The sequence below is a fragment of the Notamacropus eugenii genome, chromosome 5, assembly GCF_028372415.1.
Source record: "Notamacropus eugenii isolate mMacEug1 chromosome 5, mMacEug1.pri_v2, whole genome shotgun sequence".
In the NCBI taxonomy this organism is placed as follows: domain Eukaryota; kingdom Metazoa; phylum Chordata; class Mammalia; order Diprotodontia; family Macropodidae; genus Notamacropus; species Notamacropus eugenii.
The window spans coordinates 230,388,560-230,912,053 of NC_092876.1; the positions used below are offsets into that span (position 1 = coordinate 230,388,560).

Genomic DNA, 523,494 nt, shown 5'->3' on the forward strand with positions numbered 1-523,494 from the left:
GTCAACAGTAAAGATTGATTATTTGGATGCTATGTTTTAGTCAGTGAAAATTCTGAGTTTTCTCATGTTCATTTTACAGATAAAGGAACTGAGGCTCAAGGATAAGCATCAAAACATGGCTCAGAATACTTTCTGATTGTCACAGATTTGAATATTAGATGTTTACTGACTCCCAAAGCATACAGCCTGGCACATAGTAAATGATTAATAAAGTGCTTCCTTCTTTCTATTCATCTTTCCTTTCTTTCATCTTTAATCCATCCATCTTTCCTTCCTTCCTACCTTCTTTTCTTCTTTCCTTCCTTCCTTCCTTCCTTCCTTCCTTCCTTCCTTCCTTCCTTCCTTCCTTCCTTCCTTCCTTCCTTCCTTCCTTCCTTCTTTCCTTCCTTCCAAGGTTCCCTTCACTTCTATTTTAATAACAAGTCCTTATTGGTCAAAATCAGATCTAGAATAACAGATTCCAATATGCCTACCTCTACCTCCTGACAGATGAAATTATCATGAATACAAGCCAAGGACTCCTTGACTCTTCGAGATTTTTTTGTTTTGTTTTGTTGGGGTTTTTTGGTTTGTTTGTTTGTTTTTAGCAGAAACACACCTTCAGCAAATGTTGGGAGAGTTTGTGTTTCCACATCACTGCTTTGCTTATGGAACTTCTCACGTAATTCCCCTTTAGGTCACCAACTCTATAATGCAAACCTAACACACTATCTCTTCTGTTTCTCAACCAACAAGCATTTGTTAGACATCTACTATCTATCCTATATTGTGCTAGTGAAAGGAGATACAAAGATAAAAATGAAATAGTTCCTGTCCTCAACTATGGGAGGGGGACAATATGCATATATTTAAGTTTATACAAAGTAGAAATCAAGTAATTTTGGAGTTGGAGGGCATCCTGAGGCAAAGAGTTTACATAGGAGGTAATGCCAAACTTTGAAAGAAGCTACATATTCTAAGAGGTAGAAAGAAAACTTTCTCAGTATGGGTCACAACCTGTGTATACACAAAAGGACAAGAGATGTCATGTGTGAGCAGCATCAAGGAGGCCAGTGTTGCTAGTAATAGTGATGACAATGGTAAATAACAACAACAGCTAGTATTTATGCAGTACTTTAAGGTTCCCAAAGCACTTTACAAATATCATCTCACTTCATCCTGACAATAACTCTGGAAGACAGCTGCTATTACTATCCTCAACTTACAGTTGAGGAAACTGAGGCAGACAAAAGTTAAATGATTTGCCCAGAGTCACATAACCAATAAGTGTCTGAGGCAGGATCTGAACCCATCTTCATGAGTCCAAGTCAGGACAGACTCTAAGTTAAAGACAGTCATGTTGTATAGTGGGTCTAGAGAACACAGGGTCTAGAGTCAGGAAAACCTGAATTCAAATCTGGCTTCAGATACTTACTAAGTGTGAAACTGGGCAAATCACTGTCTTTGCCAGGTCCTCAACTGTAAAATGGGAGTAATTATAGTACCTACCTCCCAAGGTTCTTGTGAAGTTCAAATGGGGTGATATTTGTAAAGAATTTGGCACAGTGCCTAGTACCTACAAGGCACTTCCTCTTTGGCTACACCAAAAAATGTGTACAGGGGAGTACTGTATATGAAGTCTAGAGAGGCTGGAGCCAGGTTGTGATGGGCTTTAAATGCCAACTGGAGTAAGAGGGAAAAATTGGAGTTTATAGAGCAAGGGTGTAACTAGGATTCAGAAATTCCACACTGGTAGCTATGCAGAGGCTGAACTGGAGAGGGAAGAGGAATTTCTACAATGCTTCCATGCTGGTTCATGGATTCTCACACAGGAGCTACTCCACCCCACCTTTTCGCTAATCTGAGTCTTTTGAATGATGTATGTCTTTGATGAGGCATGATCTTCAGTCAACTCAAAACAGCCTGCTAGGAAATAAGAGTATTAAATTTTCACTGTGAGCATTTATACTACAAAACTGGCAAATGTTACAAATTGGAGTTTGATTTATTGTTCTGTTGATTAACTAGACTTGAAAAAAGTGATTGAAAAAATATTAATAATTCAGATTAAACTTTAAAGTATATTGTGTCATTTTCAGAAAGCTAATTGTTAAACCTTCACCAGTAGATTTCTGCTTTCCGTTGATGTAGTTTAGCCAACTCTCAGACCTACCTAGAAACTAGAAACTACCTTGTCACATTAAGGTTTTTAATTTATTTTATGTATTAACCACACACCACACATTTGTCTATTGGCATATGAAGTCATGAATGATATCACTGCCATTCCTCCTGGAATTCATTTCTTTTGAATTTCTGACCTACTCCACTAAATTCCTATTCCTATATTGGCTTGCTTAAGTGATTGTATTTATAGAATATTGGTCCTTTTTGAAGAGCCCCTTTGATAAAATCCATAAGTCTCCAGGCAAATATTTTCTTCTCTGACCTCATTTGATGCACTCTGATCCTGGTCAAGAGCTATTTATCCCTGTATCTTAATCTCTGGGATAGAAACACAAACCCTGCTCTCCCAGTGGATTCATGTTTCTATTTTCCTTTGCAAAATCTGAAGTTTTCTCTCTTGCCTCTGCTTAGATTTTATTCTCTGTGAATATGCTCCAATGTTTTGCTTGCTATAAGTGTCACAATAATACAACACTGGAGCATTTGTGGATGTTGTCACATTTAGGGTAGCCTGAGAGGGAATGCCCTGCCTCATGTGCAGTTATTTTTATGGTGGCAAGAGACAATATGAAAATCAGTCAGAAGAAGTAATACTGTCCATTTTTTTAATTCTAAACTCAAATAAAACTACATTTTCATTAGAGTATAATTTTTTTAAAAAAATGATTGCTCATGAAACTGCATATCCATTGTGTACAATTTGCTATTTTAAGTATATATTAAATTTTAGATATATATTAAATATATTTTAAATATCCCTTTTTAAAATATATATTAAAGTTATCATGCAACATTTTTCCTTTTTTTCTTTCCCCTATGCTACCATTAGACATGCACATATATATACATTTATATGTAGAATCCCTGTTTGATTTTTTTTTTTGTTAGAGGGGCCATCCCTTGAGTAACTTAAAGAAGCCTATTCATTGAATGGGTGTATCTCACTCAAAGTGAGAATGTGATAAGACCTTAGCCTGAAAGGGCCAGGGTCTCACATTGCATCCCGGACCATCTCTAGTGGTCCTGATGAATATAAGGACACTGAACGTAGATGGCTCAGGAGAAGAAAGTGAAGTTGGTAACCCTGCACAGCCCTCCCTCACTCAAATCAAAGTCAAGAGCAAGTCATGTCATCATCTTAATGTCATGGTCCTCTTCAAGAACAAAGGACAAACACAACAACAACATTATATACATACTATTTATTAGTTCTTTCTGTGGATGCAGATAGTATCTTCTTTCATAGGTCCTTTGTAGTTAATTTGGGTATTTATAACCATCAAAATTATTTATTAGTTCAAAATTGTTCTTAAAACAATATTGCTATTACTATACACTACATTCTCTTGGTTCTTTTCATTTCATTCTCTTATTTTGTGAAAGCTTATCCCTTCTTGCTACATAGTTTCCAGACTCTCAGGGTACACTGTATTCTCATCCTGCTGCCGAAGACCTTCTTATGTGATTGAATGTCCAGTGTCCAACATTATTCTTGCCCCTGTTCCTGGCCAACAGAGATGTTGATCAAAAAATGTTGACTAGCAAAGATTAAATAAATTTATGACTGGCTAATCCAATGAAAATTGACATCCCAGTCAACCAATGACTTTGGTGGGAAAAGGAAGGAAGTATGGTTTCCATTACCAATATTTTGTGTGCCCCATTATTATTTCCTTGACTCCTTTAGGATAAAATTCTTCCTCCATCCTTATTTATAACACGAGTGTGTTTTTCTGAATTCCTTGTGCAAACTACTTCTAGAGATTCCCATGAGTTTAGTTTCTTTCTTTTAGGAGAAATGAATCTTCAAAAACACATATGAAGCCAAGCTCATGAAGAAGAGATCAGCCCTACAAAATGCTTTGTGGCAAAAATGTCAAAATGATGAAAATTTTCAAGTCATGAAGACAAATTAGATGTGATTCTTGTGCCCATTCTAGATCTAAAATCTGGAAAGTAAAAATGTAAGTGTAAAAGTATGGTATAAAAGATTTATAAATCACTTAGTATATAGAATTAGAGCTGGAAAGGACTTTAAAGGTCTTCAATTTCCAGGTGAGGAATCAAGTCCAAAAATGGTTCATACCATTACCCAAGGTCACACAGGGAGCGAGCATTCAAGGCCTGTATAATTTATAAGTTGGTTCCATTATAAAATGATACTTAAATTGACTTTTAAATGGCTTTAACAAATGTTATAAGTAGAAATATAAGGTAGGGAACTGTAAGGAAACTTTGTTTTTGTCATTTAATGAAAAGTATGTGAAAACTTGAGAAAATAGAAGAAACCATCAACAACAGAGTAAATGAAGAGAAGAATAATGTTTTCTGTCAAAGCAATAACTAGCATGAGGTCAACAGGACTTTACTCAGGGGATTGACATCTGAGAAGAAAAGTTTCTATTCTGTGGTGACTTCTGTCCCAAAGTCTCTTAGTTTATTGCTGGCCCATGTCACTACATGATTCAATCATCCATTGCCACCATCCCCAGGTTCTCTTCATTATAGTGCTTTTCTTTTTTTAATGTTTTATTGAAATGTTTTGTCTTCACATTACAAACATTTACAAATTACTACAAATTTGTGAGAGACTTCTTGTAACAAAATAAATGCAGAACTAATAATAAGGTAACCCTCTTCTGAAAGCGCACATTTCCTATCTGTAGCATCCCCTTACTTCTCTGTTGTCTATTAATTATATATAGTGCTTTCTCCTGAGTTTGTCTGTACCCATAAGCCATTAAGTAAAAAAAGGAACTTTGTCTAATCAATTTCATTTTCTTAGTTATCTCTTCCTATTTTTGTCACTTCATTTTTATCATTCTTTCAAATTTTTGGTAACTGAAATTTTACCTGAAATGAAATAAGTTGTGCTAATACCCTTTTACAAGTTAGTGTATTTTTGGATATGCTCAAACCATTTCTTTTTTTTTTAATTAATTTTATTTATTTTCAAGGTTCTACAATCACTACCATATAACTTAGATATTTCCCCTCCTCCTCCTTCCCACCCTGAGACAGCATACAATTTTATATAGATTCTACGCATAATTCTTATTAAATACATTTTCACTATAGTCATGCTGTATAGAAGAATTTAAATGAATGGGAGAAATCATATAACAAAACAAAACATAATATACACAAAAAAGTGATCTGCTACATTTTGCTATTGAATCCATAGTTCTTTCTCTGGATATGGAAGCCATTTTGCCTTAAAAGACCACTGGGAACTTTTTTAAGTCCTTGCATTGCAATGAAATTCCAAATCTACCAGAAAAAAACTCTCACACACTGTGGTCATTGTTGTCCACAAAGTTCTACTGGTTCTGCTCCTTTAGCTCAGCATTAGATCATATAAGTCTTTCCAGGCCTCTCTGAAGTCTTCCTGTTCATCATTTCTTATAACACAATGGTATTCCATTGCATTCATATATCAGCCATTCCTCAATTGATGGGCATTCCCTTGATTTCCAGTTTTTGGCCACCACAAAGAGGGCTGCTATAAATATTTTTGTACATGTGGGACCCTTTCCCATTTTTATGATCTCTTGGGAATACAGCCTTAGAAGTGATATTTCTGAGTCAAAGGGTATGCACTTTTTTTTTTCACTCTCAAGAATACATTTATTCACTCCAAATGACTTAGCATCCAAATTTGTAAAGGAAATCCAAGCTACAAGAAGACATAGATAATAACACAATAGTGATGGGAGCCCTCTATCAGTTTTAGATAAGTCTAATAGAAAGATAATCAGAAAGGAAAATATGAAACTGAAAAAACTGCTAGAGAAATTTAGAGGTTAAAGAGTTTTGGCATCTTCTAAATGGTAATGTAAAAGAATATACGTACTCCCTCAAATAACAAAAGGTTTTTACAAAAATTGATCATGTACAAGGGCATAAAGGTATTAAAAACAAGTATAAAAAGGCAGAAATAGCTAATCTATCCTTTACAGGCTATAACATAATAAAAATAGTCATTGGTTCAGGAACCACAAACAAAAAATACAAACCAAAATAAAGACTTGAAAATGAAATCCTAAATAATTAGTGAATCAAAGAACATATCCAAAAAACAATCAATAGCAATGTAAAATAAAATGATCATGATGAAAAAACATACAAAATTTCTGAGATGCAGCTAAAGCAGTCCTTAGGAGAAAAATATCTTTACAAATATATGTAAAACAAAATAGAAAAATACAAAATAAACTAACTGGATATGTATGCTCAAAAAAAAATAGAAATCCAACAAATAAACAAATATAAATAATCACAAAAGAAGTGTTAAAATTTAGAGATAAAATAGACATATTAGAAATAAAAATTCCATAGAAAAGATAAGTAAAACTAAAAACTAGCTTTTTGAAAATACTAATAAAATTAATAAACCCTTATCTAATCTAAATTTTTAAAAAGAGATCATAAAAATGGATCAATGAAATAGAAAATGAACCAGGAAAAACCACAGCAACACTAGAAGAAATAAAAAATAATCAGGACATTATATACAGTTATATGCCAACAAAACTAAAACCACAAAAAAATAGAGTAATGCTTTCAAAAATATATAATACCCAAACTATCAGAAGACTAGTTAAAGATCTGAAATAACCCAATATCAAACTAGGAAATAAATTTATTTGTAAAGGAACTACTAAAGAAAAAACAATCACTAGTCCTAATGGTTTCACAGGGCAATTCTATCAAACTTAAAAAAAAACAAAACAGTATCTATACTCACAAATTATTTTCAAAAATTGAGAAATGTCCCAAATGAATTCTTTTATGATATATTTCCTTAGTCTTTTTCATGCTTCTCTTGATTCTTGTATTGGAAAGTCAAATTTTCTATACAGATGTGGTCTTTTCCTCAATATGAATGATTCAAAGTCCTCTATATCATTGAATGACCATGTATTCCCTTGAAATACTACACTCAGATTTGCTGGGTAGGTGATTCTTAGTTTCAAACCCAGTTCCTTCGACCCCTTAAAGTTGAAGCTGCCAGATCCTGTGCTATGCTGATTGTATTTCCACAATACTCAAATTGTTTCTTTCTAGCTGCTTGCAGTATTTTCTCCTTGATCTGGGAACTCTGAAATTTGGCCATAACATTCCTGGCAGTTTCTCTTTTTGGGTCTCTTTCAAGAGGTAATCTGTGGATTCTTTCAATATTTATTTTGCCCTCTGGTTCTAGAATATCAGGACAGTTTTCACTGATAATTTCATGGCAGATAATGTCTAGGTTCTTTTTTTGATCATGGTTTTCAGGTAGTCCCACAATTTTTATATTGTCTCTCCTGGATCTATTTTCCAGGTCAGTTGTTTTTCCAATGAGATATTTCACATTATCTTCTATTTTTTCAAACTTTTGGTTTTGTTTTCTAACTGCTTGGTTTATCTCATAGTCATTCATTTCCCTGAACTCAATTCTCTCTTTCAACAAATTATTTTGTTCAGCGAGCTTTTGAACCTTCTCCTCCAGTTGGCTAATTCTGCTTTTAAATGCCTCCTTCTCCTCACTGGCTTTTTGGACCTCTTTTTTCAATTGAGTTAGCCTCTTTTTAAAGCTGTTATTTTCCTCAGCATTTTTTTGGTTCTCCTTTAGCAAGCTGCAAACTCACTTTTCAAGCCCTTCTATTGCCTGAGCCCAATTTAAGTTCCCTTTGGAGGCCCTAGAGGCAAGGGTCTTAACTTCCTGTGACAGTAAGCCTTGTTCTTCCTCATCCAAAATAATGGGAGGAGAAACCTGTTCACCAAGAAAGTAACCTTCTATGGTCTTATATTTTTTCCCTTTTATGGGCATTTTCCCAGTCAGTTACTTGACTTTCCTCTCCACAACCACCTTGCCTCCAGTTCCGCCAAGCCAACACTGGGGGCTGAGATTCAGATGAGCTGCTCCAATCCCTCAGGGGCTTTAAGCGGGGGCAGGGCCACTATTCAGTGTGAGAATAAGATCAGCTTCTCAAGTGGGGGCAGGGCAGCCACACAGGGCTCAGTTCCTTCAGGGGCTTTATGATGAGACCTTCAACAATGGATGCAGGCTGCTGCCTGCCTTAGAAGTCATGTCTGTTGTTGCCTCCACTGCTACCACCTGAGGAGGCCTGAGTTATAGGGACACCCTGCTCCCTTCCCAGCCAGCGGAAAAAATGCTTTCACTGACCTTTAACGCCTGTGGGTTGAGAGATCTGTAGCATGGCCAAGGCTAGGCTAGGCTCTGTTCCAGGTCCGGTGGGACAGACCTTTCCTGTTGGTCTTTCAGATCACTCTGGGCTAGAAATCTCCTCCACTCTGTTGTTCTGTGGCTTTTACTGCTCTAGAATTTGTTGAGAGTTCTTGTTTATAGGTATTTTATGGGTTGTGGGGTAAGAGCTAGCATATGTGCTAGCTTTCTACTCCACCATCTTGGCTCCGCCCTCCTTGAACTATTTCTAAGAGAGATTAGTTTCTTTCACATGATTCAGAAAACAAGCACAAAGAAAAAATTACAGGTTGTGACAAACAAAAGTCTTGCTGCCAGGCTGCAGGAGGGATAAGCTCGGCAGTACCTCAATCTGGACCAAAAAAAAAAAAAGGATGCTTTACATTCAGCAGCTTTTAAAAGTTCCTGTCCACAATGCAAGTCTTGAGGAACTGTTTAGTTTTTACAGAATAATGCAATGAAAGGCAATAGCATGTCAAACTTCATTTATTCTACTGCTTTTAAGTAAATAGAGACTATTATCAATCTTCTGAGGCCTAGGAAGGAGGGGAGGGATTTATGGAACAACTTCTACATCAAAAGTCAGTAAGAGAAAGAATAAACACAAAAAAGGCACTGATTTTATTTTCCTCCTCTTGGGGAAACACAGGATCCCTTGAAGGCAGAAATACATATATACGTATACATATACACATATATTTATTTTAAAATTGTATTGTACTATTTGTTCCACCGTATAAGAATCGTAATAATGTGACACTACAGAGAGTTGTACGTTTTGATTTTTCTTAGTATAAAAAATTGTGGAAATCACTTGGGGTGGTTAAAGCTGAATCGTATAAGAATAACATATTTGCATAATATTTTTTGGTTTAAGAAATCTTTATAAACTTTAAAAAAATCTTCATATCAAAGCATACCCTGTGATATATACTATAGGTAGTGAAAGTACCATTATCCTCTTTTGCTGGAAACTAAGAATCAGAGAAGTGATTTTTGCTACTTTAAAGAGAAACTAAACTTCTGACTTCAAATATGATTTTTTCTACTATAAGAACTACCTCAAAATATATAAAAACCTTAAACATCATTGTAAAAAATGCTTATCTGAAAAAAATTTCAGGAAAAAAAGAAAAATGAGCTTGTCCTATTGGAGAACATGGAAAAGAGTTAAAGATTGCAAAGATGCAATCTGCATCATTAGAGGGAACATCCAAATTGTCAAGCTTACATATAAATCTGAATAATTTTTTCTAGTCAAACCTCCACCCAGGTCTTCAGATCTGTCTTCAAATGTCTATTTGAGGTGCAATGGGAAGTCCATGTTGTGCCAAAATGTCCCATACTAGACTGTGGTTGTTGCCTGAAATTCCACTATTCAAGATTCACAAAATCACAGAATTTCGGATTTGGAAAGGGATCTCAATGGCTATCTAGTGCAACTGAGAAATGAGAAATAATTTCCTTTACCATACACTCAACAATCAATGTCCAGTATTTGCCGAACAAGACTCCTCCAACTGAGAAGGAGATCAGGAAGACTGATCGTATCCCAAGATATTTAATTTCTCTTTTGGATAGCTCTATTTTTTTTTTGTAAATAGTATGTGGTTTTTTCCAATTGCTTGTACAGATAGTTTTCAACATTCATTTTTTATAAATTTTTGAGTTCCAAATTTTTCTCCCTTCCTCCCTACGCCACCCAAGATGGCAAGCAATCTGATATGTTATACATGTACAATCATGTTAAACATATTTCCACATTAGTCATGTTGTGAGAGAAGAAACAGAACAAAAGGGAAGAACCATGAAAAACAAAAACAAAAAAATGTGAAAATAGTATGTTTTGATCTGCTTTCAGAATTCATAGTTTTCTCTGAATGTGATTAGCTCTAATTTTAAGACTTTTTTTTTACATCGAAATTAAACATGCCTCTTGACAACTTGATGTCCCTGCCTCAAGTCTCTTTTTTCCAATCCATCCTCCATAAGCTGCCAAAGTGACTGTCTTAACTTGCATGTCTGACCACATCATTCCCTCATTCAACAAACTTCAGTGTCTTCCTAACACCTCCATAAGATCAAACACAAACTCCTCTGTTTGACATTTAAAACTCTTCACCAACCTGGATCCTACCCACCTTTCCAGGTTTATTATGGATTATTTTCTCATTCACACATGTGACAATCCAAACTTCTCACCTTTCCTCACACTTGATATTTCAAATCCCATCGTTTTGTTCTTGCATATGTTCTCCCCATACCTGCAACACAGTCCTTCTCATCTCTGACTCTTAGAATCACTGTCTTCTTTCAAAGCTCAGCTCAAGTACCATTGCATACAGGAGGCCTTTTCTGATACCCTCAATTGCTAGAGGCTCCCCACCCCTCCCTAAAAAAGTACTTGTTTTTACTCTTAGCATGTATTTATATGGACACATGCTTTACCCGTGAAAAGAATGTAAGTTCCTTGAGGAAAGGGACTGTTTCATTTTTGTTGTTGTTTTTGTACTCCTCAGTGCTGAATAAGTACTTTTTTTGATTGTAGGAATGTGGAATGAATGACCCATGACTCAGAAGCTAGACTTCTCACTATCTGGGAATCTGGACCTAGTCTAGTATGAGCAAAAGGACAATACTTCCAAACATTTATTGGAAGCAATGAGTAGCTAATTGAGAAGAAATGCCACTATGACAAATAATACCCAATGAAATTTGCTGGAAGAAGTAAGAACTACAAAAAGGGCGGAACTCACCTTTTCTGGACTATAAATAACTGGGAGTTCACAAGTGTCTTTGAAAGTAATAACTGGCATTTATACAGTCTTTAAGATTTGCAAAGTGATTTACTAATATTATCTCATTTTATCCTCACAACAACCTTGAGTTATTATATTATTTATTATTATATTATATAATTAATAATTATTATATTTTTGTTTTTATTCCCATTCTACAGATGAGAAATAAAAATCATTGATCAAAAGGTTTCCCTTTGATGTCCAAGGTTTCTCTTTTTAGTTCTATTTTGTTTTCTCCTCTCAACACTTTCTATCTTTAATTTTCTGTGTTGTTTGTGTATTCTTGGGGAATTGGTGCCAAATATTGACTTTCCTGGGTGTCAGATCACTAACTAGAGAAGTGAGAAATCCTGCAAAGTGAACCTGGGCCCTTCACATTGTGGGATGCTCTGTCAAAAGAGTTGTTTGTTTTTTAAGCAATCACCAGCATTAAGACCATTGTCCCCCAGGTCATTAGCTTATGTCCCTTTTATTAGTTATCAATGAGCCTTTCAACATACAAAGGGCAGCTGGCTGACATCAAGGACAATGGGACTAGCTGTTCCTTCATCTGCTTTTCTCAGGCAACTGCATCAGGCATCGATTCAGGAATGCTGCCTGCTTTAAAAGGAGCAGAGAACACTTGAGAGCTGGCAGTAGGGAGGGTTGGACCGTTCCCTTCAAATGGAACAGGAGAGAAGAGAGCTCTGGAAACATACATAGGTGCTCACTTACAGATGCCTGCTGATAAACTGGAGTTACAACACAAAGGTCAAATGGAACATTCTGATCTTGGTCCTGTGTATGTGGGGCATGAAGAACAGTGAGGGTATTTAAATATTAGTCGCAGCAGGCTGTAACTCAGGCTGGTCTCCTTCCTTCTGCCCTGGGCCATAGTGGAGAAACTGTGGTCAGGGTTACCCATGAAGAGGGCTTGATCCACAGGTTTTGCTGCCAACACTTCCTCATACCACAAAACATGTCTTCTCAAAACATGATTTTTAGCAACTTGGACCCACTCACAGACTGAAAACATGCAAATTGGTCTATGGAAAGACAGCTTTAAAATCAGAAGACAGGTTTCACTGACTCTTCTCATTACTTCATAGGCTCTGTATCTAGAGTAAGAACATTATATCCAGAGAAATAGGAAGTCAGTAGTAATCTTTCACAGATTACAATAGCTATAAAAAAAATTTTCAGTTTTACACACTAAAATAAAAGTGATCTGAAACCAAATGAAATAGATACTTTCTTCCACAATTTGTTTTAGCTTCAACATGACTGGTCCTTTTCAGAAAATGTTAACTCTATTAGGGCAGAGACCATCCATTAGTCCTCTTTCTCTTTTTTTCTCCCCTCTCCCTCCATGGCTGAGCACAGTCTGAGTGTGTGTTTGTTGATGAGAATCCAAATCTCTTCACCTTTGCCAATTTAGAAAATATGTCTTCTGCATTTAGGAGCAGTTAATGCGACACAGTGGGTAGAGTGTCAGATATGAAGTCAGGAAGACTTTTCTGGCCTCAGACACTTACTAGCTGTTTGATCCTGGGAAAATCACTTAATCCTGTTTGCCTTAGTTTCCTCATCAGGAAAAGAGCTAACGAAGGAAATGGCAAACCACTCTAATATCTTTGACAAGAAAACCTCAAACGGGGTCATAAAGAGTTGGACTTGACTGAGCAACAACAGTTTTGCATATAGAGATGTAAATTATATAACTCTGGAGAATGGATTAGATGGGCCTTGTAAAAAAATGATTGAGTACTCCATTTTCCATTTCTTTTAACATCTTGAATACAAGAAGAAGAATTATGGATCCATTTAGGATGAAGATGAGAAAGTTCAAGGACATGATCCAATAGCAAGACCAGATCATCTCCAAGGGATAATCTCTACTGCGTGGGAAAAGGAGAATTCTGTCTAAATCACACTGGGTCATTCCATCTCCTTTCCCCTCCCCCATGCCTCATTGATCCACTTGCTCAATAACCTAGCACAGGCAAAGATCAGGTTAAAAAGAGCCTCAGGGTATTCGAAAGGTAAGATCACAAAACAGAATCGTGCCATGTGAAGGGTGGGGTTGGAGAATGCTGACATGAAGAGAGGTAGCCCCATCATATTTACTTTCGGTAGCAACATAACAGCATAGTTAGAGAACCAGATTAGTAAGAAAGAGGGGGTGAGTCACAGTATCAAATACTGCAGAAAAGACCATCAGGCCCGGCAATTAGGACATCGTTGGTGATCTCCTAATGGTCAAACTGAAAAAGACTCTATGAAGAAAGTTATTTCCTCTTCTCCTTTTCCCCATTCCTCTCACCTTCTCCCTCTTCTGTTATTGTTCACTAGGTCATGTTTACTTGCAAACCGCAGCGGAACACAGCTCATGGAGTTAGTTCTGCAGGGAAATTACACAGCTGCTTTTTATTGATTCTCCAGACACACCCAAAGCTCTCATGTTTTCTCAAGTACCAGCTACCTTTTCCTGCGCATCTCCCATGTCATCCTACCATAAGCCCCACCTTTTGAAGGGATTAGCTTTTAATATATTTAGTTAATTTAAGGGGATTACTTGTGTACCCTGAATGGGAAGAAAAAGCCTCTATACAAAGAAATCGTCAATGATACACAAGACTCAGTCATGAAAACAAACCATTCCCTCTTGGGAACCTCATGAAGTTCTAATTCAGATTTGAAACATTTGTCTGACTTCATCTTACATTAATAATGTCCAAGAAGAGTCCAAACAGTAACAAAGCTGCTGCATTGTGAAAAAGGCCAGGTATATAATCACACAAAAGATTTGTTAGAATGCTTGTACAAAGTGGCTAACATTTCACAGGAAGAAAGAAGAAAAATAAAACCAAGTAAAGGGACCCAAGGACATATAGGTTACTCTTATACTGGAAGCAAGAGACTTACAGGCGGGCATGGGAAGCATATAGGGAAATATGACCTTGATAGTGGTTAGAAATCATAGATCCAGCCCAAAGGTTATCACAAAACACCCCTAATCATTTTAGAGAGTTAATGGTTCAACCCTGTGAAAATGGTCAAGTTATAATTTTGTAAGAAAAGTCAATCTATAGTTACTATGAATAACTTTACACAACCAGTTAGAAAGTCAGTGTGGTATACTGGATTAAGTGATGGACTTAGGTTTGGGAGACTTGGATTCAAATCCCACCTCAAAATTATTGACCATGGGGCCAAAGGCATGACACTTTTTCTGTGAGCCTCCATTGCCTTATCTGTAAAATGAGTATAATGTAGTCTATAACTCACAGGGTGCTTGTGAGGCCAAAATGAGAAAACAAAGCTGACATCTGGTAGCTTCCTGTTTTATGAAATTGTTCTTGTGTGCACTGTTGTTTCTGTGCTGTAGAAGGGCCCAGCTGTAGTCATTCTCCAAATTTGGTGCCCTGAAGCAAGGCTCAGATTGCCTCACCCTTATTGTGGCTTTGATACTACCTCAATTTTCACTTCAGAAAAAGTGTGAAAAACTCTCCAGGGCAGTAGAGGAAAATGTAGAAACAAGGTAGTGTCTATGGAGGAAAAAAAGGACCACAAAGATCTTTAGGAGTTTTTTGTCATTAAAAATTTAGAAAACTACCAGATGCTACTACCATGTAATTACAATCCCATTTTCCAAGTTCTTAATATTTTTAGAAGGCTAAATCATTGTCTCTTGTCAGTACCTAAGTGGTTTGTTTTGTTTTGTTTTTCTGAATAATTATGAGTTGGGTTTCTGTCTTATTTTTATTAGAGTCCTTTGTATTTTCCTGCATCTAGAAAAACCAACCACTCTACATCTTGATGTTAGCAGATTTAAAAAGAAAAAAAAATGTATCTCCATCTACCTAGATATATGTTTAGTGGCTCTGTATTTTTGTTAGGGGCAGCTAACTGACACTGCCTAGAGTGTCTACCTGAGTTTAAATCTGGCCTCGGGCACTTACTAATTTAATTTTATGACCCTGGGCAAGTAATTTAACCCTGTTTGCTTCAGTTTCCTCATCTGTAAAGCTGAAGAAGGAAATGGTAAAGCACTCCAGCATCTTTGCCAAGAAAACTCCAAATGGGATTACAAAGAGCCAGACATGACTGAAGAATGACTAAACAACTTTGCTAGAGAGGAAATTCAGTATAGTGAGTATAGAGATACCCTTAAAGATAAGAAGATCTAGGGTGAACACCTTGACACCTACAATCTAGTCTTGTGACACGAGTCAAGTCACTGGGCAAGTCTCGGTGCTCTAGGCAAGTCCCTATGACAAATAAGTTTCAGAGAAAGTGCAGAACATCATTGGTGGAGGGCGGTTCCCCCCTTGGGAGTTCCAGTGAGAGTCATAGGTCCAGGTGGTCTTTTTTGTTATTTGAGGCTACTGCTGCTACTACTGCCATTTCCTCTTGACCAAAAATCAAATACGGGAAGGTAATTTCATACAAAATAATGCCTCAATAATAAGAAATCTTGAAGATATATATTAAGAACTTCATGTCCATGGAGGTGTGAAGATTATAGGACAAAGGTCACTACTGGTTTCAGTCTGGTTAAGGATGGTTAGAATCAATTCAATTATTTGAACAAATATTAAGAATAGTTCAGAAAGGAAAATAAAGATGATTGAATAGGCAGTGTTGTACTGCATAGATAAGAATTTGATTTGGTCATACCCCTAATATTTGAAGCCCCACAGAAGATATCTGTTTATGAATAATTTATACCAGGATTTTATATGCAAGATAAGAGGTAGAGTTAGAAACAGAATTAAGTTTAGAGATAGGGTTAGAGAACAGTAAAACTGAAATAGGCAATGTTTATTTTTGGCATGCTGGGCTTCTTTCCATTCCTCCTTCCAAAACACACCCCTCAGGCCCTTCTCATCTCTCTCCATCCACCTTTATCCCCACCTCCCACCTCCATTCCATTTCAGGTACTGGTTGGTTTCAAGATTTCTCCACCCTGACCCCTATCAAATCCTACTGCAGAAAGGAACCTAGAGTTGGACATTTACTTAGAGTGAATTGTCAGTAACTTCTTTCCACCATGGTATTCGCATATTAAGCTTCTTCTCTATTTTGTGGAATGAAGTTTTATTAACTTTTAAAGAATTTCAGGCAGGCAACATAGAGCAAGTAGGGGATTATTAGGGGAATGAGGGTCTTTGTGTCATGGCTAAAATTACACCTAGTAAATGTAACAGTCTGAAAAGAACGCTGACCAAGATATCAAGGGGCCCAGAATCTCAGTCTGGCTCTATCACTGAGTGACCTTAGACAGGTTAGTCTAAGCCTCAGTTTTCTCATCTATAATAGGAAGGGGTTAGAGTATGTGATCTTACAAGTCTCTGGCTACAAGACTCTGATACCAGATATAAGTGCCACCTTGATTATTTTTTACCTAATATCTTTAGGAAATTGATCAAGGCAGACGACAGAAAGCAAGGTGGATTTTTCTATCAAGAATTAGAAGAACGTATTATATCCAAACTAATCAGTGATGAGTAATTTAAAAAAAAACAATTTGTAAAAGAACTAAGAGTTACAAGAAACTGGAGAAGTGTATAAAGAACTAAATAAATGCAAGGGACTTGTAGGGAAAGCACTATAAAGTTTGTAGGTGTTTTGTAATTAACACAAATGGGAGGGCAGGGCCCCAGGGAACCTCATTTCACTCCTATCCCTTTAGAGGTCAGTGTCTGTCCAAGCTTCTCACATGGAGTAGTGTCTAGTGGCAGAGAATCTGAGAGTTCCCCCTCCTTTCTAATATGTCATTCTCTTCTGGGTTTTCTCAGGGTCATGTCTCAGTCAAAAAGACCCTTCAGAAAATTTCAGGGATTCCTTCAGTGAGTTGTCTTGGGACTCCTTCCGTCCCTATCCTGAAACCTAAGGGAGAGAATAGACTATTAAAGGTCACCAAGAACCCAAAATTGCATCTTGAACCAATTTTTTTCATCTGCCTACTTTAATAAACATTTTTAAAAGACATAAAAAATTCAAAATAAATTAAAATGCATTTTAAAAGCATAAAAGCATCATTATTGATCACCTTTTCTACATAATGATGATGATGATGATATTAGCTAAGCTTTATAAGGAGTATTTACATTTTTCACTTTATTCAGCAAAATTAATGATGAAGGGCCCCAAATGTGAGTAAACTGAGAAAGAGAAAGAAGTCTAAAAACATGCATAATATGAATTCCTGATTTAGAATGCCATTGAGGCATTTTTTTTAGGTCATCTCTTAGAAATTCTAAAAATAAATGTAAAAATATCATTCTTGTAAGTGACATACAGCCCATGGTTAATTGAATTCCTTCACCCATCAAAGAAATAGTTGGTTGAGTCATCAGTGAGTGTCGCAATCAATATGACTCATGAATAAAAGAGCAGACCTGAAGCTTCAGAAGCAGCTCAGACACCCTGCTCTGAGCAGCCTTGGCCACTTCCACTTCATCCCAGAGAGCTGCAACATTTGATTTCTGTGGCCCAGCCTTTCCTTCCTTTTCTGGTCAGAAGAAGCCTGGAGTTAGCCAAAGAATAACTAGTTTCTGCTAGTCCACTCATCTTGAGATCAGGTAATTATTAACAACTGAGGGTGATGTTTCCACCCTATTACTTCAGTTTTTTCAAAACACTCCTTGAAATTTTCTTCAGTCTCCTTCTTTCCTTTGGAAAAAAATTAAGAATATCTGTTAAGTTGCCATCAATTAGTGATGTAATTGATGAAATAGTATATAGTATGTTGTATCTGGAAGAGCCATTTTGTGGAGTCTATGGACAATTCTGATGCAGCTGAGTATGCAAAGGAAGCACTCTAGCTCAGCCTGTACCCAAAATATTGACTATTGTATTCATTATAACCAAGATTCTGTTTGTAGTTACAGAACATACTATATTCATAAATGTTTTACTTTTATTTGTTTACACTGGCAGAACTCACCTGGCAGCAGCTAGGTATTTCACAATAGATGAGAAAATGAAAACAAATAAAAATCAACCTTGGCATAGAGTGAGGTACCCAGGTCATTGGCTCACTGAAATAACACAAAATGGAAATGCCTAAACAACACCAATGTAGCTGAAGATCTGGCTTTTCTACTGGTAGAACACACAAACTAACTTTGAGATGTCAAACTGGGCACAGGAAGATGGGCAAAAATAAGGGGGAAGGGAGAAAACAAAAGGAGCTAGAGGTCACAAATGCTTTCTAGAATATAAGGGATGTATGGAATGGCTGCTAATGGATATCAGGGTCTTGAAGATGAGATGAAAGCAATAAACTTGCCTCAGCTTTTTACTGCTCATTTCATTGCATTCACTCCACTTTTATCAGCAGTTGGTCTACAGAGCTGGAAGATGCCAAGTCACATGTCTTCCACATGTGAAAGCTTGGTTAGGATGAGAATTGTTTTCCATTTTACTGACCAGAATGATACAGGGCTGGGGAGAATGAGTTTCTTGCTGAAGTCTTGCGGTTTCAGTTTCTGAATCATTTGAACATTCTGTAGAACCCTATGATTTATGGAACAGTTAGTTTATATCTCTACTATATTCACTTTCTGATATTTTTATGAACATTTAGAAGAGTTTAGAGAAAATATTAGAAAAAAATATCATGTGGTTGTACAAACAGCTTTAAATTGACTAGCAGGAAAGATACATACGGAAATGATATTTAATCCTTTATTTGAATTTTTAAAATTGACCTTTACTTGTCAAACAAAACTTGAGGCCTGAGAAGATTAATATCTATCATTCTTTCACATATTTCAAACCAGTGGCAGAGGAAATTTTAAAAAGAACCCTAACTTGGAAGCTTCTTCATCATGCTGAAGTTCTCATGAGTTCAGGTGCCTTTTTCTTGCTTAAGGATGTTTGTAGTAGAAAGGAAACAGATCTTAATTTTGGAAGACAGCCTATATTCACATAACATTAATTTTCTTCATACCCAAAGATTTATCATAAACCTGAAACCATGATAGTTAAGACATCCAAAATATGTAACCTTGTGTTATTTGGAACTTTTATTCAGAGATTCTGCTTGAAATTTTTAAAAACGACCACCGTTTTCTTCAATAGTTCTTTAAAATACAACTATTGTATTGAAGATGACCATTTTCTCCACGAAGAGGACACTAATTTGTAGTGTGAATGTGGGCAAGACACTTAATTTCTCTGGGTCCCTTCTATAAAATAAGGGGGTTAGATTAAGTGATATCTAAGGTTCCTTCCATCTCTGAAATTCTAGAATTCTATGATTTGAAGTCTTCTTTGATCATTCCAGACAAAAGTGATCTTTCATTTTATAAAATATTGCATTGTTTCTCTTAATATAGATATATGCATGTCTTATCCTCACTACTAGACTGTAAGATCCTTGAGGGCAGGGTCTGGTTTTTGTTATTATTGTTGTTTTACATCTTTGTATCTCTCACAGAAAAGAGGTGGCACAGTGGATATAGTGCAGGGCCTGGAGTCAGGAAGACCTGAATTCAAATCTGGTCTTAGATACCGACTAGTTGTGTGACCCTGGGCAAGTCATTGAACCCTATTTACCTTACTTTACTCATATGGAAAATGAACTGGAGAAGGAAATGGGAAAACATTGCAGTAACTTTGCCAAGAAAACCCTAAAGGGAGTCAGAAAGAGTTAGACATGATGGAAACAACTGAACAGCAACAGTGCCTTTGCCCACAGTGGGCACTCAGTGAACATTTGTTTAATGAATGAATAGATAGATGGATGTATAGACAATAACTTAAGTAATAAACAGTCATAAAATCATGTCAAAGTAAATATATGAGAATATTAGAAATTATGATTATGGGATATTAATATAAATTACAGTGAAAGGAAAAGTAGCTAGAAGAGTTGAGTTTGGCAGGCACATGGTCATAGGGCTACTTGAGGACTCTATAATATGGGAGAAGCTGCTACCTAGTTCATTCTACTTTCAGAAAGCTCTAATTCATGATGTGAAGCATTTATGTAATCTAAAATTTATTGTGATCAGCACAAAGGATCTTTTTCTAGGCAATTTGATCTCTTTTCTCTAGATTATATATAAAGTACACTATCTTCCTGAGGTCCTTTTCATAAGGATCACTTAATGATATAAAAGCCAGAAAAATATGTTTTTGTGTAAAGGAAGAAGTGTATACTGATATCAAAGGATATAAGATATTGCCTCAGTTACGGATGACCATTTGGATGCCTACTATAAGTAGAAAAAAGAAAATTTGTTTGCTGCTAATTTATGTGTGTTAACATTTTTTCTTGTTCTAGTCCTCCAGTCCACCATCATTCCCTTTTAGTCAATATAGTAAGTTTATAATAGAGGCAGCTAGGTGGTGCAGTGGATAGAGCACCAGTGCAGGAGTCAGGAAGACTTGAGTTTAAATCTCACCTCAGACACTTGACACTCAGCTAACTGTGTGACCTTGGGCAAGGCACTTAACCATTGATAGGGCAGCTCAGCTTAAAGCAGCTGATCTAAACCCCAGCCCTGAATGACAACTAGCCCCTACCCAAAGCCCAGGGTAACTGAGCAGTTGAGTCTAATCTCTTGACAAAGGATTCAGAAGTCAAGTAACTGGCTGGGAAAATGCCCAAAACAGGGAAAAAAAATAAAATCATAGAAGATTACTTTCTTGGTGAACAGGTTTCTCCTCCCATCCTTTTGGATGAGGAAGAACAAGGCTTACTATCACAGGAAGTTAAGACCCTTGCCTCCAGGGCCTCCAAAGGGAACTTAAATTGGGCCCAGGCAACAGAAGGGCTTGAAAAGTGAGTTAGCAGCTTGCTAAAGGAGAACCAAAAAAATGCATTAAAAAGCAGAATTAGCCAATTGGAGGAGAAGGTTCAAAAGTTCACTGAACAAAATGGTTCTCTGAAAGAGAGAATTGAGTTCAGAGAAATGAATGACTATGAGATAAACCAAGCAGTTAGAAAACAAAACCAAAAGTTTGAAAAAGTGGAAGATAATGTGAAACATCTCATTGGAAAAACAACTGACCTGGAAAATAGATCCAGGAGAGACAATTTGAAAATTATGGGACTACCTGAAAGGCATGATCAAAAAAAGAACCTAGACGTTATCTGCCATGAAATTATCAGTGAAAACTGTCCTGATATTCTAGAACCAGAGGGCAAAATAAATATTGAAAGAATCCACAGATCACCTCCTGAAAGAGACCCAAAAAGAGAAATTCCTAGGAATATTGTGGCCAAATTTCAGTGTTCCCAGGTCAAGGAGAAAATATTGCAAGCAGCTAGAAAGAAACAATTCGAGTATTGTGGAAATACAATCAGCATAGCACAGGATCTGGCAGCTTCAACATTAAGGGATTGAAGGGCTTAGAGTAGGATATTCCAGACATCAAAGGAACTGAGATTAAAACCAAGAATCACCTATCCAGCAAAACTGAGTATAGTACTTCAAGGGAATAAATGGTCATTCAATGATATAGAGGACTTTGAAGCATTCATGTTCAAAAGACCAGAACTGTGTAGAAAATTTGACTTTCAAACACAGGAATCAAGAGAAGCTTGAAAAGATAAACAGGAAAGAGAAATCATAAAAGACTTTCTGAAGCTGAACTGTTTACATTCCTACGTGTAAAGAAAATATTTATAATTCTTGAGACTTTTCTCAGTATTTGGGTAGGTGGAGGGATTGTACACACACACACACACACACATACACACATATATAGACAGAGAGTACAGGCTGTGTTGAATCAGAAGAGATGATATCCACAATATATATATATATATATATATATATATATATATATATATATATATATATATATATATATATATATATATATATATATATATATATATATATATAAATAAAAATTAAGGGGTGAGGAAGGAAAATACTGGGAGGAGAAAGGGAGAAATGGAATGGGGCAGGCTACAACTCATAAAAGAGATAAAGAAAAATCTTGTTCAATGGAGGAAAAAGGGAGAAGGTGAGAGAGGAAAAGTGAAGCTACTCTCCTCACATATGGCTTAAGGTGGGAATAACATGTTCACTAAATTTGGTATGAAAATCTATCTTATACTACAGGAAAGCAGGGGAGGAGGTGACAAGTGGAGTGAGGGGAATGATAGAAGGGAGGGCAAATGGAGAAGGTAGTAACTAGAAATAAACACTTTTGGGAAGGGACAAGATCAAATGAGGGAACAAAAAAATAAGGGGGGATAAAGTAGGATAGAGAGAAATATAGTTAGTATTATGCAACATGATTATTATAGAAGTCTTTTGCAAAATGACACATATATAGCCTTTATTGAATTGCTTGCCTTCTCAGTGGGGATGCGGAAGAAGGGAGGGAGGGAAAGAAGGTGGAATTCAGAGTATTAGAAACAAATGTTGAGAATTATTATTGCATATAACCAGGAAATAAGAAACACAGGTAATGGGGTATAGAAATTTGTCTCACCCTACAAGAAAAGACAGAACATGGGAATAAAGGAAGGGTGGGGTGTGATAGAAGGGAGGGCTCATTGAAGAAAAGGGTAATCAGAATGCAAGGTATTAGTGGGTGGGGGACAGGAGAGATGGGGAGAAAAACTGGACATATTACAAAGTGATATAAAAGCAATTAGTATTAAAACAATTCACTGAATTAATTACTGAGACTAAATCAGAGACATCTTTAGTTTGAGGAAATGAATTTTAGGCTAAGTCTCCTAGAGGCAGGTAACTTCAGGTCAAATTTGGCATTGGTGGAAAAGTTAGAGTTTTAATGGCAAATTTGATTTTATGATTGTTATTTAAGCAGGAACTCTATAGAACAGGTACAGAAAGGCATGTAAGACTTGCTTCAAAAAATGTTCCTTAACCAATGTAAAATTATAGTCATATCTGCAACCTGGGTATTGGAACTTGCTATTTTAAGATGCTATGGGACTATTAAATGACTGTTCTTCTGAGTCTAACTTCAGGTATAGATAGTAAGAAAGGTGGTCTGAGCCTCTAATCCATGATGCCAGTAAGCCTGTGAGATGCTGGTATAAACTGAAAAAGGTGATCTCATGGGAAGAGTGGGAGAGTGGCTGTTCAGCCTGGGCTGAGGTAGGATTCTCCTGACTCAGTTTCTCCACTGACACCTGGCAGACTCTAGGTGAGTCTCACTGAATGCAAATTGGCAATCTACTCCTGCCTGAAACTGACATGAAGTTGGGGAGATATTGTTTCCCTGCAATGTCCTTACTCTTAGTGGCAATTTCCTATAACCAAAGGTTTGTCATTTTAATGCTAGATCTACTAAATTATAAATTGTTGGTAGGGAAACATCTGAAGTCAAGTCTAAAATTAAGCTATTAGGCTTAGGACTTTAGACCAACAACAATAAGTTAGGATCTTTTAATTCTTAGTAACAGTGTGGAGAAAATTAGGTCAAGTGCTTATGAAATTAGCATACATAATTATTTGTGTCAATTGGTTAATGTTAAAAAAAATCCATTTGTGGTCTATATTGTAAATGCTCTAAAAGAAATATCACCTGACCAAAAGTTGGAATTGTGTTATGTGATATGAACTGTGTTAAAAAATGAAAAATAAAAAAAAAATTATAGAAGGTTTGTTTCTTAAGGGCTAGTTAGCAAGAAACATCCTCTTCCATATATAGTCAGTCACATATGATGACTACTTCTTACTCAAAATTGCACATTGGGTATCGTCTGGTAGATAGTTTAGCTACTGATCCAACTCAGATGAGAATCAAGTCTCCTTGATCAGATAAGCTGGTAGCAGTAAACCAAGGTTGTTTAAATGCTTACCAGTGTGATTTGATGCTTCTCAAAGAAAATTTGTACTAGGGAAATGCACTCTTTGTAAGTTTCAAGTTAATAATATAAAAATCAAAGCCAAGAGAACTAAAGTGCTTTCTAGAAAGGAAGAGTTCCCTAATTCTTAGTATATTCAGGAGGGACAATGAGATAGCAGGAGCAGTTTTTCATTTTCTTTTAAATACATGGAAACAAAGCAATGAGTGAGTAGCAAAAAGAGCAAAGAATGATTAAAATAAGCAGAAGTTGATGTGAATATCTGTAGATGCTAACAAGTAATCAGCAGCATACATTCTATATGGCAAATAAAGGGGGGAATTGTCTTTCTCAGAGTTTTTCACATTCTTTAGTAAGTGGCCCAGTGGTATGTATACTAAGACTATAAATCTTTTTAGCCTTGATTCAATGTTTTCATTCTCTCTTGTCTTCTGGCATTATTTTCCTCTCTCTCTTGTGCATCTCTCCCTCCTGTAAAACACTGTGATATTCTAACTACATAGCAGTGAACAAGTCACTCTCCACCTTTTTATGACTCAGAACTCATCTGAAAAACAGGAAAAACGTTGCCTGCATTAATTCAATCCAATTTTGCAATATTTATGAAGCATGAGCTATATGTAATCTAGGTGTCAGCTCATCTCTCCAAACACAAAGCCCAAGAATAATTTCATCTTTTTAATTAAATTTTAATGTCCTCAGTTGACAATTATTTTCTCCTACTCCTACCTTCCAGTCCTAGTAATGAATATGCATAATCAAGCAAAACAGAGCAAGACCTAATTCTCATATCCTTTGATCCTGCAATACGACTTCTAGGGCTGTATCCCAAAAAGATCATAAAAGTGGGAAAATGACCCACACGTACAAGAATATTTACAGCAGCTCTTTTTGCGATGGTCAAAAACTGGAAATCGAGGGGATGCCCATCAATTGGGGAATGGTTGAACAAGTTGTGGTATATGAATGTAGTGGAATACTACTGGGCTATAAGAAATGATGAAGTGGACTTCAGAGAAACCTGGAAAGATTTCTATGAACCAATGCTGAGTGAAGGGAGCAGAACCAGGAGAACATTATACACTTTAAGAGCCATAGTGTGCAAGGACTGTATCTGATAAACTTAGCTCTTCACAGCAATGCAAGGGCCTAAAATATTTCCAAAGGACTCATGATGCAAAATGCCATTCACATCCAGAGAAAGAACTATAGAGTGGGAACGCAAAATGAAGCACACAATTTTCTCTTTTGTTATGTTTTGTTTTGGTTTGGTTTTTCTCATGCTTTCTCCCATTCATTTTAATTCTTCTGTGTAACATGACTAATGTGAAAATGTGTTTAATAAGAATGTATGTGTAGAACCCATATAGGTTTGATGCCATTGTGGGGAGACAGGGGGAGAAAATTCAAAATTTATGGAGATTGTTAAAAACTGAAAACAAATTAATTATAAAAAAGAAGAGAAATAGTTCAATGTCAGCTCAGCAGAAGAGTTTTGGTGAAGCATATCAGGAATGTGTGGTTGGGCCCTGTGACAGAATTAGGATCACAAAAGATCTTGGCAGGCACTGGGTTAAATCTAATAAACTGTCATTCAATAGGATAAAAGAAGATATAATTCTCTATGTGTCTCTCCAAAAATATTTCTGGCTCATTCTCCCATTTAGGGGGAAAAAAACTAGGAAGGTCCTTTCTGGTTTGTTTTTCTTTCTTCCAAAGATTCCCTGCAAGCGCACAGACTAACAAGAGCATGAAACACAAAAAAAAGGTTTGTTTCTACAACAACAAAAAAAGTATTTTTATCTAAGTCCAGAGAGAGATTTAAAAAAAAAATCTGTGCTTTACCACAGAGACCTATTTTATATTACCAACTTAATATACCACTTTGTATAGACTGGGGTCACTAGAGTGTCAACTTTCCCTGCTCCTAGATCTGTAGAATTCATACATCTCACAATAACATTTGTTAGGTATATTATAAAGAGGCTTCTTTTTCTGGATGACCTGAGATCTGTTCTAATGCTAAGATTCTATGATTTCCAATTTTAGAATCACAGAATATTAGAGCTGAAAGGGGTCTTAGAAGTCATCTTTGTTCCTGTCTTAATATATGAAACATTACTAGATTATTATAAAGTTTCAAGTAAAATACTGTGTGAAGAAAGGTCATTCTTGACAAGGGACTTGGCAAGTAGCAGAGAGAGTAATAGAGAATAAGCATTTGTTAAGTACCTACTCTGTGCCAGGTACTAGGCTAAACCCCTTACAAACATTATCTCATTTGGTCTTGCAGCCTCCCTGTGAGGTGGGCACGTTTGGTGAGACCGAAATTTGAGTTGGACTTTCAAAGAGAAGTAAGAATTCAACAAATGGAGGAGATAAAGGGCAGCCTTTCCTTTCTTGGGGTGAGGGAGCAACATGACCAAAGAACAGGATATCTGTTCTTGGAAGGTACTTGAGCAGTCCAATTTGCTGTGACCTGGAAAGCACGTTCAAGATGGGTTACCAGCACAATTAGGGGGCATCATAAGGCCACTAGGTAGAGAAGGGAACACCTGATTAAAATAGAAGAAGAAAGTGAGAAGAAGAGCTAGGAATGCTAATTCACTTCTCAAATTTTTCTAGGTCCAGCTTATCTAACGTGTCACTACTTCATGATTATCTACTTCCCCAGAAGCTTAAAAAAGGTCATTGTTCCTCTTCTTACACATCCCCAACTTTTAAGTAACATCCCATTACTTATTTTGAAACATTTTCATTTCTTCTTATTTTTAAAGTTTTAATTGATAAGATATGAACAGAAGACATACCCACAAATCCATAAATAACAAAAACCACCTCCCCAAAATACACTCTTCCAAAACAGGAGAAGTGGGATTGTACATATCACTCCATCTCCCAACTCTGTTATTTTTTCACTGACTATTCTCTATACATGCAATCCTCTCCTTCCTCATCTCCATCTCCTGGCTCCCTTCAAGTCCGAGCTAAAGTCCCATCTTCTACACAAAGCCTTTCCTGAGTCCCCTCATGTGAGTGCCTACCTTCCTTCTGTTGATTTTTTCCAATTGTACATAGCTTGCCTGTACATAGTTGTTTGCATGTTGTTTTTGCCATTAAACTCTGAACTTCTTGAGGGCAAGGACTCTTTGCTTGATTTTTATCCCCAGGGCTTAACACAATGCTAGTATAGGCACTTAATAAATGCTTTTTTGACTGAATAACTAGCTTGTAGTTTATCATGTAGCAGAAAGGAAGTAAATTTCACTTGTTATCATTATTAGGCTTGTTATCATTATTAGGCTTGTTATCATTATTCAAACATTTGCCCTGAGTTGTACATTATACTTCACTTGACCTAATTTGAGTTCTGAGTTTCAGACGTCTTTATTTACATTAGTATAGTCATTGCATGTGTTGTTTTTTAGTGCTACTTTCTTCACTTGGCATCACTTCAAAGAAGCCTTCCCACGTTTCTCTGAATTACTGATCTTCATCCCTTTTGGAGTCACAGTATTCCATTATACTTGTATTCTACAATTTATCTAGCTGTTCTCCAGCTGTCACATACTTGATTCATTTCACTCTCATTGCAAACAGTATTGCTTATGTATCTTTTTTAATTCATAAACCCATTTCTTGCTTTCTTTGACCCTAAATAACTAGGTCTTTGAGCATGAACAAGTTAGTGGATTTTCTTACCTAACTCCAAATTGTTTTCTAAAATAGTCAGATCAGTTCATAGCTCCACCAATAGAGAATTAATCTGACTTCCTGATTCCTCCAACACTGAATTTTCCCATCACCTTTCCATCTTTGACTGGTCTTCCATGATGCCTCATAGTTGTGTTAAATAATTTTTCTAGTTACTTATAATTTTTAATCTTTTTTTCAAATGGTTGTTGATAGTTTGTGTTTCTTCTTTTTGAAAACTGTATTTTTATCCTCTGACCATTTATCTAATACATTACGGCTTTCAGTCATAAAGATTTTTTAATCATAAAGATATGTTTAAGGCAAAAATATTTTCCCAAGTCATATAATTTCCTCTTTTTTAACTCCATTTTCATATCTGCAAATTGCATTTTTATACCTTCAGAAAGCTTTATAATTTCATAAATTTCAAACTTAATCATTGCATGCTTCAGGAATTTCTTCTGTGGGAGTTTATAATTTTCTTGATTATTCTTACTAAAGTTATATTGTGTACATGTTCTTGTCTTATGGATATTCATCCATGTCATTTGAGTTTTCAGTTTTATTGGCAATTAGGCATATAGTAGATTCTGATCATTTTATTTCTACCCACTTGTCTTTCTGGGGGAAAAAACATACAAGTTTTTGATTTAGTAATTCAGTTATTCTGAGTCCAATTTTCTTAGCTCTCTTCTAATTTTGAAATTTCCTTCTTTTAAGTTTGACTTGGGATTACTTGTTTTTCTAGATTCTAAAAAAATTGTATGCTCAATTTTTTACTCTTCTTTATTGCTCATTTTAAATATTTCTTTTCAGAAATATGCTTATTCTTGAAGACTGATTTTTCTATGTCTACAAATTTTAGCATGTTACAATTATCTTAATTATACTTGCTATTATTTCTTTGAATTATTTATTGATATACACATTATTTAGGATATCTTTAGTCTCCATTCAGGACAACATGTTTTATTCATATTTTCTTTATCAATTAAAGTTTTATTCAGTTATACACTATCAAGGGCATTTATTATTTATCCATGCCTGTATTTATTTTAAAGTTTTTTTATGTCATAAAATGTGATCAAGTTTTGTAAAGGTATCTATGGTCATGAAAAATAAGTGCATACTCTGAAATTCCTACTGAGTAAAATTCCTACTGAGTAAACATCAAGGTTTTTCAGGTTTATCTTTTACTTTTTTATTCAGATAGATAATTTGTTTCTTGTTTAACTTTCTGTTAGATCTCTCAAGTTCTTCAGAAAGGAATACTAAGTTCTCCTACAATTATTGTCTTACTACCTAGATTTTTTGCATATTAATTAGGTTTTCCTAAATGTAATAACTTTTCAATCTGATGTGTGTGTAAATGTGTACACACACATATTTACTATTGATATTGTTTCCATTTCTATGATACCTTTAATCATAATTAAGTTTTCCCCATAATAATACATATTTTTTATTGTTTCATTAACTGAAATCTTGATTGCAACTTCTGTGGTATTCAGCTAAAGCAAAATGCATTTCAATCCCAATCTTTAACTCTACATGTCTCTCTATGTTAAAAGTATTTTTATATGCAAAAGTTTATTGACTTCTGTTTTCATTTTGATGTTGAGTTCAGACCATTAACAATCAAGATTATCATTGTTAAATTTGGTTTTATGGTATATAAGCATTTTTGAGGGAAAAAAGTCTGGGTCATTGTTTTAGTTTAAAACTATCTTACCTGAAACTCTGCCCTAACACACACACAACACACACACACACACACACAGATTATATTTTAATAACCATACATTTTTTTAACTTCCTTTGTCCTGTCCAGATAAAGTTACAGCTCAGTAGAGTCACATTTCATTCTATATCTCTATCTGAATGACCATTATCTGTGGCCTTGATCTCAGAAATACTAATTTACTTTTCTCCTCATCCCAACTTTCTTCTTCTGGGATTTTGTTTCTGTATGAACCCCATCAGTAGGACTGACCTGTGAAAAGCTTATCAATTTTTTCCACAGTGACCCTCAGACAAGGTACAACTTACTGATGAGAGTTTTCACTGACTTTTATCATTCAGACAATGCTCATTTGTCTCCAGTTGGATTCTGCCTTTCCCTGGAAGTACTTTTCAGTATTTGAAATACCACACTATCAATGCAAACTACCAACAAGCACACATATTTAGAATTTTTTTTTAATAATTTTTAAAGTTTTTTTCATAATGGCTAACATTACTTTGCCAGATTTTTTATCTGAACTTTGAGTTGCTTAAAAACAAACAAACTTTAATGCATATAAACTTTTCCTTTATTATAGAAGAAAAGGACTCTCCCTGTTGGCTGAAAGAAAAAAAATGATCCTCTGGATGTTAGCCTTTCTAATCATATTCTGTTTATTGTGGAATTGCAAAGGACTTCTAAGGATTGCTGACATCAATGATAAGTATATCTTCATCACTGGGTGTGACACGGGCTTTGGAAACTTAGCAGCAAGAACTTTTGATGAAAAAGGATTTCATGTGATTGCTGCTTGTCTGACGGAGTCTGGATCCAGAGCTCTAAAGGCAGCAACATCTGGAAGGCTTCAAACTGTGCTGTTGGATGTGACAGACCCAGACAATGTAAAAAGGACAGCCCAGTGGGTGAAAGATGAGGTTGGGCAAAAAGGTGAGTGACATGGGGGATTACTTTAAGCAAATTAAATGTTCCTTCATTTTAGCTAACCATTCAAATATGCATTCCTATTTTGGTAACCCATCTGTTTTGGTTTATCCCACCAGAATGTGGTTTTTAAGCTTGTGTGTGTGTGTGTGTGTGTGTGTGTGTGTGATGGTTTCTTTGGCAGTCTGGAGAAGGCTATGGACAGACTATTTCTCTGAATAGTATTTCTGAACACATAAAACAAAATGCATAGGATTACAAAAGAAAACAGTGATAACTTAACAGTTCTCAATAAAAAAAAAAAAAGTTATGGACCTTGGATGAAGAACTCTTACCCTACATATAGTTAAATTTCTAGACCTGAACAACTTGTGGCTTCCCAAAGGCTTTCTGGTGGCCCACAAAAATTGACGAAGATACAAGATGCTTTCCTCTACATTTTTTGGTGGGTCTCCCAAAATCCTTTGGCAGGCCACAGGTTGGATAGAACAGGACTGTTCTATCTAAATGATGTATCTGCCTGACATTATTCTTTCTTCTATTAAGCAAGTTTAGAATCGTAGGGAAGACAATGACCAGTCTTGTAAGTATAGGAAACAATTCCTGACTGGTCCTTACACTCTACCCCAAAATGAACTGTGGACGTGGTGTTCATTCTGTCATCTTGAAGTTCAATACCTCCCCAATCAGGAAATCAGTCACAAAGTTCATAGCTTCATCTAAATACATGGAGCATTCATGAGAGATAGTACCAGGAACTTTTGGATTTTCTAGAGCTTCATTGATCCCAAGCCTGATAAAAATATAATGGAACGCTGTTATGCATATATGTCACCCAGTTTTACCAAAACTGCTATTTTCTAGAAAGTGAGATGGTTTTTAAAGCCTTGAATGGAGTTTTAAATATTCCCAGGTACCACTTTTTTTTCTAAGAAAATCAATCACTCTTTATGATTCTCTGTCATTGATTTATCATAAAGTTAGGGCTTTAAGTGTCCAGAGATTTTTTTAGGCTTAGAGAAGTTTCACATCTCTATAGTGATTTTGGAAATACTTAAATGTTTTGTATTATGTAGATAATCCACATGGACAAATGGATTTTTTAATTTTTTAACTCAGTTGATCAGTCAATAAGTATTTCTTAAATGACTACTATTTGCCAGACATATTGCTAGGTGGTAGGGATACAAAAAGCTACAAAAGACAGTCTCTGTTCTCAAGTAGCTCACAATTACTTTTTCTTGAATGTTATGACATGACAAACAGAGTATTTGAGTGTAGCCTTGCTCCTACTTTATAAAAGATGAGATGCAAAGTCATGCACTCAGAAGGACACTGAACTAGGAGTCTAAAAGTCTGAGTCTGAATTTCAACAGACTTAAGTGAAGACCCTTAAGTAAGTCAGTCTTTAAGCATTTATTAAGCACCTACTATGTGTCAGGCACTGTGCTAAAAGCTGGGAATACAAAAAAGGGGGGAAATTCCTGCCCTTAAGGAGCTCACATCCAAAAGGAGATACAGCATGTAAATACCTATGGGCATACAAGATGGTGTGGATTGTTTTTCAGTTGTATCAGTCTAGTCTGACTCTTTGTGATCCCATTTTGGACTTTCTTGGCAAAGATACTAAAATGGTTTGCCATTTCCTTCTCCAGCTCATTTTACAAATGAGGAAGCTCAGGCAAATAAATATAAGTAACTTTCCCAGTGCTGCACAGCTAGTAAGTGTCTGAGGTTGGATTTGAACTCAAGTCTTCCTGACTCCAGGCCTGGCATTCTATCCATTGTGCCACATAACTGCCCCCATACAAAATATATGCTGAGTAAATACGCAGTAATTTCACAGGGGAAAGCACCACTAACTGAGGGGACCAGATAGTAGATTCTAAAAGATATAAGACTATGTTGAGTTGTGGAGGAAATCAGTTAATCTAACACACAGCATTAAGAAAGGAGAGCATTGCACACATGGGGAATGGCCAGTGAAATGGCAAGATGAGAGATGGGTCCTTTTCCCTTTTTTTGGATGTCTTTGGAATATAGACCTGGCAGTGGTGTTGCTGGATCAAAGGGTATGCACAGCCCTTTGGGCATAGTTCCAAATTGTTTTCCAGAAGAGTTGGATCAGTTCAAAACAATGCATTAATGTCCCAGTTCTCTCACATCCCCTTCAGCATTCAACATTTTCTTTGTTTTGTCATATTAACCACTCTGATAGATATAAAGTAGTACCTCAGAGTTACTTTAATTTGCATTTCTCTAATTAGTGATTTAGAGCATTTTTCATATACCTATAGATAGCTTTGGTTTTTTTGTCTGAAAACTGCCCGTTCATATCCTTTGACCATTTATCAATTGGGAAATGACTTGTATTTTTATAAATTTGACTCCATTGTCTATGTATTTGAGAAATAAAATCTTTATCAAGATACTTGTCGCAAAATTTTTCCCTAGTTTTTTGTTTTCCATATAATTTTGGTTGCATTTGGTTTTGTTTATGTGAAAATTTTTGAATTTTATGATCAAAATTATCTATTTTACATTCTCTAATGTTTTCTATATCTTCTTTGATCCTAAATTCTTCCCTTATTCATAAATCTGACAGATAAACTATTCCTTAATTTGCTCATGGTATCACCCTTTATGTATAAATCATATGCCCATTTTGACCTTATCTTGATATACCACGTGAGATTTTGGTCCGTACCTATTTGTTCCAAAAGTTTGAATCTTTGGGTTTCTCATGCACTAGATTAATATGGTCACTTACTAAAATATAATTTGTACCTGATCTATTCCACTGATCCACAACTCTGTTTCTTAACCAGTGCCAGATTGTTTTGATAATTACTGCTTTATAATATAATTTGAGATCTGATATGGTTTGCACACCTTCTTTTTAATTTTTTTCGTTGATTCCCTTGATATTCTTGAACTTTTGTTCTTCCAGATGAATTTTGTTATTATTTTCTTCTAGCTCTATAAATGATTTTTTGATATTTTTATTGGAATGACACTGAATAAATAGATTTAGGTAGAATTGTCATTTTTATAATATTGGCTCAGCTTATGTGTGAGTAATTAATATTTTTTCAATTGTTCAGATCTGACTTAATTTGTATGAAAAATGTTTTAGAGTTGTGTTCATACAGTTCCTGGGTTTGTCTTGGCAGGTAGACTCCTAAGACTTTTATATTGTCTATGGTTATTTTAAATAGAATTTCTCTTTCTACCTCTTGCTGCAGGGCTTTGTTGGTAATGTATACAAATGCTGATAATTTATGTGGGTTTATTTTGTATCCTGCAACTTTCCTAAAGCTGTTAATAATTTTAAGTAGTTTTTAGCTGATTCTCTATGACATTCTAAGTATTATTATACTTATTTTTAAGTATTATTATATCATCTGCAAAGAGTGACAGTTTTGTTTCCTCATTGCCTATTCTAATTCCTTCCATTTCTTTTTCTTCTCATTGCCATAGCTAACAATTCTAGTACAATATTAAATAATAGAGGTGATAATGGGCATCTTTGCTTCACTTCTGGTTATATTGGGAAGGCTTCTAGATTATCCCCATTTCAGATAACACTTGTTGATAGTTTTAGATAAATTTGACTTATTTTAAGGTAAGCTCCATTTTTTCTTATGATTTCTAGTGTTTTTAATGGGATTGGGTGCTATATTTTGTCAAACGATTTTTTCTGCATGTATTGAGATAATCAGATGACTTCTGTTGGTTTTGTTATTGATATGGTCAATTATGCTAATAGTTCTCCTAACATTGAACCAGGCCGGTATTCTTGGTATAAATTCCACCTGATCATAGTGTATTATTCTTGTGATATATTGCTGTAATTGCTAGTATTTCATTTAAAATTTTTGCACCAATATTCACTAAGGAAATTGGCCTATTAATTTTCTTTCTCTATTTTGGCTCTTCCTGATCTGGTTATCAGGACCATATTTGTGTCATAAAAGGAATTTGGTAGGACTCCTTCTTTGCACATTTTCCTAAATATTTTATGTAGTATTGGGATTAATTATTCTTTAAAAATTTGGTAGAATTCACTTGTGGAAGAATTAACTTGTTCTGGGGAATTTTTCTTAGGAAGTTCATTGATGGCTTGTTCAACTTCTTTTCATAAGATTGGGTTATTTAAGTGTGTTATTTCTTCTGTTAATCTGGGAACTTTATATTTTTGTAGATATTTGTCCATTTCATTTAGATTGACAAACTTATTGGCATACAATTGGACAAAATAGGTCCTAACAATTGTCTTAATTTTCTTTTCATTGGTGAGTTCACCCCTTTAATTTTTGATACTAGGAATTTGGTTTTCTTTTTTCTTTTTCTAAGATAAAATTTATCAATGGTTTATCTATTCTACTGGTTTTTTCATAAAACCAGTTTCTAGTTTTATTTATTAGTTCAATAGTTTTTTTATTTTCAATTTATTAATCTCTCCTTTGATTTTTCAGGATTTCCAATTTGTTGTTTAATTGGGAGTTTTTAGTTTGTTTTTTTTCTAGTTTTGTTTTTGTTGTTGCTGTTAAATGCCCACTTCATTGATCTGTTTTTTTCCCTATTTTGTTGATGTAAGCAATTAGAGATATATAATTTCCTCTAAGTACTGTTTTGGTTGCATCCCATAAATTTTGGTATGTTGTCTCATTGTTGCCATTTTCTTTAACGAAATTCACAATTATTTCTATGATTTGTTCTTGGACCCACTAGTTTTTTTAGGATTAGATTATTTAATTTCCAATAAAATTTTAATCTCTTTTTCAATGCATTTTCCATTATTTAATTTTTATTACATTCTGATCTGAAAATGATGCATTTACTACTTATGCTTTTCTGCATTTGGTTGTGAGGTTTTTATGTTCTAATACATGATCAATTTTTGTATAAGTGCCATGTACTGCTGAAAAAAAAGTATATTCCTTTCTATTCACATTCAATTTTTTCCAGAGATCTAGACCTTCTTTTTGGGGTTTTTTTTTTGTTAGATTTATCTAGTTCTTAGAAGGGAAAGCTGAGTCCCCTCCTAATATAGTTTTATTATCTATTTTCTCCTATAACTCATTCAGCTTCTCTTTCAAAAATATGGATGCTACACCATTTGGTGTGTGTGTGTATTGATATAACTTCATTGCTTATGGTAACTTTCAGCAAGATATAATTTCCTTCTTTATCTTTTTAAATTAGATCTAGATCATGATTGCTGCCGCTGCTTTCTTTGCTTCAGTTGACACACAATAGATTCTGCTCCAGCCTCTTACCTTTACCCCATGTGTATCTCTCTGCTTCAAATGTGTTTCTTGTAAAAAACATATTGCAGGATTCTAGTTTTTAATCTAATCTGTTACCCACTTCTGTTTTATAGGTGAGCTCATCTCATTCACATTTATAGTTATGATAACTAGCTGTATTTCCCTCCATGCTATTTGCATTTGTTTATCCTCCATTCTCTCTTACATCCCATCCTTTCTCTCCTCACAAGTGTTTTACTTCTGATCACCACCTTCCCCAATATACCATCCTCTCCTTTATCAGTCCCCTTCCCCCTTCTATGACTCTCTTCCCTTTTTACTTCCTTACAGGATAAGATAGATTTCTATATCCAACTGATTGTGTATATTATTCAGTGTTCAAGCCAATTTTGATGAACATAAGGTTTAAATTTTACCCACCAACCCCCCTCCCATCTTCCCCTCCATTATAATAGTTTATTCATGCCTCTTTTTTGTGAGATAATTTACCCCATTCCATCTCTGTGCCTCACCTCCTTCTTCTTCCAGTGCAATTTTTCTCACCTTTTTATTTGTTTTTTGAGGTATCATCCCATCAAAGTCACCTTTTATTTACAGTCTCTATCTACTATCTATAGTAGTAGATCTATAATCAATATAACATACAATTGTAGATCTACTATCTACTCTATCTTCTAATTGCTCTTATGGTAATAAAGTTGTTGAGTTACAAATATTATCTTGCCATATAGAAATATAAACAGTTTAACTTTTTTCAGTTTCTTATGTTTTCTATTTCTTGTGTCCCTTTTACCTTTTTATATTTCCCTTGAGTCTTGTATTTGGAGGTCAGATTTTTTATACAGCTCCAGTATTTTAATTAAAAATGCCTGAAAGTCCTCTATTCTGTTAAATGTCCATTTTCCTCCAGAAAGGTTAAATTCAATTTTACTGAGTAGGTAATTCTTGGTTATAATCCTAACTCATTTGACTTCTGGTATGTCATATTCCAATCCCTCAGGTTCTTTGGAAGTTGCCAAATTCTGTGTGATACTAACTATAGTTCTATTATATTTGATATTCTGTTTCTTTTTGGTTGCTTGCAATACATTCTCTCTGATCTGTGAGCTCTGGAATTTGGCTATGATATTCCTGGGAGTTTTCATTTTGGGATCTCTTTTAGGCAATGATCAGTGGATTCTTTCAAATTCTATTTTGCTCTCTGATTCTAATATATCAAGGCAGTTTTCTTTGATAATTTCTTGAAAGATATTGTCCAAGCTTTTTTTATTGTGACTTTCAGATAGTTTAGCAATTCTTACATCTTATATCTTATATCTCTCATGGATCTATTTTTTCTAGATCTAATTTTCAAATGAGAAATTTCACATTTTCTTCTATTTTTTCTTTTACTTTTTAAATTTTGTTTTATTGTATCTTGCTATCTCATAGAATCATTAGTTTCCACTAGTTCAATTCAACTGAAAAACAATCCACACCATCTTGTATGCCTATAGGTATTTACATGCTGTATCTCCTTTTGGATGTGAGCTCCTTAAGGGCAGGAATTTTCCCCCTTTTTTGTATTCCCAGCTTTTAGCACAGTGCCTGACACATAGTAGGTGCTTAAAAAATGCTTAATGACTGACTTTCTTAAGGGTCTTCACCTGAGTCTTTTGAAACTCAGACTCAGATTTTTGGACTCCTAGTTCAGTGTCCTTCTGAGTACATGACTTTGCATCTCATCTTTTATAAGGTAAGAGCAACTTTAAGAAATTCTTTTGTTTGGTGAACCTTTGTACTGCCTTTTTCATTTGACCAATTCTATTTTTTAGGGAGTTATTTTTATATACCTTTTCCCATGATTCTTTTTTTTCATGATTTTTTCATGATTCTTTTCCATTACTTTCATTTATTTTCTCACTTTTTTCTTCTCACTCTCTAACATGCTTTTAAAAATTCTTTTAAAGTTCTTCCTGGGACTGAGATCAAATATGATTTCTCTTTGAGGCATCACATGTAGCCATTTTGACACTATTGTCCTCTCCTAAATTTATGTCTTGATCTTATCTTTCTCTAACTTTCTGCAGTAAAGCTCTTTTTTGCTTGTTTTTTCTGCTCTTTTTTGTGACTTGGAGTTTTTGTTTTTTTAATTTATTATTATTTTATTTGTTTTCAGTGTTCTACAATCACTTCCACATATCTTAGATTTTTTTCCCTCCCTCACCCTCCTTCCCCCCTACCTCCCACTCCCTTCCTGAGACAGTATACAATTTTATATAGGCTCTACACATACATTCCTATTAAATACATTTTCACCTTAGTCATGTTGCCTAGAAGAATTAAAATGAATGAGAGAAATCATAAAACAAAACAAAACATAATACAAAAGAAAATGATCTGCTTCCTTCTCTGATCGAATTCCATAGTTCTTTTTCTGGATGTGGAAGGCATTTTGGCTTAAGAGAATTTTGGGAATTTTTCAAGTCCTTGCATTGCAATGAAGTTCTAAGTCTACCAGAAAAATTCCTCACACACTGTAGTTGTTGCTGTGTACAAAGTTCTCCTGGTTCTGCTCCTTTCACTCAGCATCAGATCATATAAGTCCTTCCAGGCCTCTCTGAAGTCTTCCTGTTCATCATTTCTTATAGCACAATAGTATTCCATTACATTCATATACCACAATTTATTCAGCCATTCCCCAATTAATGAGCATCCCCTTGATTTCCAGTTTTTAGTCACCACAAAGAGAGCTGCTATAAATATTTTTGTACATGTGGGACCTTTTCCCATTTTTATAATCTCTTTGGAATACAGTCCTAGAAGAGATATTGCCGAGTCAAAGGGTATGCTCAAGTTTGTAGCCCTTTGGGCATAGTTCCAAATTGCTCTCCAGAATGGTTGGATCAGCTCACAGCTCCACCAACAGTAAATTAGCATTCCAATTTTTATGTGAGAGTTAGGCTATGGTCCTGCACTATCCCAAGCTTTTTGTGCTAGGGCTCTGGGTCCTACTGCAGGCTTTCACTGGGCTTCAGGACTTAGCTGTTTGCTGTCTCTAGAGGGTAGGATTCCCTTCTGCCTTATTCTGAGGTTTGGGGCCTCCCCACTTGCCTCAACTTGGTGTAAGGTTTAATGCTGGCCTACTCCAGGGCAGGAGCCTTCCTGCTGGGCTACTATGGTAACATAGTATCTCTGGAGGCTGGCCCAGGAGGAGAGATCTTGTTGCTGCTGAGCCCCAGGAGCCAGGTGCTACTGCTGGGTTGTTATGGAAACAGAGCCTCTCTCCTAGCAGACCCTGGAGGAATCATTTTGTTGCTGATCTGCCTGAGGGGTGGGGCCCTGATGGGTTGCTATAGAAACAGTTTCTCTGCTGATTAATCTCAAGGGCAGGGTCTCACTGTTGGCCAGCTCTGGTGTGGGGCTTTACTGGGTGTTGTTCCTTATTCTCAAAGAGGACCAAAATGACATCACCATGATAAAGTAAAGTTTCAGCGTATAAGACTGTGACTGATCAGACCAATACAGGCTCAGAATGCCCTACCACAGGTTGGGCACAGATAGTCCATGTGAACATTTGGGAGGTTACTCCAAATTTGCACATCCTACGTTTACTTTGTGCTGTTTCAATTCTGCTTTGCTCATAAAGCACAGCACCTTTGCTGATGTGGGCACGCCATGCTGAGTGGTCCTGTGCCAGTGTCATACAATCAGCTCCAAAGTTCTTGGGGGAGACCGTGAGAGTGTCCTTGTATCACTTCTTCTGGCCCCCATGTGATCGCCTGCCCCATGTGAGTTCTCCATAAAATAGTCTTTTTGGCAAGCATACATTTTGCATTCAAACAACATGGTCAACCCATCAGAGTTGTGCTCTCTGAAGCATGTTTGAATGCTTGGCAGTTTAGTTCGAGCAAGGACCTCAGTGTCTGGTACCTTATCCTGCCAGGTGATCTTCAGAATCTTCCTAGCACGGTTCAAATGGAAGCGATTCAGTTTCCTGGCATGATGCTGTCAGACTATCCAGATTTCACAGGCACATAACAATGAGGTCAGCACAACAGCTCTGTAGACCCTCAGTTTGGTAGTCAGTCTAATACCTCTTTTCTCCCATACTTTTCTTCAGAGCCTCCCAAACATTGAGCTAGCTCTGGCAATGCCTATGTCAATCTCATCGTCAATGTGTACATCCCTGGAAAGTACACTACCAAGCTAAGTGTATCTGCATTTGTCCACAGCATTCAAAACTTCTCCATTTGCTGTAACTGATGGTTCCACATATGGATGGCGTGGTGGTGGCTGATGGAGCAGCCATGTTTTCTTGGTGTTAATTATTAGGCCAAAATTAGCACAGGCAGCAGAGAATTGATCCATACTTTGTGGCATCTCAGCTTCAGAGGCTGCACTGAGTGCACAGTCATCTGCAAACAGAAAATCATGCACCAATATTCCCTCCACTTTGGTCTTGGCTTGTAGCCTTCTCAAATTGAAGAACTTACCATAAGTATGGTAGTTGACCTTGATGCCATTTTCATCCTCACTGAAAGGATTTGACAACGTGGCTGGAAACATCATGCTAAAAGCATGGGAGCAAGCACACAGCCCTGTTTCACTCCACTGGTGACCAGAAAGGCATGAGAGCATTGTCCACTATCCAGAACCTGGGCAAACATGCTGTCATGAAATTGATATACAATACTGATGAACTTCTCTGGGCAACCAAATTTTGACATAACTTTCCATAAGCCCTCATGACTAACAGTGTCAAAGGCCTTGGTCACATCTATAAACGCTGTGTGCTGACCTCTGTTCTGCTCCTGGCATTTCTCCTGGAGTTGTTGGTCAGCAAACACCATATTGATTGTTCCTCAGTCCTTTCTGAAGCCACACCGGCTCCCAGGTATCCTGGGGCTTTACTACTGGTCGACTGTAGGGCCAAGGCCTTGTAGGTAGCTTGGGCTGAGGGTGGGGTCAGTGGAGGAGGGTCTTTCTGTGATGCATAGACTGCTCACTTGCCTAGGGGGTGGCTGGTTTACAGGAGGTTAGGGTCTCATGGGTGGATTGCCAGGGTGGAGCCTTGCTATAGGCCCCCTGCTGTGAGGCTGGTTGTGGCTGCTACTGCTCTTGGACCTCTCTCCCCTCCCACTCCAATAAGAGAAAACTTTCCTGCTGTGCTGATCAGCAGCTTCTCTGCTCCTAGATCAATTGTTAGGAGAGGAATTTGGGAGGGCTTCAGAGGGTTCCTTCCTCACTGCCATCTTGTCATCAGAAGTGGAATTTCATCTGAATCCTATGTCTTCCTTGCAGTGTTGTTGTAAAGAGTAAATACCAATAGTACTAAACGTTTATACAGCACACAGAGATTTGCAGAGTATTTTATGTTTATTATCTTATTTGATCCTCATAACAACCCCACATGGTAGGAACCATTATTGTCCTCATTTTGCAAGTGAAGGAAGAGAAGCTGAGAAAAGGGTAAGTGACTTGCTCAGGGTCACACAGGTAATAAATGACTGAGGTAGGACTTGAACTCTGGTCTTCCTGCCTCTAAGTCTGGTACTGTAGTCCCTATGTCAGAATAAGGGAAGGTATGTAAGAGTGTTGTGCAATACATGTAAAGCTCTGTCTAAATGTTAGGCATCATTACTTAGACATATTCACTAATTCCCCCTGTTCTCCTATCACTTTGCATATGAGATAACAAAAGCAGAAAGTCTGACTTAAGCTTCACCATGACTGTTCCCACCTTCAGAGATGGGGTTAGAATTCTAAAGTTGCTGATTCAACAACAATTTCATGGAAGAAGCAGTTCCCAGAAATGCAGACCTAGGACACCTCAGAGCTCATCTAGTCAAATCCTCTCATTTTACAGAAGAGGGAATGGAGGCCAGGAGAGATCAAACACCCACTAGGGAAAAACAAAGAGAGTGCACACACTTGTCCTCAGGAATATCACATTCCAACTAGGCAGGGGATGGGGAGGATGAATAAGTATACAAATACCTGTAAAAGAGTAAGAAAAGTACAAAGGAAAGACCCAGGTCTGAGAGAAAGTCACTTTACTTGGAAAAGTCAGAGTAGCATGTAGCATCCAAGGTGGATCTGGAAAAAAAGAAGAGATTTCAGTGATGGAAACGTGAGGGGTGGTGGAGGCTGGAGGTAATCCATTCCAGATAACTGGAACTGAATTAACAGTGGCATGCAAATGGGGAAAGTCAGAATGAAAACGGGTGATAGTGAGTAGTACACCTTGGCTGGAATACAGAAGATGTGAAGGGGAGTTGGTTGTTTGAAATAAGTTGTGGCATTTAAAAAGGTTCAAGAGGCATCATTTCTGAACTGATGCTGAGTGAAGGGAGCAGAACTAGGAGAACATTGTACACAGTAACAGCCACAGTGTGAGATGACTGACTTTGATAGACTTAGCCCTTCTCAGCAATGCTAGACCTAAAACAGTTCCAAAGAACTCATGATGGAAAATGTCATCCACATCCAGAGAAAGAACTGTAGAGTCTGAATGTGGAGTGAAACAGACTGTTTTCTTTTCTGTTTTGTTTTGTTTTGATTCACGTAGTTCCTTCCATTTGTTCTAATTGCTCTATACAACATGATTAATGTGAAAATACCTTTAATAGGATTGTAAGTGTAGAGCCTATATCAGATTGCATGCCACCTTGGGGAGGGAGGAAGAAAAAATTTTAAACTTCTGGAAACGAATGATGAAAACTAAAAATAAATAAACCTTAAAAAGAGACAATTTCTGGGTAATTTAATCATTTTATTAATAAGGCCAGCATACTTATTAATAAAAGGGTGGTCATTTGACCGACTCTCTCTTAGACCAAAGACCTCTCGCTAGACTCAAGAGTTTTCACAACTGAACTCGCAGTTTATATGCCCTTGGGAGAGTAGTTGTTCTGAAGGTGGAAATCAACTCTCACTGGTTGACAATTAATGAGAAAATGAATAAATTACAATGAGAGGTTATATTACAATGAGAGTATTGAGGTACTTGACTTGGATCACCCAAATCTTGGTCAAAGAGACATCAATTTCCATATCATGTGTCTGACAAATGGGAGGATTCACATTTTCCTAGACCTGTCTGAACAAAAACACAACGAACAGGACTCATTAGTTTAAACTTAGAACTTCTTTTACTGTCTGATTAGATTTTGGCCTGGGTAAGTCTCTACCTAAGAGTTTCTACTCTCTTTGCTTTCTGGATGAGGAAGTAGAAAAAAGAAACAACCTGGGTCCTAATGCAATAATTAGTTATCAATACAAGAGAGAAATAATTCTCTCAGAGCTTAATTAGGTAGGTTGCAGTCTGTGAATGGCTTTGAATGCCAGGTTCAGGACTTTTGAAAGAGCCAAATGTGTTTCATTCGTCCTTCAGACCCTCATCTACATCACCTAACAGACTATGAAAGATACTGAATCTGCAATTTGATGAACATTAGACAAAGAACAGTGGGCATTCCAGACAAGACAGTCTGTCTGCCATCCTTTTCAGGATTGCTTGTCACTACCCTGGGCTTATTTTCTCCTCTTTGTTCCAGGGCTTTGGGGACTGATCAATAATGCTGGCATTCTTGGGGTACTGGCTCCCACTGACTGGCTGACAGTAGAACACTTCAGGGAGCCTTTTGAAGTAAACCTATTTGGTCTTATTAATGTGACACTGAACATGCTGCCTTTGGTCAAGAAAGCTCAAGGGAGGATAATCAACGTCTCCAGCATAGGCGGCCGGCTTGCAATCTGTGGAGGTGGCTATACTCCATCTAAGTATGCGGTGGAAGGGTTCAATGACAGCTTAAGGTAAAAAACATAAATAGCATGATGGAAAAATAGTATGAGCTTTGCTTTTTATGCTTTATTCTAAATAAAGACATGATGGTGATGGTAATAGTAGTGAGGTGAGTTAGCAAATGACAAATAAAAGATGGAAATTTGTATAGGGAGTTAGATAATTTAATAATGAGCTCCACAACTGACATCCCTATAATTTGCAAATTCAGTAGTGTCCCCTTATTGAAACCTCACAGCAAGACATTATTGGGAAGGGATAGATCACTAGACTTAGAGAAAGCAGACTTAGGTACCATTCCTCGCTCTGCTAATTATTATTTGTGTGACCTTGGGCAAGTCACTTAACCTGTCTGGGTCTTGGTTTTCTCTTCTATAAAAAGGAGTCCATTTAGATGGCCTCTAAGGTCTCTTTCAGCTCCAAATCTTATGATCTTAATTTTTTCTACAACTGGCTTGTGACCCAGCTACAATTGTTTGGTGGTATTTTTTTTTTTTGGACCTTCTCTTTCTGTTTGTTTTTATTATTTATTTACTTATTTTGAAAATTGATTTTTTTTTTGAGTTGCAAATTTTCCACCTCCCTCTAGCCTTTCCCCTACTTTTTGAGAATTCAGACACTATGGTACACATTATCCCTATAATGTCATTCAAGATATATTTTCATATTATTCATCCTGCAAAAGGAAAAAGTGAAAAAAGTATGTTTTAATCTGAGCTCAGAGTTCATCAGTTTTCTCTCTGGAGGTAGATAGTATTTTATATCAAGTCCATTAGAATTGTCTTGGATTATTGTATTGATCAGAGAAGTTAAGTCTTTCACAGTTGATCATCACTGGTTTTGCTGCTACAGTGTACAATGTTTTCTCCTGGTTCCACTCACTTTAATTTGCATCACTTCATTTGGTTTTCCCATGTTTTTTCTGAAAAATACCCCTCATCATTTCTGACAGCACAATAGTATTTCATCACAACCACATACCACAGCTTGCTCAGTCATTCCCCAAGTGATGGACATCCCCATAGTTTCCAATTCTTAGCCAGCACAAAAAGAACTGCTATAAATATTTTTTGTGCATATAAGTCTTTTCCCTTTTTCTGTGATCTGTTTGGGATACAGACCTAGTAGTGGCATTGTTGCATAGTCTTATAGCCCTTTGGTTATAGCTCCAAATTGCTCTACAAAATGGTTGGACAGGTTCAAAACTCCATCCACAATGCTTTAATGTCCCCATTTTCCCACATTCTTTCCAGTATTTGTCATTTTCCTTTTCTCTCATGTTACCTAGGTGTAAGGTGATACCTCAGAATTGCTTTAATTTGTGTTTTGAAGCATTTTTTCATGTGACTGTTGGTAGCTTTGATTTCTTCTTCTGAAAACTGCCTGTTCATATCCTTTGATCATTTATCTATTGAGTTTTTTAGACATTCTCTTCATCAAATCTTACCGCCACATCTTAGTACTTAAAATAGGAATAATGGTAGCTCCCATTCATATATGTGTGTGTGTGTGTGTGTGTGTGTGTGTGTATACGTACTTATGTATGTGTGGGTATGTATGCATTCACATTTATACATACACATTTAAACATATACAAATGTATAGATGTATATACATAAATAATTTATGCATAAGTTGTATTTATGTATAAACAACTTACAAAGCACTTTTGCTTATATTATCTCATTTGATACTAGAAGAAACTTTGTGAATGTAAAATCATTTGAGAAGGCCCTCCCTACTCATAACTTACTATCTCGTTTGAGCTCCTCAAAACCACCTTAAAAGATGGACATGGAAACAAGAGTTATCATTCTCATTTTATGGAAGGATTTGAGGTTTCGAGAAGGTAAATGGTTTGCCCACACTCACTTGCCTAATTAGACTCTGCCACTTAATGCCCATATGATCTTGGGCAAGTCACTTAACCTCTTTTTACCTCAGTTTCCTCATATGTAAAATGAAGGTTGACCAAGATGACCTCCAAGGTCTCTACTAGCTATAACCCTTAGTGGAAAAGACCCTCTGTCTCCCTTTCAGAATGACTCTCTAAAGATAATAAATGTACTCCAGCTCCCTATGTGTCTGAAGAGAACTTGGAATAGGGCTTTCTAGTACGATCCTGTGGTCCTCTCCTTTAATTGTTGTCCAAAAGGAAGTGCTAGGCAGTTCCTTCTGAGCAAAGGTAAAGGTCTTTGGAGGTTAAATTCCCAGCTAAATCACCCCTGATAATGTATAAAATATAAGTGGTGATAACTGCAAGTTTTTTGCTCTATAGGAGCATCAGCCATTAAATTAAGATTGTTGGATAGAAGGAGAGACTCAGCAAAACTCCAGGCCAGGAGTTGGTTCTTAACCCTTTTCTTGATCATGGTTGTGTCTGGCAGCCCAGTGAAGACTCTTTTCTAAATAACAACTTTAAAATTCATAAAATAAAATATGGAAGATTACAAAGGAAAATAATTCTACTGAAATGTAATTATGAAAACATATATTCTTTAAAATTCATAGATGCTAGGTTAAGAACTTCTGTACTAGGGAACCATTCTTTCATTAATATTAAGAGAGCTACTTCTGCATTTTGATTTGTCTCCGTTTCCTTAGATTTCTAGGATAACACTGGAGGGTTTGAAACAAGTGGTATAAGACTATTATGGTGAGATTTCTAAATGATTTATAACTCCAATGACTCCATGAAACATTCTGTGATTATAGAATTTACATTTCAAAGATCCATCTCATCATCATTATTCATCGTAACTTTTATAAATTGACAACTCCCTAGGCATATCATAACTATCATTATTATCATCATCATCTAATGTATTTATTAAACACATTTCACCAGATGTTGCTGAAGGCAATATGTGAGACAAATTAGAAATAGTTTGGTCTTCTGGGAATTTGAATCATGTATCATGTAATAATACATGATACTGTATTAATCATGTAAAAATAATAATCATGTAAACCTATGTTTAGAATGAGAAGGGGCTTTATAGATCATCTAGTCTTAGTTAAGAACACTATGGCCCAGAGATTACAGAGTGACTTGCTCAAAGTCACTCATTCAGGAACCAAGATGGTATTTGATGCTAGGTCCTCTGATTCCAAATTAAGTGTTTTTTCCCATTGTACTATGCTGCCTGCATGTTAATCCACTCAGTCATTCAATCAGTATCAGTTTATTGTGTATTTGCTCTATGCTAGGAACCGTCTCTGTTCTTATGGATAGAAAGTGAAATAGTCCCTTCCCTCAAGAATTGTGTTGAAGGAGAAAACATCTAGATAAAGTTGTAGGTATAGACATATATAGATATAGATACGAATATGGGTTAGATATGGATAAGAATATAGAGATGGATACGGATATGGATGTGAACAGGTATAGACATAACTAGACATAGCTCTAGACTACATCTATGTATATATGAATCTGTATATATATGTATATACAAAATATACAATATACAGTATTTTAAATACGTGTAGTGTTTATATTATTTGAGGATAAGAGAAAGATCTCTAATAGCTGAAAGAATCAGGAAAATCTTCATGTTTATTGAATGGTGAGATGTGAGCCACACATATAGCATAGCTTATGTTACAAACTATTTAGTTACCAATTCAAGATCAAAATGTACCCCTGAAATGAATGAATGAAGGCAGCAATACAGAAAGCTGTCCAATATTGCCATTCAAGACTTCCCATCTTATGCTAAGAACTGCAGACTGCCGTGTTACCAAAGAAGGAAATGCTATGACGCTGAAGTCTTCTTATGATGGCATTCTCCAGTCTTATATCGGGACCACCTTTACCTTCCTTTGATCTCAGTCCATACCACCCTACTCTATAAGCATGTGAGCTTGCATGTGTTCTTAGTCATTGGCCATAATCACTCAATTACCAGTGATCACTGGCTCATGTGGGACTGGCTCATGGAGCTTCTCTTAGAATACAGATCTGTCATGAATGTAAATAATGTGGCAAAACCAGATTTCCCTCTTTAGGAGAAGGGTGGAGAATGGCAGTGAGTAATGAATGAAGAAGAAGCCAGCAGCGAAAAATGGTGTCTGTGCCTATGCCAAAGTCTAAAAGAAATGTAAATATAGCTACTGTTCTTGGTGTTGGGAAGAAAAAGACCAAAAGAAATCAGTCACTGACCTCAAGGAGCTTATATTCTATGAAGTCATACTGCATAGTAGGAAGAATTTCACTTGCCTCATCTTTAAAATGGAATAATGATGGTACCTGGCTCATAAGACTGTTGTGAAGCTAAAATAAGGTGCATCCCATAAGGCTCCTTGTTACTGTAAAACACCATATTTCTGTAAGACATTACTACTCATATAAGATTTTATGCTTACAAATTGTTTAAGTCCCTCATTTCCTTTGGTTCTCTCAACACTACAGCACCATGAGGGGTAATCTGGGCAGGTATTTATGCCCTCACTTTACAGATTAGGAAAGTGAGGCTCAGATAAGCTAAGAATGCACAGGAAGCAGCAAATCTGAGAAATCCAGGTCTTCCTCCAGTGTTCTAGAGGGAGCTAGATGGCACAGTAAATCAAGTTCTGGCACCAGAGTGAGGAAGATCTGAGTTCCAATCTGGCTTCAAAGACTTTTATTTACCAGCTGTGCAACCCTGAGAAATCCATTTAACCTCTGTGTGCCTCAGTTTCCTCAAATGTAAAAGTAGAACCTATCTCCCAGCGCTGTGAGGATCAAATGATATGATATTATAAAGTACCTAGCACATAATAGGTGCTTAATAAACTCTTATTTCCTTCCTTCTTTCTAACCATAACACACTGTATAAGGCAGGGGTGAGGAACCTGCAGCCTCAAGACTATATGTGATCCTCTAAGTCTTCAAGTGTGGCCCTTTGACTGAGTTCAAGTATTACAAAACAAATCCTTTTATTAAAGGAATTTGTTCTGTGAAGTTTGGGTTCAAAGGGCTGCACTTGAGGAATTGGAAGGTCACCTGTGGCCTTGAAGCTGCAGGTTCCCCACCACTGTAAGGAAAGCATCCTATTTAACAGACTGCTGAGGTTACCTAATTTATAAAGCAGTGGCTCCCTAACTTACTTTCTGTGTACAAAGACTAAATTACAGACAATGATTTCTACATCAGATTTTCATTTGCTGAATTTGTCTCAAACAAGGCACACCTTTGTTCTTTCTCACAGCTAGATAAAGCTATTATGACTGACAGCACATGATAAAAACAGGCTTGCTGAGCACCTTAGGCCCCTCCCTTGTTAATCACCTTGTAGTTATTATCTCTGAGTGTTATTCAATGAGTCACATCATTTTTTGTACTGCAACTTCCCATTCCTCAGATGGAATTCATCCTTGCCACTGACCTTTTGAGGAATCTTTTCCAGATGTTTCAGTCAGGTGCTCTGAGTCCTCAGAAGAAAAATTATTATATTAATAATTATATGAATTATTATAATATAATTATTATTATATTAATTATTCTATTCTATTAAATGCAAATTATTATTGGCAAAAATATTAACAAAGAAACTGATTTTAACAGAGGCACTACTAGACAGTCTGGCTCCTGGGACCAGATCCATGGTATTCACCTGGGAAAAGCAGTTGGCTAGGGTCCGGGGGGAGGCACAGGAGATTGAGAAATCAAAGGCTACATCTCAGATGTAAGGAACTAAGTGCACTGACTATCTCCTCATACCTGGAATGCTCTCCCTCCTCATCTCCACTTCCAAGCTCACTGGACTTCTTTCAAGTCTCAGCTAAAGCCCTACCTTCCATAAGAAGCATTTCATGGTCCAACCTCTGTTGCTAGCACCTTCCCTCTGACATTATTTCCAGTTTATCCTTCCTATATCTTTTTTGTACACAGTTGTTTGCACAGTCTCCCTCTCTTTGAGAAAAGGTATTATTGTTTCTTTTTGGGGGGATTACTTTTCTTTGTATCTCCAGTGCTTAGAATAGCACCTAGAACACCGTAAATGCTTAATAAATGCATGTTGAATGACTGCCTGGCTAAACTCAGTGAAACACTATCAGAATCCTTTCACCACCCCAGAGCATCACGCCTTCTTGAGTTACAGTTCTAGCCGAAAATGAATATTCTCCAAATAAAACTGTATAAAAAGTGACAGAACATTTCCTTTGGGCTATTTTCACAGGAGGGACATGAAAGAATTTGGTGTGAAAGTATCATGTATCGAGCCTGGATTGTTTAAAACAGGACTGTCAGATCCTGTAAAAGCCACTGAAAAGAAAATGGCCATCTGGAACCAACTTTCACCAGATATCAAACAACAATATGGAGATGGATACATAGAAAAAAGTGAGCCTTCACGTAACTGCTTATATCATTTTGTTGCTTCATACAGAAATATTAGGGATTAACGAAACATCAACATTATTCTTTTTTTAAATTTCCATTGAGTATCTTTATAACCAATAGAATTTTTTTTCCATTGAATTTCTTTAAAACTAATAAGATTCTTAAGCACAAGGCTGGAGTAGCCCTTATGGGTTTTCCCTCCTTTCTTCTGTCCTCCTCATAGCTATATATGCTCTCTCCCTCTTTCCTAAATCAGTAATCTACAATGTCTCTCCACACTACGCTAGGCCAAGTGGAGGGGAGGACTGAGTGGTGGTTACATTTTTTAAAAAAGCAGAAGACAAAATCCTTACTACAAAATTATTTATAAGCTAATTGAGGGTCTGAGAGTTTCAGGCATGACCATAAAATGAACCGCAAATGAATTGGTCTCATTACTTACAAGTCATACACTTCCACATATAGGCATAAAACATCCAGAAATCAAGTGTTAGGATATGTGTCAGGCTTTTCTGTGTCACATAAATACAGAGCAGGGGGAGTATATCTTAGGAGTCAGATTTCAGAAAGGAGTTGTCCAGAGTCGGGCAACCAGATTATCAAATACAAGTATCAGCTAAAGAAAATGGGAAAATAATAGCCTGGAGAAGAAAAGATGGGTGGGGGTGGAACACAATGGCTCTTTTTAAGGATTTGAAGCTATCAGGTGGGAGAGAGAACAGACTTGTTCTGCTTTGGCATCAGAAGAAAGAACAATGAACAATGGGTGGAAGCTGGGAAGAGACAAATTTAGGTTTGCTCTAAGGAAGCACTTCCTAATGATTAGAGTTCTGACAAAGCAAAGAGGGCTGCTTCCAAAGAGATGAGCCTCCCCAGCACTAAGGTTTTCAGGCAAAGGCTGGTTAACCAGTTGTTGGAGATATGGGAATTCTAGGTGAAGTCCAGGTCAGAAAGGATGGTTCCAGAGGTACTTTCTGATTCTGAAATGATAACATTTTGTTTTATTTTTTTATTTTATTCTTGCCTCTTACCAAAGTGCCCAAGGCTGAGAGCAGTAGAAATAATAACAAACATTTACATAGCACTCTAATGTTGAATGGGGCATTGATGCTTGATTCCACCCAATCTCGCCTCAGCCCGGTGAGGCAGGTGACACTATTTTCCTCGTTTTAGAAATGAGGAAACTGAAGTTCAGAGAGGGACTTGCTGAGTCATACAGATAATAAATGACTGAGGTAGTGAGATAGCCAGTCAAGCTCTGCCTGACTCTAAATGGAGCCCTTATCCATTTGGCCATGTTTCCGTATCAGATGTACCAGAGGACATTGAACCCAGCTTTACACTCTTTGTTTACATTAGAACATGTAATCAGGTCAAAGTGACTGACAAGCAATGCCAAAACAGGATGAAAAAAATTAAGGTCCCCTTTCCCAGTTTTCCAGACTGGGTAACAGAAGTATATCTAGAATATCAGCTGCAAAAGAAGTCCTCACTAATTATGCATACTCATCACTTTTAAGGATTTAGAACAACTTTTACCTGTCGATCTCAGTTTCCTCATCTATAAAATGAAGGAATTACACTCACTGCAAGGCCTCTTGAGGCTCTAAATCTATAGGCATTTAGGAACAGCTTTAAACCTTCTCCCAACTGGGATTCTGGCCACACAATCAGAACTGCTGCTTCATGGTGTTTCTAGAGGACGAGTGATAAGCCCAGCAGCAGCTGTACCTTGCACTTATGGCCTTTCGACACAAGGAAGGAAAAATTTGATTGTCCCTCTTCTAACAGTTAATATGAAGGTAGACTGAGGCACAAAGTTCCAAGCATGATCAATTGATTAGCAAGGCATGAATTTACCAATAAATTACCAGATTAGCTAAGCTCTCTTTTACAGTCTTGGGGACTAGAGAACAAAGAAAGGACTTTGTAGGGAGGGAACAAGTTGTGACTGGTTAAAAGAGTTCAATATCATGAATGGAGAAATCAATATAATTGGTTAGAGAGATGAGGCATGGGCGACAATAGGAATGGCTGACAACTGGGAATGAGGGGCTAGCAACCACCCTGTCTTTCTCTCCTATGACTAAGAAATGTTCATTGTTTGAGTCTAGCTGCAACTAGAGACAGTGAACCAGACTTCTTTGGATACCAAACCAGACATCCTTAAAGGATAGCTTAGTCGTATAAAGATACTGGACCAGACTTTCTAGTCTCCATCTGCATTTTTCAAGGGTGACTGATTCCCTTGAGGCAAGAATAGAACAGTGATTAACAAGAGAACTGGATTTCTGAACTTAACTCATTATAGGTCAGTTGAACTTCAGAACTAAGTTCAGAGACAAAGAACCAATCAAGATTTGGGCAATTCCAGGACAAAAATCCATTAACTGTAAATAGAATCAATTAAAAAAAAAGACAGAATCAATTTAATCATTTCACTCCAGACACTTGTATCTCTTCTTTTGAAATGTTCCATAACACCATTTTATTGATTTCTCTAGTAAAATACTAGGTCTCATTGCAAGGGAAAGAGGAGGAGAAGGAAGAAAGCAATTGGTTGAGTCCCTCCCTTTTAAAATAGTCTTCATCCTCTCTAAGCAATAAGCCTCAGTATTTAAAAAATAAGATTCACTTTCTCAAATATATAATCGTTTCATTTACCTACAACCTGATATCAATCTATCCTTTACACCTAAAGTATTATTGAACCATCATCTCCTCCTCCTTACTTGTAGCTACTCAAGGACCACCATGCTTACAAACACACACCAGTGCAGTTACATCCCTGCAAATATATCCCTCCCCTGGAATTGAACCAGAATTTGCTTATAACTTTCTCTGAAACAGTGACCCTTTTCCTTTCTTAGCCCCTTTCCTTCTTTACTATAAGGGTAAATTGTTTCTTATCTCACTCTGAAGAATGGGTATAAAAATCAAAGTAACTAGCACAAATACATATTTACAAAGCAAGAGACCTCCCCATCACCTGGATAACAACAAGCGGTACCACAACCACCATCATATTCCCAAACACACGGCCTCATGTGGGAGTACAACTGTGTATGCAAACACATCCCATCTTCCTCTATTGGCAAAAACTGAATTTTGGTCTTCTTTATTTTCATAGGTCTGGCTAAAAAAGGAAAACATAAGCTTTTTCAGAACATAGACCTGTCACTGGTGGTAAAGTGCATGGACCATGCCTTAACAAGCCTCTTTCCTCAAACTCATTACATCGCTGGTGTAGATGCCAAGACTTTTTGGATTCCCCTGTCTCTCATGCCAGCAGTGTTACAAGATTTTCTGTTGCAGAAACATAAAGTAAAACTGGCTGATCCAAAGGCAGTATGATCCTATCTACCTAGATTTTTAAGTTACTGAGCAATGAGACTGATAGATTTAAAGACTAATCAGGATCTCAGCATCATTCCAGATCTGATTCTTCCTGTATCCATGTGGAAGCTTGTGCTCCTCAACATAAGCGAAGTGTTCTCAGCCATCACTGATAAACTCCTTGAGGTCTCTCTCAAGCCTTGACTAGAAAGCAAGCAAAAATGGTCAACCAAGACTTGGCAGGAAGGCGTAGGTGGAGGGGGGCGTGCTGTTACTTGGGCAGAGTGGGCCCAAAATACAAGTGCTATCTGAAGGTCTATGAAAACCCCAACTCCCCCAGCCCGATGTCATCTTTCTCTGATCTGCCACATTACCTCTATTTACCATCTTTAGAGTCACTGTTTTTGATTAAAGCCTTATCTACAGGAGGCCTTATTAAAATATGAAGAACTTAAGTAGTGGGAAAGGTAACGTGATAATGGTATTCTCCCATTAACAAGAATGAATTCATCAGATTAGATGTTGTCACCTGGGGGAGGTAAACACTGAGGTAATGGGAAATAGGACAAGGTAGCTTTTGATGGTGGGAAGATAGGAATAGAACTGAGCATGGGGTGCTTCCTGCAGAAGGCAAATCAGGATGGAGATACAGAATGACCCTGAGTAGGAATGCCCAAAATATTCTCTCCCACTGGCCCTGTGAAAGGTCACAGGGAGGAAATAAAAGGACATGGAGAGGTGAGGAGGGGACAAAACTGACATGACATGAGACCACAAAATGGAAGTCAGGAGACATCAAAGATAAACTTCAACTACCTCATAGAGAGCTAGGGCGGGAGTGGGGGTGAGGGAAGGGAGATAATATCAAGTTCCTATTCTTTCCAGACCACTGAAAATATAGCTGTCCATGCCAAATTAGAGGGTGTAATCTTAGTCTCCTCCTAAAAAGGAAACCAAAACAGTTGGGGATTTTTATTTTGATTCTTCCCTTCTGGGGTCCCTTAGAGAACTGCCAAGACACCTAGAAGAGTCATATAGACCATGTGTTTTAGATGGAGGACTTGGACCCAGGTCATCCTGACTTTAAAGCAAGCCCTCTTTCTACTGAAACTGCCTCTTCTGAGCTACAAGAGACATTCTAATCTAGAATTTCCATGTTGTGTCAATCTGAACCTAAACTCATTCAATGGACCCTGGACCACTGCTCCATCCAACAAGGATTCCAATCTGCTTAAGTTGCTGCTGGAGGCATCAAGACTCTCCGTAGATTCCATGGGGAGATTGTTGATAGTCATGGCTCTCTCTGGCTTTATCCACTTTAAATTGACAACCCTAGGAGGTGTTTGAGAATGAGAAATTGGACTGGGCTCTGGACGTGTTGAATAGAGTATCTAACAATCCACTAATGGGCAAGCACATCATGTGGTGTCCTCCCAGCCTAGACCTTTCTAAAACACTCTGCATGTGTCTAAAATCTCAGAAAGCAAAAGAGTGGGACTAAACATGTATTATTTGTGTTTTTACCTTTTCTATACCCTGTGTTTAAATAGTTGTTCAATGGACCCCTTCACCCACCTCAAACAAAATAAAAACAAAAGTTTCCACAATATGGATGTCATTTCCTTTGTTGGTCATAATATTCATACAGTGATAAAGTAATCATTTTTTCCAAAACATCATGTGATTTCAATTCAGTAGATATTTATAACTTGCCTAATACACATAAAGCATTATGGTATGAATTGGGGCTGTAAAGGCAAAATAAGAGAATCTTTGGTCTCACAAATCTTGGGATCAAAAAGACGAGATAAGATAGATACTAAAAAAAAACTATCTTTAGTAGGTAGAATATGATGAGTTGGTGAGATCTAAATCATCATGGAAAACAGGAGAGGTGATACAGAGCTAGAGAAGTATAAATGTTCCAGTTTTTTAAATAAATAAATATGCATGCATACATCTATACATATATTTCAGAACACAATATTATATGGACGGTTCATGAGCATTTAAAAAAGAAAGGAAGGATCACTAAAAACCAGAATGACTTCATCAAGAACAAGTCATGTTAGAAGAACCTCATTCCTTTTTTTTAAATAGGGTAACTAAACTGGTAGATCAGGAAGATGCTGCAGACAATAAGGCAGGTATCATTATCCCCATTTCACAGATGAGGAAACTGAGGCTCAGAGAAGTTCAGTAACTTGACCATGATTACACGTGCCAGTAGCAGGATCAAACTCTAGAGGCTGCATAGTATAATGGAATTCCAGAATTGGGCTAGAATTATCAATATAATCATGACTTTTTTTTACTTTTATTATTGATATCAATTATGTTTATAGTTTTTCTTACGTTAAACCATCCCTGCATTCCTGCTATAAATCCCATTTGGTCATAATGTTTAATTTTTGTTATATGTTATTGCAATCTTTTAGCTAGTATTTTACTTAGGATATTTTTTATCTATATTCATTAATGAAATTGGGCTATAATTTTCTCTGTTTTTACTCTTCCGGATTTAGAATCAGAATCATATTTATTTCATAAAAAGAGTTTGCTAGGATCCCTTCTTTGCCTATTATTCCAAATAGTTTATTTAATATTAGAATTAGGTTATCTTTAAAAGGTTTACAGAATTCACTTGTAAATCTGTCTGGTCCTGGTACTTTTTTCTTAAGAAGCTCATTTACAGCTGTATCACCCAAGCAATGTTCGCAACACCAAGGGTGACTATGAATGTGCCAGCATAGTTCTGAATTACAAAATATAACAGATTCTCCATATAGAAGGCAGAAGAAAAACATTTATTCAGATACCAGAAAGCCAAATCCCAACACCAGAAAGCCAAATGTATCATGGTAACTAAGAAATCAATACACATTAGCACAGCAGGGGGCAAATCCATTCCCAAGCATTTTCCCTGCTCAGCCCGCGCCTTCCTACAAGCAAATACTCACTAGCCTAACTGTGCCTACCTGCATCCTCTTTCTGCCCTCACCACTCTCACCAACTTCCTCCCAGTTCTGCTCCACCCTTCCTGTTCCATTCATTCAGCAAGCTTCTTCCACCATATGACTTAGGTTTTCATGTGATTTAAGCAGGTCACATGGGTCTATTAATAAATGGGAAAGATCTTCCCATTTAAATTATCATTATATTCAGCCCCAAGATCTTTCGTATTCATTACATAGGTCAATGGGGCAACTGGTATGAACTGGTATGTAACAGGGATAACAGAAACTAAGCATATAAAGCAATATCTTAGGGAGAGTCTTGAGCAGAAGCATCCTATCATTTCCCCCCTTGAATGAATGGGGCCCAAAATCTTAGGGCAAGGGGCAAAGGTCTCTTCTTCTATAGCTGCTTCCTGCTCAAATTGGACATAGAACTCTCCCTACCCCAAGAGGTCCCATTTGAGAGGTCATTTCTTTAGCTGGCATCCAGAGCTTGCTCAGTGCCAGGTCCAGGAGTGATACATCACAGTTGTGGACATGGGGTGACATCCAGCTTAAGCAATCAGGCATCTGCAGGTGGAGGGTACTAAGCCTACAGGAAACAAATCTAGCAAACAAATTTCACAGACAAAAGGCCAGAAAGAAACAAGGAGACAATAACCAGAAGCAGGGTGCTTCTGGAGTCCATGAACCCACTGTCATAGTCTCATTCACGGTAGAGTATATGAGTTAAGGGTACAATGTGGTAACCAACTTCTCCTGAATAAACAACAGTTACAGAATTATCTTTCCCATGTGCTAAAATTTCCATGGCTTTTGGAACATGTTTGGTTTCCATTTTACTGATACTTTAGCTCCCAATTTTATTTTCTCAGTAGAACCCAACCCTTCAGTTCCTCTGCTAGTTATTTTGGAAGGAGGGTCAGTTTTCACAAGGGGTATTGCTTCACAAGGAATAATAATCACTTGAACCATTCTATCCTGTTTACAAAACTGTATGGGTTCTTCACCTAAATTTTGGAATGTCACAATAATTTCTCCTTGATAATTAGAATCTATCACTCCAGCTAAAACATGTATTCCTCAGGCTGCTAATCCTGATTTAGGTAATATCTATCCAAAATGATTTTTAGGGATTAGGGATTCTCATACATATTCCAAAAGAGATTTTTTCTTATTTCTTTTCTATCCAACCAAAAGTCCTCTAAACAATGTAAATCATATCCTGCCAAACCAGGTGTCCCGGATATGGTGCAGGGACATCTGGCCTCACAGTCCAATACTCAATATTTGGGGTCTTAAATGTTTGCTGTTTTCTAATTTGCAGATTTGGGGTCATCATTCTGTCTAGAAGTGTACTTCCTCCCAATTGTCTATTATTCAAATTACGTAAAGCAGTGAACAAATTATCTTTCCAATGTTGATAAGAATCATTAGAACTTAACTTCCTTAACTGTTCTTTCAATAATCCATTCATTCTTTCCATTAACCCAGATACTTCTGGATAGTATAGAATATGATGTATCCATTCTATGTTGTTTAATACACAATATCTCTTCACTTCATTACCTTTGAAATATGACCATTGTCACTTTGAATCTGAATTGGGGTTCTATAATATAGACTTACGATAGCTAAAGTTTTACAGTGTTTTTCTGGGTTGCATTGTTCTAGGGACAAGCCACTAGTATACCTGAATAGGTGTCAACACAAGTCATATAAATTTAGATCCTTTATCTTGGGGTGGAGATCCAATATAATCTATTTGCCAAATTTGGGCTGGTACTTTCCCCCCTTGCTATCTCTCCTGTTACCATCCAAGGAACAATTCATTCCTTTTCCAACTGACTTATCTAATATTCCTCTGTTACTTGTTTTAACAATGAATGAGAGATACTAATATCTTGGTCTTATGCCCACTAGTGTGTGGCCTGGACCCCTAAATGACCAACCATTTGATGGATCCATTTTGCTAGTACTGGATCATAAGTTGGTGTCAGACTAGGGACAATAGTTGGATCTTTGCTAGTTGATCAGCATGTTCATCGTGCTCATATTCTGGCATGGTGAGGGTCACATGAGCATCTACATGAAAAACTGACAAATTAGTAACTAAAGACATGTCCCATACATCTTTCCATAATTCTTTGTCCCAAACTTGTTTGCCATGAATTTCCCAATTTTGGTTTTTCCACATGGGCACCCATGTAGCTAACCCATTAGCTACCACCAATGAATCAGTGACTATATGACGCTGTCCTCCTTGTGTTTTGATAGTTTGATATACTGCCATAAGTTTAGCATTTTGACTACTTCCACCTAACCCAGTACTTTCCAAAGTCCCGCCTACATGGACTGTAGACTACTGCTTTCCAGTGTCTTTTGTGGCCCAAATATTTTGCTGTCCCATAAGTAAGGCATGCATATCTCTTTTGTTCTGCAGTTAATCCATCATATCCTTCATTCCACTTTACCAAGGACTGTACCAACTGTTTATTTGGTTTCGGTGTGTATCATTTCCCTCAGTATCTATGTTTGCTATAGATTCACATAAAGCAGAAACTCTACTTTTGCCTGTTTTAGTTCTACTTTGAATATACCATTTCCATTTAATTATGCCAGCCTCTTGGGATTACCCAGGTCATAATTGGGATTTCAGGACTTAATATTACTTCATAGCCCAAAAATCAGTTTTTCACTCTCTATCAAAGCCCAATATGAAAGTAACAACTGCTTTTCAAAAGGGGTATATTGCACTCCAGATGAGGAGAGTTTCCTAGACCAAAATCCTAACATAACATTTTGGCTTTGTTGTTTTTTCCATAAACTCCAGTTTGTATATTCCTCCTGTACAGTCGCTTGTAATTCCACCAGGCCACTTTGCATAGGCAATAAATCTAGTGCCAATTTGAATAGCAATCTTTGCTTTTTCAAAAGCTTTACACTGCTCAAGTCCCCAATCAAATTCATACTTTTTCCTAATAATTTTATATAAGGGCTTCAAAATTTGTCCTAGATGCAGTATGTCATGTTGCCAAAATTCGAATAGTCCTATAACCTTTGGGGCCTCTTTCTTATTGATGGGCATAGGAAAATCCCAAATCTTTTGTTGGGGTTATGGGAGATTCTCTCGCAGCTCCTTCTTCCATTATATACCCCAAAATTTTACAGTTTAAGCTGGCCCTTGAATCTTTGCAGCGTTAATTTCCCACATTTTGCTTTTCATATGCTCAATTAAAAGCATCAAACTCTTCTCCACTTCTTTTACATTTTTTCCCTGTATGCTAATATCATCTATATAGTGTAGCTCTAGTTCATCTAAATGCTTAGCCATAATCCTATGACAAATACTGGGGCTATGCAGATATCCTTGTGGTACACATGTAAAAGTATATTGTTGACCTTGCCAAATGAAAGCAAATTGGTCCCCTTATTTAGAATATATTAGGATAGTAAAGAAAGCATTGGCTAAATCGATAACTGTGTACCAAGTCCCATCATATTCCTGGATTCTTTCTATTAAGGTAACAGCATCTGGAAAAGCAGCATACAAGGTGAGAGTCACCTTTTCAATTGTCTATCATCCACTATCATCTTCCATGTCCCTTCTGACTTTTGTATTGGCCAAACAGGATTATTCCATTGAGTGACGGTAGGGACTAACATTCCTGCCTCAACATATTCCTTCATAATATTGGTAATTTCATCTTGCCCACCTGGCACATGATACTTCTTTAAAGTAATTTCTTCAGAAGGTTCAGGTAAAGTGATTAGACCCATTTTAATTTTACCCACTAAAACTGTATTAATCACTTCCTTATCACAAATTGGCATCTCTCCTCTGGCAAATTTAAAGTCATAGCTCTCAATATATCTATTCCAATGATGTATTCTGGAATGGGTACAATTAACACAGTATATTCTTTCTTAGGTAATTGTCCAATTTTCATCATTATTTTGACTTCTCTGGCTGATATTTCAGCCCCTCCTTATGTGGTGATGGTTCTAGGAGTTCCATGTTTAAATTTATCAAGGTTTCCATATAAAAGGGAGACCTCTGCCCCAGTATCTATTAATGCCTTAGGTACAGTATTTGATCCATTTTTCCAATATATTATCAAATTGAAATGGGTTCTGTAATCCCATCTGTGTATTTCTTTAATCTGAGCTAGAGTTCAGCCAATTTCCTACTCTCCTTGAAGGTGTGATGAACTTGGATACTAGGGTTCAGGAGGAACCTGTAGAGGTAGTTCCTTCTTCTCTATTCCATCTAGTATCAAGCCCGTTTTCTCAGTACATTTTGTATAGTTCGTTAGTTGGAATACCATCTATGCTCTACCCCTGCTCTCAATAGAGCAGTAAACAATTCTTTTCTTGTCCATCTATTCTGACTTTGAATACACTGGTTATTTACTATGCTCTCTTTCCAGGAAATTTATCTTTTCCCCAGTCTCCTAAGTCACTTAACTGTGAAATCTTGTCTAGCACCTCCAAAAGAGGATTTCCTATTTCCCCAACTATTAGAGTCAAAACTAGGTGCTTGTAAGCAAGAGGAGCCATCTTCACTATTATATTCCTATGGTAAACTGCTAAGGGGGTATTATATCATGCATCTGCATTTTTGATCAGTCTTCATTACCTTCTCCTTTAACTTTTTTATACAATCCCTAAGTGAATACTAGGGACAATCTCCACTAGGCCACACAGAGTCAGTAGGATACTGCTTTTGGCAGCCTTCTGCAGCCAAAGCTAACAGATTAGTCATAACGTTATCTCCTTGCATATTAAAATTCCTAAAAGCTTGCTGTACCAAAGGATTCTAATACCTACAAATTTCAAGCAATCCACATCATTTATAGACACTCCTCTGGCCCCTTCATCACTGATTCTCACTATAGACACTAACGATTCTCCCATCCTTTGGGTGAACTTACTCAAATATCCTGCTGAGTAAAATCCTCAATTATCTCCCTAAGCACTATGTTCTCCACCAGGTTCTCTTGTTTTCACTTTAGTATGGGGCATGCTTCTGCCTGAGAAGTCTGCCTCTGTAACATTGTTTCACTTTTCTCCCTTGGCAGTCATCACCATGGCAACTGGGCTGGATCTGTACAAAGGTTGTATGCACACTTCTTTTGCCAGCCTTCTGCTTCTTCCTCTGAGCTTTTTTTCTACCTGAGACCCCTGTCACCCCAGCTTACTCTTTTAAAGGAGAGCCTGAACACTGAGAATTCCCATGCAAACTAGCTAACGATTTTTCCATCTCAACTTTTTCTTTCAGCAGCTTGTCTCTGCTTTTATATATAATATAGTAGCCAGTTAATAAAATCCAGCCTCTCCTATACACTCCTGTCAGCTGCTTCCCTGGTTTTATTGGTATTGCTTACAAACACCTTTCCAGATCTCTCCCTTCCCCGTCCTGTAACCTGAGTTCCCAGTTTTCACAGGGTCCAGTGCTTTTAGCCCATTTCCTTGCTAGGGAGGAATAAGGTAAATCCTCCCATCATGGCATATCTGTTTCTTTCTCTAAAGCCTTTCTGCCTCCAAATAGAGATTTCATACCCTGCGATCTTGGTTGTGACACCAAATGTGTCACCCAGACAATATTCACAGCACCGAAAGTGACTATGAATATGCTAGAGTAATTGCGAATCACAATGTATAACAGACTCTCCATATAGAAGGCAGAAGAAAAATATTTAATCGGACACCAGGAAGCCAAATTCCAACACCAGAAAGTCAAATGCATCATAGTAACCAAGAAGTCAACACACATTAGCACAGCAGGGGACAAAGCTGTTTCCAAACCTTCCCTATTCCTGCTTTGCTTCCCACAAGCAAACACTCACAAGCCTAGCTGTACCTGCTTGCCTGTGTCCTCTCCTTCCTCTGCCCTAACAGCTGTCATCAACTTCCTCCCAGTTCTGCTTCACCCTTCCTGTTCCACCCATTTAGCAAGCCCCTCCCACCACATATGACTTAGGCTTTCATGTGATTTAAGTAGGTCACATGGACTTATTAATGAATGGGAAAGATCTTTCCATTTTTATTACCATTACAATGACCTGTTCAAACTCTTTTTCTGAAACAAGAATAAGTCTCTGGAATCAGAGGTTGCAGATTTTGTTCCTAGCTCTAACTGGTTTGGTCTTTGGGTCCTTACTAAGTGTGTGAACTTGGGCCTCTCTGCAACTCAGTTTCTTCTATAAAATTGAAGGGCTGTACTAGATAACATTATTTAGGGTCCCTCTCAACTCTGCAGGTATGGTCCTTTGCCCCCAAGTTCACTACACTATCCGTTGTACCTTACCATCTCTTAATAAAGAGAAGCAGCGTAAAATAAGATTTAAAAGGTCCGGATAGAAGCTAGACTGTATATCACCTCGTGTTCTTCCTCATAAATTGTGCATCTCCAGGATTATGGCAGATCACTTACAGCAAGGGATTTCCTTAACACTCCACTAATAGCAGTGTCAACATGGAAATGAAAGAGAGAGGGGGCACAAAGTCTCTCTTATTCTTGGGTTGGTTTCAAATCTATCCGCATCCAAATTGGTATTTAAAACAGTACATTACAGGATTAGTTTCCTGTTGTCTCTCATGTCTCAGAAACAGTCTACTGGAGTTCTGTAATATAGCCTCAGGCACACAGTGAGATGCCAGTTGGCATTGCTCCTCATACATGAAGTGTCAGTTAATATTGCAAGATTTCTCAGCCATGACTGATCATAAAACTAGGAGAGAATAAACCTAGAGATAGACTGTAGTGGAAAAAACACTGAATTTGGAATCAAGAGAGTAGACTTCCAATCCTGTCCCTACTACTCATCCCTGAGGTGACCTTGAATAAGTAACTTAGGCTCTCTTAGTCCAAATTTCCTTATCTGTAAAGTGTGAGCATAGGACTAACATCCTCTGAGTTTTGAGGTTCCTTTCTCATTTAAGAGTACAGCGTTTTGATTTTGCTACTAATGAGCTACGTGATTCTAGGCAAGTCCTCTGATCCTCATTTTCTGTTTCTGTAGAAGAAGGGAGTTGGTTCTGTCCACCACATCTGTCTACAATTCTATGACTGTCCTGAGAGAGGAACAATGACACCTCCACTTCCCACACCTCACCCACACAATGCTTGGCACAGAGTCATAGGGCATGTGGGCCCTTAGCAAACAGGAATTGAAACTTCAGACAAAATCCCCTTCCTTCATATCTGGGGGAGATTTTCTACAGAGTTCTACAGAGATGTTCCTCTAGAATAATGATATTTTGGTTAGATTAAAAGGGCCATCCCTAGGCTCACTTCTTAAATAGCCCTAATCATTAAATGGGTCTTACCTCAGGCAAAGAGAGAATTCAGAAAGACTTTAACTTAAAAAGACCAACGTCTTCCACTGCATCCTGGGACATCTCAAGTTGTTCTGATCTATATCTGGTCACTGGACCCAGATGGCTTGGAAGAGGAGAATGAAACTAGTAACTGCACAGCCCTCCCTCGCTGTATTCCAATTCACTTGCAAGTCATGGCATTATCTTCTTGATGTCATGGTCTTCTCCAAGATTAAAGGATAAGACACATCCACAAAAATAATGGAGTATGAAGGAACTATAGAAAGATATTTAAACTCATAGACTTACAAAATTCTAGAACTGGAAGGGGTCTAAGCAGTACCTAATTACTTGTACTGCCAAGCACACAAGGCTATTGTGAGAAATATACTTTTGATACACCATTAAGTTTATATATGTGTGTGTATGTGCATACATACTTACATATATACTGTGTATGTGTGTATGTATATATATATATACATATACTATATATACATGTATGCATATATATGGGTGTATATAACATATGTATATATTTCTATCCTTCCCATTTTCATTCTCCTCTCTGAACATGCCTCCTCAACCAATTTACTTGTTTCAAAATTGTCACATCAAGATCTAAGCAAATGAAATCACATGGTGTATGGTTCCTCAAGAATACTTCTCATTTTATTTTTGTAAAGATATGACCAGATATTTCCCATCAAAAATGAAAACAGAAGTCAGGGTCTGAAGCACCAAGGCAGGCTTAGAAATTTCAGATAAGGGCCTCTAGTCCTCTGAACTTCCTGTAAAAATTAATCCCAGCCCTTTTGCTCCTCAGTGGTTAATCTGTGACCTGTAGCACTCAAATTCTCTTGATGTCACCTCAGTAGGGTCCTCAGTGCCACTAGCAAATCTATTATTCAGTCAGTCAACAAGCTTTTTTACAGGTTTACATAGGCACTATACTATGTCTTGAGGATATAAATATCAGGAAAAAGGATAGACCCTCAAGGAGTTTACATTATAATGAGGGAAGGTGAGAAGCTAGGGATGAGGTAGAGAAGAGAAGGTATCTTCCTGTGGGGGGAAAATGGTAGCAAAAGTCCAAAAACTCAGAATTAGAGCTAGGAAAAGAATGAAGGATGACTGGCCTGGAGCCTTTCCTCAAAATGGAGGTTCTGGGAGGAGCACACCAATGGAAGAAGGGGGCTGCAGATTTAGTGGGATGTTTCAGGATGAGAAGGCCACAGGCCAAGCTCTAAGCAAAGTTGTGAGGTAAGAAGGTAACAAAGGAATAGTGGTGGAGTGCAGGGAGTCAGAAGTAGGCTATTTTTTTATAGCATTAATTCACACAGGTTGTTCCAAACTTCTTTGATGAGTGTGTCCAATCTCACTCTCTACATTTGACTTTGCTTCCTACTTTATTGGGCTTTACTTGACCTAAATTTGACATTATCAGATATAAGCTGCCTTAATCTCTCCTGTTCAAATCAAAACTTCCTAATATCTTTATCCACCCTTCTTTTCTATACTCCTGTGTCAAAAGAAGTCACTTTCCTCTAACCTAATGGTAGCTTTTCTGTTTGTGTCTTTCATCCCGCCTTTCCCTTCTCCTTCTTCTGGATCCTTGCTCTACTGGACTTATCAGAGTTATTAAAGTCATATATATGAGAAGTGGAACTTGTACCCCAGTCTTCCTGGTTTTGATTCTCAATCTCTTATTCACCAGTCCACATGGCCTCTGACTATACTTTCCCCATAACTATAGAGGGCAAACTCATCCTCCTAGTGTCTCAGGCTCACAAACTAGGAGTCGTCCTAGATTCCTCACTCTCTCTCATGCCCCCTACCCCATCCAAGCTATTGCCAAGGCCTGTCAATTTTACCTTTGCAACATCTTTCAAATATACTTCCTTGTCTGCTCTGACATTGTCAACACTCTATGGCAGGCTCTCATCACCTGATGCCTTGATCATTTCAATAAGTTGCCTGTGGGTCTGTCTACCTCAAATCTCTCTCCAGTCTAATATATCTTTCACTGAGTCATTGAAATCATTTTCCTAAAATGGAAGTATAATCATGTCACCCCCTACTCAATAAACTCTAGAGACTTCCTCTTACCTCTAGGAGCAAATACAAAATTTTCTATTTGGCATTCAAGGCCTTCAAAACCTAGCCGCCTCCTACTTTCCTAGTCTTCTCATACCTTCCTCTCCAGCATATACTCTTTTATTCAGTGGTACTTGCTGCCTAGCTGTTCCATGAACAAGATGTTCTAGCTCTCCATGCCAGGCATTTTCTCTGGTGGTTCCCCATGCATGGGGTGCTCTCCCTCCTCTGCTCTGATTATCGGCCTCCTTGGCTTCCTTTAAGTACCGACTAAAATCCCACCTTCTCCTGGAAGCCTTCCTCAGCCCCTCCCCCCATCCTAGGACCTTCCTTCTGTTGATTATTTCCTATATATCCTGTATGTAACCTGCTTTGTGTATATTTGTTTACATATTGTCTCTCTCATTAGAGTATAAGCTCCTTCAGGGTGGGGACTGTCTGTTACCTCTTTATGTCCCCAAGGACTTAGCATGCTGTAGGCACTTAATGTTTATTGAATGATTGACTGTGGAGGTTACACTTGATATGTGGGGTGGAAATTTTCCCTTTTCCCCTTGTTCCCTCCTAAGTAACAGGTTTAGTAGGAAACCCATGTACAAAGATCTTAAAGGCATCCTCAACTATGGTTAAAGTCATGGCTCTAAAGGGGGAACTGAGAACACAGGGCATCACCTACCCAAGACAGGGTCTAGTTAAGAGAGAATAATACATAGTACAGTGGATAGGGGACTGGACTCAAAATTGAGATGTCCTGAGTTCACATTTTGCCTTGCACACTTACTAGTCATGTGACTCTTGGTAAGTCATTTCATTTCTGTCTGCCTTAATTTTTCCATCTGTAAAATGATGGGGGTTGAATGCAATGACCTCTAATATCCATTCCAGCTCTAAATCTATGACCAATGATTCTCCTCTGTTAAGTACCTTCATCACAAACTGTTAGATGATACAGAGGAACATCTAGTTCTTCTCACTTCCTTTGCACAGGATAACATCCAAATAATTCCAGGAAGAAGAGAAACTGATATTTTTAAAGCTCTCCAGAAACTCCATAGCCCATGTCAGCAACAAAGTCTGGGTTTAATGAGAAATAAGACAAATAGTTCCAGAAAGCCTCTTAAAATGACTAACATTTTGCCTGACTCCTCAACTTTTCCAAACACATTCATTCCTAAGAGACACTGAAGAGATATCACAATCCCATGTGTGCAAGGAAAATGCCTTTATATTTTCAGCATCGAGGAAAAATTCAGAAACTATTATTTGTGGTAGCAGAAACCAAATCAGAGTTCACATATAAGGAAGGTTTTCATTAATTTTAGCACATAAAAATAGAATAGTCTGTTGATATACATAAAACTGACTTTCCTCTCTTTGCTTTCTGGTCCATTAAAAAAAAAAACAACTAATTTCCATACTAGTGAATTGGCCTCTAAAATAGCCAGGGTTTTAATGCAGATTCTAATTTAAGTATACATTTCCCACTCCCCACTCCTTGCCTTGCCTTGTCATTTCTTTTCCTTTTCTTCCTTCTTTCTCTTTCCCTTTCTTTTTTCTCTTCTATTCTTTTTAACTTTTTATTTCCTTCTTTTTATTCTTCATTCTTCTCTCTCTCTCTCTCTGTCTCTCTCTGTCTCTGTCTCTGTCTGTCTCTCTCTCTCTCTCTCACACACACACACACACACACACACACACACACACACACACACCAGAACTTTTGTAGGTTAGGCTAATATCTGTCACATTTCCGAATCCAGGAATTTTCTTTATCCTGCCCTGAATTATCAGATATTAGAGATTCTCTATTGAGAAATTGCTTGGTGATTTTTCAAAATGAGAGTGGAGCAAAGAGAAATTGAAAGTATAAAGGATTTTGCTATTTCGCTTTAGCATGTATCTAGACTGGAAAGAGTCAAGTCTTTCCTATGTAGGCAAGACCTTCATCTTCATTTCCAGTTTGGGTGTGCAGAGCTGCTCAGCTTTCAGAAGATGCTAATTTTTCCTAAGGCAGTTTAGTCAAGCTACCCACTTGATGAACCATAGGCCATGATCTTACCAGTTAAGCTTAGAGAACTGAATCAGGAAGAAGGCAACACGTTGTGCCAATAAAAAATATGTTTTTAATAAATGAACAGGCTATTAATATTCACTAATTAGGGTAAGAGAAGTAATTAGTTTAGGAGAACTCCTGGGTGAGGAAACTCCTTCTGCTAAAGAAGGTTAGTGTTTTTTCTTCCACTGTTGGTCTTAGAGAGTTGCCTAGAGCATGGAGAGGTGCCTGATCACACAGCCTTGTCAAAGATGGCAATGATTCAGATATTCCTGGCTTTGAGCTTTCTCTTTTCTATCTATGAACTCTCTATGTTATTTCTCAGTATTAACTAATCATAATATATGAACATTATGGATGATTTTGAGCAAGACATAGAGAAACATGGACATCTAGGAGTCACAGTGGATGGAGTGCTGGTTCTGGGATCAGGAAGACTTCTCTTTCTGAGTTCAAATTTGGCCTCAGACATTTACTAGTTGTATGACCCTGGGCAAATCACTTAACCCTATTTCCCTCAGTTTCCTTATTTATAACATGAGTTGGAGAAGCAAATGGCCAACCACTGAAGTATCTTAATCCAGAAAGCCCCAAATGGGGTCACAAAAAGTCAGATACAACTGAAAAATGTCTGAACTGAACTGGACCTGTATAAAAGCTAAAGTTATATCTAATACCATTATCTGTTGGGATTGGAAGCTCAATTCCGTGTGGACGGTCTCGGGCGGGTAAAAGTGGGACTTCTAAATCTTAGAGTCTTACGAGGCCCTCCATGAACAGCGGGGGTTCGAGAAGGTCAGACTGAGCTAGCTCGGCTAGCTCGGGTATTTCCACCTCTCCCCTGGAGATACGTGATGGGTGGAGTCTCCCTGCCCTTGAGGTCGTCCCGGATTGGAGCACACCTAGTTACCTAACAGCACGGTATTGAGATGCAAACTGTGTGGCTGAAGATTAAGTAGGATTGAGGAAGCCAGAAAGCTCTCTCTTAGCACGTGTGGAGCCAAAGAGGACAGTAGGGCTCCGCTTCTTTTCTTTCCTCTCTCCCCTCCCCCTCTCTCCCCGCTTGTACTTCTACTTCCAATCCCTTAAGCTTAGCCTCCTTAGGAAATCTCCCCCTCTTCCTCCTAAGGAAGACCCCCCTGCACTTGTAACCAAAACCCTGTAATAAAGCTCAACCCCTGTTCGACTCTGGAACGTCCTTTCTCTCATACGTGCATCCGGCGTGGCCAGCCGAAGACCTCGGAGGTGAGGTAGGAAAGACTCGGGTAGCCCAATACAGGCCTCTAGGCTTGGCAATTATCACTAAATTTCTGTTGTTATGAACTAACCCTTAATTTTCTCTTTATATATTTTAATGAGAAACTTTTAACCAACACCCTCAGTGATACAGCAAGGTGATTAAAGTTTTGCACAGCTTTTTATTGTTTAAAACTAAAGTTTCCCTCCAGCCTTTCATCAGCTGCTTGCCCTGACCTAGTCTAGGATTCTTATTCATTACAGTTTGCTGGTAATAACCTAAGAAAAGGCTTCAAGTTCTATATCCCAAATCAGTTTTCTTTATCTTCTGCATTGGATGAGTATAACCTCTTTGAACCTCAGTTTCCTCAGCTGTAAAATGAGGGGGTCGTACTCGGGGATCTCCATAGTCCCTTGTAGCTCTAGGTCTCATGATATGGATGAATTGAGAAGATGTCAGGAAATCACTTAGGAAATCTTGATTTTTGATAACTTGTGTAGTCTGGAATGTCATGTAGTCCTACCACCTACCCAATACAATAATCATCCCTAACAGGTAGTGATCTACTAACAGGTACTGCTCTAGTCACTCACGATGACTCACCATGAAAAGTACTATCCACCTCCAGAGAAAGAACTGATGTCATCTAAATACAGACTGAAGCATATTATTTTTCACTTTCTTTTTATTCAAGTCTTCTTGCACAAAATGACTAAAATGGAAATGTTTTACATGATTATACATGTCATGTATAACATATACATGTATATGTATAATATATCAGGTTGTTTACCATCTCAGGAAGAGGGAAGCAGAGGAATGGAGGGATAGAATTTGGAACTCAAAGCTTAGAAAAATGGATATTAAAAATTGTTTTTACATGTAATGGGGAGGAATAAAATATTATTTAAAAAATGCCAGTAGGCTTTACACTATCATAAATTTCAACATTCATCACTAACTGCAACTATGATTATAGAATTAGAGATTTAGAGTTGAAAAGAATCTTACAGGTCATTGAGTACAAGTCCTCCTTTTGTAGCTAAGGAAACTGAGGCTTCAAGAGTCTAAGCATATCTGTGGTCTGAGGCAGGATTCAAGCTCAGGTTCAACACTCTTCCTACTATTCCAGGTGTGCCACAACCCTATCTAAGGAATCATGTCCTTCCACCTTTCAATAGATCTTTAAAATATTGTCAGTCTTTTAGAGAGAAATAGATAAGCTGTGTCTGTTCAGTCAGTCAGAAATCTTTAGCTTCACTACCCTCTGATGGGTGTAGTTAGTCAAGCTACGTCACTTTCTATTAGGAAAAAAAAGTGTGCTTTAGTTTATTGCTGATAAACATAAAAGAACAGAGGAAGGGACACATTTCAGGGTATTACAATATCATTATTTTGCTGTTGTCCCTTGGTTATCTTTTCTAAGGTCTAAGAAACCTCTCAGAAAATTTCTCCCTCTGTCCGATCTTTATTGTAGTTGCTAAGTTCACAGAGCGGTGCTACAAAAAGCCTCTTCTTCATCTGATATTTGATTGTTTGTCAAGATTGACAGAGGATCAGATCTATGTGATCAATTTTGGGAGATATAGAGCTGAAGAGAGCCTCCAGAGAACGCAGTAAAGTGATGAATAAAAGATTTGAAAAGCTCTGGAAAAGGTTTAGTTATCCAACATCTATTGACCATCTACTGTATGCATAGCACTGAAATGAGGTGCCATGGGATTAAAAAGGAATGAGAAGGGACAGGTGAAATTAAACTTCAAGAAGAAAAGATAAAAGAAGTGACTTTTTAAATATCTTTAAGTATTTAAAGGGTTACTCACAAGGTATGCTAAATAAAATCATTTTCTATCTTTACAGAGTACCAAACAAAAGGATATAAATTTATATGGAAGAGAGAGGAAGGAAAAATGAGAGAAAGAGAGAGAAAGAAAGAGAGAAAAAGAAGGAAGGAAGAAAAAAGGAAGGAAAGAAAAAGAAAGAAGAAAAGAAGGAAGGAGGGAAAGAGGAAAAAAGGAAGGAGGGAGGGAGGAAAAAAGAAAAGAAAAAGAAAGGAGGAAGGGAAAGAAGAAAGAGAGAAAAATAAAGAAAGAGGAAGGAAGGAAGGGAATTCTGATAAACAGTAGGAAAAGTTGAATTACAGAATCTCATAAATCATCCTAACCAAACCATTCCTGAAATATCAATGCCCTTTGTAAAATCCCTGAGCAGTGCTTGTCCAAAATCTGCTTGGAAAACCTCTCATTAGAAAGTAAGTTACTTTAGCGTTGGAACTGGTTTATTCTTTGTATCTGCACCCCACATCATCTAATAGAATGCCTGGTGCCCTACTACCTGATTGCTTATTAAATGTTTACTGAATCAGTGGAAGCTGGATAACTTGTGAAGCAGACCATTCCACTTTAGCACAGGTCTAAATTACTAAGAAATGCGTCCCTTCATCAGATTAAAGTGCTGTTCTTGTAACTTGTGCACAGTGATCACGGTTCTTTCCTATGAGGCCAAGCTCAACAATTCCATGCAACAATTCTTCAAATACTTAAGATAGTTATAATTTCTTCTTAAGTCTTCTTTAACCCAAACACCTCCAGTTCTTTCAGCCAGTTGTTAGATTGCATGGTTTCAAGTCCCTTACCAACCGTAGTCACCTTCTTCTGTTTGGGATTCAGTTTTTCAATAGTCTTCCTAAAATGTGTGCCCAGTATTGAATTCAATACTTGTAATATGGTCTTGTGATCCCCATTTCTGGTCATAAGCATTATAGCTTCCTGTGCTCTTGGCCCCAATCTTTTATTAAGTATTGATTGGGATACAGAGAGGACCTATGATTTCATTAATCTAGGCAGTTCCTGTGTGAGAAAACTCCCTCTACCAAAGCAGGTTTGTACTTTACAAAATCAAATAGAGAATTGCCTAGAGTTCTGAAATATTACATGACTTGTTATTTATATCTTGGTAGAATTTGGCTCCAGGATCACCTTCTATCCACTTGGCAACAATAGGTCTTTTTTATTAACACAGTCTAAGATTTCTTTGATTCATTAGTACGACTTTAGCTGGTAATTAGATCTTTGGTGACTGAAATGTCCCATGATTAATGCATACATTACCTAATTTGGTCAAATTGAAAATTATTTGTATAGGCCTTTCCTAATGTCCTATATAGGGCAGCAAGGTAGTGCAGTAGAGTGCTGGCCAGCATTAGAAAAACCTGAGTTCAAATCCAGCCTCAGACACTTATTAGTTGTGTGACCCTGGGAAAATCATTTAACCCTGTTTGCCTCAGTTTCCTCATTTGTAAAATGAGGTGAAGAGGGAAATGCCAAACCACTCCAGTATCTTTGCTAAGAAAACCCCAAATGGGTCCATGAAGAGTTGGACATAGCTGAAAAATGACTGAACAACAAAATGTGCTATATAAATGCTAGCTATTCTATAATAAAGTGCTTTGCTCAATATGGATTTATAGTGAGTTTACAGTTTACTTAAAACTCCCAATTTTGCTATTTTGTTTTTTTCTCAAACAAATGGTTGTCTGAGTATGAGTATAGTAACAAATTCATTGAAGGCATCAAGATGCTCTCTTATCATCTCTTCTTAACTTATATTGGGTTTCATTTTTCTTTTATGTTTCCCATGCTGAAGACCATTCTCTCTGATAAAGAACACAGAAGTAAAATAGAGTTGCATAATTACTTCTGCTTTGGCCCTTTAATCTATTATCATCATCTTATCCATCACAAGCAGAAACTTCTTTGTTCCCTTTGGTCTTACTCTAGCTTTCCAAATAGCTTTTAAAAGATCCCTTTTGTTGTCCTTGGCACTGATTACAAGGCTCAGATCATTTTGGTCTTTAGTCTTTCTGACATTATTCTTCTTGCAGAGACCTTGCAGTCTTTTGTAATAGTTTTCCATTACGTTCCCTAGCTTTCATCTTAATTTTTTTAAACTCTAAATTCATTGATATTGTCACGTGCGTCTCTCAAAGAAATTCTCCCTCCCTCTTTTTTCACAAAAGAATAGTTTTTGTTTGTACCATTGGAATTTTCATTTTGAGAATGCCCTGTCCTTCTTGAATAAGCTAAGACAACAGACTATATTTTCCTATCTTTTAGTGGGAAACCAAACAGAGGCCACCATGCCTTGGGGCCAGCCTCCACATTTCTAGCACTGATATTACTAAAGCATGCTGCCCCATTGGACTGACACAACAAAACACCCTTCAATCAGTCAGTCAACAAGCATTTTATTAGCTGTTACTATGTGTTAGGCACTGCAATAAGGTCTAGGAATACAAAGAAAGGCAAAAACATGGTTTCTATCTTCAAGGAGAATCAAAGAAGACACTATATTCCACGGGCAAAGTGGAATCACAAAAGGAAACATGAGATGCACAAATCCAGAGACAAATGTTTTAATGGACTACTTGTGCCTAACCTGGGGTAGAGCTTCTGAACTCATGTCATACAGGTCAGCCACAGCCAAAAACACTGTGCCCTCATCCCAACACGGTGCTGCCATTGGTCCTCTTTGGAATTAAGGAACGAACAGCAACATTCAGAGTAGATGAAAGGTAATTTCAAAGGGAAAATACCATTCATGAGTGGGTAGGAGAGAAGTGGAAAAGATACTGGGAAAGACCTTTCATGGAAGATGAAATCTGAGCTAATCTTTGAAGTAAGCCAGGGAAGTCAGGATAGAAAAACAATAGCTTACATTTATGTAGCACAAAAGTTTGTAAAGCATTTTATATATATTATCTCAGTTGAACAGATAGTCGCCAACCCTTATCCCTGTCTGAATCAGGCCACCTGAATTTCCATTCGCCTCTTTCCTTCCTCGGAATGTAGACAGGTATAACATCAGCAAGCACGCTGACACATCCAGGATGGCCTGCTAGCACAGGTTCTTAGATCTGCTTTTCTAAAAGGAAGGCCACTTTTGAGGGGTCAATAATCTTCTTTAATCACATATATCAACAGAGAAAATACAAGCAGAGAAATAAAGACCCACAGACAGGACTTCTAACTGTCTGACCATAAGCAATACAGACAACACAGATCAAGAGACAGATCCAACTGTCTGACCATTACATTCATACATAGTTACCAGAGAGAGAAGCAGCAACATCTGGGTTTTCAAAGGGGAGAGAGTGTGAGGGGGGAGCCTCCTAACAGCTACCCAAAGTCTCATCTGTCATATAAACCTTCTTGCAAAGAGTAAACCCCCAAAACAAAACCTCACCTCAGAGTATATGTACACTTTTCAGAGCTGGAGGGCATTATGACCCTCCTGACCCAGTGCCTCATTAATAGTTAACAAAAGATGTGGGCCTTCCTACAAAACAAGCCTCCCCTAATCAAAGTTCCCTTAATGGGCTCCATGTAAGGCCTATTAATGGGTAGGGAAAGATCTTTAACTCACATCACAACAGGGTACCCTACCTTCCCTCCCCACTTCCAACACACACATACACACACACACACACACACACACACACACACACACACACACAATCAATGTATCCCAAAGAGCCTTTTTGAGGCTACATTTTCTAACTCCCACTATCACCTTTTGTGTCCACATACAAACTGACTCAATCTGACAAGCCTCAAGAACGTATGAGAAACACTGGAGGTAGAGAAAGATATAACTGGCAGCCATTGTCACCATGGATCCACATCTCCATTACATTACTAATAACCACCATCACGCTCATCATCATATTAACAAGATGTTTCCCATATAAATCCAGAGAGTGCGAATTTAAGCTCAAGCATTGCTTGCTTTTTGTAACTACAAATTCTTTTCCCTTATGTCACTGAAGCACTTGCAATCTTCTCCTTGAGGTTTTCCAATATAGCACAACAGAGTTCAATTTAAGACAATTTCATTGATGCCTCAGTAAACACTGTGATCAGTTTTTGACTTTAAAAAGATGCCTTGGAGCATCAACTGTAGCTAATCTGCTGTTTGGAGTGATGGGAAGGAGAACTGGGAGAATTTTCATTATCAATATTTCCTGTAAACACAGTGTCAGCAGCAGGCAAGGAATATAATGGTAATTCAGTACCAGGAATTACAGACAGATTATCCTCAAGGAAATCACACTTATTGATCACTGCAGATTATACAAGAGAACAAGAATAACTGTGCAACACATCGCTACAGGCTACAGAAAAAAATTTCATACATGACTCTTCAGGACCCTATTTGGGGTATTCTTGGCAAAGATAACGGAGCGGTTTGCCATTTCTTTCTTCAGCTCGTTTTACAGACAAGGAAACTGAGACAAACAGAATTAAGTAACTTTGCTCAGGGTCACAGAGCTATTAAGTATCTGAGGTCGGATTTGAACTCAGGTCTTCCTGACTCCAGGGCTGGCACTCTATCCTTTGCACTCCCTGCACTCCCTAGCAGTAACTAAAAAAATAGCATTTATCAAATACTTAGTAAGACATGACCTGGTAGCTAGAATGATACATTAGAAGGCTACTTTCTTTCATACGCTAACAATGAACAAATCCCCATCCTAAAAATACAGACTTCAAAATATCCCTGAGAATTTAACCAATAAACTGATCTGAAACCAGACTTTTATAGCAAACAGAACTGTTGCTCACAATCTCACAGATTTAATATTAATCCATAAAAATTTAAGAGCATTTTAATTAATGTTGCCATGTCAACTACTCTTAATCCTTAAGCTATCAAAAATAAAAATCACTTTCTAAATTATGAAGACCTAGACCAAAAATGAAAACCACATGGGAACTGGGTGAGGAATCCATCATCCCCATCATCTTATTTCTACTAGTATTGTAATGTTATTTGGAAGCTGCTTTCAGTGAGTCTATAAAAGGACAGTTTATATACGGATACTTTTATTCAGCTACAGAAAGCAGATCTTTTATCCACCGATGGAACAGTGCACGGAATGATGAGTTAAAACAACGATAGGCCAGTGGGTTGTACAAGGGATGTTTCTATAGGAATTCCATCATAAAAGATGAGAACAAGATAATGATAATTCACATTTATAATATGCTGAGGTGTTCTCAGTATTTTATATATGTATTATTTTCTCAGTATTATTGTCTCACATTATATAATGTCTCAGAGACATTATATTTCTCTGTATTATATACATATACATATATATGTATGTATATTATTTCATTTGATCTTCACAAAAATGTGTGAGCCAGGTGCTAGGATTATATTTATTTTACATAGTAGGCAACTGAGTTATAGAAAATTCAATTACTCACTTAGGGTCACACAGCCGGAGAATGTACAAGGTAGAATTTAAACCCAGATCTTCCCAATACTTTGGAGGCAAGGGAGTAAGATAAGTGTGGACTTTCAGACATCCTAGGAGTTAATTTCACATGTCAGGGGTTGGTAATTAATGTAGCCTTTCTGTTTTAGGATGAACGCCCTCAATTCAGCTTCTAGATGTGACCTAGACTTTAGTGGCAGACTGAGGTACAATGTAGTTGTGAGAAAATTGATAAGGATCTCTAATGTAAGGGGAGCCTATGAGATCAAGGCAATATTAGGAAGGTCCTGGCTGTGCTTCTTTTTAAATTTTCTGGGACTCCCTGAAGAATTCTGGCAGTCAAGAGAATACCTGGGATGGGGAACATGCAACCTTGAGGCTACATGTGGTCTTCTAGGTCCTCAAGTGAGACCATTGGACTGAATCCAAACTTCACAGAATAAATCCCCTTAATAAAAGAATTTGTTCTGTAAAACTTGGACTCAGTCAAAAGGCCACATCCAAGGACCTAGAAGGCCACATATGACCTTGAGGGCACAGGTTCCCCAGCCCTGGTTGAGGGGAAAATTTGCACTGTCTTTTGCAGGAAACTGGGTGACAAGGGATCCTGACCAGAAGTTGGTCCAGCAGCCAAAACAAAACAAAGCAAAAAAACCTAAGGAGCTTGTCATTCACTCAGTTGCTTAATGAACAAGGAAGAGAACGTTAGGCCTAGGATGCAGTTGGCCTGGAGGCCACATATGGTCCTCTAGGTCCTCAAGTGCAGCCCTTTGACGGAATCCAAACTTCACAGATTTGGTCTGTGAAAAGGGTCACCCTTGAGGACCTAGAGGGCCAAATGTGACCTCAAGGCCCCAGGTTCCCCATCCGTGAGCCCTAGAGGATATGTCTCATATGAAGACACTTCCCAGGGCATCATCTTAGAAGCAGCATTTGTCTTACCTCTTTGGGACCACAGAGACATTGCAGGGACATTTGAGCGGAACAGACACTGGAGAATCAGCCAATGATGAGATGGATGACTACAGAAACATGTACCAGCTCCTTGTCTGCAGTTTCCTATGGAGACTTTTCCCTCTCCTTCGAGGGCACGCCCACTTCAGTTGTCTTTGCCTCTGACACACACATTTCCATGATTTAAGGTTGCCAAGTCTTAACCAACCAGATTCACTGTTTTATTTATGTTCTTGCTCTTTTTTTCTCATACTAATATTATTTGGGTTTGAGAAAGATAGAGATACAAGTCTTGATGTAAACGTCAAATCAATGAGACCTGGCAACTGATCTACTGTGGTCAGTAAGGAAGAGTAAAGAATCAAGGATGACTCTTAGGTGAATTAGAAGAATGATGGCACCACCAACAGAAATAAATACGAGTGAAACAGACCATACACTTAAGGAGTTTTTATTTTAGTAAGGTAGGAAGTCACTGGACAACTTACATAGCTCTAAATGACCAATACCTCTTGGTGAGCACAAAGAAGTCTGAGCAGATTTAGGATGAAGTCAGACATGCCTTTGATAACAAAGGAGAAATCTATACTGTCAGCACCCAGGTTAGGTGTCAGCAATTGTATCTTTAAGTGGTTAAAACTTAGCCTACATAAAAATGTGCTATCTAGAAAGGATTCCTGTAGGAGATGGTACCTCAGCTGTATTTTGAAGGAAACTAGGGATGTTGAGTCTAATGTGACTCAGAAGAACAATCCAGATAAAGTCACGGGTCAGGGTGTTGTATATGATGAACAGCAAATACATCAGTTTAAATGGAATAGAAAAGGAGTAAAAGAGAATCATATAAAAAAAATCCAGAAAGGTAGATTGGAGCAAGACTGTAAAGCCTTTTAAAAGTCAAAAAGAGAAGCTTATATTTGATATCAAAGGTATTAGAAAGTCACTGATGCCTCTTCAAAGTAGGAATATTATGGTCAAATCTGTGCTTTAGGAATACGTTTGGCAAGTCTGTGGATTTGAGAGAGACTGGAAATAGGGAGGCCTTCTAGGAAGCTATTGCAATAGTCCAGGAGAATGAAGGCCTGAACTAGGCTGTTCAATTGGAGAAAGGAGGACAAATACAGGAGAGATTATAAAGGTAGAAATGGGAAGACTAAGCAATTGATTGGATCTGGGAGAGAGGAGGGGTGAGGGAAAGTAAAGGATCCTGGCTTGTAAATCAGAGTTAGTAGAAAGATGGTGGTACCCTTGACAGAAATAGGGAAAATAGGAAAAGATGTAGTGGGATCAGGGGTGGATGGGTGGAGAGAAAGCTAATGCATTTGTAGAAGCTGAGTTTGAGATGACTTTGGGATATTAGGATGAAGATGTTTAGGAGGCAGTTTGGAGTTGTAGGACCCCCTAGATTAGGAATGGAAATAGAAATTTGCCAATCATCTGTATTGAGATAAGTGAACCCATCGAACTGCTGAGATAACCAAGATAGATATAGCAAGACACAGAGAGAATGAAGACAGAAGAGGGCCCAGGGCAGAGCCCAGGAAAGTACCCATACAAGGCATTAGGACTTTGATGTTAAAACAAGAAAGGAAGCCAAGAAGACGAGGCCAGACAGGTAGGAAAAGCAGGGAAGCATATTGTCTGAAAAACCAGACAGTCATATCACTAGCTATATGGAGGTCAAGGAGGGTGAAGACTGGGGAAAAGCAGTTATTGGGTTTAGTAGTTAAGGCCATTGGAGAGGGAAGTTTTTCTTGAGTAGTGGAGTCAGAAGGCAGATTACAACAGGTTAAGAAGTATGTGGGTGATGAGAGAGTACAGGCAACAAGTATAATAGCTTTGTTTTATATTCTTAAAGTGTTTTTTTATTAACAGAAATCTCTTTCTTTCCCTACCACCCCTCCACCCCACTAAAAATATTCCTCATAATAAATATACATAGTCAAGCAAAACAAATTTCTTCACTGACCATTGGAAAAAATATTTCTCATTCTACATCCTGAATCTACCACCTCTTGGTCAGGAGGTAGGAAGACGTTCATCATCAATCTTCTGGAGTCAAAGATGGTCATTGTTTTCCTCATAATTTTTGTAGCTTTCGAATTGTTTTACAATCTTGTTGATATTGTATAAAATGGTCTGTTGGTTCTGTCCATTTCACTCTTCATCATTTTATAGAAGTCTCCAAAACTGTTTCTTTTTATAAGTTATAGTGTAAAGTTAATTTAAATCTTTCCCTGTCTCTTTGAAATCATCTACTTCTAGCACAATAGTATTCCATCACATTCACATACCACAATTCATAAATAACTTTTTTTAAAGAGTTTTACTATGAAAGACAAGAGAGATAGTGTAGTAGCTTGAGGAAATTAATTGTAGGGTCAAGTGAAAATGTTTAAGTATAGAGGAGAAGAATGAAAACAAAGTACATGCTTACTGATTAAGGAATGGTTTGTTAACAGAATGTTGTGCATTAACAGATGCTGAATTTGAGGAATTCAAAGAAATACAGGAAGACTTGATACAAAATAAAATGAACAAAACCAGGAGAATAATATGCACAATGATTTGTTGTTGTTTAGTTGTTTTCAGTTGTCTAACTCTTTGTGATTCCTTTTTGGGTTTTCTTGGCAGAGATGCTGGAGTGGCTTGTCATTTCCTTCCCTAGATAATTTTCCAGATGAGAAACTGAGACCAACAGGGTTAGGTGGCTTGCTCAGAGTCATTGCAATAATATAAATTAAAAGAATACTAAACATACTAAAAGAATTGTAATTACCAATCTTGGTCTTTCATAATGGAAAATGAAGCATACTTGTGCCATCTTGGCAGAGAGGTAGAGGAACCATAGGGAGAGCAGAATATTGCACACCCTCTATATTGCTTTTAACTCCACAATCGTTTGTTAAAACATTTGCTATATTCCAGTCACTATGCTAAGCTATGGCGGTCCAGTATCAAAACAACTTTTTTTTTAAAAAGAGAAATCTTCAGTAGACATTGGCAAGTAGACTCTGAGGAACAAATCCTCTTTCTGCATTAAAGAGATCTAATTAGAAAAGAGTATAATTTGCATATAAGGAGTTTAGAGGGGGGAGTTCAACCAAGGAGGGGAAAGAATATTGAAAGTGGCACCAAGTACCATCACTAAAGACCAACTCTACGCACTATAAATTTTTGAGTAAGGCCATTGCTATAGAAAAGCTAGGCCTATATTAGAGTTCTAGAGTGAATTTAATCTCAAACTGCTGTTTTAACTATCTAGTCAAAATTGACCTGGTGATTCTATTAGGAAATATATATATATATACATATATATGCATATATACATATATATATAATATATATCATATATACATATAAATATTAAACATATTATGTGTGTGTATATGTACATAATTTGGAGAAAGTGGGAAGGTTACAACTCTGGGCCATCACCACTCCTTTGATAAACCTGTGTAAAGAATGCTAGGCTCCTATTCTAGCACCATGGAGCCACTGACCAAAGAGCACAGAATCTTGGGCTAAGAGGGCATAAGGTCTAACCCCCTATTTTACAGTTAGGGAAAATAAGGCCCAGAGAAGTTAACTGGTTTCTCTGAAGTTACCTATCCAATAAGGGTGGGAGATAAAATTTGAACCCAGGTTCTCTAAAGCCAAACCCAATTGCTCTTTCCATATACACCCAAGGCCCAGGGATAGCTTTCAGTAGAATTTAGATCAATTCAGTTCAATGCCAAGCATTTATGAGGTGTTTGCCACGTGCAAGGAAATGGGAGAGGGAAGGAGCTGTGGATGGCACTGAAAGAACAACTCCTAATTTTGTAAACCTTAAAAAATTTCTCACTGACTGGTCTTTTTTCAAGCTACCTAAATTAATTAGTCAACAGGGATTGACTAAGCACCCCTTTGGGAGGAGTGAGGGAGGGGGCTGCGCTACATAACCCTAGCCTGTTGCATCCGTTGCATATTCATTGCAAACATTATTTCCTCCTCATATCCTGTCCCTAGACTGTTAAAGAGACCACAGGTACTGTTACAAGAGACATTTCAATTCAGCAGGAAGTGAAGAAACCCCAAGAGTTAGGCAATCCACACTTCTGCAAATCGCTAGGAGGCTTGGAAAAGGTGCCTGCTCAACCACTATAATTCAAGGGAGAAAACAATTCAAGCAGAAATCTTTAAGGCAACCTCTCTGGGGATTTGCTAGCTTATAATTCCTGTCATTCAAATGGTCCAACAGCAGTTCAAACAATTCATCAGTAAAACTCTTGCATTTACATATCACTAGTGGAGCCTGATAAAGTCTTATTTTTTTCCTCAATAAAAACAGAAAATGGAAAAGAAGCTTCTAACTAATTCAACTTGTGTTGCAGTAGAAACAGGGTCCAACAATTTCAAAGACAAAGGAAGATTTGAGCTCCCAAAGTACTTCGAAATCTTGGGGAAACTTTACTGTTCTGTTACAGCTGGCCACCAGAAATTCTTTTAATGTCTTTGCGTGGGGCCAGGGAGCTGAAATCAGCAAGAAATAGGCAGTCATTATCTGGTACGCTTTTGCAAACTGATTGCAAGGTCACCTGTTAGTACTTTCTACTGCACTTAGACTTCAAACTACACAGGCTTCTTTGTCTCCAAGGAAAAGATGACTCAGCTGTCTCATACAGTGTTTGAATGGCTATAACTAAGCCTAAAGCACTTGACTGTATAAATTCTTTCAAGACAAAGTTTAAAAAATGTTCTGTTCCACCTCTCTCTCTCTCCCTCCTTCTCTCTGTCTCTGTCTATCTCTCTCTGTCTCTCCATCTCTGTGTCTGTGTGTCTCTGTCTCTCACCTCTTCATTCTCCTCTACTCTCCTTTCCTCTCTCTACCTCCTCTCCTTCTCTTCTGTCTCTGTATGTTTCTCTCTCCCTCCTTCCCTCTCCTGATCTAGTCTCCCTCCCTCTCCCCCTCTTCTTCTCTCCCTGTCCATGTCTCTGTCTTTCTGTATTTGTTTCTCTGTTTGTCTGTTTGAAATGTTGAAAGAAGGACTGAAATGAGTCTCCAACAGCTACGTGCTGTTGATACAGCAGATAGAGAACTTGTCCTCGTGAGTGCCTGCTATAACAGAGGCAGAGATGGTGAGGAACAGATGCTCCCTCAAATCCTGTCCTAATATTTTATTTCTCCCTACTTCATATACGTATGCACTCATTTCTAAGGGTGTCTTCCTTTCTCAGAGACCTAGAATGGGGAGGGTATTTTTATTGCTTTGTCTCAGAGAAAGACTATATGGTATGCACAATTTACCATTAGGAAATGTTTAAGCTAAACCCTCTATGAGTAATTATTCGATGAGCAAATTCTCACTTTGCTGAGCAATGATTCATACATTCATCTTTGAGGTAAAATCTCCCCAGTGTGATGAAGGTATATTTCATTTTAATTCTATGGATTTATACTTCCCTTTTTACAGATAGACCTGTGAGAATACAAATTATTATCTGCCAAGGAATACTATTGCCAGAATTAAAAGATGCCAAGTTCAAGATCCTTTGGGAAATATATAAAATTAGTATGTATGCTTGTATTTCTCTGAATACATGGGTAATATCTTGGCTACATATGCTAACGCTATTTGTGAGTGTGACCTGGAAGATAATTTTGAATGTTAAGATTTGGAATGCTGAAATTACAACTTTGAAACTGGAAAGAAAACAATGCTAAAATACAAATCTATTACAAATCAATTTCTGATATAAATTTTTTAAAAATACAAATCTGAAAGAGACAACCCTAAGATTTGAAAATAGACGTCCTGATGGGCTAGGAGATTTTTAAACCTTGGCATTGTTTAAAAAAATGTTTGGGATATTTTTCCCTTCTTTCCAAATCAAGTTGTTTTTAAGTGTTAAAACAGCAGAGTGTATGACTCAGAATAGCTTTGGCCAGAAGTCTCCCTCTCTAATTGCTAATAATCTAGTCCCTGAGGACCCCTAGTTGTTCTTCATTGATGCTGGAGGACATAATGGAAAGGATACTGGATCTGGAGTTAGAATTCCAAAGCTACAATGTCCTTGGTCAAGCTACCTGATCTCCCTTGACTTTAGTTTCATCATCTGAGAAAATGAAGGTATTGGATTAGATGATGCCTAAGAACCCTTCCAACTCAAAATGCATGATCCTATAATCTATGATCCTAATGAGGAAACAAGTAACAGCAGAATTAAAATGAGAGAATAACAAGATGGTGGCATAGTCGAAGTAGGCATCTGAACTCGGGAAAGATCTAGTTCCTGGCCCTATCCACAATGATTTTTGGCCATGTGAATTTAGGAAGAGAGAAAATGAGTTAGAAGTTCAGAAATGTCGTATCTGGAGTTTAATGGGTGCCAGGAATGATTACTGTATACTATGCTATAGATGTAAACTAATTTAACATTAGTTAATATTGATGTTGCCTCTCAGGTCTGTACATTTTATCCGTACAAAGCATCTTGCAATAGTTATAAACAGTAGAACTTACTGTGTGAGGTGGGGACCATAGAGGTCAACTACTGTTTGACTGAGATCCCATTTTATTCTAGGATAATTATTTCTATTGTAAAGATATGCATATGGACAGATCAGCAAACTGTCATGCAAGAGGGGATTGTTAGTAGTCTGCCTGACAGAGTGCTCTGAGAAGAGTACTTGAATGTTAAATTATATCTAGGTGGTGAACTGGATTAGTGGGAAACAGTCATATGGAAGCAAAATATGGAGGAATGTGGCAAACTCTCACAGGTGAAGAGTATGCATTATTTGATTTTCATTAAACTGGGTTTTTTGAGAAAACTTTTATTGCAAGAAAAAAGTCTTTGAGTAAGAGAGGGAGTGAAAGACCTATTTGGAAAATAAATGTGATGTAAAAACAAAAGACATCAAGATTTTTCTTTAAAAGATTACTGGTCTTGGAACTGAGATGCTTACTCCTTCTAGGCATCTTAGGTGATGTATTCTTAACCATTTTCCCTCTGTCCCTATCTGTCATCTAACTGCCTATCCCTTTATCATCCATCTATCATAGTATCTGTATATCTATCTGTTTATCATATATGCATCTCTACTTATCAATCTATCTCTCTAGATCTGTCTATAGAGAAAGAAAAAAAGAAGTTATGAATGTTCTACATAAGGTGGTGGGGAGGAAGGTCACACACACAAACATATATATATATATATATATATATATATATATATATATATATATATATATATAAAACTTTTCATTTATATAAATCGGTCCATATATTAACATAAAATATAAATAAATCATATGCTAATTGAGATGTAACAAAATCCATTCTACTTCATTTTTGTTAGAAGGGAATAAGAAGAACGGGGACATACAGACTGTAGCAGAGAGGACAGAGAATTAAACAGACAACTTTACAACCCATTATTCAAAGTCATTAACTTGACCTAGGTTTCTATGGGCTTTGGGAAAAGAAAGTGACTATGACATTTCCTTCCAGTTACTTTCTTCTCCATTAATATGGTCATAGCATTGCAAAACTAGAATGAACCTTAAACGGAAGGGTCTTAAAAAAAAGAATCTTCTAACCCTTTCATTTAATGGATAAGGAAATTGTGACACAGACAGGTTGTGCTTTGTATGATATAATACTACTTCTCAGAAGAGCTGTGCCCAGAACAACTAGTAATAACTATAAGTGGACCATCTAGCCTCCAAAATCAGGATCCATTATCTCTAGCAATTGGCTATTAGTGGTTCATTTCATTGACACATTCATTGCAATGATATTTATTGAGTATTTATTCATGGAAGTCTGAGGATTACAAAAATGAATAAGACATGGTCTGTGCTCTTGATGACTTTACAATCTAATAAGAGATAATGTTTACCCAAAGGCATTGTGGTGTAAAGGATAGCGAGCTGGCCTTGAAGACAGGAAGAATTTCTTGGTGAGGCACTTAGCCACAAAGAGACTTAGGCAAAGCTCTAGGGTAGATTACAAATCTTTTTGCTGTCAACAACCCCTTTGTAGTCTGATGAAACCTTTCAGAGTCATGTTTTTAAATGCATAAAAAAATTCCTAAAATTCCAAAGGAAACCAAGTATGTAGAAAAGTAGTTATCAAAATATTAAAAGCCTTCATAGACCATCCCCCCAAAATATATTGGGGATCCATGGATATGAAATTAAAAATCTTTGCTCAAAGACTATAAGTTGCAGAGTAGGTACCAATCAGCATTAGCAGAGGGAATTCCATGCTGAGAATTTCCTATACCATTGAAATCATAGGTCCAGCCTTCTGTCAGTGCCACCCTCCCCACAATATGCAAATATTAAATCTGATTTCTCACCATTGTGAGTGGGATAGACTTGGTGAAGACTCCTCAGATTGTGGTTTTCTCCCAAGGGTGAGGTGGGGCCTGGAGGCTCGGGGCTGCAGTGTTTTTGGAATAGAATAGTTCCATATAAGGTATAAAACTGTGTGGTGTACTGGGGTCTCAATGATTGGACAAAACTTGCGTAATTCCTCGATGTCTTCATTTCAAAGGGATTGGTTAGATCTCGTGTCTAGAATGTAAGACCATATCCTCAGCTAATGAGGATAATGGTCAGTGGGGGGGAGGAGGGACTTGCGTTAGGGTTTATAAATCACTGTCCTGATTTTTATCTTCGGCTTTCCTACTCCAGGTGAACTGCTGTGGGATTGTCCAGATTCTCGAGAATCGAATAAAACTCTTTTCTGTCATCACTTTGAGAGGCCTCTGAGTAATTGATTTATGTAGGGACCTGAGCCATCCCACACAGTTGATAACAAGGAATAGTATTTATATTTTACCAGTAATTCTTTACAGAACTTGAAAAATCTCAGTGCACGATAAAATCAAACACAGACAGTTCTGTGATAACATTTGTTTTGAAAATGCAAATATGTTCCAGGATGATTGATATATTAGGGAAAAATCTGAGCATAAAACAAATTTTGAGTTGCTTACGCACAATTTCATCCAAGAGAAACATTGAAAATGAAGCTGAACCAAGCTGTAAATTACACAAAAGAGTCAGAGGACAATGAGCCACACCCATCCACATTTGGGATTACAATCTTCCCTCCAGTTGCAGTAAATCCTCTTTTCACTTCTTTAAAATAACTCACAAGCTTCAACCCTTGTAATATCCATTTCCACAAATAAATTTCAGATCTTTTCTCAAGGTAAGTGCCTTATTTATTGAAGTGGGTACTGTGGGCAGAGGGGGATAGATCCACGCCCATGAGCTCTTCCCCTTCATTTTCTAACATGGCAGCAAACCTCCGTCCCAGAGCTGTGGCCCACTGGGGTCTCCCTCTAGCCCGCAGCAGTAGATTTTTGCCAGCCTTATCCCACTGAAGGCTGACAAGCAGGCCAAATAACATCCTAAGACTACAAAAGCCACCACTATGTATTATAATATTTATGTGTTTCTTAGCCACGCAACACACACAAAACAATTACCACTTCTAATAGGTTCCTTCTTAAAATGAGTTATGGATAAAGTTTTTGAGTATTATGCCTTTAACTCCATTTTTTTTATCATAGGCCTATGGTTTTTATTGCCGTATTTTTGCATAGCCAGTGATTTTAGGAACACATATGTTCGTATGTGACTTTAGCAGGACTGACTACTTAAGAACCATGTCTCTTGCTATATGGGTCAAAGTTGATCTCAAACAGACTAGATAGAGGCAAGGAGTTCAGGTGGAAGCCAGACAGGAGAAAGCCACAACACTGCATGATTAGGGTCTGGATTAGAAATGGGGCAATGGCTATGAAAATAATATGTGAGAAAGCCCTGGATGTGACTATGCATTTCTCTGAGAAGCAGAAAAATGTGGTTTCTGGTGAGTGGGATAGGTGTAGTGAAGACTTCTCGGATTGTAATTCTTCTCCCAGGGGTGAGGTGAGACTGAGAGGCTCAAGGTTACTATATTTTTAGAACAGAATAATTCCATATAAGGATGTAAAACTGTGTAGTACATTAGGGTCTCAATGATTGGATAAAGTTTACCTAATTCTTCAATGTCTTCATTTCAAAAGGGATTGGTTAGATTTCATGTCTAGAATGTAAGATCATATTCTCAGCTAATGAGGATAATGGTCAGTGGGGGAGGAGGGACTTGCGTTAGGGTCTATATAAATCACTGCCTTTTCTTTCTCTTCAGCTTTTGTCCAGATTCTAGAGAATCTAGTAAATCAACTTTCTGTCATCACTTCGAGAGGCCTCTGAGTAATTGATTTATGTAGGGACCTGACCCATCCCACACACTGGGAAACTATTCTCTTCAGTTCATCTCTGAAGCAATAAGGCATATTATTACATCATAGAAAAATCATTCCATTTGAGAAAGAGAGCCTAGGTTCAAATCCCAACTCAGACAATTAATCATCTGCTTGACTGTGGGCAACTCATTTAGCCTCTCTCTTCCTCAGTTTCTTCATCTGTATAATGAGAGGGTTTGACTAAATTACTTCAAAGTTTCCTTTATTTAAATCTATGGTTTCTTTCTGATTCTGGTTTCAGAAAAAAAAAAAGGAGGGGGAGCAACCTAGGGTCATGGACCCCTTTAAAAATATTATTTTTAAAGCATAAAATTATAAAGGAAGCCAATTATATTGAAATACAATGGTCAAAATATTAAAAGAAAACAAGTTCAATGAACCCAAGCTAAGAACCTCCAGCCTATAGGATGCTGTTATTGAATGGAGCAACAATAAAAAGCAGGCTCTGTGGCAATGTGGTACCACAGAGAAAATCACATTGAGAAACCACAGTCATGGCCTGCAAGGAGCTAGTCCACTCATTCACCCCCTGAGGTTGTGTGGAAGGAAAGAAGTGGCATTCCCAGGGAACCCATATGCTCCTAGCTAATAGAGATCTTAGCCCAGCCTCAAAGTACGTGGATGTTCCAGCCCTTCCACTGTTCTCTCTGAAGTGATTTTGAGATCCTGTGCCCAATGCTTCCCCTCAGTCACTGGAGGGCCCCATTCACTTACATAAAAACTTGGGAAAGAGGCAAAAGAACCATTGTTTGGACCCAGAAAGGAAGTAGATGACCTTGAGAAGTCATAGGATCATCTCTAGCTTTATTCCCCCAAGGGATCTTGGAGGCCCAGTCCATTCACTTTATAAGTAAAATGGCTTATCCTAATTGGCAGAGGTCGTAAGTAGCAGTGCAAGGACTTGAACCCAGACCTTTTAACTCCAAATCAAGCATTCTTTCCACTGTACCACAGGTACCTTTCCTTCTGCTTCTCTTCATGTCCCTGAAGCAGGATCTTGTCTAATTCACTAGACAGAAAAGAAATCCACCCTACTTTGAAAGACCATTTCCAAACCTCTTTCCATTATTTAATAATTCTTAATGTCAATAATTCTGTCTGGCCAACCTTAATTCTTTACACCTTCACTTTGAGCCCTTTTAACCATGTTCTGTCTTCAGTATAAATTGAAAGAAAAAAACGCTTTGGGATATCTTCTGGGAAATAACTGTTATGCAGTTTCTGGATATTCATAGACTTCCCCAGGCACACACACATAGTTTGCTTCCCATACCAGTTGAGACCTTGAATGCACGCAGAACACAATTACAAATATCACTAGTAAGCGAAAATTCAATCAACTGCCAAACTATTAGTAATAAAAACAAATTGCCAACAAAACGAAAACTCAGTCCGAAGCAGAGAAGGAAAATGGGCCCTGCGAACTCTTTTAAAATCTCAAGTGGGCTGTGACTAACTATTCCCCACTCTGTCCTTCTATGCTTTTTTTTTTATTTTGGTAGAAAATGGTGCAAAGCTAAAGAGGGTATCCAGATGCATAAGGTCAGGCAGTAGTCACCCTGAGCCCCTTTTCTTCTCCAGAGGGATAGGGGAATAGGCCATTCTAGCATTTCTGTATTTGCAAAGCTTTTTCAAGAATGCATGAGCCCGCCAGCATAGAGGAGCCTTTCAGCTCCAATCTCACATCAATAGGTCTTTCAAATACCCATGAACTGTTGACACAGGATGGATATTAACATGCAAATAAGTGCTGTTCCCCTCTCCACCCCTTATTTCTCCTCAGATTTCTTCTAAAGATTCAGTCACTAACCATGACAGGAAGGAAAGGAAAGAGGGAAGGAAAGAAGGAGGAAGGAAGGAAGGAAGGAAGGAAGGAAGGAAGGAAGGAAGGAAGGAAGGAAGGAAGGAAGGAAGGAAGGAAGGAAGGAAGGCATGAAAATCACTGAGTCTATTCCACTGACCTTCCTCATGCCTGAAATACACTATTATTCATACTAGGAGAAAGATGCTTGTGGTTTCCTTTCAAAACCTATAAATGTCAACTGTGGAAGACCTTTCAAGCTCCCTGTTTTCTGACAAAAACATTCAGATGGATGAATAGGCCCTCCTTAGTTCTGTCAGTCAGTCTCATTGACTCCATTTTCACAGCTACCAAAATGGAAAGAAAGCTAAAATTCACAACAAAGCCCTCCTAGGGGCATTCAGAGAAATCCCAAGAAGGTTTATTGGAACAACTGTTGTCAGAATGCCACATTGCTAATTGTCTCTATTGTTTATTTCCTCATAGTTTCCTCCCCTTTTAAGCTTGCTGCTAGTAATGATTTTGGCTCTTGTAATGTTTTTCCATCATCTCCAAGAAGACAAGAAAATGCATTTATGTATAACAGGATATAACAGGAAGTTTGGGGAACTCAAGATCATCTAGAGCTGAAAAAGACCTTAGAGTCTTGATATAACACAATCTTATTATTTTCTTTCCCCTCCCAGATTCTAGAACTGTTTGTTTTTTAAGTATCTGTCTGATAATTTTATTTTTAACGATATTTTATTTTTCCCAACTACTTATAATGACAATTTTAACATGGTCTAAATTTAATATAAAATTAAAATTTTAATAAGTCACAAAATTTAGCAAAAAATGTTTTTAAAACATTTGAGTTTCAAATATTCTCCCTCCCTCACATCTCCCCTCATTGAGAAGGTAATCAATTTTATATAGGTTATATCATAGAAAGCATATTCCCACATTAGTCCTGTTGTAAAAGAAAGCAAGGACACAAAGAAAAATTCATGAAAAAATAAAGAAAGTGAAAAATAGTATTCTTTGATCTGCTTTCAGACTCCATCAGTTCTTTCTCAGGAGGTGGATAGCATTTTTCATCATGAGTCCTTTGTAATTGACTTGGATCATTGTATGGAGGAGAGTAGCTTAGTCATTCACGTTTGATCCTTTTACAACATTGTTGTTACTGTATACGATGTTCTCTTGGTTGTGCTCAATTCACTTTACATCAGTTCATATAAGGGTTTGCAGAATTTTCTGCAATCAATCTGCTCATCATTTCTAATGACACAAAGTATTCCATTACCATCGTATATCACAACTTGTTCAACCATTCCCCAATGGATGAGCTTCCCCAATCCCATTATCTTCAAATGAGGAAGGAGAGGTCCAGGACTGTGACTTGCCCAGGGTCATGAGATTTTTGCCCTTTTAACAGCTGAATTTTCCGAGTCTGTTTCCTGATCTATAAGATAAGGAAATTAGACTAGTAAATCTCTAACATTCTTTGCCATTTTAAATGTCTATGTTATATGAGTCTTTTTAAGAGAGGACCTGCAAACCAAAAACTTGTATCTTCCTTGTGATTTGCAGTCATTGTTGTTCCTAGTTATTTCCACATTGTCTTCCTCATGACAATGTGAGCTCCTTCAGACAGGGACTGTGTTTTTGTCCAGCACTTACTGCTGGGTCTAGCACATAATAAATGCTTGTTGACCATTATTATTCAGTCAGCTGACCAACTCACAAAATCTCAGAGTTGGAAGAGACTACAGTGGCCTACTGGTTCAACCAGCACTTGAAAAAGAAGCAGTCATTTTCAACAAGCATTTATCAAACACCTATTATGTGTCAGGTACTATGCTAAGTACCTGGATACAAAGAACAAAAAACGATCCCTTTTCTCAAGGACTTCTTAATTTCACATGAATGGCTCTGGAGGAGAAGTGAGGCTGGTGACCTGCACAGCCCTCCCTCACTCAGAATAAAGTCAAGTGCAAGTCATGTCATCATTCCTCTAATGGCATGGTCTTCTTTGGCAATGAAGGACAAACACAACAATCTGTGAGTAGATGCTGCCACCTGAATGGGGACCCAGCTAGCTGGGTAACTCAGCTCCTCCTCTCCTGTCTGTCTCCCCCTCCCCTTTTTTCTCCTCTCCAAAGGAAGGTAAGTTTGGATGGCCAGAGGATGCCCAGTTAACTTGGGGTTTACTGGCTAGATTTCTTCCCTTCCCTTCCCTCCCTTCCCCTCCCCTTTCATCTCCTCCCCTCCCTTCACTCAAAACAAAGTCAAGTGCAAATCATGTCATCATTTCTCTGATGGCACAGTCTTCTTCAGCAACAAAGGAGAAACATAATTTCACATGGGAGACCATGAAAATAACTGAATACTTCCAAGATAAATACACAGTAGATAGGAGATAATTGGAAAGGAAAGTAAGGCAACTGGAGACACAAGGAAAGGCCTCCTGCAGAAGGCATAATTTGAGCTGAATTTGAAGGAAGCCAGGGAAGCTAAGAGATGGAATGGTCATCCAGCTTTTGCTTACAGATTTCCCTTTGGAGGAAGTCCATTCTCAGGGCAGTTCATTCTGAATTTGGATAATTCTGTTGGCAAATATTTCCTTATACTGAGTTTAAGTTTACCTCATTCAAATTCCATCCCTTTTCTAGCCCCTGGGGAAATATAGGACAAGTCTGATTCTTCTCCTAAGTGACAGCCTTGTCATATGTAGTTGAAGACAACTATCACATCCCTGCCAACTCTTCTCTTTTTCCAGGCTGAACATACTCAATTCCTTCAATCACTTCTCATATGGCAAAAATCATCTTTTGTTGCTAATTAAAGTCAAGCAAATTCTAGTTCATAGCAATTTCTAAGTAGTATATTGCTACTCTCATTAGAATCTGTGATCTATACACAGCAGTGCCAGACATGGGACCAGGAAAAAGTCAGAAATGTTACTATCAACATATTAGGTCCATGAAATGTGGTAGGTAATGTTACATCGGTGCTTTCTTCTTCTCTTTCTGATGCTCAATAAAGTGTGTCTAAAGATGATAGAGAATTCACATGAGCCTAATTCTGGCTTCCCATACTTATTAGTGTATAGATATTCAAGGAGGACTAGCACCTCTGATGTGAGGGTTTGCCAAGTCCTTTTTAGGGCTGCTCATCCACCTTTGGTCACCACCACAGGTCTCACCTCTGACTCCAAGAAGATATAATATGCACAGTGGTCACACCCTGGTAAACCATATCAACTGACAGGCTAAACCAGGTTGAGAGTCACTAATAGGTCACAATCCCATTAGTGAGTTGGGAGAGTGTCTACCCCAAGCATGTGAAGACTTCCCTCAGCGAAATGTTCAAATGAGAAAAATTTGTTTCAATAGGCCATGGAAACAGCTGAAGGAAATGCTATGCGTTGCTTAGAGTTTGGTCAGACATCAAAGTTGCCAAGGTTACCCTCTGCATTCCAGGCCATCGACAGTCATCTTGACTTTTTGTCTTGCCATTGGATTTTGATGACTGGAAGAGAGAGTGAGGTTGACAACTCTGCAACTCTGCCTCATTTAAATCCAATTCACCCATAAGTCAAGATGTCACCCTGAGATGTTACTGGTCTTCTCTGAAAACAAAAGACAAACAATATGAGCCCTAATTCCATAACTTTCTATGATACTAAGTCTATATTAGTACAATGGTGACCAATATAAACTACTTTTTTAGTTCTTGTTATCACCTATGTTAATCTTATATAATCTTTTTCTCAAGACCTCAAAGCACTTTTACAACATTTATCTTATGTCATCGTCACATCATGTTCATGGGGTCAAAAACTGATATTCTTGTTTCAAATATGGGGAAAACTGAGACATGAAGAATTAATTTGCCCATTGACAAAGTGGTAGAGTAGGAGAGGAAATATATCACTGTCCTCCCAGATCAATTAGCTAGAGCCAACTCATGATCATCTAGGTACAGTTGATTCAAATTTTGAATTCATTCAAACTTTGCTACTATTCTTTTGATCTCCAACTGAACAATTTCAACACTTGCTAGAATCTTCACTGCGCAGTTTAAAATGGGGCAGGTACTTTAGGAATTCCTGTAATTTGGTGAAATTGAAACTACTTGCTAAAATAAGCCTTCAGAATTTTTCAGGTAAAAGTTTGAACAGTTCGTTGATAAGTTTTCTATAAAAATAACTAGAAAAAGATTTCTGTTTGGGGACCCAGGCTAAGACAGGCCACACAAATCAATGTATTCATCAGATAGTAGGAATTCGGTATTCAGAGTCAGGAGATTTCTGAGGTCAAAATGGGCCTATGACACAGTTTACATGGCCATGAGTAAATCACTTAAATTCTCTGTCCTTATTTTTTAACTGGGCCTAATAATAATAATACCTCTAACATTTGTCTCAAAGGATTTTGAAGACTAAATAAGAAAACATGTGTGAAGCACTTTTCAGACTTCAAAGCAATACCTACATGTCAGATGTTATGGGCATTGCCTGGTATTCACATAATAGATATAGTCTGACTCAGATATGGACTTGAAAGTTGGTTGCATAGGAGTAATGTCATAAACTGGCATTCAGCTAAACCTTGTTGTAGTGGAATTTTGTGTCTTCATGGTAGATGTGGTTATTCTACATCAAAGGCATTAAATTTCAATTTCAAAGCCAAATTCTGCTACTTTCTACCTGTATGACCTTGGGCAAGTCACTCAACCTCTATAGGCCTCAGTTCCCATCAGTCATATAAGAGAACTAGACTAGATGACCTCAGGTGTCCCTTTGGGCTCTAAGTCTATTTATAGCAAATTCTACAATATGTTATTTTAGACAAGTAATCTCTCTGACTCTCTCAGTTTTATCTTCTATAAAATTAAACAGTTGCACCGTATTTTCTCAAAGGTCCCTATTAAATTTATGATCATCTGCAAAATGACTGGTCAGAGCAACCTCTTGAAGGATGGCTATGCCTATGCTTATAACCAGTCATAAGTCAGAAAATGCGACTTACAGAAAAATGAGAGCTCAGCCAGGGGCTTTCAGTCAAGTCCTCTCCTAATTCCCTATTTCTGTTTCTAATCCTTGAACAGTTTTTCCTCAATTCATACTCTCAGGCAGGGAGTAATTTTTATCATTTAGAGTAAAATTCAGTCAAATTTGCTACCTGCAGATAACAGTGGGAGACAGTGGAAGCAATTTTAATTTCATGCTTTCCTTTCTTGGTCACTCATATGTAAGTCAAGCTTACCAATTTCTCATATTTAATCAAATGCATTTCCTCTTCCTAATTAAAAGAAAAGTAGGAGGAAACCCTTAAGCTGAAACTCATCTCTTTCTACAGACAAGTGGTGTTTCAAAAATCCTGTAATGCACTGTTTTCTTTTAAAAACAATGTCAGGGTTGGGGGAAGAAAGAATAAGAGGTATTAGGGTCCCAGAAGAGCCCCCCAAAAGCTTATTTAGTCTATAATGTAGCTTCACTATAATGCTAATAGTAATAATTTGAATTTTAGATCCTACAAGCAAACCCCTGTTCAGTGCTAGAAGGAGGAGAAAGAGAGTTTCTGGCAGAAATTTTTCCCTAGGCAAAATTTTTTAAAGCTAGTTAATTTTGTCTCTGGCTTCCTTTCACCTCCCCCTACCACTCTTCTCCCTCCCTCCTTGTGCCTCTCTTTCAGATACTACCATGAACTCTCCATGTGCTCATTCCCTAGGCCTTCAGTATCAAATCCAGGCCTGCTCTGGACCACAACCCTCCCCCCTCCCCCTGCCAACTGTTTGATGCTACAAATAATGATTTTGTTATCATTTTTTTTTTAATCTTATCTCATCCAGTGTCAATTTGTATTCTCTTGGTGTGGCAGATCTCAGTTAGGTGTAAGAAGTCATGCCATCTGCTTTAGCAAATATACCTACAAATTGTTGATGGTCCCTTTTTTCATTGTTTTTATTTAGAACTTAACAAATACCACATAACACAAGTATTTCCATATATACCATAAAGCAGAAGGAAAGAATCATATATGCAACTGCAAATCTCTATTATGTTCCATTTGCTTTTTTTAAAAAAATGTACAGGGTGTCCCAAAAGTCTTCGTGCAGTTTTTTACTTATTAAAGCTTATATGTTGTGTGTGTGTGTGTGTGTGTGTGTACATATGTAATGTATATAATTGGCTCAATGTAATAATAGCTAACTTTCATATGGTGCTTATTACATTCTAGGCACCATGCTAAGAACTTTGCAGTTATTTTCTCATTTGAGGTGTATGGGGTGTTCAAGGAGGATTAGTACCTCTGGTATGAGGACTTGCCAAGTCTTTTTCAGGACTGCTGATCTACCCAGCATTCAACTCTCCCCTGCATCTCCAAGAAACTGTAGCATGCACAGTGGCCACACCCTAGTAAACCATATCAGCAGATGGGCTAAACCAGGTTGAGGGTAACAGATGGGCCACAATCCTGTTGCTGAGTTAGGGGGATGCTTATCCCAAGTGTGTGAAGATGTCCTCTGGACAGAATGAGTGAATGAGAAAAATGTTCCAGTGGCTATGGCAGCCACTGATTAAGCAGGTGCTTAGAACTTGGTCAGATATCAAAGAGGCCAAAGCCATCCAGTGCACCTGGAACAATCACCAGTTGCCCTGACTTTGTTCTGCCACTGGACTTCTGTAACTCTGGAAAAGCGTGGGGCTGAAGACTTTGTGCAACTCTACCTTACTTAAATCCAGGTCACACCCCATGATGTTACTGGTCCTCTTTGAAAACAAAGAATGAACAGCGATTATTATCTCATTTGATCCTCACAACAACCCAAAAGAAACTGAAATATGGAGGTTAAGTAATTTGCCCAGGGTCACACAGCTAATAAGTGTCTGAGGCTGGACTTGAACTCAGATTTTTCTGATTCCAGACCCATTCTATGCAGTGCCACACATAGTTGTCCTATAGAGCTTCCACAGCTATCTTGCTTGCTTGTGATTCCTCCTGGTTGATAATCCCATAAAAAGGGATGTAAAAAAGGATGCATGGTGAGGTGTCTATGTGTGCAGTTCATTTTTTTTTACGCTTATTTATTTTTTAGTTTTCAATATTGACTTCCACAAAATTTTGAGCTCCAAATTTTCTCCCCATCTCTCCTCTCCCCCCACCCCATAATGCCTTGCATTCTGATTACCCCTTCCCTCAATATGCCCTCCCTTCTATCGCACTGCTTCCTTCCCTTATCCCCCTCTTCTGTCCATTCTTGCAGGGCAAGATAGGTTTCTATACCCCATTACCTGTATTTCTTATTTCCCAGGTATATGCAAAAACAATTCTCAACATTCATTCCTAATTCCTTGAATTCCAACTTCTCTCCCTTCCTTCCTCCCCACCCATCCACACTGAGAAGGCAAGCAATATAAGCTATATATGTGTAGTTTTGCAAAAGACTTCCATAATAGTCATGTTGTATAAGACTAACTATATTTCTCTCCATCCTATCCTGTCTCCCATTTATTCTATTCTCCTTTTGACCTTGTCCCTCCCCAAAAGTTTTTAGTTCTGATTACTCCCTTCTCCCATTTGCCTTCCCTTTTATCATCCCACTCACCCCACTTGTTCCCATCTGCTCCATTCTAATTTTTAAAGAACTATTTTCTTCAGTGAGCTTTTGAACCTCCTTTTCTGTTTGGCTAATTCTGCTTTTTTAAAGCATTCTTCTCCTCATTGCTTTTTTGGACCTCTTTTGCCAATTGAGTTAGCCTATTTTTAAAGGTGTCATTTTCTTCAACATTTTTTTGGGTCTTCTTTAGCAAGCTGTTGACTTGCTTTTCATGATTTTCTTGCATCATTCTCATTTCTCTTCCCAACTTTTTCTCCACTTCTCTTACTTGATTTTCAAAATCCTTTTTGAGCTCTTCCATGGTCTGAGAGCATTGCATATTTATTTGGGAGGTTTTGGATGCAGAAATCTTGACGTTCTCTGACGTTGAGATTTGCTCTTCCTTATCCAAAAGGATGGAAGAAAATACCTGTTCACCAAGAAAGTAACCTTCTATAGTCTTATTTTTTCTCCCTTTTTGGGCATTTTCCTAGCCAGTTACTTGACTTTTGAGTCCTTTGTTGAGAGGGGGGTATATTCTGGAGACCTGTAAGTTCTCAGTTACTCCAAGGTGGCACAATCAAGGGAGAGATGTTTACTCCTCTCCTGACCTGTGCACTGGTCTAGGAGCAACCAAAAACTTTTCTGCCCAGAATCTGCAATTGAATTCCCTCTCCAGAGCCTCTACCAGCTCCACTGCCAGTGCTCCTCCTCACCCTTGGGTGGAGTTCAGGGCTGAGAATTAGATCAGTCGCTCAATTCCCCCAGGAGCTTCAGGTAGAGGTCTTCCAGGGCTGCAATTAGATCAGCCTTTCAATTCCCCCAGGGGCTCAAAGTGGAGGGCTCCGAAAATGGCAACTGTCAGAGCTCTCTCACTGACCTTTGAAGCTATCTGTGGTGTTTGCAGGTTGAGGAATCTGGAAACTGCTGCCAGTGGTGCCCTGAATCCTGTTCTGGATCCTATCCCTGCTGTTTCATGCTGGTCTGCATGCAGTTCATTTTCGAGTCAGGTATTTCTAAGTAGGAAACTACTTTTTGTTTTGTTTTGATTTGTTTTTTTTTTTTTTAAGAAAGTGAAAAGGGGGCAACTAGGGGACAAAGTAGATAGAGCACTTGCCCTGAAGTCAGGACGATCTGACTTCAAATCTGGTCTCAGACAAGTATTAGTTGTGTAACCCTGGGCAAGTCACTTAACCTCATTGCCTCCAAAATGGAAAAAGAGAGAGAGGGAGAGGGAGAAGTAGAGGAACAGCAAGAGAGAGAGAGAGGAGGAAGAAGAGAAAGAAAGAAAAGAAACAGAAAAGAAAGTGAAAAAATTATACTTCATTTTATACTTAAAGTTCATCAGTTTTCTCTCTGGAGGTGGATAGCATCATGAGTCCAGAATTATCTTGATCATTGTATTGATCTGAGTAGCTAAATCTTTCACAGTCAACTATCATTATTATTTTTCTGTGTACAATAATCTAGTCCTGCTAACTTGACTGTACCTCAGTTCATATAGGTTTTCCCAGATTTTTCTGAAACCACTGCCCTTGTCATCTCTTAGTCCATCACAATCACAGACCACAACTTGTTCAATCACTCCCTAATTGATGGGTATTCTCTCCATTTCCAAGTCTTTGCCACCAACAAAAAGACATATATATATATATGTATATATATATATATGCTATAAATATTTTTGTACATATAAGTCCTTTTCTTTTTTTTAATCTGTTTGGGATACAGACCTATTAGCAGTATTTCTGGGTCAAAGGGAATGCACAGTACTCTAGCCCTTTGGGCATAGTTACAAATTGCTCTGCAGAATATTTAGACTAGTTCATAACTCCACCAACAGTGTATTACTATACCTATTTCTCCCTCACAGCTCTCAAGCATTTGGAGACTTTTCAAAAAGATCCCTCTAACCTTGAAAACAAAAGTTTTCTGGCAATCTCTCTATACAATTACTGTCACTGGATTGATGTAGCAGATGGTTATAACTTCTTCAGCCAGGGTACAATACAACATGGGATAAAAGCAATAACCTGCAATAACTTTGAGCTAGAATTTAAACAATTGATATGTTTTCCACCAGAAAACAATTGAAACAAAGAAATAAATTCCACTTGGGGATTTAGTCTAAGACTGGAAAGAAAACAGAGAGCAATTCAAAGAAACTCTCATTCTACTTCAGAAAAGCACTCAAGGTGCTTATAAGGGTTATAAAACAGCCAAGTCCCAGGATACCCTCAACTATCTGACTTTTCTCAACAGAAAATCAGCTTAGATCAACAGTGGTAAGTAACCATTTGTTGAGAAAACAAATAACTATGACCAGGGAAATTACCCCAGTGACAAGATTGGATTTCAAAGATATCTAGGGAGGTGAAGCCAAGACTTGATTGGTTGTTGTCCTTCATTTTAGAAGAGGATCAAAATGACATCACCATGCTGGAGTCAAGGTATAAGGTGTGTGACTATGACCAATCAGATCAATAAGAACTCAGAAGGCTGTACCATAGGTTGGGCACAAATAGTCAGTATGAACCTTTGCAGTGGAGACGTCTCTAAATTTGATCATCCTACACTTCTTTTGAGCTACTGGAGTTCTATTTCACTCAGAGCATAGCACCTTCTTTGATGTGGGCACACCATGCTAGATGTTCCTTTATCAGTGTCTCCTACATCTCACAACCAATTCCCCAGGTTTTCAGAGAGACTTTGAGAGTGTCTTTGTATCATTTCTTCTGATTTCCATGTCAGCACTTGTCTTGTGTGAGTTCTCCATAAAATAGTATTTAATGAAATAGATGACTTCCAAGCAACCTAATGGAAAGACCAGAGCTGTGGTGAAACTTTAAAGTTCAAAGAAGTTGATTAAGATTAACATGTATGAATGCTCATAAAAGACTAAAAAGATAATATGCTTACATTTAAATATGTGGAGATATGTCCTGTCTGAAACTTGTTGTCATCAAAGGTCATAGAAGCAGTCCAATGAGACAAGACCTAGGAGATTCTGTTATGCCTTGATGATCTAAAGAGAAGAATGGAGGGAGAGGAGAAGAGGAATACACTGCATGGGGGAGGGAATGGAAAGTTAAGAAAAATTATCTCACATAATCACAAGTAGAAGTCTATATAAGCAAAAAAGAGGGGGATGTGATGAGGAAAGACTGACTCTTGAACCTCACCCTCATCTAGATATCTGAATAGTTAAGGAGGGAGGAGCATACAGACATACACAGTTAGGTACAGAAATGCATCTCACTCAACAGGGAAATAGGAGAAAGGAAAAGGGGATATTACAGTATGGGCAGATTAAGGGAGAGTTTATTTCTAAGCTGTTGTAGTTGTTTATTCTTCATTCTTGAAGAGGACCAATGACATCAGGAGGGTAACATCTTTACTTGCAAATGAATTGGATTTAAGTGAGGCAGGGCTGTAAAGTCATTAGCCCTACACTCTCCTCCAGAGTCATTAGAGTCCAGTGACAAGACACAGATCAGGATGAATGGTGATAGCCCTAGATGCAGTGGGACACCTTGACCTTTTTAAACTAAGATCTTTCCCAGGTCTCAGCTTGTGTGCTTGTGTGTGTGTGTGTATGTGTGTGTGTGTATGTGTATTATGCATATGCATGTATGTATGTATGTATGTATGCATATATATGATGAAATACTGTTGTTTTGTAAGAAATAAAGATTGATTCAGAGAAACCTTGGAAGACTTTCATGAACTGATATAGGGTGATATTGACAGAATCAGGAAAATAATTTATATGACAATAATACTGTTAAGATAAACAGCTTTAAAAGACAACTCTGATCAATAACTAACCATGGTTCCAGAGGACTAATAATGAAACATCCTACCCATTTTCTAATAAAGAATGTATAAAAGCACTTTATAAAAGAGTATAAAAGCATACTTTTTTTAGAGATGGCAAATAGAAATTTGTTTTCCTTGACTATATATGTTTGTAACAAGGAATTTGTTATTCTTTCATTCTCAATGGTGGGGGGAAGAGTTGAATAGGAGGTATTAGAGTGGGAAGGACAAAAAGTGGATTATGCTGACCTAAAAAATAATTTAAAAAAAAAAAGGAAATGAATCATTTTCATTAGGAAGGTTAAACCTACAATACAAATACTTGGGCCAGATTTAGGTTCACCACTAGGAAGAAATACCAAATAAAATTCTTCTACTTATTCATACCTATGCTCCTTTTTTTAAAAAAAAAACAAGTGAACATATCTACATTGAACTTGGATAGCTAAATGATTTTGACAAGGATCAGTCATTCCTTCTATTGTATGTTTCTATAATATGTTAGGGACTAGCCAAAGGGGAAAGAAAAAAGCATTAACTAGCAAATATTCTTCTAGACATCTTCCCATTTTCTGATACTTCCAGAAAGCCAGGAGTTATAGTGACTTCTTTATTTTATCATTAACCAACAATACCTGACTTTATTGTTTTCCATCGGGACTATCTTTTTTCCCTCTTCCATCTCTTTTCTCTGAATCATTTTGCTTTTCCCTTCCCTGGGATAAGGTAATGCTATAATATTGAGCTCTGACTTTAGAATCTGCAGACTAGAACTGAACCAAATCCTGAGGTTTTTTGAGAGGAGTGTGATGTTTAAAACGTTCAAAAGATGTAATTTCTGGGTAATTAATCATTTTATTAACAATGCTAGCATTTTATCAATAAAAAGAGTCAGTGACACTCTTCAGTGCCAAAGACTAATCATGACTGTTGGCTCACAGTTTATATGATCTTGGGAAAGTGGATATTCCTGAGGGTGGTAATCAACTCTTATTGGTTAACAATTAATAAGAGAGAATGAATATTACAATGAGCAATGGACCTATTCTAATGAGGCACTGGGGGACCTAACTCTGAATAAGTCATTTACTTCCAAATTGCCCAGTCTTGGCTAATCTAATCAAAGAATTTATCACCACCTATACCTATGTAGAGCACAGTGGGCTTCCCCACCTTAGATTAAATTCCTTGTAAGGTTGGATGGGGTCTGATGAGATCAAGGAATCTTTAACTCAATCTCCTTATCATCAGTGTCCTTCAGAGACTGATCTTCAAAATAAGGACTTTGGAAAAAAAAGGAACTCTGGATCTCCTCAAATCATTGGTTATTAATAATCATTCCTCTTAGGAGGAAGAAGGCCAAATGGAGCACTGAAAAAGAAGAACAGTTTCATTATGCTCTCACATCTAGTTACACCTCGTTGGGTCTCTAATAAAAGGATCTGTTCCTTTTCCTAGGATTTGGCTACTCTTCAAAAATCCATCATTTTAATAAAAATATTCTCCTGGAGTCATTCTATAACTTCAAATTAAATTCAACATTACAACAGCTGAAGGATAGATAATGAATATCAGTACCAGAGGTCAATGGAAAAGCTCATGGTATGTATGAATAGAATGAAAAATATTACAAGTAAGGAATTATGAAGAGCAGGAATAAAGGAAGTCATTTATTCATAGGACAAGCATTTATTAAGCACTTACTATGTCCTGGGCAGAGTGAATGAATGAACAAATGAGTGAATTAAAAAATATTTACTAAATACTTATTATGTACAAAATAGTGTAATAAGTACTGGCAATACAAATAATACTTGAAGGAAAGCCTCTAGTTCCACATTTCATTATATAAACTGATATGTATAATTTACAAACACTATGCTAGAACATCATTAAAAATGCAGTATTGAGGAAAAAAGATGCACTGGTCATATGGTAAGAGTGAGAGATGACTGATGCACAGTCTATATGTGCTCCACTGGCACCCTCCCAATATTTGGACACAGTGACGAAGGCCTACCCAGACAGATTATGAAAAGGCAGGAATTAGAGCTTTTGGATAGGCAGTGATGAGATGGAGGCATTGCCATGTGCATTGTTGGAGGGGACATCAGCGAAATCATCAAGTTTTAGTTAAGAGTAAAGCCACTTTGAGTGAATGAATCATTTTGACTACTATAAAAGCCCAAATTAAATATAAAGGATATATGAAGTAAGATGCTATCTGCATCCAGAGAAAGAACTCATAAATAGATGTATGGAATAATTTCACAAATACATGCCTATTTGTGTGTCTCATGATAGCCATCTCTAAGGTGAGGGAAGAGAGGGAAGGAGAGAAGAGAAAAAAGAGAAGAAATTTACATGATAATTTTATTATGTGTTTGAAGAAAGTAGCAAATTGTCCATAACAGACTTGCAGTTTCATGGGCAATCATCTTTTTTTTATTATAGTGTATCATGGAAATATTTGTTTTATTCCATAGATTACAAATAAAATAAATTTAAAAAAAAGAAAGAAAAGCCACCACAATACCATCCCAACTGACCTTTTAAAAACCACCCAACAGATGACAAACCATGGTGGGAAGAACAAAGACCGGAGGAGAGCTGATTTCTTTCCTGATCCCTTTAGCTCCTTGCTTATCCGTACCTTTGTTCCCCCAAATTAGGTCTTGCTGATTTGGCATATTGTCCATTTATTGTACATGTACTGCACATTTATACATTGCTTATTTGCATATTGTTTGCATTGTGAATTTCTAAATTCTATTTATTAAGTGCTTACTATTTGCCAAGCACCTTACAAATATTATCTCTTTTCATATTCACAACTGTGCTGTTATTATCTCCATTTTGCAGTTGAGGGAACTGAGGCTGATGGAAGTACAGTGACTTTCCCAGGGTCATACAGCGAGGACCTGAGGTTGGATCTGAACTCAGGTTTTCATGACTCCAGGTCTAATGCTCTATCCACTGAACCACTTTGCTGCTACATATATATATGTGTGTGTGTGTGTGTGTATGTCTATATATACACACATATATATGTATATATATATATATATATATATATATATATGCTATACACATACAGAGAGACACACAGACAGACAGACATACACACAACTTTTGGTTTTCCAAACATCTTAGTGCAGTTTGGGGCCCTGGTATATGCCCATCTCCTCCCCTAATATGATGTAATGTCCTTGAAGGCAGGGAATGCTTCATTTTTGGTTTTATATCCCCAGTCCCTGATACATGGTAGGTGTTTAATAAACACCTGTTGAGTAAATGTTTGATTAAAAGAGTTCAGTGACTAGATAGCAGTGAGTTGAAGAAAGTAACTGGATATCCACACACTTTGCATTACTCCAGCAGGTTTGGGAAACTTTGTCTGGAATCCTAGTGTCATAGGAATGTCCTCCTCCTCCTTTGTTGATGGAGATAATTATGGAACAATAAAACCTAAGAACAGGAAGGAATCACACAGTCTAACAGATGCAGAAACTAAGAAGTCTTTCACTTCTAAAGTCAACTCACTCAGGATCAATGAGTAGTAGGGTCAGAAGGAGAGCACAGTCAGGGGTGGGGAACTACTGGCCTGGCCTTTTACGTCCATGGATGTGGTCTTTCAACTGAGTCCATGTTTTACTGAACAAATCTTTTTATTAAGACGATTTGGTCTGTGAATTTTGGATTCAGTGAAGGGGCCGCCCTTGAGAACCTAACGGGCCACATGTGACCTTGAGGCCACAGGTTTCCCACCCCTGACCTAGATTTTCTCTGCATCTATTGTCTTAAATTTTGGAAATTTATTACAGGTGTGTTCTTGTCAAGTCGCCTCTTTGGGGACTAAAAATTCATTGAACTTTTTTTTTAATTTTTAACTCTTTAGCCATGATTAAAAGTAGCACATATGACTTCACTAACACAAGAAAACTCTGACACATACAATTGGAAAGAGTTGAGTCTTTGGTTCTTAAATAATAACAGGTGAAATGTATATAGCATTTTTAGATTCGCAAAATACTTTATATACATTAGAGATAATGTACTTCACATAATAATTGTATGAAGTAAGCTCTATGTCTACTATTCTTATCGTTTCACAGATGAGAGAACTAAGGCTCAGAGAGGTCAGATGACTTACCTTGGTTATGCAACTAAGTGCCAGGATCTATTTTTGAATTCGGGTCTCTCCTGGCTTCATTCAACTGCAGTATTCTTTCTACCATATTTTATTGCCTTTCTGTGCCTTTGGTGCATGGAAAGAAGTCAATCATCTATCTATGCAGTAGGATTCAGAATATGAATTCTATCCAATCAGTCTACCATGGTACCTCCACCATTGAGTGAGACTCTGAAATTGTCAACCTGAGTGACTAGAAAGATTGTAGTGCTCTCAAGAGCTGGTTGGCATGATGGATAGAGTACCTGACAAGAACACATCTTCTTGAGTTCAAACTTGACCTCAGACCATGTGACTCTGGACAAGTCACTTAACCTTTTTGTCTCAGTTTCCTCAACTAGAAAATAAATTGGAGAGGGAAATGGCAAACCACTCCAGTATCTTTACCAAGAAAATCCCAAATGGGTCACAAAGAGTCAGACACGACTGAATAACAACAGAAATAGAGAAGTTTGAAGAATGGGTGGGTTTGGTTTGAGGGTGGGGGAATTATTAAGGTAAATTCTTAAGTTAAGGAAGCAGTTCTCAAACTTTTTGGTTTCAAGACCCCTATTACGATATTAAAAATCAATGGGCATCCCCCAAAGAGCTTTTATCTATATGGGCTAAATCTATCCATATTTATTGTATTCAAAATTAAATCTCTCGGTACTGTTATGAAAATAGCTGTGACCTCAAAAACCTCCTGAAAGTCTTGAGGACCACACTTTGAGAACTGTTACATTAAGGCATCATCTCTAGAAGGTCCCTGTTAAATTCATTTGGGTCATTTGAGAGAGATAACAAATGGACACATCAGAAGGGATTATTTTCTCAAATTGTTTTGTTACTAACAAGAGAGCAAGGCTGAGAGTATTGTAGAGACACAGGAACACAGAGGTACCTCAGAGGCCATTCTTTCATTTCACAAGAACTGGGCATTGCCAAAGATAGGGACAAGAGGGTCAGGAAAAGCCAAGAAAATATGTCATTTCTGGGGTAAGAATATCAAAGTGGGTGGAGGTAGTGAGTCTGGCTACCAGGAGAAAGCTCAGGGCACTAAGTTGCTGCTAGAGACATATGAGAAAATAAGCAAAATAAATCCCAAATTCAGAATTTCATCTAGGCTGAACTAAATATTTAACACTTATTTATATAAACCATAACCATATGCAGAGTTAAATCTCAAATACCAATCCATTGTACATCAAACCCTGATCTATTCTGGAAGGAAAGTAGGTCAGACATGACAGACCAAACATATGGAGCTTCCTGCTCTGCTCTGGGCCCCAACCTACATCTGTATTGCACTGTAGACCATCCTTTCATTAGCCATCATAAAGCCAGAAAATATAAAAGAAACATGCTGCTGTGCTTTTTTCAGAGCTCTGATAGTTAGCCTACTCTTAGCATCTTGAAAAAAACCAAAATAGCTTTAAAGTATCATTTCAGAGTAATTAAAAATTTAGTATTTATTTCCAAAGAGGAGAAATTCATGACTAATTTACTTATGTTTCTAAATCCAGAGATTATGTACAGTCCTTCTGTTCCCATTAGAAATCATCAGGCTGGCATTTATACCACAGATGGTGGTCTGCTTTTCCAAATATTTTTACTTGGTGTTGTCTGTCTAAGGTAGTCCTCATGGAAATGCGGAGGGAATCTAGAATGTCTGCCACGGCTCCATCACAAGAAAGAAATCCTGTTTAACAACTTTCAGCTCTGGTAACCTACAGAAAGGGGTTGCCCCAATTGCTCAACTAGAGAGAGTCAATATTTGTTGCTGAAAATTGGGATATTATTTTTGAATGTAGCTTATCTGAGGTCAGTGGAACCAGCTGGAGGTTACCAAGAGGGCTAGTTACTTGAATATCCCCTAAATCTCCCAAGTTAAAGACTTACATTGGGACAAATGCTTTCTCTGGGGAAATAAAGTCACTTTACTTGTTAATGTGAGTGATTTACATTGTAATAGGCTTTATAAACTCTCAAGCTAGTTTGTAAGCAGAGATTACTTTTGAAATATGCAATTTCGCATGTTGTTGGCACAGGAAAATGCAATAAAATAAAACAAGTTGTTCATAAGGGTAGATGAAATGGAATTTGCCCTTCCTTTCCTTCAAAGCTAACTCTTCCTCTTTGATCTTTCCTCCATGATGTCTGGAGTAATTCCTTGTTCTACAACCGTATACTGCCAATGACCTTGGTTGAGTGAATCCCAACCCTCTTTAATACTTCATAAAAATATGAGCAAAATAATGGAAAGATCAGCCTTTGGCTGGCTTTCATTTCAGAAATAAAGCTCTTCCCTCCAAAAACTTCAAACTATATTTATAAATAAACACTCTCATCTATATTTTTAGAACATGCAAAATAAGAAATTGAATTAAAATGTGGTCATCCCAAGCCCCAAAAAGGAAAATGACAAACTCTTCCCCATTACTCAAGGATATTGTTTCACTAGCGTATTATAGACTGAAACAATACTGGAGGCTGTAAATGTAAGCCCAGTCCCTTCTCCTTACTCAAAGTACACTTTAATTGGGTTGTCTGATTTGTCCCTGAATACACCTGCATTGGTCCCTTTGGTAACTGACTGCCATGGAGTAAAAATCTGGTTTTCAGACGATCACAAATATGCATCATTCTAGCCAATATTGCACAATATTTCTGGCTAAGTAGGTTCCAACAACACTTGACTATTTCTAAGAAGCCCACAACATGTTGGGCAGACCCCCTGTGATGATCTTAGGGGAGGACATGCACAAAATCTCCATGCATTGGGCAGGTATGAATGGATCTAAATGGCTGGAGAAAATGCCTGCATTGACAAAATCGTAGATGCGTTGGAATAGTGGATTTCTCCTTTCCTTGTATCCAAATACTTAACACATTGTGTAGCAATGTAAGTCCCAAACTTACTTGTCCTACCACAAAAAAAAAAAAAATTATTCAGCACCCCTCTGAAAATCTACTTCGCTAACTCTTTAACAGTTTTTTCAAAAACTTGTATCATTTCAAGAAAATATTTTTTTTAAATGACACAACAAAACAAAGATTAGGAGTAGAATCTCTTAGGGAAAGTATATGTTTATATATGTATGTATACATATGTGTATGTATATATCAATATCTATATATAAATATGTCCATGCTTGCATGGAGGGAGAAGAAAGGGGAAAAAAGAACAAAGTAAAAAGTGTACAGTAGAGAACAAAAGAAAACCTACCAGAAAGCAAAGAAAAGATGGATAGTTTTCCATGTAACACGCAGAATTTAATATATAGGCTTTATTGAAATGGAAAATTATTGCTATATATCCTGAATCCTCTCCTACATTTTACTGTGCACATGACTTTTTTCTTATTTTATATTTAAGTTTAATATTTAACTTCATAATGTATTTCTTTTCTTATTATGTATTTAAGTTTTAGTATTGCCAAATATATATATTTTTTAAATGACATTTTAAATTTAATAATTTGTTGCAAATTTGTGGGATTTTTCCTGCATTGAAATTTTGATGATGCAATATTGCATCATCTAACTAGATAGTATTGTAAACAAGCCATTACAAGCACAGATTCCTGCTGTTGCATACGGGACTTCCCAATGATGGGCAACGGTTGCCTGCCAACACTTGCTTGTTAAGACCTGTCCATGGACTTGACCGCTGATTCATTTATAACTTGCATTTTGTATGTTTACATGGAAAATAATGTAATCACTACGATTTTAACTCTGATACAGAACAGATGAAACATGTATGAACAGTTTTTCAATCTTTTTATGCTTCCATTGCCCCCTTATTTTTATTCAACACCATCCAATTGTGCAAACTGTTACTACCGACCTCCTGGATAGTTTGGAACTTATGGTTAGCACATACTAGGCACTTAATAAATGCTTGATGACTTAACTAGACTTATGTTCCCCATTTCCTATACTGGAATATTACAGGATAACATGTTACTAAATGAGTCCTGTACTGAAACTTTTGCAGATTAAAAAAAAAAATCTTACATTTCCAGCAAGAAGGTGCAGCCTACTGTACTTTTACTGGTACTATTTATAAAAACCCAGTTCCCTGGGATGTCTGCAGAGCACAAGAGAATAGGTCCATGAGTGAGACACAAAAATATATGAAGTATAAGTCTGATAAAATAACACATTTATTAGATTTATTCAGCAGCATCATTTCCCAGTTGCTTTTTCCAATCAAAATACATTTCATCATAATTACAACAAGACTTCTAAACATGGGGAACAAATATGAGAACTCAGGTATAGGACAATCATTGGAAGATTTTTCATTCATCATACATTTATTAAATTTTCAGTTTATAGACATGGTTAGCTAGGGGGAGGTGACAAGAAATGTTAAATTATACATTCTTTCAATGGCTCTAGACTTTTATTAGATGGTTCCTGTTATGCAAACTAGACTATATTATTACATAGAAAAACTAAGCTATCCAATACATTCTAGTCCAGACACATAGATTCAACCAGAAGACCTAATAATGACTATTACTAAAAACTGTTTCCCTTTCTATTCATATCCACTTCAGGAAATAAATAGTCAATGACAATGAAATTTGTACAAACCCCCCGAACCAAAGTATGAGGTCTGATTTGCTAGGACTTTTTGTAAAATACTTGATGAAAAGGCAGATAATTAAGCATTTTCCAGCTATCACATTTCAGATCCCAGGAAAGACTGCTTGAGGTGCTAGTCAAGTGAGTGACTTGTTCTATATATCATCACCAGAAAAAAATATCATTAGATGAAATACAAAGTATCATATAGTGTGACACCAGCATCTAATGATACAGAATCTTCTTATAGACACTGTAAATAGAACTGGTGAATTGGCAGTTCAGGGGAGAGACTACAGAGAGAGGGATAGCATATACACTCTCCTTTGACAACATAAAAATGTACAACAGCTGTTTAGGTTGTCAGTCTTTGAACTAAAGTATACTAAATTATTTTCCTATCTTCTGCATAAATAGAAGGGTCTGTAGTCATCCTCCACATATTGAAGTATGTGTATATGTATAGAACCCTCTTTTAATATGAAAGAATTTGGAATTGAACAGTGCACAGTAATTCAGTGCTGGTGTATACAAATTGATACTGTGGAGCAGTCCAGTTTCCATTTCCTGAATAAATCTGAAGATGAGAATATGGTGCCCTTTCTCTGAAATGGACAAGGTCTTTAAATTGTCTTGATTCTAATCCTTCCATTGAAATAATTTACCCCTAGAGATGAAATAACCAATTCAGCAGACATTTTTATTAGCAATATTAAGGACATGATAATCTTTCCAAAATTTACAAATATACAAATATATTTATAACATTACTTTCAGACAGCTTCAGTGCAAAGATATACATATAGTACATGGTGATAATTCTTCATAAAAATATGAGTTGGCATAAGTAAAAAAACACAAGGCATAGTTTCAACAGACATCTCCAACTATAGGCAAGATATTATATATATGTATATATGTATATTTTTTATAAAGTACTGAATGTTAACCTTTTTCCATCTGTTCGTAAAAAATATATGTGCAAAAGTATATTTCTAATTATTCCCTAAAATCAGTGGCACTAGTTATACCTCAGAGTCCTCTTTAACAAGGTTAGCAGTATCTTTAAATGTGTCTTCAGTTGCTATGTAAGCTGGAGTTTGGTCTTTTCTTTGTATGATGTCAGCAGCAATTGGGGGAGATGGGGGTGGTATGGCTGGTGTAATTTCCTGTTGCTCTTTTTCCATCTACAAGAATAATTTAGGAATTATTGACCTTTATTCCTCTCCAACTGCCTCTCAGACATCTCAAACTGGGTCTTCAGCAGAGATCTTAAACTCAACATGTCTAAAACTGAACTCATTGTCTTTTCCCCTAAATTTTTCCCCTAACTCCTACCTTTCCCATTATTGTAAAGGGCAACATCATCTTCCCAGTCCCTCAGGTTCACAAACTAGATATCTTCCTTGACTCCTCACTATCTCTTACCCCCAATACTCCATCTGTTGCCAAGGCCTGTTGATTTCCCTGTTGCAACATGTTTTAAGTATGCATTCTCCTCTCCTCTGATATGGCCACCACTCTGATACAGGCTCTCATCACCTCATGCCTGGATCACTGCAATAGCTTGGTGGGTCTGCCTGCCTCAAGTCTCTCTGCACTCTAATTTGTCCTCCATTCAGCCACCAGAGTGATTTTTCTTAAAGCGTAGGTCTTCTACTCAATCAATTCCACTGGCTCCCTATTACCTCCAGGATCAAGTATTTCAGGGGCATTCAAATCCCTTCATAACCTAGCCTCCTCCCACTTTTTCTGTCTTCTTATATCTCATTCACTGGCACGTACTCTTCAATCCAGTGACACTAACCTTTTTGTTGTTCCAGGAAGAGCACACACAATCTCTTGGCTTTGACATTTCTTTTTTGGACACTCCCTTATGCCTGGAGTGTTCTCCCTCATCTACTGTCTTTATTTAAGTCCTAAATTAAATCTCACCTTACACAGAAAGCACTTCCCAACCTTTCTTTATCCTAGTGCCTTTCCTCTTTTAATTATTTATTTCTCCTTCTTCTTATTGTTATTTGTCTTTTGTTTTCAAAGAGGACCAAAGACAAAAAAAAAAAAAAAAAAGACCAAAGATGAGGGTCATGTGCATGAATTAGAAGCTTGGTTGTACATATAAGATGACCCCATGCCAGGCATCCCTCTATACCCCCCACTTCTTTCCAGATTCCTTTTATGTGTTATCTTCCTATTTCAGATGGTGAGCACCCTGAGGGCAGGGACTGCCTTTTGCCTCTCTTTATATCCTCACCATTTAAGTACAGTACCTAGAACATAGTAGAAGGTTAATAAATAACTACTAATCGTCTGATATCCCATGTGAAAGTGGAAGGACAAATGCATATGTGGGAAGGAAAGAAATCTGGATGAGAAGAGTCAAAATTTGGTATTGGTTTAAAAAGGAGGAGGAGGAGGAACAATATGGAAGTCTGACTCAGCAAAGTAATTGGGGCCTAAAGGAAAAAAAATCCCAAATTAAGGAAGTATTTTACCTCTGCATAGATTGGATTTTCAAAGTTGGTACTTTGCTTCAATTTTCGTTTGAAGAAATTCCATTTTGACTCCTAGAGGAAGAGAGAAGGGTTGGAAGGTGGCAAAAAGGTAATTTTCAATAATGAGATTTTAGTTTTTCTACTTGATCTCCTTCTCTGAAAGACAAAGGAATCTGGGGCCGTGTTCTTCAGCTGGCCCTGGGAATGCTTAGTACAGTGTATGGTCTCCAAATAGTAACTGAAACATAATTTTATGCTCCTTTTATTCTTTTCATCTAATAGTTTTCAAAGCTCCATCCCTTCAGTTTTTCAGGCATCTCCCTCTCACTTTGATGAATGGGTCATTATTCTAGTGTCCAAATAAGACATGCAGGCCAGTCAACAAGTGCTGAATCCAGAGTCAAAGTATCCACCACATGCAAATCTCAACAGACATGGTTGCTTTTGACCTGATGTCCCGTGGGAACCTGATTTATCCTCTCCTCTAGGCTTAGTTTCCTTTTCTGAACAACTGAATATAGTCAACAGTAAGTAACCTCAGATACATACTGGTCAAGTGACCTTGAACAAATAACTTCTCAGTACTTCAGGCAACTGGCTGACATCTTGGACTGGTAGAGGAAATTTCTTCACTGGGGCAAAGTGGATAGAGAGCCAGGCCTGGATTCAGGAAGGTCTGAGTTCAAATTTGACCTCAAATACTTACCAGATGTGTGACCCTGGACAAGTCACTTCACCTGCATCTCTCTTGGTTCCCCCATATGTAAACTAAGTATAATAACAACACCTACCTCCCATAATTGTTGTGAGGATAAAATGAGATAAAGATTTATAAAGTGCTTAGCACACAGCTATTATTGTTCATCTGGGAGTTACCAATAACAATTAAAGAACAAGTCGAAGCCCCACCCTAAATCTCTGATCCAGGTTTTACATGAAAGTATGGGGAAGAAGTTGGATGATGATATCACTTCCAGCAATGGCTTCCTGTTCTTTAGCTGATCTTCCACATAATCTCTTATCATAGCATACTTATTTCCCAATCAGTGTTTAAAAGGCCTAGACACCAATGACAAACAAACAATAAAGAGATCCTTAACCAACCCACCTGGAAGTCACCGTGGCAGGGCAGGTGATGTGGCAGCTCACGTCCCAGTGCCACGGTTCAGATGATTTATATGCTATCTCTCAACTCCTCTGCTCACAGACTCAAGGTTTCTCTTGCTGCCTTCTCCATCTTGCCAGAAAGCATGGAAGTAGGGTCAGCCTACTCCAGATGGCATCTAGACTACATGCTTTGTTCTTTTCAAGGGCAAGCAATAGAGTGATGGTAGCTTTGTGCCCCTAAGAAATCTACCAAGTAGCAAATTCATATTGTGCCTGGCGTGGTCTGTAGGACACCCAAAGTTCAAAAGAATCAAGAAAAATCTGTTATAGAATTCCCTGTACTAAGCAGATTCCAGCCTGCCCTTGTCTTGGTGGATAAGTCCTAGTTGTCTGAGGTACGTGTTCCGTGATTCCCCAGGGTCAAAAGCCAGCGTCAGTCAGAATTTGAACCCAAGTCTGCTGGGTTCAAAGTATTCTGAAAAGTCCATCATTCCACCAGACTATCAAAGGGGTCCAAGACACACAGAAATGGTTAAAAATCCCTGTTCTAGGGGAAGGATTCTTCCTACCTCCAAATCAGTGCTTTTCACCTTACACTATCTCACCTTTCTAGTGTTTTATAGCTGACAAAGCATATCCCTCACAACAACTCTGATAATGATAAGTATCATTATCCTCCTTTCGCAGCTGAAAAAACTGTAGAACAATCTGTTCCATAATCTACTGAGTCTTTGATCTTCCTCAGTCTGATCAGGCTAGGAACTCAGCTCTCTTTGAGGGAAGACAGAAAACTTGAATCACATGCTTCTGTGTGGACTATCCAACCTGGCTTTGTAATAAAACCCTCTACAAGGGCTTGCCTGAGTTCAAAATCAAAAGGTTCCTAACAAAAGAAGTAGAGCTTGCAACTTTTTGCTTTTATCTCCTAGGGAAATCAAATGCATTTTTAATGAAAGCCTAGAAAAATAATATCATGGAGCCACTGAGATTTCATGTTCCTAACCTGGATTCTTTTGAGCATATTTTCAGGTGAAAGAAAACCTGCTGAGAGGCCCCACTACTTTAATGTCACCCTGGAGTGACCCGTAGCAACTAAAGTGCTGCGTCCTTTGAAACAGTCACACAATCACAGGTATAGCCAACACTGGAACAAATATCCAAGCCCCTGGGCATCCAGGGGCAACAAGTTCACTCAACCATAGAAGACTGAGTTGAGCATCTGGCCCCATCTGGCCCCATTAAGTATCACATTGAATCAACAGTTAATAATTCATGAGACCAGATTGAAAGCTCAGGAGAGAACACTAAAAAAGACCAAAAAACCTACAGAGCCAACTCTTCTTCTAGGTTTCCCTCAAACTGTTTGTGGTGATGGATAGTTAAATAGGCTCCATCCTGAGCAAATCAGTCACTGCACTGTCCCCAGCCACTTTTTTTCTACTCACTCAGTCTAAGCCATAGCATCACTTTTATCTAGTGAAAATTATGATACAAGAGCTCTGTTTGATGAGCATGAGGCTATGGTACTCAAAAGGCACTGAGGGAAAAAAGCGCAGCCTGTGAAAGCAAATCTTTTATTGTCTGGAGCTTTATCAGGGCTGGAAGACTGCAGTTGTGAAATTCAGGCATTAGGTACCTGGGTCTGGAAGAAGATATGTTTAATATTCAAGGAAAAAATCAACTCCTCAAAAAATATGACTGAAAAATTCTCTTTCAAGTCAAGGTTCTATTTTCTTTGACAGAAGACAAAGGATAATCAAGCTAGAGATGGTCATTAGGTCAGGGATAACTTCAAATGTTATCTTCAGCTGGACTCACTATGCTAATACCAGTTTGCTTGCATCAACTGAGTGATCAACCTTGGCTAAATCTAAAGAAACCATGGCTATGGTCACAATAAAATGACATTTTTTTTTAAATTTTAATATTTAGTTTTAAAAATTTTAGTTCCAAATTCTCTCTGTCTCTATCTCCTTCCCTACCCTTTAAAAAGGAAAACAATACATTATTCATTATATATGTGAAGTCATACAAAACATATAAATGGACATTTTAAAGGATATAAGATGGAAAAGTAGACTTTTTTATAAGGGAGAAATCAGAGTTCATGGGATGTGGGATGGGAAGGAGTCAAAGAGGGGAAAAGTCTGGCTGATAATTCTCAATCCTTTCAAAGCATAGAATGAACCCTAGGACTTAATGGGCACATACTTTTATCAATATAGATCTTACATTTAGAGGTAGAAGGGACATCAGAAGTCATGTGGTCTACCTCCCAACCCTGCCATTTACAGATGAGAAAACCAACGTGTAGAAGGCTTATGTGACATGACCCAGGTAATAAGAGGCAGAGCTAGAATCAGACCCTCCAGCATGCTTTCAATTGTTATCAAACTGAGTCAGATGAAACTTATTAAGCTACCTGTTGTTTGCATGGGAAAACTTTCTGTTCTCTACTAAATGGAAAACAGATATTTTCTTAGACTTATATAATTCTTTGTGCTTTAGCTCTATGTTTTATTGGTCCATTCAAGTATGAACAATTTACCAAAAGATCTGGGGCAGAGGTTCTTATTTCAGGTCTGTGAACTTGGATAGGAAAAAATTGCATCTTTGTTTTCACTCCTTACTGCAAGACGTATATAGAGTCACCAGACTATGAAAGGGGTCCATGACACACAAAAGAAGTTAAAAATCACTGTTCAAGGGGAAGAACCAGGACGAAAAATCCCCACCAGTCTCTTACAGCAAATTTTGACAGCACCTCAAATGCCCCAGGTGCACTGGCTGCTGGGGAGAAAGTATGAATTCTCAAAAATTCTTGATTGATATCTTAATTAGTGACCATTTATCCCCAACCTTCCCCAGTCAAAAAGAATGACTGGGAATATCAACTGTAGGTATGAGTCACATTCATTATACATTAGTATTGGGAATTCTCTGTTTAAGTACAGGCTAGACTTCTGAGGGCAGTTAAAGGTGAGGGCTATGTTCCATGAAATTCAAATTAATTTGGAAACTATCCTTAAAGATAGCCTTTCTCTTAAGTCATCACCCTGACAGCTAAGTTGGAATACTCTATCTAGTTTCTAAACTATCATCCATAGGAAGCTGGAGTTAGACTTTTCATGAATATGCTTGTTTTTGAACTCCCTACCTTGTCTTGCCTGGCAAAATCTAAGACTACTGAATTTTAGGCCAACATCTAAGACATTTCTTCTGAAGTTCAAGAACTAGTTTTTGAAGCTAGCCATGAGTAGTAAGAAGCAGAGCTAACAATTAAACCCAAGACCTCTGACTCCAAATTTAGCACTCTGGTTTCATTACAAATAGCCTAATATTCACTTTTTTTTATAAATCCAATGATTATTCATAAAATATTTTGTAGCATATGACTATTCATGTATATCATATTGTTATTATATTGTGTTTATTATGCTATACTGTGAGTCTACTTCCTACTTTTTTTCTTGTTGCAATTTGCAAAAATTCATGTTTATTTTTAAGTATTATGCTTGGATTAAAAATAAACAGCCAGGTGTGGTGGTACATGGCTATAATCCCTGCTGTTTGGGAGACCAAAACTGGCAACTCTCCTGAGCTTGGGAATTCTGAGCTGCAGTCGACTAAGCCAATCTAGTCTCCTTGCTAAGAAGACTGGCATTGATATGGTGAACCCCTTGGAGCAAGGTGCCACTCGTTTGCTTGAGGAGGGATAAACCAGCCAACCCAGGTTGGAAAGAGAGCAGGTCAACCCTCCTGTGCTGATCAGTAGTGTGCAGGGCAATGAGTAGTCCTTTAACTTTTAACTTTGGTGCCATGTAGATGATAGACAGATATTAAACATAAATAAAAAATTTCAAATTAACATCAGAAGTACAAAATGGGGAAAGAATATGAACAAATGTTCTTATGAAAAAATATGTGGGGATTGAGTGGATTGTAATGTCAATATGAGTTAACAGTATTTCAGGGCAGACAAAACAATAAGCTAATGCAGTGTTAAAGTTGCATTAAAAGAAGCATCACTTCCAGAATGCAGGGTTTGAGAGTACTGCTCATCTCTGCCAAAATCAGAACGCATTTCAAGTATTTATGTTCTCTTACAAGTGTCATATTTTAAGAAAAAAATGATGATAACAAAAGAGAGAGACCAGGCTGGTGAGGAACTTCTAGATCTTTCTAAGAATGGCCAAAGAAAATAAGGAAATAAATATTAATTCTGGAAATAAAAAGACTTGTGAAGGAGACGCAGAGTTCATAGATGAGAGCTGAAAGCTATCTTATTGTTCATTAAGTTCAATATCTTCATTTCACAAGTGAGAAAATCAAGGCCTAAAGGCTGTACAAATTAGGTTTCATTAAAAGATGAATAGGTAGAGAGGGAGCCATGGGTAGTATGAGGAGGCATTAAAAGGGTTGGAAGAGCCATCCTGGTGAGTGAGACAATCAATGCATTAGGCAGATATAAAAGGATTGCTTAGCAGCAGTGAGGGCCCATTTGAGGTTATGTAGCATAAATTTGTAGTTGACCTGATTGGCATGGCTTCATGATTTTCTCCAGCTTCATTAAGTACGTGTGTATAAGAGCAAAGGCAGTAGAAGGTGGGAATAATCCAAGGCTAATTCTTGGCAGGGCAAAATCATCAGTACAAAAAGAACTCAAGAGAAGAAGAAAAAGTAGAGTTGAACTAATTCACCAAGGGATCAAGATGAGGAAGGGAAGGGAGAGTAGTTAGTTTAGGGGTGACAGCCTGGTACTTATGATGCTTGAGGGGAAGAGTGAGAAAGAGCCATTGGCTAAGAGAAATAACCTTGTTCTGATTTGGGAGCTAGGCAAAGACACAGGGCCACTACCTGAAAGGCAGTTTTCAAACTAGATCAATAGATAAGGACCTGATTTCTAAAGGAAATCAATGGATAATTTTCAGACTTTCCTTTAAGATAACTCGATGGTTTATTTTGCTTACAGTAAGAATCAGAGCTGTCAAGCATAGATCAGAAAATTACAGAAAATCTAAGAATTAGAAAAGAACCCCTCACCTACTTCCCCAGAAGTCAGTCATGTCAGGACCTATCCAAGCACACTAGTCAGCAGGAGGACCAGATACCAAAAGGGGTACCCTATACTCCTGTCTTATTCCTATAACTACAGGGGAACTCTCCCTCCTACCATACTTCTTCCCCGTAGCCTATGCTACTTGACCACTCACAGGACTTAGATGGCACATGACTCAACAATTGAATGGCCCTTCCAATGAGATGGAATTTAACTTCTGTTTGCCTCAGTTTCCTCAACTGTAAAATGGGGATATTAATAGAACCTACCTCAGAGGATCAAATAAGATAATATTTGTAAAGCACTTAGCACAGTGTGAAGCACATAGTAGACACTATCTAAAGACATTCCATTTCATTCTATGTGACATGTTTGCAAATACTTAAAGATAGTTATCATGTCCCCTCTAAGTCTTCATTTCCCCAGAGTATCCCCAGTTGCTTCAAGTATTTATCATGTGGCATAGTTCCCAGTCCTCACACTATACTTGCCCTGTTGGAAGTGAGCTCCAGCTTTTCAATATCTGTCTCAAAACATGACCTCAGAACTGAGCACAATTCTCTCGATGTGATTAGACCAGGTCAGAATACAGAGGGCTTATCACTTTCAGCAAAGTCTAAGACTGAATTGGAGGATTTTTTGGAAGCCAAGACACAAGACAGATTCATACTGAGCTAGTAACTCGAAAAATCTCCAGATCTCTTTCAAACAGATTGTTCTCTAGTCATACCTCCTACACTTTGTATTTATGAATATTTTTGAGATTCATTTATGTAACTTTCAAGAAGATTACAAATCATATGGGTAGAAGCCAGGTCCGCTCATAGGCTATCCAATTTGATTTATCCTAATAATATAAGAAAGGTGCCTAATTGCACTTTGACTTGTATTATTACGTAAAACTGAACTAAAAAAAGCTGCTTGAATATAATTATAACTATTTATGATATGCATTTTTCTTAACAAATAATCAGATTTGAATTTTTAATCCACTGAATTTCTTATGACATACTCTGGTAATAAGGTTATAAATTACAGGCTTCTAATTTTTTAAAGCCAGATTGCCCAGAGAAAGAGTTCAAAAGCCATCTGGTGGCCAAGAACTCTAAGTGCTACTGGACTATGTCAAAAGTGCATCCGATTGCCACCCAGCGGTAAAAGTTAATAAATACAGTGGCTCAGTTGCCCAACAATTCAATTCCAGAGATGCATATATTCAACATTGAGAGACACAGCTACGTGGTTCAGTGGATAGAGTCCTGGGCCTGGAGTCAGGAAGACTTGGGTTCAAATATAGTCTCAGATACCTACTAGTCTATGGGAGCCTGGGCAAGTCACTTAACCTTGCTTGTGTCAGCTTCCTCATCTATAAAGTGAGCTGGAGAATGAAATGACAAACCACTCCATTATCTTTGCCAAGAAAACCCCATCAACAGTATTGGCCTGATATGGTCCACAAGGTCAGGAAGAGTCAGACTCGACTGAACAACAACATTCTGTAACAGAACAAGTACCCTAGTATACCAGTGGTATCAAACTCAAAAAGAAACTGGTGGCCACTAACTCGTATATAAGGGTCCCTGCATAATGACTTAGAAAATCACATATTAACATTATCTGCTCTATTGTATTTTATTTATTTTATCCAATATTTTTCAATTTTATTTTAATGTGGTTTAATAGTTCTCATGGTGTGTTTGACACCTCTGAAGGACACAGTAATTAGGTTTTATTTAAGGAAAAATGTTTCTATGCATGTATGTTCTAGTCTGTAAATATCAAATATATCACACTAGGATATATCTCACAGAGAAAAGAGCACTGGCTTTAAAGTCTGAGGATCTAAGATTGAATTCTGGTCATCCATGTGACCTTAGGGAAATGATCTAACCTCTCTGAGTCTCAGCTTCTTGTCTGTAAAAGAAGGAATGGACTAAATGGACCCCAAAAGTCTTTTCCAGCTCTGGATCTATAATATTCTATGTTTTATGTGTCCTTTTTTAATGTGAGATTTCTATAAATATTAAATCAAACTTTGCTAAAGTCACATCCCAAAATTTAAAGACGCCAAACTGCAAGAGTCTGTTGTCCTTCCTTGATATTTTTTAATGTTAAATATTGCATGAAGCTTCCAATATATATGAGCCAGAGTATTCATCACACATCTCTCTAATGTTGCTTGCATGTTTCTTGGAAGGGGCTGGGGAGATAGGGCGGTGAGGGAGGGGAGAAGCATTAGCTCTGCACTATTGTGGATCTGAGAATCAGGGTCTCTTAGTTCTTCATAGAAATACCATATCTCTAGAATTAACCAAGATGAAACCAAAGGCAAGATTGAAAAGCTCTCTTAAAATCAAGCATGGCATACCTGGGCAGCTTCTGTTGCCTGTGTTGCTTCTGCACTTGTAGAAGGTTGCTTTTCGTCAACAACAATTTCTGAAGAACTGATGGGATTTTCATAATTTGGATTTTCCTCATTTCTGAATTCAGTTACCTGTAAACATATTAAATCTTCTTATTCAGCTTCAACAAAGATGAAGTAACAATTAAAACTAAATTGGAAACTTCAGATTGAGAGATTTTAATAGAAGAGTAAGAAGAAATGATTTGCTCTTTAAGAACAAAAATTAAAAGTCTGATTCCCAAGGGTTGAGAATCACTAGTTGAAACGCAAAAACAGAATTTCTCAAATATTTCATTCATTCCTGTCACTTCATTCATTGGGTATTTTGCTTCCCCATATCCTTAAATATTTTCTCTTTATAGCATGAGAAAAATTTCATGCACTAGCAGAGAGTACAAAGACTGTCTCACTTCCCAGAAGATAAAAACATTAAATATTAAATTAGTCCTATAATTAGAAGATAAAAAATCTCCAAACTCTATACCAGTCACAATCAGATTTATTAAAGATGCTTCTGGCCCTTCTTACAATACATTTCTTCCCAAAGCTCTCTATAGTACTTGATTAAGAAAATTCAGTTGTATATACCAGTAACCATATTTAGAATAATAGGATACTGTAGGGTGATAGGTGTTATTTTAGAATAATCAATCTTCCTTTAGGTTATCCTTTTGATCTGAACCCTTTGTTGAACTGGGAATTTTCTCCTAGAGAATTAGAATCTTTCCTTCCAAAAACAGTCCTTTTCCAACAATTCCCTATTATAGTTGAGCACATTACTATCCTTCTAACCCCCTGAGATCACAATCTTTCTATCATCCTGAAAATACTCCCTCTCACCCCCTATATCCAGGAGACTGCTAAATCTTATAATTTCTTTCCCCACAGCAGCTTTCGGCTATGTCCCCTTCTCTCCATTCACACAACCACCATCCAGGTTCTGCCCTTTATTGCCTAGACCCTAGATATTGTAGTAGGCTGCTAATTGATGCCCTATCTCAAGGCTCTTCCTTCTCCATCCAATCCATCCTCCATTCAGCTGCCCAAATGATCTTCCGAGAGCATAGGTCTGACCATGCCACTCTCCCTATTCAATAAGCTACAATGATTCCTTATTGCTTTAGGATCAAAGCTAAACTCTTCGGCACTCTTTATAATATGGACTCTTCCTATTGTCCCAGTTTTCTTACATATTACTCTCCTGTGTACACGCCACAGTTCATCATGCTCCACTACTTGCCACTGTCCTTCACATATGGTGCTCAATCTCCCTACTCCACACCTTTGTACTGTGCCTTATGCATTGGGATGCCTCCTCATCTCATTTCTTAGAATCCCTGGCTTCCTCCAGGATTCACTTCATATACCACCTTTGGAAGGAGGACTTTCCCAGACCTCCCAGCTGCTGGTACCTTTCCCTCTAAGTCTACTTCCCTCAACTCTGTTATCAACCTATTAGTTATCTCCTCCATTAGAATGTCAAGTCCTTGAAAACTGAGACTTTTTCTTTTCTGAGTTGAGCTTAGTTTTTAATTTTGTTTTTGTATCTTCAGAAATTGAAATAATTTTTGACACATAAGCACTCATTTAATAAATGCTTATTGATTTATAATATTTGAAACTATAGAGACAAGTGTGATAATCAGCCTTCCAGAAATTTTCTATGTTTTTATAGGCACAGAGATCCTTTCTGAAAAGAAAGCATTACAGTATCTAACACAAATTTTAAAGAATGGAGAGGCAGAGCATACTATGTTTCTAATATGTTCATAAGCTATCTTTTAGGTCCTTCGTTAAATTTATTCTAACTTGTATTCTCCAGAGGCATAGCTATGGAGAGAACAGCAAACAAAACATAGCATTGGTAACAGTGTGACCTTAAAGCTTTAATAACCACACATCAGAAGGTTAGTTAAATGTTTTCAGTACTCTAAATATTCTGGTCCTAAGTAAGAAAACATTTCAGCCTGATATTTAAATATGCCATCTGTTGTCATTTCAACGAAAATCTAAGTGTTAACAATGAATTGATGCTAAGCAAGAGTGGGCAAAAAAATTATTTTGGCTATTGAATCCTAAACTAATGAGTGGCTCTGAGGCCTTCTCTTCCTTCTCTTTTTCTCTTCTCTCCTTCCTAGTGAAATACTATCCCGTGTTGGAGTTCTATTTACTTGGCTTTGTGCAAGTCAAAATGTAGAACTTCCTGATACAACCAGAGAAGGACTCTAACCTTTCAACAATTTTTATTGGACGTAAAATAGTTCTGATTATTTAAATACTGCTGTAACATCTTGAATCAACCCTCTCTTTGCAGAAAGTCATGGTTGGAAATTAACTAAAATCATTTATATATGCTTCTATTGGTTTGAGAGTAGAAATTAAAAGTGATTTTAAGTTGATGAAACTGGACAGAAGAGATCACCAAAAAGGAAGTGTGTTCAGTTCTCACCGGTGCCTGCTGATCAACATTGACCACACTGTCTCTGGCTGCATACATTGGATTTTCAAATATGATGGGCTGCTTCCCCGCCTCCACAGCAAAATTTTCATTCTGAGAAAGAAAGTGAAGCTATTGTCACAATTCCCAACACGAGTGCCTTCAAATGTCTCACCTTTTGTTGTCAGAGCAAAATGAGCCAAAGAGAGAGAAATTATCTTAAAGACCTTATAAAACAAAAAGGCAGCAGAGACATGGGCTTTACAGAAGATGGCATTATCTAATCAGCATGAACACATAAATTCAGTGACACTAGAAGTGCTTTCCTAAGGGGTGACAGCCTCACATGGTCCACCATATCTCAAAGTCCCCAGACATGATTTAATTTTCTCCTGGCCATGTTCTCGATGCTATGCCACCGTTGCACTCTACAATTCTGGGAACGTAATTGAATCAAAGCTATCATTTCTACTAAAAAGAAAACAAAACAAAACAGTATATCAGTCTGTCCCCTATGGTTCCATTCACCACCTTTGTCACCTGTCAAGTCAAAATGCTCCTACCTGGCTACCCCCACCCCTATTCTTGAAAGCAGGAGGGATCATTTTGTATTTATATCTCCAACATTTAAGACAGTGATTAGCACATAGTAAGTGCCTAAGAAATGCTTTTTTAAAAATTCATTCATAAGTTTCTTTCATGTTGAATATCCACTTGCTACCCAAAGCACAACTTATGAATCTTGTTGGTTATATATGGATAGTAGAAAATAGACAAGTTGGTGAATGAGAAAAAGGATTTGAGGGAGTGACTGAGGAGGAATCATACTTCTGATATGATGGATAGTATAAAATCATAGGAAAGGAAGACACTAACTGGAAAGCAAAAAGCAAAATATGACATATCAGCAAAAAAAATATTCTTACTGCCAAATACATACAAAATGGTTCCAGATAAGAATTTTTAAAAAAACTCTTATACTTCTAAGACTGTTTAAGACATTTTAGTCAATCAAATTCTGTTAAGAACTAAAAGGTCCAAGAAATTTTATTTCTACTTCCAAATTTCTACAAACAACCGCATTTTTTCTTTGCATTAACCATGTATTACTGAAATCTAATTTGTGAAGAAAGAAAACTTTAGTACATTTCTATCCTTTTAAAAAACGATTCTATCTAACCCATACCTAAACAAGAGAGGAAGACATCCCAAACTGTGAAGATGGCTTCCACATTTTAGAGATCCATTTGAAATGACCCTTACCAATTGCATTGCTCTGTCAATAGCAGAGTCAGGTCCAAAACCTGATACTCCAATATCCATGCTCACATCAGCCCCCGATCTGAAGGTCACACCACTGCCATTTTCTGTAGATTTTACTAGACTGCTTAAGCTGAAAGGAAACCAAAGGGATCCTTTGAAAGAATGCTTGCCAATCAGGAATTATGTGAAGAAAGAGACCAAAATGACCATTCTTTGATCCAGAGACCCCATTGTTAAAATAAATTCCTTGGAGGTCAATAACCCCACACACACAAAAGGCTTCATGTATTTGGATGTGTGTGTGTGTGTGTGTGTGTGTGTGTGTGTGTGTGTATTTTGTAGTAGTAAAGAACTGGAAACAAAATGGACCCCATCAATTGGAGAATGGTTAAACAAGATATAGTATGTGCATGCAATGGAATTTTGTTATTCGATAAGAAATAATGAATATGATGAAAGCAGAGAAGCATATAAACTGATATTAAGGGAAGTAAGCAAAACCAGGAAAACAACATTCATAATGATTACAAAAGAAGGAAGTAAAAAGAAGCACCACAACAAAGCAACTGAACCTGAATGTCACAAAATTATAATGCCCAATCTTGACCCTGAAGGAAAGATATGAAAAGGTCCTTCCCTACCTTGTTTGCAGTGATTAAGGACTGTTGTCATCTAGTCATTTCAGTCATGTTCAACCCTCTGTGACCCCATTTGGGAATTTCTTGACAAAGATACTAGAGTGGTTTATCATTTCCTTCTCTAGGTGATTTTATAGATGAGGAAACTGGCATACAGGGTTAAGCGACTTGCCAGGGTCACACAGCTAGTAAGTGTATGAGGTCAGATTTGAACTCGTCATTCTGACTCTAGACCCAGTGCTATATTCACTGTGCCATCTTGTTGTCTGATTAGGGACTATATGTATGGAATAGATTTCTTTTTATTAGACATTTTCAATGAGTTAGCTTTACAAAACTCTTCTCTTTGTCTTTTTTTATTCTTGGTTATAAGAGACGGCTCTGTGAGTGGGGAAAGAGGAAAAAAAACACTGGAAAATGATTGTGATATAAAAATAAGATAGTAAATAAAGTTGATGTTTTTTTTAAGAAAAAATCAAGGAGAAGTGCTTACAATTTTTTATTACTCATTAATTCTTAAGAAAAAAAATCTCAGTTTGTACTCTGAACTTACACGTTTCAGGATGGGATAGGAAAAGAGAAAAAGACAGCAACAGAGACAGAAGACAGACAGAGGGAGAGACAGAGTGATTACCTGAAACATAACCTAGACTTCTATGTAAGAAGAACATTTTAGAAATAAATGAATTGCTTATTTTAGCTGTAAAGCAGTGTCTACAAAAAATGGTGAGAAAATAATGATTTTGGATTGTTGTTTACTGTTTTTGATAGAATAGGTGAAATGTACATTGAGAGAAGGTTGTTTCTATTTTGATCGTGGAGGGGATCAATAATTGATAAAGCCAAAGGACCAAAAAGTCTATTGCACAAAATCTAAGACCAGCAACCCACCTTGGCAGCTTAGGGAGAGATGGCAGAAGGGAGCCTGTTCTCTTGTAGTTAAAAAACACTCCAATTGCCAAAGCACCAATAAGGAGGATCAACACAATCGTTAGCAACACAGCAACGGCTGCTATGAAAGAGAGAAAGATAAGTGAGTATACTCTGGGAGGTAAAGGCCTGGCAAACTTAATAGCCAACACTGAGCATCGAAAGAATAAATTCAACTGATTATATCATTTGTTTGTTGTCTAGTCATTTTTCTGTCATGTCTAGCTCTTCATCATCCTATTTGGGGTTTTCTTGGTAAAGATACTGGAGTGGTTTGCCATTTCCTTCTCCAGCTCATTTTATAGATGAAGAAACTGAGGCAAAGAGGGTTAAATGACTTACCTAGGATCATACAGCTAGTAAGCATCTGAGGCCAGATTTGAACTCAGAAAGATAAAACTTCCTGGTTCCCAGATCACCATTCTATCCACTGTGCCACCTAGCTGCCCCAGATTATCTCACAGTAAAGTAAAAGAACAAGCAAGTCCCCCACATTCTTAAATCTTACTTGTTCCTGGAGGCATTCCTCTTGAAAATCCTAACTCGCAATAATTTCCAGTATAGCCGTTAAGACACCTGAAAATGCAATTAACATCATTCGTTGTCATTGTTAATACAGATCCTGCTTTATTAACTTAAGGTATACCCCCATTTAACTTTGACTAAATAATTCCACACTGCATTAGACAAGTGGTTATTGCATGGGTCCTATTTATTCTTTAAAAAAAAAAAGAACCTTAAAAATGCCATATTAAAAATAATAGCAATTTGCATGAAAATTCACTTTTAGTGGTACACCAGTGGCATCTACAGGTTCAGACTAAGTATTTACAATGATTGATTTCTTTTTTCCCTAGGTTGCTGAAGATGGGAAAGGGACATAAGGATTGCATTCTTGTCCTTTGCATTCTTCAGTAAAATATGTTTTCTTTAATCTATGTAGCTTACGCTATTGGGAGCACAGGAACTCTTCCTAAGAAATTGTTGCTGTTAACCTATGACCTAGGTATGAGATGATGAAAGTCTGAATAACAGCATGGCCGTGAGAGTTCAGATGAGAATGGATTCAAGAAATGTCCTGGAGCTGTCCCCAGTATGTAGCAATCTCTGTCTAGCATAGTTCCTTGCACATAATAAGTCATTAATACATTTATGTTGAATTTATTGAATATTTTTTCCCCTTAATTCATCAACATAACCCTGTCTCCATGCTAAGGCATTTACCAATAGCCATTTTTCCAATTCTCTATGGTGATTAGAAGTCCAAATACATAGAAGAGTCTGGCTTCATTTATCTGAAATAAATGTCCCCAAAAGAGCAAGCTGTTTGAAAAATTAGTGAATCAATGAGACTTTTCTACTTATTTTCATGGTTATGTTGAAGTATTGAACTGCCCTTTATGAAGTAAAACCAACAAAGCTGACCTCTATATTTTGACTTACTTGCATTTGGGGAGACCACTTTCATCAACATAGCATGTTCCTCCATACATACACCTGCATGCTGGGGGCATGGTTGGGGGAGATTCAATGGCTGCAGAAATTGAAAGCCATGCATGTGTTAATAAGCCATACTCAGCAGAGCATACTGTATCATGCAAAACCTTGTTCACCCTTAATGCCAGGGGTACATGTTATTACTCTCCTTTCAAACTATTACACCTCGCTTAGAGCAAATGAATATCCTTACAAAATAATAATGGATTATGAAGTAGAAGTATATGTTAAACAGAAAAAAATGGGAAATTTTAAAATTCTCCTTGTCCAGAATGAATACTGCTGGAATCCAGAATATATTCAGAACACAAACATTAAAAAGAATGGAAAGGTTCTATCTTTAATGGCATCAACATGGTTGACATTGGTTTGTGTCTTCCCAAGTTGAATGTTTCATGAAAATAGGGGAATATCTTAATCATCTTTGTGCCTCTCTACAAGGCCTTAAATATGCTAAAAGCTTGCAGAAATCTTTTCTGAACATCCAGCCAAAAGAAGACTTTGGTTTAGGACATCCAGACTTCCAAAAAGGTGAACAGAATTTCTCAGCTTAGATATATAAACCTGGCTCCATTTTAGAAGCCCTGTAAAACTGCCCCTATTCAAATTCCCACACTCCTCATCTGTTCCACAGTGATTCTAAGATACTCTTTACTTTCTCCTACAGTGAGACCTTCATGTCACTGATATTAAATCACCTTTTCCATAGAAAACATTCATTCATTATTTATCGAATAGGTGAATGAATGAAAGAAAGGATGAATGAATGAATGAATGAAATCCAGGTGCCATTTGGAAGCACTGTCACCATGAATAAGCTTGGTTGACCTGATGTTATAGTTTTCCTGAAAAAAAGTCTTGAGCCAATTTACTGCACCAAGAAAAAGAGAAGCAGATGATGCAAAATAACCAGAAGAAAATCTCTTCAAAAAAAGTCAGACTGGCCTGGCAGGGGACAAATATCCAGGGCTAGATGTGCAAATCCCTCCTGTATCTCATCTGTACCAACTCCTTAAATCATCTTCTATGAGCAATATGGTTTGTGTCTGAATGTGATCATTTTTATGCACATGGCATAGTTTAGATCCTAGTTAATCTTTAATGCTTACTACGTAACAGAATGTATCATTATTCTCATTGTACAAAGCAGACATACATAGACAGTGCCTCATCCAAGAACAGATTAGATATAGCAATACTGGGATAATGAGATTCCCCATTTTAATTCTGATACTTAAATACCATGTTTTTGTTTTTTCTTCATATTTCCAGTAGTTAGCACAGTGTCTAATACATAATAAGGACTTAATAAATGTTGTTGTTCACTTGTTTCGGTCACATCTGATTCTTGGTGACCCTTTGGGGGGCTTTCTTGGCAAAGATACTGGGGTGGTTTGCCATTTCCTTCTCCAGTTCAATTTACAGATGAGGAAATTGAGGCAAACAGGGTTAAGTGACTTGGCCAGGGCCACATAGCTAAAAAGTGTCTAAGGCTGGATTGGAATTCAGGTTTTCCTGACTCCAGGCCCAGTGCTCTACCCACTGCACCACCTAGCAACCCTTAATACACGCTTGCTGACTATTTCCAATTCCAGATATAGCTTTGCTGCTGTTGCCAAGGCTCTAAAATGAGCATGGAGAGGACATACCGATCTCCCCTACTACGTAACATTTGTGGTAGGGGCAGCATCTTCCCAAGGTGATTAAGTCTCCATGCCAAGGGGGCCTGAAGATTCACAGAACAGACTTTATAGTAAGAACTATAGGTAACTGTTGAGGCCAGAAGATGGCAGCCTAAGAGGAATCTTTCCTGGAAAAGAACCAGGAGAAGTTGGTCTTGTTCATGAATCCCACTATTGAAAACTTCACAGGAAGACACCACAGGAGGGTCAGAGATACTGATGAGATCTCAGTCAGATATTAGCGGTGAGCTAACCATAAAACAACTTGCCAAAAAGTGCCCAGACAAAACTTTTGTCTTGCCCACTAACTTTCATTTGGGATAAGGAGGGAAGGAAATAACCATTTCTATAACGCCTACTATGAGCCAGGCACCGTGCAATACTAAGCACTTTAAATAACATCTTATCTCACTCAGTCCTCACAATTCTGCAAAGTAAATGCTGCCAGTGTTTTCATTTTAGAGTTCAGGATACCAAGGCTATACAACTAGGAAATATTCAAGGCTGAATCTGAACTCAGGTCTTCTTAATTCCAGCACTCTGTCTACTACCGCTAGATGTCTCTAAGACAAGAGGACTTGAACAGGAACTCTGGCTGTCTTCGTACTTAACTAGGCTTCTTCTGTTCATCCACTGTTATTTACCTAGTCCCACTTGCTGCAGCTACTATATCCCATTCAAAAGGCAAAGGTAAAAAAGAGTGTGGCTTGCCATTTGGAGCTGATTTACCCAGAAGACAGTAAAAGGGAAGAAGGGACAGGATGGTTGCCTCTAGCCAACACAGAAGTAAGACATGCAAAAGGGAAGCAGAAACCCCCTCCTAGGCTCAGGCTGCTGCCCTCTGTGTTCTTTAGCAGCAACTTTACCTGCATCACATTCAGTACTGCTCCCTTCCACAAAGCGTGTGCCTTCCGGGCAGCTGCAGGTGTAACCCCCGGGTCTCAGCAAACACAGGTGGCTGCATATATCTTTACAAACGTTGGGCACTAAAATGAAGGTGAGGGGAAAGAACAAGTAAGATGTAGTCACCAACCTGATTTGCCTAGGAAGGAAATAAGTCACCACTCAGAAACTGCGTTAAGTATGAGACCAATACCACACTGATCAGCTTTGGCCTGTACTAGGAACTTGTCATCTAGGTAACTGTGGAATCCAGGGAGCATCGAAGTGGCTGCAGTGCCAAAGGCCCTGTCGGTAATTTATCTGATAAATTCTACTCTTCTCCAATAAAGTCAACATTATTCTTTTCCCATTCTTCCTTTCATCTCCCTCAATTACTGAAACACCCACATTTTCGGTTAATTATGTGCTGGTCAGTCACCTTTCCCAGTTAGACTATTAGTATTTTGAGAAACGGGTGGCATATCTATTGTTCCTAATATAACACCAGTATTTAGTGTATTAATGTGCTAGTAAATATTTAACAACCAGTTCTTGGGGGGGGAGGGCGGGTACAATACACTTTTAAGTTTAATTTGCATTATGAATATTTTCTCCACTACTTTTTAAAGTCTAGACAATCAGAAAAATAATAAATCAAGTCCTGATTTATAGTATTTGCTTATTTCCATGGTTTAAACTTTGGGAGTAGATTTTAAAATAAATGTTTGTTGGATTAATAAATGAATAGAATGAATTATAGCTATACATACAAGACAGTATGTGCTGGCTCTAGCACACTGCTGGTGGTAGGCAATGGATAAGTGTTCAATACATAAGACTTCATCCTAACAGTACTCAGTCATCAAAATCTGAATTTATCAAAGATCACAGAATACTCTCCAAAACAATTCCATATAAGACATCACTATAACTTTCTGAGAATGAGCAAAAGGAACTAGGTTGGATTTAGAAGACTAGACATACAGGGCATTGCCAAGGCTCTCCTCAAAGCCATTGTTGCTTGGTAGGATCTGCTAGACCAGAGATTCTTAACCTGTTTTTATGGTCATGGACTCCTTTGGCAATCTGGGAAAGCCTGTGAACTTTTCCCCAAAATAATGCTTTTTGAGGCATAAGATAAAATGCTTAGGATTACAAAGGAAATCAATTCAAATGAAATGCACTCAACAAAATGCTTTTAAAAAACAAGTTAATAGACTGAGGTTGGGAATTTCTATTTCTGTGTTCTGCTAGCATAGCCTCCAAGATGAAACATGATACTGTAGAAAGAGGCTAGAATTTGGAATCAGAGGATGGGGCATCAAATTCTCATTGTAAACTATTTAATTTCTCTGGACCTGTTTCTTCATTTATAAGATCCATCTGGGTGACCTCTAGGGTCCCTTGAACCTTTAAATCAATCACTCAATCAATAATCATTTAATAATTATCTGCCCTCTGCCAGGCACAGATTCCACAAAACCTACAGGAAAAATTAGCTTTATTCTTATATGAACTGATATAAAGGCAAATGAGTAGAACCAGGAGAACATCACATACAGTAAAAGCAATATTGTAAGATGATCAATTGTGAATAACTTAGCTGTTCTCAGAAATACAATGATCTAAGACAACTCTGAGGAAATTATGAAAAGTGCTATCCATCTCTAGAGAAAAAACTGATGCAGTCTAAATACAAATTGAAGTATACTTTTTTTACTTTATTTTTCCTGGGGTTTTTTGGTCTCAAATTTCTTTTATAATATGACTAATATGGAAATATGTTTGACATGACTATACAAATAGACCTACATTAAATTGCTTGCCTTCTCAATGAGGGTGGCATGTTTTTACATGTAATTGGGGTAAAATAAAATATTACTTAAATAATTTTTTAAAAAATAAAAATCAACTTTATTACTTTAGAAGTGAAACTGTGTAAACCCATCTCAGAGTAAATTATTTTAAATAACCTCAGATGTCCAGGAAAATGGGGGAGATGTTATGCTATAGCTCATAATAGAGAGCCAGCATGACATATTGCATAGAGAGCTAAAAAGACCTTGGTTCAAGTCCATAAATACATATACACAAGCTATATGATGCAAGCTATTTAACCTCTCAAGGCCAAGACAAGCTGGTGCCAATGTGAATTAGGAGATGGAGTTTCTTTACTGGGAGTTTCCTATAGATGCAAAGAGGTCTAAGTCAAGTGCTATGAAGCATATGAAGAGGGATGATCCTTTTTATCTGGGAAATAGGGACAGTCAAGAAGAAGGTGGCATGGAGGGTACTAGTGATCAAATCGAAAGACTCAGAAAACTTAAGATTATTATGATGTAGGGCATCCAGACAGGGACACAGACTCTTAGGATCTCAGAAACAGAAGGGCCCTAAGGATCATCCACTCCAACCCCCTCCTTCCCCAGAAGAGGAAGTTGAGAATCAGAGAGGGCAGACAACTTGCCCAAAATCACATAGCTGGTTGGTGATAGAACTGAGACTAGAATCCAAATCTCTTAATTTCTGATTTCATGTTCTTTCTAATGCCACTCTGAAGGATAAAAGCCTTCCTTAAGTAAAGGTAAGTTTGTGAATCAGTATATGGAATTATAAGTCTATAAAAACAGGAAAAACATTTATACTTATTTGGAAATGATACATAAAATTTCTGAACTTCTCAGAGATATATAACTGATTTCTAGGTTAAGACTTTGAACTAATTCAACAGGGGCTTGGTGGACCTAGTATGTGTATCCTAGTTATGCAATTCTTGGGGCTTATTATGCTCTTAAAAGCCACAAAACAAAGTTTAGAGACATCCTGTAACACAACATAGACCAAAAAAACCACACTGACATCTTGTTTTAGGATCTGGAGATTTTATGGCTTACTCTTGACACATCATGACCCCATGTCCCGTAAGCACTTGTGTTCGTCCTTCATTTTCAAAGAGTACCATGATATCAGGAAAATAATGACATGACTTGCAGTTGATGTTGATTTGAGGGAGGGAGGGCTGTGCAAAGTAACCAACCTCACTTTCTCCTCCAGAGCCCTCTGGGTTCAGTGGCCATGTATTCATCAGGATGACTGAAGATGCCCCAGCCCCACATCCCATGAACTCCAGATGAAGACTGAAATATTTTTTTTATGCCTATTATCTAAGGGTGTTAATAATTATACTTCACTTGGTAACATCAATCCCACCTTTATTAGGTCAAAATATTGAAAATTTTTCACACACCAAGAGACGTAGCAATATCTTCTACCAAATGTTCTGACAGCACAGCTATCAATCTGGAATAGCAATTTTCAGATAATGGGGAACATCTCATTCCAAAACTGGTGATTACCTGAGTGATTATATCTGTGCTGATGATAGATCCGAACTTGAGTGAGCCAAGGATTTACTGTCAGCACTTTCACTCTGTCTCCCCTCCCGAATTTATCTTCTTTCCAGACTTCACCTTTTTCCTTCGAGGTCCAATATAAATGGCCTTCAAAGACATCAAGGCTATAAGGGTTCCCTACTTCTCAACCACAAGCAGGGAAAGGAAGGGAAAAAAAAGCATTTGGTTAATTAAAAAGCAAATCTCCAGCACCACTTCTGTGTCAGATGTAATTCTCCCAAAATTAAAACCTTAATGCCTAACCCTAACTCAAAGTCTTGAAATTCCTGGAACATTCAACTGGAATGTCATCGGAGAGCCATAATTCAGATCTCCATTAGCAGATACTGTCATGTAAATGTTCTCTGCACTGAAGAATCAAAATGAAAGAAATTATACTAGTTTAATAATAAATGGTGTCTCACACCATTTATGGGAAAATATCTCTTTTATTCTTCTCTTAGCTTAAGGGGAAAAGTCTTTGATATTATGTTTGCACCTTTTTTTCCCTCTGAATACAAGTTAATTAAGGTCACTCAAGAATAATGTCTGCTTCCTTTGCTGAGAATAATATGCATATGATTTCTGAAGCATTCTAGTCTGGAGTGCTGGGTTAGGTAGGAATGGTTCAGCAAAGATCTGGGAAACACCTAAACCTACATGTTCTGGGAGACATCTTAGATACAATGTTGGATTTGGAGTAAGGAAGATTTGAATTCAAATCTTATCTCAGATTCTTAATTAAGCAAGTCACTTAACATCTCTCAGTCTCAATTTTCTCATTTGTAAAATAGAAATAAAAATAGTAACTAACCTCACAAGGTTGTTATTAATATCAACTGAGATAATACAAATATTCTGCTTTGCAACCTTTAAGCCTCAAACAAGTATTATTTAACTGTTAAGTAAATATTAACTATTATTGTTATCCTTCCACATTTACAATGGTGAAAGTTGATTATAGATTTTTTAGTCACATTAGGTCCTAATATGTCCAGCAGTATTTATACATTAACAGACTGGTACTTGTACATATCCATAGGAGCAACTGAACTCAAAACTCTATCCTTTTCATTACTTTTTTTCACTTAAATATTATTCATTTACATTTCAACAACCAGTTCAAAAATAAAATGCAGAAATTGCATCTAAGTTATTTCTGAAATGAGTAAAGAGTGAAAACATCCAATCTTGAGAAAACAGAAAGAGGATATTCACTAGTAGTCAAGAGTCTCAAAAGCAAAATAAAATCAAGACTGTTACTAACCACCAGCAGAAACAAGTCTCCTGTCAGTCCCATCATGTTTCATGGATTCAATAATGTTCTCTTTGGAATCACTCCAGTAGATCCGGTCGTTGTTCAAATAATCAATGGAAAGGCCAGTCGGCCAGCCAAGGTCATTGGAAACCAGAGTTTGCCGTTGCTGCCCATCCATCCAGGCACGTTCTATCTTGGGCTGTCTTCCCCAGTCAGTCCAGTACATAAACCTATAAGAGAGGTTTTCTCATTTTTAGAATATTATCTTAGGAAATAAATAGTTTTTTCCCCCTGAAGGCAGAATAAAACTAGCCAAGAGAGAAACAGCATTTTCCAGGTGACCTCTGTATTAACCTACATATTTTATACACGTTGAGGAGAAGGGAGATAGAAATGCTGTCACCCATGAAAACTCTGCCTTGATGCCTCACATCACAGGAATTTACCAGGCTTACTCTGTGGAAGAAGCCTAGCCTCATCTAACAGGTACAATTGTAGAGAGGAAAAGATAAGAGCATAACAAAATTCAAGAGACAATTTTTCCCAGATGATTTTAAATCATCATATGCTTAACTAATCATGGAAAACAAGGCCATTTTGTAAGGTTATTTTGCATTTTTCTAATTTTCATGCATTAGGCAAATAATAGCCAAATAATGCTAATGAATAAGAAATGCTACACGTTAGGAATTACATAACCAGAGCTTTGAGAAACAACCTTAAATTCTTCCTAGGAGTTTTCTTTTTTGCAGGAAATGTGGGTTCCATAAGAGTCAGAGGGTTGTCCCCAATAAAGAATTGTCCAAAACTGGTCCAAAAAAAGTGCCCTAAGGAAACTTTACTTTGACCTGTGTTTGGTGATCACACTCTATATGCAAAAGGTAGCTAAAGAACTTTGCTCATTCTCTTTGGCTTAGAACGCCCTTCCACAACTACTCAAAGTCTGCCCAACCTGTAAGACCTACCTGGAAGTTCACCTACTCCATGGAAACCTTTAAACCTTCTATGATTTTGCCCAGTTGTTGGGATGGATGGAAGGAGAAATATATTAAAATTGTGTGCAACTAGACTGTGTAGTGGAAATGAACTGGGACTAAAGTTAGGAAGAACTGGAACTAAATTTGACCTCAGTCACTTACTAGCTGTGTTACCCTGGACAAGTCACTTAGTCTCTGTCTGCTTTGGTTTCCTCAGCTATACAATGTGGATAATAACAGCACCCATCCCATGGCATTGTTGTGAGGTTCAAATAATACAATATCTATATAGACCTTTAGTGCCCAGCACATCGTAGCCACTTAATAAATTCTGGTTTCTCTTTCCCTTCCCCTTCCATGTAAAACCAATTAACCGATCAACAAGCATTGATTAAACACCTACTATGCACTAGGCTCTCTGCTACGCATCAGAGATACAGAGACAAAAGTGAAGACAGCCCCTGCTTTCCAAGTGATGAGGTTAAGCTAAAAATATTTAAGTTTCCTTCCTGTTCAAAATCCCTAGACCCTGAATCACAAACATTGTTTTTAGTTATTATAAAACTGCTCCATCTGCTAATGAGAAATGGTGGCAACAAAAACACAGCAGAGGGCACTGCCCAAGCTACACCCAGAGACAAAAAGCAGCACCAGAGTGCAGGGGGACGGTGATTCTCTCCTTCCTCTGCTACAGATATTTCCCTCTCTCTAGTCTTCTAAAACAAAAACACCAGGCAATTTAGTCCTTATTAATTATCCTCAGGTATGGTTCTCTGTTGTTCCACGAATGTGCGCTCCTGGTTTTTGGAAGAACAACAATCCTATCTCATGATTCTTTGAGTGTGTGTCTCTTAAAGTCCCCAAAGACACTATTTACGTGCCATTGATGAATGAGGCAACTAGGTGGTACAGAAGACTGAAGAAGCCCAGAGCTAGAATCCTGCCTCAAAAATTGACTCATTTTGTAACCCTGGGCAAGTTGCTAAACCACTAAACTTTGGTTTCCTCATCTGTAAAATGAGGGAGTTAAACTTGGCAGCCCCTAAGATCTCTTTCAGCTCTAATTCTATGATCCTACATCCTATAATCCTATGAGTCACCCAAAGAGATGATTAAGCATGAGGTTGCAGGAGGTCTTAAAAGTCATTTAATTAAACCTTCTGCCTTCTGGCAGGAATACATATAAGTCACTTCAGAGAAATAAGAATCAGGTTGATTCTATGAAGAGTAGGAGTGGAGCCTCAGGATGTGAGCATAACATTATAAGAGTGGGTATGAATTGTTATTACTAATATAATAAGGTGAAATGATATTATTATAACACTCAGGGTCTCCTTATTTTTATCCTTTGCTCTAATTTGGTGTTAAATTTTGTTGCTGTTCAGTCATTTTAGTCATATCCAACTCTTTGTGCCCCCATATGAGATTTTCTTGGCAAAGATACTGGAGTGGTTTCCCATTTCCTTCTCCAGTTCATTTTATAGATGAGGAAACTGAGGCAAACAGAGTTAACTGACTTGCCAAGGGTCACACAGCTAGGAAGTATCCAAGATCAGATTTGAACTCACAGCTTTCTGAGGTGACCAGGCTGGTCATTTTACCCCCTGCACCACCTAGATGCCCTTTATTTAAATATGTTAATTTTTATTTTTTCTCTAACTAGCCAATGATCTGACTGTACCACAGCAGCTTTAATACGACTTTCTTATTAGTAACTAATCAGAAGTTGACCTTACACCTAAGTGGCAGTAATTAACGTTTATACATAGTTTAAAATTTTAATATGTAATTCCTAATTATTTCCACCTTTTTTCTTGAACTTCCTTTCATCACTGCAGAAACAGAAAGAAACCCTGGAAGAGTAAAGGTTATTTTGTATTCATCTAATTTTCATGAATTGCTATATCCAAATACCACCTGGTGACCAACCTGCAATCTGCACTAATGGAGAACTGATGGAGTCACAAATCTATCAAATGTCAAATAAATATGTACCCATTTTACAGATGAGACAATTGAGGCCCAAAGAGTTAAATGACTCAAGATCATATGACTAGTAAGTGGCAGAGAGGGACTCGAACTTTCTGACTACAAGTCAGAAATGCTTTCCATTATAACATACTACTTCTTTTGAAACCTTAATAGCTCTTAAAGGACAACTGCTATATTTATATACAAACTTTTTCACTGAATGATGCTTTCTCACTACAAGTTAATATATAACTTATAGGGTTCATATTGGGGGGAAAGTCTAATGTGTGGGTTAATTCTACCATTTAAAAATGAGTTATGACCCATAGGTGCCTTTTAGGGAGCATAAGTTGCTAGATTTATAAAATAAATAAACTGATAAATATAATGAAAAGAGAATGGGATGAGTCAGAACATTTGGGTACATATTCCAACTTATGAGTCATATAACCTTGGGCAAGTCACTTAAAATCTTTGGACATCAATATATGCAAAAGATGGGGCTAATAGCAGTACCTGATCTACCTCACAGGACTGTTATGAAGACCAAAGAAAGAAAACTCATAGAAGCACATAGGAGCTAAAGCATCCCACTTAGGCATTATTTCTATTGCTGTTTTTATTGTTAATGTTATTATTACATTGCCTTCACAGAATAATAATCTCCATTGGCATATTCAGAAATGCAGCTATTTGCAGATGAGGGAATTTATCTTCTAATGGCCAAACTTACCCTGATCAAATGAAAAGAAACAGGGCAGAGTCAAGATGGCAGAGTGAGAGCAGCTACTCACCTAGGGTCTTAGACAAACTCCTTGAGATACCTCTAAAAAGAGAATCTGACCAAATTTTGGAGGGGCAGAATCCAATAGGAGACGGACTGTGGCAGTTTCATAGTCCAGGACAGACTGGAAGGTGGAAGGGAAGAATCTATTCCACAAGGGTGGAGGAGCATACAGCACACAGCACAGTGTCCCTGCCTCCCCATGGCTGAACAGGGGCAGTCTGAGGAAGCAGCAGCACGGCAGGATAGCAGCTCAGGGCGAGAGTCCAGAGGAGCCAAGCAAGTGAGAGCCATGGAAGGAGGCCCAGGTATCCAGGAGGCCCTGGAGCTCCAGCTGTCTGGGACAGCTCTGTTCCTCAGCCACAGTAAGGGGAATAATCCTTTGCTATTTTCCTAGCCTCAGGTGCTATGAGACTGTTTGCTGCTTCTACTGATCCCACTGACCCAGGACTTTTCTGGGGAAATACTTTATGGTTCTTTCAAGGTCAACAAGGGGAGGGGGAGAGAGCATATACCAATCACTGTGTCATTTTGGCTCCCAGAAGTTCAGGTAGGTGACTTACAAACATTTAATCTACAGACTGAATACAATACAGGTTGTCATCTTCTCTGCAATAGCAGTCTAAGAGAGTAGCCCAGAGAGCTAAAGGTTAAGAGACTTGCTCAGAATCACAGTCAGTCTACAGCTGAAGTAGGATTTATTCCTAGGTTTGAGGCCAGCAGTGTCTACTACACCATGCTACTTGCTTTGCTGTTGAGTCATTTTCAGTCATATCTGATTCTCTGTGATGCCATTTAGGGTTTTCTTGGCAAAGATACTGAAATGGTTTGCCATTTCCCTCTCCAATTTGTTTTCGTAGATGAGGAAACTGAGACAAATAGGGTTAGGTGACTTGCCCAGGGTCACACAACTAGTAAGTGTCTAAGGATGGATTTGAACTCAGGTCTTCCTGACTCCAGGGACAGTGCTCTACCTACTGTGTCACCTAGTTGCCCTTATCCCACCCACATATGAACATAGACACATGGATATATTTACATGAGTAATCTACATATTCTCTACTGAAGCACTCCCCTAATATTCCATTGCAAAAATGGAGATTACTTTGGGTTCTCGAAGGCTATGCCAGCTGAGTCCAAGCTCTGACAGGTCCTGCCAAGCTGGAAAGGTTGTACATATAAACCTGGCAATGGATGGTATGTTTGTTTTCCACGAGCTAGGTTAGGTAATCATGCAGTTTCCTCTTCATAAGGTCAGCCACCAAGTGTTGAATTTTTTAGACCTTAGCAACTCATAAGTTACCATGTACTGAGGCATAGTAGGATAATGACCTATTTTAGTAGAAGTAGTCACACTGACAAAACCATAGCTCTTTTGGAATTCTAAAATATTCATTAGTCTGTATATAATTCTAATGAATTCCTCTTAGATCTCCACAGCAAGTATAATGGTTAACTTATTCAAAAGTTTCAAAACAGTGGTTCTTAAACTGAACTCCATGAATAGATTTCAGGGGTTTCATAAACTTGCATCAGAAAAAGAAAGAGACCTTTAGGTGGCACAGTGGATAGAGTGCCAGGCCTCGAGTCAGGATGACTCATCTTCCTAAGTTCAAATCTGGTAAGCAACACTTACTAGCTGTGTGACCCTGAGCAAATCACTTAACCCTGTTTGCTCAGTTTCCTCATCTGAAAAATGGGGTGAAGAAGGAAATGGCAAACCACTCCTGTACCCCTACCAAGAAAACTCCAAATGAGGTCGTAAAGAGTTAGACATAACTGACTACATTAAATTTATTTTCCATAACCGGAAATTGAAATTTAGCATTTTTATCCTTTATTTAAAAGCACTCTGAGAAAGGATTCACAGGCTTCACAGATTACCAAAGGGGTCTATGACACACAAAAAGTTAAATGCCTCTGTTCTATAATAATGAAAAGGGGGGGAGAAGCATATCAGATCAAAGTCCCATCAAAGCAGAAGGTTCAATAAATAACTTAAAACTTCAAAGCCACGACTACTAGAATTTTCTAGAAAACATCAGTTCACTGAATACAAAAAAAAGCCCACTGTGGAAAGGTACTAAGCAGGTTTTCTAGCATGGGGGGGTAAGGAAGGGAACAAGTATTTATTAAGCACCTACTGCATGCCAGTCACTGTTAAAATACTTTACAAATATTATCTCATTCAGTACTCATAACAATCCTGGGAAGTGGGTGTTACTATTATTTCCTATTTTGCAATTGAGAAAATTTAGGTGGTCAGAGATTGTGATTTACCCAGCATTACACACCTACGAAATGTATAAAGCCAGATTTGAACTCAAGTCTTCCTGTCTCCAGACTCAGTGCTCTATCCATTGTGCCTATCTTGTTGCCTCTATGTCTACCACTGGCAGTCCGGATATGAAGAATAATTTCTCTTTTGAGAAAAAAAAAATGGATCTTTCATTTATTGTCTCTAACACTGCAATCCACAGAAGGATCTCTTGTTGCAGTCCTTGAAAGCTTACCCCAATTTAGGATTCACAACAACTGCAGCGGGTTGATCCAGTTGACTGGAAACAAGCCACTTTCTGTACCTTCCGTCCAGTTTGGCCACTTCTATTCGATTGGTGCTAGCATCAGACCAATAAATGTGCCTGAATTTGAGTAAAGAAAGTTAAACAACAAAAAAGCTAGAAATTCTGCATCAAAAGTAGACATTTTAAGACGAATTCACTTAGCATATTTTTAGAATATTATTCTTAGAATTATTAATATATATTATTCTTAGAATATTTTTATATATAAGAGTAGGAGAGATGTTAATCTAAGATGGGAACTCTTCCACTCAGCCTTAGAGAAGCTGACTCTCCTCCCTCCCACCTCCTTTGGGGTCAGAAGGAACTTAGAATATAGAGAACTCATCAGCTCAGAAGAAAAGATGAAAATGGGTTTTAAAAATAACATTTGGCTCAGCAACGTCCTCCAATCCTGATTCATATTACTTAACATGTCCAAGTCATAACAATTCCAATTCCATCGTAACAAAGTCTCAGGTCAAGAAGAAAACAAGACAGCAAGTAAAAAAGAGATCTACCATCCCCTAACTGGCAGATGGAAATGCCACATTCAAAAGATCCTGGATCTTCAGGTTCTGGCCTCTGGCAACATCTCAAAGGTTTTGTTCTTTGGCAATGGACTCCCAAAGAAGTGGTCCAGTATAAAATTTTATTTTAGCTGGAACAGTGGGGAGCTAATTAACATCTTCAGAGATGAACCTGTTAGCAGATGAGTTTGCTGAAAGGTGAAAATTAATTTATACTACAAATAATTCACCATTCTCCAGGAACTTTGTTGGTCCCAAAGCTCCTTCTCCTCAAACATCTTCCCATTAAGACTTCCCTTTCAGGAATATAGATGTCTCTATGAATGCTTGCACTTTGCCCCTAATCTAATTGCTTCCCCCTAAATGTCACTTTAGCCCATGCATCATCTTTGAGCTTGAACTAAATAACTATATTAGTTTAATGACATCGGTCAATTAGATAATTATTCTGCCTATGGCTTCTATTTAGAGACCATTACCAATCCTGTGGACTTTGGGATGTCAGAAAAATTTAAATAAATAAATAATTTTAATAAGGAATAGATATCAAATGTGACTTCTACCTTCTATCTAAAAGATGCCTCTGCCACCCCCTCCTGCAAAAGAGTTCATGGTGAAAGCAGGAGTCATTTTTTGATTCCTTATCTATACTTCGAAGTCATTTCCTGCTAAAGCCTCAGACCTTAGGACCTGTAGTCCTTCTACAATGATAACTGGCATAGAAAAAAGAAAGATTTCTAAACAGCCAAATTTTCTAATGGAACTATGAAAATGAGGCCCAAATCTACAACACTAAATAATGCTGTTACATAGTGAAGTTGGCTTTTGAAATCCATAATTAATTATGTATGTTTTCATACTTAGTAGATATTTAGTATCTTCAATGAGATGCGATCTTTAAGAGATTCATAGACACTTTAAAAGATAACAAATAATCAAATGATTCAAGAACCATCCTCTCTTACCTTCCAACCCAATCTACCGCTATTCCATCAGGACGCACAATATATCTGAGATTCAGGTCAACTTCCTTCACAGGATTATTCCCACTGCTGTCAAAGGTAGGGATATAGGCACGTTTGATGGCACCAAAATCAGAGCCCTGACCTAGGACAGTATAATATATAACACCTGCAGAGATAAAACACAGAGGTGAATCTCACATTGGGGATAAGAACAGTTAGAGATCTAGGGATCTAGTCAAATGAAATGATGTCAATTCATTGAGGATTCATTACTGTTGTTAATTCAACTATATGGTCAAACTCCAAAGCCTCTGTGTGTGTGTGCACATGTGCACACGCACATGCTCATGTGCACATGGATACAACACATGAATATATTATTATCATATGACCATCATGACTAATAAAGACCTACTCTAATGCCTCATTGTAACATGGAGGTAAACCAAGGTTCTCAAAGTCCATGCTGGTGAAGCACAGAATCAAGTGAGCTAAAGCACACAAAATGCTTTTCAGACTTTAAAGTGCTACATCAGTACTAGCTGTTATAATTCAAGTTTCTTTTCAGAGGCAGCCAAGTGCCACAATGAATAGAGCTCTGGGCTTAAAGTGAGCAATACCTGAATTCAAATCCTGCCTCAGACACTTAGTGGTGACTCTGAGCAAGCTACTTAACTGCTCTCAGCCTCAGTTATCTCATCTGTAAAATGATGACAATAGATAGCACCTAACTCCCTCTTTCAAATGAGCTAAGATAAAGCCACTTGTAAACCTTAACCTGCTATGGAAAAAAGAGGATGAAAAAGAAAAAATACACCAATCAAATGATGAATTTTTGTAGCCATGGAAACTCAGAAGGAAGAGTTTTAATCCATGTCAGCAGAGAGGGCACCCCTACCAATGAAAGCACAGTCACTTGAGGTACTGGAGGGAATGTGCCCCACAAAAACTTTCACTGATGGATAACAATGATGTTTTCTTAGCTTCCTTCTCTTTGCACCTTTTAGCTTCCAGCTCCTCTTCCTCAATTCACCTGCTTAAATGGTTTTTTTCCCACCTCAATTTAACAAACATTCATTAAGCATTTCCTATGTGCAAAATAATGAGGACATAGAGACAAAAAAAAGAGTATCCCTTGCCTTCAGGGAACTTACATTTTACTGGGAAATACAACGTGGCAACAGATAAGTAAGTACAAGATGATTTGGGGAAAGAGAATGAAGGGAGAAAGAGAGAGACAGTATACTAAACTAGGGGGAATCCAAAAGGACTTCCCATTTAAAAGGTGGTGGCTTCACCACCATTTAAAAACTGCCAGCCAACCTCACCCACATCACATCTGTTTGCACTTCTCTTGGTTCCATCCATGCTTGTTGGATGATCTGATTGAACTGGCTCTTGTCTTCTTGTGGGCTTCTGTCCACAACTGCTTCATGAGGTGATGCTGCTTGTCACTTTCCATCACCTTCTTCTGCTGCATTTTGAAAACCAGCTTGTACTATTTTAGTAAAGTTCCAACTTTACCACTTGAATTGTGCTCTGGCTACAATTTATAAACATGAGCCAACCTAACCAGGGCCTGCTCAAGAACAATTTGAAGTAGGTAGCATTTGGTAAGATAAAGACTATGTGGCCATAAAGTGGACATTTCTGCAGTAATTTTTGATTTATTTCTATCTCTTCATATACATCTACAATCAATCCAATCATTCACACATTTGGAAAGAATTTTAGTTGTTGTTGTTCATTTGTTTTAATCCTGCCTGACTCTAGGTGACCCCATTTTGGGTTTTTCTTGGCAAGGATACTGGAGTGGTTTGCCATTTCCTTCTCCAGGTCATTTAACAAATGAGGAAACTGAGGCAAACAGGGTTAAGTCACTTGGCCAGGGTGACACAGTTAGTAAATGTCTGAGGACAGATTTGAACTCAGGAAGATGAGTTTTTCTGACGTTAGGCCCAGCACCCTATCTACTGCACCAAAGAGAACAAAACCTAATCCCTTCATTTGACAGAGAAAGAAACAAGGAGGCTAAATTACTTGGCTGAGGTGAAAAACTTAGTAGTAGAGTCGAACCTGGCATGCTGGTCCCCAAACAGCTACACAGTTTAACTCAGTGGAGAAAGCTCTGGCCTGGAAGTAAAACAGCTAAAATTCTAATCCAGAACCATCCGTGTGTGACTTCAGACGAGCCACTCAGAAACTATATAATATTCATACGAAGGCAGAAGAAGAGCCCAATGCAGTCTTGCAAAAGTAAATTCAATGGGACCTGAAGTAGCTGCTTCTGGAGATAGCTGCGGTTCTTGATAATTCTCTGTTGGGAGAAGCAGCATGGTGTAATCCAAAGAACACTGGATCAGAATCTGAATTCAAACCTTATTTCTGTTATTTGTTAATTATGTAGCCCAAAGCAGATCCCCTGACATCTTGAGGTCATGGGTTTCTGTAAGGAAGTTGAATGTGATGTCCTCTAAGTTCCCTTCTGGCTCTAAATCTATGATAATATGAATTGAAGCTGTTTTTCAGATGTTTCAGTCATGACCCTAGAGAACATTTCCTTGGTAGAGATACTGGAGTGGTTTGCCATTTTCTTCTCCAGCTCATTTTACAGGTAAGGAAACTAAGGTAAACAGGGTTAAGTGACTTGCTCAAGATCAGACAGCTAGTAAGTGTTTAAGACCAAGTTTGAACTCAGGACTCCAGGCCTAGAATTCTATCCACTGTACTACTTAGCTTCCCATGAATTACAGAGCATCTATTAAATAACCAAAGATGAAAACACAAATAGACTAAAATTTTACTGCAAAAATCAAAGCAAAGCTTGCTGGCCAAGTTCACCCAATGATGAGATTCTTCCTCTCCACAAGCAAAACTTGATTTACTCATATTAAGAAGGATAAAAAAACCCTTCTAAATAAGTTCACTAGTTGACAAAGCTCATTTTGTTAGTACTTAAAACAAATAACCAAGTTTATTTATACTCACTGAGGCCAATGCCCTCAGGATCCCAGTCATAATCAATGGCCTGGATGTGTTCCTGATTGTCAAGGTAATCAGAGTACTGCTCTGATGAGAGATTGTATTTTCGAATTCGAACATTGTCTGGTAGGAGTAGTAAGGGAGGGTTACCTGTAAACAAATGATGAAGTTCCTTTAATTTGTATATCATTTCCTTCTGCCTTTTTCTGAAATTTGGGATAAGCACTAGGAAACCCCCAAACATCTGTTTATATATATGCACTTGAAACATCTCTGATCAGTTAGCTAACAAGTTTTGATGCTCAATTGACAGTTTAGTCTATCAAGATGGTTTTTCTCATTTCTATTCCAGGGGGAAGGCCTGGGTATCAGTTTCAACTAAACCTTCCACATGTTAATTAAGGATCTTCTATGTGGAAAGCACCAGGTTAAGTGAAGGAATTAAAGAGAACTATGCTGACTCCATCCTATGACTCAATTCCGGAACTAACTCAGTTCCCTTTTTATTCAATTAGGGGTCTAGTCCAAACTCTATCTTGTCAAAAAACTTTATTCAGTTATGGGAATTGGGAGAAAACTTTATTGCATCGTTTGAACCTAGCACTAAGTGTCTGGGAAACTGGACCACCTCTTCCTACTGCTTAGAGACCCCTAATCAAAGACCTAGGCTATGCTGACCAGAAACTCAGTCAGATCCAAAAAGGTGCAAAGGGTTTTCTCACAATAGTATATCTCAAGAACTCCTGTATCTTATCTAAAATCTAGCCCCATACTGAATAATCAAGTATTTCCATATTCCCTTGTTTACAGACCCTTGGGGGGAGTGGGATGCCTCTTTTTCTGAATTCATGAAATTACACCTGTTCACTCTTCCCCTTCCAACTTGGAAAGTCCCTAATCTTTTTTCCAATTAGAAATCATATTACCTAGCATTGTATTGTTTCTTTTTAATTAAGTGGCTGTATTTAATTAGTTGTTTTTAATGTACAAAATTCTGTTACCCCTTGTACTCAGGATTCAGATCTAAGCTGAGACAATCTGGTCTTGGTTTGTTGGACAATTAGAATGCATTACTTAATAAATCAATAAGCTTGGAAGATCAATCCTTTGTTTTCCTCAGTCTTTTGATCTTTCACTCACCTCATAAGGAAGAGACAAAGATTGGGTTAAAACATGACTCCATGTCCTTAAAAAACTCTACTAGGAGGATATGATGCATAAGTGTCTATAATACAAATTGATAACTAACAAGTATACACAAGGGTCGCAAAGCTAGAGTCAGGTGAGGTCTGAGGAGAGAAAGACCATTAATGACTGGGAAAATCAGGGAAAGTGTCATAGAAGTGGAATTTTATCTGGATTTGAAAGATTGGTAAGATTTTCATTCCCAACAAAGGGATTGATTGCTGGGGGCAAAGGCACCGGGAGAGGGAGAACATCATCTCAGGTAAAGGGGTAATCCATTTGGCCATAGTGCACACATGGAAGAGGTGAATAGTATAAGATGAGGCTGGAAAGGAGGATGGTACCAGGTTGAGGAATGTCAGGGTTTCTTTTTGCCTGCTTTATCTATTGTTCATTCTTAGAACTCAAAGGGCTGGATTAGGAAGGAATTTTCCCTTATTTGTCAGCCCTTCAATGACTTTCTTTTTTTCCACTTAATTTTCTCTTTATTCTCTGGCATTGATTCAGTAAAGACTGTGAGCAGAAGGTCATATGACAGAAACAAAACATTCATAACCTTAATAGAAGTTTACCCGAAACTTCTCATTGTCTTTATTTTACTAACAGGTTTTTATTATTTTTTAAGTTCTGTGATCCAATTTAGCTTTTACTTAATGAGAAAGGGCAATTTGTCCTTTATGTTATTTTTTAGCCTAAAATAAGCATTTCATTCTCTGAGATTCATCTCTGAGATGCTATGCGTAGATAGGATTTTCTTACTTAATGTATTTGGGCAGCTATTTTCAGTTGTGTAGATTTCAAATCCAATTTATGTAACTTTTAGGAAATCACATTGTCTTAATCTCTCTACACCTTAGGTTTTCATCTGTAAAATGAAGGAATTAGACTGATCTTCCTTCCAGCTCCAGCAATCTATGGTTCTCTATAAACTGATTCCTTCCTAGATTCTGCCTTTTGATGTGAATGTAGGGATTTGTTTCAATCACTCCAGCTTGAAAATAGTTAAACAATTTTTAAATGTGCTGCTTAATTATCAGACCAAACTTTCAAAGTGCCTTTACTCCACTTTCATGCCTGAAATACTCAGTGGATGAAATATTTAAGTATGCAAATCAAATGCATGTTCTAATGTGTTCATTTGCATGCCAAAATTGAACAGTTAAAATTTTCATTTTAACCACTAACCATTTGACATGCAAATTAAAAATACTCTTCTCCTAGCATTCCCCCTTGAGCCACTAGCATATGTCCCAAATCAAAATAAATGGGGCCATAAAAAACTTGTATACAAAATTGGGTTATATAGATTTAGATGATAATATTGGGAATTTGACCTGCTATGTATTTCTATTCCTTCCATTTTGTCATTTCTAATATCTTACTATTCTTTCTGCTTTTTTCTAGTTCATATCTCTTAATTTTATGAGACAAATTCCTACTTATTCAGAGACAGATTTTCTGGTGCTGACATTAACCTAAGATGTAGAACTAATGACTGAAGTTATAAATGAGCCAGGCCCCTTCTGTCTGTGATCGTTAGTCCATAGACAATAAAAAGGTAATCTGTCAACAAAGTGTCCTTGATTTGCCCCTGTTTAATGGGACCATTTTCTGAAACATCTTAAGTTACACTGCCTAAAACCTTGATTCAGTGGAGCTGGGAGTCTGATGGTTTCATTAATTTCCTTCTGCTGACAACCGTGACATAAGCAGACTTTTGTTGTTGAGCAACTAACTTGAAGGGAACTATCCAACCCACATATCTTTTTCTGATAAAGGTATTTATCAAGGTGGTCAAGAGGCAAGATCTGGGACAAGTAGGACATGACTATTATCATTTCAATTCCTATAGGTTTTAATATATGTGTTTTCTAAGGCAAGGGGAAAAGGATGATGAATGAAAATGAAGAAATTGTGGTTCTTAAATGGATTCTCCCCCAGTGATAAATGTATTCACATCCCCACTGCCCGTCAGGTTGATTTTTCACCGATGACATCCCAATATCATCTAAGCATACCATTAGCAGCACACTGTTTTCCCTCGTGGTCACCCACAGACCTGAATCCATCCGCACAGATACACTCATAACTTCCTTTGGAGTTTTTGCAGTCTTGGGGACAGACTCCAAATTGCTCACACTCATTGATATCTGGAGACAAAACAAAACCAAAAATGTATTTTTAAAATTCACTCCATAGAGACTTCAGTTCAGTTGTTTTTCAGTCATATCCAACTCTTTGTGAACCCATTTGAGGTTTTCTTGGTATAGATACTGGAGTGGCTTGCCATTTCCTCCTCCATCTCATTTTGCAGATGAGGAAACTGAGGCAAAAAGGGTGAACTTACTTGCCCAGGGTCACATAGCTGGTAAGTATCTGAGGTCACATTTGAACTCAGGAAGATGAGTCATCCTGATTCCAAAACCAGCGCTCTATCCACTGTACCACCTAGCTGCCCCTAGAGACTTGCCTCTGTTCAAATTTACATTTGCCAGTAATGAAGATCAAGGAAAACTCAGAGGAAAGAAAGAAACCAACAAGTGAAAAAAGAGAAACCTAAATAAACACAGTAGTTTCAGCCAAGAAAAAGATAAAGGACTTGAAGATGAGGTCAACTTTCAGTTTCAAAAAACCATCTACAATTTTTTTTTCTCTTCAAGGGTATCACTTTCCCTTTGCTAACACAGTTTTAAGGTGCAGGAATCTACCATTTAATCTTTAAATGATAAACTCTTGCGTTTCAACTCCCCCAAAGAATGCTTTCACTCATCTCTACTTAAAACATACCATGGAATCAGGAACATTAAATCCCCACTGACCAGAACTGCTGAAAACATTCTTAACTCTTGTCATTTTTAGTAAGCTGTATTCTTATCACATACTTTGGAACTGATTCATGATGAGAAGGCAAAACATGATGAATATAGTAAGATTTTAGAACTTATAAGCAAATCATATGATTCTTGGCAATGACCCCTAGACTGAAATCCCAAAAGACTAGAGAAGACAAGCCTGCCCCCACTAAGACAACAGTTCTCTTCTTTGTTCATTCTGAAATGTAAAAAACATAGACATAATCCTAAGGGAATCTGATAGTTTAGCATCAAGATATCTCACAAAGAATAATTGGAGGACTTAAAAACATAATTAAAAAAAAATCTATGTTACCAATGCAGGAGTTTCGGTCTATAGCACTAGCATTGTACCCTGGCCTACACGAACAGATGAAGCCTCCTTCTTTTAGATTGGTACAATTATGTTCACAGATATTTTCAGCACAGGTCCTTTCTGCCCCTGGATCTGAAAAAAAAAGAGAAAATTATGAAGAAAAGCAGTATTAATTGAAGATCCTATCAATTAAAAATTCAAACTGCATGTCAGAAATAGACCCTCATCTATTCTCCTTGGCAATGATGTTATAGAAAAAAAAATTTTTTTCCCTTTAGGCATTTATGGAAGAAAGGTGCTTTTGTGATTTATTTTTTAAAGACTGAAGTCTCCCTATCTTACCCAACCTAAAAGTACAAGGGCTACTTGCAGACAGGTCACATTTTGATAGGAAAAGGAGCTTTTACCTTCTCTGTTTCTAACCTGAGCCAATTTGACTTTTCTTAGACAACCAGGTGCCCTCCTGCACTTGTGGGAAAACGAAGCAGACACTCAACTCGCTTAGCACATTTCAGCTCAGAACTCCTGAGCTCAAGACGCCCCCCAGCAACAGCCACTCTGTAGCTGTGTGTCACTTTACCCAGCTACTTTAAATTTTTGATGAACTCTACTATTTTTTGTTGTTGTTGTTGTTCACTTGCTTCTCAGTCATGTTCAACTCTTCATAACCCCATTTGGGGTTTTCTTGGCAAAGATACTTAAGTGGTATACCATTTCCTTCTCCAGTTCATTTTTACAGATGAGGAAACTGAGACAGAATTGTGTGACTTGCCCAGGATGACACAGCTAGTAAGTGTTTGAGGCCAGATTTGAACTCAGGAAGATGAGTCTTCCTGACTATCCACTGTAACACATAGTTGCCCAACTCTACTATGGAATCTATGATTTTGTTGCCTGGGGAACTCCTTCAGTCAAGGTACATCATATTAGTATGAATATCTAACTTCCTTTAAGGCTCACCTCAAGTATCATCTCCTACATGAAGATTTTTTGGATTTCCAAGGTACTGTTGCTTCTACCACACCTAACCTCCCCCAACACCACCACTCACACAGCAAATCTTGTATTTATGTGTTCATGTTAGATCTCATCCCTAAAAATTCCTTGAGGGCAGGGACCTTATCGTTTTTACCTTTGTGCCCCCAATGCCTTGCACGGTGCCTTATGTGAATAAATATTTACTTTAAATGAAGTGAATTGAATGAAAGGAAATAAAATATCATTAAATGAAATGACATGAATTGTGTACATGCATGCATATACACTTGTCCATGCACGTACATGAAACAGACTAAGAAAATCTATTAGCTTAGCACTATCCTATGAACATCAAGGTCCATGCTTGGATGGTGATAGGTGGAAGTATTATGAGGTCTTTCCAAGGAAAAAGGAAGGCATATTCTAAACAAGTTATAAGATTGTACTCACTTTGTAAAAATCCAAATTCTCTGCTTTGTGAGGCCTCTGTGAGCACCCGCAAGAAGTTACCTTTGCTCTGGACCTTCTCCTTCCTCCTGTCCATTTTTGGACATTCCCTGCCTAAAACTCCCTTCTCCAACTTTATTTAGAAACTTCCATGCCTCATACCTTTTACAACCAGGGTCTCATAAGCCCATCCCTAGTTTCTTTCTGCCTCTGACACCAGAGATGGAAAATCAGTGAGATCAACTGAACTAAGAACTGATGTCCTCACTATAAAATGCACGAACCTTCACCCATGTGGTTGAGCTATATTTATGCAGAAAGGAAGAGAACAAGCACTTATTAAGTGCCTACTGTGTACTAGGCCACATGCTAAGTATGCACTTTACTAATATTACCTCATCAGATTCTCACAATAACTATGAGAGGCAGGTGCTACTATGATCCCCATTTTAGTCAGCTGGGGAAACTGAGGAAGATAGAAAGATTAAAGGACTCACCCTAGGTCACATACCTTGCTCAGAGTAAGTAAATGTCTAAGTATGGATTTAAAATCAGGTATTGATTACTGCTGGAGAAGGATATGGCAAACCATGCTTGTATCTTTGCCAAGAAAACCCCAAATGAGGTCATGAAGAGTCAGATACAACTGAAATGACTGAACTATTGCAACTTCCTGGCTACAGGCCCACCCACTCTGCCACCTATAAGACAGGCATCCCCAACATCAACTAGGAAAATAGCTAATGAAACTTAAGTGCATCAAATTCACAGACAGCCTCTGTGAAGGACTATAACTGGCCCCCATCTTTCTTCTTGCCAGTGCTCCCAAATCCCATTATTTTACCATTCTAACCACTAAGATCTGGTTATATTCTGTCCTCTAGTGACAGAACATTGTTTTTTCCTGTGTATCCTTTGAAATGGACCCTTTTCCCTTGGCCCTGTTCCTCCACGCCCTCACTTCTAGTTGTCACATCTTTAGACCTTTGGTTTTTTATTACATGAACTAAAACACATAATTTTTAAGATCTATCCTTTCATGGCCTGCCTGACTGTTGTGAAACTTTCTCCAAGTCCAAAAATTAATGTTGATTCATTTATATGAGCTTTTTTGTTTCATTTTGTTTTACTACATTTACATGCTGTATCCATTCGAATTTGTTAAGTAGTACATTTCCCAATCAAATATGAGCACACAAGTAAATTTTCATTTTATAAAGAAGGAATGACTGTTACCAAGTATTTCAGAACACTGAGAAAGTCATCCCAATATAATAATCTCCCAAATATTGGTTCCACAAGCAATTAGCTTTCTTTCTTTACAGATCATTGGTGCTAAAATCTTGATGTCTTTTTTAAACTTTTAAAAGTTAAGGAAGTTATATCCAAATGACTCAATGATCATTTAAAACAGAAAAACAGAAAAACAATGAGGCAAGGAGAGGGGAAAGAGGACAGACCATAAATGCATTAAAATAAATAAATATTGTAATAATGAAAAAGTGTCACATAAGGACACTTAGAGGTACAAATTTTATTTTCTAGCCAAATTATTGGACCACATAATAATCCCTAAGCCTGAATTCTACTGTGTTGCACCTTCACCACTTCAAAATGCAGCCTCAACACTCATGATTGCCTTGGTGAGGATAGTCTTTCTTCTAATGCATATTATAGCCCCTTTTCATTTTAGTAGATGATTTCATGAGTTGCTATACCACCAGCACCCCAAATGTTTCTAAGAAGATACTTGGGCAATGGACCCATAGCCTGTTGATGGATATGCCCTCAAAGTCTTTCCAGCTTGGTGAGACTTGCCAGAGTCTGGGCCATAATCTTAAAAAATTCAGGGTCTCCTCCACACCATAAGGAGTAAATACTTAAGTGAAGGCTTTACATCAGTGGTGTTAAATTCAAATAGAAATGGTTCCTTGTTGGCTGTACATTGACTTAGAAAACCATAAATTAATGTTGCATTTTTATTTATTTTGTTAAGTATTTCCCCAATACATTTTAATCTGGTTTGCTGTGCTCAAGATTGCCATGGGCTGATTCAGCCAGTGAGCCACATGCTTGTCCTACATTATAGAGCACTGGGCTTGGGAATCAGACAGACTCAAGTTGATATCCTGCCTCAAACACGTACTAGCTCCCTGATCCTAGGCAATTCAATTAACTTATCTATGCTTCACTTTCCTCATCTGTAAAAAGTAGAAGATAAACTTAAGAGCCTCTAAGGTAGCTTCTAACTTTAAATTTATGATCCTACGATCCTGAGATGTACCAATACATTAATAGCTGAAAAGAAATGTGACCTTAATTCCCATACTCACTTAGGTGCTACCTATTTTCTGTAAATATATGCCAGTTTTAATTAAATGCCATTAAAAAGCACTGTGATTAATTTCAAGCAGCTAAATTAGCATGGGCAAATGAAAGAGGAACCAATTTTTATCTAAGTCTTAAACTTGGAAAGATTCCAAGCACCTGCTATGGTTTACATCACTCTGTCAACAACAGAGACAGAATCTGAGAGTAGAGTAGCTTTGGTAACTCAGTTTATGTCATATTTATGTTAACTCAACAGATTACCTCATTTCATAACACTGCATGGAAGAGTATGTCAATATATTGCACATAGTATTAATCCAGATTGCTAGGAAATAGTTTGGTTCCATCAGAATCAGAAGTTATGAAAACCCACAGAATTGATCAACCAAGTACTTATTAAGCACCTACTATGTGCCAGGCATTGTGCTAGGCCTTGGGGGTATAACTACAGAATGAAGAAATACCTATTTATGTCTTCTCCAGGACATTCCTCCTCTATCATCCCCACTTTCTCACTGATCTTCTATCATTCCCTTTTTCTCTACTGCCTCCAAACATTCCCATGTCTCCCCATCTGCAAAAATTTAATCCTCCTTTGATCCATCCATTCCTATAAGCTCTTGTCCCATATTTCTCTTCCCTTTGGAGCTAAACTCCTTGAGAAGGTCATCTGTAATGGGCAGATGGCCACTCCTTCCCTCTCACTCTCTTCTTAACTCTTTATAGTCCGGCTTCTGACCTCATCATTCAACTGGAATTACTTTCTCTAAAGTTATTAATAACCTAGTTGCCAGATCTAATGGTCTTTTCTCGATCCTCATCCTTCTTAACTTCTTAGCAGCCTTTGACACTATAAATCACTCTCTTGTCCTTGATATACTCTTTTCTCTAAGTTTTCATGACACTGCCTTTTCCTGGTTCTCCTCTTGACTATCTGATCACTCCTTCTTGGTCTCCTTTGCTGGATCTTTATTTAGGTCACACCCAAGGCTATGTCCTGGGCCCTCTTCTCTTTTCCCACTATAATTCTCCCTCAGTGATCTCACCAGCTGCCATAGATTCATTTATCATATATCTGCTGATGATTCTCAAATCAACTTATCCAGTCCTAACCCCTCTGTTGATCTCTGATCTTGTATCTCCAATGGTCTATTGTACATCTTGTCCTACAGACATCTTAAACTGAACACATCCCAAACTGAACTCATTTTTTCCTCCTAAACCCTTCCCCAAACTGCCTGTTGATATTGGGGGTATCATCACCTTCCCAGTCACCAAAGCTCATAACCTAAGTGTCACCTTCAACTTCTCAATCTGTTTCACACACACACACACACACACACACACACACACACACACACACACACACACACACACCCATATCCAATATGTTGCCAAGGCCTGTCAATTTTACCTTGTGTCATCTCTTGCATATACCCCTTTATCTCCTCTGACAGTATCACTTCCTCATCTTCTCATGCTTAGACACTGCAACAGCCTTCTGGTTAGTCTGTCACAAGTCTCTCCCTACTTCAGTTCAATCTCTACTCAGCTGTCAAAGCGATCTTTCTGAATCACAGATCTGAGAATGTTGCCCACTCCTCCACCCCTACTCCGTAAACTCCAATGGTTCTCTATTACCTCAGGGATTAAATTTTAAATCCTTCATAACCTAACTCCTTCCCACAAATTTCTAGTCTTCCTATGCCTTATACTCCCACATGGACTATTCTTTCCAATAACACTGGCCTCCTTAGAAAGTTGTTTCTCCAACAAAACACTCCATTTCTAGATTCTGGGACTTTTTGCTGGCTGCCTCCCCCCACCCCCTATGCTTCTCCCTCCTCAATTCTCTCCCTCCTCATTTCCACCTCCTAGCTTTGCTGACTTCCTTAAAGTCCCAGCTAAAATCTCATCTAAACATAGCTTTTCCCAATCCCCTTTGATTTGGGTGATAATGATAATAATATTAATTAACATTCATATAATGCCAATTACATGTCAGGCACTGTGCTAAGCTCTTTACAAATATTATTTTATTTAATCCTCATAACAACCCTAGCTGGTAGGTGCTATTATTATCCCCATTTTACAAATGAGGAAACTGAGGCAAATAGAGGTTAAGTGATTTGCCCAGAGTCACACAGCTAGTGAGTATCTGAGGCCAGATCTGAACTTACATTTTCCTGAATGTAGGACCAGCACTCTTTCCTTTGTACCACCTAGCTGCCTTTGTAGTAATAGTAGTGGTGCTGGTGCTGGTGCTGGTGCTAGTGGTGGTGGTATTAGTGAGGTCAACAGTAGCAATAGTAGCTCTAGCCCTTAGCACCGGTGCCTGGCACAATTTTGTTGTTCAGTTGTGTCTGATTCTTTATGACCTCATTTGGACTTTTTTGGCAAAAAATACTGGAGCAGTTTGCCATTTCCTTCCCCAACTCATTTTACAGATGAGGAAACTGAGGCAAATAGGGTCATATAGCTAGTAAGTGTGTGAGGCCACATTTGAACTCAGTAAGGTGAGTCTTCCTGATTCCAAGTCCAGTGCTCTATCCACTGTGCCACCTAGCTGCTCACGTTGCACCTATTAAGCACTTAATAAATGACTGTAAAAGATTAACTGACCTACTCCCTATGAGCTTACATTTTAATGGAGGAGACAAGTACATGCAAAAATATATGTACAGTAAAAATATAAAGTTGATAAATACAAATGTGCACAAAGTATTTCAATAAAAGGTAGTTTGGAAGGGCAACACTAGTATTAGGATTTAGAACAGTGGAGACTGAGCTGTGTCTTCAAGAAAAAGAGGAAATCCATGCAGCAGACATAAAGAGGGAGCACATGGGGGACAACCAGTGTCTATAGAGTAGAGACTGAATGTTAGATGTGAGAAACTAAGAGATTGCTAGTTTAGCATTCTATGAGAGACAGAGAGACAGAGACAGAGAGAAGGAGACAGAGACAGAGAGACAGAGAGATTTCTAATGAGAATAGAAAAAGCAATAGACCCCAGATTGGCTAGGCCTTTATTAAATGCTAAAGAGAGGAGTTCATGTTTTATCCTAGAGGTTACAGGAAGCCCCTGGAATTGTTTGAAAAAGGGAGTCACATGGTCAAATCTGCATTTAAGGAAAATTACTTTGTCAGCTGGGGCGGGTGGCACAGTGAATAGAGCACTGGGCTTAGGATCAGGAAGACTCGTCATCCTGAGTTCAAATGTGGCCCCAGACCCTCACTAGCTGTGTGACCCTGATCAACTCACTTAACCCTGTCTGCTTCTGCTTCCTCATCTGTAAAATGAGCTGGAGAAGGAAATGGCAAACCACTTCTGTCTTTGCCGTGAAAACCCCAAATGGGGTCAGGAAGAGTTGGACGTGACTGAAATGACTGACAGTAACTTTGTAGGGAGGACTGAGGCAGAGAGAGACCTGAGAAAGGAAGACAATTAGACAGCTGTTATAATAATCAAGGCAAGAGATGATGAAGGGCTGAACTAAGACAGTAGCTACGTGAGTTGGGAGATGTTGTAAAGGTAGAAATGGAAAGATTTCTACAGATGGCACACTAAGATAAAATTTCTCACATGTGGTATTCCTATTTTTAACAAGTACTCTGAGATGGTATGATAGATTAGAAGTTTTAGATGATTTTGGAGAAAAGCTAGCCCAACCTTTTCATATTATACATGATGAAACTAAGTCCCAGAAACAGTGAAGGCAAAAGGCAGCAGAAAAGATGTTAACTTTGGTTTGGAGCATGTTAATTTTAAGGTGATAATGGGACATATTGATGGCCCTGTAGGCAGCTGGAGACATAAAAAGATACAGATTTGGGAATAGCCTACTTGGAAATCATTGCATCATATGTTTAAAGCTGAAAAGAACCCTAAAATTCTCTAGTTCAAACCCTTCATCCTCAAAATGAGGAAACTGAGGTTCAGGGAAGTTAAATGATTTGCCAGAGGTCACACAATAAGAAATTATAAGAGTCAAAATAAAAATCCAGTTCCTCTGACTTCAGTTTTAGTTCTGCTTCTACTAGTAATGGTCAATGGTTGTGGAAATAAGTAAGATTACCATGGGGAAAAACTGAAGAGAGAAGAAAAGATTGTCGAGAACAATTTCAGGTGCAACATTTATTAGTTGGGGTTGGAAAGATAATGCAAAGCCAACGAAGGAAGTGAAGGAGTGGTTAAAGGATAGAATGGATCTCTGAAGCCACAGGAGGAGAAAGTACCCAGTAGGAATGAGTGGTCAGAAGTTGCAGAAATTAAAGAGTCTGAGAACTGAAAAGGAACCAATGGATTTAGTTACTGGAGGTCAATGTTTAATGTTAGAGGTCAATGTTTAGTTATTGGAGGTCAACCTTTGAGAGCACAATTTCAGTGGAGTGGTGTAGAGTGGAAGCCAGATTGCAAGGGAGTGAAAATATGAGTAGTGAGAAGAAAATGAAGGCCTTGAGCATAAAAAATATACTTTTTTTTCAAGAAATTTGTTCAGTAAAGTGAAAGAGAGGTAGGATAATAACTCAATGAGGTAGAAGGGTAAAGGGAATGCTTACTGTTTCAACATGGGACTAAGAGGGAGAAATTAAAAGACATGTGAGAAAGAGAAGACAATAAATGGAAAAATGTCCTGGAGAAAGAAGGAAGGAGCAGAATGAAGGTTGCAGGAAAATAACATCATTATTACAAATCTCTCTAATTCTCTCTCTCTCTCTCTCTCTCTCTCTCTCTCTCTCTCTCTCTCTCTCTCTCACACACACACACACACACACACACACACACACACACACACACACACTGTGTGCCTTCTTGGTACTTTCATTGGTTTGAAACTTGGTATAGTTCAACATAAATGATCAACAATGCCAATAAAAAAAGCTTTGCAAACCTCAAAAAAAATATAGCTGTAGATATAACAATGTTTTAGTAAGAGTTGTACTTACTGCAGCCTGTTTCATCGAAATGGTTCCCACAATCATCAAAGTCGTCACATACATAACTCAAAGGAATACAGTGTCCATTGCCACATTTGAATTCATCTTCTGTACAAGGTTTAGTGGTTGGGTTCGTACCTACATTTGAAAAAAAAGGTTCAAAATCAAGACTCCTTCCTGCATAATGTTTGGGGTGGGGGGGCTGTTTGTCCAGAACTTGTTCTTAAGACTAGAGCTTCTCCCTCTTCCCCATTGTCCCCTGTGACCAGACCCATTCTTTGGAATCACACATGCAATATGCGTAATTTAGGAGGCAATAATGAGGGGATAATCTCATTTTAAAAAAGTTTTCACTCTCTAAAACCCACCATCCACATAGACTGTCTCTGAAATAAACATTTTTTAACTGTAGTTTCAATCTTGTCAAAACAGATCTATCTAAACATACCCTTAATACTGCCAAATGATTCATGGCCGTACAACTCCCTCTGGGATGAGCAACCCCCTTATTTTATAGGTTAGAAACCTACAGTATCAGGGAGATTAAGGGACTTGTTAAAGGCCATACAGCCAAGATAGTAAGAGATTCATTAAGAGAATACATTTTCTGGATATTCCAAATGATGCCCATGTAGAAGGAAAATCATAGAAGGAATGGGGAAAATTAATCATCCATACTTGCTCACTGCCCTTTTAACTATTTGTAGTTTCATTGCCAAAGTCAGTCCCTTCACTGACACTCCTCTCTGTATCAGTACATTGCTTGTGTGTTTCTGAGGCCAAAAGTAACCATCACTTGGTAGAATCTTTCCATGATGAGTCTCTCCTAAATTAGCTACACTGGTCTTCAGATTACAATATGGACCCGTACATCAGCTTTGTCAACATGATAGCCCTTTTGAGGGTTCTTACTCTCCATTGGTTTAGTCTTTGAAAACCAAGGTTCACTTCCATGTCACTGCAGCAAGATTTTAATGGAGATTTTTTTCTATTGACCAGATTCAACAAACTGACCAACTGTGTGCTCAATCTGAGGTGTTTAGAAATGGAGAAAAATAACACTTTTCCCAGCTCCATCCCAGGTAAAATGCAGTACTCTTCATTTTTTACTCCCATGCCACCCTAATTTATAATTTTCTCTTCTGGAAAATGAATTTTCACTCTTTAAAAATGTACTCTGATATGAAATACTAGGGTTCTGCTCTTTAATATAATGTTTTCACTAATGGTACTGAGAGAGAGCTATGTGATTAATCATCTAAAATAGAACAGTAATTAACAACCCTCTATCAAATCATGACTAACTTCATCTCTGAAGAGCAATACATCATTCATTTATGAAATGTGAACTACCATTTGGTACACATCCTGATTTTCTCAAGAGAAAGAGAAAATAAATTATCAACTTTTTTCAATTTTAAAAAGCATGAACTTTGTCAAAATTATACTTTGTGGAATGGCAGTCAGCAATAACTGGACAAGGAGAAGGATGGTATTTGGGGCTTCTGAGTTTACTTAGGCAGTGCTGCAATTTAAATAAGACGATTAATATACAATATCCATGTGTATCTACATATATGTATATGTATGCACAGCTATAATTCATTTTATTCATTCATTAATCCAACAAGCATTTATTTTAAAATCTACTCCCAAAGTACCAGGCTAAGAGCTAGCAATAAAAAAGAAGAAAAAACACAGTCCTTGTCCTCAAGGAGCTTACATTCCACTGGGGAAAGCAATATAAAACATAACTAAATCAATACAATTATGTACAAAGCAAATACACAGTAGTTTTGGAGGGCAGGGAGAAGAGCTCTAATAACCAGGGAGGTCGGAAAATGTTGTAATGTTCAATGCTGGTTTGCCTCAGCTTCCTCATCTGTACAATGAGAATAATGATAGTACTTATCTCCCAGCATTATTGTGAAATAAAATAGTATCTATAAAAAAGCACTGATACAGTTATTATTATTATTAGTATACCTCTAACAATCTGGCTTCCACAACCTTCCCAGTCTAATTTCAGACTATTCCTCCATTCAAGAACTGTATGTTCCAGTCAAACTGAACTAATGGATATTTTCTAAATGCTGCATCCTATCTCTTACCTCCTGGTTCTTATGAAAGCTCTTTGCCATGCCTAAAATATGCTCCCTCCTCATCTCTTGCCTCTCAGAATTGTTACTTACACCTTCAAGGCTTGGTTCAGGAGCCAAGTCCCTGGTGAGATACTGAGACACCTCATTTGTCAGTCCTCTCTTCTTTCTCCATTTATTTTGTACTAGTCTGGTTTCATTACATGTTTCATCCCCCAGGTAGAAAGTAAACACCTTGAGGAGAGGGACTGTTTGACTTTTTCTTTTCTCTGTATCCCCAAGAGGTAGCACAAGACACAATAAATCACTGATAAAGTAAACTGAATTCCTGAAACTGAAATTCCCTAAAATACAGGATTGATTTTGCAAATAAGTGTCCACTTACAGCGTTCCTCTTTCTCATCACTTCCATCCCCACAGTCATCCTCCTGGTTGCAAAGCTCATGGCTATAAATGCAACGATTATTTTCACATCGGAACCGAAATGGTGGTTCACAGGGATTATCCACTAAAAAGCAAGAAAGTGAGATTAAACTACGGATACATGTTAGGAGAACATCACTGTAATAGAAAGTCACTGCCAGAATCATACTATTTTTCTTTTAAAATAATCCAGAAGATATTCCATTTAAATCTGATCATAATGTGTCCAGCATCATCATTACAACCCTCATTCATGGGCTCATTAAACTAAGTTTCTCAAGAGCAATGATTATCTTTTGTCTTTCTTTTTATCCCTCATACTTACTACAGCACCTATCACATAGCAGATTTAGAGCTAGAATAGATCTCAAATGTCTTCTAGTCCAACACACTCATTTGTTGATGAGGAAATTAAAACTCAAAGAGACTGAGGGATTTGTCCAGAGTCACTAGTAAGTCAGCCAGCAAGTAAACAGCATTGCTTTGAATTCCCTGACTGAATATATATATATATATATATATATATATATATATATATATATATATATATATATATATATATATATATATATATATACCATCCATATCCATCTTATCACTCCATCATACATTTGTCTTTGAATTCCTACCTAGTTAATCTTGTGTGTGTGTGTGTGCACGCATGTGTGTGTGATATCTTCTTTCCTAGTGTATAAGCAACTCAAGAGGGAAGAATATGTCCTCAACTGATTTTGCGTCCACTATGACCTACGATGATGGACAAGATAGATAAATAGCTGGCCTTAGAGTCATGAAGACTCTTGGTCCAATCCTGACTCTCATGCATGCTAGCAAATCTCTTCACCTCTCAGTGCCCTAGTCCACTCTCTTAGACTGTGAGTGGTCAGTCTGCACTGGTAAAGGGAGATTTCACAAATAGATCCAATCTCTCCCCATGCCAAATTAAACCCTAATACAAAACCCAAACACACACACACACACACACACACACACACACACACACACACCGCTTAGTAAGTTCTTCCTGAATGAAATAAAGTTACACTTTGCTTTCAAATATAGGGCATAAGCTATTTAATTTGCTTTTAAAAATTGCATGTTTAAAATGCTTTAAAAATATGAGAGGTTATTAATGAAGAGTCTTTAGGAGGGAAATGGGAGAACTATATGAAAAATGAGATGTTCATTTTTGACAAAAATGTTTTATTCAAATTTAATTGAAAATGAATTCTTTTCACCCAAAAGTTAGACATAAAATTTTAAACACATTTGTGAATGTGATTATAATCAATCAATTAACAAGCATTAATGAAGCACCTACTGTGTGTCACATCCTGTGCTCAGCATTGGAGACAGAGATACGATACATGAAACAATCACCATTTGCAAGCTTATGTTCTAACAGATAAATATACAAATACACCCAGAATAACTATATAGCTATATCTGTAAAAGAAACTAGCCTTCCTTCCCTACCATTTAAAGATTTATTTTTAAAACTGTAGACACTTCTCTTGTTTAAGGACTATCAGTTCCCAATTCCCTACCTCACTCACAGTTTCAGGCATCTAAGATAGTTGCTTAGAATTTAACAAGCAAGGAAGTATAAAGAGTGGCAGTATGGAGCCCCTATAAAAATGTACTTGAAATGAATTAGAGTAACTCTTCATGGTGTGAAGGAAAATAGCCATAGATCACCATGACTCGATAAGACACTTTAAAATGGTAACTAATGAGAAGAGAGAAGGGCTTAGAAATAGAGAGATGGTAAGTTCTTAAAGAGAAATGACTGGAAGTCTTCCTTTCTACAGAAAAAACCTCTATCCACTGTAGTAGTGAGTCTCTATTTTGATCTTGTGATACCCCAGAGTGTCTCTCATTATTTCAAAGGAAGCTGTAAAAATCTTACAACATAATTCAGTTTAGTTCATTTTCATTTCAAAATGCAAATATATGTCATACAGAATGGCAAGAATGTCAGAGGTCCCCAAAGGTATGAAATTGCTACCTCAAGAAAAAGGTACTAGGAACAAACTATCCTTGTTCCATGTGATTCTCCATCACCCCAACGATCAAATACAAAATTCTCTGGCATTCAAATCCCTTCATAGCCTAGTATCCCTGTACCTTTCCTGTTTTCTCACACATACTCTTCTATTCAGGGACATTGGCCTCATTGCCTTCTTCAAATAAGACACTCCATCTCCCAATTCTGGGCATTTCTGTTAGCTTTCTGGGTGTATGCTCCCTCTCAAATCCGCCTCTTAGCTTACATGACCTTCAAATTGCAGCTAAAATCTCACCTCCTACAGGAAGCCTTTTCCAATACCTCTCAATTCTGGTGTCTTCCCTCTGTTGATTATTTCCTATGTATCATATATGTATATGTGTATGTGTGCACATATATATACACACACTATATACACACACAAAACACATACTACATATACATACACACATACACATACCATATATACACATATACATACTATATATGTGCATACACACTATATATGACATATACACACATACTATATGTATACGCTGTATATGTATATACACATACTATATATGTACATACACACCGTATATATACACACACAACATATACACACACACACACACACACATACACTGCATGTGTGTATGTATATCTTCTCTGTACATAGTTCTTTTCACATTTTCTCCCCTCTTATACTAGGAGCTTCTCAAAGACAGGGATTGTCTTTTGCCTTCTTTGTATCCCCCACATTTAGCATAGTACATAGCACATAATAGGTTTTTCATAAATGCTTAACAAATGACTGACTCCATGTGAGAGAGTTAACGCATTCATTCTGTTTTCTGCCCTTACAGCACAGGTGAAGCTCCTCATCAGAACCGTCCCCGCAGTCATCATCACCGTCACACTTCCAGAATGGCTGGATACAGACATGATTCTTACACTCAAACATGGTGGCTGCACAGTATGTGCCATTAGGATAACGGGTGGCTAGTGTGGAAAAAGAGATGTGGCTCAGTTACTGGAAAGGTTAATAACTGGGAGCAGGGGAAAGGCAATTCTCATTTCCTTCAGATGCTCTACTCTGTTTTTCCTTTCATTGATCTAACACTAGATGCCATCTTATTCTTGCTTGCCATACCCTTAACACAGCAGCTGAAAATCTCTAATATACAATGGAAAATGTAATGTAATGGCATGTAATAACATCTTTAGGGCTAGGATTGAAAACTTTCTATTTCCATATACAATCTCTGCCCAGATAGAGTAGAAAAGACTAGTTCTCATTACTACTGAAAATCAGGTCTGTATAGATTGTAATGATTGTTTCCACTAAGAATCTGTTTATCATAAAAAGCTATTTGCAATGAATATTCATTAAGTTGTTCATGAGAGTGAATGGGCCCACAACTATTGGTTAATGACTGAATCTTAATAGCCTGCTTTTACTCATTGTTTTTCTATTTAAATTTAGAATTTAAGTATTTTATGCTCCATGAATTCATGTTTCACTTCTGATCAAAATTTTTTTACACTATTTTTTAGTTATTTTTTGTGTGCATTGTTTTCATCTGACCTATGTTTCTATCTCACATAACTATTAATAATAATAAAATCATTTTATAGAGAGTTTTACAAACATGATTATAAAATGTCTATTCCTAGCTGTTGGCTTCATCATAGTAATAATAACAAGAAAAATAAAGGCATTTATAGAGAGCTATACAAATATGATTGTATTGTTTAGAGTTACATTTCCTCTTCATTTTATCCATGTCATTTAGTCCTCACAACCACCCTGGGAGATGGATGGGACAAGTATCATCATTTTACAGATGAGGAAACAGGCAGATAAAATGTAAGAAACTTGAGCAGGGTCATAGAGGTATCCAAAAACTCAAGCCTTCCTGACTCGAAGTCCACCACTCTGTTCACAGCACCAATACAATTGGTCTGCTGTGCTTCTATCAAAATGAAATAATTCAGTCACACATTCAAGATAGTTAGTGATCACCTACAGGCAATTTCATTATCACAGACACAGTCACTACTGCCATTTTAAGGGATTTTATTGATAAATTCTTTTGTGTTGGCTCTTGCATGTATATGAATTATACTGACTGAGGAATCAGATAAAACTCAATCAACAGACTAAATCAGACCCCTGTGATAATTGTTAGTTACCTATGAAGGCTGAATAGAAGCAGCTAAGGCATTTTGTCCCCCAAAATGGGCTCACTTAATCACATTGTTTCCTCATACATGCTTTCATTACAAATAGCTAGACTGACTCACGGCAGCTGGCTTCATCCGAGAAATCGAGGCAGTCAGCACTTCCATCACATTTGAATCGTTCAGGCACACAGTGACCACTAGTGCACTGGAAAAATCCAGGATGGCAGGTCCTCAGTTCTAGAGAATGAAAATTTACCAAAACATTCTTGTTATTCATACTCTGATAACAACAGACCCTAACTAACCCTCATACCTTGGGATCATAGAGTAAGAGCTAGAAAGGTCCACAAAGGTTATCTAGTTCAACACCCTGATCTGAGTAATAAGGAAACTGAGGCCCAGAGAAGTTGACTTGCCCAAAGTCGTAACAGATAGTAGTAAACAGAAGGATTTGAACAGAAATTCTCTGAATACAAATCTGATAAACCTCCCACTATATCATGTTGATCGCAAACCATTCCCTTTCAATATATAGACATGGAAAGTACTGCTCTTAGTATACACATGGTGAAATGCTGTCTTCAGTAACACTTCTGACACACTAAATAATATTCATGTCTTAAGCCTTTAGTCATAGACCTAATTTTCCATCCTTTTGATACGTTCATGGGTCTTTTCCAGACCCATGTCAAGGGGAATGTAAGAGCTGGATAAAGAACCGAGGCAATCTGATTCCTGTTCCAGTGTTCAAGTGTTTGGGACGTTGATCTCTATTTGCATCTCTTTGATGACCACAATCAGGCACATGCAATAAGGAGGATGATAATTGCTTTTGTTTGCATATGATTTGCAAAAATCAATAGATCATAGTGCTATTCTCAGACAATTTCGCAATTAAAACTGAATCAACTAGACTACTATGTGACAAACAGAAAGCAGACAGAGGGGAAAATATTTTAAGTTACCACTTAAATAAAAATATTTCTTCTCATACTGGTATATTATTCAATGTTTACTCTTTCAATGAAACAAATATAGATATAAATATAGGTGTAAATGTAGAGATAGATATGTGTTGTAGGTACCACAATCTCGTTCATCTGAATTATCTTCACAGTCATTGTCATGATCACATATCCATCGGGAAGGAATGCAACGCTGATTGTCACAACGGAATTCACTTTCGGAACATTCCCGAGGGGCTTAGAAAGGAGATAAGGAAATAATTAGCATATGAAAGCTCATTTCTGATCAGCAGGTCAAAGAGAACATCATTCCAAAAGTGCAAACAGGGGCTCTAGACTGAGGTTAATTGAATGAGATGTTCTTAAGGTACAAATTCTCTTGAAATAAATCATTAAATGTCCAACCAATAAAAAAAGATCTGACATCAACTTGAGGTTCCTAAAGAATCCCCTTCAATTGTCCTCAGGGTATCATTTAGGACTTTGTGGGGTATTGAAACAAGAAATGTATCTGGCTTATGAAAATAAAGGCTAACTTTTCACAAACAATAGGCAGGAACAAAATGCAATTAGGAGAAGAAACAGTCTGCACTCAATATCTCTGATGAATGTCTGGTGTCAAAGATATTTGTGGAACTAACAGAAATATATACGTTATTTTGTGTGTGATTATATATATGTAAAACTTTTCATATATATATAATATATAATGCAATCTAGGATCATGTTTCATCACTGGCTCCTTTAGAGAACTCAAGGTGATCCCTTTATTCCCTCTCTCTGAAAAAAATGTTGTAAAAGCATTACTTTCAATGATTGCATATATGACACTGTTTAGTTCCCTTCTGATTCTTGCATTTCTTTCTGATGGAACCGAAACACGTAACTATGATGATGACGATGATGATGATGATGATGATGATGATAATGATGATGATGATGATGCATTGTCATCTTTGGTGGGCTTAATAAAATTTTGCATATCAACAAACTTTCCAATTTTTTATTTGAAGTAGCTTCCTTTAATGCTTTATGAATCTGTGGTTTTGAGGATTTAATGTAAATCCTCCTTGACTTGAGTTGCTGTGGCTGAAAAAAATCATCATCTAATGGCCAGTCTTTTGGTGATGAATCTAATTCCAGTTAACTAGGCTGGTTTGTAGACAACAGATACCTATTACTGGACCAACACTTGAGTCTTTCCATGCAGATCTTGAAGTCTCCTAGCACAACCTCCCAAAACCCAAGGTTACCTCTACAATCCAAAGAAGAGCTAGAGAAAATTTTCAATAAAAGACATGGCTCACAAGTTAAAATAAAAATAATATCCAATGAACTAATGCAAAAAGTAAGATAAAGGTGGATTAGAGAACAAGCTCAAATTTCAGCATAAGGTAAAGTGTGGAAGCACTAAAAACTCACTGCAGTTCTGCTCATCAGATCCATCCCCACAGTCATCATAAGCATCACATTTCCATCGTAATGGAATACAATGGTGGTTGTTGCAGCGGAAATCTCCCAAAGGATTGCAAGTCAGCTCCTCTGAAATGCACAGGCATTGAAAAAGTTTCAAAAACTATCAGGACAGTAAAAACAAAAACAAACCAAACAACCAACCTCCAAAAGTACTTTACTGTGGAACAAATATAAAATTATACTGCAATGGTGTTCTTAAAGATCTCTAAGGAAAAGCATTCCAGTGCTTTTAAAATGCTCATTGTCAGGTCATTCTTCTTTTTAGCCAATCTAGAGCTTTCGTATTACCAAAAAGCACACCTATTTCCTCTTGCAACATTGCTGGGAAAATGAACAGTTTTCTAGATGGTAGTTTGTATCAAAGTTTGTACCAACAAGTTGCCATCGTTGATCATTTATGCATTATATTTCCATTAGCCAAAAGTTACTATATTTTTGCTCATCTTTTCTCTAGTTCCTCTATTAACCCAGATGAAAACACATATACTTCTGAAGTCTAGGAAAAAATATCTTCCCTCTTCTCCATCCAGATTTCCTTAATATTTCTGCAGTCTTCCAAATCCCTTGAAAATTCTCTCTATATAACCATATATAATTCTCTCTATACAACCATATTTGAAAACAATACATCTAAAAGATCATAAGTTAAATCAGGTAGACCTTCAAAACATGAGAAGCCCAAAGGACCAATACACTGTTATAGAAATGATACACTTTTAGGGGTCTGCTATAAGGGAAAAGAGGAAATTATTAACTTCAGACAAGAGTTTCATATTTGCAAGTACCTCATACATCTCTATAATTGAGTTTACATTTCTTTCTCATCTAGGCATTCATATAGGGTGGGATCTCCATAATGCACCTATAGTTCTTTTGCAATACAGGGTGAATAACAGAGGGGCGACAGATGTGGAAGAGAAGGATAGGAAATGTACATTCAGCTGCCACGAGAGGGAGGTAGGGAGATTTAACAAACCTATCTTTCTACCCTCGGATCCTGATCCCAAACCATACCACAGCCTTGCTCATCACTGTTGTCCCGGCAGTCATCATAGCCATTGCACAGTGCCCACCGTGGAACACAACGGTAATTTGTTCTACAGCTGAAATCCGTGTGGTTGTCACAAAGATAGTCAGGTCCCACTGAAATGAATGGTATTTTGAGTCAGAATCATGTCTGAAGTTAATTATATCTACACCTCAAACACATTTACCAATCTTCAATAGATATTCAGGAATAGCAACCATCAAAAAACAACCTTTGACTATTTTCAAAGCATTTTCATATCCATTATTTCACCTCCCAAAACTTATGTGAAAATAAACAGGGAAGGTAGTATCTGCCATTTTAAAGTTAAGGAAACAAGTGAAAGGATGAGCGATTTTTGCCCACGGAGACAAAATAAATAATAAAGCAAGCACTTGAACTGAAATCTTTTTCCTTGGTGTCCTGTCATCTTTCCACTACATTACATCCTATCTTCAACAATGGTATAATTGTACTAGTAACATCAAACTAACAACAAAAATGTTACTTAATTGGGATCATAAATCTAGAGTTGGAAGAGACTTCAGAGATCATCTTGTTCAACTCCTTCATTTTACAGATGAATGAACTGAGGCCCAAGGAAGTTAAGTGACTTGCCCAAGATCATCCATCAATGAACATCAGAGGTAAGATGTGAACCCAAGACTTCTGACTCCAAAACCAGTTCCATGGCCCCATTGTTCCCACTCTCTTCCTCAACAAGCTGCAGGTTTCAAGTTCTTTCACTTTCACTTAAACCTTTAGTTCTCACTTGTTTTCTCATCAAATCCTAAACTGATTAATCTTCACTAATGCACTTAATTACCCTTGGAGAAATCTGGTTTCAAGATACTGAGCACCTGAGAACTGGGCATGTTTACAAGAAAGATGGCATCCCTTTACCCTTTAGTCTAAGAGTCAGAAATGGGAGCTGGGATAAGACATGGAGATATTGATTGATGAGAAACGAGATTAATGAGGACAGCAGCAGCACCTGGGATTGCAGGAAAGCTGCCAGTTCTTAATGCCCGGTGTCCCACATCTTTTCATGCCCAAATCTGAAAGGCTGAAAGGTTCATGCTAAAGCTGAAATAAACTTCATGTCTGATACTGAATATACAATATGATAATAACAATATTTATTTTAAGGTGTTAAAGTGCTTTACAAGTAATATCTCATCTGAGCCTCACAACAACCCTTTGTAATACTATTAATGCTAATATTATTAATATTAACCTTGCTTTATTGAAAAGGAAACAAGGGTTCAGAGGTTAAGTGACTTGCCTAGGGTCACACTAGTGTCAGAGCAAGATTCAAGCCAGGTTCTCTTGATATGTTTCTTACTCTTGCCCCTGATCCCACGTTGCCTTAGTTGTAGAGAGTCAACAGAGATGCAAGAGTTGGCACTTACTACATTCATGAATAGGCTCATCAGAGTGGTCGCCACAGTCATTGTCCACATCACACTTCCAGGATTGAGGAATGCAGCGGCCATTGTCACACTTGAACTGGCCTGGCAAGCAGGTCCTGCTGGCACAGTGAGCGCTATCTTCATCGGAATTATCACCACAGTCATCTTCAGTGTCACACTGCCAAGCTTCAGGGATGCAGCGTTTGTTTGCGCACTGCCACTGATGGGTTTCACACTGGTGATTCACTGAAAAGATCAAATATTCAGAGAAATGCTCTGCCGGTAGTAAGAGTCTGTATTTCTTGTTTATTTCAGAAATTTCTATAGGACAGGAACCTTGCTTTCTTCATACAGAGCCTATCATAGAACTCCGAAAGCTCTTATTGTCTGAACCACTCCTTTGGACCATATTCTTCACAATTTTATCTTCTAATAACTTATTATGACATAGGGGTGACCTTGCAATTCTCAAACACTGTTCTAGATGAAAGCAAGCTATAGCAGGTCTTATCAAGTTGAAAAGTCTTGAAAACCTCACAAAGGATTGTGTCAATCATTTTGAAGATACCCTAGCTAAATTTTGGGGGGGTCATTACTAGCGGGTTGGAAACTGGGTAATGAAGCTTTTGGGACACATTAATCAATAAACCAATGAATTAATAAATATGCTAGTATATGTTAGGTACTGGATAGGTGCTAGGAAAGCAGAAACATAAATAAAATAGCACTTTTGCTCAAACTTACGGTCTACAGAAATAATGTATGGAAGAGTGAAGCACAATGTCACTGGAATAATAATAGCTAGCACTTAGATAGTCCTTTAGAATTTATAGCATGCTTTATTAATATCACGTCATTTTATCTTCACAACAACTCTGGGAGATGAGTTATAATGACTCCTTTTTTACTTATTTGCAAATGAAAGAACTGAGTCAGGCAGACGTTTGCAAGACTTGCTTAAGAGTCACAGAGCTATTAATTGTCTGAAGTAAAACTGGAATTCAGTTCCTCCTGACTAGAGATCTATCATAATATTCACTGCGCCACCTAGCTGCCTCTCAGAAAAAGTGATGAATGCTTCAAGAGTGGAAACACTGTCAGCTGGTTTTTCATAATATAGAATATAGAACCAGGAACAAAGAACTAGATTGTCTCTGCTTCCCTAGCTCTAAAATGGGAAACATAATACAGCACATATAAAGAATTTGTCTTATAGTGAACTCAGGCTCTCCAAAGCTCCTTAAAAAAGAAAGGGGGAGCACAGAGACTATGTCTTCACCTAGTTCTTGGAATTAGTTCTGGGTTTGTAGTGTATGTCATGATCCAAAACAACCAACTTTAATAATGATTTATGATAGGGCAAGATGATTCAACATACCACAAAGAACATGGTCCTCATCTGATCCATCAGGACACTCTCTCAAGGCATTACATAGGAAATGTGGATTTGTGCAATTCCCATCACTGCATTGGAACTGTCCAAGTTGACAATATCGCTGTGGGCAAGTTGATGGCTCATCTGAACCATCCCTGCAATCTCTCTGTCCATCACATTTCCACCAGATAGGGATACACCTACCAAGATACACCTACCATTTACTTTATGTCAAGTAGTATTTTCCTGTTGTCATCACAAAACACCAGAAGTGACTGAATATCATGAAAATAGAGGCTTACCATTAAATGTCAAGAGAGGATTTTAATTCTTTCGTAACTACATTTAGACCTTGAAGTTAATGAACTAAGTCTAAGTTACTAAGTGTACATTAAGATGGATAATATATTTAACAAGTGGATGAGATAGATTCAAATACATGATGATAATACATGATGATAAATAATATGCTTCAAAAACTAAAATGATGCCATTGGCCCACCAGCATGCATTCCAAATTATTTTATGAGTTTGTGCTAATCCAGCCATACTTTCTAGCTTGTTTCTCTTTGTGATCGGTGGCTTAGTGACTCTCTCATGTTAGGGGCAAAGCACGCAGTCATGAAACAGAGCAATGCTAGATGATCTATGTTAGAACTGAAACCAAAATTATACTTTCATTAGTATAGTGCCCAAAACAGCAAAGCTAAGAAGTTCATAGAAAAGAATCCGCTACTAGACAAAGAACAAGCTATGAAACCGATGATCAATGAATATTTGTTGTTATTTTCGTGATGCTATTTTATATACTCTGCCCTTAAAATTTATTAAATTTGATTGATGCAGAAAAGAGGGTTTACTTCCTCATTAGAAAAACAACACATTACAAAACAATCATGATAATTTGGACTCAAAATTTCTAAAGAGAACCATCTTAAAATTGCCAGCTCACAGTAAACAATGGGACAGTCTGAGCTATACTTGAAATAGCCATAAACTTAATTAATTAAAAATCTCTAAAATGGGAGACCTTAAAGTATGATGAGGAGAATGTTGGGAGGTGGATGACATACCTTTCGCTGTCGCCACACAAGAACTGGGTACTAGAGCACATGGGCAGGCAATGTGTCACACTGCCAAGTTGAAGAGTCTGGAAGTTGTCTGGACATTCACAGGTGAAACCCTGTCCACCCGCTTTGATGAGGCAGAGATGGGAGCAGCCTCCATTGTTGGTACCACATGGATTATTTACTAAGGAAAGAGAAAAAAAAAACCAAATGGTTCTTTTTCAAAAAGAAAAAGCCACTCCCAAGATTGTTTGATTGCTCTAACTGAAATTAAGACCCTACCTTTAATATTTTCTCTTATGGAATGAGAAAATTAACTTTCTGAGTTATTCTGCTTTGCTAACAATTCAGAGCTGGGGCTAACTACAGAACTATTTAAGTAACAGGTGGCAAATCAAATCCATCCAGGTGCTGTCAGTAGTATGAAGTCAACGTTCTAGCTAGAAAAGATAGTAGGACCCAGCAGACAATCAAGAAGATAAACTCATATTCATGTGTTCAGAAACCAAATGAGATCAGACTTGAACTAAAAAAAATTAGGAACACATAAACTGAACGCATTTTTCCTTTCCATTTTCAACAAAATGTTCATGGGGTTTTCTTAGGAATTTTTGTTTCCTAAGAATGCTAAGATTATAAATTTCAGACAGAAACTATCTTCTCTCATTCTAGTGATATAGATAATAGCAAAAGAGAAGGGCTTTCGTCCCCAATACTTAGCAGAAAATTGACAAGTGGAGGCAGAGCCTCACTCATTTTGTAGTCTGGTAAGACCATGAGTGGGTCTGCAGATGTTTGTGAGCCTCTGTGTAAGGCTGCTGAAAAGTCATCTAAAGAATATTCATTTTGGAAATGTCATGAGTATGGTCATATACACAGCTTCAATTTTACAATACCTACCCTTTTTTCTAAATTCTAAATTCATCATCCAATGTTATGTCATTTTCACATTTAACAAGGATGAAAAGAGTACATGTTCAGCATGTAAAAACACTTCCACCAAGAAAGCATCCATCCACAAAATTCCAAAGAATCCAACAAAGGGGCAGCAATGTTAAGCAAATGTTGGGGAGAAAAAAATACCCTCACCTTCATGTTTCTGAGACAATGGAATAAGGTGCCCATTTCATTAGTCTGTCTTAAAGTACTACAGAGCCTTCACACAGCTCCATATGCAAATAAGTATGAGACATTTTTGTTGATTAAAACTACAGAATCTCCTTCCCTAGAGAGCCATTAAAAATGGGTTGATCTTTACAAATAGGTTACAATTTAAGAATAAAGCTTTTAGAGGCAGTCTTGTACATGGAGTCAGGGAATAGGCCCAGTGACCTACAGCAGACTTTCAAACCAACAGTTCCCTGATACTGTATACACATATCGTCTTTGAAAAGTGAAAAAATTTCCTAAGAATAAGATTTCATGTTTACAAGAGACCAACATAAGACCTACTTAATCTGAAGCAGACAAAGGTAAATGGATATGAGCTGATTCTATAACTATTTGCTCACCAATCGGCTGTCTGTATGGGTGATATACATGGATATCAAATGGTCTGTGTGTAGTATTCACCAGCACCATTCTGCCAGACCCATTATATTTGTTTCCCTTTTCAACTGTTCTTGTGTTCCAATCAGTCCAAAATATGGTGTCTTCAAAGATTGTAACAGCAAAGGGGTGAGGCAAAGTCCCATCAAACACTGTGTGCCGATGTCGTCCCTCCAAATCGGAGAATCTAGGCAGCAGAAAAAATGTCATACCATGATAAATGTCACCCAGTGAACAAACATTTACTTTCTAAGATAACTAAAATTTTAGACCAAAGTAATTGTTTTTCAAAACGACATTCTGTTTGACTGAACAAACTATAAAGCTGAAGAAATCATGATTTTAAAATAATATTTAAATACAACTTTAGAGGTTCCAAAAACCTAAATGATAGCTGCTGTCTAATCACAGTGAAAATTTCTCTTTAATACCTGGGTTAGAAGCTTTAAAACTAGGAAGCCCTGGGTTCGCAGAGGATAGAGCTCCATGATTGGAACTCAGGAAGACTCATCTTCCTGAGTTCAAATCTGGGTTTAGATTCTTACTAGCTGTGTGACCCTGGGCAAGTCACTTAACCCTGTTTGTCTCAGTTTCCTCATCCATAAAATTATCTGGAGAAGGAAATGGTAAACTACTCTGGTATCTTTACCAAGAAAACTCCAAACAGGATCATGAAGAATTGGAAACAACTGAAACTAACACAATACCACCATCAACAAAATATAACCATTGAGTGAGTAACTTAACCTCTTAATGTTCTAGGTACCTCTCTAACACTATAAGTAGCACAGAAGGTGACAATATACACTGAGAAAGGGAATTTCCTATTCTGGAAGTTCCCCATACCAATTAAATCATAGATCTAATTCCTATCCCTCTTCCCTAACTTTAGCACTCTTCTTAATATTCAAACAGAAGGAAAAAATTCATGGAAACATAAAGCTAAATGTTGTCTTCTTAAAGCTTTACTTCTCAGTGTATAAACATTTCACAGAAAAATTTGATCCTTTGAGCCACCGAAGTAAATATTCAACTGAGTTAAGTTACAGTTTAAGGGTCTAATTTTTACATATCTAAAGTATATCCATTTTGCATATTTGAACAGTATTTATAATATTTATTTAGTTCTAGTAACCTCTAAAGAAACTTTGGGTATGACAAATATCATTTTTCAGATTCATAAATTGAAATGCAAACTAGCTCTGTCATTTGATTCAGATGCTATATGATATTCACAGCAAAGCTCTCAGCTTTTCTCTGTGCCAATTTAAGCAGATGGTTTCCCTTTTGGTATGATTGGTAAAGTGGGAATAATAATGCTTGCACTACTGATCTCATAATATGGTACTGAGGAAAGTGCTTTGGAAACCTTAAAAGGCTGTATAAATATAAAATGTACTTAGTATTACCAAGTGCCTACAAGTTAGGGGTCCTGAGTGCAAAAGTAGTTGCTACCCTTTCCTCTCACAAGGCAGATCAGGAAGTCAATGCGCCTATTGGCAGGCAACCCCAGGATAGATAAGAATCATCTAAGAGATAACTGCAGAAAATTTAGAAGAGTCTTTTGAGGTTACATAAAATACTGTATTTGTATACATTATTTACCTCTACTATATCTGACAAACTTTCAGAACCAAACAGCCCAACAAAGGTTTGAAAGATTTTGGACCAGCCAAGAAGTTACAGGGTCCTCTTTGGTCAACCCTTTAATTCTAACAGTTTTGGGGGTAGAGGTTCAAATCTGTGAATTCAGGTGGAGATGTGTTGGAGTAGAAATTTTCTCCACCAATGTAGACTACAACCCATTTGTTTCTTATAGCCTTGGAGTATTGCCTAGAACTCTAAGAGAATGTGACTTGCCATATTTTAAAACTGGCGATAATGAAGAAATTTCAAGATTACAGAGAGGAAAGGTGTAGAGCAGTTTTGTGAAATCAGTGAGGAGAGTACTTGGTGTATGAACTGGATGATTTGTCCTGTTCAATGTTCTAGGTCCTTCCCTTTCACTCTTTTTCTCTCAGCTAGTAAGATTTGCTATATGATGCTGAGACAGAGACCAGAGCTTCAGAGCTCCAAAATGCTGCCAGAAGGGAATGACAGCACAATAGGCTGAATGAGTTAATCCACTGGTGCTGCTGAATGTGTCTGGTTTTGCCTCAGAAACATACTTGTCCAGCCAGGATGACTATAATCCATGTAAGTCATATGTATTTTATTTAATAACGTATTATTGTCTTATCCTTTTGTTTTTCATTGAACAATATATCTTTGGATACATTTTGAAATATCACATTTGGCATAAAGGCTCACATGTAGAAACCAATTTAATAATGATCGAATCTACTGCTATCTAAAACAACTATTTATCAGTGAGACAAGATCCTCCTTCCTATTTTTGTTTTCTCTAATATAGAATAATGTTGCCCAGAGAATAAAAATAATAATTATCATATCTTTTAGCACTCAAAGATTTACAAAGCATGTACATCACAAGAATTCTGTAAGTTCAACTAGAATTATTTCCACTATTCAGATGAAAAACTGAGATGCAAAGTTATTTTTATTACTAAAAATAATAAAATTAATAGGAAGAGTCTACTAGGTAATGAAAATTTTTGGCTGATCTATTCATGAAGACCATCCACCAAGAATGATATGAGTTGCAGTTCACACTGATAGAAGAATGAAACATTGGTCCTTGAAGTAAAGATCATAAGACAGGATCATAATACTCTTAAGATGAAAGATAAATTAGTGATCACTGGATCACTGGATCACAGATTTAAAACTGGTAGGAACCTCAGAGTTCATCTATCTACCAGGGGTGCAGCCTCAAGGCCACATGTGGCCCTCAAGGTCCTCAGGTGCAGCCCTTTGATTGAGTTCAAACTTCACAGAACAAATTCCCTTAATAAAAGAATTTGTTCTGTAAAACTTGGACTCAGTCAAAAGGATGCACCCAAGGACTTAGAAGGCCACATGTGGCATCAAGGCTGCAAGTCTCCCACCCCTGATGCTAGTTCAACATACTCATTACAGATGATGAATTTAAGATCAAGCTGCCATTTGTATTGTTTTCTGGAGCTTCAAAAATGTGTTTCTCAGAACAGCTATGAGGAAGATAATATAATTATAACTAATTCCCACCTGACAGGTGAGGAAACTAAAATTCAGAATGGAAATGTTAGAACAAAAATGTGGATGAAGTGGACCCTGTAGAACTTTGTACTTTACTGAGGGGTATAAGTGTAAACACATCATCATTATGATACATTGTTACATATGGACCAACTAAATGTAAAACAAATTAATAAAATCTAAGTTTGCCCCCTGATATTTGGTAGGAAAAGTTACCCAGTTCCTTTATTCTTCTCTATGTACGTACTCAATGTAGCTCAGATGGGCATCTGACCAGTATAACTTGTCATTGGTGTAATCAATGGTGATTCCATTGGGCCATGATAACTTGGTAGAGATAATCACAGTTTTATTGGTTCCATCCATGCCCACTCTCCCGATGTATGGTCGGTCTGCCCAGTCTGTCCAGTAAACCTGCCTATTTAAACAAACAATTTTGTCAGTTTTTGAATATAAAATCTGGTGGTAAAGACTAATAGCTTCCTTCTGTTCTATTACAGGGTTGTAGCATAATTTTTAAAATAGAGATTTTTTAAAAGCCTCTGAAGGGGAGGTAATTTTAAAATAGTGCAAAAGAAAGAAGGGAAATGAGGAGCTGGGACACCTAAAAGATGAGGAGGACCAATATGTAGATTTCAGGAACTCTATCATTATCAATCTGTTAATTAAATATTTTGGCTCCATATTGATTTGTGTCAGGTCATCATTTGACTACAAAAGCATGAAGGTGTCTTACCACAAAGAAAACAAAACTACCACCAAACGGTATTTCAGCTGTATAAGCACATAAGTAGACATTTAACTCCCAAGTTAGTACCACAGTAACTATATTCCAGGGAAGAGAAAACTCAGCAAAGACAGTGCTGGAACAGTCTTTGCAAAGACATATGAAGGAAAGGAAACCAATGTTATTTAGAGAAATACATCTATACCCATATTTTGGATGAAGGACAATCCCTCTTGGATACTGGAAGCAAAAGGTGTTGTTGGAGTCCACACAGTGCTCAGCTAGTTTTCGACGGAATCGGCCATCAAGATTGGCAACAAAGAGACAATTGAGGTAGGCATCTAGCCAATACAGCTTTCTGAAATGGACAATGAGAAATTTTTCAAACAGCTATTTTATCCATGCTTTTCACACAGCTTTCAGTACAAACTAACAAAGAGTAATGGTTGGGACCACATATCCAAATACTAAAAGTAGCAGCCAGAGGTGGGAGAGAAGTCAAATATGAGGAATTAGTTTCTTAAATTAAGATAATTTGGGGTACATGAGATTGTGCTAAAAGAACTATGCAGAAATAAGTAAAAGGGTGGAGCTGAAACCAATCCATCATGCTCTTGTGTTTTGATTAGGTAAAAACACTCTGACTAACTCAATCAGAACTGAGTGTGAACAGGGCCTGTACATCATCTTGACTCAGTCAAAGCCATTTGTTCTAGAGACTGAGTCATACTCTAAATAATTTGTACAAAAGGGAGAAACCCATCTCTGCATGAGAGGAAGAAGAAATTCTGAGGAAGCTTTCCCTTTTTATATAGATATCTCAGGGAATTATCTAGTCTCTAATATAATGGCACTAACTAATTCAAAAAGACATGGTTTCAATCCCACCCGCACACAAATATAAAGGTCTGGGACTATTCTTCACATGAGTAATCTGATCACTTTCTTGGTTTCTCATTTCCTTAGTTGTCTGGCACCTAAAATAGAAAGGATTTTCTAGAAAACTTAGAGACATATCGCTGAAAATATATGCTTGGAAAACTCTGAAAGACAAGAAAAAGGGAATGTTCCTTTAAGTCATAAAATATTAGCCCCATCAGATTAAAAAGACATGACCCAAACATAACCAAGTTCTTATTGTATTTCATTTCAATAAAACTAAGGAAATTTACAAACCCAATGAAAGGTGCCCATTAAGACCCTACCTGAAGAACACTTTAGTTACAATTTCATTTCTGTCAATGTCATATAGATTTTTTATGACAATTGGAACAAACACTGAAATTTCTTTGTAAATCTAACCAAATTCTAAGAGATTTTAATCATCAGATGAGCTTTCCTTATTAAGAAGTATCATGTGGGTCTTCCAGATGTCCACCATGAAAAAAAATGTATAGCTTATATCTGAGTGCGTTGATCTAGTATCAGACCACAAGGGGACTTGGAAAATATTGTGGATGGTCCATATCAATGTTTGTTTAGGTAGGTGAAAGATTGAATGTATGTAAACTTATACATAAACTCATATTGATTTGGAAGATCATATATTTAGAATTAGAAAAGACATTAGTTATCATCTAATGCTTCAATCCTTCATTTTGCAGATAAGGAATTTGAGGTCCAGAGAAAAATTATTTTTACCCAAGGTCACAGAGATAATAAACAGCAAATGTAGCATTTGATCCTCCAAATTCAATGTTTTCTTCACTATACCATGTTGCTTTCCTTACTCAGCTAAAACTTGTTATGAATGAAGTCATAGGCTCAACCTTTTTATAGGCTATATAAAGAGTAGAGATTCCTCCTAATTCTAACTAACCATCTCCTTGGTTCATCATGCAAATCATGAAAGTGTATCAGTTCATGAAAATCCCTCCCCCCTCTCAAAAAAGAAACAGGAAATAAATATGTATATATCCTACTGGGCAGATTAGTAATATTTACATTTTATACTAAAACAGTACATTGTTATTATCAAGACTGGAGGCTCTGGAAAGAAAACTTGTGTTTCAGCAATGAACATTCCCAATGGCATTGAAAAAAATCTCATGTTTTCAATGTCAGCCAATTTGGATGAGATCCAAGAAATTTCAGTTGCCAACTTTATTGAGTTCTATGTGTTTCTTTTTGATCAAAAAGAACATTGACTAACTGAGCTACGTCTTAGGTATAAAAGAAAATGTGATTGCCACTCTCCCGCATATAATTCTTCACTTTAGCCAAATGAATGCCCAAGTGTAGATAATGACTGGCAGCAACCTGGAATATCATTATGACACTTACTATGAGAGAAAGAAGGGAGAAAATCCATAATTTCTCAGGGCCAGTATAGTTCACAAAGACACTATGTCTTTATCAAGTTCTTCCTATAGCAAGTCATTAATGTCTAAAAATACTGAGTAACATGATATAGTGGAAAAACACTGGATTATGAAAAAAATCTAGTCTTCAATCTGTTTTCAATCAATTATGTCTCTTTAATAAGATATAGATATTTTTCATATCTCCAAGTCACTTTAATTTTCCAGACCTCAGCTTCCTCATCTGTAAAACTAGAAGTCTAGATTTGATAAGGTCCTTTCCAGATATCTAACATTCCATGATCCTCCATCTTCTCCTTTTTTGGAACATTTAAGACTTCAGCAGCTAGAAGGCCTGTATTGTATTCCCAACTCCACCCTGCCTCATCCCAAAATATACTACTTTCACATGCCCTTTGTATGAAAGAAGAAGGTATTCAACATCTCTATTTACAAAGACATATTTATAGCTAAAATTCTTTACCTTAAACAAAGTCTTCCTCCAAGAGCACTGATAGTTAAACATCTCTCTAACTCAGTGTACTTAAACAAAGGAGTTATACGACTGCTATGAACGTAACCCCCACCTAACACTGTTTTGACTAATGTCATTTCACAATAATTTAGTTTATTGTTAGTATATTAGTACATTATATATTATAAACAAACCCTATGATAAAGTGACAAGACCTACAATGTAATAAAGTATCCATTTAAAACATTATTCCTAGAGAACTAACTGCTCAAATAACATTATTTTGCTTAATATTGTATTCACATGTCATGTCTAACATGGGTTAGACAGAGTATCCCTCTACAGAGCAGTACTGAATAAAAATTCAAATATAGAATTTAAATATCATGAATAATCTTGAAAAAATAACAATCATGTGAGAGACACATCTACCATTATAAGACTATAGTACCTATGAATAAGTCAACTTCTGATGAAATTTCAGATTTTTATCAGGGCCACCACAATCCAAAGAAGGCACAAAGGATATTCCATTCCCCATTTAATACCCAAATTAAGTCTGCTAAATTGGCAAAGGAATGGAAATAACCACCCTCATTATCACCATTGATTCATTACTATTGAGAAGTTTTCTGAAAGTATTACTTTCCTTTCTCATACTACCATCCATCCTCTTTCCCTTCCTTGACCTTCCCATATTCCAAAATATGAGGGATACTTTTTTCTTTTAAATGAGACGTTGGACTTGAGAACTGTGTTATCCTAAACATTTGAGCCAAGAAGTCTGAGGCATTAAGGAATAAATCAAAGAAAGAAGCATATTCCTATTATAGAAAAATAAAAAGAGATCAATTATGATTTAAGGTGAAAAGACAGAAAATAGGAGAAAAAGTAGAAACCAGATGCCCAACATTAGCAGAAGAGCTGAACAAATGACCTATCAGTACAAAAGGAAGTTATATGGCCATTAAGAATAACAAAGAAGAATGCACAAGAAATAATGATCAGAGAGAAAAGCAATAATTAAGAACTGCAATGACATAGAAATATGCTTATACATATATGTGCAGTTATACACATACAAATATATGTGTGGTTTTAGATATATAGTTTGTTCACATGTATATAACTATACATGAATATATGGATAATTTATATAGAGTTACAAAACAATTCAAGATAATGATGCCAAATTTACATTGTTACTTGTATTTTAATTGCAAATTAAATTAAACATTAATATATTATCACATAATTCAAATTCTGCCTTGAAAAATTCACTAGCTAAGTGACCCTGGGTAAGTCACTTAATCTCCACCTGCCTTGGTTTTTTTTTATCTATAAAATTGGGATAATAATAGCACCTATTCTAAAGGGTTGATGGGTGAATCAAAAGAAACAGTACATGCAAAGCTCTAGATAAATGCTATCTATTATCACTATTATTTACTAGATAAAACTTTTTCTTGATGAAGTTCTAAGTTTGCAATAGAAGTTTTATATTTTTTAAAAAATTTATCAGTGATGGCAACATTTAATATTGATTTCATATTTTAGGAACATTATAAATACTCTTACCTGGCAACCCAATCAACAGCCAAACCTTCCCCAGCAGGCAGATTGCTATTTATGACTGTCTCTTTGTTTGTCCCATTCAGAAACATTCTCTCAATGACTTGTCTTTCTAAGTCAATCCAATACAATCTCTTTTCTACCCGATCAAAATCCAGTGCCACTGCCATGCCCAGTCCTTGCAAAATGAGGGAGTAAGACTGACCATCTGCAGTCAGATTTCTCAGATAGTAGCGATTGCTAAAAATGAGGTAGGGTGAAATGTTACTGTTTTGCCGGCATCTCTTTCCATCTGGTTCCCGGATGTAGCCTCGGGCACACTTACAGATGTAGGACCCAGCAGTGTTCTCACACATCTGGCTACAGACAGATGGAGTTTCATTGCATTCGTCAATATCATCACAGGTCTTTTTATCAGACATGAGTTTATATCCAGGGAGACATGTACAGTAAAAACTAGTCTGGGTGTCTGTACAGTTGTGATCACAGCCACTAATTGAAGGGTCATTGCATTCATTAATACCTACAGGAGAAAGGTATTAATTATTAACACACTTGAAACAATCAAAAAGTAACCCATTATATATATATATATATATATATATATATATATGTATGTATGTATAGCAGCAAAAATGAACATATGTTTGATTAGAGTCAGTCATCATGCTTGTGGTAATAGGAAAAATGGGTATTACCTCACACCCATCAAAGTTGCAAAAATAATTAAAAATAATGAAAGTTAATGCTGCCAGGGTTTGGGAGGAACACATACACTCATTAATTGCTGATGGAACGTAAAATATTTTTAGAGAGCAATCTGGCAGTACACAGTAAAACTTCCCAAAATAGTCGTATCTTTTGACCTGATAATTCCATTTTCAGTAATATACCCTGAAATTGTCAGAGTTGCATTACATATCATTTCAAAAAGAAAAAAAACTATAAATAACCTAAAAGTATAAAAACAAAGGAATAGTTAAAAAATATTATGGTATATAAATGTAGTGGAACAATATAGTATTAAAAAAAGATAAAATTTGAGGAATACAAATAAATTTGGAAAGATCTTTATGAAAACATAGAATGGAAAAAGGCAGAACCAGAAAAATGGAGTGTGCACTACCTATGACCATGTAAAAGAAAGTATGAATAGAGAAAAACTGCTGATGAGGATTAAGCCAGAGCAATTGAAAAATTATTATAATACTTTTATGTATTGAAAATAAGAGATTAAAATGTGGTTAATAAACCAGTTTAGTGGTTGTATCGATGCTCAGTTAAAATTTTGTGGAATTATTTTTAAATGTTTCAAGAAAATAAGAATTACATATATTTATGAACATTAACAATAATCTGAAGCTTCCTTTAGCCAATATTTTCAAATTCTTCCCCAATCTAGTCATTCATCAGAGCTACTGATAAGTAATCAAATTCATTGGCTGACTAGAGTTTCACCTGTTTTTCCTCCCTATCTCTGCCCACTTTCTTGTAGAAGTACTACTGAAGCATTAAATGGACTGGAGATGTGGAGTTATAGAGAAGAGAAAGTAAAGAAAAAGAAGAGTTAGATCACCTTCCAAATGGATAATTAAAATATGAAAAAAGTATTTTATTTCAGCTGTAAAAAATAGCCAATCACTGGGGATGGGATGGGGGATAGGGATGGGAGTATATAGGGAGAATAGCGTTGTATTATAAATTATTTCCTGGATTTTAACATCCACATATCATTGCACCACAAGTTAAGACGAACTCTCAAGAGATCATTGGTTCTGCAAATATTGAGGTAAATTCTTTGTCAAAATAAAATTCTGATTCTGAATAGAATACAATACAAGATTCCATTGCTAAAAAGTAGGTGGCATAATGAACAGAGCACTGGACCTGCATTCAGGAAAATACATTTTCCCAGGTTCAAATCTGGCCTCAGACACTGAAAAGCAATACGACCTTGGAAAATCACTTAAACTTATTTCTTTCACTTTCCACATCTGCAAAATGAGCTGGAGAAGGAAATGGCAAACCACTCAAGTATCTTTGTCAAGAAAACCCCAAATGGAATCACGAAGAGTCAAACACAACTGAAATGACTGAATAAGGAGAAGAATTCAACTAAAAATTAATGAATTATAATTCTTGAATCATATAAATATATATAAATATATTTATATATAATAAATATATAATATAAATCTTGAATCATAGTCAAGTCTACAGGTATTAAAGTTTTATTTAACTGTATACAAAAATATAGTAACATGTTTTATCATGGTAGTACAAAAGACTAGTTTTTATATTTTACATGTTCTCTGTCTTCTGAATGACTATTGTAGAATTAATACTTCAGAAATGACCACTTGATAAAAATCTCTTGTTTCACATAAGTCTCTTTCTCTCCTACTAGACTGCATGTTTTTTGAGGATGCTATATTGATGTTATATTTTAATCATTAGGATTTCAGTCATCAGAAATCTCTTGAGTGTTTGTTTTGGGCCCAATATGTCATTATGGTACAAAAAGATGAAGAATAAAACACAATCTTGCCTTCAAAGAGTTTACATTCCAGTCGCAGAGATAAGATGAAAATATTTCATTGTTTTTTTAGTGTGGGTTCTAGTTCTAGTGAGTACATGTGGTTTTTGTTTCAGTCATGTCTGACTCTTCCTGACCCTTTTTGCGGGTTTTCTTGGTAAAGATACTCAAGTGGTTTGACAATTCCTTCTCCAGCTCATTTCACAGATGAGAAAACTGAGGCAAACAGTGTTAAGTGACTTGTCCGGGGTCATGTGGCTAGTAAGAGTCTAAGCCCAGATTAGAACTCAGGAAGATGAGTTCAGATTTCAGGCCCAGTGCTCTATCCATAGCATCCACTAGCTGCTACTAGTGAATACATATTATTAGTTTAATGACACTAACACAGACCTTAACCCTTTCATACCATGAGACTTTCGTGAGTAGCTGTGGCAGCATTATCATTATCATCATCATCATAATTCATCATAGTGGCAAATATCCTAACAATAAACCTCTCCAAATCTGCCTAGGTTCGTCCTCAGATGATAGGCACAGTCAGCTATTGGGCCCATATTTGAAGCCTTTCTGGTTTGGGAGAAGTTGCTTTCATTCCCTTGATAATTACTTTCAAGACCCAATCAAAGCAGGACTTTGGTGAAAGAAGACCAACACAATATGAAGGAATTAGAAAGCAAAACCAGACAACAAAAGCTATGCTCCAGAATTACAGAAAGTCAACTGTCTGAGGACTCAACCAGAAAAATAGCAGGTCATCACCAATAGACAGATAGCTACATGATTCACTCTTTGACTAAGAGAACCATATAGATAAGTCCTAATCACCACGGTGCTTAGGTGATATTGGTTGAGTAATGCATTTAATAAATGCTGGTTTATTTACGAGGGAGTGAAAGAACAACATATAATTGCTTCAAGAAGATAAAGCATAGGCTGTACTACTCTCGAAAGGTGGAAAAGCCAATTTATGGGACCAAAAAAAGATGGCAGCATGGTGTAGTGGAAACAATGTTGTATTTAGAGTCAGAGGACCTTGCATCTCTGTCATTTAGTATCTGTACAACTTTGAGTAAATTACTTAACCTCTCTGGGCCTCAACTTCACCATTAAAAGAAGAGATTGGAAAAAATGACCTCTAAAGCCCCATCCTTCTCTAAATCGTGATCTTACAAACCCAAACTACCAAGAAAGATCATTCATGTGTTAATCTATCCTGATACGTATTTTTAGCAACACCTCTAAGAAACCTCCATAGACCTCCTTTACCCAAAGCCATTAGAGCACTCACCACATCCTTTCTCATCACTATTATCACCGCAGTCATCTAGATGGTTGCATATATGCATCATTTCAATGCAGTTTCCATTGTCACATTTGAATTGATGGGGTGGGCATGTGGCTTCTGGAGTAGTACAAAGATGTTCCAGCTCATCAGACAAATCTCCACAGTCATTGTCTCCATCACAGAGGTAAGCTTTAGAAATGCACCGTCCATTCTGACAGGTAAACTGATACTGCTGGCAAGGTGGGTATACACAGCCTCTCTCATCACTGCTGTCACCACAGTCATTGCGCCTGTCACACCTGGGAAAGGAAGCGGTGCTTTCATCAGAAACCATGAAAGGATGATCATAATGACCACAGTGAAAAGGATATTCATTTTTTGCTGCATTAAAACTTAAGATGGTAGATTATAATCAGACTGAATATATAAATTTGAACAAGCATCAGTATTTGGATGTGAAAACCAAAAATTACCTATTTATTTGTATGTAAGGACAGATTTTATAGATGAAGCTATATCCTTAGTTATTTATTCATTCAACTAATGTTTACTAAGTGTCCATGATGTGCCTAGCACAGAGCTATGTCCTAGGAACACAAACATAAAAGCAAAAGTCCATGCCCTTCTTCCATTCCATTGGGAGGAAAAAAATGTTCACAAATAAGTAAAGAAACATACACAAAGTAAATACAAAATAATGGGGGTTGGGGGGAGTGGTAGAGGGTATATGAGCAAATCAGACAGGTTTCCTGGATCAGAGTGGGCCTTGGGAACAAAGTGAGTTGAACCTTGGTAAATGTGACCAAACCAACAAGCCAGTCCAATCTGCTCCTACTGAGCGTAAGTCTGAGGGGGCAGCAGTGTCACCAAGAACATCACTTTGGACAACTTCCCCCTCCAGCAGCAAATTTTCAAGATCAACAGAGAGGCTGAAGAGATACCACCATCTCAGAGGCTTAAGCAAGGCTTAAGCTCCTCCCCCAAGACCCTGACCTGTGATGGGTGAGCATTCACTTTATCTGCCCCAATCTAAGTATAGAACCCTCCATGCCCCTTTCCAACTCTAATTCTGAAAATGAAATTTGCAGAAAATGAAATTCTGAAAAAAATTACCATTCCTGGAAAGGACACACCAGTCACATGTCCCGTGTCTCCAATTCTATTCCTTTGACTTGTCTTCCCTAAACCAGGCCACCATTTGTGAATAAATCTTGCTTGCTTGTCTTTGTAGCCCTGGCACTTACTATACTGCATAGCACATGGTAAGCTATTAATAAATGTTTTTCATTCATTCAATTGGCATTGGGGGTGGAAGAGGATCCACTGAAAAGATGAAAGTCAATGACAAAGTCCAGCAGCCCTCTGGGTGCATAATAATAATGAGGAGGAGGAGGAGAAAGATGAAAACAACACAACAACAATAATAGCTAGCATTTATATAGTACGCAGAGTGAGCCAGGCTCTGCACTTTACAAACATTACCTCATTTGATCCTCATAACAACCCTGGAGGGTAGGTGCTATTATGATCCCCATTTTACGACTGAGGAAATTGAGGGATTAAGTGACTTGCCCAAGGTCACAAAATTAGGGTCTGAGGCCAGATTGGAACAAAGATCCTCCTGGCCCCAGAACCAGCTTTTAGCTATGCCACCAAGCTGCCTCTAGCCCTGGCATGGCGCCACTCAGTGTCTTCTCACCTATGTACACACTGTAGCTATGAAGACAATGTGTGATTGAAGTAAAACAGTGTGAACCCTCTTCAAACCATAGAACTGTTCAGCTGATTTCTACATGACTTGACTGAACAAGACTTTTCCTCAGACACAACCTAGGAAGGTAGAAAAGGTCAGTTAAGGAAACATATTGCCAGAGTCTTTAATTCACAGCAACAATTTATCACTGTTAAATCAAGCTGCTCATGACGGATTCTCATCCCAGTTCTTCAGCAGCAGCTATAATAAGCCAAAAGAGGAATTCATTTAAAAGAAAAGATTTCCTAATATACATCTCTAAAAACACAAGAAAATAAGACCTCCCAATTGGCCCTTGGTGTTCCTCTGAGCATCCTAGTGGATTCATATTACCAGCAGTTTCTACAAGAAACTCAAAGGGAGAAAAATTCTAAACTGTTCTAAACACCATTATATTGATGATCTGACAAATGGAGGGCCTCCTACTGTTTATGACCCAGGGCAAAAGAAATTCAAAACCCTTCTGCCAGCAGATAAGAAAAGGGAACATAAATCTATTAGTACAGAGGCAAGTAATAAGAATGAGAATGAAGTCTACTGTGAAACTTAGAAAGAAGGAAAGTCCAGGAACTTTAAGCATAGCTAGGTCCACTGTAATATCACCTCTGGGAAACTATACTTAAGCTTCCAAGGTATTTTTTTATAGCTTTGATTAATCATATTAAATATTTATGTGCAAGGAACTATGTCAAATAAAAAAGAAGACAATTTGCAGCTTCAAAAAGCACAAAAACTTGATATAAAAAGTGGAATGATTATATAGAAAAAATTTACAGTTGAAAGGTAAATGTGTGTGTGTGTAGGCTTTATTCATTCAATATGTGTTTATTAATTACTTGCTAATTATAAGGCTCTGTGATGGGTCCAATGGGGAATATGGCTCACAGAATTGAAGAGGCCACCTAGTCTAATCCAGATCTGAAATAAGTCTCCCCTATTTAACATACTTTCTAAAAGTTCATCCATCTTTTACATGAAGACCTTTAGTGACAGGGAACTCACTACTTCCCAAAGGAAGCCTGTTTCACTTTTAGAAAGCCCTATTAAGAGTTTCTCCTTGACATCCAGCCTAAATTTTCCTTTTTGAATCTCCCACCTCTTTTGCAGAAGAAATCTTATCTTTTTTAAGGGCTCTTTTCTGGATCCTCCCTGTTCAGAGTGATTATCAATAGTAACTGTTGCTGTTTCCCTCCCAGCCTGATGTAGTTACTTTTCTTTGCCTCATTAAAGGGGCCATCTCCTGATTACTTCTTAAAGAGGCCTATTCACTGAATGAGCATCGCCTCACCCTAAGAAAGTATCTGAATAGACCTTGGCCTCTTTAGGCCAATGTCTCTCATTGCATCATGGGCCATCTCCAGTCATCCTAACGAATATCTGGTCACTGGATTTAGATGGCTCAGGAGGAGAAAGTGAGGTTGGTGACCTGAACAGCCCTCCCTCACTCAAAACAAAATCAAGTGCAAGTCATGTCATCGTTTCTCTGATGGCATGGTCTTCTTCAGCAACGAAGGATGAACACAACAACAATCCCTCTTATGCATGATTCCCTTTAGGGTAAATAAGAAATGAAGATAAACAATAGTCTTTCCCCCAAAAAGAGCTTATAGTCTGGCAGGGGAAATGAGATATGCACAGAAATGGCTATAATGCAGCCCAAGTCCATTAAGCAGTAATAAGCATTTATTAAGCACCTAAATGTACAGAAATGTCTATAATGCAGCCCAAGGCCATTAGTCAGTCAGCCACTCAGCATTTATTAAGCACCTACTGAGGTATGCCAGGCTGAGCACCAGGAATACAAAGAAAGGGAAAAGACACTCTCTGCCTTTGAGGAGCTCACAAGGAAAATATGTGCCTAAAGGAAAGTACTAAACAAGTTGACAGAAGACAGTGTAGCCTGATAGAAAGAGTCCAAGATTCAAAGTCAGAAGACCAGAGTTCAGATCCAAGCTCTGTTCCATCCTAAGTGGATGATCTTGAGCAAGGTACTCCACGTCTCCTGGACTCAGGCTCCTCATCTGTAGACGATTCCCAAGGTCCCTTCCAACCCTAAATCACATCAAAGCTTCCAGCTGGGAGCACTCCATGAAGAGGATGGCATCTGAGCTGGACTTTGTGAGCTAGGTAGGATTTCAATAGAGAAAGGGAAAGCATTCCAAGGAGAGGGGAAGGCTTCAGCAAAGCCTCTGTGGCAGAGAAGCCCAGTGCATGTTCATTAACTGCGAGCAGAAGTAGAAGACAAGGTTGGAGAGGTGGCTAGGCACCAAATTGAATGCAAAAGATTTGGAGCAAGAGAAAAACAAGATTAGACCAATGTTATATGACTATAATACAATAATAACAGGACAAACATTTATGAAGCACCAAGTACATACAGTATAATAAAAATAATGATCATCATAAAATAGCATTTACATAACGCTTTACAGTTTTCAAAGCTTCTTACATGGTATCCTATTTAATGCTCACAACAACCCAGTGAAGTAGGAGTTATTATTGTTCCCATTTAACAGATGGGGAAAGTAGGACTAAGAGAGGTTAAATAATTTGTTCAAAGTTATAGAACTAGTGTCTAAGGCAGGATTTGAACTCAGGTCTACCTGACTCCATTTCCAGCACTCTTTCTTCTGTGCTACCTACATGCTTCTACTATATACTATGCTAAACAGTGAAGAAGATGCAGTGATAAAAAGACAGTCTGCCCTTATACAGCCTACTAATCTATCAAGTACTGTGTAGTATGACTTAAATGAAGGATAACTTAGAGAAAAGGAGACCAATTAGGAAGTAAATGAAGTAAGCATCTGAGTTGGGTTTGCACAAGTGGAAATGAGAAAGAATGGATTCAAGAGACATTGACATTTCAAGTAAAGAATAAGCAGCATTTGGTGATTGACTGTACATATGGGGAAGAGGATATGATGAGTCAAAGACAATGGAGTGACTGGGACAATGGTGGTGTCATTCTTTAACCTAAGAATGTTTGTTGGCATGGCACCAATAAAGAAGGGAAGGTACCCAGAAAGAACTACAAATTAAAGGTGCAAAAGAGAAAAACAGACCATTGATGAAGTCAGGTACTACAGGACATGGGTTCTCTAGGTTCGAAAGGTACACTTCATGATACAATAAAATGAAATATATGTGTATGAAACAAAACAAAACATATACTTGGAATGAGAAGATCTATTTCTGAATCTTTGTCTCTGTTGACTGATTGACTGTGACCTCAGAAGCAGAAAGAGGAAGAAACATGATGAGTTCCATTTGGGACATGCTGAGTTTGAAGTATCAGTCTGAGTTCCAGCTGAGAATGACCATAAAGCAGTTGGAAATGAGACACTGGGTCTTAGAAAAGTGATTTGGATCAAAGATACAGACTTAAGATGACAACTGAAGTCATGAGAGTCAATGAGATCAGCAAGGAAGAGAATACAGAAGAAGAAGAAGAAAGAACTGGCCAACGTCAGCACCATAGAGTGTATCTGTGTCAGGTGTAAAGAGTGAAACAGGATAGCAAAGGACATAGGAGAGAAGGAGGAGAGTGAGAACTATTACTGAAGCCAATGTAAGTTTCCAGAAGGAGGATGTGATTAATGTCAAAACCAAAGGCAGGTAAAGGAGGAGAAAGAATTTTTAAAAGTCATTAGGTTTAGTAATTAATGCCCTTTAAGAAAGTAGCTTCAACAGGGGAAAAATCCAGATTACAAGAAGTTGAAGAATGGTTAGCTGACAGAGTCATGTAGGAGCAGTAAATGGAGTTTGCTTTGAAAATGGGCTTTGAGTCTCACCTATCCTGGCTGTATAACCCTAAGCCAGTCTTTCAATCTCTCAATGCCCCCAAACAACTTTCTAGGACTTTGAGTTGCACACCTGCATTTGTAAATGGAGTTTCCACACTGAGAACTCCCTACACAGATGGATAACATTATAGGTTCAGATAAAAAAAGGGGAGGGAGATAGAGAAATGGTGAAAAAAATAGACATCAAATATACACTACTCCTTTTAGGGAGTTTGGTGATGAAAGAATAAATCAGATGAGAAGGGTACTCAAGAGGGTAGCAAAATTGGAATAAGAATTTTCTAGACCGGGGAACTTACATGTTTATTGGCAGAGGGGAAGGAATCAATAAAAAGATAAAAAATGAAGGTGAAAAAAGAGAGAAAATTGATTGAGCAAGATACTAGTGGACATGGGATAGATTCAAAAAAGTATAACTCATGATGTAATGAAGTAAGTACTAGACATGGAATTAGAAGATCTGGTTTTGAATCTTTGTCTCTGCTTGTTAAATGATTGACTCTGACCTCAAGGAAGTTACTTCAGCTCTATGGTACTCAATTTCCTCATCTGTAAAATAAGGATAAACTCTGAGGACCAATCAGTATGCCTAAGATTATCAGAAACTGGAGACAAAAAGCCCCAACAGTTTTGAGGCAGCTAGGTGGCATAACAGATAGAACATCAAACATGAAGACAGGAAGACCTGAGTTCAAATCTAACCTCAGATAGCTACCATCTGTATGACACTGGGCAAGTCATTTAACCTCTGTCTACCTCAGTTTCCTCAACTATAAAATGAGGATAATAATAGCACTTACCTCTAAGAGTAATGAGCATAAAATGAGAAAATATAAAGTATTTTGCAATTCTTAACATGCTATATAAATTTTAGTTATTATTAACATATTTAGGAGCAGGGCACAAGGATTTCATTTCCTTTTTTTAAATTTCTTTTTCACATTCTTTTCTTTTTCTCTCCCTCCCTCCCATCCTTTCCCCACCCATTTAGAAGGCATGTAATTTCATTTCTATAAGGAATTCCTAAAGAAGAGATTTCATCTTCCAATGCTTAATAGCACCTGTTCTTCAACTTCTAAGCTTAGAAAGTTGTCTGGGACACTGAGCTGTCAAGCAACTTGCTCAGGACCATCCAATCAGTATGTGTCAGAGGGCTCCCTAACTCCAAAGTTAATCTCTATCTGCTAGAGCAAGTCTGCCTCTCTAAAACAAGTAATAAGAGCCTGAATTAGATTGATGATAGTATAAGAGAGGATAGGAAAAGAGATGTAGAAAAGCTGAGAAACAGAAAAGGGAAGTTGATGGAAGTGACTCTGATAGCCTTAATCTCCATATAGTAGGAAGCAAGGTCATTTGCAGAATGTAAGAGGGATGGTGGCAGACTTGAAGATAATGAATAAAGTTTAGAGAAGTTTCTTCAGGGAACATGATAATGAATCTACCAAAGAAAAATAAAAGGATTATTCTGCATCACGAAGGGCCTGATTGAAGCCTCTCTCACACCAAAACCAACCTGTAAGAGTTTCGGATACACAGCCCATTGCCACAAGTGAATTCATTTTCGGTGCAAGAACGCCTGGTGCAGTTCTGATGTTCATCATAGGCATCATTGCAATCTGCATCTCCATCACAGATCCAGGCTCTGGGAATGCACCTCCGGAGAGGAGGCTGGTTGTTGACACATGTAAATTCTGAACGAGTACAGTTGCGGTTAGCTGAAACCAAAGCACATTGAGAGAACAACATATGTCATGAAAAATTGTTCCAATTCATCTACTTTCTTTTGTTTTAAGTAAGCAGACATTTCATATAAATAGGAGAAAACATGGTAAAACACATCCTGTAAAAATTATAGATTATAATAAAAAATGCATCTAAAAATGCCATTTCAGTTGTCTGGACCTTGGTTCTGTCAGTAGAAAGAAGCAGAACTGACCTATCATATTTCATTCATTTATTTATTTGCCCAACAAATATTTATTGTGCACCTACTACAAGCAGATCAGTGGCTTAGTGGCTAAAACAGAAAGAGAGATAAATTTGATATTTTCTCTGTCCTCAGAAAATTTATAATTTAACAAAAATTTAAAGTCATATCTTACATTTTGTCAGTCAAAGAAATATTTGTTAACCAAGAACAATGATAGGAACTCAGGAAATAAAACCAAAAATGAACAAGTCCCTGTCCTCCAGAACTCACATTATAGCTCACTTAACTTGGCTAGAATGTAGAGTAGCGTATGGGCAGACAACATGGACTTATATTAGTATAGAAAAAATAAATACAAGACAATGCGGGATGGGAGAGTCATTCACAGAAAAGACTTCCTGTGGAAAGACTTTCAGATGAATTTTGAAGGAAACAAAAGATTTTTAAACAGAGAGGTGAAGAAGTAACCCCCACTGGCCCACCTCCTGTTCCCCTGCCCCACTCCAAGAATGGGGGCCAGGGAAAGCAAAGACACAGATACAGCTGTTGGAGCATCGTGTGTTCAACAAGGTCAATTATCTGGTCTGCAGTGTTTGGGAAAGACAGAAACACATAACAAGGTTGGAAAGTTAGGTCAGGACTTGATGGAAAGCAGGGTTAAAGACCAAAGGGATTTATTTGATCCTAAAGTCAAAAGAAAAGCACTAGAGTTTATTGAATAGGACGGTAATATAATTATACCTGTGCCTGAAGAAAATTCATTTGGCAGCTGCGTGGAGGATGGGCTGGAATGCAGGACATTTGAGACAAGGAGTCCAAGCAGGAGGTTATAGCAACAGTGCAGGCATGAGGTGATGAGGGCTTAAATTAGCGTAGGGCCCATTTGAGTAAAGACGAGGGACTGGATAAGAGAGGTTGTGATGGCAGAAATGGAAAAGTACACTGCATATATTATACTCATAATAACTTTAGAAACTAACTGGCTCTCATACTTTCCAGCAGGCAAGGCATTTTTCATACTTCATTGGATTTTAGCCTTACAACAACCCCATGAGATGAGATTAGGTGCCTTACTTGTGATCAAATGGCGGATCAATATCAAAAACCCAGGCCTTCCTGCCTAGAAGTCCAGCACACTATCCCTTGGACCACACTGACCTAGATGGGGTAGGTATGCAGGTATGGTTATACATATTTTACAGCAAAGGAACTGGAAGTTCAGGAAGATTCAGTGATTTGCTCCAAATATCACAGCTGGAGGCAGGGGGAAGGACCGGGAGAATAAGCATTTCATATGGCACCAACTATATGCTAAACATTATACTAAGCAATTTGTAAATTATTTCATTTTATCCTCACAAAAACTCTTTAAGGTAGGTGTTGTTTTTCTTCCTGTTTTACAATTGAAGAATATGAAGCAAAGGTTAAGAGACTTGCCCAGGGTCACACAGCTAGCAAGTATCTGAGGTTGAATTTGAACTCAGGTCCTCCTGGTTCCAGGCCCAAGATGTTATCCACTAAACCACCTAGCTGCTAAGATGTAGCAAAACTGTAATTCAAACCCAGGCCTTCTAATTATAAGTTCAGTGTCCTTTCTACAACACTATACCTCCATTCCAAAGCAATCTACAAAACTGATAGTAAGAGGCTCCTTTTGTCCCAGACACTTCAATATATTCTTAAATAACAAAGTATCCCACAGAAGCAGGGCAGCTATGTGGCACAGTGGATGGAGTGCCAGAACTGAAGTCAGAAAGATCTGAGTTCAAGTCTGGTCTCAGATACTAATTGTATGACTGTGGACAAGTCACTTAACCCTGCTTGCCTCAGTTTCCTCATCTGTAAAATGAGCTGAAGAAGAAAATAGCAAACCACTCCAATATTTTAGCCAAGAAAACTCCAAAAGGGATCACAAAGGGTCAGACACAACTGAAATAAACATTGACGACCACAAAAATCCCATAGAAGCAGAGTAGGTAAGAGAAGTTATTTTCAATCAAGAGTTGCCTGAATCTCTGAAATCAGATGTCTTAGCAGAGAACAAATGAGTTTCTAGCATGTTTTCATTATCTCAAAGACAGATAAAGATGCAGTTACTTTATTCAGTCTCATTGTTGGTGGCTCAGAACTGCTCAAAGGACAGGGAAATAAACAAAACACCAAGCTCCATTCATAGGCTCCACCCAGCCTCTCTATTCAGCTCATCCAAAGCACAGACTACAGTCATTTCACATAAGAGAGATTCACAGGTGTTGTTGGACCTGCAGAACTACTGTGACCATTGTTTCCAATTTTCTATAGTGGGAAGGGAATCTCCTGAGGCATGTTGGCCAACGTTCCAGTTTTCTTTTGGGATTCAATGAGAAAAAGCTATCTTTTCATTTAGAATAGAGACTTAGATGCAATAACCTCCCCTTCCCCCACCAATAAGGCACAGCTAAAAGCCAAATTATGAGATTTTTGAGTTGCAGATTTATTGGCAAAATTGTTCTTAAAGCAAGACTCAGAGTTGTCTTTATATGCTCTAGAAATTGATAGTCTTATTAAGTCACCTCCATTTAGGTAATTACTTGTTCTGGCTAAGTGCACCAGAGATAAATTAATGTGGGGTTACTTTTTTAAAAAAATATTGTACAGCATTTAAGTGGAGAATATCAAATAATTATAAGATGAAATGCAAAGAGAAAATTCTGACACCTCCATTCAATTAAAAAGAAATCTCTTCTAAGCATAAAACTGTCCAATGATAAAAGGGCTATTCAGCATTATTTCCAAGGGATGAAATATTACATTGGGTGAGATCTAGTCCACCTACCACAGTTGTGTCTGTGATCCTCATCACTCATATCCCCACAGTCATTGTCACCATCACAGATCCATGTTCTTGGAATACATCTGCCATCATCACATCTGAACTGGTCCACTGAACAAGTCCTCACATGAGACACTGCAAAATTAACAACCTTGCTTGGTGTGATCAGTTAGATTAAACAGATTTGGTTTCTAGAGAAATAAAAAATTCACAAAAAGTCAATATTTATGGATTCAAGACTAGGAAACACAAGTGTCAAAACTAAGATGCAAGTTCTCTTTCTCCAAAGTTATATTATTTTAATTGTACTTCACTATCTTTCTGTTTCATCTGAGGTTATTTAATTTGATGAGAAGCCATCAGATCAACTTGCTCTCTGAATTAGAGGCAACTCGGTGGCACAATCAGTGGTTGGGTTGCTTGGTTTGAAGTCAGGAAAAGCTGAGTTCAAATCTCACCTGACTTACTAGCCATGTGACCTTGGGCAAATCATTTAACCTCTTTGCCTTAGTTTCCTCAATTGTAAAAGGGAGATCATAATAGCATCTACTTCACAGAGTTGTTGTGAGGATCAAATGTGGTAAAATTTGTAAAACACTTAGCATACTCCCTGGCATAGAGTAGGTTCCATGGAAACACTAGCCATCAGGATCATTATTATTGCTGTATTATTAATATTACCAATCATACTCGTCTTCTCAACGAACCTATCAAATATAGCTACATTGAATGGAAAGAGCCAGGAACAATTTTTTTTTCAGTTGAATAATTGTCTTTGTAGAGAGACATTTCCTGGGACATATTTCCGAAATGCTCTGTTCACTAAGCAGTTCCTAATTCTCCCTTCCTGAGTCTGGAAAAATCTAGTCAGACTCTATGTTATCCCTTTGTCTTTTCAATTAAAAGTGAATATAAGACATATCATGTACTAAGATAAGGTCAAAATAAGGTACATGATTTAGACATATAGAGTGATACCATAAGCAAATTAAGAGAGCGTGGAATAGTTTATCCATCAGATCTGTGAATAAGGGAAGAATTTAGAACCAAACAAGATACAGAGAGCACTACAGAGTGGAAAATGAGTAATTTTTTATTATATTAAATTAAAAAGGTTTTGCACAAATAAAACCAATTCAGCCAAAATTAGGAGACAGAAAATGAGGAAAAGTTTTCCAGCAAATATCTCTGATAAAGGCCTAATTTCTCAAATATATAGAGAACTAAGTCAGATTTATAAGACTACAATCGTTCCGCAATTGATAAGTGGTCAAAGGATGTGAACAGGCAGTTTTCAGATACAGAAATCAAAGCTATATATAGTCATATGAAAAAAAAATCCTCTAAATAACTACTGATTAAAGAAATGCACATTAAAACATCTCTGAGCTCCCATCTCACAACTATCAGAATGGTTAATATGACAGAAAAGGAAAATGATAAATGCTGGAGGGGAGATGAAAAATTGGGATGCTAATGCTCTGTGGATGGAGTTGTAAACTGATCCAACCATTCTGGACAGCAATTTAGAACTATGCCCAAAGGACTATAAAACTATGCATACCTTTGATTCAGCAACAGCACTACTAGGTCCATATCCCAAAGAGGAAAAGAACCTATATGTACAAAAATATTTATAGCAGCTCTTTTTATGGTGGCCAAGAAGTGGAAATTGAGGGAATGCCCATCAATTGGGGAATGGCTGAACAAACTGCGGCATATTAAAATGAAATATTTTTGTCCTATAAGAAAGGATGAAAATGATGATTTTCAGAAAAACCCTGAAAGACCTACATGAACTGATACAGAGTGAAGTGTAGAACTAGGAACACTATAAACAGTAGCAGCAGTAGTGTATGATAAACACTGTGAATGACTTAGCTATATACATTAATAATACAGTGATCCAAGACAATCCCAAAAGACTCATGATGTAAAATACTATCCGTCTCCAGAGAAAGAATTTTGAATAGAGACTGAAGGACACTGTTTTTTGCTTTCTTTATTTTTTAGTTCAAGTTTTCTTCTACAAAATGACTAATATGGAAATATTTCACATAATTGTACATGTACAACCTATATCAGATGCCTTGCCACCTCAGGAGAGGGGAGGAATGGGAGGAAAGGATAGAATTTGAAACTCAAAGCTTAAAAGAAATAATGAATGTTAAAAATTGTTTTTACATGTAACTGGGGAAAAATAAATATTATTTTTTAAAGAAATAGTAAATTTATGACATCTGTGGCACATCATGCTTTTCATTTACTTACATTTTCTAATTTGAACCTCACAACAAATCTGAAACATAGCTAACATAGGTCTTATTTTCCTATTTTTATAGATGAGGAAACACAGGCTAAGGCTCAGGAAAATTATGAGATTTGCCAGAAAGAAAGCTAGTAAGCAAGTGGTTAGGATTCAAACACAGGTTTTCTGATGTCAAATCTAATACTCTTTTCCTATTAGTAACATGTTACAGTGTAAGAAAAAGAGCTTTAAACAGAAAGCTCCAAGTAACAGAATCCCAAATTAGTCACAAATATCCTAAGAGAAATAACCTGTAAAGTCTCTCTTAAGTAGTTCTTAACCTGTAGCCAGTGAACCCATTAAAAAAATATATTTTGATATGATTGGTTTCTTTGTATTTATTGCATTCTTTGTACATATTTTATTTTATGTATTTAAAATCATTATTCCCTGGAAAGAGTTCTTAGGCTTCACCAGACTTCCAAAGGTATCCACAATGCAAAAAGGCTTAAGAATTTCTTACTCTCTCCTCATGGGCCAGACTGATCTCATAGTGATGATGGGCTCCAAGTGAATTCAGCTGCAGGGGTGCAGCTGGCACATGGCAACGAAGAAAAGGCAGCACAACGGAGAGGGAACGAATGAAGAGCTAACAGTTAGCTACTCCAGGAAGCCTCAGAAGGAGGATCACAGGCACTGGATCACACTCCAGTATTAGGTGACTAAAAAAGTGAATGGTCAATGATTTTTTGTAACTTAATTGAACTGAATGGACACCACGTCAAAGCTAGAAAGACTCTTGCAATCCAAAACCTTTATTTTACAAATGAGTAAAATGAAGTCTTGAGAGGTTAAAAGATGTGCAAAAAAAGTGACACAATCTAGTTAATGCAGGTCTTATAACTATAAGTCCAGCACACTGCCTATACTACCACAGGATCATAAGACCACAGATCTAAAGCTGGAAGAGGACTTATACATTCAAATTGTCCACCTGCCTCATTTTAGGGGAGAAAATTAATTAAAGTTAAATCAAACTCAACTGAAATTGTTATGCTATGTTACATTACATTATAATATATTACATTATATTATGTTATATAAAATGTTATGTTATATTATATTACATTATAATGTATTATATTACATCATAATATATTATTATAATATGTAATATAGTAATATAATATTTTCAACTGAAATAAACGCACATTTATCATCTTTCCCTCACCTCATCCATTTACTCATTTCAACTTCTAGGAACCGAGAGTCTGATAGTCAAGAGGCCCTTTGCTCATCATATACCACCTAGTCAACTCTGTATTACTACTCCCTCCTCCTCATCCTGTTTCTTACTCAGACAGTAGCATTAGGCAACATTAGTATGTAGTCCACCACTGCTAACAACATGCAGTTATTATTAGCCTAGGTCACTTTGGAATTGATGAGGTATTTTCAATTCAATTGGGGGAGAGGGGAGGAGGAAGGGAAGAAGGTACTTTTTACATCACAATCCATCCCTTTGGTCAGAAGCTCTTAACTTACTTAGTGTTATGGACCCCTTTGATATTCTGTTGAAGCCTATGCATCCCTTCTCAGAATCATGTTTTTAAATGCATAAGAAAAAATACAAAGGATTACCAAGGAAGCCAAAGATTAGTGAAAATAAAGATGTAATTGTTCCCATCCAAGTTCATAGAACACCCTGAAATCTACCCACAGAACCCTTGGAGGAGGTCCATGAACCTCAGATTAAGAACCCATGCTCTGGTAATCCATTACCCTGTAACACTTCTTAATTCTGATTCCTTTCTTACCACAAGAAGAAGGTTCATCAGAGCCATCAGCACAGTCAACTCCTTGATCACAATACCAATGAGCAGGAATACAGCGCCCAGATGTACAACGGAACTCACTGCTGGTACAAGTCAGAGAGACTACAGGAAGGAGAGAAGATAAAACCTGGGAATGAAACATGAGCTTGCTGCTCAGAATTTTTGCCTACCTTTTCTATCTACTACATTACATCATCACAACCTTTAACATGTCTCTGTTTGCTGGTGGCAAAATAGAAGGTTGGAGGGATGGGCTAGGCTATATACTCTAGGCCCAGGAAGTAGGCAGGTCACTCCTTTCTTCATTCTCAAATTTTAGGCCCCTTTAACTATAATACCTACTTGGCTCTAAACTCAGATTCCTTTCCAGTATCTTTTTCCAAACCCTAGAGGAAGTTGGAGTAAATATCTGCCCAGATCTTGCAGCTTGGTTTCAATGAACCTACAGGACTTATTCCAGCCTGGAGCAGCCTCTTGACCTGATATCATCCATGAGATATGGTGATTGGCCAGAAAAATATTGATAATGACCCAGAAGAGCCAAAGAGAGCCCTATTTATTCTGTCTACTTCTGATACCCATATTCCTGATTCACACTTGTATTCAGGTCCTCTGCTTTTTCTTCATGACTTCCATTTTAACACTGTACTTTCTGCTCTTGGGTATTTGTCAGAAAAATAGCTTAATTAAGAAATTCATCTAAACTTTTATTCTCAAGGATAATTGATGCTTAAACAAGGCTTTCTGACTTGGGTTGCAGACTCTCAAAAAGTGTTTAGTAGATGCTGTCAAGAAACATACTTATACATAAAATATAAAAACAATGGCCAATTCAACCAAGGTGCTTGCTTCAGGGACTCAATGTACTCCTGGGAGTATTTGTATTTTGGTAAAGGATCTTAAAAACCCAAAGAAATGGCTTAAGTAAATAAACTATAAATAACCTTAAGTAAATAAACTTTGGGGTTATTTTTATCTTTTGAAGACCATAAAATCTTCAAAACTCACAGAAATGAAACTCAGAACTGAAATAGGAGAAGTTGAGGCACCAAGAGGTGCCACCACCATTGGAGGAGAATTTGGAAATGTGGGGAGGGGAGTGGAAGTTTGACCTTCACATAAGAAAGCTTCACTCTTTTTCTTAGGAGAATGTTTCTAAGATAACAACTTGATTGATAATTCTAAAATGACAATTCTTTCCGTTACCTTATTAAATCTGTCATAATTCCTTAAAAACCAAATATAAGTAAAGCACTGCAAGCTTACCACAATGAGTAGGACTCTCATCGCTCATATCTCCACAATCATTATCTCCATCACAAAGATAAGTTCGAGGAATACAAATATTTGTGTCCTGACATTTTGTAAATCCAGACTGGCAAGTTCGATCAGCTTGAAATGTTTAAAAAAAATAAGACTAACATTTAGATCACTGTCAGGCTACTAAACAACAAAAAGCGTATATCTTTGTAACAACAAATTGTAGAACATGCATCATTTGAAAGATGCTTTTTCAAAACTGAACAAAGTAAAAAGAGCACAGGACATCATGAAAATTGGGTCTAATCTTGGTTGGGCCATTGATTCTTTGTGTAATTTTGAACAAATCACTTCATTCTCTAGGCATCAATTTCTTCTTCCATAAAATAAATTGGTGGCTAGGGATGCTGTTGAAAGGAGGTAGGGGGAGAAAGAAGACCTAAGCATAAAAATATTTAATAATAGCCAAAAAAGAGCCTAGAAACAATCCATATCCCCAATAAGAGTTGATTTTATCTGATATATTCTAAGATTTCAAATCCTCAAGCATCATAGGTGGTTATGATGGACTTACGGCAGTTCCTCTCATCTGTAGTGCCATTATCATAGCAGTTATTGATACCATTGCAGACATATTCCAGGGATATGCACCTCCCATTGTTGCAAGCAAACTCTGTGTTGGTGTCACAAGTGCGGAATAAGCATCCTGCTTCATCACTGTTGTCTCCACAGTCATTGTAGTGATCACAGCGATAATGGTACGGGACACAGCGCCCATTGCCACAGGTGAATGCTGTGGGCTGGCAAGTGTGAAATGCTAGGGAGAAGGACAAAAGATTGAAGGGATTTATTTACTAAAACAGGATTTCTGTTTCCAGAAGAAGAAAAAATGCAGCTAAAGAAGTCTGAAAGCTTTGGGATTTACCTTCCAGAACAAAGGCTGCTGCAAAATGGGCTACATGCAAAGTAGATAGCTCTTGAATTAGTCAGATTATGCAAAATACCTTTCCTACTCTTTTTAAAAACCAAATCAAGTTTGATAAAAGGAAGTTATTCCCTTTATTTTGCCCATATATTCCTCTCCAAATACACTTGCTTATCTCAACCCCAGAAAAAAAAGCAGAATACAAGCAGGTTTTCTTAAGAAGAAACAGAGACAACAATTGACTTCACAACTCACAGAAAGCTCCCTGAATTTTACGTGCCATAATGCACTTGAAGATAGAAGTGGAGACTAGGGAAAGAATCACAAGGGAATGCAATGTTGATGTCTCTTGCCCCTAGTACTATGTAAATTCTTTGTATGTTCATCCTTCGTTGCCGAAGAAAACCATGCCATCAGAGAAATGATGACATGACTTGCACTTGACTTTGTTTTGAGTGAGGGAGGGCTGTGCAAGTCACCAGCCTCAATTCTCCTCCAGATCCATCTGAATCCAGTGACCAGATATTCATCAGGATGACTGGAGATGACCCAGGATGAGGCAATTGGAGTTAAGTGACTTGCCCAAGGTCACACAGCTAGTGAGTGGCAAATGTCTGCAGTGTACTAATGATGCAAGAGTAATCTAATCGGGATTCCCAGATTAATTATTTACATTTCCATCCTAAATCCAATACCTAGGCACAATAAATCTTGGCATTCAACCTTTCAGCCCAGCTTTCTGGCAGAGGGACAAAAAGGTCTTACCACAGACACTTTCCAGCTCATCACTGCCATCCCCACAGTCATTGTCATTATCACACTTCCACCTCTCTGAGATGCATCGCCCATTAAGGCAAGTGAACTGTACCCCTTCGCATCTCGTCCCATTGTCTGTAATGCAGTGTTTGTTTCCATTTGCCAAATACCAGCGGCCCTCAGATGGGCACTGACACTCAGCACCATTAGGACCTGAAGAAAATTATGCCAAAAAGAAATAAAAGATCAAAACGTTAAAAATATTCCTATTTTCCTTCAGAAATACTTGCTTGCATTAACATCTACACAAAATAATCAGACTGGACTTCACTACACTAATTAATTCAATTTGCAGACAGGCAGTGTAGAAAGAGTACCTTACCTGGAGGCCAAGGACCTGGGTTCATACCCTGACCTCTGCCAGTTATGACTGGTGAGAACTGAACTCTCTGGAAATGAGTTTCCTTATCTAGAAGGACTGCATATGGGATCAAAGCCAGAGGCTTAGATTTGGCCCGACTGGAGAAATCTGTATTCTGAAGCAATCTTCTATGATTATATCTTGATCAAAGCTGCTTCACATGTTGTAACCCATGGTTTGTTTGTCTTTTCCTATTCATGTCTTTGGGTATGTTTATTTTTATCATCCATGGCAATCACTTACCTGGTGCACAGATATGGCTGCATCCCCCATTAAATTGGCTACAAGGGTTGGGGCATTGCTGCTGTCTACTCTTCACTAGCACATGAATATCCATTGGCCGCAGTGGCAAATTCATGATCATTACAATCTGTTCTGACCCATCATATTTGTTGGCTCTGTAGATAGTCCTCGTGTTCCAGTCAGTCCAATAAATATGCTGATCATAGACAGTCATGGCAAAGGGATGGATAGCCGTACTGATAATCACCTCCCGGTTTGCTCCAGTCAATGACGAGCGTTCAATCTTCTGCCTAAAATGAATGGATCACACAAGAACTCAGAAAGCCCAGGTTTCCAAATACCTCACTCAGTTCCTACACCTAACCACTGCTTTTATCCCACTCCCAATCTGACCTCTTCATGAACATGTTTGCCAATAAGGCTTTTTCTTTGCTTTTTCTTACCATGAAAGGGGGTCTTGTTTCCTTACACCATGATTTCCAAATAGAATCATAGGATCTTTAATTGGAAGTGACCTTCAAGGTTACCTAGCCCTTTACCCTCAATTTTATAGACAAAGAAATTGGGACCAAAAGGTTAAATGATTTGCCAAAAGTCACTTACATAGGAAAGTGAGCATAAAGTCATGCTTTTAGTAGGTACCTTAATTTAAGTATTTATATGGAAATGTACAAGTATTGACATAAAGTACTATTGACTTATCTTACATAAAAGAAAATATTCTCATTCTCCAATTTCACCAGAGCAAGTCTTCTCATGCTTTGGGTAGACAACTCCCTAACTTACTGACAGGCTTAAGGAATGTCAGTTACCGTCAATTTGGTTTAACCCATCTGCTGAGACGCTTTACCAAGCTGTGGCCACTGCACATGCTACCATCTCTTGGAGCCACAGGTAAGAGTTGGATGAAAGTGGACACCAAAAGTGGATGAGCAGCCCCCAAAAGGCTTGGCAAGCTCTCACATCAGAGGTGCTAGTCCCCCTGAACATTCCATATACCCTAATGGACTGATGAGAACAATTTATTCGATTGGCCATGAAGGTGGCTGAAGAAGGCATGGTGAAGTGCTTAGAGCCTGGCCAGGCATCAAACATGCCAAAGTTATCCACTGAATCCTGGGACACAGCCAGTCATCTTGACTTTTGTCCTGCCACTGGACTTTAATGACTCGGGAAGAGACAGTGAGGCTAATGACTTTGTGCAATTTTGCCTCACTTAAATCCAATTCACCCAGAAGTCATCATCTGTGATGTCATTGGTCCTCTTAAAAAATGAAGTACAAATCAAAACAACAATAAGAAAATGCAGCATGGATGAGACTGCAAGTTGTCCAGTATCACATAACCAAAATCACAAGATAAACTAGGAAGAACAAAGGAGAAATGTTAGAATTCCTATCGTAGCCATCAACCCCAAGTTAACTGGATCAAATTAATCCCCAGTAATTCCATAGGGTTGATTACAAGGAAGAATTCTGTGTGATTTCATTGCCTACTAAAAGAAGTTACATATAAAATACCAATAGTAGTTTATAAAGGATACTTGTCATGTAACTCCTATATTTAACTCTTTATTCCAGTTGCTTTTAGTTATATTTTTCACCAACCATAGTCCCCAAAATGTTCCTCTCTTCTGAAAAACAAAAACTCCTTGAAAAATAACACATGGGGAAAGAGATACATACAGGTTTGCATCTGCCCAGTACAGCCAGTCTTCATCATAATCCAGAGTAAGACCATTTGGCCAAACCAGACTGGTATTTACAATATGAATTCTGAAGTTTCCTCCCAATGTGGCTCGCTCAATTTTAGCATTAGTACTCCAATCAGTCCAATACATGTATCTATTCATTAAAAAAAAGCAATGATTAATCAACGATCAATTCAGCACATGTAAAAGTCTCTTATATAAAAAGCAAAAACAGACTATAATGTAAGGAGGCATCAACTTATTCCATTTCCACCCTCATGTGCTCCCAAGCTTTATCAACCAGGATTTATGAATCAGTAGACAGTAGCATATCAATTTCCCTATCATGCTGCCAACCTCTTCATTTAGGTGTGACCTGAGTTTGAGGGGAGATGGGGGAGTGCATCAGTTGGTTATTCTCACTTTCAAAAATTTCCCATGTAAAAAGATCTACTTGTTTATAGCCACTTAGTCTTCTCCTAACTTTCTCTTTCCATGTGACTTTTATAGGCACATAAAAAGTCAATTGTACATGAAAATCAGGCTCCTGTCCACCCACCTACCCCCAAAACATATAGAAGTAATGAGCAAGGACATATAGGCCAAAAGGAAGAAAAAGACAAACCCTCTGCAAGGATCTAACACAATTGCCCTTGGCCGTGGTACTCGAGCAACCACAGTGCGATTAGATCCATCCACTGCCATGGAGCTAATGGTCTGGTTCAGGTAATCACTATAATAAACTCTACTGTTGATCCAATCAAATGCAATGCCATCTGGAATCCCTACATCTATATGCAAATACACAAACAGAGAAAAAAATTAGGCTCTGTGCAGTCACTTTGGAACCATTCAACTAATCATCATGTTTCAGCTCACCATGTTTGATTTCAAAACAAGCATAATCTTCAGCTCACTAACCTGTTGCAATGACAGTTGGGGAAGTAGCCCCAGACAACAGGCTAACATAGGAAATCTGGCCACTTGCTGATGTAGAACTTTGAGTAAAGTATATTCTGTTGTTAATACTGTCAAAGTCTAAAGCAACTGCAGTCCTGGGCACGTTCAGTTTGCGAAATGGTGGGCTGTGGTTCTCTGGGTCCAGATATATGCTTCTCAGAGAATTCTCCATGGCAAAGATAAGGTAATTTTCCGTAGAAATGGCACATCTCTTTCCATCACTTTCCAGCTCCCCAAAGGAACAGCCACATTTTGGTGCCTGCAGTCCAGGCAATGCAAAACATAAATGGGAACATCCTCCATAATTCTCCAAGCATGGGTTGTGGTTAACTTCCTCAGGTAACTGGGGCTGAAACTGTGGGTTGAAGACAGTCACATCTCTTAGCCAATTGATATTATCCCTTATCACTCTTGGAGGATCTGTATTCCCTGGTTCTTTACTAGCTTGGTAGACTTTTTTCAGGTTCCGGTCCACCCATATCATAGTGTTTTCAAAAATGGTGATGCCATAGGGTGTAGGATAGCGACTTCCATAGCGAACCATTTCAGTATCACCTCCTTCCTGATTGATTCTGGCAATTATATCTAAAGAATCATCAACCCAGTAAATGTAGCCATTGCTATGGTCTACTGCCAAACCCCTGGGCGTAACGATGCCCTCGGACACAAGCACAGTTCTGTTAGTACAGTCAAGAAAAGCACGTTCAATCTTTGGGTTCTGTCCATAGTCAGCCCAGAACAAGTATCTGTTCTTGGGGTCTACCACTATATGCCTGGGCATGTCCACAGTTGTTTTTAGGAGAACACGGCGGTAAGTAGAATTTATTCGAAGCACTTCAATCAATGTCTCAGTCACAAAAGCATTGGTGAAGTAAAGATTTCCTGTGGGGATAAAAAAAAACTAAATGGTAATGAATAAATTGAAAGGCAAGGAAAGAAAAAGGGACAGCTTTTCAAGTCCAGGCCAAAACAAATCAGGTTTAGGTCAATACATGTCACCCTCTCAAAGGTGATATGCAAATGCCTGAGGTGGGAACTAGAAAGATGAATGTTTACTATGAGATACTAAAGATTGTTTCTTAGAGATTACAGTGGGAGACTTTTGGTCCCTGGAGCAAATTAAAATGTTTATCAAAATCTGCAACTTGTTTCCCATTTGAAGGCAAAGCTCGCAGAATATTCTTCCCCTGACTCCTAGGATAATGGATATTTGTTTGTTGCTTCCAAGACTCAGAAAACTCATCATCTTTGAGGGATCCAGGGGAGGCAGCTTCATCTCCCTTCTGGATTCTTCCCATGTCAGTGATAGAGCATCAGTGAAGAAAAGCCATCAGACTATGTGAGAGAGATTATCCCATCCTGTGATGGGCAGACTATCTCAAGAGACTTTTTTTTTACACATATTTAAGAGTATTTTAAAGAGTCTTTTCCTAGATTATACTAAATTATAAAACAGTGATTCACAGAATTTTTTTATCCTAACTCTTCCGAAGACAACATCAATCTAAAAGAAAGTTCACATTATACATCTTCCTCTTATAATAAAATCTCAGTTCTTGCAAGGAAGGAATACAGTGTAGGGCAGGTAGGGAAATGGGGAAGGAATCAATGATGGATGTTGACTGGTCTCCACTGTGTTTATATAGCATGAAGTTTTAGGCTATTGTTGCTACAATCAATAAACCTGTCTTTGAAATCCTATTTATCTTTGGTTCCTAAAATCACAACTGACTTATGTATATACCTGACAAGCATGTGCTGCATTCTATTTAACAAAACTTTCACTTTCATTGGAAGAAAAAATTACTGAGATTCTTCTTTCTGACACAACTTCTACTCATACTTGTAAATAAATTCATAAAAATTATATAGCGCTTTAAAGCTTGCAAAATACTTTGCATTCATTATCTCATTTAATCCTTACAAATCCCCATGAGGAGGGTGCCACAGATGTTTTTATCGCGGTAGCTAAAAAAACTCCCATGATCACACAGCTAACAAGTATCACATGGGATCTGAACACAGCTCTTTTCCTGGCTCCAGGTCCAGCATGCTTTCCACTGTGCCACATTTCCTCTCAACTTATTTATTTAAAAAGAGTCATTGGATACAAGAACAGTACAGGGTAATGGATAGTACTGACCACAAAGTCAGAAAGACAGGGGTTCCAACCCGGTCTCTGAAACCTCCTGACTGTGTGAGCAAACCTCTTAACTCCTCAGTGCTTCAGACAATACTCTAAAATTGTTCTAAAAGTCTCTAAAATCACTAAAATTTAAGTTGAGAAGCAGGTACTGATATGCAACAATAAGATGGATTTTACTCCAGGACTTTCTTGTCCTAATGATTTTTCCCATACATAGGTCTGGTCCAAAATGAAGTTCAAAATTGGATACAAGTGTCCAGTTAAGATTTGGTCCATTTATATGACTACATTTATTAATAGCATTAAAGCTCTTAATCTTTTTTTTTTAACAAAACTGGGAAAAGTATTCATTGTCATAAGTAATGCTATTAACTATGTAATCTGTATAGCTTGGAGATATATATTGATGTCCATTATTTGTAAGATACAGCTGAATTTCCTCCACTAACATCTTATTCCAGGACCTGATTGGTGCATGGAGTGAGCCAAGGTCCTCAGAAGACTTAGCCCAAGAAGTACAAGCTCTAAAAGCTCCTACCAAACTTTAAGTATAGGCCCTGCAATAAGATGATGTATATGTCTATCCTCAGACGACCAACTTAAATTAAGAAAAACTCCCCAAAAGTCTGGCAATCAGGTAAGGAAGTTTTTTGTCACAACTCATGAAGTACCTCTGCTGAGCCCTTGGAAGGTTATGATATGCACTGATGGAGCTACTGTCCATTCAAAATGAAATGATGACCCATTCAAAAATCCGCCTATGGTACAGCAATGCAAAGTGCTAACTATTCAGTTGGTTTAAGGTAACATTTATATGGCAGGAGCTGTTTTCAAAATCAAGTTCTTGCACAAAGAGTTACATAACTGCGTATATCTCTGACCTAGCATTAGGTCAATTTTCAAAGGTGATCAAGGAGAAAAAGAAAAGAACCTATATGTTCTAAAATATTTATAGCAACTCTCTTTGTGGTGGCAAAAAACAGAAATTGAAGGAATATCTATCAATTGGAGAACAGCTGAATAAATTGTGGTACATTATTGTGATGGAATACCACCTTACCATAAGAAATGATGAGCAGGTTGATTTTAGGAAAACATGAAAGACTTTCATGAAATGAAGAGTGAAACAAGGAGAACCAAGAGAGCTCTGTACAGAGTAACAGCAATGTTGTTCAAAGGGTAAATGTGAATGCCTAAGCTATTCTGAGCAATATGAAAATTCAAATCAACTACAAAGAACCTAGGAAGGAAACTGCTATCCACCTCTAGAGAAAGAACTGTTAAAAGGACCTATGCATGGTGTAGTTTCAGGTGTGTGTGTACCTTTGTCAAAAGCTGGCCTTCTCTAGTGAGAGGGAGGGAAGAAAACATATTGGAATTTATATATATATATGTATATATATATATACATATATATATATATATTGAAGTTCTCTTTTTAAAAAACCTTGGCTTTACATTAAAGGGTGCTCATTGATTAATCATAGCTATTACTGATTATTAGACAAGGTGTTACTATGTGTGAGAGCTGAATGTTTCTTAATATAACCCAAAGTTTTTGCAAATTTTTTACAATTCTGTATATATTAGCAGCAATTAATAATGGGATCATGATTTTTAAATCTGTCCTGTGAAAGACCTTGGCATCAATTGTCCTTCATGAATTTAATCATATAATTTATACTTAATAATTATACATTATGATTATAACATAAACATATTAGTCTAATTTAAATTCATACTGCATATTCATTTTAAATTATTCCAATAGTAATTATCTAGGAAACAAGCTCTGCAGGATATATAATTTCAGCAAGTTTTAGGTTAAAGGAGTCAAAAATGCAAAAATATGAAAGGAAGAAATTTCCCTTAGGTATAAGCTCCATGAGAGTAGAAGTTGTTTCATTCATTGTACTTGTATTCCCAGGCCCTAGAACAGTGCCTGGCACCTACTAAGTACTTAATAAATAGTGATTGATTGATTCAGTATAATCACCTACCTGCTACCCAATCAACTGCAATACCCCGGACTCCATTTTGTCCTATCCCATTTGTGATGACATTTCTAAAATAAGACCCATCGGGTTTAATTCTGCGTATTCCATTCTGAGATGCTACAGTGCTGCTGAAATCACACCAGTAAATGAAGCCAGAAGGCACATGGACATCCACATGCAGTGCATTCCGTCCTAAAACATTTACAAGTTGATACATTAACCATTCTACACAAACAAGCAGAATTTTTGCATATGTCTACCACTAGTCTTCCTTCCCTCTCTCTACTTCCCTACTACCTATCATATCCCACTCCCAGAAAAAAAAAAAGAGGTTTTTTTTTTACAAGTTTCCCTGCTTTGGGGAATTGAAAAACAAAATAACTGAACAACTTGTCTTTTTTTACAACTCTTAAAAATTTCAAAAGTCTGCTTTATAACCAAGGTGGCCCAAGTGACTGCTGGAGTAACTGTTAGTGACTTGTCCCACCTTTCTACTTCTTTTTCAATTATATCCTTCTTTTCTTCCTTGTTCATCTTCTCCCTCTACCCTGCCTATGTCCCACTCTTATCACGCTATCATCCATGTCTAAAAAGCTAGCTAGAAAACAATTTGGAAACAGATTGCTTATTTCTTTACATTCTCATGTGTTTTTCATAAAAATTATGTATGTGTGTATAGAGTCACTAACCCATATAACATTTTATTTTGCCCTATGGTGACAGGAGAGTCCCTTTAGCAAAAGGGAAAGAAAAAATTAAGATCTTATCTGATCCATCCCAAATGCGGAGGTCTGGTCAAGGGGTATCCCTGAATGAGGGCAAGGACCTAAACCTGGTACTGAAATAAGCCAGATGTGAACATGTCTTTACAGTCACCTACCTCGGCCTGCCATCGGTACCATGGCTTCTGAATGATCTGATGCCTCCAAACTAAACCCTTTGATTGCGGTCAGCATTGAAACAACGATGAATGAATTATATGGAGAACAGGTTCGGTTATCAGGGTTGAGTTTAAATCCTGTAGCACAGGCACAGGAAAACAACCCTCCAGGGATAGGCAGGCAAATTTGCTGACAAGTATCCATGTTATTACTACAGCCATTTGATGAACCGGCAGAATCTGTAATAGAAGGAGAAGTGTGTGTGTAGGTGAGTGTTTTTAATCACTTAAAACATTTACTTGGCTCCCCATCTCTTATTTTAAAATAGAATCCCAAAATAGTTGATCATCAAAAGCCACAGCAAGGAAAACACGTATATACTAATGGCTCATATGAAAAAGGGGGGGGGCGGGGGGAGAACTGTGCTTAGAATAAATATAAGAATGCTTAGGTTAGAACAATCTAACACCTAAAGAAATTTGAACTGAATATTAAAGTAGTTAATAATTTTCAGTAATTTTTAAATTATCATTGGTTAACATTTCATTACAAATTTTGTACAATAAGGCAAAATGGAAATTGTAACTGTTTTCATGTATATGCATTAATATAATATATTATCCTATATATACATTTTAACTATTTCATGTATATATACTAATTTCTTTCCTTCTGTCATACTATATTGCAGCAATCTTGACATTTTTAAAAAATCACCATTTTAATTTTAAAATCCTGACAGCTCGATAGTATGCAGGCACATCCTCAGATCTCCACGCCAGGGGTCCTCAAACTTTTTATTTTTACCACAGGACACATTTCATATTCTTAAACATTATTGAAGACCCCTCAAGGATCTTTAATATATTGACATTTATTCTGTTCAAAAGTTAAATATCTTAGTATTATTATGAAAATAGTTTTGACCTTACAGACACCTTGAAAGGCTCTCAGGGACTCCCAGGAAAGACTACACTTTGAGAACCACTGTTCCAGGCATACTTACAAGATAAATTGATAAAACATTCATTTTCACATTCAGTAAAAGGAATCATACAGAACTATTAAATACTAAGAGATACACTCAGTTGGGGAAGGGCAGTTAACAATAATTTGTTTAACACTACTAGAAAGTAACAGGTTGGTGATCAGAAAGTTTCAAGTACAAAAAAAGGACCATCTTATTGAAAGAGGCAAACTGAAAATTATATTTCCAAAGACCTAAGTGGAAAATGTGTGATGTAATCAAAGACAGAGGTCAAAGCTGTATAAGAACCCCTGCTGAAATTCTAATTTCATTGTTCTTCTGCCCAAGACCTAAGATTTATGAATCCTGTGAATCACTGCTTTAAGGATATGTTGGTAAAGCAGATTTTAGATTACCTCCCTCCTCTCCCAGCCTTAAGAATACTCAGTGTATAGACATGGTAAGGAATGTATCCATAATCTAACAAATCTCTTGCAAATATTTGGAACATCACGAAACGCTTGAGGGATGGCATATTTTTTCACTATTATTTTTATACAACTTCATTTTGGAATCTGTACCTTGAATGTTTGGGAGATTCGTGCCTTTACTCTTCTGGGAAGAGGGTGACAAATACTCACTGTCTCTGTAATAAACTCGCAGGCACCTTAGGTTGGGAACATTGTCCCTCAGGGCGACTTTGTTTGCACCAGTAGATTTGTCAACCCGCTCAATGACTTCATAATCTTGGTCAGTGTAATACAGGAAGGAATCATAGACAGCAATCCCCCACGGATGAGAAAGATGGAATACCACGATCATTCGACTGCTACCATCCACATTTCCCCTCTCAATCTAAGGAAGTATTTAGCATATTATTAGTTTTACATAAAAGAAAGAAGTATTAGAAACCATCCCAGCTCTCAACTTCAGATCAGACTATATAAGCAGAAGCATTTTAAGTAAAACTCCAATGAACATATGGTGGCAGGTTGTAAGGTTTGTAACTGAAGGAGTTGAAAGGGTTTCCAGGGAATGAAATTAAGAGAATTAAAGAGTTGGAGGGGAAGAAAAACCTTTGAGGGGCAAGTGAAGAACTAGAATCATTTACCCTGAGGAAGAGAAGACCACTGTGACAGTTACTGTGAGAAAGGGTTATTCTGTAACATTGTGACAAGCTTTTCTGAGTATCTCCCAGGAACAGAAAAAATAGACTTGCATCGCAAAGAGGTTTTAGAATAGACTCAAGAAAAATTACTGCTAGAAAAGAGTGAGTAAATACCATAACAGTTTTCTAAGACAAATTATAGACTATATCTTTTGTGGTCTCAACTACAAGAACAGCAAATATTAGCACGAATTAGGGCAAAGCAAGCTAAAACTCCATCTGTATAAGCTACATGAGATTGCTGAGACAGGGAGGAAAGGGGGAAACAACACCGAATTTGAAGGTAGAAGACTTAGGTGTGAATTCCAATTTGGAAAATACAAAAACTAATTGTGTGACTGTGGGCAGGTCCAGGCTTCTTGGATCCTCAGCTTCCTCAGGCTTAAAAAAAGAGGATCATGATACTTTCTCTACCTGTCTCATAAAGCTATTGTCCTAAAGGAACGTTGTGAGCTGCAAAAGCCCCGAACACATGTAAGCTGATTATTGTTAGTATTATTTGTCATACCACTCCTGTGCTGGTGACTGCCCAGTATAGCTTTTGTTCTTTAATGTCAATGGTGATGAACTCCACATGGTCAAGGTTTCCGGTGAACAGAGTTTTTATCTGGGAGCCATCCATGTTGGCACTTGCAACCTTCGCTGGTATCCCACTATCAGTTCCACCATCAGTCCAGTACATTTTCCTGTGACAACATAAGGTGACTTAATGAATATAACAACCTACTTAAAGACACCTACTCATAACACTTTCTAGCTTGCTGGCTTTGTTTATTGATTCCAGGGAAAGCTAACGGAACCCAAATCACGTTCCACTTAGTAGATCTTTAGCACCATCTCTAACCATTTACAAAACAGATTCTCTATAATGACAAATGAAGCCATGGGCTATTGGAACTGTCCTTTCAGAAATTAGATGAGGATTTTTGCCCAGTGGTGACTATAAATGTCTCTCAATCCAACAGGAGAGAGATCTGGTACAAAGAAAGCTTTTAGCAGATAAAAGATATTTGGAAGACAGATACCAACGTCAATATCCTAGCCTCACTTTATAGAGAAATATTCCTTGATTCTTAGTACTGTAAGAAAGTCAAATGGGAGAGACTGGAAGAGAAAAGAGGATAGCTATCAACTAATTTTCATGAATCCTTGTTCATCCCTAGCAGCCATTAGCTCTACATCTTTATATATTCTGATTTTTATGAGGAAAATTAAAAGGAAGGATGGATTTTAATGTAGCTAATTAAAGGAAGGGGGTGTAATAATTTCCTTATACATGAGAATCTCATTGTTATGCTGGTATCCAGGGATTTGTACAAGAATGAATCAATAAATAAGGTCAATTTAAACATACCTTGAAAATGCTTTCTTTCAAAAATATAATAAAATTTTTTGCCCTATCATATACTTCAGTTGTCTAATAGGAGCTCTCATCGATTTAGTTACTCCTGCCAAGGGTACAAGATACAACCAATTCTTGCAGCCTTATCCTATTCATTTCCTCTCATAAATTCTCCACTGAGGGTCCATTTAAAATTGGGGGGTGGGTTGGTGGGATAGTGCCTTCTTCAAGGTCTTGTAAAATTTTATGTATATCAATACAAAATATAGGCTCACCATCTTTTATCACTAATTCTTGCTATAGGATAACCAACCTCCTTTTCCAGTAATATATATATCTTGAAAAATATCTTTTCTGCTTTTTTATGTTTTCTAGTCATCAATGGTAATATTCTGCTTCCCATTTATGCTTATATAATTCTCAAATGCCCTAAGAGTGACCAGATATGTTAATTCTTTAGAGATTATATGTTATTCCATGATTCATGACCATATAGCATCACAGGAAGTAAAATAGATGGATTTTTGCTTTAGAGAGAAGCTTGGGGGTCATTGAAAGACCCACACAGTTTCTCAAATGCAATCCAGCTTACCGTCTTCCTCCTATTCATTTATGATCCCATTTCAATGCCCATTTGTCATGGTTATCTAAGCTATATGTACTGATGGACCAGCTCAATGAAATATCCATTCAACCACTTAGTACAGAGAATAGGTCTTCTTTTATCTATTTGATTTTTCCTTTGTGGAAAATCAGGTCAAAATCATTTAAGTAGTTATGAATCTCACTCAGGAGGATGTAGTGTCAGCAATTTGGGGTGATTGATATAAGAACAATTACAAATGGGAATAACTAAAGGATTTCATCATTTATAGACCAACCCTCTTCCATTTGAACTCTGTGCTTTTTATCCTCCATGACAGCATCAATCACTTTAGATGAGTGCATGTCTTCCTATTTAATTCGTTGCTCAAAATTAATAATCAGAAAACTGTCAAAACTATCTCCACTATTACATCTGCCAAAGAATCTTGTATAATCTTCAGAAATGAATGGGAGATGTCTTGTTGGAGGATATGCTTTAAGGTAAATTTCGCTCTACCAAATCAAATGCTTTTTTTTGAATAAACAAAAAAAAATAGTGGAATTTTATATCCTTTGTGCCTGTCAGTCAATTGTATGATTGTAAAGATGCCATAGAATATAATTTGAAAAATTCTGCCTTATGTTTTCATCAGGGATACTCTTGACATGTGTGTGTGTAAAGTATTCTTATAAAGATTTGTGGAGTTGAAAAAGTATGTGTATGAAAATTGGTGGTGCCTGATGCCCTATTAATCATCTTTTCTTTGGTAGTAATTAAAAGATTATAACTCTAGAGCTGAAAGGGACCTCAGAAGCAACTTAGTCCACTTACTTTATTTTACAGATGAGAAAACTAAGGTCCAAAAAAGTTAAATGACTTACTCAGGGTCACAGACGTAGTAATTGTCAGAGACAAAATTTGAACCTAGGACCTCTAACTCCAGTGGTAGTGCTCTTTCTACTATACCACAATGGCTCCTTCCTTGATTTCTTTCTAATCATTCTGTATCTTTCCTGCTTTTATATATTTGAGAATCAATCTTACAAGAATTTAACATTTGTGTTATCTCCATCACCTTCTTTTTCTAAGGAAATCTAATCTAATGGCTCTTAGTTCTGCAGTACCATTTCTCTTTCTTTGTGTAGCACACTGGAAACTGCAGCGTGGTAGCTCCACTGCCATTGCCGAAGAGTTTGTTATGGAAATGGTGACAAATCTTTGCCATTTATTATCTTGTTTTTTTTTTCTTCCAATATCACATATAAACGATTTTGAGATGATTTGGTTAAAGTGCATCTCTTGCCAGGCTTTCTACAAAATCATTTTTATTTTATAACACTTCTCCATGTAATATGACAGTACTATCAATAATCTTCTATTATCCTCCTTCATATGATTTCACAAACAATTTTATATTCCACTATTTTCATAGGTTCATATCTCACTGCTGATATTTAATACCTGTATGACCTTTGGCAAGTCACTTCATTTCCCTGGGCCTGAGTTTCCTTATCTGTAAAATAATAGGATTGAGCTGGATAGTTTCTGAGATTTTTTCCTGTTTTAAATCTATATTTTTATGTCTCTATGAATCTGTGAAGTTCAGATCAAGTAATGAGACTATCTGTATCCATGAGAAACTAAAATTTATCTTAGGCCACTCTTTTTTCTAACTCTATTTTTAGATGTATTTTGTTTTATAGTGAGGGAGATAAACAGGTGGAAAATGGTTTGACCATTAGTGTAAAGAAATCAACCCTCTAAAAAAAGATGCTATGTTAACAAACAATCAGAAAACAAATGTTTTATCTCCAATGAAAACATTTATCTATTGCTTAGATTGGCAATCTCAAAACTCACACTGATGAGCTTTTTAACAATCAATTTGGGCTCAATGTTCTTCAGACTCTGAAAATCCAATAACCATCTCTACTCTAGCCTCACACCAGGACAGATACACCTAATTCTTAATACTACAATTCCAAGATCTTGAACTTGGAACTCTAACTTGGCCAATATTTCTCTCATTCCCTCACTGAAACTGCTCTCTCTTCTGAATTCACTTGTCTCACCTTGGGGTCCCTAGCTAGCTTTTTATCGCCCTTTCAAATTTCCTTCTAGCACCTCAATCTCATTTACCTTGTCTACCATGTCAATACACAATTCTGCACTATTTTAGTTAACCTCACTTCTTTAGAAAAGCATAAACACTTTTCTGCCTACTTCCTTCCTTGGTTCCTCTTCTTCTCCTTTACCTACTAAATCCAATGATCTTTAGGCTCTCTCTCTCTCTCTCTCTTTCTCTCTCTCTCTCTCTCTCCATCTCTCTCCCTCCCTCCATCCTTCTTTCTCTCTCATTATATATGATATATATATAAATACACATACATACATACACACATATATATACACACATACATGAATATGCATACGTGTGTATGTGTGTATATGTATACACATATATGTTCTTTTCCCTTGATGAACTCATCTACTCCCAGAGTTTCAATAATGAACTCTACATAGCTTACTCACAAATTTTATCTCTAGTTTGAATCTCTCTTTCAAATCTCTTTCCTCATTTCAAATGCCCATTAATACCTTTACCTTGATGTCTTATCCATTATTTCAAATTCAATATATACCAAATTAAAATAATTTCCCAAAATAGAATCTCTTCCTTATGAGCTCCAATTTCTATAGACAGGACTACCATTGTCCAAGTCACCCATTCCTAAAACTTCAGCCATCTTCTCTTCCTTTTCTCCACTGATCTCAATACGTAGTTACTGAGTTCTATCAATTCTACATTAACAATATCTCTATAATATGTATGTCCTTTTTATTTTCATTTACACTACCACTATCCTAGGTGAAAAATCCATACTTCCTTTTACCCAGATTGTTATAGTAAGCTAGCAGGCTCCTAAGTGGGCATCAAATTCACCATATAAATGATTGTCAGAACAATTTTCCCAAGACACAGTTTTGACCATTCCTTTGTTCAAAAACTTTCAAAAGTTTCCCACTATCTACTAAATAAAATCCAGATTTATGTCCTGGCCCCAAACTACCTTTCTAATCTTATCCTTCACACTCCCCTGTATACACCATCACAGGTTCCAGAAAAATATTACTTATTTGACATTCCCCTAACATGCCCTATGATTTTCTATTTCATTGTCTTTGCTTATTTCTTTCTCTACATCTAGATTTTTCTCTCTCCCTCACACATGACTGTCATCTTGACTGCCAAAATCCCTCTATGTCTCAAACCAAGCTACAATGTCATATCCTCCACAAGTTCTTCCCCAATTTTCCATATGGAAGTGGTCTCTCCTTTTTCTTAGTTCCCATAGTACTTGACATGTAGCTCTTCTATAACATATGTTACAAACTGCCTCTTGGGTTTTTCCCCATTTTGTAGATCTGGAATTTCCCTATTAAACTATAAGTTTTCTGAATGCAAAGATTATGATTTATCTTTGTGCTCACCATACCACTCATTAAAGTATCTATACATAGCAGGTAACAACAGTTTGCTGATATTAAATACCTCTTGAATCACTGAATGAATTATAAGTAAGTAAAAAAAAATGAATTTTAAAAGAGGGGCTTAATATCTAATAATACATGGCTGGCAGAAAAAAATGATTAAACACTAAAGTAGGTTAATGAGAGTTTATGAAACTTTGTCCCTGAAACTCTTCAAGAATGAGATGTACGGATAAAGGCCTTGATTTGTATATTTGAGGCAAAGTTCAAGATTAAATGACTCCTTCAAATCTCTTCTAGACCTGGGATTCTGTAATCCTCTACTTTTCAAATGCAAAACCCCACTGAAAACAGAATTGTTACTTTAAACAATAAATATTATTGGCTCACATTATGCTGATATAAATATATGATGTAATAGACAAGTAGAATTTTTTTAGACAAGTAGAATTTTTCTAATTTACCAATTTTACCAATTTTTATTGGTAACATTTTGGAGGCTGAAACACAAACTCAACCATTCCTCAACTGATAAATGGTCAAAAGATATAAAGAGGCAGCTTTCTGAAGAAGGTATCAACGCTACCAATAATCATGTGAAAAAATACTCTAAGTCACTAATAATTAGAGAAGTGTAAATTAAAACAACTCTGGGGTACCACCTCATACCCATCAGACTGGCTAAGATGACAGGTAAGGAAAATGACAAGTGCTGGACAGGATGTGGGTAAAGAGATACATTAATATACTGTTGGTAGAGCTGTAAATCAGTCTTGCAGTTCTGGAGAATGATTTGGAACTATGTCCAAAGGGTTATAAAATTGTGTATAACCTTTGATTCAGAAACACCACTACTAACTATACATCCCAAGGAGATCAAAGAAAAAAGAAAAATATAAAATATTCATACCACCTCTTTTTATGGTGGCAAAGAATTGGATATTGACTCATCAACTGAGGAGTGGTTGAACAAATTAATGGTATATGAATTTGGTGGAATACTATTATGTTATAAGAAATGAGGAAGTGAATGGTTTCAGAAAGGCCTGGGAAGACTCAGGTGAATTAATGCAAAGTGAAGTGAGCAGAAATGAGGAGAACAAACTACATGGTAACAGAAATACCATAAAGATAATCAATTATGAAAGGCTTAATAACTCCTATAAGTATAATAATCCAACACAACACCAAAGGATTCATGTTGCAAAATTCTGTCTACATGCAGACAGAGAACTGATGGACTCAGAGTGCAGAGCGAAGCACGTTTTTTTCAGTTTTTCTTGTTTATTTTTCTAATACAGCTCATATGGAAACTGGCTATTATGAAATATGTTTTGCATGGCTTCATATGTATAATGTATGTCATATTTCTTGCCTTCCAATGGGTAAGGAAGGAGGACGAAGGAGGGAAAAATTGTAACTGAAATTTTTTTTAAAAGAATCTAATGAAAAAAAGAACTTAAATTATTACACCTGAAACTCCAAACCAAATTAGGTACAATTTGCTTTCTTACAGTATATAATAAATTCAATATTTTTTCAAAGCTAGTAATCTCTAGTGAGAAATAATAACAATTACTGTATTTTCTGGCTCTTGTACTATCGTATAATCCCAAAGTCGATTCTTATCATTATACTCTCCCTTCCAACCCACATGGTCGTGCATTGACCTCATAAGTAATATGCATGATTTAGTCTTGATTTAATGAAAACATCAAAAATGAAATAAAAGCACTGAAAGAAAATCAGGAATAATTAGCTCAGAAAATGGTGAACATTATTCAAAAAAATAGAATCCCTGAGAATCATAACAGGCCAAAGAGAAATCAATTACTCAATAATACTGCAAGAAATATCAGAATAAAACCAAAAGAATGAAAAATATTTCCCCCCCACCCCATCTAAGGTATGTGATATAAAAAACAACTGACCTGGAAAACAATTCAAGGAGATATCACTTAAAATTATTGAACTTCCTGTAAACCATGATTTAAAAAAAAAAACCTGGATAATATACTTTTAAAAATCACACATGAAAACTACCAAATCAGAGGACAAAGTAAAGATAAATGGAAAGAATCCACCAATCACCTCCTAAAAGAATTTTCTTTGATTTAAATTTAAGTCCCAAAATAATTTAAGTTCCCCAAAATACCACTGTCTACAAGAAGTCTTTCTTCATCTTCCTTTAATTCCAATGCCTTCCTCCTGTTGATTATTTCCAGTTTATATTGTATGTAGCTTGTTTGTACATAGCTGTTTCCATAGTGTCTTCCTCATTAGACTATGAGCCCTTTGGGAGCAGAAATTGCCTTTGGCCTCTTTTTTTTTTTAATTACCATTTCTTGTGTGCCTAGCACATAGAAGACACTTAACAAATGTTTACTGACTGACTACTTAAATACTAGGCACTGTACTAGCACCTACTGATGCAGACGTAAAAATGAAACAATTCCTTTCTTCAAGATTATATCCTCCTGCATGTTTGTTGTATTATTCTTTAACACTATGAATAAGTTTGATGTTAAAGAAGATCATGTGTATTTTGTAAACTCACCCATGGACAGGATCAATAGTTATGCCAATAGGAATACCAACTCCAAGAGAGGTCCCATCATCGGTAATCAGAGATTTTCTGTACCTTGTTTCACCTTGAAGTGTTAAAACCTGTAATAGAAAAACATAACACAAAAAGCAATAAGCAGCAAGAAAGCATACATATCGTTACTAACTCATAAAACATAAACATAGATGGGTAGAAGTTCTCATCAGATCAATGTAGTGGTTTAGGAAGAGAATAGGATAGTATGGCTGAGAAATAAAATATGACAGGCAAAGTAGAAAGGGTCAAGTGACATGCAGACAAAAGCATATAATTGTGTACTTCAGGACTATGAGAAAAGAACTCTATCAAATAACAATACCAGAAAAAGAAAAATCATTCACTCAAATGTATTCTCTAGTTCCCTTAAAACTTTTTTTAAGAGAGAAAATTCTTAAGAAAAAGTATTTTTCACTGGACAAACTTTCAATATTATAACCAGAAGGAACATAGCTTCAGAAAGGACCAAAAAAAAATGATAATCTACATAAAAAAAATTTTTTAAACTTTACTCATCTTAAGATCTAAAACACACTAATGCCATGTCACAGATTGTCAGTACTAATTCAACTGGCCACAATATTATCACCTGTAATGTATTACTAAACTAAATGCACATGGAGGCTGATCTGAGTTGTGGCAAATTCTTTACCAAATCAACACCTAGTCTAATAGGTACGATAGAGTCACTATGGTCTCTCAAAGGAGAGAATCATTAGTCTCCAAAAGTCAGGCAGAGTTTATCAACATGAAAGATTGGACCCCCAAAAAAATACTTCCAAGTTTTTACTGATATAAATACTATTTGGACTTTATCTGGGAAAGTTGAGGGATAATGACAGTAAATGTTTAAAGAATATTTGAGAAAGCAGACAACAAAGAATGAAGCATGTGGTAAGGCACACTAGAGACTGGGATTCTTGACCCAGCTCTACTGTGTGAACCAAGGAAGCCACCTAATTCCTGTAAGGCATTGATTTCCTACAAAATGAGGGAATTTCATGATCTCTAAGTCCCATCCTGCACCAGCATCCTTTCACTTGAGGAGTTTTGCCACCAAAAGTGCATCAGTGGAAATCCACAGCGTCTTCCTCCTCATTTTATTTCTCAGCGTACTATCCTATCCTCGCCAAGCCACTAGACTGATCCAATGAGTTTCCCTTCTTTCAGACTCTTAGGGCTGCCAAGAAGCCTTTCATTGCAACAAGTCTTTCATTTCCCAAAGTCTGTGATTTACTTTGTTCAAAAAGAAAGCCTCTTTTCCTTGTTTTTCCACATGGATGAGGTTCTCCCTCTCTCATGCTTTTCAAACTCCTTTAGTTGCAAAAATTCCTTTCAGAGGACAGACATACAGCTACCCCTAGTGGAAACCTGTGTGTTCCTTTCTTCAGCACTTTTATTTTTACATTGAAATTAAAGAACTATCTTTATGTTTTAAAAGAGAGACAAATAGGAGGAAAAATGACCTCTTTTTATTAATGAAATTAATGTAATTTATTAATAAATTTATTAATAAAATTAATGAAATACATCGACAAAGAGCAGCTTCACTTACAAATAAATCAATGCTATTTAAATCCTTCCCAAAGGAAAAAACAGACAAAAGGCACCCAAATGTCTAATGTCATTCTTCCTAAAGGACTTTTATTGATAACACCATAAAAATATCAGACAAATGCTGATGTTGAGGGAAATTGAGGGAAATCAACCTACATCAAAGTTAATTAAATTTTGGATGTAATATTTTTTTTGTTTATTTGTACATTCATTAAATCACTCAAGAATCAAGGTCAACTTAAAATCTTTTCTTATATAGCCAAATGACTGTGCTAATATTCTGCATAGTGAATGTCTATATTTTATTCAGTACTTCCCATTATGTATTCCTCAAATTGGTTATATTTCATCTTGCTTAATTCTATCTGGTTTTATACTATTGGAAAAGATAAAGATATATTAGTATATCATGTTTTCTTCTTACTGGGTAGTCACTAATTTACTGTGGGTGAGTTGTGTTGCCTTAGTGTTATTACAAGCTCTACTTGCAATGTCCCCTTCCTTTTTCTAAACTTACTTTGGGATGAATAGAACTCAATAAGCCACAAACCCAAAGAGTTGACAATTCATTCTTGAACAGCATCCATTAACCAATGACACATAACAAAATAAATCATTTATTCAGGATTTTTATGAAAAATTATCCAACTTAATCACCATCCATTTGGTTCCACATGGATATAAACAAATAACATTTCCTTCTCCACTCAGTATAGTCATATATCGATTCAGTAGCTTGAGTTGCTTCTGAAATTAGTCTAAAGGCTAATTAATGCTTATTACATTCAAGAAATCCATCAAAAGAATTCGGAGTTCAGATTCAGTTTCTGTTCCCAAACTAAGGCAGTGACATCCAATACTCTGTCTCAAATCAGAAAGGTAATATTTGACTTTTAATTAGAACTAAAATGAGGAGAAACAGTAAATACTCAGGAAGAGAGAAAGCAGTAATAGTAATTCTTTCAGAGAATTCATTTTCTCCAATAACTCTGAGAACTTTAGTCTCCATACAAACAAAATATTCTTCCTCTTCTCTTCATCTCAGTAATGAAAGGAAGGTGGGGAACAAGCATTTATTAAGTACTTACTATACTCCAGGCATTGTCCTAAGTGCTTTATTAATATTATGTCATTTGATCCTCACAATTGTGGAAGACAGAGGTTAAGTGACTTGCCCAGGGTCACGTAGCTAGTATTGAGGCTGAATTTGAACCCAGGTATTCCTAACTCCAGCACTCTAGGAATGAGTTACCTAAATGCCTTAGTATATTTCTTTTTCAATAATTTCAAAATCTACCTTATTATTTTAATTTATTTTTAATTTATTATTTTTCTAAATGATATCGCCATATGGCTAGAGAACCAATTTTTTTTAATTCCTCATTTCAGGAGCAAGGCAGAGAGCTGCCAGAGTACAGAGAACACTGGACTTGGAATCAGAAAGATCCAAGTTCAAATCCTTCCTCAGAAACTAGCCTTGTGACATAAGGCAAGTCACTTAAACTTTCTGTACCTCAGTCTCCTCATCTATAAAGTGGGGCTAATAATAGTACCTACTTCATAGGGTTAGAGTGAGGACCAAATGAGTTAACATGTGTAAAGTATTTCATAAATCTTAAAGCATGTTTTATATATATATATAAAACATGACATAGATAGATAGATAGATAGATAGATAGATAGATAGATAGATAGATAGATAGATAGACAGACAGACAGACATAAATGCTAGCTATAATTTAGAAAGGATTGTGGAATAAGTACCTCAATCGAATGTGTTCGAGGATTGGTATAATAAAGATTTCTAGAGATCCAGTCTAAAGCTAGGCTTACTGGAGATCCCAAGACAGATGCAGGAGCAAACACTGTTCTGTTGGTGCCATCTGATTTCACTCTGTGAATTTCACCCTTAGAAAAAAAGGCAAAGAAAACGAGACAATTTCAAGAACAGAGACTCTTTTTTTAATATAACATTTGAGTTTTTCCCCAATTGCATGTTAAAATAATTTTAAATTTTTTCTTAATTTTGAGTTCTAAATTCTATCCCTTCCTCCTTTGCTCCCTCAAAGAAAGGGATTCTTAATGAACATGCCATTTCCTACCAAATACTTTAATTGTCTAACACTTTATATATTTGATGCAAAAGTAACAATCCTTATATGTTTTTTCATTGGTGAATGTCCCTGACTGCTGGATGTCAAAATCATGCTTCTGCCAATGTCTCATCCTAGAATTTCCCTTATTACCTAAGACCTTGCCCTGGAACATCAAATCTCCTCTTCAGCCTTCTCAACCTGGAATATCCCTGTGTGCGGCCAACCCCTCATCCCATTGGTCAGTTGTTCCTGGAATTTCCATTCTATGGAGGGTCTAAATTAGCCTTAATTCCTCTCCCAACCCTGAGTCTGGTTTCTGGACTTCAAAACCATGCTACCAAGCTGGGCATCTCCATTTCCACCTTTCCTCCCATTTTTTGGCTACTTTTTATGTGTGATCTTTCCCCATTAGATTGCAAGCTTTTTGGAGGCAGGGACTAACTTTCTCTCTGCTTGTATTTTTATCCCCACGATTTAGTACAGTGGGGATGTGGCAGTGGATGTGCCAGTTAGCCTGGCACATAGTAAGCACTTAACAAATATTAGTTTCCTTCCTTCCTTAATACTGGTGACATAACAAAACTGATTTTTAAATATATGGACTTAAATATATACGCTCCCACTTGAAGAGAGTGAGCTAAAGTTAACTATAAAGATATTTCTTCTTTTTGACAAGAATAATGATCAAAATGAATCCACCAAAGATGTGAAATGTGAGACCCGGAAACTTGGTCTCAAGAAAGTGGCTCCTCATTCTGGAGCCAAGGAGCCCCAAACTGTGTCTCACCTCTATCACCTTCTCTTACTCAAATTCCACTGGGGGCACGTGATAGCAGGTGATCTTGGGCTGTTCTTTGTTATGTTGGAAGCAAATGTATGGACAGCAAATAAAGTGAGGATATGAGAGAAACTGGGGAAGTGAGGCAGGCAGAAGTAAAACCTCAGTAACCAACTCACATCTAGAGAAGGAACTGGTCTACTATAGAGTGTGTATGAAAGTTGAGCTCAGGTTTGCTACACTCCCAAACCTGTCAGGGTGCTCCTGTCATCTTGTCCAAAGGATTCCTATTTATTTATATTATACTATTTATTTAAATTTATATTTAAATATCATTTCATAATTAATAACACTATTAATAAAAAACAAGATAATTAACTGATAATTGCTGAGAAGCATCCTATAAAAAAGTAAAGAATCACAGCACAAAGGCTGCTAAGTAGCCTCCAGGGAAATTCATGGTGCTATTCAAACACTTCCCAACATATGTCCATTTTCTTTCTCTTTTTTCTTCTTTATCTTACCTCTTTTATTTTCCTAGTTTTTTCTCTCTCTTTCTCTCCATTCCCTTCCTAATTCTTTTCTTCTTCCTTTCTCTTTTTTTCCCTTTTCTTTTCCCTATATTTTAGGTCTGTCAGTGACATTCAATGATATCAGAGTCATTGTTTAGCCCTAATTGGTGGCTCTCAGGGCAAAAGGTTGCTGACCCTTGTTCTGGGGCAATTTTATGCTTATACGTGAGCTTTTCAATAAGACACAGGCTGATGGGTACCAGACATTGGCAGGCAGTAGCAGATTTTATAAGGGAAGCAGTGTTATGTGGTGGGAAAATTATTGGCATTAGTATCAGAAGACCTGAGCTCAAGTCTTAGTTGTAACACTTATGAGGTATGTCACCATGGATAAGTCATGGAGGCTCTCCGTTTCACCTTACTTATTTGTCAAATGAAGATAATACTTGGGTTACCTGCCTCACAACATTCTTGGGAGGAGCCTCTTTGTACACAGTACCATAGATATGTGAGATTTTTTAAAATTAAGAACTGTATTTTGAAAAGTAAAATGACAAATGTTGGAGGAGATATAGAAGAATTAAGACACTAATACACTATCATTTTGAGTTGATTCAATCGTTCTGGGAGGCAATTTGTGCTATAAAATCATGCATACTCTTTGACCCAGCAATACCACTCCTAAATCTGTATCCCAAAGAGGAAAAAAAAGCAAAAAGGAAAAGGACCTATATGTACAAAAATATTTATAGTAAGTCCTTTAGCAGTGACAAAAAATATGAAATTGAACAAATGTTCATCAACTGAAAAATGGGACATGATTATGATGAAATACTATTGTACTATTACATGAAATGATGAACAGGATGCTCTCAGAAAAAGCTGAAAAGACTTACTTCAACTGATGCAAAGTGAACTGAGCAGAACTGGGAAAACAGTGTACATAGTTACAACAATATTGTATGATGATCACCTGTGAATGACTTAGTTATTCTCAGAAATACAATGATCCACAAGAATTCCCAAGAATATATAATGAAAAAGGTTAACAAAAATGTTTTCTTCCATGAATTGAAAATAAAATAAATTAAAAAAAAAAAAGAAAAATGCCATTCATCTCCAAAGAAAAAACTGATGGAGTCTGAATATAGATTGAAGCATTTCTTTATTTTTCTTGGGGGTTTTTGTCTGATTTCTTTCACAACATGACTAATATGGAAATATGTTTTGCATGGTTATACATACATAATCTACATCAAATTGCTTTCCTTCTCAAGCAGGGAGAGGGAAGGAAGGGAGAAAATTTGGAACTCAAATTTTTTTAAAAGAATATTAAAAATTGGTTTTAGATGTAATTGACTAAGAAGGGGAAAAGAAAAAAAAGTCCTTCAAAATCTGGGCAGGGGGGAACCAACTATCATTTCATCCATGAAGGAAACTCTCAGGACAAAATTCACTCCACCAATGCAAATCTACAGCTTATTGTCTAAAAGAGCTGCCTTACCTACAGTGCTAAGATATTAAGTGGCTTGCTCATGGGTTACAAAGATGGTGTGTGTCATAGTGTAATCTTAAACCCAAGTTCTCTTGACCACAAAGCTGGAACATAATCCACTATATACACTATGCTGCTTTTCAGCAATATAATTATGTATGTCCAACTAATCAAGAGATTTGCTAATTTCATCCACTTCTGCACCATTTCATCAGTTTCCAGAATACAAAATATATTCTTCTCATAAAGATATTGTAAGTGACCTTAGACATTCCCTAAAATATAATACTCACTGGATTTTCAACCCAATAGATGAACTGCTCTGACTCATCAAAGTCAGCATCATAACCATTCTGTATCCCCGCAATAGGAACCATGGCATCGTTGGTTTTCTCCTCAGGATTAAGGGAGATTCCATAAATTATATTTGTTCTTACAGTTATGAGGAAGGGGTGTTCATCTGTGAAAATAATATGACATCAATCAGAATTCTATTCTAATATTCTCTGCTATTTAGAAAAAAGGAATACAACAGGCTGTTAAATTTTTGTAGGATAAATTTTCACTGTAGCTATAAAGGCAAAGCACAAAAAATATTTATCCAAACAATCACAACATTATACAAGGGTTAATAATGGATCTTAGTAGGGTCCAGTACCCTCAGTTTTAGGGGCCCTAAATTTTCCTTCTGATCTTAAAGATCCAAGGGTTTTTTCACTGTTCTACATGCAGGGGAAGCAGAGGACTGCAGAATAAAGACAGGATCTGAAATCAGACAAACTGGGTTTGAATCCTGTTTTGACCACTAATCACCTAACTGTGGGTAAATCCCTTCACCTCTCTAAGACTCAGTTTCCTCATCTGCAAGATGATAGAGTAAGATCTCCAAAGGTCTCTTCCAACTCCAAAACCTATAAAAGACAGGCACAGCAAGTTTTCTATAATAAACCATTCCATGCTTGATGAATTTCAGTTCAGTTTCTGTTTCTTAAATAGCTACTAGTTTCACAGAGTCATCAATCCAGAGTCAAGATGGCCCTCAGTAGTCATCTATTCCAACTCCTTCATCTTAGAGATGATGAAACTGAGACCCAGAGAGGGAAAGGACTTGGTCATACAGGGAGTAAATGTTAGAGGTAGAATTTGAATCTAGGCCCCCCACCCCCCAATTCTAGAGTCAATGCTCTTTCCACTGTTGTTCAGTCATTTTTCAGTTGTGTCTGACTCTCCATGACCCCATTTGGGGTTTTTTTGACAAGATACTGGAGTGACTTGTCATTTCCTTCTCTAGCTCATTTTACAGATAAGGAAACTTAGGCAAACAGGGTGAAGTCAGTTGCCTCAGGTCACATAGCTAGTGAGTGTCTGAGGCTGGATTTGAACTTCAGGTCTCCCTGACTCCAGACTAAGCTGTCTACCCACTGGACCACCTAGCTGCTCCTTTCCACTGTACCAGGACACTAAAATAATACCTCACTTCTATAGGATCCTAAATCTAGAGGTAGAAGAGGTCTATTGTCTAATCCCTTTATCCTACAGATAAGAAAAATGAAGTCCAAGGAAGTAAAAAAAAAAAACCTGAGTCCATTCTGAATTTCTATGTCTGAATTATGGAAAAATGTTAAAGAAATTATGCTGTATTAGATTCCAAACATACAAAATTACAACCATGAAAGCTAATTAAGCATTGCCTAGTAGATATCTTCAGGAGAATTTCATTAACAAATAGGAATGATTTACATTTATCAAATTAACTATCTATATATAAATTTGTAATTTTAATGTTTTAAAGATGTTTAAAATGTATGTTCTCCACTGAAACTTAAGTATCCCTCCTAAAACTTTATTTATGCTACTAGCTCATAGATAATAAATTATTTTCAAAAATAATGAAAACTTCGGGCTAGCTTCTGTCCTAATTTTCGGAAGTTCCAAGCTAACAGAACATAGATGGAACTTTACAATATGCTTCCTTCGAAAGAAGGAAATAATATTAGAATGTGTTTTATGGATTTAATATTGGAAAACATGATTCTGTATTAGATACTGTTGTTCAGTTGTTTTTCAGTCATGTCTGACTCTTTGTGACCTCATTTGAAGTTTTCTTGGCAAAGATACAGGAGTGTTTTGCCATTTTCTTCTCCAGTTCATTTTACAGAAGAGGAAACTGAGGCAAAGAGGGTTAAGTGACTTGCCCAGGGTCACACAACTAGTGAGCACCATATTTGAACTCAGGCAGATGAGTCTTCCTGATTCCAGGCCCTTCTATCCACTGAGACAATTAAATGGCACAATTACACGCAGCTCATGATTATAGACTTCCATCTTCACTTTTACCTCATAATCAGTGAACTTGGAAGGATTCTGCAGATAAATAACTGTTCTAATTTTATGTTCACATTTAATTTAGGTCTATTTTTTCCAGTATTTTGCAAAATTATACTCATTAAGTTAAGCAAAAATATTTTCTGAGTAACTATAATGACTAAAAATAGACTATCAGAGTACCCCTGAATTTTTTGTGGAAGTATAGTAATAAAAAAGTAGGCCATAGCCTAAAAATCTCAAAGACATGATTTTATTGTTATATGCTGAAGTTCAGATATGGATAGAGAATGAACCTATTATTTCATTGGTGCTGGGAACTCTCGGATAAGGAGACTTCTTCTACCAATATAGTCTCCACTTTCTCTGAAATTTATCATTTTAGAGATTTACTCAGAGCACGGTATCAAACTCAGATAGGAATGGATCGTTAATCTGAACATAAAAATCCCTGTGGACAAATAAAGTTACTTACATTCTATTGTATTTTTATTTATTTTGTTAAATATTCCCAATTTAATCTGGTTCCTAGAAAGTATTGTGGGCCCATGTAGCCTGACTGTTCATATTTGACGCCTTTGGCCCAAAGCACTGAGAGACTGCAATTTGTCCAGGGTAACATAGTCAATCAGAGGAGGTACCTCAACCCAGGGCTTCCTCGTATCAAGGTCAGCTCTCTATCCATTATACCACATTGCCTTCTGAATTTAGAACTGGTAAAAGTCTTCAGATCAAAGAGACAAATATTTGTTATCTTGCATATTACAATTGTCTATAGTTACTACAATCAAAAAGTGTTTCCAAATTCTACAAGACTTTTAAAAAATCCTTGCAGAACCAATCTCCAAATGCCTAAGTAAGCAACTCTCTTTTGGCACAGTTCCTACCCATATCTTAGGATAAGGCTAAGTCTAGTAATGAGAAAACCTTTTCATTTCTCCCTAATACCACTGCAATTCTCCTTCTTAAAATATAGTCATTTCCTGTCTTACTATTCATGTTTTGTTTCCTTCTTGTACAATTGTCCACCTTCTGTCTGAACCACTGATGACCCATTATGTCCTAAAGGGCAAACATTTATAAAACAGTAAATGTGGCTTTATCCATTGTTACAATTACCAAAAGATTAGGAAGTTGATTTAAAGAAGAGAGGAACACTGGGAAATGGCAGTGATTCAAGCAGTAGGTGGGACAGTGAAGGCAATGGGAGTAGTATAAAAAGTAACATTTGCAAAATAAGGAATTAGATTTATTGAAACCAACCATATACATAAACTTCATATAGACAAAGAAGAAGAACCAAACTAGGGGGAATAAGAAGTTGGGAGTGGGAAAGAATTGAATGCCCTGGGATCATCACAGTGCATTCTAGCTAAGGGTTTCACAGAATTTCAAGACTGAAAATACATAATTTATTTTTATGTGTAATGACATGTTTCCTGTTAATATGAGTGGTAATAGAAGCAAAAGTGATAGAAAAATTTAAATATGAACCCAAGAATGACATTTAGTGTCCCAAGTAGAGGTCCTTCATGTTGGATACATTATCATATGATGGAAAGAATGCTAGATTTCAAGTCAGCAGACCCAGATTCAAATCCTGTCTCTCCTGTCTCTTATCTACTTATTACCAATATGACTTTGGGCAAGTAATTTAACCTTTCTAGACTTCTCTTCCTCTACTGAAACACAGAGTGTTCTACATGTCCTCTCAGATCTCTACCAGCTCTAAATCTATGATACTATAACTCCCCAATACTACTAGTCAAAAGGCATTGCTTTTTTCCCCAGGAGAGAATGAAGAAGTTACTTGAAATGATCAATTCAAATTATTTGTCCTAAGTCTCTTTATAAAAGGGTTAGCCTTACTTTTAATTAACACATATTGAGGTCACTCAGAAGCTAATTTGTAATGACTGAAAAGTTTCCATCTCAAGAAGTATGTCTGGATCATAGAAAAAAATCACCAGGTCATATGAAAATCAACAAAAGATACAGTGGAAGAAGAATTAGCATCAGTCAATCACCATCTAGTTAGTCATTTTGGATATGCCAGTTTCCAGCACATAATTCAACAATATTGCTATGCTGAAAGAATCTGTTGTATCCCAAATGTGTATAGCTCAGTCTAATCTTTTTTGCTGGCAGACAAATTAAGAAATGTCAACAAGGATTAGGTTCAGAGTAAATCTCTGAAGAAAAATGGCAAATGTCTATGCTTTTGTAATCATTAGCAATAATTAAAACCTTTCACCATGGAAGGAACAACCATCATGGCGCAGTACTATTTCTTGATAAGCATCTGATTTTCAGTAAATCTGCCCTATCTGTATTATCTGAAGGTACCCTAAATTTACTGGTTTGGGGATTTTTTTTTCCATTTGGAAACTGATTTTAATTCTAGATTAGAGAACCCAATATTCATTTTAAAAAGAAAAGTTTAATCAATTGCTGTGGAAATAATGTGCCATTTGAAAATCAATCTTTAAGCTTTGTCTCTTGTCCTCTTTCATCACTGGTCAAATGCATTTATTTCATTTCATTTAGTGTATGCCCTGAGATTTGGGCTTTGTGTACACTTTTAAGTTTCAAAACAACAGAAAAGAAGGAGAAAAGGCAGTGTTTTAGTCACAAAGCACTTTTTTGACATTTTCTTGCTTTTTTCCCCAAAGCAAATTCTTCAAGTGGAACAATGATGTCTTTTCTTATTATCTTCTAATTCTCTATAGCACAAAGCTCTTTGTACAGAGGATGCTATGGCTAATGAGCATTGCCTATCCAGGTAAGGGAAATATCAGTGAGGCAACAGGAAAAGCAAGCTAAACTAATAGTGCACAATATTTCATATAGTGAAAATTCTGCATTTTACTTCTTAATTACAGACTTTAGAAGCTCCTATTCTTTGGCTTTGTCACAGTCCTACCTTCACCTGCTATATGAGAGAAAAGGTGAGCCAAGAAATGACTCATTTGCACGCACACCCATAGCATCACGTCCAGAGGTAATAGGTACCATACAAGCAATTTGTCTCATTTTGATGCAAGCTCATCCAATAAGATTTATTGAGCATTTGCCATGTGTAAGACTGGAGAGGGAAACAGCAAGCCACTATGGTACCTTTGCCAAGAAAGCCCCAAATGGGATTATTAAACAAGAACAAATGTGTAAGGCACTGTGCTAGGCACAATGGATTTTTTTTTCTTTTCCAAACCTGTGATTTCATTTATGAAAGCAATTCCTGGTGTGGAAATTCCTTCTACCAAGGCAAATGCGCACCTGTTCCACCATTTCTAGTCTTAAAGACTTGCCCGAGGCACTGAGATGTTAAATAACTTTTCCAGGGTCACAAAGCCTGTATCAGGGGCAGGACTTAAACTCAGGTCTTCCTGACTCCTTGGCCAGCTCTGCCACCCTATACACTATATGCTATGCTATTTTCTTATTACAGCTGCACAAGATAACAAGAATAAAATGAGAAAGTCTTTGCTTTCAATTTTGTTTATAATCAGTCTGTATAGGGATCCAGTATGTCTTCACAGTTTATACCATTATTCTTTACGGATTATATTATGATTTTTTCATCCCTAGCTTCCTTGAAAATTTAGCTTATGTGTCACTTCCTATATGAAACATCTTCTGATCACCTGCCTCAACTGCGATGCCTCCCCAACAAAATTACCTTCTGTTTACTTTGCATGTGTCTTCCCTAATAGCAAAATGCTCCTTCGAGGCAAGAACTATCTCCTTTTCTTCCATTTTTATCCTAGCCCCTAGAACAATGCCTGAGTACCCCAATAGGTATTTAACAAATGCTTATTGATTTATCTATCTTCAAAATAGAGATTAAGTGAAGTAGTACAATATAGTAAAAAGAACACTAGGCTCTTTGGTTCAATTCAAAAATTCAACACACATTAATCATCTACTATATAAAGAGGCACTGAGGTCAGATCTGTGTTCTAATACCAACTATGCTACTCACAAGCTATATGACCTTAAAAGTAAGTCACTTTACCTTGGGTGTAAATGAGGCAAAATGAAGAGATTGGGCTAAATGTTCACCAAGGTCCTTTCCAGCTCTAAAGTCATCTGCATTTACAATCATAAGATAGAATGAGCACCATACCTCTCAAGCAATTGATAAAATCAGAAGAAAGAGTCCACCCTGAAGGACAAGCACAAGAATAAAACCTTGGTCCTGATGAAGAAAGCAAACACAGGTGGCTACAGGGGGCAGATGTACATGAATTTGTACCTGAAATTTAAAAAAAAATACAAATCACATATACAAAAATTGATATCAAATCTGTTTCCCATTTTCAAATACAGTGAATCATGTACGTTGTTCTCCTGTAACGTGTGCTAGGATGGCATGGTTTTTCTATACATATTCACATTTGCAAGCAAAGTAGGTTTAGTATCCATTTCACAAATTAACTGAGCTTTATGCCTGCCCCTTACTTCCTGCACTATCTTCCTCTTTCCCAGTGACAAATGCCTCACACAAGAGGTGAGGGGACAATATGACCAGCTTAACATCACAGAGGAAGCAAGTGCAGAGTCAGAAATGGAAGAAATAGTCAATGGGACACCCTGAAAAACCAACAAAATATGGCTGCTAATCCCTATTTATTTATTTGTCTATTTTTAGATTTAAGAGATTAACCACTAAGTAAATCTGTACCAAGAGTTGTTTTCTGTTTGCTAGATGTCTAGGATATTTACTCCCCTCCTGACATCTTTCATCCCAGCTTTGAAAACTTTAATAAAGTTAGAGTATTAGAATCACATAATCACCAGATTCATCAACCAGTTCCTCATCTGCCAAATGAGGGAACTGGATAAGATGATTAATATAGTCTTTTCCAGATCAAAATGCTGTAACTGTGCGTCATTGTCTTTCTTCCCTCTTCTTTGAGAATAGCAGTAGTGTGTATATTCTGACATTTGAATAGTGTTGTACACTCTGTATATGTGTATCTGTAGACCAACTGAATTATCTCCCTGGCCCATCAGAAAAGAAAACCAATGGACAGCATTCCAAATGTACTTCCCACCAACAAAGAGAATGATCACACAAACATAGGAGCATACATACAAGTAAGGGACACTGAAGCCATCAAAACCCTTCACTTTACCAAGGAGAAACCTGAATCTCAGAGAAGTTAAGTGCCAAGGGCACTCATGTACCAAGCAACAAGACTGAGGTTTGGACCCCAATACTCTAACCCCAAATCCTACACCTTCCACTGTACCTCTGTACTGCTCCACAGTACCACTGCTGCTAAGGTGATCATAGTAGCCTTTCTGTCTAACACATATAACTCAGCAAGTCAGAGCACATAACAAGACCAAGAGAATATAAGAAACTATTACTATATACTGGTTTCTCTTAGGCTACTCACAATTCTTGTCCAAACAAGAGGTTCATCATTTTAATGCTAAATAGAAGTGCTGGAAACTGGGAAGATGCAAAGAAGACAAGGGAGCCCATAGTTCAAATATTTACCAGCAAACAAATGATTCAATAGTAGTCTTATAAGTATTCCCAGAGTGAATGCTTTGCTTCTACCCACACCCCAGTCTACACAATTTAGCATCACTTACTAGTAGGTTGTTTAACCGGGTGCACAGCAACAATTCCCAGAGGCTGATGAATATTATAAATCATGACTGTTTGATTTCCTCCATGCCACTTGCTGGCACGGATGACTCGATGAGTATGGCGGTCAGTCCAATAAACAAAATCTTCAAAGAGACTCAAGGCATGAGGATGACGTAATATCTGCAAGGCAGGAATTTTCCAGCTATGAGTCCTTAATTGTGATAGTGAGACCCCATACAAAAATTAAAAGCAAGTCATCCAGAGTAGAAAACAATGCCTCTCTAATAAATTAGCCACTTTTAGACTTTTGTCACTTAATAAAAACAGAAAATACTATCATACTTTCTATGACTATCCTAAAATAATCATATCTTGCTTTGAATTACCTACATCTTTCAGATCACTTTCACATCTCTCATTTCAATCTCACAACACTGTTAAGTAAATTAGTCAGATTTCCTTATTCCCATATTACAGATGGTACCCTGAGGTATAAAGAGTTTAGGTGATTTGCCTGAGGTTTACATGGGTAGTTAGGACTCAGTTCCTAACCTACTGCTTTTTCAACTATACTATGTTACTTTTCATAGGTTCACATTCATTGGCTTGGGACAGCTTAGAGAAAGCCTTTGGTAAAGACAGGAAGGGTCTTCCAAAGTTCCAACAAATTGTGACTTTCAGATCTTCAGTGTATACTTAACAGCTAAACTGCATAGTTTTAGATCTCAATTAACTACAAGTCACTGAGAGCTCCTTGTTAAATGGAAAACAGTATATCACATTTTTAACTGGTGAAGTTAACTGCAACAGAATAAAATTTTTAAATGACATAAAGGTAAATTGATAAGCTCTTTATTTCATTATTCATTATTAATAACATAAAATGTTGAGAAAATACTAAAAAAAATGTGGAAGAAAACCTGCAGTTCAAGTAAGTAATAGAAGTGATTGATACTATCGATCCTACTCCTCTCCAAAATCCTCTCTCCTCACTCCCACCTGTCAGAATCCAGAGGTCCTTTCAAGATCCAGCTCAAATTCTATCTCCTTCAAGTGGTCTTTCCCCCCTCCAAAAAAATTTAGATTTATTTGATACATATTTTTATTTACTCTCCTATGTACTTGTTTCCCTCAATAATATATAAACTCATTGAGAAAACATTCTTTGATAGGAGTGTTCCTTCTCCCTTTCCCCTCTCCTCAGAAAATTACTTTGTATTTCTTTAAACATATATTCTATATCTATGTACATGGTATTTCCCCCAGGAGAATGTAGGGTCCTTGAGGGAAAAGATTTTTTGTTTTTATCTTTGCATTCTCAAATTTTAGCATAGTTTATGGCACATAATAGAATCTCAATAAATAAATACTTGTTGAATTCTGTGTTAGGGTATTAGCTAGTCACAAGTTTTTTTTTTCTCTTTTATGACTTACAATGGAGCATTATGGAACTGAAGGAGCTGGCTCTGAATTATTAGGTATTATAAAGTAGTCATATATATCAAAACTGCAGTGCATTGGTCCTTTTATAGAAAATCATAGTAATATCTATTAATTAGAAAACAAATTATAAAATTACACCACTAATTATTTTAAATACTACTTTATTAAAAGCTAATAACCAACTAGATTCAGGAAAAGACCCTCTTTTCTATTAGCCTCCCCAAAAGCTTATCTATACCTTTTATTTCTCACATTACAATACCTCTTGAATCCCTGGTCTGTTCAACACAACAGTATCTAGAACACTGAACAAGATTTGCTTGTCACATCACTTTGTACTATTTTTGATCCATAAGCTTTTTAATAATTCTTTTCATTGCCGTCTTACCAAATCACTGGCTACCACCTGTTGCCGATGGTTTCCATCATAATCACAAAAGTCAATGTAATCAAGATAGGCATCCATGAAGTAAAGTAATTTATTGGGGTAGTCAATAGCCAAGCCATTGGGCCAGTAGATCTTATCCTTGATGATAACTGTACGATTGGTGCCATCCATACTGGCCCTTTCAATTCGAGGATTTTTGCCCCAGTCTGACCAGAACATCAGATGTGCACTGTGAAAAAAAGCTGGTTACTGATGGTAGTAAAGTGGTCAAATATTCGAAATGATTGCCATACTGATATTTTTAAATAGCCATTTTCAATTCCAGATACAAGCTAAATCTTTATTTTGTTTGTTCATTTTACAATGCAAAACCCAAATCAAAAATGTAATCTGCTATCTGGGTATTTTTCCATTACTCTCTTGCCAGTGGAATACTTGATGACATCTGAGCTTTTCAACACTAATTTATCATTTATAGAACCACTGAAGCATTTCATTTTCTATGACTGAAGACAACCTTGTAGTTTTTCTAGCACAGCCCTTACATTTTTATAGATGAGGAAGCTGAGGCATGGATAGTAAAGTTAAATGATGTTCCAGAGTGCACCTGACTGGGTAGTAGCAGAGCCAAGCTGGGATCCAAGTCTATATAGTTCTTTCGACTATATCACCACTGGTTAACATTTACAGTTAATTCAAAAATTAAGAGATGTGTGAAATCTATTTGTTTCAGTTCATATTTTATAATGTTTAAGATAGGAAAGCCAATTTATAAACATTCATATTTATTCCTAAAGCATTTAGGTACAATACTTTCAAGTATTGAATTCAAGTATTCAATTGTCAAGGCAATCAGCTATAGGTAAATATAATCCAATTCTCCAAACAAATAGAGGACTGCGTAATTTTAATTCATGTAAAAAAGCTCTCCTGGTATTTTTGCAGAAATGAGATAATTTGTCCTTCTTCTTTAAGAAGGGGCACAAAAGAAGAATTTTTCCCTCTCTTTTATGACTTACAATGGAGAATTATGGAACTAGAGGCGCTAACTGTATATTATTAGGTATCATAAAGTAGTTCTATATGCCAAAACTACAGTCCATTGGTCCTTTTATAGAAAATTACAATAGTATCTATTAATTAGGAAATGAATTATAAAATTACACAACTAATCATCTTAAATACTGCATAACTAAAAGTTAATAACATATTATCTTCAGATAAAAAGAATAACAGTTTGTGAAAGTGACAGATTAGCTTAAAAGCAGCAACAAAACAACTTTATGCCTGTAACTCCCATGACTCCAAAGTTCTATGAAATCACCTCTATTTATAAATTAAATTGAAAAAAAACATAAAAAGCTGGGGATCATTTTAAACACAGCAACTCAGATATAAACTAAATCCTGTTATTGCTTCTTCCCCAACCACCCTCCACCCCCATCATAATCATTCTGAGATAACATCATTTTGAAACAAAACAAAAAAAAAATCTTACTCAATTCTGGGATCCAATACTAGTCCCCTTGGGTTTGTTACATTTTCACTAATCAGCACAGTCCTGTGGTTCCCATCCATTTTAGAGACTTCAATTGTTTCCAGAACATAGTCTGTCCAGTAAAGATTACGGCCTACCCAGTCTACTGCAATACTTTCAGTCACGGTGACACCACTGTCAAATACCTGTAAGAAAGGAGAGAGAGAAAGAAAGAGAGACAGAAAGAGAGAGAGAGAGAGAAAGAAAGTCAGAGAGAGAGAGAGAGGGAGAGAGAAAGATAGTAAATTCTCTGAGATGTAAAATATATATATACATATAGAGAGAGAGATTTTTATCTACAAATAATGTAGAAAAGATGGTATCTAAGTGAGGAAATCTTATAAAAGTGGCTCTTTTTAAATCAATCAATAAACTATAAATGTTAGTAAATATTAAATATAGTATAAATAAATATTAGAAATAATTTAATAAATATTAAACTTCTATTATGAAACATTGAGAGATATGATGGTGTTGAACTTTACTATATAAAACATCAGGCTGAATTAAATTAGTTGCTATTAAGCTCCTGCAACTAGGCACAAACTGTAACTTTTTTAAATTGGCATCTTTTTTGGTTACATCATACAGTTGGCATAGTGGAAGAAGAGAGGAGAGACAGCATTATATATCACTTCAAGAGGAAGCTTAAGAGTCAAGAAGACCTGAGATCAAGTCTTACTTCTGACCCAAATTAGCTGTATGACCCTGGGCAAGTCACTTGACCTGTCTCTAAGAATATTCGCTGATCTGCTTTGGTAGAAGGAGTTTCCTCATCAGGAATTCCCAATACCAATGAAATCACAAGTCCAGCCCCAAAATGAAAAAAATAGTGTAACACTGGAACAATAGGATACCTGAGATTTTGGAGTAAGTTTTGCAACAGATAACAACATTAAGGTATAGAGATACAATTTTTTCGTTCTTTTACTAATCCCTATTTTTGCCCATGCAACCAGAAGCTCTCACATTGAGCTAGAATACAGAATATGGATCTACCTTCTTACTTGCTCTAACTCTAAAAGTGTCACTCCCTTGTTGACATAGATATCCAGTCCCCAAGTACATGACCCAGGGCAGCACTTCTTAAATTGAGGGATCATGACCCACAGTTTAAGAAGAAATGAAGAGATCACGAGTGGAAAAAGTTTAAGAAGTCCCAGACTCTAGAGGGCATTTTAGAGTTATACAGGATAAAATGTCACCCTGTTTCTTCATGAATAAAGCAGAATAATATTAAGATGGCCCATAAAAATTAATAGTTGAAAAAAAACACAGGTTAAAATTACACTTACTACTTTTCGATCTGTTCCATTTTGAAAAGCACTCCAGATTTTATCCTGTCTTATATCAGACCAAAAGATCCGCCCACTGAGTGAATCAAAGTCAATTGCAACAATTTGCTCACCATCACGGATAAGCGAATAAATATTATGTCCCTGAGAGGTGATGTTGTCAGCAACTATTTGGTTCCGGCTAGCTACCAGTAACAAAAGATTTCCCGAAGCTGTGAAAGAATCAAAGGCAAAAATTTCAATGATTTTCACAGAAGGAAAAAAAATTCTTTTTCAAACACTTGATACAAAATACTTTCAATAGTCAAAGGAAGTAAAAATACAGAAATTGCTTCTCTGAAATCCTTTTATATTACTAAAGTTGATCTGAAGCATCTTTCACCATTAAAAAAATACATTTCGGTATTTGATGCATTAAATTTGCCAATTGAAAGTGACCTTTGTTCTGAATTCCTATTTAAAGCTTTGATATGGAATTTATATTCTGATCTGTCTTACTGAACACTTACTAGAATGTAAGTTTCTTGAGACCAGGGACCATGTCTTGAACATAGTATATGTTTAACAAATATCTGCGAAATTAATAGCTATGTATAAACACGTGGATCTTATATGTTAATACAGAAACCTTTTCAAAATTCTTCACACATCAAAGTTTCATTCTTTCTTTCAAAATTTATCTTTAAAAATGTTCCAAACCATTAACTGAAGGAGGATGAATAGGTATCATGCATGCACGTTGTTTTTTAATGTGTAATATATACTATTTAAATTATTCCAGGAGCAAATTCCTAATTAAATCAATACTATTAAACCAATTAAATTAAAATGCAATTAAGCCAATATAATTAAACCATGATACTAATGTGCAAATCAGTAAAATATAAGCTCCATGAGGACAAGATTTCTCAGGGTTAGGAGAATGTCCCATAACTGCCCAAATTAGAAAATGACAACACATAAAGCTAGTCCTGACCTATGATGACATTTGGCATTCAAATTCAATTGATATGTTATCAAAGACTGATCATTTTCAAAAACAATCCTCACCAGCAACTTTGCAAGTCTTCCCATTGCCTTCTAATATATACCCTTCATCACACCAACATCGAGAAGACCCTCTTTCATTATAACAATGCTGGCTGCAAAAACCTGGAGTTTCACATTCATTGATGTCTTCACAAGTTTTAGAGTCATTGGTGAGCTGATATCCAAATGGGCACAAACACTGAGCCCCAAACGGCCCCTGAATGCACTCATGAGTACAACCAGCGTTATTGTCTGAGCAGCTCTCCTGATCTAGAGGAAAGGAAGAAAACGAAAAGTGTCAGAAATCTCATTCTTCAATTAATGCGGTGCAATACTTCTCATGTGCAAAACAGTGCAACTTCCAAACGGTCATTGAGAGTTGTATCCACTTGAGTGTACTGTAAGATTAATGGTGCCTGCACTCACTTGTCCTTGTTTAGGATATCAACCATCGTTCAGCTTTAAAACCTCCTTTGCCAATTTCTACTTAGAACAGTGGTAGAAACACAGGAGAGGGGTAATTTACACAGAAGAAATACAATAGCTACTCATCTCAATGATTCAAGCATGCAAAAGAAATCTAAGGTATTTACCCAACTGACACCTCAATCAACCTAATCTAGAAATAAAGGGGCTGGCAGGCAGAAGGAGAGGTTGACAAGCATCTTGGGTTACATAAAGGGATGGGGGAACGTTCTAGGGGAGGAACAGAAGCACACAGATGGATTATTTATTATACCACCATTCTTCTCCCTCAGGTCAAAATAGCTGTGGGAGAAGCTATCCAGTGGCTGGATAGTAAATGTCTTCAATTTACATGCTTTCCATAAAATTAATTTTTAAAAAGTACTTTATGCACCTAGACTGTCGGAGGAGGGGAGGGAGAGGAATAAATTAATATAAAGGATTTCAGTCATTTTCTGCACAAACACAACATAGTATGAAATCATAAAAATCTAAAATATGTCACAATCATACCTGGCTGGGGTTCATCTGAGAGTGGGCATTGATTAAAGAGGAAAGAAAGAAAGGACAGTAGTTAGGATTACATGCCAATCACAGCCTTTGCAATCACAGTAAACACAAACCCCGGGCTTCATTGTTTTTATGGCGCATTCTGATTGAAATTAGAAAATATTAAAGTTAGAAAACCTAAGAGCACATTATAGATAGAACCAAATGTAATTTAACAGTCTAATGGTCCCATTAATCTTCTTTTTCTAGACACCAACATGAAAAGAAACAAAAACACGTAACCAAAGTGTGAAGAATTTAATGAGAAATGTTATTCAGTGATGATTTACTTAAATTAAATTATATATTACCCCCCCCTAAACATTTCTAAACTCACAAAGGCATTAAAAATTACTTTTTGTAAAGTGCTACTACCCTTCAGACACCCCAGTGACAGTGACAGTGACAGCATTGGGTTTTGTAATCCTGCAGCTCAAAAGGGCTTTATGACCTGTAATCTGTGGTCAGAAAACTTACTGCAAACTGGGGACTCATCTGCCCCATTGGGGCAGTCTGGGATGTCATCACATACTGAGCTCAGATTCACACAGATGCTATGGCCTGGGCACTGCCACTGCCAGCTAGGGCACCGAAAAGGCTGAGTGGGACAGTCCCTCTCATCACTCATGTCCCTGCAGTCATTGTCCCCATCACAGATCCAAGCCCTGTAGATGCAGTTTCCATTGTCGCAGCGGAAAAGAGACGGAGGACAGGTCATGGGAAGACAGCCATTGTGCTCATCAGAACCATCCATGCAGTCCGGATGCCCATCACACTCCCAGTTGTTTGGGATACAGGTGCCATCTGACTGGCATTGAAACTCATTCTGGTGGCACATTCCTGGAGGCCTGGTAGCTAAAAGAGAAGCATTTAAAAAGCAGACTCATGAATGTGGCTCAGGATTCCATGATGGTATTGATTATGTAGTAACTTTACATGCCCCAGCTTTTCGGGGGTTTTTTTGTTTTGTCAATCACAGTTTTGTGACATAAGGATAAAGTATGGTGACATACTCATTCAAGACTGAAATAACCCTAGCACTTCTCCAACTGGCTTGTGCATTTACAATTTTTACGTGTGCAAAGTGCCAATTCACATGATCTCATGTGTATCTTAGTGAGTTAAAGAATAAAAGTGATTGAGTTGAAAATCTGATCTTTTTTCCTCATATCGGAAATGCCTTGAAACACAGATTTGATAAGGAAATTAGATTTAAAATTGAATTCTGAGCTTAAAAATTTCTTAGATTTCTGCCCTCTCCTTTTTCACTGAGGCATAATTGATATGTGAAAATGATTTGTATCTTAAAATGCTAATATAAATGTAAGTAGCTATCATCATTGTACTTTTTAATAGCTATTCTGTACTAGATTGCTTAATTTCATATTTTCTTTTCATTCTAGGGAGATGAAATCATTTCCCCTAAGGAATCATTTTAAATAAGCTTCAAATGCATTAAATGTAGTTAACTTAACATTTACAGAAAATACTTATAATGTTATCAGTTTTCACACTCTATCCAGCTTTTTTGTAAATGAGAATCTGGAAATTGCCATGATATTCTAATGTAAAGTAGCAATTCAGCTGCCATTGACAGTATTGTTACTTCAAAACAGCAGAAAAAAATTTCATATCTCATCAAAAAAAATGTCAAGATAGTGTTAGGGGATTTCTAACCAAATCATTGAAATTTTCCAAATATTTAGAAATTTTCTGTAATTTTTAGTTTGCCTGCCCATTAATTTAATTATTGATTATCAGGCATCCAGGAAACCATTCTTCCCATGGTAAGAAATGTCCCTACTCTATGTAAGTAACTATTCTATTGACAGTTTCCTAAAAGCCCAGAGGTCATACCCAACATATATACACATGTACACATTGAAAAATTATAAATCATTTCCACTACCAGGCTGAAGTCTGATAATTCCTAGTATGTCATACCCATGCTGATCCCAATACTACTCAATGAAAAGTAGACAGTGTATCTATGTTACACTTCAGTCTTTCTAATGAGATTTCATGAGAAATATTCACATATATTTAACTACCAAAAAAACTTCATTAATTTCGACTCCTCTAATGTAGAATTTGTGATCACGTGGATATTAATTTTGTGTTATATTGGGAGGGAAAAGGAATGGATTAGATTATATCAGAAATAATTAACCTCCTAAAATATGCAATAAATCACTTTAGAAGAACCCTATGTATAAATACTGAGTTATAAGTTAAATGTTCGCTGTTCTGATCTAATAATTAAATAGGATCCTCTATATGCAAACTTAGTTCCCATTTGTATGTGAATGCCGTACTTGAAAGTAGCAATATGAATTCGTTTAATATATTTGTAATCTACCCTAGGCTTCCCCTCAATGATTGTGAATTAGTTGTTAAAACTCCCATCATATCCATGCTAGCATCACAAAATATTTCCTTCATCTGGATTGTTGGGTATTTGGCACTTACGACAGCCAGCCTCATCAGAGTGGTCATTGCAGTCAAAAACGCCATCACAGTGGTAAATATTACTGATACATTGGTCTCCACTGGTGCACTTGAATTCAGAAGCAGTGCAGTTATATACTATGGATGAAGGAGCATGGAATTAGAGTTCAACTCAGAAATCACTAAACACCAAAAATTGCTAAGCAAGTATTGAGAGAAAACTATTACTTACTACAACCGACTTCATCAGCTCCGTCAGCACAGTCTCTATCTCCATCACACAAATAGAATGGGTCAATGCAGCGATGATCAGGACACTGAAACTGACCAGGATCACATGTTCCTGTAAAATCTAACATGATCCGAAAACAGATACAAATTACACTTCATTTTTCCTTTCACTGGCACAGGAACAACACTCAGAATGTCTCTTTTTTTTAAAGCATATAAATATGGAAGGCACTGTGGGTCAGTCAAAAGGAAACAACTTTTAAATTCTAATGTTGTTGTTGTGCAGTCATTTTCAATCATACACAACTCTTCATGACCCTGTTTGAAGTTTTCTTGTCGAAGATACTGAAGGGATTTGTCATTTCTTTCTCCAGCTCATTTTACAGATGAGAAAACTGAGACAAATGGCATTAAATGACTCGTCCAGCACCACACAGCGGTAAGTATCTGGGCCCAGCACTCTATCTACTACACCACCAGCTGCCCAAGTTGCAATGTACTCTTAACCTATTGACAGAGAGGCAGAGAAGGCTAGGAGGTAGCAAAGATAATCCTAGCAAATTTAGGAAGCAAGGATGCAAATGCTATGTGTGTCGAAGCAATTTTGTGAGCCTGGTGATTATTGGGAACTATGTTCAAGGTTGGTGATCCAGGAGAAACAGGCAGAACACTTAACTAGAGTTTAGTTCAAGTGGGATTTGAATTCAAATTCTGATTTTGCCATGTAGCACTATTGTATGTAGGGGCAGTTAGGTGGCTCAGTGGATGGAGTACCAATCCTGGAGTCAAGGAGACTCCTCTCCATGAGTTCAAATCTGGCCTCAGACACTTACTAACTGTGTGACCCTGGCAAGTCACTTAACTATTTCCCTGAGCTTCCTCTTCTATAAAATGAGCTAGAGAAGGAAATGGCATATCACTCTAGTATCTTTGCTAAGAAAACCCCAAATGGGGTCACAAAGAGTAGGACATGACTGAAACGACTGAACAACACCATTGTGTGTATTTGGGTAAGTCACTAAACTTCTCTGGGTTTCAGTTTCCTTCCCTTGAAAATAAGAGTGTTGCACTGGATGATCTCTAAGGTACACTCTAGCTCAAGATCTATGGTCCAAGGCAATACCTGTCATGTGGGTATTCAAGTATTGTCAAAGACAGACACCTTATAAAAGTCTCTATAGCAGGGGACTTGAAGGGGAGGGGAGCATTGGAAAATATGATTTCAAAGGCTGTGATTAGAAAATAAACCTAGTAAAGCTAGAAAATCAAAAATCCACAAGTAGAAAATTACAAGAATGTAGCTTACTTGAATTGTGCCTGTACCTTCTAAGGAGCCATTCCACTCCACCCAACAAAAACTGACCCAATGTCTTCCATCTATACAAAAGCATGAATGACTGATATTTCTCTGTCTCTACCCATGTGCCACCATGTAAATGGACTGTGTGACATATTTAATTGAAAGTTCCAATCAGAACAAACCTCAGTCATTTTACTTGGTTGGTATAAAACTTCAGACCTATTCATTTAAAGTCAACCAAATTACCCCTAACCTAATTATAGGAAATGGTATATATTAATTCTAGAACCACCAAATTCAATGCTGGGAGGAACCATTAAATATCAAAGGAAATATGGAAAGTAACATGACATAACAAAAAGAACATCTGTCTTGGAGTCAAAGATGTAGAGGATTCAAATGCTAGTTCTCCCCCCTTATTCATTCAGTGACTTTGAGCAAATCACTTTAATTCTTTAAGCCTTTATTTCCACAAATGTAAATTGGAGATAAGAGTGTAGGTACTACCTCACCTACAGGGCTGTGGTGAAGGAAATATTTTGTAATCTATAAAACAATATAATTGTTGAGATAGTATTACTTTAGAGTTGAAAAAATTGAAACCCAGGGAGGTTTTAACTTCTTCCAAGATAAACAACTAGATCATGGCAGAACCAATACTAGACTCGGATCTCCCGAATCTCATTCAATATAGTCATGAGCATTACTACTGCTGGAGCCTAAAAGAAAGGGCAAGCAAAGTGAAAACCAGACCAATGAGACTAAAAGAAATTTATCTGCTTATATATTCTGTCTTTTTTTTTTTTTGCCTGAATCAAATGTTCCATCCAACAAAAAGCAAAAATTAAGTTAAATGTCTGGATTTTTCTCTATATGATATAAAAAATTTAGATATTTTAAATCTCTTGATACTTATTTGATTTTTTTTTCAAGTTTCATCCAGATATTTGGTATTAAACAGACAGCCCTCACTTTGTTTTAATGGGAATTTGCATTTATTGGATAATTCTAAGTCTACTTACTAACTATAGACCAATGTAATCTTATACTATTATGAGAGAGCTCAACATATGGAGGCGGAGAAGGGTAGAAGGCAATGGGAGTAATAACCCTAGCAAATATGGATAACTAAGATGTAAATGCTTTGCATGTCAAGGGACTTGATTAGTAGGAACTATCTTCAAAGTTGGTGATCTGGGAGAAACAAGCTGAAGACTTACTACAGTTTTTTTCATCAGATCCATCCCCACAGTCATTGTCTGTGTCACAAAGCCAGATCCTTGGGATACACTGCTTATTGTCACAAGTGTACAAGCCTGCTGGGCAGGAAGCAGGTCCTGGAGTGGGGCAATGTTCTTCATCACTGCCATCCAGACAGTCATTGTGCCTATCACAGCGCCAGCGTCCGGGAATGCACTGCCCATGAGCACAAGTAAATGCTGAGGCAGCACAGGTATTGTCTAAATCAGAAAAGGAAGCATCTCTTAGACACTGGCTTTCACAACCCTGCAATTACTTCTTTTCCTTATGAAAGCATGACCCAATGCAACTTCCTTCAACTGCAATGGAAATTCTACCTGTATTGGGGAGGAAGAGGGTGATCTAGGCAACAACCTTTTAAGTTAATGCCATTACATGATATCTTCATTGACCATTGGAGTTACAATGACCTTTAAAGATACTCATCAGGGACAATGTGCATGTCTGTGGAAGTCAAGGGAACTATGTATTTTCTTTGGAAGGAAAAGGAATAGAGAACTGACACTCAAGGTAGGAGGAAGAGAGGAAGGGAAGAGAAAACATGCCTAAGTCATGTTTCTAATTCACCATTTACTCTTGTTTTCAATATATGCCCCAATCAATTTCAGAAACTGTAGCCTGCACTCCAGATTAGTGCAAAGCATCTTCAAAAACTAAGCTCACAACAATAAACTCACAGTTCCAAAACTATCCCTCCCCCTTAAATTGCCCCCTCCATAAAGGACTTTCCTATTTTCTCCACAAAAGGGTTATTTTGTCAATAACCTTGCCCAGTTGTCCAAATCCTGAAATTTCTTCAAGTATTCTTACCATCTGAATTTTGTGATGGAATACTTTATAGACATCAATAGTTCTTTTTGCTCAGAGCACTGAGCTATGTCCAAGACTTTTCAGATTGGAATAAGTATGAAAAGAAGAAAATGAGAAGGCAGATAGCTGACATTCTATACCTAAAGCACTGCTCTTGAAGAGTAGAAGAAGCATACCAAATACGGTTTTCAAAAGCTTCAAGTTCAAGGACCTATTCAGGGACATTCATCTCTGAGGTCCTAAAAGGCATTGACCAATTTATTTTGGTTCAACATTGTGGAGAATGCTGTTGCCAAGAAGTAATTAGCCTGTGCTGGTCCAAATACCCAGAGGGAGAAGGAGCTTTTGAATTGTTGGAGGTCCCTTTCTCAGCTTTTTTTATACCTTTGAACTTTTGGTTATTGTACACAATGAATGCCCTCCCAAAGAGGCTAGGTTTAAAGGAGTCTAAGGTAATACACACTGTAAACTATTCAAGACTATTCTCAGGGTATTTTTGACCTAATTTCCTAACTCAAAAGCCACAGGAGTACATTTTACTCTCAACTATTCAAATGAATCTGTGATCTAAAAAACATGAATATTTATTCCCTCCAGCGAAACAGATTGCAACTCATCGAACCTTACTCATCCCATCTGATTCCTGTTTATGTCCTCCCATAAATTCTCCATGGATGGGGGCATCTAACATAGGGGGAGGGAGAGGTTAGATCTATTAATACACAAGGATATCCTGAGGTATATAAGCTATCCATCAGTCATCCATCATTCCTACTTTATGGTCAGTCTAGATTCTTTTTCTAGTATATATTTGAAGACATTCTTTATACCATTTCTTCATAATTACTTGTTTTGTTGTTTGTTTGTTTTTTCTGTTGCAGTCTGTTCATATATGGCATATATTTCTCCATGATCCTTTAAAAAAGCACGTCAATTTTTTAGACACCTTAGCGCCTGAGTATTTCAATGTTTTTCTAAATCAAAACTACACCACTGGCTCTTACAAATCTACCTTTCTCCATCTGTTCATTCCAAGTAATAAACTCCCCTGCACAGATACTTACTTAGTGTGCCACAGTGTTGCTCATCACTGTTATCATGACAGTCATCAACACCATCACAGCGATAATACCTTGGTACACATCTGCCATTGTTACAAGAAAAGGAATAGGACCCACACTGCAGAGTGGGTGGTTCATTGGATGGATCCTCAGCACATGTCAGCTGATTAGAGCTGAGCTTCATGCCATATGGGCAGCCACAAACTCGTTGAAAATTAGGAACTGGGAAACAAAAATGGCTGCAATCTCCATTGGGATTTGTTGCTCGGTTGCAGTAGTTAGAGCCTGAAAAAGAAATGTGCTGAGGTATTATTCTTTATAGAATTCAATTAAAGATTGACCAAATTAGGAATTACACCATTTATATCATTTTATAAATTAAACACCAGAAACTATACCATAACAAACCACTATTTGGGATTAAATGCTTAAAAACTTTGTACTTTGCTTAATGTTTTTGAACTCCTCTTCCAAAATGCTCTCCGCATCGCCAAGGTAAGATCTCCTGCTTAAATTTCATTAGCGCACTATCTAGTTAGTGAAAAGAATAAATGGATCTGGAATCAAAGGATCTGGATTCAAATGCCCTCCCTAACACTTATTACCATATTTTACATAGACCTGGGCAAGTCACTTATTCCCTATTGTCTCATTTTTCTCATCTGTAAAATGATTGGTTTGCAATCGATAGCCTCTGAGGTCTCTTCTGCCTCTAGTTTTCTGATTACAACCTGGGCCATCTCCAGCCCTCCTAAATGAATATCAGGCCAATGGACCCAGATGGCTCAGGAGAAGAAAGGGAAGTTGGTGACCCTTGCACAGCCCTCCCTCACTCAAATCAAAGTCAACTGCAAGTCACGTCATCATCTTGATGTCATGATCCTCTTTGAGAATGAAGGACAAACAAACCTGTGAGGGAGTAGCGGCTCTCCTCTCCTCTCCTGCCCTCTGGTGTTCTCCCTATGGAATGGTACACTGTCTTTTTTCCTTTGGGCTTATTGACTAGATTTCTTGCTCAAAGACCAAGCCTTAAATCCAATCCACTCTGGAGCTCATAGACTAGACATGTCATGGTCCTCTTTGAGAACGAAAGACAAACACAACAACAAGTTCTCTGGTTGTATGATTCTAAGATAATTGTGTAGAATTATCATCATTCAGTTGTTTCAATTGTGAGCAAATCCTCATTTGTGGTTTCTTTGACAAGGATACTGGAGTATTTTGCCATTTCCTTTTATGGGTGAGGAATTGTGGCAAACAGGGTTACAAGTGACTTGCCCAGAGTCACACAGCTGGTAAGTCTCTGAGGCCAGATTTAAATTCAAGAAGATGTCATCCTAAATCCAACACCAGCACTCTACCTACTCACCACCTAGCTGCCAATTACATTAGAATCATGGAGTTATGTTAAATTTCAAACATCATGAAACAATTTCTAAAAATAAATGACATCTGTATCAGAAAACTCAATGATCTCTTCTGTAAATCAATCCACTTACCAGTTTGGGCATTGGCATCATAGGATTTCACATGCATCACATTATTAATGCCTCTTCGAATAATGGTCATCTCTCCACCATCAGTTTTCCTCACTCGAACAATTCCACCCAATCGCCAGTCAGTAAAATATGCATAATCTGAAAATGAAGACGTGGAATTAATATTTACAGTCAAAGGGTCCCATTTTACTCACTCGATTATGTGTCACTGAAAAGATACAACAGAACTAAGTTTTCTTTTAAATTAAAAAAAAAAACCCCCAAAATGTCTTATCCTTTTTTTCTTTCAGAAAAAATAGAAATAATAAGATAAGAACTTTGACATAGATAGAATCACAGATTTAGATTTGGAAAGGATCTTAAAGGCCATTTCTTATAATCTCACCATTTTACAGATGAGGAAAATAAGGGCAAAGGAGATTAAGTGATTATCTAGGTATCACAAGTAATATATAACAGAGAGGAGATTTGAACCCAAGCCTTCTGATTCCAGAGCCAGTATGCTTTCCACTATACTAAACAACCTGCCTAATCAGTTTAATTATTTTTAATGCTTTACTTCTTATTGGAGAAATGACTATTCTGTGTGTGACAAATAAACATATTTCTCCAGTTTCAATAAAGAATATATAGGATGTTTTGTACCTGCTTATAACTAAATTTATATTTGCATATTAAAAATGCTAACATCACCCAATTGTTTTGTACCATTTAATTGACCAACCAATCAACAAACATTTAGTAAGTGCCTAATATATGTCAGACACAATTCCAAAGCCAATTAACTCACCTACTAGAAAGAACAGTAGAATGAGAGACAGAAAACATATTTCTGCCATTTCTAAAATTTCATGTTCTGCATTCTACGGAGAACTCTAAATTTTTTTTTGAGATTCAGTTCTTTATTTTAATAAAAGCAGTTCTGGTTAAGTGAGAGTTAAGTAGAAAATCCTCCTTGTTCCAACATTTATTGTTGAAGAAAAGTCATTGCCCCAGAAAGATAACTAGCAAATTAAAGCTTTCTCATTCTCAGTCTACTTCAAATCAAATTACAAAATTTTCCATTCTCAACCTATCTTCTTCAAATCAAGAAAATCAAATTTTCTCTGAAAACAATGAGGAGAAGGAATATGATGGGTCAACTGACATCCGCTACAAAGTGATTCCTGCCACTTCATGGTTCCCAGCTGTTTATGGAAAGGATGAAACACTGAAACAGTTGATGAAAAATAATGAAGGTGTTAATGTTTGCTGAACTTCTCATGTCACTGCTACATTGCAAAAATTGTGTCTGTGTTGAGGTCACAATCCTGCATCTGGCACAAGAGACTAAAAATTTCAACAAACCGTCCTTTCACTAAAAATAAAAATCATTCAGTCCCTTTAGGGATAAACAATTCTCAATCTGATTTAAAAGCAGTCCATAGGATAAAAACAAATAAAAACCACCAGCAAGAAAGTTTAAAAAAAAAAAAAAGTCATCAAGAAGATTCCCTGGGGCCTCAGGAACTCTCTACCAAAATCTTAACAAATATTTTTAATACTCCAAAAACAGCCACCAACTGCAGTGTGGCTCTGGCCTGAGTTGACCCTAGTGGTGTGAAATCAGCTCTAGCTGAGCAGGAAACAGGTTGGACAAAGTGGGGTGGCTCACATAAAGGAAAGGGAGTGGGAAATGAACCCTAAGAAAATCCATAGTGCAATGGACTAAGAGCCTACTCAGTTTTGGGGAATACTAGAGATGGGAAAAACCCAGAGAATCCCAGGCACTAAGTGGAAGAAGCTGCTGCCCACTCACTTTCCAGCTAACTACTGGAGAATCCTTGTTGAAAATATCTTTTCTCTATTATAGCTAGATAAAGTGCCTTTGTTAATTGTTGAATGACCTATGAGTGCCTCAACACTGAGCCTGAACTAACAGGGTATTGGCCTGCATTGGTCCCCTCCTCAATGGTCCACCATTTCCCCCTGAGCCTCTGGACCTAAGAGTCATATAGTAATTCGATACATACATGCTGAAGAATGGTTTTCCCAGAGAGATTCTGGCCAGTCTCTTACCAATGATAATGGACCAGGAGATACCAGAAATATGTTAGCAAAATTAGCTTTCTCATCTTTCTTCTTCATTCATTCATTCATTCATCAAATTTTTAGCATGTACCATGTGTAAGGAATTGTGCTGGGTGGTAGAGATACAAAGATGCAAAGTGACACCATCCCTGTCTTCAAGAAGCTTATATTCTGACAGGAAAGATGAAATACTATACAAAAAAACTATGATTTTTAAAATAGGTCTTAACAAAGTTGTGAAAATTGGGAAAATCAAATTCCATTTTGTTTTTGATTTTATTCTGTATCATTGCTAACATTTTTATAACTACCTAGGCCATGTTTCATTTGTCCTAGACTTAAGTTTGGAAACTCATCTGTCCTGTAAATCACTCATTGTCTCTGAGTTAAGTTTAGAGATTCAATTCTTCTGCTAATCATTTTTTCCATTCTTCCCTCAAGGAAATTTATTATCCTTGAAGGACACAAGTGAACACCAGGGCATCTGGTCTGTTATCCAAGGTAGTCTGGTCCACCATCACTAATCTGTCCTTGCAGGTGAACTCAAACAATAAACATGTCTTAGCAACATGATAGAAGGAGGAGTTATTGCTAGCCCCTCTTTCCAGCCAATCATATTGCTCCTCATGCCTATGATGCTACAGGCTTTATAACCAATCAAATCATTTTCCTCATCTATGATGCTGTTGTCTATTTTTGAATATTCTCTTTTTGTCTATAAAAAAGAGATGCAAGTTCACTTCAGGGTCTTAGCTTTTCACAAAGGGTTGAAATCCTCTTTATTGGCAAATTCACACTCTGTCAGTAACTTGATAGTGCTTGGACCTTTGTGCCTCAGTTTACCTTGATTTCCATCATAATAGATGTTTATGAACATTTGGAGAAACAAATCACATTAGGTGAGATATTTTACTGTTTCAAACTCACTTTGAAAGATTGTGAGACCGAATGGATGAGTCATCTGGCTAATGCGATCAAGAGTACGTCGATCCAGACCATCAAAGGTGCTGTGCTCAATTTTATCAAAAAAGGCATCTACCCAGTACAGTCGTAAAGCACTAAAATAATAGTAAAATGATCAGTTTGTTAAACAATAATAATAAAGACAGATTAATGCTTACATGGCACTTTAAGGTTTGCAAAGTACTTTAACTCATGTCAGCTCAATTGATCCTTGTGAGGTAAGTGTACCAATTTACACATGAGAAAACTAATAAATGTTCAGTGATTTGCCTAGGGTCACACAGATAGAGAGTATGTGTCACCATTTGAACTTAGATCTTCCTAACTCCAAGTCCTGTACTCCATCCACAGTATCTATAAGGCCTTAAGACCTACAAAGAATTTTATAAATATTATCTAACGTCAGCTCCATAATAGCGCTGTAAGGTTACCTGGAAGTATCAGGAGCCTGGAGTTAGAAAGACAAGTTCAAATCTGGCCTCAGATACTTACTGTGTGACCTTGAGCAAGTCACTTAACCTCTGTTTACCTGTTACCTCAGCTATAAAATGGGAATAATAATGCACCTATCTCCCAGGGTGGTTGTTAGAATCAAATTATATATTTGTAAAACACTGAGCAAGGTGCTATTTGTAAAGTGCATAGCACGTAGTTTCTATTCATTTCATTTTTCAGTTGTATCTGACTCTGTGATCCCATTTGGAGTTTTCTGGGCAGAGATACTGGTGTGGTTTTCCATGAACTTCTCCAGTTCATTTTACAGATGAGGAAACTCAGGCAAACATGGTTAACTGAATTGCCGAGGGTCACACAGAAGTGTCTGAGGTCAGATTAGAACTCAGGAAAATGTATCTTCCTGACTTCAGGTCTAGTACTCTCTCCACAGTGCCCATAGCATGGTAAATACCATATAAATGCTAGTGATTATTAATATTATGATTGTTGTTATCAACTCCATTTTACAGATGATGTGACTAAGCTTCAAAGATGGTAAACGATTTGCACATGGTCACACGGCCAGCAAGTGCCAGAGGTGGGATTCCAGCCCAGAGACCTATTTACTACCTTCCAATTAGCTAGTAAAAAGATTTATACTTATACTGTTGTAATATTGATCTAAAAATAATATTTCCATCAAGTAATTTTCCATCAATTTTATTTTTAAAAGTCACTTTGAATTTCTTATTGTTTTAGAATTTAACTTCTGAAAAGTCAGAGAGCCAAATAATACTGCATATAATAAAAATGTTAAAAGCATTCATTTCCAAAAGTTTTCTCCTTGCTCTGGAATCCTGTACTATTCGCCATCTACTGCTTTGTCCTCTTTCTTATCTCCTCATATGTCTCAGTTCTCAAACTACATTTTCTTTCCCTGATGGCAACTTTTTCCCCCATAGTTCCTTACATGGCACTTAAACATAGGAGTTAAATGTGACCTGATTAGTGTATTATTATCCAGAGAGTTCTAGAAACAGAGATTAGAATTATTTATTCTAACCGCTATCTGTCCATGAATCTCCTATTCAGCATCTACCCAAAATGCTCATCCAATCTTTGCAATTATCTCCTAGGGTAGTTGTGAGGATCAAATGATATAACATTTGCTAAAAAACAAAAACAAAAATCTTAGCAGAGTGCTATTGGTAAAGTGCATAGCATATAGTTTTTAGTTCATTTCATTTTTCAGTCATTTTTCAGCTGTATTTGATTCTTTGTGACCCTTTTGGGGTTTTCATGGCAAAGACACTGGAGTAGTTTGCCATTTCCTTCTCCAGCAGATTTCTGCAGATGAGGAAACTGAGGCAAACAAAGTTCAGTGACTTGCCCAGGGTCACATAGCTTGTACGTGCATAAGGCTAGATTTGAAATCAGAAAGATGAGTATTTCTGACTTCAGGCCTGGCACTCTATCCATTGTGCCACTTAGCTGCTTTTAGAAGATAGTAGGTGTTTAATAAATACTAGTTAACTGACTAACTGACCTCTCCTCCAGTTTTTGGCAACACATACAAGATTTAAATCCAGGTGTAGGCACAACTGTAGCTAATAGAGAATGTTTATATTTTTGTGGTTCTATGTAGTTTTGTCTGTTCTCCTAACTATTCTACCAAATACCACCATCATTTCCTTCAACCTCATGTATTCTTCCTTAACATCACCCTCAAAATCCCTCACACCCCACTCTACACCTGAAACTCAATAACTTACCCCCAATCTAGGGCCAAACCATTAGGCCATCCAAGAGTGGTGTTCACTATTGGCATTGCATGAGATCCGTCACTCCAGGCTCTCATAATTTTAGCAGGACGGTACCAATCTGTCCAGAATATATACCTGCAAAGTAGAAATATGAATGAGGAACATTAAATCAAGGATGCCAAAAATGGGAACCATCTCTAAGTCAAGTAGGAAGTTTCACTAAATCCTGATTTATTTTCTCCACATAAAACTGGGCTTCAAAGATTCCTACGTGAATTAACTAGTGATAGAGCTGAATACAAAATATAGTTATCAAAATGTGACCAACACCATAACAAATAAATGGGTTAAAACAGGCTAACATCATCACATGTATTTATGTAATAAATATATGCATATGTAACAAATATAATATATTTGTATATAAGAAATAAAATTCTAAAATACCAAAGAATGCAATATTATACAGATACACAAACACATACAGTTAATGCAAAAGATTCTAAAATTACCATTATTTTCTATCTGGACCCCTGAGAGTCAGAGTGCTATGGGTAGAGAGCCAGCCTTGAAGTCAGAAAGATATGAGTTCTAGGTCTACCACTGACACATTCTAGCTGTGTGACCATAGGAACTTCTCAACACTCACAAGCAACTCTATAGCTCAAAGTATCAAACCTGAATAGAACTAAACCATATGTAAGGACCCCTGAAACAATATACTGTAATGCTAATGAGATTAAAGATCTTCCCCACCCCTTAATGGGCCTGCCCATTAAGGGAGACTTGATTATGTGAGGCCCACACCTTTTCTTACTTTTCTAATGAAGTGGTTCTCAAAGGCTGTGATACCGTCTGGCTCTAAAAAGTGTATAAAGACTCTGAGGTGAGGTTTTACTTTGGGGCTTAGTTTTTGGAAGAAGGTTTGTGTGCCAGATAAGACTCTGGGAAGCAGCTAAGCAGACTCTTGGCTTTGAAAATCCAGATGCTGGTGCGTTTCTCTGTAACTATGTATGTGCGGTCAGACGTTATCTGTCTGTTGATCTGTCAGACAGTTGGAAGCCCTGCTTCTTGGAGGATCTTTCCTTCTCTGTATCTTCTCTGAAGTCCAGTGTGCTGACTATTGCCCCTGAACTAAGTGAATATGTGCTTGATTAAAGTAATTATTGACTCCTCAAAAGTTTCCTTTCCTTTTAGAAAAGTAGATCAAAGAACCTGTGATAGCAGGCCCCCCTGTGTATGTTGGGGTCCTTGTTTTTATATATACTGACTTTAAAAACTTCATATTTATATTATCTATGTTCTATTACATTTTTTATTTATTGTGCTAAATAATTCTCATTTTCATCTGGTTTGGTAGCACTCCAGAGTATTGCAGGCCATTGAACCCTGCGTTTGAAACCTCTGGGCTAAACAATAAAATGACAAAACTTACTGGTAGGGGGAATTCCCTTACACAAATTAAGTGACCTCAGGTATACCAAACCAAATATATGAAAATAGATAATTATTCTCAAATAAGATTAAAAATAAATGTTAGACTAATCCTAGTTCAACAAGAAGATTTTTCCAGGGCAGATTTATCTTTATTCATATAAAAGCGCAAGGTGACGAAACTTGGTGGGCACATACAGACACTGTATGAGCCCTCTAAAACTCCATAGTATAGGAAGTTATGTAATAACAGTGAACGGTGCACCTTGGAATCAATAAGCTTGTTTATAGTCTTATAATGAAATGCTTACCAAGGAACAGCAACAAGAAATAGGTTAGAAAATGCTTCTCATGTGTACAAAGTTTTCTGATATGATATGCTACTGGAAAAATTGAAAAGTTAGACATGGGAAGCTTGAAACTTACCTTACCAAATCCAAAATTAATACCAGGCATTTTTACTTTCAAAATTTGGGAGGATAATAGCAGGATGACTGACTGATTGGTTGAAAGAGAACTACACTCAGGAAAAATGAAGTGAATAATGATATAATTTCAATACCCCAGAATTAAATGTCATTGACTTTCCAGGCTAAGGTTATTGCCAACAGGATTTCCAAATAAGAAAGCTGAGTTCCTAGAACATTTCTATGGAGAGTGTCTAAGAGGACATGGAAGGAAACTGCACCAGATAAGAAGGTATGGAGGTGTTGTTAAGTACACCACTGCAGAGAGAAGCCACATTGGTGAGATTACAGATGCAGGGAAATAGCCAAGAAGCAGGCAAAACATCAGAGATACAGGATTAAGTTTAATAAGCTCATATACTTATTAACATTGTCTTCTTTGACAAGTCATTTTAAACTCTCTCAACCTTGGTTTCTCCATTTGCAAAAAAATAAAAGGGACTATGAAATGAGACAACATAACTCAAGACCTCTATAAACCTTAAATGCTACATAAATGTGAACTATTAGCATCAGAGTCTTCACTGAGAGATGTCATCACCTATGATCACAGAAGAGGAAGTTGGAAGGAACCTTAAAGATCCCATAATTCAAACCCATCTTGTGACATGGAGGTGTACAGAAAGTTGGAAAAACCATAGATTAGAAGACAATCTAAAATAAACATTTTTATGTCTTAAATCTGTCCCAAATTACCTATTTTAATGAATGTCAATATATATAAAAGAAATTTTTATGCCACTATCCAGGTCTACCCTGAATTAAAGCGACTACTTAAGGTCAACATAGCTTTTATTTACAGAAATGCCTTGCCCTAGCCAACTTTGGATTCTCAAGAGAGACGAGATAACATTGGGCTAATAAGCCAGAAAACATTTTAGGGGTTTTTTTCCCCTTTTCATCTGGTTTTTCTTAATCAAAGTTAATCTACCTGGAATTTACCTTCCTACAATGCGTCTTCTTGACATTACAGGAGATAAAAGAATCCTCAAGGTAGTGAATAATTAGGCAACTTTTCAAAACTAGACATCATAATTTAAATTTGTTAGCAAATTCATGGGGTGAACAAATACTTAGTATAGAAGTTAATGAAGTTCCTCACTAAAAAAAACATTATTTTTTTCTAAGTTTCACAGTCCATTTTATGAAGAGAAAGCTAAGAAGATAACCAAGATAAGCAAGACTTGCTTTGTATGATTTTAGTTCTAGGGGTCAGTTTCACACCACAAATAAGTACATAAAGAATATTAGCCACACTTTTCATCATACCCTTCAAAACAAAACAATATTACTTGGACTTAATCATTCTGAAAACACAATTTGGTATTTCATCATGTTCAAATAAGGTAATGTAAGTCCTGAAAAGGAACATTGTAAACTGCTCTGTCTCAACTTGTCTGATGCTATAGAGTAAGTAATAGTAAAATATATGGAACTTTATCTGGGGTCTAAGAGATTTTTAGAAAATATAGATCCTACTGAATGAACAGGCAAGTTTTGCTTAACTTTACATCAATACATTAAAGCAGGAACAGAATCTAAGCCTTTAAAGATAATTCCACTGGATATTCCTTTGCTGCAGATTCTATTTTACCTTGTACTTTCTTCTGCAATTCTGACAATCATGTGGGAATAAAAGGAAAATAAATTAGGAAATGTGAAACTCGGAGGAATATTTGTGAAAGGGAGATAAAGTGATTACTTTCATTTATTCTTATAGAGATAAAATTAAAAGCAATTTGGATTCAAAGAATTCAATCTTATATTAACAAACCAACAAATCAAATTCCCAACAGCATCATTTTTCAATGACTGTAAACCTAGAATACCTAGGAACCAAAATACCAAACTCTTACAGAAGAAAATACTAGTAGGTACACATTTACTTACCCAATAACCGGATGGACCACTATTGATCGTGGGTTGTTTAAGTTCTGGATTATTGCTCGTCTTGATTTATCCACTACTCTCATGACACTGATACTCCTGTATCGGGGATCTGTCCAATAAAGATTCTTTGAAATCCAGTCAAAAGCTAAATCTTCAACACTTTCCACCCTGTTGGCTGTGAGAATTTCTCTTCCTAAGGGTTACAATATATACATGGCTTAACTCAAAATCTTTTACATGTGGTTATATAAAGGTATTAATGTATATTTAAAGTGTGGTGCAGCAACTCATATCAAAAGGATTCTTTTAAAAGATTGCAGTGCTATATAGAAGCAAAGGAGGAAAAGTTTAAAAAACAGAAACTTCAAGAATTTTTTTTTAATTAGAGATATGAGTTTTACTTAGTCTTATAGTGATAAAAATTAAAAGTTATTTGGATTCACAGAATATAATCTTATATTCATAAGTAATAACATTAAGCATGTAAATAAAATACCCACATACTCTTAGGGATTTTAAATCTCAAAGGGAAAATATAACCCTGATAAATTCAGAATTCATACTGGTTTGGTTTGTTCCTACCCTCCCTCACTCAATCTTTCAGACAAGTTTTTTTCATTGCAGAAGATCTGAAATACGTGATACCTGATTTCACCCACTTATGAACACCATCCTTAGCTGGCCTTAAGGATCTGGCACTGCCCAGCACGAGTTGTGGGGGTTGCCCAGAGGTATTAACTCCCAAACTCCTTACTCAAGAGTCATCCATAGGGACAGCACTGCCAAATTTTCAAAAGACTAGCAAACACCCCACAACACAAACATCAAAATCAGGTGCAAGAGGAGGAAAAAAGATTTTTCTTTTCTTTGCAACTTTTTCAATTCTTTTTCACTTGTTTAAAGATCTACAATAGAGACGTTACCACAGAGAACAAATTATACTTTTCTTCCAGAGAGAAATCTATCTAAATATAGATTTAGATATTTTATTGCTAGCTACATTGTTGGAAGAACTCCTATATCAATGAGATCAAAGATTCATTTGAGTAATTGAGGGTACGTATTTATACACATATACATGTATGTATGTGTGTATGTATGCATGTGGCAGCTAGATGGCACACTGTATAGAGTGCTGGGCCTGGAATCAAGAAGAGTTCAAATCTGGCCTCAGATACTTACTAACTGTGTGATCCTAGGAAAATCACTTAACCCTGTTTGCCTCAGTTTCCTCATCTAGAAAATGAGCTGGAGAAGAAAACAGTAACCACTCCAGTATCTTTGCCAAGAAAATCCCAAAAGGGGTTATGAAGAGTCAGACATAACTGAACAAAAAAAAAATGTATGTATGTTATAATATGTATATATATGTATATATATGTATCATTTCTAGTGTTTGAAATTGCTAAAGAGAATGAGGCAATTAAGTGGTACAGTAGATAGAACACAGAACTGGGAGTCAAGAAGACCTGAGTTGAAATCCTGTCTCAGTCACTTAATAGATGTGGGATCCTGGGCAAGCCACTTAATTTCACTATGCCTCAGTTTCTTCATCTATAAAATAATAGCACCTACCTTAAAGGATTGTTATAAAGATCAAATGGGCTTTGCAAACCTCAGCTGCATAAACGCTAGTTCACTCTGGGATGCTTTCAAACAAAATACATGACTCTCAGAAAAATAATCTCTCCCATACCAGAAGAGAAAATCAAAAAAAAGAGAAAATGAAGATGAGATAAATGAAGAGCCCATTCCAAATCCTTCCTACACAATTTATTGACAAGAAACAAACTGGTACCAGGAAATATGTCATTTTGTAATACAGAAGTAATACAATGGTGGATACCAAAGTAAATCAATTCTATCCCCTCTATGCATGCTTAGGTCACACGATTGAGACTGAGAATACTTTACCCCTACTTTTTTCTTTCATTAGAGATTTTCTGCATACCTTCATCTCCCCAAGAGTCTATCTCTTATCAGAAATACAAGTCCCTTGCAGAGCCCACCTATTTGAATAGAGCTAATCAGTCAAAAAGTGTGTGTTAATTGTGTGTTCTTTGTGAGTTACCATGTCAGTACTGGGGGTACAAAGCTCACAGCCTAATGGGCTTAAGTAACGAATGGCTGAAGCCAGTTTGAAAAAAGAATAAAAGTGCCCAACAAATTTCAAGTCAGAGTTGGGGGGCGGGAAGGGGGAGGAGAGACGGAATCTAATATTTGATCAGATTATGAGCTCCTTGAAGCCAGAAACTCTGGGCATTTCTTTGTATCTCTAACTCCTAATGAAATTCTTGGCACACAATGGGTGCTTAATAAATGCTTGCTGATTTGACTTGACTTTTTTGAGTCTGCCTTTTATTCTGATTTTAAGTTTTCCAGGAGACTGGTGGAGCAAGTTAAGATTATAACGAGGACTGCAAGACCAGAAAGTAGTGAGAATCTAGGGCTATGACCCTGTTGCAATATTTCACCTGTTTAAATGTCAAGTAATAGTCCATTCTATAGATGAGATGTCCTCACTTTATGATGCTATTTTGTATACCAAGATTAATGCTGAGGAGCTTCAGGAGGTTTTGTTTTGGTTTGTTCATGATTTCATCAGTGTGAGGGAACTCCACCATTGGCAGCTGGTCTGCAGCTTAAGATCACAAAGCGTTGCCTGAGAAGTTAAATGACCTACCTAAGATCACACAGCTAGTATGCGTCAAAGGCAGCACCTGAAATTCCTAACTGCAAAGCCAGAACTCGATCCACCAAACTGTTCATTCAGGAGACTAGGAAATCTCAACACTGCTATTCTGTAACAATTTCCTGCAGATGAGTTTCATCAGGGCTACCTAAGCATGATAAATTCAGCTCTAGTTTTTGCTACTTTATAAAGCAGGAAAAAGAGTCATATGTAATGTATATATGTTTATATGTGCGTGGGTGTGGGTGTGTGGCTACAATAAACTTATCTAGATATTTAGTAAACAATAATCACATTTATGATTTACAAAGAACTTTACATGTTATCTCATTTGCTTACAATAATTCTATGACTGAGCTAATAACAATTACTATCTCCCTTTTACAGATGAGAAAACTGGACATCAAAGAGGGGAAGTAATCTGCCCAACCCAAAGCTAGTACATAGCATAATGAATTCTTCAATTCTACTGCTCTTTCCACCACACCATCCTTCTTCTAGAGAATTTTGGTTAATCCAACAGTCTTGTATAATGATAATTAACAATAATAATATACATAGATTACCTTTTTTCAGATAACTTGAGTACAATTAAATGCATTTAAAATCAAAATCAGATTGAACATAATTTATTATATGACACAGAAGGCATATTGTATTTTATATAAATGAATACTTATATATAATTCACCTTTAATTCCAAGTTCATGAATTTACTTCTATCTTAAGGCCTAGGTAGTCTATTACTTTTAAACAACTAAATGGAAATAATTTTCAGACATGCTTGAATATAGACTATTATCCTTTTATCAATTTCAGGTACTCTACAAAAGATACAAGGCTTATGTTTGATTTCTTGATTGAGAATACAATAGTTAATTATCATCCACACATATTTGAGCTTTCAAAATAAAGGGAAAATATTCATTGCGGTTTTGTTTGGTTTGTCGTTTTTTGTTTGTTTTAATGAATATAGCTATTAATATTTTTCTCTTGGTCAAACTCCTTTTGCCAGAGATATTAGACTATCAAACTTAGAAGTAAGACAAAGCTTATTAACTTAATTACTATCAAATTTCTACAGCTAAAAAAATTTCAAAGAAGATTTAAAGAAATTGATTATATCGTACCTGTGCCATCAATTTTTTGTTTGTAAATAATATCCTTAGTTGTATCAGAAAAAAAAATAGTGTCTTCCTGTGCATAAAAATCAATTCCAACGAAGTAGGAAGGGCTTCCTGTCACTGGAATGATGACGTCTTCCTGGGTAGAGAGGTTAAATGGGATCCCGCGCACTGCCAACTGGGATGAAAAGAGCAGAAATTGCCGCACAGCTACAAAGATTTAAAAAAAAAGTTTAGTTTTTTAATGGGCTCTTCAATATATTTAAAAAAAAAACTCCTAAATAAATGTAGATGTATAAAGTGGATTTTCCAGGATTGTCATATTAGTGTGAAAATAAAAATTAATTTGAATATAAAATGGTTGGAAAGAAGAAAAAGAGAGAGAAAGAAAAAGTAGGAAACAAGACATCAGCAGTAAAACATAACACGATGTGGTCAAAGTGTTTCAGATGCAGCTTAAAGGGAAAGTGATAAAGTGTTAGAATAACAAAGGGACAAAGTAGAAGGAGGAAAGGCCACCAGCTAGGAAGAAGATACATCTGCCCCACCTGCCATTTCTTTCTGTGAAGCCTCTTTTTAAACCACCTTTTGGAAAGGATTCTACCCCTGTGCTACATGAATACAGGCATTCAGGAGTTCCATTAAATCTCATGGGAATCTCATCAAAAAACAACTGTAAAATCCATTTCTCAGCACATTTCTTTCTGGCTCACTTTTGTGAAGGCCCCCATGCCAGAAAGTTCTGAGATCATCAGCAACAGCAGCCAGACAGAGAATTGAAAAAATACAGAACATGGCAAGGCATTGAATAAAAGCTTTTTAAACCTAAGGACAAAGGAGGTATCAGAGAACAGGGGGAGAGGGAGAGAAAGGGAGAGAGGGAGGGAGGGAGAGACAGAGACAGAGACACAGAGACACAGAGAAAGAGAATGCTGGGTCCAGGGCAGGAGATGCAATTTATAGTAATTGGGACAAAGTCATAGATAGGTAGGTAGATAGATAGATGGACGGACGGACGGACAGACAGACAGACAGACAGACAGACAGACAAACAGACAGACAGACAGACAGACAGACAGACAGACAGACAGACAGACAGACAGATAGATAGATAGATAGATAGATAGATAGATAGATAGATAGATAGATAGATAGGTAATGGATGGATAATTAAAGAGGTGCGCATTTTATGGGTAGGTAATCCAGTCATTGATTTTAAGGATATTAAGAACATTTTTATTTGACTCCAGAAACAGTTGAGACATTGATAGAACTGTCTAAAGACAGCTAAGATAAAGCCTAGTCTTCCACATGGGGTAGGAACAACCTACATGAAAAGTTTAGGAATTGTCAAGGTAACAATAAAGCCAAAAGCACAACTGGCAACGACAAAGAGAATCTCTGGAATGAGAAGTGATACTCAAGAAAAAGAATTAAGTTGAATGTGTACATGTTTTGTTTCAAAGGAGCAAAGGCTTTGAAAGGTGTGATCTAATTACAAGCTTACCTGATTGTCCAAGAGATGTCATTAATTGCTAAGAGGAACTACTAAAAATATAGAGAAGCACCTCTAAGGTAAAGTTAAGATGAAGAGTGGAAAGTGACAACTAAATTGGAGGTTAGGCTAATTAGAGAAAAGAATTCCAAATTAAAACATCCAGAATTTCATTTCTGCATTATGTATAGCAAGCTTTTTTTATAATTTCAAGAAGCCAGTGCATGCCATCAGAAAGAACTAGAGGGTTAAGAGGAGAAGTAAGAAGAAAATTAAAATCTGAAATAAATGAGAGTAAGTGAGAGACCCAACAAGTCAGAAACCCACATCTATAGACTCCAAAAATAACAGCAATTCTCTCCTGAAGGCCTACAGTGCACCTGGCATTGTACTATGTTCTAGAAATACCACATACAGTTCTTTCTTTGTGCTATAAGAAATCTTAAGAAAAAAAAAAAAAGATTAACCAAACAAAGCAAGGGAAAACTACCCCAGGCCAAAAAAATGCTATTTGATAGGATAGAGCAAGGACACACAAACCATTCTACTGTTTTGCTGAAAAGACCATCCATAGAATTTTTCTTACCAATGCAACGTCGTCCATCAGGGTGTAAGTCAAATCCCAGGGTGCATTTGCAGCGGTAGCCCAGACCATCATTATCAGTTCTATGACTAAGGACACAAACCTGGTCACAGCCTCCATTGGTATTCCCACAGGGATTCCTTACTGGAAGGGGAGGGGGGGATTAGATAGGATTAGATCTCAGGTATTCTTTTGTCATTAACATTTTGGTTTTCATATTTTCCACTAAACTTAATTCAATACAATTCAACAGGTAGTCATTAAGTATTTTTTAAGGTACCCACTGTGTGCAAATCTCTAAGTTTGGAGCTAGAGATACAAACGAGTGAACAAAACTATCCCTGCCCTCATTGAAAACTTAGTTTTAAAAGATTACTTATTTTCTCCCTATCAAGAAGTGAGGATTTTTTTCTTTTTCCATTTCCACACCTAAATATGAGCGCTGACTTTGAAATAACGTGACTGATTTTTTAACAAACATTCCGTAATTAACACACCCAAATGAATATTGTCCCCTTCAAATTAGGAGGTAATACCTCGGGAGGTTTTACAGCATTACTTCAACAACTGCTTCAACACTATACCAAACTGTTTTGAAATGTTTACTTAGGAAATCTTTGCTTTTAAGATATGTGGTACTTTCTTCTGAATCTCCTCCATGGCAGCAAATCTTGGAGGGTGAATCTGACTTGTGAAAATATCCTCAGAAATAGATAGATGGAGAGAGAGAGAGAGAGAGAGAGAGAGAGAGAGAGAGAGAGAGAGAGAGAGAGAGAGAGAGAGAGAGAGAGAGAGAGACACTGACAGAGACAGAGACAGAGAGACAGAGAGACAGAGAGACAGAGACAGAGACAGACAGAGACAGAGACAGAGACAGAGAGAGAGGACATAGGTAGATAACAGAAAATATTCACAGGTCATTCAGAACCACATCTGGTAAATAAAGTGGTCAACCTGAAGAATATCATTTAAAGTTAAAAATAATATGAATATGAAGACTAATGATGCATTCTGTCTTAGAGATAGATGGAGCAGTGACTAGAGCGACAGACCTGGAAGTGACAAGACAGACCAGTTATGTGACCCTGGGCAAATCACTTCATCTCCACCTCAGTTTCCTCAACTGTGAAAAATGGGAATGGTAATACTAGCACCTACCTCACAGGTTTCTTGTGTAAATCAAATGAGATACTTTTAAGTTTTGATTGCAGTGCCTAGCTTATGGTAGATAAACATTTGTTTCCTTCCTCTCCCATTTCCTCCCTGTGACACTCTGAAGGAAACTTCACACGGTAGCTTCAGAAAGGTTTTAAGCAAGGCTGGCATCAGTGAAAAAAGTACATGGCCTCCCATGTCATCTTTTTCGGGGATAATTACAAGTGTCTACATTCCAGTATTTAGGGTTTCTTGCTCAATTAAGAAAAAAAATTCTTAGCAAGACAAACTTAAAACAAAATTTGCCATTCTCTAAATCATCACTGATATCATTAAAAGTTCTTTTTATTTTCTTAATAACCTATTTAAACCATAAAGAAAATAGAAAAGGAAAAAATATAACAGATATATTGAAAACTCAATCAAAAAACACTGTAACCTAGGCAAGGCCTGCAATAAGTAAGCTTCCCCTATATGAAATCCCCCTTCTTTTCTCGGTGCCTTTGCACAAGCCTGGAATGTACTCCCTCCAAACCCATATCACAGAATTCCTACTTAATTTCACAACTCAGACTAAGTGCCACCTCCTACAGGAAGTCAGTCCTGGTTGTGTCTTCCTTCCCTCCCTCTCTCCCCAGTTACTAGTGAACTTCTGCCCAATAAAAATTTATGAGTATACATTTTGTATATATCTATATATTCTCCATTTACTCTTCTTTGTGCATATTGTTCACACCTTCAGAATAAACCTAGCAGATAAACCTAGAATTAAAAAAAAAAACTAGAATTCTCCTTTCCTTTATAAAATGAAAAGGCAGAGTATAAAAAAGCAGATGCCCTGTGACTGGAAACCTACTGACAAAAATGAAGAGATACGATATTCAGTGGAGGAAAGATTACACCTCACACATTGGCTTTTCTTAGGATGTTTATTCATTATCAGCAGTGTTGTCTCCAAATACTAAGGGCAATAATTAGGCACTTTTTGTTTCTGAGCCACCTTATGTTATAAGCATCATAAATCATATAGAGTATCATTTACCATAAACTTCCATAACTTCCATAACTTTACTTCCATAACCTTAGAAAAGAACTTCTTAAAACATCATTCCCAATAATAAGCATTTCTTTCTGCTTACCATAGGGCTGCCTGAGAGCATGGTAAATGGTCACTCCATAGGGCCTCAGGGAAGACTGGTAGATAATTTGTGGATTGGATTCTGAAAATTTATTTGCTTTCATCACCGCTAGCCTTGTCCAATCAGTAACGAACACATTGTGTTCAAACAGGCTTATTCCATAGGGATGAGGAATTATTGCTCCCCCATGAGCTATTGTCTTCCTGTTATAAAAGATACAATACATATTTATTCATTAAAGATGGATTAAGTTCAATTTGACTCAAAGAAAGTCAAGTAATTTGTTAATTTTTAAATACAGAAATTAACAGAAAGTATATGCAATGGACAATATCTAGACATTGGCTGAAAAGACTATATATTATAGTAATAGCTCACATTTACATATATATATTGACATTTATAAAGCTCTTTAAATGAGCTCTCTTCTTTAAATCTGATGACAACACCATAAGATATATTGAGTTAATACTATCTTCTTTTTTTATAAATTTATTATTTTTAGTTTTTGACATTCTCTTCCATAAGTTTCAAATTTTCTCTGCCTCCCTCCCCTCACTCTTCCTTATGCACTTTTTATAGGTAAGGAAGAGTAAATTATTTGGCCTGAGTCATATGGCTAAGTAGTAGTATATGAATTCAGTCCTCTGACTCCAGATCTAGTGTTCTTTATACTATCTTGCCTGGTCTATGTCATATATTCATTTCCGTACATGGATTCATGTTCTCCTCTAACACCAATGACTGTCCCTACTAAACTGCTAAATCAAGTAAATCAAATGGTCAGCCCTTGGATGAAGGGATAACATTTCCAACATCAATAAGATAGGAAAAAACTGGAAGATGAAAATGTTTTGTAACACCTTTAAGTAGCTGAGGCAGTTAAGTGACAGAGTGGATAGAGTGCCAGTCCTGGAATCAGGAAGACTGATTTTCCTGAGTTTAAATCTGGCCTCAGATTAATCTTAATAGCTGCGTGACCCTGGGACCTTATTTACCTCAGTTTCCTTTTCTGGAAAATGAGCTGGAAAAGGAAATGGCAAAATGCTCCAGCATCTTTGCCAAGAAACCCCAAATGGGGTCACAGAGTCAGAAGTGATTGAAAAATATCTGAATAACAACAAGTAGGTGGTTGAAATTTTAAGGGAAAAAAAGAATGGATTATTTTACAAATAAAGGAGGATGGCTTGATAATATCCAAAGTTGATGTGGACAACATGAAAATGCATTACCAAAGAGCTACCAAGTTAAGAGTCTTAGGGTAATAATATACAAAGAAACCAAAAATATCTAGAACGTGACTGTCTACACATATAAGATTTTTGACTGAGAATTTCAACTCATTTTAGTGACCAATTGGTTTGACTCTTTTTTAATGAACTGCAAGGTTACTTAAAAGACTAGGTCAATTCAGTTAAGACATTTACATCAATGGAATACTTCGAAATTGAGTACAGAAAAGGCATGACAAGGGCATCTTAAGATGAAAGGAAAAGTGTTGGATTTGGTATCAGAGGGCCTAAGTTCAAATTCTGATTATATGCTTAATAAGCTGGACTTCCTAACTCTCTGACCTCCAGCTTTTTTATCAGTATAAAGAGGCAGTTGAACTAGATCACCTCACTGGGCTCCCTTTTTCATCTCTGATACTGAGAATGGAAACTGAAGAAGAAAAATAAGTTAGATGTAAATCTCTGTGGGTAAGAAATATCAGCCCTAAGAATCTTTTGATTCACTGAGATCAATCCTAGATTTGGGCCTAGGAAAAATGCTGGGAGGCTTAGAAATATGCATAGGGCAATCTTTTTCACTTGTATTTTGGTCAAACAGAAAGGATTTGAAGAAAAAATGAACAAAACCAGTAAAAATGTGAAAGATTAGAGAAAAGGAAGAGATTTAAAAAAAAAAAAACTGAGCTGAAGATGTCTATGGGAGCAAAAAAAAATGCCTAAACCACTAGTTAAAGCGACAGGGTACATCTGAAATATTTTTAGAAGGGTATATTCAGAAAAAGTGACTGATCATGATTAGGTAGTTCTGTGTGGATGAGAAAGACATTTCCTGCCTCAGTCAAACTCCAGACTTCTCGGAGCTAGCCGCTCACAGAGCAAAGGGAATAACTTTTATGATTTCAGTCTATCTGGTGACCTTAATTAAGTACCACTTTGATGTTACTTCACAGGCAAAATACCATTCATATCCTAGCAAAGGGACCTCACACTTTAACTTTTATGTTTTTCCAAATTTTAATCTTAGAACAAAATACCTTAAGTGACATATACAATGGCAAAAAAACAACTAGTTGAAAAATGAAGAATACAAAAGCTATACTTTTAGCGTGTTAAAACATGTTACTAGTAGTCAGCTAGAATTCTGAAAAATGTTCTCACAAATATTAATTTTAAAAGGAGGTGGGGTAGACATTTGTACTCTAGGAGTAAACAGAAGAAAGAATAATTTTTTTTAAATAGAAATAAATAAGTTGACCAGTATATTTGTTGAGTCCTGGAAAAGTACTTTTTCTTAGCCTAGGAAGGAAGAAAATATTAAATACAGTTTTGGGGACACAAAGGGAGAGTCTATAACTATAATTAATCTCAATAAGTTTATAATTAGTTCTAATGCAAAGATAATAATAACAAAAGAACAAAGAAAGAAAGTAGGCTATATTTTCCATTCAAATGCTTTTACTAAGTGTTTCATGCTTGAGGATTCTAGATCAGAAGTTATCCCTTGAATCAAGGACATATGATAATGGGATATACGGTAGGTTCAGGACTGCCTGAGCCAGTGAATTCTCACCTCCAAAATGTAAACAAATATGCAGATTCCAAGAGCAAAATAATGGGCAAGGGGGGGGAGAAAGCAGAGGAAAAATAAAATAAAAGGATAATTTAGAATTAATCAAGAGGAGCACTCAAAAAAAAGGACCAAGTAGGAAGGCCAATAAAGTATATATCCTAGGTGTAGATGGGAAAAATCAAAACCTAAATGCAGTGGATGGTATCCAATATGACTTTCAGTTTCCGTGTAGGTTGCTTTATACAAATGCAGTTGTAAAGGTAACCAACTGAGCAATATTTTAATTTAGCTATTTTTCTGTCTCTTCTTTTCCTCCACAACCTGCACTCATCCCCATGTATAAAGTCATTAAAAAAAAGCCTTCCAACCTTTGAAGTCCATCATAAGTTACAGTCTCAATGTAATCAAAACGGCAGTCGACCCAGTAAATTCGCTTTGATACAATATCCAGAGTTATCCCGGCAGGCCATCCCAGCTTTGTTTTTATCAAATCTTGACGGTTGGTGCCATCCATGAAGGCCCTTTCCACCTTAGGATCCCCAGAAAGACTGTCCCAGTCTGAGAAAAATAAATAACTACAAAGAAAAGAAGATAAAAGCTTACATTTTACAAGCTTACATTAAAAAGTGTATGTTTCCTAGGGAATTCTCACTTTATTTCATCATCCTTAACATGTTCTGAAAGGCCAGTTTTATTGCACAGTGTGTCTAAGGACTGGTGAGGATTTTTTCCCAGGCAACTAGAGAGCTCAAGATCTAACGCACTAGAGTAAAGAATGTATCAGAATACCAGAAACAGTGAGGGTTGATCAGAAAAGACAACTCCTCCAGAGTTCAACTGCGAAAATACCCTAATCTGTCAGGCTTTCTATCCCCAAGTATCTCAATCATGTACCATTAACTGCATTATCTCCCACACTCTCCATGTTGCATACTAGAATTCTCTTTTTTAACCAAGAAAACTAGCACTTTATAAGGTAAAATGGATCATTTTTTGCCTCAATGTAGCATGCTAAAGCATAGCAAATAGAACATTTTCCTTCTGTCTTGAATATTGGTCAACATCATCAATCAAAACTTAAGCTATTAGCACCACAAATGGAAGAAAGTGCTTTAATTGATCTTGGTATTGGATAGTAAATCCCTATGAGAGAGTCAGGTATCCTATGTAGAGACCTCATATGTGGAAATTAAGAAAAACTTGAATTTTAAAATTTTAGCAACATATTGTGAGTCTTTCCTATAGGGGAAGGACAGAAATTACTTCTTTTTTGCAAAGGAATTAAGAAAAAACAAGATGAAATCATTATGGTTGAATTAAATTGATTTGATTAATATAAATACAACAAACATTCATCAAGAAACTACTGTGTACAAAACACATGCTAGATTCTGAGGGAGGTACAAAGTTTAGAGAAGACAGTCCCAGACCTCAAGAAACATACAGTACTAATCCCCTAATTTTGAAAGAATATGAATATATCACAGGTTTTAATAGGCTGAAAATATTAGAATGTATTTTCTTGATTTTCCAAGGCAATGCCCACAAAAAGAGTGTTTTCCTCTTCTGTTCATTGTTCAAGCTATATCTCTCTTCTGCTTTTTACTGAATTCCCACTGAATTAAATAGGCTGAGGGAAAAATAAGACTCTAAAAATATGGAGACATTAGAATTATTCCTATGCCACTTACCCAACAGTTGGATCAAGTGCAATTCCCCTTGGATTTCCCAAATTTTCTGTAATAAGGGTGACCCTATTTGTCCCATCCAAATTCACCATATCTATTCGATTGACACTGGTCTCTACTACATAGAGTTTGTTATTAACCCAGTCGACAGCTAGGTTCTCCGGTGTGTCAACGGAAACATTCAGAACTTCCTGGATATTTGTACCATCAATGCCAACTGAAAAAACCTGCAAGAAAACCAAGAATTCTTTTTAAATTTAATTGTATTTTTATTCTGAATTTAACAAACATCATATAAAACATGAATTTTCATATACATAGAACAGATAAAGAAGACTGTACACAATCATGTGACTCTCTTACATACAGCTTATTTTCCATTTTCAATATAAAATTGAACATTCATTAAAATTGTCCTGCTTGTCTGTAATTCTTTCTGAATTTCCTTTAGTCATTTTAAAAATGCTTCATTTTTTTCTTCTTTTGGGGGGGGGTGATATACAGAGGTTGGGGGCAACCTTATCCCTAACTTCCTTCACTCTCTTACGTCCCACAAATTGAAAAAAGACAAAGCTCTTATAAAGCAAACCCCCTACATTAGTAGTGCCCAGAAATGCATGTTTTATTCTGTACCTTGAATCTATCACTCCTTTGTCAGGAGGTGGGTACTTGGCTTTATCACTGCTCCTTGGGAATCATGGTTGATCGTTGCAATGATAAGCCTTTTAAAGGTGCTGTTTACAATGTTGCTGCCTTAAAAATTACTCTCCTAGTTCTGCTCATTTTACTTTGTCTCATTTCATACAAGTCTTCCCAGGAATATGCACATTTCTTGGCTGTGCATGGCAAAAACTTGACCGTGAGCATATGTTATCACATAAAAGTCTCAAAAACATTCATAAAGCAGAAATATTTAAAAGGTCCTTTAATGACCACAATGCAATAACATCATAGAAACAACAGATAATTTCATCTAAGACACTAATTTCAGAATTTTTATGTTCAGCTTTTTTAAACAAAAAATCATTGATCTTTCTATCTTCTGTGAATGGAAGTATTTAAAGATATAAAATTTTCCCTAAGGAATACCTCGGCTGCATCCCAAAAATTTAAGTATATTATCTCATTATTGTTAGTGTCTTAGATGAAATTATCTATTGTTCCTATGATTTATTTTTTGACTCATTAATTCTTTAGTATTCTTTTCTAAAAGTTTGAATGCTTGATTAACAATGTTATTGCATTGTGGTCATTAAAGGACATTTTTAAACATTTCTGCTTCCCAGGATTCCATGAAACCATCCTTTTCATGATTTCTTAAGGCACAATACTATCCCATCACATTCCTATTCCATAACTTGTCCAGCTATTCCCCATTTGATAGGCACACTCTCCATTTCCAGTTTTTTGTTCTAACAAAAGAATTGTTACAGATGTTTTTATGCACATGGGACATTTTCTTCTTCCTCTGAAGATTGTTAGTTCTTAACCACAGCTGATCATAGGATCTATTTGTCTCCATATGTCATTCGGTGTCTTGAGATATAGAACAACCTTGTTGCAAAAAGCATTCATGTGAAACTAAAATACAGTGCAATTCTGCAGTTTTCTAGGTGTATTACATTGAACTGATCTATCAAGAGGAGGAAAACAAGTTATGTTTTAAAGAATATATAAAAGGAGAACTGGGAAAAACCCATCTTTTAATTTTTTTCAATAATTTTTGGGTCACAAGGGATAAGAAGATGATTCTAAAAAGCCAAACTGAGGTAATTTTTAACTGTTCTTACTGTTGTATTTTTGCCACTAATTTCTACCTCTACTGTCTTATCATGGCATATAATTGACCCTGCATTTTCAAAAACTGTGCCAGCAGAGAACAAAGCCTGGCAGGTTCTACTAAGCTGGAAAGATTTCCAGTGCATGCCTGGCAAAAGACTGTATATCTCTCATCCAAGGACCTGCCTGGCAAACAGCAGAGTGCCTTGTTACCAGAAAGTTGGGCACCAGGAATTTGTTTTTGGGTTTTTTTCTTTGTTTGTTTTTCTGCTACAGCAATTCACAAAATCCATCTACAATAGAAGAGACCTGTACATATAACAACTTAAGTACTGAAGCATTACTATAATATTATCTACAGCAAACAGCCTCTCAGTAACCTTTACTATACATCTAACAGGGAAATTTGCCCAATAATATCACCCTTCTGCTTTTGTGGGGACTGGAGAAGACATCTAAAAATTCCCAGCCTAGTTCTACAGACACCTCTCAAAGAAAAAAGAAATGCTTTCCTTCCAAGCTGATGAGTTAGACTCCAGGGAAAAATAACAAAAATTGGATGTTAGAAAAAAAATTCTAGGAGTTCTACCCTCACAGAGATGAGGGGGAGTATAGAATACGTTTCTAGAAGAAATCAGTGACAAGCACACAGTGCTGTTCTGTCATTTCAGTTGTGTGCAACTCTTCATGACCTAATTTGAGGTTTTCTTGGCAAAGATATTATAATGGTTTGCCATTTTCTTCTCCAGTTCATTTTACAGACGAGGAAACAGAGGCAAACATGGTTAAGTGACTTGCCCGGCATCACACAGCTAGTAAATGACTGAGGACAGATTTGAACTCAGGAAGATGAGTGTTTCTGACTCCAGGTCCAGCTCTATCTACTGCACCTCCTAGCTACCCCAAGCACAATTAATAAATCAATAGATATTTGCTGAATTGAAATATGCAAGACCACCAAGGAGGCCCTTGCCTAAGAATGACAGAAGGAACAGAATCTAAATCACTACTTCCTACAAAAAAAAAAGCTTTGTGCTCATTTCAAGAAGTATAATTTGGTAGAGTCATATGCATTCTCCTTTGTAGTTAAACTTTTGATAAATGTTTTTTTCTTTCTCAAATGGGACATCTAATTTCAATATTCACATTAACAGATAAGCAGCCTCTTTCTTGAGAACTTCCAGTTCCTAATTAATCTCTCTATATCCTATCAGAGATAATAAAATAAAAGAATTATAAAATTAAGAAGATGGTGTGGTCACAGATTGACAGTATGACAATTAAGTGAAGGGAAACCAAATTCTCTATAGTTATTTACTCCAAAATCTTCATCAAAAGTTCATAGGTTCTAAAGTGGAAAGGAACTTGAAAAATTCTTTTTAAGACATTCAGTTCATTTGAATATCTGAGAATTTCAGTGACCTACAAGCCAAATGTAGTCAATGGTGTGATATGACCCCAAAGAAAGTTTTTGTCATCTTAATTAAAAGAGGCAAAGCATCCAAAAGAAGGGAAGGGAAAGTCCTCCTGTATTCTGCCCTGGTCAGACCACCTATATTACTATATATAATGTAATATTAGGTATTATATTTCTTTCTGGGTGCCTTACTTTAGGGAGAACATCAACAAAATGGGGCAAAAAAGATCATGGAGGTCTGAAGGTAAATGCTATACATTTATTGATTCACAGGGTCATAGATCTCGGGGTCAATCTCATCCAACCACTCATTTTACAGATGAGGAAGCTAAAGTTCAAAAAAATTAATTGACATGTCCAGGGTCACACAGGTAGTAGACAGCAGAGCTGGGGTTTGAATCTAAGACCTCTGACTCCAAAAACTCCTGCTAGGGCACTACCCTTGAAAATCAGTCCAGCAGAACAGAAAATTCTGGCATGTCCTACCAAATGGAAAGTCTTGGTTTATGGGCCCAGTGGGGGACAGCGTATCTCTCATCTAGAGCCCACCCTAGTTAAGTTTGAATAGCTCAACTAACCACTTTGCTGTATTTAGGAACTAATTAGTTGATCCTCAAAGGATCATCAGTACATAAGATAGCAACTAAGTAATGGAGTTTTTCAGTCACAAAAATACATGATGACCATCAACTGAGAGGAGGGATGATGTAATCCATCTAGAGGGAAAGAATGCTCACACCAATGAAATGGCAGATCCTTAAAGTAGTAGAGAGCCTCATCAACATTAGTCAGTTTGATCTTCACACCAACCCTTTAAAGGAGGTGAAGTAAAATTATCCTGTCTTAACATAATGTATTTTATAAAATAATTTAAGTACAAATGGCTATGTAAAGGTAAGTCATTCTTTTTCAGTGAAGGAAAGTAAAATAGATTAAAGGATAGAGAAGGGAATGAATGAATTAGAAAGTATACAGTAGCCAACCACTGTGCTAAGCTCTGGGTATTCAGAAACAAGAAGAAAAGGTATCATGCTAATTCACATAAAGAAAGTGAGCTTCAGGGAGAATAACTGATGTGCCCAGATAAAGGAAAGGAGACATGACCCCAGCTCTTTGGATCCTATGTTCAGTACACTTTGAGGATGACAGAAGTGGCATTGCTGGGCCGCTGAGCCCACAATGTCTGGTGCTATATATTACCTCTGGAAGTGGTCTGACTTCTAGATAACTATGTTTGAATATGTCAATGGAATTCTAGATAAAGGATTCAGAAATGGAAAGCTGTCTAATCAAGTTGAGGGGAGAAAACCAAATTCAATTAATCTATGCTTGATAATAATTAGGAATTACTTTTTTAAAAAACTATAGCAATGACTCGGATAGAGATACAGAAGGCAAACTCATAAAATTCTCAGGTGATATCAAATTTTGAAGGGTAGCTAACACACTGTCTTACAGAGTCAGATTGAAGGATCAGGGGAAATGTATCCTGGAACAGAAAAGATTTAGGAGGAATCCAATAGTTTATTTAAAGAGTTGTCCTACAGAGGAGAGACTAGACTTCTTCTGCTTAGATTGGTTCTGCCAAAATGCCAGAACAAGGAGTTTTGGGTGGAAAGTTCCAAAGAGACAAATGTAAGTTTAAGGAGGAACTTCTAAAAAAATTAGAATGAAATATGCTGCCTTGGAGACAGTGACTTAGCCTCCACTAGTCTTCAAATTAAAGGTGAATGACCATTTGTAGATTCTTGTTCATGTGTGTGTTGGACTAGATGGTCACTGAAAGTCCTTCTGATTCTGAGATTCTGTGTTTAATCTAGGCCAACCTCATAATGTTACAGAGGAGACTGGAGTCAAGAGGAGTGACTTAATTAAATCACAAAGGTATTAATAAGGGGAGGATTCAAATCCTGAATCCAAATCCAGTACTTTTTTTCTATTGTAGCATAGTAGAAAGAAGTAGAAGATGTGGGTTTGCATCCTAGCTATCACTTAACATCTTTATGATACTGAGCAAAAGACAACCTTCCTGGGCCACAGTTTCAACATCAATGAAATGAGGGGAGTCTGTTTTAAAATCCTTTAACAGACAATTTTGTCTGTTAAATTTAATTCAATTGAATTCCAACTCTAAATCTTGTATTACCAAATTAAAGGGCTTTGGGTACAGACCCAAGAATGAATCTTGTGCTTGCCATCTAAGGGCCAACCTAAATTATTCTGAAGAAACCACTCACAAGAGAGTTGCCCAGTGGTGATGAATTGTTTCAGTCACAACTCATGGATACTGTCTACTAAGGTGGAGAGAAGATGTAATCTACATCAGGGTAAGAAAAACCAAAACTGATAAAGTCATCATGGATCCTTTACATATCAAAGTAAATCAGAATTGCAATTGGACCAGGCTCTCATCCTACAAAATTTTAAGAAAGCTATAACTACAATGTGTTGGAATTCTCTTCTGGAAATAAAGGGAAGTGACAAAAGAGAGAAAAAGATCTCCCCTGTCTTTAAGGAGTCTCACAAATTGATTTCTTAAACTCTCCACTACCTTATTCAAAGTTGAAATTAAATCCATCTCACTTTCCAAATAAGGCTATGTAACAAAATATTGCCTTGTTAAACCAAATACTGTCAATATTTGTTATCCAATCCTCAGTTCCAGTTGCATTTAGAAGATGCAGGTGAAATCTGATTTTTATCATCCAAAAAAGCACAGCACTTTTTACATTTTAAGTGATCAAGTTTCAAAAAATTACGACTGAATATCTAACCAGTTTTGAAAGAATGTCTACTATTTCTCTTAATTAGGCTCTTGGACTCCATTTCGAATAAAATTAAAAGTTGCTCAAGACTAATCCATATAATAGCCTGCTTTGTTTAATGTATCACATGTAACAGTATAGCATGGAAAAGGTGGTGATTAACATAAAATATCTCAAGGGCCTTTTTTGTTAGAAAACAAAGGCACTGCCGGCATCGACTCTCAAAATTGAAAAGCTATCAACACATTCTGCTCTTGGTCCCACTCCCCTCTCAGGGCCCAGTCTTGAGATTTCTACTTACCTTATCTTGCACAGTGTCTGTCCAAAAGATTCTGTGTAAGTAAAAATGAAAATCCACACCCACCGCCACTCCACGATTCTGAGACTGTACCAAGGTCCGGAAGCTCATTCCATGGATATCACCAATTAGTAAGTCCCGACCATTAGAGAAAATCAGAGATGCTACACCAGCTAAAAGGTGAAGGAGACACAAGTCGCTTGTGTTTAATAAAGAGAAATAGCAGCATCTGACATATGTATGACTCTTTCTACTTTTCAAAAGGCTTTTTCATATCCCATCTTATCGTCAGCCACTATAACTTCATGGGGCAAGCAAAGCAGGTATGGTCATCCCCATTTTGGAAATGAAATAACTGAGTCCCAGAAAGATTAAATGAAATTTGTGGAGGAAAGTAGGTTAAAAACTATGGGAGAAACTACGCTCAAAATTATTTCTTGTTTTGATATTGGGGTATTTGTGGTAATGGGCACTTCATTTGTTTCATGTTATTTTTTCAAGAGATCCAGGTGATGAAACCAACATCTAATAAGTCAGGAACAGGATCAGGACAAGAATCTAGATCTCCTGGATCCTAATCCAAGGATCTTCTCTGTCATGTAGGTCTTTTCTACCAATCAATAAACATCTACTAAGTACCTACTATGTGCCAGGGACTGTGTTAAGTGCCAGGGACACAAAAAAGAAGCAAAAGACAGTCCCTGCTAGAGAAGCTTAAAATTCAATGGCAAAGATAACATGCAAACCAATACTTGCAAAGTTATATACAGGACAAATGAGAATAACAGAGTAAAGGCGCTAGAAAAAGAGGGGTTGGAAAAGGCTTCCTGTAGGAAGAAGGACTTTAGTTGGGACTTAAAGGAAGCCAGGGAGGTCAGCAGATGGAGTTAAGGGGGAAGAACGGTTCAGGCATAAGGGGAGCCAGAGAAAATGCCTAGTCAAGAAATGGAGTGTCTTGTTCATGGAACAGCCAGGAATTAGTATTACTGGATCAAAGAGTATGTGTCGAGGAACAAGTTGTAAGAAGACTTGGAAAAGTAGGATGGGACCAGGTTATGAAGGCTTTGAGGCATTTCTCAAAATAACATAGTTTAAGGAAACAGCATGTCATAGAGGAAATGGCCCTGGATTTCAACTCGGAATCTCTGAATTTGGACCTCAGTTCTGCTACTTGGCAAGTCATTAAGGATCCTCACTATCCTCATTTATAAGATAATGAATTTGAATTTCATAATTACAATAATACCTACCAGTTCTACTATCCTGTGACCTGTGATCACTGCCAGCTTCAGAATCATAATGCCATATTAGAACTACTAGTAATATCTGAAAAGTCAGCTTTTTTATGCCCAGAAACATTCAATAAACATGCCCCAACATCAATAAATGCCTAGAGAGGTTGGGTTTCATCTCCTGGAACTCATAAAAGAACAACTGGAAAAAGTTTAAATAAATGAAGTGTTCACTTCCCAAAATACCCCAAAGTGAAAATAGAAACTATTTCATGTCTCAACATTTTTGACCAAGGTTTTTAATCTATTTTCCTCCACAAGTTTCACTACCAACACTGTAGGAACCCTTTTGGAAAAGCCCTGACTAAATATTACATAAAAAACATCAAAATTATCCCTGCAGATGGTATGTCAATTCAATTCAATGAACAATTATTAAGCACTTGCCATGTGTGAAGCACTGTGCTAAGCACTAGGGATGCAAATAAGAAAAAGAGAAATAGAACCTCTCTCAAGGAGCTTACAATCTAATGGGGGAAAGGCAACACACAAAGGGAAACTGAAAGGGGGAGGGGCATGATGACAATGGACTCCTCCAGTCCCAAGAGCACAGCTGCTGGGAAACTCATGCACTGTAAGCCCTTTTTAAATGGAGGCTTTGGGGAGAGTTTTTGTTCCATCCTCTATCTTTCGAATCAGAAAAAGAGATTTTGTTGAGAGTCCTGAGGAGTTGTGAGTACCAAAGCTGATGCAATCTCGGGGATGACAACCTACAGCTCACAGTGGAACATAGCAAATGTAATCCAAACTTTTGTTGTTCCAAACTATATTGTGTAGTTCTCATGCTCAAACCTCATGTAGTATGAAGAATTCTGGTAAAAGTCCTTCCCTGGGATATTTAAAAGGAGTCACCAAAGAAAACCTGAGAAAGGGGATAAGGCAGAAAAACCAAGCCTAGAGATGATTCACTGAACCCAGGGCCTATCAATCATGTCTACTCCACTAATAAGCTAAGAGCTAACTGCCCCTTATGTAGAAAATGGGACCATTGTGGGCATCCCTAAAAGGAGTACAAGCTTCAAAATGAGAATAATCAAGGGGGGTCTGATTCTGCTGTTTGATGCTCCATATAGAGACTGGGTCTGCCTCCATGAAGCCACAAGACCATTAGGGATCAGCAGACCTAGGCCAAGTACCAGCTCTGTCAAATAAACTCTCCGAACTTTTGTTTCCTCAACTGTAAAATGGAGGCAATAAAGCTTGTACTTACTCACCCTAAGGATTCATTGTGAGGGTGTAATTGAACAATGTAGGTGATATGTGTGCTTTATAAACTGTAAAATACCATCCAAAGGTAAGCAATAATACATGTATTATTAATCTCACATTTATTGTCTATATTCAGGATCAGTAAATGGAATAGAAATGAAATGTCTGTCAGTAAATTCTAAATGGAGTATTTATTGCATAATAATGGGTTTAGGCCCCAAAGAAAAAGCCAGAATCATAGATAATTCACAAAGAGTATAATCAATCCCTGAATAATCAAAAAATGATGGCCGTGACATTTCCTCTGCCATTTACTTACAGGATGCGTTGGCTCGACAATGCCGATGTTGTTCTAGGACATAGCCCTCCACGCAATGACACTGGTGATGGCCAAGGCGGTCTTCACACATCTGATCACACACACCCCACATCTTACAGTCATCAAAATCTACCATATGGAAAACACAAGTTTGTCATCCTCCTTCACAGTATTTACCTAGAGAACCCTTGAGAAATGTGCACAGAAGGCAATTCAGGATGCTAGAGAAAGTTCATTCTATCAAAAGCATGTGGTTGCAGTTACATAATAAAGAATTTTTATAAGACATGATAATATAAAGTAGGCCATCCACCAAACAGAAGAAAAAGTCATTGCATATGTGTTTTTTCAAAATGTTTTTCCTCCCAATGAACACAAGGACTATTACTTTCCAAAATATAAGAGTTTTATAGTCAAGTAACACTAGCTCTTTTAAGGTTATTCCTACATTCCTATATTTCTGTCTGGATACTTCCTTCCAAAATGAAGCAAAGTCTAAAACAAATCTACTTCTTAAATAAAGGGTAACTTTGGATAAAGTTTCTATTTAAAAACCTATCTTCCATAGGATTGCAGCAAAACCCAGACATGAAAAATAATTTTATTAATCATTTTTAAATTAATTCAACTTTTATTAAGTATGTACAATGTGCAAGACACTGGAAATATAAAATCAAAAACTATCTCAACCCTCAGAGGTTTTACCAGTTCTACTATGACCCTAATCATTCATTCATTTTTTAAAATTTAATGAGAGCCTACTTTCTAGATTAAATGGGATTATGTTTTCTAGAGTTTACAAAAGAAAGAGAAATCAGATTCCCTACCTTCAAGGAGCTTACAATCTAATTAAGAAAATAACTGTAGACAATAAAACAATTACAACACAAACCATGAGCACACACGTGACATCCCAGTATAGTCTCGATGCATAAATATAGGAACAATACAAGTACAGAAGACCAGTTAGTCAGGAAAGGAATCTTAAAGGGAGGAATTATTGAGATGAGCCTTGATAAATATATCCTAAAACTACTGCCCAAGTTTCCGAGAAGATACTTTTCAGTAAAAAAAATGCTTTTCTGTTTATTTTCAAAGTGCTCAAATATCCTTTTTATATTCAGAGTCATTCTTTTCAAACTATTGCTTCTAACAGGCCAGTTGATTCTGAAAGAATTTCTCTAGAAGGGAAACCAAAGACCAGTCATGGTCTAATCCATTTTCCACCAGTGTGACTTTCATGAACACTACAGGGAGAACTAGAGTTCTGTTCTTGGCCAGAAAATGGAAGATTACTCAGCATATTGTCAACATTAGACGATTTTTATCCATGGATCTCAAACTTCATCTCATGGCCAGAATGGCTAAATTCATTTTAGAGATGATGGAACAAAAGTATGGAGAAGTAAAAGGAACCACTGAATTTAGGGAGCACTACATTTCAAATGCATTCCTTAATTTATAGGATGTGTCAGATTTCACTGGAATCTTCTAGATGTGATTAGAATAGAGAATTGGAGAGCAGCAACTGACAGTATTTTACTTTTTAAAAAAGATAATATTTTGTCACAGGTCAATTTGAAAAAGTCTTCTTTGGTTTACTTTTAACTCTAAGTAAAAGCAGTCTTTTGTAAACTGAACTTTCAAGGACACTTAAAAGTTAGTGTGTACTATTGCCCTTTTATCTGTAATTTGAATTTTAAAATTCTAATCCATTACAATTAGAACTCACAAGTGGGTTGTTGAGGTTTCCCAGTTCATTTTCTAGGTCTCAGATCACCTCTATAACCTTCTGGGAACTCAAAGCAACAAGAAGAATCCAGAACAGGTCAGAAAGAGGAAGGGGAAAAACCCTTTCAGTCCCCAAATACCCAAAGTTGACTATAACCCCACACATTCCAGAGACTGTCCAATTGTCTAAACTCAGGTGAATAGATGGCATTTGTTAAATCAGACCTGCCTCAAATACTGCAAAGCTCAGGAACAAAAGGTAGGTGATACCACACTGCCATATGAGTATATAACAAGTCAAACACCAAGAGATTCCACCATCCTGTTAGCAATCCCTCCTAGACAGCAGCTGTGCCAGCTCCCACCGTTAGAATGTAAAATGAAGTGACAAAACCTGTTCTGATTTAGTCTTTGTATCTACAGTACCTAGAATTGTGCCTTTCATATAGCAGGTACTTGACAAACATTTATTGAAATAAAATGAATTGCATTGAAACTGTTTTCAAAGAATTAAGAATTCCTTAACACTATTCAGATTCCATTTGGATATTCTATATTTAATGTTAATGAGGGTAGAAAAAACTTTTACTTGCTCACTCCCTCTCTATGCTCTACTAAGCACACACATCAGGTCTGCCAAAAGATTCGCCCCAGTGAAAAGGCAAGGACAGGACGTTCAAGTGGAAATCCCCAGGTCGTGACACCACCTGACTCCGAATACCAGAACCATGGGATTGGCCAAGTGTTTGAAGTCACTGGGGGAGACGGTAGTGATGGGAAGCTTCAGAAAAGCATGTACTGTGACTAGGAATTTTTGAGGGCAAATAGTCCTAACATCTGCTGAACAGCAAGTGTTAGGAAGTTTGCCTTTAAAGTCTTACCTATAGATAAATTAAAAAGAAACAAAACATGCTGTTTAACTTTTAGTCACTAGAATAAGGTTTTGTTTTCTAGATAAGGCATGGGGATAAGTAAAGGAAAACGTTCCTAAGTCATACCATTAATGGTACGAATGGAACAAGAAGGGAATAACATTTTTAGCTTCTTCACCAGATGAGAAGTGGGTACTGATTTATAGAGAAAAAAAGACAATTTCCAGAATCTGAAGGCACAGAGAAATCACACGATGAAAAATGTGACCTTTTTAATATTTTGACATTATGTCATTCTTTATGATCATTTTGGTCCTTTCTCAAGTAATTCCATCACTGGGAAGAGACCAACATTTCTAATGGTTCCATTGTTACAGAAGAGAAAAAGTCAAATAAAAAGCAATTTATTTCCTTTTTTTAAAAAATCCTTCCTTTCCCCTTGCTTGTCCCCACCTTATGCTTGTCAGCATAAGAAAGGAGGACAAAGATAAAGACTTTAGTCTGAAAATTGTTTTAAGATGAGTTGAATTATATAATCTAAACAAAATGAACAACTTAAAGAACATTTTGTATCTTATTAACAAGGTAAGTGGTACAGTGGATAGACTGTTGGACCTGGAGTCAGAAAGACTCGTCTTCCTGAGTTCAAATCTGGCCTCAGATACTCACTAGGTGTGTGACCCTAGGCAAGTCACTTAACCCTGTTTGCCTCAGTTTCCTCATCTGTAAAATGAGCTAGAGAAAAAAATGGCAACCCACTCCAGTATCTCTGCCAAGAAAACCCCAAATGGGGTCAGATGTAACTAGGAGAACCAAGCAATGTCAAGTAGAGATTTCAATACTGACTGCTTATAAAAATTATTTGGGTTTTATTTTTGTCATACTTAGGAAATTCAGAATTATTGATTATCTTAGGTCCCTTCACATTAAACACTGGTCTTTAAACTTGGGTTACCATTTGAAAAAGGAATGTCATGGTTATGGGCACTATTGATAATACGGCCCTGATATGAAAAACCCTAAATATATCCACTTTGCACACTACAGAGATAACAGCAATCAGATTAACTTATTGTAAGAAAAATCATTTTTCTCCTGACAAGTAGCTAAGACAGAAAAGTGACCATTGTAACTTTTGCTTAAGATATTAAGCTATTTGGTCAGAACACTAAGAATCGGAATATTTTCTATGCATCTCATAATAATTAGAACCATCTCCTATCAGAATTGCTCCTGGTTCTCAGTAGATAAAATCACTCACGTTCAAAAAAAAAAAAAGATCAAAAAAGCTAAAAGTAAAGTACTGAGACAGAAAACTCAAGTTTTTTTCCAATTCACAATCTTTTTGCCAAAGCTTCAAAGTGTTTAAATTAAAATGAACTAATGTCAGCAAAAAATATCTTTCCAATAACGGAAATAATTACGTATCATTCCTTGTTATCCAGAGAGATACTAAGGAATCTCTAAATCCTAGGCAATATGAAAGGGTACTGGATTCTCAGGATAATCTGAGAACCAGGAAGACCTGAGTTCAAGTTCTGACTCTGACATGTACTGATTGTATGACCTTGGAGACAAATTACTGGACCGTTCAGTGCCCTGGTCAACTTCTAAGACTATAAATTTCAGAGAAGGTGCTGACCTGCATTAATAGAGAAAGTCTTATTACCTAGGAGTTCCCTCTACCAGCTCCACCCCATTCTACTAACAGACAGTAAAGTCCCAGAATAATACTCAACTCTATGGCCTTTAGGGATCCATAAAGAAATCTCAGACAGCACTTTAGCATATAGTTTCCCCTACCTCCCCTTACCAGATGCCCCAGGAAACAAAACTGACTGATTTTCCTTTTCTCAGCTCTCTCTTCCTATGCCCTGTGCCAGGTGGCAGGGCTAATAGTTGTCTGGTCAAATCATCATATATCCGGGGGTTAGAGAAAGAAAAACTAAAAAAGACTGACCCACAGACACTGAAAAATTGAGAAATAAAAATACCAACATGTAAATCTGGCTCCTCCATTGCTAAAATTACATTGTATTTTTACACTGTGATTGCAAAATTATATTACAATTCACTAAGGTGCCCGCCTCAATTTTTAGGTTATAAATTGCTTGTAGATAAAGAGTTCTGGTCTTTCAATCAGGAAAATCTGGGTTCGATTTCTACTTCAGAGATACTTCTGAGTGATTAAGGGAAAGTCATTAAACTTTCTCAGTGCCTTGGGCAACGCTTTAGGGACCATAACAAAGTAAAAAGAGGGATAGATTTGGATCTGAGTTCAAGCGTCAGTTCCATTACTTATTTTCTGCATGACCTTGGGCAAGTCATTTAACCACCTATGCCTCTGCTTCCTTAGGTATAAGAAGAAGGAGAAGGACCACAAAGGTTCCTTCCAGCTCTAAACCATGTCTATAAATTAAAGACAAGGTGCAATGTGCATTCACATAGAGAATTTCTACTCTGAAAGATCCCCATGGTGATGAAATGCAAGACACCCTCCTCCTTGCCCAGAGGGCAAAGTTCCTCTATCTTAGTGCTCTCTGCATATTCTCCCTCCTTCCTCCTTCTTAAGTAAAAAAGATATTCAATAAATATTTACCGAATTTAATTTGTTGAATTAAATCTCCAGGGTCTAGGTTATTTTTAAACATCCTAATAGCAGATTTGGGAAGACAATTGCATACGCTGTGTCTAGTTCTGCGCTAGCCATCATCAAGGGCATTCAGAAGGAGACCTCATCCTGCTAAGAAGCACTTTTTTCTTAATTTCCAAATACTTTCAGAAGGAAAACAACACGGAATTCCTACCTCTAATCTTCCACTTACCCGTATTGGTCTTAAAGGCACTTACCTGGCTAAGGTTTTCCAGAGTTTAACTTTGGCTCTCAAAATTCTCACTGAAGACCATTCTGTCATTTACTGTCACGTCATCACTTCCAGGGCAGCTAGGTGGTACAGTGGATAGAGTGCTGGCCCTGGAGTCAGGGAGACTCATCTTTCTAAGTTCAAATCTGGCCTCAGACACTCACTAGTTGTGTGACCCTAGACAAGTCACTTAACCCTGTTTGCCTCATTGCTGTCATCTATGAAATGAGCTGGAGAAGGAAACAGCAAACTACTCAAGTGTCTTTGCCAAGAAAACCCCAAATGAGGACACAAACAAAACTGAAAAAAAAGACTGAGCAATAACAACTGTCATCACCTCTAACCCCAAGTGCAAATTCCCTAATATCAATGATTATGCAAGTCCATAAATATAGCTACACATGGATTCTCCCCTTTATGACTTACCCACACAGGTCCGGCTGTCATTGGAGCTGATGACGTAACCCTGGGGACAATAACAAATCCCTCCAGTTGGTGAGGAGTGGCAACGATGCTGACAGCTCAGGGTAGCACACTGAGATATATCTAAACAAAGAAAGCACTTTTAGCAATGCAGTAAGCAGAGACAGTTTTCTTAAAAAGTAATGGATAGTTTTCCTTTCTAAAAATCAAGTATGGGACAGGGGTATTAAAAACTATCATAGTGATTTTTATATAATAGGAACTAACTCAATACTGGAGTTTTTTTAAACAATTTAACCTAATGCCTACAGTTCAACATAAATCAATGTAATGACTATAAATACTACCCAAAGCTTATATCCCATGGCACAGTGGATAGAGCACTGAACATGGGATCAGTGAAGACCTGAATTCAAATGCTCACAGACATTTACTACCAAGTAACCCTGGGCAAGTCACTTGACTTCTGTCTGTTTCAGTTTCCTCATCTGTAAAATAGGTATTATAATAATAATATCTACCTACCTCTCAGGGTTGCTGGGAAGATAAAATGAGATAGTATTTGGAAAGTACTTGGCAAACTACAAAGTGCTATTATTAGACCATGGGTTAGTAATGTCTTCATATATAAAAATCAGTATGTTTTCATATATACAAGACATAGGAGAGAAAGCTCTGAAATATCTTTTATAAATCAAACTTGTCATTAAACAGCTATAAATAAAAATATAAAATAAGCTAATAAATATAGCTATATAAATAATAAATCTAAAGTAAAATAATAGTGTGTCCATAGGTCCATACTACTGAAGTTGTTGCTGACTCTTCCTCCTCCTTCCGTCCAATCAGTTACCAAATTCTATTTCTTCTACATCCAAAACACCTCCTAACTATCTCCTCCTCCTTACTGTCACTGCTACCTCTCTACTCAGGCGCTCATCTCTTCTTCCCTCTACTATCCTAATTGTCTGCTTGTATATAATTTATCTCCATTTTCTTCATTGTTGCCCAAGAACCTAATAACCACTTGGATTCATGTCATGCCTCTACTCAAAAACCTTCAGTGGTTCCCTATTGCCTACCAAATAAAACATATCAATCCCTGAACCTGATATCACACTGGATTCCAGCCTGTTGCTTTTCACATACTATACACCAGCCAACCAGGACTACTCTCTATCTCCAGGTCATCCTAACCTTTCTTATCTCTGTGCCTTGGCTCATCTCATCCTCCATGCCAGAAAGCACTCTCCCCCTATTTCCAACATTCTAAATCTCTCCCTTTCATTAAGGCTCAACTCACATCACATATCCTCAATGAAGCCTTTCCTATCTTCTCCCAACCCCTGAGGTGAAAGTTATTTTTCCCTCTTCACATTCCAAAGAACTTTTCCTGACCATCTCCTACACATGAGTTCAAATTCAACCTCAGACATTAGCTGTGTGACCCTGGGCAAGTCACTTAATCTCTATTTGCTTCAGCTTCCTCATCTGTAAAATATGGACAATAACTGCACCTACCTCCCAGATAGGTTGTTGTGAAGATTAAATGAGATAATATTTATAAAGTATTTAGAACAGTGCCTGGCACATACTAAGTATTATATAAATGTTAGCTCTATTATTATTACATAATTCTCATTTATTTGTGTACCTGCCCTTTACCCCACTATAAGCTCCTAATGTTTTTAGGCATAGATCTTGTTTAATAACCAAATGTTAAATTATATAAACAGTTTAAAAATTACTTTATGCACATTACCTCATTTTGTCCCCACAATACTCCATAAAATACAATTAGTACAAGAAAACTGAAGCACAAAGATGTTATGAAAATGCCCCAAGGGCTAGTATGTGCCAGAGCTGAGATTCAATACAGGAACTTCTGACTCTAAATGTAGTGCTACAACAAGACTACACAGAGTTATGGAAAGAGCACTGGACCTAGAGTTAGGTGAACTGTATTCAGATCCTGCTTTCAATGATTAATAACCTTGGTGACCATAATCATGTCACTTATAACTTTCCAAGCCTTCATTTCTGTAAAATAGAAATACTTGTAGCATCTACCTCCCAGGACTGTTATGAGAATCAAATGAGATGATATACGGTACTTATCTCACTGTGCTTTATAATTTCCATAAATTTCACTTTTGTAACTTTAAAGAACTATATAACGAGCTACTATCACATTATCTTTTTCTTTGCACTACATAGAATAGTCACCCTCTAATTTGCAGAGGTAGAAAGGAAAGCTTAGACTTTTTGCACAATAACCCACTCCTAAGAGCTCTTATACTCACTGCAGTGTCTGCCTGCAGTCACATTGGTCTCATCTTCTCCAGAAGGACAGTCTGATGTGCCATCACAAAGTTTTTCAATTGGGATACAGTGCCCAGACCCTGGACAGGCCCATTCTCCTGGGTAACATTCATGATGACCACTTTCTGAACAAAAGAGAAATAAAAACATGAACCATTTCAGATAATGATGAATTTTGTATACTACTAAAGCAAAAACAATTTCTTTTTTATTTTTTAATCCATGGTAATGGGAGGCATGCAGCATAACAAATAATAAATAATCCATAGATAATCCATAAATCATATCCAGCCAGCAATTAAACTGGCTATCTCACTAGCATTGCATCAGAGCTGATGAGTAGCAAACTGGTTAATTTAAGTTCAGCTTCTTCTTCTTGCCCCTGTATATTTATTATGGAAACACTAATGGTTAAAGAAGTGGCCCAAAGTCAGCTACTTGAACAAAGATGTGGGTTTGCATGATACATAGGCAGGACAATCTTCTCTCCTCCCCTCTACCCTGAGAAGAAGACTTGGTTACTTAAACTAGTGGTGTCAAACTCAGATGTAAACAGGGACCATTACTCCATAATACAGATCCCTGACAGCTACATATTGATTTAGTTTTAAAATATAAAATTATCTATGTTTTACTGCATTTTTTATTATGTTAAATATTTCCCAATTATATTTCAATTTAGTTCAAACTGCCCTGGAGCGTTAGGATTCCATATTTGACACCTCTGACTTAATAAGCCGTACAATCAGGACCATCTGGAACACTTTAATATTTCTATAGGAACAAGTCAGATATGGAGCTAAAATTATCATGGTCCTCATAAAACTAGTAAGAAAAAAATGGAGTCTTTAGGCCATTTTCTCTGGTCATTTATATGGAAAAAAAAAACCTTATATATCTAAAATAGTATGTGGAACAAAGAGATTTCCATAGAAAAGCAACCTTCATTGTCACATCTGGGACTGTAACCTCTATGGCTAACTTGTTTTTATGACATGGGATTCATGAACAAAGTGGACTCCTGGACATTCCAAAAGCAGCAGAACCAAAGAGGAATCCAGCAAAATTGGGGAGGAGGGTCTACTTCTAAGCAATTCCTCCCACATATGATCTCTGATCTCTGCCCCTTAACCTCATTCTCGCCTACACTTCCCACATTCATCCTATCCACATTCCCCAGCCTTTTCCAAGTCATTGTTTTACTGGGAAATTTGAGTATACAAAGAAAAAAAATGCCACATGCCCATGAGCTCATCCAAAGAGTGCTAGGATCATTCCAAGAGTCAGTCATGACTAAATAACAATAACAAAAATAAACAAAAGAAAAAGCTGATTCTCAACTGATATTCTTGAGAGGAAGCAAATAAGTGGAGGTTTGAGCCAAGGGAAGTCGATTATGCCCTCCAGATCCCTCAGGAGTACACCTAGAAGACTAAGAGTCTTCCTCTGGTATCTGAGGCTCATCTGTAAGAGTGGAAATCAGAATAAGAATATCCCAATCTTATTTGGGCTATAGGTTTTTAATAAATGTTTAAGCTGGGTTGAGTTGGCATGTGTCCATCCTGTAGAGGGAGAAAAGGTGTATAAATGTGTGGAGAATAATTCAACCCAATATGTTTAGTGATAGCAAGGAAATTTATCCAGCTGATTGTACGTATATGAAACCTTATTAAATACTTGATTTTCCTTTGCTGACTACCTGTCCAGGTCACCATTACTGTCTCTCCAGCCATTGAATTATATCGGCCCCATCAAATCATCATTGATGGATAACTCTGAATGTCTATAAATTCTACTGGCACAGGGTATGTGCTCTGAAAAGCATTTCACATAGAAAGAACAAATTTTGTCACAGGAAACATCTTTTGGGAGAGAAGTCCTCTACTCACCACATCCATTTTCATCTGCATTATCTTCACAATCGTCATCACCATCACAAACCCAACTTTGATGAATGCAACGACCACTTGGACAAGTAAAGAAATTTCCTTTGCATGTTTGATAGGCTAAGAAGAAAGAGCAACAGTTTCACTCATCAGACATAAACCATGAAGAATAACCACATTAGAACCATGGGTTAATAGCATGTGAAAGGGGAAGGGACCTTGAAAATTATCTAATCCAGGTTCTACATTTTATAAAAGTCCTGAAATCAGAGGTAACATGCCATGCCAAAGGTGATACAACTAGTAAATGATACAGATCTAGGTCTCTTGATTCCAAGTTCGGTGCTTTTTCTACTGAAATGTGCATTTCCCCTGACCTAAGGTCTACCCTTCAGCTGAAACTTCTAGAGTTAATGAAGTCATACAAATGTCTTCTAAGTCAAAAAACAAAAGAACAAAAATGAATGATGCTAGGGTACTCACATATTGAGGGAATTCATCTCAGAATTAATCTAAAGTTGGGGGAAGAGTCAGTAGCTCTAGAAGAAGGTGCTCACTGATGAGTGGCCATTTAAAAGTATGACTGATATTTGCAAAGAATCTTACATCAGTGACTTCAACCCCAGGTGTAGTCATTACTATCTCTTCTTGACAAAGGAATCTACTCCAAGACCAAATGGCTCAGTGACTCTTAGGATCCCTCTGGCCCAATCATGCAACAAGAAAAATATTATAAGTGTTGGGGTTTTTTTTTCATAAAAAATATGTTGATAATATCATCTCCCTTACTAGTCATAATAAATGTAGAGCTAGAAGGGACATCAGAGGTCATCTAGTCCAACTCTAATTTAATAAATGAGGAAGGGGAGATATTCTATACTTCCTCAATTTATTGATGCATTATCTCTAAGGTGATATGGAAATGACATAGGTGGCCTGGTACAGGCTAAGTACCAACTAGAGTTATGCGCTTAAAATTAAAAATACCTGGGTTCAAATCCTGCCTCTGAAACCTATTCACTGTGTAATACTGGACAAGTCACTAAACATCTATGTTTCCCAGAAAATTCCATAGAACTACTAAATAATAGATGGTTTTCAATCTTCAGTCGTAGAGGGAGTTCTCATGATGGGAGTTCTCAATATGGATAAAATCTTTTGTATATTCCTCTAAGTACAGAAAGAGTAGTTAAGAATTATGGAAACTTTTAACACCTTATTAGGTAGCCTACCCTTTCTATCTACTATCCCTGCATCCACATGACATAGGAGAAATGAGGAGGTAATACCCATTCTTGGGCAACGAGGTTCATGTTATTTGTATACTCTCAATTAGCAAGTGGCCTCTTAGTCAACATTATTATTTTTTCCTTCATGTGGAGGGCCTCAGACTTCTTTTCCTTTGCTTCTACTATTCTACTGATTGATAAGCACCTACTATGGGCCAAGCACCATGCTAAACACTGGATGATGCAAACATAGTTCCTGCCTTCCAAAAGCTCACACAGCATAGTGCCTGGCACATTGAAAGTGCTTTTTCATTCACTCATTCATTCATAACCTGTGCTCTTCTGGAATTTCCTTCATTGGCTCCCAACTTCCATCTGATAGGGATTTTCAACTAACTGCGAGGGATGAACCCAAGAAACAGTTACAGTACAACAGAATAAGTGCCCTCCTCTCCAGTATAAACACTACCAAGTCTCTCATTTTTGTATCTTTATCTCCAGCATTGCACATAATAAGTACTTAATAAATGTTTTTCTGCTCATTCATTCCTATTCTACTCTCAAATGTGTCAACTATTATTCCTGAAAAAATGGGAGAATTTAGAATTCCTAGGACACATTATATCCATATAGAAAAAAACAATAACAGTAACAACTAAATATGAGACTTTAACAATGAGGACTTTGGGGAGGAAACAAATTGTGTCTATGGTAGATTATCTTTGGAAGAAACTTGCAGTCAAACCATCACAGCTAACACTTTTGGCAAGGTTTCTAAGATACCTTCTGGTTCCAAATGCCATCTAGCTTAATACTGCTTTTGTTACAGAAGAATGAAATGTTAGCCTTGAGCAACAGAACTCAAAATAACAAAATCACCGTACTGCAATCATGTTCATCACTCTGGTCTCCACAGTCATCATCATGGTCACAGACAAAGGATCGAGGAATGCACTCTCCATTGGCACACTGAAACTGGGTATTCAGGCATCTCTGAGCTGGGACACAAGGGCAGAAGGGGAAAGAAAAAAGTCAATTTCATTTCTACCATTCATACCTAGCTAGAAAGGATCCTAATCATTTCTGTCTTATTAGAAGAATAAACATCACACTTAAAAAGAGAACCAGTCACACATCATGCCCTAAGGGCTACTTACTGCAGTTGGCTTCATCAGAGGAGTCTCGGCAGTCTACTCTCCCATCACACCGCTGGTTTGTGTTGTAACATGCCCCGTTGGCACAAGTCAACTGCTCACAGACTGGATATTCTAAAGAAAGAATGGAAACATATGTTCAGTCTAATCCAATTCAATTCAATAAACAAACATTTGGAGACAAAAAAGAGAAAGGAAGAAAGAAAGAAAGAAAAACAGTTATCCTGAAGGAATTTGCATTCTATTGAAGGAACACAACTGTTAAGTATATAACATATATGTACATATACACATATACATATTTATATATGTATACTGTTAAGTATATCCACAATTTTAAAAATACATAATTTGAGTGAAAGACCATTAACAATTAAGAATGTATTGTAATGTAGTGATGTGATGCCATGTAGCAAGTAAGAAAATGGTCACTGATAAAAGAATTTTCAAATTTCAAATTCCAGCTCATGGAACAGTATTGACTACATCCTCCAAGCTTCATCAGGGTCAGACTGAAGCGAACTAATTATAATCTTCCTTTGAGTATCAGCCTTCAACTAAATGTGTATCTCCCTAAAAGTAAGACTTCCAGGAAGCTGATGAAAGTATCGGGTAAGGAACAAAAGGCAGACATCAAGGAAGTCTGGGGAAACAACTACAATCCCCTTGTCTATCACAAAAGGAAATGAAGTCAAACTAACATGATACTTCACAAGCCATGATTACTACTGTGGGGAGTTCTACATGATTACAAGTTGATTTCTTGATTTTAGAACACAAAAAAGTTGAATTGACAGGATCATCTTTTCTTCCATTTTCTTGAAATAAAAATAATTATTTTGATCTATTAACTTCAATGAACATACAAGGTGGTGCAATTAATATAGTGCTGGGCCTGAAGTCACCTTTCTGAGTTTAAATCTAACCTCAGACACTTACTAGCAGCGTGACCCTGGACAAATCACTTAGCCCTATTTGCCTCAGTTTCCTGTAAAAATTTGTAAAAATGAGGTGGAAAAAGAAATGACAAACTACTCCAGTATCAAAGGAAGGAAAGAAGGAAGGAAGGAAGGAAGGAAGGAAGGAAGGAAGGAAGGAAGGAAGGAAGGAAGGAAGGAAGGAAGGGAGGGAGGGAGGGAGGGAGGGAGGAAGGAAGGAAGGAAGGAAGGAAGGAAGGAAGGAAGGAAGGAAGGAAGGAAGGAAGGAAGGAAGGAAGGAAGGAAAGAAGGAAGGAAGGAAGGAAGGAGGAAAGAAATCTGCCATTGCTTTAAGGACATTTAAAGAACAAATAGAGCCTTTTTAAAAATTATTTAATGATTTTTTTTTTATTGTGGTCCATCTAAATTAAACTCTGACACAAGTAGCTGCATGGCTTTAAGCTAGCTTTTTATATGTCTATAAAATGCACATAATTGCCTAAGCTACTTCAGACAATTGTAAGGCATCAATGAAATAACATATATGAAGATACTAAAAACTGTAACAATTTATCTCAGCATAAATTATGGTATCACTGTATTATTAACACCATTATAGCTATCCCATACACAGCTCTGCCACTAAAGAGCAGCAGGAGAGACCCTTGTATAGTGGTCAAAACACTGAATTTAGAGTAGGGATACCTGGGTTTAAGCTCTGGCTCTACCATTTATTAGCTGTATGACCTTGAGCAAGTCACCACCTTTCTGGTTATCTGTTTTCTCATTTGTAAAAAAGCACAGTTAAACTAGGTGATCCCTAAGGTTCTGCCATGTCTCACATGCTAAGACTGCTCTGAGTTTCAGAGTGCTCATCTATGAAAATGAGTAGCTCACATTTACAAAGCACTTACGATATGCCAAGTACGTTACATATATTAGCTCATTTGATCCTCTTAACAACCCTGGGAGGTAGGCAGTACAATTATCTCCACTTTACAAATGAAAAAAAAATGAAGCTGAGAGATTAAATGACTGAGTCACACATAGCTAAATATGTGACAGGGGAAGCATTTGAAGGGGCAGGTAGGTGGCAAAGTATATTGAGCTCGGGGCTTGGAGTCAAGAAGACCAGTTCAAATCCTGCCTTGGACACATAACAGCTGTGTGACCCTGGGCAAGTCACTTAACCCTGTTTGCCTCAATTTCCTCATCTGTAAAAGGAGCTAGAGAAGAAAATGGCAAACCACTCCAGTATCCTTGCCAACAAAACACTAAAAAAAGGCTCAACAAAGAGTCTGACACCACCAAAAACAACCAAACAAAAGCAGCATTTGAATCCACAACTATTCTGACTCCAGATCTAACAGTCTTTCCACAATACTGCCCCAACTGACCTCCAAGTTTCCTTTAAACTTGAAGATTCTACAAATCTTTGGTAATGAAGGTGAACTTGTTCTTAAAACAGTTTCTTAAAAGGATTGAAAAACCCATGCATTTACATGATCTTCTTGAATCAGCTTTCTCTTCTCTTTTCATTTCTCTGGGGCAGCTAGGTGGTGTAGTAGATACAGCAATGGACCTGGAGTCAGGAAAACCTGAGTTCAAATTTAACCTCTTGGACACTTGTGAGTTATATGACCCTGGGCAAATCATTTAGCCTCTTTGCCTCAGTCTCCTCATCCATAAAATGGGAATAATATTAGCACTTCCCTCCCAGGGTTGTTATGAGAATCAAATGAGACATTTGTAAAGTGACACATAGCAAGTGCTATATTATTTATTATTGTTACTATTTCTATATCATGACTCTTGTTTTTCTGATGTAATTAAACATTGTGTCTATAACGGTTCTGTACAGAACATTGTCTTTAGAGGTTTTTAACCAAGAGAAAATTTTGCTTTGTCCACTTAACTTATTTAGGGCCTGGAAGGAGGATCTGTGATTTAAAAAATAAAAATTCCAATGACTCAGAAAACTGAAATCATTGTTCTATTTTCACGTTCTCCTTAACTTTCGAGACTAGGTTTGAGATTTCCGGGACAAATGTTGCTACATTCAAATGCCTTCTGTGATGATCTCACAGGAGACTTCTCTAAATCCTTTTAACTGATAGGAATAGATAATAGCCTCTTCAGAAGCTGAAAGAAAGTTCTTTCAGTTAAAATCTTTCATCTATGAAAAAGGCATACCATAACTTCAGGTGGTTACATTTTTTTCACTGTGAATGACAAATTCTTATATGACATTTTTATCTTTCTATTTTTGAATACAATAAGACCAAATTCCTAACTCTTCAGGAGGTACTTAAGCTTGTATCTTAAAAGCATTTCGACAGCTAGGTTGTCAGTTTCTATAGATTAATAAATTTCACAGTTTCAGAGGAGCAAGGGAGACCTTAGAGATTATCTAGTCCTATTTCCTTATTTACATGTGTATATATAATATGAAAGCAAGAATAGTATTTTGTAGTTGTGTAGGAAGACAAATGGCAAAAATAGTTGAATAAAATTGTATATCTAAGCTAAAATTAGGGAAACAGTGTAGAACAGTGGAAAATGTGATAGATTTGGAACCCTGAGAGGCCTAGGTTTAATCCTGATGGCCACATTAAGTGATCCACGGCAAGTTATAACTGCTTTGAACTTCCAGTTTCCTCATCTGTAAAATGGGAATAATGACATTTGTGCCACAGAATAGTGGAGAGAAAGCAGGCCTGGTACTTAAGACCTGGTTCAAATCTTATCTTTGACACATACTGGCCATGTGACCTGAGCAATCTAGTTAACCTCTCAGTGCCCTCAGGCAACCAATTCCCAAAGACTGTACAGAGAGTCATTGTTGATCAGCATTGATTAGAGGTACCTCTCCCTGGAAGCTCACTATCCCAGTGAAATCAGAGGTCTAGACTAAATACAAACAAATACACATACATACACACATATGTATATATATATGTGTGTGTGTGTGTGTGTGTGTGTATGTATAATATGTGTCTATATTGAAACACAGAGGCACCTATATTTATATCACATATACATTTATTCATACTTATCTATTTATCTGCGTTTGTGCTTGTATACACTCTGCACATGCCCAGTGTTGTTTTAAGGGAAGCCCTTTGTAAACCTGAAAGAGCTCAAAGGAGAGGGAATTGACTCAGAATTAAATTTTGCTTTGCTATTTGTTGCAGCTGTGATGGTGTCTTTGGAAATGTTTCTTGGGATGCCAGTGTCCCCTCAGCTCTATGGTCGTATGTCATCCCAATGAGCCACACAACCGTTTACTTGCCTTTGCACATAAATCACTCAAGTCTTGGGTATCTTAGGGACCAAATGATACCATGAAGGGATTCCCCTCCCCCTAGTTTGTCTTGATCACTCACAGAACAAGCATCTTATCAAGGACCCTAAGAGCAGTACCCCCCACACCCCCAAGCCAGAGAGAACTCTTGGGCACTCCAGCTCTCTCTGTCTCTGTATCTGTGTGTGTCTGTCTATCTGTCTCTATCTATTTCTGTTTCTCTCTTTCTCTATGTCCTTCTGTCTCTCTGTGTCTGTATTTTCTGTTTCTCTCTGTCTCTGTGTGTATATCTCTATTTCTTTCTCTCTGTCTCTCTGCCTCTATCTCTGTCTCCTTCTGTGTTTTTCTTTCTGCCTCTCTCTATTTCTCTCTCTGTCTCTCTCTCTATTTCTTTCTGTGTGTGTCTCTTTGTCTCTCTGTTTCTGTCTCTGTGTATCTCTGTGTCTTTGTGTGTCTCTATCTGTCTCTCTGTCTCAAATGAACACACACGCTGTAAGGAGAGTGGAATTTATTAGGCACTGAGCTCTGGCAGCTCCATTTATGATTGTGATTGTAGATGTGGGGACTCTGAGGCAAATTTGTTTGGCAGGTCCCTTGTTGTCCCCAATCCTGCCTTTTGAGAGATCGTGCCATCAAAAAGAAAGGGAACGCACTAAAGCAGCCCAAACTGACACGACTTTAAGGTTACTGACATGCTCATTCTCTGAATGAACAACAAAGCCCAGCTCCGTGTCGTCAGGCGAAGTCTTGTGATGGTCAGAGGTCAGCAGTTTGACACGCCAAATGAATGGAACGCTTTCTTGTCTCTATCCATGCTGATAACGAATCTCTCTCAATCAACTGGGGCTCAGATTGCCCCCTCCCCACACACTGCTCATGGATCTCTCCTGCACACAGCCAGGGTTTGCCCCACACAGAGCAGATACAACATAGTGGGCTGAGAAATGAGACATTGGTAGCTTTGTATCAGGACTAGATGAAATTCAGCCAAATATTTGGGAATACAAAAAAAGGGGGGATGGCCTCCCTTTCTCCCTTTTGGGGAGCCACACAAAAGCAATGGGTCTAAACTGTGCTGAGTTTGTGCTGAGCCTCAATCCCTATTGCTACAAGCATTGCGTTAATTAATGAGCTTTTCTCTGTCCCAAGAAAGAGAGGGCCACCATCCCCTTACCTCCCCATTGGGCTGTTTCTGAAAGCTAGCTTGTTTGTTTGGCAAGACTGAGTCTGAGCATTGTAACTTTTTCTCTATAGACAGATCTGTCATGCCACTGAAGTACACCAAGGAATTTTAAGCAGGGAGCAAATGCGCATGGATTCATTTAGAATATACACATGAATACTGGGCAAGGTCTTTATTCTGGATTTTCTCATGTGAAATTTGTAAGGATCTTAGTCACTAATCCACAAATTCTAAAGCTTAAAGTGTAGATGTCAATGTAAAATTTTATGCCTAAACATTCAAGTTTATTTATTTATTTAAAAATACTCCTGGATACACATCCCATTTCACTGAATACTTTGGGACAAGTTGGGAACCTTTTTTTTAAAGTTCCATATTATGGTTTTATTTTTTCTGCAAGGCCGGAGTCTGGTAGCACAAAACATACCTCCTTTTAAAAATAGTAATTAAATATAATCATCCTTTATAACAAACAACAAAGGAAAAAATCATCCTAGACTAAATTTTAAATTTCATATAACTGTTTGTGGTACTCACCGTCCCATATTATACATGTTTACATACATGTACTTAAATATATTCTTTTGCTACTTTGGCATGGGCAATCTAGCTGGTTAAAAGAAAATCATTAAGATGATAGCTTATATAATTAAGGAAGAACAAAAAATTTTCCCTATACTTTCTATATAACATTAGAAACTAGAATTCATAAGTAAAAATAATCATCTTAAATAGAACTGTTTGCATTTCTCTTATAACGAGAACTCATATCATGTCTCAGTTTGGCATTATAATTATATGTGTATGTGACCTGTCTTTCTACTAGATTAGTAGCTCTTTGAGGACAGGGACAGTCTTATTTAATCTTTATAATACTGCCTAATGGCAACTTATACACAGTAGGAGCATAGTAAGTATTTGTTGAAGAGTTGGCAGAGAAAACACAGTTTGGGGACCTCTTTACCCTCTCTAAATATAAATAATTTAACAGTACAATGAAGTAACAGACATGTTAATGTGCTGTAAAAGGATAAAGTGCTATACATTTGTCCTAGGGATAAGACATTCAACAATCAAGCAGTCATGCTGTCAGTTAGTTCCATCCTCAATGCTTGACAAAACGGCCAAAAGACGATAAAAACAAAAGTAGACATGTTAAAGAAAGAGACTGCGTCTAAACAGATTTATGCAGATAAGGTTCAGCCAAAAGGTTCAAAATGGGCAATGAGTGACATGCTTAGGGAAATTCAGTTTTAAAACTCTATTCTCTCTTTATGGCTCTCAGGTTATTCTTTTTAAGATAGATGGCTATTCTGGCTCTAAGGCTGGCTAATATGTTCAGAGGAGAGTTGGTTTTTTTTCACCTGAGAGTCATCAACGTTTTAGTTTAACCAGCAACTCTTAGCTCGTAACTATTACCAACAGGATTGAGGTAACATTGGCTACATCATGAGGAGAACAGAAAATTTGTGAAATGAAATGGAAAGGCCACAGAGGAAAGGATACAGAGATGAGATTAGAGAGTCAGAGAAAAGGGAGAGAAAGCTTTTTCTATTGAGGGCCTAGCAACCTCATTAGCCTTAATATTGTGCTATGAAGTCCAATTAGTGTCATTGGCAAACCTAAGGAATTCATAAGGAGAATGGGAAATAGGGGAGAATAAAAAGAAAGAATTAACAAGAAAAGAAAAGAAGAGAAAAACATAGCTTTTTTATAAATTATATATGTATATGTGTGTATGTATATGTATATATATATGTATATGTATATATATACACATATATCTTTCAATAATATGATGGTACAGTTTGGGGCAGTTAGTTGGTGCAGTGGATAGAGTATCAGGCTAGGAATCAGAAAGATCTGAATTCAAATCTTGCCTCAGACACTTACTAGCTATGTGACCCTGGGCAAGTCACTTAACCCCTATTTGCCTCAGTTTCTCATCTGTAAAATGGGGCATACTAGAGAAGGAAATGACAAACCCCTCCAATATCTTTGCCAAGAAAACCCATGGGCAAAAAGTCCATAGGGTCATGTAGAGTCTGACATGATCGAACAACTATTAGAATATTTCCTTACTCAGTTACACTGGTTGCCTACCTCTGCCCTTCTTCCATGACTCCAAAGCTAGTAAGGGCTAGAGAGCTCCTTATATATTCACTTCTATAAATTTCCCAACTTCAAGTCTTCCTATTCTACTTCAGGAAGCCCATAGGGATATTGTCCAGTCTAACCACAACTTGTTCTTCCAAGGATAATGGTTTGATTCAATCTAGAAACTCTGAAGAACCCTATTGGCTTCCCAAAATACTAAGGAAAGGCAAGAGATACTTTAGTGGGTGCTCCCTATCATTTTCAAATGTTGGAGATAGATGCCATCCTTAAATTAGACTTCTGAAGCATCTTGCCTTTAGTAATAGAACCTGAGACAGAAAACACCCCTGTAAGCTTAGAAAAGGGCACAAAGAGAGAGAACCATGGAGCAAACTGAACCGCACAGAACAGCAGTATGGGTCAGAGATAAATACAAACATTTCAAATTGAACCTCAGATCAAATGCTCCCATTTCGTGTGTTGGGGAACAAGTATTAATCTATTTACATTTAAGACCCCAATGATATACCTTGGTTGAGCATTAGGAGATGTGAGTAACCTCAGTGATTTAGTTGAGCAGAGCTTATCAGAAAAGGCATTTCTAGGAAGTCTGAAAGCTGGTTCCTCTACTTCCCAGGGACAGCAGTGAGGTCATTTTCTAAAAATAACTAGAAGCGTAACAACTCAAGCACCCCTGATGCTGGGAACCAGAAGGATAATTGTTATTGCCCTGGCAAAAGAGACAGAGAGGGAAAGAGCTTACAGTAATGAATCAAAAATGTTTGGACAACTGCTCATCAGCTGAGATATTCAGTGTCTACTGGGTATGTATGAATGGCATTGTACCATAAAAAGCATAGCATAATGGCATGGGTACCAGCCACTGTCCAAGCTGATATACTCATACAGAAAGACAAAAGTACCAACCAAGAAATGTAACTGGGGCATGGTTCTTATGAGTATGTGTGGGTGGGTGTGTGTACACACCCACCCATACACACACACACACACACACACACACACACACACACACAGAGGCACAGGCACAAGCACACACAAACATATATATGAACTCTTCCTTATACCCTGAATGGTTTTCAAAGTCAGCCTCTGACTCTGGGAATCCCTGGTTCCAAGACCACCTCCTCCACCTCTTTTGGTCTGCCCAGCTGCTAGTGCTGTACCTTCTAAAGTTACCTTCTGGCTGCTACTCTGTGTTTGTCTTAAATGTTCCTGTTTATAAGCTATCTCCCTCCATTGGAATGTAAGCTCCTTGAAAGCAGGGATTGGGGTATTTGGGAGGTATTTTGGATTTTTCAATCACTTTTTTCTTGTATCCCCAATACTTAGTACAATGACTAAAAATTGTTATCATTTAATGTTTATTTATTACATTTTTACTATTTTCAGTATACTAAATGGTAATTGTTTCTCTTTTACTCAGGAACCCTGAGGGTCTTCCGCTCCCAGTTTGATTTTTTTTTTTAAAATTAGAGGAGCCATTCCTTGAATTTCTACTTAAAGAAGCTATTCATTGAATGGGTGTATCTCACTCAAAGTAAGAATATGATAAGACCTTAGCCTACAAGGCCAGGGTCCCACATTGCATCCTGGGCTATCTCCTGATGAATATCAAGCCACTGGTCCCAGATGCCACTGGAGAAGAAAGTGAGGTTGGTGACCTTGCACAGCCCTTCCTCACTCAAATCAGTTAACTGCAAATTTGTCATGGTCCTCTTCAAGAAAAAAGGACAAACACACACACACACACTTTATTACATATGCTTGTATATATATTATGTATGTATTATGTAGTACATTGCCATCTGATTATACATGTATATATGCATATGTACAGTTATTCAGTCATTTTTTAGTCATGTCCAACTCTTCGTGACATCATTTTTTGTTTCCTTTGCCATTTCCTTCTTCAGCTCATTTTACAGACGAGGAGCCTGAGGTAAACAGGGTAAAGTGACTTGCCCAGAGTCACACAGATAGTAAGTGTCTAATGCCAAATTTGAACTCGGGAAGATGAGTCTTCCTGGCTCTAGGTCCAACATTCTATCCACTGACCTATTCTTCTCTCTGTCTCAGAGCACCAAATCCTTTCTTAGGTATTGATCTGCCAGAAAATGTATGTATGATTCAAGGAGCAGAAGGAGAGAACAGATAAGAATAAATCTCATTTGGCCATCTCAGATTCCCAGAGGCATAAAATGCTGACATGAGAAAGGACCTTTAGAAATCATCTAGGCTGGTTTATTTCAGAGATGAGAAAGCTGAGACCCCAAGAAATTAATAGACCCAAGGTCACTGAGATAGTTTGCGTTTGTTAGTCTTTTCATCATGTGCTACTCTAGTTAGCAGTAGCCAAATGTGACATTAAATGGGGGAGAGGAGGAGGGTCATCATCTTCAGGATTTTTGCTGTTAACTCCCCAAAATTTTTGAGTCCAGAGCCTGACTCTGGCCTATTCCCCTAATTCCCCTCCACCTGCTATTCTTAATCAGGCTTAGATAATGGGGAAAAGAGGTTTTAAATTCCATAGGACAGAAAATCAATAGCAAGAAACCTCCAAGGAGACCGCAGCCCCTGTAGACCACAGAATCAATGCTGCTGATGACCAGCAAGAAAGCCTACATTTTAACAAGGGGTTTATACTTTCCTCTGGCCTTCCTAAGTATCTCAAACCCCTAATGACAATTAGTAGTATTTTTACTCAAACATAAGTCTCTCAGGGATGTTGACTAGTAAAATAAAATGATCAATTTACTTAACTAAAAGGAAACTGTAGGATTCTTGTGCAGCCCAAGTCCCTCCAATATACTAATTAAAAGGCCTGCAGCTCCAGCATTGTTAGGATGTTTATCTTAGCCTCTGCATGGGCAGTTTTTCCTTGGTGTTAATCCCATTAGCAGTAAAAAGGACATGGCTTTGAATCGTTCGATCCCATTTAAAAAACACACACACAACTGACAAGTTGCTTAATATCACTTGGCATTTTGCAGATGACCAGAGTATGCAATAATATAACCTAGTTAAAAGAGAAAAATGAGTTTTTACCTCTTTTTTAATCTTCAATTACCTTGTATTTTATAGCACTTTAGAGTTGAAAAGTGTAAAATCAGTGACATCCAACTGTTTACATACAGATAAAATGACCAAACACAGAAACCCAGTCATCTGCCTGAGTTCTTTTCAAGGATAAACTCTTTAGTGGAATCTGAATATTCCCGTCTTCCATAATCTTCTCCATTCTTACTCCTCTAGTCATCTCTCTTCTTAACTTACCAGAATTACTAAGCATTGTTTTCCTTATCCTTCACCCTTATTATTCATAATTACCACCCCAGAACAGTCATCTCCTCTCACCATTACACTCTTTCTATTTATTATTGTTCCCTTTTTACAGTTGAGGAAACTAAGGCAAACTGGGTTAAATGACTTGGCCAGGGTCACACAGCTAGTCTAACACTCTATCCCTTGCACTACTTAAGCTGCCCTGAGAGGGGACAACTTAATTTAATTTTCTGTGACTTTCTGTAGTTTCAGCTGAGTCAGATCAAAATAAATCATCATTTGCCTCCAACTCTTGATTTTGATTATTTCTTATTTTCATCATTTGGATGGTTTTTAGTGTTGAATCATGGTTTAAAGTAACAGAAATTAGCAAATGGCCATATTTCTTCTTCAGGAATGTCTTGCTACTGTGAGCAACAAACCATCATCTGACTCCTAAACACCAGTGATACTTTTTAATGAAGGGGTTTTTTAAGCATTAAAAATTAAGGACTTGCCCAGAAAATAAAAATCATTTTTAGAAATTGCCTAGAGAATCCATACAGGAAGAACAGTCACATTTGTATACTATTAGCCCTTTGCTGACCCAACTACATCTGTGTACACCTTGCTGACTTTTTTATCTCTTCTACTAGATTGTAAGGTTCTTGAAGGCAGGGATCATGTTTTATTTATCTCTGCACCCCTACCCCTACGGTGCCAAACAATGATTTATATATGGTTGGTACACTCATTATACTCAATAAGTACTTGCTGAACAAATTAATACACAAGAGTAAAAGTATTAATACAATACTCTTCATGGGAAGAAATGGTTTGTTTACAAAATATATTCACTGACCCACAAGCCTATAAACCTGAGATTCCATGAATTCAAACCAAGGAACTAAATTCTATCCAACAAGCCATAGCCACAATGCTAAGGAATATATTTCATACCATAACTTCAAGCCAAAACCAAAGAAAGAGTCAAGCCCTGCCTTCTGTTATGACTGGATCTCCCTTTGGCATTTTTCGATAGTGTTTTCTATAGTATTTCTTTTCTCCACAAAACCAAAACATAACAGATATGGCTGTTAAATTAGCATAATATATAAATGTGATCCTTTCTTAACTTTCACTAAATTTTACCCACATTAGTAAGGAAAATCTAGCAAAAGGAATATGGTGGGAAGGAAAAGAGAAGGCAGTATATTTAAAAGCAGACCTACTATATTTGCAGGAATTTTTTTTAATTTTAGACTTGAATACTAAAACTTAAATACTTTAAAAAAAGAAATAGAAACATTATAAGCTTAAATATAAAATAAGGTGAAAATCTTCATGTGCACAGCAGAATGTGAGAGGATTCAAAATATATAGCAATAAATTTCCACTTCAAGAAAGCCTCCATATTAAATTCTACACATTATAATGAAAGCTGTCGATCTTTTCCTTGCTTCCTTGTAGGTTTTCTTTTGTTCTCTGCTGTACCTTTTTTACTTTGTTCTTTTTTCCCCTTTCCTCTCCCCTCTCTCCCCCAGGGATATTTTTAAAGGCCATCGTCTACACTGGTCGAGCTCATGTGGTACATAATTCTATAGGCAAATGGCAGCAAGTCTAATCCTTGCAATTCTGCATTGGCCATACCCCTCAACAAGATTTATGTTTTCCAACCAAAAAAAAAATCTTAATACCCCAAATTTACTTCTCCTATGTACATTTCTAAAAACTTCTTCCCTTCCTTGTCTACTATTGTGCAGCAAGGATACTCACGCCAACTCATGAGAGCAGATTGTGTTTTTGTTTTTTCCCAGCAGAGAGTGACCTCAGATTCCATGGTCCACTAGCAAAGTCATAAGGAGGTTTTACTAGTGATTTTAGAGTTGGCTACAGGTGATACACATGGGAGAAGTTCAAATAATCTGTCTTGGCTGCCTTTTCTTTCAAAATACCGTTTCCTTTTGCCCCTCTTGCGTTTCAGATTAAACATTCCTTTCTATCCATTTGTAAGTAAAAGGTGAAAGGACAGGCAATAGGCTGGGTGTCCAATTTTCTAATACCCTCATAAACATGGATATGGATATGTAAATAAACCTCTCAGTGAAGTTCCTGTATCCCTTTGAAGATTTTCTGTTCCTTATATCTAAATTTGCTTTGTGTAAAGATTTCAGCTTTCTTTAGAAACCTTATTGCCTAATTTATAATTGCAAGCTTGAGTTGATATTTTCTGCATATCTCTCGTTTTGGTGGGGGAGGGAGGAGCAGGAAATGACAAGGATGTGCTGTGGCTTAATAGTCAATTATTACATTTTCAATGTATTTAAACATCATTTATCTCCAACTTAGCCTGCATATATCATTTTGTATGTAATTGTTTTCATATTGTCTCTCCCTCTAGACTGTGAGTTCCTTGAGAGCAGAGACTCTTTCGCATTCTTTGTACCCTTAGCACAGTGCCTGACTAAGTGATTCATTATCAGTTCCCTAGAATCATGGATAACTAATAAAACCTCAACTCATTATTCAGAGAAAAAATAGCTTTGGAGGGAATATATCTTTAACCATATTTTACTGAAATGGAGAACCACTATGCCATAAAAGATACCTAACAGTAGACTAGAATATCCACTGGTCTGACCCAAAATGAAATTCTAACAATGAAATAGACTGGAAAAGTTAAGAAGAATTCAGAGTTTCAGCACATTCTCTCATCACCTACATTACAAAACATTATCACAACATAATATTGTCTACTTAAATGGAGTAAGAAAAGTATACAAGGAAAGCTTTGCTTATAATATGCATTTACAGCTTAAACATTAACATTAATATCATCTAGGGACTAAATTACATGAAATCCCAAAGGAGAGTAAGAGCAAATTGCTTAAGCAGGACTTAATCATTTCTTATACATCTACTCTTAACAGTTATTAATAAACAAAAGACATATTTACTGACATATGGGAGAACACATTTTCTAAATATAACCTTTTTGAGCAATATTTTGTGAAAATATGAGCACACAGGAGTAGAAACCCATTGGAAGACTTGATTCAACAACTTGTTAAAGAATTTCTTTAAAAAGTTAAAATTAACTCCAGTGGACTTTAACCATTCTGTGTTTTCATTCAGTGACTTTTTTTTTGTTCCTTTAAGGTGTTGTTACCGGGTATTATTTTAATGATAAAATCTCCACACTCCAGCAGGCTTGAACTCAGCGTCCTGTGACAGGACAAACGGAGAATGTCTCATGATAATGGGATCATATCAGAACATCAATCCTAATCCACCAAAGAATTTGCCATGATATTTGGTAACAAGAAGCATATTGTAACCATTTCCATCCATCAACAACCCCCTTAATCTTAAAAATTGATTAAAATACCAAAGGGGAATGGGAGGTGAAACCAAATACAATGCTATGATCGCAAAAGACTTACGACAGCCACTCTCATCAGCTCCATCTGGGCAGTCTCTAACTCGATCACACCTGTATTCATTTGGGATGCACTGACCAGTAGGGCATGTCATCTGCTGGCTTGAACACGTCCGACCAGCTATTTTAAAAAAGGGAAAAGGGCATTGAATTTATATTTCACTTCAAATACAGACCAATGGGTTCTATTCTCCCCCTGTCTTCTTATGTTTACCAAGTATCAGTGAAGTCATCAGTAGAAGGAAGTGTGGAAAGGGAGGCCAGATTACATGCTTTAAGCACCAAAACAGTGTTTCAGGATACAAGGTAAAGATTATCATTGCTGCTCTGTTCCCCACGTCCTTCCTCCCCATGTACTAAATTCCTTACCTTTTAAGCCCAACTCAAATACTGACACCCCTGCCCAAGCTGATAACAAGCATACTTTAACTCACTAATGCACCTACCATGTGATACCGTAAATTACAGCTATACATACAGATATTTGTGTTTTATTACCCCCTAAATATTGTGTATTGTGGCTATCTGTGTTTGTTAACTGTAAGTTTCTTGAGGCCAGAGACCACGTATCTCCTCTTAGCCTAACAATACTCTCCAACTAGAGATGCTTAATTAATGTCAGTTTACCTGTGTGGAACCTTGTTAAAAAATAAGTAGGCCAGAATAAGATCAACATGCATAGAGATAAAACAAAAATAATTTAAGGAGAAAGGCTGGCTAAAAAATTTAGCAGCAGGCTGAAGAATAGATTTTATTAATCAAGAAAAGATTCCTTGACCTCTTTAAGGGACTCACATACTTTATCATAATAGGATCTACAAGAGCTAGTGACAAATTTTACTGATTTTTATCTTTAGCTAAAATGGGTAAAACCATCTGCTGAATCTGAGTGCTCGATTTGGAAGGTACTTCAATCCCAATTCACATGAAGATAACACTTTCCATGCATTATCACTGTGGATATTTACAGCACCCCCTCTGAACTACACACCACTGTTCCCATTTTACAGATGCAAAAACCGACTCTGAGAGGTTGTGACTTGCCCAAGATCTCACAACGTGTTGTGTCTGAGGCAGAATTTGAAGTGGAGAATCTTCCTGATTCTAGTCCCGGGCATTCCATCTACTATATCCCAGTGTCTCTCATTTGGTAAACGTGAAGTAAGAATGACTGCAGCTGAAATTGTATTACCTAATTTTAAGAGTGAAAAATTATCCTCACATATAGATAAGTGAAATTCTTAGGAAAGAAACTGATTTTCATCAATTCTCCAAATAGAATCATGATTCTCTTTGGAAAGGGACATCTGCCTTCAGACTTCCAGAGCAAACAGCAGTTAAATATAGAGCTTCACATGGATACATCAGGGAAAAGACTTTCAGATGTCAAAATTATTTTTTCCTGCTAAGAAAATTTTTTTAAAAAAATGTTAGACACCTGAAAAGAATCAGCTACTAAAAATATCCTGGAGAAGAAGAACTTCTTAAGAGAAAGAAGCAAAATTATACAGATATAAATCCTGTAAAATGTGATGATGCTTTTCCATTTGGTAAGTTGGACATTAAAAAAATTCTGGTATTATTTCCTGTCTCATTCCCCAAATGTTGTAACATTTGAAATGTTTGTGGTTAATTTATTATGTTTTTCTTAATTGCTGAAAATTAATCTGTAACATGTATCTGATAAAATTCTACATTATGAAATCTCTATCAACTCCAAAAAAAGCAAAGAAAAATTAACCCAATCTACATATTTCTTTAATTGGATTGATTTTGCTTCACAATTTCTGTATCTACTTCATCAAATAAAAGTTAAGAGGTAGGTATTGTTAAATTGTTTGATTTCTGCACACTGTACGGGCACAAAATTCTTAAAATTATATAATTGCCTTTATCTGAAGAAGGTTAAATCTCCTCTGTTAAATTCCTGTAGAATTTATTTAATTTAAGTCTATGCTTCCATTTGCTCCCCTGAGATTGAAAAGATCTCTTTTCTTTCCCCGAAAAGTAAAAACAAGGAATATTGAGAAAGTGTGAAAGCAAACTAATCCAGGTGTCAACATCACCTTCCTTTCACTGGTTCTGCCTAAAAGACCTAAATTTACCTTTTCCTACCATTCAAATTCTTCTAATCCTATATTTAGCCTTTAGGGGTCCTACTACTTGTCAGGGAAGCAAAATTTAAATTAAAAGCAACATTTAAATTTAAAATGTTGTAAAAGACACTGACAAAAAAATTAAATAATTATAATTAAATTATGTACTATTAAGCACACACAAAAATATGCCAAATATGAAATTTCAAGTTTAGCCAACCAACATGGTTTGAAGAATTTAGATAACCAGCTTCCAACAGTAGAAGGGGAAAGGAAATTCACTGTCATGCAAACAGATCCTCATCAACTCTTCCAGGGTGCAATTAATCCTGAGGGAGTAGTGAAAAAGAGTGATTTTTATTTATTTTTACATACTTCTGGGGAAGAGAGAGGGCTACTATTAAGAAAAAGTAATGGACTAACAAGTTAGGAAACTAACCCTGTTCCCTCAACTACCAAGCTCAGTGTTTCAAAATCCAAAGGCATTTGAGTGCTTGTAAAGTACTTATACAAAGTTATTGATGTTCATGTACATATGTAATATTTCCTCCATAAAAACTAAGCTTTGATAACAATAACATTTTCTCTCCTATCCCTACACTGAGCCAGAAGTATATGTAGTAAATATTGGTAATTCCTAAGTATGCAATAATCACAGCATAAAAGCTGCCCCTGATTCAAAAATCAGTCTGCAATCTGTTTATAAATTTCAGTCTAAAGTCTTTCCCTGCTCTACACTTGGCCAGGAGCGGTAGTAGGAGTTTCCATCATCCCTGAAAAGAAAGGTCTTTTACATACACCTTTTTTCCCATACTGTCCCACAACATACACAGCTGTGGAGGAGAAGTGATGGAGAAAGGAATGAAGGAAAAGACCAAGTGCCTGGTCAAAATCTTGAGTATTAGCATAAAAAGACAGAATAAATTTTCTACATTCTTTGATTTAAACCAAATTTGTCTGATGTGGATTTTTCTAAAAAAAAAAAAAATCTCTATTCTGCTTCATCAAAAGACTCCTTGGCATCTAGTGACATGGCTGAAAAGGGTTCTAACTCAGTACAAGATTCCCACGTACTGGGCCAAATTCCAATCTTTCATACATGCATCCAGGAGTCAATAGGAGCTCCATCAGCATGCATCCAAGGATAGAATAAGGCCCCATGCAAAGGAGCCATCAAAAAACATCTGCTTTTTATTTGATCGGGGGCAACTATGTTGACAATGACTGCATTAAGTTGCTAGCCAGAATCTTGATGGACATTAAAATTGGCCCTGGGAAGATTAGCCCTGAGATCTATTGCAAATTACAAATCCCCAGTCTCTATAGAATATGCATATGGTGAACAGAAAAACCCCTTTCGTGATATGTAGTAGGAATCTAATTGTTAATCTTAAAGTCAGAGAGGTATTCCACCCCAAAGCAGGCCCTTTTCTAGTAGCCTGCAAATTAACGAACATTTCTACATTTTCAGTTTGATGAGAATAGGGAATAGTGAGGCTACCTACTATCCTTAGAAATTCTATATTCTAGCATCATAGGAATTTTCCCAGCAACAGAGTCTAACCTAAATTAAAGGGTATCACACAGGGGGGCAATATCCTCAGTGTCTCAGACAATATTTAGTAATAGAATGTAAGCTCCTTCTGTCATGGACTGAATTCCCAGTACCTACCACAGTTCCTGGCACATAGTGGGCCTTAATAAGTGTTTTATGATTGATTGGTCCACAATACACAGAAGACACACAGCCTACCCTCTCACATCTGACTCAGGCCATGGATATAAAAAGCCTGAAAAAGATTAGTCTTTGAATAATAGAAACTTAATTATAAATAAGTAAGGCTCAATAAAATGTAAATACGCTTTAAAACAGGGGTTCTTCTTCTGGGATCTGTGAGCTTTTCTTTAGACATATGTTGAAAACTGATCATTTTTATTTCAATAGAATTCATTTTCTTTGTGATTCCGTGTATTTTATTTTATTCATTTAAAATCATTATTCTGAAAAATGTTCCATAGGTTTTTTAGCTTGCCAAAGGGGTTCATGATACCAAATAGGTTGTAAACCCTGCCTTGCCTTAGAGAACTGGTACTATGCTTGAGTTGTTAATGTTTCCTACCATCAGCTTTGTGCGTGGTATTTAATCCACATTGCTTCACCCCTACACTTACTCCCTAAATTTTCAGGTTACCTATGGCGCTGTCTCCAGTATCTTCCAATTACATAATTTCTTTGCAAACTGATGCAAACTTAAAGAGAGTAATTGAGCTGGAGAACTCTAGGGACCAAACCTCGTCATTATGTTGAGGGTTTAAAAGTATTATTTTTTAATTTGCAGGACACTGCTCAGCAAATGGTTTTAATTTATTTGGACACTAGTAGGTCTTAGTGGTCATTTTTGTAGCACTGATTCTCTACCTAACTGACAAATTAGCTTTCCTACTCCAAAACTGGAAGTGCCTTCCTATCACCTCTAGGATAAGATCCAAATCCCTCAACTTCTCATTTAAAACCGATAGTTCCCCATATTCAACACTTCTCTTCCCATCTCTGTGACTTCATGTAGGTGGTTCTCTCTGCCTAAAATGCACTTTCTCCACACCCCAACCTCTTAGAATCCTTAGCTCCATTAAGGCACAGCTCAGATATCACCTCCTAAAGCTTTTCTCGCTCCCACTAGGTAATTAACACTCTCTCCTTCCTCAAATTATCTTACATTTATTTATCATTGTACATTGTAAGCTTCCGGAGGGCACAGACTCTTTGCTTTTGTCTAACACAATGCCTTATACCCAATCTAATTGAACTTCCTATCATCTATTAGAGTACTCACCTGCCTCTTGCGGGCATGGAATCAACCCTATGTTCTTGAAAACCAAAGAGGCAACCTGGCCTGAACGGACAGGAGGAAGACTAGGATTCCAATCCCACCCTGACACTTGATGGTTGTGTGACCATGGTTAAGTCCCTTAACCTCTTTAAGCTTCACTTTCTTCATCTATAAAATGGAGATTCTAATACTTATAGCAGTACCTCACAAGGTTGTTGCAAGGTTCAAATGAGATGTTTGTAAAGCACAATATTGATATGAACCGTTATTAACTATGACATCATAGGAGACAATGACTATTAGGGCGGTTTGGTGGCACAGTGGATAAAGTGCCCCTCCTGGAATCAGGAAGACTCATCTTCCTGAGTCCAAATCTGGCCTCAGACATTTACTAGCTATATGACCCTGGGCAAGTCACTTAACCCTGTTTGCCTCAGTTTTCTTATCTGTAAAATTACCTGGATGGGGTCGTGAAGAGTTGAACATGACTGAAAAATGACTAAACAATAATAAAATTAAGTCATAGAAGAGTTGCACTATCAGTTGTTTTTGTTCTACTTTTCTCCCAATCTGATTTCAGTGGTGTAAAGAATGCCTACCAATATACAAATTCCAATGTAAAATGGAAACCATTCTTCAACTTAGAGTCTTATGAAGTCATTCTTATAAATATGAATCCTTCTCATATATATGTATATGTATATATATACATATATATATGTAGTGATGGTAATTTTCACTACTATGTGTTTTACTTTACTATGTTTCTAGATTATCCAGGACAGGATGTGATTATGGTAGGAGCAGGAACTAAAGGAGAAGCCACCAGTGATGTCATTCCTGTCATTACTAGGCCCTCCGTTAAGCCCTTACTAGGTACCAGGTACTGTACTAAGATTAGGGATTGAAAGAAAGATCACATAAACAGTCCCTGCTGTCAAGGAGCTCACAACCTAATGGGAAAGATAACATACAAACAATGGTGTGCACATAAGATATGTAAAGGACAAATACAGAAAAGGGAAGCTTAGTTTAGTGGAAAATAAAGAGCAAAAGGTATGCATGTACCAAATTCCAAAGAAGCAGATCAAATAGAGGCTCTTCCTTCCCCTCCTCAGCCCACCCAGTTTCCACAGCCTACATAAAGGATGCAACTGTACAGAAGGCAGAGATCAAAAAGGCTTCCAGTTTGGCCTCAGAATCTGATATAATCCATAAAAGGGCAAAGGACTGAGCACTTTGTTTCCAGAGCTACTGACACTTATTGGCAATTCTTCCACATAGTCACACTTTCAAAATAATGAGATAGTTATATTGCACAGTCTCCTGGACCTAAAAGTATCTCTCTTCTTTTGGATGAGGGATTATATTTGTTCTGCTTAGCCCCTGAGGGCAGATCTATGAGTCAAAAGAACAAGAGGCAAAGAGGCAGCTTCCATAGGCTTAACATAAGGAAAAGCTGTCTACCAAGTTATTCGTAAGAGGAATGGTTTCCATCTTACTGGAGGTCCTCAAAAAAAAGAGTGGATGACCACTTATGTTAGGTGTTTTGCAGTGGAGGAATTCTTCAGGTCTGGCTTGGACTAGATGGCTATTGAGGTCTCTCCCACCTATGAAATGCTATGATTCTGTGACTCCTCAACTATTAAGCTCCTTAGTCAACATTTATGAGCAGTAAAATAAGATCGAATGTTTTGTATCAATGACAAATTAGAATGTCCTTCCGCGTTCGTTCATGAGATATGGACAGATCACTGGATTCAGAATCAGAGGATCTAGTTTAAAATCCTGAGTTCTGCCAATTACTGGTTACGTATATGTGGACAAATTTTTACCTTCTCTGGACATCAATTTCTTCCTCTGTAAAATGAGATAGTGATATCAGTTGACTTGTGATCAGTTGATCACAAGATCCCCTGTGGCCTTAAATTTATATGACCCTGTTATCCTATTCAAACATTGCCATGCTGTCAATACTTACGGCATTGCTGATGTTCATCTGACCCATCGTCACAGTCTTCCTCATCATCACAAACCCAGACACGAGGGATACACTCTCCATCACTGTGACACTGAAACTGGCTTGCTGCACAAGAAGGATGAGCTAGAACAAACCAGAGAAATCTCTTAGCATGCCAAATGTTCAGCAAAAGGGGTTCAAAAGTAAACAATTTTAAAGTTATATGAACAAATTTATATCCATAAAATTCTACATGATGCTCTTAGGTGCAAAGTATAGCAATACAGTACAAGAGAGTCTGTAGTTTTAAGTAAGAATAATCACTAAAATATAGGATCCTATTATTTACAGGTAGAAGGGACCTTGGAGATAACCAAATCCAACTTCATTACTTCACAACCAAGACAGATGATCTCTTAGGCTTAACCAGAGTTTCACACACACTAATAAGTCAAAGTAAAAATATATGGAAGATGTATAACCTATATCTGATTGCTTATTGTCTCAGGGAGGGGAGAGGAGAAAGAGGGAGGGATAGAATTTAGAACTCAAAACTTTAAAAAATGGTAAAGTTGTTTTTTAAAATGTAATTGAGGGAAAATAAAATAAATATATATGGAAAAGTTAGACATGAAATGCAAAAATACCCTCATTTCACATTTTTAAAAGTGATCAAATTATGAAATTACAATTATAAGTTTTAAATTAAATTTTAAAAAATTCTACGATGAAGAAGTGATGTCTAAAAAGGAGAGGAATATTGTATGGATTGTTGCTCCATCACTGTTGGCGGGGGAAGGGGAGGGTGGTTCCCCAAGTTGGTGCATCTTAATTGTAACTAAATGGGAAGGTAAATAGATACCACTAATATCCATAAGTGTATTCCTCAATAATACAATATATCTCCCCATCCTCTCATGCTCAGCCACTCCCAACCAGTATAATAGGAATTCAACTGTTGCACTATATAGTTCCTCCAACAACTTAAGACTCAGTCCTTTCTTTTTTTCTATTTTGTTGATACCTGAGGTTAAAAAGACATGGTGAGGAATCACGGGTGACTGCATTTAAATTGGGAAAGATAATCTAACATACAGCCATAATACCTGTGCTTATAGTTCCTTTGTGATACCTCAGACAGACCATATTATATTATAACCCTTTACAAATGAGGAAACAGAATCAAGAAGATGCAGAGACTTGTCCAAAGTTAAACAATTATAGTTGGCAGAGTCAGAAACCAAATCCAATCTCTTTATGTAAAAATGAGCTTCCTCAGACCAAGAGCCATAACATTCAATTACCAAATGCTCTTGATTTTTCTCTTTTGATAGACAAAATGTCCATAATGAATGAATCAAAATTCCTCTCAATTTGCTTCCAAAAACCTTCAGGAACATTTTCAGTGGTATATTGGGTTTCTGGCACACAGCCATGTAATAATAGATCTAAGAATGATGAAAATATGATTCACACCCTAACAGAAGACAAGGATATAGGACCATAGATATAGAATTCAAAAGACATGATTCCATCCCTGAATTCCACAGCTAGCATCCAGAGTTTTCAATTAATACTACTTTCTGTGTGTCAAAGTTTTAAATGCCCCCAAACTTTTTATGTTAATAAAATGAATTTTCATACCCCTCTTTACAGTCCCTCCACTTTCACCCCTCACTTACGACAGCCTAGTTCATCTGTGTCATCTGAACAATCCTTGGCTCCATCACACCTCCAATGAGCAGGGATGCACCGGCCATTCCCACAGCGGAACTGCCCACTGTTACATGCTGTAATTCAATACCCCAAAGAAAGACAAAATTAATCAAAGATTCAAACTGTGATACAAAAATAATGAATTTTCTTTGCAATCCCTTTGCATCACAATCCCATCCTACCTTGAAGACATACAATAATAATAACAACCAATATTTGAATAGTACTTTAAGATTCACAATGCACATTTCTTACTACATCCCTGTGAGGTAGGTAAAGCAAATATTTATACCTCTTTACAAATGGGGAAACAGAATCAAGAAGATGCAGTGACTTTTCCAAAGTAAAGCAGTTTTTTTATAGGTAGCAGAATCAGAAACCAAATTTAATCACTTCTAGGTGAAAATCCAATGTAATTCAATGCCTTTTCTACTAAAATGCATTGTTTAAAAGAAAAAAAAACTTTCTTCAAGTAAGATTTTAAACCAAATTCAAGTTGAATTTGTAAACCCTTTAAATTTAGATTAAGTCCTTTTCTTTCTGCCCCTTTTCCCATCTTTTCATAATACACATACAGAGGAGAGTAGGCTTATATAACTATATTATGGTGACCTTTCAGAATCTTTGCAGCATAGAGGTAGGGTAGTAGAGACAGAGAAGAGTTCTGTCCCAAATGGAGATACAAAGATATGGACAAGGAAATAGTGTATTCTGGGAAAAATCAATCTACAATGATCTGAAGAAGTTATAGTAATGATGAGGATTTTGTGATGATAGATCTTGTATTCTGTAGTTCTGTTACTTACAGCCTGTGTGACCTTGGAAAAGTCACTTAACCTCCCCGTGCCTCAGTTTCCTCCTCTGTAAAATGAAAGGGTTGATCTTTAAAGTCTCTTTCAGTCCTAAATCTATGATCCATCATAGGTCAAAAAGGGAAAATAAAGTAGAAAAAGACTACATTGTTTTTGCTCATATAAGCCCACCTCCATTTTCCAATAACATTTATACCAAATACCCTTGCATATGATGACCAGATAGTATTGTTACAACATAATAAACATATAGGTCAAGACTTTGGAGACAAATCACTGAACAGTCAAAATAGCTTTTTTATTGTTATTCATCACTGTTGGTAACATAGCTGAGAATACGACTTCTAAATAAAATCATTTGCTACCACCATAATTTTTAAATATTTCCCATCTTCAGTACTTTAAAATCTAAGTTCATAGAGCTACATCATTTTTAGACTCAGAGAAATAAGCTTTAAATAAGTATTTGAGCCATTTTCCACCAAATTCTAGGTCTCTGCTCTTTTCTAGAAGCCAAATTAACTTAGGGTCTGTCAAAGGATACAAGTTTCTAAAGACAGAAGCATTCCCATGTCTTCTTGGTAATGTGAGGAGAACATAAATAGTATAATGACTAAAAATTCACCCCTCTATCCATTCATTCATTCAACACATATTTATCCAGATTTTTCATAGGTCTTCTGGAGCAAGTGGCACTAACTTGGCAGAAGTAAATCCTCTGTAGTTAACCCTAATGCCTAGCCAAGGACCTCCCTAAACATCTTGTGCCAAGCAGGGAATTTTAAAGAAAGCAACTAACACAGAAACATCTTGGAGAGGACTCAAAAACATTCTCTTTACAGAGTCCGAGGTGGCAGGAATAAGGGTGGAGGGAGTTGATTCTTCAGCATTTGTGTGTTTGTATTTTTTTTAATATCCCCCCATGGGCTAATTAGCAATCGTGATGAATTACCATTTTCAATTATTTTTTAGCGCAATCAAAAATTAGGTAAATAGACACCATAGCCACCTACTCCTAGAAAAAATAAATAATGCATCCTGACTTTGTGTAAATGGAAAGGCATATCGACAGTCACATAAACACAGTTAAGTGATCTATTCCTTGGGGATAAAGGCTACTTTGTGCATGGAATGTTCAAATCTGATTGTCTGGTAGTGACATCCTGATTTATAATGTATGCTGCAAATGGTCAGAAATTTCCCTTGCCTAAATGGTGGTACAGAGTGGTACAGGAGTACATACACCCAAATACCTTCTATAGACTAATGCATGATGGTGGTTGGTGGTGCAGGTCTGGGGTTGGTGGTGCAGGTCTCTTATCAACTACCTTTAAAACACAACAACCTCCCTTGCAAAAATGCCCTAAAGGAATGTACAAATTCACTCTGGAATCCCAGAACCTCTCAATGGATTTTGCTCTACAAAGCAATATTTCCATAGAAGATTAGGGACTTTGGGGGTTTAACTGTTAACATAACATATATTAAATTACTTTTATCAGTTAGGTCTATTGTTGGTAATCCAACTTAATCTATTTGTAAATTCAGTGTATTTGTCTCACCAGCTTCTAATAACTTCTGATTGAAAAAAAATTTAACAATATAAAGTTCAGTCTACTTCTAAAGTATTCATAGCCCTAAATTAAAAATGTATTAGTTTATAAAGAAGATATTTTCAAGAAAACTCACATAAAAGATATTGCCCTTTTAAATATATATACATGTACGTATAATCAATAAATTTCCCCAGAAACATTATTTAGTGCAATTAAATTATAGGGGTCAGTTTTGTTTTTTCTAAAGCATTATATTTAAACATATTCCTAACAGGGCACAAGAGAGCTATTTATTTAAATATTTTCTTAAACCAAAACCAATCATTAGAAAACACAGGAAAATTGTACCTGTTTGAGGACATTAAATGTTTATGAAAATTTTGTCAAGCAAGAAAAGTTTTTAGGGACTTAATATTTTAAAACCCATTCCCAATCACCCTAAACTATTTCAGATAAACGATGCAACAAAGCCTATTCATTTATCAATAAATTCTCTATAATTCATTTGTCAAATTCATCTTTCAACAGGAACCTTCCATGCCTATTTACAACTTCCAAATAACTATTGATTAGAAATATCTTTATGGAAAACAAAATAAACTATCTTTGCCCTGAAGCCTCTTAAGAGACACCAAATTCTGTCTGAGGTAAGAAATCTCAGTATTCACTGAATTAGAATGTAGGAAAACTAGCCTCCCTTGAGAAATACAAAGGGCTTGAAAAACAGTTACAGATACTTGGATTTCATTTTATCTTTTCTGCACTTTGATTGCTAGGTAGTTTTGCAAAAAAAAAAAAAAATTTTTCCTCACAAATTACCCACTGGCATGTGATCCTATTCCTATTTTGTTGTTCGACAAGTCCTTCTTTAGTACCTCCTACGTGCTAGCCACCATGCTAGGCCTTGATAGAACAAGGTGAAGTACTAAGAAGTTAAGTTTTAGTCTATAGGTGTCCAGGAGATCTGAAAAAAAAAAAAACAACCTGGCATGCTAAATTCTGACTTAAAACCTTGGGTTTAAGGTCCTAGGTCAAAGTAAAGTATCTGTACTTTACAAAATATTTACAAAAATTTACAAAATTCTCTAAAAAAGCCTCATCTTCAGTTACATATCTTTAAGCAAGATATGATTTTGCTTCACTACTAACCAATCTCTTTCTTCTGAAATTGCCTAAAATAACTAGGATTGTGCTGGACCCAGCTCAAACCTGCTTGAGAGACCTGATTGTTAAGTTTTCCGTGTGGGCATTTCCACCTCAGAAACTGACAAACACTACAGATCTGGGCTTGATTTATTGAGGGTATTTTTATTCTATAGGAATATAGAGAACATGTTAATAATGCAGGTTAAATTTCAAAGTCCATCATGAGTACATTTTTTCCCAGAAAGCCAATTGTTAAATATTTACCAGCATACCATTGGCTCAACCCAAGTTTCAGGTCAAAGATCTTGTTAAATGAAACCAGATTGAAAAATAACAGCTTAGAGGAATCATGCATTAAGAATCCCTTTGAATACCAACCCCTTATCTTCTACCCTAGCTGTAGCCACCACCCCCAAGCCCCAAAAAACCCATTATACTCAAAAATGACATAAGAAGAAATCTAAGCACAGACTGACTAGTAATTGGTTCTTTTCATTGTAACCTTCCTAATTTACAAATAAGATTCAAAAAGTTCAAGACAGACTTTTCCAACAATGACAAGTGCATTGAGTGAATGAATTAAAAACTACAGAGGTGTAGTTGGGTCACCAAAGGACTAATAGTATCCAAATGTGACTGATCTTCCTACATGGGTTCTCTAAGAAATTTCTAAGAAAGTATTTTAAGGCAAGTTCTTAATTTTTAAGGCCTTTTTTTAAACTTCATTTTAAAATATCAGCGGCGTTCAGGAGTCAGATGATGGTTTGGTGCTCACAGTAATAAGATATTCCTGAAGAAGAAAGTTGGCCATGTGCTAATTTCTGCTACTTTAGCCCATGGCTCAATACTAAAAACCCTCTAAATGATGAAAATAAACAACAATCATAGCAAGAGTTGGAGGCAAATGATGAGTTATTTTGATCTGCCTCAGCTGAAGCTACAGCTACCTCTCATGGCAGCTAGGTGGTGTAGTGAATGGAGTCAGGAAGACCCATTTTTCTGAGTTCAAATCTGGTCTCAGACACTTACTAACTGTATGACCCTAGTCAAGTCACTTAACCCTGTTTGCCTCAATTTCCTCAACTGTAAAATCAGGTACAGAAAGAAATTGCAAATCACTCAAGTATCTTTGTTCAAGAAAACGCCAAATTAGGTAAAGAAGAGTTGAACATGACTGAAACGAGTGAACAACAAATGTTCCAAGAATGTGACAAGGCATTTTAGACACAAAGACAAAATGAAACAGTTCCTGTCTTCAAGGAGCTTACATTTTGTCAGGGTGAGATAACATACACATGAAAGTGCATGCAAAATATAAACAAAATTTAAAAGCTATAAAAACATGTTATTTAGGCTTGGAAATAAATGTGTATTTGCTATCTGAGGATCAGGCTTATGAAGTTCAAAGAAGCTGATCACCAGAACAGCGGTCATCAGGTGATAGATTTTATTTTTATTGGCCCAGAAATTCAACAGTCTACTAAGATACAGGCAAAGGAAGCACTGAGACCAGTGAAATCACAGATGCTTTAAAGTATTGAAGTCAGTGATATGTTACCATGTTCAGCAAATCAATAAAATACCTATTTACATGGATTATTGTTTTCATTTCTGAGTACCATTATTTTCGGAAGGATGCTGACAAAGTGGAACATGTTCAGAGAAGGACATTCAAGGCAGTGAGAGGATTCAATGCCATGCTGTCATCTGCGTGCTCCTTAAGGGCAGGGATTGTTTTGCCTCTTTATTCATCCTGTGAGCTTAGCATAGTACTTGGCACATAGTAGGCACTACTTAGCGATTGATTGATTGACTTACTACGAGCAGTTGAACTGCAGATGTTTGATGTACAGAAGAGAAGATGTAGGTAGAGCATGGTCACTGTCTTCAAGTATTTGCAAGGTTTCAATGAGGAAGAGAAATTCAACTTATGCTACTTAATCCCATAAGGAACTAGAAGCAATGGGCTGACACTATAAAGAGTCATTTTTAGATTTGGAATAAAAAAATCCTAAAAATTAAAGCTGTCCAAAGAGAAAGAGATGCCTCAGTAAGTAACAGGTTCATCTTGCTAACTGAGGCAGCTGCAAGGCATTTTCCAGGTGATTCAAGCCATTGACGATACTTTGACAATATCATCTTCCCTCAGACCCTAATGGAGACAGCCCATCTCATCAGCCCCAGGAATTACCCTCCAAACCAATAGTCCTGCTCCTAGCAATATCCTCTCTCCAGCTATCAAGGGAAGTGACCATTGTGAAGAAGAGGCCACAACCCTGTCACCAACAACACCGGCTCCCAACCAATTGTTACCAGACATGGAAGCCTGAGAGTCCCAGGTAGAGAGATACACCCCAGATCACCAATGGTGCTGCCAGCCCAACATAATCCTAGTAATCATCTTCCAGAAAGGCCTTGCTTGTGGAGATGGGACATGCCAACTATTCTGGAGGTCTTGCTGCTCCCTGCTCTGCAGCCCAAACAGCTAATAAAGACTGAGAAAAGAACGGTCTTATAAACAAGACCATTGGCATTTCCAAATGGTTCAGTATCAGAAATGACTGATTTTATAACTAGAAATATCATTAAAGAAGATGCTTGCTATTGAACTCTAGGGACCACTAGGCCTTTCCATTTGATTTGCAGCTCAAAACCTCCTAAGGTGAAGTTTTTCCCATTTAGAATGAGTTCTTTGAGAGCTGGGACTATCTTGCTTTTTTATTTGTATCCTAGCACTAAGCACAGTGCTTTGCATATAGTAAGTGCTTAATAAATGTTTTTTATTCATTCATACAACAACTATGAAATCTCTACAACATATATGACAAATAGTTGTATAATCTTTGTACTGTTCAGCTATGGAATATGGATTAGAAGTCCTTTAAAGTCCCTTCCAACTCTGAGACTATATGATTGTACCTCCCACACATTGTCGCATGAGAAGATCCAAGAGAACAAATATATAAAGAAAAACAACTTTGAAAGATAAGAACTCTGATCAATGCAGTATACTAATCAGGACTGCAGATGGCTGATGATAAAGCATGCTACTCACCTCTTGCATGAAAGTTGATACACTAAGATAAAGAATAAGAACTATATCTTTAGACACTGCCAATGTGGGAATTTGCTTTCTTTGACTATGCAAATTTGTTACAAGGGCCATATTCGCTTAGGTGAAAATATTATTGGTGTCGTAGGGGATACACAGAACTATGAAGAATGGGCCTTATCTTCAACAACTTACAATTTTAGTTGAGAAGAGATGGTATAATAAAAATGCAAGGCAGGGTATAATTAAGTACCAAATTTCTGCCCCTCACCATTTCCCAAATAGACTTCCTTTATTTTCTTGTCTGTGTCTTTACTCACAGGGTTCCTTCACGTCCCTGCCTGTCCATTTCCTACACATTCTTCAAGGCTCAACTAAAATACCACATACTCCATAAAGCTCTCCCCAATATTTTTTCTCCTAAGTCCCAAAGTACTTTATTGGTACTTTTCATGTGGACTTATCATATTCTACCTTACAGATTTTTGGTCCTTGGCATCTCTCTCTTACTAGAGTACAAGCTCCATGAGGACAAGTTTTCTTCTCTTTGTATCATCCTTTGCGCCAAGTATAGTATCCTGGACAAAGCAGGAATGCAGTAGATATTTATTAATGAATGATGAGAGTTTTGTTTTTGCTTTTAGAAAAATTAGTCAGGTAGAAATGTCAGACTGGAGACAGTAAGATCAAATTCAACTCCAGACTGTGATAACTCCAAAGCTACCCTTGGCAAGTATAATGCTAAACTAGAACATGGATCTTGTGACCATGCATTGGTCAGAATACTTCCATGTCCTTCAAGTTCAACCTATACCTGCTCCCTCAATCCCCACAGACCTAAAAGCCGTATGCCGGTCAGGTGGTCAGGAAATGACAACGGGAATGAGTGAAGAAGATCAACATAATTCAACTTCACCCTTGGAGCCTGTTCAGTATCTCCAGGCTGCAGTCCACTCATTTGGGCCTCACTTCCAAGACTGGAGATACCTAAATAATTAAGGAGACTGATGAAATCAGAACTTAGGACAGGGAAGGAACAAAAAAGTCCAGACACACAACATTTACAACATCAGACTTCTAACAAAATGATTTATCTTTAGTTTTAGAGCACACCAAATGTTGGTCTATATTCTCACCTTAGGTCTTTCATTTAACCTGATAGGTGGCAGGAAAATTTATTTTGTATTTTTTGTGCTTAAAAAAAAACTATTTCCCTAGAGGATACACAATAGATGTTTCACCTCAGCCTCCATTGCAATAAGTAACAATGATGCCCTTGGGTTCCTTCAAATTAAAACTAAGGATATTCATAACAATTAGTCTATCCCTGTGAAGGATGAGTTGAAATAACATTGCTCTTCCAAGACATATCTGAAAAAGGAAGTATCATATAAGAGAAGGGGTACTACGAGACCCAGAGTCAGGAAGATAAAGTTGGGTTACACTAGCTATGTAAACCTGATCAAGACAGTGAACCTCTATGTGCCTCAGTTTCCCATTCTATAAAATGTGCATAATAATACAGTCAGTACTGAACCTCATAGGGTTGTTATGAGGCTCCAATGAGATTGTTTATAAAATGCTTTGTAAATTTTAAAATGCTATAGACATCAGTTATTACATGGTATAAAATCAGTTGGTACAATGACTGCTACATGCTTACTACAAATGCACCATGTATATAGGACTTTAAAATTTACACAGGGCTTTCCTCCAAAACAACCCTTTAAGGTGGATGGTGCAAGTATTGCTATCCCCAGATGAGGAAACTAAGAATCAAGGAGGGAGGTTCAACTGACTGTCCCAAAATCACATAGCTAGTAAATAGCAGAGGCAACTCAAGTTCGGATTCGTTGGAGCATAGATTTAGAGCTGGATGAAACCTTAGTAGCTACACACCTTCTCGCCCATAAAAAATGAAATATTCAAAGAGAACCTTAGGATTAGGTAATTCTGTGTTTCTGCTGCTAGTACCAGTATGTTGAAATCATCTCACTGAGATTATGATAAAGAATCTTAACTCAGGAGGCACTTGCTTAACTCTGGAATCCTCCCCAGCAGTCACTGAGTCTACATCTGCTTCTCCATTCCAGAGAAAGATAGCAGGTAAAAAAAAAATCCAAGATTGAAATCCACAGCTTACTCCTCCATTTACTTAAAGAATAACTACTGTAGAAAGCAGAACAATAGATATAACATCTTTATGTTTTTGTTGGTGGGTTGTTTTTTGTTGTTTTTGTTTTTGCTATCTGGTTATCCAAGCATAAAGAACTTTTCAAACATCTTCCCTTCCATGTTCTTCTCCCCCTCAAAACTATGTAAATGATGGTCATTTTATTTCCTAATGTATCTAAATAATCCCCAAAAACAAGGGGTTCAGCAAGTCATACTGGATATCTTCATTCAAAATATTAGAAATTATGAATGCTGGGGAGAATTTGCAGAAAAAGTTATTTCCACTTGACAAAAAGATAATCTTCCTAACACAGCTATGCCAAAGAGACGGACTACCTTAGGAGGTGATGTTTCCCATAACTGGACACCTTTAAGCAGAGGATGGAAATGCTACTCCAGTTTATGTTGGTCTAGATGGCCTCTTTCCAACTGTGAGATTCGATTGACTGGCCAAAAGTGTTCAGTATGTATGTTTCAATGATTGGTCCAAAGTGTTCAGAAAGAACACCATTCTTTCTGCCCATCCTCACATTTTTTTGTACTGGTTTAGGATAGTTGTCACATACGTATGTAACCAACAGGTGTCATAGTCATACTGTAAAGCAAGATTTGGCTAGACATGTGCTCTTTTTTTTTTTTTGACTTCTTCCTCCCAACAGTAAAGGAGATGAGAAGACACTTTCCTGACCATGCCTTTCTCATCCCATGAGGTAGATGGACCAAAGGCATGACTTTCCCTTTAGTCCTGGCTTCTGATCAGCCCATAGTTTAGAGTTGAGTGATTTGTCAGACACACCTGTGGTCTAAGATATCTAGCTTTAATTACAATATTACTGTATGCTTTACCCTAAGGCAAATTGGTCCTAGACCACATGGTTCTCTCTATATACTATTTTAGGAGCTTATAAATAAAAGTTATTAAGATAAATCATCATCATAAAATCCTCTCACACATACAACTCTGCAATCCTCAGTTCAGAAGAAACTCTTAACATTTTAAACAGATATCTGAACCTCTGACCTAGTTAAACTCTGTATATTTCCAACTAGTCACTGGTGTTCTCCATTTGTACTCCCTATGTATAACCAATATACAAATATACATCACAAAGAAGTTATGATCCATCACAGATTTTACATAAAAGGAAAACACTTTCAAAGATATGAATGAAATCAGAAATTATAAGTAGACATCTTAGGAATAAGTGTCTGTCACAAGCAGAGATAAAAGCAATGAGGGAAGGAGTTAAAATACCTCACCAGCTTCAGCTGCCTCTAAGAGAACAGTTAGCTAATGCCAGCCAGGGATTTATGAGACCAAAAAAGCTCATCTTCAACACAGCTCTCATTACCTCCTTCAGAATGGATTGATGTCTTTCTCCATCAAAGTTCCCCTATGTCCCTCTACTGCAGGTCAATTCATTAAATCCCCTTTCCAAAGCTCCTAACTCTTGCCTCACCATAAAATCTCCTCCAGGTGAAAGTATACTACTTCTCTGTCTGGACCCTAGTTCCCAAAAGTCTATACAGCTAATCTGAAAATGTTCTCTAACCTGAAAGGAACTGATCTCAAAACTAAGCCACAGATAAAAATAATAACATTAATAACAATAGTTCATATTTATTGACAGTACTCTAAGGTTTTTCACAAAGCACAGTTATACATTGTCTCAGTAGCCCTACAAGGAGAATAATACATATAGTAAAACAGATAAGAAAGCTAAGGCTCAGGGACTAAATTACTGCCCAAGATCATAAACCCAAGGCAGCATGGCAAAGTGGATAGGACACTAGACTTGGAGTCAGGAAAGCCTAGCTTCAAATCCTGCCTCAGACACTTCTTGGTCATGAGTCTTGACCTCTCTATGCCTCAGTTTTCTCATCCATAAAACGAGAAGGTTAAACTACATGGCTTCTAAAGGTCTCTTCCAGCTCTAAGTTTGTGCTCCTATAACACTATAAGATGTCAAAGGCAGGAGGAATGTGAGAGAAAGAAAAATGCAGAGATGAAGAGTAAGATAGAGATACTGGAGGCACATGGAGACTAAAATTCAGTGCTCATTAACTCCCATGATCATAAATCACAGTCTTTCATCCTTTCTGATTCAGGGATGGCACAACTTGGAAATTCATCCCTACTCAGCATTGGCCCAATTCCCAATGTGGCCAGCATGTGCTACTTGAATGGAGTTTATGAGTCACTAATTGCATACCAGGAACATTGAACCTCTTCTTAAAAAAAAGTTCATACAAGTGCCCTTTTGCCTGGTGGTCTGTAATATTTTAACATTTTAGGAATATTTTATCTTACCTCACCACAGTTTTGAAGTTTTCTGTGGTACTCTTGATCTTTGTCTACCTAAGGCTGAATTCATTTAATTCAATCCAACAAGCATATATTGTGTCTACTGTGTGCAAGGCACGATGTTAACCACAGAAGAGGACATAAAGATGACTAAAAATTTCTGCCCTCAAGAAGCCTTCATCACTCAGAAAGACATATGCAAAAATAAAAATAATATAGAGTATACTGAGAAGAAAGGAAGGAAGGAAATGGAAAAATGAACAACATGATCTTCTTAAGTAACCCTGAAGCTATGTCTACATGCATGAAGCAAATCTAAAACATGGCTTTAAATTCCTAAGTCATAGAACCATAGATTTAAATTTGTAAGAGATGTCTGAGAGATAAGCGGCAGAGGACTTTCAGCAATGCCTACACCAGGAAATCCCTCTACCAAATGCTCCTAAACCAGTGACCAAGTCTAGAAAACCACTTTATATGTCACAGGGGGTCAAAAGTTCATCAATTCAGAAGAAACTTTAGAGATTAACTAGTTCCACCCCTTCATTTACAGAGAAGAGATGTGAGGTCCAGAGTGATGAAGTAACAGATCACCAAGGCCATTAGCAACAGCAATTACCAAACTGTGGTTTGAACCCACTTCCTCTGACTTCAGATCCAAGCAACTAGCACTTGGCCTCAACACTCCTAAATAACTTTGATAAAGAGGAGAATAATTGATAATGGTAGTGATGGTGAAGATGAAGGTGATGATGAGACTCCCTGGGCTGTTATTTGCCTTCTCTTAGTCCTTCCAAAAGCTGTTCCATCATAATGGAAATGGTGGTTATGGATACATGGTGCACTGGTTTGGGAAGCAGAGGACCTGGGTTCAGATCTTTCCTCTGCCCAATATTAATAGTAAAATTCTTTTTACTCTTTGAGTTATCCAAAGCCATCAATCAGTAGACATTTACTTAACACTTATTATGTGCACTTCACTATGCTGGGATTCTGGGGGATACAAATAACAAGAATGAGTGAGTCCCTACTCACAAAGAGCTTATATTCTAATAGACAAGTCACTTAAGCTCTGCCTTAGTTTCATTCTCCATATAATAAGAGAAGTTGGAATATATGACCTCTAAGATTCTATCTAGCTCTAAATCAATGGTCCAAGGACAAAAATACTAGTTGATTTCACTATATGCACATGTTAATTCTGAAAGGGAAATGAGAATTTGCTCAAACAGTTTAGAAACACAGTCATTTTGGCAAAAATACCAAAGAGACTTCACTATCCAACTGAAATCTGACCAAGAGGAAAAGATTCTTATTGAACAATACATTCTAATAATTAATCCCTCTGATAACCTGTATCCAATTGTTTTCTAATACAAATAAAAAATCTGAGTTATTCTGTTTTTCTAATTCATGTACTAATTCCTCTTTTTAGCTTTCTGCATTTTTACACTCTCTGTACACATCTCTCACATGTAAAATAAAAACATTGATACTTAGCTCAGAGTTATCAGAAGAAAAAACAAAGAGCTGAATCAGATGGTATCTAAGGTCCCTTCTAGCTCTAGCATCCCTGATATATGAAAGTGTAAAAGTTATTTTAATAGACGATCCATTTTAAGGTTAATATGAAACATAAGATTAAACAATAAAAGGTATCAAGGGATTCTTCATGCAAATAAGTATTTTCACCTAGAAATATGACTTGGGTATTTGATTTTTGATGAAAAAAGATTGAATTGTAGAGCTACCAGAAAACTTGAAGACTATAAAGCTTCTCTACCCCAATTTCACGGATAAAGAAACTGAGTCATAGAAAGGCTACATAATTTGTCCAAATTCACATGGTTAGTTGATGGATCAGAATTTAGAAGTCAGGTCTTCTGACACCTAATGGCTTGTCACTATACCATGCTGCCTTTCACATCCAAATCATGAAATATTAACTAATAATTACAGGTAGGTTGCTTCCAGCTCCTCTAGAGCCACCAGTATTGAGATAAATATACACGTACACTCAACTTTTCTATCTTAATTGTACAATGCCTAAGTAGAATCAACACCATGAAGTAATAATCACCCTCACATTTCTCAGCCCTGGTCAGTTCCTATTTAGAAAATATTCAGTTCTAGATTCCACAGTTAAAGACTGGTATAGACAATTTGGAGATCCTTCAGAGAAGAAATATCAAGATAATTCAAAAGTTGTGAAGTAAGACTTGGAAGAAAGGGGAACTCTGTAAGAGAATGGTTACTAAAGTTGCAAAATGAACACTAGGATTTTCAGTCATATGATTTGCATATTACAAATATATGGATTTCGCTTTTCTCATATTAATTCCAGTTGAGCAGTTGATCTTGCTAACTTGGGAATTCCACATAATAAAATCCAATGTGTTTGCAAATGAATCTGAACCTCCATAATCTCTCTCACCATACAGATTTTCAGCAGGCCTGAAGGATAAGCTAAAAAGAAATTGAGGTCAGGTCTCCCTAGCAGGTTATCTCTTGTGCCAGAAGCGCTTTGGCCCTGGTTTGTTATGCCTGGGCTTAGGCAGCATTTATAGGTCTTCAAATCACTTTCCAGGCCCTATAAATGTCATCACTTTGTGCTATAATGTGACTATGATGACCTGAGGCAATACAACACTGTGTGGACACAGTTTGTCAACATTCTATCATCACTAAACAATGCTCATTCGGGGTAACATGGTGTCAGACATTCCAACAATGGCATGACATGGTGATATCACAACAAGAAAATCACCCACAAGTTGTTTCCAAGTTTATCCCTGGTGATTACAGAAACAGTAACCCAAGCACCAGCCCAAAGCCTTTCCTTTTGTTTTGTTTGATCTGTTTGTTTTAACTATTCTCAACAATAAACCTAAAAAACAATGTCACATTTAGAAACAGTTATTATTCCAAGCATACTACATGCTAGTAGGTCATGCTACATACAAACATGTTACTAGGTCAAGCCATGGAAATACCATTTTCTAGAACTGTGTCTTCAGGAAAAAACAAGAAGGGACCCATGATTCCAGTTTTATAGTATACTAAAAATTACATGCAAGAAAATTGCATTTCTATTCACTGGAACACAAATAATCAGAATTATCTATTAACTGGCATTTTTATGTGGACTTTTAAAAGAAAGAAGCAATCCCAAGAAAATGAGGAATTGGAAGTTTATTTTGCTATTTAAAAAAACTTTTCTGGTTTTGGATAGATCCCAACCAGTATCTACACTTCCTAAACCTGCATTAAATAATGATTAAATTATCCTCAGTACTTTTATTTTCAAAGACAGAAAAGCAGATTACTAAAAATAAATCAGATGTGAGACTTTGTGCAAGTCATGTAACTACTCTAGTTTATTCCTCTGTCAAATGAGACAACTGAACTATATAAAAATATCATAATATCAGATTCATATGGCACTTCTGGGGTTACAAGTGTTATTTCTAACACCTAGACTTAAGAGTCTCTGATTTCAGAAAGATTTTCAACATAAAGAAATGAAAAGGTGAAGCAGGAGGAGCATTGGATTGGTTTTCCAGAGACCTAGACCTGACTATCAAGTCACTTTCCCTTCTTTAACTCCACTTGACTCACCTATAAAATAATAATGCTATCCTCAAATCTCTCATACCCTTGTCTTATTGCGACTTATCCCTTTCAAATACCCAGTGCTGGATAACTCTTACCATGCTGGAGGAAAATCACGTGACTATATTAACTGGATCCCCTACAAATTAGTTATCTCATTTAGGCCTTCACAATTGCATGATAATTGTTTTATTCCTCTTTGACTATCACCCTTCCCACAGCATCTGTTTCAAACCTTATTTTCTTTCTTCAAGCCATCTAAACAATCCTTCCTCCCAACTGAGGACGTCACCTCATGCTTTACCAAGAAAACTGAAGACTTCAGTCTCTTCTCCCCAATTCTATACTTCAAAATCCCTTAATATCATCCTCCATTTACTACTACTCTGCTTCTATTCTCAGAGGAAGAGGTGGCCTTTCTTCTTGCCTAAACCTACATATGCCTGTATTTGTCCTCTATCCCATCCCCTCCTGTGTCCTCAGGGATGCTGCCCCTTCAATAAACCAACCATCCCCTCTTTGTCTCTCTGTCTCTGTCTCTGTCTCTCTGTCTTTCTGTCTCTCTCTGTTTCTCTCTTTTTCTCTGTCTCTCTGTTTCTATCTCTCTTTGTCTCTGTCTCTGCCTCTCTCTGTCTGTCTGTCTCACCTTCAACCTCTTCTTATAGTCAGTAAACTATAGGAGTTCAGCTCTGTCTCTGCTGAATACAAACACGTCCACATCTTCCCTGCCATTCCCCATTCCCTCAAGCTTTTATCCAATATCGCTTTTTCCTTTCACAAAAAGACTCCTAGAAAAAACCACCTACATTTTTTTGCTTCCATCCCCTCATCTCTCACTTACATCTTAATCCTTTGTAATCTGTCTTCCCTCCCCACCACTAAACTGAAACTGCTTACTCCAAAGTTATCAATGATCTCACAACTGCTAAATCCACTCCTTCTGGAGCCCTGAAGTATTTAACACTGTTGTTCATTCTCTCCTACATATTGTCTCTCCCCTGGATCTTCCTGACACTCAGTTTCTCCTGGTCTTCCTCTTGTCTGTCTGCCCTGTCCTTCTTCATCTACTTTGCAGAATATCACTTCCATGGTCTGCCTCCTAACTATGTGTCCTCCAAGGTTGAACTCCCCCCATATCCAATCTTATCAATTCTACCTTCACAGCTCTCCTCACAGCTGTCTTCTAGCTCAAACCTTTATCACCCCTCACATCAGCCTCCTGATTGGCCTCTCTATCTCCAGTCTCTCCCCTTTTCAACCTGTCATCCATAGAATCAAACTTATATTCCCAAAACACAGATCTAATTATATCACTCCCCTGCTAAGAACTGATAGATTAATTTTAAAAAAGGTCTAGTGGTTTCCTATAGACTCTAGGATAAAATACAAACTTCTCAGATTGGTATTTAAAACCCTCCATGATGTGGCTCCAGTCTATCTTTCCAAACTTATTTCACATTACTCTCCATCATATACTCTGTAATCAAGTCAAACTGACCTACTTGTTGCTCCCCACATATTATATTCCCTTTCTCACCTCTGTGTCTTTACCTAGGCCAAACACCCACGCTGTTCCCTCACCCTCACTTCTTTGAATCCCTAGGTGCTGGATCAAATGCCACCTCATACAAAAGCTCTGTACTGACTCCACTGGTTGGTTGTTAGTGTTCTCCCCCATGCCCCTAAAATAATCTACCACTGTTATCACAGAGTAAGAGAATCCAAGGGCTAAGGCCTTAAAAAGGGGTCTCAGATGGCTGCCTCCATGTGTCTGTTTCAAGTCACTATGGGCACTTGCGATGTGAAAGATGGTGAGTACACAGTTTCATCACCAAATCTAGCTTACATGATAAAAAGGAAGACCTTTAACTTTAATAAAGATATCCTATAATAAGACATGCTCCAATTCTTTTTATATAATTACAAAATGGCTTCATTACAAAATGAAGTAGGGCTTTCATCCAGCCCTACTTCTACTTCTATATAAACCACAGAATTGAGGCAGTAAAGATATTCAAGGTTTTAATCAAAGAGAAACTAAACTGGAAAGATTTGTTGTTTAAAGGGAGGGGTGGAAGGGGAGAAAGGTTCCAAGCTTCTGCAGTTCTCAAGTTCAAAGGAATGAAAATAAAAATGCCTCCTAGAACCACTAAAGATATTTGTAATACTCACTCAATACTTGCTCTTAGATCTTTTAGCTGAAAATATGCTACAAATGAAAACAACTTGATGGAGATAGCATTATAAGAAATGCTTATGTAATTATTTCTCATATTTTCTATTACTAAATAATAAGATTTTTTTTCATTCTAAAGGAAAATATTTTTACTTCAAGCAATTAATTCCTAACTGTTAACTTGATTCTCTCAGAGTAGATTTACACAGACCCTTTGGGACATGTCTACTTCCCCCAATATCTAGATTAGTATCTGGTATGTATTAGGTACTTAATAAATGCTTATTGTATTGAATTGAGCAACTAATATTTCTATTTAATAGTACACTAAGGTTTGCAAAGCACTTTATATGTGTTCATTCATTTCATCCTCATTGCAATCCTGTGAAATAGATAGCATTTTTATCCCCACATTACAGATGAAAAAACATGTTGAGGGACATTAAGTGACTTGTTCAGGGTCACATAGCTTTTAAGTGTCTGAAACATGATATGAACTCAAGTCTTCCTGACTCTAGGTCCAACACGCTATCCATTATGCTACCTAACTGCCTGCCTATCCAAGCTGGTAGGAGGAGGATAAGACAATCCACAAATAGCTAGGCCAACAATCAGAACATATGCCATGAGAAATTCAAGGAGAAATCAATTCTTTCTTGGGGATTAGGTACCACTCCATGGTAGAGGTAGTGCTAGTAGTAGTAGTTGGTGGTGGTGGAGGGTAGTGGTCCTTCATTCTTGAAGAGGACCAATGACAAGCCAGACTATGAAGAGAAGGATGGCAACAATGTGGGGGAGTAGAGAGCTCATTCCAGGATTAGGGAATGCCATGAGCAAAAATGGAACAGAGGTAGAAGAGAGGTCAAAATTATGTACTTGGAGTACATGAAGAGTAGGGTAAGGTAAAAATGGAAAGGTAATTTGGGGCCGGTTTGTGAAGGGCCTTAAATGCCACAATAAAGACTTTGTGTTTTATCCAATAGGTAAGTGGAAACCACTGGAGTTTCTTGATTGGGGAAGAGGCCTAATAGGAGCTGTATATTGGCAAGATTATCCTGGGAGACCAATGAAAGACAGAATGAGAAGAGGAGAGTCTAGAGGCAGGGGGATCAGTTAAAAGCTGATGCATTTACAATAGTATAAGGTATAGAGAAGTTATGGAGGCCTAAATCTGGATGGTGGCCATGAGACAGAAAAAGAAGCATTAATACATATTGTACTCTGATGTTGACAAGATTTGGCAACTGATTGGAAGTAAAGAGTGTGGGGAAGGGAAAAGACTAATCAAAGAAGACTTCAAAGTTTACAAACAAGGGAATGAATGGTATTAGTGGAATTCGGTCTTCTAGCCAATCTCCCTCAAGAACTCAACAAGCTATCAGTATGTGAAAAAAAAAAGGAATGGGCATCAGATCCCAGGTACAAGAGCTACATATAAGTCACTATGTGTTTGTCATTTTAGAATCCAGTTTCCTCTTTATAGGATTTATATGAACCTTCAGGCAATTATCTTAACTTCCTTAATGTCTCAGAAAGAAGCATTTGGGAGGACCCAACAAGCACTCACCCAATGTTTATTATATATGTGGCATTTTTCTAGATTTGAGAACAGATAGAAAAAAAATGAAAAACTATCTCTTACTTCAAGGAGCTTACATCCTACTAACAGGATGCATCATGAAAACAGATAAGGATATATAATAATTTGAAAAAAGAAACAGTACTAACAACTGTAGCAGAGGTTCTTAACCTTTTGTGTGTCATGGACTCCTCTGGCATTCTGATGAAGCTGTGGATCCCTTCTCCAAATGTTTTTAAATGCATAAAATAAAAGACATTGGATTACAAAGGAAACCAATTCTATTGAAATGCAGTTATAAAAATTTTTTTCAAGATCAGAGAACGCAGGTTGAGAACCCTAAACTAGAGAAATCAGGAAAGACCACCTCTAGGAAGTAGCACATGAGCTGAGCCTTGAATGAAGAGTTACTGAGTGATAGAGCTGATGAGATATGGGACTCTAGGCATGGGGGACAGCCTGTGCAAAGTCACAGAGCTGGGAAAAGGAATGCCAAGTTTAAAAACAGCAATTGACTATTTTGCATGGAATGTAGAGCATACAAAGGGGAGTAATGTAAAAATGTGAAAGCACTGTGCTAGAGCCAGAATGTAAAGAGTTTTAAATATTGAGCTGACTTTGTTGTTTGTCCTAGAGGCAACTGATCTTGAGTTGGGTGTGGAAGGAGGACTAAAAGTTCTTAAGCAAGAGAATGACATGGTCAGGCTTGTGCTTTAGGAAGATTATTTTGGCATCTATATGGGATCCAATTATGAAGCTATCATAATAGTCCAGAATAGAGGTAAAGTAAGCCTGAACTGGGGTGGTAAATGAGTGAGCAGAAAGAAGGGAAACAAATATGATATATGCTATGGAGTTAGAAAACCAAAAAAAGTTGATGTCATTAGTAAAATTAGGAAATAGAAGAAAAGGATGATTTTGCGTAGAAAAAAATGAGTTCTATTACATCTAACAATGGAACCATTCAGGTTTGTGTGTCCAATAAGCAGTTGGAAATGAAGGACTAGAGCTCAGGGACTAGGACTCATAGGACCAAAGATTCAAGTTTAGAAGTCATGAGCATAGAAGTGATCATTGCACAGGGTTGAATGAGAAACACCAAGCAGGAGACTTTAAAGAGAGAGGAAAAGAAGGCCATGGGTGGAACTTTAAAGGGACGCTTACATTTAGATGAGTCTCAAAGCAGATAGGAGAGGTAAACAAGAGAGTACAGTGTCAGAGAAGCCAAGGAAAAAGAGAATATCAATAAGGAAGTAGTAGTCATTGTTAACCACAAATAACTTCAGAGAAAACAAAGATGTAGAGGGGAAAAAAATCGTTGGATTTGGTGATCAGGTCATTCAGTAGTGACATTGAATGAAGTGGTTTCAGTCAAATTGGGAGCTGCAGAGGACGGGGCAGGGTTGAAAGTCTGTTAGGCTAGGTAATTTGCCCAAGCTTATAGAGCTAGTTAATGGATCAGAATTTAGAAGCCAGGTCTTCTGATACTTTCTGACCAGTTAGTAAAAACCAGTTAGTAAGAGGTTGAGGAGTGACAGGACAGTGAGCAAATAAAGGAAACATAAACTACTCTTTCTAGAAGTTTTACAGTGAAGAGGATGATAGAAATTGAGTAATATTTGTAATTAAGCATACACACTTAAGCATGTTTGCAGACAGATGGGGAAGAGTTGATACAGGTACAGAAATTAAAGATTCAAAAGAAAGAGGTGGAGATGATAAAAATAGGGGAGCTGATTAATAATGAAAGGGTCTTCTCCCAGTTTGATTTTTTTTTTTCATTAAAGGGGCCATCCCTTGAGCAACTACTTAAAGAAGCCTATTCATTGAATGGGTGTATCTCACTCAAAGTGAGAATGCTATAGGACCTTAGCCTGAAAGGGCCAGGGTCTCCCACTGCATCCTGAGCCAACTCCAGTCCTCCTGATGAATATCAGGCCACTGGATCCAGATAGCTCAGGAGAAGGAAGTGAGGTTGGTGACTTCACACAGCCTTCCCTCACTCAGATCAATCAACTGTAAGTCATGTCATCATCTTGATGTCATGGTCCTCTGAGAAGGAAAGACAAACACAACTAGGTGCTTGAAGATACTGAAGTGGGTGGGATTAAACTCACAATCTTAGAAATGAGCAGCACCTCTGACATCAGATCAGAGGGAAGAAGGATGAGATGGATGATGACACCTACTAATTCTGAGGTATGAAGAAAAGAAACTGAAGGAGCTCCTGTAATATGGTCTTGGTCTTAGCAAATTAAGAGATCATCTTCTAAGAACGGAGGGAGGAGGAATTAGAGTTTGAGTCCTAAAGACAGAGGAGAATGTTTGTCTGTGGGAATATGATGAAGACTGCAAGATCAATTCGAAAATTAGTATATATCAGTGAGGGCCCAATTTTTTATGAGTTTGGTCAGCTGGCAATGGTTTCCTCCCACAATAGTTAGCAGCTTGGGAATGGGAGTAGAAGTGGACAGTGAGGGTTAGCCAGAGTGGAGGATTAAGGAGAGCAGGTGAAAGATTTAAAGGGATGAGATATTCCAGGGTGGAAGAGAGTAAGTAAATCTTAAATTAGTCAAGAGAAAGAAAGGAGGGAGAGAAGTGAAAGCAGAATTGGAACAATGCATTGAGAGAACAGCGAGGATTCAAGGGACTGGATACCCCAATGAAGAGAAGACAGGTTTAGGGTAAGTGAGAATGGAGAAGAGGTGAGGGTAGAGTAGACTATACTGGAGAAGAAAATGGCAAACCCTTCCAGTATCTTTGCCAAGAAAACTCCAAATGAAGTCACAAAGAGTCAGACATGACTGTAACAACTGAACAACAACAGTAGACTAAAACAAAAGAAAAGCTACCTAGCACAAATTGGTGGTTAATATTTCTCTGCACACTTTTGAAAGGGCAAGGTAGTAGTTACAGGAGAAAATTTTAAGATCTTAGTCTTTTGTCCATGACAACAAGGGGTAAATAAAGAAAGGGAATGAGCTTTTATTAAGTACCTACTATGTGTCTGGACATGTGCTAAGTGCTTTACAAATCCTATTCTATTTGATCTTCACAAAACCCTAAGAGATCACCTCCATTTTACAGTTGAGGAAATTGAGTCAAATAGAAGTTAAGGGACTAGCCCAGGGTCACACAGCTAGTAAGTGCCTGAGGGAGAATTTGAACTAGCCCTTCTTGACTCCAAGCCTAGCGCTTTATTCACTACATCACCTTGGCTGCCCCAAGGATCATAGGATCAAAGATCTCATGGGTCTTCCTAAAATCATGCTGCATAGGTGACTGCATACATCACCTAAAAGTAAAACCAGCTCTTCTAATATCAAACACCCCAACAAAGATGCCAAAGAAAAAGACCTGTTAATGTGGGTAAAACACTTTCCAATGGAATTCATGGCTGGTCCAGAAAATTTTCTTTTTTTATGATCCTAACATTTAAACAAGCATTTCATAAGCTTTTCCTATGTGCTAAGTACTGGATGCAAAGACAAAGGAAAAAAATCCCTGCCTTCAAGAAATTGACCTTCCAGTTAGGAAGATGACACACACATAAATTGGTACATTCCAAACAAATTCAGAGTGGAGGGATGGGTGGTAGCCTTAGAGAGAGGCATCACCATCTCAAAGGCCCTTTCTGGCTCAGGGTTGGATAATTCTATCATTCTCTGTCTCTAGTAATGTCATCCATTTTCTAGGTCTACTCATCTTTTTTTTATTGTAGCCCCAAACCTTACTAATTTTCCTAATCCTTCTAAAGAAGTGTAATCAGGAAAGATCATGTGTACAAAGTGGAAACTAGGGATTCTAATAGTTAGAGGTAAGAAAGTAGTGTCTTCCAAGGTTGGCAGACAGCCTGCCCATAGGGACATGGAGTGATCTGTGTGAAGACTCTTAGCAGGTCTATTTGGTAGGACTATAGAAAAAGAGAAGGGGAGTAATAAATAAAAAGGCACTTAACTGGGCTAGTCCGGGGATGACAGACAAAGCCTTTCATTATTATATCAATAGGAATGTATTAAGTACCTACTATAGACCTGGAGGTACAAAGTAAAAAAAAGTACAAGGTAAAAAATGAAACCATCCATGCCCTCACTTCTAAAAACCACTAGCTCCAACAAAGCACTTAGAAAAAAAAGATTTAGTTAAAGACAAGTATAGTTATTATTCTGCTGTATTGGGAAGAAATTCAAATAAAAGCTGAATAACTTTTCAATGAAGTGTGTTCGGCTAAATTTTAATTATTTTCTCTTGAATCTTTAATCCATTGTGTTTGATTTTAGAAAAAGAAAAGAAAAGGTTAGAATTGGAGGAGATTACCAAGGTTATCTCATTCTGTCTGAAATTTGAACCCCACCCCAACCCTCCACACACATGCAAGATTTCAAACAGAGGTTCTTAATATCACAACTATCAATTGATACCTATAGCTATTTAGAAGGGTTTGTAATAGCTGCCACATAAACATACATTCTGCTCATTCCAATCAGAACCGGGAAAGAAATTGAAAAAGAATTCAGCAATAGGCCAAGACGGGACTGAAGACACAGCTTTCTGTTATTATTACCAGGGCAGAGGGGCAGCTAGGTGGTGCAGTGGATAGAACACCAGTGCAGGAGTCAGGAGGACCTGAGTTCAAATCTCACCTCAGACACTTAACACTCACTAGCTGTGTGACCTTGGGCAAGTCACTTAACCCCAATAGGTCAACTTCAGTCATCCTGATGAATATCTGGTTACTGGATTCAGATGGCTCTGGAGGAGAAGTGAGGCTGGTGACCTGCAGAGCCCTCCCTCACTCAAAACAAAAGTCAAGTGCAAGTCATGTCATCATTTCTCTGATGGCATGGTCTTCTTTGGCAATGAAGAACGAACACACACAACAGGGCAGAACCTTCTCAATTCAAAATTGAGCTATCCTTTAAAAAGTTATGGCATTCCCAATGGTGTAGGACTTGTAATGAAGATACTGCAATTTTGCCTCAGACCCTCTTCAGGAACTCAGAATCACACAATAGAGACTCCAGCAAGAAAAAAGGCAATTTTTGTTGGACCCGTATTTATGATAAAACTATCTGAAAACAATGAGGAAAAATATAGGCAAGACACACAAGACTTCTGCTCACTTTTCTGGTGTACAAAGAAACTAATTCTCTTCGTCTGGCTTCCTGATAGTACAGGATGCATCCTGAATTCTCTGCCACCTTCATAACCTTGCATCAAGTAGGAAAAATGTGGTACAAATGGAGATGTTGATTTATAATCTAATTTGATTCACTTGGAAAGAATGAATGTCACAGAATCATAGAATCCTCAATTCTTTGAGTGGGAAGGGGTCTCAGAGGCCATCTAACTCCACCCACACCTCTATAACCAAAAGTCCCCTCTATAACAGCCAATGAGCAGCCATCCAGCCTTTGCTTATGGTAAATCCTATCCTATACTTGTGAAGCAGATTTTGTGAACTCAATCATAAGATAGAACATTTATTCCTCTTAAGTTTCACCTTATTACATCTGGCCCAGCACTCTAATTTGTCAAGATCTTTTGCAACCTGACTTTACTAAGCAATGTGTTAGCCATACCTACCAGTTTTTATATCATCATCAAATTTGATGAGCATGGCATCTATGCCTTTATCCAATTACCTGATGAATTTAAAAAAGTTAAGCCATGCATGAACAAGCACAGATCTCTAGATTTTTCTACTACAGTCCTCCTTCCAACTTGGCATCACACCAAACTACTGTTGGGATCTGGCCATTCTACTCAAAAGCCCCATGTCTTCCTAAATGAATGCTCATGAAGTCCACTTTTCTATATTTTTCTGCCCCCCCCCCCAAAAAAAAAGTATGAAAAACTTTGCCAAATGCTTTGCCAAAGTTTAGATAAACTATGTCTGCAGCATTCCCTTGATCTGCTAGTCTCATAAGCCTGCTTTAAAAATATTAAAAAAAAGAAAACAAGAAGAAAACAAGGTTAATCTGACACAACCTGTTCTTGATGAAACTCTTCGTAATCACTTCCTTTTCAAGATGTTCCCTAAGAATCCCTTACAACAAAGCCAATCTAGAAATCTGCCAGGAATCAAAGTCAAGCTCACTAGTGACAGGTTTTATTCTCTTTCCATTTGAGAAAATCATTAAATTTGCTCTTCTCTAATACCAATCCTGTTATCAAACATTTCTTTATTTTTAATACATTTTTATACCTTTTGTCTTTACTACAAGCCTTTTAAAAGTTAGTTGCTCAGGAGTCATGTCTTTTAATGCTTTCACTACTGAAAAGATAGGCATAGTTCATTATGGAACGGTGAGTTGAAGTCATCAAAGAAATCGAGGTGCTCATTTATCTACCTACCTACTACCCTGGATATCAATTTCTAATAGCCATTTTTTTCTTTCTAATCCAAAGATCAGTCTCATTTGAAGAAAAAATAGAAATAACATTTTAAAACTACTGTCTGTCCATTAGCTCTTATCATTATTTCATCAAGACCAACTAGAAGTCCTATCCCTTCCTTTGATCCTCTCCTTTTCTCCAATATAACAAAAACAAGCATGCAAAGAAAATAAAACACCTTTTTCACAAGCTTTCCTTGCCCATCTCAGTTCATTCTGAACATTAGCTCTTCTGACACTATTTTTTAAATCATGTTATGTTTTAAAATATTTACATTCATGAAAAACTGTGAATTTTTGTATATTTTAAGGACACTCGGATATGAGGATTTTCCAGCCCTCTATTGACTAGATAGGGCTGTTTGCACAGAAACATTTCCAGAATTAAGCAAACTAACTGTGCATAGAAAATGTTATTCTCCCTAATCACTTTTTTCCTCTTACTATTGGTTAATTAATTAGATTTACAAAACTTGCCCCTGACAGTAGCCTTTGAGTATGTTCACAAAAGAAAATACAAAAACAAAAACCAAAACAAAACCCCCAAGTCAAGATTGTAATTCCTCCCTGAACAGAAGAACTCTCCCTACCAACCAGGAAGGGGCATATTCAAGAGACAAGTCTTGCATCATGCCCTAAAGGTCAATAAACCAAAACTTTGTCAGACTAGGAGAAGCAAGGAAATTCCAAAGTCAGGGTCTCTTTGGGAAAAGTGCCCCAAGCTCTGTGCAAATGAAAACTTGCTACTATCAGCAAGTGCCATGTGGCGGGTTTTCATTGTCATGAGAGTAGAAGGGAAGAGAGGCAATCTCTAAGGCAACTCCTTTACCTTCTAGAAAATGAAGTGTGCATTTCCCTCATGCTAAGCATGGTGAACTCTTCTTTTATTCGTATTTCCTGTTAACGTGGTCCACATACATTGATCATCCTGTCTCCAGGCACACATTTTCACAGACCTCAATTCTTCTCACTTTTACAATGTTTAAATGCCACCCTCTCAATTACAAAGATTTTGTGGTTTTAAATTTTTTTAATTTTTCTGGTGCTATCCTTTAAGGAAATTCCCATATACTTTCTGTCAACAAATAGCATCATCAACACTGAGAATTTATGAATTGAAAAATTTTAATTTGTAAACATATGTAACATGTATAGTAAACCTATTCATAATTTTTAATGAAAATTGAATTAATTTTTTATTTTAATAAGGTAACTAGGAATATTGAAAAGAGCAATGAAATAGCCAAAGAAAAGATACTTTTCTGCTATAGATAGGGATATAAGCAGAGACTGGATGTATGATTCCATTGCTACAGAGAACTCTCAGATGAGGAAATACTCAACCAGCAAAGGTCAGTATATTCTCTGAAACTTATGGTCTTAAAAAATGTGTCTCAGGGGCAGGCTTCGAACCTAGTTCTTTGGGATTCCAAGGCCAGTTCTCTATCCACCCTACCACACTACCTCTTTATATTCCATGATAAATATGGAATTGTGTCATTTTGAAATTAACCATAAGATAGTTCCTTAAATGTGATTACTAACCCATGCCCCACCAACTCTAGTTTTAAGTCTTTCCTCACTGACTTAAGCTAATGGTTCCTCAAGACATAAATCTTTATGAAATAGAATAGCATTATTGAGAAATCCTAAATGCTCTTCCTGGCACTCCTACTGAAGCCAGTAGTTTATTTCCATAATGTATTTATCCTAATGGAAGCCCCTTTTTGGGTAATGAAAGAATGGATCAGACACTACCCTGGGCCCTTTTTCCTTTATTCTTTATTCTCAGAACTTCAGAACTGTATATACCCTTAATTATGCATTAGACTGAGCATTAATACTCAGGTCCACAGGGATTCATAGTATGAAAACATCAGTCACATGTTATTAAATATAATTAATTATACTTACATTGGAATCTTAACAATGAGTCAAGTCAAAAGACTTCAATGTTCTTTCCACTCTGGTTGGACATTATCTCAGGAAACATAAGCACAGTGAGACATAGGGAGGGTGCTGAGAATAGGACTCACCAAAGTTGTAGACTGGCTGCCCTTATATCCTCTAACCCCTCATAGACTCACTTGATTAAAAAAATAAAAATCTGAATATTTTTTTCAAGTGTGTTCTGAGACCACAGAAATGGTCATCTAGTTCCTTTATCACCTCCAGGGTACAAGATAAAATTTCTACCTCAGGTATAGCTAATACCCAAGCAGCACTTACAGTATTTAGGGGTCATGAAGGGAAAAGGCATATGGGTGCAGTATTTCTAAATTGGTAGGTTAGAAGGGGATACAGTTGTAAAATTTTACTTATAAACTTGAGATTTGCTTATAAGCTCATTCACAAGATTTAAGCTCCACAGGGTTAAACTACATGTGTGCAATAGAAATGTATTTCTTATTATCTTTTTCAAGATTTTGGCAGTTTCAATGTATCACTATATCTAATGTACATCAAAATACTGCAAAAAAAAGTTTGATCTAAAAAGTTAATATTTTATGTAAAAAAATTCATTCAAATCAAAAGCAAACTTATTCCACTTTCCTCAATATATGAAACAATATCATAACTGCCCAGTATTAATTCAACAGTATCTTTTAGATAAAACCCTTCCAATCTTGATTCTAACAGTTACTAACTGTATGTTACTTAACATCTCTGAGACTTAAGTTTCCATCTAACAGTTTTCATCTACAAAATGAGAATAACATTTGTACTATCTACACCTCAGGATTATCACCTGTGGAAAGTCCTTTGGAAACTTTGTTAAAATAGATATTTCTTCCTGGTATTCCTTGAACCAAAAAAGCCAACATCCCTTCTAATTCTCAAATTCTGTGATTCCATAAAAATTGAAACCACCATCAAAATACTTGCTATTAAGTTAAAGACAGTTTCTAAGCTGAAAATTTTTATCAGTGTACTTTTTAATGATAGTTCAGTTGTATTTATGTGCTTAACATAGATAAGCTGTCAAGTCTCAAAGATCAAAGCCCTAGTTGTACAGGTTCAATATATTATATTTAAATTAAGAAACTTAGTTACCTACTAACAGTAATTTTGGAAACCCCAAGATATAAGTCAATCCCTGCTTCACATATTTGAACTCTAATTCAGTTTTTCAGTTTAGTCCAGTTGCAGGGGGAGAGAGGAAAACATTGGAAGGAAATTAGTTACAATCTTTCCTTATTTCTCTGCCCTACCTCCACTTTTATATGTACTGGCTTACCTATTAAACTTCATTTTTTTAAAACCATTCTCATTAAAAAATGTGCTGAGCTTGAAGAGCAAAGAGTTCCTGACACTGACTTTTTGGGAAGCAAATGAACTTCAAACTCTGTATGATAAGTTACCTCAGAGTGTCCATATTAACTAAAACTGGATTGGTATTTCTTATGAGTGAAGGGAGGAAGGCAAAGACTGATGAGAAAAATAAACCTCTAACTTTTCAATAAGACAATTTGGGAAATAACCCGTTAATCTGAAAAGCACATTTGAAGAATTTGGTCATTTATTCACCCAAATTGGGTGGGAACTATTAACAAATGTTTAATTGATCTGATGACTAGTTACACATTCAATTAGCTATACCAACTTAATCTTCTTTGAAAATATAAACTATTCATTTTCCTGCAGTCAAGGCATAAAATCAAAAAATAAAATGAAAATCCCCGCCCTCTTCAAAGAAAATTTCTAGAGTGTGTTTTCTTCCAAGATTCTAATCTATTAAGAGTCCAACCTCCAGGAAGCATTGCACATGTGCATATACATATAAACACATCTACAGGAAAATATATCTATATGCACATTTCAATATATTGGAAAAGTTTCACTTTCCCAAAGAGTTGTCTGTCTAGCATAACAATATAAAACTGGCTTTAGAACCAATCCATTCTTGTTATTATTTCAAAAATATGCCAGGGAAATTGTTCAATAAAAATGACCAAAAGATAGCAAAATTGTGTTTTTCTTCTTAGGAATTCAGCCTTTAAATTGAAGATCTCAAAAATATGTGATAAATGCTAACTCATGGAAATCCTTAAACACACCCTTGAGAAAATGTAAAGTTTTATTTTTCCTACTTTTTATAGAAGAAAAAACTAAAAAACCTCCTCTCCCCCCCCCCCCGCCACAAAATTACATTGTCAGTGACAGCACCAGAAAGAACATTTTGCAGGTTTCCTTGTCTAGTCCAGGACTCTATCTAGTAGACCAGCTGCCTCTCTGAAAGAAAAACAAAGACTAGTGGTCTTTGATCTGTCAATAAGCTAACAGTACAAAAAGGCATATTTGGGGGAAAGCACAGGTCAGCCTGACAAGTCAGTCCTTGGAAGCCCAAAGGGAAAAGAATGGAAGGTCTTTAATGAAACTTCATTCAACTTCTCCTAAAATGAATCTTTCATTCATTTACTGCAGAACACATGAAAAATAAATCTGGATTAAAAAGGGATTTCGTTGCTCATATTTCTAGTCAGTACCAAATATGAAAGACTATTTGATTTTTTTCCTTAGAGAAGACAAACAGGGAATATTAAACCTATTGAACATCTTTCTTAACTGACTCCCCAATGCCTTCTTTGTCTAGGCTACAACAGCTTAATCATTTACAATTCTAGCAAACAGTGAAGAAAAATCTAGCTTTAACCAAGCATCATTCCATCAGTACTTTCAATTTTTAACTGTGAATTTTGTTTTTCTCTCAATTCTTAGTTTCAAGTGATTACTTGGCAAATTCTTGAAACACCTCATTGACCTAGATTTTGGTAGAGAGGTTAAAAAAATAAAGTCAAGATGAACTTCTTAAAAAGCTTAACCATTCTTCATATACACAAAAATTAGCCATTTAATAGTTAATTTAGATAAGATGTATGCTTTGTTTCATTCATTTTTATTTGATTTTACTATCAAGCAGCTCATATGGTACACAAAATGGAGTGCTAGACTTGGAAGCAGCTATACCTATGTTCACATCCAGCATTTGAAAAGTACTATATAACCATGGAAAAGTTATTTAACTTCTCTGGACCTTTGTTTTCTTATCTATAAAATGGGGATAAAAATGCCAGTAGTACCTACTTCACAGGATTTTCATGAGGTTCAAAAGAGATGATTGCTTTGCAAATCTTAACATACTGTATAAATGTCAGCTATTATCATGATTCAAGCTGAGTCCAAGAAAAGTAATAGATTCCCCAACAAATGTTCATAGCTGGAGTCTCTAAGAATTGTTCTATGTTAGTAGAAACTAAAAGGCTCTATTTCTATTTTGTCCTTTACATGCTATCAGTTGAACTTTCCATCAATGGATATTTAAGTGAAGATTGATTAAAGAGGTGTAGACAGAGACAGAGAGGAAAGGAATAGTATGGGAACTAGAAGCTGAGTCTAAAAAGCAGATAAAGAGAAAAAGGGGAAAGCTATACAGAAAAAAAGAGAAGGGAGCCAGAGAGGATGATTTGGGGTTATAATGATGGGGGATGATGTGATACTGTGCTGAAAAATTGATATCTTTTCATGGAGATCCATTAATAGGATTACAATTTTATGTCCTATAGATGAAGAATTCCCTACCTCCTTTCCATTTGCCAGAGATAACTTATCATCCTCAGGTTACAATTTTGAAATGTCTTCAGCCATCCTGATGTGTTCAATCACCACTTCAAATATCCTATATTATTACACCCATTTTACTCATTGTACTTATGGCTCCCTGAGGAGTCTGCAACACAATGAAGCATGGTCAATATGAAGAATTAATCAATCTGCAAGCATTTATCAGGTAACTACTGGGTGTCAGGCACTGGGAAGACAAAGACGAAAGATGGAAGTATTTGCTTTATAGACCTAAATGAAAGGAAAAGGGGAATTTTTCAACAGTCCAGGTTTCCCTTAACTTGGCCCACCATTTTTCTTCAGGCTCACATAGAACAAGATCTATGAATTTCTTGAGTAGACCAACAGTAGTTTTCTCACTATGGGCCATATTGCCTCTCCTATTGGGAAACCACGCCCCTCTTTAAAGACAGGTTTTTGTTGGATTGAGGCTGTATTCCCAGCACCCTTAGCCTCAGCCAGCTTGCCTTGGTGCTCTGTTTAAACACAGAATGACAGCTCCCTAACATAATGTCTAAAAACCTTGTCTTATCTTTTTGTGAAAGCTACTGTATCAAATTTGTCCTAAAAATAGCAGAATGACCTGTCCTGTACATACTGAGAATTTTCACAGGGAATCAAGTGTTTGGGATGGAAGGAGGAAGGTTAACACTGAATCAGCTCAGCCCTGGGCATCTGTTACAACACAAGAGACTGCCAGCAAATGCGCAGCATTGTTGCCACCTTTGCTCTGATGAAGATTGCAGTTTTCTTTCGTTGCCTTCATTTCAATCTATCTCGCTCACTTCTTAATCAGGGTCTTACAAGGAACCACTAAAGCTTTGTATCTCCAGCTAAAATCTAGTTTAGAGCACAGGACATGATAGATACTTAACAAATGCTTGTCTATTGATTGATCTCAGTATTAGGGAATTAAGAAAGAGAGAGGAGAAATGTTGCAAACGGCATTGGGACTCGCTTTCTGATATCACTCAATGGACACGAAAGTAGCAGCTGAAAGAAATGTGTTCAGTCCATCCTCTCAGCAGAGACATGAGAGACTACCAAAGAAGAAACATGGCCTGTGTTTTCAGACAGCTGTTCACACAGCAGCCACTTATTAAATGCTTGTTAATTGACTGATTAATCTTAGTTGTTTTTCATTATTGAAAGAATTCAGTGGTGTATAGGGATAAGAGAGCCTATACCAAAAAAAAAAAACTGGTGTAAAGAGAAAAAGTGCCATCACTATAACTTATTAAAAAAAAATAGCTAACATTTACATACCATAGTACCTACCATGTACCAGGCACCACGCTAAGTGGTTTATAATTACTATCTCATCTGATTCTCACAACAGCTCTGGGAGATAAGTGCTATCTGTTTTACAGATGAAGAAACTGAGTGACTTGCCCAGAGCAAGTATCCAAGGCTAGATTTGAACTCAGGGCTTTCTGATTTCAGGCCCACCACTTTATCCACTGTGCCACCTAAATATTCACCTAGACAGAGTGAAGCCAATTCTAAAAACTCAATTATGAGTGTCCTTTAAAAATAGTTCAATCCAAAGTTATTAAGATAAAGGCACGTGACTTGTAGTCAGATTTTTTTTTTTTTAAAGCATGGTGCTCATATAAGTTTTTCAAGGTGGAAAATCTACTTGGAATGGAGCGGGTCAATCCCAATAAATAAAAAAGAGAGGAAGTCTGACTCTTGCCTCTTCTTCCTTCTCCTCTGCTGAATGGCAGGCAGTGTGGATCAAAAGTGGCTATATTCAAATGAAAAGTTTGATTTTCATTCCAGAATTTAGCCTCATTTCTCTTCTAAAGTTCATAATGGGCCTGATTTTCCAATTCTCACCCAGGAAAGCTTTCTTATCTTCAATGAGACTTTACTAGGCAGGGCAAAAAAAAAACTGGACCCAAGATGATGTCATATCTCTCTTAAGTATCTTTTATACTAGATGCCAGGGCATTTTTCTAGGGAAAACTGAGGTTGCTGATTGCAACTTTGCTTTGACAGGCCCTTAGCCACTTATTAATCTCCCCTTAGTTTACGATCCCTCATTATTCCAGTATCACAAAAGACTAAGAAGAGAGGAAGAAAACCTGCAAATGAAGAAAAGTGCCCAGAACAGTTTGGTTGTTTAATTGTTTTTAGTCATGACCCCTTTCTGGAATTTTCTTGGCAAAGATACTGGAGTGGTTTGCCATTTCCTTCTCCAGCTCATTTTACGGATAAGGAAACTAAGGCAAACAGGGTGAAGTGACTTGTCCAGGGACACACACCTAGTAGAGTGTCTGTGGTCAGATCTGAGGTCTTCCTGACTCCAGACCCAGTGTTCTATCTACTGCACCACCTAGCTCCCCAGAACAGTTACCAAAGCACATTGAGACCCATGTTCTGATGACAGGCCTGGTCAAGGGAGGGGGCAGCTGAGGGGGGAAATGGGATGACTTTGTCTGAAAAGATCTGCATTCCTGTAAAGGCAGTGGCAAACAATTAATGCCCATGAAAAGCAGGCACTGTTGGCAAAAAGATGAAAGGAAGGTGGCTTTCCTAAGGTCTCTCTCATTGGTCCAGAATTTAGACTTACATCATTGTCACTGACTTTGGAAATACTTTCAGGGGTATTCAAAGTCAAGAATAGGCAGAGAGCTTAGTAGCAGAGGGAGAGAAGGGTGAGACACTTATCACACAAAGCATCCCTCAGAAAAGGAGAAGGACATCAGGCTGACAAAGTACTCAAGACAGAGGAGTGACAGGCCAAAGAGAGGCCATGGGGAAGAAGAATGTCCCTCCATGATGATGCCCTGGGGAAAAAACTCCAGTCACTCTACCCTACTTACAACTTTGGCAATACTTTACCTATCTGACAACCTCAAAAATGCAGAATACAACTAAAAACCTAGAGAGAGGCCCCCTAAAAATATCTCTGAGTACTTAATCTATATGACACAAAGGAGATGTCTCCTTCAATATGCCCAGAATGCATTCAGCACTTGCTCAGGACCTATTAATTCTTCCTTTATAAACAATTGTAACTCTCTTGGTTACTTAGTTTCCTAACCCACAGCATACTAGAAACATCAGATTATAAGGATAGACAGTCTGTTTGAGACAGGCACACTGATGATAGCACATAATGATGATTGACAATCTATCAAGAAAGAAGACAGAAATGCTAAAAAAGCAAAAATAAACAATTCAAAAGACACATTCATCTATGGTTACCTTGGGACAAGTTGTCCTGTGCACTTCATCAATCACCAAGGATATCACTGGATTTACAACTCAGTACATACAACAACCAATGCTTATAATGACCCTGAGTCATAAGAATAAATTATGTCCTGGATCCTCTGAAAAGGAAGGCTGAAAAATGCACACTGCATCTTAGAAAGATAAAAAAGAGAGGTGATGTTAAAGAGTTTTATTAATACCAACTCACAAAAAGGACACTTTAAGATTTATGGGGGGGGGGGGGGGGGCGGAGCCAAGATGGCGGAGTAGAAAGACACACATACACATAGTTCCGAACCCACAACCCATAGAACATCTACAAAGAAGTAACTCACGGCGAATTCTGCACCCAGAGGCCACAGAACATTGGAGCAAGGGAGATTTTTGTTCCAGAGAGACCTGCAAACCTCTGGCGCCGGGACTGGGAGCTGAGTACAGCCCTGCCATGGCCGCGGCACCGAGAGGAAAAGATCCGAGCGGGCTTCAGGGACAGGATCTCCAGCAGCCACGTGGGTTCCTCCACCCACAGGTGACAGGGGTCGGTGAGAGGGTCTCTTTGGTGGGTCGAGAGGGGAGTGGGGTGCCCCCATAACTCAGGCCCCCTCAGGAGGCAACAGCGGAGGCGGGAGCAGACCAAGGCTCCCCAAGCAGGCAGGAGCCTGGATCCATTGTTGAAGGTCTCTGCATAAACCCCCTGAGGGAACTGAGCCTGAGAGGTGGCCCTGCCCCTACCTGAGCACCTGAACTTAATCTCACACTGAATAGCAGCCCTGCCCCCGCCCAAAGCCCTGAGGCTGGAAGCAGCATTTGAATCTCAGACCCCAAACGCTGGCTGGGAGGATCCGGAGGCAAGGTGGGTGTGAGGAGAATATTCAGAGCTCAAGTCACTGGCTGGGAAAATGCCCAGAAAAGGGAAAAAAACCAAGACTATTGAGGGTTACTTTCTTGGTGAGCAGGTTTCTCCTCCCCTCCCTTCTGATGAGGAAGAGCGGTGCTCACCATCAGGGGAAGACACGGAAGTCAGTGCTTCTAAATCCCAGCCCACTCAATGGGATCTGTTCTAGGAAAAGGTCTTAAAGAGCCCAAACAATTTTCAAAATCATGATAGAGAGGTGGAGGAAAAACTGGGAAGAGTAATAAAAGACTTGCAAGCAAAGTATGAACAACAGATCAGCACCCTGCTAAAGGTGACCCAAAAAAATGCAGAAGAAAATAACACCCTGAAAAACAGGCTAACTCAATTGGCAAAGGAGGTTCAAGAAGCCAATGAGGAGAAGAATGCTTTCGAAAGCAGAATTAGCCAAATGGAAAAGGAGATTCAAAAGCTCACTGAAGAAAATAGTTCTTTCAAAATTAGAATGGAACAGATGGAGGCTAATGACTTTATGAGAAACCAAGAAATCACAAAACAAAACCAAAAGAATGAAAAAATGGAAGATAATGTGAAATATCTCATTGGAAAAACAACTGACCTGGAGAATAGATCCAGGAGAGACAATTTAAAAATTATGGGACTACCTGAAAGCCATGATCAAAAAAAGAGCCTAGACATCATCTTTCATGAAATTATCCAGGAAAACTGCCCTGACATTCTAGAACCAGAGGGCAAAATAAGTATTCAAGGAATCCACAGAACACCGCCTGAAAGAGATCCAAAAAGAGAAACTCCTAGGAACACTGTGGCCAAATTCCAGAGTTCCCAAATCAAGGAGAAAATATTGCAAGCAGCTAGAAAGAAACAATTCAAGTATTGTGGAAATACAATCAGGATAACACAAGATCTAGCAGCTTCCACATTAAGGGATCGAAGGGCATGGAATAGGATATCCCAGAAGTCAAAGGAACTAGGACTAAAACCAAGAATCACCTACCCAGCAAAACTGAATATAATACTTCAGGGGAAAAATTGGTCTTTCAATGAAATAGAGGACTTTCAAGCATTCTTGATGAAAAGACCAGAGCTGAAAAGAAAATTTGACTTTCAAACACAAGAATGAAGAGAAGTATGAAAAAGTAAATAGCAAAGAGAAGTCATAAGGAACTTTACAAAAGTTGAACTGTTTACATTCCTACATGGAAAGACAATATTTGTAACTCTTGAAACTATTCAGCATCTGGGTACAGGGTGGGATAACACACACACACATGCACACTCACACGTACACACGTAGAGACAGAGTGCACAGAGTGAACTGAAGAGGAGGGGATCATATCTTAAAAAAAAAATGAAATCAAGCAGTGAGAGAGAAATATATTGGGAGGAGAAAGGGAGAAATGGAATGGGGCAAATTATCTCTCATAAAAGAGGCAAGCAAAAGACTTTTCAATGGAGGGAAAAACAGGGGAGGTGGGAGAAAAACATGAAGTTTACTCTCATCACATTCCACTAAAGGAAGGAATAAAATGCACAGTCATTTTGGTATGAAAACCTATCTTACAATACAGGAAAGTGGGGGATAAGGGGATAAGCAGGGTGGGGGGGATGATGAAAGGGAGGGCACGGGGAGGAGGGAGCAATTTGAGGTCAACACTCATGAGGAGGGACAGGATCAAAAGAGAGAACAGAAGTAATGGGGAACAGGATAGGGTGGAGGGAAATATAATTAGTTCTTACACAACACTACTATTATGGAAGTCATTTGCAAAACTACACAGATCTGGCCTATATTGAATTGCTTGCCTTCCAAAGGGAAGGGGTGGGGAGGGAGGGAGGGCAGATTGGCAGACAGGGGCAATTTGAACTCTCGGTGTTTTGGGGTGGGGGGAGGGGACAAAAGGGGAGAAAATGTGGAACCCAAAATTTTGTGAAAATGAATGTTAAAAGTTAAATAAATTAATAAAAAAAAAGATTTATGAAGCTTTTTCCCACAAACACTGTGAGGTGGATAGTAAGTACAAGTATTATTGTTCCCATATCACAGATGAGAATGCTGAGGTTTAGAAGGGTAAAAAGATAGTCCTATAAACTTGAATCTTTGTTATTCCAAGTCAAGTAGAATAATAATCTATTATACCTCACTGCCTCTTTTGATATTTTAGAGGGTTGTTATCATCACAAAGAAAATTACCTTGTGTAAAACATTTCATTTTCTATATGTCATATAAAGGTATCAATGAAATGCTTGTTAATTGATTGATTAGTGCTGCTTAGACTGTCCACGGATGTCCCTGCCCTCCCCCTTCCAAAAAGTACACCAGTGATAAAATGAATGCAATCAGCATTCATAACAAACCCAAGAGAGTACATAGCATAGAGGACTGAGTGAAGAAATGTAGAGTTCTGGGTCTAGAATCAGGAAGACCTGAGTTTGAACACTGCCTCAGATACTCACTAGCTGTGTGACCCTGGGCAAGTAACTTAATCTGTCGACCTCAGTTTCCACATCAATAAAAGAGGAATGATCAGAGCAATTAAACTCCCAAGGCTGTTGTAACGATCAAATGAGATAACATATGGAAAGTGCTTTGCAGATCATATAACTTTTGTACATAGTAAGCACAATAAAAAATGTATTAGATATGATGAATTGATATTTGTTCCTTTCTGTTCATCCAAAAGAAACTATAACTTGCTCTGAGTCAATGAACAGGTACTTATTTTCAAGGAACCTCTAAGCCTACTCAGATTTATAACTAGGCTCTCACTGCTACAAGGCATTCTTTACTTACCACAATAATCACTACCCTTCAGCAGGTCCTCATTACTTCAAGCCTAAATTATTGGAATACCCTGCTGGCTGGGCTCCTGGCCACAAGTCACTCCCCACTCCAGTTCATCTTACACACAGTTGTCAAATTGTTCTTACTACTGTGCATGTCTGATCGTGTCATATAATAATCTCCATTGGCTCCCTGTCATCTACAGAATCAAATATGAATCTTCTGCTTGATAAAGTCCTTCATAACCTGAATTTCTACACATACATGCACACACACATGCACACACACATGCACAAGCATATGCACATACGTGCACCATTGCAGCCTTCTTACATCTTCCACCACCACACATGTTCTTTGAACCAGTGATACCAACCTCCTTGCTTCTCCTCACACAAAATACTCCGTCTTGAGACTCTGGGCAATTGCACTGATTTATGCCCATGCCTAGAATGCTCTTCTCCACCTCCCCCCCCCCCCCCCCAGGGCTTCTTTGTCTTTTTTACTACAATCCCATCTTCTACAAGGAGAGTTTCCCAATTTCCTTTCATTCAAATGCCTTCCCTCTACTGATTATCTCCAGTTTTTCCTGTTGGTACCTAGCGATGTCCATGTTATCCAACCTATTAGACTGTGAACATCTTAATAGTAGGGACTATCTTGTGTCTTTCTTTGTACCCTCAATGCTTGGTACAGTGCCAGATACACAGTAGGTGCTTACTAAATGTCATTGACTAATTAATGCACAAGTTGTAAAGTGGTATGCCCAGTTAGTGGAGCCCCTTCCAGTGTGGAATGTAATTTGAGTCATCAGTTTCTTAGCAGGACCCGGACAATAAACAGGATGTTGTGTACAGGGTAGCAAGTGGCTCTATGCCTTCTATTATTATTTCCCTTTTTAAAACAGCAATAATAAAAAATAAAAGAAAATTTTTTTTAATTTAAAAAACCCAGCAATAGTAACTTTGGTGTCAGGGATATTTTGATGGTTAATAGCCAAAAGCATGGAGGGCTTCGATGTAACCCTTCAAATTTTCTCATCTGTAGTTTGAAACATGGTTTTGCTGTGCTGTTTTTGTCAATGATGGGGAGGGAGAGGGGGGAGAACTTCCCCAAGCTAAAACCTGATAATCTTGCTTCTGAAATGAAAGCACTAGCTTTTCAATCTTCCAGTTCCCACCATGACACATAAACCAGAAACAAAGTCCCTGGTAATTAGCCTCAGGACAAGATCACAATGTAGCACATAGAGATCTGAGATTAGCAATTGATCTCAGTGTCTCTGAATCAAATGTTAGCATGAAGTCCCTTACAATGCCAAGGGCATGTCCTTAGAGTTATAGCTCTAAGTTAAATTTTAGACACTTTTGAAATATACATAGGCATGGTTTTCTGATTTGTCATTTGCTCAATAGAAAGCATTTTAATACATTTCTAAGTCCTTCTTCTTTATTCTTGCTGCTTACACAGCCTCAGAAGTAAGGGCTTGGTGCCTGGAATAGGAACTAAGTACCAGAAATGATAGGAAAGGATTTGGGTGGTGAGAATGGGACAAGTACTGAGAATTTAAAACTTCTTTGGGTCTTGTTTTTTTCTCACTTGATTCTCCAGAAGCTGCTCTCAGAGATGAATCAATTCCTATGGGAGTCAAGTGAAAACTGTTGGTTTAGACCAAGTAGTAAGGTGGGAAAACTTCAAGGAAACACAAAGAATCCCCCCAAATTATTTTCTCCCCCTTTCTCCACACCCCCCACTAACCTGAAAGACATACTCCCAAGCAGTGGGAGAGAAACATAAGATTTTTTAGCATGTTTTTCAATATTTTTTCCTCTGGTTGGTGTTGAGTGATTTGTTCTTCCTCAGTAACCCTGACACAGTCCCTTAACTTTTCCATCCATATCTCTTTACATAAAAATGAAAATAACAATGCGAGTCTCTCTCATGAAACTGTTAAAGCTAATATTGTTTTTAAAAACTGTTAGTACTTCAAAACGTTAAAAGCTGTATAGATATGTTCAACAGTTGTCATCAGTGTGTATTCACCAAGTCCATGTAGGGTGTGTGGCATGGTACTAGAAAGTAATGAGGATGGAAATTGAAGTAATGAAAGGCACTCCTTATGCAGAGGAATAACTGGCAGGTGTGTCATTCATAGATAAGGCCATCTCAAGGGTATTTTGAATTTAGAGAAGATGCCAAAATGGTATGATGTTCACATGCTCCCAAGTTTGAGGGAGGGGGGCAATAACAGAGACAAGAAGAATAGTGATTTTTTTTAATTTGGTGTATTAGACAGGAGCCAAAAGAAACCTTAAAGATAATCTGGTCAAAATGCTTCATTTTACAGAAGAGAAAATTGACTCTCAAAAAGAAAAACTGACCTGAGGGTAAAAGCTGGGACTTTCTAGTCTCCTGACACCTATCCAGGGCTCTTGCTATGATACCATACCACTTTTCACATTCCACCTACAATTTTCAAGAAGGAAGGAAACTCCTACAGAGGTGGCATTTATTCACAAAGGCTAGTATGAAGACTAAATATATATGACCTAGGATTTTGAAAATGTGACCAAAATCAGCATGTTCAAAAGGCCTAATTGCTAGCAATTATTGGCATCATCTGGTTCGCTCAACCGTAGGCAATATCCTGGCCCAAATTCTTTGAGACCAACTCTACACAGGACTCTACGAAGCTCAATTGCTAAATACTGGCTTAAGTAGAACTCAAGACAGGCAGAGAAGACAGACTTTGAAACCTGACTTATACAGGAGAAATTTAGCCACTATCAAAACTTCTATTTTGGTAGACTTCAACAAATTACAATATCTAGCATATAGCTAGTACTAAGCTATATGTGGAGTTATGAAAACTTAAAATTGCACTAAGACTTTTGGATGATTCTGTACAATACACCCTGATCCCTGACCACAAGAAAGGACTCTTCCAAAATGATGAACATCAGCAGTAGCTCCAGACTTTGCAAGTTTGAACTATGAATGGTTAAAAAATTTTCTCAAGATGCTAGGTGATTATCCTAACTGCATGACTTGGTGCCCATGGGCACCAAATGGAAGCTATTCTACAAGAAATGACACAAGGCTATTTACAATATGTTTACTTTGAATAGTCTAATTTATACCTTTAAGAACACTCAATAAATCCTAAAGAAACTATTAGAATATGTTTCTGTTGCAAGGGCTGGCTTTAAAGTCAGGAAGACCCGAGTTCAAATCCAGAATCAGCCTTTTACTTAGCTCTGTGATCTTGGACAAGTCATTCAACCTCTGTTTGTCTCAGTTCCCTTGTTTGTAAAATGGGAATAATAATCGCACCTACCCTCTCCCATGGTTGTTGTGAAGATTAAATGAAATAATAATTACAAAGTGCTTAACATAGTACCTAGCATATAGTAGTTGCTATATAAATGTTAGCTATTGCTAGCTAATATTATTATTTCCCTGGAAAACTCTTTTAGGTAGATAGCATGTAAAAGTCACCAAGAAATTTGGATATTTCAATAACAGTTCTACACTGCAAAAAACACTACTTTCAAAGTACATTAGAAGTATCTTGAAAGTATGCAAGAAATCATAAACCCCTATGAGGGGTTAGTGAAAAACTATGACCTAACAATTAATTTGAGGGTTTGAAAATCTAGTTAAGTAGCAGCTTGCACTAGGGAAACCCTACTCATAGCCAAAGATCTTCAGGAATGTGCTCTGATAGCCCAAGAATTAGAAAAATGGACCAACAAGGCCAGCACAGCTTTGGAAGACTAAATTGATACCACTAAGTGTGGTATTGAAATGGTGTCAGATCTTAGACCAAGCTAAGATTAAGGTCTTCAGAATATTGAATTATATCTAATTCATTATATGGCAAGACTTAGACCTACTACATATAACACATCTAGTATCCTAGTTCACCTTAGTCATCCACATAAAATTTAGCCTCAGAAAACAGCGCTAAGAATAACTGATTTCTAGAACTCTTCTAGATCCACAGAGTTAGCCAAAGATATGTTCATATTGAAGCAGAAAGACAAAGTCCTGGTTTTGATCCTAACCAACTGGGTGGCATTGGGTAAGTTATTTCATCACTCTCGGTTCCCTCATCCTCAGAATGAAGAGGCTGGACTGGATGCTTGTAAGGTCCCTTCCAGTCCCAATATTCTATGAATCTACAATAAAAACTGCATATAACCAAAGGAAAAAAACCAAAGAAGTCCTACTGGGATGACCTGTAGAATCTTAAAGAGTAAAGCAGATATCAACTACTATGGAAAAGAAGCAAGATTTGGCCATGAGAAAAAGAGTACCTCATTTTAAGGAAGCTCAATGAACAAAACTTCACAAAGAAAGAGCCTAAACGGAAACAGGTTCAGGGGAGAAAGGAAGTAGTAACATCAGCTAACAGCAAGGAGATGTTACCTTGTATGGAGAGAACAGCTAGCATAACTCAGGCTTCTCAGTCACGCCTACATCAATCAACAAATCAATCACCAAGTATTTATTAAGCACCTGGATAAGAGCACAAGTGACTTAAACAAATCACTTTTCCCAAGGAGCTTACATTCTAACAGAGGAGACAAAAAGTATATGTGAGCATCTACAGAATAATTGTGAATAACAATAAATACAAAGTAGTGAAATACGAGGTAAATTAAAAGAGTTCACTAATAAACATTTATATAGGGTTATAGGTTCACAGAGCACTTTACAAATATCATATCATTTTCTTTTTACAACAATCATGGGAGGTAGGTGCTATCCCTGTCTTATCAGAGGACAAAGATGAAGCAGACAGAAGTTAAGTGATTTGCCCAAGGTCACAAAGCTAGCAGTTGTCTGAGACTGAATTTGAACTCAGGTCCTCCTAATTCTAAGCCCAGAACGATAACCATTGCACCACCTAGTTACCACTAGCAGCTGAAGGAACCAAGAAAGACTTCCTATAGAAGGTAGTACATGGAAAGTGTCACCTTGAGCTTCATCCTCTAATTCAAAAGAAAGATGGTTGCTAGACAGACAGATAAATATAGCATAGTGTGGGTAAAATATTAAAACTAGTAATCATTCAGTGTTCAGTGACTACATACAGAGAAAATTCATTTATTAGTTGTCTAAATTATTACTTTTATCATTCATGTAGCTATTAGACAACTGCTTCCAGATGAGTGAAGTCAAGATTTCCCCTCACCAGGCTTTTGCCAGGAGCATCTAAACAATCCTATGACCCTGTTTACAAAATAAGAATGCTTCATCTCCGACCCTGAGATCCTTCAGAATAAAGCAGGTTTACTCTTCTATGCATGTTCAACATCTAGAAAGAAATACAAAGGAATTATTATCTATCTACCCCATCTGACTCCTTTCACATGGGTTTTCCATGCCTAGTGAAGTTTGTTGACTGTCTCCAGATTTCTTCTCAGTTCTGAAATGGGTTCTGTTAGCAGGAGTTGCTGTATAAATACTTACTTGATTGCCTCTAAGGAGCTTACACTAAGAGTTGAGCAAAGAAAGCAGATTAACCATTTGAATTTGTCCCCCTCCCCAGTTTACCCACCACCTCCTTTCTCCCATCAACGGGAGCCTTCCAGAATCACCATCCCTCCACCCCAATATGCAGCTCAGGGGAATCAATATATTACTTCTGCTAATCCTCCAACAACAAGGGTTTCATATTCATTGTAGGGAAATTAAGTTGTCCAAGAGGCAAGAAAAAGGGAGCTAAGAAGGGAGACTCTTCCACCCTCACAGCCAGATTAGTACCAGTGCTGAGCAGCAGCCTACACCGACCGGAGCTAGGTCTGTTGGTCACATGCTGCTCTCAGCCGCTACCTAGCAACAGCAAAACCCAAGGAAAAAGTTCTCCCCTTCTCCACCTCTTCCATTCTCCCTTACTTTATTGTTCTCTCTCTCTCTCTCTCTCTCTCTCTCTCTCTCTCTCTCTCTCTCTCTCTCTCTCTCTCTCTCTCTCTCTCTTTGTCTCTCTCTCTCTTTGTCTCTCTCTCTTTGTCTCTCTCTCTCTCTCTCTCTCTCTCTCTCTCTCGTTCTCTCTCTCTCTGTCTCTCTCTCCCTCTCTCCTCTCCCTCCTTTCTCTTTTTCTCCCTTCACTCTTTCTTTCTTTCCTAACCATATTTATCCTTGCTCTCACTTTTTCACCTTTTCCCTTTCTCCTCTTCAGCTCCACTCATTCTTGTGTGCCTCTTACCTCCTTAACTTTTCTTCTTGCTCCTTTTCTTCCCTTTTCTCCTATCTCCCAATTCCCCCTTCTTTCTTCCTTTCTCCCCTTTCCCATTCAATCCTTCATCCTTAAGTCTTTCTCCGCTCCCCCCCCCCACGCCCCCGCTCCAAATTCCTGGGTCTGAATCTGTTTGAAAGAAGTTTAAAGAGCCTCAGACCAAACAATTGCGCCTGTAATATATTCTTTAGAATGATGAGCGGACACGCACGCGCGCGCGCGTACACAAGCAAGAGTAACCCTACAAACCACATTTTAACAAGGGAAAAAGAAAAGTCACGCTCCAAGCACCATCACCTCCCCTTTGTACCAGCCAGTCCCAGACTTCCCCTCTGCCTGGGACTGGTCCTCAGACGATGTGAGCATTACGTGATTCTGTTTCTTTGGATCACAAGGGGCGAAGTTTTGCAGGTGCTTCGTAGAGAATGGGGAGGGGGGAGCGGAAATAACACACACGAACTCTTGGAGGGGACTCCCTTTGCAATGAAGCCCAAGTGGGGGGAAAAAAAGTCAGAGGTTTTCAAAATGAATGAATGGACTCTGATAAGAAAGTCATTCAACGGCAAATCAGAAAATGATTTGGGAAATCAATCTCAAGTTTCAGAACAACTTTCTCCGTCCTTGCAATCTCTCCTATGGTCCAGCCCAGGGAAAGACTGATAGGGTGAAGAACTAGACTGTATTTTCAAGTGGGGAAAAATGAAATCCCTAGAGGAACAAAGCCCTGAGTGAATATGAGGTAAACTGTCAGTGAAACTCGCCCGACTACTCTTTCAAGCGTCTGTCCGTCCGACTTCCCTCCTCCCTTAGGGAAAAGACTGGGAAAGGGGAGCTCCCATCTTGTTCTCTAATGGTCTGCAACCTGAACAGCCCCAGGGACAGCCAGAGAACTTGAAAATCCTCTCGCTCCCCTGGGGACCAGGGAGCCTCCTCCCCCGCCTTCAGACTGGCGCTCCGAAGGAGCGCTAGGGTGCTGGGCGCTCGGCCTGCGGTAACTCACCCTGGCCATTGACCTGTGCTGTGCAAGCAAAAAGGAGTATCAGCAGTTTGCAGGCAACGACTGTCCCTCCGTCCATCCTGGAACGACGGCAACGAAGTCCCATTGGTACCCTGGGATGCTAGTGTAGCAGTGTGGAGAGCTGGGGGGAGCCCAGGAGGGGCTTCCAGCAGCACAGCTTGGTACCACGTGGCGTTTTTCCTCTTTTCTTGATCCTTCTTCGGCTTTTCACCTTATTTCCCTAGTTGTGGCAGAAAAGTGAGTTCTACAGTGGAGACATAGTGTTTCCTACTCAACTCTCCACCCTCCAGACATTGCATAAAGCCATTTTTAGTCAACCGCCCCGGAACTAGCAGGAGGGAATCCAATGGGACAGGCCCCCTGTAGCCCGCCCCTCCCTCTTGTACTTTGCAGCTTTGAAAGTAGCGGGGATGTTCATACACACATTCATTCTCTCTCTCTCTCTCTCTCTCTCTCTCTCTCTCTCTCTCTCTCTCTCTCTCTCTCTCTCTCTCTCTCTCCTCTCCTCTCTCCTCTCTCTCTCTCTGTCTCTCTCTCTGTCTCTCTGTCTCTCTCTCTGTCTCTCTCTCTCTCTCTGTCTCTCTCTCTGTCTCTCTCTGTCTATCTCTCTCTGTCTCTCTCTCTCTCTGTCTCTCTCTCTGTCTCTCTCTCTCTCTGTCTCTCTCTGTCTCTGTCTCTCTCTCTCTCTCTCTCTCTCTCTCTCTCTCTCTCTCTCTCTCTCTCTCTCTCTCTCTCTCTCTTTCTCTTACAGCAATCTCTATTCCCCCGACTTTACATGCCACAGAGGCGAGTTAGCACACTAAGCGACTGATCTGACCTGCACTATTTTGCAATCTACAAATTGTCTTGGAAATGAAAGAAAATGAAAAGAAAAAGTCCCCCCTGGAGAGATACGCTTCATTCCCCTTATCTGAAATCTCCAGGCTTCACACAAGAACATTGCCTCTGTTAGGGCCCATACTGATGAGATTCCATTAAAAAGGTGTCCCTGAATTTAGAGAAAGGAACTTTTAAAAAGCTCATTGTCTTGTTTTTTTTTTTTTAAGTAATTCGTCTGGCATTTTGGACAGCTTTCTCCTGTTCAAATTCTTTTTTTGGCTATCATTTCATTTTCATTTCATTAGTAAAAGAGAATACTAATTTTCTGTCTCAGCTCTCGAGGAGAAAAAGTAGGCGCTTCTAGAACCCCACTGGAATATTACAAGCGACTCTCTCAATAATTTTAAGTATTATTGGTGGAGAAGTGGAAAACTCGGGTGGGAAAGTCCCCCCTCCCCCTCCCCCTGCAATACAAGTAGGTCTTCTCTGAAAACACTTTAGACATCTTTTCCAATACAATGCATCAATAGAAACATTAAAAACAAAGCGTTTTCCTTGGTCTAACCATATGGTGGAGAGAAAGGACTGAAAAGGATTGGGAGAGGGAAAATAAATAAATGCAGTCCTGGTTCTCAAGAGTAAAGTGGCACCTATGATTTCAATCCTGGTTTCTCTGCAAAATTGTGATTTTTTTCCCCCGGGGTGTAATTCTGGTACCTTCTTAGAATCAGTTCACCCAACTTCTGCATTAAGTACCGAAAACAGCAACCCCTGAGAGAAAAGTCAGAAATTTGTGTATTCAGAAATGCAAACTTAATTACATTTTTTAAAGGCCAGTTTAGCGTAGTAACTGAGGTGACTACCTTCTATCACCATACATGAGAAGCTGACCTTAAACTTTGTCGAAAAGCAGCTTTCAGCCAATACTCACTTTCCGGCAGGAATTCTGCCCTCTCTTTTTCTTCCTGGTGCCTACTGAATTGCGTCTAACGTCCTGGGTCTTTTGGTGACCCTTAGCAGCCCGGGCTGAAACTTCCCTGGCGTTTGGATTGTTGGTAGTGTTTTTTGAATTGTTTTGATTCCAGTAGAGTAACAGCTTAGTTATGGAAATGGCACGGAGATGCTTAGTAGTTTAGTTTAAGACGCCCGCGCGCGCGTGCACGCACACACACACACACACACACACACACACACACACACACACACTTTTCTCCAACAACAGAACGTTACAATCAGCCGAGTGTCTAGAATCTTTCCCTCTTGCAAAGAGTCCGGAGCTGTTGCGCAAATTGAGTGAAATTTAGAATTGCGGAGAAGAGTGAAGTGGAACTGTTCAACTGGAGACTTAAATGATCAGAGGAAAGAGAAAAGGACAGAAAGAGAGAACGGAAAGAAGTTTGAAGAGAGAGGCAGAGTCAGAGAGATATGTGATTTGTGCGGTTTTCAAGGGGGCTTGGTGTGGTGGTACCACAAGGCACCCGGGGTCAAGTCACAAGAAATACTGGGGCAGATCAGAAGAATCAATAAGCGTCTCAGGCACCTCTGAATTACAAAGAGAGGATAAGGCGCTTCTCCATCACAAGATCCAGAGCTGCGGAGAGGAGGGGGGGAGGAAAAAAAGAAAAACCTGCTGCCTACAAATCTCTCCTCTTAGGGGGGCGGGGGGAGGGTGCGTGTGTGTGTGTGTGTCCGTGTGTGTGTGAGCGTAAGCACGTGTGTGTGTGTGTGTGTGTGTGTGTGTTGAGCGAGCGCGTTCTCCTGTATGTCTGTCTCCTTTCACTGTAGGAGAACGGTGCTCGAAACATTCCTTTCTGCACGGAAGGGCTTTCCCTATTGTTGTTTTCTTTGTGTTGCAGTGTTGCCAACTTACTGGAATTCCTGTCGTAGTTTCACAGCAGGGCTCAGGCCGACCAAACGGAACCAGCTGCGTTTGTGTATGGGGCCGATGCTGCCTTTAATCCCAAATAACTCGGGTGAGGGGAAGCAGCGAAGGAAGGAATTGGGATGAGGGGGGCAGAGGGGTATAGGGACTAATAACGGAGAGAAGCACATCTTTCTTCTAAAGGTACATATTTAAAAATACATTCTCTCACTCTCCAATTCAGTCTCATTGTTAGTTTCAATAATCAATGTGTGTGTGTATGTGCGCGTGTGTGTGCACGTGCGCGCGCATTTTATAAAAGCGATCACAATCAGTGATCACTTGAAGAAATAAAACGTAGTTTGCCTTTTCTACAAATCACACAATTAGTGTTTGGGATGAATAAACTAGAGTCCTCTATTTCCCGAGTGCCAACCCAGTTCAAATAGAACTTAATTAACCCTATAATGCTAAGGAACATTTATATTTCATAAATTCTCATTGATCCTTTGGATTTGCATAGTTGTCAGAAAAGGAAAGAAATGTACCAAATTGCAAGGAGAATGGAAGAATTATGGGTTTGGGGTTTTTTTTTTTGTAAATTGCCTTCCTTGATGTATTTGGGGCTTTGTTGTAATACTAATTCATTATGACAAAATACTTTGTAAGGTTTTCTGCATGTTACCTGTTCTTTTTCTTCCTTGAAAAACTTAGCATTAAAGTGAAATTAATGAAAATTGTGAAACACCTTATAGGAAGAAGAGAGCTGTAATCTGAAAAAGTTCCAGAGAGAAAAGGTGCCCTGTCTCTTTCCACTTGGTCTGTACTTCCCTCTCCAAAGATGTTTTTGTCTTGTTGTCCAGATGGAAACAGATTATTAAAATACTCTACTAAAACTGACCTTAGACTGAGAAGCAGTGTGATACAGTAGACAGAGATCTCAGGCTCCAATCCTGACTGCCACTTTGCCACCTCTGTGAGTAATGCAAACACTCTAGGTCTGTTTCCTTATCTGTAAAATGAGATGTTGAAAGGAAGACAGTGTGGTATAATGGGGGGGGGGGAGGGGACAGGGAGAGAAATATTGGATTTGGAGTCAGAGGACATTTGTTCAAATGTAGTTCTATTGACCATTTGGGCAAGTCACTAAACCTCTCTGGGATTGTTTTCCTCCTCATCTATAATTCATTAAAGAAGCATTTATGGAGCATCTGCTGTGTTCCAAGTGCTTACACTGGGTACCTGGGATACAAACACAAAAATGAGATAGCCCTTGCCCTCAAAGAGCTTATATTCTACTAGACAGGTACACAGACAGAAAGTATTATCAACTGAGAGGGAGGAGAAGATCAGGAAAGGCTTCCTCATAAGAAGTGACAGCTGAACCATGCTTGGAAAGAAGTTAATGATTCTACCAGGTGGAGATGAGGAAGGAGAATATTGGAGACAAGGAAGATAGCCTGAGCAGAAGCCCTTGGGCAGAAAATGGAATGTGACAGACAGTGAAAGATAAGTAAGTCAGATCAACTGGAATAAAATGGTAAAGGGGACAGGTGCATGATCAGTCTACAAAGATGGGTTGAATCCAGATGACCTCTAAGGTCCCTTCCAGTTCTCCATGGAGGCTCTGTGATTAGGTGAGACTAAGAGACTAAGATCTCTTCCAAATCTCAGTTCTATAAACTGGTCTTTGTATCTCTACTTCTTAAGCTGGTATAATTCCTGTCCATCCTGGATTTCCCAGAGAACACAGACCAGAATCACCAGAGGAAAAACTTCTTCCCAGACACTCATTTTCCTTTAGAAAACTTGTTGCAAAAGTTTATTTAGCACCAAGCAGGAAAGCTCTCTACAAGGAATTTAGCTTAGAGCAGTGGAGCGAGTCGTGCTTATCCATCCACTGAGTGCCTTGGACAAGAGTTAACAATTGAAGGAAGGGTGAAAGGGCCAGGAAGCATAGAATTAGCTGTCTACTGAAGCTCAAAGTCCCAGTCATGGAGGGGTTTCAAGAACTGATGATCTCCTTGCATGACCTGGCCAATCCATGCAAAACCTTTTGAGAGGGTCTGAAAAAAACCCGTAAGGCACCTTGCATTGAGTTTCTTATCCATTTATATAAATGAGGACAGGGTTTCTACATCAGGTAGGATGCTCAAAGCAATGTAACTTAAATCCCACCACCCACTTCATTCCAGGACTATCCCAGGTCTAATCCATTCAGTTACTTTATGACCCTGTGCACCCCATAGGAAGTTTGCCTGTTCTGCTTTGGGTTTTGGTTTTTCTTCCTGATCTTGTTATACAAGTTACTCACCTTTAATGGTACACAATGAAGGAAATAAGTAACTGAAATCCATAATTACAATTCCTCCAGTCCCAATTTCACTTTAACCTAAAAGTTTTACCACCAATCAGCAATTACCCATTAAGCACCTATTCTGTGATGACAGACACAAATACACCATCACCCTTACCTTATCATCAGTCCTCTTAGAACTGTTAACAAATGCAAAATCAACCAAATTTAGTTGAAGAGGATATCAGAAACCATCTATTTCAACCTGTCCTGAAAAAGAATCCATTTCATGAAATTACTATCCTATGGTTATAAAGTCTACTTGAAGACATGTAGGTGAGAGGGAATCTACCAGTTCCCAAGGCAATCCATTCCATTTTCATACTGCTTTGATTGTTAGAAGGTTTTTCCTTACATAGAGCTAAAATGTGCCTCTCTGGAACCCACCCCACCCCCAAATTGTTCCTTGTTCTTTCTCTGAGACCAAGAAGAACAAGTCTAATTTTTCTTCCATATGATACCCCGAAAAACAGTGATCATATCTTCAGGCTAGCTATCACCAGTTTCTTACTTTATCTTCATATCTCATAATCTGAAGTCCCTTCACCAACCTGGTCACCATACCCTTATCATGGACATTATAGAAACCTGACTCCCCAAACTGAAGAAAACATTCTGGTTGTTATCTGATCAAGGCAGAGCGTAATGGAATTATCATGATGCCATGCAGCTCAACGAACCTAACACCTTGTTAACCCTTTCGGCTGCCATGTCACACGGTTGCTTCATGATGAGCATGCAGTGCAATAAATTTACCAACTGTTGCTTTTGTTTGTCCTTTGTTCTGGAAGAGAACCAAAGACGTCAGGTGGGTGATAGTGAGGCAGGGCTGTGCAAAGGCATCAGCCTCACTCTCTCCTCCAGAGTCATGTGATGAAATCTGCCAATTGGTTTTTAGAGGAACGTCTATCTAGCAGCACTTGTTTAACTTTTGATTTGTGATGCTGGCACGTTTAATCTCGGTGTAAGGCCATACACTTGTCCCTACTATCTCATCTTATTACCGTTGATCCAATGGTTTAGCCTGTCAAGGTATGTTTGAACCTGGATTCTTTCATTTCACCCAGCTTTGGATCAGCTGCAAATCTGATAAACATGCTAATCATGCTTTATCCAGATTATTAACCCAAAATGGCAAATGGTGCCTGATCAGCCCAGATCCCCGAGGCACTCAAATAGAGACTTTAACAAGATTGTATTAAGTGCTTACTGTACACTAGGCACTGTGCTAAGTGGTGGAAATACAAATACTGACGGGAAGGAAGACAGTTCCTACCCTCAAGGAATTTACATTATGATGTAAGCTCTAATGGAGAAACATAACACAAAAGGAAGGTGGGGAGGGTATAGGTACAAAGGTATTCATTGTAGGAGATGTGACAGTTTAGCATGCAGCCTGGAAAATAACATGGTTGCCCTGGGTGGTAGTTGTTGTTGAGTCATTTCTTTGTGTCCCCATTTGGGGCTTTCTTGGCAAAGATATTGGAGTAGTTTACCATTTCCTTCTCCAGCTCATTTTACAGATGAAGAAACTGAGGCAAAGAGGCTTAAGCGACTTGCCCAGCATCATGCAACTAGTATTGAGGACAGAATTGAATTAGGAAGATGAGTCTTCCTGTCTTCAGGCCCATCACTCTATCCATCTAGCTGCCCTCTTTATCCTGGGTAGCCTTCTTAAATGGAGGTTTTGGGAGAAGCTATTCAATCAGAGAGAGAAAGACCATAGAGGCAGAAGGTACTTCCAATGTCTGAATTCCAGGATAGAGTGACCTTCCAGGAGGCAGGTAAAGAAGGATCCAGAATGCAGCCCAGAGAGAAATGAAGTCCTTCCTTTAAAGATGACCTTGAAATATAAACATGCATATATGCACATGCATACATATATTCATACATATATATAGGGGTGTGTGTGTGTGTGTGTGTGTGTGTGTGTGTGTGTGTCAGTGTGTGTGAAGAAAAAAAATAGATATGAGATGCCTCATGCCTTGGGCAGTTATTTTAATTCTTGGATCCTCAGTTTCTTCAACTATAAAAGGAGGGACTTGGAACAGAGGATCTCCAGAGTTCCTTCCAACTATAAATCTATGATCCCATTAAACTAAGGAATTTGGCAGAGGGAGGCAGATTACCTTCCAGGTACTGGGGACTGTATGAACAAACCTAAGGAGATAAGAATAGGTCAAGAATATGAACCGAGGAGTAGTGTAAGAGCACAGAGTACATGAAGGGGAATGATGGGAAATAAGACTGGTCAGATAAGTCAGAGACAGATTTTTCAGAACCTTGAAGTGAAGCAGCCTTGAATGCCTGGGAGATCAGTTAGGAGATTATTGCAGATAGTTCAGGCAAGAGGCAATGATGATATGAACTAAGCTTGTGATTGTGCTGACTGAGAGAAGGGAATGGTTAAAGAGATTTTGTAAAGATATAATCAACAAGACTTTAGTAGCAAGATATTGAGGGAAAAAATGACTCGGGTTGTAAACCAGGGCAACTGGAAGAGTGATGGTGCTCTACATAGAAGTAGGGAAACTTGGAGAAAGAGTGGGTTGGGATAGGGGAGAGAAGAGATAGTGATTTCCATTTTGGACATATTGTACATGATACTTATGGGACATCCAGGTAGAGTCAACTGCCAATTGGTAATTCAGGACTGGAGCTCAAGAGAGAAACTAGTGAAAGATATGTAGATTTTAGAGTCATCTGACTACAGATACTAATTAAATCCGTAGTGGCTGATCAAAAGTGAAAATAAGAAGGCCCAAGCAAAAGCCTTGGGGGCAGGACTTCAATCAATCAACAAGCATTTATTAATAGGTTATTAATGCATGGATGATGATCCAGGAAAGGAGAATGAAAAGGAATAGTCAGATAGATAACCAGGAGACAGCAATATCATGGGAGTAAAGGTAGGAGAGGCACAATCCATCTTCCACCCATCCAAAATTTTAGTAGCTGTTGTCTATATACCTTCAGGACACTCTCCTTCCTTCTTCAATGAGTTCAGTACCTTACTGACAATCTTTCTCTCCTTTCCAGCTCTTGCCCTCAGACTAGGGGACTTCAACATGCATAATGACACTGCCTCAAACAACCTAACCATTTAAGTCCTCAACCTATTCACTTCCCATAACCAACTTTTCCACCCCACTTCAGCTGCACAAAGATGGTCCTATCATTGACTTTAACATCACCCACAAATACACCATCTCCATGCTCAAGAATTCTGAAATGTCTTTATCTGATCACAACTTATTTGCTTTCTTCCTCTCCTTCTGCCCTCCCATACCAAATTCTGCTCTTCATCCACACTGTTATCTCCAATACCTCAATCCCTGGGTAATCTCCCAGGCCATCATCACTGCACTAACCACTCTCTCCTACTCCCCCTATCTTGACTCTCTGGTGAACTGGTTCCAATCTACATTGTCCTCCTTTCTTGAGTCCCTCACCCCCTTATCATATCTTCTATTGTGCCCTGCCAGGCTTCAGCCTTGGATCATTCCATATCTGCTCCCTTTACTCCTACACACATGCTGCTAAATAAAGAAGGAGAAAATCACATAATCGTTCTGACTGGTACAGTAAAAAATTTGTTAAACAGCCTCAACTGGGCCCTCAGTCTTGCTAGACAATCTTTTTACACCTCTATTATTAACTTACTATTACACTCTCCACAGAGGTATTTTATAACCTTTTCATTCCTCCTCAAACCTTCCATAGATCTGTGAGGGCAAGCAAAGTAGGATCTTTTTGCTGTTCTTGTTTATACTGAGAAGTATAATGCCTCTGAATAATGTGATTAAGGAAGATCTTTTCCACCCATTATTGGGCTTACCCGTTGAGGGAAGCTTGAATAGGGGAGTTGTTTTGTAGGAGGGTCCCAAGTATCTTTTGTTTTTTCTATTGAGGCACTGGGTTAGAGGGTCATGCCCTCTGGTTCTAAAAAATGTATACTCTGAGGGTGAAGTTTTACTTTGGAGCTTACTGACTGAAAGTGTTTGTTTGGCCAGATGAAGACTCTGGGAAGCCACTAAGGAGCCCCCAGCCTTTGAAAACCTAGATGTCAGTGCTTCCCTCTCTGGTAAATATGGTCAGACAGTTGGACTTGTCTGTTGAATTGTGATGTATGTATTGATTATGGTCAGAAAGAGGAAGCCATGTCTGTTGATCTTTGAGTTCTCCGTATTTTCTCTGAAATTCAGAGTGCTGACATTTTCCCCTGAACTAACTGAATGATATATGTACTTGGTTAAAGGAATGATACATGTGCTTGATTAAAGTGATTGTGAACCCCTCAAAAGTTGCCTTTCCTTTTATGAATGCAGATCTAAGAAACTGTGATAGCAGGCCCCACTGCGTATGTATACTTCGCTAAGCTCTGGGGATACAAAGAAAGGTCAAAAAAAAGGCCTTGCTTTCAAGGAGCTCACAATCTAACAGGGAAAACAACATACAAACAACTATGTTCAAATAGGCTACATAAGGGATAAATAGCAGAAAATCTCAGAGAAAAGGCACCAAGATTGAGGAGGACCAGGAAATGTTTCGAAGGAAGTCATGGAAGCCAGAAAACACACAAGTACTGTGATTAACTGGTGTCTCTGCTATCTCTATCTTTTCCAGATAAATCTGCACACACAAAAACCTTCAAAAACAATGTTAAAGAACAGGCACTGAAAATGGCCAGGGTACGCACCAGCTTAGAAGCCTTTGTTGACTCCCTATTGATTCCAGGACTAACTTCCTAGCCTGGCACTTAAGGGCTTCCATAATCTAACTCCAATTTATCATTTTTTTTCTATTTTTACTCCATCTTACTTCTTTTAATACATCTGATGCTCCAACAAAACTAGATTACTATCTGTTCCCTAAACTCAACAAAGGTCATCTCCCATGCCTGAATCTCCTTCCTCATCTCTGCCTTCAGAATCCTTATCTTTCTTCAAGACTCATTTCACATAATAACAGCTCCATATACCTTTTCCTTATTTACTCATCTAAAAACATTCTCTCGCTCCTCAAATATTCCTGGAGTACTTTGTCTAGACTTTCTCCCTAACTTGTATTGTGTTTATCTATCTTATTCCTCTCAGTAAAATGTAGTGAGCTCCTTGTGCATAGAAAATATTTTATTTTTGTCTGTATCCCCAGTACCTACGACAGTCCCTTGTACACAGTAGGCACTTAATAAAATATTTGTTGAATTGAATTGGAGAACAAAGTGTGCAAGCTTGAAAACAGTATGGGTTTTCCCGAACAAAACTCCAAAACTGAATCAAAGAAACAAAGTCCAGCAAAACAGTAAGGTCATTTTTTTTAAGGCCAGAGTCAGGAGAACAGAGTCTATTGTGTTCCCACAGGACTTCATCTCTCCTTTTCATTGCAAATGCAAGTCCTTGAATATGACATGCAGCTACTCTACAATGATCTTTTGTTCACAGCTAGCTAACTTTCTAATATAGAAAAAGAAACAAATAATTGCAAGGACAGGTGGAGGAGCATGAGCACAGAGATAAACAATATAACAAAGGACACTTTACATAGACATCATTTTCATGGGAAAGGAGAGATATCAATAATAATACATGTATAGAAAGAGAACGTGAAACTGGAGAGTGAATATAGATCTGGATAACTTACAAGTTTCAAGTTTCCCTGAAGGTTGACTTTATCTCTCTGATAGAGTAGATACTTAATAAATATTTGTTGATTGATTGATAGATTCTAAGAGGTCAGATTTTCAATTCCACTCAAGCACGATAGGACACGGACATGTTTTAATCCAACCTACACTCTATATGTGTATGTATGTGTGTGTTTGTGACTTTCTATATATTCAGATTGTCAGGGGCTTTACTCTCCCTCTGTCTACCCAGGAATTTTACTATACTAAGAATAGTAAAATAGGATCCTGGGGAAAGAATCACTCCTATTCAGTACTATGATTGCTTTAATTAAATTTCTTTTATTTAAAAAAATCTGTTTTCTCTCCTTCCCACATCCCCCATTGAAAGAGAAAGAAAAACAAAATCATTATAACAAATATGCAGTGGCAATGCAAATATACACATATAAATATATGTATAATTCATACACATATGTATATATGTGTATATCAGTCTACTCCTTGAGTCTAGCACGTCTCTGTCAAGAAGGGTATAGGTAGTACTTTTCATCATGAGCCTTCTGGAATAGTGGTTGGGTTGTTGCACTGTTAAGAGTTCTTAAGTCTTTCATTGTCTTAACAATGCTATTATTATATAAACTCTTCTGTTTCTGCTCACTTCACCCCACATCAGTTCAATATCATTCTTCCTAGGTTTCTTTGAAGTCATCTCCTTCCATCATTTCTTACAGAACACTAGTACGCCATCACCTTCATATATCATAACTTGTTCAGCCATTCCCCAATTGATAGGCATACCTTCAGTTTCCAATTCTTTGCCACCACAAAAAGCTGCTATAAATATTTTGTAACTATGCCTGTTCAGCAGTTTTTAGAAGAAGAAATCCAAGCTATTGATAGACACAAGGGGAAAAAATCCTCCAAATTCCCAATAATTAGTGAAATGCAAATTAAAACAACTCTGAAGTTCTACCTCATACTCATCAGATTGGCCAAGTTGACCCAAGAAAAGGAAAATGGCAATTACCAGAGGGGCTATGGAGGGAAAAGGTACATTAATGCACTCCACCTTTTGGTGGAGTGGTGAACCAAAAAGTCATTTAACTGTGTATGCCCTTTGACCCATCAATACTACTACTAGGTCTATACCCCTAAAAGATAAGACAAAAAGAACACATATTTACAAAAATTTTTATCACAGCTCTTTTTGACATGGCAAAGAAATAGAAACTAAAGAAGTGTCCATCAAATAGGAAATGAATGAGCAAATTATGGCATAGAAGGTGATGGAATCCTATTGTAATGTAAGAAATGATGAGGGGAATAGTTTCAGAAAAATCTGGGAAGATTTGTATGGACTGATGTATTCTGTATGGAGAGTCTGTTATACTTTGTGATTCAGAACTTCACCAGCATATTCATAATTGCTGTCAGTGCTGTAAATATTCCCTTGGTGATACACCATCGCTATTTGACACTAGAAAGTCAAATTCCCAACACCAGAAAGTCCAATACTCAGTATTTGGGATCTTATGTGTTTGTTGTTTCTAATTTGAAGATTTAGGGTCATCATTCTGGCTAGAAGTGTACTTCCTCCCAATGATCTATTATTCAAATTATGTAAAGCAGTAAACAAATTATCTTTCCAATGTTGATAAGAATTATTAGAACTTAACTTCCTTAACTGTTCTTCCAGTAATCCATTCATTCTTTCAATTAACCCAGACTCTTGTGGAGAATATGGAATATGATATACCCATTCTATGTTGTTTAATACACAATACTTCTTAATTTCATCATCTTTGAAATGTGACCCACTGTCACTTTGGATCTGCATCAGGGTTCCATAATATAGATTTATGATATCTAGAGTTTTACACGTGTTTTTCTGGATTACATTCTTATAGGGACAAGCCACTAGTACACCTGAATAGGTGTCAACACAAGTAAATATAAATTTGCATCCTTTATCTTGGGGTAGGGGTCCAATATAATCTCTTTGCCAAATTTGGGCTGCTACTTTTCCCCTTGCTGTCTCTCCAGTTCTACCCAAGGAACAGTTTATTCCTTTTCCAATTGACATATATAACATTCCTCTGCTACTTGTTTTAACAATGATTGAGCGATACTAATACCTTGGTCTTGCTCCCACTGGTGTGTGGCCTGGACCCCTAAATGACCAACCATTTGATGGATCCATAGTACCAGATCATCAGTTGGTGTCAGAGTAGGGACAATAGTTGTAGTAGCAATCTTTGCTAGTTGATCAGTATGTGCATTGTACTCACGTTCTATTGTGGTGAGGGCCACGTGAGCATTTACATGAAAACCTGACAAATTAGTAACCAAAGATATGTCCCATATATTTTCCCATAAGTCTTTGTCCCAGACTTGTTTGCCATGAATTTCTCAATTTTGATTTTTCCACATGGGCATCCACGTAGCTAACCATTAGCGACCACCCATGAATCAGTAAATATATGACACTGTCCTCCTTGTTCTGTTTTGATAGCTTGGTGTACTGCCATAAGTTCAGCATATTGACTACTTCCACCTATCCCAGTACTTTCCAAAGTCCACCTAGTACATGGGTTATAGGCTTTCACTTTTCAAGGTCTTTTGTGGTCCAAATAGTTTGCTGTCCCATCAGTAAACCATGTGTGTTTTTGTTCTACAGTTAATCCATCATATCCCTCCATATTTACCAAGGACTGTATCAACTGTTGCTTTGATTTAGGGGGTGTATCATTTCCTTCAGCATCTATGCTTGCTATAGATTCATGTAAAGCAGAAATTCCACTTTTGACTGTTTTAGCTCTGTTTTGAATATACCATTTCCATTTAATTATACTAGCCTCTTGTGCATGTCCAATTCTGTGAGAAACCAGGGTACTCATTACCCAGGTCATAATTGAGATTCCAGGCCTTAATATTACCTCATGACCCAGAGTCAGTTTTTCAATCTCTACCAAAGCCCAATATGCAACTAACAAATGCTTTCCAAAAGTGGTATATTGAACTCGAGACAAAGGGAGTTTCTTAGACCAAAATCCTAAGGCTGTATTTCAGCTTTATTGTTTAAGCCAAAAACTCCGGTTTGCATATTTGTCCTGGACAGTCACTGGTAATTCCATCAGGCCCCTGTGCATAGGCAATAAATCTAGGGCCAATTGTGTAGAGGCCTTTGCTTCTTCAAAAACTTTACTCTGCTCAAGTCACTGATCAAATTCATATTTTTTCCTAGTAATTTGATATAAGGGTTTCAAAATTTGTCCAAATGTGGTATGTGATGTGACCAATATCCAAATAAACTTTTGTGCCTCTTTCTTATTGGTGGGGATAGGAAAATCCTGAATCTTTTGTTGGGCTTGCAGGAGACTCTCTCATAGCCCCTTATGCCATTGTATACCCCAAAATTTGACAGTTTGAACTGGTCCTTGAATCGTTTCAAGGTTAATTTCCCACACTTTGCTTTTCATATGTTCAATTAAAAGTGCCAAACTCTTCTTCACTTCTTTTACATTTTTTTCTTGTATCATAATATCATCTATGTAGTGGGTAAGCTGTACATGAGGTAGCTCTAATTCTTCCAAATGTTCATCCACCATCCTATGACAAATAGTGGGGCTATGCAACTATCCTTGTGGCAAGTATGTAAAAGTATATTGTCGGCCCTGCCAAGTGAAAGCAAATTGGTCCCATTGTTTAGAATCTATTGGGATAGGAAAGAAAACACTGACTAAATCAATAACTGTGTACCAAGTCCCATCATATTTCTAGATCCTTTCTATTAAGGAACATTATCTGGAAAAGCAGCATACAAAAGAAATAATCACCTTATTCAATTGTCTATAATGCACCGTCCATGTCCCATCTGACTTTCATACTGGCCAGATAGGATTATTCCATCAGGTGGTTGTAGGAACTAATACTCCTGCCTCAACACATTCCTTTATAGTATTGGTAATTTCATCTTGCCCACCTGGCACATGACACTACTTTAAAATAATTACTTCACAGGGTTCAGGTAATGTGATTGGGTCCATTTTTATTTTACCTACTAAAACTGTATTAATTCCTATCTTTCTTACTGCAGATTAGTGTCTCTCCTCAGGTAAATTTAAAGTCATACCTCTCAATATATCTATTCCAATTATGTATCCAGGAATAGGTGCAATTACCACGGTATATTCTTTCTTAGGTAATTGTCCAATTTTCATCATTAGTTTGACTTGTCTACTGATATTTCAGCCCCGCCCAGTTCTCTGGTGGTAATAGGAGTTCCATATTTAAACTTATCAGTTTACTGCCCCAGTATCTATTAATGCTGTGGTTACAGTATTTGATTCATTTTTCTAATATATGGTCAATTGATATGGGGTCTATAATCCCATCTATGTCTTTCTTTAATTTGATCTGGGGCTTAGCCAATTTTTCATTCTCCCTAAAAGTGTGACAAACTTGGATACAAAGGTTCATGATGATCTGTAGGGACAATTCTTACTTCTCTATTCCATCTAGTATCAAGCCCCCTTTCTAGGTACATTTTGTATAGTTCATTAGTTGGAATACCATCTATGTTACAAAAATCTACCCCTTCTTTCAATAGAGCCGTAAACAATTCTTTTCTTGTCAATCTATTCTGACCTTGAATATGCTGGGTATTTACTCTTCTCTCTTGAAGAAATTATCTTTTCCCCAGTACCCTAAATCACTTAACCATAAATCTGGTCCAGCACCTCCAAAAGAGGGTTCCCTATTTCCCCAATTATTAGAGTCAGAACTAGGTTCTTGTAAGTAGAAAGAGCCATCTTCACTATTATAATCCTGTGGGAAACTGCAAAGGTGTGTAATCAAAAGGGATTGTGTAGACTGTGTAGTATTTTACTTTAGGTTCAGATCTTAAGATACAATGTGCGTTAAAACAAGTTTAATAGGCAATTAAGTTTTATTACTACAAATAGTGCAAGTTAGCAAGTATATACATATAAACAGTAGATAATAGTTAAGACAATAGAAAAAGAAAAACAATACTTCACCAGCCAACTTTGAATTCCAAAACTTTGGCATAACTGGGGAGGCTAAAAGGGGGGAGCAGTCAGCAAAGGTCCTGGCTGGGAGAGCAGAAGTGGGTGGCCCCACTTCTGCAGTAAAAGACCTCCAAAGATCCCTCTCTCACTCAGTCCCTGAAGTTACAGGGAAAAGAGGACCATTAGAACAAATAAGGAACCCTGGCCAAAAGTTCCAGTTGTTGACTTTGATGTATGTGCCCAAAGACTGGTCAGGACCTTGAACACAGACACCGCCTCCCTTAAGGAGTTTTAAGACTCTTGAGATAAGGATCTCTTCGCCCTGAATACATGCTTCATTAATTCTGCTGCTTTCCCTGGCACTCCCAGTTAAGCATATCAACTTTGTTACATTCCTTATGTTAGGTCATGTGGAGGTCATACAAGGGGCTGGGGAGAATCTTCCTCAGTTTCCCCACAGGGTGGTATCATAGTACACAGCTACATTTCCAATCATTACAGCAATTTTGATTAGCTCCTCCTTTAACTTTCTCAAATAGTCCCTATATGAATACTGGGATCTATCTCTATTAGGTCATATAGAATCAGTAGGATATTGCTTGCTGCATCTTTCTGCAGCCAAAGCTAACAAATTAGTCACATTGTTACCTCCTTGCATATTGTAATCTCTAAAGGCTTGTTGTACAAAAGGATTAGGACTAATACCTATAAATTTCAAGCAATTCACACTATCTATCAATACTCCTCTGGCCCCTTCATCATTGATTGTAGAACCATCCAAGATATTAATGATTCTCCCATCCTTTGGGTGAATCAGCTCAAAATAGCTGTGACCTCCTGCAGAGTAAAATCTTCAGTTATTTCCCTAAGCACTGCATTGCCTCCCTGGTTCTCCTGTTTTCCCCCTTAATATTGGGTGTGCTTCTGCCTGAGAACCCCTATAACACTGTTTCATTTTCCCCCTCTGACTTTGTTACATTTTCCTCCCACACATTGTCCTGGCAGTTGTTACTGTAGCAAGTAGGCTGGGCCTTTACAAAGACATATGCACTTCTTTTGCCAGTTGTTTGCTTCTTCTTCTAAGCTAAATGAACAGTTTTTCTTCCATCTGAGACCCCACACACACACAGCTTGCTCTTTTAAAGGAGAGCCTGAACACTGAGAATTCCCATGCAAAGTAGGTAACTTTTTCCATCTGAATTTTTTTTCAGCAGCTTGTCTCTGCTTTTACACATAATTTGGTAGCCTGTTAATAAAATCCAGCCTCTCCTACATACCCCTGCCTGTTCTTTTCCTGGTTTTATTGGTATTCCTTGCAAACATTTTTCCAAATCTCAAAGTTCTCCTTTCCTGTAGTCTCAGTTTCAGTTTTCACGGGGTCCAGTGCTTTTAGCCCATTCCTTTGCTAGAGAGTAATAAGGTAAATCGTCCCATCCTGAGATACCCATTTCTTCCTCTAAATCCTTTCTGCCTCCAAATAGAGATTTTATACCTTGCGATCTTGTTTGTGACACCAAATGTATCACCAAGGCGATATTCACAGCACCAACAGTGATTATGAATATGCTAGCATAGTTCTGAATTGCGAATCATAACAGACTCCCCATATAGAAGCAGAAGAAAAACATTTACTCAGACATCAGAAAGTCAAATCCCAACACCAGAAAGTCAAATCCATCATAGCAACCAAGAAGTCAATACACATTAGCACTGCAGGGCTCAACACCATTACCAAACCTTCTCCCTACACCCTCCCTCTGGGGCCTTCCCACAAGCAAACACTCAGAAGATTAGCTGTGCCTGCCTGTGTCCTTTCTCTCTTGCCTTAACTATTCTCACCAACTTCCTCCCAGTTCTGCTCCACCCTTCCTGTTCCACCCATTCAGCAAGCCCTTCCCACTACAGGCTTCCATGTGATTTAAGCAGGTCACATGGGCCTATTAATGGGTGGGAAAAAATCTTAAAATTAAGCAAAAATACATTAACAATACAGATGGCAATAATCGATATCCTTATTTTATCCCTATTCTTATTTAAAACACCTTTAGTTTATCCTCAGTGACTTTTAGATAGATACTACTTATCATATTAAGGAATAATCTATGTGTTTCTATGTTTTCTAATGTTTTTAATGGAATAGTTGTTATATCTTGTCAAAAGATTTGTTGGCATGTATTCATATAGTGATTTTTTTGTTTTTCTTATTATGTTATGATCAAGTATGTCAATAACTTTCCTAATATTTAACCGATCCTTCATTCCTATTATAAATGTAATCTAGTAATAGTGTATAAGCTTTGTAATATGTTGCCATAGTTTCCTTGCTAATATTTTTAAATTTATTTTAAAATTTTGCATCAATATTCATTAGGCATATTAATTCATATATGTATATACATTAGGGATATTAATATCTATATATAATTTATATTTTCTTTCTCTGTTTTGACTCACCTGTTGTAGTTATCAGGACCACATTTATAACATAGTTATAATTTCCTTTTTATTGTGTATTATTGTAACCAATTGCTCTTTAAATGCTTGATAGAATTCAATTGCAAATCTGTCACATGGTCTCTGCTGTTTTTGTTTTCTTTTTCTTTAGGAGCTCATTTATGATTTGTTCAGTTTCTTTTCCTAGGATTGTTATATTTAAATCTTCTAGTTCTTGATCTGTTAATCCAGGTATTTTATATTTCTTTAAATCCATTTCATTTTTATTTTATTTATACCTTTTAATTCATTTTGTTTAGATGTTGGTTTTATTGGCATTAATTGGATGAAAACATTTCTGATTATTTCTTTTATTTCTTCATTTGCTGTGAATTTATGTTTTTCATGTCTAATACTGGTCATTTGCTTTTCCTCTTTTTTCATCCAATATTAATTAATGGTTTGTCTAGTGTGTGTGTGTGTGTGTGTGTGTGTGTGTTTTAAATAGATCTTATTTTTATATATTAATTCATTGGGGGAGTTGCTTTCAATTTGATTCATATCTTCTTTGATTTTCAATACTTCTGTTATGGTGTTTAATTGGAAGTTTTCCACTTTGTTAGTTTTCTAAGTTTTTATACCTGCAAAAATCTAGTTTGCTGATATTTTTTCTCCATTTTGTTAATCAAAGTGTTTGTATAAATAAATTTTCTTGTGACTGCTTTAACCTCATTCCAAAATTTGTGTTATGTTGTTAGATTATTAACATTATCTTTAGTGAAATTATTGTTTCTACAGTTTCTTCTTTGACCTATTCATGTTTTAGGATTAAGTCATTGATTTTTCAATTAATTAGTCTCATTAATTCTTAATCTTCTCTTCAGTGGCTCTTTAATATAATTTTATTGCATTGTGGTCCACAAAAGATATGTTTAATATTTGTTTTTTTCTGAATTTATGTTTTATGAATTAACACAAGGCCAATTTTTGTAGAGATGTCATGCACAGCTAATAAACATATGTACTTCTTTCTATTCATATTCAATAATTACCAGAGAGCTATCATATCTAACTTTTCTAAAAATTCTATTCAGTTCCTTAATTTCTTTCTTGTTGTTTTTTTTTTGTTAGATTTTTCTTGATTTGAAATAGGTACACTGATATCCCCACCATCTTGGAGAATCTGTTTATTTCTTCCTATAACTTGTTTAACTTTTGTCTTCCAGTGTTTAGCCACTGTGCTATTTGGTGCCTATATGTTTCCTATTAATATTAATTCATTATCTATGGTGACTTTCAGCATAATGTAGTTTTCTTATTTTTCTCTTTTAATCAATTTCATTTTTATTGTTTCTTTATCTGCAATCATGATTGTTATCCCTGCATTTATTAATTCAGTTGAAATATAATATTTTCTCTAGCCTCTTATTTTAACTCTGCACATCTTTGTTTCAGTTGTGTTTATTATAAACAACACATTGTTCAATTCTGCTTCCTAATCCACTCTGCTATTGTCTTCCATTTTATTGATGAGTCCATCTCATTTGCATTTCCAGTTATGATTATAATTATACATTTCCCTTCATTCTATTCTCTTATATTTTCTCCCTGTCTTTGTTTACCACCAACTATTTATCATGAAGAGAATGGTGAATTAAAAGGAGTGTTCTAGGACTAATTAATCTGATTCTGCTCCCCTTTTCTTCTCTTTCCCTCCATCCAAAAGTTCTTATCCTTTCTCTCCTTTTAAACTACTTTTCCTCATCTGCCCTTTGTGCTTAGTGTTTGTATGTAACTAATCCCACCCTGAATCTATGATCACTCTTATTCTTTATTATTTTTTTCTCCCTTTTCCCTCTTGTTTTCTTGTTGAGTCAAATGTGTTTCTGCACCCAGCTGTTTTGTATTCTTCCCCGTTTTGAGCAATTGAGATGAAAGTAATGTTCAAGTATAATTCTCTGCCTAATCTCTTTCTCTTTGTTTGCAGCCTCCTACTTTTGCACCTCAATTATGTAAAATAATTTCTCTAACCCTCCCTCTCCTTTTCCTTCCCCATTGATTTTTTTTACTCTCCCTTTCCTTTTTTCTTCTAACACCATCACTAAAAAAGAAAAACTTGAGAAAAAATTAAATTAAATTAAAATTTTTTTAAAAATTAAAAGAACATCACTGTTTCCAAGCCTTCTGTCTTATTTAACTCTCTCTCTCTCATCTGATAATATGAGGATTCTGAGGTAGTATTTATATGATCTCCATCTATTAGAATATAAACACTTCATCTTTTTTTTAGTCCTTTATTATTGCTTACTGATACTTACCTTTTAATGTTTCTCTTTATTCTTGTGTTCAAATTCAAAGTTTTTACTCATCTTTGGTTCTTTCATCAGGAATGTTTGGAAGTCCTCTATTTCATTAAGATATTATTTTTCCCTTGGAAGATTACACTCACTTTTGTTGGGTAAGTTATTCTTCCTTGGAAACCCATATCTTTTACCTTACAGAACATCATATTCCAAGATTTCTATTCCCTTATAGTTTTGAATGTCAGATCTTGTGTGATCTTGACTGTGGCTCTTCAGTATTTGAATTATTTCTTTCTGGTTGCTTGCAGTGTTTTTATTTGAATGAAATAAAGATATGGATTTTAGTTATGAGGTGTCTAGGAGTTTTCATTTGGGGCTTTCTTTTAGGAGTTAAATGGGATTCTATTTTTTAGTTCTCTCTTAAGAGATCTTGGCAGTTTTCTTTTATAATTTCTTAAAATATAATATCTAGGCTCTTCTTTTTTGGTCATTGCTTTAAGATAGTCCAATGATTCTTAAATTGGGCTTGATCTGTTTTCCAGGCTGGTTGTTTTTTTAAATGAAATGCTTTATATTTTCTTCTTTTTTTAGTCTTTTGTTTTAATACTTCTTGTTGTCCAGTGGAGTAATTAACTCCTATTTGGTATATTCGAATTTTCAAGGAGTTTATTCCTTAGGATAACGGTTTGGTCTTTTTGTGATCAGCTGTTAATTCTTTTTCCAGTTCTTTTCTACACAATTCTCTCTTCTTTTCTAATTCTTCTAACCTCTCATTTCATTTATAAAATCATTTTTGACTCTTTTTAAAACTATCACTTCAATTCTTCTAGAAATTCTAATCAAACTTGCGTGGCTTAGAGTTATTCTCTTTTCCTGGGTTTGTGTTTTTGGCATACCTGTCACTAAAATAGCTGTAGTGGGAATCCATTTGTTTGTTCATTGCTCTAGCCTTAATTTCTGACTTTATACTTCATGTTAGGGCTAGGTTCTGCACTTCTAGAGGGAATATTTGGACTATGTTTGAATCTGTTTTGTGTTCTTTTTGGTCCTGTTGTTGCTTTCTCTGAGTATTGGGTGGTGTTGTGTTTTTTTTTTTTCAAGAATTTCAAGTTCATTTCAGGCTGGGGACCTGTACACTTAGAGTAAACCTTAAAAAGTCTGATCCATGGTGAAGTCTGATCACTGACCTGCTTACCTGAGTTTCATAGGTTCCTGAGTTGGATTTGCATCTAAGCCATATAACTGTAGGCTTGACCCTGGTTGAAGTTTCAGTAAACTGCTGTTGGAGTCAACCATGGTTAGCTACCTCAAAGGGTCTATAGCAGGAAAGGGGAACCTGAGGCCTTGAGGCCACATGTGGCCCTTTAGGCCCTCAAGTGTGGCCTCAAAGTCACAGGTTCCCTACCTCTCGTCTATGGCTTCAGAATGATAAAACTACAGACTCCCTTTTTGTCTAAGTTCCCTGTCCCAGTTATTTCATTTCCGACTTCGGTGAAATATGGACTGAGAACTATATCTGACATCCCAGGCTGCTCCTGGAACAAGGTCACAAACTACTACTCCTTTTGTTCCTTCTCCACACCCAGCCTTAGGCTTTTGTTCTACCCTGGATCACCACCCCTATGCCCAAGTCCCCTCCTCAGTACGCACTGAATCTCCTACTCAGCTTTGGGGTATGAGCAAAAGAATTGCCACCTGGCATCTGTTCCTGCTCCTTGAATCATGTTCTTCTCCAGTGCTGAAAGGTTATACGAAGCACTCTCCTGGCTAGACCCAGTGTCCAGTGTCTACATACTGCTCTATACCATATGCCAACCTGGGCTGGTGAAGTGACTCACTACAATTTTTAAAAATTGTATTTCCATATCACGACTCAGTCAGATGTGTTTCCTAAGTCTTTGTGAAGAAGTTGTGAGAAGAAATTATGATGTACTATTTTCTCCTACTCTACCATCTTGACTGATTCTCACTGTTCTATCATCTTAAAGCCACATTCCCTGAAAGTTGTAGCTTCTACTTCTTTCCCACTTTTCTTGTAGAAATTATTTTATTTATTGTAAAATAAGTTTATATATGACTTTTGTTATGATATTATAGTCATTTACAGATATACCCCACCACCAACATCGTGAAATGAGACCTCCCCATAACAAAGAAGGAATAGGGTTTAGAAATTGGTTCAAGAAGACGCTAGTGAGGGATCTTTCACAAATGCAAGTCAGCAACATTTCTACAGTTTATATTCTTAGAGAGTTACCTAGAGCACTGAGAGCTTAGTGATTTTCCCAACATCACATAGCCAAAAGGTGGGACTTGAACCCAACTCTGAGACTTGGATCTGAGACTAGCTCTCTATCCGCTATGCTAACTGACTTGATGACCATATTTTGCAATGTATTCAATATTTTATACCTGTGGGCAGTAAATAAAGGGCATCTAGGTGGCACAGTCTGCAGTTAGGAAGACCTGAATTCAAATCTAGCCTCTAACTGTATGACCATGGACAAGTCACTTAACCCATTTGCTTCAGTTTCCTCATCTGTAAAATGGAGATAATAATTATACCGACTTCCCAGGATTGTCTTGGGGATTAAATTAGATAATGCTTGTAAAACATTTAGCACAGTGTTGGGCATATAGTAGATGCTATATAAATGTTAACTATTATTAGCTTTTAGATGTAGTCCCCTACATCTCTTCCAAAAGAATTGATTCCCCATTCTCCTAAGTATGCCCTTTCTCCTACCCTTCCCCTGTCTCTTTCTTATCTAAATGCACGCCTTCTCTGCATAATTGAACTGCAATTACTGGTGGATTTATTAAAGTAATTCCCCATGCAGAGTAATTATCTATCTAAGCTAATTTCCCATTTTTATAATTATTTGCACATTTATGTTTAGAATAAAATTTTCCCCAAAGAAATTAATTAACAATTCTCTACATAAAATCATAAAATCTTAGAAGTTGATTAAAGGAATATCTAGTCTAACATTATACTCCAAGCTGGAGTTTCTCCCAGCAGGTGGTTATACTTAGAATAATAATTTGAAGAGACTTCATAGTTCTTCTCTTACAACTCCTTACTCAAAGCATGAAACATGTCTACTGCATGCCTGACTAGTGGCCATCCTCATTGTTGTTTGTCCTTCATTCTTGAAGAGAACCAATGACATTATGAGAGTAATGTCTTCACTTGTGCATGATTGGATATGAGTGGGGCAGAGCTGCACAAAGTCATCAGCCTCACTATCTCTTCTATGAAGATATCCAGTGGAAAGCCAGTGGCAAATAATGGTCAAGACAATTGCAATGGCCCAGGTGCAGTGGATGACCTTAAGTTTTCTAGAATAAGGTCTTTCTCAGGTCTCAGTTTGTCGGAGATCAAGTTTATTCAACGACTGAGGGCTGGTTCAGAGTTGAGACAAAAGATGGTTCAATCTACCATCACAAAGATGTCAGTCTGGGAGGGGAAGACCCTCAGAGTTTACCTCAAGACTTTTAGTGAAGGAGAAATTACAGCCTCCGAAGAGAGCTGATTTCACTTTGGACTATTCTAATTGTTAGGGAAATTTTCCTTTTGTGAAACTAAAATCTGTCTGTGTAGCTTTCACCTAGTTTTGTCTCTTGGGTATAAATAGAAGAGGTATAATGCTTCTTCATATGACAATCTTTCAAATTGTGTGTGTGTGTGCATGTATGTGTATTTTTGTTTCTGTGTCCCAAATCTATCACTTCAGTGTGAAGAACTGGATAGTATGTTTCATCCTTAGTCCTCTGGAATCATAGATGGTCATTATTTAATTCTTACAGCTTTCAAAGTTGTTTGGCTTTTGAGTAAGCTATTCTTCTGCTCATTTCTTTCTTCATCAGTTTATAAAACTCTTCGAAATTGTTTCTTTTTATAATAACTAATGTTATAGTTTAAATTCCTCTTTTGATTCTGCTTGGTTCACTCTGCATCAGTAAATACAAGCCTTTCCATGTCTCTTTGAAACCATACATTTCCTCACAATAATTTTCCATCACATTCATATACCATAACTTGTTTAATCCATTCTCATTCAGAGTGATGCTTCCCCACCTTTTTTTAAATACTTACAAATCACTTTGTTTAGAGTATATTCTGAAATTGTTTCAAGAATCAATGTCATGGTCAGTGGCCTATGGTTTGAACTTTTTTTCCTTTTTGAAAATTGGGACAAATGTTGCCTATTTATTTCTTCATTATTTTCAAAGACTACTGACAAGTATTGTATGTTTTAATAAATATACACTTCTGCTTTCAGGGAGGCATGATTTGTCAGGTATAATATATCCAGATGCCCTATTACCAAAGTTAAAGGAGCCTGAGCTCATGAGATTCTAGGAACATACAAAAAACATAAACTACATGTGCATGGCATGAGATTTATTAACACCTTGGTAGGCTATGATGGCTATCTCCTTAAGAGAACCTATCTCTAAAGGCTTTGTGATAAACAATGGTTAATTGACTAATTATTTGAATTCCACAAGCATTTGTTAAGTTCCTTCTCTGTATAAGGATCTCAGCCAGGTGCTGAGTATACAAAGATGAAAAACAGCTTAGTCCCTATCTTTAAGGTGTATACATATTAAATAGCCTATCAGTGGTCAATAAGTAATAAGGAGGCCTCAGTACTCTCAAGCTCATCTATTCCACTGAAAAATACATGGCATAAGAATATTAACCCTATTGAATCTCCATTCAGCTCTTTCTTTCTTTATATACCTCAATCTCTTTCCTAACATCTAGAGCCCTTTCTCTCTACTCCTTCCCCATCTTGTCTTTTTCCTATCTACCTCTGACTCAATCTTTTTTCATTTCTATTTCCTTCCCTCTCACTCATTTAACCAATCATTCAAGAAATATTTTGGCACTTAACTACTGCAAAGTATTGCTTTTTTCTAATTAATTACTACTGTTTTACTGAGGGTGAAATAATGAAATATAAGGTCCAGCCCCTATTTTCAAGGGACTAATATGCTAATAAAGGAGATTAAGACAAATAGCAACAACTAATAATAATAATATTTATGATATTTGCAAAGTTCCTTAAAGTTTGCAAAGCAGTTTACATATGTTTCTCATTCTCTCCTCACCAGAGCTATGAAGTAGGTTCATAAGGCCTACTATGTTACCCTTATTTTAAAAAACAATAACACTGAAGCTTAAGAAAAACTAAATTATTTGTTCATAATCATAATACTGGCATTAGAAGTGAGATTTAAATTCTGGTCTTGTGCAGTACAAATACTACTTCTGCCTACCCCAGGCTTTTGTCTCTGATTATGTCTTTACTGAGCACCATGAATATATAATTGATGTATATTTTAAAACTTGTTTCTGTGACTTTGAAAAAAGTTTTAAGTTCAGTTCTGTGCTTTAACAAAAGTAATTTTGACAGTTTTGTAGATGATGGATTAGATTGAAGACAGACTTTAGGCAAGGAGATCAGTTAGGAGGCTATTGTCCAGGCAAAAGAAAGAAGTTAGGGTAGACAGAGATGGAGATGATTGAGATAAAAACTAAGGAGAATGAGCAACTGATTGGATACATGGAGTGAGAGTGATGAGTTGAGATGACACCAACATTATGAAGATAGGTACCTGAAAGGATAGTAATAGAGAAGTCTGAAAGAGAGCTGGTGTGGGGACAAATGATAATAAGTGGAATTTGATATACAACCAAGTAATTCAGTTTGAAATGTCTAATAAGTAGTTCATATGAGGACTAGAACACAGGAAAGAGACAAGAATTGGACATATAGATCTGGAAGTCATCTGTGTAAAGATGATAACTGAATCCATGGAAGCTGATGAGATCACTAAGTGATATATTATTGGGAGAAAAGAGAAGAGGTACCACTGCAGAAGCTTGGTCTCACCCACATTTCTTTCCAAAGAGGCCTGAGTTTTGAATCAAGTAACATCAGGACCTTTGGCACAAAGGACTCTTGGAATTAACTGTACTTTGAATGTTAATGCAGTAGTCCTAGACATTGACAAGGAGATCAGGTTGTTGGAAGTGATGCCTGCTGGTCAGGCAAATACTATATAGTACCACACAGTTTTTCTGTGCTTAATCCTACCCCCGAGCAACTCATCTAATCTTGAGACTGGCTAAGACCAGACTTTAATTGACAATATGGCCCACTCCATCCTAAGAGGTTTTGGATAAGGAACTACACAAGAGTAAACTTGCTAAGAATTAATGGTTCAAGAGACATATAACAAATGCAACAATGATGTAATGCTTTGCATTTCTAAGACCAAATATATTGAGGCTTCATCCATCTCTTTCCCTTTCACTCCCTTTCTCTTAATAGAGTTTTGTTTCCAAAAACTTTTATCTGTTCCTTAAAGAAAGTGGTTTACCTTTCTGCTTACTTACATACCTCTTAAGCTGGTCTATCATGGTAAACATGGTTAACCTTTTCATTATTAGCCTAGTAATGTCCAGGAGGGGAGAAAAACAAACTCTGCAATGTGATATATTTTGCCAGAGTAATCTGTCTGACTGTAAACGCAAGGTGTTAAAAGAAAAATAGTAAAAATTTTACTTCTCAGAGTAGAGAAAGAAAGAAGCCTTATTTTCACTAGACAATGAATAAGTCATTTGACTGGGGGATTCAGCAGAAACTGTGATTACTTGGCTAGAATTGGAAGATGCAAACCTTCAGTGTTTTGTTTTGGTTTTTTCTGTTGTTTTCCTTAGCCTCGTTTGGAAGAAAAAACATCTCTCCAGAAGAGAAGAACAGAGGGAATGGTTGAAGAAAAAGTTATGCCTAAAGGAAAGGGCAAAGTGAATAACGAAGGAGCAGCCTACCAACAGAAATCAGGCTGAGTTAGAGAGAGCAACAACCTTACTCACCAGTAGAGAAGAGTACTACCTCAAACCACCATTGTTAACTGCAAGACCCATCATTTTAAACTAGACTTTCATTCAACAAAGGAAGAGGAATCTGAACTCCATATCTAGAGGAGACATAGAGAAAAGCTTCTCATTTCATGGTTAAGAAAACAGGCCTAGGCAGTTGAAGAGACTTCCCCAAGGCAACATGGCTGGTTAGTAGAATGACAAAGACAAGAATCTACATCTTCTCACTCTCAGTTGAGTAGTCTTGGAATGCGGAAAGAAAGTCAGTCAGCCAATAAGCATTTACCAAGCACCTAAAATGTGCCAGGCACTACGCTAAGCACTGGAGATTAGCGGAAAAATGTACTTAAGATAGAGGATTGAGAACATTATAGGACAGAAGGTTTAAAGCAGAGAAACTTAGTTCCAATTCTAGCTCCACTTACTAATCATATTGCCTTGGACAAAACAACTTAAGTTCCCTAGTCCTCATTTTACCAAACTGTAAAATGAGATAGTGGACTGGATCGTCTCTAAAATCTCTTTCCACTCTAAATCTATGATTCTAAAATCTAGGTTAATTATTCAAATGGTTTTAGCCATTCTTTTTTCTCTCTTCAGAAGATATCATCATAGACTCTCCTTAACAAGAGAGCTGGCAACCTCTGTTTAGCAATTAACAAAAGTCAGCGGGACCTTTTTCTCTTTTTTTTTTTACTTGGGAACCTAGAATTTCCATTTATTGCCCTAACTCCATCTAACTCCATTCACTATTGGTTAAATTGTTTTTCTAGAAACTAGCACAAACACTTATGTCCCTTTTAAATAGACACACACACTATATGTACATATATGTATACACATATACATATATATATGAATAATATGTTTCTTCAGTAAGAAAAATCTGTTGAGATTTTATACACACACACACACACACACACACACACACACACATATATATATTCTTTTGCAGTCACACAAAAAACCCTGAGTTCTCAACCTTCAAAATATTCTCTAGTGGGAAGAAAGGATTTATGATCTTTTCTTTGTGTCCTGCTAAAATTGCGATCACACTTCATCAGTGATTGACATGTTATTCATTACTTTCTTTAAGTAGAAATTCCTTTTGATGAGTTGTCTTTAATCCCTTGGAATCTCTCAATCATAATCTGCCTTTTTTCATTCTCCAACCTTTCTTTTTTTAAATGGTTATTGATATTTTTTGCTTTTACATGACTTTCCTTTTCTGATATATTTCTCCCCTCCTCTCCCACTTAATCATCTTATAACCAAAATAAAACAAGAAAAAACACAGTTCAATAAAATTAACCAATATACCAGCCAAGTGTGGTGTTTCATATTCATAGTCTCTCCTTTGTCTACAAAGAAGAAAATTTGGTATATTCCCATATCTTTTATTTGGAGCCCAGCTTGGTTATTATTTTCATGGCATTCAGTTTCAATTATTGTTATTGTTGTTCTTGCTGTTTTCCATTTACATTTTTCAATCATTATGTATATTGTTTTTTCCGATTCTGCTAATTTTGCATCCGTTCACAGAAGTCTTATATTCATGTACATGTCACATGCATATGTGTTAAGATTTTTTATAATCTAAGTCATCCTGCTTATTCTTTAAACAATATAAAAGACTGGAGAAAATGACTCCGATGATCACAAATTCTAAGATTATATGTTTTGAAGGCACAAAAATATATTTCCCCCATCTAACAATACTCATTTAACAATTTTTAGGACTCATTATGCACAAGGCACTATAATATAATGGCTGTGTAGGGTATAAAGTTACATATGGCAAGGTCTCTGCCCTCAACAAGAACTTATTAGGAAAAATAAGGTATAAATGCAGTGTAATGCAAGCCATCATTATCTGATTCAGTGTTAAAATAAGTGCTGTAAGACTACGAATGAAGAAGAATAACCTCTGACTAAGATAATCAGGGAAATTGGGAAGGCATTCTAGAGGATGTGGTAATGACAATCTATATAAATAGAACATCCAAAGCAAGAGATGTGTTAGCCCCGTTGTCTTCTACCCTGGCCAGATCACGTTGGGAGGATTATATTACTGTTAATTGGAAACTACTACTAGTGGCATGTTATGAAAGGGTTATTGACAAACTTGAGCATATCCTGACAAAGACATATGTATGGGATGATGAAAGGACTAGGGACCATGTCATACAATGATCTTTTCAATAAAATAAGAATATTTAACCTGGAGAAAAGAAGAGAAAGCAAATTTAATTCTGTCTCCCAATATCTAAAGGGCTATCCCCTTGTTGGGAATTAAGGTTATTCTTCTTGACCCCAGAGGATAGAACTAGGAACAGGAGAAAATTACAGGAAGGCAGATTTCTGCCTAATATAAAAATGAACTTCTTGATAATTATCTCAAATAGTTGAGTGGGCTACCTTGTATCAGTAGCTAAGTGGTGCAGGGACTAGAGTACTGAACCTGGAATTAGGAAGGCCTGAATTCAAATCTGGCCTCAGATTTATTAGCTTTGTGACATGGGGTGTGTCAATTAACCTCTCTCTGTCTCAGTTTCCTCACCTGTAAAATGGGCTGACTTGGGGACCAAATGAGTCAATATTTGTAAAATGCTTTGCAAAATTCACAGTACTATATAAATGTTAGTTATTATTAGAGAGATTCCCAGTTTTTAAGGTCTTCAATAAGAGGCTAGATGACTTCTCATTAAGGATGTTAAAGAATGGTTGAACTAGGTGACCTCCAAAACCCCTCCCGGGTCTGAGATTTTGAGATTCTGTGATTTGGTCTTTGAAAGATGGGTGAAATTTTTAATAGTTTACAAAGAGGAGAAGGGATGTTAGGCAGAGGAGTAAGCAAAAACTCAAAGGCAGAAGGCAGAAGCAAACAGTCCAGCGTAACTTAAAGGGAGTGGGGGGGAGGGAGAAGGGAGACATATTGGACAGTATTATGGGATGATTGGCAGACTATGATTCTGATTTGTGCAGCCAGAGAAAGTGGACAGAATCAGAGCATACAAATATGTGCATCCCAACTCTAAGGCTGTGAAAGGTAAAGTATTGGAATGGTTTCATTTTTCATCAGCTCTTTGAGCTACATATTCCAAAAGTTTCCCAAGCTGATTTAATTAAATTTTAGCTAATGTAAGAGCAGCAAGTCACCTTAGATTAGCCAGTATTGAAAGACACTAGAGAAGCTATAGAAAGAAGAAATCTCACTATACAGATGACCTGGATAAAGTAGGTATAAGCATAAATGTGTGATTTTATTCTCTCAATGGATTACTCTATCACTAAAGGCAGCCAGAGCTTCTCTTTTGCTACAGGGCTTCAAATTTTCACTGGGATTGCCTGTCAAGTAGTTTGAAAGGAATTTAATGAAAGTGCCCTGATTCTCCATAATCCTTTGTGACTGACTAGGTAGATGAACTATGTTAGTAATCCAAAGGTCATCTGCCCCAGGCTTGATATTCACTAAGTAGTCAATTTTTTACCTTTCTTCGAAGGCATTTGCTTGGTTAAAAATCTTCGGAGAAAATCACCTCTGAGGAAATAACAAATCTGCAGACCTTGGACCCTGACTTTATTAATAAAGTAACTATTGTATTCAGTCAACCACGAAGGAGATTAGAATAAGAAACCTTAAGTTGCTGCTGCCTTTGTACATCATTAAATGTGTGACCAACTTCACTGTCAACTATATGATTCATATGAATATAAGATTTATGTGAACTTTATACATATAATGAAGGAAACAACGTGAATGGGAAGAACAAAAAAGGCGAAAAAGAAAAAACAATAGAAGATGAATGTTATGAAATTATAATGATCATTAAAACATTTTTTAATGTATAGAAGAGAACAGAAGGAAGACTAGAAAGAAATGAAAGTTATAGATTGAGTTTATTATTTTTTAAAAGCAGTCCATAAGAGCCATCTACAGATTCATACATAATCTTTGCTATATTCTACTATGTTTATGGAAATGCCTATTTTATTTGGTCTGGGCACAGTGGGTAGCATATTGGACCTGGAGTCAGGAAGACATCTTCCTGAGTTCAAATCTGACTTTAGACACTTACTAGCTGGGTGACCCTGGGCAAGTCACTTAACCATGTTTGTCCTAGTTTCTTCATCTGTAAAATGAGCTGGAGAAGGAAATGGCAAACCACTCCAGTATTTTGGCCAAGAAAATCCCAATGAAGTCATGAAGACGCAGAAATGACTGAATAACAACAAAAATTTTATTTGGTGTTTAATTTCAAAATATTTTTTAAATTTTTAAAAAGTTAAAATAAACATTTAAATCTTGTCACAAAAAAAGAGATATAAGAATGCCCTTCCTTCTCATTCTTTGTTTTCCACCACTTTGGGTTAATAGTATCCAAGTGAAAAATGGGGAGGTATACCCTAGGAATGTTTAGGATACTTAGGTGACATTAGTTACCCATTGTAACTGTCACAACCATTTGAAGAAGTATCTCAAACCTGTAAAGCTGCTGTTATTATGAAAGTAAGAGTCCTGTTAACTTCTTTATGAGTATAATTTATGAAATACACTGCTGAGAAAAACTCTAGGGGTCCTTGAGTTCATTTTCCAGTCAGTTCAGGGCAAATGAATTGCTTTAACCCTCTCTGCTGTCTTCATGCAGAGAAAAGTGAAGCCTAATCCTTTCCTGTGGCTTTCAACCTATTTCCCTGGTTACCAGCTCTAGCAATGACCCCTGAAATTACAGGGACTCTGTGTTTCCTCTGAAAGGCAAAAAAAAAAATCACAAAAACAGCTCAGCAAACATTATGCAGACAGAAAGCTACAACTGTGATTCTCATGAAAGGATTATGTTGATGGTTGGTGTTTTAATAAGTCTAGCCCTACAAATTTGACATGTCAGTCTTGAATTACTTAACATGTAACTGTTTAGATCACAATCTTTCAGATAATAATTAAAGGAAATTTTAGATGCAGTTATACCCATTTGCTGAACATGAGTTCTTAACTTTTTTTTATGTCCCATACCCTTTTGGTCGTTTGGTGACTCCTACAGACCACTTCTCAGAATAATGGTTTTAAAAGTATAAAAAAAATATAAGATTAAAAAAGAAATCAATTACAATGAAATAGTTATTTTAGGTATTTTAAATAGAAAGTTTTTTTTAAAGCAATCGAAGCTAAATGAATTGCCTAGGGTCACACAGCTAGTAAGTATCTGAGGCTGAAGTTGAACTCAGTTCCTCCAGACCCTAGGACTAGTGCTCTATCCACTGCACCATCTAGCTGCCAATAAATAGTAGAGATTTTAAAAAGCAAGTTCACTGACCCAAAATAAAGAATCATAGCACAAGGAAAAGTATACTGCCTCTGGGGTTAAAGGACTCAAGTTCAAATCCTGCTCCTAAAGTTTACCACCTGTGTGAACTTGAGTAAGGCTCAACGTACTTGGACCTCAGGTTTCTCATTGGTAAATTGAGGACTAGGTGACCTCTGAGGTATCTTCCAACTTAGATGTATGATCCTATGATTGGTATTATTCTCCAGACACATAGACCTTCAAAAAACAGTGATGTAGGAGAAATTCAGTATCCTATGTTTCCCTTTTGGACATTTTTCCCTCTTCAATGGGACCCTTAGATATCCAGTGTCCTCTTATTTTCTTATTTTTCCCTACAAGTCTGCTCTTGGGGAAAGATGTGATCAATTTATTCATACTATAGTGAAAAATGACTGAAAATGATATGTAAAATGCTATCTCTCCTGAAAATATTTTCATTTTAATGGAGAATAAAGCTTTACGCCAAAAGAATGAAGCTATAATGATGAAATTTTAGGCATCAGTGAGCTAGTGGGAGAGGAATTAAATTCAAATCCTTGCTCTGTACAAAGTGTAGCACTAAGCACTAGGAATACAAAGACAAAAAAATGAAAAAGTCTTCACCCACAAGGTATAATAAAGACACATAGGTAAATGCAAGGTAATTTGAGGAGGAAGAAAAACTAACAGTTGAGATGGCTCAGGGAAGGCATCACAGAGGAGATGGCACCTGAACCAAGCCTAGAAGGGAGATAAGGATTCTGGGAATTTAAGATGAAATTGAGTCCATTCTAGGCATGAAAAACAGCTTGTATATTATATCAGGGCAAGAGATAGAATGACAGGTTCAAGGAACAGCTAGTGGTCTAATTTAATTGAAACATAGTTTATGTAAAGGAGAATAATATGAAATATGAAACAATAATATGACATAAGGATAGAAAGGTAGGTTGGCACTAAATTGTTGAGGGTGTTAAATGCCAGATCAATATTTTACCCCAGAGGCAATAGAGAGACAATGAAGGTTTTTGGAAGGGAGTGACATGGTCAAACCTGGGACTTAAGAAAATTTTGTCATCTGTAAACAAGCTCTGCCAGAAAGAAGAGAAACTGAAAACAGGGAGACCAATTATAATAGTCCAGATGAGAGACAATGAAGACCTGAACCACAGTGGTGAACATGAGTGAAGTGAAAAATGTGATGGGGAGAGAGCCAGCAAGACTCAACAACTGACTAGATGTGGGGTATGAGGGAAAGGTAAGAGTCAAAAATAACTTGGAGATTAAAAAACCTGAATGACAAAGATGTCAGCACCAGCTAGGAAGAGGAACCACAGATAGTGCCTTTGGAGTCACAGAGAAGCTTCAGTGGAACCAAGCTGATGGCTGAGAGTCAGAGCCATGACACTTGTTCCAACCAGGATTCAAGGCTAAAAATATGATCTAACCAGAGAGTGTTTCCTCTCCCATCAGCAGCTAGAGACTCCATGAGAAACAATGCCCCTTTGTGTATTGGAGAAATTTCCCCTTGTTATCTATTTTCTCATTCTGTCCTAATTAAAAGCTTTGCTATTTGATGCTGAGTCCCTGGTTGTTTGGGATATAAGGCATGGGTGAGAGATAAATCAACATTTATAACTATAATTTCTCAAAATACTCCACTTGGACTTGAAATAGTTAGCAGGTTCCAGATTCCTATTCAACCGTCATTAGATTGAGTTTTACATATTTGTAATGGTATTCTTCAAAAGAGATCCAAACACCAGAGGCATTAGAATGCTTTAAAATGTTATCTTTTGGGCTGGTGTGCTCTGCTTCAAGAAAATGTAGGTATGTGAACACCTGAATTTATAAATCATGTAAAATGGTGGGTGACACTAGACATTACCAAAAAGATTCTGTGAGGATCCTTTGAATACTGAATTCTACTAGAGCATTTAAAATGGACATTAATTTATCAAAATTTGGTTTATATACAAGTTTTAACAACATACCTTTTATGTAAATGGAGGTAGACTTTTAAATATTCCTAGCAACAAATAGTTGGAGGAAAATAAGACTAACTTTCCTTCTATATTGCTAAGTCATATTATTTGTTACTTCCATATTTACTGTCTGCTGTTCTTTTAGTATAATATGTATCATCATCTTTTTATTGTTGAATTTTAATATTTTTCCTAACTACATGTAAAAAAAATTTTTTAACAATTTTGAGTTTCAAATTATCTTGTACCTCCCTCACTGAGAAGGCAAGCAACTAGATAAATAATATATATGTACAGTCATGCAAAACATGTTTATATATTAGTCATGTTGTAAAAGAAAACAGAGACCAAAAAACCAAAAATTTAAAATACAGTATGCTTTGATCTGCATTCAGATTCCATCAGCTCTTTCCTGGAAGTGGAGGAGGAAAGGAAGGGAAGGGAAGGGAAGGGAAGGGAAGGGAAGGGAAGGGAAGGGGAGAAAAACTTATAAATAAGCCTTTACACAGCATCTACCACATGCCAGGCAGTGTGCTAAGCACTTTTCTCATTTGATCTTTACAACAATCCTGTGAAGTAGGTACTCTAATTATCCCCATTTTAAGGTTGAGGAAACTAAGGTAAATAGCAGTTCTGATTTGAATTCAGGTCTTCCTGAGGGAGCTAAGTCGCACAGCAGACACTGTATCAGAGTTAGAAAGAGCTAAGTATGAATCCTGCCTCAGACACTTACTAGCTATGTAATCCTGACAAGTGACTTCTTCTGTCTGTGTCTGTTTCCTCATGCATATAAAATGGAGACGATAATAGCACCTCCCTCACAGACTTGTTACGAAGATCAAATAAGTTGAGTTATACGAAGTACTTTGCGAACTTTAAAGCACTAAGTAGATGCTAGCTATTATTATTATCATTATTCCTAACTCCAAGTCCATCGCTCTTACCTATGTATCAATTGAGAGATGAACCAGCCTTCCAGCCAAGAAACATTGAATGCTGCTGTATATAGCCTTCCATAAGGTATGAGCCAAACCCTTCCTAATATAACCTTTTAAGTAGTAACAAAAGAAATTGAATGGGAAAACAAAGGAAGTAAACAAAAAGATGCTTCCTTGTTTTAAAATCATGGTCAGAAGAATATGGTCCTAAAATATCATATTAGAGGAGGGAAATGCCTATTTATAACATGAAAAGACAAATGTTTTAATTCATTGTAGACAGCATGATTTGGGTTGGAACAATAATAGTACATCCTTAATTCACTCATTCAACAAATATTTACTTTACATTTATTTTGTCTTTGTAAAATCAGATGGGGAAACAATCATTATCTCCTAGGGCAAGGTACTATCATCTCTTAGTTTTAAAAAAAGTCTAAAAATTCCAGGACTCTGCAACCTGAGAAATACTAACTACCTATAATTCATTCACAGTGTTTAACCTCCTTCGCTATATCAGTCCAACTTCATTCATCCAAGTTGAGCTTAAAGCAAGATAGTCCACGACCCAAATAAAAACACTATCTTGTTGTTTTTTAAAGACTGAAAATGTTCTCATTTTGCATTTGGAGATGACTTCTTTCAAGGTTTCCTTGAAAGGTTTAAAATAAATTTCTGAAAATGAGATTTAACAAGAATGTCCCTACAGCAATTCTAAGTTAAGAAAGCCATATCAACTCACTCTTATCTGCTAAAATTTTTCTTGTAAGCAGTTGGTAGAGTAGAATAATCAGTTTTTTGATGGCTGTCACTTTGGGGTGGAATTTTAGTCCCTCTCTCCCCCAAGAATGGTAACTAAAAGAAAACCCCTCAAGTTGAATTACTGCAAAAAGTAGAAATTCCTATTTTATGAAATCTCCCTCACTTCAGCTCTCAGATCTCTATTCTGGAGATAGGACTGGAATGTGGATGAAGATTGTAGTGGACTGCTAGCAAAGAATCTGTTCAATGGACAACTCAGAGGCAACAAATTTTTTCAAGCAAATTTCACAATATCAGTCAATGAAAAGTGCCTATGTTCATCTGTTCTCTGGGCCTCATATTTCAGTACCTAAATAAAGCTAATGGCTCCATTCCATTTGGATCAGCCATTCACATTTGTTATTTTTTTTCTTTCAGCTAAACATAACTTATAACACAGGCTATGCAATATAACATTCCTACGAGTGATTATGTCTAATATGACAATTATATTCAAAAGCTGAGGATATTTTATATCTATTTTGAAAAGACAACTTTTTTTATTTGAACAGAACTGGAAACACAATCAAAGGTTCAGAGGTTCACAGGATTTAGCATGAGAAGAGATTTTAGAGATCACTTATTCTAACTTCCTCATATTAAAGATGTGAAAAGAGTGACTGAGAGAGGTTGAATGACTTATCCAAAATTAGACAGCAAGTTAGTGTCAAATCAAGGACTAGAACTCAGGCTAATATTTATATATTTGCTAACCTGAATAAAATTTTTAAAATCTGTCTGAATATCAAAAGAAAAAATGAAACCAAAATGTAGGTTTAATCTTCTGATAAACCTTACTCTGAGCAAAATGTAATCCTTCTGCACTCCTTCTCTCTTTGCTGATTTGCCCTCCTTGAATATTCCCCCCTGAAGCCTCTTTGAATTTCTGTCTGGTTTCATTTACTCATAGGTGCCTTTGATCTGAATCCTGGCTCTGTGATCCATGCAGTCAGAATCCAAGAGCCTCCACATACCTTAAACAGGGAGCAAAGGGGTAGTGAATAATTACACGAGCCAAAAAGAAACACTGACAAGGGACATTGCAGTTTCTGGGAGTTTAAAGCAAGTCAGGAGACTCATCCTTTCCTAAAACTGATCTATGTATTCCAAACATGAACACCTTTCATCATAAACAAGAAATGGGCAGCTAACAGATGCTAGAACACAAAACTTCTCTTCTTGCAAAGAGAAAATCAAAGATTGAAAGTGATAGGATTTTCACTATGGTGGAGAAGAAATTTTGAATAATTTGGAATATTAGAAATAGTTTCCTAATAGGTGCTTTCAATTTTTTAAAATAGGAAATGTAGTCCCCCTGAAACAAAAGTAGTACAATTGTACTTCTGAAAAGCTGTTGTTTTTGTGCAACTACATTTGCATTTGATTAATTCAGATTTTTAAAATGTGCACAACTCTGTTAATTCCTAAAAGGTGAATGCTAGGTACTATGATTGATTATGCTAGAAAAGTTTCATTTCACTTGCTGTATTTGCTCTGGTAGACCTGTAGTGATGCCATATTTTCTTAAGGGAAGTCCTTAATTAAAACTTGCAAAGGTGAAAATCATGGCAGAAGATCAAACAAATGAAAAATGGGTGGCAGGCTTTGGTCAGTTCCACATCAATAGCATTCAACCTCCTCCTCCTGCTTTTCCTTGATAAAAACCCATTAATTCCTACTCCCTTCTGCCCTAACATTCATTGCAGGAAAAATATGCTTGGACCTGCCTTGTGCATGCCTTTCAGACTAACAGGAGCAAGACCATATAATCTTGCTAAAAGTCAATCAGTAAAGAAACATCCCTGCTTTGCCTTGCACACATGTCTGGCATCCATGTATCTCAACGAGTGCTTTCAACTTTCTATCAATCTATGACATCCCTGCAAGGTACAGAATAGGTACAATTAGCCCCACTGAAGAGTGGGGAAAACTAACAGAGTAAAAGTTTATAAAACAACCAAACAAGAAACACAGCTGCTAATCCAGATCTATGTTTGCTTGTATTCTTTCATCTCCAAGCACGTTTTGCAAATGGTTGCCAATGGATATATTTTTATTAACTACATCTTTTTGAAAGAATGAGACTTGAAAGCTAAGTGGAAGATTTAAAGGGCAATCTTTATTATTCATAATGACTATCCGTGATCTTCTCAATTCAAGAGTTCTCTGCAATGGTACACACAGATCACAAAGTGCAGATCCAGGCTCATCCTTCTTGTTTGAGCCTTGTTCGAGTCCTTCCATAAGATCACTGCAGCAGGTACACTCAATGTGCTTGAACCCTTCCTTGCTCTCTCCTGACTGGATCAACACTCTGGTCATTCACCTTCCATTCCACATTCTTGCCACGTGACCAGATCATCTTTCTCTTCCTATCATACCATTCCTTCATGACATCTTTTACACCTGTTAATCTCTAGAGTTCATCAGTCATATATTCCAACTTGTTCATAATCAACATTTGCCTCTTGATTGCCTTCAGTGTGATGCTCATCCTCATATTCCATGTCTTGATGCCATATAAAAATATATGTTGAATGTTAGTATTAAAGAAATGGGCCTTTGCTTCCATAAGAATCTTGAGGTGAGTAAATGCGCTTTGTAATTTCCAGAAGGCATTCCAACCCATTCACTACCTGCAGTTCAACTCTGGGCTCAAATCATGGTATCCATTCATATGCATGTTAAAATCCAGTACAAAATTATGACAAAATTCAGAAAATATTTGGGCATAAATTTTCCAAAAACCAGAAAATACTCATGTAAGTTCATTTAAATAGCCAGAGGAATATTCGGTGTTCATGACTGGGTCATGCTAACATAATAAAAATTACAATGTTGTCAAAGTTAATTTACAGTTATAATGTTATACCAGTCAATCCACTTAGGGACAGAATAGCTAGACTTCTTCGAGTGATTACAGATCTCTTCCAGGAGGTCCCATAATGATCTGAGGTTGGATGCAATCACCGCCACGTCATGTACAAAAAGGAGAGTCTGGAGTACTTCACCCCAAAAGAACTCTTCATCTGCCTGGACTCTTCCTTGAATCTCCTCCAATACAGCATGAATATCTTTGACAAGCACATATTTCCTTGGTTTTATACCTCTCCAGAGGTCTATTATCAATGAACTATTGAAAAATATTATTGCTGTTGTTCCATATTCCAGGGAATCTTGAATGATTTAGATGGACGGATGGAAGATACTTAGTTGTAGAAAAAGTCTTTAAGTCAGAATTTTATTGTATGAAATTGTGGGTTTTTTAGTAATCAGCAAACAATAAGCATAGTAGGATCTTATATTCTCTATATCTTTCAAATAATTATAATATAATTTACTTTACAAATGGGAAAAATATAATCTGTTATTATTAGTATTATATTTTGATTATGAAAACCTTCTGGTTCTCTGCTAAACTCTCATCAAGCATGCCTTAAATTCATGTACAGATGACTCTCATTAAGATTTTTTTTTATATACAGGAGTAAAACAATAATGCCTACTCTTTGAATTATCATTTGTTATAGTGCTAAGAATGCTAGAAATAGCAGTAAGACAAGAAAAAAGAAATTAAAGCCATAAAGACAGGCAAAGAAAAAATGAAACTATCTCTGTTTGTTGATGACATAATGATTTACTGAAAAAACCTTGGGGAATCAGCAAACATCGAACAAAAATTGAGACAATTAACAGGTTTAGCAAAGTTGAAATAAGCCCCAAAAGTCAACAGAATCTATATATAATGACAATAGCAAAATCCAAAAGGCAACAATAGAAAGGGAAATCTCACTCAAAAGAACTACAAAATGCATAGAATATTTGGAGATCAGTCTATGAAAACATGGAAAATATGTAGATTTGGTTGTAAAACAGTCCTTAAAGAAATAAAGAACAATTTAAATAACTGGAAAAATATTCAGTGCTCATGGCTCAATCAAGTCAAGAAGATAAAAATTGCAATGTTGCCAATGTTAATTTATAGTTTTAATGCTATACCAATCAAACTAAGAAAGGGAGAATTTACAGAACCTGAAGAAAAAAACAGAATTCATTTGGAGAAACAAAAAGATCTAGACAATCAAAGAAAATAATGGAAAATGTAGGGATAAAGGGGGAATCGCATTTCCAGACATCAAATTATTTTATAATACATCAGCCCTCAAACCATTTGATATTCTTTAAAAAATAGAGAAGTATATCAGTGGAACAGACTAAACAAGAGAGAACCACATTGGATCAATAGAACAGAACAAACACACAATACATAATAGTAAATTATTATAGTAACCTTGTGTTTGACAGATGTAAAGATTTAAGTTTTTGAGATAAGAATTCATGATTTAGTCAAAATTGCTGGGAAAACTGGAAAGCAGTCTGGCAGAAATTGGGTAGAGACATTATTTACCAAGAAAAGGTCAAAATGGATATGTGACCTAGATAGAAAAGGAAATATCATAAGAAAATTAGAACATGAAATATATTGCCTATCATACTTATAGATAAAAGAAGAATTTACAAATAAGCAAGAGCCAGAGAGCATTGTGACATGTAAGATGGAAAATTTTGATTACATTAAATTAAAATGTAAAATAAAACCAATGTATCCAAGATTAGAAGGAAAGTAGAAAATTGACGGGGGAGGGGATTCTTTATAGACAGTTTCTCAGATGAAGGTCTCACTTATCAAATATATAGAGAACTTTGTCAAATTTATAAGAATATGAGTCATTCTCTAATTAATAAATGGTCAGAAGATATGAGTAAGCAGTTTTTCAGTGAAGGAATCAATACTATATATAGTCATATGAAAAAATGCTCTAAACCATTATTGATTAGAGAAATGCAAATAAGGTCAACTTTGAGATATCATCTCACATCTATCAGATTGGCCAAAATTATAGAAGGGAAAAATGACAAATGTTAGAGGGGATATGAAAAAACTGGGACACTAACACACCACTGATGGAACTTTGAACTAATCCAACAATTTTGGAAAGCAATCTGAAATTATGCCCAAAGAGTTATAAAACTATATATACCTTTTGACCAGCAATAGCACTTTTAGGTCTCTTTCCCAAGGTGATCAGGGAAAAAGGAAAAGAACCTATATGTTCTAAAATATTCATCACAGCATGTTGTGGTGGCAACAAACTGTAAGTTGAGGGGATGCTCATCAATTGGAGAATGACTGAATAAATTGTGGTATATGATTGTGACAGACAGACAGATAGATAGATATAAATACAGATACAGATATAGATACATACATACACCCAGAGTGTTGTAAGAAATAATGAACTGGTTGATTTTAGAAAAAAAACATGAAAAGACTTGCATGAAATAATGAAATGAAATGAAATGAGGAGAACCAAGAGAACATTGTATGTAGTAACAGCAATATTGTTTAAAGAATAACTTTGAACAACCAAGTTACTTTCAGTATTATAAATACTCAAATCAAGTATAAAAGATCTATGAAGGAAAATGCTGTCTCCAGAGAACTGATAAATAAAAGTATGCATAGTATGGTTTTATATTTATTTATATATCTATGTTAAATGGCGGCCTTCTCTGCTGCAGGGTGGGGAGGGAGAGAGAGGAGACAGTCCAGAAATTAAAATGTAACAAAAATTAATTTTTAAAAGAGAGAACCAGAAATAATGGAACTCAATAAAACCCAATGTTTGACAAACCTAAAAATATAAATTTCTAAGGCAAAAATACCCTATTTGATAAAAAAAAAACTGCTGGACAACTGGAAAGTAATCTGGAAGAAACTGGGCTTAGAGTCAAATCTTATGTATGACCTTAATATTATAGATCATACTAAAAAAAATAAAAAGAAGCAGATCATATACCTTTCACATCTATGAGTAGAAAATATATTGTTAACAAAATATCAGATAGAGGCAATTACAAAAGACAAAATAGATAATGTTGATTTCATGAAACAAAATTGACATTTAAGAAGTGGTTGAAAAGGGGGAAAAAACTTTTGTATCAAATATCTCTGATAAGAACTTGATATCCAAAATAAATAGACCACTAACATATATATGAGTGTATACATAGGGATACATGTACAAATACATATACACATACACACACATATATAGCCAAAAACCATAATCCAATAGATAAGTAGTCAAAGGATATAAACAAACAATTCCCAAAAGAAGAATTACAAACTATCAACAATATGAAAGAATGCTTCAAATTACTAAGATAAACGTCAAACAAAACAACACTGAGGTTTCACTTCATACCCCAAAAACTGGCAAAGATGACAAAGGATAGGAAATGTTGGTGTTAGAGGGAGGAGTATAGGACGGTAGAGCTATGAATCAATACAACCATTTTGGAAAACAATTGATACTTTTACGATAAAGTGAACGAAATATCCATACTCTTTGACCCAGAGATTCCACTACTAGTCGGTCACTGAAAAGAAGAAAATCTCTATATATACCGAAATATTTATAATAGTATTTTTTGTAGTAGCAAATCAATTGGAGAAATGGCTAAACGAATCATGTCACAGTAGTATTATTGTACTGTAAAAAATGACAAAAATGATTAATTCAGAGAATCTGGGAAAGACATAAATTGATTCTGAAAGAAATAAGCAAAGCCAAGAAAATAATATCAACTATGACTATAACAATGCAATGGAAAGAACATGTTGTGAAATTACAAAGAACAAGCATGGCCCCAGAGAAAAGGTATGAGAGAACACCCTATCTCACTCTTGGGCAGAGGTGGGAGGCCCACAGGTGTGAAACATTGCATATATTTTTAGACCCTTTCCCTGTATTTGTTGGTTTTACTGGTTTTTTCCTCTTCTTTCTCTTTTTTTTTTAAATTTAAAAAATATTTTTTGCTATCTGGGATGACTCTCCAGCAGAGGAGCAGGAAAAAGGTACTGGGAGAAATATTAGTCATGTGTAAACAAAATATCCAACTTATTTTTTAAAGTTTTGTATAGATAAGAAACTGGGTGTGTAGGATGGGAGTTACTGCTGTTCTCGTGGTGACCTTTTCTCAGTGTCCGTAAGTCCTAAGACTCTTTCCATGCTTCTGGTACTTCTGTCCCTCACCACTGTTTTGTCTCCAGCATAGATCTCTATATTCACTTCATCTAATCTGGCTGCTTTTTTCATCTCAGTTTTCTTTAGTGTCATTTCTACCTTTTTCACATGTGCTCCCAGGGCTGTGATATTATGATTCAGTTTTATTGGTTCCTCTGAACTTGGTGGAGAAAACCATTTGCTATCATAATTTTTGAGAATTTCTCCTATATATAGTCCTTCCATTTTTATACTTGAATGCCCTTGAGACAATTTTACTTACCTGAACAAGTCATTGAATCCTGTCTACCTCAGTTTTCTCATTTATAAAATGAGCTAGAGAAGGAAATGGCAAACCACTCCAGGATCTTTGACAAGAAAATTCCAAATGGGGTCACAAAGAGTCAGACTGAACAGATTACCAAAGCTAATTCACAAATATTTCTTAAATGGGTACTACGCAGAAAGCACTTTACTAAGTACTAGTGAGAATATAAAATTTAGAGGACAATGTGTTGAAGAGCAAATCCTGAATATCTGTTTCATTATTTCGTTTCCATCCATAAATGTGATGAATTTCTGTAACTGAATTGAGCCACAAATAAAAAGCCAGCAGATAAATACACAGGCTCATCACCAACTTCTCTAAAGTCCTTTTGAGACATTTATCTAAGTAAGTATCTGAGGCAAGACTTGAACTGAGCTGTTCCTGACTCCAGGCCCACTGCTCTAAACACTTGTACCACAAACATATAAATTACTTTACTTTTAGTGAAAGTAAAGGAATAAGTGCATCAGTGGTTTGGGAAGTAGAGAGAATATGTTTGCAAAACCCTAAGCAAGATTCTAATTACAACCACAGAATGATGTCTTGGCTGAGAAGGAGAGCTGAATCCTAAAAGGAAAAGATTCTTGGAAAAGTAGTCCATATCAGGATCACTCAAACAATTATAAGCAAAATTCACTGCATTCACCGTCCCATATCATTCCTGCCTCAGGTGCTCACAACTGTCACTACTTCTTTCTTCCCAGACATGAAAAGTTGCTCACAGAGGAAAGATTTGTTTCATCCCCTTCACACTGAGCTGTGACCAATGATGTTTCTTCAGCTTTTGGTGGTTGTGGACCCCTCTGGCAGTCTGGTGACACTTATAGACTCCTCAAAATTACATTTTAAGTGCATAAAATAAAATACATAGGATTACAAAAGAAACCAAGTTAATTGAAATGTCATAAGAACAGTCATAAAAAAATTTTTTAAGAAAAAGTTTAAAAAATCCCAAATTAAGAGATCCTGACATAGAATGTGCCTCTCCGACACCTTGCATTTCTTTCTACCACAGGTATTTAAGAATTCACTAGACATTTAAGAATAAATTTGTACTAAAGTAATTTCAGGTAACAACTAGGTAAAAAGGGAGTCATGATATGTTGAGAGAGTTGTAGAATAGAATAGATCAAGAAGCCTGTGATATCTATTTAAAAAGTTGACCAAAAAAAACCATTCAAAGACAAAATCACTCAGATACTCAGTCACATTTGACTCTTCGTGACTCCATTTGGGGTTTTCTTGGCAAAGAGTTACCATTTCCTTCTCTACTTCATTTTGCAGATGAGGAAACTGGGGCAATCAGGGCTAAGAGACTTGCCCAGGGTCACACAGCTAGTAAGTGTCTGAGGCCAAATTTGAACTCAGGTCTTCCTGACTCTAGGCCCAGCACTCTATCTACTGTCCACTTAGGTGCCCTCAAATCACTTAGGGAGAAAAAAGGGGCAATACCTTGCCTCAGTTCCCTCAGTAAAAAGAACGGGTTAGTTCCTAAAGTTCCTTCCAATTCTAATACTCCACAATGCTATGTCTTCTATTTGCCTTATTTGACTTGAAGGAATCAATGTAACTTCAAAAAGGAGCTTGAGGATTAAGTTCTATAGTGGTGAAGGAGTAATCACAGAGACTTCAAAGGAGGAGATAAAGTAATCTGGTAGTGGGTCTACTTACCTCAAGTCTTTCCCTGTTCCTGCCCACCCTCCACTTAGCTGTCAAAGCACAGGTCTGACCATGTCGTGCCCCACCTCCCTATTCTATAACCTCTATTGGCTCCCTATTACTTCCAGGAATAATATAAAATTCTCTGTTTGGTGCTCAAACCCCAGCAACACATAGCCCCTGTCTTTCTAGTCTTTTTACACCTCATTCCTCTCTCTGTATCTGTAATCCAGTAACCTTGATTGTCCTCCTAGCTTCCAACTCTGAAATGCAATTAACTACTAAGTTATGTTGAATTGGTTTCCTAGGTGTTTAAAATTCAGGGCATAATAATTCATTTTAAAAAGAATATCACTGAGTTTTCTATAGATCCTGGGGTAGAAAGCGAAGTGGAGGAAGTAAAGGTGTGGAAGAGAATGCTGCAAAATCCATCGGCAGCCCCCCAAAAGTCTGGGCATCATTGGATTACACACAGAAACTGTAATCAACAGGTAACAATTATATCCATTCTAGACAGATTCCTGGCATTGGTTGTCCAAACTAGTTTCCAGGTAGGTTGAACATAATGGAAGGATGAATTTGAGGAGGCAACTGTATGGAGTAACTGGTGAGCTTTGGGGTGACAGATATAAGCCTTGAAATCCTAATCTGGAATTTTGGAAACCTGCTAAACTTGGGCAGCTCAGATATAGATAAATAGATTCAAATGACATTAATTCAATAGAACAATTTAATTCCATTTGGAAATAGCTGGCTCAATCTAATTCATTTAGGGGGAAATCTGTATGTTATTTGGAACTAAATCTAGCACCCCACCATGGGCATTCTTGCCTGTTTTTGTGGCTGCGTTCTTAAGGGGATTTATTCCAGGTCTTCTAAAATAAACAAAAGTTAGATATATGCTTGAGGTTGATGTGTGTTTAGACATAAGGGTGGGAGGAAACAAAAGGGTAGGGGCAGATCAAAGACTTGTAGACCACTAGAGGTGAGTCCTTTCATACATATCTGCTTTCCATTTCTTCTAATCTGAATTGGCAGGTCTGGACAAATTCTTGCCTTTTGGTGCTGCTTCCTTTTTGAAATCCTAAGAGATAAGAACCTCAGGACATTTGCTAACATTTTTTTTTAAATACACTGAATCTTAAAGGCACTTCAGCCCTCACAAGGAAAGTCATATTTCAGGGCCAATAAATCATCTAGATTATGATTTACAGAGGGGATCTGAAAAATCAATCAGCATAAATAATTAGGCCGTTATCCAGAAAGGAAATCGAACTAGTCATCTTTGACAAAGATTGCAGCTTAGCTGAAGAAGGCTAATAAATAAAGTTCAAATGATGCTAAACTTTTTTTAAAATAAATAAAGCCTTGCTTCATTGGCTCCATCTTCATTTTTCTCCTTCCACTTTCCGAAGGGAAGAATTAAGTTCTGCAGTGGAGAAGGAGTAATCACAGAGACTTCAAAGGAGAAGATGTGTCATTATATTCATTATTAAATGAGATTGTTCCCCATACTCACTGCAGAGATAATTATCAAGAAGCTAAGTAGTGACTTTTATTTTCTAAAATTGTCTGTGTTCACTAACTTTAAACATGGTTCAAGATTGACACCCAGTGGCCAAATATATTCCACCAAGTTTCCTTTCTCAGTGTGACTAGTCATTTTCTGATGCTTTCGTTATCTTCAATTCAATTCTACAAACAATTTTAATTGCCAACTTTATTCAAGACACTGTTCTAAACATTAAACATACAAAGAGGAAAAATGACAGTCCCTGATCTTAAGAAACTTGTATTCTCCTAGAGCAGGAGGAGAGATGGTAGGGATCAAGTAAGAGGACAGAGATAACACAAGCTAAGTAATGATAACTACAATGAAGATATCCAAAGTATATCAGAATATTTGAAGAGGAAAGAGAAAACTTTCATTTGAGTGGGATTAGGGAACCCAGAGAGACTGCATGGAGGATGTAGATTCTGAAATAAACCTCAAAATCTTGAAGGATGCAATTCTGAAAGGTAGAGGTGAGGAGAAAATATGTTCCAGCCTGGGGCTTAATCTGTGAAAATTCATGGAGATTTAATATTGAATATAATAGCCACTGGTCTTATTTGGTCATAATGTAGTCTGTGGAGCAGAGCGATGTGAAATAAGGCTGAAAAAAGTAGGTAAAAAATGTCCTTATGTAAATCTATGTAATCGTTATTCTTTGAACCTATACTCTACATTTAAAAAAAAAATAAGGCTAAATAAACAGAGGTGGCACAGTGGATAGAACACCAGGCCTGATTCAGAAAGACTTGAGTTGAAATCCAAACTCAGACACTTACTAGCTGTGTGACCCTGAGGAAGTCTCTTAACCCTGTTTGCCTCAGTATCCTCATCTGTAAAATGAACTGGAAGAGGAAATGACAAACTGCTCCAATATCTTTGCCAAGAAAACCCCAAGTGGGGTCAAGAAGAGTCGGACATGATTGAAATGACTAAACAACAATGACAAAGAGTGTTCCACAGGCTTTAATAGATATTTACCCATCTTTTTGAGGTATTTATTGAGCCTTAGAATGCAATTAGTTTCATAAGATCATATATTTAAAGCTGGAAGAAACTCTTGGGGTCAACCAGTCTCACCCCCTCATTTTAGGATGAGGTAACTAAGAACCAGAGAAGTTAAGCAATTTGCCCAAGATCACCCAAAGGAAGTCACAGAGACTGAATCTGAACCCAGCACCTCTTAGTTCCAAATTCAGGGCTCTTTTCCCCTACACAAAGCTGTTTTGATTATAATAGAATTTACCTATTAGCAGCAAACTTTGAGTAAAATTGCAATAAGATTTTAAATCCAATTAGATGTGACAGGGGGACTAGTCAATGAGGCCCAGTCCCTGAAGCATATGCATGTTCTCTGCATGATACATAGAGATAAAGATAGACATATGCATGTATGTTTGCATATATACATGTATATCCACATGAAAACTTGGAGAGCCTGCTTTCATAAATATGTGATGATGTGGAATCGAAGGGTCTTACTCCCAATTCAGAGCATGTTCAGTTATTCTATGATTTTTCCAGCTGGTTTACGGGATGATGATGAAAAGTTTTCTAATTGGATGTTGAGTCAGGTCTGTGTGATTTTCTTTTTCCTTCTTCTTTCTTTTCTTTTTTGTTTTAAGAGACTGATTCTCCCCATCTCAGCCAGACAAGAAGTACACTAGCCCACTACTGACTGACATAGAAGTTTTGACCTACTCCTTTTCCAACAAGGATAAGCTCTCCCATCTTTAGACAACCTAGCAGCCCTCTGATCCTGGGAGTTCTCCATCTGGGTGCCAGACTTAGAGTGGACACCGCAATCATTTTAGCCCTCCTACAATTCAGAACTCCTGAACTCAAGTGATTCACCAGCCTAGTAGCTGGGATTACAGGCATGAACCACCATGCCTGACTTCTCTGTGGATTTCAAGAGAGGAAGAAAAGCTACTGGGGCTTCTGGGTCAGAAAGGCAGCTCCTCTTTACTGTGACCACACTGTTCCGCTGTTTCTTTGGTGTTTGTGTTTACACTTTGCTAATCTTAGATGAATGTTGCTGTTGTCTGTCCTTCATCCTCAAAGAGGACCATGACATCAGGGAGGTGATACCATGATTTGCAAGTCAGTTGGATTTAAGTGAGGCAGGGCTGTGCAAAGTCACCAGTCTCACTGTCTCCTCTGGAGTCATCTGGGTTCAGTGACAAGATACAGATCATGATGACTGGAAATGGCCCAGAATGCAGTGGGAGGCCACGGACTTTTTGAGCTAAAATCTTTCCCAAGTCTCAGTTGGTTTGAGACAATGCTTATTCAACAGTTAAGCCTAGGTAAAAATGAGGCAAAGAATGGCCTCTTTTACTTAGTCAAAAAATAAAATAAAATAAAATAAATTTGGGAGGGGAAGACACTCAGGATTTCTGGCCAAAACAGAAACAATTGCTAATTACACTCACTCTAAGCCATGAGAATCCAAACAACGACCATGTGAGGCTTGGGCTGGGACTCACTGTTGGCCAATCAATGAGAATCAGAGTGATTTGGGTGTAAGAGGTGGTCCTTAAGAAAGAAATCTAGCCCCCAAATCCCAAGATACCTTACTAGGTTTCAGCAATCAGAATTTATATTCATTTGGGCAGAGCACCTGCAGGTAAAGGTATGACTGATTCCCTATGTGGACAGAGGAGACCAGATGAGCCAGGTCCCAAAAGGTTGGAAGATTTACTGTATATCCAGCAACTGGAGTCCATAACAAGGTCTGCCAGTATCAGTAGCAGCCAAACCTGAGGAGTAGCCAGCCTTGGGGAGTTACCTGCTTGAGCAGCCCACCAGTGAATCTACCTGGTCAACAGCACACCAGGTTCTAAAAGTAAGAGACTTAATTGTTCATTGACTATACTCTACTCAGAGATGAACTTGGTGGGATAATGGGTGTAGCAACCAAAGATTATGGTGATAGATAAAAATGTGCTCCTACTTTCAGATATTTCTATACTTTAGGTCCTACTATATTTTCTCAGCAAATATCCCTTTGAAAAAGGTAATTGATGATAACTGGTTATCAAGGATATTAAAGAAATAACTGGATGAATGATAAACCAGTGAGATGATGTGGAAGAGGTTATAACTGGGTGGATGATAATGAGAGAACACATTGGGTCAGGGCTACAGAGCAACAATATTAGAGAAAATACTCCAAAGCACTAAGATTACCCCTGGAATCCTGTGGGTAAGAAGTAGCCATGCTCTAGGGACCCAGGCTATAAATGCAAGTCAGGGTAGGAAGAATACTTACAGAGTATGTGCTAATGTGAGACCTCTTCTGGGACAAATATTGGGCCCTTCATATTTGTGGGGGCACATGAAAGAGATTCTGTACAAGGAACTTTTTTCCAATTTACCCATTTCTCCTCAAATTTTCAGTATTTCCTCTTTAGCGCTTATTTTTAGGTTTATTTGTTGAATTTCCAATTTTTAAATATATATTCAGTTCATTAATCCTCTCCTTTCCAGTTTTGTTAATGTATGCTTTTAGGAATATAATCTTTTCCCTGATGCTTTAGTTGCATCCCAGAAATTTTGGTATGCTGTTTCATCATTATCATTTTCAGTTATTGTTTGCAGGATTTATATTCTTTGAGCCACTCATTATTCCAGATTATTTCACTATTTCAGATTTTGTTAAGACTCCATTTCAGTATCTTTTGATTTTGCTCCCTGAATAGATTTCTATTTTTTTTTTTGTATTATGATCTGTAAAATACATGTTCACTATTTCTGTCTTTTTAAGTTCGTTTTTTGCAATATTTCAGCTCAAAAATAAGACTTTCTTATAACAATGCAAAGTATTGCAACAAATCTCTTAACCTGAGTCCCATTTTCCTCATCTGTAACATGAAGATAAATATATAGTACTTTTATCATAAGGTCTTGTGATTCAAATGTATATAAAGCATTTTTCAAAAATCAAAGTGCTATAAAAATATGTTACAATTATTGATGTTTCTAATAATCTCAAAAAAAAAGACCCTTATCACCAGGGTCCCTTCCAATTCCATAATTTATGTATCTAACACCATGAAAGGGTTTTTGTAAGTAATTACTGTTCTCCAACCAAATCAAAATATAGTAAAGTAGGAGCAAGCATTCAAGTTGCGTTGGTAGGCCACATAATCAGAAATCTATCATAGATGAGGCAGCCAGGTGACATAGTGGGTAGAATGTTGGATTCAGAAAGACCTGAGTTCAAATCTTACCTCAGACACTTATTTATGTGACCCTGGGCAAGTCTTTTAGACCTCTCCCTTCGTCTGTTTTATCTGTAAAAGTGGGGATAATAATAGCACCTACCTCACAAGAGTGTTATAAGGATCCAAGGAGATGCTATACACCCACACCCACCTACACACACGCGCACACACACACAGTATATATGCATATATGCACACATACCACTTTGCAAAATTTAAAGTGATATATAAATAATAGCTGTAATTATTACTATCATTATTATTATTAAAGGCTTGCACTGAGCCTTAGAAGTCATCTAACCCAATCCTTCATTTTGCAAATGAGGAAACTGAAGATAAGAGAGGCTAAATGATCTGCCCAATGTTACACAGACAGCAAGCAATAGATCTGGGTTTTGAACCTAGATACTCTGTTTTCAAGAGCTTTTTCCACTGCATCAGGTTGCCTCCACTATTAGGCATCTTTAAAAGCTTGCCAGTATGACACCTACCAGCATTCAGTTATATAACAGTAGAACCAGCCAAGTATTTACACTCTAGTAGTTCATGTATACCAGTTAAATACATTGAAAATCCAAGGATCAAGTGGACCATATTTGGTTCAAGGGCACCATTTTGAACAGCTATCTGGTTACTAAAGCCTTCAGGGACCATAATATAGATAATATATTGTTATAACAATGCACTATCTCTGTTGACAACTATTTCATATGCTCACAAAATTTTTTCACTTTATACAAGTATAAAAACATAATGAAAAGTCAAATAATTGAATATGTATGTATAAGATGGGAGCATGGGAAATAGCAGTTATAATAGCAAGGTATGAGCTGGTAGCTAGAATTATACAAAAGAAGTTTGCTTTCTTTCATGGACTTATTGGCAGATGACAAGTCTTCATACCACAAATATAGTCTTCAAAATATACTTTTAGAACTCAAATGATAAATTGTGACTTACTGGAACACATGGCCTCAGATGAACTGTTGCCCAATCACCAAGATATAACATTGATTCATAAAAGTTAAGAAAAGTATTTAATTTTAAAAATACATTGCAAAGAAACAGTTTCACTGATAAAAGGTAAGATGAGACAGACTGACGTGTACATGCACACAAACACACACACACAAACATACTCTTTCAGATGAATTACTGAGAAGACCTTTTTGAGGATAAAGAAATGACTGTGGAGCAACTGATCCCTATGCTCATATCCAAGTGACAGTCTATTTGTTTAATTTTAGAGGTTATAACTGACAGGGTAGTAAATTTTTAAAAAACAGGATTGAAATTATGGGAAGATTAAATAAAAACTGTTGAGTTTATACCTGACCAAAAAGTAGATTTTTACTTAATAAAGGGTTAACAAGTCACTCACTGACCACTAGGAGGCTCTGATGTGAAGCATTGGAAGTGGTTAAGCCAGAAGAAACAGTTAATAAACCAGCCAAAACAGTTTGAAAAAGCCAACTGGAGAATCAACTGACAGAAAGATTTTAGTTTCTGTGCTGGGAGCCTGATGATTGGAAAAGAGGCAATGCTTTGCAAATTAGCTGCAGAAAAGGCTGTGACACTTGCCGGGAATCTCATTAGCAGGTAGATCAACCTTAATACAGTTTGAACTATTGCCCTCCAGCACCAGTTTTAGCTTGAGATGGGTAAAATCTCTCAGAGGTGGTTGCTCTCCCATCTCTGGCTAAAGAGGAAGAAATAAAAGGGATAAGAAAGGATTTGCAGCTGCTTTTCTGTGAGAAAATGCTAAGAGATAATTTAAAAAGCAGAACTCTGTTGAGTAAAGAGTTGGCTGGGTTTGTCTTCCTTACTCAAAAATCCATCCTGAGAGACTTTGCAGTTATATAGTTTAAGGGAGCTGTTTGCTGACTTTCTCAGTGACCTATCAAGGGTGACTGTGAATTAAAAGAGTTTGCTACTGCTTTATCTGTTCAAGGGCTGAAGAGAAGTGAATTTGTCCATCAACGGAACAATAAGAATCAGAAGAGGAACAGATAGAAGAAAAGCAACTTCAAGTGATATAAATTGCTTCTGAAGTGATAAAAGACATCAAAGTCTATAGCCCAGAGTTGTGAGTAGCTCCAAACATGTGGATCTCCCCACTCATGTGCCTCCCTACTAGATTTCTATAAGTACACATACACCGTCCCCCAGGGACATGGCATGTATTGGTGTGAGAGCATAAATTAACTTTATGGGTGGATTGTGATATGTTGTTGACTATTACTGCATTTGCTTTAGATTGAATAATTATAATATTATGATAATTTTTGCTTTTGCCTTATTGTTCAATAAATGTTTTTATGTTTAAAAGCTAATGGTGTCATGGTGACTGACCTTATATAATAATAATAGTCATGCTAATGTGGAAATATGTTTACATGATTGTACATGTTTATAACCTATATCAGACTCCTTGCCATCTTAAATAGGGAGGTTGTGAGGGAGAGACAAAAAAATTGAAACTCAAAATCTTATTAGAAATGAATGTTGGGGGTGGAGCCAAGATGGCGGAGTAGAAAGACACACATACGCTAGCTCCAAACCCACAGCCCATAAAATATCTGTAAAAAAGAACTCCCAACAAATTCTGGAGCAGCAGAAGCCACAGAACAATGGAGTGGACGAGATTTCTGTTCCAGAGGGACCTGAAAACCTCTCGCAAAAGGTCCTTCGTGCTGCAGACCCAGAGCCGAGCCCAGCCCTGCCTTGGCCATGCAGCACCAAGAGGAGCAGATCCAAGCAGGCTTCAGGGACAGAATCTCCAGCAGGCTGCACGGGTCCCTCCACCCACGGGCCCCAAAGGTTGGTGAGAGGGTCTTCTCGGTTTGCCGAGAGAGGAGTGGGGTGCCCCCATAACTCAGGCCCCCTCAGGAGGCAGCAGCAGAGGCAGGAGCAGACCAGGGCTCCCCAAGCAGGCAGGAACCCACATCCATTGTTGAAGGTCTCTGCATAAACCCCTTGAGGGAACTGAGCCTGAGAGGTGGCCCTGCCCCTACCTGAGCACCTGAAATTGATCTTACACTGAATAGCAGCCCTGCCCCCACCCAAAGCCCTGAGGCTGGGAAGCAGCATTTGAATCTCAGACCCCAAGCACTCTCTGGGCGGATCTGGAGGTGAAGTGGGTGTGAAGAGAATATTCAGAAGTCAAGTCACTGGCTGGGAAAATGCCCAGAAAAGGGAAAAAAAATAAGACCATAGAAGGTTACTTTCTTGGTGAACAGGTATTTCCTCCCTTCCTTTCTGATGAGGAAGAACAATGCTTACCATCAGGCAAAGACACCGAAGTCAAGGCTTCTGTATCCCAGCCCATTCAATGGGCTCAGGCCATGGAAGAGCTCAAAAAGGATTTTGAAAATCAAGTTAGAGAGGTGAAGGAAAAACTGGGAAGAGAAATGAGAGACATGTAAGCAAAGCATGAAAAACAAGTAAACACCTTGCTAAAGGAGACCCAAAAAAATGCTGAAGAAAATAACACCCTGAAAAACAGGCTAACTCAATTGGCAAAAGAGGTTCAAAAAGCCAATGAGGAGAAGAATGTTTTCAAAAGCAGAATTAGCCAAATGGAAAAGGAGGTTCAAAAGCTCACTGAAGAAAATAGTTCTTTCAAAATTAGAATGGAACAGATGGAGGCTAATGACTTTATGAGAAACCAAGAAATCACAAACAAAACCAAAAGAATGAAAAAATAGAAGATAATGTGAAATATCTCATTGGAAAAACAACTGACCTGGAAAATAGATCCAGGAGAGACAATTTAAAAATTATGGGACTACCTGAAAGCCATGATCAAAAAAAGAGCCTAGACATCATCTTTCATGAAATTATCAAGGAAAACTGCCCTGATATTCTAGAACCAGAGGGCAAAATAAGTATTCAAGGAATCCACAGATCACTGCCCGAAAGAGATCCAAAGAGAGAAACTCCTAGGAACATTGTGGCCAAATTCCAGAGTTCCCAAATCAAGGAGAAAATATTGCAAGCAGCTAGAAAGAAACAATTCAAGTATTGTGGAAATACAATCAGAATAACACAAGATCTAGCAGCTTCTGCATTAAGGGATCGAAGAGTGTGGAATAGGATATTTCAGAAGTCAAAGGAACTAGGACTAAAACCAAGAATCACCTACCCAGCAAAACTGAGTATAATACTTCAGGGGAAAAATTAGTCTTTCAATGAAATAGAGGACTTTCAAGCATTCTTGATGAAAAGACCAGAGCTAAAAAGAAAATTTGACTTTCAAACACAAGAATGAAGAGAAGCATGAAAAGATAAATAGCAAAGAGAAGTCATAAGGGACTTTCAAAAGTTGAACTGTTTACATTCTTACATGGAAAGACAATATTTGTAACTCTTGAAACTATTCAGTATCTGGGTACTGGGTGGGATTACACACACACACATGCACATGCACATGCACACACACATAGAGACAGAGTGCACAGAATGAATTGAAGAGGATGGGATCATATCTTTAAAAAATGAAATCAAGCAGTGAGAGAGAAATATATTGGGAGGAGAAAGGGAGAAATGGAATGGAGCAAATTATCTCTCATAAAAGAGGCAAGCAAAAGACTTTTCAGTGGAGGGAAAAACAGGGGAGGTGGGAGAAAAACATGAAGTTTACTCTCATCACATTCCACTAAAGGAAGGAATAAAATGCACACTCATTTTGGTATGAAAACCTATCTTACAATACAGGAAAGTGGGGGAGAAGGGGATAAGCAGGGTGGGGGGGATGATGGAAGGGAGGGCATGGGGAGGAGGGAGCAATTTGAGGTCGACACTCATGGGGAGGGACAGGATCAAAAGAAAGAATAGAAGTAATGGGGGACAGGGTAGGATGGAGGGAAATATAGTTAGTCTTATACAACACGACTATTATGGAAGTCATTTGCAAAACTACACAGATTTGGCCTGTATTGAATTGCTTGCCTTCCAAAGGGAAGGGGTGGGGAGGGAGGGAGGAAAAGAAGTTGGAACTCAAAGTTTTAGGAACAACTGTCAAGTACTGTTCTTGCCACTAGCAAATAAGAAATACAGATAAAGGGGTATAGAAAGTTATCTGGCCCTACAGGACAAAAGAGAAGATGGAGACAAGGGCAGAGAGGGATGATAGAAGAGAGAGCAGATTGGTGATAGGGGAAATTAGAATGCTTGGTGTTTTGGGGTGGGGGGAGGGGACAAAAGGGGAGAAAATTTGGAACCCAAAATTTTGTGAAAATGAATGTTAAAAGTTAAATAAATAAATAAACATGGGGAAAAAAAGAAATCAATGTTGAAAACTATCCTTACATGTAATCAGAAAAAATAAAATACTATTTACCAAATAATAATAGTTAGCATTTATATAATGCTCTAAGGTTTGCAATGACATTACAAAATATCTCATTTAACGTAATACAGAGTAATAGCAATATTGTACAATGATCAACTGTGAAAAGTTTAGCTACTCTGATCAATACAGTGATCCACAACATTTTCAAAGGACTCATGATGAAAAGGGTCTTCTACCTGCAGAGAGAGAACTGATGAACTCTGGATGCAGATTGGAGCATATTTTTTACTTTCTTTATTTTTTATGCTTTTTTGCAACATGGATGTGTACGTAGGGTGAATTTTAGTGTAAGTAAGGTGGATTTTAGTGTGTGTAAAGTGAATTTTTGTTATTCTTGCTCAGAGTTCAGTTTCCCAGGATCCTTAGCCATAACAATCAACATTCCCAAGTACTAGATATGAGTTCCCACAGTTATGGTTCAAAACATCTCCACCATGCTTGGGCAGAGTTATAGAATGGTAAATAATATCAACATCCACTGTGCCTGTGCAGTGAGATACAGGGATGAGATGATGTAAATTTGTGAGGCTATTGCTGGCAATATGCCTTCTTTGCCTGTTGGTCTATAAAACAGGTGGTCACTAGACAGTGAATGGGGAACCCTTAAGGTTGAATGCACAAATGCTGTGTGCCTCAACTGGCCCCCATTGAGGCTTGGGGGGAACCCTTAGGGTTGAGTGCACAAACTGGAATGTTGTGCGTGCCTTGATCCCCCCCATCAAGGTTTGGGGGGAAATCTATGTTTGCCTCAACTGGCACCCGTAGAGGTTTGAGGGGATTTAGGGGAAGCACATGCTGTGCCTGTCTCGATTGACCCTTTTGAGATGTAGGGATAGTTGCCCTCCCCTTTCTCACTGGCCCCTGTTAGAAGGGTGATTAGGAACTGCTAGAGGAGTTTGGGATCTCATTATCAGCAAGCTCATCTGAGAAAGCTAGACTAGAATAAAGTAAGATTATTAACCCCTTTTTAGTGTCTTTCCTTTCTGACCAAATCAAGAGTGAATTTGTGCTAGCAGCCCTCTTGTGTGCTGTGTTTATCTGTCTTACAGGATAATATGAAAACATATTTTGCATGACTTTCACATGTATAATGGGTATAATATTGCTTGCCTTCTCAATGGATGGGAGAGAGGCTAAAGTGAGAGAGAATTTCAAACTCAAAATTTTAAAATGAATATTAAATTTTTAAATGAAAAAATCTCATACAACAACCCTAAGAAGTAGGTTATTATTTCCATTTTATAGGGAGATATGTTAACTGACCTGCCCAGAGTCACACAGCTAGTAAGTGCCTGAAACCATACTTGAACACAGATCTTCCTAATTCCAAGTTCAGTACTCTGTACTCACTGGAAGAAGCTCAGGGATTTCAGCTGAGTAATAAGAGTGTATACCTTGAATGATAGGACCCTTGGACTCTATGAGAGCTTGAGTTGTAGCTGTGGTCTTTGGGAACCTCAGATCTTCCATATGAGAGCGGATTGGGGTGAGCCAACACAAAGAGTAGCAGTAGCCATCAGTGCCCTATTAAGGGTGATTGTACATTAAAAGAGCATGCCCTACACTCAAAATCTCCAAGCTACAGATAATTAAAAGCTTTCAAATTATAGAGACATAGTGGGGGGAAAAAACAAAAGCATTTGAAAACAGGATGAAATATATATTGGTCCCATCATTTGCCTGTGCAATAATCTGCATAACATTAAATGTAAAATGAAAATAAATTTTGCCAAATAAGATAAGAAGAATTGATAATAACTTAATAAATTGATAATAACTCAATTAGTTCATTCTGACCAATCTTCAAGGTCACTATGATTCAGTCAGAGGCAGCATTGTGTAATGGGTAGAGTTTTGGACTTCACATCATACCTTAGACTCAAACAAGTTGAGTGATCATAGACAAGTAATTTAGCCTCTCAGAGCTTCAGTTTCCTGACCTAGAAAATGGAATAAGGATATACCACCTACCTGATAGGGATTTTCTGAGGAAAGTGAGCCTATAACAACAGTTAAAACACAAAGCAGTAAGTTGTCCTCCCTATTCCATGTACAACCTGTCCTCTGATCTGGTGTTGACAGAACAAGGTCACATGAATCTCCATCCAGTCTTCTTTCCCTATCTATATTTGCTTCCTGCTAACCAGATGTATTTCACCTTTTAGTTTTTTGAATACTGACATGATATGTTAATATCAAAATTTCAAGAGGTAAGTATGTTCTCCTGCCAAAGTAGCAGGCTCTAACATGAGAAAGAAAAATGCCTTTAGCAAAGTATCATACTTTTCCAATTGTCAAGTAATGTTCTTCTCAGTCTTGAAAAAGTCAGGTAAAGGCTCTGCATTTTACTGTTTTAAGGAAACCAAAACGTAGATTTCAAATTCCTTATTCTGATGAAAGTTTACATTGTCTATTAAGGGAGTGATCATGTTCCTGGTTGGAAGCAGGGTATAGGTCCCCTCTGTCACAAGCTCCGCCTGATTCTTTTCAGTCTTGCTCCCAAATTAATCTGAATGGCAACCAAAGATATAGTGAGGAAGGAGCAGTTTGGGAGAATTCTCTTCACCTGGGTCTACCCTGATTCTTTGCAGTTTTCCCAAGTGAGAACCCCAGATGACCTGAAGTGGACTCAGACTAGTTAACCAGAGATATTAAAAAGAATCTCTGAGTGTAACTCAGAGAGAATTTAGACTAAGCCTGGAATTCCAGGTGACAACAAAAGAAATTCAAAGGACAAACTTTGAAATCCCACAACACTTCTAGAGTTTTCATCAAGGTGCAATTAAATGACATTTATATCACAAAAGAACTATGTGTATATAGTTCCTGAAGCTATCAAGCTAATCCCACCACCACATGGGGTGTGGGGGAGGGCAAGGTAGAGAGTCACATCACAGCAGAAGACCTGCAGATAGTAGCAGATAGCAGCAACTGGGTGAAGGAGCTGTCCTGCAGGAATAAACAGCAGAAGATGACATTAATTTGGCATAATAAGGACTTTAATACATGCTTGTTTTCTGATTTGGCTGAAAGAAACAATATGATGATATCACCAGAAGAAATGGGTGAGTCTTTGGCTTTAGAGATATGAGTTCTTTTGTCAAGAATGTTCCTGACCCTTTGTGTGTTCTTCTGGTTACAGATGTTCCTAATGTGTATTCTTTGGTGGGGTGTGCATCCCTTTGTGTGTGAAAGATATTTTTATTATTACTGATTTTGTTATGCTATTTTATTAAATTTTGTGTTGTTGTTTTTAGTGTGTTTAATGTGTTTTTTAATTATTTGGTCAGTCTAGTAAAGGTGAATACATAAATGAGAGCTGGAGTGAGTAGATGCTAACCCAGAAAATTCCTTGGACTTTGAGTAGCTTTCTGTGACCTCACATGTGAGAGAAGACCCAGGTGCTTTATCTATGATAACAATTCACCTAACTCCCAGTGATCCATTTTTACAGTGGCATACTATTTCCCTAAAAAAAAAAATTGTTCAATGGACTGACCAAGGATATTAAATTCTCATTAAAATTATATTCTCTTCTGAATTCAGAACAGATTCAGAAAATTCAAATAATATGATTATCATATCTATTCTTAGAAATAGAAATGGTAATCCCAGATTATTAAAAAATTATATTCAGCCACTCATTTTGACTTCTTATCACTAAACCTTTTTAGCAGTTACTACCAAATCATTTACTGATTTCAGTAAATTACTGATTTCAGTATTTTTTCCTTCTATCCCTTATACACCTTCTTTCACTAAAATTTTAACATCTTGATTTTACATGAGTTTAGTTGGAAAATTTTATTTGGAAAACTTTCCTTGACAGTTATAGCATTTAATGTAGTTGTAGAATCTAGGTCATAATATCTTTGAAGACAGAGATGAACGTAATAGATAGTTTTTTCATGGCCCTCACAGAGTATACTTAACACAATGCCTCAGACAGGTATTGAGGAAGTGTGACTAATCTATCAATTCCAGTCACTCCTTTGTGGTACCTCATGCTTCCTACTTCTTGAGATGAAGTGTTGTATAGTCTTAAGTCAAAGGACTCAGGTTCAAGTCTTCCTTTATACAGACTTATGTCTGTATGACCATGATTATCCTCTCAGAACCTCAGTTTCTTCAGCTGTTAAAATGCAAATAAATGAAAATAAATCACCACACACTTCACAAGGATACACAAAGTACTCTGGAAGCTTTAAAATGCAGATAAATGTGAGTAATTATGTGGATGCAACTATATTCCTACTTGCTAAAAACAAAAACCCCAAACTAACATTTCATTTTTAATGCATTTTATGAGTATATTTTAACAGGAGATGAAAGAGTAATTGTCCAGGTGTTGATGTAACTAAATATTAATTCTCAGATGTGAAAGTAGATTTTAAGCAATTCTCTTTCAAAATACTCTTTTACAAACAGACAACTAGGTCACTCAAACAAACCCTTCATTTTGACTTTACAAAACTAACCACATGGTGCCTCGAGGTTAATAATTACTGCTATTGTTAAATATACCATTGGCAGATGGTGGGAGGAGGAATCAAGATCATCAAAGCACAAGTGTTTTGCAGTTTCATCTTTTGAACAATAGAACAAAAGAGTGATTCTTATGTTAGGAAATTTGCTTTTAAGTACATTCACTGTACAAACGGGAAAGTAGTTTGAAGAAAGTTAGGCAGAGAATTATAGCTTTCAACAACACCCACTTTTAAAACTACTATATCTGTCCTTAAAATAATTAAGACAATTGCTTTTTCTCCAGGGTTGGACGGATTTACAAGTGAATTCTATCAAACATTTAAAGAACAGTTAATTCCAATACTATATAGACTATTGGGAAAATTGGGAAAGAAGAAGTCCTCCCAAATTCTTTTTATGATACAAATATGGTTCTGATACCTAAACCAGGAAGATTCAAACCAGAGAAAGAAAATTATAGACCAATTTCTCTCATGAATATAGATGCAAAAATTTTAAATAAGATTTTAGCAAAAGGAATACAGTAACCTATGATGAGAATAATACATTATGATCAGGTAGGATTCATACCAGGAATGCAGGGCTGGTTCAATATTAGGAAAACTATTAGCATTATTGATCATATCAACAACAAACCTAACAGAAACTACATGATTATCTCAACAGATGCAGAAAAAGCTTTTGACAAAATACAACACCCATTCCTATTAAAAACACTGGAGAGCATAGGAATAAATGGAACTTCCCATAAATTAATAAGCAGTATCTACCTAAAACCTTCAGGAAGCATTATATGCAATGGAGATAAGCAAGATGCATTTCCAATAAGATCAGGGGTGAAACAAGGATGTCCATTATCACCACTATTATTCAGTTTGGTACTAGAAATGTTAGCTGTAGCAATAAGAGAAGAAAAAGAAATTGAAGGAATTAGAATAGGCAAAGAAGAAACTAAGTTATCACTCTTTGCAGATGATATGATGATATACTTAGAGAATCCCAAAGATTCAAGTAAAAAACTACTTGAAATAATAAACAACTTTGGCAAAATTGCAGGTTACAAAATAACCCACACAAATCTTCTTCATTTCTATATATTAGTAACAAAGCCCAACAACAAGAGACAGAAAGAGAAATTCCATTTAAACCTAGGGTAGACACTACAAAATATCTGGGAGTCTACCTGCCAAAACAAACCCAGGGACAATATGGATACAATTACAAAACATTTTTTGCACAAATATTCAGATCTAAGTGGAAAAACATGAGTTGCTCATGGGTAATATAATATAATAATATATGATATAAGCTAATATAATAAAAATGACAATTCTAAATGAATTTACCTATTCAGTGCCATACCAATCAAACTACCAGATACTTATTTTCTAAAGCTAGAAAAAATATCAAAATTTATCTGGAAGAATAAAAGGTCCAGAATATCAAGGGAACTAATGAAAAGAAATGCTAGGGAAGGTGGCTTAGCCCTACCAGATCTCAAATCGTATTTTAAGCAGCAATTATCAGAACTACTTGGTACTGGCTAAGAAACAGAGGTGAGACCAGTGGAATAGGTTAGGTACTCAAGACACAGTAGTCAATGAATATAGCAATCCACTGTTTGATTAAACCAAAGGACCCCAGCTTCTGGGATAAGTACTCACTGTTCAACAAAAAAATTCCTGGGAAAACTGGGTAACAGTGTGGCAAAAACTAGGCATAGACCAATGCCTGACACCATACACAAGAAGAAAGTCCAAATGGGTACATGACTTGGTATAAAGACTGATACTATAAACAAATTAGTGGAGCAAGAAATAGTGTATTTATCAGATCTATGGAGAAGGGAAGAATTTTTGACTAAAGAAGAGATAGAAAGCATTATGAAGTGCAAAATGGATAATTTTGATTACATTAAATTTAAAAGTTTTTGCACAACCAAACCCAATGCAACCAAGATTAGGAGGGAAGCAGAAAACTGGGAAAGAATTTTTGTAACTAGTGTCTGTGATAAAAGCCTCATTTCTAAAATAGTTAGAGAACTGAATCTAATGTATAAGAATACAAGTCATTCCTCAATTGATAAATGGTCAAAGGATATGAACAGGAAGTTTTCAGAGGAAGAAATTAAAGATATCTATAGTCGTGAAAAAATGCTCTAAATCACGATTGGTTAGAGAGATGCAAATCAAAACAACTCTGAGATACTATATCATACCTGTCAGATTGGCCAACATGACAAAACAGGAAGATGACAAATGTAGGAGAAGATGTGGGAGAGTTGCAACATTAATTCATTCTTAGTGGAGCTGTGAGCTGATCCAACCATTCTGGAGAGCAATTTGGAACTATGCCCAAAGGGCTACAAAAATGTGCATACCCTTTGATTCAGCAATACTGCTTCTAAGACTGTATCCCCAAGAGATCATAAAAATGGGAAAGGGTCCCACATGTACAAAAATATTTATAGCAGCACTCTTTGTGGTGGCCAAAAACTAGAAATCAAGGGGATGTCCATCAATTGGGGAATGGCTGAATAAATTATGGTATATGAATGTAATGGAATACTATTGAGCCATAAGAAATGATGAACAGGAAGACTTCAGAGAGGCCTGGAAAGACTTATACGAACTGATGCAAAGTGAAAGGAGCAGAACCAGGAGAACCTTGTACACAACAACTACCACAGTGTGCAAGGATGTTTTCTGGTAGACTTAGAACTTCATGGCAATGTAAAGACCTAAAAAATTCCCAATCGTCTTTTAAGGCAAAATGCCTTCCACATCCAGAGAAAGAACTATGGAATTCAATTGCAGAATGTAGCAGATCATCTTCTTTTGTATTACGTTTTGGTTTGCTATATGATTTCTCCCATTCATTTTAATTCTTCTATACTACATGACCATGGTGAAAATGTATTTAACAGGAATGTATGTGTAGAACCTATATAAAATTGTATGTTGTCTCAGGGAGGGAGGGGTGAGAGAGTGGGGAAGGAGGGGGAGGGAGGGAAAAAAATCTAAGTTATATGGTAGTTATTATAGAACACTGAAAATAAAAAAATAAATAAATTTTAAAAAGATAATTGCTTTTGCATATACTCTGTACAGTTAAAATTCACACTGAATTTTTTTTAATCCACAGTAAGGCATATTTTGTCCAACGCAATGACTGTTCTGAAGTTCAGAACAGCCTACAGCCTAATTGGCTGCATTCATTCTGTAAGTCACTGTGAAGCCTCCCATGCCCCCTTCCACTGCCCAAAATCTCAACAATAGCATTAACACAATCAGGCAACCATCATCCTAACATTCTCTAGTAGTCGTTACCAAAATCTAGAATTTTCACAACCATCTTCTAGCAGGAGTGGGGAGGGCTTAGAAGGGTCAGCAGGGTAGAGTGAAAGGAACACTGAATTTAAGAGATCTGGATTTGAATCCTGGCCCCAACATTTACTAGATGTGTGATCTTGGGCATTAGCTAATATCTCAGCACCTGAATTCCTCTCATGTGTAAGAGGGTTTTAACATATCCCCAGATGACTTAATATGGAGACATCTACATAGTAGATGCCAGAGACCTGCTTCCAGGAGAAAGCATTAAATGTGAGTAGAAATAGCCTCTTTCCATTGGCTATGTAGCTGGAACCATCAGGGTCTTTAAAACTACCAGACTAAGATATAAACCCAGAGGAGCTTTGAACTTAGAACTCAATAGAACTGTGCTATATAAGAACTGAATTAAACTGTGGGCAGTGTGGAAATTTGCTTTGTTTGTACATATTTGCCACAAGGATTTTGTTTTTCTTTCTATTTCAAAGGCTGGTCAGGCAAGGGGAGGGAAAAAAGGTGGATTTTTGACCATTGAAAAAAATATTTTTAAAGGGAAAATATTTAAGAATCATTGAACTACCTAAAAACCATGACAAAAAAAAGAGTTTAGACATAGTGTTTCAAGAAATCTTGAGATGAAATTGCCCATATTTCTTACAACCAGAAAGCAAAATAAAAATAATTATGATCCACTGGTCACCTCTTAGAAGAAACTCTACAAGGAAAAATCTCAGGAACATATAGCCAGTCCTTCAAGATTAAAGGGAAAAGACTACAAAGAAATCATAAAGGAAGAGTTCAAATACTGAGGAACCAGTCAGGATCACACAAGATTAGCAGTTACCACTATACAAAAGCAGAGAACATAGAATACAACATTCCAAAAGGCAAAAGATATAGCTTTACAACAAAGTTTTCTAATAATTCTAGCTGCTTCTAGGCTTGTCCCTCATAATCTAGTTTGACTACAGTCACATTCATGCCAAATATGTGTAAAATTATTCTCAGCAAATCTGATTGTAATCCTATAGGAGAAAAAAATAAACTTATATGAAACAGAGGACTCTCAAATATTTCTGATGAAAAGACCAGAGCTTAAAAAAAAGACCAGAGCTGATTAGAAATTTTAAGATACACATAAAAAAAAAAACCACAAACCAGCATTCAGAAAATTTAGGGTGAATGGGAAGGGTATATGATAGAAGCATCTTCTGAAAATCATGTCAGAAGGACTATAAAGGGGTCAAATAAAATGGGAGTGATTTTTGTTATATTGTGATGATCCTTACAAGAAGAAGGGGAAATGATACTCTAGGGAACAAAAGGGGAGGGATGAAAAAGGGAACTTTATCTCAGATGTGAGGGTGACCCTCAAGTAGGAGTCCACTCAGATGAAAGAAGAGCTGGGAATAGCAGGCATCATTTGAACCTCACTTTAACTTGCTATAGAAAGAAGTGAGCAGAATCATTTATACTATAAAAGTCATATTTTTTAAAAAATGAACTATTTTTGAAGACTGACAAACTCTGATCAATATAATGGCCAACCACAGTTTCAGAAAACTGATGGCTTAGAATTCTGCCCTCTTCCTGACAGGAAGGTGACAGACCAGATATGCAGAGTGATACACATTTTTAGACATGGACAATGTGGGAATTTACATGCTTGATTAAGCATTTTTGTTATAAGGGTTTGTTTTTTGTCTTTTTTTTCCCAGTGGAAGTGAGATGGAGAGGGAAAGGGGCTAACTGTTGTTAACTGAAAAGGAAATTTAATTTAAAAAATAATAAAAACTCAGTATCCAAGGCATCTGTCTTCTGAATAATAAGATTTTGTAAGATAAATACACACACACACACACACACACACACACACACATATATATATACATATATATGTATATATGTATATATATATATATATATATATCAAGAACACATTCCACTATTCTTTTAGAATTTGGTCCTACCTAGTCTTTTAAATAATATGAAATATTTTTAAAATAGTTCATTTTCTAGTCTTTGGAATATGGTCTTTGGAACCAAAAGAAAAAAATGTATCTTAGAGGAGTTTTTCAACTCTTTTATTTTGTTGCTTTGAAAGATCTGTGATATCATCAAAGAGTAGACCCTTCCACCAAAGGAGATCACCATTCCTCTACACTTTACAAGTTTTTGTGGCCACTTCTGGTGGAAAGCCTCTCTGCCCATGGACTGGTTCTTAAACAGCAGACGCACAGTATGTCATCAAGCTCATGCTAAAAACCTTTCCAGCTTGACAGGACCTGCTAGAGCTTATCTCTCTAACATTATAAGTCCTATGAAAATAGGGCCTAAGAATTATCTAAACTAAGTATTTTGACCAGTGCCTCAATAGTACCTTGTATATACAAAACGCTTACACATATTTGTTTAATGTAATTGAATGGAGTCATTTGATATCAGCCAGGTAGTTAGAAGGAACTAACCTTCTGTGAAAATAGATCTCTAATTAATAATGAAGAAAAACTATATTGTTTCACCCCTTTGAGCCTTAAGTTATTTTAAAATTGCAGTTTAAAAAATCAAGGTTTGTTAAATGCAAAATCTTTACATGTCTTGATTCCTAACATATTTCTCTTAAATCTTAGATAGAAAGCAATAAGCCCCTTTTCCAGATTACTCAACGTATATTAATTGTCAGTTTTTACACACATCTCAGATGTTAAGGTAGACAAACAGTCAAAATCAGGGAATGCCTTCCGGCTGTATTTATAATTAGTGATTGAAATAAAAAGACTCAATTTTTCCAGCCAGAATGATTATTTGAGTTTGTCATAAAAAGCATAAAGTACAGGAGAAAAAAAGCAAGTGAACAGATATATCACTTGATGAACTGTTCAAGGTTCACAGATGCCACTGTGACAAGTAGATCATACTAACAGATGAAATATAAACAAATAATTCCTACCTTGTGACAGCAGAATAATACTGCATGAAATGCAATGTGCAAAATGAATACAGGTTCAATTACAGGATTATTCATTCTAAGAAAAGGGTCAGATTTTTACTTTGGTTGATTTCAGTAAACAAGACAGAGGGAAGGAAAAATGTAACTTTCCTTATTATCCACATTATTGAAAAACGGTACCAAAAAAAGTATAATTAGGAATGAGCAAAATTAATTCTACCAAAGAAATACATTCAAGGATTGTTGAAAAAATTATTACTGTGAAATAATCTAATGTTGCTGTTCAAAGTAGAAGAAATTGAATCATCTAAGATTTGACTTTGAACTCTAGGAGAACAATATACATTTTATTTAGAGTATGGGAATAAGAACTATAGTCCGTCAAATATCTGGACAGTGATCATATCTTCCTTAAGTTTTATGTTCTTTAATACTTAAAAATACTCAGTTTTTTAAGCCAGCCCTTCTATAGCATTATCTCAAAGTCCCTCTCTTCTGGGTGCTCTTCTCTAGCTATACTCCATCTTGTCTTTGACCTTACAAAAATAAAATGTGCATAGTGGTAGTTAGGTTGTGCAATGGACAGGAAACTGAGCCTAGAGTCAGGAAGACCCCAAGTTCAGATCCAGTCTCAGACACTTACTAACTGTGTGACCCTGAACAAGTCACTTAACTTATTTACCAAAGTTTCCTCACCTGCAAAATAGAGGCAATAACAGCACCTACCTCCCTGGGTTGCTGTGAAGATCAAACGAGATAATTTTTGCAAAGCACCTGACATGGTGTCTGGCAAAAAATACATAATAAATTCTTAGTCCTCCTTACCATAGACCTAAACACAATATGTTCAGTCTAGGAGGGTACAAAAAGATTTTTACTTCTTTCATCCTAGATACTGTCTTGAAGCCCAAGATTGTAGTAATTTTTTTACTACCATGTTGCACTACTGACTTATTAAGCTTTGGAAAATATCCTAAAATGCCTAGATCTTTGTCACATTAATTATTCTCTAGCCACACTTTACCAGTTTTGAACTAAAGAATTTTATTTTTTTTAACTCAAGCATAGGATTTTATATTCATCTCTATTAAATTTTACCTTATTAAATTCAGCCCATCATTCCAGGTGACTGAGATCTTTCTGGATTCTGATTCTATCATCCAAAATGCCCCTTCCCACTTTGTGTCATTTGCAGATTTGATTACTATTTCAGCTGTGCCTTCATCCAAGTTGCTGATAAAAATGTTAAACAGCACAGGGCCAAGCACAGATCTCCAGGTCAACTTCACTGAACACCTCTCCCCAGAATGAAATGAACTCCTTAATGACAACTCTTTGGGTCCAGCCATCAACTAATTCCATTTATGCTTGATTGTATTGGAGTCTATCACACAAGTCTCCATATTGTCTCTAGGGAGAGTATGAGGGACTGTCAAACGCTTTGCTGAAACATAGGTACATTATGTTGACAAAATTCTCTCAATATATCAGATCCTGTTAACAAAAGAAATGAAATTAGTCTTGGATGACAATGATGATGGTGGTAATGATTGGTGATGAATTCAATATCACTGTTTTTTATAGTCAATGTCATTTATTGTTTTAATAACTGTGGTCTTTTATTACATCCTCTTTGTGTGAGGAGTCATAAATACTTCTTGCTTTCAGATTTGAAAAAATAAAGCCTTTATTGAGGCTTAATATTGCTTCTGTCATAGGTTTTATTTATCCTACTAAAACACTCTAAAAGGGAATATTTAAGTTTCGGCATGTGGAAAAGCAAGATTATCCAATAAAACACTTAAGTATGGCCAGCCCAAATAATCCAAACCTTTCACATGAATTTTGCTTTCTTTTATTCCTTTCTCCTTTCTAAAACATAAAAATCTACTATTATAACATAGGCATTTTCTTTATTTTACCATGCCTCTTCCCCTTTTCTGGCTAATGAATAAAGCCATGCAAAAAACACTTGACCCCTTTGATTTTCATCTTTAAATGTGTGACTACAAAATCTTTATCTCTTGCCCTAAACTCTCCTAAGGTCCATTTCAATATCTTAGAAGATGTACATTCTTCCTATAGTTTTTTTTTCCATCCAATGAATTAACTGGCAGAGAGACACATTTAGAATCTACAAGGTCTCCATGTTCACTATTGGATCCTTACACATTTAGAAGATAACATGGCTGTTCATCATTAGATGAAAAAGCAGTTGGAACAGGTATTATTTGACCAAAGTCCATAACATTTCCATCTGTGATCTAAGCATCCAAGTGGATATCTATTAAATTCATGATCAATTAACTGTCTAGATAGGATTTCACTCTAGGAAATATCACTATATTTTAAAGAGTATTATAATGAGAGTCCCAAAAGTCTTAGTCTAAGCTTTCATAGCTTAGAAATGTATTAAGACCTTTGAAATCCCCTGTATATGTTATAAAACTGATGCTAACAAATCTCCTAGGAAAATTGGTCCTTGAACATCCCTGCTATTTTTAAAAAGTTAATAAGAAATCCAAAGGATAATCATGTAACAGAAGTGCTTCTGTTAGTTCTCTGAACTAACACAACTGCAAATTATGTAGACATTTTTATAACTACAAGTCTAGAAATGCATAGTAAGTACTGCATTAAACTTGTCACATACCTAGAATTCTGGAGAAAAGACTGTCACATGTCATAAGCACTCAGCTATAAAACTGCTAAGCTAGAGACATCTTCCAAAGCCTCGGTAATCTTTAGCCATGATCTGTCCTGAAGGAGATATCCATTCATAACTAAAAGAAAACAACATGGAGTCAAGAATTTCCTCCTGGGAAAGGAAAGGTCATGTCATAAAGATTACTATCTTCACATCAGGCTGAAAATGTATATTGTTAGTGAAAGATTGACCATATATTTAAAGATGAATTCCTAACGTAAGAACTTATATTTTGTCACTTCTAGGTAGGTAACTATCTGTGTGACCATGGGTAGAGAACTTAACCTCTCAGGGTTTCAGTCTCCTTTTCTGCAAAATAGGGATGATAATGCCTGCAGTATCTGCTAACAGAGTCTTTATGAGACTGAAATGAGATAACAGTCACTAGTATTTCTACAGTACTTTTAAGGTTTTAAAAATATTGTATAACTATCATCTCATCTTATTCTCACAATCCTGGGAGGCAGGTGCTATTATTATTAACAAGGAAACTGAAGCAAAGAGATGTTAAATGACTTTCTCAAAGTCACAGAACTACCAAGTGTCTGGGGCTAGATTTGAACTCTAGTATTCCTAACTTCCTGACACAGATCCAACATTCTACCAACCATGCCACCTAACTAAGATAATGAATGTGAAATGCTTTGCAAGACTTAAAGCATTACACGAAATGTCAGTTCTCACCCAAGAAAAGTAATTTCTAAAATGTCTAGTATTTCCTGAATTTTAGTTGACAACTCTCCTGAATCTATTTTTAAAATAATGGATTTGATTTCTTAGAGATTAGAGATATAGTAATTGGACTTGTAAGAAAGAGAGATTTGCTTCTTCCTCCCTCTAACTTAGTTAAAGTAGTGATAGGATATGGTCACAGATGAGGAAGGGTTGATGTGATAAGGGTGTAAAGCCCTGATAATCCCTTCCCAAAGTGCAAACATCTTTCTCAGATGGAAGTGAATGCAGGCTGCCCATTGGATGATCAAACAAATTGGTGACATTCCTAAAGACATTCAGGTAAACCCAGGAAAAATTGATAGTTCAGGTGAGTTAAAGAGAGACATCAACTAGAAGAAAAGGTAGGTCTTCACATCTTGGAAGAGAGGACGGAATCTTCTCTCTTTCATCATGGCATCTAGCGATGAAGCTATTCGCCGAGGAGGAGACACCTCGTCCAACAGTCAGAGAATCAGTTCAAGAGAATTTGAGGCAGAGTTGAAGAAATAAAGACACATACTCCAAATGAGCATAGAAACAAAGAGGCAGGTAGTCATTTGAGGCTGAAAGTATCTTCAAAAAGCAGAATCTCAGAACAAAAGAAGGATTGTCTGTGGATTCAATAAAGAGGCAGACCTAGCAATCAAAGGTCTAGCTGTGGAGAGAAGCAGACCTTGGGAACTCAGCTAAGCAACATACTAAGTAGAAATGACATGCTCTGTGAGAAGTGAACCCACCTTAATAGAAATGTAACCTGCCCAGAACGGATGCCATGTCTACTGGGGAGATCATCAGAAGTCAAAAGACCTCAAAGCCCTGTAGCACTGGAGTTGTGAGTTGCCTTGGCCACACGGGGACCTCACTACCATTATATTCTAAGTTGATGCCCATTCTTTTCATGAATACTGGGTGTATTTCTGGGACAATGCCTCCCAGGGCTATTAAGGGTTTGTTCTGTAGCTAGTTACTATTATTACTATGCCATTTGAGCAAATCCCTTTACTGAGAACTAATTGTGTCAATTCTCTTTCTGTTAAGAGGAAACCTGATGGGGAGAGCTCACAAATTAGAAGTTTGGTCCTACAGATCATACTCTAGAATCTATAAGAGTAGTCATCAACACCACCCCCAACAAATCTAAACCACAACTGAAGTGTAAATCGAAGGAACACTCCTTTGGAAATGCACCTCGCTTAATACATTTTGACCAGATTCAAAACGCACGTATATCAGATGCCAATTTTGTCCTAAAGATACTTGTTCATTTTCTAGGAATCTGTACAAGGACTCAAAAAAATCTGTCTTAAACAACAGTGTTCCTATGTTAGCTTTAAAAACTCAAGTCATTTTAGGCATGATAATAATTTAAGAAGTAGAATTATAATTATATTGAATGAAAGAAAAAGTATTTACCAAGTTATTGCTATGCAACAAGCACTGTGCTAAACACCAGAAATACAAATAGGGGAAAAAAACAAGACAATCCTTGCTTTCAAATAGTTCACGTTTTAATGGAGAACACACTACATAAAAAAAAGTTCAACTTTAGGTCAGATGGAAAAGCCCAGAAGTCCTAAGAGTTCATCAGGGGTTAAATGGTAAGGTCTAAAGGTCCTTAGCCTATGTCAGTAATTCAAAAGACAATGTCTGGGTCTGCAAGAAGTAGAATCAGGGCAGAGGGTAAGTCCTTACCAAAAGGAATAGTGTTGATGACAACACCACCACCACCATCCCTGTCTCCCTCTCATTCAAGCTATGTGAGCATTCAACCAGCTGGGATGTTGTTCCTTGAACAAGTTACTCCATCTCCAGACTACAAGCATTCTCCCTGGCTGTCCTCATGCCTGGAATACTCTTCCTCCTTGTCTCTACCTCCTGGTTTCTCCGGCAACCTTTCAAGTCCCAAGTAAAATTCCACCTTCTACAAGAACCCTTTGTGCTAGTGCCTTCCCTTTGTTGATTATTTCTAACTTGTCTAGTATATATTTTGTTTTGTACATAGTTGCTTATGTGTTTTCTCTTCCATTACACTATAAGCTCCTCAAGGGCAGAGACTGTCTTTCACCTACCTTTGTAACCTCAGTACTTAACACAGTGCCTGAAATATTTGTTTGTCATTTGTCCTTCACCTTCAAAGAGAACCAATGTTATCACACAGCGATGTCTTGATTCTTGCATGAATTGGATTTAAGCAAGGCAGAGCTGCACAAAGTCATCAGCCTCACTCTCTCTTCCAGTCATCAAATTGAAGCCCAGTAGCAAAACAAAATTCAGGAAGACTGGCAGTGACCCATGATCCAGTGATTTGATGTTTGACCAAGCTCTAAGTGCTAGACAGCTTCTGCTTCAGCCTCCTTCATTCTCTTTCATGAGAGCAAATTATTCCCATCAACTCATTCTTCAAAGTGAAATTTTCATATGCTTGGGTTAGACATCCCCCTAAACTCTCTGAAAGAATGCTTTTTAGCTGACAATCTAATATTGCACTCACTTTCCTTGCCTCCATACCACACAATTTATTTGGAGCTCTCAGTTCCATAAAGCCCCTAGATCCTTTCCAGATAAACTATTGCCTCTCAGGCAACAATTTCTTATGAAATTGATTTTTTAACCCAAATGTAATGTATTACACTTAGCCCTTCAAAATTTAATTTTATTAGTTTTAGTGGAATGTTCTTTTTAAATCCCAATTCCATCATCTCGTGTGTTAACTGTGCCTTCCAGCTTTGTGTCATCTACAAATTTAATATCATGTCAGCTATATCTTTATCATGTCACTGATGCAAATATTAACCAGAACAAGTCAAGGACAGATCCCTAGGGCATTCCACCAGAGAGCTAATATCAAGTAATTAATTAACAACTGCTTTGAAAGGTTGACCATTCAAAGAGTTCTAGAGCTGCCTAATTGTACTAAAATCTAGCTCTAACTCTTCTACAGGAATAACACAGTGGCCTTTATGAAATGCTATTTTAAATTCTTAGTAAATTGCATCTACAGCATTTTCCTGATATACTAGCATAGTAACTCTATCACAAAAAGGAACAGGTTAGTGTGGCATGACCTGTTCTTGAAAGGTAGTATGACTTAGTCACTAGAGAACTAGACTTGGAGCTAAGAAGAGTTAGGTTCAGATCCTACTTCTTATACTTCATGGTTATTTGACCATGGACAAGTCAATTAACTTCTCTGAGGTTCAGTTTCTTTATCTGTTGAAAGGAAAATAAAATTACCTAGAGCGCCTACCTCACAGGGTTGTTGAGGGAATGTACGTAAAGTGCTTTGCAAACTTAAAAATGCTATAAATGTTGGTTATTATTATGAAGCCATGATGGCTCTTTGTGACATGCTGTTGTGCAATTATTTTCAATCATGCCTGACTCTTCATCACCCCGTTTGGGGTTTTCTTGGCAAGGATACCAAAATGGTTTGCCATTTCCTTCTCCAGCTCATTTTGCAAGGTTAAGTGACTTGTCCAGGGTCACACAGCTAGTAAGTATCTGAGGCTCTATTTGAATCCATGAAGATTAGTCTTCCTTATTCTAAGTGCTCTATCCACTGTGCCACCTAGCTGCCCCTTCTTTGTAATTAATGCTCTCTTTCTCACATGTTCACTATCCCTTTAACTTATTAATGTTTTAATAGTAATAACAATAATAGCTAGCATTTATATCATACTTGTTATGTTCCAGATATTTTGCAAAGCACTTTACAAATACTCTCATTTGATTGATCTTCACAATAGCCCTGGGAAGTGGATGTTATTATTATCCCCATTTTACAGATCAGGAAACTGAGCCAAATAGAAGTTAAATGACTTGCTGAGAGTAACATAGCTATTAATATCTGAGGTTGTATTTGAACTCGTATTCCAGGCTCCCGGCCCAGCATTCTAACCACTGCACTGCCTAACTGCCCCTAAAAAGAGAGAGAGAAAGAGAGATTCAGATAAAACATTTATTATAGACCAGACACAGAGTTAAGAGTTAACTATACAAACACAAACAAGCAAGATAGGGTTTTCCCTCAGGGAGCTTATATTCTAATAGGAGAAGACCACACACAAAGGGTTGGTCAGATACAGGGACTGTCTTGCTTGCTTGTATCTGTATCCCCAACACTTAGCACGGTGCTTGGAACTTAGTAAATGCTTTTTCAATCTAGCTAATTAAATGAATTGAATAATTTGGTCCCAAAGAATTGATAGTGAAACACAATTCTGCCCTTTCAGTAGAGGGATTGGGTACTACAGATGTGGAATTAACTCTGTCAGCTTTGATCACTATGTCAGATAGTTTTGCTTAAATGTTTCTCTTCGTTATAAGGAAGAGTTCATTGTGCGAGCAAGTTAAGAGGAAATGAATGGAATGTGAAAACAAAAGATAAAAATAAAACTTTTTAAAATTAATTTTTAGGGCTCCAAATCAATAATAAGAGAGGTACAAATTAAAACAATATGTTTTACCTTATTCTCAGAAAGATGGCAGCAATGAGAAGATGCAAACAATCAGGGTTGGAAGGGCTATAGGAAGACAGTCCTGCTAACACACTATAGGTGGAACTGTGAGCTAGTCCTACTATTCTGGAACAATTTGGAATAATGAGAAAACTCATGTAATTGTTCAAACCCTTTAACCCAGCAGTCTCAGTACTGGGCATATTCACTGATGTCAAAGACAGAGATATATCAAAATACTCAAAGCAGTACTTTTTGTAACAACAAAAAACTAGAACCAAAGTACCCATAGATTGAAAAATAACTTGAACAAATTGTATGATATGAATATAATAATGATTGCTCTTTATGAGTGGAAAGGATAAGGAATTAGTACAAAATTGGGAATACTTTTACAAATGGACTGATGCAAAGAAAAGAAATCAGTACCAAGGGGACAGTATCACAATGACTACAAAGTAAAGGGAAATGACACTACAAGGCACCAAAATTCAGCGTAATGTAATGACTGCTTGACTCCAGAAGACTGATAGGAAAAAAAAATTTCCCTCTTTTTAATAAAGAGGAAGAGGACTATGAATGCAAAGTGTTTCATATTCTTTCACGCATGGTTAATACATCAATTCGTTTTACTTAGCTCTTTATCTAGGTTAGGGTTAGGGAGTATGGGGAAATGATAACGAAGTAAAAAAAAAACTTTTTAAGACTTTTCTTCCAAAAATATGGGGAAACAGATTTAGAATAACTGGATTCACAGAACGTTGCTTGGACCAATGTCAATGTGGAAGGGCATTTCTAATATGGTGCTTTAAGGTTCAGCTATCTTGATTCTGTTTGAGAATTTAATCAGTGATATAGATGAACTCATAGATGGCATGCTTAGCACATTTGTAAATAACACAAAACTGGGAGGGATAGATAGCATATAGGATGAGAGAATCAATATCCAAAAAGGTCTTCATAAACTTAAATGATAGATTATATTGAGTAAAATTAAATTTGATGGAGATAAATGTCGTTATACATTTGAGACCAAAAAAATTAATAAAATACATGATGGGGAATACATGGCTAGAAAGCAAGGAAATAAGCATTTATTAAGCCCCTACTATGTGCCAGGCATTGTGGTAGACATTTTACTTACATTATCTTATTTGATCCTTACAACAACCCTGGGAGGTAGATATTATTAAATCCCCATTCTATGGTTAAGAAAAGTAAAGAATTTGTCCAGCGTCGCATAGCTAATAATCTATGGCCTGATTTGAACTAATGTCTATTCTGACTCTAGGACCACTTTTCTACCCACTGCTCTACATAACTGCTTTGAAAGCAATTAATGTGAAAAAGATATGGAATTTTGGTGGACTGAAACTAGTAGGAGCCAACCACGTATCATAGTTGGAAGAAAAAAACTAATTGAGCTTTGTTTTTCTTCCTTTTTTCCCAATGGGAGTGGTGAATGTGGTAAGGGTGCTATGAAAACATAACGGGAAAGACTATCGAAGTAATTTTTTTTTTTTTAATGCACAGATGAGAACAGAAAAAAAGACCAGAGGGAATCACAGACAAGTGGGATAGCTTTGAAAGTTAAGTGCCGAATTTACCATGTATTTGACGAAAAAGCAAGCTGCACCTTACAGAAATCTGCAGTTTCATGTGCAATCCTCTTCGGGTATACCATTTATAACATGTACACAATTCCCCTCCTGTCATATAAGTATATGGAAATGCTCGTTTTATTTGGTTTTTGTTCAATTCAGGATTTTTTTTTTTAAAGTTACTTTGCATCCCCTTCCTCTCCTTCTATCTAGATCTTTTACAAAATCACCTGCTGAGTGTCTGCAGTCCCACTGTTTCTGGGTCTCAACCACTATAACACTTGCTCTTCCTCTTCAGAGGTAGGTCTCCCACCCTAATTGCCCTTCCCGGACCCGCCTCCTTGGCTCCAGGGGCTTTAGAAGCTCCGGGTTCTCTGGATAATCTGAGAAGAGCTTTGCATTCCTGCTGGTCCTCAGACAGACGCCCTACGGATTCCCAGCCTCTCTCTATATGAGCGCTCGCTGTAGGAGCACGGTAAGGGGATGCGCTGGCTTGGAAAACTGAGTTGGGATGTTTTTGCCTTTAGTTGTTTCTTTTGGATAGTGGGCCAGAGAACCGGACCGCTAGAACTCACTTTCTCGCCCAGCCCTTGAGTAAGTGGCTGGGTGGTCGAAGGTTCTCTCACTTAGGAGTGAGCAGGGAACTGACCCAGAACTGAAGGCGACTATGCCCTGCGGCTGAGGGTGACCCTGGCCAGGGGCTGGGAAGGGGAGGAAGGGGTGTTGAGAGGGGCGAAAAGAAGGTGAGGGGGAATGCTGGAAGGGAAGAGAAGGCTGGGAAATATACTGGGCTGCACAGAGAGAATGGGAAGGCAAAGCTCTTTACCTCTCGTGCCAGGAGAGGACAGAAAGGAAGGTTGCGGGTGAGGGAGCCCTGTGGAATGAACCAGGAAGGAAGAAATACCTCGCTCAATCTAAGCGTGTCACGCCTGTTTCCCTGATTACAGGATCATAGATTTAGAGTTGGGAGCAACTTTTGAGCCTCCCAAATCCAACCCTTTCATTTAACAGGTGAGAAAACTGAGTCCCAGAGAGGTTAAGCGACTTCCCCAGAGCGGCACAGCTAGTGTCTCTGAGACCTGATTCGAATTCAAGTTAATTTCAGGTTCAGAATAACCCTTTATTATACTTCCGCCATGCTGTTCATGCTCACCAAACAATCTCAGAATAGTACAAATGGAAGAGAAGTTGGAGATACTCGAGCTGTTTTCTTATTTCATAGATGAGGAAATGAGCCTAGCGAAGTTAAGTGATGCGTCAGAGATCAATCCAGCAGTAAGTAGCAGAGTGAGGATTTGAACCCAAGTACCTTGCCTCCAAATCCAGAATTCCATACTACTTACAGGAATTGCAGCCTTAGTAGCCTGAACCTTGAGGCGGGGGGAGGGGAAGGAAGTATCAGAAAAGCATAAAATTTAGAGTTGGAAGGGATAGTCATCATTCCTCATTTTGGGAAACAGCCCCAGAAAGGGGAAACAACTTCTTTAAGGTTGCATGAGTAATTAAGTGACAGTCAGAACCTGAACCTAGGTCCTCTGTTACAAATCCAGTGCCCTAAGGGCAATTCTAGTTCTCACAATTTTTCCCTATAATACAAAGGGAATCCAAATTATAGGTAGCAACTCCTACTCCTCTCACCAACTCCATGCAACAGAGAAGAATGGTAATGATTAATGATTTGGATTTTAGACATATGTGTGCACTTTGTAGACTATGCTTTCTGTCTCGGTAATATTTTATTTAATTATATTTGGCTATTTACTTGTCGGATTTGGACCTACACTCAAATATTATTCAAGACATTTATTTACTGGTTTGCCCTGGACAAGTTATTTAGTTTCTCTGAGCTTCATCTTCATCATGAATAAAATGAGGACAATAATAGCACAGACTTTACTGGATAGCTGTAAGGAACAAGTAAGATAGGTATAGAAAGCAACTCACAAACTACAAATTGTTTTATAGATGGGGGCTATTGTTACTATTGTTCTCCACAATATTTTTTTAAATCAAAGGGTAAATTCCAATGACCTAAGTCATTGTGTTTTGTTTTTTGAGGCAGCTAGATGGTACAGTGGTTAGAGCACAAGATCTGGAGTCAGAAAGATCTGAGTTTCAATCTATGTTCAGAAATTTACTAGCTGTATGACCTTAGGCAAGTCACAACCTCTATCTGCCTCAAAGAAATATAATAATGGGTAAAATGTGGATAATATGAGCACCTACTTTCCGTGATTGTTTTAAGGATAAAATGAGAACATTTGAAAAGCCCTTTGCAAACTTTAGACCACTATGTAAATGCTGGTTATTTTTATTACTGCCTGGATAACTTTAACCTAAACTCTGGAATGTTTTTCATATGAGCAGAAGTGTTAAAGGACTTGGTGGTAGATGGAGTGAGATGGAAGGTTATTTAAGGTTGAGAGAGCTTCCTAGAAAGCCATTTGCAAGTTCCTAAAAAGCAGTCTTTATTAATTTGTGTTTTAATGAACTAGCAGAGTGTCTTCAACATGTTATCTCCTTAAGGAAGATGAAGGTGATTCAGTCAACAACAAGAGGAAAGTATGGTAGAAAATGTTCTCTGTTTCGATGGCTCAGTGGCAGTCATTGAAAACAATCCCAGAAACAGAGAATTTCAGAGGTATTGGGGGGCATCATAGCAGCAAAAGTGAAAAAGATGAGTCTCTGGGAATGGCAGAGTTGGAGACCTGGATTTTCCCCTTTTAAGTTATATTAATTCAATTCGATAAACTTTATTAAGAACCTATTGCATGCAAGGCACCAAGCTAGATGCTAAGTATACAGACAAATGTAAAACAGCTCTCTGTCCTCAAGGAATGTGTTTTCTATGACTTTCCTAGTTAAGAAAGATGACTGGAGAAACACATTGACTTGAAAAAACTCAAGCATCTTTGAGGAATGGGCTTCTTAATACTAGATGCTAATACATGTATAACCTACATCAGATTGCTTGCCATCTTGGGAGGGGGGAGAGGAAAGAGGGAGAAAAATTTGGAACTCAAAATTTTATTAAAAAGTCAGTGTTGAAAACTATCTTTACATGTAATTAGAAAAAAATAAAATACCTGTTACATTTTAAAAATATAACAGGTGCTAATAGCTAGCACTTATATAGTACTTGAAGGTTTGCAAAGTATTTTACATATGTAAAGTTTGGTGAATGCCCAGATCACTTAATATGGAGGCACCCACAAATGGGAATTTACCATACCCCCGTTATTGATATACTGTCTCATACAACTCTGTGAAGTAGGTGCTATTATTATCCCTTTAAGTGCCTATGCTGTGATGTAACCATTTGGAGAGTGAGTTCTTACTCTCTTTGTGGTTGTTTTATGCAAATCAGGAATATCCTTGAAGTTTGTTCAGTGTGGAAAATTTAGTGGTACATACAATATTAAAACTCTTTATTATAAGATAGTTTTGTCTCCCAAAGAAATCTCAAGAGGAACATTTGATTTCAAACAGCACGACATGGGTGGTAGCCAAGAATGTTTGCTTCTTGAGGGTGGAAGTTGTTTCACTTTTGGTGAATTGACTTGCTCATTTTGAGAAGTTGAAGATAGATCTCAAAAGATAAATTTGTAAATGATTTCTGGATACCTTCTAGATAGTTCAGCTGTGTTTTAATATCTTCTAAAGCTCAATAATTTAAAAAAAAAAAAAGGTAATGGACTATGGGACTGCCCTGGTGAGGCAAGACCAGAGACTGTGTTGTCATTCAGTTGCATCCTACTCTCCATGACCCCATTTAGGAGTTTTCTTGCCAGAGATCCTGGAGCGGTTTGTCATTCCCTTCTCCAGCTCATTTTACAAATGAGGAACTGAGACAACCAGTTAAGTGACTTGCCCAGGGTCACACAGCTGATAAGTATCTGAGGTCAGATCTGAATTCATGAAGATGAGTCTTCCTGATTCCAAACTTAGTACTCCATACACTGGGCAACCTGCCAATCATATAAGGTCATCAATTTTAAAAAAAAGCTAAAACATTCAAGATAACTTCACTATTTGTTCATTTCTAAAAGTTGGACCTTCCTTATGAATCACAAACATAAGATTATAAAATAATAAAATAAATATTTCATCTGTAGTATATAGTATAAAATGACCTCTATTTGTATTGTATTCCCCTCTCATAGTGTCAGCTCCTTGAGAACAGAGGCTTTCACTTTCATATTTGCATCTCTAGCACCTAGCACAATGCTTGGAGATTACATAAATATTTATTGATCTATCACCAATTTCTACTTCATCCAAGAAGGCTGATTTGTAAGAATGACTTTGGTAAGGAATTTCTGGATTGTTTGTGGAAGACTTGAAGTGGCTATTTAGAAGGTAGCAGGAACAGGAAAGTTCACCTAGGCAGGAAAAAAGGATTAACAGCTGATCTGAGGAGAGTGGACTCTGGTGGCTCTTCTTTTACTATTAGAGCCTTGTACAGAAATATAACTATCTTTAGGAAGTCTTCAGTGTGAACCATGTAGAAATGCAGCTATTTGTTTGGGATACTCATTAGACACACAACTATTGTCATCTGTTCAATATCTACCTGCAAACGTGAGTTATCATTGGGCTATAAGTGTTTCTTCTTCTTACAGGCATTAAGTCAGGAGTACAGAAGTCCATTATTGCTGGAAAAAAAAACTCATTACATCAGTTCTGTAGTTTATGCTCCCAATCTCTCTCTCTCTCTCTCTCTCTCTCTCTCTCTCTCTCTCTCTCTCTCTCTCTCTCTCTCTCTCTCTCTCTCTCGCACACACACACACACACACACACACAGAGTTAGTGGATATCCTTTATAGTAAGTATAGCTATAAATATGATCCTAATTCTTTTTCAGATCCTCAAACTATTTGCTTCATTGCATTCTTGAGGTAATGATTCCACAGGTTGGCTATTTAAGGTATTTTCCTTCAGTTTTTCTTCCCTCTACTGAACTGTCCTTTTCTCTCATGGGATCATTGTCTAATAAAACAAGATAAATATTGCCCACCTCTATTGTAAATGATCAACATATCCACTGTTTTAAATCTTGGGTTGCTCCCATCCTTTTCTATCTGCATCAGTTCAGTAGTCTGAAGACTGCTTTGGTGATGGTAGCTGTCCTAGAGCTCCGTGATATACCGTTAGGAACCTTTGTTCATTGTGCTCATTCCAGGCACAAAGGGAGCAAGGAAGCAGAACCAGGCATGGATAATAATCCTAGATTGAGAAGATGTTAAGAATCTAAAACAAGCTAGATGGTCAATAAGGTAAATTCACCTATAATCATGGCATCTGGTAGGGAGAGAATTGAGGGGATTTGGACAAGTGGTTAATTGTAAGAACTGAGTGAACTATGCTGACTCCATCTTGTGACTCAACTCTGGAGCTAGCTCAGTTCCATTTCTATTCAATTATGAGTCTTGTGAGAAAACTTAATTCAGTTGTGGGAATTGGAAGAAAACCTTATTGCATTGTTTGAACCTAGTCCTGCATGACTGAGAAGTTGGACCCCTATACCTGCTACTTAGAGATCTTTAACCAAGAAACTAGATTATGCAGACCTAAAAGCCTAGTCAGAGCCAAAGATTGATGCAAGGAGTTTTCTCACAAGCAATCTTTGGGTTATATCTGAAAAATGACCCCATACTAATCAATCAGTTATTGTTTCCAGGTTCCTTTGATTGTTTGGAGGAATGGGACACTTCCTTTTCTGATTTGAGGGAATTGTATCTGTTCACTCACCCCCTCATAACTTGGAAAGTCCCTAATCTTTTCTCCAGTTAGAAATCAAATTATGTAGTTGTATTGTTTCCTTGTAATGACTTGGCTTTATTTGATTAATCATTTTTTAATATATAAAAGCCTGTCTCCCCTGTTTTCAGGGTCCAGTCCTAAGCTGAGAAGGTCTGATTCCAATCTGTTGGGCAATTGGCATGCATTTCTTAATAAATCAATATGCTCAGATCAAACCTTTGTTTTCCACAGTCATTTCATCTTTCACCTACTACAGTAGGCAGACAGTAGTCAAAAACAAAGTGTCAGAAACAAATAAATGATGGTAGGGCAGATTTTGGAAGCTGCATAATCAAAAGTAATAAGTTGACATGGGGAGGGGGACCTGGATTTAGAATTAGTATACTTAGGTTTAAATCTTGGTTTTGCCATTTACTACCTGTGTAACTTTGGGTGAGAGACAGCATGGCATAGGAATAGTATGCTTCTTGGAGTCAGGAAGATCTGAATTCAGATCTCATTTCTGAAACTTACTAGACTTTGCACAAAACACATCTCTGGGCTTTGGGAAACCCTCTAATACTTATCTGTTAAGTTAGAGGCAACTTTTGATCTGTTAATAGAGTGAGTTCCAGATCTTTGAGGCAATGATGAAATGTATCTGTGCCTCACTTTCCTCATCTATAAAATGGAGTGGAACTTTTATGATTTCTAAGACTCCAGTTCTAAAACCTATGATCCTAAGATGAAGGCTGTCTTCATTAGTCAAGAGGACAAGACTATCTTGTCAAGACAGTCTGTGTCTCCACATGCAATAGAACATGGAAAATTGAGATAACTATCTGAATAATTGAAGTAAAAGCAAAAAAAACTAGAACTTTTTCTTAATTATCTGGTTACTAGATCTCAAACTATACTGCAAAACTTTAAACATCAAAACAATTTGGTATTGTTAATAAATAGAGAGGTTGATCAGTTGAACAGACTAAAGATACAATATGCAGAAGCAAATGAGTACAGTAATCTATTATTTAAACCCAAAGATTCCAGCTAATAGAGAAGGAACTCAGAATTTGACTAAATAAACTGTCAGGAAAACAGGAAAGCAGAATGGCAGAAATGGGTATAGACCAATATTTCACATGAGTATTTGATTTAGACATACAGGGTGACATCATAAACAAATAAAAAGAGCAAAAAAAGAAATTACCTGATGGATCTATGGATAGATGAAGAGTTTATAATCTATTAAGACATAGATAGAAAGGATCAAAGAAGGCACAATGGATAATTTTGATTACGTAAAATTAAAGAGTTTTTGCACAAATAAAACTAATTCAGCTAAAATTAGAAAAAAAGCAGGTAAATGGTGAAAAATCTTTGTAGAGGTTTCTCTAATTAAAAGTTTCTTTTCTAGGATATATAGGGAAGATTCAAATTTATGAGAATAAAAGCCATTCCCCTTTGGTAAATGGTCAAAGGACATGAACAGGTGATCTTCAAAGGAAGAAAGCAAAGTATCAATTGCCATATGAAAAAATGCTCTAAATCACTAATACAGAAATTCAAATTAAAACAACTCTGAGGTTCCACTTCACACCTATCAGAGTGACAAACTTTACAAAAAAAATAAAAGAAAATTACAAACACTGGAGGGGCTGTGGTAAAGCATATACATTAATGCACTGTTGTTGGAGCTATCCACCACTCCAGCCATTTTGGAAAGCAGTTTGGAAACATGCTCAAAAAACTGTTAAGCTGAACTTAACCTTAGACCCAGCAATGCCACAACTAGGTATTTGTCACAAAAAGATCAAAAATAGAGGCAAGGGACCCATATGTACAAAAATATTTATAGTAGCTCTTTTTGTGATGGCAAATCATTGGAAACTGAGGGGGAATTCGTCAATTGAGAAATGATTGAACAAATTATGGTATTTGAATGTGATAGAATATTATTGTGCTATAAGAAAGGGTAAAGGAGATGCTGGAAAGAAATATATGAAATGATGAAGAATAAAGTGAGGAAAATAAGAGAATAATTTATACAATAACAACAATAATGTAAAGACAAATAATTTTGAAAGTCTTAAGAATTCTGATCAATGCAATGACCAATTAAAAATCCAAAGGACCCATGATGATACATGCTACCTACCTCCTGACAGGGAGGTGATAGACTAAATTTGTTTTGTTTTGCTTGACTATGCATGTTTGTAATAGGAGTTTTATTCTTTTTTTCAGTGAGGGGGGAAGGATGATAGAAGAGAGAAAAGACATATTTTTGTTGATTAAAAAAATTAACTTAAAATAAAAATAAATTTTAAAAGTTTCAAATCAATTATCTGACTACTTCTGGAAAGAGCAGGGGGGATGTTTCTAGTCTTGAGTTGTCCAGATAAACAATTCAATTCTCAGTCCATTTATCATAGTAAATATGACCCCACTGGTGGTGATCAATTTTTCATTTGAGTCACAATGTAAGACTTGACTAAATTCTTTTACAAACTCAGTTATCAGTACTCAGAGAAAGGAAAAACAGTATGAATTATTAGCATCAGTAGATAAGGCACTACTGTCTTCTATTAATCTGAACAAACCAATTCTCAGAATATGCTGGACGGAGAATAAGGATCTTGGGATGGACTATGAAACTAAGAAGCTCCAGGTCTAAGGCAATGATTAAGGAGCCAGCTGGCAGGTGATGAAGGTGAGCCAAGGACTCAGTTGAGCTTCAGAAGGATAAGAAACCAACTATGACAATTCTGCAAATATTAGTAATAAAAGAGATCGCTCAAAATATTTTATTAAATGTACAGAGTAAGAGGATACTTACAGTCCTGGATGGATCTTGTTCCTTTCTCCTCAAAGCCAGGCTACCCCTCTATCAAAGTAAATCAGAAAATCGAGGCAATTATTCAACTAACTCAGGAAAAATAAGTGTGCTTTTATTGGAATTATCTAGGAATATATAGGAAAGTAATTAGAGTTCTTTGATAGCAAGAATCATCCAGTTTGTATTTTTGTGTCTTTAGCACTTGTCAAATTGCCTTGTACATAGGTGTTTAACAAATATTTATTGACTTTAAATTAGCTGAATCGTCTGAATAACTCTGTGCTTGGCCTTGCTTTACTAAAGGAAGGCTGTCGTCTGATTTTTAACCATTCTTTCTTTTTTTTATGAACAATTATTTAAACCTTACAGATTTTCAGAGTGGAACATTATTGTAAGATCTAATGGCAGCAGCATACAAATTCAGTATAGAGCAAATAAGCAAAATGTTATATAAAATATGACTTACAATCACCTTTGGAAAAAATAGCTTTGTTCATAGAAAAACAAAATGAAAACATGGTAATTAGCATATTTTCTCCACCATATCGTTTAAAATCACATCAATAGTATTATGCTGGACTTTAGTGTGTGATACTGTGATACATGTTATTTCATTGAGAGAAATTATTATATCTTCCTCATCTTAATAATTAATTATTGAATTAGGACTAGGATTTTTTCAGAAGCCTGTAACTTTTTCAGTCTCTAAAGGACATTGCTGATTCAAACCCTACTCAATCTTGCAAGGAAATTACTCTAAAATGAGGAAGCCCATTGTACTCTGCACAGGTTTCAGTAGGGATGAATTCTTTGATTAGATTGCCCAAAGCTAGGTAGAAAATGACATGATCAAAGTTACATCCCCCATTCCTTCATTAGAATAGGTCCATTCTCGTTGTAATATTCATTCTCTCTTATTAATTGTCAGGGGTGGGGAACCTGCAGTCTCAAAGCCACATCTGGCCTTATAGGTCCTTGGGTGCAGCTTTTTGACTTAGTCCAAGTTTTACAGAACAAATCTTTTTTTTAAGGCGATTTGTTCTGTGAAGTTTGGATTGAGTCAAAGGGCTGCACCTGAGGACCTGAGGTTAACAGTTGACCAATCAGAGTTGATTCCCACCCTTAGGAACACCCACTCTTCCAAGGGCATATAAACTGTGAGCCCATCACCATAACTCGTCTTCAGTATTGAAGAGTGTCCCTGACCCTTTTATTAATAAAATGCTAGAATCATTTATAAAATGATTAATAACCCAGAAATTACATCTCTCAAACTTTTTAAACATCACTCATCAAGTACACAAGCATTGTTGAGATCTGGATCTAAGGAAATGGGCATCTTGACTATCTTTCCCCCTATAAATGGTGGTGTCATTTACGCCATTCTCTTGCTAAATTTCTCCAGACAGACAATGTAAATGTTATCAATCTAAAGTTATTTCTACAGCGCTTAAAGATGCAACCAGAACCAGAATTATAGTGGGATGACTTGGGCTTTGCCCCAAGAGCACTGAAATTTAGAGGGTGCTCAGAGGACTTGCACTTCTCCTGCAGCATAGTTCACTACCCATTTAGCACAAATGAGTTAAAATAGAAATAGCATACTGTATCTACTCCCCACGTGAATACTTCCCCAAACTGCCTTCCCTTCCCCATATGGCAGCCTCCCTAGCCAATGACATTTTGTATAAGACATAGTAAAGCAGCAAAATAGAACCTTGGTATGATATTGCTCAGACCCCTCTCACACAAGGAATTACCAAATTCTTTTGGCTCTTCAGTAAGTATTGAGAACCTATTTTCTTGACTTAGACTGTGCTGTAACCAAAGATCCTTGGAGGTGATCCAAGACAAATAGCCTTTATACCAGATTTCCCTTCAAAGGGCCCAGAACAACGTAAAGAGATTCTAGCAGATCACCCTATTTTAATGAAGCATGAGCAACAAAGTGTTAAGTTTGTAAGAGGTTTAAAAAAATCATTCGTCTCCTTGCACTAAGAGGTGAAAGCAGACAGGTTGTCTTTTTATAAACCTCTTGGCCCTGTGATGCGGACTGTAAATATGGAGTACTTTATAATTACTGCCTTTTGGAATCTTTAGGATTGAGTGATGCTCATGAAGCCCTGGTGTTTTCTTTTGCTGTTGGAATGCCAGGTGGCTCTGGCCCAGAGTGTCTGTGGCAGAAAAAGAAATGGAGCGAGAAGACCAAAGGCTAAACAAGTTTTATCAAATAATATTGAAAAACTCCCTGGTTTCAGTAACAAAGGTAAGTGGACTTCCCTTTATATGGTCTTGTTCTAAATTTTGGAGCAAATTACTTCAGAAGTTCCTTGCGTTCATTTCTTTCAACTTCACCAAAACATTTGAATGAAAGTTCAAATTGTTACAACCAGAGTTATAACTGGGGGAGGGTTTCTAGGGTGCCAAAATTTCAAGGGTACTGTTAGCACTTGAAGTCCCTAAGCAACACAGAAGAAAATTAGTTTAGCACCTAATTAATCATAATAGTTGGTTAAAATGAGTACATTGGAGTTATTTTAAGTGAGTGCTTTCATGAGCAACCTTCTCATACCCCATGTGGTAACCTCCACACTTAATATTTGAAGATATGTTTTCAGGGGCAATTAGGTAGTGTAGGGGACAAAATACCGGGCTTGAAGTCAGGAAGGCTCATCTTCCTGAGTTCAAATCTGGCCTCAGACACTTATTAGCTGTGTGGCTCTGGACAAGTCACTTATCCCTGTTTGCCTCAGTTTCTCATCTGTAAAATGAGCTGGCAGAGGTGGCAAACCACTCTAGTATCTTTGCCAAGAAAACCCCAAATGGGATGTCAAAGAATCAGACACAACTGAAAAACTACTGATTTTCATAGGTACAAAAATATTAGTTGCTCTAACGAAAACATCAGTTACAGTTACAAAAAATATTTGTTACAGTTTCAATTACAATTGAAAAATCAACCCATGGCAGGCTGGGCTTCTCCCCTGTATCAAAGCAATTTTCCAGAGGCAGAAAGGTTTTTTGTGTCCTAACCCCCTAATGGAAAGGTGTATTTGTGGTCAAATATATGGGACATGTTGTTGTTCTTCAGTTATTTCAGTCGTGTTCAACTCTTTGTGACTGTATTTGGGGTTTTCTTGGCAAAGATACTGGAATGGTTTGCCATTTCCACCTCCAGATCATTTTACAGATGAGGAAACTGAGGCAAAGAGGATTAAGTTATTTACCCTAGTCACATAGCTAGTAAGAGTCTATGGTCAACTTTGAACTTAAGAAAATGAGTCTTCTGACTTCAGGACCAGAACTCGATCCCCTATGCTACCCCGTACTAAACATAGTATCTCACATTTGATCCATTTGACAAGATCTGAGGAAGACCTTTAGAATCTACTTTTGAACTTTTAAAAAAAATGCATTTTTGTGGTGTAGCTGAACAATTATGTTTAACAATTATTCCACAGATAAAGACTGTATCCTAGAAATGGCCTTTTTGCTTGATAGTTCTGAAGATGTGGGCAATTATTATCATGAGCAACAAAAGAAATTTGTGTTGGAAACAGTGAATAAGATGAAAGGTCTCCAACTCACTTCTGGGCATACCCTCCAATGGAAAATGTCCTTACTGCAGTATAGCAGTATTGTCCTCATGAAGCAGACCTTCCACAGCTGGGAGGGTCCTGAAGACTTCCAGAGCCATGTTGCCTCCATCACACCCACTGGTCCTGGAGCATTTTTGACTTATGCCATAACTAACTTAACATGGCTATATAAGACCGAAAGCATTCCCGGCAGTGCCAAAGTTGCAGTGCTCTTCATAGATGGAGCAAAATATGCAAGAAATACAAATATTTCTGCAGCTTCTAGGAAAGCTAAAAACCAAGGCATCATCTTCATCATTGTGGGATTGTCCAGTGCAGCTGAAGAGACAACCAATGCTACCATACTGTATCGTCTTGCCAGGGTCCCTGCCTCCCAAGTTGTCTTTAGTCTACAGGAGAAAGAAGCTGTGGAAAAGGTTCTTAAAAAAACAGTACGTACAAACCATTTTCTTTTTTCAAATCTAGCTGCCTAATATTTTACTAATTAAAATAACAAGAAAAGAAAAAGAAAACCCTTTAACCCAAGGTTTTTTTAATGTGAGGTCCATCACCTTGGGTTTTTTTTAATATTTTAATAACCATATTTCAATATAACTGATTTTCTATGTATTACTATTTTAGTAATCCTGTTTTGCATTACGCATTTGAAAATCTTGTTCTGAGGAGTCTGTAGGCTTACCCAAACTGCCAAAAAGGTCCATGATATAAAGATTATAAACATCTGTACTAAGAAAAGTTACCTTGTGGTTTCTTACTTAAATTTTGCTAATTAAATATGATTTTAAATTAATATTGTGTTGATAAATGCTTCAGATCATTGGTTCCAGATTAGTTTACAACACCACACAGTATTTCCTTAGTCAGTTTCCTTCTCTTGGGAGAAATTTGTCCAGTCTGGAATGCGTCTGTGTTGTAGATGAGAGCCCTGTCTACTTATTTCTTTCAAGGTTTCCATTCACCTCTCATATCTCACACTGTAGACAGACGCCTATGTGATAATGTACACTCATGAGATACAAAGCCAATGAGCTTTTCTTTATAGCTATAAACTATGTTAATTTTACCTTATTGCTTGCCAAGTGAGAACAATGTCAGTTATTATTTTAGCAGAAGGCAGAGACCACATTTTTGGTTTTGTAATCATCTACTTAACAGGGTATATTTTTTTCTTTAAGTGGATAATGGCCTGTTATTTTACATTTTTTTGTTTCATTTTTATATTCACAGAAAGAACTAACAGAGGAAAAGGTAAGTGTTACTTATTTACATAAACTTGGTAAATAGTTATTGTTCATTCACATTTCATTGCATGAGAAATTATATGTAACATACATATATGTGAGTATATACATATATAAATATACATATATATAATACTTTGCAAACATTGAAGCCATTATATAAATGTTTAGCCATTACATTATTGCAATTTCTCTTATGTTTTGGTTTTCTGTATGAAATGGTGAAAAAGACAATTTATTCATTAAAAGTCAGGAGAACTGAATTATAGTTTTGCTTCTGCCTACAAATTAATCATAACCTTGTGCAAGTCACTTATATTCTAGACTTCAGTTGTCTCATCTGTAAAATAGAGAGGTATTTGACTTCTAGAGTTACAAGTCCATTCTAAGGCTTCACCATTTATACCTGGAAAATGGGATGTTTGTGAATTCCAGTCCATATTACCTACCAACTTTCAGTGGACAGTTCAAGTTCAATGTTCTATAGGTTTCTCACACTCACATCCAAAACAGAACACATTATCTTTCCCCTTAAACGTACTCCTCTTCTGAAATTCCTTATTTCTGTTGAAGACATGTACATGTCTCCCCTTTACCATGTAAATTCCTTTTTTTCTTTATACCCCTAGCACCCAGTACAGCAGGCATTTATTTATTGGTTGGTTATTATTATAGCTCTTATTGATGACAATTGTGTGATGCTCTAGCATTCAAACAAAAGGTAAGTTGACATAGTGGATAAAGGACTGATCTGGTAGTCAGAAAGACCCTGTACTCAAGGTGTATCTCTGACCTACTGACCCTGGACCCTTATCCTCACAGGCAACATTCTTAAGACTAAAGACTTGAGGCAGCTGCTGAGGGAGTTTCCACACTAGGAGTTCCCCATTCTGATGAAATTGGAGGTCCAGTTCAAAAAGAAATCTTTTAAAATATTTCCATTACTTTGCAAAGCTATAACAAAACTTATTTACTCTTCTAATTTTGAAAATAATTGCTTTTGATATAAATAATCAAGTAAACATGTCAAATTAACATGGTAGCAGAAAATAGTTCTCTGCTTTTTGAAGCAACCAGTTTATGGATTTAACACCTTTCCAAGTGGGACCTTTCTCAGTTCATTCTTTTGCTAAATGGTGCTGATACAAATTAAATTTCTTTTTTCCTTGTAATGCCTGAAATTTTTAAACGTACTCATTGGTTTTTCTTGGTTAATTCCTCTTAACTTTTGGGTAATTTTTTAAAAGGCTTTTCTCTTGTTTACAGATTCTATGTTGTTGTCCTTTTATTTTCTCCTTACCAATTCCATTTAAAGGTCTTAATTGACAGTGGGTATTTTTTTTTCAGTGCCTTCAAACTTCTGCATGCTTGTGTGAGAAAGGGGAAAGAGACTTTCCCTGCCCGGCTGTAAGTAATTTTAACTTTCTCTGTTCCTAGTTCTGCTTTCTTATGACAAATAAGTCGAATTAAGTCAGTTCCTCTTGGATGGTTGTTATTAGTAATTAACAGGCATTATTACTAGGAAACAGCACCATACAAAGTGAAGGGAATACAGAACAATTATCCAGGCTAATCATCCAATAAAGATGGATATTTCTGTTCCACACATGAAATTTTTGGCCTGAATTTGTCTATTAATTGTCTACACTGATAAGAATTGAGCAGGTTTTTACTGAACCTCATTTTCACTTCTGTGCTGTATAAACAGGACAAAGTTTAGTTTAACTATGCTCTATACAGCAAACTTCACTAATTTGACTTGTGACCATTAGAAAAGGTATTCTGCTGAAGTTTACCTCTGAATTATAGCTAATTTCTGGGGGAATATTTAAAATGCTTAAAAGAATAACTTTTCAGGTACCTGCAATCATTTTAAAGTCATTATTTACATACCAATAAATATTATACACTATAGGTACTGCAGATGAATAATAAACTAGACCCTGAATTGATTGGAAGAGAGCATGAGTATAATGTTCACCTGCAGATACAGTTTTCAGGGCTTACTTTCAATGTAATTAACTTGATGAAACAATATGGAGTGGATAGAGTGTTAGTTTTAGGTCCAGGAAGACCTCAGTTTAAAACCTAGATACTAATTAGCTGTGTGATATTGGTCAAGTCATTTAATTTCTCTGTGCCTCCGTTTCCTCATATGTAAAATGAGGTAGGTGGATTCACTGGCTTCTATGGTCCCCTCTTGCTCTAAATCTATGATCCTATAATCCTTTGGATTATATTAGATGAAGTACATAGCATTTTCAATAATGCCAGCTACTTCTTGATATAAAAAGCCATCATTTTCATGAGAATATTTTCTTCCTCAACATATCTTATTCTATTACATCCTCTTGCTGTGAGGGTGACCCTAGGTTCCTGAAAGCTAAGCTAGCAAAGCCCAAGCTCTGTTAAGATCTACAGTCTTAGAAAGGCTTTGTGGTAAATCCCAGCAACAGACTCTACCTTCTTTCTTTCTTTTTTTTTTTTTTGATGTTTCTCTTTTTTTAATTAAATTATTTTATTTGTTTTCAGTGTTTGACAATCACATCCATACATCTTAAATTTTTTCCCCTCCCTCCACTCATTCCCCTCTTCCTCCCCACTCCCTCCACGAGATAGCATACAATCTTATAAGGGTACTACACCTACATGCCTATTAAATACATGTTGTGTAGAAGAATTAAAATGAATGGGAGAAACCATAAAACAAAACATAACAATACAAAAGAAAATGGTCTGTTTCTATTTGTGATCCAATTCCATAGTTCTTTCCCTGGATGTGGAAGGCATTTTGCCTCAAGAGTCCATTGGAAATTTTTTAAGTCTATGCATTGCAGTGAAGAACTAAGTCTACCAGAAAAATTCCTTGCACACTGTGGTTGTTGCTATGTACAAAGTTCTCCTGGTTCTGCTCCTTTCACTCAGCATCAGTTCATATAAGCCTTTCCAGGCTTCTCTGAAATCTTCCTGTTCACCATTTCTCATAGCACAATAGTATTCCATTACATTGATATACCACAACTTGTTCAGCCATTCCCCAATTGATGGGCATCCCCTTGATTTCCAGTTTGGGGCCACCACAAAGAAAGCCTCAATAAATATTTTTGTATATGTGGGACCTTTTCCCATTTTTATGATCTCTTGGTGATACAGTCCTAGAAGCAGTATTGCTGAGTCAAAGGGTATGCACATTTTTTAGCCCTTTGGGCATAGTTCCAAATTGCTCTCCAAAATAGTTGGATCAGCTCACAGCTCCACCAACAATGAATTAATGTTTCAACTCTCCCACATCTCTTCCAACATTTATCATCTTCCTGTTTTGTCATGTTAGCTAATGTGATAGGTGTGATGTGGTACCTCAGAGTTGTTTTGATTTGCATCTCTCTAATCAATAGTGATTTAGAACATTTTTTCATATGATTATAGATAGCTTTAATTTCTTCCTCTGAAAACTTCCTGTTCATAGCCTTTGACCACTTATCACTTGGGGAGTGACTTGTATTCTTGTACAATTGACTCTGTTTTCTATATATTTTAGAAATGAGGCCTTTATCACAGATACTAGTTGCAAAAATTCTTTCCCAGTTCTCTGCTTCCCTCCTAATCTTGGTTGCATTGGATTTGTTTGTGCAAAAACTTTTAAATTTAATGTAATCAAAATTATCCATTTTGTACTTTATAATGTTCTCTATCTCTTGTTTGGTCATAAATTTCTCCATTCTCCATAAATGTGACAAATACATTACTCCTTGCACCCTTAATTTGTTTATAGTATCAATCTTTACACCTAGATCACGTATCCACTTGGACTTTATTTTTATGTACAATGTCTATGCTCGATCTCTGTCACACCGTTATCCCATTTTCCCAGCAATTTTTGTCAAACAGTGAGTTCTTATGCCAGAAGCTGGGGTCCTTGGGTTTATCAAACAGTAGATTGCTATATTCATTGACTGCTGTGTCTTGAGTACCTAACCTATTCCACTGGTCTACCCCTCTGGTTCCTAGACAGTACCAAGTGGTTTTGATGATTGCTGCTTTATAGTACAATTTGAGATCTGGTAGGACTAGGCCACCTTCCCTAGCATTTCTTTTCATTAGTTTCCTTGATATTTTGGGCCTTTTGTTCTTCCAGACGAATTTTTATATTTTTTTTAGCTCTAGAAAATAATTTTCTGGTAGTTTGATTGATATGGCACTGAATAAGCAAATTAATTTAGGTAGAATTGTCATTTTTATTATATTAGCTTGGCCTACCCATGAGCAACTGATGTTTTTCCACTTATTTAGATCTGACTTTATTTGTGTGAAAAGTGTTTTGTAATTGTGTCCATATTGTCCCTGGGTTTGTTTTGGCAGGTAGACTCCCAGATATTTTATAATGTATGCTGGAGCTTTAAATGAGATTTCTCTTTCTATCTCTTGCTGTTGGTTTTTGGTACTAATATATAGAAATGCCGATGATTTATCTGGGTTTATTTTGTAACCTGCAACTTTGCCAAAGTTGTTTATTATATCAAGTAGTTTTTTACTTGATTCTCTGGGATTCTCAAAGTATATCATCATATCATCTACAAAGAGTGATAACTTAGTTTCTTCTTTGCCTATTCTAATTCCTTCAATTTCTTTTTCTTCTCTTATTGCTACAGCTAGCATTTCTAATACCATATTGAATAACAGTGGTGATAATGGGCATCCTTGTTTCACCCCTGATCTTACTGGAAATGCATCTAGCTTGTCCTCATTGCATATGATGCTTGCTTATGGTTTTACATAGGTTATTGCTTATTATTTTATGGAAAGTTCCCTTTATTCCTATGCTTTCCAGTGTTTTCAATAGGAATAGGTGTTATATTTTGTCAAAAGCTTTTTCTGCATCTATTGAGATAATCATGTGGTTTCTGTTAGGTTTGTTGTTGATATGATCAATAATGCTAATAGTTTTCCTAATATTGAACCAGCGCTGCATTCCTGGTATAAATCCTACCTGATCATAATGTATTATTCTCATCATAGGTTATTGTATTCCTTTTGCTAATATCCTGCTTAAAATTTTTGCTTCTATATTCATTAGAGGAATTGGTCTATAATTTTCTTTCTCTGTTTTGACTCTTCCTGGTTTAGGTATCAGAACCATATTTGTATCATAAAAAGAATTTGGTAGTAATCCTTCTTCCCAATTTTCCCAAATAGACTATACAGTACTGGAATTAATTGTTCTTTAAATGTTTGATAGAATTCACTTGTAAATCCATCTGACCTTGGAGATTTTTTCCTAGGGAGTTCATTGATTACTTGTTCAATTTCTTTTCCTGAGATGGGGTTATTTAAGTATTCAACTTCCTCTTCTGTTAATCTGGGCAATTTATATTTTTTAAAATAATCATCCATCTCATTTAGATTGTCAGATTAATGGACATGCAGTTAGGCAAAGTAATTTCTAATAATTGTTTTAATTTCCTCCTCATTGGAGGTTAGTTCACCCTTTTCATTTCTGATATTGGTAATTTGGTTTTCTTCTTTTTTTAATCAAATTGATCAAAGATTTATCCATTTTATTTTTTTCATAAAACCAACTCTTAGTTTTATTTATTAGTTCAATAGTTTTCTTAATTTCAGTTTTCTTAGTATCTCCTTTGGTTTTCCATATTTCTAATTTGGAATTTACTTGGGGATTTTCAATTTGTTCTTCTTCTAGCTTTTTCAGCTGCATGCCCCATTCATTGATCCCTTTCTCTATTTTATTCATGCAGGCATTCAAAGATATAAAACTTCCCCTAAGAACTGCTTTTGCAGTATCCCATAAGATTTGATAGGTTGTCTCATTATTGTCATTCTCTTGAATGAAGTTGTTGATTGTTTCTATAATTTGTTGTTTAACCTACTCATTCTTTAGGATTAGATTGTTTAGTTTTCAAGTAATTTTTGGTTTTCTCTCCTGGATCTGTTTTCCAGGTCAGTTGTTTTTCCAATTAAATATTTTACATTTTCTTCTATCTTTTCATTGTGTAGATTCTATTTGACTGATTCTTGATGTCTCATAGAGTCATTAGTTTATACTTGCCCAATTCTAATTTTTATCAAATTGTTTTCTTCAGTTAACTTTTGCATCTCCTTTTCCATCTGCCCAATTGTTCGTTTTAAGGAGTTACTTTCTCCACTTAGATTTTGTACTTTCTTTTCCATTTGTCCAATTTTCCTTTTAAATTCTTCTGTGATTTCATTTTTCATATGTTTAAAATCATTGTCAGCTTTTCTTCTGTTTCTCTAATTTGGCTTTTATCTACTTTCCTTCTAAAGAGCAGCCTAGCTAAGTACAAAGAGGGTAACTACTGGATGGTGAATTTTTGGCCCTGGTTACATGTGATATTTGAATTCTTCTGTGAATCTGTGGTCTCACTGATATGAGTATTCTCTCCAGTGCTGCAAATCTCAACCAGTCTTCATCCCATGTAACTTTTATCCGTGTCCTCCTAAAAATCCTCCATAGAGGGCTTCCCAGTGTGAATAAAGGCTTTCTTCACAATCTCTTGATACTGTAGAGGTGCCCATACAGGTTGCCCATATGTGACTTGACAATCTCCCTTTCATGTTATCTCTGAAGACATTCTTTATTGCCTTTCTCTTGGAACAGCTCCTTGATGGTAATGTTACAACTTACTCATTTCCAACATTTCCATTCATTTCCACCTCTCCATTACCTTTAGGTGACCTAAATTATAATTATTTAAGTACTGTCACATTCTATAACTTCCAATCACATAAGATCATAGCAATAATATTGTTGTTAAAATGGTGGAACTTTGTTTAAGGGAGACATTTGGTATCATTAACAGCAAAAGGCAATTTTCGAAGGTAGCCCAGCTTGTTCACCCACTCCTTTTCAATTCATGGACTATTCATAGTATCTGTCCAAGTTCGGTATACTGATAAGCCAGCACTATGAACCATCCATCCAACTGAAATCATAGAATGGAAAATAGACATTCTTCATTCCACTTAAGGCAGCTGCTGAGGGAGTTTCCACACCAAGAGTTCCCCATTCTGATGAAACTGGAAGTCCATGTCAAAAAGAAACATTTTTTAAATATTTCCATTACTTTACAAAGCTAAAATCAAATTTATTTACTCTTCTAATTTTGAAAATAATTGCTTTCAATGTAAATAGTTAAGTAAATGTTGTCTAATTAGCATGATACCAGAAAATAGTTCTCTTTTGAAGCAACCAGTTTACAGATTTAACAGCTATTGTAGATAGTTAGGTCAAACTCTTTTTAGTGATTATATATCTCATTTAGTAGGCTATGCCATTTCTTGGTGATTGATACAGTCAGCCAAATGTCCTCTGCAAACAGAAACATCTAAAGAGTCCTACCATGTCTAGGAAATCCTTCCATTTGAACATTGCACTGAACATTTTCGATGACAGTAGCAACATCCCATCTCTCTTCCTCTGTTATATGTCTCACTTGAAGTTAATCATCAGAGGAAAACTAAATGGAGTACTTGTTACATTTTTCAAAAACTCACATGATTTTGACTCATGCATGAGAGATACCTTAATGGTACAATAAAGTGAGTACTAGCTCTGGAGTCAAAGAACCTGGGTTCAAATCTCAGTTCTGATGATTACTCTCTGTGTGACGTTGGGCAGGTATTTAACCTCCTTGGGCTCCAGTTTTTTTCATCTGTGAAATAAAGGTGTAGGACTAAATGGCTTCTGAGATCCCTTCCAATTCTAATTTTATAATCCTAGGATTCTTCAAGGCAGTATTTTGTTTTAGTGAATCAATACTTTTTTAGTCAACAAACTATCAGAACAGCTGGCTTTCATATTCTCTAGATTTCAGTCAATTGTGTGACTGTAAAGTGATGGTCTACTGTAGAATATGTATTATGAAAGTCTGCCTATTACCTTATCAAACTTTCATTCCTTCAAGGATATCCTCAAGGCAAGAGTAGGTGATTCTTGCAAATATTTTGTAGACAGAGAAAAATGGGTAGTAATGTAGTTCTCTAGCTCACCTTTTTTAGTTAACAATAAGATCTAAGAGAAACAGAAGGGTAGACAAGTGGAATGTACTTGACACTCAAGACACAGTAGGCAAGGAATATAGCAACCTCCTTTTTGACAAACCCAAGGACCCCAGCTTCTGGGATAAGCACTCACTGTTGGACAAAAATTGCTGGGAAAACTGAATAACAGTGTGGCAGAAACTAGGCACAGACTTATGCCTGACACCCTACACAAGAATAAAGTCCAAATGGGTACATGATCTAGGTATAAACATTGATACCATGGACAAACTGGAGGAGCAAGGAATAGTGTATTTATCAGATTTATGGAGAAGGGAAGAATTTTTTACTAAAGAAGAGATAGAAGGCATTATGAAATGCAAGATGGATAATTTTGATTACATTAAACTGAAAAGTTTTTGCACAACCAAACCCAATGCAACCAAAACTTGGAGGGATGTAGTAAATTGGAAAAGAATTTTTACAGCTGATCTCAGGGATAAAGGCCTCATTTCTAGAATATATAGAGAACTGAGTCAAATGTACAACTATACAAGTCATTCCCCAATTGATAAATGGTCAAAGGATATGAACAGGCAATTTTCAGAGGAAGAAATTAAAGCTATCTATAATCATATGAAAAAATGCTCTAAATCACTTTTGATTAGAGAGATGCAAGTCAAAACAATTCTGAGGTACATCACATCTATAAGATTGGCAAACATGACAGAACAGGAAAATGATAAAGGTTGGAGAGGATGTGGGAGAGTTGGAACACTAATTCATTGTTGGTGGAGCTGTGAGCTCATCCAACCATTCTGGAGAGTGGTTTGGAACTATGCCCAAAGTGCTACAAAAATGTTCATACCCTTTGACCCAGCAATATCACTACTAGGACTGTATCCCCAAGAGATCATAAAAGTGGGGAAGGGTCCCACATGTACAAAAATGTTTATAGCAGCACTCTTTGCAGTTGCCAAAAACTGGATATGAAGGGGATGCCCATCAATTGGGGAATGGCTGAATAAATTATGGTATATGAATGTAATGGAGTACTATTGTGCCATAAGAAATGATGAACAAGAAAACTTCAGAGAGGCCTGGAAGAACTTATGTGATCTGACTCTGAGTGAAAGGAGCAGAACCAGGAGAACTTTGTGCACAGCAACAACCACAGTGCACGAGAGTTTTTTCTAGTAGACTTGGAACTTCATAATAACACAAGAACTTAAAAAAAAAAATTCCCAATGGTTTTCTAAGGCAAAATGCCTTTCACGCTCAGAGAAAGAACTATGGAATTCATTTGCAGAATGTAGCAGATCATGTTTGTGTGTGTGCATGTGTGTGTATTATGTTTTGATTTGTTGTATGATTTCTTCCATTTATTTTAGTTTGTCTACAGAGTACGACTATAGTGAAAACGTATTCAACAGGAAAGTATATGTAGATCCTATGTAGAATTGTATGCTGTATTGGGGAGGGAGAGGGGTGGTGGGGATTAGGTGGGGGGGTAAAAATCTAAGTTTTATGGTAGTGATCGTAGAACATTAAAAGAAATAAATAAAACAATAAGATCTAAGATTTTTTTTCTCTAACTTTTAATGTCCTCTCCCTTTTAAGCATCTTGAAAATCAGTTGCTTAGCAATCTCAAAATTGTATCACAAGTGTTCCAAAAATGGAAAAATTTGTCAAAATTTCTTTAACAAACTATTTTTCTCCATCAACAATAAGAGGAACACTGCACTTGAACTCTAAAATCACAGTCTTTGTTATGTTTCATGAAAAAGTAGACACTAAAGAAAATAAATATGAAATTAAGATCTGAACCAAGTTCAGTAAGCATCCTGACATGCTCAAGGGGGCCTGCTATCATAGGTTCTTAGATCTGCATTTATAAAAGGAAAGGCAACTTTTGAGGAGTTAACAATCTCCTTTAATCAAGCACATATATCATTGACCTAGTTCAGGGGGAAAAGTCAGCACCCTGAATTCAGAGAAAATACAGAGAAATCAAAGATCAACAGACATGGCTTCCAACTGTCTGACCATAATCAATACATATATCACAAATAAACAGATAGATCCAACTGTCTGACCATAGTTACCAGAAAAGGAAGCACCAGCATCTGAGTTTTCAAAGCTGGAGGTGCTGCTTAGCAACTTCCAGAGTCTCATCTGGCACACAAACTTTCTTCTAAAAACTAAGCCCCAAAGTAAAACCTTACTCCCAGAGTATTTATACCTTTCCTAGAGCCAGAGGGCATCCTAACCCTTAAGAACCAAAGCCTTATTAACAAAAGATGTTAAAAATCTTACAAATCCTCCCCAATCAAAGTCCCCTTAATGAGCAGGCCCATTCATGGGTGGAGAGATCTTTAATCACATTAAAATAATTAACAATACAAATACATATTGATTGTGTTCCTCCTTCTTGCCGAAGAAGACCATGCCATCAGAGAAATAATCACAGGACTTGCACTTGATTTTGTTTTGAGTCGGGGAGGGCTGTGCTGGTCACCAGCCTCACTTCTCCTCCAGAGCCATCTGAGTCCAGAGACCTGGTATTCCTCAGGATAACTGGAGATGACCCAGGATGCACTGGGAGACCTTGGACCCTTACTGTTTCTAGTTAAAGAAACTCTTGTTTCTGTACTTTACTCCTAGTAAAGACTCTTGGTTGATAAAGGCAAGATTCCATCAGAGGCACTTGATTATACTAAATCAAAAACAGCAAAAGATCCCACTTTGCTTGCCATCATACCATTCAGAAGAAGTCCATGCTGGAGGCAATACAACTTTGAGCTCATTAAGGTATTGATTTTCAATATAGATGGGAAAAAAGGAGAGAAAATGAAAAACCTCAAAAAAATCGCAAATATTATTATTGCAAAAATTGCTGATTGAGGCAATACCAATTACTAATTTTCCATTTATACAAAATCTCCATAAGAACCATCTATTGATGAGAATTATCATATTAAGGGCATCATTGGTAGGTAGGAAAAAAGAAACAGGCAGGCTTTTACAAGTGAAATTCTTTTTTTTAATTTTATATATTTATTATACAGATTTATTACCTGTCTCTCCCATTTCTCCACCCCAAGTGAACTATTAAAAATAAAAATAAAACCCTCTTAACAAATATGCATAGCTCAATGAAACAAATTCCCACACTGACTATGGACAAAAAAGAGGGTCTCATTCCAAATTTTAAGTCTATTTCTTTCTAGCAAGATGCACATAGCATGCTTCTTCCATCCTCCAGAACTAGTTTAGTATTAATCAGAGTTCTAAAGTTTTTGAAGTTATCTTTATTTATAGAGTTGTTGTCATTATTTTAATTGCTCTCCCAGCTTTGTTCATGTCACTCTGCATCAGTACATGGAGGTTTTCCAAGTTTCTTCTAAAATTGTCCATTTCATCTATGACACAATAATACTCCATTACATTCATACAACTTTCCCTGAATAGGTGAATACTCCCTTAGTTTCCAGTTTTTACCTACTAATGAATATTTTTGTGCATATGATTCATTTTCTTTTTTCTCTGATCTCTTTGGGGTATAGGCCTGGAAATGTCATAGTTGGGTCAAGAGGTATAGACAAGTTAGTGACTTTGGGGACATAGTTCCAAATCACTTTCCAGAATGGCTGGACCAAATTAGGTTCACTAAGTATGCATCAATACGCCTATTTTCTCTTAGCTTCTCCAACATTTGCTAATTTTCTCCTTTGATATCTTTGCCAGTCTAAGTGTGAAATGGAATGTCATCATTGTTTTAATTAGCATTTTTTCTAATGATTAGTAATTTGGAGCATTTTTCATTTGGGTATTCTTAACTTGAATTTCTTCCTTTGAGAACTGCCTATTCATATCCTTTGATCATTAATCTGTTGAGGAATGGCTCTTAGTCTTAAGTTTACATTAATTCCTTATTTAGCTTGGATATGAGATGTTTATCAAAGAAGCTTGCTACAAAGATTTTTTTCCAGTTACATATTTCCTTTCCAGTCTTAAGAACATTAGTCTTATCTGTTTAAAAAAATTTTCATTTTCTATAATCAAAAGTGTTCATCTTATCTACTATAATCTTCTCTATCCCATGTTGGTCATTAACTCTTTTCCTATCCATAGAATTGAAATAGAATTTCTTCTTTGCCTATCTAATTTATTTATGTAACTCAGGGCTTAAGCCTAGTATTTGCATAAGGTTCTCCTCATTGGTAGATAGACTGATTTACTCTATGTTCCAAGCCTGCATAAGGAGTAGAGTTGACAAGAGTTTGAGAGAGGAGAAAGCCTAGTCTTCTGGCTTCAAGAGAGGAAGCATACAGTTCCAGACTCTATTCAAGTCCCTGAAGGAAAAGAAAAACTTGGGAAAGAAGCTGGAAGCTGACATGTAGAGAAGTGAGTGCCTTGAAAAGGTCCCAGTCCTCAGCTTGCCATACTAGATAGAGACTTTAGAGAATTTCATCTTAAATGAGATTGTGAACTCTCTCTCTCTCTCTCTCTCTCTCTCTCTCTCTCTCTCTCTCTCTCTCTCTCTCTCTCTCTCTCTCTCTCTCTCTGTCTCTGTCTCCCTATGTCTCTCTCTGTGTCTCTCTGTCTCTCTCTCTGTCTCTCTATCTCTCTCTGTCTCTCTCTCTATCTCTATGTCTCTGTCTCTCTGTGTCTCTCTCTGTCTCTGTGTCTCTCTCTGTCTATCTCTCTATCTGTCTCTGTCTCTCTCTCTTTCTTCCTCCCTCCCTCTCTCTTTCTCCTTCCCTCCCTCCTCTCTCACTGAAATACATCATTCCAGTGGGAGAGCTCGTTCATTCTATATTGCCTGGTATTCTCTTATCTATATAATGTCTCTGATTTCTTTTTGTTTAAACAAATAGATTTGGGAAATTACTCCTTATCCCTTACATTTTCCCTCCACTCCCACATTGGTCCAGTGACACTGTCCTCTTTGCTATTCCTCAAATAAGACATTCCATCTTACAGCTCCAAGAATGTTTACTGGCTAATTGCTTCCTATTTATTTATCCTATATAAGGCTGGACAACAATAGATTCCTGCCCAAGCTGCACTTAATGGCTGGTTTAGAGTGATTATCAGTAGTAAGTTTCTCTTTCCCTCCCAGCATGATTTAGTTATCTTTTTTCTCAAAAATGCTCATTAAAAAGGCCATTCCCTGACTACTTCTTAAAGAGGCCTGTTCACTCAATGGGCATTACCTCCCTCTAAGTGAGTACCTAAACAGACCAAGTTCTCCCAGTGCATCCTGGGTCATCTCCAGTCATCCTGATGAATATCTGGTCACTGAATCCAGATGACTCAGGAGGAGAAAGTGAGGCTGGTGACCTTGCACAGCCCTCCTTCAAAACAAAGTCAAGTGCAAGTCATGTCATCATTTCCCTGATGTCATGGTCTTCTTCAAAAGCAGAGGACAAACCCAACAACAATAACAATTTGTTTATACATAATTGTTTGCATGTTGTCTACCCCATTAGACTGGGAGCTTCTTGAGGGCAGGAACTCTCTTTTGCCTTTCTTTGTATCCTTAACACTTAACATAATGCCTGGCACATAGTAGATGCTTACTTAATAAATGCTTATTGCTTCGCTCAATCACTGACTGATTTTTAAAAACTGACACAAAAACCCATCTCTTATGCCAATATTACTCTAACGGTCTTCTGTGGCTACAATCCACAGAATTCATAATTTCTGAAAATTCAAAATTGTTGTAAGTCGGGACGGGAAAGGTGTTTAGTGAGTTCACTGTTAATTTAATGCTTTCATCTACCAGTAGTCTCATTTATGTAGTCACTCCCTCCAGTGATTCAGGTTGCAATTCATCTAGACTTTCTTATTCTGCACGAATCTTGCCCATGTAAATCCTCTACGCAGGTTCCAACCAATGCATTGAGAGGATCCTTCCTCTAAGTCTCTTAAAACCATCTGGGTACCAAGGAAGCCCATGGTCTGGCTAGCTGTTATCCTTTGTTCTTGTTATGTGTCTAACATTCACAAATTTCCTTCTTGCCTTCAGTTATGCTACTTTTTCCCTGGTAATACATTGCAGGTACCTGATTCCTGTCACTACTAGAGTCAAGGGCTTAACATCCCTCAAGGCTACAAAGCTACCTCAGAGCAGTCTCTAGGTTTACAGGAGTTTGATTTGTTCCAAGTAGCTGGTTGCTCCAGTAGCATGTTTGTGCCATCTGTCACTATGGTGCTAAGGTCTCTGGAGCCCCCTGCTGGGAGAGCAGGACCTGCAGTCTGACAGCCTCCCAGCCACCATGAGCTTTTATACGTAGTGGCCCTCCAGCAGACAGAAAGGGCTAATATGTGCCAATGATAAGGACAATTATCAAGACTAAGAGAAAAATTTCCCTGCTAAAAAAAAGGATAGGGTCCAAATTGAGATCCAAAAGAGTATAAAGCAGAGGCCAGACTGAGTCCCATTTCTTTGGGAACAGAGATTTCAAGCTAGGCAGCTTTGCACAGCAATCAGGAGTGCTAGGAAAAAATTATATGGCTTGACTACATTCCCTGCCTCTGTCTTACTGGGAGCCAAGAGTGTAGTCATAAAGAGTGGGCTGGACTGCCTCTCAGAAATTACTCATTGTTTTTAATGATTGCCAAGCTCCTCTCTGAAAAAAATCCATCTTTTTAATGCCAATATTCTTCCAATTGTCCTACTCAGCCACAGATCATGGGATACCACACTCTCTGGAAAACAACATCGAGGCTTTTTTTTCTTTTTTTTTTCCTCTTTTAATGCAGAGAACAAATGAAAGGTTAGAAAAGCAATCAGAGAGGACAATTTTGAAAGATACAGGTTCAGTACTTACTTTTTTTTTTAAAGCAAGCTTCACATAATAGAGATTTGAAGTTTACTGTGTAATTCCTTCTGGGCATAGTCTGGATCTGCTCTGCCCTCTTCTGACCCAACTATGCAAGTCAAATATGGGTTCTGACAGTATTTACTGCAAATTGGCATTACCTATACAGCTAGTGGATCCTCAGAACCCTACAAAGAGCCCCCTTTCTATTGTTAGACTGAGGGGAAAATTTTTTTCAGTTTAAGCAGTATTCCTGATCACTATCTTTTAAAGGGATAGCATGTGCTACCACATGGAAGGAATATCCCAAGGTATATATCCCAGGCTTGACTCCCTTCCTACTAAATGCTGGTTACACAAAGATGATATGTTACAAATAGCAAATAAACACATCCAAGCTAATAGCAAACAAATCAGGGAAGTATAAAGATAAGAATATATCAGGCAATACACAAAATGAATGAGCTCTCCTATTGGGAACAAGATACTTCAGCTCAGCTGAGAGAGGGAGAGAGTGCCAGGTCTCACCCAGAGAAATTCCCTGAAGTCTCTAGTGTGGTAAACTGGGGGCAGAGACATGTTTCAGGGACTTACTCCTCTATAACTTTTTCCTGGAGCCTTTCTCCCTTCAGAGACCTTTCCTTGAAAAGATTCTGTCTCCTCCTCCTCCTCCTTGTTTTATCTCTCTCTCTCCCTCCCTCCCTCCCTCCCTCCCTCCCTCCCTCTCTCTCTCTCTCTCTCGCTCTCCCTCTCTCTCTCTCTCTCTCTATTAAAAATGAAAACCAAAAGAAAATATCTTTCCTCTCCCAATGTCTCACCAACTCTACCCTTCATGCAACCATGGTTAAGTACCCACTCTCCACCAATGAGGAGAACCTTAAACAAATAGCCTTGAGCCCAGAGTTACAAATGAACGAATATCATTAAAGTTCCAGTAAAACCATATTTATTTTTATATAGCTCATCTTTCAGACTTTTTGATCATTTGACTGCCCTTCTCCTAGTAATCTGAATTAGTGAAGTTTTATTTACTCTACCAAATTTTTTTAAATTTTATTTTAGACTCCAAGACCAGAACACAAATACAGTACAGAGAAAAGAAACAAAGACATCATAAACTTAAATATTGGAGCTTAAATACAAAGTAAGAAAGAAAAAAGACATGTCATGTGCATAGCAGAACATAAGAGAAGATCCAAAATATGTAACAATCAATTTTCATTTCAAGAAAGCCTGTGTGATAAATAATACATGCTGTATTGATAACTGTCCATCTTTTCTTTGCTTCCTTGTAAATTTTCTTTTGTTCGCTGCTGTGCTTTTTTTTTATTTTGTTCTTTTTTTTAATTCTACCAAATTTTTATGTAGTATTTAGTCCATTATAAAAAATAAAGTGTTTTACCAAGGGAACTGATAAGATAATGTGATAGGACAGGTAGGTTAATATGACACTGATGATGGCATTTATTAGCCCACTCACTGCTCAGTCTGCAGTTATCTGAATTACCTGTAGCTGTTGAGGTCTTTGAGAATTCCTCAGAGTACTTACCATCCCAGTAAAAAGTATGCAAGTTGGGTCATTCTTCTGGTTCAGATCTGAAGTGCCAGCTGCTAAATAAAGGAATCCTGGTTTTTGCCAGAGAAAAATATTTGAGTCTCATCATAAACCATTTTTATGATCTCATCTGTGGTTGAGGGAAGGAAGAAAAAGTCATCAAAATATATCAAGAAGGATGAAATATAGCATAACTTCTAAGATTTTAACTTTTCAAATAGTTTTTAAAAAATTAACAGTCCTATATTTGCATTGTATGCAAGTCCTTTGAGGTCATCCCCAATCTCCCTGCAAGCCATCTCTCCCAAATTTTATTGCTTCCCTTAGGAAATATCAACATGGACCATCAGTGAATTTGTTCCATATTCTTCTATGAATGAAGGATTCTACAAAACCTAAATGGGGAGGGAGGGAGGGCTGTGTGTCCATTCTATCTATGATAATACCAAATATAATTACAGTACTCAGTCTTTTAAATTTTCTATGGCTTTTCAAGATGACCTTTGAGTGGTAGGACCACTTCCTTTCCTGGGACTGGATGACAGGCTACAATAAATCCAAATGACCAGCTCTACCAGTGGCTCTCAGTTTAGCCATGGGTTTCTAGATATTGCCAAAGAACATGGAAGAGAAACATAATATATCTTTTTTTCTTAAAAGTCTATTGAAAGTTTCTTCACTAGACCTCATGCTTGTATTAGTATTTGGACCCTTGCTTAGTTTTATGATTCCAGCAGTAAATGACTGAACTCAAAAGTAATTTTCAAAGTAATTCTTCAGACAGATACTCTCTATGTGAGATCCTTAATAGATTCCCCTAGAACTGTGCCATGTGTCCTTTAACTGAGGTAGTATGGTGCAGTTGAAAAAGACTGCATTGAGAGTTGAGGAGATGAGTTCAAATCCCAACTCTGCCAGGATTGTGTGTGACCTGGAGGGTGTGGGGCAGGGGGGAAAACCATTTATTAAACATCTATTATGTGCCAAGCACTGTGCTAAATGCTTTACAAATAATATCTCAGCCGATCTTAGGCAAGTTACTTAACCTCTCTGGGTCTGTTTCCTTATCTAAAAATGAGGGGGTTGGATCCGATGATTTCATAAGGTTCTTTCTAGCTCTAAATGCATGATCCTAACACAATTTATCATTAAAATATGGAGTGGGGTGGGGAACCTTCAGACTCGAGGCCACATGTGACCCCTCTAAGTCCTCAAGTGCAGCCCTTTGAATACAAATTTTATAAACCAAATCCCCTTAATAAGTTAAAACATTCTGTAGGATACATATGACTCATAACATAGTTCATAAAATGAATAATCAATGGCTGGAAGTAGGGCCAGCAGTCTGAGGCAAGACTGTCGTTCCCAGGGCTCCTCTATATCTCCCTGTTGGTGGTAGCTAGTCATCAGTTGTCACTGGTGGTGATAAGGAAGATGTTAAGAAGAAAGTTAAAGTTAAAAAGAAAGATTTAAAAAATTGTGATAATTGGGATTAAGTGACTTGTCCAAAGCTACATAGATGGTAAGTTTTTGAGGCTGGATTTGAATGCAGGTCCTCCAGACTCCTGACTCCAGAGCTACTGAACCACCTAGCTGCCCCTGAAAATTTTAAATGCTACACTGTATTTTTAAAAGTTGTATATAACATTTATGATCTCTTCCAAAGGGCAAAAGAGGTGACTGTGGCATTCCAAGGATAAAAGGTGACTGGGTATGTACTGACCTTCTTTATTATGATAACTTGCCCCCCAAAATTGAGAGTAACACATCTCTTAATATTAAGATATTTGAAGTAACTGTAGAACTGATATTGCATCACATGAAAATATTCACACCATTCAAACCAGCTCAATAAACCTTTATCGAATGCCTCCTGTGTGTTTAATAAACAGAAGGCTGGCCACCAAGTGATTCATTTCTTTGGTCACAGTAACTCATGAACAGGACAGAAGGATTATGGTAGCTGCACGTGCTACCAGTGTAGCATATGTGATGCAAAGTGGGTGGTACTGAGGATAGGAAGATGAGAAACACTAAAGTATCTGTTTTCAAGGAGTTTACAATCTAGTAAAGAGGATAAGATTTATACAAGTAACTGTTCTATAAATTAGAATGTGATCATGATATAGAAATAGTCAAAGAGAGAGCTCAGAGAATAGGGAGGGTGTTGGAATCATTTTTATCTAAAGCAGAGGTTCTCAACCATTTTTGTGTCATGGACCTCTTCTTGCAATAATATTTTTTTAATTGAAAGAAATGCTAATTTCTTATCTATAATGGTTAATAAATCTATCTCTATAAAGGTTAGTAAAACTAATTATGTAATTTTTTCCCCATTCAACTTTGCAACTCCCTGAAATCTCCCCATGGACCCTATGTTAAGACCCCCTGACCTAGAGGAATCCAGGAATGTTGCATAAAGAAAAAATGTATCCAAAGACATTTAGAAAAATTAATACCATGGCAGTAAAGCTTCACCTTTCTGAGAAATTATACAGTTATATTAATCCAAAAGACAGTCAATTTAAATGGTTCTAGCAGCTATTCTAATTTATGTTAGTTGATGCCGAAAAAGATAAAAGGAATGTAAAGCAAAACAAGAGGAAGAGAGCTTCCCTTGACATTACTTAGGCCTAGGGGTTTTTTTTGGGAGGAGGGAGAAGGAAGAAGGGAAGAGTGTGCAGTCACCTGAAGCGGAACAGTGGGAAGGCTGGTATCAAACAGCAGGCAACTGATTAGCTGAGCAGATAATCAGGAAAGGAAGTGAAGGGAGGTTCCATTCTCTTTTGCAACTGGGGAAGACATATGGAAACACCCGATTTCAGCTTGGAAATCAGATTGATTTTTAATTTTTAACATAAACTAAGGGGCATCTAGGTGGCACAGTGGATAGAGCACTGCCCCTGGAGCCAGGAGGACATGAGTTCAATTCCAGCCTCAGACACTTACTAGTTTTGTGAGCCTGGGTAAGTCACTTAGCTCTTATTACCTCCCCCCAAAAAAAATATTAATTAGATGGATCAGTTGATTTTGAGAGTTAAGGCAATTCTCTAACATTAGTCATAAATTACAGAATGGAAACTGGTTTTTTTTTTCTCCCTCCCCCTCATTCCCCCTTTCCTCCCCACTCCCTCCCTGAGACAGCGTACAATCTTATATAAGTTCTACATGTACATTCCTATTAAATACATGTTGCATAGAAGAATTAAAATAATGGGAGAAACCATAAAACAAAACAAAACGTAATACAAAAGAAAATGGCCTGTATCTATCTGCGATCCAATTCCATAGTTCTTTCTCTGGGTGTGGAAAGCGTTTTGCCTCAAGAGTCCATTGGAAATTTTTTAAGTTTTTGCATTGGAATGAAGTACTAAGTCTAACAGGAAAAATTCCTCACACACTGTGGTTGTTGCTATGTACAAAGTTTTCCTGGTTGTGCTCCTTTCACTCAGCATCAGTTCATACAAGTCTTTCCAAACCTCACTGAAGTCTTCCTGTTCATCATTTCTCATAGCACAATAGCATTCCATTACATTCATATACCACAACTTGTTCAGCCATTCCCCAATTGATGGGCATCCCCTTGATTTCCAATTTTGGGCCACCACAAAGAGAACTGCTATAAATATCTTTGTATATGTGGGACCCTTTCCCATTTCTACGATCTCTTTGGACTACAGTCCCAGAAGTAATATTGCTGGGTCCAAGGGTGTGCACATTTTTGTAGCTCTTTGGGCATAGTTCCAAATTGTTTTCCAGAATGATTGGATCAGCTCATAGCTCCACCAACAATGAATTAGTGTTCCAACTCTCCCACATCTTCTCCAACATTTATCATCTTCCTGTTTTGTCATGTTAGTCAATCTGATAGGTGTGATATGGTACCTCAGAGTTGTTTTGCATGTCTCTAATCAATAGTGATTTAGAGCATTTTTTCATATGATTATAAATAGCTTTAATTTCTTCCTCTGAAAACTGTCTTTTCATATCCTTTGACCATTTATCAATTGGTGAATGACTTGTATTCTTGTACATTTGACTCAGTTCTCTATATATTTTAGAAATGAGGCCTTTATCACAGTCACTAGTTGCAAAAATTCTTTCCCAGTTTTCTGCTTCCCTCCTAATCTTGGCTGCATTGAGTTTGTGCAAAAACTTTTCAATTTAATGTAATCAAAACTATCCATTTTGTACTTCATAATGTTCTCTATCTATTGTTTGGTCATAAATTTCTCCATTCTCCATAAATCTGACTATTTGTTTATAGTATCAATCTTTATACCTAGATCATGTACCCATTTGGACTTTATTCTTGTGTATGGTGTCAGGCATTGGTCTATGGCCAGTTTTCACCACACTGTTATCCAGTTTTCCCAGCAATTTTTGTCAAACAGTGAGTTCTTATGCCAGAAGCTGGGGTCGTTGGGTTTATTAAACAGTAGACTGCTATATTCATTGACTACTGTGTCTTGAGTATCTAACATATTCCACTGGTCTACCCCTCTGCTTCTTATCCAGGTACTGGTTTTTATTGTAGAGGAAGTTTCCTGCCCCAATTCTGTTTGAAACAAAACAAAAAAAAGTAAAGTTACATTTCTGATCTTAGTTTTCCAAATCTTTATGTAATGATAGCTATAAATACCTTCTTTTAAAATGGCATTTTATTTAAAGAGTAACTATGTCCTATTGGGCAGTTGGGTGTCAGTGTATAGAGTGCTGAGTCTGAAGTCAGGAAGAATCACTTTCTGGAGTTCAAATCTAGCTTCAGACACTTACTAGCTATGTGACCCTGGGCAAGTCACTTAACCCTGTTTGCCTCAGTTTCCTCACCTATAAAATAAGCTGGAGAAGAAAATGGTAAACCACTCCAATACCTTTGCCAAGAAAACTCCAAATAGGTTCACAAAGAATTGGACGTAAATGCTCTTTGGCCATCTAAAATTAAATCTAATATTCTAAGAGAATCTTAAAAACTTGCTTGCTTCCGTAAGGGCTTCCAAATGTCTTAAGCATCTTGATTTCACTTGCTTGAATGAGTGACATCACAAAAGCTGTTAAATATACAAGTGAGTGAGTGTTGCATAGTGAATTATTCTGGCTGAGAATACAAGATCGCTATCTCTTAGATCTTTAACATCCCCAAAAAACTAATAAAGGTTATTTTTAAACATACATTACACATTTGAAATATAATAGAAACCATCATAACACAACTAATTATTTAATGGTTTGGACATAATTCTTGTCAAATCATGTCTCACAAAAAAAATAGCAACATACTTAAAATAACACAGTTTGTGCATTTTTAAAATAGGTTCCCCTCAGTGCTCTCCCTGCCCCTCCCCCATCCCCTTAGCTCAGTAGTTCTTAATACTTTTTGTGTCTTGCCTTCTTTGGGAAGTTTGATGAAGTCTATAGATCCTTTCTCAGAATAATGTTTTTAAATGTAGAGTGAAATTACAAAGGAAGCCAATTATATTAAAATATAGCATTAAATTCATAGACAACAGGTTAAGAACTCTCACCTTCACTTTTTTTCCCTATCTATTTGCTGTATTCTCTCCCTTTGACCCTCTGGGTCAAGAGGGTCCTTTTGATCAAATAGGTCTACAGGTAGAAAAGAAAACAAGCATGTTTGCTTTTTTCTGATCGTTGGAGAGAAGGAGAAGGGGAACGGAAGGAGTTGAGTAATAACAGCTTAAATTTGTATAACATTTTACAGTTTCTGAGTACTTTCACATGTTGGGCAGGAACTCTATAAGAATGGCAAAGCAATAGCTAGTGTTTTTCCTAATTATGAAATACAAATGAATCAGCAGTCTAAAATTTTAAAACTCTATTGGGCTCTTTGTTATACGGATTCTTTCATTTATCTTAGTCTGACTACATAGCATGACGATAGTGAAAATATACTCAATAGGAAAGTATATGTAGAATCTATACAGAATTGTATGCAGTCGTGGGGAGGGAGGGAGGTAGTGGGGGGTGGGTGGGGAGGGATAAAATCGCAATTGTATGGCAGTGATTGTTAAACATTAAAAAAAATAAAAAAATTAATAAAAAAAAAAAAACTCTATTGGGCTCAAAAGCATTTGTCATACACCACTTGCAATCATAGTTCACTCTAGACCCATGCTATACACCAACAGCATATTATTGGATGAAATTTTGCTCAACTCAATTTACCTACATCATAATAGTTCAGATCCAGATTTTGGAAATACGGATTTCACTGTTCATGCAACATTGACAGTCCACAGCAAGCCAGGTCTATGGAATCATATGACCTACTAGAGACTTTAGAATCTGACTTGAAGGAAATTGGTCACCTCTCCTACAAATTTCCTGCCAGTCAAGAATAACAATAGGAATTAATTGTTAGCTGTGTATACCCACAAATACTCATGTGTACCTTCTGAGTCAAGGAAGACCTGGGTTCAAATCTTGGCTTTGGCTCTTATTAACTATGTGACAAGATGGGAGTTATTTCTCCTCTCTGAGCCTCAATTTCCCCACCTGGAAAATATAGTTAGTAATAACTATAGTCCCTACCTCACAGGGTTATTGGGAGTCTCAAATGAGATAATGTATGTAAATTACTTAGTATACTTTAAAGTGTGCTAAGTAATACATTTCAGTGGCTCCCTATTACTTTCAAGATCAAAAGATCTTGCTTAGAATTCAATGCCCTCCTCTTAAATTTCCAATTCTTTTATACTTACCCACCATATGTACTCCTCGATTCCATGACATTGGCCTCCTAGCTGTTCCTCGAACAAGATACTCAAACTCCCAACTCCCAGCATTTTCACTGGCTATCCTTCCGTACCTGTAATTTCCTCTCTCCTCATCTCCACCTTCCTGGTTTTCTTAAATACCTTTAACATGAAGCCTTTGATTTTAGTGCTAGTTTTTTCCCTCTGTTGATTATTCCCAATTTTTCCTGTCTATATCTTGTTGGTATATAGTTGATTGCACATTTTCTCCCCCTGTGAACTCCTTAAGAGAAGTTTTGATCTTTTTTTGCTTTTTTCCTTTAATCTTCAATGTATCCCCTACCGTGTGCACAGTGCCTGGCACATAGTAGGCACTTAATAAATTCTTGTTGACTGACACATACAAACTGTGGAAACATGCAAGTGACTTACCCTCTAAGCATGGGCAACTCTCTAAAACTGTAAGTTATAGATAAATTGCTCATCTGTGTTGATGGAAGGGCTTCCCATGCTATGAATAGCCTACACTGTCAAAATAATAGGTTGTGATGAAAATCTCCATTCTATATATTCTCTAATATATATATATATATATATATATATATATATATATATATATATATATATATATAAGGTAATACTCCTTTATACTTCATCTCCTCTATTTTTCTTCTTTTTTAATAATTAATATTCAACAAGATAATTCTAGTTTAGCTATCTAAAAATTATGTGTACATTTTTATTGAAGGTCTGTAAAAATGGATTAGACAATCTTCCAAAATACTTATTCATTTGCCTACATCCAGTTTTGACTATACCAAAATAGTGAGACAGCTGAGCTTTCAGACCATGTTTTCAATGATAAATTTTAAATAAAATACATTTGAACGTATAAATAAATGTATCTAACTACATGGTTCATGTACCATTAAAAATATTACTAAATTTAATGCAATCTATTCGTATCAAATTATCTTTTTTTAAATACTCTGACTATTGAAGTTCAAGATATTTTTCAAACATTTCCTCAGTTACTCAGACTTCATACTGAGAGGAACATCTCCCACTACCATCCCATAGGGGGAAAAAATTCCATCCCTGTGATCTTTTCCTATCATTTATCAATTATCAGATTTTTCCAAATGACTTTCTATGTACCAATAAAGCAGAAAAAGATCTGGTGGATGTCATAGTAAAGCATAAATTGTCCAAGGTCACACACTAGTTAGTAAGAGAGCTGGGACTAGAGCCTAGGTCTGTCAACTCTTTATCTAGCTTTTATAATTCACCCTAGTAATTCTATTTTAATAAGTCATAAGAAAATATGAATGTACAAAGAAATGTCACCAAATTAAATGCTTAAAAACTGTTTCTTTGACAAAATTGCAAGACGTTTTTATTTTATTTTGCCAGGGATCTCAGGGACATCAAATTGTCCAAGGAGAAAGAGGTGCTCCAGAAAAAGAACTCCCTCAAACAAACGTAATAGGTTATTTTTAAAATAGTAAAGAGCTAGTTTAATTATTGATTAACATTTTTATCATTTGAGTAATAAGAGAGCTGGGATTATTTATCCCTTTTGGCATTATTAGGAAAACAATAGGATCGAAGCATCATAGACATAGAGCTGAACAAAATTCTCATTTCTATTGAAGAGGTATAAAAGCCCTGCCATTCAGATTTTCTTGCCTTCTATTATACAGATGCATAAATAGATGCATATAATAGAGCCATAATGTAGATGTGATATGCAAATATAAACTTTTTATTTTCAATTACTTTGGCTGCAAAATTTTGTGCTTTACCAGCTGTGCCTCTACCGTGGCAGTGCTCATTAAGTGCTAAGAAAATTGTGCTTGGCAAAGTCATATTACTGGGTGAATGTCTTCCTCTGTTATGAGCCTTAAAACTTTCCTATTCAGTTGTGAGATGCCAAATACACTTTTTAAAAAAGTAAACAAAGAACTTTTGATGTATGACCACAACCTGCATAAGACAAAATTCCCAAAATGCTGGGCTAGGTTGGAATTAAAAGTAACGTGCATAAGTTATTCAAGCATTTCACTCTAGCATTGGTCATATCTCTGTAATTTATGACTTACAAGTAACAGAGGGAGTTTTATTTGGTAATTTCTATTTTCATGAACCCTGACTTCCATTAACACAAGGAACTTCTGAAATAGAAATGTTTTTTTACTGATACAGACCAACAATTCATCAGTAAATTAGGACCTTAGAAAGACGTTTGGAATACCTGGGGGTTATCTATCCAATATTCAAATAACTACTATATGTCAGAGTCAAGATTTGAATCTAGGTCTTCAAGGCTGACTTTCTAATCCGGCACCTTTTTGCCTCTCATTTTTAATGTATATATAGTCTAATTTCGTTAGTATTCTTTATTCTATTCATTTTGTGTTTTTCATTTTAATTTATGGTTACCAATGCTTCCACTCACTAAAAAATGACCTTGTATGAACACATAGATGATCCTATAATAGATCAGAAGCTCTTATCCTGGGATTCATGAAGCAAGGGGTCCATGGATACAGTTCAGGGGGTCTGTGAACTTGAATGGAAAAAAAAAACCACTTTCACTGATCTCTAACTGGAATTTAGCGTTTTCGCCCATGACTTACAGTAACAAAACATTATTCTGAGAAAGGGTGTGTATTCTTCACCAAATTGTCAAAGGGGTCTGTCACAAAAAAAAAAAAAATAGTTATCCCTGTCACAGATTTAGAACTGAAAGAGATTTTAGAGAATATCTCATCCAATCCCATAATTTTACAGATAAAGAAACCAAGACCCAGAGAGGTGTGACTTTCCCAGGGTCACACAGGTAGCAAATGGGAGAAGTAGGATTTGAACGCAGGGTCTATGATTCCATATCCAACATTCTTGTCATTACCTCCATAGTAGTTTGTAAAGGAGTTCATAAAGTAATTTAGCTATGTCTGCCTTTTTGTTGTGGTTATTCAGTCATTTTTCAGTTGTGTCTGACTCTTCATGACCCCATTTGGGGTTTTCTTGGCAAAGATATTGGAATGGTTTGCCATTTCCTTCTCCAGCTCATTTTACAGATGAGGAGACTGAGGGAAACAAAGTCAAGTAATTCGTCCAGGGTCACACAGTTAGTAAGTGTCTGAGGTCAGATTTGAACTCAGGAAGAAGAATCTTCCTGACTCCATGCCCAGCACTCTATCCAGCAGGCCACCTAGCTGCCCTGTATCTGCCTAGGCAGAAACTAAATAGTTATTGGCACTTTGAATCAAGATCATTTTATGTTCTGGGGAATGGGGGAAATTTCCTCAGTGATTGGTCCCAGATCTAAAAAATCTTTAATCTTCGTTAAAGAATGGATCTGAATGAAATCAGCCTCAAGAAAACTCATAATTCTTACTTTCATCATTTTTAGAATCCATTACCAAGATATATTAGCACCAAAGTGTGTTAACATCATGTACCTTAGTAGTTGTATTTGTTCATCTACTTTATGTTCAAATCTAATTTATTAAAAAGACTTGTGCTAATGAAAAGATAAGCAAACATCTATACCTTGAAATGCCAATTGATTTACTATAATAAGACTTGAAAAATATTTAAGAGTTGTCTTGTAGCTTGAATAAAAGCAAATATTTTACTGTTACATAATAGAAACATTTGTTTCCATCATAAGATGTCTACTTAGTTTCTTATGAATTTCAGTAGGGTTCCAGAAAGTCCTAGTTAGATTATATATGACTCACAGTAATGACCATGAGAACTACAAATTCGACAGATCACCAGGCTGTAAAACAGTCTTCTATTTTCATACAGATCTGAATGGTGCCCACATTTGTGGTCACCCATGACTCAGTGACAAGGCTGTTTTGGTCCATTAAAGGTTTTCATCAGAGAATTAATAGATGGCAGTCTCTTTAGTCACAGTACAAGAGCAGATTCACCACCTATCTCAGGATCTCTTTTCCATTAGTTAAGCAATGACCCTCATCTTTAACCACTTGACTCTTTCCAACTACAATAAGCCATATTTAAATGAAGATAAGCAATTAGAAAAGTGTTCTACAACTCTGACTTGGCCAGCATCATGGACTGCTTGAAGAAATATTAGCAGGGTCTTTGTTACACATAAATTATCAATATTCCGGATCATAGCAAACCAAGGATGAGATAGATAGATAGATAGATAGATAGATAGATAGATAGATAGATAGATAGATAGACAGACAGACAGACATTTAGATAGATAGAAAGGACCTTAAATAAAGGACCTTAAATAAAGCAATGGTACTTGGCACCACAACCATTCTGTTCCTAGATGCCTTATGTCAGAGAAGAGTTACTCCATGAGCTAGGAAACCTGGGAAATAAGCCATCTCTAGATTTTGTACCTGTTATAGGAAACTTTTTTTTGGCCTCCACTCCACAATCAAACCATCAATTACCCCTGAAGCTAATAACTCTCTAACACTTGGGACTGGACCTGAGTACTGTGCTTTACAGTAACAAACTAATGAAATTTCTTCAAAGAACAAGTTTTTGGATCCTTGCACAGAAACTCTGTTGTCTCCTCTAACTATCATCCTATTTCTTCATCACTTTTCTCAGTCAAACTTCATAAATAAGTGTTCTGTGCTCATCATCCCACTTCCTCACCAAACACTTTTATCCTTAACTAATCTCCTGCAATCTCTTTTTGGACACTACCACTCTACTGAAACTATACTCTCAAAAATTACAAATGGCTTCCTGATCAATAAACTCAGTGATCCTTCCCCAGTCTTCATCAACCTTTATGCACCATTTGACGCTAGTGATCAAAGTCATCCAACTTGAGATATATTGCATCTTTGACTTCTATGATACTGTAACTTTCTGGATCAATTAGTTCAAAATACATTGGAAGGAAGTTGATGATGGTGGAACCAGGAATTCAAGGTCTAGAAATTGTCCTCTTAAACAATATAGATGAGAGCACATGCAATTTTTACATCTTCTACCACACTCTGATCTGCCCTCAGAAAAGGAGAAAAGACCAAATTTTCAATTAAAGACTACCTTTTATAGTCCAGCACAAATCATCTGACTTCAAATCAAGTACTTTTTCTGTCACGCTATGTTGCATCTTTACAGCTGTAAGCATGCAATAAATATTTGTTGCATCAATGAATGATGAATGAAACTAGTTTAAGCCAAGATCCACTCCCTACATCCACTATATGCCCCAGCAAGAGTACAACATATGGATCCCTATAAATGTTCTCTTGGTCTCTTTTCCTCCAAATGAAATTAATTTATAAGCACATATATGACATCTCTGTGTATGCTCACATGCAGAAAAGAGATAGTTGTTTTCCATGGAAAACCAGGAGGACGTTCCCACAAACATTTTCCCCTTCAAAGAATGGAAAGTTGGGATACATGCAACATTAATGAACATTAATATAAACATGAGAAAGCTGTCAAATCAAGAAAAAAATTACCTTTCTCTAATTGGTTCAAGCTGGAAAATTTGAAATCAAGAGAGAACTGTTCATGGCATTGCCATCATTTCTTCCTTTAATATGCATCATTTGTGATCCAAAAGCTGTAGTGACCCTGCTGAGCCAAACATGGAGCTGCGGGTTACTATTGTTAAATAAATGTGACTTGGTCATGCAGGAAGACTCCAGCTTTGATGGGCTGAAAGGACCTCATGGGCAGCCAGGGATTGGCATGAAGCAGGGGAAAGGTGAGCTATAAATCCATCAGTTCCCTAACAGAGTGTAAGTGATTTTATATACTGTCAAGATCAATTCTGGCTTACAAAAGATGCACTGAGGCAAAGCTTATTTGGGGTTTACAATAGTAACCAAAAAGATCTGTGTTTATGGATGGATTTATGGCCAATAAGATATCCAAAGCCATTCTGTTGCCTCTTCATAGGAAAACATGCGTTGAAACTAAAAGTGATTGATTCTGTTGGGAAAATCCCTAGTTCTGAAATGAAAAGAGATCAAAGCAATCTGTTGGAGTGGCTGTGTTTGTGTATCTTAGATGAAGAAACAAGTACTGAAATAAAATTTGTAAAGGGCTTAGCACAGTGCCTTGCACATAGTAAATTACTCTATAAATGCTTATTACCATCGTTTCGCATACAGGACTTTTCTTCTGTCAGAGGGGCTAAATAATAGTTGTCTGCTCTTGTAGAGTGAAGTTGGGCCCCAACATCTACCTTCCAGCTTTCCTGACACCGGGATCTACAGAGAGAAGGTACTGCTCTTCTCTCACTGTCTAGCAGTTCTTCTCATTGAGGGAAAGGGGAGAGAAGAAAGAACATTTACCTTATGAAAAATTAGCTCATTTAAAAATTGTTAGGAGTAGGACAAAAAAATCCACCTGCCTCCCAGGATGCCATGGGGGAAGGGCTCCTAACCTTGTAAAGATAAGAATTGTCTATTACTGCAATTGATCACAACCTGAATATGTAAATTACTTTTTTGTAAAGTTATTCTCAACCCTGAAATAGGTTAGTATGAGAGAAATATGGACATTGTACATACCTGAACATAGAATAAAGAAGGTAGAGTAAATAGTGCTGCCACATACCAGGCTATGGCCAAGTTTCTACATTTTTAGCACCCCCTAAGCACCCAGAATAGCTTCATATCCCCAATAAGAGATTCATTTTGATAGAATCATAGATGAGGGGTTGGAAGGGACTTCAGGGGCCATCTAGTCAAATTTCTTCATTTTTTAAAAGAGGAAACTTCAGCCAAGGCAAGGTAAAAAGGTCACAAAGTCAATAAGCTTCAGATTCATACCCTCAGTCACCTCTGTGAGGTCTTCCATCCCCTACAGACTCCCCAGATCAGTAAATCTGATCTCTGGCATCAGCTTCTTCCCATTACAGGAGCTTTAAGGGAAGAATTGTACATAGATACAGTAATACAAAGGTGCATTTAAGAACAGCAAACCAAAGTGCTATATGAGGTCTAGCAGGAAATGTCACTTTTTCACTCCTTCTTGGAATGGGTGGATGAGAACAACTTGTTCCAGCAGCCATGAAGATGGCTGAAGCAGGTGCTATGGAATGCTTAGAGCTTGGTCAGACATTGAAGACACCAAGGTCACCCACTGAATCCCAGGCCATTACCACTCATCTTGAAATTTGTCTTGCCACTGGACTTCAATGACTCTGAAAGAGAGAGTGAAGCTGATGACTTTGTACAACTCTGCCTCACTTAAATTCAATTCAAGGACACCTGTGATGTCCCTGGCCCTCTTCAAAAATGAGGCATGAACAACACTGTGGCATAGTGAATAGAAAATTGAGATGGGAGTAAGGAGAAACTGGGTTCAAATCATACCTCTAACATGAGCTATGTGACTCTGGGCAAGTACCTTAATCTTTCTATGCCCCAAAGAACTTCCTCCAGGATCATAGACTTAGGTCTGGAAAGAATTTTAAGATGTATTCTAGTCCATATGCCTCATTTTACAATAAGGAAACTAAGGTGATTTGACCAGAGTCAGACAGGTAATCAGTGGCAAAACTAAGGTTCACCCATCAATCCATGGATATGTTGAATCTGCCTGATAGAGGAAGTTCTCATACTGAGAATTAGCCTACATGGAGGAAATCACAGCTCTTTTGTATATTCCCATAATTCTCCATAGCAGCATTCAGAAGGGAGAGCAACTTACCTTTCAGAGCAAGAAGGGGAAGAAATCTTCCCACTCCTCCACTCTTTTTCATCTATTAATCCTAGCAATCATAGAGAGAAAAATGCCACTAGGAAATATGGGGTTCACCCACAATTGCTTGAAAAGCAAAAATAGTTATGTAGAAATACCAGCTTAAGTCCTATCTGTGCTCTGCTTTTGTTAGTGCATTCGCCCAGAGTGGGGATAGCCATTTCAGGATATAGAAGAAGGCATTATTTTCTCACTCATAATGGACTAAAGAGATGCCAAGCATTTTCCACTATATTTTTATACAGACAAAGAATCCCAGAGGGTCACTGAGTACCAGCTGAGTCTGTAACGTGACAGGAAACCCAGCTCACAAGCTTGCTAAGAGATGAACCAGATTAGAAATATTCAAAGTATATCTAAAAGACAGCAACCAGTTTTTACAACTTGTAGGTTTGTTTTATTGGTCTTGGTTCTTTGTAGCAACTTTTCCCCTCTTTTCATACATTTTCACATGCTTTGTTGCAGTTTTCCAACTGTATTAGAAGGTACTGGATACTAAATGATCTTCATTCCTACTCAACTTTTTTCTTTAAAAAAAACTGTTCATTCTCATTAGGAATATCTGGTCAGAAACCCAGCATAATATTATTAGTCTTGCTTTGTAATTCTTTTAGGGGAAGAGAGCTACCTGGGAAACATATATCATTGTTATCCTCATGTCTACATGATTTACTGTTATAGTCTTAAGAAATTTTCAGTATCACCAGTTTCACTTGTTCTCTATTAAAGCCACGGGCAGACACGTCCTGTTTTGTTAATGTAGTTGTACCCAGGTGACTGCAGAAAAAAAAACTACTGGTATTGTTTATATTTCCTAACCCTGTGTAGATGTCACCTACTTTATGCCAGTAATTTTACATTTTATTTGTTTTTCACTTCCCCTGGATCATCTTTTGAAAGACCTAATTCCAAGTTCCAGCCATCATAAGCCTGGCTGGATGGTCAGGTTGGTCACTGAAGCAGGCAGTCCTCAAGGTCATGCAGGTTTGAGGTTAGTGGGGCCTCCAGGAGCCAGAGGCACATAAGGGCCTTCACCTCCGGAACTCTACGCTGGCACCAGGGGTTTAGCTTCTGAGAGCTGGATGCAAGTAGCATCCTTGACTCTCCCTTCTCCCTCACTCCCCACTCCCATATCTTCTCCTTTGCTGAGTTTTATTGATCCTACCTTCAGTTCATCCGTCCTATGTATCTTCTCTCCAGTAGCACAGGACTTCATCACCTTCCCAGTGGACTATTACAATAACCTGCTCATGAGTCTCTTTGATTCTCCGATCTCTCCTCCCCACAAAGCTGCCAAAGACATCATTTCTAGCCCTAGAATCTTCGATGACTTCCTATTGTCTCTAGGATAAAAGAGAAACTCAATTTGGCGTCCAATGTCTTTCACGGTCTGGTTCCAGGCTTATTTCACATTCTTTCCCTTTGTGTACTCTCCATTCCAGCCAAATTTGCCTCCTTGCTTCTTCCAGAACTTGACATTCCATTTCTCCCCTCCACACCTTTGCCTAGGCTGCCCTACATGCCTAGAATGTCCAACTCAGACGCTGTGTCTCCTCAACCAGTCAATAAGCATTCATTCAACATTTACTATGTGTCAGGCACGGTGCTAGGCACTAAGAACACAAAGAAAAACAAAAAGCAGTCACTGTCCTTAAGGGCCCTGATTTCTAATGAAAAAGACAACACGAATATATAAAGGGATGGCAAATTAAACATAAAGCAGGGACAAGGTGACGTTAGTGGAGACGGCATTAGCAGCCCAAAGAACTTTTTGCAAGAAGGTGACATTGGAACTGTTCCTTGAAAGAAGGTAGAGGAGCAGCTAGGTGGCGCAGTGGATAGAGCACCAGCCCTGGAGCCCTGGGTTCAAATCCAGCTGTGTGACCTTGGACAAGTCATTTAACCCTGACTTCTTGGGAGAATATTATGGTTATAAAAAGGACTAAGCCAGAGAGGGGCCTCATTCATACCCTTGTATTTGCAGGGTGAGGAGGGTGTCCAGACCTCTGATTTCTTCTGTGTAAGGCTCTCCCGTTAAGGAAACTCCTCCCTTCAAATGTATAACAGTAATTATTCTGCAACTTGTACTCTTAGAGAGGTGCATAAGTCACAGGTTAAATAACTTGCCCAGGGTCACATAGTCAGGATGTATCAGAGATAGGACTTGAATCCAGGTCATCTTGACTCCACAGGTAGCCCTCTGTCCACTCTCCCACAATGCCTCACTCATCTACATATTCTTGGAATAATCTGGGGTGACCAAGGAGCCCTTTTCATTTCCCCTTGTCCAATTCTAAGAGTGCTTATTCTCTGTTTCAGAGGAACTAACTCGGGGTTCCCAAGTGGTAAACTAGTCCCCAAGAGATTCCACAATCCCTTGTGGAAGGGAAGGAGAGCCTCCTTGCCATCCTCATCATCATTGGATTATTTTTCCTCCCAGCATTCTCTCTCCTTCTCCCTCCCTGTCTCTATCTCTTTCCCTCTTTCTCTCCTTCCCTCCCTCTGTCTCTCTGTCTTCTCTCTCTTTCTCTGTCTCTCCTTCTCTCTCTCTCTCACTTTCTCTCCCTCTCTCTTTCTTTCCTCTCCCTTCTGACCAGATAAGAGCCGATTTCCACATAAACATATTTCTTTCTAATTTTAGATATTTGATTCATTTGATCACTCAAGTATTATTCAGTTAAGTTTTTATTAAGCACCCACTACATATAAAACGTACTACGAGCTAAGGGAGGAACCAAATAAATATCAAATATGATTCCCTTCTTAAAAGAAAAAGTTCCACTTTATTTAGTGCTTTAGAGCTGACAAAGCACTTTCCCCACACCAAAACTTTGAGGGAGGCAGTAGTGTGGAAGCCATTTAATCTTCATTTTAACTATAAAGAAACTGAGACCCAAAGAGATTGAGTGACTTGCCAAAGTTTACACAGCCAGTAAGTGACAGCTTCTAAGCTGATCACCTAAAAACAAATGCAGGGCTCCTTTACTAGGTCAGGGAAGGATTTAAAAAAAAAAAAAACCAACAACCTATTTAGCCCGGGCTAGCTGATACCTAAAACTAGACTCTCTACATGAGCCAGGTCCTGGCAACTGGCAGAAAAGTCCCCAAACCTCAGTCCGTGATCCCTGTCTTACGTGCTCACACTGTCATGTATGGAAAGTATACTTAGCAAAGACCTGTACAGAGCTAAAAGTTTAGCAATATCACCTCCAGAAAACAGCAGATGGCCATGCTGGCCTTTTCCCCACAGTCACAGAGTAAGCTGATTTTTATAAAAATTTATTTATTTCAATGTGGATCAACAAACAATTATTATGTGCCAGGCACTGGACTAGGGACTGAGGATACAAGTATAGAAATTAAATTATCTCTGCCTTCAAGGAAATTACATTTTATAGGAGGGGAGAGGGAAGAGTGGAAAATATATAGACAGACAGATAGATAGATAGATAGAAATATATACAAAAATATATTTTTGCATAACTTCATATGTATAATGGATATTGTATTTCTTGCTCTCTAGATGGGTAGAAGAGGAGGTGGAGGGAAGGAGAGAATTTGGAACTGAAAATAAAAATTAAAAGCAAAAAATATATATGTGTATGTATATACATATGTACTTATATGTGTGTTTGTACATGTGTATGTGTATATGTGTGTGTCTGTACAGGGCAGCTAGGTAGCACAGTGGATAGGGTCTGGACTTGAAATCAGGAAGACTCATCTTCAGGAGTTCACCTCTGGCCTCAGATATCTACTAGCTGCATGACTTTGCATAAGTCACTTAACCCTGCTTGCCTCAGTTCCTCATCTGTAAAATGAACTGGAGAAGAAAATGGCAAACTGCTCCTGTATCATTGCCAAGAAAAACCTCAGATGAGGTCACAAAGAGTTGGACATGACTAGAACAACTCTACAACAATATATAGATGCAGTTAGATACACAGACACACACACACATTGTCTCTCAGCCCAATCATTGTATATGCTTTAAGGTACAGTTGCCAAATCGTTTTGTTTTTTAGTATTTTTAAAAAGCTTTTTTTCTATAGGGTAATCAAGGTTTTCTAAGAGAAATAGCAGTTACTGGACAAAAAGGGATTCAAGGAGTCCATCAGAAGGTATAAATCCTAGTGGTTACATTAGAGTCACTCTGGAAGACCCAAGTCTTTCATTAGGGAAAGACTAATGCCTCAAGGCACAGGGATTTGTTTATTAACAATCACCTCAGATTTGTTGGATAAAGCTTTATCAAGTAGTATGGATAAAAAGAGGGAAACTCCTGCCTTCACTGAATTGAAATAGAAACCAACACTCTTTTAATATGACAGGTGTGTAATTTTGAAAGTTGGCCAGGGGGTGTCACTATTGTTTCAGGAAATTAACCAGAACAAGTGATAAATATTCTGAAACCTGGGAGTAAATTAGGGGCTTGAGGTTTTTTAAATGAATATAACTCTAAATATAAGATATCATGTCAGAAATTCCATTAAATGAGCCAGCCTTATGATACTGCAGAGCTTCCTCAGAAAAATTAAGGGCGATGTAATAGAGTTAGGTTATTTCACTCCAGCTCTAGCATCCACAGAATCAAGAGAGAGAAGGAAATCAATCACAGGCCGCCTTGTCCAACCTGTACCTAAAGAAGAATCTCTTCTAGAAGACCACACTGTGGTTATCAGGAGGGCTGCTCAGCATTTATTTCTCACAATTGTGCACCTGCAGGATTCCTTCTTTCTTCAGAGTAAGGCATGAGTAATGCCTTACTTTTACTGGTTAATTTTAAATAAATATTAAAAAGCAAGGTAAATTATCCTCCTGCTGTTAATGACATATTTATACAGGTACAGACCTAAGAGAGCCCTATTCCTAAGGATGGGAAGCTGACAGGCTTTAGTCAGGTCAAGAGCTGCTTGATATTTCAAAGATACATAAAGTACTCATATCAGAATGCACAGTTCTGGGAAACTGAGGAAAAGGAGAGGGGTTTGAGATGAGATTATAGACGCAGTTGCCTAAGTAAAATATGAACATTTATGTGGTTTGCCTGGATAGGGAGGAAGTAGCATGAAATAGCATGAAAATGAGACAGTCAGTGGTCTTGAGTATCTTAAGAGAAGCTTCTGCAAGATTTGCAGTTTTGTACCTAACAATGGATGTATTTTTCATCAATGTAAACAAATCAAACAAGCATTTTTGTTTCTAACACAGGAAAATTGTGCATTAAATGTCTTTACCCTTCCATGTCTTTGGCTTCAAATATAGATCACATGGATTTCTGCAGGAAAGTACCTCTACAGTAGTGCTCAAGACAAATCTGGAAATTGTTAGGAATATAGCTATCTGTGGTTGTTTCTTAACTTGACTGTACTATTTCACCAGTGATTTCTTTTTAACTAAATGTAAAAAGTAGCTAAAATTAACCATTCTAGAAAGGTTTATTTGATATAGGTTCAACCAGAAAGCTAGTCTGTTTTATTATAGCCTAGCTGCCTTATAACACATTTGAAATAAGCGATGGTACAGACATAGTCAAGCAAAATGAAAAACTTTCATTGGTTAATCTTAAATAAATATTAAAAAGCAAGGTAAATTATCCTCCTGCTGTTAACCTGCATAAACATTGTGAATGGACACTTATAGGGTGAGAGGAGGGAAACTTTTCCCCCTCCATAAAGAAACAGAAGAATAAGACTCAAATGTCTTGTTGTTTATACTTCAATTCATGCAACCTAAAAATAGAGTAGGGAGGGTAACCTGAGCTGGAGCTGGTATGGAAGGGACTAGAGCAGGTCAGTCTGCATTCCCCTGAAAGTCTGGGAATATGTTGGCTGATTTTCCCTGAGTGTCTTTCAGAGGTCATCCACTGAATCTAATTCTCTGCCCACCCCCACCTCCACTAGGCAAAAATACTACAGATCTACATATGGCTAATTGTTCATGCGTTAACAAGGGGGTAAATAGGGCTTGTCAGGGGGATAGAGCTGGCAGTCCCATACACTCCTTCAACAGCTTCTTCATGCCACTAATATAAGGGTAAGAGAGATTTCCTGTCAGCAGCCACTTATGCTGCCAAGAATTAGAAAGCAAAACGTGGCCAAAGGGATGAGTCCAGGAAAATAAAGAAGGGAAATGTTTTATTTTGTTTTGTTTTTCTCAGAAGCAAAGGGACTAATTAATGTGTTTTGATGATAACAGGAAGAGAGATGTTGGCATTGCCAATACCAGATGTCTTCTTAACCATGTTTATTTTAGGGTGAACCTGGTTCTTCAAGTCCAAAAGGTCTGCCTGTATACCCAAGAGAAGTTGGAATCCCAGGACAAAAGGTCGGTCTCTAACAACAATCAAGCAATTAACATGCATTTACTGAAAACCTACTATGTGCTAGGCACATTCACATAAACTGGTAAAAAAAAAATATTAGTTCTTAGCCTTTTAAAAGTTAAAATTATTATCTCTGCGTTTCACTCTTTATGTGTCCCCTCTGGAAAGTAAGATTAGTAACAAATCACAATAAATAATGATCTTTTAAATTTTTTCAAGATGTTTTGGTGAAATTAAGATCCTTTTAGGTGGTCCCCATGAAAGAATATGGTTATTGACTAGGATACCTTTCAAGGAAATTGATAGAATGATAAGATTCTTTTTCTGTGATACAGAGGGATCCAAGGGTACCAGCTCTCCAAGATCCAAGTGTTATTCCAGGTATCAACATCCCAAGGGAAAAGGTAAGAATCATTTAGTAAAACTTGTCTTCCCATACAAGTCTCCCAAACAAAAGCTAGTTATGACTTTTTAATGACTCTTTATGTTTTCTATGACTGTTTATCAAACTCAGTATTTGCACAAAAAATGCCATCACATATTAAAGGAAGAAGCTTATCACTGAATAACTTTTCATCCTCCCCTTTTCTCCTTCCCATAACTTACACTATGTTGTATGGAAAGCAAAAAGACTCTCACTAGAGGCAGGATTTCATTTGAATGAACGTGTAGCTCAAACTGTAAGTCTGGGGGCTGCAAACTTCACTGAAACAATAGAAAATTGACCCAACTAAGTCCCAGACTCAGAAACCTACCAAAGACAAGGCGTCTTGTTACTCTGTTAAACAAACTGGCTCCATGAAAAAACTATGTTCTTAAGGTTAGAAGAGAGATTCCCAAAACCATTTGTCTAAAGGAGATATTCCAGAACCAAAGCCTTTGAAATTAGAAGTTGGAAAATAAAGGAGTTCATAGAAAGAACTCGAGTCTATCCAATGGAAAAGCTTTTATGTTGATCGATTGTGCACCAACCTCTCAAATTCCCACTGAGCCTAACCTCATTTCTGTGCCCTAAGTGCTTCATCCTCTAAAAAAAAGTCATGATGACTTTTTAAAAGAAAAGAAGTCGTTATTGTAGATTGCTAGATTTATTTCATACCTACTTCTTTTTTTTCCTCCTTACATTCTCAAGATTCATCAGCCTTTCAATCTATTCTATCTATATCCTTTAAAAACATCCAGGGCACACATATATTATACATTGGCAGAAGGAGCAAGGAGGGCTTTTGAGCAGCATCTTGTTGTAACACAAAGCCAGACTTCAGTCCCTTTTTTCTACACTTAGGCCATTAATCAGCCTGTGTGTCTTGGATGTCAGCCACACATTACTCATCAGTCAGGGAACTGATGAGGAGTGATGGGGGCTTAATGGCTGGGAGAATGTGAGGAAACCTAAGGTAGCTATTTTCCTACTTTATACTCATATTTATGAGTTTACATGCTTTTCAAAAGCTACTGCCAAATATATTAGCCTATTTTTCTATTCACGAGTAAATAAATAAAAAGTTAACTGTCCACTCACTTAATACTGTGTGTGAATGTGTGTGTGTGTGTGTGTGTGTATGTGTGTTATGTGTCTGTAATCTGGCTCCAGGTAGAAAAAATAGGTTTTTTAATGGCTTCATGATATCCTTTAGTGTGGGTGTGGGTATGGGTGGGTTGGTGGGTGGATGTGTGTGTTGGCAGGCATTGAAACCTTGTAATTCACATTTTTGAACATTTTCAAGGAAAGAGATATATTTATATATCAGTCTTAAGACAAGTACCCAAATCTTGCCACTCAATATCTTATATTCAATATTCTGTACTTTATTGGATGATAATGGCATTTAAATAGTACTTTAAGGTTTGCAAAATACATGTTATCATGTGATCCTCATAACCACCCTGTGAGGTAGGTGCTATTATTATCTCCATTTTACAGATGAGGAAACTGAGGCTAAGAGAGTTTAAGTTCTTTGCCCATAGTCATATAACTACTATGTCTGAAGGAGGATCTGAACTCAGGTCTTCCTGACTCTCAGTCAAGCACTCTATTCTCTGAACCCTATAGCTCACTTATTGAATAATTATTTATGCTGTAGATACATTGCCATTTCTGTAAAACATGTGGATTAACACTTAACAAAAATTTTCTCATTCCTTTAGGGCAACCAAGATCAGAAAAGCATGCATGACTTACCAGAAACAACAGAAGCATCTTGGACTATAGGGTCTAAAGTAATTTTCATTTTTTACATGCAAATCAATAGATATAATGGCTGGTGCCGTGACAAGTCAGTGTCGTTTTCTTTGGACATACTCATTGACTGTCATCTAGAATAGCTGCAAGTAGATTGATGAACCAGTAGCTAGAACACTCACTGCTTTATATCATTTAACCCAGACTGGTTTCAGAGTATTCCTCTCTCTGAGTCTATGGATTTAACGTGAGGAAAAATCAACTTTTGACCTTTTGCATCCCCAGGAAATGCACCAAGAGCCCTGATGTTGGATTCATTCAAGATATTCAAAAAGATACTCAAAAACATCTGAATAGAAACCGGAACTAGTCTACAATGCCCCTTATTAGAGGATCTTAGATTTTTACCTACAAGGATAAAAGAGATTATCTAGTCCAACTCTCTCCACTAAAAAATAAGGTATCTGAGGAGCAAAACAATCCAATGATTTGCTCACATAAACGGTAGGAAGCGTAGCTAGAATTTGAACCCAGGACCTGGGATTCTAATTGCAATGAGTTTTCCACTACACCATGAAGCTTTCAAATTGCTTCCCATTCTCAATTCCAACTCAATTTAATTTCAAAACAAAGCAGAACTCACCCACTTGCCTACAAATTCTTAGACTCTAGTGTTGTCTGTTTGCCTCCTGACCCTAGAAACTTTCTTTTTCGTATACAGAGATGACTAGGGGGTTAACTGTACCTGTCAGTTCACATCTGTCAAGGTTTTGTTATCCCACTCCCTGAACACTATAATCACTCTACCAGGATCAGCACTGCATTCTCTTGTACACTTTGATTGTTTAGATACAGTCTGGGGGCTCCTTCCTCCTCGTGCTGAATTAATTCTCAATTACTCCCATGCTACTTTCACCTAAGAGGAAATAGTGCACCCTCTGGAGACCCACACTGATAGGCTCAATATGTATCATCCAATTTCTTAGGGATACTTAGAATAATCACTCTTTTGTTTCTAAACAGTCACTCAAACCAAACATTAACAGTCCTCTGCACCTTCAAATTCTATATATTCCATCACAAACAACTAGGGACCAGTTTCCAAACAAGTCTACCCCACTGATTCCAGTGTTAGGAGAACATCTTGACAATGCCTTATAGCCCAGACTGGACAGGTAGAAGAGGCTTCCAAAGCCATCTAGTCCAACATGTATCTGAACACAAATCCCCTTTACAACATAACAACAAATGGTCATCTAAGGAAACACAAGCACAGATAATCAATCAATCAACACTTATTAAGCATGTACTGTGTGCCAGTCATTGTGCTAAGCACTGGGGATACAAAAAGAGGCAAAAAACAATCCCTGCCCTCAAGGAGTTTGCAATATAATGGGGGAGATACCAAGCAAATAGATAAAAAGCATTATAATCAATATATAATTATATGTATAAGTATATATAAATATGTAATTATATAGAAATATATAAAATAATTAAAAGAGAAAAAACACTCGAATTAAGAGGGTTAGGGAAGGCTTCCTGTAGAAGGTGGGACTTAGAGCTTGTAATATTTATTAGAAAGAGAGGTCTAGATATGACTTTGTCATAATGGAACAGTGTAGTTGCGGGAGTCAGATATTCCTGGATATCTTTCTCTGAGTGTCTATACTTGTATTTCTATGTGTTCTTTGTAGACCTTGAAAAGTCACATGCTAGGCCACCAAAGAATCTTAAAGGGATTGTCAGTGATGACTCTTTGTCACTGGGCCAGCCACAGCTATATCCTTGACATTATTTTCTGACATTTTTCATCTATCATAGAATGTTTTGATGTCAGAGGTTTCAGGCATTTGATTGTCAAAGATTATGGAACCCTGATACACAGACAGCTTGGTGGCTGTTTCAAAACAAAAAAAATCTATTTGCTCAGTCATTAACTATTTGGAAGCATTCATATTGATTCACAAAAAAGTAAGAAAATTGCTTTTAACTCTTCCTATATCAGCATAAAATTCCTAGTTTTCAACATAGAGTATAATATAATTATACAATTAAAAAGCTGAGATGTTTAAGGATTCAGAGTGAAAAAGGGGGGGTATTTTCCTGGCTGGTTGCCATCCATTTGATGGAAAATAAATGGAGCTTAACTATGAGAACGACGTACATTTCCCTATATGGTGATCAGGAGTAGGAAGATGGAGCAAGGTTTGATTTGGGTTTTGGAATGACTGGAACATTTAACAGTGAAACCACTCTATATCCAAGTATCTCCCCTAGGCCCTAGCTATGAGTCAATGAGATGGAATCAATGCTTCAGGCAAAGAACCCTCAGGGAAACTCCATAGAAGAGTACGTAACAGCAGGTGGTAGATACCCTTTCCTGGGGCTCTGTGAACTTAATGTATTAAACTGAGGTTGACTTTACATAGTCTGCATTTTCCAGTGCACACCACAGCACAGTCAGATGGTTACTCAGAATATTCTGGGTCCAAAGCCAAAAAGAACTGAGTTGGATTCATTTACTTGTGGCCAACATTTCTTCCTTTCCTTTATCTTTCTGAAGAAGGTTTATAAAAACATTTAGTAGGAGTTTTAATAGGCATCTAACACTGTTTTACCTTATTTATCAGGAAAACACTAACTCTAATATTCTGATTTTTAGGGTGATATGGAGCTACCCAGGTCCTTCTGGTACAATGTGTTAGGCCAAAAGTAAAAACAAATATTGAAGTACCTTTGTGTTTTATTGCATATACTGACAGAGAACACATAAATTATAAAGGAGGGGCAACTAGGTATCACAGTTGATAGAGCACCAGTCTTGGAGTAAGGGGGACCTGAGTTCAAATTTGGCCTCAGATATTTGACATATACTAGCTGTGTGACCCTGGACAAGTCACCTACCCTCAATTGCCCCACCAAAAAATTATAATGATCATGTTTATTGTCAGGACACATGAATTTGAAGGAAAATAAAGAATCTAAGAGATGGAGGTGAGGAAGGAGAGTATTCCAGGTAGAATCATTAACAGACATAGGGTAATCAGGAGAACTGACTTGGAGAGAAAACAATGAGTCCAATCTGGAACATGTTGAGTGTTAGAAGCTGACTGGACATCTAGTAGGAGACACTGAACTGAAACATAGATTCCCAAGGTCAAAAAGAATTTTCTGGGAATCATCTAGTGAGTCCCCTGTGGGGATGTAAATTAATTGCCTCCACAATATCCTAGATAAATAATCATTCAACTTCTGCCTGAATATAAAAATCTTTCTAGTTATTTTTCAAATTAAAATTTACAATTTTTAGATACTAATTCATATTACTTACTTTGTATTTATTATTACTTAAACTAAGCAAATAAGAGTAGTTTAGCTTCCATGACTCTGAACCATGTTAGTTTTCTGACTACCCCTTTCCTGCCTCTATTATTGGCTTCTACTCTTTTTTCATGACCCTAAATAAATATAGGCATGCCACAAGGTTTTCTTCCTAACTTTCTTCTTTTCTACAACTCTTTTAATTTAACATTTTCCACCCAATTACATGAAAAAAAAATCTCAACATTCATTTTAAAATTTTTTTGAGTTGAAATTTTCTCCCTTCTTCCCCTCTCCCCCATGTTGAGAAGGCAAGCAACTTGATACAGGTCACACGTGCAGTCATGCAAACCATATTTCCATGTAAGTCATGTTATAAAAGCAAACAGATCAAAAAACAAAAAAAATAAAGAAAAAGTATGTTTCAACCTGCATCGGTTCTTTCTCTGGAGATGGGTGGTATTTTTTATCTTAAATCCTTCAGAATTTTCTCAGATCATTATATTGCTGAGAATAGCTGTCATTCACATTTGATTATCATACAGTATTGCTGTTCTTGTATACAGTGTTCTCCTGGTTCTGCTCATTTCACTTAGCATCAGTTCATGTAAGTCTTTCCAGGTTTTTCTGAGAGCATCCTGCTTGTCATTTTCTCATAGCACAATAATACTCTATTACAATCACATACAACAACTTGTTCAGCCACTCCTCAATTGATGGCCATCCCTTCAATTTCCAGTTCTTTTGCCACCACAAAAAGCTGCTATAAACATTTTTATACATATAGGGACATTTCCCCTTTGTTTTTTATCTCTTTAGGATACATTTAGTAATGGTATTGCTTGGTCAAAATGCATGCCCTTTTGGTTTTATAGCCCTTTGGGCTATTCCAAATTGTTCTACAGAATGGTTGAATCCGTGTACAACTTCACCAACAGTGCATTTGGTGTCTCAATTTTCTCACATCCCTTCCATTTGTTGCTTTCCATTTCTGTCATATTAGCCAATCTGACTAACAGCTCTTTCTCAGCTTATTTACATTCTTGGTTCTACCAACTCTATGTGAATGAATCCTAAATCTGTATTTCCACTTTTAATCTGTTACCTAAATCCTCATCCTGTATCTTCACCCAGATGTCCTGTTTATGAGCACCTCAAACTCAGTGTCAAAGACTGGACTTACCCATTCCTCACCAAATCAACTGCTCCTGTCTTCCCTATTCCTGTTAATGACACTACTGAAATTCAGTCTCTTATTACCTCCATATCCTAGAATCCTTACTTTCCTCCAAAACTCAGTTCAAACACTGCTCTTTAATGGAGGCCTTTCCTGATTCCCCTCCCCCCATAGTAGTAACTTACACTTCTTCAAAAGAATTGCAATGTGTTTATTCTCTATATATTTCATATATGTTTATATATGTACATACACATTTTACGTGTTTTCTTATTTTTTAGATTGTTAGTTTCCTGAGGGTAAGAACTGTCTTTACATAGTCTTTATATCCTTGTAATCATTTTATCCTCAGCCCCCAGCCCAGTGCCTGGCATGATCTTAATAATTACCTGCTGATTAATCTTCATGATTGACATTTTTATATCATGTTAAAGTTCATAAAGCACCTTGTAAACACTATTTCAATTGATATTCACAACAACCCAGTGAGATAGGTACTGAAGTTATTATTATCCTCATTTACAGATGAGGAAACCTCATTTTAAAGAGATTAAGTGACTTTTCCATGGTCACACAGCTAGTAAACATCAGAAATGGTATTTTAACCTAGTTCTTCCTAATGTTGAATCTTATACTCTATCTACAAGCCGATGCAATGTCTCCAAAAATTTCCCAGTCCAAGAAGTTTAAAACCTTGGAGTTAGCAGTACAAAGAAGTGAGAACTGTCCTTTCCCAGAAAGTAATTGGATATTTGACTGATGACTTGTGAAGTAACTGGCAATTTTTGGAAATTTGTTGTGGCACAACTGGAAATAAAACCAGAGAATAGAGGAAAAGAGAAAGCCAGAGAATAGGAGTAGTAGAAGCAGTAGTGGCAGTAATGGTGGTAACAACTAGCATTTAAATACACTGTTAAGTCATAATAATGATCATCAGTGAAGGACTTGGTTACTCTGATCAATAAAATGATGCAAGACAATTTCAAAAGACCTATGATAAAAAAAAGTGTTATCCACCTCCAGAGAGAATTAATGAACTCTGAGTACAAATTACAGTATAATCTTTTCATTTTCTTTATTTTTCTTGCTTTTCTTTGAAATATGGCTAATATGGAAATATGTTTTCCATGATCTCACATGTGTAATTGATATATTGTTTCCATTCTCAGTGGGTAGGGGAGGGGATAGGAAGAAGGGAAAGAATTTGGAACTCAAAATTTTAAAAGAATTAAAAATAAATAACATTTTTTTAAAAATTAGAGTGTTATGATTTGCCAAGCACTTCAGAAATATTATCTCATTTTATTTTCACAACAGCCTTGGGCAGTAAGTTCTCCTAGGTACCATGTAAACATTTAACAGTGACCTTTCGGAGATAATATCCTACCTTTGCTTGTACATTTGTTATTTAATAGTGAGAATTTCGGTTGAAGTAGGAGAGAACAATACTCTAGAAGGCAGTAACTTTGAGGAACTTGTGGTTGAGGCCTTGTGGTTCTCTCAAATCACTCTGTGCATGTGGTCACCTACCTCATCTGCTGAAAGACTAGTCATGGTGACAGCATCTGGAACTAAAATGTGACCAGCAGCTACTTAAGAGAAGTCTGACTGCACGATCCTAAGGATGGTCTTGGCATTGATTGTGAAAGAGAACAAAAGAGTGAAAAAAGTGATGTTAGGGATCCCTAGTGATTCTGGAGAACTTTTAAGTAGCATCTGTTCATTCCAGTATAATTTCTAGGTGTGGTTCCTAACTTCTCATTGGAGTAATTTGTAAGTCATTTGTGTCCTATAACTATAATGAACACTTTTATGATGATATCCAAATCATTGATCTTCTTGATTCACTGAATGAATTGGCCTCATCAGAGTCCTAAAAACCAGGCAGAAGCTTTGTGTTTCTCATTCACTAGCATTTTTATAGTACTTTAGAGTTTGCAATGCACTTTACATACCTCATTACATCTGAGTTTCACAACATCCCTGCGTTTCCAAATGTTTCTCATTTGGATTTGAGCCTTTCTGTGCCAGAACTAGATCTAAACCTCCATTTAATGCTACACTCTGTTTTAGGTGGATAGCCTAACACACTAATGAAGTCCTCATTAATACACCAGGCCCTGTGTGAATAGAGCACAGAAGGCTACATAAGAGACAGCTGGTGTGTAAGCAATTTTGAAGCTTTGGTTTTTAATAAGCCTCAAGACCAGCACCCATTCAGAAGGATACAGATCATGCAAAAAATGTCATTGATGGACTTGCAATGCAGGCAAAATGTTCTTGAAATTTTTATTTATAGTAACTAATTAATTCATTTTCATGCAGGGCAAAATTGGACCCAAGGATGATCAAAGCCTCACAGTAAGTGTCTTAGCTTGGAAAATTTGAAATTAGGATAAGCAGCATAGTTTGATGGTTTTGTTTATTCTTCTGTCCTTTCCTTCCCATCTTTGCCATCTCTTGCTCTCCATCCTGTACCAAATTCTGTGTTCTCTATTTCCTTTTACACTCATTTTAAAATCAGCATAGTGAGGAGGCAGTTAGGTGGCTTAGTGGATAGAGCACTTGGCACTTGGAGTCAGGAAGACTTGAATTCAAATTTGGCCTTTGACACTTACTAGATGTCTGACCCTGGGCTAACACTTAATGTCTTTTGGTCTTAATCCACTGGAAAAGGAAATGACAAACAACTCTAGTATCTTTGCCAAGAAAACCCCAAATGGAGTCACAAAGAGTCAGATACAACTAAAAACAACTGAACAACCAAATTAACCCAGTAGATCAGCAATAGCTATAAGAGCTATATTATGTTTCCTGCTATGAATTCTTGCCTTCCAATTGGTGGGGGAGGTAGTCAGCAGGGAGAGAATCTGGAACTGAAGCTAAAATAAAGCAAAATTAAATTTAAAAAATATGTTTACTGCTATGAACTCAACAGTTGCCTGAAATGGATTTATTTAGCTAGAAAAAATAGAGATATGTTGAAAATCTTTCTTTAAAGAAGTAGTACGTAAGTACTACTTGAAATGACTTTTGACATTTCATTCATAACTTATAAGTTTGTAATTCAAAAAAGTATTCTAATAATTTTGCCTCTGAGAATTAAAGATTGTCAAAGGTGGTCAGATAATGCTATTTATTATTAATCAATGGTCCTATTTGTACAGAGAGAAGATATAATTAAACTAATTAAAGAAATATGTGGTAAGTTTATTTTGTTTTATAAAACTGATATTTTATATGTGTGGTCTTTTACTCTTTTCTGAAAGTGAGCAAAAAATTTTATGTGCATATGTATGTATATATACATACGTGTGTATATATGTATATATGTGTGTGTGTATGTGTGTATATTTACACCCTCCATTCCCCACCCACTCTGATGGCTGAAGATACTGACCTCATTATGAGCTTGACCAGAGTCTCCCTGATCCTTTGTATACTATATTCTCACTTCCTTCACTAACCAGTCTTTTACTTTTCCAAGAGGGCAAGATGCAGCAAATGAGGATTTAGTGGTAAAGGCAGAAATAGGGAGAAAATTCATAGAAATGAAGCCCCACTCTAATTGTTCTACCCTCCTCTCTCTGTATAACAGTAGGGTCTAACTAAAAGATTTATAACCTAGGATCCATGAACTGGGGGTGGTTTTTTTTTTTAATATCTTGATAATTTAAAGTTTTCAATGTAATTTATTTCTTTTATTATCCTATGTATTTTACTTTATGCCTTTGAAAACAAACATTATTCTGAAAAAGGATCCACAGGATTCACCAAATGCCATAGGAGTCCATGTCATAATCAAGGTTAAAGACTCCTTGTCTGTTTGGTGATTTGATTAGTTGGCTAGTTTAAAAACATTTGAATACTTAAATGTGTACTGGGCTCAAGGATGCCCAACCAATTGCATAAGGATAGGAATAATAACTAAACTTGTGAATTTATTGATATAGGGAATTCCCAGGTGAGAAGGCTCTGTGTCCAATTTACCTGCATATATCTTTGTACATAGTACAAATATATGTACATATATTGTACACGTATGATTTGTACAGTTGTTTTCATGTTGTCTCTCCCATTAGACTGTGAGCTCCTTAGAGTACAGACTATCTTTTGTTTTGTTTTGTATCCCCAGTGCTTAGCATAGTAGCTGGCATATAGTAGGTTAATAAATTAATAAAAGTAAATACATAATAAACATTTAATAATAATAATAAAAGCATTAATAAATGCTTTTTGAGGGACTGACTATTCTATAAGAGTGTAACAGCAAGGACCCTGACATACACAGGAGGGTCTGTTGTACAGGTTCTTAGATCTGCTTTTCTAAAAGGAAAGTAACTTTTGAGGGGTCAACTATCACTGTAATCAAGCACATATATCATTCACTTAGTTCAGGGGGAAAAGTCAGCACCCTGAACTTCAGAGGAAATTCAAACAGAAAAATAAAAACCAACAGACAGGGCTTTCAACTGTCTGATCATAAGTAATACATACGTCACAGATCAACAGACAGATCCAACTGTCTGTTGGATACATACATATAGAGTTACCAGAAAGAGAAGCAGCAACATCTAGGTTTTCAAAAGTGGGGGGAAGGTGTCCTTAGAGGCTGCCCAGAGTCTCATCTAGCCAAACAAAAATGAGTAAGTCCCAAAGTAAAACCCCACCTCAGAGTATTTATACTTTTCAGAGCCACTTTTCACAAACCTTGAGAAGCAATGCCTTATTAGAAGTTAACAAAAGATGTGGGCCTCCCCTAATCAAGTTTCTCTTAATGGGCAGATCCATTAATGGGTGGGGAAGATCTTTAACTCTCATTAACATTAGAAACGGAAAGAAAAGTCTTCTATAAGGGAGAGAAAATTCTCACCACACTTCTTAGAACTCCTGTTTATTCAACATTCCACCAGAGCTCCCAAATACAAATTTCCTTTACAATCTACCCAACTAATAGCCAGCTTCTACTTGAAAATCTCTAATGTCCAGGAACCCATAATTTCCTTGACCTAATCCTGTAGTTAGATTGCATTAGTGAGAAGCTTTGTCTATATTCCTTTGTCTATATTCCTTAACATCTCAAATGTAACTACCACACTCCCCACACAACCCTTTCCATTCTTGGCTAACTCTGTCAATAAAATACTTAAATGAAGTATTACATTGTGATCTAATTCCATTTCCTTTTCAGGAGAGCACATGTCTTTAAGGATATTTATTTATTAGTTTTCTAGTTGTTTCATATTTTTTCTCCCACTAGGCTGTAATCTTGGTGAAGGCAGTAAGGATTAGGGTTGTTTGGAGTGAAGAGAGAGATCTTCATAGGACTTCACTTTTCTGGGCACAAGGGAGGCATTCAGAAATGCTGACTGAGTGTGAGGTCATTGTTAAGGCAAAGAGAGGCCTTGCTGTCAAGGTTGATGTAAACCCTGTGTTAGTGCTTTAATAATTGGGAATTTTACTGTATTTCAAGTTATTGTCCCAATATAAACATTAAGAAAGTGACGATACCATCAGCTAAACCAAAACTAATTCTGAGTTTTCCTGTGTTTTTCTTCTATAGGCTGTACCATTAACTGTAAGGACATACCAATGGAGCTTGTTTTTGTGATCAATAGCCCTGAAAGCATGGGTCCTGAAAACCTAGAGGTCATCAAAGATTTTGTCATATCTCTAGTTGACAGAGTCACTGTAGGGAGAAATGCTACCAGGATTGGTCTTGTGCTATATGGTTCAGAAGTTCAGCTCACATTTAGTCTGGACAGATTCATTGCCAAACAGGATGTAATACATTCAATTAGGAAGATATCATATATGGGCAAAGGCACTTCTACTGGCACAGCCATCCACAAAGCAACCCGGGAAGCATTTTGGGGGGCCCGGACTGGTGTCAGGAAAGTAGCTATCGTGATCACAGATGGCCAGACAGAGAAGAGTGAAGCTATCAGATTAGAAGCTGCTGTCAGGGAAGCTCACTCAGCCAATGTTGAGATATATGCAATTGGTATCATCAATACTTCAGATCCAAGACAATATGAATTTGTCCGGGAATTAAACCTGATTGCATCAGATCCAGATAGGGAACACATGTACCTCTCTGACAGCTTCAACGCCCTCCCAGGTGAGTGTATATCAGACTGATTACAGTAATGTATTGGCAGTTACTGAAGAGGAGTCATTATCAGCAACAATGTGGAATACCTAAATAAATTTCCAGCTACATTCCTTCTTACATTGAAGAGTCATTGCTTCGGCACCAGTTACTACGTGCAAACCATGGTGCTAGGCACTGGAGACATACAACCTTTTCAGAGGACATAGTCCTCCCTCATTGCCCAATAAATTGCTGAAATAATTAAAAAATCTACTACTTTGCTTTGATTTTGAAGCACAAGTATGCTGTGTCTAGAAAATACCATGCCAAAAGGTCAAGGCACATAGTCCCAGGACCCAGATAAGAAAGTCATTTGTCCTAATGAGCTCTTGCCCCATCTGAGAATTAAGCAATGCTCTTGACAGTGACCCAGTATTTATTATAAACTGCTTAAGAGCTGGAAGTAGGCCTACCCTTTCCCCTGAAATCCCCTTAATACTTAATATAACATACTGTATATCAGGACTGGCTTTAATATCCTCCCACTTCCCCTTCTGAAGCGTTTCTTCTCTCCATTTCCTTGCATCTTTATCTCTTCTGTGTCTCCTCATCCCAAATCCCTCCCTGCTCTAAGATAACCATCAATTACTACCTCCAAGTTCTTAGCTGATAACTGCTTATGATATCACACTTCCCAGAGTTATTAGCTTTTTTCTGGAGAAATTCTATACAACCAAAAATCTTTATTAGCCAGAAGAATCAGGGTACAGTACGTTGGTGGAATTTCAGTCACTATTCCAAGTCAGATGGGGAGGAGAGATACATATTTTAGAGCTTCCCAATGTACCTCAAAACACAATACTAGCACCTATGTGCATATATATATGGTTGACAGCTCAAACTAGCTCTTGCTAAATGTTCAGTGTGTGTATTTATACCTTGGCGATCAGTAAATGCTATAACTCAGGGCTTGATTTATTACTCTATTGATTGTCTACACTTAACAAAAGGATAAAGGAAATGATAATAACGCAGTAAATGTAAAAGTATGTCATGGGTCCTTTTTTGTGGAATCCATTTTTTAAACATGTGCCAGCACATCATTGCCTTACTACAGTGAGTGCTCAATAAATGTTATTGATAATTATACCAATATACAGCAACTTTGCTAATGAAAGTGGTGGATTCCACATAATTTTTAAAAAAAACTATCATTATCTATCTTAGGCAAGATTTCTTATCCTGATATATGGGAAACTTTTAAAAATATATGTTTTGATTGTTTGTACTTGAATACAATTGATTTCCTTTGCAATTCTATGTATTTTATTTTGTAAATGTAAACACATTATTCTGAGAAAGGATCCACAAGTTTTACCAAAGGTGAAACCCACAGAATATACGACAAAAAAAAAAAAAAGATTAATAACTCTTGATCTTAGTGATGTTCCCTATGTGGTACTTATATAAACCAGGACTGGGGGCTAGAAGGAGAACAGAACTCTGGGATCATGGCTTGAAAGTAATCACTAGGCAGTGCAAGACAAAGAAGCAGATATCAGGGAAAACCAAGATGGAGGTGAATGAAAATAGAAGCTTATAATTTTTGGAATAAAGAAATACATCCTCTTTTTGTTTTTTTCACTTCTAACTACAACCTCTTTCCCCTCCCTGCCACTTACATGGATAGGAATCCTTTTCACAGAAGTTCACAATCCCTATAAACCCTTGGATCTTTGTTCATAGTTGGTAACTGTATTCCAGTGTAATTGGTTTTCTTTTTTAAGCCTCTGTATTTTATTTTGTGCATTTGAAAACTGTATTCTGAGGAATCAATGACATACATGAAAAGGTTAAGAATCCCTGCTTTAGAACATTATTTCATCGTTATTTGCTTTTTTTTTCTTTTCTTTTAAAAAAAGATTTGGAGTTCAAGTTGGCAAACCAGTTTTGCACTAACAGTGCGTCTGGACAAACCAGAAATGACAGGATAATTGGAAAGCCTTTCCAATCTGCATCGTTCCATTCTGCAAATAACTTACTCCACAACCGCAACAGAATGAATGGACAAATGATTTCATCAAATAAGCAGAAAACAGATATACAAGAAAACTATTTTGGCTCTGACAAGCATTCTCAACCAACCACAATGGTATAGTATCAGTTTCTTAAAACACATTCTAATGAAATATGAATGAGAAGGCATGTGTACATCTTTCTGATTAATTAAATGTGCCATAGACCTCTTCAGTTAATAACCTTGAGTTCCAGTCATTATGACTGTTATAGTATTAAAAACCAACACTTTTATATTTTGCCTAGAAACTAAAAAGTTATACAACTAAATTAGTATTGTCCTTCAGTGTGGTTACATTAGAAGGACAAATATTTATTCTAATGATTCTTTCATTGTCCATTGTTTAATTAGACTTTGGGACCCTGAAAGAAAATCACAATTATTACTATGTATTGTCATATTCAGTTCAGAAGTAAAATTAATATTGCACAACTTAGTCAACCACTTTATTAATCACATTTAGCTCTAAATTACTTTTGGTAATTAAAAAAAAAAATCAACTCAAATCAAAACCATCTCCCAAGAGCTAAGCCCTGTGCATTGGAAAGAATGCTAGACTTGGAGTGAATAGACATGAGTTTGAAACCCATGTGAATTTAAACAAATCACTTCATTTTTCTGAGGCTTGGTTTCCAGGTCTATAAAATGAAAGGGTTAGACTATATGACTTCTAAGTTCCCTTGTAGCTCTAAATCTGTAATCCTATGATCCTAAGACTTGCTGCCATGGAAAATATTCAAAAAAGAATGTCCCAGATACTGAAGGGAAATTGCAAACATATATAAAGGTGGCATCCCTCAAGTAAACTGGAGCCTGGTCCCAAGAAAACTAGAGTCCCGATTTTTACGGGAATGACACTCAGTTGGAACTCCAAGAATGTTTGAATCTATGAGGAGGTTTGTCCAAAATTTAGTGAAATTCTCTTCTCATCACACCCTGGCTGTCTTTAAAACTAGCTAAGAATTTAAAAGGGCACCTAAGTGGCACAGTTGATAGAGTGCTGGGCCTGTAGTCCAGAAGACCTGAATCAAATCTAGCCTTAGGTCCTAGCTGTGTGACCCTGCACAAGCCATTCAATCCTGTTTGCCTCTGTTTTCTCATTTATAAATTGAGCTGAAGAAGGAAATGGCAAACCACTCCAGTATCTTTGCCAAAAAAAACCCAACCCCACCAAAAAACAACCCAAATGCGGTCACAAAGAGTCAGCCTGAACAACAACAACATAAAGAAATCTAGGACCTTTTAAAGACTCTTCCAACTATATAATTTTGTTTCAGGTTTTGCTTGTTTAACATATATTTGAAATATACTTTTCCCCCTTCCCCTGCCCCCTGTCCATGATTTCTTAGGATCTTAGAGTCAGAACAGGAAGGGACCACAGAGGTCATCTTGTCCAATACTCTTATTATATCGTTGAGGTATCTGAATCTCAAGACTGTATAGTGACTTGCCCAAGATTACACAGGTATGAAGAAACAGCATTTTATCTGAGGTCCCCTGACTCCAAATCCAGTACTCTTTCTACTGTTAGCTTGCATAATAATCCACACAACTACGCTTGGGACTTACATTCTAATTTCACAAAGCTGATATTTTAGCTTCCTATATCAAGAACTAGAGATAAACTCCAATTAGATGACATGCACAGATTTGTGTGTCCTATTACTCACTCTGACTCAGCCAATTATGGATGAGTACTTAGGGCTTCTAGAATTTACCTATGCCAAATATGGATGCCAGATATCTGTAAGAAAAGTGAAAAAATAAACTCTTGTTTATGAGACACAAAATATCTGGATATTTCTGAATTTCAGAAAGATTGCCAGAATATTTAAGCTTCATTTGGATAGTTGTTTCCATGTACATATAGTCTTTCTGAAGCTTGGTGTCTTAAACAGTAAAGATTTGATAAATATGTGTTAATTGATTAAAGGAGCATGATCCTACTGTGAATGGTTCCACATCAAAAGGCTCAAAAGATAGCAGAAAGTTGGAAGGAGTGGAGTAGGTTTCCAGACCTCCAACCCAGAATTAATCAAACCTTAATCCTTTATGATCTTAAGAAAGTACATTTTTTAAAAAATGCATTTGTTTTTTACAGAACAAAGAATCACTGGTATATGAAGACTATGAAGAAAAACATAAGAAAAAAGTAAAACATCTACCTATGTCTTCAGTGAATCTGCAAGGTATTAGACAGTTAATTATGAATTCATTCAATTCAATAAGCATTTATTAAGCACTACTAGGTGGAAGGGACTGTGATGTGTGCTGGGGACATAAAAGCAAAATTGAACACTCCCTACATTCTTGGTACTTACATGCTACTGAGAGAGACACCTGAGCTGCGCTTGAGAGAAGCTAAGTATTCTAAAAGGTGAAAATGAGGTGGCAGAATACACAGTCATGGGGAGGGAAAAAGGAAGGGAAAAAAGTTTGGAGGTCATTTTTTTGGAATGATGAGTACATGAAGGGAATGGCAGGAAGTATAACTGAAAAGGATGGTAGGAGAAATTGTGGGATTTTAAATATTAGGCACAATAGTCTATACTTTGCTATATGGGCACTAGGGAGCCTTTGAAGGCTTTACAGTAGCAAAGGGATGTGGTCAAATCTGTTTTAGGAATATAAATTTGGCAGCTATATGAAGGATGTATTGGAAAGAAGAAAGACTGGTAGCAAACAGTCTAAATAGGAGTTTGTTAATTTTGTCCTGATTGGACATGATGAGGCTCTCTATTAGGGCAGTGATAGTATGAGTGGAGAGATAGCAGAGGATATGAGGGAGGATGTAGAGAGCCACTCAACAAGGCAAGGAAAATTATTGGATATTGAAGGTGAGGAAGAAGGAAGAATCAAGAAACCAGTTTCCAAACCTGAGTTACTAGAAGGACAATGAGGCTCTCAAAAGAAATAAGAAAGTTTGAGAAGGGATGAGTTGGGAAAAGGGAGAGAAAATGAACCCTGTTTTGGACATGTTGAATTTGAAGTGCCTTCCATGATATCCAGGTAGACATGTCAAGCAGATAATTGGTAATATAGAACTAGAGTCTGGGAAAGAGACTGGGACTAGATATATAGATGTAATGGGCATCAACATAAAGATGATAGTTGGATCTTTGAGAAGTAATGAGTACATAGGGAAAAAGTGTAGAGAAAGAAGAGAATCATCCAGGAAAGGAGAGGCAGGGAGAAAATAAAGAGCTAGCAAAAATTATAAAGGATGGTCAGAAGAATACAAGAGAAAAAAAAGAGAAAAATGTCACAGAATCCAAGGAAAAAGAGAGTATCCAGAAGGAAAGAATGGCACATAATATCAAAAATTTTAGAGAGCTAAAAAATTAGGATTGAGAAAAGGCTAGTGAATTTCATAGTTAAGAGGTCATTAGTAACCATGTATGTAATTGGATTACATTAACTGCCAATTTAATTTAAACATTAAAGGTTTGCAAATATTAAAGTGTTATACAAGTGTAAGGTATTATTGTTATTATCTAGGTCAGCTCTTTTTTGATACAGTTAAGATAGAAATGATCCTATGACAAGTCACTATCCTGCTAGTATTCCTTCTTATTCAGTGTTCTAGGAAACTATTGTACATTTGTCTAATATAACTGCTTTTTGTAATTGAATAAAAGTATTAGACTGTAAATTCATCTTCTGTAGCTCACTGAAAGCATCCTCAGAAGAAATCCAATAGGAGGCGAGACAATAGGGATGACGTATCTCATTCTGTTCCCATAAGATTTGGATCTTCTCACACAAATGTCTATACTTCAAAAGATTTCATTCCATGTAGATAGTATTTGAGATGGTGACACCTATTTATGATATTGTTCTGAAGTTTTCATGAGTCAGTGCTATGTCTAGATGATTGTGGACGATGGCTTGTTCTATGATAATGGTCTGGTTTTAGTAGAGTATGTTGGTTGAGTTTTCCAGGTCATTTTGAGGTCATATTTATTCTATGAAGATCTGTGGTCTGTTGGTCCATGAAAGACAGCAAATGTATAATTGTAGTCACCAGGTTAATCTTGGTAGGTATTTCATAATTCCAAAGGTATTTCTAGCCTACAATCATGTTTTGATCTCCATCACTTCCCTGCATTTCCAGCAGGTGAGAGATACTTATCCTAATGTATTTAACTTTCTCTTGGTACAAGTACCAAAGAGTGCTATCACTCTGCTGTCCTCTGTGTCAAACTAATTGTCATAATGGTTTCAAGTTGCACCAGGCTATAATTCTATTCTGTCCTATCTATTTTTTAGATTCATAAGACTGATCACACTCACTGTGGTGCTAAGCCAATCCATGGTATTGCCAGAACTTTATTTACCAGCATGTCAGGGTTCCTGCCAGGCCTTCACAGCTGCTATAATGACCTTAGGGCATACAAAGGCCCTGCTGGATATTACCCTGGCTGCCATTCTCATGCTTGGCCTTTGTTCCATTTCCCCCATTTGGAGGAGGTTTGGAGAGGACTATTATTATTTTATTATAGGAGAAATATATACATACATATATACCTTATATGCAACTTTACATATGTCTTCCTCAAAGGAAATATATTAATGAATGATGGGGATTTTTTTATGATATGACAAAATTTATTTTTTCTAAATTGGTGTTACACATGTATTTAATCTTCCATTTATAATACTAAGAAATACACATAGTTTCATTTTGAATTCATACTTATTATTAGGTAACTTAAAGGGTGCTTTGCTGTTAACAGCAAAAACAGCATAACAGACATTACTGTTAAAATTTCTCAGGACAAGATTTTTAGTTGGAGGACTGGTTTTGGGCCCACACAAAAGAAGACCAAAGGTGTTTGATCTGATGCTGACAGGGTGTAGTTTATTTTCCCCATGCAGAAAACTTTGAGTTTAACGAAGGGGATTTTTGACAAACTTTATCTACTTTCTAATAACCAGACTAGCTAAGGTCAGAGAGAGCAGTCACCAAGTTGTCTGTGGGATGATGAATTTCTTAGCCAAAGAAACCTCTTGGCATCAGTAAACATAGTGACTATACAAGCAAATACCAGAGTGAGGAAATGGATTATCTCAAGTGAGGAACAAAGAAGCTATTGTCTCTGTTATCTCCAAATAAATTGAGGGAATTAGGATGTAAGGAGTCGGGAGTGGTAGGCAGGAGTCAAGTTGTGAAAGACTTTAACAGATAATTTTATATTCAATCCTGTAGATGAGGAAGAGACACTGCATTTTATTGAGTAGGGTAGGTAGCATAGTCAGAACTGTGCTTTAGGAAGATGGCTTTGGCAGCTGAATGGAAGATGGATGGGAGTGGGGAATCCTGAGACAAGGAGATCAACCAAAGGCTATTGCAATAATGCAGGTGTGACATGATGGATGCACTACAGTAATAGCAACATCAAAAGAGAGAAAAGATTCTATGTCAGAGATGTTCCAAAGACAGAATAGCTACAGACTTAGCTACAGATTGGATGAGGGTGAGCAATTGAGGAAAACACCTTGTCAAGAATATCCACCTCCTAACAGAAAAATGGACTCAGAGAGCAGACAGAAACGAATATATAAAGATATGTACAGATATGGATATGAATATATACACATAGATATGCATGAATATGTATGTATATGTATATGTATATGTGTTTATACATACATCCATTTTTATCTCCAATGAAAAAATGTGTTTTCCTTGACCATGCATGTTTATTACAAGGGGTTTGTTTTTCTTTCTTTTTCAACTGGGGGGGGGAAGGAAATGAAAAAGAGTAGTGAATTTTTGTTAGTTGGAATTTTTTAATTTAAAAATAAAACTCTAAGAATAAAATAAAGTGAAGATATTGCACTAAAAAAATCAGTATAGATCAACCATGATTCCAGAGGACTGATGATGAAGGATGATACCCACCTCTTGAAAATACAAAATGAGACATGCTTTTTTGTACATGGCCAATGAAGAAATCTGTTTTGCTTGACTGTGAATATTTGTTACAAGGGCTGTGTTTTTGTTATCTTTTCAATTTGGAGAGTGGGGAAGAGGACGGGAAAACATTAATGCTTGTTAATTGGGGGGAAGGATTTTGGGTGTTTTTTTTTAAAGAGATTATTGGCAGTCTTGGGAAAAGATCCTTAAATTACTTAATGCAAATCAAGACAGTCTTCATATACTACTATCTACTTCATATACTTCCACCCACTAGAATAGCAAAAATAGAAATAAAAATTATAAAATTGAATGTTAATACTTCAAGAAAAGTCATTCTTAATGCATTTTTGGTGAAACTGCAAACTTGTTCCAGCATTTTAAAGAATAATATGGCAATGTGTAAGCATAAATTGAACATAACTTTGGACCAAAAAATTCCATTTTAAGATTTTTTTCCTAAAAAATTAAAAAAAGTACTTGCTTATACAAAAAAAGGCCTTGTTTGCCTTATTTATAATAGCAAACAACAATAACAACTGAAAAAAATGAACACCCAACAGTTGGAGAATGGTACATTGATATCATGGGAATTTTTACTTTTGTCCAGAGCTGTGATTTTATTGGTGCTGCGAACCCAGTGAGAAAGCTCCCTCCACCAATGTGGACCAGCTCCTACTGAAAACAAATCAAACACAGGAGAAATTCAAGATGTGAACATAGAGCAAATCCATTTTTATTTGCTTCTACTATGTAAAATGCTAGGATTTGCTGTAGGACTTTATTCCTTATATATTTGATTGTTTCATTCTGTTGATAAGCATTAAGCGTAGAATAAAAACGTCTTTAATGCTATGTGATTATTAACAGCTGAATTCCCCATTCCTTTTTTTGTTTTTTTATTTGTTTTTGTTTTAGAAAATACATGGAATCCACAATGTCAATTAAATTTAGATCAAGGATCATGCCGTGTATATGTTATAAAATGGTACTATGATAAGAAAGCAAATGCTTGTGCTCAGTTTTGGTATGGTGGCTGTAATGGAAATGCAAATCGCTTTAACAGTGAAGATGAATGTATAAAGACCTGCGTATTTTTCCACTGAGGTACAGTGTGATAATATAAATAGCTACATGCTTATGTAACCTATAATGATAATGACTGTCTATTCAATAGCAAAATAAGAGAATGATACAAAATAAATGAAATCCCCATTGAAATCACAACTGAACATTTCTTCAGAAATGACAGCAAATTAAGGTTACTTCTTTCCATTTGCCACATTCTAGAAACTCTTTTGAACACTCTTTCTCTCTCCCATCATTGCATAGGGAAAGAAAAGGCTTATATAGTCATATGTTGGTATGGCCAGCAAGTATTTGCATGGAATGAAGATAATTTTTTCACTTACTTTTAAATATACTGCCAACCTTGAACAGTGACACCAAACTATCAGAGCAAATATCTGGTCCTCTGGGCTAATCTGCCCTTCATTCAGTATGAAAGAAGTTAGGGAAGAGTAAGTGGGTTGGGTTGGGTCGGGGGATGGGTAGTAGGAATTATGGCATGAAGAGTATAGGAAGGACCCCTAGGTTGTGTGTGTGTGTGTGTGTGTGTGTGTGTGTGTGTGTGTTCATATAAGAACCTAAAAGTTTCTTTTTATTTTTCAGAAACCTGAAGTACTGAAGTAGATTCCCCAATTCTGTAATAAGAGAAAAAAAGATGTTTTAATTCAAGGAACAAAATATTGTATACATTCAACTTTTTGTTAAATTGCTTGTTGAATGATTTTAAATAATACTTTTTATTTATTTCATATTGCTTCACGATGATCTTTTTACAACTTAATCCATTTAACAATAATTCATGACATTTGTTGAGAGAATATTTTCTCTTCTTTTGTGAGAGTAAAAGTAAAGGACAAATGCCTGTTATAGTTTAAATATACATATATATGTATATTCGCACATACACATATGTGTGTATATATTTTTTCTTTAAAGGTTTTACTTTGTACCTACTGACTAGACACAAAGTTTCTAATGGCCATAATAAAGTTACTTATAAATGAATTTCAGTTTTACTTCGATCTAATGGAGAATTTTTATGCAACTGATTCATGTTTTACCAGTTCCAGATATATTCACATAAGGAAATTAAGATAAAAAAAATTTTATTCAATTCTCACTGCATTAGACCATAGAATGTTAGAATTTTATGTTATTAAAATCTTGTACACCTGCAATGTATATTGAACTAATAAAAATAAGTTTGGGTTTATTAAAAATCTGCTAATATCTGAGCCTGCCTGCTTAATTGTAGTTTTAATTAAAAGAGAAATTGTCAAAATTCAAATTTTCCATAGCATCCTAAAGTCTTTAGAGTGTTTTCTTCATTTAACCATTAGGTGGCATTGCTAACCCCTAGACTGATCTTATTCATTGAAAGACTTGGTCCTCTGGAGGTTATACACACAGCCTGCTCTAGAGGGGAGCATTGTGGAAGTGGCAATCTTTTTGTGGTTCTCAGAAAATGGACCACATTTTGTCACCCAGATCCACCTTTCTCTGTGTGGTCATGCACATCTTAGTAACCTAGTGTCAATCAGATAGCCATGGGTTCCAAACTACTAGAGCTCTTTCCCAAGCTACTACTTTTACTAAGCCCTAGTCTCACAAGATCTTAGCATAATGGAGTTAACTACCCATTCAAGCAGATAGACTGCATGTATTTTTTTTCTTTTTGCATGGAAAGCAATAAAAGGGATAAGACAATACATAATAGAACATCTATTGCATGATTTTGTGCCCACAGTTTCTCCTGGTCCTAGAGGCACGTAGGTAGTGTAGAATGATAGACCTGGTGTCAGGAAGACCTAAATTCAAAGGGGGTTTCGGTTTCTTCCCAACTGAGCAACCTTGGCCATGCATTAATCTCTATCTCCCTCAATTAACCCATCCCTAAAATGGGGATAATAACAGCACCTACCTCCCAGGGTTGTTGTGAGGATAAAATAAGATAATATTTGTAAAGGACTTGGCAAACCTTTAAGCACCATATAAATGCTAGTTATTTTAGACTCAGGTGGCACTTAACCAGCGTATATGGCACACTCTGATCCTCAGAGTTTAAGGACATCATTCAAGTTGTCTAGATTCCATCACCCCCACCAGAACAGCAGATGTCTTCAATGTGAAGATCCATAAAAAACTTTCTAATTTAGGAATTAACAAACCTTCCTAAGTGAGAGAGAGTGCCATAGTGAAGTCAAAAAGCCTAGAACAAAACCTTACTCTGCTACTTATTAATTACATAACCTTAGGAAAGTCACAACCTCTTCTGATGACTTTGAAGATCTCATCTAGCTCTAAAGCTATGATCCTATGTTTCCATGTTGCCCACAGCGTTCTGGGCTCAACAACTGATTTTTCTACATCTCCATTCAGGCCAGTCTGAAGATGGTGCTTTTCTATTTGCTGTTGAATCTGTCACTAGAAGTGACTTCCAAATGCTTTCTGTTACAGTGTCTTTGCTGTTTGAAGACCCAGGGTAACAGACTCAAAGTTAGGCTAAAGTAGACCCTACTACCATTCTGCCCTCCTGTCTCTGACCTTGAGTACAAGATTCTTTGACCTTAAATTAAAGATTCTGATAAGTAAGAGAGGTGTCCTTTCCCTCTTGGTCTCTTTCAAGAAAAACCAAAGATGAGGGGGACCAAAAGAAAGGGAAAGAGAAACTAACCTCACAGCCCAGTAAAATATTTAATGCAATCATTATTATTTTCATTTATAGATGAGGAAAATAAGGCTTAGAGAGGTCAAGTCTTTGGTGTCCCAGCTAAAAAATGTAAGACCTAGGATTTGTACCCAGGTCTGCTGATTCCAAGTCCAATATTTTTTCCACACTAAACTACACTGCCTTAAAAAAAATAGATTATAAACCTGTCATTTTCTTTGGTTCTTTGTAGTGCCAAGACAACAGTCACATCACCTACAATGGCCATGAGTATCCCTGTGCAATTCTGAATAACAAAATACAACAGACTCTTCACATGGAAGACAGAACCAAAACATTTATTCAGACACCAGAAAGTCAAATCCATCATAGTAACTATAACATGTACAGTTCTTAGGGCTGCTTTTCTAAAAGGAAAGCAATTTTTGAGGGGTCAAGAATCTACTTTAATCAAGCACATATATCATTCATTTAGTTCAGGGAAAAAAATCAGCACCCTGAACTTCATGGAAAATTACAAGCAGAAATTGCAAACAAAAAGACCGACAGGGCTTCCAACGTCTGACTCTAAGCAATACATACATCACAGATCAATAGACAAGTAATGGCAATTAAATTTGAATCTTTTGCTGTTTTATTTTAGTATAATCAAGTGCCTGATTGAATCTTGCCTGTATCAATCAAGAGTCTTTAGTATAAGTATATATGTATAATATATAAGTATATATATGAGTATATGTATTTGTATTGCTAATGTGGGTAAAGATCTTTTCCACCCTGCCCATTAAGTTTGATTAGGGAAAATTTGTAGGAACAGCCACAGCTTGTGTTAGTGAGGCACTGGTTCTCAAGGGTTGGGATACCCTCTGGCTCTAAAAAAGGTATAAATATTCTGAGGGTGAGGTTTTACTTTGGGGCTCAGTTTTTGGAAAAAAGGTTTGAGTGCCAGATAGGACTCTAGGAAGCCACTAAGGAAACCCCTGGCTTTGAGAACCCAGATGTCATGCTTCCTTCTGTGGTAACTAGGGTCAGACAGCTATACTTGTCTGTTAAATTATGGCCAGACAGAGGAAGCCGTGTTTGTTGATTACCTTGGGGTTTAGTGGAAGTGTTTGTTCAGTCAGATGAGAATTCTGGGAAGCTGCTAAGGAGCCTCCCTCCTCCCCCACCCCAGCTTTAAGAACCCAGATGTCATGCTTCCCTCTCTGGTAACTATGGTCAGACAGTTGAGATCCAATTGTCTATTGAATTCAGGAAGAGGAAGTCATGTCTGTTGATCTTTTGATTTCTCTGTATTTTCTTTTAAATTCAGGGTGCTGACCCCCAGAACTAATTGAATGATATATGTACTTGGTTAAAGGAATGATACATGTGCTTGATCAAAGTGATTGTTAATCCCTCAAAAGTTGCCTTTTTTTTTATGAATGCAGTGGTAGCAGGCCCCCCTGTGTATGTTGGGGTGCTTACTGATACACTATCTGACCATACATACATAGTTACCAAAGAGAGAAGCACCAAAATGTGGGTTTTCAAAGCTAGGGACCTCCTTAGCGGTAACCCAGAGTGTCCTCTCACCAAACACTGCCAATGAGTAAGCCCCAAAACAAAACCTCACTTAGGAGTATATAGATACTTTTCAGAGCCAGAGAGTATTACAACCTTGAGAACCAGTGCATCATTAGAAATTAACAAAAGATGTGGACCTTTCTACAGAACCAATCTCCCCTAATCAAGTTTCCCTTAATGGGTGGGGAAGATCTTTAACTCTCATTAACATAATTAACATTACAGTAACAAAGACATCTATACATAACAGCAATGCAGGGGGCACTACCAACCCCAAGCCTTCCCCAGCTGGGCTTCCCACAAACCAGCTCCCTGAAACAAATCACAGACTCCCTTAAACAAAATGCCCTTCTCACACTCACAGTCAGCTGTGGGCTTCCCTGTGTCCTTCAGTTCTGACTCCTCTCTCACTAATTTCCTCTCAGCTCCGCTCTAGCTCCACCTCTTCCTGTTCCACCCTTACTGCTCCACCCCTTCAGCAAATTCCTCCCACTCATGTGACTCAGAGAGGTCATGTGGGTTTATTAATGAATGGGAAAGATCTTCCCATTTAAATTACCATTACACTCTTCTCTATTATTATTGCTGTTATTTTGGTGCACATCTGCAATTCATTCCATCAGGAGTTCCAGTGATACAGACTAGCAATTCATCTCTAATTTATAATCTTCAGGATTTGCCTAACTTTGGCTTTTCTCTCTCTTTTTTTTAAAATCGAGTCCATCAGAGAGGTTATAAGGAAAGAAAATAAGAGACAGAAAAAAGGAAAGAAAAGAAGGAAAGAAAATAAATGCTTGTCCACTGAAAATAAAATAATTTTTAAGGAGTTGTTTGAAGGCACTGAGACATTAAATGATTTGCCATTGGTCACATAACTTGTATATGTCAGATGAAGGACTAGAACCCAAGTCTCTCTGACTTCAAGACTGACCCTACTATCTACTATGCAGTGCGTGAGCAGTTCTCAAACTTATGGGTTTCAAGACTACTTTAAACTCTTAAAATTACTGAAGTTCCCAAATATTTTTTTTTATTTATGTGAGTTCTATTTATCAATATCTTGTTGTTGTTCTGTTGTGTCCGACTTTTCATGACCTCGTTTGGAATTTTCTTGGCCAAGATACTGGAGTGGTTTGCCATTTTCTTCTCTAGCTCATTTTACAGATAGGGAAACTGAGGCAAGCAGTATTAAGTGATTTGCCCAGGGTCACATAGCTAGTAAGTATTGGGGGCCAGATTTGAACTCAAGGAGATGACTTCTTGACTCCAGGCCTGATGCTTTATCCACTGCTCCACCTAACTGCCCCTACCAATATTTACTATATTAGAAAATAAAACTGATACATTTAAAAATATTTATTAATTCACTTAAAATAATTCCATTAAATGTTAATATAAATATTTATGGAAAAAACTGCATTTCTCTGAACAAAAATTTAATGAAAATGACATTGTTTTACATATTTTTTTCAAATCTCTTTAATGTCTAACAATAGAAAAGCAGCCAGATTCTCATATTTGCTTTTGAATTCATTCTGTTGCAATATTTTGTTTTGGTTGAAGAAAATCCGGCCTCATTGAGATAAGTAGTTGGCAAAGGGTAGTATATTTTAATAGGCAAATAATATCTTAGTATTATTTAAAAATACTTTTGACATCACATAATCCCTGAAAGGGTCTCAGGGACCTCTAGGAGGCCTCCAGAGCCTCCCATACAAAACATTTAAACATGTCAGTTTAATTAAAAAAAACCAAAAACTAGATCTAACTCCTTTAAGGGACACTCTCTTCTTTATCCTCTCATTTACAAGTTTTTCTTTGATATATGGAATTTCCATTTTTCCCCAAAGGGCACTTCAACAGATCTGAGATCGCCACGATGTGACAAGACAGAGAATAGGCTTCCAGGGTCTTGGTTAGATCCTCTGGAGAAGATTTCAGGAAGGATCTAGGTGAGAATCTCAAAGGATAAGTAGGAGATAGTTTGCAATCCTCGCCACTGGAGGAAGTAATATAATAATGATGATAGTAGTAGTGGTAATAGTAATAATAAACGATAACTAGCATTTATATAGCACTTTAAAACTTGCAAAGTATTTTATATATGTTCTCTCATTCCATCTTTACAGCAACCTTCCCATAGTTGATTATGTCCAATTTAACCTGTGTATATCTTGTTTGTACATAGTTATCTCTCCCATTAGATCCTGAGCTCCTTGACAGCAGGGTCTGTCTTTTGCCCTTCTTTATATTTCCAGTACTTAACACAATACTTGGCACATAGCAGATGCTTGTCCACTGAAAATAAAATAATTTTTATTATTTTTATATAATTATTATTATTTATATGTTTATTGACTAACTGAACAACCCTGTGAGGTAGGTGATATTATCATCTCAATTTTACAGTTGAAGGAGCTGAGAGAGGTAGAGGTTAAGAGACTTGCCCAAGGTCACACATCTGTTCAGTGTCTGAGAGAGAATTCTAACTCATGCTTTCTGATTTTTAAATCCATCACCTAGCTGCCTTTTCTGTCATTCTGTCCAAGTTATTGCAGCAGTGTAAGAAGGCTGCACAGTCCTAAAGGCCATTTTCTATTTTTATTTGTTTCATGGGCTGCTGGTCAAATACTTCATCACCTAGTAGCTAATCTACTTCCAGTAGTCTTTCCATACTTAGCTAGACTAGTTCATTCAAGGAACAATTTTGTGTAAACTAGCCCTAAATAATATTGTGAATATTCTTCCCTGACTTTCCCTCCATCAAAATCTTCGAGTGTTGGGAGTAACAAAGAGGAAACCTAGATTTTTCTTTCTTTTTATTAAAAATATTTTTTTCATTTCATTAAATATTTCCCAGTTACATGTTTTAAAATTTTAACATTTTTAAAATTTTGTGTTCCAAAATCCTTTCCTCCCACCCATCCCTGAAATTATTATAGCATTATATTAATAACTAATTATTAAACTGGGGTCTAGCTTTTTCTCCCTCTATTTTCTTTCAAGGCCCAGCTCCTATAAAAGGTCAGTCCATCTTTGAAGGACATGACTAGTTGACAAGAGTACTCCTATCCCTCAAGTAACATACTCTTCAGTCTTGGGCAGGACCCTACCCAACTAGGAGACCTAACTTTTGTTTAAAGTATAAAGAAAATCCAATATGGTCAAGTCATTACCCTGGGGAAAGGAGCCTCTGTCTTTGTACCCCTCCATTAGAGTTTAGAGTTTTATTTAGACCATAAAAGAAAAAACCAACCAGAGAGCTCTGAATAGAGACAGATTGATGGATTCCTCTGTTCAGATTTCTGGAGACTGCAGAGTCTCATGATCAAGCCATGTTTTTTAGCAGGAGGGGCTATAAACTTTTAGCCTACCTACTCATAAAATATTCACCAAATAGGGTTGATTTTCACTTGTCAGGGACATTCTCATTTAGAAAGGTATTTAAAGCTCTTGGGGTCTCCATTGGGAGTCTTTGGTTACTGAGAGAAACCACTGACTATCAATTTATTGATTTTGAGCTAGCCTAATTAATAAACTAGTTATTAATTACCCAGAAATTGTCTCTTGGGTTTTTTTGTCACATCCCCTATCCTTTTAGAAGGCAAGCAATATGATATTGATTATACATGTGAAGTCATGCAAAACATATTTCCATACTAGCCCTATTGCACACACATACAGAGAAAAAAAATTAAGAAAGTTTTTTAAAGTATGCTTCAATCTGTGTTCCGAGTTCATCAGTTCTCTCTCTGGAAGTAGATAGCATTTTCCATCATAGGTTCTTTGGAATTGCCTTGGATCATTGACTTGATCAGAGTAGCTAAGTCACAGTTGATCATCCTTCCAATATTGCTGTTACTGTGTACAATGTTCCCCTGGTTCTGCTCACTTCACTTTGAATCAGATCATATAAATCTTCTCAGTATAGCTCCCTTTGAACAAACTTTTCATCTCCCTAAAATAAGGAATATTATCTCCCATATTATCTGCCTATTTGTAAAATTGAAATAACATACATACAGCTTAGCATTTCTGCTAGCCAACAAGATTTTATAGTAGGTAAATATGATCCTAATTAATTGAAAAGAACAGATAGAAAATGAAAGTTGGTACACGCAGTTAATGAGGAGAGGGGAACGTGGCTTTGCTAGGCAGTAGAGAAATCCAGATGAATGTAGTGCCATGGGCCAGATATCAACATCTAGGAACTGCATATTGGTGCTACCACTCAAGTTCCAACTATATCACAGAATAAATTTAGTCCAGATTTTCTGATAGGCCTTGCTAGAGTTTATCACTCAGCATGCTGCCTGCTTCAAGGTTCTCATCTTTGTTCTTTCTACAGTCAACTCTCCAGTCCCCTCTTCCTGCTTAGGAGCCAAGGTTAGAATCTCTATGAAGTCTCTCTGCTCCAAAAGCAGGCTGCCAGGAGAAATGAATTGCCGTGAACATACAGTTCAACAATCAGTTAACAAGTACTTATTATTTTCTGTGCCAGGCAATCTGTTTGATGCAAGGAATACAAAGACCAAATCAAAACAGTTCCCGTTTTCAAGAAGATTATAGTGGGTCTGGGGAAGTAAGCTGTACATATATACATCAATATAAAATTTACATAAGGCAATTGGGTAAGATAGTTGGCGAGGGAGGGGAGTTGCAGATAGTATTAGGAAAAGCCTTGTCAGTATATAAAGGAACCTAGGTAATATAAGAGATGGAAAGGAGGATAAAGAACATTCCAGGCCATGGGGGAAAAGGCACAAGGATTAGATATGAACCGTTGGGTATTAGAAATAGCAAATAGGCCCCTTTGGCTGGAACACAATAATATGCAATAAACCAGAAAGGTAGGCTGAGGCAAGATTATGAAAGACTCCAAACAAAGGAGTTATTATTTTATCCTGAAGGCAACAAGAAACCACTGTAATTTTTGAGCTGGAGAGTAGCATGGTCAAATTTGTGCTGTAGGAATATCAATTTGTCAACCACGTGTGTGGGAGATGGATTAGAGAGGGGTGAGAAATGTGGCAGAATACCAGTTGGAAGCTTATTGCAATAATCCATGTGAGGACAGGAAGACTTAAACCTCATTGGTCATTGTGTAAGCAGAGAGAACGGAACACACTCAAGAAATGTGGAGGGGAAAATCAACAAGACTTGGCAGCTGACTGTGGGGAATTCAAGAGAGTGAAGAGTCACAGATGACTCCACTGTTGCAAACCTTGGTGACTGGAAAGGTGGTGGTGCCCTCAACAAAAATAAGGAAATTAGAATGAGGGATGAGTTAGAGGGGAAAGATAATGCATTCTGATTAGAATATGCTGAATTTCAGGTGCGTTTGAGATATCCAGTGGAAAAATATCAGCAGTTGTTGATATAGAAACCAAGCTCAGGAGACACAGTGGAGATGGATACATGCCTGGAAATCATCTGCATAGAGATGATAATTGAATAAAAAGGCAGCTGCCGTTGTTTGTCCTTCATTCTTGAAGAGGACTGATGATATCACAGTGAGATGTCTTGACTGGTGAGTGAATTGGATTTAAGTGAGGCAGAGTTGCACAAAGTCGTCAGCTTCACCGTTCCTTCCTGAGTCATCAAAGTCCAGTGGCAAGACAGAAGTCAGGACAGCTGTCAGTGGCCCAGGATGGAGCTGATGGCCCAGAATGCACTGAACGACCTCGGCTTCTTTGATATCTGACCAAGCTCCAAGTGCTCTACAATGTCTGCTTTAGCCACCTTCATGGTGGTTGAAGCAAATTGTTCTCATCTGCCCATTCCACCCAAGGAAATCTTCACATGCTTGAGCAGACACCCTGCTAAGTGGGTTTGTGATCCATTGGTTACCCTCAACCTAGTTTAGGCCATCTACTGAGATGGTTTACCAGGATATGGTCACTGTGCATGCTACAGCTTCTTGGAGCCACAGGAGAGAGTTTGATGCAGATACAAACAGTACCCAAAGGGATAAAAATAATACTAAGGGTTGCTTTTCCAGTACTTTGTGAATTCCCCAGTTTATTCTGTGAGTTGAAGGTGCCCTAAAGTCCTTTCTCTCTCATCTGGAACCTGTACCAAAAGAACTGCTTTTGTGTCTCCTTTATCCTGTGTTTCCTGGGTCCTTTCATTTTTAAACTGTATCCTTCTGCCCTATCCATAAATCTTTAAGCCATAAAGAATTCCCTTCATCTTCCTCATCCTGTCCTGTCTTTAATATTTAACCCCCATAAAAACCTCTAAAACCACATCATCGTTCTGAAACCTCTATATAAGCTGTAGACCTCTCCCCAAACTATTTTGAACCCCAATAAGGGCCAAAGCCTGAACTAATAATTTATTTAGCTTCACTCTAAAAATGCCCTTTCCTGTGTCAGCAACTTCAAAGACCTGTCTGTGACAGGATACCTGCAACCAAAGTGATGGAACTTATATTAGTATCCCAGAAGCATATATGCTTTACAGGGAAAAATAGATATCCTAGGGTGGTAATTTCCCATTGACACTCCTTTGTCAATTGTCACTTTATATTTACAACTCATTCAACTAAGAAACTTCCTTTCTCATGGTATGGTTAAAAACATATGGAGACCATAAATCTGAAGGACACACACATCCTGGTACTGTTCTAAAACATAAAAGACTTTGTCATTCTTTTATCAGTCAGAACTTAAGTTTTGGCTTCTTGTAGGGACAAGTTTGCTAATTTCAGCTAGCTTTAAGGGAATAAACAATATGGACTTACACATCACCTAGTCTGTTTGCCTTCTTTAACCAAACTTTCAGGTAAACAAAGCATAACTCCCCCAAATATCAGGGTCTTAGCTTTCTTTCTAGTTCACCTGTGCTCCTCTTGCATCAATAAAGCTCCTCTTGGTTAGGAGAAAATCATCTAAGTGAATTCTTTCACACCTGAACCAGTTCTCCCAGCTCTAAGCCTCATCAAGTTGAATGTCAGGTGGACACCACAGGTGGATGAGCAATGCTGAAAAGTGCTTGGCAAGCCCTCACAACAGAGTTACTAGGTCTCAATACAGAGGCTTGGGGCGCACTCATAGTTAGGAGTCAAGCTATAAATGCTGTTACAGCAAAGGAGATAGAAAAGAGCTTTCTTCTTTCATTCCAAAAGGTCAGGAAGCCTTATATTCATTAAACTACTTCCATTTTCTTACTATTCCCAAGACACTCTTTCTTCCTAACTACCTTCTCAAATGTCAACCAAATATCAGTAATCCAGATATCCTGCTTAGTTGTTTACTCTTGTTATGAAGTCATTAACATAAATCATCATAATCCCTGCTGGGCAGGTTAGTTTCTGGCAAGTACTCCAAATCTTTGGATTCATTCTAGGTTCTGTTGACCTTTATCTCTTGGCTGAAACTATTATTCTTCATTATTAGTATTTCTTTCCTCTTCATTTCTTCAGTTCAGATCTCAGATAATCAGTCATAGGATCTTATATTTTGAGAGAAATGATAATTTCTCTTCTGTGTTTAACAATTTATTATTGAATTAGGATCAAAGTTTTTTTCCCCTTTTCTACTTCCTCATCCAAAAATCAACCAGCGTGGGAAATCTTTCTCAGAGACTCACAGAGTATAGCTAAGATCTAATCAAAAACAGTAAGAGAAATTTTAAGTTTAGGCAAAGGGTGGATTCCTGCTCATTGTTTCCTCGGACAGGTCTGGGAAAATGTGGATCCTCCTTTTGTCAGGCAGTGATATAGAAATTGATGTCTCCTTGACCAAGATTTGGGTGTTCAGTGTCACATTCCCCAAGAACCTCTGTAATATAGCCCATCTCTCATTGTCATATTCATTTTCTCAATTGTTAACCAGTCAGAGTTGATTGCCACCCTCAGGAGCACCCACTTTTCCATGAGGGTCTGTGGCATTTGAGAATACCACTGACCTCTTTTATTAATAAAATGCTAGTATTATTCTTTTAAAAAGATTAATTACCTAGAAACTATGTCTCCAACTTTTTAAATGTCATCATTTGGAGCTGAAAGGGACCTTAGAGGTCACTTAAAATAACACCTTCCTTTTACAGATGAAGAAACAGGCTTAGAGTTGTTTAAGTGATTTTTGCCAAGTGGCAGGCTTGATATTTGAACCAAGATGCTTTGACTAGTATCCT

The 523,494-nt window shown here is 37.1% G+C and overlaps 3 protein-coding genes across 7 annotated transcripts; 2 read left to right on the forward strand and 1 right to left on the reverse strand.

Annotated features, from left to right (window-relative positions):
* The first annotated feature begins 17,567 nt into the window (after positions 1 to 17,567).
* Positions 17,568 to 54,659, forward strand: DHRS9 (dehydrogenase/reductase 9). The gene is made up of 5 exons (XM_072612236.1): positions 17,568 to 17,741; positions 29,986 to 30,335; positions 43,141 to 43,399; positions 49,553 to 49,716; positions 52,847 to 54,659. Exons 2-5 carry the CDS (start codon positions 30,023 to 30,025, stop codon positions 53,068 to 53,070), a joined length of 960 nt encoding a protein of 319 aa, XP_072468337.1. The 5' UTR covers positions 17,568 to 17,741; positions 29,986 to 30,022; the 3' UTR covers positions 53,071 to 54,659.
* Positions 54,660 to 108,802: 54,143 nt separating this feature from the next.
* Positions 108,803 to 362,230, reverse strand: LRP2 (LDL receptor related protein 2). Of its 2 annotated transcripts, none has more exons than XM_072612238.1 (79): positions 361,859 to 362,230; positions 317,266 to 317,373; positions 315,605 to 315,727; positions 308,701 to 308,817; positions 294,478 to 294,588; positions 294,205 to 294,318; positions 292,095 to 292,211; positions 290,187 to 290,330; positions 287,887 to 288,006; positions 281,994 to 282,122; positions 279,177 to 279,346; positions 272,918 to 273,141; positions 271,595 to 271,801; positions 268,425 to 268,627; positions 266,134 to 266,274; positions 264,059 to 264,262; positions 260,237 to 260,429; positions 256,455 to 256,580; positions 254,212 to 254,342; positions 251,215 to 251,352; positions 249,719 to 250,000; positions 247,805 to 248,044; positions 245,286 to 245,405; positions 245,075 to 245,191; positions 243,083 to 243,460; positions 241,613 to 241,861; positions 240,563 to 240,774; positions 239,229 to 239,413; positions 237,731 to 237,959; positions 235,902 to 236,079; positions 234,421 to 234,549; positions 228,263 to 228,429; positions 224,853 to 224,996; positions 221,487 to 221,596; positions 214,018 to 214,195; positions 212,983 to 213,196; positions 211,374 to 211,613; positions 210,497 to 210,685; positions 206,312 to 207,232; positions 206,016 to 206,181; positions 205,386 to 205,544; positions 203,701 to 203,990; positions 203,046 to 203,249; positions 201,930 to 202,172; positions 201,362 to 201,487; positions 200,078 to 200,197; positions 196,016 to 196,147; positions 192,784 to 192,985; positions 185,715 to 186,010; positions 181,897 to 182,413; positions 177,749 to 177,901; positions 177,064 to 177,234; positions 173,642 to 173,865; positions 172,137 to 172,314; positions 171,067 to 171,263; positions 169,689 to 169,934; positions 168,264 to 168,392; positions 167,196 to 167,315; positions 165,894 to 166,010; positions 164,929 to 165,045; positions 163,486 to 163,623; positions 160,594 to 160,716; positions 158,119 to 158,247; positions 149,415 to 149,546; positions 148,265 to 148,396; positions 145,068 to 145,211; positions 142,080 to 142,245; positions 140,537 to 140,665; positions 134,301 to 134,521; positions 132,998 to 133,174; positions 129,626 to 129,745; positions 127,024 to 127,114; positions 126,089 to 126,156; positions 125,542 to 125,659; positions 124,013 to 124,142; positions 122,762 to 122,863; positions 120,277 to 120,402; positions 111,743 to 111,814; positions 108,803 to 110,434 (listed from the first exon to the last, which is right to left on the reverse strand). In XM_072612238.1, the coding sequence occupies exons 1-79, from the start codon at positions 361,959 to 361,961 to the stop codon at positions 110,273 to 110,275; spliced, it is 13,992 nt and encodes a 4,663-aa protein (XP_072468339.1). In that variant the 5' UTR covers positions 361,962 to 362,230; the 3' UTR covers positions 108,803 to 110,272. The 2 variants fall into 2 exon arrangements, with proteins under 2 accessions (XP_072468339.1, XP_072468338.1); XM_072612237.1 differs by having other exon boundaries at positions 125,542 to 125,662; positions 361,859 to 362,229.
* Positions 362,231 to 438,964: 76,734 nt separating this feature from the next.
* On the forward strand, positions 438,965 to 512,428 carry LOC140505832 (uncharacterized). Of its 4 annotated transcripts, XM_072612239.1 has the most exons (16): positions 438,968 to 439,150; positions 449,354 to 449,519; positions 450,715 to 451,283; positions 452,080 to 452,100; positions 453,441 to 453,500; positions 470,165 to 470,209; positions 489,210 to 489,281; positions 489,615 to 489,683; positions 491,428 to 491,499; positions 498,288 to 498,323; positions 499,130 to 499,166; positions 501,526 to 502,083; positions 503,979 to 504,208; positions 506,235 to 506,322; positions 510,972 to 511,160; positions 511,725 to 512,428. In XM_072612239.1, exons 2-15 carry the CDS (start codon positions 449,363 to 449,365, stop codon positions 511,157 to 511,159), a joined length of 2,202 nt encoding a protein of 733 aa, XP_072468340.1. In that variant the 5' UTR covers positions 438,968 to 439,150; positions 449,354 to 449,362; the 3' UTR covers position 511,160; positions 511,725 to 512,428. The 4 variants fall into 4 exon arrangements, with proteins under 4 accessions (XP_072468344.1, XP_072468340.1, XP_072468342.1 ...); XM_072612243.1 differs by lacking the exons at positions 510,972 to 511,160; positions 511,725 to 512,428 and adding an exon at positions 510,664 to 510,944 and having other exon boundaries at positions 438,965 to 439,150; XM_072612241.1 differs by lacking the exon at positions 491,428 to 491,499 and having other exon boundaries at positions 438,969 to 439,150.
* Positions 512,429 to 523,494: the final 11,066 nt, after the last annotated feature.

What these genes read in the sequence shown, in the direction of transcription:
- LOC140505832 (XM_072612239.1), top strand. Translation starts at nt 449,363, where the DNA reads ATGCTCATGAAGCCCTGGTGTTTTCTTTTGCTGTTGGAATGCCAGGTG. An exon ending in AAAAGGTTCTTAAAAAAACA is followed by an intron (nt 451,284 to 452,079) that starts GTACGTACAAAC and finishes TTATATTCACAG; the next exon opens with AAAGAACTAACAGAGGAAAA. An exon ending in AAGAACTAACAGAGGAAAAG is followed by an intron (nt 452,101 to 453,440) that starts GTAAGTGTTACT and finishes TTTTTTTTTCAG; the next exon opens with TGCCTTCAAACTTCTGCATG.
- DHRS9 (XM_072612236.1), top strand. Translation starts at nt 30,023, where the DNA reads ATGATCCTCTGGATGTTAGCCTTTCTAATCATATTCTGTTTATTGTGG. An exon ending in AGATGAGGTTGGGCAAAAAG is followed by an intron (nt 30,336 to 43,140) that starts GTGAGTGACATG and finishes TCTTTGTTCCAG; the next exon opens with GGCTTTGGGGACTGATCAAT. An exon ending in AGATGGATACATAGAAAAAA is followed by an intron (nt 49,717 to 52,846) that starts GTGAGCCTTCAC and finishes TTATTTTCATAG; the next exon opens with GTCTGGCTAAAAAAGGAAAA.
- LRP2 (XM_072612237.1), bottom strand. Translation starts at nt 361,961, where the DNA reads ATGGGACTTCGTTGCCGTCGTTCCAGGATGGACGGAGGGACAGTCGTT. An exon ending in TGATGGACGACGTTGCATTG is followed by an intron (nt 264,263 to 266,133) that starts GTAAGAAAAATT and finishes AAATCTTTGTAG; the next exon opens with CTGTGCGGCAATTTCTGCTC. An exon ending in GAAGACTTGCAAAGTTGCTG is followed by an intron (nt 240,775 to 241,612) that starts GTGAGGATTGTT and finishes ATTCTTTCACAG; the next exon opens with CTTCGGGAAATCTTTTGTTA.